The 576716-nt window shown below is 38.7% G+C and overlaps 9 protein-coding genes across 35 annotated transcripts; 6 read left to right on the top strand and 3 right to left on the bottom strand.

Annotated features, from left to right (window-relative positions):
- Window positions 1-151189: 151189 nt before the first annotated feature.
- enox2 (ecto-NOX disulfide-thiol exchanger 2) lies at window positions 151190-401581 on the top strand. Of its 9 annotated transcripts, none has more exons than XM_081382656.1 (17): window positions 151190-151423; window positions 215052-215125; window positions 283678-283821; window positions 328639-328770; window positions 344891-345046; window positions 346792-346890; window positions 358119-358325; window positions 361320-361553; window positions 362917-363129; window positions 372842-372948; window positions 375909-376023; window positions 379903-380093; window positions 385605-385745; window positions 390620-390676; window positions 392267-392372; window positions 397346-397431; window positions 400946-401581. In XM_081382656.1, the coding sequence occupies exons 2-17, from the start codon at window positions 215089-215091 to the stop codon at window positions 401075-401077; spliced, it is 2157 nt and encodes a 718-aa protein (XP_081238782.1). In that variant the 5' UTR covers window positions 151190-151423; window positions 215052-215088; the 3' UTR covers window positions 401078-401581. The 9 variants fall into 9 exon arrangements, with proteins under 9 accessions (XP_081238782.1, XP_081238785.1, XP_081238789.1 ...); XM_081382657.1 differs by lacking the exon at window positions 151190-151423 and adding an exon at window positions 185616-185730; XM_081382659.1 differs by lacking the exon at window positions 346792-346890.
- An 11091-nt stretch (window positions 401582-412672) lies between these two features.
- On the top strand, window positions 412673-456315 carry LOC308700699 (ATP-binding cassette sub-family C member 5). 3 transcript variants are annotated; one of them, XM_081382456.1, is made up of 29 exons: window positions 412673-412965; window positions 414924-415101; window positions 417478-417633; window positions 426102-426249; window positions 430338-430571; window positions 430901-431074; window positions 433122-433269; window positions 436671-436819; window positions 436920-437027; window positions 439292-439642; window positions 439819-439890; window positions 440289-440413; window positions 440510-440582; window positions 440748-440951; window positions 441794-441919; window positions 442215-442326; window positions 443360-443544; window positions 444116-444262; window positions 447058-447187; window positions 447317-447470; window positions 448595-448723; window positions 449686-449872; window positions 450001-450090; window positions 450466-450658; window positions 450777-450936; window positions 451877-451955; window positions 452038-452151; window positions 454596-454760; window positions 455028-456315. In XM_081382456.1, exons 2-29 carry the CDS (start codon window positions 414932-414934, stop codon window positions 455127-455129), a joined length of 4185 nt encoding a protein of 1394 aa, XP_081238582.1. In that variant the 5' UTR covers window positions 412673-412965; window positions 414924-414931; the 3' UTR covers window positions 455130-456315. The 3 variants fall into 3 exon arrangements, with proteins under 3 accessions (XP_081238582.1, XP_081238581.1, XP_081238583.1); XM_081382455.1 differs by lacking the exon at window positions 412673-412965 and having other exon boundaries at window positions 414839-415101; XM_081382457.1 differs by lacking the exons at window positions 412673-412965; window positions 414924-415101; window positions 417478-417633; window positions 426102-426249 and adding an exon at window positions 427943-428088.
- A 486-nt stretch (window positions 456316-456801) lies between these two features.
- On the top strand, window positions 456802-488668 carry med12 (mediator complex subunit 12). Of its 12 annotated transcripts, none has more exons than XM_081382641.1 (45): window positions 456802-456960; window positions 457869-457973; window positions 458079-458270; window positions 458438-458597; window positions 458753-458928; window positions 462509-462619; window positions 462774-463046; window positions 463140-463286; window positions 463377-463476; window positions 463564-463700; window positions 463950-464081; window positions 464181-464307; window positions 464423-464652; window positions 464738-464797; window positions 465344-465520; window positions 465710-465854; window positions 466780-466898; window positions 467741-467884; window positions 471141-471304; window positions 471414-471545; window positions 471651-471878; window positions 472454-472598; window positions 473078-473198; window positions 474561-474671; window positions 474775-474888; window positions 475168-475331; window positions 476702-476881; window positions 478959-479060; window positions 479155-479315; window positions 479481-479642; window positions 480053-480164; window positions 480246-480335; window positions 480521-480630; window positions 480718-480853; window positions 481597-481746; window positions 481838-482194; window positions 482287-482422; window positions 482525-482715; window positions 484532-484612; window positions 484726-484958; window positions 485217-485388; window positions 486541-486768; window positions 486889-486970; window positions 487970-488036; window positions 488316-488668. In XM_081382641.1, exons 1-44 carry the CDS (start codon window positions 456859-456861, stop codon window positions 487972-487974), a joined length of 6504 nt encoding a protein of 2167 aa, XP_081238767.1. In that variant the 5' UTR covers window positions 456802-456858; the 3' UTR covers window positions 487975-488036; window positions 488316-488668. The 12 variants fall into 12 exon arrangements, with proteins under 12 accessions (XP_081238767.1, XP_081238777.1, XP_081238776.1 ...); XM_081382651.1 differs by having other exon boundaries at window positions 482525-482724; XM_081382650.1 differs by having other exon boundaries at window positions 482525-482724; window positions 486538-486768.
- mars2 (methionyl-tRNA synthetase 2, mitochondrial) lies at window positions 488578-509190 on the bottom strand. 2 transcript variants are annotated; one of them, XR_014031357.1, is made up of 4 exons: window positions 508849-509190; window positions 493321-493655; window positions 489355-490600; window positions 488583-488757 (listed from the first exon to the last, which is right to left on the bottom strand). XR_014031357.1 is itself a non-coding variant. In XM_081382652.1 (3 exons), the coding sequence occupies exons 1-3, from the start codon at window positions 509147-509149 to the stop codon at window positions 489425-489427; spliced, it is 1812 nt and encodes a 603-aa protein (XP_081238778.1). In that variant the 5' UTR covers window positions 509150-509190; the 3' UTR covers window positions 488578-489424. The 2 variants fall into 2 exon arrangements, 1 of the variants encoding a protein (XP_081238778.1); XM_081382652.1 differs by having other exon boundaries at window positions 488578-490600.
- Window positions 509191-509214: 24 nt separating this feature from the next.
- hspa4b (heat shock protein 4b) lies at window positions 509215-524549 on the top strand. Its single transcript, XM_081382639.1, has 19 exons — window positions 509215-509928; window positions 514365-514422; window positions 514722-514862; window positions 515086-515208; window positions 516128-516227; window positions 516315-516448; window positions 516536-516780; window positions 518633-518709; window positions 518799-518950; window positions 519060-519166; window positions 519284-519417; window positions 521053-521237; window positions 521402-521494; window positions 521838-521993; window positions 522083-522208; window positions 522764-522871; window positions 523516-523635; window positions 523721-523882; window positions 524068-524549. The coding sequence occupies exons 1-19, from the start codon at window positions 509822-509824 to the stop codon at window positions 524263-524265; spliced, it is 2526 nt and encodes an 841-aa protein (XP_081238765.1). The 5' UTR covers window positions 509215-509821; the 3' UTR covers window positions 524266-524549.
- Window positions 524550-525502: 953 nt separating this feature from the next.
- On the top strand, window positions 525503-527708 carry gnpda1 (glucosamine-6-phosphate deaminase 1). Of its 3 annotated transcripts, none has more exons than XM_081382313.1 (7): window positions 525503-525604; window positions 525995-526132; window positions 526214-526315; window positions 526423-526605; window positions 526678-526862; window positions 527271-527445; window positions 527528-527708. In XM_081382313.1, the coding sequence occupies exons 2-7, from the start codon at window positions 526009-526011 to the stop codon at window positions 527569-527571; spliced, it is 813 nt and encodes a 270-aa protein (XP_081238439.1). In that variant the 5' UTR covers window positions 525503-525604; window positions 525995-526008; the 3' UTR covers window positions 527572-527708. The 3 variants fall into 3 exon arrangements, with proteins under 3 accessions (XP_081238439.1, XP_081238441.1, XP_081238440.1); XM_081382315.1 differs by having other exon boundaries at window positions 525547-525604; window positions 526042-526132; XM_081382314.1 differs by having other exon boundaries at window positions 525547-525604; window positions 525985-526132.
- Window positions 527709-530656: 2948 nt separating this feature from the next.
- Window positions 530657-539148, top strand: ndfip1 (Nedd4 family interacting protein 1). Of its 2 annotated transcripts, XM_081382560.1 has the most exons (7): window positions 530657-530994; window positions 534498-534585; window positions 534694-534824; window positions 534912-534999; window positions 536276-536400; window positions 537819-537885; window positions 537975-539148. In XM_081382560.1, the coding sequence occupies exons 1-7, from the start codon at window positions 530965-530967 to the stop codon at window positions 538079-538081; spliced, it is 636 nt and encodes a 211-aa protein (XP_081238686.1). In that variant the 5' UTR covers window positions 530657-530964; the 3' UTR covers window positions 538082-539148. The 2 variants fall into 2 exon arrangements, with proteins under 2 accessions (XP_081238686.1, XP_081238685.1); XM_081382559.1 differs by having other exon boundaries at window positions 530739-530994; window positions 534694-534999.
- A 972-nt stretch (window positions 539149-540120) lies between these two features.
- Window positions 540121-546786, bottom strand: fgf1a (fibroblast growth factor 1a). The gene is made up of 3 exons (XM_081382561.1): window positions 546377-546786; window positions 541249-541352; window positions 540121-541166 (listed from the first exon to the last, which is right to left on the bottom strand). Exons 1-3 carry the CDS (start codon window positions 546516-546518, stop codon window positions 540969-540971), a joined length of 444 nt encoding a protein of 147 aa, XP_081238687.1. The 5' UTR covers window positions 546519-546786; the 3' UTR covers window positions 540121-540968.
- A 2942-nt stretch (window positions 546787-549728) lies between these two features.
- On the bottom strand, window positions 549729-575570 carry nr3c1 (nuclear receptor subfamily 3, group C, member 1 (glucocorticoid receptor)). 2 transcript variants are annotated; one of them, XR_014031352.1, is made up of 10 exons: window positions 575116-575415; window positions 572243-573360; window positions 555526-555680; window positions 553377-553493; window positions 552944-553228; window positions 552721-552865; window positions 552463-552593; window positions 552167-552324; window positions 551352-551688; window positions 549729-550209 (listed from the first exon to the last, which is right to left on the bottom strand). XR_014031352.1 is itself a non-coding variant. In XM_081382558.1 (9 exons), the coding sequence occupies exons 2-9, from the start codon at window positions 573349-573351 to the stop codon at window positions 551536-551538; spliced, it is 2253 nt and encodes a 750-aa protein (XP_081238684.1). In that variant the 5' UTR covers window positions 573352-573360; window positions 575116-575570; the 3' UTR covers window positions 549731-551535. The 2 variants fall into 2 exon arrangements, 1 of the variants encoding a protein (XP_081238684.1); XM_081382558.1 differs by having other exon boundaries at window positions 549731-551688; window positions 575116-575570.
- Between the last annotated feature and the right edge of the window lie 1146 nt (window positions 575571-576716).

Genomic DNA, 576716 nt, shown 5'->3' with positions numbered 1-576716 from the left:
ACAAACAGCTGGTCCAAAACACACCAGCTAGAGTTCTTACCAGAACCAGGAAGTATGTTCATATCAGCCCAGTTCTGTCAACACTGCATTGGCTCCATCGTAAACATCGTATACATTTTTTAATATTGCTGATTACTTACAAAGCACTAAATGGTTTAGGTCCCCAGTACTTGAGCGAGCTCTTAACGCATTATAGTCCTTCAAGTCTATTGCAATCTCAAACTTCCGGCCAGTTGATAATACTAGAATATCAAAATCAACTGCTGGTGGTAGATCCTTTTTCTATTTAGCACCAAAACTTTGGAACAATCTTCCTAACATTGTCCGGGAAGTAGACACACTCTGTCAGTTCAAATCTAGACTAAAAACCTAGACTTTGACCTAGCATACACATAACACATTATAGACTACTATAATTCAATGCTAACATTAGTCTTTCTGTTTATCCCGAGGTTTACTACAGTCTGCCGGATCCAGGCCGTAACCAGATCTGATGAAGGACCTGCGCCTGGACACAATGAAAACGCAGTCCTGAAGAGTCAACTAGTCTCTCCCCTGTGAAAGCCTCCTTCCCTTCTCTTTACCTCTGTACAGATAATTCGTTGTCGGAATAATTCCGGTTCACATGGCTACGCGGAAGCGATAAATAATTCTTTATTATACATTTTTAAGGCCAGACAAGTAGTTTGTTGAGGGTTGGTTTGTAAAGAAGGACTACACGCCTGCACACATATATATTCAAACACGCATACCTTTAGACTAAACACGTGATGCGCATGTGCACACCGTCAGCTTTTTCGCAGGTTTGCGTTTTTGAGGTTTGCACAGAGATAACCCAGCACCCAGGCACTGTTTTGTGCAGATGAGCGGGCCGGAGTGCGTTGAGTGTTTTCTGTTAGAACGGTGTCGTGTTAGCGGCCCCTAATTTAATAACTAAAGATCTTTGCAACGGAAGTGAATCAATTAATCAAAACTAACTTTAGCTGGACAATAACTTTATTCTAGAGCTGCTGTAAAGCCGAAACAATATCTGTTACTGTTATTTCCTATTATCACTGTAAAGCTGCTTTGAAACAATCTATATTTTTAAAAGCGCTATATAAATGAAGGTGAATTGACTTGACTATCATAAAAAAATATCCTTTTTTGTTTGGATTAAACAAAATAGTCCAACGCCGTGGTACAACGAGCACACTCGGGCCCTTAAGAGAGCAGCCAGAAAAATAGAGCGCAACTGGAAGAAAACAAAACTAGAGGTATTTCGCATTTCATGGAAGGAGAGCTCAATTACTTACAGAGAGGCTTTAAAAGCTGCTAGATCTGCTTATTTTTCAAACCTATTAGAAGAAAATAAACATAATCCTAGGTATTTATTTGAAACGGTGGCTAAACTAACGAAAAATAAAGCTTCAAGCACCGAAGTTTCCAAGCAACACAGCAGTAATGATTTTATGAACTTCTTCACTTATAAGATTGATAATATCAGGGACAAAATTATAACTATGCAACCGTCTACTTCAGTATCGCATCAGGCAGTGCATTGTAGTCTCCCTGAGGAAAAATTTGATTCATTCGTTGCAATAGGAGAGGAAGAATTTACTAAACTCATTAAATCATCTAAATCTACAACATGTATGTTAGACCCTATACCAACTAAGCTACTGAAAGAGATGCTTCCAGAGGTCATAGATCCTCTTCTTAATATCATTAATTCATCTTTGTCTCTAGGATACGTACCAAAAAACTTTAAGCTGGCTATTATTAAACCGCTTGTTAAAAAAACGCAACTTGATCCTACAGAATTAGTCAATTACAGGTCGATCTCGAATCTACCTTTTCTGTCAAAGATATTAGAAAAGGCAGTATCCTCACAACTGTGTTCCTTTCTTGAAAGAAATGATATCTGTGAGGATTTCCAGTCCGGATTTAGACCGTACCATAGTACTGAGACAGCTCTCATTAGAGTCACAAATGATTTGCTCTTATCATCCGATCGTGGTTGTATCTCGCTATTAGTGTTACTCGATCTTAGTGCTGCATTTGACACCATTGACCACAACGTTCTTTTAAATAGATTAGAACATTATGTTGGCATTACGGGAAATGCACTAGTATGGTTTAAATCATACTTATCTGACCGTTATCAGTTTGTAGCAGTAAATGATGAGATGTCTCATCGATCACAAGTTCAGTATGGCGTACCACAAGGCTCAGTACTAGGACCGCTGCTGTTCACTCTGTACATGCTACCATTAGGAGATATCATTAGGAAACATGGCATTAGCTTTCACTGTTATGCTGATGATACTCAGCTCTATATTTCTTCAAAACCTAACGAAACTTATCAATTCACAAAATTAACAGAATGCATAGCGGATAGGGGTGTAACGGTACGTGTATTCGTACCGGACAGTTTCGGTACAGGGCTTTCGGTTCGGTGCACGTGTGTACCGAATGACTGAATGCAATATTTTGTGTGCGGTACATTTATAACTGTGCGGTACATTCTTGTGTTTTCAACGAACATATTAAGTGGCGGAAGTCTCCGCGTTCAGCGCAAATCCCACCCTGCAGTTGATTCTAATGTTTTACCAGTGTTTACCCGTCGTCACTGTAACCTAAACCAATGAAATAGACTGCAGGGCGAAAAAAAGCTTTTCCGCTCCTGTGCGCCGCCGCACTCTCCGTTCCGCGCGCGTGTGTGTGTGTGTGGCTGTGTCCAAATTCAGGGTCTACATCCTTCGGAGTACTCATTTGAAGGATGTTACGTCACAGCGCCGCGACGAAGGCTGTCCAAATTCGTAGGATCCTTCAAATGCGGCCCACAAATACGTCCTCCTTTTCCCCGAATTGGAAGGATGGGTGTGGTGGATCCTTTCCCGTCCTACCTATCCCATAATTCTTTTCGGCAGAGCGTAATGGCGGACGAAGCGAGCGGTAGCGGAGTGGGAGTTTTTTTAAAAACTGGCTTTTCAAAAAAATATTTTTTTTCAGTGGTTGAAATTTTTTTTTTTTTTTTTTTTTTTTTTTTTTTAATAAGGAATGGCCAAAGCTCAGGCTTGTCATGTATTTGGCTTTTCATTATTGGATAAGAATTGTGAACACCCCCATACTGAGATATAATTTAATTTTCACATTAAATTAAATAAAGTTTTCTTATTGTGGGAAAAGCATATTCTGTCATTGACCCGATTTTAGCAATAACAAAGATAACTGATGGATCCTTTATGGTAATACATATGATATGGTACAACTACAGTGCAATGCAAATAGTAAATATAAGATAAAGTGAGAGGTAGGCTAGTAGTAAATAGTTTAGTCAATAAAATAAACAAACAGTATACAGCAAATAAAATAGTAATGAAAAGTATAATTATATAATATCATAAGTACTAATATAATAATAATAATAATAATATATTGATAATAGCATATAGTTTATGTATAATACTATAATAATAGCAATAGAATTACAGAATATAAACAATAAAAAATAATAAGTTAAAGAGTTCCTATGAATAGTAAAATAATTTAACAGCATAACTATAATAGATTGATAATCGCAAGTGGTATATTATTATAATAACAATAATAAATAATGTAAATTTATACATTTTAACATATTATTACATAGGCTATATAAAATAAAATGATGCAACCCTGTCTCTTTTTGTTAAATTTCAGTTTTTAAAAGGTATAAGAAGCTACAAGTCAAGAAATAAAGTAAACGATTCAGTCAAACATACAGCAGGCTACACCGTTAAAGTTAAATAAGCCTAAATATATAAAGTTATGAAACTTCACTCTGCCCTCAGCCACAAAAATCTGCCAAGGAACAAATTATAGATTAATGAAACCAAAGATCGCCTGTTAGATAAACACAAGACGAATTATTCTCACTAGACTGACAGCTGCGAACGTCAGAACATCAGAAGCACTAGCCGAGGTAAGGCTGTTCTCGGCGGGGTACATGAGCGCTGAGCGCCCGCTGATCCCTGGATCTCACAACTCCGAAACCGTCAGATAACATTTTTAAAATGGCGCTCTCTTTATAAATAAACCACAGATTTGAGCTTTAAACAACTACATTGTCGACTGAAAAACTCTTAAAACTACATTTCGTGACACAGTAGCAGTAGTATTTTTATATTCCGCGGCCTTTCTCCTCTGAAAATATGTGAAAGAAGGGTAGGCTGTCCAAATTCACAAACACCGACTTCCGGGCTTTGCGGTCGTCGGAGGACCCCTCCTCCTTCAACCGGGTAGGAAGGATCCTAAGGAGGATGCAGACCCTGAATTTGGACACAGCCTGTGTGTGGGCCCGCTGCGCTCTCTGCTCAATGTTCGAGTCCGTGTTTGCGCTGCGCGTTCTGCTCTGTCGTTAACGGCCCAAACACTCCAATCATGTACCGATCACGCACTGGAAAAGCAAAGTCCGCTCAAATAAGGTGAAATTTCTCAGTAGTAGACTTCTGTTTGCTGAGCTGGTTTAGTTATGCTGGCAACAATGGTAAAATGACCTGCTCTGATCACATGCTCTGGTAAAAATTAGCTTTGTACTATAGCTTTGGACTATATTTTATTTTGATAATTATTAAAAAAGTGGAAAAAAAATCTTAAATTGATTATGTTGATTGATTATTGAAAAACAATAATACATTGATATATTTATGCTTAATATTATTTTAATATATGGCTATTTTCTGTTCCTTTTTTCCCGTGTTTCATTTAATTAGGTGATTATAAGTTTAATTATTGATGATTACAAGCTTGGAGAAATTGCAATTAATTACAGCAAATTGTGCAATTATTAGTTCTTTTTTTTATCGATTCCCAGCCTTAATTTTTAAATATGAGCAGGCCTACAAGCTGGGATTGGTAATGCTGCACTGTAATCATAGTTATTTATTTATATTTTTCATTATATTTTATTATGTGATATTGGTTTGAGACTGAGAGTATTTTATTTAGTGGAGAACTTTGCAGCAGTATTTTATTTCTTATTCTTTTTTTTATTTTATATCTAATTTATTATATTTTATTAAAAAGTGTTTAAAAAAGTGTAAACAAATTGTTAAAAAAAGTTTATAGTAATAAACAACCTGCAGTTTAATGTTTGCATTTCTTTCCCTTACTGTACCGAAAATAAACCGAACCGTGACTTTAAAACCGAGGTACGTACCAAACCGTGATTTTTGTGTACCGTTACACCCCTAATAGCGGATATAAAAAATTGGATGACTCGTAATTTCCTACTTCTAAATTCTGAAAAAACAGAGTTTCTAATTATTGGACAAAAAACTTCCTCACGTAATAACCTAGAATACTGTCTAACACTTGATGGCTGCTCTGCTCTGCTGCTCTCGTCGTCGGTTAGGAACCTGGGTGTGCTCTTTGATACCAATCTTTCATTTGAAAGTCACGTGTCTAGTATCTGTAAAACTGCATTTTTCCATCTTAAAAATATATCTAAATTACGCCATATGCTCTCATTGACAAATGCGGAACAATTAGTTCATGCGTTCATGACCTCAAGGCTAGATTATTGTAATGCTCTACTGGGTGGTTGCCCTGCACGCTTAATAAACAAACTACAGCTAGTTCAAAACGCAGCAGCTCGAGTTCTTACCAGAACCAGGAAGTATGACCAAATTAGCCCTGTTCTGTCAAAACTGCATTGGCTCCCTATTAAACATCGCATAAATTTTAAAATATTGCTGATCACTTACAAAGCACTAAATGGTTTAGCTCAGCAGTACTTGAGCGAGCTCTTAACGCATTATAGACCATCACGTCTATTGCGATCTCAAAATTCCGGCCAGTTACTAATACCTAGAATATCAAAATCGACTGCTGGCGGTAGATCCTTTTGCTATTTAGCACCAAAACTCTGGAACAGTCTTCCTACCATTGTCCGGGAAGCAGACACACTCTGTCAGTTCAAAGCCAGATTAAAGACACATCTCTTTGACCTAGCATTCACATAATACATTATAGACTTCTATAATTTAATGTTAGGCTGCATAGATTAGGTCACTTCCCAAAAATCCTGATGTACTCGTTACATCATGAGAAGAATGGCATCTATGCTAATTTTAGTGTCTGTGTTTATCCCGAGGTTTTCCTGCAGCCTGCCGGATCCAGGCCGTATCCAGATCTGACGAAGGACCTTCGCCTGGACAGATGACAACGCAGTGCTGAAGTGCCAACTAGTCTCTCCCCATGGAGGATCCCACTACCACTATACAGATAAGGCGTTGTCGGGAAAATTCGTTTCGCGTTCCTACCCCAAAGCAACAGAATTTATAAGGAAAGACAAGTACTTTGTTTAAGCTTGGCTTGTAGGGAATTCCAAACCTGCGTATATTCAAACGCACATAACTATAGAACCCATTCTAAATGTGCATGTGAACACCATCAGCGTTTCTCACAGGTTCGCGTTTAAAGTCTGTGTAGAGAGAATGGTGTCGTCTTAGCAGCCCCTAATTTAATAACAAATGATCGTTGCGACGGAAGCAAATCAATCAAAACTAACTTTAGATGGAAAATAACTTAACTCTGCTATAAAGCCAAAACAATCTCTGTTACCTTAAATTATACGCTTATATCTGTAAAGCTGCTTTGAAACAATCTACATTGTTAAAAGCGCTATATAAATGAAGATGACTTGACTTGACTTTATAGATCAATATATGTTTGGAAAGAGTTTCTGATGGTTTGGCTGTTTTTTTATTTTTTAATTTTTGAAAATTTGTATTCGTTTTCATGAAGCTTAATTCGCTTCGCTTCGATTCAGCTATGATAAAGGGACATTCAATCTAGCATTGAGTGTTCATGCATTTTGGGGGCGGAGCAATGAAGGGAGGGGTGTGTTTGTTTGGGTTGATTTCAAATATCATCAGTGTTTCACAGAAATCCCTTACTGGACCTTTAATGTAAAAAGGATGTACACACAATCGTAATATTCAACTGAATCAAACACTCGACTCCAGTGTATGTAGTTTTAAAGTATATTGAGTTAAACACAATACAAAACATTTGGGAGGATAATTATAATAGTCTGCTTCTTCCTCAATCAATTTATTTGCATAGGACTTTTGTGACAGTGACAGACACAGTGGGAGAAATGAAAATGAGAAGAGACACCCCAGAAAATATGCAGCTAATGAATTTGAGCATGTGACTCAGTTGACATTGAGACTGCTGCTGATTATAACTCTGTCTCACCAGCAGCTGTGGCAGCTTTAAAATGATTTTCCTCTTTGACTCTGGTTACTTGTATGATTATTTTTATGTTTTATAAAGTAGGTTGTGTACGACTTTTTAAAATTGTCCATTTGGGAGATTTAGACACTATTCTTGATTAATTCCTTAAAAAGGTTTACACTTTGACAATACTGAAATAATATACTTTTAAAGAATATACGTCAGTGCAAATTGAATGTAATATTTTCTGACACTTAAATGCAGGTTAATTGCAATTAAATGAAAATGTATTACAGTTTTTTTTTTTACAAATTTATATTAAGTGCAGTCAGCAGAACTTTAGAGTGCTTTTTTGCCCCACTTCCATAATTTCATAATTGCTTCTATTGTCTTTGAAATATGGTTAAAGTGTTCTGCAGAATGTACTGACAAGGATTTATGGTATAACAAATTGTCATTTCTATTAAAACCTGAATGTCATGTTTAAATATATTTGTAGTTACACATTTGTAATGGTGAAGTTGCAATTTAATAATTTTTAATTATTATAAAGTGCATGTTTTAAAAGTGTACTTAACATAGTCATGAAAGTTTACTCTCTTTAAGTGTGCTTTTGCCTTTTATTTTACTTATTTTAATTATATTATCTGCTAGTTTTTAAAAGAATACGCTTACAATTTTTGAAGTGCACTACACATCGAATATAATCAAGCACACTTTTTTTCTTTTCTTTTTACAAGGGAACGCACAAAATAAGAAATAAATTTAGCTTAACGTTTGCTTGCAGCGTTTTGTATCCATTATAATTGATAACAGCAATTTTTGTAAGGTGGTCTGATTGTATTAATACTTCAGTTTTCAAAATCATAACTTGGACTGCACTGGGTGTTGTATGGTGTTACAGTCCTGTTCCGCATGTAATATGTAGGCCTACTTAGTATAGCAATTACAATAACTCTAACTACTAACTCTAACTAACGCTACAATAAACCTTAACCTACCCCTAAACAAAACCTTAATGTAGTTACCTACCCAGTACTTTCTTAGGAATACACTGTAAGTACACGTACTGTAAAATAAAGTGCAAACATAAATTGCTTTGCTAGTCCAACTATTACATTCTATGCAACTGTCTGTGAGCCCTAGTCTCTGTTGGGACCAGCCCCTGTGTGCATCCCTCAGGCAGGACCCACACAGAGAGACCTGTGTTCAGCCTGCATTAGATTAGAGACCTAAGCTTTTCTCCAACCACTGATCTGCACACAACAGCATCCACAGACAGACCACATTTATCTCTGATCACCAGATATGTTATTATCTGTTATTCTATTGATTTGTCATGGTGCAGTCAAATGCTTAGTTGTAATACCACAGAAGCTGCCAACTTCATCATTTTAAATCTTATCACACAAAAGTCATGCTTTTGGTCTGATTTTCAACATCAGTCTGTTCAACCCATGTGGTTGCTTGGTGAATATTGCTTTTGTAAGTTTCCTTTATTGAGCTAACATGTTTTTTGAAACTGATAGGACTTTTACCAAGCATTGGTGAACTTAATACAAGGAAATATTATATCTATAGATTCTGGATGCTGGGTTGCTGTTTAGAAAGTTGAACTTACAGAAATGTGCACTTAAAGTGGAGTGTGTTATTGTTTGTTGATAAAATGCTTTTTCTTTATGTATAGAGACAATTAAAATTAATAAATAAATGTAGGTAGTTAGAGTAAACACTGTTCACTGTAAATAAAAAATTAAAGTAAAAATAATAGTCTGTGAAATTTATTTTTACTGTAAATTATAAGGTGACTTGCTCTATTTCACTTCTATTCTGAAAAACTACAAACTTCCACTTGTTCTATTGTAAAATTACATGAAATGTCCCATTAGATCTTTTACAGTTTCTCACCATTATAGAGTAAGGGAACTTACTGTTAACAGATTACCGTTGCATTCTTTTACCATAAAAGTTACGATAATTTTTTACAATGTGACTCTGTGGTGCTATCAAACCTTTTTTTTTTTTTTTTTTTTTACCCATGAATAAATGAATGCTTCTGGTAAATATGTAAAAATGATGCACACCTGCATGCGATGATGGCTTCAGCCATAACAGTGGCCTAGAAATTTTTTTATTGTACATAATGCTGGTCCATGGTGGCTGTCATGTTGTGATCACATGACCATTGAATACTATTACTTTCACTCTATTATTTTTATTAAAATTCCACTTTGGGTTGAGAAATAATTTAAACAGGAGTGAAAAGCATTATATTTGTGAAAAACTTCTTAATATTGTAAAACTTCCCCTCTCCCTATATGTTTGCATTACTCAATTTAAGCAATTTCAACTTCCTTTTATAAGTTATATGAGATTCAACTTGATTTTTAAGTCAGTTTTAATCATACCCTCGTGTGTGAATTACATATCATTCTCTTGAGGGTCAAAAATGACCCGAACCATTAAAATTACACTACTTTTTATGCAATATTTGGGGGGAGATTTAAATCCTTGAGAGCCACCAAAGGGCACTCCACATCAGACTATCATTATTCACTTACAACTACATTTACCATAAATGTATACCTGGTTCACATCATAATTCCCTGTGAAGTCTTGTATGTTATTCCACTGCATTTCTGAGCGTTTCCTTTGTTGTCATTGTTCCTGGTTCTTGATCTCTGCCCGTGTCCAGGTTTTCCCGTTCCTGCCTCACCCTCTGGATTTGTCTGTTTGTTTGGATTGCCTGCTTGTGTATGACTTTTGCCCTGGATTCTGATTACAATTGTGATTTACTTTAATAAACTGCATTTGGGTCCTCAACCTTCGTGTCTCGGAGCAGTTCATAACAATTTGTACTTGGTGTAAATAGACACTCCAAAATTATTGTTGTTTTAGGCCCTTTAAACCTACATGAAACTTGCTAGTTGTCATATTGACTGATTAAGAGCAATTTTGAGAGAAATTTGAAATAACAAACAAGGTGCATGCTGGCCATTATTTATGTTATATATTTGCTTGTCTCACATTGCCCTTGTTGAATCTGTCAGTTTTCTAGTAATGAGGTAACTGAGGGGCCTCTGAAGGGCAGTGTTCAGCTGATGTTATCTGAGCTATCAGGATCTTATCTCAATAATAGTCCTTTACATGACAAAGACTTTTCACTCTCGTACAAGCTCTACACAGTCAACAAAAGTAGAGACAACCAATCCCCCCCTTCTCCTTTGCTCCCTATTGGTGATCATCACTGTTGTTGTGCTATATGGAGACGAGAGCTCCATGCTTTTGTATTCTCACCCCTTTATTGATGAAAATTCACAGGATTTTAGCATATGGATTTGAGCTTGTGCTGTAGACCAGTGTGTCAGACCCCCTTAAAACCAAGATAAGCATTTTAATGTTCCTGCTATGATACCTGAAATATTATCAGAGACTTCAATATGTCTGCTTTTATTTCCTATGGGTGGATTTAATATCGCCTGCAGTCATATTTTTAATATCGCCTGCAGACATTAGGCTTGTTCGACTTAAACCAGCGCTGCACAGACCGTTGAGTTATGCATATAACTACTGTTCCCAGAAGGAGGGGAACTCGGTACAACACATGACTATGGGATATCATGCTCTAGCTCCATCTGCTGAAGACACCTTTATTCACGCCTGAAAGGCAAATGACGCATGACGACGTGGGCGGGGCCACCTGCCCACAGCATATAAATGCAGTCATAGGTGTCATCGGGTGACATAGAAGGAACTTGGAGAGTGGAACGAGTTGCCCTGTGGGGAGACTTCCGGTGCGACACCAGGCCGGTTCAGGCGGCATGTCATGGCCGACCGCGTTGACAGGCGGCAGCTGCAGCAGTTAATTATTCAGCCATTGGAACGCGTGTCTCGAAGGTGGGATATAAAAGGGGCGGCTGAGAGCTCAGAGAGGGCAGAGCGGACGCGGCCAAAATGTGAATTACGATTAGGAGACGGTGGCCCAGTGCTGGGAAACGTGAGACACGATTGAGATGGAGAACGGACAAGAGACTGGCCAGTAGGACTGGGAGAACGGGACGAGCGAAAGCATTGCTGGATATACATGTTGTCATTGTGAGAGAAGTTAAACGAGTGGGACCCGATCTTCGGATCGTTTGTGCAACCTGATGTCCCTCTTTTTTTTGAAGATCACGGCGGTTGATTGGCCGGCCCCGACGAGATGGAGTGAAGGTATACTTTTCACTGTGAAGTGGTGTGTCATTGCAGTGTCTGAAGATTGAAGTGAGCACGTGTGAAGATTTACAGTGGTTTGATGCATGCACGAGTATGGGAGAATTAAACGCTACCAGTACTCTGAAATCTTTGTCGGGGATCGTCTAGCCCGGTGGGGCGTCAGGAAATAATTTGAACTGCTGTGGGAAAAGCTTTGTACAGGTGTCCCAGTTTATACAGCTGTGGTAAAGAAAGGAGAAGTTCAGCTCTGTGTGTCGTTGTGAAGATCTGCATTCTGCCATTACTGTCCTGTGGTAAGGGTAGACTCTGTTATTAACTGCTGGATTCTGTACTCACTATTGCTGTTCTGTGAACAGAGAGATCCCGTTATCCGCCGCTGCATTCTGCCATTGCTGTCCTGTGGTAAGAGAAGACTCAGTTATTAACTGCTGGATTCTGTACTCACTATTGCTGTTCTGTGAACAGAGAGATCCCGTTATCCGCCGCTGCATTCTGCTATTGCTGTCCTGTGGTAAGAGAAGACTCAGTTATTAACTGCTGGATTCTGTACTCACCATTGCTGTTCTGTGAACAGAGAGATCCTGTTATCCGCCGCTGCATTCTGCCGTTGCTGTCCTGTGGTAAGAGAAGACTCAGTTATTAACTGCTGGATTCTGTACTCACCATTGCTGTTCTGTGAACAGAGAGATCCTGTTATCCGCCGCTGCATTCTGCCTGCTGCTGCCCTGTGAAAGAAAGGTGACACTAAGTTATCTGATGCTGTCCTGTGAAAAGAGAAAGCCCACTGTCTGCCGCTACCTACCTGTAGTCCCTTGTGTCCTGCCCACCACCTACTGTTGTCTGCTGCATCTTATCTGACGGTCGTTGCTCTCTGCCCACCACATATTGTTGACTGCGGTCCTTGGGCTGAAGCCCCTGCAGTAAGCTCGCACCGAGCCACTGTCAAAGCAGTGGCATCTAGTCGGTAAAACCGAACAAATGTGTGTGGTGATGCCCAACTGGCTGCCACACAAATGTCGCCTCCACTATCCAATGTGAAAGATGCTGTTTGGACAGTGGATTCCCACAAACCGGGTTGGTAAAACACACAAAAAGTTGGTTGGATGAACGCACTGTTTACGTCTGCTCGATATACCTGTGTAAAATTCATACAGGGCATAACGCATGGAGTCTCCTTTCTTCCTCCGAGTCAATCGAGAGGTTTGACAGAGCTGGCAGCTCGAACAAGAGCGAACTATATGCCCCTGACATGACTTTTGGTGTATACGCCGCGTTCGGACGCAACACCACTCTAGACCCATCCAGTGCAAACTGGATGCATGAGGGATGCACTGACAGCGCATGGAGATCACCGGTGCACTTCACTGACGCCAGTGCCAGCAATAGGGCTTTTTTATAAGACAGCATCCTTAGATTCAATGATTCTAAGGGCTCAAATGGAGGTTCACACATAGCCTCCAAAACCACAGTTAGGTCCCATGATGGTAGTAATTGACTTTGTAATGGGCTTCAGCCTCCTCGCTCCTTTAAGGAACCAAACGACCAGCGGGTGCATGCTCGGTGCAGCCCCATTAATACCCTCATGACAGGCCGAAATGGCCGCTAAGTAAACTTTTAGTGTGAGCTACCTTCCTCGAACAATTCCTGCAGAAAAGTTCATATTCCTGCAATTGGGCATTGACATGGCAATAATGACTTTTGTCCACACCACTGTTCAAATATGCGCCATTTCGACGCGTAAAGCTCCCTTGTTGATGGTGCCCTAGCACTCTGTATCGTGGCCACAACATTAATTGGAAGCCCTACTGCCACTAGATTCTCCCTCTCAGCAGGTAACCAAGATATGAAATCCGCTGACATGGAACCAGGGAGCTCTTCTTGAGATTTATTAAAAATCCCAGAGCTCGTAGATGGGAGACAAGGGTTTGTGTTTGCAATACTGCCTGTTCCCTGGTGTCTGGGGCCAGGTGTAGATGGTCCAAATAGGCGAATACTCTCATGCCTTGATGACGCAGCGGAGTCAGTACCGCTTCTGCACACTTCATGAATGTGTGCGGCGCTAGGGACAACCCGAACGGCAGGACTTGAAATTCGTATACAGTCCCCTCGAAGGAGAACCTCAGAAATTTTCGGTGATCCGGGTGAATTGTGACATGAAAGTACACATCGGTCAAATCCACCGATGTGTACCATTCCCGGGGGTCGCAGAGAGGATAGCAGATGACGTACTGTGAGCATTTTGAACTTGTAACATCTGAGGTGCTTGTTCAACTGCCGTAAATCCAGAATCGGGCGTAAGCCCCCATTTTCCTTTGGGAGGAGGAAGTAACGGCTGTGAAACCCTTCCTCCGTTTTTCCCTGTGGAACCACCTGAATTGCAGCTTTGCTGAGAAGAACACAAATTTCTTCTCTTAGTACTGGGGAAACCTCCCCTGACACTGACGTCGTAATTACCCCGCCGAATCGTGTGAAGAACCCATGGTGTTTGTGCGCATGAGTGCCACCGTTCCAGGCTGACAGCAGGGATCCCTGGCATCACCAGGGAAACCTCCACCTCTCTTATTGAGCATTGCTGGATATTGGATATCCCTGCCTTTACCCCCTTTGACAACACATGGTTCGTTTGTGAGTTTGGTGGTTTCAAAACATTTTGATTGTTCTGACAAATCAATACATGAGGCATTTTATGATTGTTTTGACAAATCAACACATGAGGTATTGTATGCTGAACACAGTTTTTTTATTGAAATTGAACTTAAAGCTGAACCCGCTCTTTTGCAGGGTTTCAATTTAACTGAGAGATGAAGGCGCCTGCATCGGGGCCGATGATCCTCCCTCGTTTGCAGGCTAGGAATTTGTCCGTCCCCTCCTTCCTGTGGAGAAAAATTTCCCTTTGGCTTGGGGCGGGTCTTTCTTTCCCGACCCCGCCTGCTGTTTAGGCTGTGCATTTGCTCGCCTAGCCTCCTAAGCGTTGGGTCTCGGCGCTGCTGCTGCAGCCGGCCTCTTAGCTGGTGGCGGTCGAGAAGACGATTTAAACCTAGCTGAGCAGCCGACTGTGTTGGTCTGCTAAACCTTCTAGGCATTGAACCCCTGAGAGATTCTGCCTGTTTCTTTGTCGCGCTTGAAACGCATCAAGACCCTCTCCTAGCTGAGCAGCCGACTGTGTTGGTCTGCTAAACCTTCTAGGCATTGAACCCCTGAGAGATTCTACCTGCTTCAAATTGCGCTTGAAATGCATCAAGACCCTCTCCAAATAGACCTGTTGTGGAGATTGGTGCGCCGAGGAACGCATTCCGATCTCGTTCAGGCAAGTTCGCCAGAGTCAACCATAGATGGCGCTGAGCCACCACTGTACTGGCCATCGCATGACCTAACGATACCAACGCGCTACGTGCTGTACGCAGTATATAATCAGCTGTGGATCTTATCAAGGCTCTAGCCATGCAGGCCTGATCACTATAAATCCTGCTAAGTTGTCTGTACGAGAACCTACACGGTCCCAACGGGAGAGTGGGGATGCCTGCAATACCGATATTTTGCATGTTTATCGCAAGCGAATGCTCCATTGGAGGAACTGATATTAACCCTGCTTCTTGTACTCCTTTGAGGTCGGTGAACTTACTCATTCCCAGCATCGGAGAAAGAGAAGACAAAGGTTTCGACCATGAAGCTGTAAGCTCTGCCATACAGTCTGGGTAAAGCGGCAGATGCGTCCTTACCACAGTTTGAACCTGAGATAAATAGAATGCGCGCAAGCTTTTTGGAATCAGGGGAGGGGCAGGCCACTCCACCGACAGCTTTGCTGCCTACCTTCGATATATTGTAGTTCAATGAAGGGCTCCTCCATAAACTCACTTCCACCTGTCGCCTCAGAGGGTGAGGGTGAAGCCGTGACCTGCTCCAGCTGAAAATGATCGTCAAAGAATTCCTCACCCGCTTCCAGCGAGACAGAGTCCTCTCCTTCCGACACTCCAACGGAGCCATCAGGGGAACATTGTTAAAATCATCCATAACCTCCCCGGCTTCCATACGGTCGCCCCAAGTCCCTGTGGATTCCTCAAAAACGGCTAGTGCCGTACCTGGAACAGCACCTGAGGACAGAAGCGGACCATGTCTGTCCATTGTACCATCAAGCACCCGTTCAACAAAAGCTACACGCTGCTCAGGTGGCCCCGCCCACGTCGTCATGCATCATTTGCCTTTCAGGTGTGAATAAAGGTGTCTTCAGCAGATATCCCATAGTCATGTGTTGTACCGAGTTGACCGACTGAATGGGAATGATCGGTTTATGACATCAAAGTACCACGAGAGTGATTGAAAACCATACGGAGCCGTCTGCTCTCTAATCGCTCTTGCGGTATTTTGATGTCAGCGCCGGTTCAAGTCGAACAAGCCTCTTAGTTTAGCCAACGATGTGCTTTGGTTAAGTCACATGACATGCAGTTTTTTTTCTGTGGCCATTTTCTAACAGACTGACGTCTCTTGTCAGTAGTTGCTGAAAGCAAACTAAAACATCAGTGACAAACAAGGACCAGCCCATATCACATACACAAAAAAATCGAAAAAACATCACAAGTTATGATGACATGTTCACCACTCAAAAAAGTTTTTATGAAATTAGTTTTTGGTAAATCGATCAAATGTCTGTGTTGCAAAGCGGCAAAACTATGCAATAGTGAAATGACATTATTGCAATAGTTTTGCCAGCTGGAAAGGTCAGCTGCAATCTGTTAAGCTGTAACAATAACAACATTAATGCTAGTGATATAATGTTGATTAGTCATATGTTAAGGACTGCCAAGGCATAAAAAAAAAATCTAATTTAAATGGCAACTTTTAATAAACTAAAATAGCAACTTTTGTGTGTTGTTGCCGAATGGCAACATATCATAAAGTATCTTAAAATATATATTTTTTTTCTTTTTTTCAAGTTAAGCCATTCTAAAAAATGAAAAAGAGTCAAATATTTTTTTCTATAGATCTGTCATAATGCGTGCGGTAGAGGGTTAAATGCTGGTAGTCTAAGCAGGTACTGGTTTATACTTCAGAAGTGAAACGTCAAAGTGCTGTTGAAGTGTTGTTAGTAAGCACATACAGGAAGTTCAGCCAGTGACCTGTGAAGGTTCCAGTGCCCCGTGTCCCTGATAGAGTCACTGCTCTCGAGGAAAGCGCTGTCATAGAGGTGAGACATAACACTGAGGTCATGACACACTGTTTGCATTAAAACCCATCGAGTGGGGTTGAGCTTTTCACCTTGCTATCGTGGTTGAAAATCCAACTATGGCTCGTTCAATAGTGGTAATTAATAAACTCTCTTCTACTGGTGTTTCAGTTATAAAAAAGGCATAACAGACTGACTGATGGATATTTTAGATGGGAAGGGCGAAGAACCACAAAACACAAAAAAAATCAATATTGTAGTACTAGCTTGTCTATAAAACATATTTTTTGGTCTGCCAAATTTTGATTTTTAATTCACAAGTTTTAGAAGCAATCTCAACATCACACACTTTGCTCAGATTTTTACAGGAGAACTAAAGATACATATTACATGGTATTAATACATATTATATGGTATAAATATTTGAGTTCATATTGAGACATTTGACTTGATGAACACTTTGTAAAGTGTTGAGATGCCTTCTAAACTCTGGAGGAGACAAATATAATGCTGGAGTCTTCAGTTTAGGAGAAAAATCTGAGCACAGTGTGTGATGTTGTTGAGATCTCTTCTAAAACTTTAAAGGAGACATTGTGAGAGTGGTAGATTTTATTTTGTCTCAGTAGACAAATGCAAGAAGCAGAAGACTCAAGCAAAAGTCTCCATTTGATGGAAATGTATTCTCATTAATGTCTAGGAGAAACATTTGAGATGTTACAGAGATCTCATTTTTATTTTTATTTCCTCTGGGTAAAGCCTTTCAAGTTCTTTCAATCTCATTCATCCATACAATTTCAATACACGCATTGTCATCACATTAAAAGTTGTTTAGCATATACAGTGTTTTGTTGCACAATGATTTAACAGAAGAAAATCCTTACTTGTGTTTACAAGCATGCAAAATGTTTTTACAAGACAAACATTTCAATGATAAAGGTTATGCAACATGCAACAACCATGAAGCACTGGTACACTAGTGTTAGTTATATGTTTTAAAAGAAAGCATTAATCTTTCACTAAACTTCTTAGACTTATTCAATCTACTCTTTCTGCTTGGAGGATGTGCAGCATATGCAATGCTTTTCATTGAAGATAAATGTAATCTAGTAACCCTTGATATTCTGAAATGTATGTTATTTAAATGATAAAGTTTCCGTATTTACATTATTAGGAATATAATGCATTTTAAATTGAACATGTTTCTCGTAAAATAAAATAGAACACGTCTGAAGACGTGAAGTTAATAAAAGAGAATCACCACTATAAGCTTAGAATAACCTCGTGCAGAACCACCTAACCTGATTTCACTAAGTTAAACATTTTCCTGGATCAACATATTTGGTGATCCTGGAACAACGTTCCAATTAATCAATCAGATTTGATTGACAAGTTTACAGTTTATGTCAAGTTTAGGCTTACAGTCAGAGTTAGGTGCTTCTACACTGTAAAAATTAAAGGTGCCTGGAGGAACCTTTTGGGGTTCTTCACTTTGCCACACCGGCGGAACCGTCTGTAGATCCTCTAGGCACCCTTTAAAAAGGGGTGGTTCTCTGAGGAACCACACAGGTTTCCTGAGGAACTCTTATATGAAGCACTGTGTGGAACCACTGTGGGTGCCTCCAGGAACCAAATTTAATTTTTTTTTTTGTATTAAATTAATTTCATGGTGTTACTACGGTTACCATAAACTTCTATTATAATAAACAAACTGAACCAAATACAAAATAAGAATTGTTTATTACATATTTTAGATCCATTTTAATACATACACTTCAATGCACTTGGGGAAAAAAGCTAGTAATAGATTAATATCAATGAATACACAAAAAAAATTGTATAATACATAAGTAACATGAATAATCAACCATGTGTATACAATAGGCTACACAAGAAAAGACATCTCAACAAAATGCATAGAAAACAGATGTTCCATGTAATAAATCAATGTAAAAAATTAAAATTGACTAATTAAAAATGTCCATCTTCACTTAATTTTAAAACGTGTTTCAGTTCGCTTAAGTCTGACGCAACTGTTTCCAAGTCCAAAAGCTCTCTCAGATGGCAAAAACAAACAACAAACAGTGCTAATATGCACTCACTGTGCTGTAATATTCCTGAAAATTATGATCCTAACCTTTATCTCTATTCCGAAATCTCAGATGGTTAGTTATTCAGCTATTTTGAATCATAAAATGTTGAAGTCTGGGATGCCGTGAGACTGGAGACTGTAATGTACACTATGGCTTTTGAAAAGCTTAAATGTGACTTGAATCAACAGTTCCCATAAATGGTTGAGTATTCTCAATATCTCAATATTCTCAATATCTAGAAACAAGATAAAGCAAGTAGAAGTAGAGGCTTCGACCCGGAAACAGTATTCCTTATGTCACAACAAGCAGAAAATATTTTCCATTTGAACAGAGTTAAGGTGCAGTAAAATTAGCTTTTGTTCTGTGAATGTTCACTGGTGAATTCAGTCATTTCAATAAGAATCCACACGATCAGCAATTTTGTTTGGTGCTTCATACATAACATCGCTACACTGCTGACAATGGTCAATGGACCTTTTTGCCTGTGTAATTTCACGAAATTCACAAATGTGACCGCACCTTTACTCACTGCAACATAAAATGCAATCAATTATAAAATCTTCACAAGGGACATGTGAGGTACTTAACGAGTTAGAAAAGTGAAAAGGTGCATCAGCTTCATTTTCCGTGTGTTTTTCCTCTTCTCTGGAGGATGGTCCAGGCACTTCAGTGATTTTCAGGTCTACAGGAGGATTTTTATTCTTCTTCAAACTTGTATTTCAGCTTGCCGAGATCCCTGCAAAATACAAAATTTACTGTTAGTAATGTTATTAAAGTGATTGTTGTGAAATTTAAATAATTTCCTCAGCCTTGTGACGTTCCAGACCTGTTTGACTCTCTGTCTGTGGAACCCAAAAGCAGATCTCAGGCATAATGCAACCCCAGTCACCATTCACTTTCACTGCATGAAACACAAGCAGAAAAAAATTGTGTAAATCATTCATGAAACCATTCTTATGTACACTTGTCTAGTTCAATTCAATGCAACAATTTATATAAAAATGGTTAAGCTCCAAAAATGTCCCAGAAAAGATCCTAAAAATAATCAATGAATTCACAACTCATGTGTTATGGGTTGTGTTGTAAGTCTTATGAAGCCATTTAATAGCTTTTTCCTTTTTTTGTCGAAAAAGACCAAAGTTATAATTCAGGGTTCAAATGTCTTATATTCAAATGCATATGATTAAGGTATAGCCTATAAAAAATGCATAGCATTATTGGCTCCAAACCAGTGATATTACATGAATGTAACATGAATGAGATTTGAGAGCATGAGGGAAGAAGATTTTCAGAGAATAACTGATTAAAAAACACAAGTACACAGTCAAACAATACAATTGCACACAGAGAAAGTTCATAGTAATAAAGTACTTGCATGTGGTGCAGGTAACTTACTGTAATTCAATGTTGCCACTGAAACATTGTACTGGTTGTTCTGGGGAAACAAAATAACAAAGCTGATTATTCACAACATAGTATTTATTGACCACTAAATGGATTCAAAATGATATCTGAGAGAATGAGGGCACCTGTAGTAAGTAAAGTTAGGCTAAACAAAAACAGACCAAACTATATTAACCTGCTTTTGTTATTCATAACAAACGCCAATGACGACAGCAGGAATCAGCTAAATTAGTTAGGCTGTAAGTTATATCAGCAATTTGAAGACACAGTTGTACAGAATATGTTGAATTGAATGACTAACTTTAAATCAATCTAAGACAATAAGTCAATAATTTCAATTTGTTCATTAGATCAACGTAGTTTGCATCGCGGCTAAAACCTTCATACCAGATACTGTTCAATAAACCATAGCAATAAACGAGTGGTAAACACTGCAAAAACGTAGTAATGTATAATACATTTAGTTTATATATGTGTGTGTTTGAATATATAGTGAGTATTTATATTTCTTTGGCGAGTTTACAAACCTTGTAACGGAGAGCCGAACAAACGGCGGAAGATGCGGCAGGCGTTGATGAGGAGAGCCGTGTCACAGTGTCTGGTTTGTGTATTCCTGGTCTCCACTAGAGGTCCTCTTCCCCACGGTGTCATCCACATATTGAACTGCATTCCCCACAATTCCTTGTCTGCACTCATCACTATTAATTGTGCCCAGCTGTTCCCCATCATGATTGTTAGTTCTGTGTGTATTTATACCCTGTCTGTTTCAGTGTTTGTTACGGAGTCCTTGTATTATATCACGCCACTTCTGTTCCCTGTGTTTCCTGTTTATGTTCGTGTTTCTTGGATTGATTATTTGGATTTTGACCTCTGCCTGGACTGGATACGATTTTGGATTTGCCCAATAAATTAATCTTTACTGCACTTGGATCTTCCCTTTCCTTGGTGTGTGGGTCGTGACAGAAGGACTCCGTCACACCTAGATCCAGCGGTATGTGTTCCAACTTCTCCTCCCCAGCCCCCGAGCGGGAGAGGAGAGATATGTTTGAAGGAACCCGCCTAGTCATCTTTCGTGGGACCCGGGGAGGTCGCAGAGGAGGTGGGCGAGTGGAAGTCCAACACCACTCTTCACCATGGCCCCCCTTCGATCCTGAGCAGGTGAGAGGCAGATCTGAGCCACCATCTCGCCGTCACGGACGGAGAAGGGGGAAGAAACACACGTTTGTCGATCCAGAGACTGTTCACGTCACGTCTGCCGAGCCTGTGTCTCCGGACAAGATGGCCGCCGCAGAGCCTGTGTCCCCTGACAAGATGGCCGCAGCCGAACCTGTTCAGATCACGTCGGCCCAGCCAGAGACTGTTCACATCACGTCTGCCCAGCCAGAGACAGCTCACGTCACGTCTGCCCAGCCAGAGACTGTTCACGAGCCTATGTCTTCGGACAAGATGGCCGCCGCCGAGCCTGTTCACGTCACGCCTGCCGAGCCTGTGTCTTCGGACAAGATGGCCGCCGACGAGCCTGTTCACGTCACGCCTGCCGAGCCTGTGTCTTCGGACAAGAAGGCCGCCGCCGAGCCTGTTCACGTCACGCCTGCCGAGCCTGTGTCCCCTGACAAGAGGGCCGCCGTCGAGCCTGTGTCTGTTCCTGAGCCTGAGCCGGTGGCGTCTGTTTCTGAGCCTGAGCCGGTGGCGTCTGTTCCTGAGCCGGTGGTGTCTGTTCCTGAGCCTGAGCCGGTAGTGTCTGTTCCTGAGCCGGTGGTGTCAGTTCCTGAGCCGGAGCCAGTGTCTGTTCCTGAGCCGGAGCCAGTGTCTGTTCCTGAGCCGGAGCCAGTGTCTGTTCCTGAGCCGGAGCCAGTGTCTGTTCCTGAGCCGGAGCCAGTGTCTGTTCCTGAGCCGGAGCCAGTGTCTGTTCCTGAGCCGGAGCCAGTGTCTGTTCCTGAGCCGGAGCCAGTGTCTGTTCCTGAGCCGGAGCCAGTGTCTGTTCCTGAGCCGGAGCCAGTGTCTGTTCCTGAGCCGGAGCCTGAGCCGGAGCCTGTGTCTGTTCCTGTTCCTGAGCCTGTGTCTGTGTCTGTGTCTGTGTCTGTGTTTGTGTCTGTATCTGTGTCTGTGTCTGTTCCTGAGCCTGAGCCTGTGTCTGTGTCTGTGTCTGTGTCTGTGTCTGTGTTTGTGTCTGTGTCTGTGTCTGTGTCTGTTCCTGAACCTGAGCCTGTGGTGCCAGTTCCAGTGCCTGAGCCGGTGGTGCCAGTCCCAGTGCCCAGGCCGGTGGTGCCAGTTCCAGTGCCCGAGCCGGTGGTGCCAGTTCCAGTGCCCGAGCCGGGGGTGCCAGTTCCAGTGCCCGAGCCGGTGGTGCCAGTTCCAGTAATTCCAGTGCCTGAGTCGGTGGTGCCAGTTCCAGTGGTGCCAGTTCCAGTGCCTGAGCCGGTGGTGCCAGTTCCAGTGCCTGAGCCGGTGGTGCCAGTTCCAGTGCCTGAGCCGGTGGTGCCAGTTCCAGTCCCTGAGCCGGTGGTGCCAGTTCCAGTGCCAGTTCCGGTGGTGCCAGTTCCGGTAGTGCCAGTTCCGGTAGTGCCAGTTCCGGTAGTGCCAGTTCCGGTGGTGCCAGTTCCTGTTCCTGAGTCGGTGGTGCCAGTTCCAGTTCCTGAGTCGGTGGTGCCAGTTCCAGTGCCAGTTCCGGTGGTGCCAGTTCCAGTGCCAGTTCCGGTAGTGCCAGTTCCGGTGGTGCCAGTTCCGGTGGTGCCAGTTCCTGTTCCTGAGTCGGTGGTGCCAGTTCCAGTTCCTGAGCCGGTGGTGTCTGAACCGGTGGTGTCTGAACCGGTGGTGTCTGAACCGGTGGTGTCTGAGCCGGTGGTGTCTGTTCCTGAGCCGGTGTCTGTATCTGTTCCTGAGCCGGTGTCTGTATCTGTTCCTGAGCCGGTGTCTGTATCTGTTCCTGAGCCGGTGTCTGTATCTGTTCCTGAGCCGGTGTCTGTATCTGTTCCTGAGCCGGTGTCTGTATCTGTTCCTGAGCCGGTGTCTGTATCTGTTCCTGAGCCGGTGTCTGTATCTGTTCCTGAGCCGGTGTCTGTATCTGTTCCTGAGCCGGTGTCTGTATCTGTTCCTGAGCCGGTGTCTGTATCTGTTCCTGAGCCGGTGTCTGTATCTGTTCCTGAGCCGGTGGTGTCTGAGCCGGTGGTGTCTGTTCCTGAGCCGGTGTCTGTATCTGTTCCTGAGCCGGTGTCTGTATCTGTTCCTGAGCCGGTGGTGTCTGTTCCAGTGCCTGAGCCGGTGGTGTCTGTTCCAGTGCCTGAGCCGGTGGTGTCTGTTCCAGTGCCTGAGCCGGTGGTGTCTGTTCCAGTGCCTGAGCCGGTGGTGTCTGTTCCAGTGCCTGAGCCGGTGGTGTCTGTTCCAGTGCCTGAGCCGGTGGGGTCTGTTCCAGTGCCTGAGCCGGTGGGGTCTGTTCCAGTGCCTGAGCCGGTGGGGTCTGTTCCAGTGCCTGAGCCGGTGGGGTCTGTTCCAGTGCCTGAGCCGGTGGGGTCTGTTCCTGTGCCCTGGCCGCCCGAGGGAGAGTCTCCGCCCTGGCCGCCCGAGGGAAAGTCTCCGCCCTGGCCGCCCGATGGACTGTCTGCTCTGTCCTGGCCGCCCGATGGACGGTCGTCTTCGCCCTGGCCGCCAGATGAACTGTCGTCTTCGCCCTGGCCGCCAGATGAACTGTCGTCTTCGCCCTGGCCGCCAGATGAACTGTCGTCTTCGCCCTGGCCGCCAGATGAACTGTCGTCTTCGCCCTGGCCGCCAGATGAACTGTCGTCTTCGCCCTGGCCGCCAGATGAACTGTCGTCTTCGCCCTGGCCGCCAGATGAACTGTCGTCGTCGCCCTGGCCGCCAGATGAACTGTCACTCCCTGTTCCCGTTTCCCTCCATGGACCTGGCCCCCCATCCCTCCCCCTGATCCTCCATCGGTCCACCTCCCGCCTGGACTCTTGTTTTGTTTTTTTTGTCTTGGAGCGTCTGGTAGCCGCTCCGTAGAGTGGGGGTTATGTCACAGTGTCTGGTTTGTGTATTCCTGGTCTCCACTAGAGGTCCTCTTCCCCACGGTGTCATCCACATATTGAACTGCATTCCCCACAATTCCTTGTCTGCACTCATCACTATTAATTGTGCCCAGCTGTTCCCCATCATGATTGTTAGTTCTGTGTGTATTTATACCCTGTCTGTTTCAGTGTTTGTTACGGAGTCCTTGTATTATATCACGCCACTTCTGTTCCCTGTGTTTCCTGTTTATGTTCGTGTTTCTTGGATTGATTATTTGGATTTTGACCTCTGCCTGGACTGGATACGATTTTGGATTTGCCCAATAAATTAATCTTTACTGCACTTGGATCTTCCCTTTCCTTGGTGTGTGGGTCGTGACAAGCCGTTACTTTCAAATTCGATGACGTAGATCGGCTGAGCTTTGTTGCGCGCGAGCAGCACGAGCATCACTGAAGCGACGACAGCAGAGGAATAGCAGCAGTTTCGTGACTGAATAAAACCTTTATCCTCCTGGTTCTTCTTCTTCAAATAATAATTTATGAAGAAGTAAAAAATATTATTTTATTACTATTATTTATTCAATAATAATTAATGCATTTTTTTAATTAATATTATTATTATTTAGTGTTGTTGTTTAAGGTTTAAATTAATCAATAAAATAGGCCTATATAAATAAATGTAAGCTACCCAGGTGAAAAAGACGTAGGCTACTGTTAAATGTATTAAAATGCATTAAAGTAGGTTATATTTGTATTGAAGGCCTACTAAAAACACACTCAAGTACATTTTTAATAGTAGCCTATACGTATTTTTCACCTGGGTATATATACTGAATCAAACTTAATAATAGGATAATAATAATATCATTCTGGCCTCACTGAACCACTGGGTTCCTCCAGATGCTGGCTTTAACATAAGAGATCCTCCAGGAACCACTTAAATGTTAAAAGATCTTCCAATAACCCTTTTTATCACATTCAAGTTCCTCTATTTTCCCCCAAAGCACTTCGAGGTCTCGTGGTAATGAAAAGATGACTCCAGAACCTCTGAACTAAATACAAAGTGCTTAAAGGATCCCATAAGTTCCAGCAAGAACCTCAAATTTTGTCAATGCTCCTCCAGTAATCCTACTATAGGAGAAAGAGCTTTGAGGCACTTAAATTACATTTTTAAGTTCCTTGAGTATCCGACAGGATATTTGAGGCTCCTTTAGTTTTTACAGTGTACATCAGTTTCCTCTGATTTTATGGATAACTTATGGGTAGAGGTAGGTTTAGGGGTAGGTATATTGGACTACATTTTCAGACAGGAATGCTTTTCCAGGATCAACAAAATATGTTGACCAAGGAACATGTCTAACTCTGCAAAATCAGGACGTGTATAACGGTCATCAGCTGGAGTGCCCTTGAGAGCCACCAGAGGGCACTCCACATCAGACTTTCATTCACTCACAACTACATTTCCCATAATTCACTGCCCGGACTCATCATCCCTGATTATAACGTTCACCTGTGTCTCATTATATTTTTTAGTTCACCCCATATAAGCCTGGTTCATATCATCATTCCCTTGTATGTTATTCCGCTGCATTTCTGAGCGTTTCCTTTGTTGTCATTGTTCCTGGTTCTTGATCTCTGCCTGTGTCCTGGTTTTCCGGTTCCTGCCTCACCCTCTGGATTTGTCTGTTTGTTTGGATTGTCTGCCTGTGTATGACCTTTGCCTGGATCCTGATTACGATTTTGATTTACTTTAATAAACTGCATTTGGATCCTCAACCTTCATGTCTCGGAGCAGTTCATAACAACGTGCTTCAAAACCACAGCATTGACGTTCTCGTTTTGGACTCCTTTCTCGTGTCTCAGTTATGTCTACTTGTATTTCTCCTAAGGAATTTTAGATCTGAAACATTGTTGATACTAAAAAGTCTCCTGATGTTGGAAAGAGCAAACTCTGAGCAAAAAAAAAAAAAGATTTATGAGTTTTGAATGAGATTACAGCAAGACAATGAAAAGATGTTCAACATTTCTTTCACAACATTGTCAGTTTTATCTCCTCTCATGTCTCATTTTTGTCTACTTTTATTTCTCCTAAGGAATTTTTATTCATGAATTGCTGGTTTATTTAAAATCAACAATAGGAAGCTCAGCAAATAAACAGAGAGAAACATGTTTGATGAGCCAGTTTTGCAAAGAGCCTCATTTACATACTGCATGATAATCATTTGTGCAAGGTCAGTGTCAAGTGGCCATAGAGCTTATTGTTATCTACACAGACATTTTGGTGAGGCCGTTATGAAAAGAAACAATTTCTTGAAGTTCACATTTGGTGGTGGCTAAAGTGCTTTTTTTTATGATTTTGCATTTTCTTTGCTGTCAGAAAAGACCTAATGTAACCCACACAATGATCGTTCCCTGTGTTTGCAGCATTATATATTCAGCAGTTCTCCTGGTCTTTGGCAACACAAGACAGACTCTGTGTTTAATGACTCTCTGAGGAGAGGATCTAATGCTCCAACGTGGATTAACATCAATCCATACAGAGTTTGCTTCATTAAAACATTGAGAGCGATAGGTTAATTTAGCTATATTTATTACTGATTCTACTGGAATGGATGACGGTGACTTATCATATTAATGAACAAAAAGCTCTGGCCATTTTTTGAGAGATATGCATAAAATATATTTGTATTTCTTACTATACTGCTACCCTTTCACAAGTGCAAAGACAACATCAGCATTTTTATATTTTCTAAAGCAAATGGTGATTGTGTGTGCAAAACTCACCGCCAGAGATCCCAGGGCATTGCTATGTGGTTGTTAATGTGTTTTTAATTGCTAGAATGTTCTGGGTGGCTGCAAGGTCAAAGAAGCCCGCCTTTAAGTCATAATGTGTGGCCGTAACCAGCACAGACATGATTGTTCCCCCAGTAATCAGATATTGCCAAATTGCTCCCCCAATATTTGATATTCTTATTGCTGCTTTGCTACACCCTATTATGAATCGCTCTCATTGTTGTTAGGGTGAGAAAACATTTTAAAAAGCATATTTTAGAGTGGTCTGCATCAGAGATATAATAGTGCTTGTCAATGTCAAAATGTTTGAGAAGGCCAATCAAATCAAAGAAGGCGGGCTATACTGTTTACAAAGCGAAATTCAGCATTGGCGCCTCAGTTTTAACAATTAAAGAGTGTGAGTAGCAGCTAAACACTTAATATTTGAATTAGAAATGTTAAGACATTTTGATCTGTAAAATTGTTTATCCTTTACCTGATTCATACTGTAATTCGTAATTGAATGAGACGAAACAACATTATCAGAGCCAGAATATGAGACAAATGATTAAGAGTGAATGACTGCATATTTTCAAATCAAAATATTTGGTAACACTTTATTTTACAGTGCCCTTGTTACATATGTTACATGTATTTGCCAGAGTAATAACAGTAAATTGTGCATAATTACATGCAACCAACCTTCACCCAAACCTAATACAACCCTAACCCCATAGTAAGTATATGTAGTTATTTATTATTACTCAGTACTCAGTAAATATATAATTACACTGTAACAATGACACCTTAAAAAAAGTTTAACCAAAAAAAATGTTTTCAAAGTTTAAATGGATTATAATTATAGTTGTTTCACTATTTTACTATATATTTTTTCTTTTTCGTTATTCCTTTTAAATCCTTTATTTATTTAATTCCTCTTAATTATTTAATTACATTTGTAACAAGACTCACTCCCGCAATAAATATGGTTACATTTCAATGTTTACTATTCAGGGTTAAAAGTTAAGAATGAATAGTAATTGTGATGATCATTAGCTTAATGACCAAACTGTATTGATGGTTTAATTAAAGCATTATGAATTCAATTCTTTAGTTATTCTACATTAACTCTCCTCCAGTATATGCATTTTCTGATAAGACACATATTGCTCCAAATGAACAAACAATCTGTGACAAACTGGCTGTCAGACCAGAGTTTATCTTATTTATGTATTCAGTTGCTAGTCGAGACATTAGCATTGACTTGACATCTATTTTCCCTTTAAATACCTGATGTGACTTCAAACTTTTCACACGTCTGGCAGTTTTCAGCAGAGATCTGTTGGCAATGCGAGACCATTTGCCATTTTACCCACATTTATGCTTTATAGCTAGACACTTGTTCTGTAAGGAGGAAAAGTCCTTAAAGGATTAGTTCACTATCAAAAATTTTTTTGCTGATAATTTACTCACCCCGATGTCATCCAAGATATCCATGTATTTCTTTCTTCAGTCGAAAAGAAATTAAGGTTTTTGAGGAAAACATTCCAGGATTTTTCTACACAGAATGGACTTCAATTGCAACCACCAATGTTCAAAGAAGGTTCAAATGTCCATTTCAATGTAGCTTCAAAGTCTCTGTTACGTCAGAAACGAGGATACAATATGCAAGTGCAAAAAACTCTTTATTGATAGGCAAATAATGATGATGATGATGATGATGATGAAATCCGGGTGATGCAGGCTGTGGCGCAGGGACTTTGATGGTCAGACACGGAGAGATGGATGAAGTGCAGTGCGCTCTGATGAGTGAAGACGTGATCCAGACATGAAACGTAATCCAACAAGACGTGAAACAGGAACACAGGAACTCCAGACGGGACACGAGGCACAGGAACAGGATCAGACAACACAGAGACTTCATGCAACGATCTGACAAGGAGATGAGAAAGCGGTGAGCATATATAGGAGATGAGATGAGTGGCAGCTGGTGATGATGAGTGATTGCAGCTGGCTACTGATCAACAGTAACGATCCGGACACACCCACTCACACACTCACACACATGTAAACAACAAGGCACGAGACTAGAGAGAGACATTGGATCTATGAACCGTGACAGTACCCCTCCCCCTAGGAACGCCTCCTGGCGTTCCCAGGTCCCCTTACCTGTCGATTGTAATCATCGATAAGGGAGTGATCCAGAATGTCTCTAGCAGGTACCCAACTTCTCTCCTCTGGACCGTAACCTTCCCAGTCCACCAAGTACTGGAATCCGCGTCCCCTCCGCCTTGAGTCCAGCACACGATTGACCGAATAAGTGGGTTCCCCATCTACGAGTCGCGGCGGGGGAGGAACCGGGATTGGCGGATTAATACGAGAATGAAATACGGGTTTAATTTTGGATACATGAAAGACGGGGTGAATCCTCCTGTACGCTGGAGGTAGGTTGAGGCGGACTGCCACCGGACTAATGATCTTGGTGACAGTAAACGGGCCAATGAATTTGGGAGCAAGTTTATTAGACACGGAACGCAGAGGAATGTTCTTGGTAGAAAGCCACACTTTTTGACCAGCGACGTATACGGGAGGCCTAGACCGGTGGCGATCGGCTTTGGCCTTGGTGCGCAACCCCACCTGGAGTAGAGTCTCACGGGCTCTAGTCCACGTGCGGTGACACCTCTGGACGAAGGCGTGAGCGGAGGGGACCGCAACTTCGGATTCCAGACTAGGAAAAATTGGTGGCTGGTACCCTACACTACACTCAAACGGAGATAGGCCCGTAGATGACACTGGCAACGTGTTGTGGGCGTACTCCACCATAGAAAGTTGTTGACTCCACGAGGAAGGATTCTTGGAGACTAAACATCGTAACGTTCTTTCCAAATCCTGGTTGGCTCTCTCAGTTTGGCCATTGCTCTGGGGGTGGAACCCTGAGGACAAACTGACAGTCGCCCCCAGAAGCTTACAAAATTCTCGCCAAAATTTGGACACAAACTGGGGTCCCCTGTCAGAAACCACGTCTATCGGGAGGCCATGTAACCGAAAGACGTGGTCAACGACAATCACCGCTGTCTCCTTGGCTGAGGGTAATTTGGGCAAGGGAATGAAATGGGCCGCCTTCGAGAACCGGTCCACCACGGTCAAAACTACCGTGTGACCCTGAGAGGGTGGGAGGGCGGTAACAAAATCTAGAGCGATATGGGACCAGGGTCTCGAAGGAACCGGCAGCGGTTGGAGTAACCCATCTGGGGGTCGATTGGAAGTCTTACCAGTGGCACAAACTGAGCAAGCCAAAACAAAATTGTGAATGTCACGAGCCATGAGAGGCCACCAGAATCGTTGCTTGACTAAAAATCTAGTGCGACTGACTCCTGGATGACAAGCCACATTGGAAGAATGCCCCCACTGAATGACGCTGGACCTCAGACCCTCAGGCACAAATAAACGATTCGGTGGGCAACCGACCGGGGGCGTTACCCCTTCTAAGGCCTTCTTGACCTTCGATTCGACCTCCCATACGAGTGTGGAGATGAATAGAGTCTCCGGTAAAATGCACTCGGGAGTAGACGGGCGTTCGGAACGATCAAAAATGCGCGATAAAGAATCGGGTTTGATGTTTTTAGAACCCGGGCGGTACGAGAGAGTAAAATCAAAACGACCGAAAAAAAGTGCCCACCGAGCCTGCCTGGAGTTCAATCTTTTAGCAGTCCGAATGTATTCTAAGTTCTTGTGATCAGTCCAAACGATAAAAGGTACCCCCGACCCTTCTAACCAGTGCCGCCACTCTTCCAATGCTAACTTGACTGCCAACAACTCTCTGTTCCCAATGTCATAATTGCGTTCGGCAGGAGATAGACGATGAGACAAAAACGCGCAAGGATGCATCTTGTCGTCTGAAAGAGAGCGCTGGGATAACACTGCTCCTACCCCCACCTCTGACGCATCGACCTCCACCACGAACTGACGTGATGGATCAGGGGTTGTCAGAATAGGGGCTGAAACGAAGCAACCCTTCAGTTTGGCAAACGCAGCCTCGGCTGCGTCTGACCACCTGAACGTCGTTCTGGGGGAGGTCAAGGTGGTCAGAGGTGCGGCTAGTTGGCTGAAGTTGCGAATAAAACGCCGGTAGAAATTGGCGAACCCCAGAAATCTCAGTAGGGCCTTACGAGACTCTGGACTTGGCCACTCTACCACAGCCTTGATCTTCTCAGGATCCATGCGCATTCCCTCAACCGACACGATGTACCCTAGGAATGGAACAGACTGTGCATGAAAATCGCATTTCTCCGCCTTGACAAAAAGCCCATTCTCTAGCAACCTCTGAAGCACTCGTCGGACGTGCTGCACGTGTTCCTGGAGAGAAGAAGAAAAAATCAGTATGTCGTCCAGGTAGACATAAATGAACTGATCTATCATATCTCGCAGCACGTCATTGACGAGTGCCTGGAAGACCGCTGGACTGTTGGAAAGCCCGAAAGGCATAACCAAGTATTCAAAGTGTCCCCTGGGGGTGTTAAACGCGGTCTTCCACTCATCCCCCTCCCTGATGCGGACCAAATGATAAGCATTACGTAAATCCAATTTTGTGAAGATGGACGCTCCCTGCAACCTCTCGAAGGCTGAAGACATCAACGGCAAAGGATAAGTATTCTTTACCGTGATGTTGTTCAACCCCCGGTAGTCAATACAAGGTCGCAGAGACCCGTCCTTCTTCCCCACAAAAAAGAACCCCGCCCCCGCTGGAGAAGAGGAAGGGCGGATGAACCCCGTTGCTAGAGAATCAGAAATATATTTCTCCATAGCCTCCCTCTCTGGTGTCGAGAGTGAATATAACTTGCCCTTGGGCGGAGCTGTACCTGGTAATAAGTCTATGGCACAGTCATAGGGACGATGCGGAGGGAGAGAAGCAGCCCGAGACTTACTGAACACCTCCTTCAGGTCCAGGTACTCCGCGGGCACGTTAGACAGATCCACTGCCTCCTCCTGCAACACAGGGACAGAAACAGACGGACAGGCAGACACTAGACAAGACTTATGACACTGATCACTCCACGAAGACACAGACTTGAGCTGCCAGTCCACTTTAGGGTTGTGACGGGTGAGCCAAGGGTGACCAAGGACAATGGGTGCAAGGGGAGTGTCCAGGATGTAGAAAGAGATGATCTCGGTGTGGTTGCCTGATGTGATGAGGGTGATGTCTTCTGTGGCAAAAGTGATGGTGGGAAGTTCTTGTCCATTAAGTGCGTGTACAGCAATCTTATGTGTGAGGGGTTTGAGGGAAATCTTGAATTGACGTGCGAATGAGTGATCCATGAAATTACCCTCTGCCCCGGAATCCAAGAGTGCTTGACAGTCGTGAGTGAGTGTTGACCATCTCAGTCTTACCGGAAGGAGGGTAGATGTTGATGAGGTCTTCTCGGCGGAGATCCCACCCGATAGTAGCCTCATACTTACTATCGGGCTTGGCCCTTTTACCGGACAGTTGTAAGCATAGTGTCCGGTTCCTCCACAGTATAGGCAAAGGCCCTGGGACCTCCGCCTTTCCCTCTCCTCCCGGGAAAGCCGAGCTCGACCCACCTGCATGGGCTCGTGATCGTCGACGGGGCTGACCGCGTCCCCGCCTCCAAATCGTGGACCCTCGGCACCTGCCAGAGGGCGTCTACTCGTGGCGTGACCTCCAACTCGGGATAGTCGAGCGTCAACTCTGAGGGCTAAAGCGATGAGTTCATTAAGAGATTGAGGCAGGTCCAAAGCGTAGATCTCTCTCTGGACGCGGTCAGCCAGCCCATGCAGGAACATGTCCCACTGCGCCTCCTCGTTCCATTTGCTCTCCGCTGCCAGGGTCCGGAAATCGATCGAAAAGTCTGACACTGATCTCTCTCCTTGACGTAAATCAGCCAGCATTCTTGCAGCTTCTCTTCCACCGGCCGCCCGGTCGAAAACTCTTTTCATCTCAGCGGAGAGCTCCTGGAACGAGGCGCAGCACGGATCTTCATTCTCCCACACCGCCGTTCCCCATAAGGCCGCTTTCCCAGTCAGGAGGATGAGTACAAAGGCGACCTTGGATCGCTCGGTCTGGAAAGTCTTGGGTTGGAGAGAAAAAAGCATTGAACACCGGGTTAGAAAAGCTCTGCAAAATTTTGGATCACCTGAATAGGGCTCTGGGGCTGGTAGGCGTGGCTCCGACTGGGATGGGCTGTCCGATGGTGTGGGAGGAACGGCCGGTGTGGGCGGCGCAGTGGGAACTCGTAGCTGTTGGATCTGCCGGGTGAGCTCGGACACCTGCGCCACTAACACCTGAACAGCGCGACCAGTATCGTTTAAATTCTGCTCTTGCATGTCCAAACGAGCCATATTGTTACTCAAACAGTCCTCCATGGTCGGCGCTGATGTACTTGCTGTATCCATTCTTGGTCAGATCGTTCTGTTACGTCAGAAACGAGGATACAATATGCAAGTGCAAAAAACTCTTTATTGATAGGCAAATAATGATGATGATGATGATGATGATGAAATCCGGGTGATGCAGGCTGTGGCGCAGGGACTTTGATGGTCAGACACGGAGAGATGGATGAAGTGCAGTGCGCTCTGATGAGTGAAGACGTGATCCAGACATGAAACGTAATCCAACAAGACGTGAAACAGGAACACAGGAACTCCAGACGGGACACGAGGCACAGGAACAGGATCAGACAACACAGAGACTTCATGCAACGATCTGACAAGGAGATGAGAAAGCGGTGAGCATATATAGGAGATGAGATGAGTGGCAGCTGGTGATGATGAGTGATTGCAGCTGGCTACTGATCAACAGTAACGATCCGGACACACCCACTCACACACTCACACACATGTAAACAACAAGGCACGAGACTAGAGAGAGACATTGGATCTATGAACCGTGACAGTCTCTACACGATCCCAGTCAAGAAATAAGGGTCTTATCTAGCGAAACGGTCAGTCATTTCCTAATATATATATATATATATATATATATATATATATATATATATATATATATATATATATATATTTTTTTTTTTTTTTTTTTTTTTTTTTTTTTTACATTAACAATGTTCTATTTATTAAAACCAAATATATCATATCTCATAAATCAAAATAATAACTAAAGGCAGTAACAATTTAAAACAATATATTTTATTTGTGAACTGATGTTCAGCTGTTCTTTTTAGTATTCAACTTATTTTCGGATCATCAGTCATCAAGCTCATAAACACCGGTCACAGACACGATCGATCGAAGCTGATTGCTCTCTAAAACCCCCACAATCATCATGTTTTCATGCCATTCCAAGACTGGGTTGGATATCTAAGTGGGTGAGTTTTTTACTTACTTTTTAAGTAGTCTTCCCATCAACACCATCATTTTGTTCATTCTGGCTGATTCGCGAACGCGTGCAAAAAGAAGAGGCGGAATTTATCGCATAACCAATCATATCTAATTATAACCTCTCCAAGTCCAACCTGCAGTGTTAATTGTAAATGTAACTGAGAAAGTAGGTTGTGCAAGAGGTGGCATATAGAGTGTAATTGATTGGTCGCATGACTGCAGAAGTTTTTACATTTTTGAAGTCTGCAATGAACCTTTAATTAAATTTTAATCCACTTTCATTTACTATCATAAAGAGGTCAACTTCAGCATCATGACTGACTCCAGACTCGACAGCCCACATTTTATCAAACCGCCTACATTTCTGATGGCCACTCTAAGTTCTTTTATAAGCTTGGCTAGAGATGTGACTTATATAAGATTGAGTTTCATTGACATTCTGCAATGAGGAAACACTTCATAACAGTCTTGGACTCTTTGACTTTTATGTTGTTTCCATATAAAAGAGGTTTTAATGTATTTTAAAGCTGCATTTATTTGACTAAAATGCAGTAAGACTATTAAAAACCATTTAAAATAACTGTTTTTAGCACCTTTATACTATAACGATAAAAATAAAATACAAATCTTGCACACCAAACTTGATCAATCTTTTAAAAGTTTTAATACGCAATGTTTCAGTCAATCTAAGAAATGACTGTTGACCGAAACGTTGCGTTTGCGTTGTATGTTTAATCAACACATCTGCTACAGATTCGGGTGGTTACGGTACTACATATTTCAAAAAAAAAAAAAAAAAAAAATATAGAAAGTTCAGAAGAATTATTTGTAATAGATTTTTTCTAACAATGTAAACGTATTTTGTGTTACTTTTATTCAAATAAATGCAATATTGTATTCATTTATTTCAAAAACAAACAAAAAAAAGGGTAGAAAATATGCTTTTGTACATATAAACACATGTATAGATTATTTAGATGAATTTTTTACGTAGATAAACATCATTGCTGTGTTTTTTGAGGATTATTTAGGGGAAGCCTAAAGAAGCCTAAGAAAGGTTTAAATCCAGGAAGACGTCCTATTTGGAAAAATCATTCAGTAGACCCATCAAAGCCTAAACATGTCCGCTATGTGAAGCTGTAAGTCTCACAAGATGGCACAGAGATGCCTTGCAATGAATATGACAAAATACTCTTTCAGAATTAGATGATAACTGTGATTTCTGAGCTTGATTTGTCTTGAACTATTGTAGTGAACGTGTTGTTTGTGAGTGTGATGGTAATATTTCTTTCTTTCCCGGATTAAAGCTCGATGTGGAATACTTGCCGGGTCATGATTCTACTGGGAGCCAGACATCCGGGACAGGAACCGGAGCTATTAGCTTGTTATTGCCATTGCTCTTTCTCCATCAGCCTTCTGTTCTGGAGTAAATTTCGGCAGCCCTGAGCTGATGACCATGAACTCAGAGGTCGAACTCTTCAGTTGCTTTCTGAATAGCTGCTGTCGACTGATACGAGTCTTCTGCGCAAATGAGTGCAGTGCATGCTGGGGGTGTCCCATCTCTCTGTCAGGGCTTTGCCATGCATTGTCACTGACCCGCACAGAGAAGACACCTCACAGTGGCTGTCATGCCGGGCATTATAATGAGCTCCTGCCCTTCCATTCCCCTGTCATTTCCACCTCCTTTCCTCCACACTCTTGCCTGAGAGAAATCAAACAGACAGAGTCACTAGAAAATGTTCTGGGTGAGCCCCACCATCTAAATTTAGCTTTTTACCAGAAATTACTTCTTTTTTTTCTTCTTTTTTTTAACTGCTTATTTACAGTAAACAGTTCTGAACTGATTAAATTGCTGAAATAGTCTTGAAGAGAGGTTTATTTTGCATATAAGAGTGAATACTGGGGTGCTTATGCATCATTGAAGAGAACAACTTGCTAGTCACAATTTGTCACTGGTTAATGATGTCACACAGGCGGTGGATAATAACTCATAACTCAGATCGAATTGATGCAAGAGTTTGTGCTATAAATTACGGACATGAAATCTGAGGACAGTAGAATGTAGCAGAGATAAACAACAAGGCATGTATAGATATCCATAATTTGCAACTGTCAAAATGCACACTGGAGAATTGCGCTGGGAAAGAGAGTACATCAAAATGAAACTATTATCAAGTTTGGGGCTAAACTGGTCACTTTTCTTTCTTTTTTTTGGGGGGGGGGTGCTTTTTTATTCTTTCTTCGTATCACAGTGATGTACTTATTACGTTTGAACAGTATTGTTTCATCATTCTGTCATCATTTACTCACCCTCATTTCGTTCCAAACCTGTATGACTCTCTTCAGTGGAACACAAATGAAGATATTTGAAAGAATTTTGGTAGCAAAACAGCTTTGGACAAAGAAAAAGAAATTGAGACATTTATCAAAATATATTCTATTATGTTCCACAGAAGAAAGAAAGTCGTACAGGTTTCAAACGACATAAGGGAGAGAAAATGATTACAGAATGTACATTTTGTGGTGAACTATCCCTTTAAAATATAACTAATTTCTTTTTGTGGAATGTTTTGCTTGGAAAGTGGGCATGTGATGTATCTCTGTAAAATAAATGCCACTTGGTTTGACCTTTTGTTATCTAATGCAATGACATTCATGCATTTTTCAGTGTAGCAAATACGTAGCCCCTGTATTTGCCCTTCACCCCCCCACCCCCTCAAATCAGAAAAAAAAGCTATAATCCTCCATTCCACAAGCCATGGCCTGCTAATACAGCACATATAAAAGTAAACCCAACCCCTACAGACACACACTAATTGCCAGGGGACTATCATGTTTCAGGAAGCTTTCAAAAGGCAGAATGTTGGTTTTGCTCTTTAAAAAAAAAAAAAAATCCATGTTGGTGTGATGATGACAATGAGCAAGGAGAGCGTGTTGTCGCGCATGTCTTCTGAGGACAGATAGGATGAGCTGGAGGTCACTGAAATGCTGACATTTCCTTAATGCAGCTCACCTCTTCCATAATTAGTTGCTGTTGATAAGATCCTGGTGGCAGCAGCACTCAGACCGTCGATAGATTAGGTCCACTAAACAGCATGTTGCTAGATTTCTCTTCATTGCATGCCAACACTCTGTAATAATGCTCTGACATCAATCTCAGCAAGTGTTACCATATAGACACACCTGTGTCATTTCTGTCTGTGTGTCCCACACAAGCCAAATCCATTTCCTTCACATTCTCAGGAATGACCTCCATGAGAGGATGAATGACTCATGGGCCATGGAAAACATTTGAAAGTAAAAGTCTAAGTAAAAGTATCTTTTTGTCAATAGAAGTGGATGTGACTCTAATTAACAGCAGTGGAGAGATTCAAATTATACCTCAATTAAAACGCCATAATGACAACTTTTATGGAATCAAAATGTTTCCCTAACATAAAGATCATCCCACTTATTATGAAAAACATTCCCAAACAATACAGGCATAAACAGAAAAGAGCATAAACATGTAATTCTGTTCCGTTTCATATAATTTGAGAGTCTTATTTGAGAGAGAGTACACAGTTGATTTTTTAAAATCATTTGCAACAATTCATTACTCATATAATAAAGAAATATATAATAAATAAATAAAAATTAAAAATACTAAATATTTAAATATGAATAAAATTAAAAATGCAAATGTTGTTGATAGGTTTTTTTTTCCTTGACCTTTATTTATGTATTTATTTTTTACAATAATAAATGACATGTAACGTATACCAAAGTAGATACTTTATTGCTACAAGGGCCATTGGTGGCGAATTCGTATGAATTCGTAAAATCATCTTACGCCCGACTCATAGTCAGTTTTTTTTTTCTTCTAAAAACCATATATTTTTATATACGAATCTAAATGCACAGTAAGTATTCAAACAAATTTGCCACCGATTCACCAGACTGTAAAATAGTAACTTTTTTTCATGATATCATGTCAGTCAAATCAGCTCTGGGGTGGAATGCAACACCTCATCAAATCAATATGTCAGAATATATATATAATAAAATTATTTTGAGATATTGATTTGATATATATATATATATATATATATATATATATATATATATTTATTTTTTTATTTTTTTTGACAAGCCAAACATGTCAGCCTCTGAGATATCTTGGCCAGATGTGACAGCTATCTTCCACATTTGGCCCAAAAGTTATTGCTATCTGGGATGTAATTTATTTAAGCAATGAAATAAACTTAATTCTGTAAAATAAGTGTGAATGTCGGTAGCATTAACCCATGTAGTTACCTTACACTACTCAGTACTTTTTTTAGGTAAGTACACTGTAAGTACAATGAAAGTGCACGTACAGTAAAATAAAGTGCAATCAAAATGTCTCTGGTGTTGAATTTCGGGCTGTCTGAGTTAAAGCGAAAGTAACTTAATAACATAGCGATGATAAAAGCAGGCTCAATTTGATCCTATATATCACCCGTAGTTCAAGCCAGGGTTGCCAGGTCCACGTTTTTTCACTACACCAAGCATTATTTGTAGTGCGTCTCCCAACCAATAATCGCAAAGAGCTTTGTGCTATAGAATCAAAGTCTCTGCTTTCAAATTCTGTCCACTTTATCACAAATTCAAACAATAAATGGCGTTTTGACGCTCTTAAATGTGACATGACAGATCGTTGTAGCGCCTCAGTTCATGCGGCAGTATTTTCTTCAACTTTATTACAAGTTGTAGCATGAATAAAATGTGCATGAACATCAAGAGGTATGTTGAAAGTACCAATAACTGAAATGTATCATGTTATCAGGGTTCTGTCACTTCGGTCTAGTTTATTCTCTGTTTTATGACAGAGCCCTGATGCTCCGTATTGTCTTGTCTTTGTGTGAGCGCGCCATTTCGAGCTCTTCTGTCCATGTGAGTTGTTTTGTGTGCGGGGCGTGGTGTTCGGATCCCAGCACTTCGGTCTAGTGTGGTTTTGGTTCTGTGTTGGGATTCGGGCATTCATGCTCCGTGAGTTTGTCGTCTGTTGTGTTGTCTGTTGTCTGTTGCATTGCAATGCAAAAACACTACGTGAACTCACTCGAGGCCCAGAGAGAAGGAAATGAATAGTGGAATAAAGTCATTGTTTTTGTTTACTTTTTGTGCACAAAAAGTATTCTCGTCGCTTTATAAACTTAAGATTGAGCCACTGATGTCACATGGACTACTTTGATGATGTCTGTATTGCCTTTCTGGACATGGACAGTATGCCGTCCATTGACTTTCAATGGAGGAACAGAAAGCTCTCGGACTAAATCTAAAATATCCTAAACTGTGTTCCGAAGATGAACGGAGGTCTTACGGGCTTGGAACGACATGAGGGTGAGTCATTAATGACATAATTTTCATTTTTGGGTGAACTAACCCTTTAAATACTTCCACATATGCTAGCATGACGAAACTTGGTGCATTTAGGCTACTAGTTGCCATATCAACACTATATAGAGAAAAAATTGAGCCAAAATTACTTTTTTTGGAAGATATCCATAGACATTTATTAAACCATAGCAAAAGAAAATTTCTTAAGTTAATTTTTCATCTCTATTTTTTGTGTTTATTTAAAATTAGACAAATCTGATATTATTTTAATCTCCAATGTGTTATTTAACAGTTGAAATAGTTATTTAATGCTTCGCTAACTAGCAGAAGACACTAGCAGGGTTTAAATCCCAGTTGTGCAGGCGGGGAATGTTGTAACACTGCGTTACAATGTGCCCCTATTAGAAATATGCTATTATATTCTATACTTTTATTAATTTTATTGAGAAAATGTGAGAAAAAGATGAATAAAGACTGAAGGCCCTATCTTGCACCAAGCGCGTTTTTCCCTCCACAGAAGCACGTCGCTAAACTAGGGAATGAACTTGCGCTCCCCAGGGCGGTTCAGCGCAAAAAAGGAGGCGTGTTCCAGCGCAAACGTTCCTTCATGCTATTTTGCAGGTTTAGAAAACAATTGCGCTACTAACCAGGAAAAAATAGTTTAAAGTCAGTGGCGCATTGAGCATGTTATTCATATTGTAATACTCGGATTTGCGAGTCTCGAGGAATCCGTGCTTACCGAGCGTGGGTTCTTGGCTATTTTCTGTATCCGTCGTGGTCACTTGATAGGAGTCAGACCAAGACTTCTGTGCTCAGAACTCAGTGTTTATTTCAACATTTGAACTCTATGACTCTACATCGTTCCACCCGATTACATCGTCCATTCCTCCATCCATCTCAACTCTCCTCTCTTTTTTTTCAACTCCTCCCCCTTTCGCGTGTCTCTTACACTCGCGATATCTCGCGTACCATCTAACTTTATTTAAACCTTCCCATTTCAATTCTTACAATATGCTATTTTAAGGGCACATGCTTGGCCATAATCAATGTAGCGTGTGCACAACGCGCACCTTGATTCTCTCATCTACACAGAAGCAGCAGTTTTCATTTTTGCAAATCATACATTATTGTGATAGATAGATAGATAGATAGATAGATAGATAGATAGATAGATAGATAGATAGATAGATAGATAGATAGATAGATAGATAGATAGATAGATAGATAGATAGATAATTTATTATAAAAGCATACATCTAGCTTACACATTTACCCAAATTATCATACGCCTTTTTACCGAAGTTAATTTGGGTGTGTTTCTCCATCCCCAACGTCCCTGACGAGAGTGTTGCTCTCCTTGGCTGTGAACCGCTCCTGACGCGCGCCTGGCAAATCAGCCGTTAACCGCACCTATGAATAATGAAGCTACTTCAGACCAACCCATTTAGATTTGTCATTTATCCCGCCGGGAAAATAGCAACAGCGCCAAGACCCGCCCACAAAGTTACTTGCGCTTTGTGCTTTGACACTTGCGTTTCAGATCGTTAAAATAGGGCCCTGAGAGTCAATGTTCAGAAATTATTTATTTGTTTTGAATTATGTTGTATAGCTGTGTTTTCATGTGTTCGTAGTCAAAACTCAAAAATGAGTTTATATTTAATTATTAAAAATTGCCATTATTTTATATGAAAAAGTTTTTTAATTGTATTTTATTTAGAAAATATTTTATTAGATCAGATAACATTTTAAGCCGTCATATGTCATGTTACAATGTGCCCCTCTCATGTTACAATGTACCCCACCTATGGGGCATGTTGTCACATTTTACTTCCATTCTTTCGGGGTATCTCCAGAAAAAAGTATATACTGTATTAATAATAGGGTGAAACATTTCTAACTTTCTTTTATTATACCTTCTAACTTTTTTACATCTCTTTTGTACCTGAAATAAACAAATATAATTTACAGCTTTGGTTTGTTTTGACATGAGACCAATATTACTTTTATCTTGACATTTGAGTAGTTCTGCAACATCAGACAGAGTGTGTGTCTGCCTGTAGTTTTTGTTTTTATTTTGTGATTATTCAGCTTCAAAAAGAGAGAATAGATTAAAGACAATATTTTTTTTTTAAAGAAGGATGTCAACTTTTCTCTGAGCAGCGCTTACACTAATACATCTCCTCCTGTTTAATGCAGAGATTCTTGTGTTTTAAATGTTAAATGGATCTGCTTGTCATTCCTTTACACCTGCTTGTCTCACACCTGCTGTTTGATAGACATTACACAAAGTTTTCGATTTCACAGAAGAAGCAGGCCAGACAAGCGTGCATGGAACTTTTGACAGCCGCTTTACATATTTTTGTCCCCTTAGTACCAAAGGGAAAAAAAGAATGGGGGAACAGAAATTTCAGGGCAACAGAAAAAATTTGTCTGTTTTATGAGAAGATTGAATTGTTGAACCTATCAAAGACACACATCCCTTTGGGAGAACAAACCCAGGGGTAGGAAAAAACAAAACATCCCTAAGGACCAAGTGGTACTGTACTAACACTTTTAAGACAAGAAGCTGAAAATCAGATCAGATTTCTCCACGTTGACCCTTTGTGAACAGAACAAGTACATCTCTAGTGTTGCTTGCATGTCATGACTTAAACGGGCATTCCACCCATTTGAACATTGTTTTTTATTTAAAGTGGGTCATATATGTAGTCGAAATGTAAAATAAATTTTGAATTTGGTGCCTTCGTGACTGAGGAAAGACAAAAAATAACTCCAGGACACATTTGTATGAAAGACAACAACTCCCACAATGCACCACATTGCACAGCTCCGCAAGCCACTCCCACTAATCCAGAAAGCGCATATCTGCCTATAAGAGAAATCACTCTTCCGTCTACAAGGCTAGCTACCACCAGAGCTTGAAATTCATTTCACATTCACACAAAATGTCTAGTTAGTTGGCGAACTCATTAGCGCATTACTCCTCATTTGTATTTCTTTCGAAAAGGTGAATTATTGCATGGTACCAGGATGTTCAGTCAGAACATATGCGGTGCGAAACTAGGATAGTTCTCAACAAAAACGTATGTGTCCTCGTCTGATTTAGAGATTTCGTCCAGGAGAAATTGTCATTGTTGAAAATCTTTGCCGCAGACGGACTCTATCTCTGTGTTTGTAGCGGTTCGTAGTTGCATAGTGAGATCACCGGCGCCACCAGTCCCCCCTAACTCGAGCCAGTCCGGGCTCCTCGTCCGCGGCAGGCAGGTCTTCTGCTATAATGCGGCTTGTAAAGGTAGCCACAAACACCTGATTCAAGCATCAGACTTCCGAAATCCTCTTCTTCTATATCATATTGAGCACTCTCCTCCGCTATTGTCATAACTTTACATCTGGCTCCACAGCGCCTGTTAGCTTAGCTTCAAACAAGATGGAGGATATTGCTTTCAGTTTCAGAGAGTAAAGTCCCACCCACTGATCTGTAATAGGTCTGTAGCGTGAGCGGGACACATTGACAAGGCAGTAAAGATTAATTTGGATAAAAGCAAGATTAAATAAAGTACATTAAGTTCTGAAAACAGATTTACACCGCCTGGTTCGTTAGCACAAACACAGAAGAGTTAGGAGTCACGGCTCACTCAATAGATCTCCAAAGCTCTTCTGTTCAGCATAGACAGGAATCAAATATGACTTTGTTGACATATGACATATGTTGATTTTCATAATCTGTTTGAAACAAAAGAGCTCAGTGTTTAACTTGCAAAGTTCTTTCAGAACATTTATTAAAGGGCCATAAAGAAATCATCAGGGTAGTCTACTGACATCACAACCTTGAATAAATTCCATCATCAGACTGCCCATTACAAATCAACACATATTCAGTATCCAGAAACTTGGCAGAAACGTTTTTAGTATCACATGTGAGTATGTTAGCAGATCAGAGATAATTTACATATAGTCTGAAAGAATGAGTGAAAAAACCAGGCAGGTTCAAATGTAAGTGTATTTTTGCATGTCACGCACAAATGATACACAAATGAGTCATTGACTCAAGAACAGATGCAATCTGATCACGAATGAATCATTGTGAACCAGCTGAACAGCTTTGTTGGAAAGAACCAACTCGTTCATGTATCGGACATCGCTTTTGCGTCTCAAATGGTGCGAAGATTTCTTCCACCACTGGAACTATTAAATGTGAATCTCTTTTCACTTTATTTTTTGAGGATCAGCAACGTTATTGAGGTTAACTGTCTGTCTTTCTTAATTCAATAAACTTCTAAATGTTGTCTCCTTTAGAGACAAACACTGAGATGTCCTCCTTACCTTATGAGAATTAAACAATGTCTTAAGGGACATTGTTAAATTAAGGCAAAATTTGCTACAGTGTTGCTAATTGAAAATGTGTTGAACAAGAGATCTGTAATTGTTGTCTTAAGAGTGTTCTGGCTTCAGGATGCATTTAGCGAACAAACAAATCAAAGCTGACAACATAATTGCAATAGTTGAGGGAACTTAAAAATCTTAAATTGCTTGTTTGGTTATAAAATAGTTGCACTTCTCAATACAACTACTGTAACACTGTTAACTCAAATGACTGATGACTCTGTCAGTCACTATAATTGTTATTTAAATAAGTTGTTTACAAGAAAAGGTTTTTGGAAATAGGTGCTGAGAATGTTTATGTTGTGCAGGCTTTAAATGTTTTACCAATAGAGAGGACGACTTTGGTGGGCAATGTGAAGGGTAACACTGGAAGTAGGTTCAGAAGGTGCAGAGTGCAGAAAATAACAAGACCTTGAGTCACCTGTGAAGACATAATTGTTAGGGAGTGAAGCGGAGACCAGCACAAGTATTAGGGATGTGAAAGCAAAGTGTTTCGTTAACAGAGGAACACCAGCAGTGTACGTACAGGCGTTGTTCATGCTAAGATGAGGATCTTGACATTTTACTGAGGCTATTGTGTGCATTTCAATAAGACTTCCAGTACTGTAATCATAGGCTTTGGCGTGAAATATAAAATTGTAGTGAATTAGTCTTTCTGAGAGTATTCATGAGCACAGAAGTGTCTTACCCATTTAGTCTAAGAGGGTCTAGGAGTCTAATTGAATGCTTAAAATGTTTGTACACTCAAAAAAATGCTGGGTTGTTTCTGTAAACAAATTGTTGGGTTGATTGTGCTGGGTCAAAAAGTTGGGTTGTTTGGGGTACTGTAAACACATTATTGGGTTGCTCATGCTGGGTCAAATGAGTTGTAAGGGGGTCATTCACAAATAAACCGCTGGTTGGGTTATTTTGACCCAGCAACTGGTTACTTTTTTCATTCTTTGCGGAACTTTCTGGATTCTTCACTTCTGACCTGACTCGAGGAGCACGCCACTCGGAGCAGGCAGTGTTTTATGGTAAGTTAATATGATGTTTACCTATATTTTTAATAAGTTGTGGTGGTAGCAGCAAGCTAATTTCACTGTTCAACATACAGTCTTTGATATGGAAGTGTGAGGGGTAACGTATTTATTCTGTGAAACATTAATTAGCCACAGCTAGCCGGTTAGAATTTTTGACAATATGCCGCATCGTTAAATCCTTAGTTGAAATTAAACCAGCTATATCAGCAGCCTTTTTGAAATATGCAGTTTAAATTCTAAATTCATCATGTAATTATCGTAGGCCTATTCATTGTGGACGTTGTATTTAAAAGTGAGAAAAGCGTTTTGTATGAAATCCACACACGCAGTTTCCCTCACAGGGCTCGCACGTAAAATCAGCGGGAAATGAGTCTCTAATGTAGGCTAGCTAGTGAGTTGTGAGTGAAAAGTCTGCTGGCGTAGTTTTAGAAATACTCGTCAGAAGAAATGACTGGTAAGTTCCAGCACAGTCTGCGTGTGTCTTCTGTAATGTCTCGAACCATAGTTTCTGACAAAAAAAAAAGGCTTTCAAGAGCTTGATATAGCCTAGTTTTTTTTTTTTAGTAAATGTATGACTTGCAATCTTTATAAACATCGACTGAGGAAAGGAGAAATAAATGGACAGGCGCCAGTTTTGAGAAGAAAAGTATACCCGTTTAGTTGAACGAATGATCGTCAATATTTAAAACTTAAAAAATGTAAACTTACATGATAGCCTACCCTACCATGATGCATGTCATCTTTCATTTTATTGTGTGTAAGTTAACATCTAAACGAGGCGATCATCAGCGCTGCCAGTCAGGAGATTAACGAGCAGCTTTGTGGGTTTGTGAGTTTTAATGTTAAAGACACTTTCAACATTACAGTAATATTTTACTTTTAATAAAATAATGTTTTATTTTAATGCCTTAATGTTGATAATATTTGTCCAAATTACTATTTTATTACTATTACTATAATTCAGTTTGCAAATGCTGAATACACATTTTGTTTGTTTTTCACATTTGGTCATTTGGTAATGTTTGCAATAATTTTAATTGCATATTCAATAATAAATTTATACTTCCACAAAAAAAGCTTAACTTGACATAGGTCAACATTTAACATAGGTCAGCTGAAACCAGGGATGCTTTCACACCTGATGTACTCATTATTTAATAAGAAGAATGGCATCTATGCTAATGTTTGTCTTTCTGTTCATTCTAAAGTTTACTGAAGTCAGCCGGATCCGGGCCGTATCCAGATCAGAAGGTGGACCTGCGCCTGGACCCATCCATGACGCATCCCTGAAGGACCAGCCTCATCAGCCCTGTGAAGGCCTCATCGACATGACTGATCCTCAACAAACTCGTCTCCATACCAGTGTGATGACTCCAACTTCCAACCAGATGAAACTGGATAAATATTCTGAATGTTCTTATTCAATCTGACCTCTGACCTGTAATGCTGCCTGGATCATAATCATACACTGTTCGCTCGTTGGCCAGAGGAGAACTGGGCGACTGAGACTGGTTTCTCCCAAGGTTTTTTTCTCCATTCTGTCACTGATGGAGTTTTGGTTCCTTGCCACTGTTGCCTTGGCTTTTGGCTTGCTAGTTGGGGACATTTAATATTCAACGATATTATTGATCTGCCTTACTTAAGGTGGATGATGATGCAATATTCTTCTAGAAACAAACTTTGTTGTATTATATTCATGTTACAGTATCACTATGAAGCTGCTTTGATACAATCTGTATTGTAAAAAGCGCTATATAAATAAAGATGACTTGACTTGTGTAATCAACAGGTGAGGATCAACATGGTTGAATATTTACAAAATGAGATGACTGGTGAATTGCTAATTGCTAACCAAAGTAGTCGATTGCCGAGTTCACGCGCGTGATCATAGGTAACTAAACCTATGCGGGTGAACTCGGCAATCGACTACTTTGGACTTCAACCGAAAACAGGATGTAAACACAGGTATTTGCGCTGGCTTAAATAACATCATTTTTATACATATCTTTCACATCTACTGCAGTCAGATTCACTCGTGTTCACTCTGAAGGAATCACTCACATTTTCTGTGCACTTGTAATGACACATCAAGGATGTTAAGAGTCCAAACGACACCATTTCCAAACGATCCCCATTCACATGGATCTGCGAAAACGACTAAAAACGCTGTATTCTGCTGCCAGGCTTTTAGATGCCGATGAAACACTATAGACTGAACACGTAATACGCATGTGAATGACGTCATCGGTTTCAAAGATTTGCGTTCTTGTTGTTTATAGGAAGACTGTTTTCAAAAACTTGCACTTTGAAACCGGTTTTCAAAAGTTTGCATTTTCAGCCACCCAAAACGCCGTTGTCGTGTAAATGAACGTTAAAACGCGTAAAGTTTTAAATTTTTTGTTGAAACAGCCCCTTAGTTCCAGTTCGTTCATCTGTTTGTCATGGTTTTAATCATGGTTTTAATCAGTTCCACTCCTGTTTGGTTTTCCCTTGATTACTCCCTATATGTTCATAAACCCTTGATGTTCTCAGTTCAGTGTCCTGCGTTGTTTATGTCGATGTCTAGTTTTCAGTATTAGCTCCCATCATAGCTGTTCCGTATAAGTGATTAATCATTTGAATATTGTGCCACAAAAAAAACATTTCTGAATCTTTCTCATCATAGTAGCATATTCTTTTTTGCATATTTAATAATATGCCATGATTACCATTACCACTTGATTCCTGTTTCTTACCTGATTGTGCTCTGAATGGCTAATTCGCAAGTGTAATCAGCCGAGTTTAATCAGTCTGCTTTAGTGTTATTTGGTATGCAAATTGATGATGACTTAATATAATGAAGACATTGTAAATCCAGAATTTCTAGGATTGTCTGTTATCTAGGATAGACTGTGAATGTGAGTAAAGGGTGGGTCTTTATTGATGATTGCTCTCTATTAAACTCCTCAGGTTTTAGAGCTCAGAAGGTGCTGCTCCAGCAGTGCTGTCAGACCCTGTTTCCCTCTGAAACGGCTCACACAAACCCTTCCAGAGCTCAAAGCCCTGACACGCACATCCTAAATTGTGGAGCCGCAGGGGAAATGTGCCACACCGCCACTGGGCTGGAACCCAAAACTAATTATTCGCTTAATCCGGCCAGAAGAGAGATGGCAAAAATAAATAATTGGTGTAAACACACGGGCGTCAGATCACAATGCATTGTTAGAAAGACCTTGTTAATAATCATGTCTCGGATTGTCCATCTGGAATTTGAGAAGGGCTTTTACAGGAATTGTTGTGGGGGGTGGGAGCAAGGCTTTTCAAATTAAGGATAGAATAGAAAGAAGGTGTATCATTCAAGGCTTCGCTACTTTATATACAGTATCAGTGTACTAATGTGCTGGTTCAGTATGCCCATCTAATGGTCATGAACATTGGCGGAAGGTGAACCAACTACTGGGTAAATCCATATTTATATATATTGAACTGTGCGATAATACAGCAAAAAAAAATTTAGACAACCCAAACAATCACGTAATAGAGATTTGCTATGTAGTATATATTGCTTAATGTGAGCGCACTGTATGTATGCAGGGAAAAGTAGGATATCCAACTTTTAATATATCACTGACAATGGTTTACATTTTTCAACGATACAATCAAGTAGTTGATATGATTCCCTTGAAGCAGCCAGAAGAGAGGCAAAACTAAATTGTTTTAATCCACAAATTAAAATACTTATATTTACAATTTATTTTACATTTTTTTCCCTTCTTACTAGTAATTATACAGTTAGTAAGGATTGAATTTGAGAGGGGAAAACTGCTTCTAGACTGACATTATCCTGGGGCAGCAACTGGAAGTTGTTGGAATTCCCTGTTCTGGTTCCGAAACTGTAATGAGGCCGGACACACATTCACCACCTTTGAAATTGTGAAGCTGGGACTAGGATCTTTAGGATGTGACATGCATCTTAACTCGAACTTCACAGAGCTCAGCCGAAGAAAATCCACCCTGGATTATTGAGCTAGTCAATTGTCTGTGAATCTGTTCACATTCTTGGCTTTGGCAGCTTTTCAACTTCATTCAGAACCTCCAATCCGGATGAAGACTTTACAGAACAACAAATGTTCACCAGTCTTATACAAATTTATAATTTGGTAATATTTCATAAATAACTAACTGTCAACGAGAAATAAATCCTGAAACTTCCTTAAAGTGAAATTATGCAATGAGAGATGGGGTATGAATATCATATGAGACTTAATGTGTTATTGCCATCCTCACTGCTGCTTGATTTATGGCCACCTAAGCAAGTATGTGGATCACATGCGATTTATACATAAATATGTGCAAATGTTAGCATTTTAATTGACTGGTAGTTGCAACCTGTTTATTCATTGTGTCTATGCATTATTATTCATGTTGAGCTTTCTAAGTTTGTCTTATTAATTGTATCAGAGCAACTAAGAGCTAGCATTATGCAACGCACAACGACAGATCCATCTCAGTAAATGAAGACTGTTGACTGGAGGGTTGTATACAAAGCACACTGACTTAATTAACAAAGCCTTTTTATTAACTCTGTAAATGTGAAGGTACTTAATAAATAATGTAATTAAGCAATAAAATAATACAAATCTGTTAATGTGATTATCTCTCAGCCTGAAATTGGCAGAAAATAGAATTTGCCATCAATTGATTGGTTGATGGATGGATGGATGGATTGATTGATTTTCCAATCCATTCTGCTGTCATAGCAACCTGAGTTGACAGCAAGTCTCTATAGGAAAAAATCATTAGCATATACAGTATTTAATTACATGGATGAAATTAACTTTCCAATGGCATGGAGAGCTTTTTGGTTTAGGGGTTGGAATCTAGTTTGAGTTCGGTAGCTTCTAGTGTAGCCAGAAGTGTGATTATTTTTTTATTTTTTTTATTTTTAAATCACTTAAACAGACTGCAATGTGTTTCATTATATATAATGCGGTTTGATTGTATGAATATGGTTGAGTTTACAACTTTGCATATCTCTCTCTGTATGCAGTAATGATGGTGTGGTTAGCCTTTTGATTGACAGTCAGTCTATCAAGTCCTGTGAGGAATTACACTAACCTGACAAGTGCCTCTTTCAGGGTCAATTTAATGTTTTGTCTGAATGACAGAGCAATTTGGTCAAATTGTTGTTCCACTACAGTCATACTTAAAGCCTTTAGTGTGTTTGTGATGAGGAGAAATGAATCTGTAATTGGTATGGGTGTTAATGCAATTAGCCATGTGATAAATCTATAGCTGCTTTTTTCTTCTTTAAATAAGAGAAGAATTGCTGCAGTCTTATGGTAATTAATGTCCTCTCTGGCAGTTCTTAGCTGTGTCATTACTGTAACTGATAATAGTTTAGTAATTACATTTTAAATAAAAAGCATATATCATTAGATGACTTTTAAAATCAAATTACCTTTAATCAGAGTTCACTGCAAACTCACAACATGCAAACACTGTATTCATTATATGAACATTTTGCATTGAAGGTCTTAGTAGCAAACAGCATCTGAGATAGGGTTGAAAATATTACAAAAATAATGACAATTTGAACTTAAACTATCCCTTGTGTATCCCTTTAAAGTAGTGCCTATAATTCACAACTTTAAATGCAAAATCAAATCAAAGCAATCAATTATTGCTTGATTTAAATCAAATCAAGCAATAATTGAACATTGTCTCAAGCAGACTTCATGCTGACCTGAAATCTAAGGCCATTTCCGTTACCAAAATAATTTTAATGAAGTCTTGTGCATGTGCAAATTTCTTCAGTTATTGCTATTGGAGAGTTATTTAAACCTGCACATAACTAATAGTCAAAACTCTTGTTTTAGCACAGTGCTTGATTGACTATCGAGTGGGTGGTCCTTCACTGCTGTTTGAACACATTTCACCTATATGAGCATTTACACGATAAATATAATGTGGTCACATGTGTTTTCAAACATCTCCAAATGTTAGTGGATAAGATCAAGATGTTTTGGCCACCATATTTAGCTTTGTCCTCAGAATTTAAAGCTGCTGCTTCTGTCTGCGTTTAATTATGGAACAAAATAATGGTTAACAACTGCAATCACTTGATATTTTTAATGCACCACATTGATTAGTAATCATCATAATAATTGCTAATTAAAATTCAATTCTGAACCTGACACCAATCTGTGAAGAACAAATGGTGATATCACAACATTTTAGTCCTAAATGTCAATGACTCAAGGCAACCGTGAAGGAAAGTAAACCAGACAATCAATAGATAAGGTCTATGGCTTGAGCGATTACTTTTGACCTTGCTAATGGCAAATACATACCTTTTATATGCTGTGTTGAGACAGACATGCAGTGTTGTCTGAACTTGGAAACACAAACGTGCTTCAGACTCTGTAGCTAAATGCACTTCAGAATTTCAGCATTTACCACCATGTTGTGTATAGCATTGAAAACCAGTGTTTGGAGACATTGGGTTTAGCAGTAAACTCTCCTTTGCAACAAGCGGAGATGTTCATAGGGTATCTGCCAGGAAACAGGCTTGTTAGATTCTTCATAAAACTTTTGATTGATTGTAGAAGAAGGCCCATAGTGTAAGCAGAGTTTCCCCATGTTCATGTGGACAGGGTCACGCATACAGATCATGGCATGGACTGAGTCTCAGTTGAGAGAGATATCATGATTATTTGATGCAATAGGACCAGCTCAGACTTGGAAGAACTAGTCCAAAAGGGAGCAAGTGATCCACTTTCTTTTAAGAGTTCTGAGACATTTTCAACTTGTTACCAACTGGACTCTCTTGAGTAACACATAGATTTAAGGACCTTAATTCAGGTCACCTTTGGTCAAAAAGGAGTTTCTAGGAAAATGGAGCAAATGTGGAAACTTGTGGAGCTGCAGGAGGGCTTGTTATTTGTTGAAGCGGAAAATTTGCGGAAATACAAATGTTAGTGATTCATTACATAAACAGAAACTGGTCATTTGCTAACAAGGCACTTAAATAATTTTCTAATAATTAAAAAAAAAACTAGAAAAAGTGTTTTGCTTCAAAAACCTTTTCTGTGAAATAAATATGTACATTTGCATGTCTTTCAATTGATTGCTGTTAGTGAAGAACTGATGTCGAGAGACATTCTGTCCATGCCGCGTGCCAGCCGAGAGTGGGATGCATAATTTATCCAACCCGGGCTTGTTAAAAAAAAAAAAAGGTGCCTTTGGCGACATTTCTGCAAAATATTACATTGTTTCTGCATGTGACACTTTCAAAGTGAAATGTCCAGTGAGTGGTACTAAAAGCACGTTCAGTTTTATCTGAAACATATTTTAACTCTCAGAATGTTTGGCATGGTAATGGATTTGATAATACTGATATGTTTGGTCTTGGCTGAATAGATCTGCCACGCTGCTGCTGCTGTTATTGCTGTTATTGCTGCTGCTGTTGGTTATTGCTGCTGCTGAGCAAGTACGGTACTTGCCACTGCCAATACATAAACGACACTCTGCAGTGGGCAAGTAAGACATTCTGCTTCTGTGCAATATAGCATACGTGAATTGCCCATTGCAGATCCATACAGGTGGAGCTGAGGAAGGTGAAGGGTTTCTGAAAGAACACTGCTAGAATATGCAGACCAAGTATTTGAAGTCTGAGTAGCGAGCTGGAACCAATCAGCTGTGCCCTAAAGAGAATGATATGATTGCACGCAGATTGAGTTAAGGGCCTGCTCCATCTAGAGTTTCATGAAAGAATTTTGTATTAATGTGAATCAGGTAAGATCTTGTTGCAATGGTTCAATGCATCACGACATTTCATGTCCGTTAGAGCAATGTTAATGAAAAAATCATGCCCTATGCTAAAAGAGTTCAGAGGACATAACGTAGTATTGTGTAAGGAATAGCGCGAAAATAAGTCTTTATTAATTGATAATCTGCCCCTGTAATCATAATTTGTGTGAAAAAAAATAAAAGTTGTTGGTGTTTTACTGCCACCAGTGTTCATTTCACCTGGAAACTGCAGTAAATTGTATGCATGCATAAGTTTTTGAAGATTTGCACACAAAAAAAAACAAAAAAAACAATGAACTTGGATTGTATTCATCGGCGCGGTGTCTATTACCCCAGTGCCAGACTGTTTTGCACCTTCCGGCATCACACACATGAAAGGCCTTAGCAGAAGGTCTCGCCCATCCCACCCAACACAAATCTGTCAGATGCTTTATTCTTAAAATGTGGTGGGAGAAATGGGCAAGCAGCCAGTTTAGAGCATTTCAGAGTTTTCCTTAAGGAGCCAATGTTTCAAACTGAATGAATACATTGAAGATATCATACTGCGCTGCGAAATTCATTTTGTTGGGGTTCTCAATAGCAGCAGTACGTTTGCCCTGTCAGAATCAATCGGCTGAGATAGAATGTTTAAAAAAGCAAAAACAAATGTGTTATATTTCTAAGAAAACCTGGCTGGAAGGATTCTAGTCTAGTCGAAGCTCAGCACGGCTTCGGTTTTTCAAGGTTCAGCATAAAGAATCATATTCCACCAGACTAAAAAAATAAATGTTTGATAAACAGTTCATTCAGCTATATGACTTATTTCAGCTAGTTTCTCTCTCATTAGCATCTCTTCATCCGTATACATATCACCTCTGTAAACAGCATCAGGTCTCTATAGTGGAAGATTGCATTCTCAGCGGTCTGCCGGCTTCCCCATTGTGACTCAGAGTCGATATATTGTTCAATGAAATTAAATGATCTAGCTTGTGTCTGCCTCTCTTTCTTTCTCTTCAGCAAGTTTAAGTTATGCAGCACTATTTTCTCTTCCATTCTTACTTCATTCCAGTAACTTTTCCTGCTCATAAACAGCATGTAGAGATCGTCCCAACAGAGCCAGTATCATGACTGAGCTTGCTGGGCTTCATGTGTGATGGCAGTACTACAGTACATGTCCTGGGTTTGATATGCATAAATTCATCTTGTGATGAAAAGTAGCTGTAGCAGCATGGGGCCTGGAGCTCATCTACTTCAGATGTTTTTTGCATATTGATCATGAATAATAATGAAGAGCAGTGTTTGTAGTGAGCCAGCACTCAGTATGCAGAAAGGATTACTCATTTTCACCAGTCAATCAGTTTTGCACAAATGTAGTCGACTAGTCAGTCGGACATGGAATGTAGGGGCAATAGAGTAGTGTAATGGTTTAACTGGTATAGGGCTGCGTTATCTTGCATTGGTAACAAGCCTCCACTATCTTTCCTGCTTGGGGTTGCCAGATGTTGGGAGAATGAATTCCACAAAGTGAGCTTTTCTCTTCAAAAGGATACATTCTCTTCCCAGCATTTTACTTAATCTTCTCAATCTGGCAACCATGCGCTCACTCTCTTTGCACTGTTAGCGTGTGCTACTTGCTGCTACTAAATCTGCAAGTGAACCTTCTCTGTGTCAAGCTGTAATAAATCCAAACATGATTATTGACCATATTGCTTGCGATCATGGTTGTTGAATACATTTGGTCCGTGCAACCTCTGTGCGGCAATACTAACTAAAAATGTATCTTATTTGGAATTTTTATTTGAATTATTGTTTGAGAGAAGCTTCTTAAGGTTTAGCGAGTTTTCATAATGTAGCAGTTGACAACATAGCCACCATCTGTTTGCAGATTAAATTGGCTAAGAATTAGACCAGACAACTTAACAAAGGAAATTGATTAACACAGAGGTAAACAAGGGAACTAAATTAACCACAGGTGAACTTAATCAGTGATTAACTGCACACGAGAGGAAACTAGGGCTGTGTCCGAAGGGGTTGTGGCCCCCTATACCCTTATGTAGGTGACTATTTGAAGGGACAGCCAGTGGTAGTGGTGTCCGAAATCATAGTGGATGTTACCGAGTGCACTCATTCAATCCCACAATGCACCACAATAACACATATTGCACTGTGACGCTCACGCCGAATGAATTCATCCATCCATCCATTTTCTAAACCGCTGGTCCAATCTGGCTGCTGAGTAATATTATACAGGCAAAAACTCCTTTTTAATTTATTATTAAATTGTTTAATTAAGGTTTATACATGCTAGTTTCCACGTAAAGACTTCAAGGTAAATCTTTTCATTACTACTAGAGCTGCTAGTTTGCTATGTTTCAAATGATTATTAAACAGCAATGTATTCATTTCGATTGAAACAAAAGATGTGCATATAAACATAGCCATTAGAGATGCGCGGTTGGCGGTTACAGCTGCGGACTCCGCGGATAAACCGCCGATCGGGCGGATGACGTGACGAAAAATAATAATTTAATTAAATTCGGGCGGGTGGCGGGCGGTTGAACTAATCAAATGAAAAATATATGTATACATACAATCAGCGGATGGCGGGTGGGTGCGGTTTTGAAAATTGGTCAAAAACGTTGGTGCGGATGTATGGCGGACGGATGATAAGTTTTGTGATGCGGTTGCGGATGAAATAATAGCCCATCCGCGCATCTCTAATAGCCATTGTACAGTATGTTTATATATATTAGAAAGAATTGGAAAAAATAAACATTTTAATGTGCGGTCTCAGATGTTTGGACTCACTGTATTTAATATGTATGCAAATATGAGGATGACAGCACACATCTTTCTTTACTAATTAAAGTCCTTTGCAGCACCTGCTATTTTCTTGTCAAATGTAATATCATAAATCTTACTGGCTGTATAATATAAGTCACCATTCTGGCACCACTTTTCTTTAACAGGTTTTTATTTATTTATTTATTTTTATCACCAGTCCTATAGATTAGATCCTCATAGTTATGGAGTTAATTATAGAAACACTGGCATAGTACACTGCAGAGACCATATAAACTCAATCAGAGCAGATAAAGGGAGATAATCTGCCTTCAAACGTGTGCTATTTTTATTGCTCCGCTAACTTACAGCTTTAATTAAAGGAAGCTTGATGAATTTGCTGTGTGTGAATGAAGGATGAAGGCATTTTGTGGGGTGAAGGCGAAACTCTGACTGTAATTGGACAGTTGACCTTTAAGGAGACTGAGGTATTCTGGCGTGTAAAATATGCCATACAGCAAGAGGAGGGTCAGAGGATACAATGATTACCTGAAAGAGTCAGTGTCCTTGAGCCCTTGTGTGCTGAACAGAGAAGCCGTCAAAGCCTGTGCCAGAGGAGACTGTTTATTCAGCACCTGCACATCTGTAATCACAGACTGTTTGATTAACAGCACACAGTCTGGTCCAGATAGCAACCTATTCTGGCCAAAAACTACTAAGTTAGATTGGAACAGACCATCTGACTGAGATGTGAAGTGAGCGAACACAGTTTGTTTTACTTTAATATGCTTTCTAAGAACGGGCTAGTTTTAAATGGATTACATTTTATTATATCTGTGCATCTAATATCTGTACATCTAAAAGTAATATGTACTGATTATTTGAAAGACAGACTGAACTGATTATTTCCCTTTTTCATGCTCACAAGTGCTAATAGTGTTAACATAGACCTTGTAAACTCCACAGACTGATAAATGGCCTAATCAAACCTTTGCCTTATTTGTGTATGCAATATGCATCAGACAGTCAGTGAATGGAGTCAGCCGAGTACACAGAGAATGAGAAATAAGACCTGTCCTGCTATTTAATTAATCCATGCTGACGGTAAAGCATAACTTTAGGTCATGCACAATGAGTGTCTTTGTCAGATTGCAAATTGATATTTTACCAAGCTGTAACCACATTCACCTGTAATGAAATTAAATATTCCTACTAATGATTAGGCCTACGTAATGCAATTGTAATTATATCATCTTTACATGTTTCCATTTAGCATCATTCCAACAAAACATGGTCTTACTCCCACTTACGCAACCATTTTAATGGACTGTGGACAGAAATGACAGTCTACATCAGTCTTAAATAATGAAAATAAAACTTGGTCTCATGCAATTAAATCTTGGTTATTATAGAGTTTTGCTGCAAACTTAAAGGACTTGATTTGAGATATTTGTGTCCATCACATCAGAAGTAACATCTCTTAAGGTTTCAAAACCTGGCTTGACTCTGGTTCTTCACATCACACATCAGTCTCCCAGCACCATATCTTCCCCTCACTGCCACGACATGTTGAGCTGAATAATCAAACAGAAAAAGAGCCGTGTAGAGCTGCATCTATTGTAAGGGGTAGCATGAGGAGAACAAAAGGAACAGCACGCTTGTTTCCAGGTCTTACTTGGAAATATGAATTTCACATGATATCTTTAGAGATACTAGCTGGAAGGCCGGTGGCTGGGAATTGAGGTTGCCCGATTGGACGTTTTCATCTCAGCTTGAAATCTACATTTTTACATCTTCTTTCTGCTTTCAAAACTACACAAATATGACGTCTGAACACTAGCTCGACAGGTTTGAAGAGACTCTTGTCAACGTCTTCTCCTGCTGTCAGTGTTTTCATTATTCGTGCTATGAATGTTGTTAATTATACAAGACACACAGCAGTTACGCTGATGTTGCCTTTTATATTTCATTTTTTCAGAATCTTACATTCACATTCTTGGCAGTCCTACTGAAGTGACTTTGAGACTTAAGTCGAATCCGTATGTTAGTTTGGCCGGAAGCTAGTTATTTTACTTTATAAAGTTTTAAATGTGAATATTTTTCTTACACAAACTCATCGCTTTGCTTCAGAAGGCCTTTATTAACCCCCCGGAGCCGTGTGGAGTTATTTTATGATAGATGAATGCACTTTTTTGAGCTTCAAACTGTACAGTTCACTGCCATTATAAAGCTCGGAAACGTCAGGGTGTTTATTATTTAACTCCGATTCATGGGAGAATTTTTATTTTAAAGTGAACTACTCCTTTAGTACTCTAATGACAGTTAGTTGACATGTAGATGCAGATTAATCACCATTGATCACCAACTGTGATCTCCCTCAAGTCAAGTTCATTAATGATAGTTATATTACAACTGAAATGTGTTTCAAAAATCATTGACTATAGATGTGGCCAATTATATTCAATTATATTATATTCAATTATATATGCCGCTGGCAAAACCAGTAATGCAAGTTTGAGAGGTGGCGTCCTGACAAATCACAACTTGCTTTACGGTACGACGTCACATACATTAACAACATATGAAGCAGCCTCTATAGAGCTGGTAAGTCCCGCCCCTTCCACTAACCCCACTGGACCTCTAGGTTGAAAAATCATCAATGCAAGTGAATGGGAGAAAATAATTATTTTCTGGTCCCGTTTGAATTGTGCCATGAATGTGAACATATTTTGTCTGTGAAATTTTTATATAATTTTTCGTGTAAAGAATGCTACAATTTAGCAGGTAGAAGTTTGATACGGTTAGACTTTGTGTGAGAGCACTTTGTGGACTACAACTCTTCGCTGCTTTCGACGCGTTTGAAACGTCACCACCACTCGCACACGGACACTAGCTCACGGATCCTGCTAAACATGACTGTGTCTTTGGTGCACTTCACCGCCTTCTTTCAGGGAGAGGACAAAATCGTTGAGGTTGGTGAAAACCACGGGTAAGTCAACTTTATGGGGTGACGTCACATAGGCGACATGTAGTCTTTCTCGTTATGTCTTTTCCACAACTGCTAGCCGAATAATCATACCATATACTGTCAAACTCGTAACATGAAAAATTATATAAAAATTCACAGACAACATATGTTCACATTCATGGCACAATTCAAACGGGACCAGAAAATAATTATTTTCTCCCATTCACTTGCATTAACGATTTTTCAACCTAGAGGTCCACTTGGGGTTTTACAGATGGGCGGGACTTACCAGCTCTATGGAAGACACTAGCATGCATTTCAGACGAAAATGTGGTCGGAAGAGTCAAGGAATAGAAAACGAGAAAAAGTGAGACACTCGGACACTCTGCTTTCACTCGTTGGCGAGAACTAAAAAGCAGCAAAGGATGCAACAGCGATGCTGACCTGGCGTTCTTGTTGATGGACTAGTACGTAAATCTCTTATTTGTAAACTTGCTTGTATTCTATGTTGTATGTTGTTGCGCTTGCTTGTTGTATGTCAACAAAGTTGTTCATTCATCCAATGTTGATAATATAAGGCCAGTCCACTAATTTCCACATATTTCTAGCTAGCTATCGATTAGCAGAGCTGTTAGCAGACTTGATAACAAGCACTTGTTTCTCTCACGTGTTCCTGTTCGATGTCCGATGACGCTTCCATCCTTCTGAACAGGTACTGGTATACAGGGGTGAGGGGATCAGGTAATGAGTGCAGAGACTGCTCTGCGTGAGTGGTATTTACAACAGTAACGTTAAATACAAGTACTCCACAGTGACTCTAGGGGTCGCTGTTTGACAAAAACGGAAAAGTGCATAGTGTGCCTTTAAAGGACAAGTTCGGTATTTTACACTTAAAGCCCTGTTTACAGATCGTTTCTGATGAAATAGAACGGTTAAGATTAAAATGTGGACACATGCTGCTGTCCCTAGAATTTTAGGTTTATTTCGCTTTCCCCCCCACCTACACAATGGCAGCCTATGGGCACTGGAACAATCCTTCATAAAACGCATTAAATTTTCGATTACAAAGACGTGAAACTCACCGAGTGGTCAGGGGTGTTCAATGATATGCTCACAAAAAAATCGCTGCAAAAGATGCTTTCCAACAGGTGTTTTACCATTCGTTGTAAAACTGTGGATCTATTTTTCCAAACGTCTCACACCCGTAGATTCTTCCGTTGAGAGCTTGAATAATAAACACTCCAGCCCAGTTGGTGGCGATAATGCACCTTTGCCAATTACAAGCAAACCACTGGCATTTCATTGAATACACAGAAGAAGCAGAAGAAGAAGCGGCGGAGTAATACCGTACCGCACACAGCCCATCCAATTCAAGTCAATGGAGTTGGACAAAAACTACGATAAAACCTGTTGGAAAGCATCTTTTGCAGCGATTTTTGTATGAGCATATCAGTGAACACCCCTGACCACTCGGTGAGTTTCACGTCTTTGTAATCGAAAGTTTAATGCGTTTTAGGAAGGATTGTTCCAGTGCCCATAGGCTGCCATTGTGTAGGTGGGGGGAGAAGCGAAATAAACCTAAAATTCTCGGGACAGCAGCATGTGTTCACATTTTAATCTTAACCGTTCTATTTCATCAGAAACGATCTGTAAACAGGGCTTTAAGTGTAAAATACCGAACTTGTCCTTTAACTGGGTGCTCCAGTTTTCCCAGAGACATGCAGGACATGCCCATAGGTGAATGTGTTTTAAAGGGTTAGTTTAATAGTTTAATAACGAGCAGATCGGGAGTGTTAAGATTTGATCTAAAAACGCCTCACATTACTAGATAATCTAGGCCGAACAATGTTGTATGTTTTATTAAAAATGTAATTAAGTGTAGTATAAGAATTGTACTTTAGTTTCAGTGGCACTTAAGAAATGTACATATTCCTGAGTATAGGAACAATTATCATTGTTAATCATTTACACCTTATAGTGCACCCTTTCTAAACTGAGATAAAATCATTCATCTCTTTCTATAGTGCTGGGTGAGATTATATAAAACAGCACACTCACTGAGAATCCATGTCTCCAAACAAATCTTTGCTGATCCTTTGGGATCCTTAGGTTGTCGCCCCAGAGGTGTTCATGTGAGTTTAGGTCAGAGGACCGGAATGGCCACTGCAAAAGCTTCATTCATAGGGTCAGTGTGAACATTTATTTCATTTTTATTTTTTTCATCTGGATTTGGAGATCTGATTTGATCAGTGCAATAAATCCAGAAAAATATGGTGTGTGGCCTCAAATCTCCTGGTATTTGGTGCAGTCCATGGTGGCATTTATCTTTACGTGAAAACACATGATCCAATGTTATATTTCACAGTGGAGAATGTTATATTTTACAGTCTTTCTATTTTATCTCATCTCTCAACAGAATCAAGTTCTGATCAAAATGCTACAGATGTTTAGTGAATACCAGTTGTTCATATTTATGGTGGTAGAGACTTTAGTTTGGCAAGTCTTATATAGTTGTTGTGAAAGTATCTAACTGCAGTTCTAAAGATTTGGAGCTGCTAAACAGTTTAGCAAATTTGTGCATCTCGGAGAAAACCTCTCAAACATTGCTTCCAAGTGTGAAGTATTTGTCATAGTGGACAGTGTGTTCATGAAGGTGGAATGCTAGTGAATCCTTAGCATTTGGCCATTTAAAAAGTGTTTCAGGTAAGTAATGAAATGTCTTCAACACAAACTCAATTTGGATTTGATTTAACCATGAATAGCCATATTAACTATACCAAAGATAAGATTAGCAAGCTTTTGTCTCATATCATTTGAATTATCTTGTATTCTCTATGCTGATGGAATGACTAATGGTGTTTGCCCTGCAAGTCAGCTCATATTTATAATTCCACAGATCATGAATTGTGAAATGGGAATGCGTGAATTTTAAATAGGAACTTTATGGTGTGTCAGTGAGGACTATATAAATAAAAGCCAGACTGTGTCTTAAGAACTAGTCTGACCACTAGCAGTAAGCCAAGGGGTAATCAACTCATACTTTTCAGATTCAAATTAGACCAGATTTTATTTATCCGACTTAAAAAAGTTATGACCACGCTTAACAAAACAAAATGTGATGACTGACTTGTAAAACTATCACATGCAAGCAAGCAAGTAGTAAATCATGTCCCACATCCAACGAGATGACATGCACATCGATGACATACGCACGTTCATGCTATAGAACAGTTGTTCTCAAACTTTTTACACCAAGTAGGCTACTACCACCTCAGAAAATATTTGGCTCTCCAAGTACCACCATAATGACCAATATGAAAATAGGCTACAGTAGCGCAGTAGGCCTAACTCTTCAGCTACAGTTATGCACAGCTCAAAAATGAGGCAGTTTTATTTCTAATAAGAATATTTATTATTGTCAGCCATTTTAAACATAGTAAAAACACAGTTTGAATATTAACACTGCACTGTGCTGCTTACATACAGGTAAATAATAATAAAAAAACTTAAATAATGATTAAATTCAAATGTATTGCACCTAAAATGAAATAAAAACTGTAGGCTACTGTACTTAAAATATTAAGTAAAAAAAAAAGTACTGTACTTAATTTAAAAAAAAAATAGCACAGGCTGTGTATTCATAATATGAATAATATTATTTTAACCTTTTTACACGTACACTTAAAATATTCTGGCTGACCCCTGTGAGTTTTTCAAGGCGACCGATATAACTTTTTTTTTTTTTACTTTATTGAAGATAATCAACAATACAATCAAAGGAGCAAAAGTTAAAGAAATAAACACAAAAAAGAGAGGAAAAAAATATACAGACACTGAGCAAAACACAAGATTATTAATCAAATAAACACATTAAACATAGTACAATTAACCACAGTTTTAACAGCTTTTTGGTTTTGTATGGAAGAGATGGTAGAAATACATTGTTCCATTCCAGTTTTTAGCACCAAAAAATGTGTTTTTTATTACTGAATTTGCATTTATGGATATGGAATTTGGCAACAAATAAGATTAGGTTTACTAGAAAGAGTGCATCATTGTCCTTCCAACAGTCACTAAAACAACCAAAAATTACATTTTTGTAGTACAGGGAGAACTCAGGAAGAATATTGTCAACTAAAAAAAAATTTATGTCTTTCCAGAGCTTATGTGAATTCACAAGACCAAAATAAATGTGAAATAGTTTCAGGATGTAAGCCACAAAAGGAGCATTTTACATCAATGTCATTCTTAAACTTATTTAAGCATACATTTGTGGGGTAAAACCTGTGTAGTAACTTGATAGAGACTTCTTTAATTTTGTTAGTTAAAAGGAACTTCTGGGGTAGGGACCAGACTTTTTCCCAGTCTATGTTAAGGTCAAACTTATTCCAATAGAAGGATGCAGGAGAAATAGAGACTAGGTCCGCCTGAAACAAGGATTTAATTTTGGAGTTCGATGCTTTATAGGTAGAGAAACAGACTTTACCTAACGGAAGCTGAGTTGGATCTGGAGGTGACATTGATAATGGTGGAGAGATATCAATTGACCTGAATAACATACGAAGACCTGAGGGCACAGCATCAAAAACTATAGAAAATTATTGAGGGCTTACTGGAATCTTATATTTGGCAAGAAATTCTGAATAACTATAGTAGTCCATTCTTTTTAAAGAGCTGACTGACTAATAAAATACCATTGTTGAACCAATTATCGTAAAAAAGCGACTTGTTCTTATAAACAATATTAAAGTTGTTCCATACTGTATATAACACCTCTGTGGAGAAAAGTTATGCTTGTAAAGCAAAGCCCATGCTAAAAGAGCCTGTTGGTGGAAATTGGAGAGTTTAACTGGGATTTTTTTGTATTTTATAGTTACAGAGCAGAATAAATTTTAGGCCACCTAACTATGAAAAGAAATAAAATTCCAGATGGAAGTAGGGTGTTTGAGATATTGCTTGATCCAATTTATCTTGAATGTGTTGTTGAGAGAGAGCTAAAGTCTATGAAATTTAAGCCCCCTTTGTTGTAAGAATTCAGAACTACAGACTTATGAATTTTATTTTTCCATAGAAAATTAAATAGCATCTTATCGACAGATTTACAAAAGGAGTTATCTACATGTAATGACTGAGCAGCATAGGTTAAACGAGAAATACCTTCTGCCTTGGTGATTAGAACACTGCCTTTCAAAGAAAGATCTCTTTGTAACCATCAGTCGAAAACCTTTTGAGTTTTTTCAATGAGGGGAAAAATGTTTAACTTACCTCTGGCTTCTCTATCTTTAGTGATATGAACACCAAGATATGTGACTGAATCTCTTACCAGTGGCGTGGCGTGGGGAAAATTTCTGAGGAAGCCAATTAAGACTGAAGCTGTGTGTTTTAAGGGGTGGGGGCAGAAAATCATACGTTACCATTTGACCTATATGTTGCTATTTGGATGAACTATTAGAGCGCCCAGCATCATCTTACCGGGACTTACGCTTGTTACAATCCAACACTTTGAGCACGTAGATGCCTAAAATATGTTGCGCATACAGCTCAACTAACGCGATTGTTATAAAGGTGTTTGAACAACAAAACACATCCTCTTGCACATATTTGACAAACGGAATATCAGATATATCCTGCTATAGCTAATAAATTTGTGAAATTTTGAATAAAAAAAGGAAATAAAAGCTGATCATTCAGCGCTATTGTGCCTGCGGTGTGACAAGCAATGAAAGACGCGTCTCCATGGGAACCATAAAGTGATACTACGATCAATAACGGTCGCCTTGAAAAACTTACGTGTGAAAAGGTTGTTTGTAAGGCTTACATTTAAATGTGTCTTTGTTTTGTTTTGAGTGTATGGTCAATAAATAAAGGAATTAAAAAGATGGGCACAAAACCACAAATCTTCCGCTATTTCATTCATTCATTCATTGACGATGATAACGTGATGTGATTGGCTTGATGCCAACAAGTTCATGGCTTCCCTTGACACTGTCCTGACCAATCACAGGGGAGCAGTGTCATGACAATAGCGTCACCTGATTGGTTAGTCATTCTTTTTTTTTCTATCAAGGGATGCCAACTCAGCCTGGCCTCCTCACAGACACAGGGTGCAGTACCATGTTTTCAACGCTCATTCACCATGTCACTTTTATAGGGGCGCTGTTTTACACATCATAAAACACTCAGTAATGAACGAAGAGAGACGATGAGGAGATGACAGAAGGATTGCGTAAACTGTGAAAACAAAAGTGTTTATTAAATGACGATTATATTCTGAAAAAGTGAGGAAGCCTGGCTTCCCTTGGCCTCCGCAAGAAAACGCCACTGTCTCTTACAGGGATATTACACACTACGGAAGCAGAGCAGTTATTCACTGGTAACAGTTCACATTCGCAAAGATTGAGGGTGAGACCGGAAGCTTTGGAAAAAGAGCGAATAAGGTTAATCGCAACTGAAACCTGTGAAGCATCTGCCAGAAACAGGGCTGTATCCTATTTTTTACAGTCTATGGCTGTATCCAAGGGGCAACATTCTAATCTGAAAAATGAAGCCTACCCGGAAGTGCGAAAAACTGCAATACATTGAAAATCCGCTAGAGGGAGGTCCCAAAAGAGAGCAAATCTTCATAGACCCCATGTTAAAATGTCCGTTTTCATGTTTTTACATGTTGGTCCTATGGACTTTTATTGTATTTTTCGATAGGTTCCGAGTGCCTGACAACTGTGAGGGGGGTGAATTTTTTTTTTTTTCTAACTTGTTAGTTTAGATCGTATTTAGATATAAAATGTATGACAAATAGGGGCGTGGTTAACTTTGATTGACAGCTTGATTGACAGCTGATAACGAGCATAGGCTGCGCCAGAGCCATATAGAGAGAGAGTTGCGACAACTCCATTGACAACAATGGAACGCTTTTTTTACAGCAATGGCGGCTCGTAGAGCCTCTCAATAGTTCCCGGAAGTAACAACAGCGCGGTAGAAAAGACCGTTTGTGATGCACTTTTAAAAGGTAAGACGTTTAAAGAATAAGATTGTATATTATCAGTACATCTGAATCAAATAAACTTGTGTTTTAAAGGATGCTAGTTGATTCCGAAGCACTTCCTGGAACTATCTGAGGTCTATGCGAATCACGTGACAACGAAGCATTTTGAACTTCCGTTGTCGCAACTCTCTCTCTCTATGGCTCTGGGCTGCGCCAAGGAGAATGACAACATAAGAAGCGCCATTTTTTAATTTACAGTTAAAATATAATACTATAAATAAATATCATGAAATCATACTATACTATAAATATCATGAAATGTAGTTTTAAGAGTTTTTCAGGCGAGAATGTAGTTGTTTAAAGCTCAAATCTGTGGTTTATTTATAAAGATTTATGAAAATTTTATCCAGTTGTGAGATCCAGCGATGACCGGGCGCTCGGCGCTCATGTACCCCGCCTGGAACAGCCTTTCCTCGGCTAGTCGTTCTGACGTTTGCCGCTGACTCTGGCGTCTCTGTAGTGGTTAAACATGAGATATAATTCGTCTTGTGTATTTCTAACGGGTGATTTTTGGTCTCGTGAATCTATAATTTGTTCCCTGGCCAATCGTTTTGGCTGAGGGGAAGTTTCATAACTTTATAAGCTATTTAACTTTACCATTGTATGGTTAGACTAGAGCGCTGACATTGTGTGTTTGACTGAATTGTTTGCTTTATTTGTATAGCTTCTCGTAACTTTTACTTATACTTTTATAATGGCTAATATTGATAAAACTGAAATTGAACAAAAAGAGACTGGGTTGAGTTTTGTCATTTGAAATTTTAATACAACGAATATGATCTGTAATGTTGTTTACTGCAACATCTGTTGTTTAGTACAAATGCACATATTGCCTGGACCATATTAAAATGTTTAATATTTTTATATTATATAAATCGAAAAGGCAGGGTTGTGTTTTATATTTCGTTTTGTTATAAATAGGCTAATGTTAAATGCAGTGAATATAATCAATACGCGTTGCCTGAACCACATTTGTGTGACTATAATGTTTAAGATTTCTTTAAATTAAAACGAAAAGAGGCAGTGTGGTGTTTTATAACATATTTTGTTTTATTGTTGCCTAAAATATACATACAGAGATAACCGTAGCAGAGCGAGCAGAGTGATGCAGAATAACCGGACTCGCGTCCTCGGGAGTAATTCTCCTGAGTCGGACTTGGCAATTAAGTCCGAACTTTGCGTACTTGCTATCGAGAAACGCCTAATGTCGGCGCTTGGCTTCTTGTGACAAACACGCCGAGAAGCAAGAACAAGATCTGCTGTATGTCATCCATTGTTGTTTATAGTGCTTTCTTCACGCGAAAATGACATAGTTCCAGTCTCACACAAAGCCCCATTTTTTATGGATTGGCCAGAAGGTGGGCGGGGTTAGGATTTCCTGAGATTTTCCAAGATGGCGTCGCCCATACCCCCCATAAACGGCTTCAAACCCGTTCTTCAGAAAGTCTATGGGTGACTTCACAGACGCTTTGTCCATATTTTTTACAGTCTATGGCTGTATCACGACCGATATAACTTATCACTTTATTGTTTCCATGGTGACGCGTCATTGCTTGTCACATGTCACCGCAGCCACAGTAGTGCTGAATGACTGATGATCTGCTTTTATTTCCTTTTTTATTCAAAATATTCACAAATAACAGCCGGGAAGAAGAAGAGGAGGAAGGATGTGTGGTGGAAGGATACGGAGGCAAAACAGTGGAAGAGGTCAAGATTGTGGACGTTTCTAAAGAAATAAGGGCCACTATTGCAGACCATGTTCTCAATCATGACCTTACAACGACTGAGGTGGGTCAAAAGCCGAATGTTGGGAGAACAAAAGTGTCTTCAATCATTCAAACGTTTGTAGACAGAACAGGTATGTAATCAGACATTGTTTTCTACTGTAATAGTGTATACTTAATGTATTACAGTTGTCCACTTGCATTTTACATTATACAGTAAATATACTTTATAGAGACAGTGTAACACATGTATGTATATGTATATGTATGTGTGTGTGTGAATATGGATGTCATTGTGATATAAAGAAAAAGACAAGACTGTAAATATAAATCGTTGCCATAGTTTAAATCTGAAAATACTGACCGAGTACACTTTTATATTGACAACATGAGTCATGACTAAGCATTTTGACTGTCTTGTTTGTGAACAATGACACAAGGACATTTCATTCTGATGGCACTAGTATGTTCATTGACATAAATACTGACTTTTGAGAGATGAACTAAGGATTTTGAGCAAGTGACAGGCTTTTGCAGGTAATCTATTGTGTGGTGCTGCTAGTATGAATTATTCTGAGAAATGCATTTACTGGTTTGCAAATCTTGCAAAAAGTGTTGGCCTTGTCAATTTATCTATTATCAAAGGAGTTTTCGCGGGAGTTCTATCAGTCGCTTAAAAAAAGAGCATACTTTGTTTGCTTTCTTTATAATCTATTCACACTTTAAATAAAATAGTTTTGTTTGTCATAAAGGAAAGAGTGAATCCAAATTGTTCCGTTGGTCAGTATTTTTTTTCTACTTATAGCCTATTTAAGAAGTGGAAATTGTAAAATAAATGCTCCTCTGCTGCCACCTACTGATTATAGTGGTAATTTCATGTCTTTTTTTTAAGTGTTTGTTTTTCCTGCAGGTGAAAACAAGATGCATCCGTTTGCACCTCTTACTTTATTTATCTGGGCTGTCAGTTTTGCCAGACTTGGGTGAGATTTTTGTATGCTCTCAACATAGTAGCAAAAAATGTGTAGTATGACTAGGCTACATTAAATTCAATGCTAGGCTTTATAAAAACTTTAGTGTAGCTCTATTAAATAGTACATTTATGTTAAACAATTTTAAATTGAATGTTTAATTACTTGTTCAGAATAAGTATAGCAGTAGCCTAGTCGAAGCAATCAGAAGTAGGCTAACTCATTTTAGTTTAAAATCCAATGAGCTCTAAAATGGTTTCTGAATCGTTAATTAATGTTAAATGCAGCATATATGAGTGAACTTGAGGCATGCAGACCGCCTGTTGCAGAGCATTAACAAATCTTAAATAAACAAATAAATAATGATAAGACCACTTTTTCTGAATTTTACTAGCCCATTTTATTTGTCTCTCAAAAGATAGTATGATCAAAATACATGACAACAGACTTTTATTACAAAGTTATATCTATCATCGGGATACCAAATGTATGGTACATTAACAGAAATTCAGCATTATAGAAATAAGTATATCAAATGTAGTCCTACATAAACTGTGTCAAAATAAGATTATCTATGATGATCTATAACAGTAAATGTATGTATGAGGAAAATAAGGAAAAATAGATCGCTCCAAACGTATGGCAGACGCACATTCTCCAGACGTTCCAACTTACAGACGTAATCCACACGTTAACTTCTAACGTGACGCTACCGTGACATATGTAGGCCTATAGTGTGGCGTTATTGACGTGTCTACGTAACGTGATATTTGCGTGTACGTCTCCATATAAAACAAATGGAGATGTAGACGCATGTATACACGCGTGTTATCTGTCATGCTTGTCAGTCTCGTCGCCGAATGAACCATTTAGAGTGCCATACCAGGGACCAGCCAAGACTGATCACACCGGTTTGATCGTACGTGCGAAATTCAGTGATTCTTCTGCGTACTACTAGAGGGAGCCGTACCGCACTTTGAGAACCCCTGCTATAGAATATACTTTTTAACTGTTGCAAAGTACAAAGTGCAAAGTAGCGCCTACTCAGACAGTATGTGATTTCTGATGCAGCAATGGTTCATAGCTGAGATGTAACTAAAGCATATTGGCTATTTAAAATGGACTTTGGAATGTCTCACTTTGTTTCAATTAACACAACCTCATTAGTCTGGCTATCACCAGACCAAGGTCAATCTTTTAAGATTAAACATTAGTCTGGGGGGTCTGCTCTGTATTTTCTACTGCACAAGAAGCGTGATCAACGAGCATAGTTCAAATGACTCTGTACGCAATTGGATAGTCCTTGCTTCAACCAATCAGACCAACGATCCAGGTGACATACTTTGCAGCGAAAACTCCAGGCAGGAAATGAGTCCTGTAGTTCCAGGTCTTTCTAGTAGCTATCAAGTCTGTTAGCGAGCTAGCTGCATAACTATGGACTAGGATTAACTCCAAGGTAGCTAAATTGTGTAAAGCAGACAAGGTTTTTTAAGATAATCGAGCAGTAATAATTCCTCTGTAAATAATCTAGCTCTACTGTTAATAATCTACATCTCTGGTTCTCATTTAAAGGTCCCGTTCTTCGTGATCCCATGTTTCAAACTTTAGTTAGTGTGTAATGTTGTTGTTAGAGTATAAATAATATCTGTAAAATTATAAAGCTCAAAGTTCAATGCCAAGCGAGATATTTTATTTAACAGAAGTCGCCTACATCGAACGGCTCGTTTGGACTACATCCCTCTACTTCCTTCTTTAATGACGTCATTAAAACCGTTCTTTGACTAACCTCCGCCCACAGGAATGCTCCCTCAACTCCACCGAAATTCGTTTATGTACTTGCACACTTCCAATAACTTACTGTGTTTACTCAGCTCTTACGGTGATTTTCTGAAGTAAAACTGACGCTTCATCTTTTGTGTGATGTACAATAAACTTTATTAAACTCATCAGTATATGTTTGATCATCATTCAGACAGCAGACTTGTAGGCTATTAATAAATAATTGTCACGGTTCATGAATTCACTGTCTCTCTCTCGTCTAACGTGCTGTTGTGTGTGTGTGTGTGTCTGTGGGCGTGGTCACTGATTATCAGTGATCAGTAGCGCCAGCTGGTTTCAATTGTATGTCCCTATATAAGCTCAGTAACTGGTGTCTCATGTTGTCAGATCGTTGTGGTTTTCCTGGTGTGTTTCCCGTGCTTGTTCCTGTGTTCCCCGTGCCGTTTGGATCTTCCTGTCGTCGTCGTGTCTTCCTGGATTTCTGCACTCTTCACGGATTCATCTAGCACTTCACGAGGGATTACCACTGGATCACTGCACCAGCACCTGTTGCCCACCGAGGTCCCTGCGTCACCACACCATCAGCGTTTGTGTCCGCCCACCTGTCCCGCTGAGTTAGCGATCATCTGTGTGCTGTGTTTCTGACCATCTGTGTGTTTTCAATAAAGAGCGTTGTTGCATATACATCCTGTCTGTCATCCGTTACAGAACGATCTGAACCTACCATGGATGTAGCAGGCGCCACGAATTGGGACGAGTTTGCGACTCGAAGCATCGCGAGAATGGACACCCAGGAAGAGAGCATCTCCAACACAGGTCGGGCGGTCCAAGCGCTTGTGACGCAGGTGTCCGAGCTCACCCAACAACTCCAACAGCTAAGAGTTCCCACTGCGCCGCCCACACTGCCCGTTCAGCCCAATCCACCAGAGCCGTCCCAGCAGCGCGAACCGAGACTACCGACACCAGAGGGATATTCAGGTGACCCGGAGTTTTGCAGAGCATTTTTGACCCGATGTTCTATGCACTTTTCATTACAGCCACTGACGTTCAGTCAAGAACAGTCGAAGGTGGCATTCGTGCTGACACTGTTGTCCGGCAAGGCGGCTCTCTGGGGAACGGCAGTGTGGGAGAATCAAGATCCATGCTGCGCCTCGTTCCAGGCACTCTCCGAGGAGATGAAGAGGGTCTTCGATCGTGCGGTGGCGGGTAGGGAGGCGGCCAGACTACTCGCCGATCTCCGCCAAGGTAACGGCTCGGTGTCGGAATATTCCATCCGGTTCCGCACCCTGGCTGCAGAGTGCCGATGGAACGAGGAGGCGCAGTGGGATCATTTCCTGCATGGGTTGGCTGACCGTGTCCAGAGGGAAATCTACATGCTGGACCTTCCACGCAGTCTAAATGGACTCATTGAGCTGGCGTTGCGAGTGGATGCTCGATTGAGCAGAATGGGTCGCTTCCAACAGAACCCTCCGTTTCGCGGTATGGAGAACCCGCGTTTGGAGAACCTGGACACGGTCAGTCCCGTGTGTGATCCCGAGCCCATGCAGGTGGGTAGAGCTCGGCTTTCCCGGGAGGAGAGAGAACGGCGGAGGTCCCAAGGACTGTGCCTGTACTGCGGGAAGGCGGGTCACTTCATCCACTCGTGCCCGTTAAAAGATCAAGCCCGGTAGTAACAACGAGGCTACTATCGGGTGGGATCTCCGCCAAGAAGACCTCATCATCACCATCATCAGCTACTCTCCTTCCGGTAAGACTAAGGTGGGCAACCCACACTCACGACACCAAGGCTTTACTGGATTCGGGGGCAGAAGGTAATTTTATGGACTCAGAACTGGCTCATCATCTTCGCATTCCGATTTCCCCTCTTCCGTACAAGATCTCTGTCAAGGCTCTTAATGGACAACCACTTCCTGACATTTCACACATTACTGAACCCATCACTCTCATCTCTTCTGGCAACCACACAGAGACAATATCATTCCACCTCATGAACTCACCTCTCGCACCCATCGTACTCGGACATCCTTGGCTCACATTACATAATCCCAGAGTCGATTGGGGTCACAATTCTGTTTCTATGTGGAGTAATACATGTCATGAGTCATGTCTTGTGTCTGCGTGTTCGTCTGTACCTGTGTCTGTTTTCCAGGAGGAGGCGGTGAATTTGTCTAACGTGCCCGGGGAGTACCAGGACCTGAGAGAAGTGTTCAGTAAGTCTCGTGCTGCTTCTCTCCCTCCACATCGTCCCTATGACTGTGCCATAGACTTAGTGCCAGGTGAGTCTCCGCCTAAGGGCAAGTTATATTCACTTTCTGTTCCAGAAAGGGAGGCTATGGAGAAATATATTTCTGATTCTCTAGCATCCAAATTCATTAGACCTTCCTCATCTCCAGCGGGGGCGGGGTTCTTTTTTGTGGGGAAGAAGGATGGATCTCTGCGACCGTGCATTGATTACCGAGGGTTGAACAACATCACGGTAAAGAATACTTATCCTTTGCCGCTGATGTCTTCAGCCTTCGAGCGGTTACAGGGAGCATCCATCTTCACAAAATTGGATTTACGTAACGCTTATCATTTGGTTCGCATAAGGAAGGGTGATGAATGGAAGACCGCGTTCAATACCCCCAGGGGGCACTTTGAATACTTGGTCATGCCCTTCGGGCTGTCCAACTCCCCAGCGGTCTTCCAGGCACTCGTCAATGACGTGCTGAGAGATATGGTTGACCAGTTCATATATGTCTACCTGGATGACATATTGATTTTTTCATCTTCTCTCCAGGAACACGTTCAGCACGTCAGACGAGTGCTTCAGAGGTTGCTAGAGAATGGGCTTTTTGTCAAGGCGGAGAAATGCGTTTTTCATGCACAGTCTGTTCCTTTTCTAGGGCACATCGTCTCGTCTGAGGGAATGCGTATGGATCCTGACAAGGTTAAGGCTGTGATAGATTGGCCAAGTCCAGATTCCCGTAAGGCCCTGCAGAGGTTTCTGGGGTTTGCCAATTTTTATCGGCGTTTTATTCGCAATTTCAGCCAACTAGCCGCGCCTCTGACTGCCTTGACCTCCCCCAGAACGACGTTCAGGTGGTCCGATACAGCGGAAGCTGTATTCGCCAAACTGAAAAGCCGCTTCGTTTCGGCTCCCATCCTCGTTGCCCCTGATCCATCACGTCAGTTCGTGGTGGAGGTCGACGCGTCAGAGGTGGGGGTAGGAGCAGTTCTTTCCCAACGTTCTTCCACAGACGACAAGATGCATCCTTGCGCGTTTTTGTCTCATCGTTTATCACCTGCCGAACGTAACTATGACATTGGTAATAGAGAATTGTTGGCAGTCAAGTTAGCGCTGGAAGAGTGGCGTCACTGGTTAGAAGGGTCAGGGGTACCTTTTATCGTATGGACCGATCATAAGAACCTAGAATATATCAGAACCGCCAAAAGACTCAACTCTAGGCAGGCTCGGTGGGCACTTTTTTTCGGACGTTTTGATTTTTCTCTTTCGTACCGCCCGGGTTCCAAAAACATCAAACCCGATTCCTTATCTCGTATTTTTGACCAATCCGAACGCCCGTCTACTCCCGAGTGTATTTTACCCGAGACATTAGTGGTCTCCACTCTCAGATGGGAGGTCGAATCGAAGGTCATGAAGGCCTTAGAAGGGGTAACGCCTCCGCCCGATTGCCCACCGAATCGTTTGTTTGTGCCAGAGGGGTGTCGGTCCGACGTCATTCAGTGGGGTCATTGTTCCAGCATAGCATGTCATCCAGGGGTAAATCGCACCAGTTTTTTGGTTAGGCAACGATTCTGGTGGCCATTAATGGCTCGCGACATCCGCAGTTTTGTTTTGGCTTGCTCAGTTTGTGCCACTGGTAAGACTTCCAATCGACCCCCGGATGGGTTACTCCAACCGCTGTCTGTCCCTTCGAGACCCTGGTCCCACATTGCGCTAGATTTTATTACCGCCCTCCCGCCCTCCCAGGGCAAGACGGTCGTTTTGACTGTCGTGGACCGGTTCTCGAAGGCGGCTCATTTTATTCCCTTGCCCAAATTACCCTCAGCCAAGGAAACAGCGGTAACTGTCATAGATCACGTCTTTCGCTTACATGGCCTCCCGATGGACGTGGTTTCCGACAGGGGTCCCCAATTTGTGTCCAAATTTTGGCAAGAATTTTGTAAGTTACTGGGGGCGACTGTCAGTCTCTCTTCGGGGTTTCATCCTCAGAGCAATGGTCAAACGGAGAGAGCCAACCAAGATCTGGAGAGAGTGTTGCGATGTTTGGTTTCCAAGAATCCTTCCTCCTGGAGCCAACAACTCTCTATGGTGGAGTACGCCCACAATTCATTACCAGTGTCATCCACGGGCCTTACTCCGTTTGAATGTAGTTTAGGTTACCAGCCACCAGTTTTTGCTAGTACGGAATCCGAAGTCGCGGTCCCCTCCGCTCACGCCTTCGTCCAGAGGTGTCGCCACACTTGGACTAGAGCCCGTGAGACTCTTCTCCAAGTGGGGGCGCGCACCAAGGCTAAGGCCGATCGCCACCGGTCGAAGCCTCCCGTATACGTCGTTGGTCAAAAAGTGTGGCTTTCAACCAAGAACATTCCTCTCCGTTCCGTTTCTAATAAACTTGCTCCCAAATTCATCGGCCCGTTTCCTGTCACCAAGATCATTAGTCCGGTGACAGTCCGACTCAAACTTCCTCCTGCGTACAGGAGAATTCATCCCGCCTTTCATGTGTCAAAGATTAAACCTGTGTTTTGGGCACGCATTAATCCGCCAGTCCCGGTTCCCCCCCCGCCGCGTCTCGTAGATGGGGAACCAACTTATTCGGTTAACCGTATTCTGGACTCGAGAAGGAGGGGACGCGGATTTCAGTACCTGGTGGACTGGGAAGGTTACGGTCCGGAGGAGAGAAGTTGGGTTCCTGCTAGAGACATTCTGGATCACTCCCTTATCGATGATTACAATCGACAGGTAAGTCCGTCGGGGAACGCCAGGAGGCGTTCCTAGGGGAGGGGGTACTGTCACGGTTCATGAATTCACTGTCTCTCTCTCGTCTAACGTGCTGTTGTGTGTGTGTGTGTGTCTGTGGGCGTGGTCACTGATTATCAGTGATCAGTAGCGCCAGCTGGTTTCAATTGTATGTCCCTATATAAGCTCAGTAACTGGTGTCTCATGTTGTCAGATCGTTGTGGTTTTCCTGGTGTGTTTCCCGTGCTTGTTCCTGTGTTCCCCGTGCCGTTTGGATCTTCCTGTCGTCGTCGTGTCTTCCTGGATTTCTGCACTCTTCACGGATTCATCTAGCACTTCACGAGGGATTACCACTGGATCACTGCACCAGCACCTGTTGCCCACCGAGGTCCCTGCGTCACCACACCATCAGCGTTTGTGTCCGCCCACCTGTCCCGCTGAGTTAGCGATCATCTGTGTGCTGTGTTTCTGACCATCTGTGTGTTTTCAATAAAGAGCGTTGTTGCATATACATCCTGTCTGTCATCCGTTACAATAATACAAGCAGATGACAAATACGTTATAATAACCGTAATTAAACTACTAAACTATACCTGTTTCATCTCTATACAGCACTCTGACTCTGTAGGCATTATTGTCCGACTCGAAATGAACACGTTACTGAGAGTTTCTGATACTATCATCATTCCGTGAGATGAATTGTCCTGAGAGACTGAGCGCTAGCTCATGAAGCTCCGCCCCCTGGGTCGTCCAGCAGCAGCTTATTTGCATTTAAAGGGCACACACTAAAACAGCACGTTTTTCTGAGCCCCAAAAAATGACAATTTAAACATGCTGTAAAAAAATATCTGTTGGGTATTTTGAGCTGAAACTTCACATACACACTCTGGGAACATCAGAGACTTATTTTACATCTTGTGAAAAGGGGCATAATACGGGCAGAGGTGGACAGTAACAAAGTACATTTACTTGAGTACTGTACTTAAGTACACTTTTTGAGTATCTGTACTTTACTTGAATATTATTTTTTCTGGAAACTTTTTACTTTAACTTCACTACATTTGAAAGACAAATATTGTACTTTTTACTCCACTACAAATCTGTCAAGGTCCTTGAGTAGAAAGTAACATCAGTCAGTGGATGATTTTGGTTGCAGAGGTTGCATTTTGGTTGGAAATGAAAGTCGGGTTGACGTCAGAACCCTGCATCTGATTGACATCAGAACCCGACGTCAGATTGACGTTGCATATTGATTGAAAATAAAAGTCGGGTTGACGTCAGAACCCGACTGATGTTGGTTTCTGAAGTCAACCCTATTTTCAATTTCAACCACAATACAACGTCTGTCCGATGTTGGAAATCAACGTCAATCTGCCATTGGATTCTGACATAAACCTGATTTTCATTTTCAACGTTGGGTTTGGTTTTCTAAATGCGAATTGTGTCCCTTTTTTGGAGCACACTAGCTTATAGATAACAGTAAGGCTAACATATTCATACTAAAAGCCAAAAAACTTTAAATAGGGCACTCTTTGAGGGAACAGCCATTTGGGTGTCCGAAACCATTGTGGACATTATTGAGTGCACTTATTCAATCTCACATTCAATCCCACTACTGGAACTGTGTTCTAGAAATAAATTCGATATTGACATGAGAGTAGGTATGCAGGCATAGATTCAGAGGCATACGGTACTTTTAAGTATTACATACAACAATGCAACAATAATAAAACAATGCATTGACATTGACTTTTTACTTTTGATACTTAAGTACTTTTAAAAACGAGTACTTCTGTACTTTTACTTAAGTAAAAATAGGTCTTTACAACTTTTACTTGTAACGGATTAATATTTGACCAGTAGTATCTATACTTTCACTCAAGTAAGGAAGTTGTGTACTTCGTCCACCTCTGAATACGGGACCTTTAAAAGCATAGATCTCACAAACCTCAAAACAACCTATCACACACTTTTGTTGTTGTTAGCAAAAGACAACAGCTGTTACTGTGCGTTCACACCGCCACCGGCGAGAGCGTCAAAGTGCCTGGAAGTCATTCATTTTCAATGAATTTTGCCGCTCTCGCCGGCGGCGGTGTGAACGCACAGTTAGCCTAGCTTAGACTCATAACACAAACAGCTGACTCGCCGAACCAGCTGGTGGTGTTGATTGACGAAACTACAGGGTAACTTAAAGACAAGATTACATGATCATACACCCATTGTATTTAAACAAATGTTGAAATTACCTTTGATGGAGTGATGGAATGATCACTGCACAGACGTGTATACTGTGAAGGTTGCTTCTCTCATCTGCGGTTAGTGCATCCAATCGCACAACAACTATCTGGCATGTGTTTACACCTCAAAACGCCAACTTTTGTATAGTAAAACTGGCGACGTCCTGGCAAGATCCTTGATTAGTTTACTAGGTTTCGTTGCTGGAGAACGACGTTCTTGCCCGCCAGCCAGTACTTGTGACGTCACATGCAAAGTATGAATTGCTGCAACCAGACACTTTTTCGTATGATTCACATCGTACAAATTCATATGTAATTGGCACCTCATAAAACAGTTGAATTTTTTCTTGAGATCAGGGAAGAACACTGGAAAGAAACTGCATTTGTCAAACCAATTCACAATGTCTTTAACTGAGAGGTAAGATTACCCTTATATTTTCAGTTTAACATCAAGCTGACAGTTTTATTGCCTTTTTCTGTCATCTTTGCCTATAATTCTGAAGGCCACTGTATATACTGTATATTACATTGTGTGTGGTTTACTTTCAGATCCTGTCTCCTGAGGATGATAAGTGGCCATCCACCATTTTCATTACAGAGACCTGCTGTTTTGAAAGACAGAGAGGGGTTTAGAGAGAGTAAGAGATATTGCATGGGTAATATCATTTGTTTTCCCATCAGAGCTTCTGAGCCCTTGGGCGTGAAGAACACAAGTGATTGGCCGCTTGGCTGCAGTTGCCCTGTCACCATCGGAACAAGTGGCATATGCCACCTATCACAGGATTCTACACCTTAAAATTAACTTTATTTCCAGCACAGCTGCCTGCAGTGAACGGATCATGTCACTGTGCATTTGCGTCTAATGGGACTGTGTGTCAAGAGCATACGGCCTGTTAGCTCCCCTCACACGTATGCAGTATATACATCAGTCCTGACTGCTCCTCTATTGCCTTTCATTCCCAGTGACAGACTTTTACTGCTGGGGGGAACAAACAGCTATTGTATTCTGCATGAACGCCACGGAGAGGCCGCAATAAGTATTTTTCACGAGTAGCCCGTCCCTTAGAGACATCAAAGACTTGTGGTTGTGTGAGTGCATAGCTCTGTAATTATCAGAAATGGGCTGAAAAATCACTGATCATACGGCGGTGTCCGGTGGGAGAAAAACCTGTTTTAACTGCTTATGATCACTGCAGGCTTCAGAGCTTTCCCAGAGTGACTGTCCTGCTTTTTTCCTTTCAGCGGGGACAATGCACAGCAGGTAGGCAGCTGTGGAGATGAGTGAAGACTGGCGTTTCAGAAGACAGCATGTCTTATGCGCTATCCCTCTCAAGTGTGCAAGAATGAGTGATGCTTGAAGTGCGTGTGTTTGTTCCTCTCTAGGGCGTGCACAAACATGTGAGTATACACAAAGTTGTACACAAACACACTGTTTTCAACACCAAAGCTTCTTATGAACAGCTGGACCGTGACTGGATCACTGTGGCTTCTCAAGGCTTATAAGAATGACTGGCATTAATGCTGTGTTTATCTTCTCTTGATTACGCTGCCGTTTGATTTGCAGGGGAGAACGTAGCTTGTTGTTAATGTACTGGCACATATATTAAAATCTACAAAAAATTATTGAACATTAATATTGTTATTTCTCATGAAAAAAAAAAATGTTAGCTGTCACAATGAAACCAGCCAAATGTGTTTAAGCTAAATATAAACAATTATGAAACACAGAACTATTTACAAAAAAGCTAAAATGTCACATTTGAATATCAAAATATTTTTATTTATTACTGAAATTTTACAAAGTTAAAACGTATGTGACATTTTTATGTGTTTTCTTTGTAGTAGTCTTCTGTCTTATTCTATTTTATACAACGATTCTTTATGGTTCTCGAATCTGATTGGCTGAGAGCCTTTTCAGCCGTGCAATATTTGCGCAGCATACTAACCGTTTGTATCACTCCGCTTGCATCTACTGTCATGGCGTCGAGCAAATTCACCATATTTTTAATAAATACTACTGTAATTGTGTTACGAAATGTAGCCTACTTTTAAGATTTTTTTAGGCGAGAATGTAGTTATTTAGACCTCAAATATGTGACTTACATAATCTTAGTGGCTATTTTACGATATGTTGAGACGCTTTCAATTTGATGCAACTTGCCGCTGGCTCTTATGTAGATAGTGGTTATATGAGATATAATTAATTTGGGGTATATCAAATGGGCGATTTTGGTCTTATTAATCTATTACTTGTTCTAGAGCAAATCGATTTTGGTTAAGGGGGAAATTAAGTTTCATAACTATATTTAGGCTATATTTCACTTGAATCCTGTACTAGAGTGCTGCTTATGTTTGACTGAATTGTTTGCTTGTGTTTATTTCCTATTGTCTTTTATAATGGCTGTTGTTAATTTAAAAATTGTTGTTCAATAAATATTATTCTATATGAATAATATGCGTACTGCGAAAGGATTGTGATCAAGCGGCAACATTCTAATCTGAAAAATTAAGCCTACCCGGAAGTGCGAAAAATTGCAATACATCGAAAATCCGCTAGAGGGAGGTCCCAAAAGGGAGCAAATGTCCATAGACCCCATGTTAAAATGTCCGTTTTCACATCATAAATTCATGTTTTTACAGGTTGGTCCCATGGACTTTTATTGTATTTTTCGATAGCTTCCGAGTGCCTGACAACTGTGAGGGGGGTGAATTTTTTTCTAATTCGTTAGTTTAGATCGTATTTAGATATAAAATGTATGACAAATAAGGGCGTGGTTAAGTTTGATTGACAGCTTGATTGACAGCTTAGGCTGCGCCAAGGAGAATGACAACATAAGAAGCGCCATTTTTTAACACAGTTGAAATATAATACTACTGTTTCTGTATCATTAATTGTAGTTTTAAGAGTTTTTCAGGCGAGAATGTAGTTGTTTAAAGCTCAAATCTGTGGTTTATTTAAAGATTTATGAAAATTTTATCCAGTTGTGAGATCCAACGATGACCGGGCGCTCGGCGCTCATGTACCCCGCCTGGAACAGCCTTTCCTCGGCTAGTCTTTCTGAGGTTTGCCGCTGACTCTGGCGTCTCTGTAGTGGTTAAACATGAGAAATAATAAGTCTTGTGTATTTCTAACGGGTGATTTTTGGTCTCGTGAATCTATAATTTGTTCCCTGGCCAATCGTTTTGGCTGAGGGGAAGTTTCATAACTTTATAAGCTATTTAACTTTACCGTTGTATGGTTAGACTAGAGCGCTGACTTTGTATGTTTGACTGAATTGTTTGCTTTATTTGTATAGCTTCTCGTAACTTTTACTTACACTTTTATAATGGCTAATATTGATAAAACTGAAATTGAACAAAAAGAGACTGGGTTGAGTTTTGTCATTTTAAATTTTAATACAACGAAGATGATCTGTAATGTTGTTTACTGCAAAATCTGTTGTTTAGTACAAATGCACATATTGCCTGGACCATATTAAAATGTTTAATATTTTTATATTATATAAATCGAAAAGGCAGGGTTGTGTTTTATATTTCGTTTTGTTATAAATAGGCTAATGTTATATGCAGTGAACATAATCAATACGCGTTCCCTGAACCACATTTGTGTGACTATAATGTTTAAGATTTCTTTATATGAAAACGAAAAGAGTTAGTATGGTGTTTTATAACATATTTCGTTGCCTAAAATATACACAGAGATAACCGGAGTAGCAGAGCGAGCTGAGTGACGCGCACTGCGTCAGAAGGTGGGCGGGGTTAGGATTTCCCAAGATTTTCCAAGATAGCGCCGCCCATACCACCCATAAACGGCTTCAAACCCGTTCTTCAGAAAGTCTATGGGTGACGTCACAGACGCTTTGTCCATATTTTTTACAGTCAATGGGTGCTTCTCATTTCTTATTTGTGCATCCTCGTTTCCTTTCCTCGCTTCCTTTCCTCGCGTCTCAGCTCCGCCCCCTGTAGGATGCGAGGGAAGGCTGCAAGGAAAAGATGCGAGGACGGAGGAATCGAATGTAACTTTTTTTATACATTGGAATACTTGATCACTCAAGCGTCACTTCATCGCGTCATTAGCAGCGCTCAAAGGATCTGCCCTTATGTTGTTGAAGTTTGTTCATTTAAGAAATTCATAATAAATAATAAAGCAAGATACCCTGTTGAAATATGTGAGATGTGTGGTTTATTTAAACTGCAAAGGTAAAGTATAAATTAAATTTGACTAAAATAACTACCTTCCGGCAGACGGCCTACGCAAGTCAACTTATGCCAAAAGAGTAACTCTTGACGATGTATGATGTAGGAGTAGTGTAAGCTTTGACGTCTCTCACAGTTCAAACAAACCGTGCTGGGCAATAAACTCAAGCTCCTCCGATATTTCTCTTTGAAAATTCTTGTTTTAGACTTAAATTTTTTATGGCCAAAAAATTATAGAGTTTTGTTTTTCTCTATCCTCTGCGCTTCCGCATTCATCATTATGTTGTGTGTCAAGGTCAAGGGTTACTCTTGCGCCATAAATCGATGTGTACGGCCGTCTGCCGGAAGCTAGGCCTATATATTTTAGTTGATAAAGTTTTTTTGAAAAAAAAAATTCTTACACAAATGCATCACATCGCTTCAGAAGGCCTTTATTAACCCCCCGGAGCCGTGTGTAGCACTTTAATCATGGATGGATGATGGATTCCCTGTCATTATAAAGCTTGGAAGAGCCAGGATATTTTTTTAATATAACTCCGATTGTATTTTTGGGTGAACCATTTAAGTTTCATTTAACATTCATCGGAGCTGTGCGTAAGCATTATAGACACTTACTTTATGTGTTTGCTCCGTCCATGACATAAATGCGCACCCTTGAATAAACAGGGTTTACTTCAACTGCTCATGTAATGTCAATGGTGTGACTTTTTTCCGTTAAACTTCAGTATTTTATATTTATAGAAAATAACGGTGACGTTTCCATGCAATAAAAGCATTTTTTTTCAACAGTAGTGACCACACAATGACTTTTCAGCTTTATCAATGGCTTAAGCGGTTTGAATCAGGATTATTGCTGTCTCAAGAGAGCTGTCATCTGCTCATGTGAATAACAGTGGCCGTCCTGAGGAGAGCTCAAATGTGGGCTGCTCATGAGAGCTACGGTAGTAATTTCACGTTTATATATTTTAATGCACTGAATTGCTATCGAATCATGATTAATTCTGTTCTTAGCATTTTAAATCGATAATTGACCGAAATCAACAATTCATGATTTAAAAATACGTGTTTCAAGATTGATGCATCGATTACAAATCCGACGACGACGCATATGCATCGAGAAAACAAGTGAATCGTTACACCCCTACTTCCTCCCCCTGTATGCTGCCCGCGGAGGCAGAGTTTTTCTGCTTTCGGATGCAGCCAATAATTATGAGGAGTAATTGAACCATTCATTCAACTAATTTGTTTTAAAAAAATGAAAAGCATCCTGTGTTGCTCGGAGACATAAATGGTTAGCTGTGGCTGGCTTTGGAGCAAACACAGTGGTTAAATTGTGAGTTAGTCAATATTAACTTATAGTTTATTGTAGTGTTGTCTAAAAGAAAAAATAGCATTTGTGCTTATGCGGTTTCAAATCCCAGCTTAGAATCAATTTTCTGAAAATAAGATCAACCTATTATGATAAGTAAAACACAATCAAAAGTGTTGGTGCTAAGGACGGGTGTCAAAAGAAGCATGATTGGTCTTTAATCTGGTAGAATGAACCAATGATTACCTCCCTCAGAATCACTTTAGCAGTGGAGGTTCTGCAATAAACAACCGTTGAACCACACATGATTAATAGCTGTGTAGAACTGCACTGCTTTTGTATGCTTTGGAGGACTTTCATGTTATGATCTTTTAGTTTGCCCCCTCCTTGACCTTCTTGGAATTAATTCCCCTGAAAAAGTCAGTGTGATATGTGTTCTTTCCAGAGAAGTGAGGGGGAAAGGGATATAAAGATAAATAGATGATGTAGGCTATCCTACAGAAAATATATTTTTAGTACAATATAAAGAAGTATACTGCTGAAGGTATTTGTTTCCTCTAAAACCTGTTTACTGAAAGATTTAATAAGCTCAGTCCCTGATGATTACAAAAGATTAAAGTGTAATTCATATTTGATAAACCTTGAACCACTAGTCTCGAGTCTCATCGTCAACTGAGCTGCTACAATAAAACAGGAGTTAGTGTAATGTTGGTGAGGATGGATGGTTAGTGTTAGGGGGCAGCTGTGGGACCCATAGAGACTCAGTTATTTATAGCGACAGGCTTATAGCCAAACATGTCTGAACTGCTCTGTATTTGAGGGTCCTATTTGAACCTAGACATGCAGTTTCTCAGCAGGTAAGTCCTACATCACTGCTGTTTGTTAAAGTATGTGTTTCAGTCACCATATTAGGGTTGGGCTGTAGTTCACAGCCATGGGCAGTAATCCATAAGAATGACAAGGGTGCTTTGGATCTGGAATGGCAAGTCTTGAAAGTGAACCGTTCAACCTCTGTGCAATATTTCAAGTCTTCTGAAGCCATACTATAGCTTTGTGTGAAGAACAGACTGAAATTTAAGTCATTATTCACTGAAACTCTTGACATCTACCTTAGCTCTCCTTGGTACTTTCATGAGAGAGATAACAATTGCTGATTTGATTTGAATGGCGCTTTGCATCCTTTTTTAAATGTTACACTTTTCTTTTCTTTTTTAAATGATCAAGTCACTATTAATTTTAATTGAATGATAAAATTATATATATTTCCCTATCTCTCAGAAAAATATATATTTCCCTATCTGTCAGTCACTTCGATGTGGTGTCGATGACTGACACTAGAGGTCGAACTTGGGAGCCCCAAACACTTCTGATACTTTGAGAAAAGGTTATTGAGAATTGGCAAGTGGAATTTATTTGCATGCACCACTCCTATAAAAGGATATGGCATGCATCCACTCTTTCAAATTTGTTCTTCAAAGCTGAGCAAGTGCTCCTATCCATGAGCTCATTTCATTCACCTCTCTTCAGGAGTTGCTGGTACAGGGGGTATGCAAAAGGTTCCTCAGGTGGAGTGTGTGTTTTGCGGTGCATTTATTTATTAAGTGCAGTTTTCTCATTCTCTGGGTCACACAGTTTGCGGCTCGGACATGATGGATGCAAACTTACCGCCTCCGCATGTCCAGATGCAACTCACACAAAGTCCAGCACAGGTGTGGCGTGTTTAGAGGATGCGTAGCTTCCTCACCCGCCTCCAGTTGGGGCTTATGGATTAAGGTAGGTGTTGATCCGTGCAACTTCCCAACCTGTCACGTGGGCTCATCAAGACAGTTAGACCCGCCTACGCAATTCAGTTCACCAGGCACCTGCGTAGGTTCAGCATCCTCTATAGACAAGTTTCCTGAGTGAAATAGGCGGGCCGCCATTAGCCTTTCACTCTGCCAACGACTTCCGGTTGTGTCTGCCAATTACTTCCGGTTAGCGAGTTAGCGTCTTTTACTGTCTTTGATTAGCGTGCAGAAAAAGTAAACTATGGATGGTGTTACGCGCCGACACGGCTCCGGGACATATTGTGCTGTTCGCGGTTGCAACAACTCGTGGCGATTGCTGAATGTTTGGTCGGAAGGAGAATGTTTCGACCATCAACCATCTACAAGGCGCCAATGTGGATGTGCTCCCCCATATGCGTTGTATGAGAAACCAAAAACAGATGTTGAATCTCGGAAGTGGCTAGCGGCTTTGAAGTTGAAGAATCCGCCCAAAAGACTGTTTGTTTGTTCTTATCACTTCATTGATAAAAAGCCCACTGAGGAAAACCCTTTCCCGGAACTTTGGTTGGGATACGAGCGACCTCCCCAGCAAAAGAGACGTAAACTCGACAGAAACACAAGTGACACGCAATCGGATGGTAAGTGTATCTTGATATTTTTCTGGTTAGCTAAAGTTTGCAGCATAAGTTCGACTGTTGATATATGTGTCTCTGTCCTGTTAGTAGGTTATATACATTTATAGTTTATGCTGTTTGTCTTTTCGAAGTGTGCATCGAGCCGAAGTTTAAAGATGCTGCAACACAATGGGAGGACCTAACAAAAACTGACCACAGCTACGCGGCAGTTGGACCAAGTGAACAAATCGACGCAGACTGGGGGTCAGACTGTGGCTGATGATATGCTCCTGGATGATGATACCTCGCTGCTGTACACAGGACTGCGTCTGGTATATTTTTTTACTTTGGTGAAAACGATGTTGCCATTTAGTAAACCATCATGTAGTATTCCTGTTGTTGACCAAATGCTGATGACCCTCATGAAACTGAAACTGAACTAGGCTTGGGCGGTATTCGAATTTTGATACCGTCAATCCTCCTCCCTATTTTACCGGGGTATACGGTATTACCGTGACTAATTAAAAAATATGACAATGGGCTCAGACGGCGTCACCAAACTGTTGGCTTGTGCCTACACCGTTCAGAAACTGAATGCCAGATCGGGCAAAAAAAATAATAATCAAGCCCAACCCTGCACGTTGTGTCTGAGTCCGGCCGACGGCATTAACTGTTATTATGAGCCCGAGCCCACCATTATTCAACATAATATCTGTGTGCGTGCAACAAGCAAGAAGTGCCTTTGTAATCCGGTGACGCGTGTCCATTGATTTTTATTAATAAAACTTTTCTGCAAGGATGGAAGGTGACGATCGCCATCTCTGTAGTGAACGCGCCTATAGAGAGAAATGCACATCATTACACAATCAGAGAGTGGCCTTTTTCTTTTCGTTTTGAATCGTTTCGTTTAAAGAAATTGACGATCGCCATCTCTGTAGTGAACGCTATAGAGAGAAATGCACACCATTGTTTAATCAGACTATATTTCTTTTCGTTTTGAATTGTTTAGTTTAATGAAATTGACAATCGCGATCGCCATCTCCATAGTAAACGATAGAGAGAAATGCACATCATGGATTACAGAGAGTAGGCTAGTTTATTTCTTTTCGTTTTGAATGGTTTCGTTTACTGAAATTGATGATCGCATCTCCGTATGAACGCGCCTAGAGAGATAAGCACATCATGGATTTCTTAGCCTAATCAGTGAGGAGCCTATTTCTTTCGTTTTTAATTGTTTCGTTTAAAGAAATTTCAAGCTTTATTTGGGCCTATATATATTTGTAATGTCTGTGAGGCATAGCCTACACTGAGTTTCGGTTAATTTATGAGATTTCAATGCAAGTGAGAAGTGACCATGGCCAGGGCTGGACTGGGACAGAAAATCGGCCCTGGCATTTTGGCCCAGACTGGCCCACTACATATGATCATAAACACCACCCATCTTTGCACGCCTTTGAATATGTTTTTGTTCAACTCCTATTGATTAAAACCACTAATGCCATGTAATGAGTGAGTATAAACAAGTGAGAGTTAACAGATGAAATAAGTACAAAATTGTAATGTATTAATACAGTCGAACTATACTCCACAGTGATGAATCCAAAAAACAAGCTATAAGCTGCATTGGCATAGCAATACCAGTGTTTCTCACAGGAATTTTGGGAAAACTGTGGTGGGTCGGGTGGACCTCAGTCCTTCTAGGGGGGTTTGGGGGCATGCTCCCCCTAAGAAAATTTTGTGCATTTTAGTGTTAAATTCATCAATCTGGTGCAGTTTGAGGGATCAAAATTAAAAGCTCCAACCCATATTCAGTGTGCAAGTATAACAAAGAAAACAATCAAACCTCTTTTAGTAACAGTGTCTGTCTATATTACACAACTACATAATAATAGTTATAATATTAATCTCATGATAGTAGCCTAATAGCCATATATTGTAAAAAATAAAGAAAACTTTCATAATTAGTTTTGTACTAATTTCTATACTTGAAAGAGATAAGCACATGATCTTTTATTTTGACGGAAACTGCATCGAGCTTTTATTTTGGCGGAAAACATGGATAAAAACGCCTCTCATTAAACTTCTAGTAAATTGTTGTAATCGTCAACTATGCAGATGTGGAAATAATCTGTAACTGGGTTTTGGGTTCCTACACTAATAGCAAAAGTGTTTTGAAAGTAGTTCTGCTTACCGCGGACTCTACGTTACACTTTCTCATCTCTCTCCTGATCCTCCTCACTATCCTCATCATCAGCCACTGGAGCTGATGAAGATCCTGCTGCTGCAGAAAACATATATATCTTGACACATTTTACAGCGTCTGCTTGAAGGGCCTGTATCTATTTTTCACGCTATTTCTCTGCACATTCCTTGCGTTTCTTCTCCATCTCTCAGACTATTTTGACAGATACACACTTGACACTGCACGCTCACTCAAAGCCCAGAGGGGGAGGTGTTTAAAGATGTGATTGGGCCAGCCCAGTGTCAATCAAGAAAACAACCAATGGGCCGCTGATCTACGCGTTTCATGGGCCGGTCTGTCATTGGAAAAAAAAACGTACTTTTTTTTTGACCAATGCATTACACCAGCACTAACCCAGCGCCGTCAATTAAACAAAACAGAGCGAATGGGCCGCCGATGTACGAGTTTTATGGGCCGTTAAAAAAATAAAATAAAAAACAAGTATGAGAATCGTATCGGCCCAAAAGCACGTCGGCCCACCGGGCATTTGCCCGGTATGCCAGATTACCAGTCCAGCCCTGACAACGGCATGCCAACGCCCATCATGTCATGATTATATTAAATCCAGGCAATTGGTTAATGAAAAATTTATTAAAATTAAGATACAATTTATACAAAACGAAATTCGTTTTAAAGAGGCTTTTTACAAAACGAAATTTATTGAAGTGGTCAAATCGTCTGACTCCTGATGCATCCCATCTTATTTGTGCTGTTCACTTTTCATAATCAACAAAGATGGAAAAAATAACATTATAATATTTTAACAAATAGCCTACGAAACTTAATGCGCTAATTTAATGAACTCGAGAACAAAATGCATCCTGGCAGCAGTGAGTGGGTGGTTGTTTCGGAGATGCAACATTAGGTTAGAGGTGTTTACATCTCTCGCGGTCACCTTTTTATTGCACAATTTACAAATTGCCTCGTCAGTATTTACCGCCTCTCCCTTCTCATTCGTTTGGAACCAGAAATATTGCCAAACTGCAACCACACATAAGCATTTTTTAGGCAATAAATAAATTATATATATTATAGGCTATATAAGTGCCGGTAATGACGGTATTGAAACTGATACCGGTGCTATTTTAAGATCCCGCGGTATCCGATATTACCGTAATACCGCCCAACCCTAAACTGAACCTTGTGTTAGGGGACGTGGCAAAGCGCTTTAAAGTGTCTAAAGGTGAAGTAAGTAAAGTGATTGCTCACTGGATTGATACATTGGGTGAGCAGCTTGAACCCATGGTTGCCTGGCTGCCAAGAAGTGTTATTCGTGCTAACATGCCACCATCCTTTAAAAAGAACCACCCACAGACCACTTGCATCATCGATTGTGCTGAAACGGCTATTCAGAGAGCTACAAACCTTAACTGTAGGAGTGCCACTTTCAGTCATTACAAGGGAACCAATACTGCCAAATATCTTGTTGCTGTGTCACCTCATGGGCTGATAATGTTTATATCAGAGGACTATGCTGGTAAAAGCAGTGATAAGTTCATCACTATAAACAGTGGGTTTCTGGAGGCCCTAAGGCCTGGTGATGAGGTAATGGCTGACAGGGGTTTCACGATTCGAGATGTACTACATGAAAGTAAGGTGAAATTGAATATTCCTGCCTTTACCCACAAGCGTGGTCAATTGACCAATGAGGAGGTAACGCGCACTAGACGAGTGGCCAATGTCCGTATACATGTAGAGAGGGCAATCCGAAGACTTAAAGTCTTCAAAATTCTGTCCCAAACTGTCCCCATCTCCATGACCCCGAGGTTGGACAAGATTCTTACCATATGTGCTGCTTTAGCAAACATGAGGTCCAGACTCATCCGACTGCCACATGAGGTGTAAGTCCCTATGAAAAGTAAAACCTGGGTCACCTGCAGTTTTTTTAACTCCTTAATGGCTGAATTTTTTTATAATTAAATAAAAACAAAGTAAATACAGGAAAAAAATCTCAAAATATTACAAAAAGAAAAAGACTGGAATAAAATAAAATATTAAATAAATAAAATTAATAAATAAAGAAATAAGTGACTGATATTAAAAATAAATGAAAGTAAAATAAAATAAAATAAATCAGTTTGATACAAATAAATAAAAGCTAGAATGGATTTGACACAAATTTGTGACAACAGGGGACAAGGGGTTAAAAAAGGAATGCCTAATAACCCCAGTACACATAAACAGGTCATGCTGATTTTACAACATCCATGTATCTGGAGCACAACCCCAGCCTTCCATCATCGAAGTCATCGACAACTTTTGGCAACATGTGGGTGAAATAGAAGGAGTGTAGCCTTGAGATATGTCCCTCAACAAAGGTTTGGTCGTAGAGCACGTTGAGCTACAGACATTCAGTGTTACTCCAAATCACCAACAAGGCTTGCCGTAGCCCTGTGCAGTGCATGCCCAGTTGCACCTGCATGTAATATCCCTTTGGCCCATTGAAGGACAGATGGAAGTCCCCTGTGGGCATGCGTTTGATCTCACTGCTTTTAGCAGCAAGTGCTTCAGTAAGGGACTGGTTTTTGACTAAGACAGGGCACTTGATCTCCAGTAGTGTGTCTCTGTTCATGACACCATCCGGACTCGCAGCAAGCCATGGCTCACTCGGGCAAACCACCAAACCTTTCACATCAATGTCATGACCTTGGTCTTGCAGGTATTGCCTGGCGTGCTCTTCACCCTCTGCTCCTTGCCGGGTTGCCGGGTTGCCGTGTTACCGTGAAAGGTAGGATGGAGGTGTTCAGACAAGAATTTGTCTGGTGCTGTGGTAGCCCGAACTGGCACATTCTTGGCTGTGCTTGCTGTTATCCGTACCCGTCGCATGTCATGCCACAGTTGTTCCCTGCTCTGTTCTTTTGTGTGCTGCTCAATGTACATAAATTGGGTTGTGGTCATGTCAATGTATGTGGTGTAGAATGCCCTACATTTCTCACATTCAAGTTGTGTGTTGTGATCACCATGATGTACTGTAGGGGCAGTGGAGCTTTTGATGTCTCGGCAGACTGAGCAGGGAGGCTGGTGTTAAAAGTGAGCTGCATTAGTCCACTGCCAGGTGCAGTAAAAAGTGCCGCTATTGGTGTGGAGAGACAGTAATTTTGCCATTCTTCCAGTGTCTCATGGACTTTTACCTTGCGACTAGGTGTAGAGACTATGCTGGAGGAGGATGCCTGTGATGCTGGTTGGTATAGATTACTTCTGCTGTGTCTTCGGAAAGACACATCTCTGATTTTTTGCTGCCCAGTATTGCTTTTTGTCCCGGCATTCCAGCAATTCTGCACATCAGTGCAGGCAAGCCCTGTCTTCCCTTGCCTCACAGCATTTTCTACCTGCAGACAGATAGAAACAAAATCACACAATTTTTTAAAAAATGGTTTTTGAGTATCACAGCACAATTGACTTCTTTTAGAGAAAACATTTTGTAAATCAAAATAAAAAGGGTATGATGAAGGTAGAGCGTTTTTGTTACTTTTCAAAACAATTAATGAGCTGGGCCTGCAGCCATCAACATCATTGTTTAACCCCTTAATGCCTGAATTTATTTAGACTTATATAAAACAAATCTGGAAAAAAAATGAAAATAATAATAAAAGAATAAAATAAAATATAATTAAATATTAAATAAATAACATTAATAAAGTGATAAATGATACGATAATGTTACACGTTTGCACAATAAACTTAGACACAATCTCTCTCACACATGCATACGCACACACACACATATATACACACACACACACACGCACACACACTTGGATATGTGGTTTGCGGGGACTCTTCATAGGCGTAATGGTTTTTCTAATGTACAAACTGTATAATCTATCCCCCTACACTAACCCTACCTCTAAACCTACCAAACTTGTGGGCTTTTTTGAATTTCAAAAAACACCATTTAGTATGTTTTTTAGCCGTTTGGTTTATGAGAACACAGATGTCCTCATAAACCATGTTTACGTTGTAATACCCATGTCATTATACACAGTTGTGTCCTCATAAACCACACACACACACACACACACACACACACACACACACACACACACAAGGGTTAAAGCACTGTCAAACACCCCCGCATTCTGCGCTCACTGTAAACACCTTGCTGTTGTCTTAAAAGTAACTCGCAATGTATGCAAAGTGTCTCTCTTCCTATCAGCGCCGATCAACGAGCATTTAAAATGCTAGGCAGGCAGGCTAGAGGGGATTACTTTTTATTTGTATTACTCTTCGTGTTCTGTTATAGATTAACACACGGATACATACAAACATCTTAATACAAGCATAAGATGGGCTAACGTACCTTCCAAAGCACGGCAGCTGCATGGCTACAGGAACGTCCGGGTCCGGCGATACAGGTACAGCCTGCAGTCTCCACATCTCCCGTCTTGGTAACCAAAACCCAGGCGTTATGCGCTGAATTGTTAACGGACTGGCTTGGTTGAACATCGGCCTTTAGGTAAATTAAACTACCCATATCGTGTAAAAGTACACAGCCCACTTTGTCGGAATGGAGGTACTGAAACGCCTCAGAGCTTTTCAGGTTATTAATTGCGTTCCCATCCACCGCCATGGAATCAATAAAATAAGAAAAGATCTTGGATGTTGTGATGCTGGGCCATATCAACATGTTGTCCGCCCATTACCTTACTTGGATGCGGAACGGTCAAAACACCATTTTTAGTAAGATTTTCGGTCGAATGTTGCCATTCCAAAGCCATTTTTACACCACTACTCAGCCTGCGCCGGAAGTTCTTGGCAGAAACAGGAAGTAAACCAGAAGTGCCCGGGAAACTTGTCTATATACCTCTGTGGCAGGCAAAAACGCCACTCTCCTGCGTGAGGAAATTGCAGTCTTCTTGGCAAAGGACTGCAATAGAGCTTGGATTTTACAGCCCTTACTTCATCATACCAAAGAAAGACGATGCGTTGCAACCTTAGATCTGCGACTTTTGAATTGGGCTCTGCAAAAGCTGCCCTTGCTCTACTAAGGGAAGTGGGCATTCACATTCTCAACTATCTCGAAGACTAGCTGATCCTAGCTCACTCTTGACATGTATTGTGTGCACCCAAGGACCTGGTGTTCAGACACTTCAGCCGGTTGTTGCTTCAGGTCAACTGGGAAAAGAGCAAGCTCTCCCCAGTGCAGAGCATTTTTTTTCTATGGATCTTTGTCTGTTTTAGGGGACAGAAGAAGGAGGGCTGTCTTAAAACAGAGTATGGCACACTGGATTTTGGATGCCATTGCCTTGGCATACCACGCCCAAAGCATGTCGTGCCCTTTAGAAGTGCGTACACAGTCCACAAGAATTGTTTCATCCTCCTGAGCTCTAGCAAACGGCGCCTCTCTAACAGACATTTATAGAGCAGCAAGCTGGGCTACACCCAATACCCTTGTGAGATTTTACAATCTCTTGGGGCCAGTTTCGTGATAACGGTTTTCCCCGTGATAACGTGCACTTTTTTGTCCATGTAAGTTCCCTGGACCGGCGAACCATGGACTTGAATTTCTCCTTCAGTTTCTTTAGCTGTTGTGGCGTTTTCCCCAGGGGACCCCTTAGTGTCAGTCATCGTCACCACGTCGAAGTGACTGACAGATAGGGAACGTCTCAATTACTATTGTAACCTCCGTACCCTAATGGAAGGAACGAGACTTGGTGTCCCTCCTGCCACAATGCTGAACTGCTCGCTGAAATGGCAATGTCTGAATGTGCCAGGAGCACAAATCTGAATGAGTGGATACAATCCATCTCCTTTAATACCCGTATGTCTTGGGGAATGGCACTTGCAAATTCCACTGGCCAGTTCTCATTGGCCTTTTCTCAAAGTATCAGAGGTGTTTGGGGCTCCAAAGAATGACCCCTAGGGTGCTTCTCAATATCCCTCCTCGTCACCTCGCTCCTCTGTCCTCCATCCTCCATCCTATGACCCGGAAACCGATCGAGCTCAGCCATCGTGAAGGATATCTCAATTCTCTAATTGTACCACGAGGAGGCGAGGATCAAGGAGTGAGGAGGCTTCTTGAGGAGTCATAAGCGAGGATACACAGGTGTATCCTATGCGGAAGTTTTATTGACTAAAACGTGACGCACGTATCAATTCTCCTCCCCCTTCACATCGGTCACAATCATTTTAATTTATACTTTACCTTTGCAGTTTATATAAACCACACATCTCACATATTTCAACAGGGTATCTTGCTTTATTATTTATTTATTATGAATTTCTTAAATAAACAAACTTCAACAACATAAGGGCAGATCCTTTGAGCGCTACTGATGACGGTGTGAAGTGACGCTCGAGTGATCAAGTATTCCAATGTATAAAAAAAACTTTCATTCGATTCCTCTGTCCTCCTTTTCTTTCCTTGCAGCCATCCCTCGCTTCCTACAGGGGGTGGAGCTGAGACGCGAAGAAAGGAAGTGAGGAAAGGTAACGAGGATGCACAAATAAGAATTGAGAAGCACCCCTAGTGCCAGTCATCAATACCACGTCTCGTCCCTCCATCAGGGAACGGTCGTTACAAAAGTAAACGAGACGTTTTCTGTGTTCCAATGAAGACTACATGGAGGTTTGGAACGTCATAAGAGTTAACTATCCCTTTGAATCAGTCTTTGTATGCAAATATTAGGATGTCCATCTCAGCCACAGAAAGCAAATTTAAAGTGCCGGCCACTCCAATAATACCCTTTCCATTATTTATTCTTCTCTGAGTGTTGCTCTCTCAGTGGCAAGGGGCGAGATTGGAGCGGTGCCCCATATATTATGTGGCCTCGTGACGGAGCTCTGCAGGCCTTTCCATAAATAATGGTGCTCATTTCTAACATAGAACACATCGTATAAAATATTTAGCGCCGTCTGGGGGCTGTAAAACCATGATGGAGAGGCAGTAAACTCCAGAGGGCTCCCTGTCCTGTTGGCATGGTCAGTTTGACCAGACATTGTACTTTTCCTTCATACATAGTAGCCTACATTATGCTAGTATAAACTTTATTCCTAGTCAGGACTTTAAGTTACCACAAAATTAATACCATTATTATTTACTCTCAGGGTTGTTCCAACCTAGTATTGATTTCTTTCTTCCGTTAATAGCAAAATGAGATCTTAGGCTTAAAGTCTAAGCTTCTGTTAACATATTAAGTGGATTTATACTCCAAAAAAGCACCATAAAAGTATCATAAATGTGATTCATATGACATACGCTATGTTCAATTTCTTCTGAATTCATACAAACACAATTTAAGCTTGTAATTCCTGATAGTCTTCCTGTCTACTTAAGCTCTCAAATCTTATTTTAATGTCTTAGCATTAATGGCACAAATGGCACATGTAAGAAATTTGAGGATCTCTGTTTTTTTCAATCCATTTTATTTATTTAATTTTATTTATTTAAATGAAATAAAATAAATAAAGAAAATAAATTAATAAATAAAATGCAATTTATTAAAATTGTACTTATAACAACAGAGTGCATTTGTGTTCACTAGACTTTGACAATTAATAAATTAGAGGTTTGGGGAAGTCCAACAGACATGCTTATCCTCCATCTGATTAACCTTTTCCCATTTAACATTTAAAAATCACATTCTCTAAAGCAGTGTTTCCTAACCCTGTTCCTGGAGGCACACCAACACAACACATTTTTTAACTTCCTAATCAAACACACCCGATTCAACTCATTGCAGAGGTCTTCAATCCTGCTCCTGGAGGGCCACTGTCCTGCAGAGTTTAGTTCTAACCTGCTTCAGCACACCTGCCTTTGTATTTTCAAGTGATCCTAAAGAGCTTGATGAGCTGATTCAGGTTTGTTTGATTAGGGTTGGAACTCAACTCTGCAGGACGGTGGACCTCCAGGAGCAGGATTGAAGACCTCTGCTTCAAGATCTGAAATGAATGGGTCAGGTAATGCCGAGTTCACACTGAAAGATTTTAGGCCCGATTTTTCGCTTGCCGTAAGGTTTTGTGAGATCGCCGACAAATACCCGAAATCATTGACAAATCGGTGCTCGCACGAAAACTCTGGTCTCATGCACACGTGATCTTGCGTTATTTCTAGTTGTCGGTGATTCTTTCTGTTATGCAGTGTGAAAACCCCTGTCGCCGATCCTTTGTGCAGTGTGCACACAGCAGCAACTGAATGCTACCCCAGATAGTCGTGCTGTGTGAAAAGAACAGTGACCCAACTACTTTAAAAACCGTGCAGTGTGAACTCAGCATAATAGAGACATTCAAAATGTGTACTGTCAGTGTTGTTATTGACTCAAACTGTCAGTTGATAAAAAATAAATAAAAATGTATTTAACCACAATTAATTGCACCTAACATTAAAGTTTTTAAATCTCATTTTAAAATCTTCCTGGTCTACTGACATTTGTTAAGAAATTTGCTTTAAAGCAGCACTAGGTAACTTTTCAACCTTCATAATATATTTCCAAGACTCTTGTGATGGTACATCGACTTACAATAGGTTGAATGACACGTCTGCCATAGCCTGACGGGGTCTGTATCGCTTTTAATCGTACTTTTAAACTTCGGGTTTCGGGTAGTAACCCGAGAACAAAAAGAACTACAAAATTCGACTGCTTTACGGCATAGGCTACCTCACTTCCCTCGACACGTCCTCACATGCTGTTGGACTTGTAAGTAACGTTATATTGCTTATATTGTATATCACTCGGACAAGCTTTCACTCGTTGGTGTGAGCTAAAAAGCACCTGGCGTTCTTGTTGATGGATTAGTAGACATCTTCGGAGGCTAGCTGTGCTTGTTCGATGTCCGACGATTTGTAACGCGTTATGTTTATTCCCCAATCGAATGAGCATCAAACACAAGAATGAGCATCAAACAGAAACAACCCGGTTACGAGGCGCACATACGATACAGACTGCGAAAGTTAAACAGGGCGCGCGCAGCTCTTAAAGGGGCCACACCTTATTTCCACTCGTTACAGCTTCCATCCGACTGAACAGGGACCGGTATACAGGGGGAAGGGGATCAGGCCGTGAGTGAAGAGACTGCTCTGCGTGAGTGGTATTTACGACAGTAACGTTAAATACAAGTAGTCCACAGCGACTCTAGGGGTCGTTGTTTGACCAAAACGGAATTCTTACCTAGTGCTGCTTTAAACATTACAATCCTCATGATAACTTTCGTTAACTTTACAATAAATAAATCCACTGTGCGCTTGTTTCTCTGGCACATAAGGTCTATAGACCATCCCATTTAACAGCGCTCAGTCTGACCTTCGCGGCCTTCGAAGGATGCAGCCTGTGAATTAGTTTGTTCCCTTGATTAATCATTCAGTTCGCCTGTCATTTAAAGGTCCCGTTCTTCGTGATCCCATGTTTCAAACTTTAGTTAGTGTGTAATGTTGTTGTCAGAGTATAAATAATATCTGTAAAATTATAAAGCTCAAAGTTCAATGCCAAGCGAGATATTTTATTTAACAGAAGTTGACTACAACTAACGGCTGGATTCGACTACACCCCTCTACTTCCTTCTTTAATGACGTCATTAAAACCGTGTTTTGACTAACCTCTGCCCACAGGAACACAGGCGTATTGATGGCGAAATGTCAACAGACGTGGTTGATGTTTATCTATAATCGGATACCGCAAAAGTTTAATTCGAAGTTGTTAGTTTGCTCTGTCCATCTCACTACGGACTGTTTTTCTAACCTGGGATAATATCAAGCAGGCTTCTCTCAGCGTTTCATACTGACGAAGGGGACAATTTCAACTATATTCCAGCAAGCGGTAAGTAGTGATTTAATATGGAAGTAGCGATCAACTTCACATCGTTTCTCTTAGTAGGATGAAAATAATCTTACTTAAACTGTGATTAATATACAGAAAGCGATCAAAGAACAATCCCTTTCCAATCGCCCAAGCTGTCAATCACACAGCGCGAGTTTATCTGGACACTTGCCAAAACTCGTTATGAAATCAATGACGCTGTTACACTGCACAACGAATCTCTTATTGTATTTATATACCTCATGTTTGCATTGGTGAAATCATTAGTGAGAGTGCAGAAACTGCGTTGCAATGATAAGATCTTTTTTCACACGATCAACAGACTGTCATCTGCTCAATGCTCATCATCACTGCAACCTTTTATGTGATTGAAATAGATCTAAATACTTAAAAAACTTCTCACGATTCGTTAATCCCGATAGCTGTAATAGTAAAAATGTATAATAGCTGTAATAGTAAAAGTTTTCCAGATAGTTCTACATGTAATGCCAGATATTTCATATGCAAGCATGTCAGCCAATCACAGCAGAGGGCGTTTACACTGAAGTCTCACAGCAGACACGCCCCTTCAAACAGAGCGTTCTATTCAGGGGATGAAATCAGGCTAGGAAATATGCCTTTTATTTCTAAATTATAACAATTTTTGATCTAAAAAACATACTAACATTATAAGGGCACCCCAGGAAACATTATAAAATAATCCATGGAATGGGACCTTTAATTAATTAGCTCCCTCATTTTGTTTGGTATATATTCTCCCTGTTTTGTTCAGTTCTTTGTCCTGCCTAGTCAGTGTTTTACATGGTTGTGTTATTCTGTTTCCTCAGTTTTCCTTGCCTGTTGGATTTATTGGATTAAAGACTGTTTTTGCTGATCTCCTTCGTCTTTGTGTGCTTTGTACAGCCACACGTGACAGATATTGTACATATTGAATTTGTTATTTGATTGCTTGTTTCTTCTTAGCACGTTTTTTTTTTCTTTTTTTTTTTCTGTGTTTCTTGATTTTAAGGAACAGAGTGATGCTGTTCTGCTCGTATGTCCCTTGACTCCAGCTGTGTTTAAATATGTCTCTTTGGATGCGGAATTCAGTTAAAGCAAGCACCATCTGTTTTGAGAGATCTTATAGAGCTGATGTTTTCAGTTAGAGCAGAGGGAGTGATCTGCTCTGTTCAGGTGTGATCTAACAGCAGTATCTAGGGAACTTGAGAAATAGGTTTTCTATTGAGGTTTCAAATAACATTTGCAGTTTTTGACAAACTGTGGTACACAGTAACAAAAGTACCAATAATAATTCCACATTTTGTGTTTTTTTTTTATTTTATTTATTATTATTTTTTTTTATGGAGAAACAAGTTTGATTTTATTTGATGACATCATGATCCCCAGATCCTGTCCATTTAGTTTAAGTTTTGTTTGACCCAGAATATTTCGTCGGCACTCAGATCCATGTAATGTACAGCAGTGACAATGAATGCTGTTGAACTACAGTAAAAGCATCTGTTAAATCAAATCAGCTCTGTTATTTGATGCAACACTGGACTGTATCTCTGTAGAGTCAAAGCCTGAGAACTGCTGGCCGATTCATTTAATATGTCAAAACATATGCCCTTTGGTCCCAACATCACAGACTGAAGCAGAACTTAGAGTTTGGTTTTCCCTTCCAAATCTTAAAGTTTCTATAGATCTCCATTGTCAAAGATTTCCCAATGCCACTAGTCTTTTTTACCCATGTTCCACCAAGGATTTTAGTGATATTTGAGGGTAACTTTGAAGCTGCTTGTTTCTTTCTTCTTTTTTCCTTCAACTGAATCTTTTAAGATCTGTGAGCTTTTAAGGGCACATTGATGAATAAATTAGAAATTATTGAACTAATTTCCATTGGGCTTGTCAAAACTTGACAAGTTGTGTGAAAAATTCTTTGAGTTTTTTTGGGGGAGATTGTTGCGCACAACCTTTCATTACTTTCAGGATGATGGACTTAGATGTTCCTTAGCTGGTAGAAAATATTTCCCTTAGTAACAAGAGTCTGTACAGTTGGACTCCTCTTCAATATTTTACTTCCCTCTTGTCCGTCCTCCAGTTAGACAACTCAGAATTTCCTTAGGCCATGTCCATCACACTGACCTGGATGGAGCAAGGTGAGCTGCACCCTTGAAATACCAACCATCACTATTCTATATTTAGATTCATGAATGGCATGTCAACCTATGAGACGGACATAGAGGAAGCAGCGGAGAAGTCCTGTAGCTGAGATTTAAGTCCTGTAACTGACAATTTATCAGAGGATGACATCACCAGCAATTACATTTACTTATTATGAAATTATTATTTCTTGTAACAATGATTTATGGTATAAAATGCAATTTTCTACCACTTCTTTTCATTGTCTTATTAGCCAGTATCCACTGCTTGTGTGGCCTGGACGGTTATCAAGCGTCCTGGCTGTCTGTGAGTCCTACATCATCAAAAACTTCAGTCTGAATTTGCACATTTGCTGCTTAGCCAGGAAAATGATGAAAGGTCCAGTGAGGTCTGTAAATGTCTTGGGTTTGCACAGAGGTGAAGAGTGTAATTGCAACGGCGTATACATGCAGAGACAAATATAAGTAATGTTGGCACTTCCACACTTCACCTTAAAATCTGGGTAGAGTAATTGGCACATGCTAACTCTACTCAGTACATTCAAAACAAGATTTGTGAATGGAGATGTTCAGTCATGACCTTGGTTTGTAGGCTAGAGGGCTTATTCAACATGGGTTGCCTCAGGAAATTTCAATCAGGGTTTTGTCTTTTATAACTTGAATTACACAGTCATACCTCTAATGTGAATTTTGAAGGTTTAAGAATGTAAATTGCTAACAAGTTGCTTCATCAAATGTGTAAAGAAAGTTTACATTTAGTTTGGTGTTATTGAAATCACAGGACTAAACAAGAAGCATTAATTGTAGGATTATTTGAATAATTCAGTTGAAATTAAAACCATTTAAGGTAAACTAAAACCATTTATTCAAGTTCAATGAGCACCATTGATTATAGTTTTACAGTTGATTCTATTGCGTTTCACTTGTTTCAACCATGTGGAACCAGTGTCCATGATGGAATCATATTCAGCCAAAAAGCTAAAAAAAAAGAAATTTGTGAACTGACTGATTCAATGATCTGGTCAGAGTGAGTCTCCAGTTAACAAATCACTGAATTGTTGATGTCTGACTCAAAGTGTGACAAAAACCAAAAAATAATCAGAGCATGAATGCACACAAGCGACTGATGGTGTGTAGATAAGTTACTAATGCCAAATTTTAGTATTGATTATTGTATATGAAAATCATTTAGGTTGTGACTGTCAGTTATTTGTGAACCAAGTCTACTTTAATAGGGCAAGCTTGTAAGCTCATTGTATGAAATGCTTGAAATGCATTATTTCTTTAGGGTATCTGTAATTTGACTCAAGTAGCCTACTTCTTCAACCACTGCTAAAGCCAACAACCTTATTTTACTCATAAATCACAAACCACTAGTTGGTTCTAAAACCCTTAATAAATTTCTTAGGGATCCCATGGCTGAAACTGCTAATTATCTTCCAGGGTTACTGTACTACAAACAAAACATCTGTATTGAGAACATGTTAAACACTATCGCATATTTTATCCCAGGAACAGAGGGTGCAGGTGCAACAAAGAGAAATGCAAAACAATGGCATTGTGTCATTCCTCACACTAGGTTGTTCAAGGGGATCATTCTTCTTTCAGATTCACTTGTTGTTAACTAACTCATGTTCATCCATCAAGAACAGCAATGGCTCCATGTTGTCCTTCTGCTTCTCATTATGGGTGCATCTGCACATCTCTCTGCTGACCTGCAGTGCTGCTGCTCATTTCTGTGATTGATTAGTAGCCGGGTGATCTTTTAGCCGTAATGGAGACAATCAGATGTGGTCTGTCTAAAGCTTGTTTCATACAGCTCACGTAAGCATCACATATTTATGTCGGCGCCCATAATAACAGGTTACAGCATTCACACTGCAAATGTAAGTGGTGCATTGCTGTGTAACAAAAGTGTAACTGTAAGTTGAGGATCAGCTTTTCTGAATTTATAAGCAAGGATAGGACTTTGTAAAAGTCTCATGCCTCTTGTTGCAATCTCTTTGTGGTCGCTATTTCTTTGGGGTATTCCACATCAAATGATTCCCAGTGTTCCTATGTGTCACCATTATGTTCAGTTGACCATTTTTAATTTTGTTGTAAAACTCTGTATTTTACAAAAACTTTTTAGCGCATCATAACAAAACAAAACCTGTTTTGAAAGTTCTTGAAGTTTGGGACCAGCACCACCCAGTGGTTAAACTTAACAAAAATACTTATAATTTTGATTGCTCACCTATTTTCGTGGTCTTGTTAATATCAATTTATAACTATTTAATTTTTCTGCGAATTGGTGGCTAATTTTAATTGAATTAGTTTGAATTATCTAATTTGTACGTTTACAGTTACAGTTCACTGACTGTTTGGGGATGGGGTTGGGGGGGTGGTCCTTCATACTCCCTTTTAAAAAAAAAAAAAAAAAAAACATTGTTTCGGTACAAATCATCACATTGTACGCTGTAAAAAAGAAAAAGTTAGTTCAAGGCAACCGACTGCACAAAATTTTTGAGTTGAAGATATCAACTTAATTTTTTAAGTTTTGAAGAACTAAAATTATTAAGTTGCGTCAGCTAAGTTTTTCAAGTTCGGACAACTAAGTTTTTTTTAATTCAAGTTACTGGAACTTTCAAGTCTGTAAAAGCTTACTATTTTGAGTTCAGAATACGGATTCATTGCCATCTGGTAAAATAGTTAAGTTTTCTCCGCAGATCGGGTTGGTTATGAAAAGTACTATATGGTCCACTTTGGCATGGATTTTGAATTTCCATTTTATTTCATTAGAATTTTGTACCATTTTGAACTTCTACAGTGGTCATTGAATCTTTGCAAAATATGACTCTTTTAAATGTAATTTGTGTCCCATTGAATTTTATATATGTCATTGTAAACAGGGCCGGCCCGAGGCATAAGCGAACTAAGCGGCTGCTTGGGGCCCCCTCGCCACCAGGGGGCCCCCAAGCGAGTTTTTTTTTTTTTTTTTTTTTTTTCATATTAATTAAATTAAACAAGTGACATAAATTAATGAATGGATTAATAATTCAAGACAAGAAAATTCTGATTTCATGATCAATATACCTGCCTACAACTGCTGCTGTGTCTGCCAGTGTTTGAGTCATATGCGCATAACCTCGCGTGCATAGAAAATTTGTGCGCAAAGGCACGGTAATGTTAAGCCATTTCACACAAATTTGATTTGATCAATGATTTATCCTTTAAATTTAATGATATTCAGAACAGAACAAGAATAAAAAAATAACTATAAACAAGCCAAAACGAAATAATTTAAAGCGAACGTGAAAGCGGATCTCTCTCATTAGAATCAAAATGTTTCAACATTCACGATGGATTTGGATGGTAAACTATTCTTTATTATAGGCTTCTTTGTACTTCACCCACGTTCCAATATCGAGGGAAAAAATCATCCTCTTCACAAGCGCAAAAATGTGCTTGAAATCCAATATCGAGGGAAAAAATCATTCCCTTCACATGCGCAAAAATGTGCTTGGAAACATCACAGTGGAGCGGTGCTTAGGCTTCGCAGCGCTGAATGGTACGAATTGTAGGCTACTACTGACTATTTAAAAAGAGCAGTGTAATTTTTATATGTTAGTTTGACTATTTTATTATTATATTTTATTACGGCTATAACGAACAGGCTGCGATGTCAAGATTGCAGTGCTGGAATATGTTGTGTGTGTGCGAGGCGCGGGCGCGAATGAACAGTGGAAACATAAACACATAGGACTCCGTCATGTTCATATAAGACATCATTCAAACTGCAAAGGGTTGCAAAACGTCGGAGGATATTTTGCAAATATTTTTTTTTATATGTTTTTTGACAGTTTGTTTTCAGAAGTTTCAAAGAGTTAGTAAAAGAGTAAAGAAAAAGTTAAAACATTTTTATTTAAGTATCTATTTTTTATTAAGTAGGCTATTTATTTTGTATTAATACATAACCTCATTGTATTAATTTATAATGTAACATTATAGAGTGACATTGTGTCAATAATCGTCAAGCACAGGTGACTCCGCGTGGTGGGAGGGGGCCCCCAAATCAAATTCTGCTTAGGGCCCCCAAAAGGCTCGGGCCGGCACTGATTGTAAACATCCACTGACAATAACATACATTTGATGACAGAACCACCAATTGGTCAGTTTAAACCAATTTTAACATAGTTAAAATAATAATTCTGCTTTTGAGTTGTAGACTGTGCCTAAAACCATCGCCTGAATGCTGTTGTAATGTGTTAAAAGCATGACGATAGGAGAATCCAACAGATAAACTTTTATTACTTTTATTAAACTAGGGAAACGCTAGAGGTTGCAGAGTAATACTCAAAAAACACAACCACATCAAACATAAATGAGACCGAAAACAGAAAGGGCTTACTGTAAATACACAGAGTGAGCTATGACTGGAATAGAAACAGATGTGTGACTACTCAGAAACCATGGAAACTAATAATGACCGGGAACACAGGGAAAACAAAGCCAAAACACAAGGGCTGCGTCCGAAAACTCATAAATGCTGCCTTCGGAGGACCCATTCCAAGGAATGGTATCAAGGCCTGTCTGAATTTTGTTATCTTAATTTCCTGTCTCTTGAGAGACCTCCATCTGATCGATTTTTGAAGGCAGCATAGATGTATCCTTTGCTGCCTTTGATATCCCACAATCCTGTGCTTTCCATTCTGTGACAGTTGAGCTAGAAAAATAAAGGTTGGTGGTCAGTTTGTGTGTAAATGTAAGTTTTTGACCAACGGTTTCCAATTTTGATGTCCTATCTAGTGATATATTACTATTGTAGTAATTAAGTATTCACCAAAGCTCTCTCTATTTTGCTTTAGATCATTAAACTGTTACGCTGCTTCAGAAGTCTGTCCAAAATCAGTTTTATGAGGTACCTTCGTGCTGTAAAATCATTGCCTGATAGGGCGGCGAGGCAACAAGTCAGCTGCCTAAAGGCCCGTTCACACCAAGAACGATAACTATAAAGATAACTATATTAACATCTACACCAGCATTTTGTTTATTCTAAGCACGTGCTTGTTTGCCACTTTAAATGCTTGAGCTTGTTACAGTAGGATGGGTTCTGATTGGCTGTCAATGTTTTTATCATTCATCAGCTAGATAAAAATCGTTCTGAAAGTGATTCCAACGATATCTTTTCTCTATGTGCTGTTATCGTTATAGCTGTGGTGTGAACTCTGCTATTCTTTAATATTGAGAATGATTTTTAGAACTATATTTTTATTGTTATCTTTATATTTATCATCCTTGGTGTGAACGGGCCTTAATTTTTCGGAAGCAGCCAATTATTTTATTTTATTTTTCTCATCGGTGTGCTTGGCCCTGTGTATGTAGCTATATTTATTATTTTTGATTATTTAAATCATACAATCTGTTAAATTTAGCTATATTGATTATTTACGTCATACAATCTGTTAATCTAGCAGTCTTCGTGGTCTGCCACAAAAAAAAAAAAGTTAACTGAAGGACATATGGCTAGTTTTCCCATTCTATTTCCTGAGCGTGTTGTGGAACCCAATCTATCCAATCTATCATTATATCCTCTCAAGCCAGGACACTTCATTCAAAAAAATAAATCTCTGTGGGTGTATGGTTTCACCTGTGTACAAATGTCACAACAACAACAAAATCAAGATCCCAGGGGGGCTTGCAAGCAGCGTCAGCGAACAACAGGAACATACATGTTTACAAGTTTGTTTCTTTGCCAGTGTCAGATCTGAGCCCTTGTGGGCTTTGTCAGATTGAGGAGATGTCACATCTCTCTGAGGCACTGATGCCACCTGCCAGTTTAAACCGGCGTGCCGTTCTTGAGTGTGACTTATACATTTTGAGAAACCCATTGGAAAAATATGTTTGTTTTCTCTTCATTGTCACACCGGAAGTTACCCATACGTGCTCAAATTGAGTCTCAGGGAAAACAGACTGATGCACAAGCAAGGATTTCATCTTAATCTGCTTAATCTTAAAGATAAGAGAAGGATGACACATTTCTTCAGAGATTTATCTCTCATTTTTGGTGTCACATCTATACTGTTGCTCTGTGTGTATTTCGTTATGTGTTGCTTGACAAAGGGATTAATGACTGTATTTCTTCAAAATGGCATATTCTTGCATCATCTAAGTTTTTATCTCCTCAAACCAGACAGTAACCGTTATTGCGGATCTGTCATGAACATAGATACTCATATGTCAAATAGATCTTTTTTTTTTTTTGTACACCATTTTAAGTGTTATCTGTTCTTACCTGCAAATATACAGGCTAAAAACACACATACTCTACAAGAGTCACTGCATATCTCACAAATATGTTTTATTGACATTTCACTTTGTTACTGGGTACACATCAATGGTTATTATCTGTCTACATGCCTTGGTTATTCTCTGCCTCTGGACATCTATGGCATGCAATGTAGGACAATCCCTCCCTTCCCACCTGCCACTCGATCAATATCCAACTTGAGAATTAAAGGATGCTGAAGTCAGTATCGATCTTGCCGTGGTGCTCGCGCTGTAGCATCCCTGCACCGCAGACAGGCCCTGTTGATTCCCTAGCATATTAAGACCTGTGAGAGATATTTAGAGGATGTGGGTATGTGATCTGCAAGAAGCCATTAGGAACCAATAACTAAAGCGACGTGAATGTGAGCCATTTCCTGTGGATGTAATGAGAAACATATTATGGAGGTAATTGGAGGCGATCTCACAATGTCCATTGTGTTGAAGATCTGCATAGGCGACATGCGTTGTCTTGTGTTAATAGTGTTAATAAAAGAGTTCAATCATTGTCCATGTTTTCTATTATTATTCAAATTTACTTTTTATAAAAAATATTTTAATATCATTAAAAGAATGCAAACAAAACATGGGTTACCAATTACAAAATTGTAACAGTTATGTTAGTAACTGTGCAATTGAGTCAAAAACAAAATTCCATTTTGATCAGTTTTTGTAGGTCCAGAAGTAAATGTTACAACCATTTAACATGTGATTAGATGTTATTTGATTAGATGTTATAATGTTTTTGAAAAAAAGAGAAGGCTGTTTTGCTCACCTAATCTGCATTTGATAAAAAATACAGTAAATTATTGTGAAATACTATTACAATTTAAATACTTTTTCTATTTGAAAATACTGTAAAATGTAATTTATCCCTTTGATGGCAAAGCTTAATTTTCAGAATTATTACTTATACTTTTACGACATTTTACGATGTTGCAGCAGAACTACATTTTACAAATTACTACATTGTTTTTCAGGATTCTTTGATGAACAAAGTTCAAAAGAATGGCATTTACTTGAAATGGAAATTTGTAACATTATAAATGTAGCATTATAAATCTATTTGCTGTCACTTTTGACCAATTTAATGCATTATTGCTGAATAAAAGTATTAATTTCTTCCAAAAAACAAACAACCTTACAACATCTACTGCTACCTTATAGAAGGAAAGTCCTCATGTATCATTTTTATCCATGTACATCATGTTTAAGAGGGTTGCAACTCACACTCTATGTCTTTGATCACATCTAATTGTGTTTCTAGTCTTCCATGTTTGCTGGAGTTTAAGTCCGACTGGAATATCTGTGGAAAAGCTTTTGAAGTACAACATATTATTGAACAGTATGTACTTCTATCCCTCGCAGTCTTTCAGTTTTCGTTTGTACCTAATTAAACGTAGCATTTATTCTGACTGAAGCGCACTTAGATATTTGAGTTTGATTTGAAAGAATCTGAATGAAAACATCATGACAGTGATTGCTACTGCATCCTCACGGATTCATCCGCTTCTATAAATTATTACCTGAAACATCTCCCACATGTAGTCAAACATTTGATTTACTCTTTTAATTCCAGACAGAATGTTTCTCAAGGGTTTGCTCTAATGAGACTTAAGAGAGACATCCTCTCTAATCCATACTGAGCAGAGTAACACGCCGTTCACGAAACGCACATCTAATTAGGCTTCAACTCAACTTTTGATTTTCACATTTTAGAGTGTATGAACATGAATAAAGGTGAGACGGTTTTGGGTAATTAAATGTGGAAAACGCATTAGAGGGAATAGATGTTCTCTGAAGAGGGCGAGAAGATTACTTAGCTCTTGAAATAGCTTTCACATCTTTTTTCTGACTGTGAGATTATTCAGCAGGGGTCTGGGCTGGAATCTCTCAGGTGAGGGTGAGTTAGTAGGAATGGATGACTTAAGACGATTTGACTGCTAACCTAACCCTGGATTTCCACAGGGATTGTGTTATCCTGTGCCGAGGAGACTGAGCTCTGGTTTAAGAAGGTGAGTGGTTGTATTTTGTCCAAGACACCCCTGAGTACAACTCTTTATTCCTAAAAACAACAACACAGCACTGATGGGGAGATTCACTAATTGCACCCAGCAGCACTGCTTTTTGTTTTGTTTTTGCACACGCATTAAGTTGTGTTGTTTTAGCACCTGCGCCACTAAAAGCATTATGCAAACCAGGAAACAAACAGGCCCACAAAATTAGTGGTGAGTACAATTTGTAGAGCGCAATTCCCAATTTGCAGCCTTGTTATGAGTGCTGGGATGTGGGGGGAGCCGTGGACCACCATGGTCTGATTTTATAACATCTCTGTGATTCAGACACCTGGGGCCGTATTACAGAAACATCTCAGAATCCTACAGGATCTTATCTGTTTAGTAACCATGGTGATTTCAGTTAGGATCTCATTTGCAGCAGAGCATTGGACTTCTCAGAACTAAGACAGGAACTATCGCACTTCACTATCACATTTGAATTCACGTTTATAAAGCTGTATGTCATCTTTTTTTATAAAATATCTGACCATTTTTAGGAGAATGCTTGGTAACATTTTATTTTGATGGTCCCTTTTGAAGATTCTGTTGAATAAAAGCAACTTTGCAACAACATGTCAACTAACTCTCATTAGAGTATTAGTAGACTGTCTGCTTAAAGGGATACTTCAGGATTTAGCATTAAGCTTTGTATTAGTAGAAAACCTGTAGTATTTTCGAATTACCGTGCTTTCCACCCTCATATCCCCCTGAGATGAGAGATTTATGTATTTTTTGTCTGGAAAAAATCCTCCGATGACGCAAAAATCGTCATTTTGCGGCATCTGAGGATTTTCTGGCCAGAGGCTAAAGACTACAGCCAGTAGATGGCGTTGTTCCGCATATTTTCAACCCGCCCATAGAGGGATCTCACTCACAGAATGTACACAGTGTCAGCTTTGGAAGCTAAGCTAGCAGGCTCTTGTTCTGTGGAGAAAACTGAGTAGTAGGAGAAAGCTGAGTAGTAGGGGTTACCATCCTCCTTTTCCCGGACTTGTCCGGCGGGCGAGATCGTTCAAAATGTCCGGGATTCAGCTTTTGCGTTCTGCGGTCGCCATTCATTGTTTACATGCACACCTTTTGTTTCAAGCTGAATTCATTCCGAGTGGTGAGTCTGAATGTAGTGTTTACATGAACGCTAAACAAGTGATCGGTTGATGTGCGTTTTACCATTGCTAAGAAAATTCCCGCTCCTCCGTGAGAGATGTGAGACCCGGCGCGTCTCAGTAATGACGCCACCGGCCTCGCGCCTTTCTCCCGCAGCCCTCAGCCTCGTCCTGCTCGCCACAGTAAACATAATGAATGGCCACTGTAGAACGCAAAAGCCGATTTTGGGCAATCTCGAAATCACGGGCAAACTCGTCACGGAGACTCACTAAGTTAGTAGCCTAACCTTCTTGTTGTTTTCAACTGCGCTCTCTAACCGGTAGGCGTGGCCTCCTAGGGCAGCGAAGCAAGTGCATTCTGGGAGTTGTTGTCTTTCATCCACATAAGCCAAAAATACATTTTCTGGCTTTTCTCAGGCTAGAAAGCTCAGAATTAAAACATTTCTTCACATTTCTTCTACATAAATGACCTATTTTAAATACACATTCATCTTTCTAGAGGTGAAGTATCCCTTTAATGTCTGCTAACTCTTTATCATCATGCTCGTCCAACAGACACTCTACTGACTATAAGTAACTTTGCAAGTACATGTTAACTTATTCTAACCCCAACCCTACCCGTCTACTAATACTCCACTAACACTCTAATGAGAGTAAGTAGACATGTAAGTGAAACATTACTTATAGTCTGATAGAATGTGTTAAAGGGACCATCGGAATAAAGTGAAACCGAATGCTTCTTTTGTGAATATCTTTATATGTGTTGTCATTTGAACAACCAGTGAATAAATAAACTGTAAGCCTCTTAAAATAAACACAGAAACGTTTCCAAGTTCACTTTGTATTCATGCGTTTTTCTTTTTATTTTAGCTTTTGTTTAGTTTTAAATCGTACATCACCAAAATGATTTAAGATTCAGGGAGTGGATGAGTTTTTCCTCAGTAACAGCTCTGAATAATTCTCTGATGAGTGAATTTGAGTCTGTTTCATGAATCTTTTTAACTTACTCAATTAATTTATACATATAATTTACAGCCCAGTCTCTGGTTTAACTGGACTGCAGGTGGTTAGTTAATTAAATCCACAATACCTCATACTGAAGTGGTGCAACTGCCGAGTGAATTCACCCCACAAGCTAAAAATAACAGCACAGCACATGTGCCTCTACCTACATTTTTCAAACTCCAAAAACGTAGGCTACCTATACATACAATTCAATATACTTATTTTTTCACGGTTCCTTGCAGAATACCATGTTATGACCTCAAAACACTTTTACCATATAGTGCTTGATTTGTAAACTAATACACTTTGGCAAATTAGCAACACATAACCAGCTCCATATGTGCGCCTTTCCAACATAGTAAACTTGCTTTGTAGCTCGCCTAAAACAAGAATTGTTAATGTGGAACGATTGGAACACGAGTCACTGTAAAAGAGCTTAAAGACTTATAGAAGCAAGTTAAAATGGCATGATTGCTACAGCAAATGAGTTTGTATCTCATGTTTGCTTTTGTTATTGGTTAGGTTTAGGGTAGGGTTTAGTGTAAGTGGTATGTTATTTTCAAATGTGATAAAGCATTGACCTTTTAGCACCAATCGTTGGAGGTAATTGGAGGCAATCTCATAATATCCATTGTGTTGAAGATCTGCATAGGCTACATGCGTTGTCTTTGTGTTAATAGCTTTGCTAGTCTCCCACCCTAGCTCAAGGGTATTATTTTCGGATAATTCCGCCAGTTTATGTAAAGCAGGAGCAGCAGGGGAGTCCAGGGTTAGTTGTTTGTTCTCTATATGTCAGCTTTTTTGCGCAAATGTGTCTTTGATATAATTTTCCCACATTTGTCTGCTACAAATGAAAGTAAATAATCAACGTAAATAAATAAATGTTGCCAGATTCATGATAATCCGTTTTGGATAAAACTGAATGCTTTTAGGGCCACTCACTGAACATTTCACTTTGAAAGTGTCATGAAATGTGCAAGAAGCAACGTAGGGGGAGAGTGGGGTAAGATGAGCCAGTGGGTAAGTTGACCCACCCCCTTTATGTTGGTAACCTTACACTTTTATTGTCATGTGACCAAAAGTTTTGGAACCACCCATCATTTCGGCCAGACTGTGAAAAGGAGAAACACTTGGGAGGAGTGGAAGACACCCATTTACTTTAAAAACTGTTTTTAGCTTGTCAAAGTAAAATTTTAGCATTCCAGATGCAATGGCTGTTACATCAAAGCAAATTTGCCCAGGTCTAAAAGTATTTATGATCCATATTAGTGATTTTGCAATGTAGAAAACAATGCAAATCATTAAGCCTGAATTGGTAAGCTAGCTAGTGTTGTCCAAATTGGCAGCTATGGGGCAAAGTGAGCCAAATGCTGTGGGGTAAATTGAGCCAGCATTTTAACTTACCCCACCGTAAGTTAAATCTCTTAAGTATAAACTGGTATAATTTCAATGTAATATTATTCAACTTATTTAGTTGATCATTTTTTTCTTTTCTTTTTTTTTTTTTTATAGGAGCGATGTACTGTACAATTACACCAAATCCTTCTCTGATAATCAGAAGATGTTTTTTTTACCAGATTATAATCATAGATATCTTTCCACCTGTAGTCCCTAAATGGCCTAACATGTCTGGCATTGCAGAAAACCATGCCAAGAACCTTTTGACTAAATGTTCAGAGACATTTATTCTTATGTCTTATATAAGAAGCCATATTTTAGAACCCTTTGTCATAGATGTATCATTAAAATTAAAATGAAATTTCTTTAGATACTTCATACTTGATTCTAATTTTCTCTTATCTTGAGGGGAACACATAAGTAAACAATGGCTCGTCTTACCCCACTCTCCCCTAATGTTATTTTGCCGGAATTTCTCCACAGGCATGTTTTTCCAGTGAGCCTGTGTTGAATAAAACAAGCCTTGATCACACAATCCCAGCATGATAAATAAGCATGATGAGACGGTCGGTTCTTTCATGAGGATCATCTCAGTAAATTTTAACTAAAAAAACACCATGTTATGCATCTAAGGTTTCTTTTTACTACAAACATTACCTTACACACTTGCAAATAAATAAAAAATAAATTAATAAATAAATAAAAGTGCCGTGAGCTTTTGCCCTGCCTGCATATATTAAATAGTGTAGTAGTTCTGTTTTTAGGGGCTAGTGCTGTTTAAATAATAATTGCAGCACACACTGTACCTACTAATCTCTGTATTACCCTTTTCCTAAAGCCCTCTATCATTTCTATCCGTCTGTCTCCTCCCCCAGCTAAAAACATTTAATTAACAGCTAAAGCAGGTTGTTGGAGATTAGGCTGTTGAGATCCAGTAGTTTTAGAGGTGTCTTGTCTGCACATGCCTCACAGCTCCACTGCAGGTAACAATGAATAAGCACTGAGACCTCAAGCAGAGCTGACTATAAAACAGGCTTCCACTGAAAGTGCATTACTGTCAACACGATTATTGTTTGTTATTACAAACTGAGGGTAGAAATTATTGTCACAGCTTGTCACAGATTCTATAGGTCGAGCTTTTCTGGTCATTGATAGTTTCCAGTGATTCACACTTGATTAATGAATCCATATGAAATTTGTAGATGTTTTGGAATATATACTGCTTAAAATTGTTTTGCATGACCGCGAGTTACGGTAAGGTGTAAATATTAAGGATGCTGTCAATTTTCCCACACCAATTCGAGCTCGTTTCATGAGAATGTTCACGAACCAAACACTACATCTACACTGTAATGTTGGCTAGCGGAGCCAAATAGCTTTGCCCTTTGTTTACTTCGTAGCAACAACATAAAACTTATGTAACTGGTAATAGAAAACTGTAACTGTCTGCCGGATATGTTAAAGGGTTAGTTCACCCCAAAATTTTTAATTCTGTCATTAACTACTCACCCTCATGTCGTTCCAAAACTGTAAGATCTTTTTGATGAAATCTGAGAGTTTTCTGACCCCTCCATGCGCAAAAAACAAACAAAAATGACTTTATTGAAGAATTTCTTCTCTTCTGTGTCAGTCTCCTACACTGTTTACATAGTAAACACAGTGCAGTGCTTCCGGGTTCTACGTCAGAACTCCGGCTCACTATTGGCCGACGCTGTTCACGTTAGCACCAAGACACATGCGTGTGAGGCTGACGCAGGAGCTGGCCAATACTGTGCCTGCATTCTGACGTTGAACTTGGAAGCACTGCACTGTGTTTACTACGTGAACAGTGTAGGAGACTGACACCATAGATATCTATATAAGGCTAGATGTCTTATGGCGGAGTCTCGAACGGCATCACTGGCGGCCATCTTGTCACAGGCAGGCTTTCTGGCGAGCTCTGTGGTACCTGATGTAAGGTGAGTGATCAGCACGAACACAAATACTCTGAAATTTTGACAAGATTTACAAACGGTTTGGTTTCTTACAAACGTTATTAACGTGGCTATAATGTTTTCATATGGAAGTCCATGGTTATACTTATTCATATGTATGCAGTGTCATAACTACATCTCTGACGTTTATAACCAACCAAACCGTTTGAAAATCGGTAGAAAATTGAGCAAGTTATGGTTATTTAAAAAGTACATGCAGCATTAAAACACAATGTTACGAGTGAGCGAGCTGCCTGTGGCAAGATGGCCGCCACGTGCGGACGTCGACCTCCATTGGCCAGCAGCACGCATGAGACATCTAGCCTTTATTATATGATATCTATGACTGACACAGACTCGTTATTTTTGTTCGTTTTTTACACACAAAAAGTATTCTTGTAGCTTCATAACATTAAGGTTGAACAACTGGAGTCACATGGACTATTTTAACGATGTATTTACTACCTTTCTGGACCTTGAACGTGGTCATTAAAAGTATCTTCATTTGTGTTCCAAAGATGAACGAAGGTCTTACGGGTTTGGAACGACATGAAGGTGTGTAATTAATTTTCATTTTGGGGAGAACTAACCCTTTAATAGCAGAGAAAGAAAAACGATGCACCTATATTTACATTTAAAGTAACAACATGTAGCTTTTCAACCTTCATAATATATTTCCAAGACCCTTGTGATAGTACATCGACTTACAATAGGTTGAATGAGACGTCTGCCAGAGCCTGACGGGGTCTGTATCGCTTTTACTGGCACTATGTAACTTCGCGGTGCGGGTAGTAACCTGCGCTCAAAAAGAACTACAAAATTCGACTGCTTTACGGCATACGTCACTTCGCCCACCACTTCCTCAAATGTGGCCAACCAGCGCGTTTGTTTTCGTGCGTCTGTTTTCGTCATGGCTGAAGCAGCAGCGAAACGTAAGAAGTCCAAGGTTTTGTCGGAGTAGAGTCGGAAGAGGAAAAGGGAGAGTGATAAACTGAAAGGCAGGACGAGGATCAATATTGGTCGAGTGTTTGCTCGCTGGCGTGAGCTAATGGAGGAGGAGTGTTACCAGACCGATGCTGACTTGCCGTCATGCTGTTGAACTAGTAAGTAACTGTAAATTGCTTGCATACTATCTTTAATTTTTCTAATCTGTTGTGTGCCTGGCTACGTTACGGAAACTACAGTATCTGGTCCTCCATTTATTTATCTTCATGAATCAGCTAGTAGATGAGCGAATTATCAATCTGGTAGCTAGTAAACACTAACATGCGTTAGTTTTAGATGGTTAGGATGCTATCGCTATTATTCTCGTTCAGATTTGAGCATTGTAATCGACATGCAAATCGCAAATGTTTGAGTTAAAATGTTTAGTCTACTAAATATGTATAAATTATAAAAGGAGGAAGATTAATAATATTATCATTGCCCATATGAAAAAAAACCTACATGCTTCATATACAGTAACCGTAAATCATTTTACGACAGCGGTAATGGACAATTCCGCTTCCAACCTGTAGGGCGACCGCAGAGGAAAAGTTCCATGTTGTTGCTTTAAGTAAAAATGTAGCAGAGATGTTTACATTTCTGCTAATAGAAAAGACTCATGGTATTTCATAAAATGAGTAATTATTATGGTTCTCCAAAAGCAAGTGTCTCTCATTTCATAAATGCTTTTCTCTATCTGTTGATTTTGTCTCTTCAGTGGTTCTGCTGTCTCAGTCTTTCTCCATCTGGTTGCCTGTAAATTGGTTTGACTGTGTTGAAGTCAGGAGCAGGTGAGCATATGATGGCTGCCGTTCATCTCTAGGCTGTTTTTAACGCCGCAGCTGTGTTTGTCACCTCAGATAAACTTTTCCTTTTTTATGCTGCTGCTTGCAAGCCGCTTACCCGCAGGGTGATATCAAGATTCAAGCTACTTCAGCTTCTGTGCCCGGTGGTAAGACACCCGAGGGCTGTTCCTGCATGGTGGAGCTTTGATATTGTCTAATCTTCAGTCCTGCAGTCATTTCAAGGTGTTATTTTTCATTGCAGGTCTATGGTGACCACAAGGCACATGAAAATGAATCTTAGCCACTTTTTACTGCAGGCACTTTTCATTGGATAGATTACACTCATTGGACATTTTTGCTGACATTTGTCATTAAAAGCTTACACAAGAACAGTTCAGCGTGATAAACGTGGCTTTAAGTGCTTTGATGTGACACAATGGTAAATTAACTTTATTCTGCTTATCTATTTTCCTTTGTGCAGGTCAAAAAGAGATGTTTTTGAAGAATATTTATGCTGCTCTTCTCCATACAATCCAAGTGAATTAGTGACCAGATAAAGTAAAACAATTACCAAAAAATATACAGTACAAAAAAAAAACATTATTTTGTTTGTAGCATATACAGTACTCTTAACCACTATAATATCACCATTAATATCCAAGTAGATGTGAATTCCCTATTTAGTAATAGTTGGTGTTGTGGCTGTGCTAAACAAAACAGCCACGCTGCATGGTCTTTTTCGAAGAATCATTGGATCATTTCTGTTGGTTAAGTAAAGCCTCTTCCAGGCACAGCGCTAATATGATGTTAATTAAACAGAGTTATGAGGAACCCATATGCTATTCTGACTATATGGTGCCATTCAATTAGCTAGATGAAATAATGGTCTGTAGATTATTTTTCTCCAAATGGAGAAATCAAACTTAAGGAAATGTTCTGACTGTCTGAATGGCGCTGGTTACTAAGTCAAACATCACAAATAGTATTACCTTAGGGTTAGGAGTGTTATTGTTGTGATATAAACAGTATATGTTTATTTTTCTTAGTCAATTAGCATATTTTCTTGTTTTAAGCATAAATCTAACACAATTTAGAGATGAAAACAAGGAAAACATGTTTGCCAGAGCATTAGGCATTGACGCATGCTTACAGATCTACTACAGGCTCAGCTCCCTCCTACTTTCACTCGCTCCTACAAGTCTACATCCCTACCAGAAGCCTACGATCGTCAACGAGCGACGGCTCGTGGTTCCATCACAGAGAGCCACAAAATCACTTTCCAGAACATTCTCATTCACAGTTCCATGCTGGTGGAATGATCTCCCCACCCTCATCCGGAATGCAGAATCCCTGACAACATTCAAAAGACAACTGAAAACCCATCTCTTCTGTGAGAACTTAACCTCATTAAAAAAAAAAAAAAAAAAACATTTTCCTTTAGTCCTGCCTTATCGGGCTCATGCTACTCTGAACAATGCCTGAACTTCTTATTTTGAGCACTTCTTGCGTTGATTTAGCCTCTGCACAATGACTTGCTTAATTTAGTCCTATATTTGTAAGTTGCTTTGGACAAAAGCGTCTGCTAAATGACTAAATGTAAGTGCATTGAAGATAATTCAAGATATTTTCTTTGAAATTGTATTTTTTTTTTTTTTTTTTTTTTTTTTACTTTAGTTGCATTTACTGGTAAAGACAATAAACCTGATTAAGAGTATAAATAGAGTCTTGGGCTCTTTTGACTGGCCAGTAAGCAACCACCTAGCAACTGCATTGCAACATGCTAAAACACCATGCTGTCATAAAAATCTAAAATGAATGTGCCTCATTCAGTTTTTCAGAAAGAAATCTACAGCTCAGTGGTTTTCTATCAGCATTCAGTAAGCTTAAAACCTACTCCTCTTGTAAGGTCTCATCCAGCTAAATTTTGACCCCTGTCCTTGCATTTAATAGCCAGACAGTTTATAGAGAATGGGGCGCTCTCAACGTCAGTTCAGGCTTGACACCACTGGCAGAAGTAGTGTCTACCATGAACCTCTCTTGATTTCTGTGCTTGAATGGCAGTGCTCATGAGGGAGTGATTTGACTAAGCATAAGGCATCAAATGTAAGAGCTGCCAGATGATTCCATCAAGGTTTAAAGGTATCATTCTCTTTTATAAACCCATAACCCCATGGCGCTCCAAATGTGCCGATGCATAGCTGACTTTTTTCCACTCATTTAGGGTACTTGTGGTTACTACAGAAGTACCATTAGAGACTGCCTGGCACTGAACCTGCCGTGCCCTTGCAGAGCAGAAGGGATCCAGAGAATAGCTTCAAATCTCCTCTGTGGCATATCAATGTATCTTTTTGGCATGCTGGGATTACAGCCTCTCTTTCAATCTCAGGCATCAAGTGAATTCATCCACTCTGACTATGGAATCCCTCCTCGACATTAGAAATATCAGTTCAGTTGTCTCAGGCTTAGTTCTTAAAATGCAGATAAATGGAAATATAATTGTACTTTTAATATATTTGTAATAGATTTTTATGTCCGTTCATGTGTGACGTGTGCCCATGTGGAAACAATGATAAAATCACTTCATTTTCAGAAATCCATTTGGCAGAAGGTGAAGGTTATTCAACACCATCTCAAAATAATTATCTCAAATTTTCCAGATGCAGTGGATTTCTGTAAAGAGAAATATTGAGCTTGTTTGACTCTAGCATCAAGGTTCAGACTGGTTTTATCTGGTTAATAATGGTTTGGTGTTGGTTTGAGTGGTGGGCAAGAATGGCCATACTGTACATCAGTGAACATCTGCTCGCTGATTCCCAAAAGCATCATATAGCTAACACTTTATTTTGATAGTCCTCTTAGGACATTCTATAAGTGACTTTGCAACTACAGTATTGTAACAGGACTGTCTAAGTTCCCTGAGTGAAATAGCTTCTCGAACAACAAATGTAGGTCTGGACTTGACTTTGTCCATGGGGAACTGATTGGATGGTTGTTGTTTGCTATTGGTGGATCTAATGTGAGTGACAGGTTGTCCCGCCCTCGCGCCCATAAACACGTCAACGGTGAAGTTATTCTGATTAAAGATTACGAGGAAACTTGAATTTAAATAAAAATAAATATGTGCACAGATAAATCATTTATAATAAATACTGCAATATTTTACAATAAAGAAATTATAATTGTCCATTTTGATTTCATGGTGGCTTTAAGTATTTATCATCCTTTTTTAGTTCAGTGTTAGTCTTTTTAGTCAATGTTCTGCCCTGCTTTATCTCTCCACACCTTTCAGTTTTGAAATCCAGATTTTATCAGCATTTCAATTCTAACTACTGAATCATTTCAGGTCATATCCACTATGCACTGCTGGCTGAACTTGACAGTATGAAGCTAGACTAGAAGACCAGATAACTGGATTGCTCTCGGTATAGAGCTCCCTTACTAATCACACTTTTTAGTATAGCAACATTGTGAACTCCTTCAGGGGTAATAGTCAGTAAAAGTGCTCTGACAAAGACACAATGCATGTGTGAAAGGGAGCTGATTTCGTAGCTGTCAGCACTTATAGGTCTCACTACTCAGGTGTAGCACAGCGTGCATGTGAGCCGGACGCCAACGACATCTTACTGAGACAGCCGCTTGATGAGGCGAACAGATCAATAAACACTCCACTCGCTCTCTTTCTCACTGTCTCTCACTTTTATCTCCTTTCATTCTGTCTCCATTCCTGTTTCTCTTCTGCTTTGTGCACCTGTCCAAATGCAAAAACAGAGCGCTATAACTGACCAGGTTCAGTTATCTTTCTCTTCAGGTATTTGTCGAATGGGTAACAATTTATTTTCAAGTTTGCACCTATATGTGAACAAACTCTCATTAGAGTATTAGTAGACTGTCTGCTTAATATCTGCTAACATTTTTTTAATGGTCATCCAACAGACATTCTACATGTCAGCTTTTTCTATACCCGAACTACTAACAACAGTCTACTTAGGGTACGTTTACACGACAACTATATGCTTAAACGGAGACGTTTTTCCTTTGAGTTTTCCGCATACAGACGACACCGTTGTCAAAACCATCCCCATTCACACAGATCCGTGAAAACGACTAAAAATGCTTTATTCTGCTGCCAGGCAACTAGATGGCGGTGAAACACTATAGACTGAACATGTAATGCGCATGTGCATGACGTCATCGTCTTCACAGATTCGCATTTTTGCTGTTTATATGGAGACCGTTTTCAAAAATTTGCACTTTGAAACCCGTTTTCAAAACTTTGCATTTTCAGGCACCCAAAACGCCGTTGTCGTGTAAACGAACGGCCAAAGCACATAAAAAGTTTTACGTTTTTAGTTGAAAATGGTGTTGTGTAAAAAGCCCTTAATACTCAACTATTTATCTAGTTGACATGCTAGTTGACAAGCAGATGCAACATAATTAATGTTATATGTATGATTGCAGCATAAGTAAGCGCTGCTGAAAACACTCAACTCATTATATTTTGTTTATTTTTTGCATAGACTAAAACTTTTTTGAGTTTAAAGGCCCGTACACACCGGGACGAATATCGGCGCGCGTTATTCGCCAGCGTTTTTCAACGCGTTTTTTGTGTTCACACCCAAGCGATTTTCGCTGACGATGAGCCGAGTGAACATGCAAATTCATTCCCTGACATTAGATGGCGCTTAATACCACTCCATAACAGTTCTCTTTTATCAAGATTTTTGTAGTCGCTGTCGCGTTTGTCATAGTTCTTTATGTTCCGACACCAACGAGACCAGCAGCTCTACATTCATCTTGCCTTGCATCTTCCTCGTCTTATTTCTTCCCGGCAGTGTTTAGACGCTACTCGGCATATATCTTCTTCGCCGTTACGTATGTGTGCTCGGCAAGACCGTTTTGTGTTTGAGCGCCCCCAAGTTGTGTTTTACTGTAACTTCAGAAGCTCCAGACACGTGAGCAAAAGCGGCAATCTCATTGGTCGGATAGTTTTTGACGCGGCGCGTCAAACCAAAAAAACGAACCCGAGGCGTTTTTTAAAAAATTACGCTTTTATGCGTGCGTTTTTCGCGTCGGTGTGCACACTCACATTGGCGCCCTTTGTTTAGTCACGAGGCGTTAAACGTCGGCTTCCCGGTGTGAACAGGCCTTTACTTACTCCCAAAAGTTGAGAAAAATTTTGTCAATTTAAATACATTGGACAAATCAATTGGATAAACGGCTAGTTAACTTTAGTTGACTAAAATCCAAAAAGATAAAATTATAAAGTACTCTAGGTTCTCTAGGTAAAACAATGACGTGGTCATTGAATGAATCACGTGGTCATGAGACATGTGAGAAGCAGTGGTGTCAAAAATCGAGATGTTAAAGATATTTGAAATCAACCCAAACAAACACATCCCTCTTTTCATTGCTCCGCCTCCAAAGCTCACCCTCCAATCCTAACCTGATGTCTTTTTATCGTAGCAGAAACGCACCAAAATAATGCTTCACGAAAAATTAAAGTGAAGATGATGAACAAACAACAAGGAAGCACAAAAAATGAACATACAATGAGTAAATACAAACAAGAGTGTTGCCAACAGCACAGCAGCTCTAGACAAACAATGACACTCACAAATGTTACTCACATATGGAGCGGAATCAAAGCAAACTCCTCGTCTGTTTTCAGGCCTTCCTGCTTAGCTCTCACCAGCGCTGGAAATCTTTTCTAATATTAACGTGGATCCTAAAGCTGTTTCCTGATCATAGTCCTTCTTTTTCCAATGATATTCCTCTGAGTTTTTCTCTTTTGTGGTGTCTCTCAGCCATCTATCTTTATACAGTCTTTCTTCAAATCTCCCTCTTGCTCAATTTCTCTCTTACACTTCATACTATTTCTGATTGGCTACACGTTTGTTGTTGGTTGTGTCGGTCCAACTGTCAAACAGCGTTTTTCAAATATCGCTTATGTTCCATTGTGAAGGAGACAGCTGGTGTGTATGTATGTAATGCAAAGAAAACATCTTCAGTTTTCATTTTGTTATAATGAGTGGCAGTCTGGTGGAGAAATGTATCATCTTAAATGTTTTGCTGAGTGGTGGATGTGGTTGTCATATTTAGAGGAAATCAACAGCAGCAGTATTTATCCGGTTCTCAAATGAGCAATCCAGCTGCCTTTCCTTTTCTGTAGATTGGTATCTGCAGTGACTTCAGGTAGACTCTTGAAAATAAAGGTTCCAAACACACACCAATGCCATTAAAGAACCATTTCGAGTCCCCAAATAAATTTCAGTAATTTCAACAAGAATCCACTCGATCGGGAATTTCGCATGAGGACAAAAGATTTTCCCACACAGATTTTGCAAAGGTTTTAAGTTGTTCACACAGATTTGCTGCGTTGTCCAACAGAAAGCTGCTTGGACTGAAAGCTCCATGTATGCTGATGTATGCTGCAAATTTGCTTTAGTAAATCCTAAGGTTAAACTACTGCAAGTAAGAACTCAGATCCTTTCATGCTCAAAGCAAAATGTTACCACTAGACCAACAAGCTATGACCGATAGGCTAGAGCTGATCCATGTGTTTATCCACTGACCTACAGCATACCGGGTCTGACAGCAGCAGATGTAAGGATGAAGTTAGTCGATTACATGTGTCAAAGTTCAGCTGAGCACTTGAACTGGTCAACAAGAATGATTACTTCCTCAAATCACTGTGTAACAACCCTTACAAAAGTTTTTTTCAAGTGTACTATTAGTATACTTCTTTTAAAGGGGCCATGTGTCATGTCTGGCAAAAAAAATCAAGTCATACTCCACATTCCATACCAGATGGGGGCAGTATACCTCCAGAAAGTGAATTGGTCTACTCTAGAGTAACAAACGAGAAACGGCATAGTCTCTATGCTCCGCCCCTACCTTCTTAGCTGCACATATACAAGTGAAAATAGGGACAACATCTATTTAGAGTGTTACGTATGCTGCCCGCCTGAAGCTAATTTAGCAGCATATATCAAGTTTGATTTTCATTAGCAATACCACTTCTAGCTAAGTTATCATTAGTCACCAAAAAACATTCGGTCTCATTACACCTTGCAATGTTTTCCGTTACGTTTCGTGCGTCCAGGGTGTGTAAAGCAGAAGCACTCTGGCCAGCGGCGGAGTATGCGCGATCCGTAAGTGCTGAAGACGTTCTGCGCGGCTTTGATGGGTGCGCAGGAGGACACAAATGAGCGGCGACAGCTTCTTCCAGTGGCGGGGGCTTTTTCCTCAGCGCCGTCAACAGATAGAGCTTTACTAAAACTGTATACACCGCCGCCGACTTGAGCTGCAAAGAAGCTCTGGCCGCCCTGTCAAGGACGCTTGTCAAAAAGTACGGGGAAACTTGACCGCTCTGAATATAGTGAGTGAGAGCGCGCGCGCGGCCGGGGCTCGCTCTCTCTGCTAGTTCTTAGAGGCTTAAAATGTCATATTTTGGCATGAACGTTCACCCGCCAGTGTGGCGGATAGCCTTTTGAGATTTAATCGCCAAACAGAAAATCTACCCACATATGGCGCTTGGCGGGTGTTAGTTTTGGACCCTGCGTGCGTCTAACTTATTTGGGGTTCATTATCATCGAAGACATTTCAAGCTTATTAGGTAATGTTACATTTTAGCATCAGCTTGGTAGAGACGGGCTCTGGTGCTAGATAACAGGTGAAAACCGGATCGGATCTGTGGGTAAGTTAGAGCTAATTATCAAACGCAGCTACGGTTAGCCATCGCTAACATTAGCACGTTTATCGAACAGCCTTCGATACATTTCTAACTTCCCGAAAAAAACTACACAAACATATAAAACAAACTTCTAGCGAAATACTAACAGCATCTTACTTGCCAATCCAAAAGAAATGTTGCAAGTTCGGAGTCGAACCTAATTTCTTTCATGTCCATCAGTTGTCTCCAGCGATGGAAAGCAGGGTTTACTCGGGTTCGGCTCCTTTTCTTATCTGATTTTATTTGTGCTTCAGAGCGCGGTTTTTCCCTGCAGCGGGTGGTGGTAGGGGTCTCTTGCCAAGGGCTTCAGCCATCCTTCCGCTCTCTTCCCTGAACTGAAATGTAGTAGTGAGCTGTACTTTCCACACGATTGACATCAGGTTCAAGTACGCCCACAAGCCGTGCGAGTTATTCGTGTATTGCATGTTTGGCTGGTGGTTATGTTGCCCGTATACCGCCTCCCATGGCCGAAACTGGTATTACGACACCTGTCGGGCCGTGGCTAGTAATGCTAATGCTAATTAAGGTTGATATCTCTGCAGCACTATAACTTGACATTTTTTTAATGACATCATCGCCCTTAATTCTTCTCATTCTTTTGATGCGTGTAGCTCATTTTTGGGATATTTTTACCTCAATTTTTACACATGGCCCCTTTAAACTAAAAATAAGAAAGTGTAATTTCAGTCTAGTTTGTATGTACTTCTCAGAAATTTACTTTATGTACTTTTTAGAAATATACTTAAAATTGCACTTAAGTATACTTGACTTGTATACTTGGCCCCTAAGTTTCCGGCTATCCATGTTTTCACTGTTATAATGCTATTACGCACATGTGAAGAAGAAGCAGAAACAAGTGATATAAGATTACTTACGTAAATGTAAAACAATGTTATCATGAAACAATAGCATGCAATGTTGAACCCATGAAGAGGAAATGACTGTGAAGCTTTGGGTGCGTTGATGGACTGTTTTGATCATCATTCTGAATCCGATCCGGACGTAGTCTTTGACAAAAATGCTATTTTCTCAGCTTTTTGTTCTAAATGTTGCTTTTTAAATGAAATGCATGAAGCTAGAATAAAATGTTTTTAAAATGGAAAGAATTAAAGTACAGTGTGAGGTCGGGAGCCGCAGGTATTCATTTTGTTTTGTCTCTTTTTGTTTAGTTTTTTTGAATCTCAAAGCCATTAACTTGGATTATATAAATCACAGAGGACCACAGTTTCAGCTAAAAATGAATGAACCTCATTGGTTCTTGCGGAAGCTCAAACGTGCTGCGTAACACGAGAATGAACCTCATTGGTTCTTGCTGAAGCTCAAACGCGCTGCATAACACGAGAATGAACCTCATTGGTTCTTGCGGAAGCTCAATCGTGCTGCATAACACGAGAATTAACCACATTGGTTCTTGCGGAAGCTCAACCGTGCTGCATAACATGAGAATGAACCTCATTGGTTCTTGCTGAAGCTCAATCGTGCTGCGTAACACGAGAATGAACCTCATTGGTTCTTGCTGAAGCTCAAACGTGCTGCGTAACACGAGAATGAACCTCATTGGTTCTTGCTGAAGCTCAATCGTGCTGCGTAACACGAGAATGAACCTCATTGGTTCTTGCTGAAGCTCAAACGTGCTGCGTAACACGAGAATGAACCTCATTGGTTCTTGCTGAAGCTCAATCGTGCTGCGTAACACGAGAATGAACCTCATTGGTTCTTGCTGAAGCTCAAACGTCCTCGTAACACGAGAATGAACCTCATTGGTTCCTGCTGAAGCTCAAACGTGCTGCGTAACACGAGAATGAACCTCATTGGTTCTTGCGGAAGCTCAATCGTGCTGCGTAACACGAGAATGAACCTCATTGGTTCTTGCGGAAGCTCAATCGTGCTGCATAACACGAGAATGAACCTCATTGGTTCTTGCGGAAGCTCAATCGTGCTGCGTAACACGAGAATGAACCTCATTGGTTCTTGCTGAAGCTCAAACGCGCTGCGTAACACGAGAATGAACCTCATTGGTTCTTGCTGAAGCTCAATCGTGCTGCGTAACACGAGAATGAACCTCATTGGTTCTTGCTGAAGCTCAAACGTGCTGCATAACACGAGAATGAACCTCATTGGTTCTTGCGGAAGCTCAATCGTGCTGCGTAACACGAGAATGAACCTCATTGGTTCTTGCTGAAGCTCAATCGTGCTGCGTAACACGAGAATGAACCTCATTGGTTCTTGCTGAAGCTCAATCGTGCTGCGTAACACGAGAATGAACCTCATTGGTTCTTGCTGAAGCTCAATCATGCTGCATAACACGAGAATGAACCTCATTGGTTCTTGCGGAAGCTCAATCGTGCTGCGTAACACGAGAATGAACCTCATTGGCTCTTGCTGAAGCTCAATCGTGCTGCATAACCCGAGAATTAACCTCATTGGTTCTTGCGGAAGCTCAATCGTGCTGCGTAACACGAGAATGAACCTCATTTGTTCCTGCTGAAGCTCAAACGTGCTGCATAACACGAGAATGAACCTCATTGGTTCTTGCTGAAGCTCAAACGTGCTGCATAACACGAGAATGAACCTCATTGGTTCTTGCGGAAGCTCAATCGTGCTGCATAACACGAGAATGAACCTTATTGGTTCTTGCTGAAGCTCAATCGTGCTGCGTAACACGAGAATGAACCTCATTGGTTCTTGCTGAAGCTCAAACGTGCTGCATAACACGAGAATGAACCTCATTGGTTCTTGCTGAAGCTCAAACGTGCTGCATAACACGAGAATGAACCTCATTGGTTCTTGCTGAAGCTCAATCATGCTGCATAACACGAGAATGAACCTCATTGGTTCTTGCGGAAGCTCAATCGTGCTGCGTAACACGAGAATGAACCTCATTGGCTCTTGCTGAAGCTCAATCGTGCTGCATAACCCGAGAATTAACCTCATTGGTTCTTGCGGAAGCTCAATCGTGCTGTGTAACACGAGAATGAACCTCATTTGTTCCTGCTGAAGCTCAAACGTGCTGCATAACACGAGAATGAACCTCATTGGTTCTTGCTGAAGCTCAAACGTGCTGCATAACACGAGAATGAACCTCATTGGTTCTTGCGGAAGCTCAATCGTGCTGCATAACACGAGAATGAACCTTATTGGTTCTTGCTGAAGCTCAATCGTGCTGCGTAACACGAGAATGAACCTCATTGGTTCTTGCTGAAGCTCAAACGTGCTGCATAACACGAGAATGAACCTCATTGGTTCTTGCTGAAGCTCAAACGTGCTGCATAACACGAGAATGAACCTCATTGGTTCTCGCGAGTCGCACATCAAGCAAACATACTTGAGCTTCCATTTACTACAACTGATGTGTGAGTTGATGAATGTTTTTATGCAAATAAAAAAAAGCATATTGAAAAGCATATAAAGGGACTAAACCGCTCAATTCATATGGATTAGTTTTATGATACTTTATGAACTTTTTGAAGCAACAAAAATCTCTCAGATTTTATAAACAATATCTTCATTTGTGTTCTGTAGATGAACAAAAGTCTTACGGGTTTGGAACGACATGACGGTGAGTAGGGTAAATGATGGAGGAATTGTCATTTTTTGGTGAACTGTGAACTAAGAACTGTTCAATAAAAGGTTCTTTGAGGAACCTAAAAAGTTTTTTTCTATGGCATCACTATTAAAATCACTGTGAAAAAAAAGTGTATTTTTTGTATAACAAATTGTAAAATAAAGATAAACAATATTTTTATCCCTAGAAAATATTTTTATCACTTGCGCTTCAGCCTGGTTGGTGCTCACGGAACAGGACGCAGAAATCAAAAGAGGAAACCCAAGGTCTAGGTAGGACCAAGGAGCAGGACCGGAGCACACAACGTTTTAAGTGATTTTTATTGGTGCAAAACGACTAACGTTTCGACGCCCATACGTCTTCTTTGACTCTGAAGAAGACGCGTTTTGCACCAATAAAAATCACTTAAAACGTTGTGTGCTCCGGTACTGCTCCTTGGTCCTAGCTAGACCTTGGGTTGCAGTTTTACAGTGTTGACGCCTATTCACTTGCATTGTATGCGAATAGCAGTGTGAACACTCTCCTAAACATCTTACTTCATGTTGCCCAGAAGAAAAAAAAGTCATATTTTTGGAACATGATGTTAAGTACATGATTTGTGAGTGAACTATTCCTGGTAGAGAAAGATAAGGAGACCATACTCACAACATCTTTTTCATACGTTTCCACAAAGCTCAAAGTTTTTCCACTGCACAGCATTCTGTCAAATCCATGATGTTAAATCTGGTTTTGTTGAAGAACATTGTTGTGATTTCATCATTGGCATTTTTGTGCATTCAGTTGAAAAATGCACTTCTGTCTTGATTTTGTTTTGCTTGCTTTGTAGACGCTGGCTTTCTGTTGTGCAGCCATGTTTTTTTTTTTTTTTCTTGCCCATTTATACGGCTATATACTCGCTGAGTCTGCATCTTGTCAAGGTGGTTCTCAGGTTTATTTCTGTCACAGTGGACAAATAGTCTGCCACTGGATACGGTCCTATCAGACTCGGATAACATCACATATGGTCTTTTTCGACAACGTATTTTTGTTGTGCTCCAGTAAATATATTGTGGGTAAATGCTACATTCAACTTCTCAGTTTGAAGTTTGAAGTGTTTGTGGACTTAACACTTACAATTAAGTATCAATGAAGGGTCATGGTATTGTGGTATTTGGGCATTGTACCATAGAAATACTATGTTTCTGGACATGTATCATGTATATGAATATGGTAATCATTCAGTACCATGGTATGTTTTAAAAAAAAAACTACCACAGGGATGCATCGGCTGCAAACAGTATGATTCAGTAGTAGCCTATTAATGTCATATGAATGGCTACATAACAGAGAGCCATCGTACACCCGAACAAATAGAGACATCCCCATTCCCTGTTTAACTCCAGATTAATGAACCATTTAAATGGAGACCTGTATTTATTATATATGATTTTTCCATACACATCATTATTTATTAAAATTCCTAATCTTTGATCAAAATAACTACCCCTCACTTTCTTGCAACGACATCTCTTCTCTTCTCTGATGATGTGTTTACTGGTGCGAGGGCGGGGCAACCTGTCACTCACATCAGATCCACCAATAGCGAACCACAACCATCCATCCAATTCCCCATGGACAGAATTAAGGCCCGCCCTACATTTTTTCTTGTTCGATAAGCTGTTTCACTCAGTTAAATGACAAAATAGGGAAGAAAAGACTATCGCAACTTACGTTTCATGCCGAGTTTGATGTGTTTTACAAACCTATTTGGAGGTATGATCATATTACATGAAATTCAGTTATCATTAGTGTAAGAACAGATGGCTTCTCTATGAAAGTACACAAGAAGTATTAGATTAGTTCTGTCAGTTCCCATTTGCATGCAATTTTTTAATTTGACAGGCTGGAGCTATTTTTGCAGCTGTCTGGAGCATCAAGGTGCTAGTCCATTTTGTTTAGTTTCAACCACTTACCCTCTTTACAACTGAACCAGAGCGATAACATTTGTCTTGCACTTTCAGATTTCTTAATGTGAGAAAACCAAAGACTTAAAAGAAACCCACTTCCATTTTTAGCTTTATATATAAACAGGTTTTCTTAAAGACATCCTCATGAGGATTTGTCAGATTAAGATGTTTTCCAGCAAAGTGTTACTAGGTTAGAAACACACAAACACACTCAGGACCAGCGCCAGGATGATAGGACTCAAAGGGCAGCTTTAGTTACATTCAAACAAATTTGCTATTTGTGACACGCAAAGGTGAACCGGAGCAGATGCCAGAAGGTCAAATACTTGTCATGATTGGAATAGGCCTGAGTGTAATTTTGCACTTGTGACTGGTGATATTTGTGAAGTGCCACCAAACTGGAAACACCCCAACATGCGAATATAGCATTATGATCTGAAAGCAAACAAAACTGATTCATTTTTGAAAATATATCTCCCTCCTTTTTTAAAACAGATATATACAAAATGTATGATAATAAAAAAGTTTCTTGAGCATCAAATCACCATATTAGAATGATTTCTGACGGATCACGTGACTGAAGACTGGAGTAATGATGCTGAAAATTCACCTTTACCATCACTAAATCACATTTTAAAATATATTCAAATAGAAAATTACACAGAAGTAACATAAACCTTAACACCAGGCAATGAAGTGAACTGAACAGAGGGTTTAATCACAAAGACCAAACAATTAGGCTAAACGAGACACAGGTAAATACATTGGTTGTTACGGGGGAAAAAATAAGGAGCATAAACATGGGAAACAAAGGAAACGTGAAAACAAGGTGAAACAATCTAAAGGGGGTCTTTACACGACACTGTTTTTAACTGAAAACTGAAAACTTTTAATGCATTTTAGCCATTCATTTACACTGGCGTAGAACAAAACACCCAAGTATCATCAAATTATTACCACAGGCTTTATTTTACTCATAAATTGAAAACCCCAATATAAAACCCCATAGGAAAATCTCGAAGGAACCAGCAGCGAATTAGTCTTCCGGGTTTTGACGTGACCTGCACCACTCTATTACGTGTTCAATAGTCGCGTATTGTTTCTTCATAGTGACATCGCCAACTACTGGCCTGGCATGAATAATACAGCGCATTTAGTTGTTTTGCTCTTTTATTTTTTAATTGTATCGTTGATAATGATTTTCGCCTCAGGCATTGTCTAATCATCATGGATTAACTGTATCAGCTTCTTTGACAGCAGACTTTTCACATGATCAAACAATTTGTTTTAAGAGGGAATATATTAAATGTGTTATAGCTTCTTAAGATAATTGCCAAGGCTGATGAACAGATGAATCATTTAGGCAGATGTCAACATGAACAGGTTGTGTGACAAAAAAAAAAAAAAAAAAAGCAAGGTAAAAGATTTAGAAAAAAATCCCAGACTACATTAAATACAGGTTTGATTGCCGGCCAAACATAGTTTGTGCCAACCATGTCTTTACATGTCTATCAGACAATTGTCTGATATGTAAAAAAAATCTGCAATGCGGACCAGAATCTAGTTCTATCATGACAACTCTCTGAAGATAGATCTGCTACTCTGCTGCTTTTGCTGTTATTGCTGCTGCTGTTGTTTATTGCTGCTGCAGAGCAAGTACAGGAACTTGCTACTGCCAGTACATACGCCGATACACTGCTGTGAGTATGTAAGACATAATGCTGCTGAACAAATAGCATATATCAATTTCCATAGCAGATCTATACAGGTGGAGCTGGGGAGGGGGTTGTAGACGAGCTCTGAAAGCGTGCTGCAAACTGCTATAGTGAATGCTAGCCATTTAAATGTTGAGAAGCAAGCTAATTGGCTGCAGATGGGACATGAACCAATCAGCTTGTGCCAGTAGCTAATGTTGTAAATATCATCAGCTTGCGTTAAGAACCCATCAGCCTGCACCATCTAGAGTTTCATGACAGTATTTACGTGATAATAAAAGACATCTTCTAAACAAGGGATAGCTTAATCCATAATTTACATTATTAAAGTCTTCGTGAACCGGAAGTTGCAAACGACTTTTCTCCAGTGTTGTGACGTATTTCCCAGTGAAAAGGAATATTGAACAGAGGGCAGGGTTTTACTCTAGCGCTCCTCCTCGCCATCTCTCACTCATAACAGACTAACGGTTTGAGGGGAGTGGTTAAGCGTTTCCCAACCCAAGCCGTCAAACCTACATCATCAGAGAAGGAACGCCATTCCAGACCGGAAGTAACTTCTCAGACTTTGATTAAAGATTACGACGGCAAACAATTTTTTTCTGTGTATTAACTTGCACAGATTATTTTTTCACCACAAGACTAGTAATATGCGCTGACAAAGTAAATACGGTCAATTTTGATTTCCGTTGGACTTTAAGGAGAAACTGGGCCCTTTTTTGCCCCGTAGCCTCAACACATTGAGTGACAAAGCACAGTTCCTTTAAGTTGAACACATCTAGATGTTCCTGTAAAAATGAAAGCATCACAAACCACATGGCATTCGGCCACTTCCCCAGATGCAGCAAAGAAAAGCGAGAAACACATGGTGTGATTCTATTTATCATATCTCCAACAGCCTGTTCAGCTGGAATATATCCTGTGATATGTCATCAACTGTCGAATCACTCTCGCGTACTGTATGACGCTATATACTGCTATTTTCACCTCGCAGGTTCCAGCATGTTTAACTCAAGACCTGTTTGAGTGGCTCTGTGTGATTAATTCATGAGCATAAGGGCACGAATACACACTGAAATGTTACAGTACGTCTCAGTTGTGTGGGCGACTGCAATAGCTCATGGCTTTTTAAAAGACGCACATTGCCTTGCACATACAAACCCTTTTTTGCTTATACAAAAAAGGATTGTGCACATGAAAAGAGCTCTTCAGGCAGGAATCTAAGAACACGGCTTATGTTCTTGTGTTCATTCATTTCAGCTTGAATAAATAAATATAATATGCAAGACTTTTAAATAGAAATGATAACACTTAACAGTAAGTATAACATCTCTAAATTATATCCCAATATATATGTGGCAATGACAAAATTGTACCCCATAATTTAACTATATAATTCCCATGCCCGTTGACGACAAAACTTTGTAATTGAAAGCAATGGACTACCCTGCATGTCTAAGGTTATTCTAAACAGGTACCCTGTATGTTAAAAAATTATGCCAATGGGTCATATGTGATGAGTTGGGACTGGGAGTGAGAATGTGCTGAAAAAAGTATATCAACCTAAATTTATAAATACTGTAAATAATGTTGTTCATTATTAGATCATGATGCCTAAAGCATTAAAGGGACAGTTCACTTTGAAATTAAATTTTGGTATGTTTTAGCTTACCTCAAGGGCATCCAAGATGTAGGTGTCTTTTTTTCCGCAGTAGTTTCAATTTCGTTCTTGTCTGTCAGTCATATAATGCATGTCTGTGGTCACTGTCTCAAAGAGCATGCCCAAATTAAAACAATTCCCCATCGTAAGTACACATTGATGGCCTAAGACACGAAACGAGCGGTTGTTGTGAGAAAACTAACAGTATTTATATCGTTTTTAGCTCTTATACACAGCCACGTCCAAGTGATCTGAGGGCGCTCGCGCATCCTGGTGTGTGACGTGTACGCAGACTGGTGCATAGATATATATACACTAGATGTCGCCTTAAAGACATTCGTTCCAATGTACTGCCGTAGCCAAGGCGACATCTAGTGTATATTTCTATGCACCAGTCTGCGTACACGTCACACACAAGGATGCGCGCACACCCTCAGATCACTTGGACGTGGCTGTGTTACAAGTGGTATAAACGATATAAATACTGTTCGTTTTCTCACACAAACCGCTCATTTCGTGTCTTAGGCCATCAATGTGTACTTACGATGGGGAATTGTTTAATTTGGACGATGGGGAATTGTTTTAATTTGGACTCTGTGCATGCTCTTTGAGACAGTGACCATAGACCTGCATTATACGACTGACAGACAAGAACGGTTTGACCTAAAAATATCAAAATTGAAACTACTGCGGAAAAAAATCTTAGATGCCCTTGAGGTAAGCTAAAACATACCAAAAAATTAATTTCAAAGTGAACTATCCCTTTAACTAATGTTATTAAATCAAACCTTATTGTTATGTGCTACCATATTCATATTGTTCCATAGTCTGCCAAATAAATATTTTGTATGTTTTCGTCTAGTCTTCAGAGGTCTAGTCTCTAAGTTTCCATCCCCTAGCCAAACATCTCTATTTCAGAGAGATTTATTGATTACCAAGACTCATGGAAGGTTGTTTGTTGTTGTTGTAGTCGTTGCTTTGCTTTTGCTTTGCTTTTTAGATTTCATTGAGAGGTCACAGGTTGGAACCTTGTCCGACTAATCCTTTTTTTATTTTGTGATTGCAGTGGAACAGTGTTAAAGCTCTGGAAAACGCTCAGAAAAGTGGTCCTCTTATCTGATGGAATCACAGATTTCTGTGCTTACAGCGGTAGATGGGAACAGCGTGACTGAGTGTGAAATGCGTGATATGACATGACTGTTTGTCATGTTAACCGTTTATGTCAGATCTGGGTCCAGATTTGGACTGCGATCCGCTAATTGGTGGCCTCTGGTATATTTTAATAAGAAATTTAGAAGTTTATTACCATCCTACACCACTGGTAATCCCACAGCGTTACCCTGATTTTGCTTTTATATATATTCAATGTGTAACTGCAGTGTTGTACTTGAATCCAACAAGACAAGGAGTGGATCGAGTCAGAGTCAAGTTAACAAAATCAAAGCTATGAATATGGTCTTAGACTTTGAGTTGAGACTAATATTTTCATGGTCTTGGTCTTGTCCTGGAGTTGGGAGCATGTGGACTGGGTCTTGGTTTTGACTGACTTGAATAAGCTGGTCTCAAATGCTACACTGTGTAATTGTCAATTTATGTTCTTAAAATGTACAAAAAGGAATTCCATTGTTGTTTTATTGATTTGTACGTATACTCTTTTAGCTGATTTTTGGTAGTTATCCGCATTTACATGTATATTGCAAAATCTCAGTGTGTGTTCACTTTTATAAAAACAAATGGCTTTCCTACCTGAGCTGCTATGGAAACACAAACATCCACAAGCTACTGCATCTGTTTGCTACAGCACAGAGCACTTAAACTGCTTCTGTTTGCGTGACTTCAGATTAACATTACACCAGATTATGATTGACAAATTGCTAATATTTGCAGTCTTAATGTGAGATGAGTGTAAGAAAAAGCAAACACTAAATGTCTGTGTCAACTGTAGTGTTTAAACAGCCACTATTGAATGTCACAGGCCTTTATAAATACAATCTCGGCGCTGATTTAACAGTCAGTGTTTCTGTAGCGAATACACATTATTTAGTCTTAAAAAGGAAACAAATGAGTCACAGGTGACCGTTTAAAGGGTTAGTTAGGTCACCCAAAAATAAAGATTCTGTCATCGTTTACTCACCCTTTTGTTGTTCCAAACTTGTATGCCCCCCCCCCCCTCTCTCTCTCGCGCTAAAAAAAGAGAGTAAATAAGGACAAAGTCTGCCGAATGTTAACAAAAAAAACACCATAAATGAAGTTCATATGACTCATGAGCTATATTTCAAGTCTTCTAAAGCCATACAGTACCTAAATTTGTATTATTTCTCACTGAAAATCTTCCCTACGGTCACAAATCTCAAATATCTTTTGCGTTCATATTCATATATGTTTCATCAGGTCAAATTAGGCCATGTTTGACGTCAATGATGACACATGGTGGAACCAATGATGTTGCAAAGCTGAGCTCAATGGCTGTAACCATTTTATTTTCACTGAATGGAAAAGATTGACTCGGACAGGCCTAATATTGAACGCATTTAAAGAAATGTGAAAGATATACATTTGGTCCTCTTGGAGACAAATAAGAGAGAGCAGAGAAACGTGAGCACTCAAATCCTTCGAGTCTTGCAGAATGAATTGTTCGTCCAGCTCCTCCTGCTCTAGCCCGAGGGAATGTTTTCAGTCACCATCTGGGAAACGGGCCTTGCTTGCTGAACACGGAGCGCTCTGATTAGACTTCCTCCATTCACATCTCAGGCTGTTTGCTTTGTGTGATGAGAGGTCGGATGTCAAGTCGCTTTAAGGTCAGAGCGGGTTAATGAGGCCGAGCTGCCAGAGATGTTCGGGGATTTTAGAGAGAATGAAACAATCTGATATCCACGACTCTAATTAAAATTCAATTAACTCAGACAGAGTTAGCATGCTTGAGGAACAGTTAAAACATTTTTCTTACCTTAAAGAATTCTTCAAGGTCCAAGTTAAAGGAAAAGTTTTTCCGAAAATGAACATTCAAATTATTTACTTATGTTTGTATGCTGTTATATTATGCAGCTCTTGCCATACAATGAGAGTTAAAGGGTTAGTTCACCCAAAAATGAAAATTCTGTCAGTAATTACTCACCCTCATGTTGTTCCAACCCCGTAAGACTTTCGTTCATCTTCGGAACACAAATTAAGATATTTTTGATGAAATCTGAGCGCTGGATCACTCCTCCTGCAGGCTTATGGACACCTTAACTTGCTGGCCCGGAAAATGTATTAAAGACATTGTTAATATAGTCCAGGTGACTCCAGTGGCTCAATCTTAAGTTTATAAAGCGACGAGAATACTTTTTGTACTTTTTTTACTTTTTACTTTTTTGTCTTTATTCCACTTTTCATTTCCTTCTCTCTGGACCTCGAGTCTTTTTACGTAGTGTTTAAGCGTAGCGTGTCTGTGTTTCGCGTCACCACGTAGGCTCACTATTGGGCAACTCTGGTCATGTGTGATACGTGGTGATGCGAAACACAGACGCGCTACGCTATTACACTACGTAAAAAGCCTCGAGGTCCAGAGAGAAGGAAATGAAAAGTGGAATAAAGTCGTTATTTTTGTTTGTTTTTGCCAGAAAAAGTATTCTCGTCGCTTTATAAACTTAAGATTGAGCCGCTGGAGTCACTTGGACTATATTAACAAAGTCTTTAATACATTTTCCGGGCCAGCAAGTTATAGTGTCCATAAGCCTGCAGGAGGAGTGATCCAGCGCTCAGATTTCATCAAAAATATCTTAATTTGTGTTCCGAAGATGAACGAAAGTCTTACGGGGTTAGAACAACATGAGGGTGAGTAATTACTGACAGAATTTTCATTTTTGGGTGAACTAACCCTTTAAGGGGCTTTCAATGTTCAAGTATGATAATAAACAAGTCTGCATTCATCTGATGAAAAATACAGTCAAAACAGTAATATTGTGAAATATTATTACAATATATTAAATATATTTTTAAATGTAATTTATTCCTATGATGGTCAAGTTGAATTTTCAGCATCATTACTCCAGTCTTCAGTGTCAGAAATCATTCTAATATGCTGATTTTCTGCTCAAAACACGTTTATTATTATAATCACATGCAAACTCCACGGAAACAAACTAATTAAGGAAACACAGGCAAAACAGGAACAGAATAGCCTACAGATAAAACGAAACCAAAACAGAACTACACGTGACAACCCCAAACTTTTGAAAGGTAATGCAAGTTGTTATTATTACGTTCACCTCTGCCAAAGTTGTTGTCTTGTGTCCAGGTTCAATGCTGCTCCATTAGTTCTCAGTGCACCATTTTTTTAATTACCGCTGCTAATATTGGATAGACATTAGATTAAATGTTAAAGTTCAGTCTGTTCTTACTCTGTGATCTCTGATGACTTTTAATATAGTTTGTTAGTTTATAGTTTTTTTTTTTGTTTTTTTTTGTTTTTTTTTTGTAGCTTGGAATTTCTTGTTTACCATGGACTGTAATTGGTAGGCAAACCACTGTATGGCAAGACTGTTTCTTGCCATACAAAAGGTAACAAAACAAGGACAGATTCTTTTTATTTTATTTTTTGTATTTTTTTATTTTGGCTGTGACTCCTTTTAGGCAGCATGACACACAAAAAGGATCAAATAAAAACAATAATAGTGTGTACAGTAGCACACTTGCTATGGAGTCTATGGGGCAAGACATTGTACTAGAATAAATGTTCAAATTATAACCACAAGATCTAAACTTTGTGCTTCAACATATTCATATTTTCAACTCTGTTGTGACTATATAAAGCCAGTAAACTATAAACTTCCACACAAAACATGAACACATACAAACAAGGATGCAACTATTGATAATACGCTTTACATTGAACAAAATCCACCCACTACATTGATAATGCATAACCATCTGCTTAGATGAGTACTCCCCCTACCTATTTTTGACTTTACAGCGGAAATAACACATTTTTGTACAGAAGTGCTTTAACAGCAATTAACATTTCTGCTTTAAGCTCTCCAGAAATGTCCTTATTCCCCAGCTTGACATCCATTATGCAGCGCTGTAACACAATTTTGTTGTTTTTACAAACTGAGGGTCAATTGTATCAAAATGATTTTCTGTGTTAATGGACAGCGAGCCACAGATGCTGCAGATAGATCTTAATTTGTGTTGAACCCAGAGAAAGGGCAAATGCTGCTCTCTGTCAGAGCTCAATGTGTCCTGTGGCTCCTCAGATGTTTGTTGATGAGCTGTAAAGGCTACAGGTCTTCAGTACGATCAGCGCACGTGTTCCCAGCAGCAGCAGCAGACGCTAATGAAAACTAATGGCACCTCTGCAGCGCCAGCTAACACGCCACACCAGCGGCTACAACAAGCCGCTTTCAATTAACCGTGTGTCACCGCCACTGTCTTCAACAGAGCTCTTTTTCAGGGGAACCTGATGACTGTTGCTTAGGGGACCGTTCCCAATGTAAAACTGTCAAGTTCACATTAAGCATATGATAAGTCATTTGTTTAATTGGATAAAATGATATAAATGCCTAAGCAAGTGATGCATGTGCTATTTTTGTTGGCTTTTTATAAGTGTCAAACAGACAAATTTGATTAGTGTTTAATAGCTTTGGAGGCATGATGCTAGTTTAATGATAAAGCAAATTTATTGAGTAATTTAATCATTTTGAACTTCATGGCTGGTTGATGACTGATAATTTGTCTGAGAGAGAGAAATGTTGAAATGTGATGTCTTCGGTATGACTGGCACTCAGCAGTACAGTTTATCTTGGCACCACCGATCCGTGGCGAATGCGGGGAGGGGGTTGTGTGCCATGCGAACGTTTCATTAACGCTAGAAAGAAAAATCAATTTACAGCTGGCGTTTCTCCTGTTAATTTAGCTCTTGTTCCTGTGTAGAAACATGTTTGTATACTAATGGTTGTTGTTTCTTTAAGATTCTCAGAAGTATGCAATGCTGCTTGGACCTGTTTTCATGCCCCCATTTTTCAAGCACTTTCGCCTTTTGGGGGTTAACCTACTAAAGGGGAATTGTCTCGGCCATTGTTTGCACTATAGAGGAACAATGATTTAGAACAGTGGCTGGCCTCAACTATTCTCCATTTTCACAAACACAACAGCATGCATTGTGTTTTTCTATTCAACTAGAGCAGCAGGGGAGAACATCAATACATTCTTAGACGTGAATATCAATTAATATTGTGAAATTGAATTGACTTGGATTTCTGGAGTTCAGTGTACATCAAACAAATAGTTCAGACTTAACATTCTGACTGGATCAGCAGCGCTTAAAGCCATTGTAAAATGCTGTTAAACACATGTATATGTGACTGAACATAAAATATTATACATCAGTTTATTGTATATTCTGATTCAATGTTACGTTACACAGTTTTTTCTTAAAGAAATTAATACTCTTATTTAGCAAGGATGCATTAACTTGTTCAAAAGTGACAGTAAAGACATTTATAGTGTTGAAAATGATTTATATTTCAAATAAATGCTTTTGAAATCACGTGACATTTTAAATTGTAATAATATTGTACAATATTAGTATTAGTTTATTCCCTTGTATTTTGGATCAGATAATTGCTGCCTTGGTGAGCATAAGAGACTTCTTTCAAAACAAAACAAAATAATCGTACCAACCCTAAACTTCTGAACTGTATAGTACATTTTTTATTTTTAAAAACATTGTAAGCCTGGGATGCACCGAAATTTCGGCTACAGAATTCTTTTGCCTAAAAACACCTTTTTCCGGTTTTGGGAATTAATGGTTTTGGAGGGCCGAAATCAGTGACTGAAAAATACATTTAATGCCAGCATGTCTCACCCTTTTACCTGCTCTCTATCAAGCTCTTTGGCTTCCACATTCTGTCACTTTTGTGTCCTTTGGGTTTTGTTATCAGCCTACATTTTCTCTCTGGTTATGTTTCACCTGCCTCGTTCTCAGATGCTGTATGAGCACGACTGCACTGCGGTAAAACAAGACTGCTGAAAACTGGAACATTTCCGCAAGAACCATCTACGATTCAACCTACGTTTTTTTCTGGGGCTGTCTGTTGTATGTAAAAGCATTCTGCAAATTAACATACTGTCGCGTTCTAGACACTCACCGTCCACCCACACAGCTTCTGTCTGCTTGTCGAGAGCAGCTAGTAAACAAACAGTTTGATCATTATTACCCTGCAATACTACAAATGTGGCATACTTGTACGATTTCCATAGCTGTTTCTCGGAGAGTTGTACAGATCAGAATTATTGGCACCCCTGGTAAATTTGATAAAAGATTGCTGTAAAAATAAATCTGCATTGTTTATCCTTTTGATCTTTCATTCAAAATATTCGCAAATCTAACCTTTCATTTAAGTTAAAGAATTGAAAGTGGGAGGGGAAATCACATTATGAAATCCAAAACAATTTGGTCACAATTATTGGCACCCCTAGATTTTTTTTTACGAGTAAAATATAAAAAAAATAAAAAAAAAGATTGCACACCAGGGTGACTAGGAGCATTGTATAGCTATGACTTCTTGTTTCACAGGATTATAAATATGAGGAAACACAATGTAACGATGCTGACATGGAAAAAATGTAGAGGACCCAAGTGCAGTTTAATAATGATAATCCAAAATACGTGAAACATAAACCATCAGGTTGCATGAAACACAAAACAAACATAAACTAGAAACTTGACTAGATCCTGCAACATGGAACTGCATACAAACTTCAATACACGACAAAGTAACAGGGAAAACAGGAGGGCTTAAATGCACAAAGACTAATGACAACAAGGAACACATGTGAACAATCAAACAATGAACATATAGGCCTAACACATATATGAGAATATAACACATGGAACAAGGAAAGCACGTGACATGATCACATGAGGACAAGGGAATCACATGTACGTGAAATACATGCAATATCTGTCAAATACACAGACTTTTCAGAGACATTTTCATTCAATGCGTTATGTACTGTACTGCTTAATACAGCGTCTGTTTGTACAAGAATAACGTTCAACATAAGCCTATACTATCAATGAAGTGGGGTCTACATTTTTATTTTGATAAACATGACACAATATAATATCGCGACTACATGAAAAGAGATTTACTGTTATAAAAAAAAAACTGATTTGTGAGCATTAGTTAAACTGAAGGTGTTCGAATAAACACGAAACACACGTGATCGTCGTCATGCGGTGAATCCGGCCAATCGTGAAACAGCTGTGTCATCATCAGAGCTCGTGCAGCCGCTCTGGAGAAACTGCGCTGGCTGAGTCCTCCGGCTGGTCTCGAATCGCTCTTGCGGTACTTTGATGGCATACGTCACAGTCACTGCTGTGCTGCACTGCTTCAAGTCAGCCATCGATCACCTTCAAAGGGTGGCTCCAGACTCCATAATTGTCACACCCACCCCAAAACCAAATCAACAAAAAGTTCAGGAAAGTGGAGGTGCGGAGGCTGTCCAGGGGGAGGGATAGAGGGCCAGGCCCGTGAAGGGGGACCTGGACCATGGCATGGCGGAACTGGCAGGCTAGGACACCTCCAGGGAGACACCGGCAGTGCAGGGAGCCAGGGAGGTGTGGGTAGTTCAGGGAGCCAGAGAGGCGCCGGCAGATCAGGGGCCCAGGGAGGCACACTCTGAAGACTCTAGGGTTGGAGGCTCTGGCGTGGCGGCCATGTTGGCTGAAGACTCAGGCGTGGCGGCCATGACGTGAAGAGGCTCTGGCATGGCAGCTATCTTGGCTGAAGACTCAGGTGTAGCAGGCATGATGTGAAGAGGCCCTGGAGTAGCAGACATGACGTGAACAGGCTCTGGCGAAGTGATTACTGTAGGATTGCAGGGGTCCTCATCCGCAAAACCCATAGTGAAAGCACTGACTCTGAATGAATTTCAATTAAATTTGAATTTAAATACAAATCTCAGTCCAAGTCCAATATTCAGACACATTAGACACATATTAAAGCACAATTTTGGTGGCAAATATAAGGCAAAAAGCATTTGACATGTTTAAAACAGCTTTTTTTTTTTTTTTTAATTCAAATATGAATCTCGGTCCAAGTCCAATATTATATTAATATTTGATATAGACATATACACATATTACAGCACAATCGTGGTGGCAAATATAAGGCACAAAAACATGCCTATCAACTATCTCATTTGAAGAACAGGACCCATTTTTACCATCACCACATGTATGATTGTTTTGCAAATGTTCCTGGATATGCAAAGTATTTAACTTTAATAAAACTGCATTCCCTTTAACATTGTTTAAATGTTTGAACATGTTTAAAACAGTATTGATTAAAATATTGATCTTGGGATTTTAAGAATCAATATTAGATTACTCAGATTAAGAGCTCAATTAATCAGAAAATCAATATTTCTTGACCCAGTAGATGTCAGGGGACTGGAGCCTTTAAAGCACCTGCCACATCTGTGTCTTAATTCACACTTTATTTAATCAATCATCAGATAATTCAAAGACGTCCTGCACATAGTTTCCATCAACCACAGCTCTCTGCGTTATTGTACTGATCTTTACTGCTCAGTCAAATGAGTTTGAATGCTCTGCTATTTTAGCAACTCTTCTTGCTCATCAAAGACAGTGATATATCTGCCTATCTGAGGGTGCATCTCAATCAGCTCCCATTGGTCGAGAATCAGTATATCGCGAATCACGTACGCAAATTCGGGCACTGGTAAGGACAGTGACTCACCCTGACTCACTACACACTGGGACACTGATGGTTCTATTTCCGGCGACATGCAACATCCTCGTTGTACAACGTCACTACTGGTATTTATGAACAACAGAATAATTGATTTCTGACATCAATTGTTAATGTTATTTAAAAGTACATTATGATAAATACTTTACTTGTTACATATCCTTGCAACATTCCAGCCGTAAATAAATGTTAGCTATATTATGTTCATTACCTGTCTAGTGATCTATGTTTAAAAATATGAACTATAATTAAATAATGATTGGTTTTATAAAAATTTTTAAATAATAATAAAAAAAAACATTTATCAGCTGTCATGATGTGTTTTGAGTTTTTATGTGTCACGCTTTATAATTTCCGGAAAGGGAACATAGTGTGCATCAATGCTCCCTGGTTTTTACAGTGCATTGTGGGGCTTTTTAGGGAGCGAACGTTTCAGTGCACTGAAAGGATTTTGCGAATGAGACTGGTTTTATTACTATATGTAATTTGTTCGCACACCCACAATCGTTTGATCTGTTGAACACCGCCATCTGTTTGATCTATCAGAGTTTTTCCTCAAAGGTAGAAAGAGAACACACTCGACGTAAACCTTACTTGTTAAAGCTGGACTCTTGGTGTGATCATTCTTTGATCCATTTCTTTCATATATTTACCTCAGTTTAAACAACCTCATCAGCTTGCCTTTGAGAAAGTGCCACTCTTGCTGTGTGTTTTTGCTTATCACTGCAAAACATCTTTTTCTTAAAAAAATATTTGAACCATCCTTAATGCTAGGGGTGCATGATATATAAATAGCATATTGATTATCGGCTGATACTAGTTGTTTTAAAAAAAAGACTTGGTAGAAAGAAAGACTTAAATCACTTAGTAGGCTATTTTATATTTAATTGTTTGTGCATTGTTTGTGTATTTTTAAACTCACTTAAAGATCATCTTCAAAACACTAATAATTTATTAATGTTCTTTAGCAAATCTCAAAATTAATATTTTTATACTGTATATTATAATGTTGAGATGCCTCAATTCACTGATTGATTTTAATTTGTAGCGCTTATTTTTTATTTCTACAAAAATTTTATTGAATTTTAATATCAGACATTTATGAGTTATCAGCCATGACATTAAAATAATGAACAGTACTAGAGCGATTTTTAGGATCAATGCATGTCTACTCACTATAAAATAATAAGAAAATATATTTATTTCAGTCAGTCTTTCTTGGCAAATTGTTGTGTTTTTTGTTGTTTTATGCATAAAACAAGAAAAAAATACTGTGTGAATAAAAATGTATTAATGCAATTTCAGTAGAAACAAATATCAAAGGAAGTAACGTATTTAAAATATAGCACAAGCACACTTTTAACTAAATATATTACAAAGACTCTTGATAAGACACCTGTGTGAAGTTGAAGAGAACTGACTTTATCTTGAGATCAGTCGATTGAAAGTAAAGTTATTTTTGATTTTATTTTTTTTATTTTGTGCAGATGTCTGCACCTGAATCTGGACTGAGCATTAGCAGTCCTTAGTCTCTGATGAAGTGAAGTGATTGAGTACCTGCTCACCTGGTTAGGAAACCAATGGACTATTCCCGTGTCCTTTTCTTAATGAGGACTCAGACAGCCGATGTAGGCTTGGCTCTTTCTCCTCGTTTCTCTGAGTTATTTTTCCTTTTAGGTTCGTTATGAAGTACATCTGTTCCTACTCAAAGCACCTGGACACCAACGCAAGGGGCCATTATCTTAACACACACTCATACTCGGTTTCGCTATCTTTGTGGGGACTCTCCATGTAATGATTTTTATACTGTATTTTCTATTCCATACCCCTAAATCTCACATCACAGAAAACTTTACATAAAAAAAATGTATTATGTTTATTAATCCATTTCGCTCGTGGGGACCACAATGAGATCTCAGGTTTTACTATCCTTGTGGGGACATTTGGTCAGATGTGTATACATTCTGTCAGAATGCATTCAGATGTGTACACAGCCCACAATGTAATATAAACCTGTGCACACACACACACACACACACACACACACACACACACACACACACACACACACACACTCACACACACACACACACACACACACACACACACACACACACACACACACACACAGTTACACCTCAAAACAAGTTATTGAGAGATGCTTGTATCCAGTTTCTCCCACAGCAACACTCCCACCCATCAAACATTTGAGTTTTGTTTGCCAGGGGGAACCTGGTGTGTACACAGTCTTTTCCTTGAAAAACTGGACCCTACACATAGCACATACACAACTTCTCTTCCTCTGTATGTTTAGTTAGTGATTTTGCACCTCAGGCTGTTTTGTCCTGAACAAAGTTTTCATATACTTATATAAACATCACTGTTTTCATGGGAAATATGTTGTGATATTGCACTTGACCGACTATGTTGTATATATCTTTCTGACCAAACACTGCAAGTTATTTTTTGGTAAAATGCGTACACGAAATCATTACCAGTACATTTACTTAAACTTGAAGAGATAACTTTAAAGATAACTTTAAAGTATTTTATTTTTCTTACCCCCATCAGAAAATAGTTTTGTCACTTAGACAAGAAATGTAATATACAACTTTGCTGCTCAAGTACTGTAAATGCATCTGGTTTTAATGATGGTTTTAGTAAAAAGTATGACAAAGACACATAATATGACAACATAATGATTTTTTTTGTGCTGCCATACAAAGCGAAATTCATGCTATGTGCATGCATGTATACGTTTGTTCCCAGTATACTGAATCATCTCAGTTTGTTTGAAGATTAATTGTTTGCTGTTCATCAATAGTCCAGCCTCCCAGTGCAGTATTGTCTGTGGACTTTGTATGACAAATGAGAACAATTGTATGCGCAAGTGCTTTGTGCTTCCATATTTTTCCTCTTTTCTCAATTCCTTTATTGAATCCGTCTCTTAATCCTAGTGATTTCACACCATAAATCACAGAGGAACCTCTTTTGTAGGTTAAAAGACACGTCACAATGTATAAAATAGTTCTGCTGCAGAAGATAAAGTCATAGAAGAATGTTGTTCTTGTATATAGTATATATATATAGTACATGAAAGAGAGAGAGTATTAAGGTATACATTTTTTCAGCCTTTAAAGCTCATGATCAAGAATAAAACAAAGGGAATTTATGAGCTCTTTTGTAGCAGCTACAAAAATAAGGAACATCGTAGAGCAATAAATCATGAGGGGTGTGATCTGTTCAGGACTTGAGGAGCTTTTTCTTGTTGGCCTTGTGCTCTCTGCTCTATTTCAGAGCTACATTAGATTCGCTATGTTTATGGTTTTAAAAAACCTCATGATGATTAATTACAAAGCACAGAAGAAAAGGCTACCAGAATTAACTGTGTTTATGTGTGCTGCAGGATCCATGCTGAGTGTAAGAATGCCTCTCTGACCATTTAGTTGAAATAAAAATGTACCTTATACACATTCATCGTTTTATTGTTTACAATTTATCAGCGGATGTTAATGACCATGGTGTGTGTGTGTGTGTGTGTGTGTGTGTATATATGCTTAGTCTGCTTACTTTAGTCTGTTTGGGTTTTGTTTTCAAGGATTGTATGTCTGTATATCTTTGTTCCTGTTTCCTTTGTTCTATGTTTCCGTTTGTTCCTTGGTTGTCAAGAAAATTCATTAGGCCTATATGATTAATTAAATCGCACCTGTTTGCATTTAGTTCATTATCTTGTGCAGTTTATTCTGTTAATTGTCTGGTGTTGTTTGTGTTAAGATGCACACTGTTACATCACTGATTACATGTACTGTAACAGTTTGCTTTGTATTATTTTCATTGTATTGTTTGCTTTTCTTGACGTTTATTGTAATAGATATTGCTATTTGAACGTCCTCGTCTTTTTCGTCATCTTTGTGGACCTAAACCATGACAGATTCACCAGACCTCCAAATATGGATAAAGCAGCGATCAACTGATAGAAGCCGAAAGGGACTAAGAGGGGGAATTATTCATTATATTCAGGGAGGCAGAATTTTAGAGGAGTTTGTTTGGCCTCACCCTCATGGAAGGTTTTTGGTGTGGAATAGATGAGGACATCTGCTTCCTGAGGGGGGAACCTTCTGGAGTTTAGAGGAGTACATCAACTTTGTTGTGGGTGGACAAATCCTCCTTTACTGTGGGCAAAGCTGAAGAGTAGAACATCACCATCAACCAGCCCCACCGCACACCCATCGTCACCTTGCAAAATCCAGAGCCCAGCCAGCCATCACCCCCATCCAAGAACATGAAGCCAGAGCCCATCGCAGATGGAGGGCTTAAGCCTGCCATGATGAACGAGCCAAAGCCCAAAATGAGGACTGAGCCAATCATTGCCGCAGAGCCCGAGCTCCACTGTGAGTCTGATGTGTGAGCCAGCAACAGCATATGTCATGGTGGGATTACTCGTGGAGTATGAGGGTATGGAGGAAGACCCTGTCCGCACTCCCACTACTAAAGCTAAGCTGAAGCTGACCACTACCAATATTTTTGAGGAAATGGAAGCTTTCCTGGTTCTCCCATCCCCACAAGTCCCGCTAAACTCAAAGTCTCCTGTGTCCCCGCTGGTTTCTCCCAGCTCAAAGTCTCCTGTGTCTCTAGAGTTGCCCAGCCTCCCTCTCCAGCCTCTTCCAAACTCAGCCAGTCCATCAGCCCGCCTCCGCTAGTTCCCTTCAGCCCCTCGACTTCTCTAACACCTCTGTGTTGTGTGAATTCTGTTCTTCCTGTGTCCAGCTCCGCGCAGCCAAGAGGATCCCCCTGGCCAATGTTCCCATCACTCCACCTCGGCCTGTCGGCTCCGCCTTGGCTTATCCCTCCATCGTCTCCACCGCGGGCTTTCATCCTGATTCATCCGGAGCCCTCACCCTCCCTTCCACATGTATTCTGTTACAGTGTGAGGATGCACCTTCCCAGTGGAGGCGTTCTGTGACAATTATGCTCAGTTTAGACTTTTCGGGTTTTGTTTTCAAGGTTTTTTCATGTTTATCTATGTTCCTGTTTCATTTGTTCTGTTCCCACTTGTTCCTTTGTCGTCATGAAAATTCATTATATTATTAATTATATCACATAGATTTGAATTTAGTTCGTTATCTTGTGTATTTAAGCCCTTCAGTTCATTGTCTAGTGTTTAAGATGCACACTGTTATCTCACTGAATCATTGCATTTTATTTTTTTATTTTTTTTGCTTTTTCTTTAAGTTTATTAATAGAGATGTTGCTATTTCATCTTCATCGTCTTTTTCATCATCTTCGTGGACCTAAACCATGACAATGTTATATTTCCATGGTCTGTTTGAATACTCAATTCTGATTGGCTAGAAGTTGTGCAATAATAAAATTTTTCACAGGTAGTTCCAAGTAGTTCTATATTCAAGCATTGTTTTCATTGAAGCACGCTCACACACAAAACAACAGTCAGGAGCACAGAAACTTATCAACGCTGCCCTGTGACTTATATTAATAAAATAGCTTCGCTACTGAATCGTTGTACATTATTGTCCTCATTAGTCAGTTTTCACTGACTTTTAGTTTGTATTTCATCAGTTCCTGTGATTCTTTGTTTGTATTCCAACTCTTTAGGGTCCATGGTCACCCATCATTATGAGTTTGTTTGTTTCAGCTGTGTTAGATAAATGACCTTGTTCGAGTCACTATTTAAGCTGCTCCCATTCCTGCACTCCTTCTCCGGTCTCCGTTGTGTTTAGGTTGTTTTGCTACTGCCTGTTCGCCTGCCTGTTGGAATAGTATTATTAAACTTTGTGTTTTGGAACTTTATTCTTCATCTTCATCTGCCTTCCTGCAAACACCCGTGACCTAAGACCGGACCATAATATGGAGTACGCTGCACAGTTGGCGGTTGACAATTTTTTGTCGTTTTCAGGGTTTTGCCGTCTCGCTGTCACCTAACCTTTTGACAACGAGACCCTGGTCACTTTTCTAGATCTGGGTGAATTATCACCATCCCATTGACCTCCCTGACACCACAGGACTTGACTGGAGGGAGGCTGTCATCAGGTGTCTGGAGAGCGTCCTGTCCCGGTCCAGAGCACAGCCAGACCCAGAGTCGGATTTACCACCTTCAACCACAGAGAACTAGTTGCCAGAGCCAGAGGACAAGAGGACAAGAGGACAAGAGGACATTGCTTGCCATCGCCCTGGAAGAGGTACCCCAGCCTGAGTCTGACCAGTGGCCGAGGGAATGGAAACCGAGGACTGGCTTATAGACTTCATTGAGGAGGTATTGACTCCCACCCTATTCCACCCGGTTCATCATCGCTGTTTCTAGACAGCTCTAAAAATCTTACGGACTATGATTCATTCACTTCATAGACCTGCATGGACTGTGTCATACTACCATTATTCTGTCAGGATTCCTATTGCCACCATCACCACAGAGCTCAGCCAGTCCTCCAGCCCCCGCTCCCGGATGTTTACAGCCCTGCGCCGTCCCCAGGGATGCCCTGCTGTGACGTTGATCCGAATGATTTACAACGATTTAGGTCATCACTAGAAAGTTATCATGCTTTTCACTTTAGAATACTGATCCAAACAATTAGTAATTCCTTCTGAAGGATTTGATAATTCTTGAGTCATTACTAGTGGGTTACCATGATCTTCATTTTAGAATGAATTATACATTATGCATTATTGATTTAAATTATGAAAGTAGTTACTGATTATCTAATATTGAGCTATACCTCATTCAACTGAACACTATAACTTACTAATTAGTTGATCAGAGTTTCTTGCTAGTTATAGTAGTTATTAGAATATTAATAGTGCATTACTCATTTGTTCCAGTGTAATTATTTATTAATGACGGAACAGTATTCTAAACTGTAACTGAATTTTTCAACATAAACTCCAAAAGCAAAACTACTATTATAGTTTTTATAAATATTTTGAATTATTATAATATTTTTATTTTAGTTTTAGTAATTTTGTTGTGTTTTGTCATATTTTATTAGTTGCTTTATTAGAGTTTTTTATTCATTTTTATTTCAGTTTCAAGGAATTGTTTATAGTTTTAGTTTTGAGTTAATTATAATAACCCTGCTACAGACAACGCTGTGCAGTGTGGCTCTTCATATACTGCACTAGTAACCACAGGGAAGGCATTTCTGCAAATAACTGTACAACACAAGAATGTCTTTTCTTTAAACAGCATGTATGATTATCATCACATACTGTAGCTTGACTCAATCTAAACCCATTCTTGCTGAAGAAACAAGACCTTCTGTACGTACAAGTTATTTCCAGGATAAAGAGTTCTTCGATTTTATAATAATAGCAATCTAATATGCATTTATGGATAATTACACCAAATCACAGATGCTCAGCTGACAATAGACTGCATTATAATCAAACTCAAAAGTGATTTGTTGAACAGCAAGCCTTCACTAAGGACTAAAGTTTTTCATTAGGAAAGAGCACACAAAGACAAAATTGATTCTGTTCTTGTCTTATTATATCATTATTGGGATGTTCAGGGTATTTAGTCTGAAAGTGTGTGTTCCTTTTGTGATCTAACAACATTCCAAAATGCACAAAAAATGTAATGTACTTCTTAAGATTTTAATCTGGAAAATGTTTCATTTTTATTGTTTTCATCTCTTTTTCTAACAAAATATCCTTATAGCAACATTACAGTAATGTTAATCACATACACTTTTTTTTTACTTTACAAATTGAATACATTTACATGTTATTTTCAAGATTTGTCCATTTTTGTAAATACTGATATTAAAAACATTATTTAAAATTAGGGCATTTTATGATTTTCTCTATGCCATTTAAAAAACCGCTGACCTTAGATATAAATTGTTTACACATATGCCAAAGATAAAATATTAAGCTTTTTTATGACAAATATTGTCATTTTAATGTGTAAATAATCTGAGTTTTTTGCAAAAATCTGATTAATAATTAAATTAAATCCTTGCTGCGGAAATAACAGTTTGTGTATGTTAATGGCACATGTTAATAATGTAACCTTAACAATAGGTTACTGTAGAGAAAAACAGCAACGGACAAAAACAGAAGGTATTTTGTCAAAGATAGTGGAGGTATTACAGTTAAACTGTGTCAAACTGATTTTCTTGTTTCAAAAACTAATACATTTATGAATTTCTATTATAACAACAAACTAATCTGAGTCCTTCAGTATTTTGTTCTTTTGTTTATCCTCCACTGTCTTCTTTTCTGATTTTTCAGTTGGGAGACACTCTTTATCTGCTCTTTTTTATTTAATTTTTTTATTATTATTTTATTTTTTCAGGCTAATGCTTTTTTCCATAACACTTCATGTCCATTTGGGTCTTTTCTCATTACCTTCTCATTACATTTCTTAAGATTAATTTGCTATCATATAGGGTTGCAGAAATGGCACGTTTATATTTAGTTTACTATAGACGTGATTTTTGCAGTATACACTGATCAGCCACAACACTAAAACTGCCTTCCTAATATCATAGGCACTTTCAGTGGTGGACAGGTTGTCCGGTCTGCTGGTAAGTGTTCTGACACCTTTCTATCATGGTCAGCATTATGTTCAGCATATATTTTGTGCTACAATAGCTCCTTTGTGTGATCGGACCAGACAGCCAAGTTCCCATGTGCATCAATGAGTTTTGTGCACCCATGACCCTGACGCCAATTCACCAGTTGTGCTTCCTTGCACCACTTTTGGTAGGTACTAACTAGTACATACTGTAAACACCCCACAAGAACTGCTGTTTTGGAGATGCTCTGATGCAGTTGTCTAGCCATCACCATTTGGCCCTTGTCAAAGTCACTCAGATCTTTTAACTTTTTCTGCTTCCAACTCATGAAATACAAGAACTGACGTTGTAATAATATAACAAATGATATTCACCACACCTGCCAGTGGTTAATGTTGTGACCAATCAATTTAATATACAGTATAAACCTTTAAAAAAAAAAGTAAAAAAAAATGGACTCTACCGCAACACAAGGTCTTTACCGCACCACCCAAAAACGCTGCGTAAAATACATGTTGCGGAAATTAAATATTTGCTATAATATTGCTGATAACTGGCAGCTAGCAAGGTCTGATTCATCAATTTTGACCAAACATACATGTATTCAACAGTAATATAAATTAATTTTCAAAATGTAGTTCAAAATACACAATTACTAAGCTGAATGGTCCACTCCACAATAAATACTTCAGAAGAAAAGATTATCTTTATCTTATTTTTCTGGATATTGTGAGTGACCTAATGGGGGTGGCTCAATCTGTCAGCCTTGAGCTCACATGCTCATGTCTGTTTCCTTAGAAACTAGATTTGTTTGGCTTTAAACAAATGTCATATTAAAAGTATTTTTCAGTTTTGCGGTAAGGACTGAAAAAGAAAATAAAAATCATATAAATGAGTATCATTAAATAAAACAACAACAACAACAACAAAAAACTTTAAGATGATGTAAAGGAATATTTATGTTAAACTAATTCATTTAAAATTTAAAAGTCATATTGTAAAATAATTATCAAATTTGACCTTCATATTTCAGCATTAAGATCACAGTTGTAGGATGAGCAAAAATGGTGTTTGGACCTATACATACTTCAGAATTTTTCATATTTTTCATTCATTCATTCAATTTTTTTTTTTTTTTTTTTTTGTCAAGGTGTGTAATGACACCGTTTATATTTATGAAGCATCAGATGACAGATTTGAACATAACATCTAAAAATTCACTACTGGGACTTAAAAATGCCCGTAGTTGCAGAAACACCCATCTATATTCAGCAACTACGGGCACTCTACACACCGTGGCATTATTACCATAGTAACATGTCCAAATAAAAACACTAGTGCCGAGATACTTTTTGTTTGTGTCCATGTGAAACAATATTAGTGCACCCTGTAGATGTCGCTGTGTTCTACCCCGCGTGCACAAAGCACGTTGCTCCTCCAGATTCCCATAATGCCTAGTGTTTACCTCCGAGTCTGACAGCACCGATGCTGCTCACTGGCTCTTCTGGTTACCAACTGGGACCCAGCATATATCCAGCAGTGCTGCATGCACCGGAACGTCACCAGATACCGGGACAAACCCAGCATAGTTCGCCAGACGGGGACCGGAGATTGTCCACCAGCTTTGGACCGTGTTTATGTTCGCGGCGGCAGGGTTGGACACTTCCTCTCTTAATCTGAGGTGAGCGCGTGTATAAACTTATGTCCATGCAGATCATTCTCTTGCATTACATTAGTTTATGCTTTTACATGTTATTTCAACCGCAACGACACTGCGTTCAGGAGCGCGCGCATCACTGCACGCGCCGCACTGCGCTTTTAAACACTTTTAACATGTCTCGTGTTGTCATCTATAATGAAACTAATGCAAGATAGTCTAAGCAAGATGCACACGACTTATTTTACTTGTATGCAGGTAATTTGGACAGCGTCTTAATGTTTTAGGGAGTTTAGTCGTTCTCTTAGAAACATTCATTATTCACCTAACGTTAGTTAACACGGTAACTTCCTAGTTAATCGGCACTGTTACTAAAAATGACAGACATAAAACTGTGTAAAGGAGATCTCTTATTCATAATGATTACAGAGAAGTAACAATAATTGTAGTAATTATTATATTTTGGTGTAAACATAAATGATAACAGTGTGTCATGCTAAACAGTTTGGCTGTTGCGTCATCAGTAAACAGCAGTCTGTCTGATTGATGTGTAGCGATGTCCGATTCGAGAAACGAATTGTTCATTTGAGTCGGATCTTTTAAATGAAAACGACTCGGTCATGATTGATTCGTTCAGTAACCGAGACAGGTGTTTGACTCGTCATGAGTTGAGAACCGATTAGTGAGCGAATAGCTTCATGTTACAGATCAACACACGGATGTAGACGGAAATAGATTAAATTTTTTTATTAAAACACTTATTCTTTTACCAAGAGTTATTGTATATTGTAATTAATAATAATACTAATACTAATAATTATATATATATATATATATATATATATATATATATATATATATATATATATATATATATATATATATATTCATTTGTGTGTGTGTGAGTGTGTACATGACTTTGTTTTAATTAATGAATCATGCAGCAAATTGAACTGAACTAGCACATGTGCAATAAGCATCTTTATTGATACCTGTGATTATTGGAACATTTAACATGTATGATCTAATGCATGAGATGGTGTAAAACATACCTGTATTTTTTTTAGCTTGAATCTTTCTATTATTTGTATAATTAATTCCTATTTTGTTTTTGCTGACATTATGGGGTTTGCTCCTCTCAGTTATTTAAAAATAAATAAATATATATCATTGTATTTAGAAACAGCTTAATGGAGAAATGTGTCATTACTTAAACTGCCAGGTTTCACATTAATGTTACTACAGTTAGCACAGTTTTCTAGACCAGTTTAAACTAAGCTGAATTATTATTGCACATCCGTATCAAAATTACAGCCTTGCTTCATATTTATCAGATTTGTTAATTAATTACCTTGATTTAGCCTTACTGCTTGTTGACAGTCAAGCTGAGCATTAGAAAGTAATTATAAATTATTAGAATTGTGCTGTATGACTGCTGACAGATAAACACTTCAATGTTTGGGTGAATGTTTACAGCAAAGTGATGTGATGCATTTAAACTGTTGTTTAATAAGCTTTATGATCATCTAAATATTCACACCAGGTGTGCTTGTAGAAATGGGCTCTTGGTAGAGTAAATGATTTAATTGATCCCTGTCTTGTTGTATTTCTCTTTGCTCTGCTCCTATATTGTATATTTTAAGTATTTTTAGAGTGTGGACCGTGTGGAATAGTTTCAGGACTACACCAATCACATATCGGTAGTGATTCACATGAAAAGCTTTGTATCCTAGCAACACGAGATATGCACAACCGCTGGCTGGTATCAGTGGATGACATCTATAGGGTTTGTTGTCAATAAGCTGACGAGCTGCTGTTTACTTGTAAACTTATCAAAGTTTGGGTTGTTTAAATGCACAAATGTAAGTGGCTCCTTGCAAGCAGAGAGGTAATCTCAATGTTGTTCATTGAGTGTGATTTCTCTGTTGCAGAAAAATATCGATTTAGGAGTGCATTTTGGTCATTCTTTCATCCAGTTATTTTTCTTTCTGTTTAAAGGGATAGACATCTAGACATTTCTAATTTTGAAACTTTAAGTAGTGCACTTGTTGTGCTGTGCCGTTTCAAGTTTCAAGTTTAAAAAAAGATGGAATAGCATCACAAAAGTATCGTAAATGTGGACTCCATATAACTTGTGCACTATATGCAAAGTCTTCTAAAACCTTACAATAATTTCTTGTGATAAACAGACTGAAATTGAAAGTCCCTCTGAACGCAAAACTGAAGTTTTTTTGGGCGTTAGTATGAATATGCTAGTCTTATGGTTATCTATAAGCAAGTGTGCTTCATGACGATGACAAAATTCGCATTTAGGGTGTGTTCAGACTTGTAGTTCCGTTCGTTTGGTCCGGATCAAACTAAAAATAAAATTCGTCCTGGTCCGCTTAGCGTTCACGTTGCCCTTTTAACACCTAACCTAAAGGCATAGGGATTCATTCACAGCCTGATTGGTCTGTTTTTATGACGTATATTTCAAGACAGAACTTCCAGAACGTCCAAAACGATGCTGTGGGCTGGGATAAATGTGCTCGTTGTATGTTTGTTGGCTCATATGATGGTGTTTTGACCAGCTGAGAACTCGTGAAGAGCTTATAAGATGTGTAAAGGAGTCGGAGCAGCGGCATGAATCCCTCCGTCACACACATAATGAAGATCTTCTGTGAGAAGACGCGGTTGATGCCTGAACTGAACTGTGATGGGCAACATCTCATCACTAGATAAAACAGACATGCTTGAGTATTCTGTCCATTTTAGGGTCGCATCTTGTGACGTTGCGTCCCATTTTTGGTTTGTTTACATGTCTTTGGTCCGTGTTGCGTTCATATTTCATTCGAACTGCACTAGAGTTCGTTTCAGGTTTGGATGGCAGCATTCACTCTTGAATGAACCGCAGTAACAGAGCAATCGCACCAGGGTTCGTTTTAATCGAACCAAACATGCCAATTGTGAACACACCCCTTAGAAGGTATTTGCATTGTGCAGGTACAGTCTCTCTAGCACCAGTATGGATCGACTGTTTTGATGATATCATTATGCGCTTCAGCTTCTCATCAGATTTTCTGTCCAATCAAATACTCTCTAGAGTCTGGTGTCTCGCCCCCCTACGCTGTAAAATAGTCATTTGTTCACACATTTACTATATATTATGAAGAATGACACTATTTAGGCACTACATTCTACACAGAATGCTTCTTCTTCTTTTTTTTTACGTAATGCAGGAAATTGCAAACTGTTACACCGCGTGAACATCGACGGTGACAGTTGCAAGTACAGGTCTCTGCAGAACAAAAAGGGTTCGTTTTCCTTTTTTTCTTTCCCATGATCGCAACTAAGATCACAAGAAATAACTTTTGTCAAGATTATGAGAAAATTTATATATATATATATATATATATATATATATATATATATATATATATTGTATGTACAAATATTTAAATTTAAATATTATTATTATTATATTAAAATATAATTATATATAATTATATATAGGAAATGTTTTGTCTTTTACAATTATTATTTAAAAAAAATCTTCCATGACATAATTTTAATAGTAAAGCTCTGTTATGCCAAAAAATCACTTGTTTGCCAAAAAATTAAAGGGCTTGTTAATTTTTATTTGAATAAACGATAAATTTATGTTTTATGCCTTCATTTGATTAACAGATTTTTTTTTTTTATACACAACAGAATTTCTAAAAATAATAATTTCATAGAACCCTATTATTGTATACAAATGAATACATTAAGTTGTTTTTATGAATTCAGTTAATTAGATATGTTTTTGATAAACCATTAAAATGGAATATAGACTAAAATGGAAAGCACAGAACTGGGTAAAAATAAAATAGAATTTGAATTTAATTTTTGTTAAACTGTTAATACATTGTTGTTAAATTGAAGTTTCATGATTGCAATTAATTACACATGGTTTTTGATTAATACAATTTAATTTAACCATCCAGAAAAATTAAACCAGGAAACAAATCGGAATTTACTCACATTAAACTAGGCATCTTGTAAAGTGTGCTTATCCTTCAGTTTAGCTGCATTACCCCCCCCCCCACACACACACCCCCTCACCCCCTCTTCACATTAATGTTGCAGCCTCTGTGAAAAAAAGTATCGTTCAGGAACCGTGTATCGATATTGAACATTTTTGAATAATACTGAGCCCTAAACTCTAGCATCCTTTTTGGTCACTGTGAAGTGCGTCCACACTGCTGACATTTTCACCTGTTGTAGCTTATCCACGTTGTGTGCATGCTGACTGCCTGACATGGTCGAATGCATCATCAGAGAAGCACTAATTAAACATCAATCACTGTTTTGGTCAATGGTTTTGTCCCTCCAGGCTCCAAAACTATTTTGGCAGAATATGTGTGGATGTCGAAAGTTTGGTGCATCACTAGTAATTCATGTTAATCTTGAGTCTTGAGCACACATTTATGACCGGATACGTTATGTTTGATTAATGAACAAGTCTTTCTTTGGGGTCAGACCTTTTTAATGGTTCACAAACCCCATTTTGAATGATTGGTTTGTCAATCAGAATGGTTATCATTGACTAACTTGCTGGAGGGAAAGCTATCAGTAAATAATGACAAGTTTGGTCTGTTTCTCACATAATCACATGAATTCAGAAGACACATTTTTTAGTTCACAAGTAATATAAACCGCTTTTTTGATACACCTCCATCCTTTCTTGAAGCTTGAAAGCTTCATGCATTGTTATTGCATAGAAAATGGCATTTTTGCATATTTTGGTGAACTATTCATTCGCAGTTTCTAAGGCACAAATATTTATTTTGTTTTATCATCTTTTTTGTCCTTCATGTTTCATTTCAGTTTCATGTTCCTGGTCTGAGAAGGATTTGCGCCCTTCCACACAAATACTAAGCCGCTCAGGCGTCACTTCGTATAAGGTTTATCAGTCGTGTTGAAGACATTGTATTCCTCCTGCTGATGCAATGAAAGTGTAGAGCGAGCAGTCTGTCTTTGGGTCTCATTTTTGTTGCACTGTACAGTCTGTTCTTGTAGACCTGAATTTGCTGTTCTTAACACTGCTGCTTACTCTGTGCTGCGAGGACTTAGACTAAATCCTGCCTTAGATCCTGCCTAGTCTTTGACTAAAGGAAATAGGGGATCAGCAGTGAATGTGTTTATTTCCTCATGCTTGTTTGATATTCGGCTGTTCAAGAGGAAATTACTGTGGGCTTTTAAATATATCTTTGTGTATCATTTTATCCTGCCTTATAGCATTCAAAGAGATGTTTAATGGTGAGAGGGTTTGGATACCAGTCACATAAAGGGATTTATTTCACATTTACCAGCTTATAAGGACTATTCAAGTGTTTACATTCAAAGACGGCAATATGATTCAGAGCAACAACTTCTTTACAGGAAGCAAAATATGGACTGAGTGCAGGATCCAGTAATCTTTGCACCTTGAATCTGGCAGAAGGCTGGATAAAAAAAATAAAAAAAGGTACATTTCTCATCATAACCCACTAAACGCACACATGCTCGTCTCTTAATGGAGGTCATTCACAGCTCAAAGGTTCGAGCATGAAGGATGCACTGGTTAGTCAAGGGCAGAGCGTCCATTAGCACTGTGGCTTTTATATTTGTTTTGTTGGTTTATGTTGTATTGCGTTGTTGAGAGATAGCAGGTGTAATTTGAATATTCTTTCAAGCAGAAATACTCTGTCACACAACTCACTTCTCTCTCTCCACACAGAAATAGAAATGAGCGAGCTTTTCCTTTTTGACATTCCTCTGATAAGGTAATCAATGAACCATGGTTGGTCATTGAGTGGAAGGTGTGTGTGTGTGCACGCTTAATACTAAAAGCCTCCTGTCACTGACAAATTCATACAATGAATTTGCCGTTACTCATTTCACTGAAGAAGCCCTTACATATGGAAGAATTTTTGACAGCTTAATTTAACATTTTAAGACAGAATAGACTTGATTGCTGGATGGAATCACTAATGAGTTGTCAAGATATTTTCGGGGGCCTCGATAGCAGCATGAAGATGCATTTATTTAGATTCCAAAACAATAAAAAATGATTTTCCATTGTACAAATTTAAAATTAAATAATGATTTTGGGGTGAGATTGACATATTTAGTAAATTAATATTTATTTGAATTCAGATAAGTCAAATTAAGTCAAGTCAAGTCAAGTCAAGTTTATTTATATAGCGCTTTTCACAACACAGGTTGTATCAAAGCAGCTTCACAGTAATAAATTAGAACAACACATCAATGTTTGTTTCTAGTGGAACGTCTACGTTTGGTAATGCTGATCAATAGTATCGTTGATTAATTAAATTAAATATCCCCAACTGAGCAAGCCAAAGGCAACAGTGGCAAGGAACCGAAAAACTCCATCAGGTGACCTAATGGAGAAAAAAAAACCTTGGGAGAACCCGGGCTCAGTCGGGGGCCAGTTCTCCTCTGGCGTTTATGAACTAGAGGTCGGATTTAACTGTAGGATTAAAAGTATTATATGAATGCCTGGCTAAAGAGATGCGTCTTTAATCTAGTTTTAAACTGGGAGAGCGAGTCTGAGCAACGAACAGTATCCGGAAGACTATTCCAGAGTTTTGGTGCTAAATGTGAAAATGCTCTCCCTCCTTTGGTGGACCTAGATATCCTAGGTATGACCAAAAGCCTCGAATTTAGTGACCTTAAAGAGCGCGATGGATTATAGGGCGATAGAAGATCCGTTAAATAGACTGGAGCTAAGCCGTTTAGGGCTTTATAAGTCAGTAGCAATACCTTGTAATTAATACGGGACTTTATAGGTAACCAATGTAGGGATGATAAAATCGGTGTTATATGATCATATTTTCTTGATCTAGTTAGAACTCTAGCGGCGGCATTTTGGAATAACTGTAGCTTGTTTATTGAGGATGCAGGACAACCGGCTAATAACGCATTACAGTAATCTAGTCTCGAGATCATGAATGCATGAATTAACTTTTCTGCGTCAGAAACTGATAGCATATTACGTAGCTTAGCAATGTTTCTAAGGTGGAAAAAGGCTGTTCTTGTAACATGTTAAATATGATTTTCAAAAGACAGGTTGCAGTCTAATATAACACCCAGGTCTTTTACTGTAGAGGATGAAGTAACAGGACATCCTACTATGTTAAAGTTGTATTGTGAGAGGTTTTGTGGGTGGTTTTTTGAACCGATAAGTAGTACCTCTGTCTTGTCTGGATTTAATAAAAGAAAATTATGCGTCATCCAATCTTTTATATCTTTAACACACTCTGTCAATTTGGATAATTTAGCGTTTTCATCTGGCCGTGATGAAATATAGATTTGAGTGTCATCAGCATAACAATGGAAACTAATTCCATGTTTCCTTATAATATTTCCAAGTGGCAGCATATATATTGAGAATAATAGAGGGCCTAACACAGATCCCTGCGGCACTCCATAGTTTACTGGAGTTATGATATATTTTTCTCCATTTAAATAAACAAAATGGTAGCGGTCAGATAAATACGATCTAAACCAGCTTAATGCTTGTCCTTGAACACCAGTATAATTTTGTAGTCGATCTAAGAGTATTGTGTGATCTATAGTATCAAACGCAGCACTAAGATCAAGTAAAACTAATATTGAGATACAGCCTTGGTCAGAAGCTAAAAGTAAATCATTTGTGATTTTAACGAGCGCAGTTTCAGTGCTATGGTGCGGCCTAAATCCAGACTGAAACTTTTCATAGATGTCATTTTCTTGTAAGAAAGAGCCCAGTTGAGCGGACACAACTTTTTCTAGTATTTTAGACATAAAAGGTAGATTTGAAATGGGTCTATAATTTACTAGATTATTCGGATCTAATTGTGGTTTCTTAATGAGAGGTTTTATAACTGCCAGTTTAAATGTTCTTGGAACATGACCTAAAGATAAAGACGAGTTAATAATATTGAGGAGAAGCTCTTCCACTACAGGTAACACTTCTTTCAATAGCTTAGTAGGTATAGGATCTAGTAAACATGTTGTTGTTTTAGATGAAGTAAAAAGTTTATTTAACTCTTTTTGTTCTATAGTTGTGAAGCACTGTAATTGTTCTTGCGGGGTGATAATTGAGGCTGAATTATAAGGCGCGATTGAGGATTGAACGTTTACAATTGTGGTTCTGATGTTTTCTATTTTCTCAGTGAAGAACTTCATGAAATCATTACTACTAAACTGTAATGGAATATTTTGTTCAGGAGACATCTGTTTATTTGTTAGTCTCGCCACGGTGTTAAATAAGAACTTAGGATTGTTATGGTTGTTTTCTATTAGTTTGCGGAGATGCTCAGCCCTGGCCGCTTTTAGGGCCTTTTTATAACGTGACATACTGTCTTTCCATGCGATTCTAAAAACCTCTAAGTTAGTTTGTTTCCATTTACGCTCTAAATTACGGGTTTCTCTCTTTAGAACACGCGTAGTATTGTTGTACCATGGTGCTTTACTTTTCTCTCTGACCTTTTTTAATCTAATGGGCGCAACAATATCCAATGATCCAGAGAGAATGGTGCTCATAGTGCTAGTTAATTCCTCAAGTTCATCTGTTTGTTTGGGTTCACTGAGCAGCTGAGACAGATCCGATAAGCTGTTTCAAAAATTATCTATGGTGGATGGAAGGATTGTTCTGCCTAATCGATAACGCGGCGCAGCATGATATATTACAGGAGTACGTAATATGCAAGTTACCATGTAATGGTCAGTGACATCGTCACTTTGTGGAATGATATCTATATCGGTTGGATCGGTTCCATGTGATATAATTAAATCGAGTGTATGATTAAATCGATGAGTCGGTCCGGTAATGTTTTGCTTGACCCCAAAGGAGTTTAATAAATCTGTAAACGCAGCCCCTAACGCATCATTTTGATTATCTACATGGATATTAAAGTCTCCAACAATTAATGCTTTATCGAAGTTAACTAATAGGTCTGAGAGAAAATCTGCAAACTCTTTTAGGAAATCAGCGTAAGGCCCAGGCGGTCTATATACGGTAGCCAAGGCTAGAGATAATAGGGATGTTTTTCGAACATCTAAGAGCGTAACATTTAGTACAAGTACTTCAAATGAAATAAACTTATAACCCGTTTTCTGAGTAACATTGAGAAAATCTCTATAGATTGTTGCAACACCGCCGCCACGACCATTCAGACGGGGCTCGTGCTTATAGGAGTATCCTGCTGGAGTAGACTCATTTAAACCAAAATAATCATTTGGTTTAAGCCAGGTTTCAGTAAGGCAAAGTACATCGAAGCTATTATCTGTGACTATTTCATTTACAATAACTGCCTTAGGTGTGAGTGATGTAATGTTTAGAAGACCTAGCTTTAAAAATTGTTTTTGATTACCAATAGCAACATTTTCTGGTTTAATAAAAATTAGATTTTTTCTAGATCCTGCAGTAGATTTCTGATTTGATCTCACTAAACGAGGAATAGACACAGTTTCTATGCAATGTTCTACACTATTTATATCAGTTAAATTGGTGCAGCAGAGACTATGATTTGGACTTTTGTTTACTAGTCAAAAGGTATTTAACATTTTGGAGATGTTATCTGACAGAAGATCCGATCCGAATCTGCTTGGGTGTAAGCCATCAGCACGGTAAAGCCTAGGACGCTCCCAAAACAGATTCCAATTATTTACAAAGAGAAGTTTCTGCTCATTGCACCATGACATTAACCATTCATTAAGCGCAAATAATCTACTAAACTTTTCATGACCTAGTCGGTACGTGGGAAGCGGTCCTGACACAATAATCGTTATATCAGGCGATGTGCTGCGTACCGTATCGATCAGATTCCTGAAGTCTTTCTTCAGAACCTCCGTCTGGCACAGCCTGATGTCGGCCCCTCCCGCGTGCAGGACAACGGTTCCGACGCGCTCGTTCAGAATCTCGGGAACGTGAGCACCAGGAAAGCAGTGACTATGCACCTTACTTTTATTTAACGTAACGTGTACGTGTCGAACGATGGAATCGCCGATGATCACAGCATCGCGTTCTGTTTCGCGAAGAGGGGAGAAGCGGTTTTGTGTGGATATCTCGAAAACCGGGAGGGTCGGAGAGAGTTTTCTTGGTCTAGACCTGACTCGCGACTTCCGCTGCGGAAAAATCCAGGCTTCGTGATGGCATGTTGGAGCCGGAGTGAACGAGACCATGGCTGATCGCGACCTCGACGTTCGGGACCGATGTTGAGGAACGCACGGAGTAGACGAGGTCGGAGTCAGCGGGTTAGTAACATTAATCTCTGATTTGTGTGCCTCGGCACGTGATGTTTCGAGAGCCAAACGCCGGTCTATCAGCTCGGCTTTTCTTACTAAAAGGTCGTGGATCTGTTTCTCAACAGCTTCCAGCTCAGACTGCACCGCGTGCAGCTCAAATGTGTCCTCACCTGCACCAAAAGGTAGACTACTTACATTTGATATATTCGCCATTTTAACAGATGGACAGTAAGTTAAGTTAGCAACGACGCTACCAGTGGTGCTATCAATATTAATACTAATTTATGGCTTAAGTCTTGGATATAATCCGTCTTTTCAGTGGTACGGGTGTAGAGTAGACGCACGATAGGCGAAAAAATGTTTGTTTGTAACTTAAATGAGTGCGGAGAAGACGCGTTCAGCCGTGATCCACGGACGTAACCTATAAGAGTATCCAGCGTTGGATCACAAGGCTTGAGACGCGTCTGCTCAACAATCCGCGTTATAACTATGAGGTGAGGAAAAGTAGAAAATGTTCGTTGTAAGTGAGTTTAAAGGGTAACTAAACCCTAAACAAACTTTTTTTAGTTAATGATCTGTAAGAATGGGGCTTTATTAGTGCTGTTCATTGATTCGAGTAACTTTTTTGACATTTGGGTATAAAGTGTTTTAATTCTACAATATATGGTGTAAAAACGTCTGAGTGCCGCCCTCTTCAGGTTGAACGGTGGCTACTGCAGTTGAATTTTCCTATTGGATGTTGCGGTACTGCGTGACGTAAGCGGTACTGCGTGACGTAGGCAGGTTCCAGCTCACCACGCCCTCCCTTGGTACGAGCTCACCACGCCCTTGGATGAGCTAGCGTAGATTTATCTGTATTTAGTACAGTGGTAGGTGCAGTGTTGCTGGGTGCAACAGCACTGCTTTCCAGCAGACTTGGAAATTAGGCGCCAGTGTTTGCATGCACTTGGCCTGGAAGACCGTGAGTGTGAAACCTGCATTTTACGCGGAATTGCTTTTCCAACGCAATAGAGGTGGAAATGGGCTTCTCCACACAGCTCGCGCTGAACAGCGACGCAGTGCCAAACGCTGCTCCTCGATCCTGCATGGACTCCACCACCGCAGCGGCGTCTTGATGTGAGTGATCATATATATTTTAATCACAATTTATGGTTAGGCTAAAGTTAATCCTCTAAGGTCGACAAACGCGTCGGCGCATTTTGCTGGATTTTTTCACATAGCAGCGGCAAAATATGAATAAGCAGAGAGCGCGCGCTATTGATATCAACTCGATAAAACTCATCAGATGCATATTTACGTCGTCTGCGACCCTGTGAGCAAACTCTCCATTTTAGACAGTCAGCTGTCAGCTGTCAGCAGGGCTCTCAGGTGCACGCCCCCCCCGCTCACGGTTCGTCCCCTCTATCTCCGCTGGGGTCTGCCCACTTTTCTAGCATTTTTCAAATATTGCCAGTGGGTGGAGTCAGGCTCTGACCAGGGGTTTAGTTACCCTTTAAAGAGAAATCAAGAATTATAAATCAATCGATGGAGCTCCAAAGACAACAACGCGCTCAGACGCTCAGAAATTAAGTGGCTCCAAAAATTATCTGGACATTTTAAGCCATAGAAGGATTGAAGAAAGTGGCATTTATTGTAAGGAATATGGCACAGACTTTTCAAGCAAGACATGTCAAAAACATTTCATGTTTTTTTTTTTTTTTATTAATGACCAAGTAATATCAAGTATGATTACCAGAGTAAGTCACATACAGAATTCAGACAAATATAGCAGAAAATATCGAATGCAGGTACTGTAGTTACAGAAACTCAAGAAAAACAAGTCTGAAATCAGCTTGCATGCCTGAAAAAGAACTTTGAAGAGTCTCAAAATAATTGTCAGATGCAGAGAAGACATTAACCTGCTGCTTAGTAACAGGAATAAAGCCTATACAAAAAAACAACAACTGACATTTCACAAAGTAAGTGTTTAGTAGAACTGGTTTACTGGTAATTGAAGTTGACAGCGGCAGTTGTGAAGAGCAATGCAGTTTAATGCCTTTATTTGGATTCATTAGATTATTAATTTGTCTTTATCACAGCTGTGCTTATATTCAGTACAGCAGCACGATTTGAGTGTGATGTTGCTTTTATGCAACAAGAAATAAGTAAATAAATAAGATCAAATTGTTATACACTTTTGTTTTAAAAGTAGATTTTTTTTATTACTTGACACAGCATCTTAAAAACAGTGATCATGCATGAGATGCTGAAAAAGCAGCGAGATGTGGCACAACCGTCAAAGACCTACATTTTTTTATTATTATTTTTTTTTTGGTGATTTTTGCCTTTAATTGGGACAGGACAGTAGAGAGTTGACAGGAAGTGAGGTGGGAGAGAGACGGGGGATGGGATCGGGAAAGGTCCACGAGCCGGGACTCGAACTCGGGCCGCCCAAGCGCAACGGCGCTACATGTCGAGGCTACATGTCGAGGCCACGAGGCTATCGGCGCCGACTTAAACGAATTTCTAATCGCGATTACGATTACGGATGTCTTATTTTACGTAATCGCTCAAAGCCACGATTGCAAAAATAAGACAAAACTTACATTAGGCTTATTTGAGATGTGCCTCACCTCGACTGAGATGTAGGTCAGAGAAGGCGGCTGCAGTGAGGGGAGGAGGGAAAAAACTGACAGATCTCTCTTCTCAGTGAATCGGACACTGATGATCGAGGATTCACACTCATGCGTTATGTTGCTGATAAAATGGATGCAAGTTCTGCTGCTTTTATATAAAAAATAAATATAATTAACAAGACACCAAAAATCAATCATTTTTACTTTAATTACAGACATGTTTCTATGTATTTTTTATATATATGATAACAATCACATAACCCATAGAGATCGCACTGTCAGAGAGTTTGCGAATATTCATACATCATTTATACACATAAAAACATGATATCAAAGTTATAAAATCAAACATTTTAAAAGAGAACAATTCATCACGGTTGTTTAAACCAATTAGCATTAAGCTCTGTCGTCAGCAAGTAATTTCCCATCATGCTTTTGATCAGCGCAGTCGGTGGAGAGCAACTGCACAATCCAACAAGTCCGCCTCAACGTCGCAAGAGTTTTTTGACATGCGTTAGCATGACATCAGATCTAGTCGGACCTCACTCGGACACATTTCTAACCACCATGCATCTCGCGATGATCGGTTCTGCGCAGATTTTGCTCATCTCAAACGAGCCTATTATTCTGTGTGCTTCAGAGGTGCGTTTAGAGCACGTTACGTTGTGAGAGGCAAATCACGTCTACTTCAGAGAACCCAGCAGTGACGTAGGTGTACGTTGATTGGTCGACCACACCCGAAACACCAGCTGCCATTTTTAAAAAGAGTGTACATGGCCTATACTGTATATTTACTCCACAAACTAACTCCTCAAACATGGAAAAACAGTGATAGATGGACCTATCAACCTTTACGCTAAAGAGAAAATCCAATGCAATTTTGAGGGGACCAAGGTAAACATGATTATGTATTTCTGCTCAGCTAGTGAAATTGGGCCACAGCCACACAGCAAACGCTAATACTTTTTCTTATATACTGTCTACTTTGTTTAACAGTTATTTAATATAACCATCTAATAACATATTAGACTGGACTGTTAAACAGAACGTAACAAATAAAGACAGCGAATGGGAGTCAAATAAAGACAGCGAATAGGAGTCAAAACAAAAGTCTGCCGCGCCGTCAAAATAAAAGTCCCAACAACAAGCACGGCTTACGTCACTTCATAGTTCCTACTGGTGGTGCGAATGCAACCAGGAAAACGGCCATAGGGGAACATTAGCTCTCGGGGAACCACCCTGGTGGCTAGTTCCTAGAACTACCCGGTGCAGAAGCTCCTATTATTATACCATGCATATTTTTACTTTTTTTATTTAATGAAGAAACCAAACCAATGTTTTTCAGGAAGTGTTTTCAGCTTGTTTTTTTATTTTTATAAATAATATGGCATGGAGTTGCTTCAGTCAGTGGTATAAAGCTATTAGAAACATCATTCAATGCAAATTGTGATAATCGCAATTACAATTTCAGGGGAATAATTGACAATCATGATTTTTGTCATAATCGTGCAGCCCTATTTATTTCACCCCAATATATTGCATAGTGCGAATCAACAAGTCACATTGCAGGATGTGCGATGGCAAGTATAGGGATCGTAGTTGACCTGTACACACCAGGCACCACGGTTCGAAACGCAAGTGATTCTCGTATTGTTTAAAAAAGTTTAAACTTTTTAGGTCCTATCAGTTTAAACATTACATTTTAAACCATGCAAGCACAAGAAGATGTGAAAGAGAACTCGATTCAGAACACACGGCCTGTTTTCACAGCGAATTATGTTGTCTTCTGTGTCTATTTGTGCTTGAATGGACAGTAGTAGTAGGCCTCCTTCGGTCGTTTGTCGATCATGGATTTTGCCCCCTTAGAGTTCGTGGTGTTGCGACTGAAACAGCATCGTTGGTGGCTGGTGAGACCGATGCGGAAGTGACAGTCAGTCTCTGCAGATGTAGTTGGTCGTGTGCGCGTGCCTTCCGTCTGGCTCTCCTCTCTTCTGCTAGTTTCAAGATCTTCTCCTCACCTGTATTTAGCTGTATTTAGCGCCAGCTGCTACGGTTAGCTGCAGTGTTCTCCCAGATCTCGGTTTCATGTCGCACTTGCAGACATCTTTATATCTGCTGGGGGCAACCTTGGGTCTTTTGCCGGATGCGAGTTCACCATAGAGGATGTCCTTGGGGATCCACCCGTCTTCCATACGGCGCACGTGGCCAAGCCAGCGCAGTCCCTTAAAGAATTTTTGGGTAAAATCTAAGCTGCAAATGTTCTTGACAGGTTTTGTGAGATTCCCTCTATTATCGGTTGTGCTGCTGAAGACGAAAATGAAGAGGTGTCCTTTGACATATTGAAATGTTTTAGAGTAGATTTTACATTAAAATGACAATGTAATCTTAGTGTAGTCCTGCTATGTAAATGTCAGTTATGCGACAGGGAATATTAATGAAAGCACAGGTTTTACCGAGATGACACTTGTGCAAATATCTCTAATATGAGATATTTATGAGCAGACTGCATTGGAAACACTTGGCTGGCCCTCTGACTTAAACACAAGGAATCTACGGACATTCAGCTGTTTCCTTCCCATGATCCTGGATTTAGCTTTTTAATTTATTGGTGAAAGGAATTACTCACTGGATTATTAATGAACTATAATACTTATGAAATGGTAGGTCTCACAGATGTTAGTTTGTGCATTTGTGTTTTCAAGTGGGGATTGCAAATCTAAAATGTTGAAACATTACAGTTTTGTTCCAGAGAGTTGAAAATTAATGCTGTTTTTTACTGCCGGTCTGATTAAATTATGCATAATGTCTATGTGTAATCAAGACTTCTTAAACAAATCAAATGATATGTGCAATGTTGGGTTTTAGGAATTTATCCCAGCTGTGAGCTGGGATATCACATTACGTCTTCATTTAGAGAAAAACTAGATATTGCACATTTTTAAAATATGACCCGGATTGGCCTAGTTTTTTGATGAATGTTTCTTTCCCTTCTAAAGTTTCTTTTTTTGTCGCATTTGTCTGTTTTTGCCACTGCCGATTAAAGTGCAAATCTGTAAAAAGAATGATGAAATTGGAAGTTATGTTGAAAAGATGGAAAAGAAATCAGGTGCATGCCAATGAATGCAGGTGTGCTGGGACGTGTCGTTCCCCTGATGGAAGGTTAAAGGTGAAACACCTTCTTAATAGAGGTAACGGCCATGCAAGAAAATCTGTCTGATGTCTGTGATCTTTCTCTGTTACTGGTTGAATAGCCTTCATCTCCTGCTCTAAGATAGTAAACTTCAGCTCTTTATTACTGGCAAAAAGAACGTGTCATTTGAAATGTAACTCATTTTAAATGACAAGCTGTGATGAAGGATGTAACTATATTGGCACAATATATTGTAATGCAAAAATGTAACAATATATACTGTGGATAGTTCAGCCCAAAAATGAATTTATAGATTTAATTGATGGTGCATTCAAGTCCTCCTAAATTTGTATTTACAAAGTGAGAAGTCGTGTTTATGACGTCAGGTGTGTTCAGTTGACTTTCGTTGGAGAAGGATGGCGGAGAACCTTCTATTAATTAACTAAACAAAAATACAGCAAGGTTTTTAACTCTATAAATTAATTTATGAAGCCACTGTAAACTCTATCGTTGCTTATTATATTGTTACAGTGGCTTCTATTCATACACTTTTCTGGGACACTTGAAATTTAGCTCAGGAGCATACCTATTTCGCTTATAGATGTTACTACACTTTGAGTGTAGTTACACTCTAAATAATGCTGGGTTGTTTTAACCCAATGTTGGGTCAAATATGGACTAACCCAATGTTGGGTTAAAAATGCAATTTAAAAATAGACAAACCCAGCCGTTGGATACATTTTTAATGTAACCAATGCAATTTGTCCTTTTTTAAATTGCATTTTTGTCCATTTTTGATTTTGTCCAAAATGCAATTTGTCCATTTTTAAATTGCATTTTTTAACCCAACGTTGTTGGGTTAGTCCATATTTGACCCAACATTGGGTTAAAACAACCCAGCATTTTTTAGAGTGTAACCTGTGGCAAATTCAATTGAATGGGTATGATTTGGAAAGGCACATTTCAGTAAAAGGTCTAACAGCTGAAAATGCATATCAGAGCAAAACCCAAGCCATGAGCTCAGAGGAACTGCCTGTAGAGCTCAGAGACAGGATTGAATCAAGACACCGATCTGGGGAAGACAACGAAAAAGTTGTATTGAAGGTTCACAGAAGCATATAGCCTCCATAATCCTTAATGGAAGAAGTTTGGAACAACCAGGAGTCTTCATAGCTCTGCGATGCGTGTCCTCGACTTCACGCGTTATGTTGGAAATGTCACACATGGAGGAGAAAGACCAAGTCCACCCCTGATGTCACACCAAATTGAACATTGTAATGTTTTTGTTAACTGTTTACCTAAAAACCTATAGATTTGTTCAAAATATTGTGATATCAATATCGTGTATCGAACCAAATCCTGACTTGAGTGTTACACACTTATGTTTTTTTGGCATGTAATGTACTCTATGCAGTAACTCGTATTACTATGCATGATGAGGTTTCACTCATGAATGCGTTGGCCAAGCATTTGCATTTGTATGCTTGTGCAGAGAGTGTTTCTGGCCTTAGTTTGAGAGTATGTCCAAGCAGACCAAAACAATCTAATCAGTGGGTGGAATAATGTGATGAGTTCCTTGGACACATTTCATGCTTGCACGTTGAACACATGTGGTTGGTAGACTTTAAGAAGTATTTCCCCCGCAGACCTGTCCTCTTTTTAAAGCTGTATTTTCCTCCAGTGATGATTTCAACATCACTTCCATTACATACAGTGAGTGTCAGAGCCAAGGGATTTTAGTTTTAATCTCATCCATATGAAAGCAGTGCCATGAGAGGTTTTCTTCTTAGTTTGAGATGTGCACTATTTTGAATAATATAAACTGTTGATCTTTTAAATGTTGTTTTTCAGTTGTGTCTGCTAAAATAAAAATAACATTTTGGGCTCCGCTGTTTTATTTGATTATTGTGAGTATTGCTTTGCAGTTATGCAAATATATTCTGGACATCTTTTAGATGTTTTGTGTCCATTCTTTAATTTAACCCTCATGTTATGTTGCGGGTCAGTTTGAAATTTCGATTTTTAAGTTGACTGAAATGTTGTTTAACCTGTTTTTTTGTTTGTTTGTTTTTTGACATTTTGTGACTTTTTCTCATTTAGGGTTATGAACGTGCACGCAAATTTCTACATGCTGATGTGTTTTGACATATACACACAATTTCTATTACGTTTGTGATGTTCCTAAGTCAATTTGACCACATATTTTAATGGTGTAAGGAAAGACCCAAATTAATAACATTTCTTGGTTATATTTTGTTATGTTGGTTTGTTTCTTACTACCCTGTTAAGTTAAGCATGAGCTTTTCCCCACTTGTTCCAATACGGAAAATTATTTTGTCTGCTACAAATGGTAAAAATTAGCCATCCGTTCTTTTTTCAAGCTGTCTGAAATACTTTTTAACCCATGTTATTTCTCTTGAAATTTTGTGACTTTTTATCATTTAGGGTCATTAACATGCATGCATGTTTTTTTAATGTTTGTGGGTCAGTTTGACCAATATAGGCAAGGCAGCTATTCTGTACAGACCCAAAATATATATATGTTTTTTGTATGTCATGGCTCTTCAACTTTAGTCGTAAAGCGCCAGTGTCTTACTGAGTTTAGCAACTTTTTTATTTTCAAAGTTATAACTGGTGTAACTGCTAACTTTTTGAGCATAGACCTGAAAAGGACATTTCCAAATTTAATGTTAATTCTTCAATAAATCAAAGCACAGAGTTTTGTGTTCTTAAAGGGGACACTTCGCAAAAAAAAAAAAAAAAAAAGTTTTATAGAAGTTTGCAAAAATGTAAAATATATAAATATTTTCTGCGATATGGACTAGTGTCTGAAACATTATGGATTTGTGTATGTGAAACATTAAAGCGCTATAAGTTGCTTTAAGATTTAAATATGAAGTTTGCATGTTCTGCATGTTTCTGTGTAAATTTTTTTTTTTTTTACTGATACACTTACTTAAACACACATGACACCCGTGGTGTTTTCAGCATTTGTTGTCTAACTATATAACACACAATACAAGCTTCATCTCCAGAGCTGCTCTGAGAGTCACGTCACAGAGTTTTGTGAATTCAATTGCTTAGACATGATTTGTTGAGTATTTAAATGGAATTAAACCATTAAAACAAATTCCAGAAATATTAAACGACAACAAAAACAAAAATTGGAAGGGGGTGAACAGATTATGAGAAAATAAATAAATAAACCATAGATGTTTGTTCAGATCAATTACACTTCAGATCCGTAACAAAATGCAGTTCCCAAGTAATGCGTTTTAATTATATTCAGCACATTTATTTGTCTTTCTCAGTTCTTATGGGATGCTGTTGAGTTGCTGTAATATTGCATTTCTTGCTTTCACTGTTGTTGAAGTGTCTGACGTTAGAAAACATCACACCCTGACCTCAGTGGAACGTGTTTTGAAAGCCTTGGGCCACACTCACTGTCCTTTGCAGAGACACCGTTCTAATGTTTGAAACAATAGCCCCATTTAGCAGACATTTATTTTCTGTCTCGGCTGCTGTTGTATTTGTTCATCTATTGGAAGGGCCAGTAGTGTCTCTCATCACAAAAGTTTGTTGACCCTCAAGGGCAGAGATGTAGATGGGAATTGATGTCAGCGATCAATAGGGCTATTTGGTCTTCATCTGCCCATCAGAACAAGCTTTGACTTTGATAAACGTTCTCTTTGTATTCATATTTTTTTTCATATCGTTTTGAAAAACATCTATACAATTTTATTGAAAGGTCCAATGGAATGACTTTTTAAAAAATCACATGGTATAACCGCCAGTAGTATTTATTTATTAAATATTGTGAATTATTAAATTATATTAAATCATTATACAGTTTGAGGAGTCGTACCACATGGCATTTTAAACCTTGAACTTAATGAAATTAACTGATATTTAAAGAAATCTATTGATCTTGACACAGTCATGAGGGTCTGCAGGATCGTTTCTGACATCATTTCCTGTTTTATTTTGTTTTACTCTTTTATTATGTTTTACTTTGATTGATGGACAGGATATGCTTTTTTTCCAAATCGTAATGATCATCCTACCTAATTTTACCTCATTTAAAAAATTCAAATAAAAGTCTATGCCAAACTAAGGGTTCTTTTGAAGTTCTTTTGTCATTCTTTTAATGGGGCCTTTTCTTTTATTCTGATATCAGGACAGTTGTATCACCCTGACATTTCTGACTTTACCCCCCCCCCCCCACACCCCAATTTAAAAATGAATTTTAAAACAAAAATGAAAAACCTCATCGTTAGAAGGGTTTTATGCAAATCACTATGTATGACTTGCATTTTTTAGATTCATTTTTGAATAAACTAGATGTACCGCATTGCGGTACAAAATATGACCGCCGCTCAGGCCTGCACTGGCTTTCCACAAAAATAAATGACGTGGAGTAATTTGGCTGTATTGCGTGTTTATGTATATACCTAAAAAAAGTAATAGTATGTGCATGTCTGTCTGTGTGTGTGTGTGTGTGTGTATGTGTGTGTGTGTGTTTGTGTATGTGTGTGTCTGTGTGTGTGTGTGTGTGTGTGTGTGTGTGTGTGTGTCTGTGCGTGTATGTATGTGTGCGTACATGTGTGCGCGTGTGTGTTTGTGTGTGTGTGTCTGTGCATGTGGATTTGTATGTGTGTGTATGGGTGTGTGTCTGTGCGTGTGGATGTCAGTGTGTGTGCATGCTTGCGTTTCTTTGTATTCCTGCATGTGTGTGTGTGACAGTATCATCCTAAACCAGCAACCCTTCGCTCAACAGCACCATCTACAGGCCGATGAGTGTACAGTCACTAAATGTGCACATAAATGAATTTATTTTATACCCCCCCATGGATGAAATTCTACAAAACTTAGCAGAGGATACCCCCAGAGGATGTCAAGTTAATCATACACATGAAATATGGTGCAGTTCTGAACATCTCCACTGAAGATAGGGGCGATTAAAGCAGAATAATATTGCATTTTAATTTTTTATGGGAGGGGCGCAAACGAAATTTTTCCTTAGAAGTCTAGTGGGGCTACATGCCCACCAAATTTCATGTTCCCCGGTGCTTCGGTGTCCCTGGTATCGTTGACGAAAAATTTACGGGGGCCCCAGCGCGGGGGGGGGGAAGTGGCCCCCGGGGCCCAAACGAAATTTTTCCTTAAAAGTCTAGTAGACCAACATACCATAAAAATTTCTTCATCCTCGGTGCCACGGTTCAGGTAGTTATTTAGGAAAAACTGCATTTTTTGGGGTTTGGGGGGGCCCAGCGCGGGGGGGAGTGGCCCCCGGGGACCAAACGAAATTTTTCCTTAGAAGTCTAGTGGGGCTACATGCCCACCAAATTTCATGTTCCCCGGTGCTTCGGTGTCCCTGGTATCGTTGACGAAAAATTTACAGGGGCCCCAGCGCGGGGGGGGAAGTGGCTCCCGGGGACCAAATGAAATTTTTCCGTAAAAGTCTAGTAGACCAACATACCATAAAAATTTCTTCATCCTCGGTGCCACGGTTCAGGTAGTTATTTAGGAAAAACTGCATTTTTTGGGGTTTGGGGGGGCCCAGCGCGGGGGGGGGAGTGGCCCCCGGGGACCAAACGAAATTTTTCCTTAGAAGTCTAGTGGGGCTACATGCCCACCAAATTTCATGTTCCCCGGTGTTTCGGTGTCCCTGGTATCGTTGACGAAAAATTCAGTAAGGTGACGAAAAAAAAAAAAAAAAAACCTTTGACAATCCCTATATGACCGCTTTCGCTAGCTACGCTAGCGACGGTCATAATTACTGAATGCAGGAAAAAAGGAGTGTCATTGACCCCATATGAGCAATACACTTTCGAATAGTGAAGCTTGCCTTAGCAAGCATTAATAATGATATTTCATAAGTGTCATATTCATTGAATTTCACATTCAATATTTGGACACTGCAGCTCATCAACGCATATAGGCTGTACTTTTTAATCAGGGTTCTCTTTTCCCTCAAGAGTTGTACTTGAGAGCCTGATAATTTATGCATTATATAATATTATCCACAATAATCCTTATCAGGGTCTCCGAGAATCACCTTCTGTCATCTCAAGCGAAAGCTCCACGCTCTAATTGGCCTCCCACTGTTTATTGCAGAGGCGGCGTGATTGAGCATCAGAGCGATGGCTCTCACACTGGTCTTTAAGCCATGACACCGGGAAACCTGAGCGGTCAGGTAGCACCATTATATTCACTTCATGAAATCCATTAGAGTTCATCCTCGTCGAAAATTGAATCGTGCAATTTATCTCGTAGGCATTCAGGCATCTTTGTAAAGTTTCAGAAGTCATAAAGTTGTTTTTATCAAGGCGCATTTACACAAGATTTGAAATAATAAGCTTTGTGTGCGTGACATGACAATCTGCATAAATCTCTTCAACAATGCTGTGGTTTTTGCATGCAGCCGTTCTGATTTGTCTGCATTGGCATTGTGGAAATATGTTAATGTGCAGATGAAGATGTTTATCCTGCTTTGTGCTTTAATCGGTCCCTCTCGTTTAGCGTCAAGCTTCGGTCTGTGTACCGCTCTTTCAGATCCTCTTAAAGTTGAACATGAGTAGAAAAAAAAATATTTTGCATGAAATGGGAGTGAGGAGAGTGAATGTTGTCAATCCCTAGAGAGGTATAAATATAGCAACGTTAAAAGACTCTTTCTTTCAAAGCCTGAAGGAGAAGTTCAGACAGATGCAACGTATGGGTGCCTTTGCTATTTTTAACAATGTCATTTGAATCACAGGCATATATTAGTGTCTGGGCTAACCGGAGTCAAAGAAACTCCAGATTGATTAGGTCGAATAGTCTGGAGTCATTGGACACATTTTAATTGTGTTGAGCTTGTTTTTGTCTGTTCCTGTTATATAGGCCTTTATATGTATATGTCCTTTAAGTGCATATGTTTCTGCATAACAGCTCCTGACTTAGAATCTTTATACTTTAAATAAGGTTTCTTTGAAAAAAACAAACATTATAATAGATGAAGTGTTCATCTATTTGTGTCCTCTGCGTAAGTTATGCCTGGCTCACACTACAGGAGCTTTAAAGGGCACCTATTATGCCCCTTTTTACAAGATGTAATATTGGTCTTGGGTGTCCCCAGAATGTATTTGTGAAGTTTCAGCACAAAATTCCCCACAGTTAATTTATTATAACCATTTGAAAATGTCATTTTTGGGGCCTGTTTTAAAAAGAGCTGTTTTTGGTCTATACCACCTTAAATGTAAATGAGCTGCATATCCCCGCCCTGCTGGACCTAGATGATGAAGAGACTCCGGCACAGAATAAACACGAATGAGAATGGACTAAACGTCTCGGAAAGGTTTTTTGATACATTTATGTACTTATAGAATTTTAATCGCGTCCCCTTTGCAATTATGGATGTGCAACACACACACACACACACACACACACACACACACACACACACACACAAACAAATTGTGATAACTTTCGCGCAATTTTTTGAAACTAACTTAAGTTATACACACGCTTATGTGGCAAATATGAGAAGATGGCTAACGTTACAGAACCAGAAAACAAATGCTGCAGGGAGATAGACGTTTATACTGTCTATGGAGATAGAGGTATTCATTTGACATTTTTTATTGCTGCAAAAAATTATGTACGTGACATAAAACTGTCTGACGTTTGTTGAGACATCCTTTGACGACGACAATAAATAGCTTTAGACACATTTGTTATTGAACTGGCTGACATGACATCGATTGAAATGACTATTTGCTCAAAAATGATAAAATACACTTACTTCTTCTGGAGGTGACGTTGGATCACGAACAGTTGGAAACGATCCACACTTGAGGATTAACTTTGACCCTCGTTCACTAAACAGTCAGTCAGAAAATGAATCTCGTATGAAGTTTAAGTGGTGCCTTTTCTTCATAAATAAAATCCATCCGCTGCGTTTTCAGTGGCTCTAATGTCAGTGAAGACTAGTATGTCCATTCTTACATCCCACAACAGAACACCTAAACTTCTTAGGAGACATTACCGGCTGTCGTTGAAACAATATGGCGATGGTGTGCAGAACAGATCACCGAGGGCGGGGTCTATGCCAAAACCAGATGTCAATCAAACCGCGTCGGTAGAACAGCTCGTTCTGAGACAATGCTTATGATTTATTGAGATAGTAAAAAAACTACTGGGTGGATTTTTATCATTCTAGGGTGGTTTTGCCCACACACTGCCAACACACATTTATGTTCAAACACCATGTAAAAGTGAATTTTGCATAATAGGTGCCCTTTAAAATCCTAACCGATTATCAGAGCATTCCTAAATGAATGCTACATGATAAAAAGAAGGCTTCAAATAGACCCCATGATCGGTATCTGATACTGCTTCCGGTGATCGGCCCCAAAAACCCTGATCTGAGTAGCACCCTTAATGTTTAAAATGTTACTTAATGTTACAGAACATCCAACGCAATGCTGTGTGCTGGCTAAATTCACTTACTGTACATATGATGGTTACTAGCAGAGATCCTTTATAAAATATGAAAAGCAGTCAAAGCAGCACCAGAATGCATTCAATGAATCAAGTGAAATACATTTTTAATGTTACAAAAGATTTCTATTTCTATTCATCAAAGAATCCTGAAAGTATCAGGGTTTCTACAAAAATATTAAGCAGCACAACTATTCTCAACATTGATCAATGGTGTAATATTATTTCACAACATTACTATTTTCACTTTATTTTTTGATCAAATGAAAATAAGAAATGTTGACTACCTGAGGCTATACTGTAGTTTGAGGCTGATACTAGCATATTATTTGTTCTTGGATGGATTAACAGCGAACGCCTCCAGTGGTTCATAGTAAGAGAGAACCAGAGAAGTTGTCTGCACGTCCAACAAGTTCCCCGCCTTGAGGTTTAAAGATTCCAGTTTGGCACTGTTTATGCGTAATCCCAAATGCAATAGTTCAAGCTCTGTGGGCTTCCGTGAGTGTTCAGACAGGTGCTGTTATTACTATTTCTTTTTAAACAAAGCTCACTGATGAGTTAAATGAGCGTTTCTTTTTTTTTTTTGCTCTATAATTAATATCCTTGATTGAGTCTTTTTTGAATCTTGAAAACATAAATCTAAAACTGAGTGTATCATTGCACTGTAAAATAAGTTTTGTTAGGTTTAAGTCATAACAACACCTGCCCGCAGAGTTCATTTCAGTTCGAAAATTGAATTACCAGCCTGCTCCTAACATGATTGAGGGGCTGTCCAAACTCCTCCACCCATAAACAACAAATATTTCTCATGGACAGTAAATCAATGTGAATATTAGTCACTGAGGGATCCAAACCATTATTTAGGTGATGAATTCTGAATGCAGTGACATGAAGCATCTATGATGACAAACGCCTGGTTTTCCTCTCTTTGCCTGCTCTTTTTACGATCTTGCCATGTGATGTGGATCAAAAAAGAAAGTACTACCACAACTAACCTAATCTTTCAGCTAAGCTTTAAAAGCTTGGCGCTCTTCAAAACACCTGGAAAATCAAATCCGGGCGATTATTTGAGAGACAGGAGGATATCTTTAGCCCCTGCAGACAGAACAGCTGGCTTCATTTACACATTCACTGGACTTTTATCACCGATATGTTCATGTGAAATATGAATTTCTTTCTTCTATTGCACAAAAAATTATATATTTTTGTAAGAATCTTACTACTGTTCACTACTATTAAGCTGAAAAAGAAAAAAAAAGGATATTTGCAAGTCTTCTGAAGCTTTGTGAAGAACCGACAATTTAACAATTTTAATCGTCCTTGCAGTATTTGGTTAGAACAACAAGTGTAAGAAGTGACAGTTTTTCCCCTTTAAAAGCGTAAAATTAACAGCTGTTTTTGATGTCACTGCTCATGCTCTACTCAGCAGGTTAGCCACTTGTGAAAGCTTTAATGGGACTGTGAATGTTTTGGTGAAACAGCGTTATAATTTTTCTATGAAGTAATTTAAGTCACATGATAGTAGGTGACACAAAAATGTGCCCATTACCATGCATGGATGAGCTAAGATGGCAGCATTTAGGTCACATACTACTAGGAGTGTGGAACAATGTCCATTATTATATAACCAGAAGTGTATCCATTTGGAAAAGTAGTCCCACCTCAACAGGATGAAGTTGATTGCTCAAATAACATGCTTTGTTTTATTGACCTGCAGTGCTCTGGAATAACCATATTTCTTACTTTATATAAATTGTATGCCACTTATCAAACCCACTCAACTAAACCTCTATTAGTGGCATCGAGTTAGATCCTCCTTTGATACTCTGCATAGACAGTTTTCATTTTCAATTTCAAACATTTCGATTTTCAATCTTTATCAAAGGAAACAGGTCAGTTTAGTGGATTTTTTTTCTAATATATACGCACTCTCTTTACTGGTGTCAAATCCATTTGTTTGACATGTTGTGAATGTATTCACCCCTCACCCGTCTGTGTGGATTTATTGGATTTCGGTATTTTCATTTGTGATGCATGCGTGGTGGTCATCCGTAATATCCCCGCACGGCTAGGGCTGTTGTCTCAGAGGGGCCAACTAATAGCGTCTGGGATCAGAGCTGAGGGACGGGGGATTGCAGTGATTTAGAGACGTCTCATTTTGCTCTGCTCTCTACAATGACTCTCTAAACTTTGTGGGATTAAATGGCTTGGGTTAAAAGCCCTGAAAAAGTAATTTAGCTGTTTTCCACAGGCCGTATGCTCTGGGGTCAGGAAGAATGTTCTTGTCATACCATTTTTATTATGGCAGCAGTTTCCTGTATTATTCTAACTGGGCCTGCATACATTGCGGCAGTTTTTACTCTAAAGGCTACACACCCCTGGTAAAACAGCTGTTGTTGGGCAATTCCACACAAAACTGTCACATCTATAACGCCAACTCAATACCATGGCATTGAGTTGGCGTTATGGATGTGACAGTTTTGCGTGGAATTGCCCTGTTTGTGATGTACAGTAAAACACACTTTAGTTTAGGGTCCTATTCTCACTATTAGGCTAGCTAGTTGCTTATTAGCATGCATTTTACTAGGACATTGGCTGTGTATTAGTAAAGCACACATTAATTCCTTATTCTGACCATATTCTACATCCCTTAACCTTACCCATTACCTACATCCTAAAACAACGACCTTACTAACTATTAATGAGCAGTACTTAGGAGTTTGAGGCAAAAGTCGTAGTGAGAATTGGACCTTAATCTAAAGTGTGACTAATTTAAGAAAAAAAGAGGGGAGAATAATATAATGTGATGATTTGTACTATACTATATAATGTAATGATATGTACTATGATTTGGATAATATTTAGAGTTTTGAAGTGCTGGAAAATGTGTGAAGCACTTGAAAGTGCTTCAATTTCACTCTCAAAAGGTTGTTGAACCCTCAAATTAATAATGTAAAAACATTTGACTATTTCTGCTGCCACAATACCATGGTTACAGTTAGCGTTGCTACATTAAATCTATGGTGAATGTAGCCATAGATTTGCCCTGTTGTAATTAAAGTAGTGCATTTACATATATGAATAATCATTTGAAGCGTGTTGTATGGTTTATTCGCAGAGAAATTAGACTGTATTTGACCGAAATACCAGAATCGTCAGCAAGCTGGCTATCTAGACAGCATGGTGAATGTTTATATGGTTGTCAATGAATGGGATGCTAAATATCATTTTGGTTTTAATAAGATTTTCACAATAAATAGGCAAGAATAAACCTGGTGTCCTCCATGGTTCCTGTTCTTTCTGACAACAAAGCATTTGAATGCAACAAGCTCGTAATCACAACTTCAGAAGTGGAAAGTAGGACATTTCCGATAGCATGTGAAGGCAGCAATTGTCACAATTATCGTTTAATGACCTTATTGTTGTCTTGTCAATGTGTCATCTTGGTCATGTGAAAAAAGCTTGTTGACAATTTTTCGTCATGGTTTTAGTATAACGAAATTAACACTAATTATTGCTTTACTTGACAGTCAGAATAATCAGTGTATGTGTACTTAAATGAATTTTAAAACGGTATGACTTATTAAACTTACCGCACTTACTTTTTTCTCCTTTCCATCTGCATCAAATGAAATGTGCTATATAACAGTATGCAATGGTTAACTCCAGTGGCTTTATTAATCCTTTTAACCTGCTATAAATCAGGCTTGCTGGCCCATTAAAGGTAAATTGAAGGGCTGCGTGAAGCAGTTCCTTGTAAATCAACACCCAGTAATCAATGTTTAACCTTTAGGTTTGATCCATGACATAAATTAACAGTGATTACATTGTAGCTTGACAGGGGTGTGTGGATAAGATTAGCTGCTCTGGTAAGATCTAGCACAATACGAGTATTACCTTAGGATTGTTTCATTAAACTAGTGTCAGTCTGATATTAATGTGAGTGTAATTAGGACTGTTGCTAGATGCTTTTTGGTTGTAAATGATCAATGTGGAAATTTGCGTAGTTGCAGGATTTTCTGTCATAAATTGTTCAGGTCCAATCAATTTTGATTAACAGGCTTGCATAAAAATGAAAATCCTGCAGCCTCTTTAAAATGCACTTAGAAACCATAAGCATGGCCATTATTGCCTTTCTCATTATTTTGGCTGCAATAAATAAATGGCATATGTTAGCAGGCTATAGAACCCCATTACATTACAGCCCTTGGTGCTAATTAATTAGGATGTACGTGGGAGAATTTGTTTGTCAAGTCACAACGGGTGTGCATTTTCTTTCCCCTCCTGGGTTACATATACATAACTTTGGGATTCATTTGCTCTAGTGCTTATTTTCAAAGGGAAGTAACTTCTTTCTTTTTTTTTTTTTTGCTGCCTCTGGCTGATTATGTAGTATATAAAATGTACCAGCACTGAAGCTCCAGGAAGTTCATCGCAGAGAAACGTGAAGGTAACTCATGAAAGATGAGTGTAATATCCCAGCAGACTCTGAGCCCCGAGTTCCCTGCTTCACACTAATAAATTGTGAATAATTTTTCGTGAAACCGAGCTTGTTCAGCAAGCAGCCTAAAACTCATTTCAAATCTTCGTTTTATAAGTGCCTAGCTCACAAATTTCACAAGTTTCCTTACAAAATTGCATTTCCACCATACCAATTCAAGTGATTAGAGTGTCTGAGGCTTGTAATTGTGATATCTCTGAACTCACACACTCCCCGAGTTTCTGGTCTTAGGGTTTTAACTGTGTAGTATTCAGGACTCTGAGACTACATTCAAATCCTTATTGAAACATTTACCATACTTGAACTAATGTATTTTAAAGGTGCGCTATGTAACTTTGTATGTTTTATTTTTTTTTTTAGGTTATTATTATTATTATTATTATTATTTATTTTTATTTTTTTAGGTTATTATAACCTAAAGATGCTATGCGAAAGTTTGAAACAGAAAATAGTGGTTTTCATCTTGCCACTTTTTTCGTAAAGAAAACACATTTTTTTACTCAAAACAAATTTTTTTTTAGTTTTGAATGTTTTTGAGAAGTAGAATAACTATATTCATCCTCACAGTCACGCAGAGCCAAAGCACAAACAAAACAATGTTCTCTCGCAAAATGCATGCAGTTTTGTTTTTTAACTGCTAGAGGGCCAAAAGTTGCATACTGTAAATTGAATTACACCCTAGTCACTCGCACCCAAGTTATCTTGAGTGATTGGGAGATCAAGGTGTTGTCAGATTGACACACGTTCAGATGCGTACATGAGTAATTTTATTAAAGGAATATCATTCAACAACATGTAATGAAGTGCACTTAATACAAAAATCTGCTAAAGTGATTTTGGAAGCTTAAACATATAAGTTCAAAATATTATTATTTTTTATTATTATTAACGATATTATGTGTTGATGGTGTATTTATATTTTAAGTATTTCTTAAAAATGTATCAAGACCAAAAAATTATAGTTTGTGTTGGGTTTCCCTATTCTCACTTGAATAAAATATTAATTGTAATCAAAACAGAATAATTGATGTGTCTTTGGCACATACATTACTTGAAACAGATTACTTGAAATGTAGAAAAAGTTCAGAATATTATTTTTTTTATTCTTTTAACTTGAGATGACACAATGCAATTATAAATCAATTAGTCTGGTAGAATGTTTAAAATGTTTTCTTATGAATTAATAAGTAATTTAATATTTCAATTTGCTAATATTTGCAATGATCTTTAACTTTTAAAAACATGGAGTTAAACTGTGTGCTGTGATGTTTAAAATGTTACCACTGTGACTCACCTATAGTGCGAATAACCAACTAATGGTAAAGGATTGCGTACAGTATTAAATGAATCCAGCGTCCAAAGGGTTGAGAGAAGTGATAGTAAATTGCTTCTTGCTGTGTAAGTAATTCGTAATGTTGAATAGTGTGTGGGCTTTTCAGGAAGCCCCTGTCCTCTATTTGAGTTTATTTCTTTTCAATTCACTTCACAATTCACAGAACAATTATTCCTGTTGCCAACAGATATAACACACACACACACACACACACACACACACACACACACACACACACACACACACACACACACACACACACACACACACACACACACACACACAGATTACTATAATGCTCATCAGGATGGTGTGAAGGCAATTTCTTAGCTTTGCTCTGATTATAAAAAAAGGCTCCTTTGTAGTTATATAGGACAGTGTTGTGGGTTTGTATGTTATAATGCAGGCAGCTCATTAATTATGGTCTACTTTCACCTCTATTTTGTGTTGTGGCCAATTGAAGTTGAGTAATACAATTCTTTTTCAGGCATGCAAATTGCTGATTAAAACCACATTATAAGGAAATGCACAGAGACATCAATTATTTGCCTATTATCGGCTATATCTATTAAATGTAGCCATTATTAATGTTTTTTAAAAAAGATCACAGATGCTGCACAAATGAGCCCTAATGGCTATTAAAGTTTAGAGGTATTGCTCATTTGTGTTATGTCGTAAATTAGAAGCAAATTAAAGTAGCAGTCTCACGATCCAAATAAATTCATCACTCATCTGTTGATAATCGATGCACTGTGCTGTACAATCCCTCATTCTGACCACATTTCATTGCTGTATGTGTCAGGGTTTCTGGCAGGTCATTTATATAAAAGTTGTCAATGACAAGTAATGCTACTTTTTGTTATTAACACAAAAAATGTTTCTGTCGAACAGAACAAGCAGTTTAATTGCATGCTGTCAGTGTTGACTAGCCTCCAGTTTCCTCTCAGGCTAAAAATGAATTGTTCTAAGAATTATTCAAGAAAGTTGGCTATTGAATAACCTCAAGTCTTATTACCTAAAGCACAATAGAAGGGCATTTCAGATTTTCTTTCAGAAACCTATAGTGAACGATAAAATGCTTGGAAAAACTTTCCCTAGCAATATCAGTCCAGGAAATATCATAGAAGTTTGCATAGCAGTGCATCAAAAACACATTATGAATTGCATAGCAACACCCTGGTAACCACCCAGAATACATTAGCATCGTGGTGATGAGTTGAGAAACACCACTAACATTATTCTCAGATTCGTAATTTCTGGTTTTATATTTGGGACACCAAGTTATCTGAGCTGTCCCGGCGGCACCACCCTGGTTTAATCAATAATCGACTTGCTCCATTTGTCCCAGATGTTTTGGTCAGTTTCCACTAGACTGTGTTTGATTGCTTTTTCATTGCAGGCCGCATCCAAGAGGATTACAATTAAACTTGTCAGTCAGGAGCCTAACAGCTTTGTTTACTGAGATTAACATTAGCCCTCTGTCTGAGCCAGGGTTAGACCAACCATTCTGAAACTGTGCTTGTGGGTGTCATGGAGGCTTAAATGGCATTAAGCAGGGTATCAGGCCAAAAGCTAGAGGGAGAGAAACGGACCTGACAAGTGCCCAAGTGTAAGGTATTAGTAACATGCTCTGAATAGTTCTCTCTTTTACACAAGCAGGCGACCCCGCATACTTGAAACAGTTGTTGCTCTTATGACTCACATTGACATGCAGCGCTTGACAGGCTGGGTTGCTAGGAGAACGACTGCGGTGTGCTTCCTCAACATGCTCATTGATTTGTCTAAGAGGAAATGCTCTTATGTTTAGATGATTTTAGAATGTAAAGAAATCAATCAATTGTATAACTTCTGGGCAAAAAGAGAGGCATGCTGTCTGAATGTGTCGAGACTCGAGACCTAAAAATGGGGCACGGCTCGGTTAGATTAAAATAATGCTAAATTCAAATGGTAAAAGTCAACAAACCATACAATTTATGCATGGTTAAAATAACAAAATAAACATACTCAACAGGATTTAGAAAGGAAATGTATTATTTTGATATGTCATATTCTGAGGTGTTTTGTGTGTGAAGTTGATTACTTGGCCAATATTAATACAATATTTGGCCCAGTGTTTGCCATGTTTTAGACTTGTTAAATCAGACATCTACTGTTGTTTATATAATATTTTAGTGTAACCTCCTATTCAGCCTATGTCCTGTTATTGAATACATTTCGCTTTTGATTTTAAGGACCTTTTTGTACGAACATGTTTTGGGTTGGTCGAATAATACAATTCTTGCTGATAACTAAGTCAATTATTTTTGTGTTATGACATGTACTATTATTATTACTATTTTGTCTAACTGAATAATGAGAAACAACCTACAATGCAATCATGTTAAATGGTACAAAATAATTTAGGCATCACAATATAATGTAGGCCTACACACTGTAAACCTGAATAAGTAAAGAAGTTAAGAAACTGTTAAGTGGAGTTAAGTGCAGATTTTTATTTTGTACTCATACATTTTAATTACTCTTAACTTGAAATATTTGAGTAAGCTAAATCATACATTTAACTTAAAATTATCATGTAATCTCAACTTAAATATTTTAGTAGGGAACTTAATTAGCTAGTTCAATTAATGTTAAATTTCTAATTGATAACACAATGTTTTAACATCATAGCATAGCAATTGCTGAATGAGTCTGGCATTACAGAACCTTTCATATACTTGTTCTCAAACCAAGCTCATGCTCCACTAGTCACCATGTGCATGATGGCAACCCCCCACCCTCCCAAAAAAACATCATTACAGAAACACTTGTAAATTAGCAGAGGAAAACATTAAACACTACTAAATCTCCCACTTAATAATAATCTTGCAAAAAAACACATTTTATAACACTTAGTTTTAGCATGTACTCTCCCTTTCGAGTGCCATGGCAAAGCATGCTGGGAAACAGAAATCCCAGCCCAGTTTCGGTTCAATTTAAGTTTGTCTCAATTAAAAGAAACAACTCAATAAAACTCAAAACAATAAAACATTTTAGATTAAGAACTCAAAAGAAAAAGAAAGTTAAATAAGCTAAATAGCTTATAATTTGATTGAACTAATTTGTTTAAGTTTGCCCTACTCAAACCAATCAATTATTTTGTGCGTTAGAGTTTACAGTCAAATGAATATTAATTTTGAGATTTGCTAAAGATTACATTTAAGAGTATTAAGATTAACTTTAGTCACCATTAGATGGCAAAGGTGATCTAAATGTAAAAGAGGAAATGAGCATGAACAATGAAATGTCCAATATCAGTCATTACATGACAATCTAATATTGACATGTAAACAATATGGTGTGTGCGTCCCTATAAGAATTTTGGTTCTGTTTTTATATTGAATATAAATTATGCAAAAATGATTCTGAAGCAAAACAACAGCTTTGAACCAACATATATATTGCTTCCAGCTCTTCCTGTCAGTGTCGTCTTTTCGACAGACTGTTAGCTGTTTCAACAACTGAACGCAAGAAAAGATTTCATTTGCGTGCACAAAGCGAAACTCATGAAAAGACGTCAGCCCACCAGAACGCGTTTCTTGTTTGTTTACAGCCGACAGCAGATCTCCTTCAAAGCGTCTCAGTTTACCTGCACTTTTATGTAAAGGTACCTGGCACATATAACTGGTGTAAAGAAACTCAATTCCTCATTTAAAGTGAAATAAATAATGAAAGAATAAGGTCACTGCTGCGTCCATTAGTGCTTGTCTTTTTCTCACGGCTCATATGTAGAGTCGGCCCCTTTTGGAGCCCGGACTCCAGCTCGCCAGCAGTAATTTATTGTCATGGGTATAAATAGGATGGCAGGATTGTTGAGGCAGGTGGTCTAATCTGCAAACTCAGCTCACTTATTCCGCTGCACTGCAGAGGTTGCCGGGAGTCTCTGTGACTCCAGCAAAAGCTGGGAAAAGTAGTCCACAGGAAGGGGGCCGTTCTTGACTGCTGACTGTGTCATGCGCCTTCTGAGAAATAGGCTAGGTGAGTACTGAGTGAGTTAGCATGTAATTATTCAGTCGCAAGAAATGTCTGTTAGGGCCCCGATATACTCATGAAGTTCTTTTTCGGTCTTCGCTCAAGGGTAAAGATTTTTCAAAATACCTTATATACTGTTACAAACATCCCAATACTGCCCACACTGATGAGAGTGACGTTTAGATGAATATGCAAATATGTGCTGTGCGTTTTCCTCTCAATAACAAAATAAACACAAAACAAAAATGACAGCAGTGAGTAAGCGGCAGTTAAGAAAGCATCTGATCATAGTGATGTGAATATGTGTGCGCAAGCTCTGCAATTCGGCACTCCTGTGAAATCACACAACTTTTATTTATATAGCACTTTATACAATAGACTGCTTTAAAGCAGCAGCTTTACAGTATTAACCTGAAAAAAAGTGTCAGTGTCACTTTCAATTAAAAGTACAATTTCAGTTTTCCAAAAAGTTATTTTGACAAGCTTTTTCAAACTTTCGTTTTGGCCTGATTTTGTTCAAAATTACATCACACCAGTTCGTTCTTCGATTTCGCTTTGCTTAAAATATATCAGCGTCTTTACTATTCCCATGTTTTACAGCACCAAATCTTTTTTTGTTGTGACATAGATTGGACCGTGACATGATTTCTGAAATTCCCGCTAAATTATTCTGGTGATTCTGACTAGTTCAGACCCATTCATCTGTACTGGTCTGATAATACTGCACTTGCATTTCAGGCCCACTTCTTAAAGCTTCAACACCCAAATTTGATAATTGCTTGACAGTGTTGGATGATACAGTTTAGTGGCGACTGATGAGTTGTCAGTTTGTCTGCGCTAAACTCTCAGTAGACACCATTAATTAATTGCTGTGCCTGTTGTGTACCACTTTGAAATTGCTGCTATTGATATAACAGATGTATGAATGACAAAACTGGAACAGAGTCCACACACTGATTCAAGTAGCAAAGCAATTGCACACTTATTGAAGTTATAAAAAGGCACCTGCAACTTATTTCACTTCCACAACACATTTCTTGAGGGAATACAATACAATTTTGTTAACCAAGACTGAAATTTATCTTTGACCACACAAGCAATACAAAACACACCATACAACACAAATCTTAAAACCACCAACACAAAAGAAATAAAGTAGGGAAAAAAATAAAATTATTTTGGTTATTATCAATGTTGAAAATCAATGTAAAAAATAATAATGAAAAAAAAAATGATCAATGTTTTTCTGCTTAATATTTATATGCATTTATTTCAGGATTCTTGGATAAATAGAAAGTTCAAAAGAATAGAATTTATTTGAAATTGAAATCTTTTGTAACAGTATAAATTCTTTACTGTTGCTTGTTGACGTGTGACAGACGCATGTCGGTAAATTAGGAAATGAACTTGCGCTCCCGGGGGCGGTTCAGCGCACAGAGGAGGCGTGTTCCGGCGCAAACGTTCCCTGGTGCTATTTTGCAGGTTTAGAAAACAATTCCGCCACTGACCAGGAAAAACCTAGTCTAAAGTCAGTGGCGCGTTGCGCATGTTATTCTTATGCTATTTTAAGGGTGCATGCTTGGCCATAATCAATGTAGCGTGTGCACAATGCTTATACACTTTGCTTATATCATTTACACACAGACGCAGCAGTTCTCATTTTTAGAAAACCATACATTATTACAAGGAAAAATATTAACACATGAGGGAAATCATTGTTGTGTCCATGAAGATGTGAAAAAAATAGGCATCATAAATCTAGTTTACATATTTCCCCAAATTTTTATACGCCTGTTTAACCGAAGCTAATTTGAGTGGGTTTCTCCCATCACCATACAATGTCACTTCTCAGTCTTTTACGGCCCTGACGAGAACATCGGTCTCCTCGGCTGTGAACCGCTCCTGGCGTGCGCCTAGCAAATTCCGTTATAAAAAAAGCCGTTATAATAGCAATCCGCCATGGAACAAGCGCACCTGCTCTTAAAGGGAATGTGAGATGATGCTCTGATTGGTTTATTTCACGTTATGCCCAAACCACACCTATGAGTAAGTTCAGACTACTACTACTACTACTACTAGCTACTTCAGACCAACCCCTTTTAGATTTGCACCCACAAAGTTACTTGTGTTTCACCCTTGATACTTGCGTTTCAGATCATTAAAATAGGGCCCTAAATGTCTAAATATGAAAATGAGCATGAGCACAGTCTGTACAATATTGGCCGATACCAATGAACTAAATGTCTAATATCTGCCAGGAACAAATATGTTACCGATATATTGTGTTTCTCTAGATTTTATTAATCAAGAATTGGTTGTTAAAGAAAGAAAAGTCCTTGCTGCCCCATATCTGTTTTGGAGATGAGCAAATTATAACATTTTGATGAAAAAATATGAAGACAAACATGTTAATGCAGTCTTTTTTGTTGCCTTGTAAAGGGAATTGATAGTGACAAAGTGGAAGTCTTTAACTTGAAGTGAGCAACATATACAGTAAATGAAGCATCTTCACATGTGCCTGAGTCTCCACCCACTCACTGTGCCAGTGTTTCTGAATGAGGGTGGCCGGCTCTTCCCAGCAGAGCTCTGGCTGCTAATCACGCTGGAAGCTGCCTGTGCAATGCCAGCAGGAAAGCGAGGGCTAGGTGAGCATCACAGACTACAGAGAAGTTGTTTATCTTGGGAGGCAGGCGCTCTCTCCATCATCCTGCCAATAAAGACAGTACAGTCCAGCACGTTCCTCAGCAAGATAAGGTGCCTGGACACTGCCGGCCCTGACAGCCTACAGCTTATACACGACTAGGGATGAAACGGTTACCGGTTTGACAATAAACCACAATAGATTTCTCCACGATTAGTATTACTGTTTCATATGTTAAATATCATTAAAACCGTATTTGATTACCTTGTTTTGAAAAACTCGCTGTAAATACTGTCTAGTGTTAAAGTCACCATGAAAACATAATGGACAATTCTTTTTTTTTTTTTTATGAAATATTCAGTATTTATTATAAATGATTTTTTAATTAATGTTGGGCGGGGGCAGCTTGTCACACACATGAGATCCACCAATAGCAAACCACAACCAGCCAATCAATTACCCATGGACAAAATCAAGTCCCGCCCAACATTATTTATTTATTTTTGTTCAGCAAGCTGTTACTCTCGGATATACATCACAATAGGGAAGAAAAATATGGCAACTTCTATTTCATGCCAAACTTTAGTTAGAGTGTAATTTTGCTGTTAGAGCATAAATAAAAGATCTGCAAGGTTACAAGTCCACTCTAAAGGGAGATATTTTATTTAACAGAATCCACTTTTCAAGAACTACAATGAACGGCTTGTTTGGACTATACAACACACTTTTTCCAGGTCTCATGAAGTCATAAAGATCCTTATTTAAATAATCCCGCCCACTGAATACGTTAAAAAGTTGGCAAGGCCTGGTTAAGCTGCGCTAGAGAAGATGAAGAGTGTTGTTGCAGTTTTTTTCCACCCTGGAAAAAGTTTGTCCTAAGGCTGACAAGTGGTTAATTTATTTTTAACACTGTTCTTGAACATTATAACCTCAACGTTTGTCTGTGCGCTGCACATTTTACGGAGAACAGCTTCCAGAAGAGAGTACAATGCAGGCTATACGCACAAAAGCTTATCCTGAAAGTTGGAGCCGTTCCTATTTAAATGTCATGTTATGTTGTAAGTCATCCAGTCAACATTTTGTTCATTCAAAATCTGGCTGTTAATGTTATTATTTTAATGTTTATGCAAACGAAAAGTGCATATTTCTACTAATTTTATTTGTTGTTTGTTGGTTTTCAATATAAAACTTGGTGAAATTATTGATTTCAGTGTGTGTGTGTGTGTATCAAAAGTTTTTGAACATTTCTAGCACGTTTTGACAAAACTGTGATAATAGGCCTATTGGTAACTGTGATCATTTTGGCTACTAATCGTGATATGAAATTTTCATACTGTTTCTCATCTTAGATGGGATACGGGGAAGCTAAAATAATCTAAGGTGTTCAGTCTTTTGCTATTCCATTTTTCCACCTAGTTATGCTAATGTTTACACATTGATCACATGTAGAGAAAGAACGCTTATTATTCTCTACATAATATGTTTGGACCGTTTATTTCAGTCCCTTGAAGAAAGCAAGAGTCCATGTCTGGGTTTGGTCTCACTAAATTTGACTGTTTTGTTATATTTTTTTACAGTTATTATTTGGAACGTGCTGTATTGGTTGTGCTTTTTGCATCTTGGACAGTAATTTGGCTCTGTGTTAGCCCATCCATGACAGTCCCCTTAAGGCACAGACATCCGTAAACTATCTAGGTCAGCCAGACTGTCTTCATGAATAAAAAGAGAGGTATTATTTTATTATACTGAGGTGTGAGCATGAATAATGTGTAGATCCTTGAAAAGACAGGGGATTTCTTCAGTTCCCAATCATTTTTTTCCCTCACTGTTCAGATCTCGTTATCACTCTCCGCTTTTGGTCTGCGGGGGGATTGGGAACATTTTTCTAGGATATGAGGCAATTTCCTCCATCAGGAGGTGAGTCCTTGTTTAAGAGTTCTCCACCAGAGCACAGGTGGAAGATTTAGTGTCTTTGTCTGTTGATCTTGTGTTAATCAGTTGTCTTAGCTTTTTAAAGTAACAGAAGATCCAAATATTATGATACTAAAGCTGGAGTAGCCACTTTCTTTATCTGACATCGCACAGGGCCGTCATCAGGAGAGAATTTTGGTCTAAACATTTTTACACTTTAAGTTGACGTAGTTACATTGTACTTACTTTAGAGTTAGGATTTGGTTTAGTGTTAGTTACTTGTCATTTTTCCTATTTTTAATATTTTAGTTTTACAGTATACATGAGTCGTTGTATACAAAATTGCCTTATATTTTATAATGAAGGTCCCTTACAAAGAGGTCATCAAGTTTAGGGATGATGGCCCTGCATCATATTACAATAATCAGGGTGGCCAGCATCTCCCTAAACAGTAAATCTTTAATGATTGTGTCTTGGCGGTCGTGATGAATTCTAAAGTTCCAGTAAGCATCTGATTTTTTTGCAAGCAAATGGACCGATTCTAATACTGGTTTGAAAATTTATATATATAAGCAACCAGTATTGGAATCAGCCTGTTTGCTTGCAAAAAAAATCTGAATCAGAATCGGCCATTAAAGAATGTGATCATTGCATCCATGCTTGGCATCCAATGTCAAAACACTCTTGCTTACTGGAATACACAATCATTATATATATATATATATATATATATATATATATATATATATATATATATATATATATATATATATATATATATATATATATAATATGTGTGTGTGTGTGTGTGTGTGTGTGTGTGTGTGTGTGTATATATATATATATATATATATATATATATATATATATATATATATATATATATATATATATATATATATAAAATAAGTATTTATTTATTTATTTATTTATATTTGCTCTGTTACAGGCCAAATTGCTAGCATGAGCAGTTGTTTTTGAGTTAAATTAGATAATTTCAAGATTTAAAGCGAAAATGGAATGGTCTGTCTTTAGCTTTGTGAAATTATTTTGCATTAAACATATGCACAAAACAAAAACAGCAGACAGACTGAATTAGAATGTCATTTCACTCTTTTACAGTAGGTGTATGCGCTTATGAAATAAGCAGTGGGTGCTTATGGAAGAGCAGCGATATAGTGTTTCCTTTGTTACCGCTATACACAAAGCAGCACTGCGCTTATAAACGCTACTTTAATAGGCATTATACGGAGGGAAGAGGAAAAGAAAATGTATCAACACAGTCAGTTCCCTTCAGAGATACATTGATATAAACCCCCACCCTCAATTAATTCAGTATTTATATTTTTCTTCCAATATTTCGAGCATCGTGAACGGTGAGCTTGCTGTGCCTGGTACAGTATTCCTATACAGTACTCCTCTCTAATGTACATCTGTATTCAGCATGTCCCATCTCAGGCCTTTGTGAACGTCCTGTTTACAGACATTGTAATATTTCCACACAATTGACATTTTGGGAAATGATCGCAATGCCGTTTGTATATAAGTCCGGAACAGTTCGGCCAAAAAAACGAACAAAATAAAAACAAAAAAACATTCACGGCAGTTGACGATGATTTTTTTGGGAGCTAAAAAACGGTCGGTTCCGATTGATTGGCGGTTGACCGGTGCATCATTAATGCTAACAACAACAAACCGCAACAAATTAAACTGTCCTGCTGAAGATTTATTTTTTAATACCGATAAGACATGACAAAAGTTAACAGTGCTGGCTCATGCATCTAGTGGGCCTGCTTTCATTTTTGGTTTTTATTTATTGCTTATTTTTCACTTGAGTGTTTTTTTCCCACAGGAAATTAACTTAGTCGCAGTGTTATAGGACAATAGTGGGCAGAAATTGCTGATCCAATTGCACTACCCTGGGACCAGCAGAGCTATTTTTCTTTCGGCAGGCCACTTAATGGCCCATAGTGATGCAGGGGGTTGAAACCCAACAGTCAATTGGATCAGACAGAGATCAGCAGTGTGCTCAGTGCCATGTCCAATGTGTTAGGGGTCTCCTCAGCTAAATGAAGGGCTCTTCAGTGTGTCAGCTGCAGATACCTTACCCAGCGTCCCATACTGGAACCATCCATTGTGCACAAGAGAATATAATTGCTTGGTCCAGACCAGTAGGTATTCTCCAGGGAGCATGCTTTACAGTATATAGCGTCTTTAAAAAAGCCAATTTAGTTGTGGACAGGAAATGCTTCATGTTTAAAGTTTACTCTACGAACATATTTTCAAAGCATGCCCAAGCTGTTTCTGTGACCTTCCTAAAGTTAGGCAGCTTGTAGCACCTGCTGTCTGGCTTCTGATTCCACAGGGAACATCCGCACAGCTGGAGGGATATAAATTGCCATGGAGGTTATTGTTCTAACGGTATTTAACCTGCAAAAAGCTTCAGATTTCAGGCAACTTACATCTTTTAGCACTGTTATTGTTATGCCCTAGACATCCAGGCCATTGGGGAATATTTGATTTCATTTATTGCACTGCTATTTCAGGTAATAATTTCAGTGTTCACCGTTGCCATGGCACCTTGCGAGGAACGGGGCCATCGTGACTGTTTTCTTTTTACTGGGGCGAAAGCCATAATTCATGTTTTTCACAGAGCGAAGGAGAAAAACGAATAATAAACGGAAGGAGCGCGCAATGTAATTTCCCTGTTCCCCTCATCTGGCTGGTAGAGGTTTAGATGGACAGACTAACAGGTTGAAGCGTAACCTCAGTGTCAGCCGCCTTTTGCCGGCCATTTACATTCGTAGGCACGTCACCCAGGATGAAGTTAATGACCTTAGGTGCCGCAATCAGCCTTGATGATTGTGCCTTGCAATATGAAGGAATTGGTATTCACTGTGTCCGCCGAAAACAATGAATTATTAATGCCGAGATTCAAGCAAACGCTCTGCTCTCTGAAGACACAGGAAGGACGGCTATGGGGTAAATGGTTGATAGAGAACAGAATATAGAGGTGGCATGAAACGGGTCAAAGGGGAGAATTTCAAAATGCAGGGAATTTGACTGCCTACATTTTGGGGATTCGTTTGAGTTTCTGCTTTGCATCAAGCTGTTTAGTACAATTTGAGTGACGCATGTTTATTTTTCTTGCCGCTCTTAAACTTCAGCATGCATTCATTGAATCTGATGGTACATTTGATTGATTCCTCCACACTGAAGTCTACCCGGTGCAGTTTTTAAGTTTGTTTTCTTGTCCAACTTCAGTTGAGATGTATTTATTTTCTTTCTTGAAGGTAAATTGTTGCCAGATTCTCAAGCTTCCAAAATCTGAGGATGGGCCATCGGAGACAGCTGTGAATGATTTCTCCATATCGGCACATTTTCCTCTCCAACATGTGGCCACGGCAGTTAAACAAAGCACCTTTGGCCTTCTGCCTTGGTATTCATAACTTCACATCTAGAGGAAGCTGAACATTTCATTGCCAGCTCTCATATTGTTTAGTGGCCAATATTAGCTAAGAGGTTTTTGTCCTCCGAAAGAAATTAAAACTTTTATTTAGCAATGACGCATTCAATTTATAAAAAGTGACAGAAAAACATTTATTATGTTACAAAATATTTCTAATTCAAATGAAATGTTTGAAAAAATGTACAGTATCACGTATTCCACGGAAACATAAAGGGATAGTTGAATCACAAATGAAAATCTATCATTTACTCACCCTCAAGTTGTTTCAATAATAATTAATTATTAATTACTAATACTATGGAAGTCAATGGGGCCCATCCACTGTTTGGTTACCGACAATCTTCAAAATATCATCTTTTGTGTTCTGCAGTAGAAAGAAATTCATACAGGTTTGGAACAACTTGAGGGAGAGTAAATGATGACATTCATAAATGAATGTTTAGTTCATTTTTTGGTGAACTAAACAGCACAATTGAAATGTTTCTTGAGCAGTAAATCATGATAATGAAAATTCAGCTTCGACCTCACAGAAATAAAATGACATTTTAAAATATATTAACATAGAAAATGTATTTAAAATTGTAATAATATTTCACAGTATAATTGTTTTTACTGTATTTTTGATCAAATAAATCAAGCCAGTGTGAGCAGAGACTTCTTGAATTGACTTCTTTCTAAATCATTTAAAAAAATCTCACCAACCTCAGACTTTTGAATGGTTGTGCATGTTGTCTGCACTGTTAAAAGTAATCTTTATCAAATCTCAAAATGATATTCATTTTCATACTGTGCATTATAATTGTATAATGCCTTGTTATTAAATTATGTATACAAAATAGTATTTTAATATTAGCTATATATCAGTTATCAGACATTACATAAATAATTGCCTGATTATCATTCTGAGCCAGAATAATATTTTAATATTAGTGCATTCCTAATTTCCAGTTCTTTCTTCCACGTTGTTAGTCTTTTAATCCGTACTTGACCTTCCAAACAGATGCACTGCATCCAAACAGATGCACTGGCTAGATTTTAGGCCAGGGGATAATTGATTTACTAGTTTCCCACCATCAAGTGCTAATGTTTTCTAAAATGGCTTTTATAGAGCAGTGTCCTGTGTGGTGGGGCCTTTAGGTGAAGCATGTCACGGCACAAGCACTATTACTCAGGAAGTCAGATATCATCAAAACGTCTGGAGTCGCACAGGGCTGCAGGCTGGATTCAATTGACCACAGTTCAAAGGAAGATAAAGGCTAATTCAGAGGCCATTTACTGTCCGAAGTGAGAGTGCTGGTGATTTGACCAATGCTGTGGTTTGCAATTGAATTGAATGTATAGGACTGCTTTGGATAAAGCTTAAAAAATATTTTCAGAGTCAAGAAAAATGGCATTTGAGAGATGGCAACTGCATGGACAACTCTCTGAATAGTTTTAGCATATTATTGAAAGTATTTGGTCTTGGCGGACTAGATCTTCTATGCTACTGCATAAATAAACATGAATCACTTAGCATATTTAGGCAGGTGGAGCTGGGGTAGGTGGAGGGTTTCATAGGAACTCTGATAGCGCGCTGCTGGGCTATCCTACCCCAAACACTGAAGCAGACTATTTAAATGTTGAGCAAGCAATCTTATTGGCTATAGGATCAGCAGAGGCCAATCAGATGGTGGTAATGATGATAGTTTCTTGGATCAGCTTGCACCCTCTAGAGTTTCTCTCTCCATCCGTCCGTCCGTCCGTCCGTATGTCATACCCATGTTGCATTCTGTGGGTATGTATCTGTGTGTACATTCTTTACATTTCTGATTTTTTATTTTATTTATCTCAATACAGATTCACTTCAACACGTTCTAAAATCCTAATAAGTTCCATTTAGTTTGCACTGCCATTACGTCCATGCCATTATCTTTTATGAGCGCTATAATCTCAGGTGTAGTATTGCTGCAGGCAGAATATCTCCCACTCCACCATGAGCTTTATTTCATGTGGCTCTTCAATCCTGTTTTGTAGTCATGTTAATTGGCTAATATTTGTTCTTTTAATAGAAACACAAAACAGAACACATTTAACAGCATAAATGGTGGTGACTTTATGGTTGTGGCTGGACCTTGGATGCACACTGAACAACACACCCTCCTGAAGATTTTTATGTTAGTTGTGCTGGCTCGTATTCATCGTCTTAAAAAACAAACAAAAAAACAACACAGTGAGCATTTTAACTAAACCCTGTCAGTGAATGTCTGTAGTTTTTGTATATTAACTGATAAACAAATCCTACAAACATGGCTGGTGGTCTCAAGATGGCAGCCACCACAAGAGGGTCACTTATGAGTCCACACTTTGGTGATAAATAAAAACAATTGTGTAGTATAGGTGTGATGTCTGCACCAGTTTATGCTTTGCCTAAAAGAGGCGGTAGTGATCCCCCCTCATAAAATGATAAATGATCTTTTAAACTTCACCATCACCCAAAAATTTAGACCGTTAGTCCATAGGTGTGGCATTTGGGACAAGGTGTAGCTTTTTCTAGGCCACTAATATGATATATATATACTAATATAAGGCTTCATCGTTATTCATCTGAGAGTGTCAATTTTAATATAGGATATTGTTAAAAATATCATTTAAAGGGGTCATGAACTGGCTTTAAAAAAAAATTATATTGTTTTCTGAGGTCAACTTATGACGCTTGTTTGGTTTTTACATTTAAAAACATCAAAATGAATAAGTAATAGGCTATTTTCTACCCTGGTTTTGAGCCTAGCTCCTGAAACGCTCGGTTTTTATGGCCGTGCCGCATTGAAGACTTGGAAGTAAACGCCCACTGCAATGATTGGATAACAGTTTTGCATATTATAATGAGTTTCATGTAATGCACGAATCGGTGGGCGGGGCTAAATAGGCAGTGTTGAAGTAGGCGTTGATCTTCTTCTGCGGAGGCGGTGTTTGATACCCTTTGACGTCATTCGCTGTGCCTGGTGTCAATAAAAGCTTTTATTGGACTAACAGTTTCAGTTCTGAAACTTACAGGATATTCTTATAGTATGATGACCTCTTATATGTCAAAAGCTCAAGGAAAATTAGATGTCTCATTTCATCACCCCTTTAAAGTCGTCATGAAACAAAGTTGCGATTTGTCTTTTCTTCCCAATTGTGACATCCGAGTGAAGCTGCTTCTGGAATGAAAAAGAAATGTAAGACTTCCTCAAGAATTGATTGGATCATAAGAAGATGGGTGTTTCTAATTAAATGAAGGCAGATCTGAATGCCACATACTTTTTTTTTTTTTGCTTCAGGCATTTTTTAAATATGCAAATAATTGAAGAATTAAATGTATACTATGGAAGTGAAATAATGACAGATGTTTTTGAAACAAAAAAGCTTGTTGTATTGCACTACTAATTTTAAAGCATTGTATTTTCAGGGCTTGCATTTTTATTGGCTGAAATTCAACGTGGTTGTATATTTAAGCTTTAAAGGAGAACTGTAAATTTGGAGTGCTGGCAGTACAGAGAACAACGACAAAAATCGGTGTTGCCTACACAGTGTTATCGTCTTTTTAAAATTTGCACCCTGTTGACTTAAAGGTATAGCGGAGGATCTTTCCGAATTTTAGATAAGAACCGCCCTCTCCACTTTTTGAAAAAATGCGCATGCGCAACACTCTACCTGCTCCCGAGAGGGAACGCCTATTAAACGTGTGCGAGGTTCTCCTCGTGCACGCTCTGTTTACAAGTTGCTGTCGGCATCGCTCACACAAGATTACTTTCCAAAAGAAGATTTGCACTTTTTCTCCAAATAACATGCCAAACTTTACCTGTCAAGTAGAAACTTCGCGACTGAGGCATCAGTGGGAAGCCCAACCTGTGTTTTCAGCGCACGCCATCGTGTGAAACAATCTCCCAAAAACACTCTGATCTTGTTTCTCTCTTCTGAGGCCTTTCTCTTCTTCTCATACAGTTCCTACAAACTTTTTCTCTTGCGACCCTCAGACATTTTCAAAGGACCCGGTGAAACGGCGAGCTTCAATGAATGGCTTAGCTCTAGCTCACCACACATAAACACCTGAAAGTGCGCATGCGCAGAAAGCGAAAACTAAGGGACGAGCACGTACGACGGCCTTACGTAAACATATCACCAGAATGATTGACACTTAGGTGGACCAATAGTTTACACTACCCACCCGGAAAAAGAAAATCCTCCGCTATACCTTTAAATGGGGCAAGTTTTAAACCTGCTTTTAGCCTCTTAACATCCTTGATGTGTCATTACAAGTGCCCAGCCATTTTGAGTGATTCCTTCAGAGTGAACGCGGTGAATCTGACTGCAGTAGATGTGAAAGATATGAATAAAAATGATGTTAATTCAGCCAGCGCACATACCTGTATTTTCTTCCTGTTTTCGGTCAAAGTCCACAGTAGTCGATTGTCGAGTTCACGCGCGTGATAACCTATGCGCGTGAACTCGACATTCGACTACTGTGGACTTTGACCGAAAACAGGAAGAAAATACAGGTATGTGCGCTGGCTGTTGAATTTTCTGTCGAATTTGAACCACTGAATTTGTGGAACCACTGAATTTGTGGAAGCGAATTTGTAAAGCGAGATTAAATGGACAGAAGATTGCTGGTCGAATATTATAGGTTGTATTTTTAAACAGAATGAACATTTTGGAAGTGAAATCTGAAAGGTGACTATGGATTATTGAATTTTAAATAATGAAAACGTGTGTGAAATATTTTGAATTGAAATATTCACAGCTTAAATATACAACCATGTTGAATTTCCCCCTATAAAAATGGAAGCCCTGAAAATACAATGCATTAAAATGCAAGCAGGGTTAATGCAATGCATATTTTTTCAAGTAGTGCAATTCAACAAGCTTTTTTGTTTCAAAAACATTTGTCATTATTTTACTTCCATAGTATACATAATTGTTTGTGTTTTGTCATCAAAAATGTGTAATGTGCATTTAGTTAGCTTTTTATTTCTCTTTGGATCATATCTGCAAAACCCAATTTATATTTATTTGTGGATATTTTGTAGACAGGGATTCAGCTTGTTAGTTCTTTCTGTAGTTTAATGCAAACTTGAACAAGTTATGACACTCATAGACCCAAGCTTCTCGCTTGAAAGCTGAATATTGGCTGAACTATAAGTGTGGTGCTCAGTGTTGTGTTGTTGAGATCAGGGCAGTCTCTAGAGATGTCTTCCCTTCCACAATTGGAAAGCACATTGCAGGTGATAATCGGCGCTCTAAACAATATTCTGATACGCTGCATGCCCTTTCTGTCACTGCGCTGTGTTGTTTCTATGACAGTGACATATGAGGATAATAACTGCAGATAAAAAGGCCATTTTGGAGGCACTTCCACATCAGAGGCCATGCCGCAGGTTGTTTCCTATGGTAACAAATGCTGCAGAGAATTGAACACCAATTCTGTTAAAATAATGCTCATCATTATAATGATTTGCTCCAGAGGCAAAGCACTTTTTGCCAATGTAGCGTTCATTCAGAAATGTCCAAATATATAAAGAACTGCATCTCATATACTTAACTATCTTGTTATGTTTGAATAGAGCCATTTTATTCAGAACATTAAGCATTATATTGTCGAATGTTTTTGTTTATGAAATCAGCTGTTGGTTTGTTGATTTGCTGATCTTCATGGGCAGTTTGCAGCTGTGGATCTTGTGGTTGTTTTGAGCTGCTTGTCGTGTTGGAGATGAATAGTGTTAGATTGGCTGATTCGTAATCTCCTCATCTCCTGATGATGGTCCGTTGACGCTGTCTAATAAGGCTGTGTTCATCGGAGGAATTCCACAGATCGGTGCCATCTGTGACACACTGCTCCTGCACTTTAATGCCAATCTCAGGAAGAGAAAAGTGCTGAATCATGTGTTCCCAAATGTTATATCATCAGATATTCTGAAGAATGGGAAAAATCTATTTTAAGGAATATCCTGGCCATTATTTTCATTTACATTGAGATTTATGCATTTAGCAGATGCTTATATCCAAAACAACTTGCTTTGCATTCAAGGTGTAAATTTGATCAGTTTGTGCATTCCCTGGAAATCAAACACATGACCTTAGCGTTTGAGATACAGGTATATTTTCAATTCACAAAGGTATAAAATGGCTTTCAAGCTGCAAACATAACAAAAAAAAGCACCACAAAGATGGCCCATATGACTCGTCATTATTCAGTCCCTCTATTTTTACGCGATTCCTCAATCGCTGAATACAACGTCACTTTTTTTTTGTGATCCTGCATAAATCATTATTTCAGATTTGTGAAGACTGGGTAAGGCTGTGCACCACTCTCAATATCCCCCTTTCCAAGTCTGAAAAATGTTAAAATGCATCAGAATTTGGTAAGAGACCAACATAAATTAGAGTGATGCATTTTGTTTGTCCTTTGTGTCATGCAGTATGTGGTAAATGCTGTATCCTAATTATAAAAAGATTTCTGTGACATCGAATCTAATTTCTGGAAAATGTGTCTTTTATGCAGCTCTAAAGCCCCTGGTTATTTATTCATTTCTTTATTTTTGTTGAATGGAAAACAGCAGCTTGGCCATTCTTCAAAATCTCCCTTTTTTGTGTTCTAACAAGGAAAAAGTCAAATGGGTTTGGAACTACAGTGAGGGTGAGGAAATGATGGCATTCTTGGGTGTACCAACCACTGTCTGAAACATGCCAGAATTCCACTGTAAACAAGGCTTGTTCACTAATTTTAGCTTGCAGTTCTTTCTGATCCTTTTAGATGCTTGTAATTTGAAAGTCACTTAATACGTTTTTATACCATTGTAAGCCTATGCCATAAAACACAAATGCAAGCACCACTTAGGAGACATTACTTCCAGCAACACTATCCTGAAATGAATGTTTGAGAGAGTCTAAAAGCTTTTCTTTCTTCACTTTACAGAGGAAAACTTCATTGAAAAAGCTTCCAGTCTTAGAGTAAAAGCCTCTAATGTCGGTTCTCTTCGGTTCTGAAGATCAAGCAGGCATTTGTGGTTTGGTCTTATGCAAGACTTGGTACTTCAGGCCCACATTTTATGGTATCTTGACTATCTTCTCAGACTTTGAATGTCTAGTATGTTAATTTGTGGAGCACAGGAGATTATCTTCAGTACCTGAGCCTGGATTTCTACAGCATACAGTTAGCTTCACCCTGACAGACTGTCGCTCAAAATCTGATCTCAAATGAGCTGCGTTGCTAGGAAAAATAAGACATCAAAATTTCTATTTTGAGATCTATTCCATTTTCTTGTTGCTAAAAATTGAGGGGAAAGAGTTTGTTTAACCGTAGCAGTGCATTATGCATTGTATCATGAAGAAGGTGAACTATTATCAGTGTATGAATCAATCATTCAGAATGCCAACAATTTCTATTTCCCATATTATAAGCACAGAGCTTATGATAAAATAATGCACAATACTCATGAGCTGAAATTCAGGCACTGAAAAAATGGATACTTGGCGTCCATTTATCGGTTCGGTATCTCCACACACAATATCACAATACTATGCTGTATCCAAACAGTGTTTCTGTCATATCCTGAATCACTACGGTCCACCTATAATAAGTGTTTATATCCAGACTATTTTAGACTGGTTCGGTCGCCACTACTGCGGAGTAGCCCAGTGCCTGCGTGTCTCGTCATATATAGAAACAGAGAGAAGTTGCTCCGGCCAGGGTTGGACTGGGACAAAAAATCGGCCCGGGCATTTTGGCCCAGACCGGCCCACTATATGATCATAAACACCACCCATCTTTGCACGTCCTTAATTATATGCATAGCAACTCCTATTCATTAAAACCACTAATGCCATGTAATGAGTGAGTATAGGAACGAGTGAGAGGTAACAGATGAAATAAGTAAAAATTTGACATTTATTAATACAGTTGAACTATACTACACAGTGATGAATCCTGAAACAAGCTATGAGCTGCATTGGCATAGCAATACATGTGTTTCTTACAGGATTTTTGTTAAAACTATGGTGGTGGGACCTCTGTCCTTCTAGGGGGGTTGGGGGGCATGCCCCCCCGTGAGTAAATTTTTGGCATTTTAATGTTAAATTCATCAATCTGGTGCACTTTGAGAGTTCAAAATTAAAAGCTCCAACCCATATTCAGTGTGCAAATTAAACAAAGAAAAAATCAAACCTCTTTTAGTTACAGTGTCTATTTACATTACACCTACTACATAATAATAGTTATAATATTAATCCAATGACAGTAATAGCCATATTTTGTAAAACAAATGCACTAAAAAATAAAGGAAACTTTCATAATTAGGGTTGTACCAATTTCTATACTTGAAAGAGATAAGCACATGATCTTTTATTTTGACGCAAACTGCATCAAGCTTTTATTTTGGCGGAAAACATGGTTTACAAACGCCTCTTATTAAATTTATAGTGAATTGCGGTAATCGTCAACTATGCAGATGTGGAATTAATCTGTAACTGGGTTATGGGTTCCTACACTCATGACATAGCCAAAGTGTTTTGAAAGTAGTTCTGCTTACCGCAGGCTCTACACTTTCTCATCTCTCTCCTGATCCTCCTCACTATCATCATCATCACAGGAGCTGATGAAGGTCAGAAAACATATATTTTGACACAGTTTACAGTGTCTGCTTTAAGGGCCTGGTTCTATTTTTTCACGCTATTTCTCTGCACATTCCTTGAGTTTCTTCTCCATCTCGCTGACTATTTTGACAGATACACACTGACACTGCTGCACGCTCGCTCACTCGTTTAAAGTTGTGATTGGGCCAGCCCAGTGTCAATCAAGAAAAGAGCCAATGGGCCGCTGATCTACGTGTTTCATGGGCTGGTCTGTCAGAAAAAAAAAACTAACACTGACTTTTTTTGACCAATGCATTACACCGGCACAAACCCAGCGCTGCCAATTAAGCAAAACAAAACAAAATGAATGGGCCGCCGATGTACAAATTTTATGGGCCGTTAAAAAAAATAAAATAATAATAGGCCTAATAATAAAAAGTATGTATGAGTATGAGATGCATCGGCCCAAAAAGCACGTCGGCCCACCGGGAAAATGCCCAGTATGCCCAATGGCCAGTCCAGCCATGGCTCCGTCTACAATGTTCTTCCGCAAGACGCATGCAGTTCTGTTTATTAACTGCTAGGGCGCCAAAAGTTAAGGACTGTAGTTTTAAGTCATTTATGATCCGTAAAGTGTTGACAATTATACATGATTCTGATCATCCACTTCATCAGTATTTAACCCCCTCCCTTCTGGCCATAGGTACAGCACATACCCATGTGTAGATATGTGTAGCATACCAAGACAAATTCCTACCAACTGTATTGTTGAAATGGCTAAATAAATTTTGAACTTGAACTTGAAGAAAGGCCAGTTATAGTAAGAGCTTTGTCCCTACAACCATATGTGTTTTGAACAAACAATCCTTTCAATGCACATAGAGGATCAGCCACTGGTGTGCTATGCCTTTGTCATTGTTTGTGATTTGGTGTGTTTTTTATTGTATAATTTTGTAATTTTTACATAATGTTTCTTTTTGTATGCACCACTGTGGAAAAGAATTTCCTCTTTGAGGACAAATAAATATGAATAATCTATGAATACACTGTACTAAGGACAGACAGGACAGTGTCACGTGGGAACCATTTTTTTTCTTTCTTTCTCTTTTGTGCATTGCATTGCATTGCAAATGTCATTTGTGACATTTGTGGGCACTGGTGTTATGCCATATCAGAATGAAGGGTTACACAAAGTTTGAATTTTGCAAAAAAATGCTATAGAGGTTGTTTACCAACATGTTGTGTTTGACAACAATGTGCTTGTGCTAACAACTCATTGAAAGTCCCCTGATGTTCCATTATGTTGCTACCTGCTGAACTACCAGCCTACACAGTGCTTTTGGGAATCATATAAGCTTGAAATACGCTAACGATGCGCCTTGGTTTTGAGACACAGTCATTGTCATAATGGGATCATTAGTGCTTCTATAACAAGAACCTGGACAAATCTGTATGCACGAATGCTCTACTGTCGATAGCATGTAAGATATATTAATAGAATGTTTCTTTATTTTTTCCCCAGTTTTGTTGTACTGAAGGTGGGTGAAGAGGATGTATATGTTATGCCTTATTATTGTTGTATGTTATTTCTTGCCAATTCCAATCTCGTTGACTAAATATACCCTCATATGAGATTCATCCTCTGCTTGATAGGAGGGAATATGATGTCGGTTTCATGCTGGCCAGTGCCATTACTGAATCATTTTCATTGGGCCACTGACTGGAATCTAACCTCGGATGAATTCAAATGTATTTTTAATGTCCATTTTGTCCAAATGTAGTCTTATATGCCTCATAAGTTCAAACACGTTGCTAACAGCCCTGCAAGCTACAGTCGAGTTTGAGGAATAGATATTATATAGTGGTGTTCATCATAAGGAAGGATTTTTTGCTAACGTTTTTCTGCCAGTTATGACTGCTGCGACCAATCACGTTCCTCTCCCTCCAGGCTCAACCTCAGACTGAAGACTGAACCATGCCCGCTTGTTTTGGACACTTGACTGCACTTGCTGCATTTGAGCTTCAAGATTATATGCACACATTTGATACAGCACCGATAAAGATGGTGTAAGCAATTTTAGGTGAAGTGCCACTACAGATGGGAGTTAAATGTTTGTGGTTCTGTTCACTGATTATGTTTCCTTAAGGAATCCATTAACAATACTTAAACAATAAGATCTTATTGTGAACAGTTAATCCATGCATACGTTTCCTTTTTACATTTTGTTTTTCTGACCTCGTAATATTTAATCAATGACAGACTTCTCTCTGGCGACAAGGGCTACATTTACACTGTAAGTCTTAATGTACAGATCTGTTTTGTTTTTTGGCCCGACTGCTTGCACTCACTTTAGACAGGACTGGTATCCGATATCTGTGTTTATATTAATTCCCGCCCAATTTGATTTTCGGTGATCGTTTTACTATCCACATGGTAGACCCTGCTTTTGAATGGCCATGCTATTAAAATTATTTATATAATTCATGTTGGGTGGTCATGATTATTTTCCAGCATGGACAAGATAACTCATTTCATTTTTTAATGAATTCGAATGAATTAACGAGAGAGAGAGATAGAGAGAGAGAGTGTGAGTAACCCAATAGTGAAGCTTGTTAGTTTAATTACAGCAAAGTGATCACCTAATTGCTGAGAAATATATTGTAGCTTTCAGTAGTGAAGCTGTTTTATTTATAAAAGTCACAGGCAGAGGTTGAAAACCAGCTCCTGAATGTTTCTGTGTTTGCGCAATTTCTTTTCTTTAGAAGCTAAATGTAAAGTTCCCATTTCTATAAAAAGCTGTGAGCGAGCACTTAATACAACATTAAAAAGCTATCTTTGTGAATAAACGTGTCGTCCTCGCCTTGTGGTGGCTTGGAATTCAAAGGGGAATTTGATATGCGTGTTTAGACGTAGGTCAAATGTACAGATATTGGATATGTATCTGATTTAAAACCACATTTGGAAGTGGCTTAGATCGGATGCAGAAAAATCGGATCTTGAGCAGATTTTTGTGTTTACACGTGTGCAACAAATTCCGATCTGTGTCAAATGTGAGTAAAAGATCATACTTTTTGTACCAGTGTAAATGCAGCTATATGCAGGACATTTAGGGGCCGTTAACACAATATCGTTTTTAACTGAAAATTTTGTATGCATTTTGGCCATTCATTAATATGACAGTGGCGTTTTGGGGGGCTGAAAATGCAAGCTTTTGAAACGATACTGCTGTCGTTTCCATATGAACAACAAAAACGCGAATTTGTGAAAACTGACATTATAGCCATGCGTGTTATGTGTTCATTCTACAGGCACGTAATGTTTCTTTACAAAGTGACCGCCAACTACTGGCCTCGTATGAATGATACAACTTTTCTAGTCATTTTCACAGATCCGTGTGAATGGATCATGTTGACAATGTCATCATCTATTTGCGAAAAGTTGCTTAAACCTTCCCCTGCAAGCTCACGTTCATCTGCCTCAACTTTTGAGTGCGACGCCCACATCTCATCATCCAATCAATAACCAAGTTTCTGCCTTTTTTTTTTCTTTTTTGACTTTAAATTTAGTTTGATCACATTCAAGTTCTTTAGTATCTTACGGTAAATAGTAGTAGTTTCAGAGCTGGCAATCATTGAATGCTGCACATTACTTTACTTAACATTTACTTTTGATGAATTATCACAATGTTTAATTTATGGTGTTTATATTATACAATGCCATAGATGGTTGTAAGATTGCATATTTTATCTCCTTCATCTTTTTGAATGAGTAGTTGGGAGTAGTAAAGCATAGACATTTCAAAATTAGATTCCCAGGATATTATTCAGCACATTCACTATATAGATTGTGTTAGTATCAGCTAGTGGTTGCGTTAAGACTGGAATACACTACACGACTTTTGCTTAGATTTTTGCCCCGATTTGCAATCTGGGTGAGTGCAGTAGTTGCCGAATGTCCGCGCCAGTCTGCAGATTTTGTGCGTTCGGAGTTGGCAGAAATTCTCAGAAAATCACGTCGTTTATGATGGGCACATACCAAAACATGTTTGATATTTTGAGCCGATTTAAGAACACATCAAGAGCGTTGGATGAAGTGTCTGTGGACCTACAGTTAAGTGAAAGCAAATCTGCAAATGCATCCTATTGTTTGTCAGCGATGAAGAGCGATATTAGTTGAACATCTGCAGAATGTTAAGATTCTACAAATCTGTAGAATTGTTGCATTGTCCCAAATAAATAGATTGATATTAACAAACACATGTAAAGAGTTTCACAAAAATTGATATAACTCACATATAGTGTTTCTTAACAATGTGACATCGCCAACTGAATAATACAGCGTTTTTAGTCATTTTCGTGGATCCGTGTAAACGGGGATAATTTTGACAATGTTGTCATCTGTACGTGAAAAATGCTAAGGAGAAACGTTCCCGTTTATTGTATGTATCGTTGTTGTGTAAATGTACCCTAAATCTATAGGCTGGACAAAGACATCATTCTAATTAATATGTGTGTTCGCCACCAACTGGACAGGGGCGGGAATTACAGTTACAAGTGACAATAGTTCATCCTCGATTATGGATTACTGCTAAAAAAAATCAGTCAATGGGCCTCATTCATTAAACTTTAGTAAATATATGAGTAAATTCGGACCCTTACGGACCTTCCCGAAAACTATCCTCCAGATTCGCAAACATCCGATTTGATAGTTAAACATGCGAATTCCAAGCATTTGGAAATATGGCGCGCGTGCTCTCATATCCACAATTAGCATAATCCCAGCCCACGAGTTACAACTACGTAAATTACGTGTCCAGGAACACTGGAATCTTCTGGACTCCCTTCTCATGTTTGGCTCCAGTATATTGCATAAATGCTAAATAGACTAATTGGCCAAATGCCTAACAAAAAATATAAAATAAACATGTGTCTACCAAAAAAAATTTGCCAGCTGGTGACATTTGAGTGCGCTTTGGAGGCGCAGCGTTTTTCCAGCTGTTTTGGTTGCTATGGTGATAGCACATTACTGCCTGCCCCAGGCATATTCTGTATCTCATTTTGAAGAATATTACTGAATATAAAAATGCAGTAACCAGCAATATTAACTATTCCATTGTTGTTCAGTCATTGTACAAGTAGGATGGTTGGTCGGTGTGAAATTTGTCCCGCCCCTCCTCCACTGTGATTGGACAGCTGGATAAAAAGAGCACTGCGTTTTACCCAAAGATGAACTGTTTTCAACTTTCAGCTACAAAATAAAAAAATAAATAAAAATACAAATACATCGCAAACGAACTTGTGAAATATTATCAAAATACATTTTTATCAGTTTGCCTAAAAGAACACAGATCGTTGTAATGTTTTACGCACCATTTACAGGTGGTACGGAGCAGGTTTACATTTATTTCATACCAACTAACATTTTGAAAATACGAACATTTTCATGATTCATGAAACATAAAAATTTGTTCTACTCGTGTTTCATGAATGAGTCCCAATGACAGAAATTATTCAGTGTTTTTTTTTTTTGCCTTTCTCTAAACACATTACTATCATATCAGCAAAATCTAGTGTCTAAGTCTGTGTATTGATATATTAGTACATAATCCAATTTTAATACATGTACAAATTGAATAAAACATGCCTAAAGTATTTTAAACTTGCAGTTACCCTGTTTTGCAGTTGTATGTGTGCCCCAGACTGTTAAAGAATCTGAGATTATATGGATTTGTTCTGTATGCAGGTTTTAAAAAAGGCCTTCAAGTCGTAGATTTAATTTTAAAAATTCTCCAGATACCCAGTGGTATTACATTTATACATTCATTTATGGTGCATTCTCATCTGTTTTCTTCTCACTTCTCACGTTTGTTGAGTTAAAATTAGTGTCATTTAGGTCTGGCCAGCCAAAGACTCAGGGTCAATGGTGACTGGGAAAATGTCAACAGGTTAAAAGTTCATTACCATGTTGAGGACAAAGTGTCAAAGAAGTGACAGGTGGTTCATGAACACACTGCTATTTGAGGAAGACTGTGTCCACAAACTCTCTCAAGACACGGTGCTTCTGTACTGAGAACATTGCATGAAAACAGTCATTGCAGAACACTCATCCCTGTCTAAACAAGATTGTTTTATGATTGTGTTATTGGCTGACTCTGGATTTCATAACATAATATATTTCCAGAATGATGCTCTCTCTATTACACCCTGTATCAAAGCAGTCACGAACCAAAGTGATGAAAGAGGGCGCTCATGATTTCTGACATTTCAATTATAGATCTGAATAAAACTTAGGCTACATGTCTGATTGGAGTTTAAAAAATATAGTCAGAATGCACAGGATGGGTGGTTAATTGATATCTTAGGGGCTGTTTACACTTGGCCACTTCATGCATTTTCTCAGATCGGATAGCTATCCGATTGTGAAAAGACCAGGTGTAAACACCCTCCGAAACGCATTCGAGACAGATTTGAATCCGATCGCTCAAACCACTTCAGGAGGTGGTCTGGGCCACATTCCTGACGAAACTGGACAAGTGTAAATGCATCTGGTTGTTGAAACCACATATGTAAATTGTACTCCTCCCAAAAATGCTAAAGAAATAAACGTGTGAGAGCGTTATATGTTATAGCCAGATATGACGACGCTACTGCAACACACATCGCCGCAGATGAGCATCTATTCATAAAGCCAACGTGCAAACTATCGCAAATCAAAGTGAAAGTAAGTCGCAGACGCTTAACACACAATCATCATCATTAAAAGTAAAGAAATGAAATGATCTTACTAGGGCTGTTACTGCTCTCTCTTATTGCGGTCTTTGATTTTCAAATTTTAGCTGATGATCAATAAAATGCAGCTCATATCTGTTGCTTTCGGTGACGTGCGCTCCATTAAATCTGCATATAGCGCGGGAATTGAAGATCGGATTTAAATCCGTTTCGCAAAAACACATTTATGTGACCAGGTGTAAATGGAATCGTTTTGATAAATCAGATAGCTATCCGATCTGAGAAAACGCATGAAGTGGCCAGGTGTAAACAGCCCCTTATATATTTTATGTTTTTTATTTCATAGTTTGAAAAGTAAATTTGAACAGTTCAACATTTACACTCACCAAGCTTTCAGCAAGTTACTCACCAGTTGGCCATTAGCTTAGCGAGGAACTGCAACATTACATGGTTTATATGGTTAACAATTTACCAGAATTTACCATCAAGGGTCCAGATTCACCAAAATGTTCTTTAAAAGAATATAAGAAATTTCTTAAGATAAATTCTAGAAAGTTTGTGAGAATATTTGTAGCAGTTCTTGCCAAAGACCCACTGATCAATTAAATGGAAAACACCTCAGCACGCCTAATAAGCACGCCCAGTATTTTTGTCTCAAATGGCTGACGGAAGTTCAGCACTTACGTTTTTTTTTTTTCTTTTAGAACAATCTTAAAAAACAAAATACGAAAATTGCGAATATAATATTGTATTTTGGGGAATACAAAATATTAAGTTACTCACCCTCATGTCGTTCCAAACCCATAAGACTTTCTTTCATCTGACTTTCATCTTTTTGATGAAATTTGAGAGCTTTCTCTCCTTCCATTGGCAGCTGTGCAACTACCCCTTTGAAGCTTTAAAAAGTTCATTAAGAGATCGTAAAACTAATCCATATGAATTAAGCAGTTTAGTCCAAATTTTCTGAAGAGACACGATCGCTTTATATGATGAACAGATTGAATTTAGACTTTTATTCACATTTAAACATTGATCAGCAAACATAAACAGAAGCTCAACTATATCTGCTTGCTGGTTAAATCTCTTGAGAACAAACCGCATTGGTTCTTACTAAAGCTCAAACGTGCTGCGTAACACGAGATTCAGGCTGGTTCCAGAATCAAATCACTGAGGGTGCTTCTGAATAGCTTGACTACGTCAGACTTCCTACTTCCGCTCAATTTCATTTCGCTTCTGTAGTCAGTCTGAGATAGCAGCCTATCTTTCAGTTTTCCAGCGGCCTTCGGACGGCCGGGCCAATCAACGAACAGAGGGCGGGCTGAGAGCCGTGACGTAGATGCTGATTGTACCGTGGATGCGTAGATTTACTTCACATAATCTGCAAAAGTCGTTCACAGCCATGTTTACTCCGGTATTTCGCTCGATGGTTTTGTTTTCGCATCATACATGTGTTTACAGTGGAAGTTAGATGCGGCTGAGCATGCGCATAACACACGCCATAACCAAACGTCATGTGATTGTCTTACGGGTAACCAATGAATTTAAACTTCAGACAAGCGACCCCCCACGAGAGAGAAAACACTTCTCTTTTATGCCATTCCAGACTCTGTCTACGAAGCAAAGCGAAGTAGCAGAGTTTGGTATTACCAGGCTAGCTTCTGAAATCACTGAAGGTGTTCTAGCAAAGTGCAGATGTAGGCTAAGCAATGGCTCCACCATAGAAGTGTACAGTGAGACATTTAAGATTATTTACAAGTCATCACTTTTACCAATAATTTAAATTTTGCCATACATATTTTTCTATTAGTCTGCCTTTACTTTTCTTTAATGTGTTACTAGTATTTTAGCATGTCATATTTCTGTCCCGTGCAGAGTGAATCCAGCATTTATATTTAGATGTTACTTCTAAAACTTTGTAGCATGCAATTGGCGGTCGGCCGGTCCTCTTAGCAAAATAACAAAACAGTAGTTTAATTCAAATAGATTATATAGGCTGTAGCCTCGAAAGCGAGCCAAGACCGCTCCCTTTGTCAGTTCATCGCAATCTCACAAAGTTCCCTTATCATCAATGAGATGCCAACAATGCACAATAAAACACTTACATCATGTACAAGCGTTTCGCAAGCGTTTTTGTGAAACATTTGTGCATAACTCAGCACTGAATATAAACTCTGGAGTTTTGAGCAGCGAGACTCTGACTTAACTTAAGCACCTCTAATTGGCCATTGCGTTCAAGAGATCAACAACTATGTATGTCTGTGATTGGCTACTCACTACTGCAAAAACACATTGTAAATAGATACAGTTGATGTTCTCCAGAGTGCAAACTAGGGATGCTCCGATCAATCGGCCGGAGATCAGTATCGGCCGATAATCACATTTTATGACTCGATCGGTATTCGGTACTCACTAACCTTGCCCGATCTCAGAAACTGATCACAATTTGATGACGTCAACACGTGAGGACGTACATGATGCGTGGGGACTTAAATGATTTGGCGCTGCAGTCATGTCATCGCTGGAGTGGAATTACTATGATGTTACAAGAAACAATGAAAAATTCACTATTTGTCGTGTATGTTACAAAGAAATCTCACTTGGAGGAGCATTGTCTCAAACATTTTATACGACGAACCTGATTCGGCACTTAAGGACGAGCCAACACGAGACGTATGACGAATACGAAAAACTGGCAACTTGCATCAGACTTCTCCATGTTGGAGTTTAAATGTTTCTATTTATTTCATCCTCTTTCTAACATTGGCAATGTTTAATTAAACCTAATGAGTAGGGATGAGTCACGATTTTCGAATATTCGATTAGTTGATTTTATTAATATTGAATAGGTTGTGCGATTATTGTCTTTAAAAAAATCCCCATGTTTTTGGCTCTGAGGGTGGCGATGCCAATAACGCATCTAAAAGATGTCAATCAACTCTCAGACAACAGAAGAAGATACACATTGTCTCACACCAGAGTATGTGAGCGGACTTGGTAATATGTATTAATAAACTAGTGTTTTCTGGATGCAAAGATAAAGTTGGCGATGCTGACTTGCCATCTTCTCAGTAGTGAACGCGCCTATAGAGAGAAATGCACACTTAATACGGATAAGCCTACATAAGCAGAAAGTAGCCTGTTTCTTTTCGATTTGAATTGTTGTTGTTGTTGTTGTTGTTTTTTAAAGTAGACATTTCAAGCTTTCTATAGATATATTTCTCAGGTCTGTGAGGCAAGTAGCCTTTACGCTGAGGTTCGGTTCATTTATGAGAATAGCTCCAATTCACACTCCGGCGCCTCCATATCCTGATTATATTGTGTGCTATATTTGTTCTTATTTGTTCTTATTTATTAAATCCAGGCAATTGGTTGATGAAACATTGGTTTAAATTAAGATACAATTTATACAAAATGAAATTCACTTTAAAGAATGTCTTTCTACAAAACAAAACTTAAGTGGTCAAAATCATGTCTGACCCACTCCAAATTTCTCCCGATATATTGGGCTATGATCCTATCTTACTCATCTCATGCGGTTCCCTTTTCACATAATCAACAAAAAAACTAAAATAACATTATATTATTTAAACATAGATATGAAACGCATGTTTAAGTTTAAGTTATATTTAAGCCGCTCCGCTTTTCTCACATGTGTGTGGCCTATACATGCATGTGTGCGTGAATATGGGGGACGGGTGAGATTTTCGAATAATAATTGAATAATACCCAGTGATCTTCGAATATTATTTTTGCTTGAAATACCCATCCCTACTAATGAGTTGCATAAAGCTACTCCAATTTGTTCTTTTAGGAGTTTAAATGTTGATTTTTTTTATTTTTTTTATTTTTTGTCCTGCTCAGACTTGTATTGTACAATGTTTAAGTTACCCAGACTTACCCATTTTAAGAGATTAAATGTTTATTTTGTCCTCCACAGTTTACTATTGGACAATGTTTAAAGGGGGGGTGAAACACTCAGTTTCAGTCAATCTTATGTTAATCTTGAGTACCTTTAGAGTAGTATTGCATCCTTCATATCTCCAAAAAGTCTTTAGTTTTATTATATTTATAAAAGAAAGATAGGCTGTACCGAGTCTTTCCGGAAAAAAACGAGCGGCTGGAGGCGTGCCGTGTGGGCAGTACTTTCGCGCCGATAGCTAACAACACACAGACATTTGAAGCAGTTTTACTCACCGCCTGCGGTTCCAACGCACGACCGTGAACCTTTATCGTTGGGACTGCTCCATCCTTAAGCATTAGGCTAGATGATCTGCAAATCCGGCTTCGAACTAGGCCTTGTTTATAAAACAATCATCGTCGAAATGCTGGGAACAAACAAAGTCCTGCGACTGCAGCGAGCACAGCGCTTTGATGAGCGTACTGCTTTCGCTCTCTTGCTCTGGTCTACGGGTGCGCGCGCGCCCTTCTGGGAGAAGTGCCCTTAGGACCCGTATAAGAAAATTCCACCGCATCTGAAGTAACACATGCCCATTCTCGAAAAAAACTTTCCGAAATTTGTGACAAACCGGAAGGAGTATTTTTGGCACAGAAATACTCCATCAAACGTACAACTTAATTTTTGAAATTTTGTCCATGTTTAGCATGGGAATCCAACTCTTTTAACAGTGTAAAAAACTCAGTATGCATGAAATAGCACCCCCCCCCCTTTAAATGCACCTTGTGGGCTACATCAGACTGCTCCATTTTCTATTTCTTTTTTTTTCTCTTTGTCTTATATTAAGTATATTAAGCATCGGGATCGGTATCGGCCGATCACTATGACAAGAAATCGGTACTCTGTATCGGCTGCAAAAATCCTATTGCAAACACAAATATGCTCGGGAGTGTTTGCCAATCTGTTTTGCCAATATATTATTACAGTATCAACTGAGGATGCTCTTGCTTGAGTTTGAGGGTGCTTGGCACTAGCACTCCCGTAAAACCGGGTCTGACGAGAATGAACCTCATTGGTTCTTGTGTAAGTTCAAATATGCTGCGTTACACATGAGAATGAACCCCATTGGTTCACGAGGAAGCTCAAACGTGCTTCGTAACACAAGAATGAACCTCATTGGTTCTTGCACGTCAAGCGAACATGCTTGGGCTTCCGTTTACCACAACTGATGTGTAAGTTGATGAATGTTTATATGTAATAAATCAATCTGTTCATCATATAAAGTGATCATGTTTTATGATCTCTTCATGAACTTTTTGAAGCGTCAAAGTGTCAGTTGCTTTGCTGTCAATGGAGGGACAGAAATCTCTCAGATTTCATCAAAAAGATCTTCATTTGTGTTCCGAAGATGAACGAAAGTCTTACGGGTTTGGAATGATATGAGTGTGTAAATGTTTTGTGAATCTGACTCCAGAAGCTTATCTAGGGTGTTTAAAGTTTCTCCAGAACGCCATGTGGCAACACATATTGTGGAATATTCTTCACGTTAAGCTACTGATGCAAAAATGAGAAACAAAATAACAATTCATCTTCACATTTTTGTGAGCGTTGCTGTTTCACTGAAGAACTGGTTAATACCCAATACCACGATGGACACCATGAACTGCGCTAGCGTAAATATGCAAGAAAAAGCAGCTATATATTGCCATTGTCATAGGGATAAAAATACATACTTTTTAATAATGCAAAATGCAGTTTCAGGCCTGTTATGAAATATTTATGCCTGTAAAACAAACTCAATTCATCTGCTATGAGCAGCTGAAGTAAACTCTTAATTTTGTCTGTTCTTGAATCCTATGATGCTGAACCCGACATTCCCAATTACACTGTTGTGTATTTTATTTTGAATATTTGTTTTATGCTGAATTTAGCATGCCTTCTCCAAGACATTTACTATGCTACTATGCATGTGGTTTCTCACTGATACTTTCTTACCGATGAAAACACAGAAAACCTGAACTTACAGAGCTGTTTCATAGAGATGTTTCAGTCTCGGTCCAAATGCAGCTAAGTGTGTATTGTTTTCTTAACAGGGTGCTGTCACCGGGAGATTGAGTGTCTGGTTAACACATGATGTTCAAGGACTACAGATCTGGCCGAGCTGTAGGTGAGTTGATATGCATTCTGTCTGCTTGATGTACCATCAGAGAGTGTAGATCTCACAGCAGAAAAAGGATTTGTTGGCAAGATCTCTGCTGCACAACTGATAAGACTGTCAGTGTTCCCATGAGAGGCTGCTTCTCAATAATAAGAGGTTCTTCTCAAGTTCTTTGGCATTTATTCTGTCACGAACAGGTGGAAACGTCTGCTGGATCGCCTCCGTCACTTTTCCATTCTTGTTTGCACTTTCTAAATGACGGGAAGTTTAGATTTCAGAGCTCGCCGGAACCTTTTATCAAGTTTTGGGAGGTTAAGCTGAAAGGTGAGTCTGATACTGCTTCAGATGCGTTTGGCGAGCCAAGATAAAAGAATAAGGTTTAGTCTGATATTAAGTGTATAAATAGCCCAAATGTCTATGCCAGTGGAGGACTAGTGCATTTCAGAGGATAAATCACAAATGCAGTTTCTGTATGAAATGCCAGGTAGCCAGATGGACATTGCTCAATCTCTTGTGTAAACCCTATTTGAACTCTGTCGCTTTGAGCTTTTTTTCTGTGAGATAAAAGCTTTGCGCTTGTTAAACCTACTCGTTTCGTTGTATTCTTAATCAGTTTTTGGCTAAATGCATTCAAAAATGTTTTGACTCAATATTGACATCTGACATTCAGCTTGACGGACTACAATCACTCAGGAGAATAAGTATTAGAATTTAATTCTGGACAGGAGAATTGCCGGGCAACTGTGTGGAAATTAATTTCTTGAATGCGTGAGGAAGATGAGTGTGTCCTTTCTTATTAGGCTCTGTGTGGGCCATGCCGGTTGGCTGGCTCGTGTTGAATCTGTAGAGGGGTGTCCGTGCCGTCACACGGCTCTGCCCTCCCCATAGGTGGCCGGTTTATGTCGCATAGTCCTGCTGCAGCTGTATGGGGGCAGATTGCCTCATTTACACAGTAGCTTTTCTTCCACGTTCCCCTCATCTAGCTCACCGCACAGAAACAGCGTTGACTGATCACTTCCTCTTTTGCACAATCAAGGACAGCCGATCCAGGAATGTATTTTAGTGCTTTCTCTCAAGGTAATGCCAACTATATGATGTGCCAGAAAAAGAGAACTGAGAGTTTAAACATATTATAGTCAACATGAATTCCAAATTGTACTTAATACTTGTATTGTGAACGATCCGGTTCATATTATTGCAAATAAAAATGTCTTAATCTGGGTTCACGCTGTATGATTTTGTCCACGATTTGGCCGTCTGAGACACATTTTGATAATCCTAAAAGGTTGCTCTGTTCCTGGGCCAAAATTTGAAGTCTTTGATCACTAGTTTGACATGTTTGTGACAGCCGATTAATGACCATTGTGATCAAATTTGACCTATCCTATGATTTTTACTGTCAAATCAAAAACCAGTAGGAGCGCCGAACCTGATGACGCAATTAGTGAGACAACAAACCACTGCTTGCTCCACATTCACGTCTTCATTTTTTTTTTTTTTTTTTTTTTTTCAAGAAAAGCCATGATCAAAATTGCTAGCCATTTCTATCCCACATGTAAATGCAGCTCACAGTCACCGAACGTGTCACGGACTGATGATGTAAAACTTTTTACTGACGTACAGTTTGACATTAATGACAACTGAGATCTTACAGTGTGACATGGCTTACAGCTAGGATCATGTTCATACAGTGACAAGCAACAGTCGTAAAGGTCTATTATAAACTGTACGTGTGCACCCGACTTTAGTCATTTTTAATCAAAATGTAAAAAAAAAATCAACTTTTCTTCTGAAACATCTTCCATTTTTTTATGTAAACAGTATGTTGATTCACTCTACCTAGAAAAGTTGAAAACAAAAGCTTTACATTATTGATTGGAAAAACTATTGTTAAGTTTTTGAATTGTCATCAGGAGAATATGACACTAAATCTGCTTTAATCATTAACCAAAATGGACACATTTTGGCTGATTATTTGACCTGGCTCATATGTTTATTTATATGTTTACCACCATTTAAAACTTTGGGATCAGTATCTTTCAAAAATTCCTTTAAAGAATGTATCGCTGTTATAAACAGCACAACTGTTCATAACATTTATATATATATATATATATATATATATATATATATATATATATATATATATATATATATATATATATATATATATATATATATATATATATATATATATATATATGTGCAAGGGATAATGTATTATTACATGGCTACCTACCAAATAAATCAATATTTTGACACACAATATTGATTTAAAAGGAGTTTATTGATTTAAAAACGATTGTATTGTTTCCGCTAAAGAAAATAGTCCGTTCCGTCTCTACAGTTAGAATCCTGCGTCCATAGCAACACTCTATTTTTCATGGCAACGGTGTGTTATACTTAGCAGCGGTCTGTTATCAAGAAATAACAGACCGCATTCTACATTAGAATTCAACCAAGCCATGTGTGTGTGTGTGTGTGTGTGTGTGTGTGTGTGTGTATATATATATATATATATATATATATAAATATATACACACACACAATATATGTATAAATATATACACACAGTGTGTGTGTATATAATTATATATATATATATATATATACACACACACACAATATATTTATTTATTATAATTATTGTTATAAAAAAGCTTTATATATATATATATATATATATATATAAAGCTTTTTTTATAACAATAATTATAATAAATAATATATATATATATATATTAGGGGTGGGAAAAAAAATCGATATTGCAATATATTGTTGTGCTCTCTGTCGCAATAAATAATCGATACACTAACGCCCAATATCGATATTTTATTACAACACAAAATGATTAATTTACCCGTTGTCAGTGTCACTGTCACTACCCAATATCTACCATTCCGTTTGCGGGGGGCGCTGTTCGAGTAAATAGGGGTAAAGTGGCGCAAACAGCGGCCGGTGTTAACTAACAACAACAGAGAATTGCAGAAAAAAAGAGAAGCGAGAAGAATGGCGGAAAACAATAAACAAGTAATAAAAACTCAGTGAGTGTTTTAGCGCAATTTTCTCACGTCATGGGATCACAACACTAAGAGATAGTAAATCTTTTCCTGGATTTTTTTTGTGCGTTCCCGAGATTAGACCTTCCTTAACATAATGCCAAAAACCCGAAGTCTCTAGGTGGTCTGGTTGAGGAGTAGATAGAAGTGCAAGATTGGTGCGCACAGACGCACAGAACAGAAATCATGAGTTAACAATCGCAATTTTGTCCGGTGGAAAATTGCGCTAAAAACTAATCAAAGACCCACCCGCTAGTTTCCACTCTAAAGGGTTTTACGAGACAGTCGACGGAAAGGCACTGGATAAAGACTATGCAATCTGCAAGAACTGCTTTGCAAAGATAAAATATAACAACAACACTACACTACGAATCTGCAAATTGCACCTCGTTCGCTACTGACGTTTCAGTATTATGGTTTACACATGTTAATGTTCATGTTGTTTTGTAATGTTCATGCACTTTTATCTGTCTACACTGTAAAAACTAAAGGAGCCTCAAGTATCCTGTTGGATACTCAAGGAACTTCAAAATGTAATTTTGGTGCCTCAAAGCTCTTTTTCCTATAGAAGGGTAACTGGAAGAGCATTGACAATCTTTGAGGTTCTTGCTGGAACTTATGGGATCCTTTAAGCACTTTGTATTTACTTCAGAGGTTCTGGAGTCACCTTTTCATTACCATGAGACCTCGAAGTGCTTTGGGGGAAAATAGAGGAACTTAAATGCGATAAAAGGGTTATTGGAAGATCTTTTAACATTTAAGTGGTTCCTGGAAGATCTCTTATGTTAAAGCCAGCATCTGGAGGAACCCAATGGTTCAGTGAGGCCCGAATTAGATTATTATTCTATTATTATTATTATTATCCTATTATTATTATTATTATAGGCTACTTAAGTTTGATTCAGTATACATACCCAGGTGAAAAAGACGTACTATTAAATGTATTAAAAATGTACTTGAGTGTGTTTTTAGTAGACCTACAATACAAATATAGCCTACTTTAATGCATTTTTATTATTATTATTATTATAGGCAAGTTTGATTCAGTATACATACCCAGGTGAAAAAGATGTACTATTAAATGTATTAAAAATGTACTTGAGTGTGTTTTTAGTAGACCTACAATACAAATATACTTTAATGCATTTTTAATACATTTAACAGTAACTATAGTCTTTTTTACTTGGGTAGCTTACATATATTTAGTATAGGCCTATTTTATTAAGTCATTTAAACCTTAAACAACAACACTAAATAATAATAATATTATATGAAGAAGAAGAAGCAGGAGGAGAGAAGTATTATTCTGTCACGAAACTGCTGCTATTCCTCCGCTGTCGTCGCTTCAGTGATCCTCGCGCTGCTCGCGCGCAACAAAGCTCAGCTGATCGACGTCAGAAAGTAACGGCTCCTCTCATCAAAGCTTCCGCCGTTTGTTCGGCTCTCCATTACAAGGTTTGTAAACTCGCCAAATAAATATAAATACAGAGTCTATTCACTATATATTTAAACACACATATATATAAACTAAATTTATTATACATTACTACGTTTTTACAGTGTTTACCACTCGTTTATTGCACAGTATCTGGTATGAAGGTTTTAGCCGCGATGCTAACTACGTTGATCTAATGAACAAATGGAAATGATTGACTTATTGTCTTAGATTGATTTAGTCATTCAATTCAACATATTTTGTACAACTGTGTCTTCAAATTGCTGATATAGCCTAACTAATTTAGAAAATTCTCTGATTCTTGGCGTTTGTTATGAATAACAAAAACAGGTTATAGTTTGCTCTGTTTTTGTTTAGCCTAACTTTACTACAGGTGCCCTCATTCTCTCAAATACTATTTTAAAGCCATTTACTGGTCAATAAATATTATGTTGTGAATAATCAGCTTTGTTCTTTTGTTTCCCCAGAACAACCATTACATTTCTAAAATAATCTGAACATTTCAGTGGCAACATTGAATTACAGTAAGTACCTGCACCACATGCAAGTACTTTATTACTATGAACTTTCTCTGTGTGAAATTGTATTGTTTGACTGTGTACTTGTGTTTTTTAATCAGTTACTCTCTGAAAATCTTTTCTCATGATCTCAAATCTCATTCATGTTACTCAGAAAAATAATATCACAGGTTTGATTCACAAAAAATGCTATAGACATTTTAACTCTGAATTATAACTTCAAGTTTAGTCTTTTTCGACAAAAAAATAAATAAATATGAAAAAGCAATTAGGCTTCAGAAGACTTGCAACACAACCCATAACACATGAGTTGTGAACTCATTGATTATTTTTAGGATCTTTTCTGGGACATTTTTGGAGCTTAACCATTTTTACATAAATTGTTGCATTGAATTGAACTAGACAAGTGTGCATAAGAATGGTTTCATGAATGATTTACACAATTGTTTTCTGCTTGTGTTTCATGCAGTGTAAGTGATCGGTGACTGGGGTTGCATTATGCCTGAGATCTGCTTTTCGGTTCCACAGACAGAAAGTCAAACAGGTTTGGAACGTCACAAGGCTGAGGAAATTATTTAAATTTCACAACTATCACTTTAATAACATTACTAACAGTAAATTTTGTACTTTGCAGGGATCTCGGAAAGCTGAAATACAAGTTTGATCAAGAATAAAAATCCTCCTGTAGAAAAATCATTGAAGTGCCTGGACCATCCACCAGAAAAGAGGAAAAACAAACGGAAAACGATGCTGTACCTTTTCACTTTTCTAACTCGTTAAGTACCTCACACCAACTTGGTCCCATAGTGACATTTTTGACCACAAACGAAATTGCTGATCGTGTGAATTCATATTGAAATGACTGAATTCACCAGTGAACATTCACAGAACAACAGATCATTTTACTGCACCTTAACTCTGTTTTGGGTCGAAGCCTCTACTTCTACTTCCTCTATTTTGTTTCATGAGAATACTCAACAACCATTTATGAACACTGTTGATTCAAGTCACACATTTAAGCTTTTCAAAAGCCATATTGTACATTACAGTCTCCAGTCTAACGGCATCCCAGACTTCAACATTTTATGATTCAAAATAGCTGAATAACTAACCATCAGAGATTTCAGTATAGAGATAAAGGTTACAGCACAATGAGTGTATATTAGCACTGTTGTTTGTTTTTGGCATCTGATAGAGCTTTTGGACTTGGAAACAGTGATGTCAGACTAACCATCGGACTGAAACACAAATGTTTTAAAGTTAAGTATGATGGACATTTTTAATTAGTTCAAATGTAATTTTTTTTACATTGATTTATTTAGTGGAACATATGTGTTTCCATGCATTTTGTTGATGTCTTTTCTTGTTTATCTATTGTATATACATGGTTGATTATTCATGTTGCTTATGTATTATACTATTTTTTTGTGTGTTCATTGATATTAATCTGTAGTTAGCTTTTTTTCCCCATGTGCATGGAAGTGTATGTATAAAAATGAATATCAAATATGTAATAAACAATTCTTATTTTGTATTTGGTTCAATTTGTTTATTATAATAGAAGTCAAAGGTAACCATAGTAACATGAAATTAAATATTTAAAAAAAAATGAAATTTGGTTCCTGGAGGCACCCAAAGTGGTTCCACACAGTGCCTAATATAAGAGTTCCTCAGGAAACCTGTGTGGTTCCTCAGAGAACCGGCCCTTTTTAAAGGGTGCCTAGAGGATCTTCAGACGGTTCCGCCGGTGTGGCGAAGTGAAGAACCCCAAAAGGTTCCTCCAGGCACCTTTTATTTTTACAGTGTAGATGTACAGTGTTTACATTTAAGACCAGGAGGCAGTGAGTTATTATGCAAATGCATATTTCTTTGCACAATGTTGGAAATGTTGGCATTAATAAATGCATAAAATTTCCTTATTCCTTCTTTTTCTTTTCAGTCACATATATCGTGATATATCGTTGATGAAATTTCTTCCAATATATTGAATATCGTAGATATCGCGAATCGTGATATTATCATATCGTGGACCACATATCGCCACAGAATTGAATCGTGAGGTACCTGTATCGTCCCACCCCTAATAAATATATATATATATATATATATATATATATATATATATATATATATATATATATATATATATATATATATATATATATATCCGTATATATATATATATATATATATATATATATATATATATATATATATATATATATATATATATATATATATTCACTGATGGACCTGATGAGTGTGTGTGTGTGTGTGTGTGTGTGTGTGTGTGTGTGTGTGTGTGTGTGTGTGTGTGTATATATATATCAGTCTATCAGTCTCTCAGTCTGGTGAGTAAACTAAAAAAAATGTGCTTGCCAATGGCGATTCCATTGCCAAGGTGTGTGTAGAGGGTTGGTCTTTCATACTAATATATTTTGAATTCAGTGAGATTGACTGCAAGGCAAATGCACATACATAGCACAGCTTTCCTCTCTCACAGCTCCCACGTTGCCCTTTATTTTAAATGATCGTTTTGCTATTGTTTTAAACCTAAATAATGGAGATGCTAGTGGCTAGAGAGTTCAACTTTACACCTAGTTAATTGGTTTTGCGTGAGCAGTTGCGGGACTTCTGTTGGCCGTGAGGTGAGGGGCGCTGCTGTTGAAATGCCCTTACTCAATCAGTCACCTTAATGAATCCAGAGGTCTCATTGAACTGTCTCTGTAATATAACACATGCACGAGGACTGTAAAATGACAACTTTTGGGATTTGTTTTGCATTATTCTGTTGAATGAAGTGGAAGGCCTGCAATTAATTTAGTGCTTCTTTGCCTTGACATTAAAGCCCCGTTGCAGTGACTTCATTAGTCACTGCAATTCGTTAGTTCTAAAAGTTCACTAAACAAAATCTGATTCATTCCTTTAATTTGCCTCTTGAAATATGAGCTAAATCTGCCTGGTTTTAAAATGGCCAAAACACCAAATGGCACAGAACTGCAACTCGGCCTGCCAAAATTCAAACCCAAAAGCTGTTAAACTATTTTAACTGACTTTCAGCACAAAACCTCTACAGTCCAGAAGCCTCCCTCGCCGAGACCAGTATTGTGAACTGGAACACAGTGTCCTGAAGTTCCTGATAATTGATAAGGTGAGAAATTATGTTGCCATTCAGGTCCATCAGATAAGTTCACTTTTTCACATTTATTTTTCTGGTAGGTCTAATGCAGTTACATTATTGAAATTCTTCCAGGTTACCCACCACCCAAAATGTGTCTGAAAAGTTTTTTTTTTTTTTGCTTCCACTTTTAGTGATCGTTATAACCTGTTAATCTTGTCACATCTGTAATATATTAGTTACTTGGTCTATAGTGTTATGTTGGGAGCTGTTCGTGAAAACTGTGTTTTTGGATTTTGGGATTGAAGGGATGACTTCAGTAGAGGAGCTAAATAGCAATTAGACATTTGACCTGAATTGTAACACAAATTGCTTTCACTTATTGATGACATCATACCCTCAGGCAGCAGACACAGCAGATTCCGCCATAGTCGTTGTCTGTGTTGCAAAGCGGGTACGTGGATGTGAGAGCGGAAGCATCCAGATAGGGGTGTGATCCTTTTGAGTAGGGGCGTGTTTGTTTTGGTGATTTCAAATGTCAACAGTGTTTACCAGAAATTGCTTACTGCACCTTTAAGGCCATGACCCACCAAGTCAATGCGGCTTGGTGTGTCACGGCCTTTAGACTTCTCTTTGACAAAACACAAACACTGCTTCTAACATGGGTGAAAAAAAAAATCCGGATCCGGAAGATATACTTTGCTTTCAGGATTCATTTAAAGGGGCATCAAATGAGATCCCTAAAATGACAGTGACTGAATGACTCCAGACCAACAATGAGCTTTAACTCAGTTACTGTGTCATTAGTGCTGCAGAACGGGCCAAATATGAAAATGTAGCTAATTAAAAAACTGTATAAGAAAAACTACCCATTATCTTAATGAAAACACAACTGCTCCAAACATCTGTTTGTTTATTCTGAAACGGCTTTGATGAATCTCAACTATAATTGATGCATTTAAAAGTTGCCAGTTTAAACGCTCACATTGCTATATTTACCAGACATTGGCATGATGTGTTACATTTGTTACAGTCAAAGAAAAAGAAAAGGAAAGTTTTTTTTTTTTTTTTTTACCCAGACTTTTTAGCATTTTTATTTTTGTTTTAAATTTACATTTATGCATTTAGCAGTTACTTTAATCCAAAGCGAACATTGCATGTTCATGCATTCCCTGGGAAGCGCCATGCTCTACTCCGTATAAAGGAATCCCTGTATTTTATATGATTCCTGTGGAGTGAATTGCCCTGAATGTATTTGAAATTCTCTTTTTGTCTGATTTTCAAGGCCTTCAGGATTTATATTTAGGTGCTACACTTTTCAGATATGAGTTGGACCAAATAATTGGCAGAATTCCAGTTAGCTATTGGGATTTTAATTGCTTTACTGACGCAGTGATTGGGGCTTGAGCTTTTCTTTATTGTGGCAGATTTCCCCCTCCCCAATTTTTCCATTTACCTATTTTTTCCCCCAGTGAAAGGAAGACGTCCTATAACGTAAAGAGATTCATCGCTTCCTTTTAATTCGACCTATAAGACTATTATTTTTCTGAAAACTGGACCCTAATACAAATGTATGGTATTCTTAACTAGAACCTTGGTAATTTACTATGAGCTAATGCAATATTAAACCGTTTTTTTTTTTTTTGTGCCATTGCTCATAAAATGAGCAACTTACTGAAAGCACATGGTTGTTTGAAATCAGGACAAAAGGAGTAGAGAGTCAGTCCCTCAACTTGCCATGAATTAAATAAGAGCAGAGCCCAGCTTTTAATCATTCTCTGTGAGGTAAGAGAATTCATTAGATGCTGCCTTGAGAAACTTTGGCCTGTTTTTATTGTGTTCATGTTATTAAAACATGAACACCATATTTGTGACTAATGGAAAATGGGTAATGAACAAACACACTTCCAAAGAGAAATATCTTTCTCACACAAGTCACAGTATTGTGGAGAAGCAGGATAAAAATGCATGTTACTGTATTTGCTGTTTTTCAGCCAAAGGCAAACCGCTCCAACCAGGGGCATCGCTGTTGTCCGTGAGTGGAGGGAACTAGCTCACCTTTGTAAAGGTGAATCATCTGTCAAACACCTACAGCTCCATTACCACCAAATAAATGATAGCCGCAGATGGGAACGAGGCAACGTGGTTAGATCTTCTTTTCTGTCCTTTCTCCATTGTCTGAATTTAAACAGAAAAGCCAGATGCTATCAAATTATTAGTATTAATTGTACCTGTTGGCAGTGGTTTAATATATGATGTGGTACCCTGAAATTTGAGGGAAAACGCCTGTTCGATTAGAGTAAATGAAAGGAAAGTGCACTGCTTAGACATACTTTGATTGCTCTCATTGAGCTAATTTACAGATAAGAGCCGTGACATGCAAGGAAGCTCTTATGTGAAACCCTCTCTTTAAAGAAGTATTGTTTTTCACTTAAGCTTAATAACACATTATAGTAACATATCAAAGTCCATGTTTCCAGTGCTTTTAATGTGTCACTTTGATGCTGTGATATGTAATTGCCTCGCAGCAGAAATGACTCGGGCGCAGCTTTGGAATATTTTTATTAATAGTTTTTTATATTTTTATTTTAATACTATTTTGAATAAAACAGCACCATGCCACATTTATTTCCCTAATTGCATGAAAAGTGTTTTAAATGAGTGCCGAAAACATAAAAATGCTCGTATTACCTATGAAAAATCATCTTGACAGCTGTTCGAATCCCCTTCGGCTTTTGAATAGTCAGAGCTAATTGTGAAGAATGGAAAAATAAGCAGTTCATAATGAATATGCCAATGTTTGCATCCATGCACATCCAAAAATTTCCGAACGAAAGCAGCTGCCAAAAACGATGGCCAATGTCGACATCCGCGAAACCGAAAGAATAAGGTGACTTTGTATTTGGAGACACAGTGGCGGTGTGCCTAAACAAGCTAATTATATTTAAATCCAACATCAAAGTATATAAATAGACTCTTAAGCAGTACATTTGATCTACTGTAGATATTTGAAACACTCATTGGGCCATCTACATTCTTGACTTTGTTTCAGTATGCTAATGCACCCGAATTAGATCAAGTTTTGATTATTTTCCCCTGAGGTTGTTGGTCTGCAGTGTTCATCAGGTTTAGCAGCACTAGCGGTTTCCACCCACACTCTTATCATGCTTTTATGAGACCGTTGTAATGTCAAATATTGTGCTCACAACACCGGTCTCTACTGCTCTCCTAACCGTGACGCACAGAACTGTAAATTCCTGCTGAATGTGTTAAGACATCTGTTAAATCTTCTTAGCTCTGAAATTAACCCAGGTTATGCCGCACATAGATTCTGAGCTGTGAACATAGTGGTGTCAAAGTTCTTCTGGGATTCTTTAACCTCTGAACCCCCAGCATTCTTCCAGTCATGTGTTCTGCTCCTAACACCTGTTGCACTTGGAAAATGGAAATCAGATCCAAGAAAAACAGCTCAGGTGTTATTCGGTTATGTTCTGGCCGGCAACCTTGCTTTATTGGTTGGATGTTTTGAGATTGACTGCTTAATCAGACTGAAAAGCCTGCATGTAAACACCTTAATCGATCAGATTGACCTTGATCTGAATGAAATTTCAATCGGATTGGAAGAGGTGTTCCTTTTCTAATTCGATCGAGAGGACATGTAAACACTTGATCAGAACGGGAATGGCCTGCACATGTGCAATGATGTAGAAATGGCATAATGAACGAGCTGTAGTTGTTGTCATAAATGACTGTTGTGTTATTCTAAAATTCCCCTACCACTCATTGTCTGTGAAATGGAGCAGAACAACGTCCCATCAGTCCTCACTTCATACTCATCCACAGACACTTTATTTTTGGTGTGGGAATGTAGTCAGGGGGCCAATTCTGAAAAGGGCTTCCGTTAAGACTTTTGCGGACATGTTTTGGTACAAGCTGTCACCCTATTTTTTTAGTTAGAAGACACCCATAGGTAAGATATTAGGGTGATTGTCAAGCTGAATTTTTTTTTGTGTGACTTGTACAAGCAATTTCAGGCCAATTTTTTGGTTTCCTGCTCAACACGACATGCCAACAGTAAATGTTGAATATCTCCACAACCACAAGGACCATATTCATAAAAATGTTATCAAATGAAAGCCAACACTCATGGGATGTCTGCTGAAGTGTCAGAATGAACATTTATTGTACAGTGAAAGAGACAACAGAACTAGAACATGAAAAAAACTATCTCCGCCTAAAGAGAACCAGTTTTCAAAGTGAATATCAGCTTGGAAACATAACCTAGTATCCCAAAACCTCTATCAATCAGTACCCATATCTAAGGGAATGAGTCAAGCCAAGTTTAAAGCTTGTAGGGAGAGACAGTGCAATGCTGCACAAGTTATAATACTTTAATGTCAAGCCGGAAATTTAGAACTGTAGATGATGGTCTATGGTGCTATTTGACTTAATTAGTGTACCAGGTTGTAACACAAATTATATTACATTCGCATATCACTATAGTTATTAATTCCATCCTAACAAAACTGCTCTCTCATTTCTTTAGGGTTAGGGGTTAGTAACTAGTTAGTAGTAATAACTATGTAATAGTCGTATGGCAAAGGTATGTTTTTCCCCATCAAAGCAGTGGCTCTCAGGTTGGCAGAGGTTGGCTCTCAGGTTGTCAGTCTCATTCCTTTGAGACTGAATGGATTGAATAAGCAAGGTCAAGCTAAGCGCAATGCAAATAATGGTGTGTGTCGATTATATTGCAAAAATATTGCACAATATTATACTACAATAATCTCCAGAAAGAGCACAAAGACACCACTTCCTGAAAAATCACTTCAATTAAAGGGCTTTATCTTGGCTGTATTTTCCATATTTGTCTTGACAAATGAAACATTGTTCCCAATCAATATCTCTTCCTATTTGTTTTTCTTTGGACGCTAGACTTACAGCTTCCTCTGGATCCATGTTATCTCATCTGAAGGCAAATACATTTTTCACTACACTAGTCTGATTGGTTTCTGAGTGGATCACTACAATGTCCTCTGACATAAGCTGAGGGCTTTGCTATCTAACAAACTTATTAACGCTTTTAGCTATAGCAGACTGTAAAATAGGCTGCTGTGCAGCAAATAAATTAAAAACAATATTTCCATTACACATCTGCACAAAACTTAATTTACCTATTAGTAAGTAAGCTAGTAATTATGAAAGTAAATTAGCCTAGCTATACACTCACCTAAAGGATTATTAGGAACACCTGTTCAATTTCTTATTAATGCAATTATCTAATCAACCAATCACATGGCAGTTGCTTCAATGCATTTAGGGGTGTGGTCCTGGTCAAGACAATCTCCTGAACTCCAAACTGAATGTCAGAATGGGAAAGTAAGGCGATTTAAGCAATTTTGAGCGAGGCATGGTTGTTGGTGCCAGACGGGCCAGTCTGAGTATTTCACAATCTGCTCAGTTACTGGGATTTTCACGCACAACCATTTCTAGGGTTTACAAAGAATGGTGTGAAAAGGGAAAAACATCCAGTATGCGGCAGTCCTGTGGGCGAAAATGCCTTGTTGATGCTAGAGGTCAGAGGAGGATGGGCCGACTGATTCAAGCTGATAGAAGAGCAACTTTGACTGAAATAACCACTCGTTACAACCGAGGTTGCAGCAAAGCATTTGTGAAGCCACAACACGCACAACCTTGAGGCGGATGGGCTACAACAGCAGAAGACCCCACCGGGTACCACTCATCTCCACTACAAATAGGAAAAAGAGGCTACAATTTGCACAAGCTCACCAAAATTGGACAGTTGAAGACTGGAAAAATGTTGCCTGGTCTGATGAGTCTCGATTTCTGTTGAGACATTTAGATGGTAGAGTCAGAATTTGGCGTAAACAGAATGAGAACATGGATCCATCATGCCACTGTGCAGGGTGGTGGTGGTGGTGGTTTAATGGTGTGGGGGATGTTTTCTTGGCACACTTTAGGCCACCATGTACCCATCCTCTGATGGCTACTTCCAGCAGGATAATGCACCATGTCACAAAGCTCGAACCATTTCAAATTGGTTTCTTGAACAATGAGTTCACTGTACTAAAATGGTCCCCACAGTCACCAGATCTCAACCCAATGATGGTGGTGGACTTTAGAAGGACCAGGAAAACAACATTAAAACCCATTTACCTGCATGGAGAGGAGGTGGAGGTGGTTGATCATTTTAAATATTTGGGTGTGTACCTCGATAACAGACTGGATTGGAAACGCAACTCTGAGGCCATCTTCAAGAAGGGCCAGAGCAGACTCTATTTCTTGAGGAAGCTCAAGTCTTTTAATGTATGCAACAAGATGTTGTATATGTTTTATCAGTCTGTCGTCGAAAGTGCAATATTCTTTGCAGTCATCTGCTGGGGCAGCTGCATCAGAGGCAGTGATAGTAAGAGACTAAATAAACTAATAAAGAAGGCTGGCTCTGTGCTGGGGTTTGCTCTGGAACCTATGGAGTTGGTTGTGGAGGAAAAGATGTTGAAGAAACTATTTAACATCATGGACAACACATCACATCCGCTGCACAACTTGGTGGTTGGGCAGAAGAGTGTTTTCAGCTGGAGACTACGGCAACTCTGCTGTAGCAAGGACCGGTACAGAAAGTCATTCCTACCCACTGCAGTAACAATATATAACAGATCTTCTCTGGGTAGATAAGAGATTATGGACATTAATGACAGAATAGAGAATAACACATGAATATATGGTATATGATATTTAAACTGCACATCTTGTGTAACTATTTTATTTATTTATTATTATTCTTAAGGATTTTTATACAGTATAGGTCAATGTATGTTATATGTAATATGTCTGGTATGTATTGTAATTTGCTGCTGTGACATCACAATTTCCCCTTGGGGATTATTAAAGTCTTTCTATTCTATTCTATTCTATTCAATAGAGCATCTTTGGGATGTGGTGGAACGGGAGCTTCGTGCCCTGGATGTGCATCCCACAAATCTCCATCAACTGCAAGATGCTATCCTATCAATATGGGCCAACATTTCTAAAGAATAAGGGTGTCACGATTTCGATTTAAAATCGAAATCGATCGAAATTAATGCTCAATCTCGATTATCGAATCAAAAAATGGAATCGTCGATGCTGCCACGCCCCCATGTCACGGCAGCTCGGCTTGCCTGTAATAGGTAAAACTCCTTTTCTCGAGAATATCGAAGCCTTTATTTTAAAACACATTGCAGCTGCACAGCGAGAGCATCATATCTCGTCTGAGCGAGCTGATTGTCTGTGCTGCGGCAACTGCACGAACCTATGGCGAGTTAGCAGTGGCGTACGGTCCAATGGGAGCGCATGGCTCCCTGCCAACCTCGAGCGCGCCAATTTGGACGTGGCTGGAGAGTATAATTCACAAAAAACTCGCCAAAGGATTTTAGGTTTAAATCGACTGAAGCGAAGTACCTGATATGAGCGAAATAGCACGGCAAGGCAAAGCAGTACTCGTTCCCTTATCTCTAAGGGAACCGAGGTTACGCAAGTAACCAATTAGCCTACGTTCCCTTACGAGAACGTTCTCTCGTACTGCGTTGCAAACGCTGTGGGAACCCAATTTAAATCGCCGTGCTATTCGCCTGTGACTGCTCTGAGGAGTCCAGGGAGCCCCGGGACTATAATAGCCAGGTAATAGGTTATATTGTTTAAGTTTCCAATTGACTGAAGATATAAGTTATTGTTACATTATGTTGTTAATAAACGTTTTAAATTTGACAATGTAGTGTGTGGTGTTGCGAACAAAGGTCAGATATTATTATATTGCATAAAAGTCTTAAAATGGCATAGCTTGTGCTTTGAATTTATTTTTTTTAAATCGAGAATCGAATCGAACCGTGACTTTAGAATCGAAAATGTAATCGAATCGAGGATTTGGAGAATCGTGACACCCCTACTAAAGAATGCTTTCAGCACCTTGTTGAATCAATGCCACGTAGAATTAAGGCAGTTCTGAAGGCGAAAGGGGGTCAAACACAGTATTAGTATGGTGTTCCTAATAATCCTTTAGGTGAGTGTATGTCTGGTAAGTATATAGCTAGTTGGAAAACAGTTTAGCTTACCTGTTTCTGGCAACATTTGATGGTAGAATGGTAGAATCTTGAGGTAAATGTTTGTGTTGACAAATAGATCAAGTTAATCTGTTGTGTGATTGTGTGATTCACTCCTTTATAAAGTTTTGTTCAGACTGTACTGTTGACACCTGCTGTGATCATCTTCTCTGGATCTGCTGCCTCAATCTACTGCCAAATCACAGCTGCGCTGACACAACAGTGCCTCTTGTGGTGTGATACTCTTGTGGTATTTATTGATTATTATTTTTTAATGATCATGCTTGCACATAAGTTGGATTATATTGCACATTTGCCCAAAATTACAATAGGTAACATGGAAGAAAATGGAAGCACTTTGGGGGGAAAAAATCCGCTTTTACCACTTTTAAGAAAATAGTGTTAAAATGGACAAAAAAACATTTTCTAAGCTGACAACCTGGCTAGAACACATGTTGAGGGGATAAATATTAATACTGGATAGGTTGTATACTTGTACCAAAAAGTGTCCGACAAAGTTTTAATATCAGTTTTGGCCCCCTGACTAATGGTGCATTTTTACTGATAAATATAACAGCACAGCACAATGTGCTCGTCATCTCCAAATCAGGACCCAAAATAGATAAATATTGAGTCAGCTCTTCATAACAGAAAAGAAGCAATGTAGGCGAATAGTATGTGCAAAAAGCAGGAGAGTATGTATATTCGTGCAGTATAAACATAACAAAGATCCAATCCGATTGTGTGGTCTTACGTGAAGGCATAGTGCACCCAAAAATCTAAATTCTGCCATGATCCCTTTTAAATTTTCATAAAATGTGCTTCCTTTGATGCTTGATTATTTATTTATTTTATGCTGGCAGAACAGCAGATCAGTTTAGCGAATTCATTGTCCACTGCAATGAATGACCCATACATGTGCATTATTTAAGAGGCCTTGTGGTTTTAGTGTAGATCCTGTTTATATGGCAATTAGCACAAATTTAACTGTTGCTCTGCTCCCTCTGCTGGTACATATACTAACAATATAGGCAGACTTTACAGTGACAAAGAAAAACCTAGCCTACGGGTATCCCTTATTACATACCGACATGTCTTATTTTACTAACGATTACAGTGGCAACAAGAGTATGGTAAAATAATATAGCCTACTTTTAAACCTGTTTTAGTTGGCTAATACCAAGTTATTGCTTGCATTTTTCAAAAATAATACCAACTTGCCACTCATTTTATTGTTGTAACAAGAAGTAAATATTTTGGCAGAAAATAGGCCTAGTTGAGTTAACCCAAAAATGAAAATTATCCGATAATTTAGGCTAGCCTACTCACCCTCAAGCCATCCTTGGTGTGACTTTCTTATGTCAGCCGAACACAATCAGAATTATATTTAAAAATATCCTGGCTCTTCCAAGCTTTGTAATGGGAGTGAATGGTAACTGATATTTTGAAGCCCCCTCAAAAAGCTCATTCATCCATCATAAAATTAATCCATAAGGCTCTAGGAGTTAATAAAGGCCTTCTGAATCGAAACGATTATTTTTTCTAAGAAAAGTATCCGTAATTAGGCCTATAACTTTATAAACTGTATTCACTAGCTTTTCATAATGAACACGTATTTGAACTTGTCAGCCTTCTTAAGTCTCAATAGACACATTCAACATGTTTTATTCGCTGACAACGATAAAACTGTGCATTTTGTGAATGGGTTTCTCGCGCACAGTAATCAGTATGAATACTAATGCTTTCAAACCAGTCAGTCGAGCGCGTGAGAGACGTTCGCTTTCATGGTTAATTTTAAAGAGAGCGTATAGATTTGTCGCGTCGCGACCTCGCGGTCAGTGTAGTCGTTGTGTTGAGCGTGACTGGATCCTCTCTCTCTCTCTCTCTCTCTCTCTCTCTCTCTCTCTCTCTCTCTCTCTCTCTCTCCCCCCCTCTCTCTCTCCCTCGCTGTGGTCTGCTCTATCTTTAAAGCTGTTATAAGCGCAGCAGACCCACAGACACCAGCAGCAAAGCTCCTAGCGCGGAATAACGTCCACTACCAGATCCCCACGGGACTTTAGCTGGCTTCGTTTTGAACCGAATCCCCAGGACGATGTTCCTTGTGCAGTATACAGGTACGCTGTCTTGAGTTTAACTTTATTTTAAAGATTAGAGGCATGAAATGTGCTCAGTCCCGTGTATGTGTCTCTATAGATATAACGTAGCCTACTATAGGGAGCCGCCCGTTACAAACGGACGTTACGGACAGAAAAATGAATGAAAACTCCGCTAAGAAACAACATTACATTCAGAGCACAGGGTTCCCCACATAAATGACTTTAATAACTGAAATTACGTCGCGCTCCACTTTAAATACACGTCTTTGCGGTGTTTCGGCATATCGCTTATGTGATATCTAGTGAGCTGTCTACAAAGACAGCACAGCCGCGTGCAACATTTTCGAGAATCATAGATTCGAGTTCCCTCGGAATACCCCCTGAGTGCTGTTTAGTTAGGCAGCTCATAGGTTTTGAGATTGAGACACATCCATTGTCGCCCAGACATTAGAGCGCAGTCACTGACAGCTCCGGTGATTAAAACAACTGTTATATCGTTATAATAAGATTATAATGACATTATATTTGGTCTCATGTGTTCTTGCGTGTGGTTACTGTTCCTGCAACATCAATACATTACAGTGGGCACTGGAAACCCATGTCCACTATTGAATTGCCATATGCAAATATTTTAGTTTTAAGCATGCTGACTACTAGTGTCATTTATTGCTTGACTTGTTGGGAATTATTCCACGTTGGAGCTCAGAATACAGACTGTAAGGCATGTTGTCAGTTTCAACAATATATAACATGTTGCTGTAAAGGTGCTGGCAAGATCAATGATAGTTCAATTGATCAAAAACAAGTTGCTCTTGATATGTATAGTGAATATAGTCACACACGAAAAGAAAACAGACTGAGAAAGAATAGCCTAAAAGAAGCTTTGTTTATTCAAATATTTAATTCGGGGTGATTAAATGAGGTTCTATACAATGATATTAGTTAATGCAATAAGGCATCATGAACTTTCAACAAAGTACTTTTTACAGCATTCAGTAATCTTAATAATTATTAATATTTTTAGTTCATGTAGTATGCGTTAACGTTATTGTTAATATGTAGGCTATGTGTATTAATTAAGATTAATGCTGTATTGCTCATTGTTAGTTCATGTTAACAATTGTGTTGAAAGTATTTTTACAAAGATTTCCTAGCATAATTATCACTTCGATGTGATTTATTATGAAGCTTGTGTACTTGATCTGTGTTCTTTTATGAATGCATGCTGAATAGGCTACTTCATTGTGAGTAAGAGAAGAATGAACTATTGTCATCTGATCTATTTACTCAATAACATAGTAGAGCCTTACTGTAACACACACACACAAAGGCATGCATCAATCAAGGGTGCGTGCCATTATTTTGTCTATGCGTGTGTTGATAAGATGCTAATCTATTTCTATTGTCAGTATTTTTTTTCCTTTTCCTCTCCTCTGCTTATTTTGAAATGCATCTGGCTTTTGTCAGAGTAAACCCACTCACCCTAACCTCAAGTGTGAAGGAAAAAGCCTCTTATTGCTGTGACAGCCAGTAACTTTCTTGCACATAGCTCTTTTGGTGGGTAGGGAGTGGCCATTTAAATTGCACATAATGGATAGTCTCTGAGCTTTCATGAGAGCACAAGAACCCAAATGAAAAAGGGGAGGGCAGCACTGAAGAAGTGTAAAATGCATTTGTGACAGAGGTTACTTACGTAAAACGAAGCAAGCAATGGCTTATTTTTTTAAGACTTGAGTAAGAGAAATAGTCTGTGGGCAGATGTCTATGGTTTTGTGATTCAGCGACTGTCGCATATAAGAGGATGCCAAGAGGATTTAATGCACATAAAAAATAATATTTAATCCAAAGATATTTGCTTCTGCAAAAGAGCAAATAAGTAAATAACAGTCAGCGCCGTATAAACCTGATGAACTCTGTGCTTCAGTAGTTGTGATTGTTCGCTTTCAGAATGAGTTCAGCATCTGTGATTAAAAAGACACAAGTCCTTGTCCAGTAGATTGAAATTCTAATAGATTAGAACTCTTATGTACTAGAGACTGCATGGTGAGAAAAAAATTATGATTATGGAAAAGTATGATGCTTTCTGAGATAGTATTGTACAGCACACCTGTTCATAAATTAGCAACAGGGTTAAGCAGACTTTTTTTTTTTTTTTTTAAGTACGTACTGTACTGTAAATGTTACCATGGAAACATAAATGATAGAGTGGCCTGGCAAACCTGTTGCTTTGCCAAACGAACATATGCCATTTAATTTTAATTGAAGGTTACTATTCAGCATCTCTGGATGTGCTCCACAGTGAGAGTGTTTGCTATAATACTTTGTGTGAATCATCAATCTGAGTGGTTTTAGCCTAGCTTTATTTTGAATATAGACCTTTTGTAATATGAATCACAAGGCCTGGGGCCTGATGTGTGTGTGTGTGTGTGTGTATATATATATATATATATATATATATATATATATATATATATATATATATATATACGGTTTCCTTTAGAAATATACTGTATAAACATCCTAAAACATATGTTTACCTTAAAGGCAAAATTGTATACATTTAATTTGTTTAAAACAATTTTCTCTGAAAAGTATGGTATACAATTTTCTTTTTTGTTGATAGCGTATATTTATTTTTCAAACAAGACAAGGATACATTGTGTTTTTAGCAATGTAGGTAATGTGACTGTACAAAACATAGTATCATGTAGATGGGGATATGCATATGGAAATTAGGATATGCATAATAAAACTAGGCGTTTTAAGCTCCATAAATGTTTATTTCAGGGAGGAGACGAGGTAGAGATGCATGTATACATAAGCTTTCGCTGACTGTTTAAAAAAAGAATTTTGTGCAGGTTCTGGCGTATGCATCTATTTAATGTCCTTCAACATACTTCTCAAAAGTGCATTTTGGTCTAGATGTTTTGGAAAAATATAACGCAGTGATTTACTGCAATAAAGCAAGCAGCAAATGAGAGTTGTAAATTTCTATATGAGCTGCAGTGACAACAAAGCTGACAAGAGGCCTGCAGCCTTATCACCCTGTAGCCCAAGACTGGTTGCCCACTGAAGCTAAGCAGGGTTGAGCCTGGTCAGTACCTGGAGGGGAGACCTCCTGAGAAAACCAGGTTACTGCCTGAAGAGGTGTTAATCAGTCCAGCAGGGGGCGCTCACCCTGTGGTCCGTGTGGGTCCTATCGCTCCATCAATATAGTGATGGGGACTCTATACTGTCAAAGAGCACCGTCCTTCAGATGAGACGTTAAACCGAGGTCCTGACTCTCTGTGGTCATTAAAAATCCCAGGATGTCCTTCGAAAAAGAGTAGGGGTGTAACCCCGGCATCCTGGCCAAATTTGCCCAGTGGCCTCTGTCCATCATGGCCTCCTAATCATCTCCATATATACTAATTGGCTTCATCACTGTCTCCTCTCCACCAGTAAGCTGTGTGTGGTGGGCGTTCTGGCACAATATCATCCAGGTGATGCTGCACATTAGTGGTGGTGGTTGAAGAGATTCCCCCCTTCTATGTAAAGTGCTTTGAGTACCTAGAAAAGTGCTACATAAATGTAACAAATTATCAGTGGTATTGAAGGAGTGCAGCTCATAGATATGTATGTAGATGCCACATTCGAAAACTCCAGACACGTCGACGCACCAGTCATCTAGGAACGGTCAGCGTGTCGTCACTCACAGTAAGAATCAATGACTATAACGTGCACCAATAATGCAATTATTTCCAATAATCAGAGTAAGGACTTCATCACAGTTAGATGTTTACATGACACGAGCAACGTTCTTCACTCCCGTTTACATTTAGCTAAAAAGTTAGCTAACCCTAACTTTTTAATTTCGTGTTAGCTGATGCCTTCGTCTTGTTGTATTGTGTTAGTTTAGCTAAATCATCTGTCTCAAGTTTATTTCTGTGAGATAATGTGGCTGAGGGTAGGCAAGACTCTTATATGATTTGTCTGTGCCTACATAGAGTGATGTAATAAAAAATGATGCATGGAAAACCGTTTCTGAAATTGTTGACATTCTGAGTTTGATTCATGCATTGCATTGATAATCGTTCATCTTGTTCATGATATTATGCATTATTCACTGCTGCAGGTATATACAAATGCTTTCCCATCCAGAAACTGATGCCAAATCAAAATAAAATGACATTATTGACATAAAATTTTCAAAAGCTACGGCCGGTGTCACAGTAACATTAGGCCATCCAGCGGCAAAGACATGCTAGCAACCAACAGTACAGTGACCAGCCTTCCTCCAGTGGAAAAATTGCTGTCAGTGTGAATGATACATCCATGGTCAGAATTATCATTCAACACTATAATTGACTGCAGTTGCGTAAATACATAATCATATTGTGTATATATAATCATATTGCAATGCATAATCATATTGCTTTTCCAAGCAAAACAGGAACTCTTTCAGGATTTAGGCTACAATTTTTGATTGAAAATGTTTGATTATCTTTCTCTCTGGATGTCACTCATTTCAAACCCGTTTTCTTTCCATGCATGAAATGTGTCCTCTGCTCTGTCTTTTTAAGGCTTGTGAGGCTTTTCATGTGTGCTCCGAACCTCATTTCAATGCATGTGCTGTATTTTGGCCATAATTGAGTTTGTTGTACTCTCACGACTCTCCACATGGCAGTCGCTCCAGCAGTTTGCTCAGATTTGCGTCTTTCTGTGCTTTGCTAATTAAAAGCCATGGTATCCAGCGCTAAGGAACGGTGTACCTGATAATTGACGCTGCAACAAATGCTCCTCTGTGTTGGATAATGAAGAACCACATTGTGCTGAATCCTGCTGGGTAAGCGTTATCATCTGCATTTTTTTATTCAGTGTATTTTTCCTTGAATACAAGAAACTAATTGAAGTGCATAATCAGAGGCTAGTTATAAATATTTACTCTATTTGACTGCTTCAGCTCCAAAAAGAAAACAATGGATATAAAGAGGGCTTGACATTAACTTTTTTGCTCACCAGCCACTGTGGCTAGTGGTTTACCAAAGTTACTAGCCACTCAGAATTGTAACTGGCCACAGATTTGACATCAATACCATGCACAAAAATGGCCTAGACATTTTTAATATTATCTCAGAATTTGGCAGTTGGGTATATTAGGCTGCTGTCACTTTAAGACCTGGCACACACAGATCCGTTATACTGTTACACATGCATTTTGTTCTGAAAATGTTTTTGTGTTCGCCTAAACCATAACTGACTGTGTTTACGTGAATACTCACCAAACCAGCATTTTTTGTGTGTATTTGACTTAATGGTCAGTGGGAATTATGCGTAATACACGCAATCCCACACTGAAATTCAAGCACTCTAACACCAACAATATTCATCCAGAGCAAATGATACGAGTGAGGGGAGGCGGGTTTGTGTGTAACTCGCTGTCAGAGAGATTATGAGAGAGCAAGAAAACGCAGCTGATATCGTGTATCTATTCTGCGGAAACTGAGAATTGGAAGTGTTTCAGTCATTTCAGTATCAATATGTATCTAAAAATCCATATTTTTGACAAAATTACATTGCACTAGTTTATTATTTGCCTTTTTAAAAGACTATGCCTTTTAAAAGACTACAATTGATAAATGTATATTATAAATAAAATTCAACCCGCCAAAGTGGCAGTTGAATTTTTGTATAATCTCTATTAGGAGTGACTGTTATACACCACTGCACCACTCGCAGTTGGCGCGCTGTTAATGTCAAGCCCTGGATATAAATTTAAATGTAAAGATTAGATCTGATTTTTATAGTATTGTTGAACAGGCCACTTTTTAACTGTGCAAACTAAACCTAGCTTGATGGATCCTGCATAGAAATAGTTTCAAATCATGTCTGTTTTAATGACATCCATAATAGCTCTCACTGTCTCAAATCCTAATGAGATATGCATGTGAGAATTTTTTTTAGCCTAATTGTTGTTTATGTGGCCCTTCGAGTATTTGTTTGGTTCTCTCCTCTTAGACGTGCCAGAGCACAACAAGGCAGTTTGGTCTCTCTCCATCTGCTAATGCTAAACATTCTGTCCCAACACATTTCAATTGTACAACAATTAATTAATGCTAAGTCTAGTTTCCACTGTAAAAATGTATTGGTAACATTTAATTGGCAGTTTATTTGTTCACTATGCCAGTGTTTCCTGCAATGCAGTGAAATAGTTTGAATTGTGAATTTGCAGTCTGTGTGGGATGTGATGCAACAAATTAATTAAATTGAATCAGCCTAAAACATTCACTGAATGAATATATACTCCCTTACTGAACAGAAAGTTATTATGTTCGGTATTAATGATACACATTTGCAACATAATATCCCTCTCCATTCACTGAATGTGTATGAATGTGTGCTCTGATCATCCAGGCGGTCTGTCAAAAAAAAAAAACAGCCTGCTGGGCTCTCAAGCAAGTGAGGAGATTCAGGTTCAAGTGTCCATAACAGCGGCCCCTCTAACTCAAATGTTTCCTGAAGTGGAAGTGCGATAGAAGACAAAAAGATTCAGCCCAAACCCACAGCTACTAACAAGGTCTTATCACTTCAAGTTTAAGGAAGCAGGCATGATGGCCGAGAGGATTCTGCTTTCCCCTTGCAGTGATAAATAACGGCCTTGAATCTGGCATGATCATAGGAGTTGGGATAAGAGGGCCTAAACATTGAAAAACCGAGACAACAAGAACTAGCTCGCTGTTCATTATTGACAACCATCTTTTGGAACGCAGGAGGCGTCTAATTTAACCTCGCCATTAACAAACAGGAATGACATGTCGTGTTTCTGTGAGGCTTTCTAATTGAACCCCTCGAGGTTGTCCTCCGTGAGCTCAGGCAGCAGAGCATGTTGGCTCGCCAAGGGCCAAACGTAGCCACTGGAGAAGCACTAAGCCTCGGTCTGCATCCCAGTTTGTGATGGAGCAGATTGGTGGCTTAAGGACTGCCATGCTCTGCTGCTGGGGCTCTGCTGAGATGACAGAGGCAAAGTGGTGAGCTGTCTTTCTGAGGCACTAGTAATATTGTACAACGCTGCTGCAACACACAACGGTGTGATAGATAAAGCGAACCAGAGTTTTTGTTGTTACTATGGTATTTTTTCTCTTTCCTTCCCGGCACTGCCAGGAAAAAAACAATTGGAGGCAGCACAGCATATAGCATGATGGATCGCCCAGAGGATGCAGAATACTACATCTCTCAAGCGGGCCTGTGTTTGCTAGGGCCCCTGAGAACGTTCCGAGATGCAACCACTAACTCACTGTAGATAATGGAAAAAGTCACGTTCCTCCTATTTTTCATCTAATACTTTAATTCTGCGCTGAAATTGCTTTTTTCATTTAAGCCTGAGGTAACTCTGATATGTGCGCAGCCTCAAGCAAGGAACTTTCTTTCTCATGTACTTCACACTGGAACCTTTCTTCACCCTGTGTCCTTTTTTCATTTAACTCTAAAGCACTGTGTATTTTCATTTATTTAGTTTTTTGTTTGTTTGTTTCCTGTTTTCAGCATGGAACAGTGAGTCTAGTTTAGTCCAGTTTTAACTCAGTGATTTTCCGCCTTCAGCATAGTTTTGAGGTGGAGCTCGTCTGCTGCTATTTTTGCATAAACACACAAATCTCTTAGACCACCTCCTTTCATTAGGAATCTAAAACACTTTTAAAAAAGCCTAAATGCAACCCACAATTTGTAGGATGAATGAATGTCTCAGTGTATGATTTGAGGTCAGGAGTCAAAGGAAAGGCTGTAACTGTTAGTCTGATGTTGCCATTGACCAGCCTCCACACAGTTAAATAGCATGTCTAATTCTATGCTTTAAAAGGGGCTTTGAATTTGTTAAAACATTTCTAGTCTGGGTTTTGTCTGTTTCCTACCCATAGGTTTGGGTTTGCACACTAAAAGATGACATATCACAAGGTGGGATGATTTACCTCTGGTTTCGTCACTAACTTCATTGCTATCTCTATTTTTACCATTGGAACGCATGCTGTGGAGATGACACAGTAAATCTTTCTACACTTGTAAGGGAGGGAGGTCAACATTGTTATACAGATTGGGATCTCTTGTTACTTTTTTCAACCTTCATGGTCCACGGTCCATTGTGCTGCAAACTTCCAAAACCAAATTCTGTTTATTCAGCAAGTTAAGCTCTTTAGTTTGTTCACAAGGGAAATTAGCCTAACCTATATGGAATTAAATTGTTTCGTTTGATACTAAGAATTTTGTGCTTCTGTTTGTCTTTTATCTGAAATTTTCACAAGAACTTTAGAGGTGAACCAGGAATTGTCTATGATGATTCATAGTCGGTAGTTTCCATAAGAATCAGTTGCTTTCTAATTAATTTGGCAAAACATCACCTTCATTGTTCTGCCCTGTTCATTTTATCAAACTTCGAACAAACTTTAAAATGTTATACTATTCAGTTTGAGGGTACAGGGTAACCAGGAATGTCTCTCTGTAAAGGTTGAGAACATTTACCTTTAGATGATGTCTAATATCATTTAGGACAATGGTAATGTTTGCTACGAACAACTGCCTTTTTATGAAGTTTACTTAGCCTAATTGATTTTTCATTTTGGCTATAAAATGCACTCCAGGGTTTTCCTGGACTTATAGCCCACAGTGCTAAAATGTCTCTCTGCGAGACTTAAAACAGCCAGTTTGCTCTCTGGGATGTGGTTATTCACAGTCAGTAGCTTCACACCAGCAGGAACAAGGTGCCAGTGCCAGGGTTTTGGAGGGGACACACCTGGTGTTTGGATGCGCAGCGGCTGTGATTGGTTTACTCTTGTCTGCCATTTCGACTCTTGCAGAAGCCAGGGCCACCGCTAGCCCTGAAGATAATCCATCTGTCAGCACCAGTCAGCTGGCTCCCCTGTGCCCCTGTACCCACATGGCCGTGTTGACGGGGATTCAGCATACATCTGGGTTACATCAGTGGCTACTCAACTGAAACCACTGCAGGTGTAAGCAGCCCCTCTTCAATAAATGTGGAATGTCAGTGGCGTTCTTTAGCTAATGACAAAACGACTGACCTCTTTCATTTCCTATGACTTGTTATCAGAGTTGAAGGCATATTATGGGTGCTTTTCTTGTGGCATGGTCCGAAACGGTGACCGTTGAGGTCAGTAACAAGTTGAAACTGAGGAGCTGCCAACGATTGACTGAACATCATGGCACTGAACATGGCCATTACAGAAAGAAAGTAATTGGATCCACAAATCAGCAGATGGGTACAGGTTTATAGTGGCACACAGTTTTATGGCCTTATATTTCAGGGCTTGGAAGTAGGCCGTCACGGCCATTTTGACATTGTGGGTAGCTTTTGACAGCGGGCAGCACACTCATGCCTCTTAGCCCTCAAGGGCCTTGTTGGCGAGAAGATGGAATTTGAACTTAGTCAACATAAAGGCACAACTGTGTTCTGAATTGATAAAAAAGTCTGGATTTCTTTACATCTGTCCATACAATACCTTTTCTACCTGAATAGATCTTATTCAGTGAAATTGTTCACCATGAAATGTTTATATTACTTTGAGTTACGTTGAGTGACACTGGATTTTTTAACAGAGAAAATTGCAAAGCAGGACTTTATTTGATCCTTTTGGGGTTGATGGGTCATGAAAAATGGTCTACCTTATGACAGACGATTTTGGCAGCCAGGAAGGACATTTTTTTGCTTGTCTACAAAGCAAGAAGGTCCCTGATTTGTTTTCATGTTCTCCCCTTATTGGCGTGGGTTTCCCCCAGGTGCTCCGGATAGGATCCAAGCAACCCTACATAGGACAAGAGGTTTGGAGCGTGGATGGATAGATATTTAAACTTTTTTTTTTTTTTATAATTTACACCAATTAGGAAAGTAAATAAGGCCAGTTTTAGTAAAGTTTTTCAGACATTAGCAAAGTCTGGTTACAAATCCTGCTACATATGGTTTAATTTTTAGTCCTTGAAAGATCTCCAAGTGTACAAAGGGGATTCATGTATTTTACCTTGACTACTGAGATTTGCCATTTCATGAAGATACTTTTTTCCTGTTCTTGCTGTTATTTGTGTGTTTGTTTATTGCAGAGCAGTCAGTCTCGTCTATACACCGCTTAGCCAGGGAAAGTAGGAGGGGTCAGGGGAAGGTCAGTGGAGAGGAAACTGCGTGATGTGACTGAAAAGCAGAATCATGTCTGCACACCATCTTTAGTCAATTTTTTAAATCCCCCCATTTCTGTCTCTCCCTTCTCTTGTTGCCCCTCGTTCTGCATCATTGTCAGTGAGAAAGAGGGAAAAGGTAGATTAATTGTTTTCTACAGGTAAAAGAGGCATCTCCAACGCCCTGCTTATTTGAATCCTGGCGAGGTCCCATATGCTCTGAGAAATATGTTCCTCTTCTCTGCGAGTGTTAGCGTGTTCAGTGAAGCGGCACTGCATTAAGACAGGCCTGGGCTGGGTTCCAGGAATACCACGGTACCACCAGCTGATCCCCAGCATCCACAACACATTCATCTTGTATGTGGAGCTGTGTCTAAAATACCTTCCCCAGCGAGACTTTCTGTGCCCTTGGCTAAAGGTTTTGTTCCTTATGTAATTAAAAGTCAGAGAAAAAGACTGAATCCCAAGACCGTTTTTACGAGTTCCAAAAACACTCAGCTTCTGTGTTTATACTCTTGTCCCTAAAGTTAGCTTGAGGTTATGTTGATGCAAGTGTGCTCTTGAATTCTTTACTAAAATATCATTGTTCTATTCTTTTCTTTAAAACCTATGATTAATAATCTCTATACTTCATAACCGTTGTACCCAGAGACTGACTTCACCAGGAGAGAAATCGTGGAAAGGCGAAGCCAAACCAAGTAACTACTTGTATTGAAGCGTTCTTTTCCATGAATGTCTAGTCGAGCCAATCCAATTGAACTGGAAAGACTTAAAGCAAGATATTCTTTTCCTCTCCATGAAATATCTCATTATAAAGAACTAATTTTCAATTGATTATATGAGCATGTCACACATATGAGTTGAATCCTAAAAATCAAATCCTGCGATGTAATTGTTTGTTATTTGCCCTAAACGCAGTGATTTATCACGGGGTGATTGAATTACGGAGCTGTTCTTTGACGAATGTTGCCAACTCACACTGACAGATGTCTGGGGCTGATGTCACCCCTGGGGCTGATGGATCTGTCAGATCGGAAGGGTGAGAATGCTGATGAAAACATCACATAGGGAAAAGCTTAGTAAACCCACAGTCTGGTTTTCTTTGAGTTTTGCAAAGTTATTCTTAATGGTAAACAGTCACAAAACTTCAATCTAGAATGATTTAAAAAAGGACTTGTTTGTTTTTCACAGTGCATAATTTCATGTAGAATGCATGCCAAATGTATGTAGTAGCCTACTCATTATATCCATATCTTGAGTGATCTTTCTGGTAATACTTAGCCAGTCGCAGTGGATAAAATATTTAGGAAATGATCGTGGAGTGCCGAGGCACAGTTTCAGCAGTAAAGTAATCTTAAGGCTAAGTGAATCAAGGAGCGCATTAAATATACTGTCTCTACACTTCAATCTGATTAGTTCTTAACTACATGGATCTGTTGCACCCTAAAACATTTTCCATCATGGCTGGGTAACAGTTGGTCAGTAATGGACACTATAATTGTGTATTTTAGCATTGGTACATTAGCATAAATAAGTCATGTTTTTCCTTTAACGAGAAAATTGTAATCGAGCCAGTTTAAAATGGCAAGACTTGGAGGTGAAAGTAAGGGTAAACAGGTTTTTTTTATCAGGCTCCTGCGGGACTGACATTGCTCATATCTCTGGGGTGTCATTAGCTGTGTCATTGGTAGATCCATTTTTCTTCCCACCTGCTGAATAGGATGGGGTGCCTTGTGGATGCTGAACAAAATGCCTGTGGTTTTGAGTGCCTCAATCAATTCAGTTATTTCTTTCTAGTCGGGAATCGTGCTCACTAGATGCATGTGAGCTTCTTGCTATTGTATTCCATACCTATGTGGATAAATGACTAAAATAGCTGCTGTTTTGTTTCCTTGCTTAGTATATTGTCACAGTAACATCTGCTAACCATGTTTCTAAAAAACAAACAAAAAAACATTTATTTAATAGAAGCTTTATACACAAGATAAATATAATAGTTCTTGATTTCGCTTTCAAAGAAATGGCTTGTGGTTCACTAACCATCTTTACAGTTGCAATTTGTCGTTAGCCCCTTTCATACAGCAATCCCAGTAAATTACTGTAAAATTATTAGAATGACTTTACTGGTAATGATGTTAACACACACAACGGTGTTCTGGCTTTTTACCGGTGAGACCATTCACACATCACATGAGCACCAACATACCGGTAAATTCTGTGATGTCAGTCATGGGAAATGATCTCCATTTACATGGCACCATTTTCTTTACTAGCCCACGTGAGGAAAAGTGCTGTTCAATTAGATTTTTTTTTTTTTTTTTACGTCTGAGTGACAGGCATTAAGGGGATGATCAAACAGAACGCCTTTTTGCTCTTAAAAACGAGAGAGGCGCATAATAGTATCCAACTGCAGAGAATGAAAAAGAAGGCTGGGTCTCGAGTGTGTGACGACACGTTGAAAAAGACGTGGCACAATGGTCAAAGATTTCTATCTAGTGCATATTTACATAGAAAAACTATTAAAAAGCAGCAGAGCTTACTGTAAACAGTGCAGAGTAATCACATCATCTCAATAAGAACTTTGATTAGACCGAAGCTTCTGTATCTGTATGTTTTATGTGTTCAAAAACTGAGATTTCATGGTGTAATAAGTGTCATTACACTTGAACTTAATGACATTTTATTCTAGTATATTTATTTTAATGCTATTATTTTCGCTAGCCTTTGCTTACTTGCAGTGTACTGTGAAAATGGCATTTTCAAAAAATGTCATCAAAAATGTGTCTTTGCGTTATTTTACATTACTTTTTATTTTCCCTTATTCAATTCAGACTGCAGTTCCTTACAACTCAACTGCAATATAATTGCTTTATTTCTTTGATTCAGTAGCAGGGCGGTGCCACAGCTTAATTATGTTTCAGGAAACACTGATGTGAATATAACTTAGTCTCTGGAATATCATTTGTTGATTATTATTTAATTTTTTTTTACTATTGCAAGTCATCTGTGCCCGTTATCCTGCGGTTACCAGAATGTAGCAAAGCCTCTGAACAACTGATCTCAGAGTTTGCATCTTGGCAGATGACCTTCAGGCGTTTCTCTGTATGTGTGGGCGACTTCAAGCGTTAGCAGACTGTTTGTGAATATAAGCTGCAGAAGCAATGACAGCCCCACATCATTCTCTCTGCCTCCAGTCAGATGTTTGCTTTAGCCCACTTTGAGGGATTACATTTTAATAGTGGTGAGTGGTGAAGCCCCTGAAGATATTCCCTTCGTCTCATCAGTCTGGAAACTATGGGAGGGGTCTACTAAACAGAGAGCAGCGGATCGGATTGTGTGTTTTCTGGTCGGACGTCCATTCCCCCACCGCAGGCACAGCTGCCCTCTCCTCTCACTGAAGAAAGAGAAGAATGAGGGAGGAAACGAGCAAGCTATGTCAGTACTCAAGTGACGCTGACCCATGCCACACGCATTAGTCTTCCTGCTCGGTTTACTTTGGACGGGTAATTATACTGGCGAGGCATGGCCGAGTCTTGCAGCGTTGTTTTCCTTTTTTTTTTTACCATGTCCTAATCTTCTTGTAAGGCTAGATAATTAATAGTGGGTCAACAGGAGAACCTGTAGTTGTCATGTTAATTGATCGGATTTAGCTTGTTGAAGCAACTTCTCTCTGTTGCACAAACAGTAGATTTTATCCCAATAAGCTGAAACTCAACAACTGACTGTCTTCTACCTGATGACTCAGTATAGATCCTGGACCTATCTGCAGTTATTTGTTGGTGCCGTGACCCAGTTTTCATAAGTTGCTTTTTAGCACAAGTTGTTTGTTTATAATGAGTTGAAGAAAATTAGAAATGTTTTTCAAGCGCATTCTTTAATCACAGCCAGCTGTACATCAAATTAGCTGCATTTGTTATTGAAGGCTGGCTTGCTGTTAGATGCAATGAGTCACTCAGCACAGTGGCAATGCAGTTTTTCTCTTACAGAAATCTAGTCTTTGGCTACAAATCGGTTTACATCACCTTTGATGTGCAAAAGTTGACACTTTGCCCAAAGGTATAAAAGCTCGCTGTCAGATTGAAGGGATAGCCTATACTGTGCAGCTATTGGTCAGTACAGAGTGTAATGCTTAAAAAGCCCCTTGGGCACACTTAAAATGACTTTCACGATCTGTCACATATAGGCACAAAGCCAGACCTTCATTAGCTCACAGCAGTGCAGCCAGATTGAGAAAAGGGATTTAGGCCCGCTGTTCATTTTAGATCCAGTCTACTGAATGTTAAAGAAGTAAAAAGTGTTCTGTCTGGCTGATAGAAGAAAGGAGCCAAGTGCATTAGTTTTGGTTAGCAGTTGCCACACTGTGTGCTTATGTGTTTTTCATTGTGAGCAAACTCAAAAGGCTTTTTACAACCTCTTTAGCCTTTTGTAAATCAAAGTCTTATATCACAGACCATAATATTTCAAAGCAATGGTATATTTTACTATATAGTTGTTTTTTTTGCTGGAAATTTGACAAGAAATATTTAATAATCTTCATATTTGTACACAATTTAGTGAATTAAATAGTTCAAAAATAGCAAGTGTTATTATCATTAATTATTACACGGCTCTGTGGAATACTTTTTTGGATTCTGATTGGTCAAGTGGTATCATCCAGTGATATGTTATTCCCCGATAACAACCACTAAAAACTGATAACACAGGCTCATCCGGGTAACTGAACTCAGTGCTATACGCTTGCAAGGAGCGTTTTTTCTTCGTGGAAGTTTTGCTTTTTGTGAGCTAATTAAATATTAAAAGTCAAATCAGTATTTTGTGTACAATTATTGAATTATGTCTTCCAGGTATCGTGGACTTGCGCTCTCTTGTTTCAAACAAACACAGCTGCTGCCATTTTGCAAATATTGTTTTGTACACTGTAATGGATTATAATATAATCCATATTTCAGATGTGCAGTTTCATCACAGATCATATCTCTTATCTCTATAATTATTTATGTGGTGAAATGCTGTGTAATAAGTGGTATGACTGTTACATATCCCCTAAATGTCCGTCTAGTTTGAATTTGTCACATGCTAGCAACTACTGTCTTCGTGGAAGCTTTGCGTTTAAAGACCTAATAAAATATTTCAACTCAAGTCAATATTTTATGTGTAATTATTTACTTGCGTGGCAAGTAGGCGTGTAATCAAGTAGGCGTGTAATAATGTCCTGATCACTCTGTCAGGTTTATTCTGAGATAACACCGGCTGGATGTTCATTATCCCTTACTTATTTGTCTCTTTTTAATGTGAACTTGAAGGATTGCAAACCAAAAGATCAGCTTATTTATAACAGATGAATGATATAGCTGGCATCTGTGCAAAAACAGCTTCACATTATGTAAGACATCAACTGAACACATCAGTTGAATTTTGTATTAATGAGGCAAGTTATGTTGCTCAGAAACTGTAAACAACTAAACTCATATTTACAATGTCAATGACAAGTTCTACCTCCTCTTGTCTTGTTTGTGACATGTCTCCTGCTGTATTTTTGCAGTACTCCATGTTTCTTTGTCACTTTCATGTTTAATTTATATTGATTTCAGCCAAAAAAATCTTAACACGTCACTGCATTCACACTGCTTGCACAAGGTCTATGGTGCTGGGTCACAGAAGCATCTCAAAATCAGCACTGAGAGTCGAGTTTCGGCACTGAGCCGAATGAAAATGCACTATAAACCTATTTATCAATACTTTTTTAAGGCTTTTATGAAACATGCCATTCCATTTAGATTAATTAGCATAATTATATAAATGTGATCATCCTCATCATGTAAATTAGATTTCATAACAATCAAGTTTGTAATAATTCTCAATGGCCAACTCTTGAAAACCATTTGAGCCTAAGGAAATAATGCAGAATCTAAAAAATCACGTCATTTTCTATATGGAGTCGCATGTCTGTCTTGCAGCAAAAACGCTGTCAGCGTGAAAGTGTTATCCCTGTTTGCCATCGCAGTTATGCAGCCATGCCCTTCAGATGCAGCGTGTGTGAAACAGACCTCAGTGCTTTGGTACCTAAAATGAGATAATGCTGAAAAAGAAATAAACTGTTCTGTAATGTCTTTCTGGGAAAATAGAGACTGTGTTGAAGTGTTTTAGAGTGTCAGGTAATGTGGTTGATTGGTCTTCGGGTCTTTGCATTTTCGATGCTGCTAAATTTGCAAATAAAACCTATTCGCTTTCGCTCTGAATGTTCCTGATGCAACACTTGTTTATTTCTTGCTATAATTCTCTGTGACTTGAAATAAAGCGCCCCACTAAGAAGACTTAAAACGTGTCATCGCTGGTCTTGGAACATAATGGCTAGGACGCCCGAGTGCCATCACGATGTGACTACCGAACATGAGGGGAAGGCTTAGGCAGTGTTACACTAAACAAAGTTCATGTTAACCTGACAGGCTTTCTGTGCGATATTCTATTTTTACAAGATTTTTGTCATTGCTAATTATTCTAGATTTGCCTCATTGTTGCTACTGAGGAGCAGAAAACGAAGAATTGACGCCAGCTGCTACAGTTTCCTTATTTTGTCACAACAGGCTCCAGGGCCCAGGGCAGACTTTTGTCCATTGGTTTTACCTTCAAATTGTCTGATTCAGGTTATTGCACTTTTGGCTCTTTAACTAAAAGAGAAGCTCACTCTAATTGGGCCCAGCTTGAAAAATGTGAAATGTAGCAGAACTTCTTGCCTGACTTTACAGTTTTGTGTCACAAAACGTGGTTGTTCTTCTTCATTAGTCTACAATAAGACAGAAATAGGTTTTATGTTCTAAAGCTGATGGCTGCATGAAATCTGTTTCCTTGATTTTATTCATTTAGCCAACATTTATTGTTTTTAACCACCTGTGGTGTTGATATACGTAATGGGCTGTGAGTTTTCACCTTTCGATTAATGCTATCCCATGGATTCGGCCATCCATTTACCAGGCAGATTGGCAGGCTTTTCATTTCTGGTTTTGTAATTAACTCTAATGGCGGAGTCCTGAAATAGATGGGGTTTATAGTCTAAGTTAAATAATATTGCATTACATGGGCTGAGGATACACGTATCTCTCTGTGCCCTAAATAGAAAGCTGATTTGTTTGTGTATCTGGCACTGTGCATGCCTGTGGACTGGTTCCTGGAGACCCAGAACCAGAGCTGGGGAAATCAATTAAAAACAAGTCGGGCCGTCCCTCGTGCACCACATCTTAATGTGCTAGTTATTTCCTCATAGGGCATATATTTCAATGAATGGTGGTCTGGTGTTACTACTAATAAAGTAGAAACTAATAAAGCAGGCACACAGACAACAAAATGTAATACTCTTCCATGAGTCATGTCACATGTTTATTTACATTTATTTACTAACGCATTTGCTGGGTATTCATTTCCCTCTACACTATAAATACTATCCTCTGACTCTGACTCTGACTCTGACTCTGACTCTGTTCTTTATTTGATCAAAGAATCCTGAAAAAGAAGTATCATGTTTTCTGTATTGAGCAGCACAACTCATCAGCATATTAGAATGATTTCTGAAGGATCATGTGACATTGAATATTGGAGTAGTGACTGAATTACTTTGCCATCACAGGAATAAATTACTATTTAAAATCTTTTAGAATGGAAAAGAGCTCTCTTAAATTGTAGTAATATTCCACAGTCTTTGACCAAATAATTGCAGCTTTGTTGAGAATGAAAACATTGAACAATCTTACCAACCCCAAACTTTTGAATGTTCATGTACATAGTAAATTAGCACATTGATATAAAATTAAATTAATCTCCGGTTACAGATTGGCAATTTTACAATACATGTGAATGGAGATCATCCAGTAAGAAATTAGATTTTAAAAAAGTTTATTTTATAAGCCTTATTTTAATTCTTTCCTCCCCTCATATGACAAGATAATGTCTGTCTGATATAGAATAATTATGGAAAATTGCACATATATTCAATAACAAAATTGCATCTGATAGAACAAAAGTGCATCTGTGGCAGACCATCTTATTGAGTGAATATCCGTGTGTTGACTTTAGGGTGATGGAAGTTGTGATTGTGTACTTCAGTCTGTTCTGGTGGGAGCATCCACTGTGTGGGTGGATTTGTTGTAATTTAACAAGGATTAACCTTTCTTCCATTGCCTACTGAAGAGAAATCTGCCAACCTCAGCCCAGCTGTTACGACATACTATGATAAGAGGATTTGGAGAAATGTGGTGAAGTTCTCGCCCTCACAGAGCATCTGAATGATTGCAAGTGTAAGACATTTTGAATTGAGATTTCAATTTCAACGGTTGTCTTGTTAGCATGTCATCACCTCTGATTTAAACTTTGATAGGCCTAGTTGCACACTGTATAATGCGGTTCACATGAATTAAGGCTTCAGCACATTTTTATGTGAATCAAATCAATCCTATAGTCTCCACTCTCCACATTAATGAAAGTGAAGTTAGGAAAACAATCTTCAGACCACAATGGTGTGTGAATTTTTTTTTTTTTTTTTTTGTAAGACCTTTTCAAATCATTTTAAACATAATCAGTTCATTCTGTGTACAAATGTTGACATAAGAGATGAACAACACATTTGCTTTCATCAGTGCTGTTGGTACAATGATACTTTAACTGAGTTTGTTTTTGGGTAATGTAATTGTGATGTCTGAAGTGGCCCAGTCTACCAGTATGGTGTTATGGACTATTGTCTTTGATTCATTTCGGAGAACTGCTAGGCTAAATTGTAATCTATCCAGACTAATTGCCCACATCCTTTATGGTCTTAATGGCCTGTATGACCTTATTGTTTCCTCTGTCTGAAAGGCCTTGTCTGCTGGAGTCTCCACAGATGCTTTCAAATGTGACCTCTGAGAGATTATATGTGGTACATGTTCACTCACTGATATATTTGTTTTATCTGCTCTTAAGTTTATGAAGCAAAAAAGTAGCGGACCTGTGGAAACGGAGATTGGAATGTAGTCAGACGGTAATCATACGGCCCGATGTTACTGTCACTCTGCATTAGTGCTGCATTTCTCTGTGAGAAATGGCAAGAGAGAATAAATGTGTTTTCCAAGAAATAGCGGCCCTCCAATTACCCAGCTGGATTCCGGATCTGGACCACTCAGACGGAAAGAACTGAAAATGGATCCTTGTTCATGCTCTTCTCTGAGGAATTCATATTTTCGTAGAGCATGTATTGTGACAAACTTCAACAGAATTCTTAGTCAAGTTTTGTTGATTTGTGATCATTGGAATTGGCCAGTAAACACCGCTGATTTTCAGTGCCTTGTAGGCTGAATAGTCTAAACTGGTTCACTATGTAATCACTATGACAACTGACTCGGAGCAGAACATCTTTTACGTTCTCTATTTTCCATCTTCTGGTTTGTGGAAGTTTCTGTTAGTTTCGTTCCTAGGGTCATATTAGCATGATGATTCAATTTGCCCTCCACCGTCTACTGCAGAATGAGTCAAGAGTTCGCACTACTGTTGTTGAATAGGTCTTTAGGGAATACTGTCAGTAAAACACCAAATGTGCTGTTTGTTTTGGTCTTTTGTTAGATTTCTTCGCCACTGGTAATTGGCAGATGTGCAAAGCTTCACCTTCAGTGATGAATATTTTGGAATAACAAACATTCCCATTCATGAAGGTGCCACAAAGTTCTCTCAGGGCCCAGAGATTCAGTGAATTCATCAATATTTTACTGTTGTGTTTGTCATTTGTAGGTGTCGGATGGGAGAATTTGTGATATGTCTCCTGAAACATTGCGGGTTTGCGGTGCAAGCATGATGCAGAAAACCACTATTATACATCAGAAGCAAATAACCATGTTGCTGCAGTGTAGCCACACCCTTCATAAGACTTTTTGAAGTGTGGCCTCAGCCTCATCTGACCTCTCTATCCCTTCATCTCTCAGTCTGTTCCTGTTGGAGCTGAAGATGTGGTCTTGAGGTTTAGTGTCCTACTTTAGCGTTCTTCTTTATTTATTTCCTGGATATCAGAGCAGCAGCTTTGGGAATCACTGTTCCCTTTGATATTTCCCATCATCCTCCTAGGTAGAACACCACCAATCTCAAGCTCAAGCTCTCTTGCTTCATTTTACGACAAACCACTAATGGCTCCACTTCCGTTCTTCAGCACTAGGGGTGGGAATCGTTTGGAATCTCGCGATTCAATACGATTCTTGGCGTCACTGTTTAATTCAAAACGAATTCTCGATTTTGAATTGAATTTCGATGTGATATTGTAAAACTGCATGGTAAAAAAAACAATTTCTGAAGGTTTTTATTCTGCATCTTTCATTTCTGGATGATCTAGAAATGGAAGTCTAAAATAGTTTCTAAACTTATTAAATCTACTTGTCATCTTTCACTAGAAACTGTAACATTTAATACACAAATTCAGTTAAATTAAACCAGTATCAACAAAAGCCATCTTTGAACAACAGATGTGGCAGATTAGCTTGCTACATCTGAATTTCTTTTATTATTACACAGACTGTTTAATACAGATGAGGTGGCATAAATATGTTTACTACATAATACTAGGGATGCACGATATATCGGACGCCATATCGGTATTGGCCGATATATGATAATTTTTAACGTTAACGCTATCGGCCCGATAAGAAAATTTGGCCGATATAATATAACCGATAAATAATGGATTATTTCCTTCAGCTGAGACACTTCAGATGCGCACTGTTCACCATGATGCTTTTGAATTGCTTGAAATATGATTGGAAAAAGGATAATATAGTTACAGCAACATGCAAAGCACAAGTCTGTCATATAGGCTACATCAAATAATAATGAGAACATTATAATTGTGTGCTTGGGACATGGCTTTTAATGATGAGACTTTTGATTTTTTAATCAGGCTTTCAAAAATTATATAAAAATTTGGATTTGGATTTGGATTTATTAGCCAATATATCGGTTATCTGCTTTCAAACATAAAGAGTTATCGGTATTGGCCAAAATGTTCATATCAGTGCTTCCCTACATAGTACTATAAGATTAAAAACAAGTATTAAAATATGAAATTATGTAAAACATTAAATAGCACTTTTAAATATGAAACTAAAATCACCATTAAAATGGTAAATGGACTGCATTTATATAGCGCTTTCACAGACCTATGGCCACCAAAGCGCTGTACATACAGCCTCACATTCACCCATTCATTCACTCATTCACACACCGACGGCGGTGTCAGCCATGCAAGGCGCCATCCAGCTCGTCGGGAGCAGCTGGGGTTAGGTGTCTTGCTCATGGACACCTCGACACTTGGTCAGGTGGAACCGGGGATTGAACCACCAACCTTTCGATTTGTAGACAATCTACATGAACCACTGAGCCGCCATAATTGAATTCATTTGTTCAAGCAGTTTATTCAAAACAGTTTCTTCATTCAGAAACAAAGGAAGTCACTGTCTTTATAAATGGATCATAAAATCATTCACTCAAATAGTTTGTTCAAAAATGCAGATTCATTCACTTACAAAACATTATTTTGAGTTGTTCGGAGATGCATAATAGCTTTGCTCCAGTTTTGTTTGGAACTATTTTCTTTGGAATTCTAACCATATTCTAATAGGCTACTACATCACTTAGTAAAACTGTGCTCTTCCAAGGCTTGTTTTTGTATGTTTTTGCAAAGTGTGATTCAAATGCAAATTGATATATATGTTACCGGCAAAGTGTGTAATCCGGCATTCTATAGAATGCCTAGGTAATGTATAGAATTAGGCAATGTATAGAATTAGGTAATGTATTTTTGCCAAAAACCATCAGGCATTCTATACATTGCCTAGGCATTCTATACAATACCGGGATTTCACACTTTGCCGGTAATATATATATTTTTTTACCCCAGCCCTGTTCATCACACCAACAAACCTCCGAATTAAGAAAGCTGAATACTGAAAGAAAGCTTATAAAGAAAGCTTATTTAAAAAAATATAAAGAAAGCTTAGGGCCTGTTTACACCTGGTCACTTCATGTGTTTTTACGGATCGGATATCTGTCTGATTTGTTAAAACAGTTCCATTTACGCTTGCCCACATAAATGTGTCTCCACAAAATGAATATAAATGCCATCTTCAATTACTGCGCTATATGCAAATTTAACTTTGACAACTTAGTTCACTTCGACAAAAGCAAAAGATATGAGCTTTTTTTATCATCAACTAATTTTAAGATCAAAGATCACATTTTAATGAAGGTGATTGTGTTTTGATTGTCGGCGACTTACTTTGTTTCATTTGCAGCAGTTTGCGCATCTGCTTGCTGAAGAGATTCTCAGCTACTCATCCATGATGATGTGTGTTACTTTAGTGCTGTCATATCTGACTATAACATGTCATATAGCCTATAACGCGTTCTCACATGTTTATATTTTGACATTTTGGAAGGAGTAAAATTTACATATGTGGTTTCAACAACCAGATGCATTTACACCTGTCCAATTTCATCTGGAATGCGTCTCAGACCACCTCCTGAAGTGGTTTGAGTGATCGGATTTAAATCCGTCTTGAAAGCGTTTCGAAGGGGAATTTACATCTGGTCTTTTCACGATCGGATAGCAATGAAGTGACCAGGTGTAAACCGGCCCTTAAATTGAACCTAGACACGATTTCCATCATGGACACATTTAGGAATGAAAAGAACGCCATGAAGAACAGCGCCCCCATCAGGCTGCAGGACTCCTGACCACATGGGTGGGACTTTGAGATGAAGATGAAGGCATATCATAAATAGCCAACTATTCTCAATGCCATCGATTAAAGAACTGCTCTGTTTTCATTGAAAATGACTAATGGCTTTCTCAAAATACCTGACGACATCAAAAAGGATATAAGAGCAGTACTTTTCTTATCAATGTTCACTGTCTGTGTTTTTTCTTCTTTCATTGTGTGTTTAAATTAGCTCATGTACTCTCTGAGTCTTCGGTGCCTCTTTGACCATATACAACCTTTATCACAATGAGAAGTTCTCAGCGTGGGCCTGTATCTTATCAGCTGTATCATTGTTGTAGGAATTAAACCTTCATGCTTGTCATGTCAATTTATCAAGGTGTAATTTCTTTTTGCTATGGAGGATTGTGATCAACAGACAATGTGGTACCTCGCTGCGGTGTGTAAAGGGATAAGCCCCAACGCTAACTCTGAGATTAGAATCTTCCGTATATATGGAGTCAGCGCTCATGATTTGTGGCACGTCACCTTGCTTTTGCTGCAGATCACGTCTGCATATTGCTTCAAATTAAAATGAGCTGAAAGATTCAAATAGAGATGAACATTTCACACAGGTATTTAACAGTGGAAGAGAGAACTTGAGTTGTATAATACTTCTGCTTGAATCTTGATTGGCACTCAAATCTGCATAAACAGAGCATTGCTTATATCAAATCAGACCAATACAGATGAGGCATACATTTATTGGAAACATTTTCCCCTAATTTTCTTCTGCTTCTTTTTTGTCTTTTTCATAGATCTTCTTTCTCTTTTTCTTCTTCTTCTTTGTCTTTTACCTTGTCTTCTTTTTTCTTTGCCTTTTTCCTGTCGGTTTCTTCTTTGTTTTCCTCTTTTGTTATTTTTTTTCCATTCAGTTATTGCACTTCAAAATTTAACTGACAGCAGTGATGTTACTGTAATATATGCATATTTATTAGGCTATATTACTGAGAATTGTACTCAATAATATAAATAAATAAATGCATAATAAATAGCCTATCTTTCCAGGGTTTTTCCTGTTTCCAATTACTTCCAAATCTGCACTCTTGTGAAAACTCCCTTTACAACGCCGTGCAATGAATCTCTTATCGACATTGTGTTTATACTTTTTTGGTTTTATTGTAAGGATTCTGAACAAAAACTTGGTGTTGACCTACTTAAAGGGCTAGTTCACCTAAAAATGGAAATTTGATGTTAATGTACTATTTTTCTTTGGTTGAACAGTAAAGAAGATTTTTAGCTGAAACCGTGGTCCTTGGTGATTCATAATGCAAGTCAATGGCTACCGTTATTTTGGGTATCCAAAAAACATATTACAAGCAAAACGATATATTGATGTTTTATGAAGCGAAACGATTGGTCTGTGCAAGAAACTGAACATTTTTAGCAACATTATTACCTGTAACCCACAGCGTCAGTAAACGGTCCTGAAGGCAGTCTGGAGCGCGAGCCTCCTATCGCATAATGTCTAAAGTGGACTATTGAAAAAGTGTTATTAAAACTAACATTATTCTTTTGTTGCCTTGCAAGCACTGATATTTTCTTCAACTAATACTCTATCAATTGTTGTGATTTTTTTGGTACCTTGGTACCATATATTGCCTACAGTTTGGGAGCCTTATCTGAAAGAATTTCTCTTTTCTGTATGTTGCATGCTGTCTCTTTCCAGTGTTGCATAAGTAACTTGTGTCAGATGAGTCAGAAGTGTAATCTCACTCTTCCCTTACATGTTTTGTTTTATCATTTTCTATCCAATGATTTGTCAGTTCTCTTTAAATCCCTGTCTCTCTATTGTGCTTTATTGCATGTGAAGCTGTTTGAAGCGATCGTAGCCTTTTTTCTGGTAGAGCTCATTTGTGTCTCTCTTGACATGTGGCGCTGGTCGTAGTGTTCCTAGAAGGATCTGTGGCGCTGTGGCAGTGTAAAGCTGATTAAGTGCAAACCAAAGATTCATTAGTTGTATTTAATGAAATAGAAATGAGTAGTGGGGATATTTGAATAAATTAACCTTCATTGCTTCCGGGGAGGCTGGAGGAAACGATGGAAGAGGGAAGGAATTATTTTTCCTTGGACACTAAGTTGATTGCATTATTGTTGCATGGGGTGTGTTGTCATTTAACCCTGCACAAGAAGCAGCAGCTGGTTGCACAGCATGACATGGGCAAATTAAGTGAGTTAATATGAAATGCACTAGGGCAGGGGTTCTCAAAGTAGGGTCCGTGACCAACAGACAGGGGTCCGCAAAATAATTTAGAGACGCGTTTTTTTAATCATCTGAAACGTGCTGTGACATATGTCATAGTGACTTACTGTATATAATGCATTTAACATCAAATAAGCCAAATGAAGACACTGTGTTTTGGTTCATTTTTGTGACGTGCTCCAAAAACCAGTTCACAAAGACCGAGACAGCAGAGAGTTCATCATGTTTTTCCCCCGTCTATTTTACAAAAGCGAAATGTTTTGATGCTATTTTGAATGTATTTTGATTTTGAAGACACTACAGCCAGTTGACGAAATGATCGGGCCACTGCTGCATCTTCACGGATGTTGATCATTTGCGTGTGTTTTTAAGCCTTGCCAATTTAAATATTCAAGCCTAAGCAGACGCGAAAGTTCCCGCGTCCCTCAGTTTGGCGCTTTTGTGTGCGCAGCAACACACATCCAAACCGTGCACCCAGAACGCCGCGTCTCACAGCGCGCAAATACTCCTTCACGTCTTCCTGAGCTTGAACGGACATATTCACACAAAATAATGTGATAGCAGCCTAATATTCATCCTGCCTTTTTATATGTCAATCAAATTAAAGACAGAAAAACAATCGCTCATTGCTTGACTGAAAAACCTTAACCTAAAGTTCGCAGACAGCTCCAGATTTTTTTGTTCAACATTCACTGCATCTTAAAACATCACACTCTTACTTGTTCGGGACAAACTGAGTATTATTATAAAGGTACTCGAAAGATCCGCGTCAGTGTTGTTATGAATGTCAACGCTGTTTCGTCTGGCTTTTTAGTTTAAATCACAAGGCATTCAATTTGTGGTTTGTAAGGGAAAGGTTTGCACCGAACTGGAACATTTTCACTGGATCTCTGCGCCGTGTAGTGTTCGCGTAATTGAAACGGTCATTGAGTAAATGCATTCTCTCTAAGCTCACGCTGTGGTGTGTTTTGAGCCGAGCTGATAAATATTCAGCGTGGTGCATGGTGCAAATGAGTTTCGCTCCGCTCTTTGACGCATTTGCCATTTATGTTTCTAATACACAACAGAAATGGCAGCGCTTATCAGTTAGGCAAATTGGTACTGGCAGCAGTGCGACGGTCTGCAATGCATGCACATAGTGCATAAACATTTTATCAAACACTTATTGAACTTTTGTTTTAATTTTAGCGTGGAACATTACATTGTGATAATTATCATTATCGTTTTATTGACCAGCCCTTAAAACAAACACAAGCACAGACTTTTTATGTGTGATTTGTTCACTGTACTATCCGCTGGCTCAGTGCTCATCAGAATGCAGGTCAAGTATAATCGCAGTTCCTCTTTGTCTCCTTTTAAGAGGAAATCGAGAAATTGGTTAGTGGGGATGGGGGAGGATGGCATGGTCAGGATTTTCCACATTCCCTGGACCCGTGCAGTTGCTTGTCTGTCTGCCCGCAGGGAGTTTTGCAGGTTTGCTGCCTCATCTAGCTCTTGCCGCCCATACCGGCTCGCGTTCACTTTCATTGAATCCTGACCCACTGTGTCAAGCTCACCTTAACTCCACATGGATCATCAGACATCAGGAGCTCCAGATGAAGAGGAAATAAAGAGCAGACTCTCCTCTCCTTGCTGGATGGTAAAATGATTTTTTACACGTGAATATTAGAAATTATTCTTATATAGGCTGGAATGAATTGTAAACATTCAATTGATGATGTTTTTTTCTCTCCAGTGTGACCTATAGAAATATGAACATTTAAAGGAACGGTTTGCTCAAAAAAATAAAAATCTGTATTTATTTGTTCACCCTCATGCCACTATAAACCCAAATGCTGTTTTGGCTGCTGGAAATGTCAGCTCATCACATGAATAAAAAAAAAAAAAAAAAAAAAAAAAAAAAAATTTGAGTTTGGAATGATATGAGAGTGAGTAAATAATGATTTAATGAAAATCTTTTTTTTTTTTTTTTTTTGGTTAAGCTATTCTTTTAAAGTGCAAAACATAACAGACAATAAAAAAAGCTTAGTACTACAAAAGCGAACTCATAAAACACATTTGACTGTCTAATACAAACACAATTGTGATTCCTGTTTCCTCTGTGTCCCATTAAACAGTCAGTGTAAACACAGCTTTTCATGATATATGTGCCACTTCAGATGTGGCTTGCCTGCCGTCTTTGCCGTAAACGAATGTCTCTCTGTCCTGGTCAGTAAAGTACAGTGACTAGTTTGGCATAGCCTGAAGATTAGTGCAACAGTGCTGTTTGTGTATTATCCAGCTGAAACGGGCCAGAGGGAGCTGAACACATTTTTTTTTTTTGTCACAGGAAATGTCACATTTTCTGTTGGGAATACATTAACTTTTACTGGACCCTGCTAGAGCAGTTGTCTTTTGCAGATCTGCATAACATTGACCTTCATTAGTGGCTGATTTTGGAAAGTGAGTTGTCTGCAGTTTTTAATGGAGACGTTTAATTGAATTGTGTTTCTACATGGATTGTGTCTGTGGTCATGCTGTACGCTGCGGGCTCAGGCTGAGGCAGGTGCGGTTGTCAGGTACATGTATAAGCTCTGGGCACAGCCTCAGGGGTGAGCCTGTCTGTGTGCTCACGTGGCAAAAGAGACATCTAGTTCACCAGCTACACAGAAACCACACTGACTGTAAACCTCAGAATCTAGTGAGCCACCGACATAGACAACAATCTTGCTGCATTTGAAATGCGGTTTCCTTATTTGTACATTGTACATCAGTCAAAAGTTTGAAATAATTCAAGTTTTTTTTTTTTTTTATGCTCACCAAACCTGCATTTATTTGATAAAAAATACATACAGTAAAAACAGTAATATTGTAAAATATTATTACAATTGAAATAACTGTTTTCTCTTTGAATATATTTTAAAATGTAATTTATTCCTGTGATGGCAAAGCTGAATTTTCCGCATCATTACTCAAGTCTTCAGTGTCACATGATCCTTCAGAAATCATTCTAATATGCTGATTTCTTTTATTAATATGGTGTTATTACGTTGCTGTCTTAACGCCAGCCAATCGCTGCATTGCCAATCTTGGTTTTCGCTGTACATAACCCAGATATTTTAATAAAATCCACAAATTCATTTGAAGAACCAAATTAGCCAGAGATCAGTTATCATGATTAGAAGTTCTGGCATCTGTCAAATCATCTCCGATGGATTAAGCGAAGTATGAAGAATGGACCCCTGGTCCTCTCTCGTCTTCCACTGTCGTCACTCCTCTTTTTATGCTTCCGGAGCTCCTCCGTGGGACTGGTGTGTCGCGCTAGTGTCGCTCATTAACATTCGCTCCACCGGCCTTGTTCCACTCCCATGGCTTTCGGCCCTGTCATACTTCTTGCCACAGTGAGCATAAGATAAGTGACTCTTTTTTATATATATTTATATATATACTGTTTTTTTTTTTTTCTCTCTCTCTCTCTCTCTTGTGAATGTCCTGTTCTCTTAAGCAAGAGTGTGCGTTGAGGATGCTAATACCATGGTCCAGTTTGTGTGCTGCGAGTCTGGTGGATGGTTTCGCTCTGGGTTCCCTGTAGACTCCCGCTGTGTTTTGAAATCCAAAGATGACAAGTCTTCCAGCTGAGACGCTCAAACACAGCTATTAGACTGCCATTGAGAAAAAACAACTGCTCGCATAGCAACCAGTGCAGGGTCAGCACACTGTAACAGTGATTAGAAGACCACAATATAACGCTGTGTTGTTAGGGTAATGGTTTGTTTCTGGTTTTTTTACATGAAATGTAGTTCTGCCTGCAGTTAAATCTTGTTGGTCTGATATTTTGCATTACCATGCTGCATTATACGCTCAGGAATACTTGATTCTGATTGGTCGGTCGCTGTATTGAGTGGTTGGAAAATTTGGTATTATGACCAATAAAACCTTGAAAAGTGTGGGGTCGTAAAATTTTTAATGATTTTGAAAGTCCCTTATACTCACCAAGACTGCATTTACTGAATCAAAATACAGTAAAAACTGTAATAGTGTAAAAATGTTTTCTATCTTAATTTGTCTTCAAATGTAAGTTATCCCTGTGATGCAAAAGCTGAATTTTCAACATCATTACTCCAGTCTTCAGTGTACACACGAATGAATAGTTTAATTTAACTCTACCTCAGTATTTAATCTGACTCTAATTTCAGATTACTAAAATTTAGACTGAGATTATTATTCATTTTAGTTTTGTTATGAATTTGGATATTTGATTAGTCTGGGTACCCCATACTTTAAACTATTCATTCATTAGGGACCCGATGTCGCAAAGAGTCTCATGCCGGCCAGGTCGTGGATCTCACGGACACAAAAATCAACAGTTCTGATCAATAGCCGCTTTCCGACCAAGTAGTTACAGGAACTTAGTTCTAGGAACTGTCCACTTCTAAACAGTTCAAAGAACTACTCTCCCCCAAACTCGGTTTTGCTGTTTGCGTTCGCACTGGCCAAGTGGCCATAGGAACTGGTAGGAGGGGTAAGGGAGTGATGCAAGCACGGTGACTTTTATTTTGACGGCGCGACGGACCTTTATTTTGGCGGCGCTGAGAACGCCAGAGCAAACAATGCTCGCATTCTCTGTGTTTATTAGTTAGCGATCTGTCTAACACAGTACTGTTTAATATGTTATTAGTTAGAACTGTTATAGAAAGTAGACAGTATATGAAAAAAAGTTTATTAGCCTATGCCGTGTGGTTGATGTCCAGTGTTGCTAGCTGGGCAGATAAACATAATCATGTTTGGCTTGGTCCCCTCAAAGTTGCGTTGGATTTTCTCTTCAGCATAAAGGTTTAGAGACCCATCTATCACTGTTTTCCATGTTTGTATAGTTAGTTTATGGAGTAAATATATAGGCTATAATCTGTGTGTTTACATTCTAGCTGTTTTAAAAATGGCGGGTGCTGGTGTTCCGCGTGCGTTCGGCCAATCAGCGTACACTAACGTCATGGGTAGTTCCTATAGTGCTGGTTTAGACCCTACTCTGAAGTAGGAGCTAAATTAGTTCCTCCAAATGGAGTTCCTAGAACTAAAATCGTTCCTAGTTCCTGCGGTGCGAACACGCCGACATCCGGGTACTATAGCCAATAGTAGTTCTAGGAACTGTGAAAAGGTTCCTCTGGTCGTAAAGCGGCTATAGATAGAGGATGCAGGGTTAACTATTAAATTGGCCGCTACATGCTTGCTCATAGTTTCATACAATTTGCTAAGTCAGTGATAGACAGAAATCAAACATTTAAAAACATAATTTTGGTGATCAGAGATGCTTTTTAAGGGATAAAATTATTGACTACAGGAGGGCTTTAAGTTTTCAATCTTTATTATAAAATAAAAAGTGAAAGTGACACGACGTGTAGCCATTTGTAGAATTTGTGCTCTGCATTTCACCCATCCAAGTGCACACATACACACACAGCAGTGAATATTGAACACACACACCTTGAACACACACCCGGAGTAGTGGGCAACCATTTTTGCTGCAGTGCCCGGGGAGCGATTGGGGGTTTGGTGTCTTGCACAAGGGCACCTCAGTTGTAGGAAATGAGAGTGGAAGAAAAGCTGTTCATTCAACTACCCCCACCGGTACTGAGACTTGAATCCATGATCTTTAGGTTACAAGTCCGACTCTCTAACCATTAGGCCACAACTTTAGCCTGGATGCCAGCCGAACTTAGCCCCTCCCACAACATTTGAGGTCAGGAAGATCGGTCTGGACTTGATCCGTTGTGGAGCAACAATGCTCGAACCAGAGCTGTTCTGACCAATCAAATTGTCAGGGCGGGCTTTATTCGATGATGGACAGATGATCAACAGTAACGCAATCATCCACGTCACCAAAGGGCGCTTGGGTTGCGATTAATATTTGTTTGCTGTATTGTCGAGTTCTAATCCTCAACGGAGAACTTGTTCGTATATGCATTCACCTTTACTATTTCTCTCAAAAATGATGATCGTGTTGTGGTAAGTACTCTGTGTATCCTTAAATTGTTTTTACAACACCGGAAAAGATCGTTTACACTCATCTTCTTCTTCTACTTCTTTCAGCGTGTGAGCAGTTGAGTCACTTACTCCGTTGTTCTGATTGGTTGTTGGCCTATCCAATTGAGTGCAGAGGCACTTTCTTTCCTGGTTCCATTGAACACGCCCCATAATCACAACCCAATGGAGCAGTATAAGACTCATATTCTGACTAGAATCTGAGTATGACGACGTCAGGCTACCCCGAACTTCCCCGAGAAAAAAAAAAAAAAAAAAAGTCCAGACTTCCAGAGGTCAATCGTGGTGGAAATTGAATTCACTGCCCACCCAGAGTGACTCTGAGTGGGCCTCACAACGGTCTGAAGAGGAGGGGTCACCTCCTATATGTTCAGTTTTTGGACCGTCTTTGCCCTGGCAGACCTCCAGGGGTCACAGGCGAAACTGGCTCAGACCAGGAATCTATATAGTGACTGCTGTAAATATATCTAAAAATGACTGCTGTAAAATTGAGATCATTTTACCAATCGCACTGAGCCATTTAAAATGATACCAAACTTGAAAGAGAAAAAGCAATAGATGCACAAGATACATCATATATGTAGTATCGACATTCTTAGTGAACTTTCAGCTAGGGTGAAAAGAAAAGGGGTGGGGAGAGGGGGTTTAGGATGGGTGAACACAGAACATTAGGCAAATGGATTTTTGTGTCCTTGCTTCATGATCTTTTCTAAAGATTAGCAAGTTTATTTGTGAAAGCTCTTGTGTTCAATCTTATTCCGGTCTTACACATGATCCTTGAGAAATCATTCTAATATGCTGATTTTGTGCTCAAGAAACATGTAAAAAAAAAAAAAAAAAAAAAAAAAAAGTATTACAGTTTTTACTGTATTTTGATCAAATATATGCGTCCCTGGTGAATATTAGAGATTTCTTACAGATCAACATCTTACAGACAACTTTTGAATGGTAGTGTAAATAAATCAATTGTTTGTTTATTTCTGTTATTTATTTTGTTTTATTGTTTATTTTATCGTTATTTTGTTGTATACGTGTAATACTGTACATTGTGTATAATATTAATATATTACATATGGTCTCACTGGTGGTGAATTCCACTTTGTGGAACATTTCGTTTTTTAGTGTGAACAGAAAAATGTACCTACTTGACACTGGACACTTGTAATGCTGTGCCTAGTCAGAACTAGGTGCAACAAAGAGTGGTATGGTTTTCGGGTTTTTCATTTTTGACTCAAGTTCAGCAGAGCACAGATGGTCATTCAGCCGTTAGGGACTAATATCTGAACTGTTTTCATGTACTGTGCTCCATGCCAACAAAAAGCCACAGTGCATTTGGCTGTCGTCAGACAGAGAAGTTGTGCTTGACCTGTAATGAGTGAGACTTTTGGAAATGTAATTAACTCGAGCAGATTAGCAGTCAGACGTCAGTATTTCCAGACTCTATGTGCTCCTCTGTGTATCTACACATAGAGATTCATCTGTGCTATAAGCCCATATTTGTGTTTATTTGTGTGTGCATGTAAGTTTTTAAAGTTGTCCCTCCACCCCCTAGAGAAGTCTTTCATGTGTGCGCCAGGGGCAGGTGTGGGACACACACACTGTACGGCATTGATGAGAGCGGCCTTTGAGCTTCGCCGCTCACCAAACACCCAAAAAAGGCACTGCTGTGCTCGACACGCTCTGCTAAAAGCGCATTGACATCAATGTTTACACGCCATGGCTACCTCCTCTAATTGATGAATTCACATCTTCAAGTTGACTGTGATTCACATTTCTATGAGGGAACTGTTTTCATCACCAGAATGGCGGAATGGAAATAGACAGGTTTAGAGATTTTTTTTTTTTTTTTTTTAAAGGTTTTTTAAAGGTTCAAAAAGTTAGTTTTTTAGAATTCAGTATCATGTGTGAGACTCTGTAAAAGACCCAGGACACGAGCACAATGGTGAAACTAGGAAAAACAATGGAAATGCAACACAGTAGATTGCAAAAATATGTTTTGTGTGAACTGCCCTTAAGACATCACTAAAGTTTTATCTGAAAAAGAGAGCATAAAGGATGATGTGGTCACTCAAAGGTATAAACAATAATATTTTATAGAATGTATAAGAAAGAATTGGTGTGTATAATTGATTTTATTTTATTAGAGGTTCAAGCGCGTTGTGCTGAAACCCTATTGTAATTGTAAAATTTCCCAAGGATCAGCATTCTCCCCTAAAAGTGATCGGGAAGACCAGACCGTAAGTTGTAGAGACTTTAAACTTTGAGGGCTGGTAGTACTCATACCGCCTACAACGGCTCGCCCCAAATGACGGGGGTGCTACAGCGGTCAAAAGTGCGAAATGGCTCACAACTTATAAACCGTCAGGTGTAGGCTAAGATATTTGATATCGTTGGAATCCTTGGCTCAAGACGGACGATGGCAATCTGATTGTCAATAGTTATAAAAATAAGTTTAAATTTCAGTTCACAGTGCTTAAAGGTGACCTATTATGCCCATTTTCACATGATGTAGCCTAATATAAATCTCTGATGTCCTCAGAATGTGTCTGTGAAGTTTCAGCTCAAAATACCACCCAGATTTTTATATGATAGCTTGTCAAAGTTGCCCAGGCTTTTTGTGAAAACACTGTTTTTTTGTGTGTCCCTTTAAATGCAAATGAGCTTCTGCTCCCTGCCCTCGTTCAGAAGACGGCCGATCCTTTAAATGTGCTTCAGATACAGGAACAACATAACAGCCGAATTTCTCTCTGGCAAAATGTCAATAATATCCAGAAGCGTAGTGTGGCCTTACATGTTTGAACCGGAGTCAGATACAGATGTAGAGACTCAGGAGGAGGCTGCAACTGTTAGACTGTACATGGACATTTCTGAATGGTTAGTGGATACATTTATGTAACTTAGTTGTTGTGGAGTTACGTTTATTCATCTCATCGACCCAACCCTGCTCCTGCCGATCGACTGTCCTGCACAGTTCATCTCCAACCCTAATCAAACACACCTGCCTTTAATTTTCATGTGATCCTGAAGACCTTAATTGGTTGCTTCAGGTGTGTTTGATTATGGTTGGAGATAAACTCTGCAGGACAGTCGATCGGCAGGAGCAGGGTTGGGCACCCCTGGACTAGACTGTACCATCATGTTAATCTATATATCTATAATCTGTATAGGTGCTTGTGTATGAACTGAATTAGGATGCCCACAGAGCCAGAAAATATATGCTGCATGGAGATAGAGCAGGTATCGTTTTGTTTACGGTTTTAATGTCGGACTGATGCCTCTCACTCAGGGCGGGATCTAGTGCAGATCGTCACCGGTCATGGGCGGGGTTTCCCTACTCTTACGTTGGAGTGGGGGGAAATCTGAAACAGCTTGTTGTAAGATATTGCTAATGATATATGGGGATTATTAAAAAAAAAAGTATTGGGTGGATTTTTACTATTATAGGGTGTTTGTTTACACACACTGTGGACACACATCTGTGTTCAAACACTTTATAAAAGTGAATTTTGCATAATGGGTCCCCTTTAAGGGCCGCCAAAACATTAGAAGTAACCAACTTTGGCGAACTGTGGTCAGACCAAAAAATCTGCGGCTGTTCACCACTTGGTGGCGCTATAATACGAAAAAAAACATAAAAGCAGCTATAACTATGCAACCATTGGTGCGATTTACTTGAAAATTGTCACGCAGTGTCTTTGTCCGAGGTGCCATTATTGTCTGTGTGTACATTGACGTATCACAAAAAACATGTCCACCATCGGTCAATGAATTACTGTTAACTGTTAAAAAAACTTTAAATCCATATATTTCCTATGGTAAATTTTCTGTATTGGCTGTAAATGGCCATTTCCATCTATGACTGAGTTGGTAATAGGCTTTCTAAATAAAGTATAATATAATCTTTTCACACATGTGCTTGAAGGCCTTAAACCACTTGAACCCTGATAATTGCTGCTCACAGCTATATTTTAATTTAATTGTTATTATTATTATTAGTTTTGTGTGTTTTGTTTTATTTTGAAAGGGTGCAATACATTTGATCATTTTCATCAAGGAACAAGGGCTAGGGACAGAATTTTACTTTTTATTCTTTTTTTTCTTTCATTTATAACCTAAGGTGTTGATTTAGTAAGGATACTGCGGTATCAGAGACTGATATCGTACCAAAGCCAAACTTAGTATTAATCCAGCTCTAATAAACATTCTAATAATGCTAATAGAATTCCTCACACAATTGACGACATTTATGTAAGCTGGGTCAGTCAGGCATCTTGTTTATTCATCTGGCCAACATTGCAGTCGAACTCACACGGTCAATGTGTATATTTGCTAATGCGTTAGATGCTCGGCTAGGAATAGCCACATGGTTCTCTTCATTGCACACTCCTGATCTACATTCCAACGCTGCACCTTCCTGAGTTTTGCTTGTAGACCTTGTGACAAGTTATCATCACCACTCTCAGGGGCATAAGTAGAATAGCGCTTGCTTAAAGCTAATTTTGGATCTTGTTCTCCGAGGTACTCACAGTCACTAAAACAATAGAGAGGCAAGGTCGGGCTGGCAGTCGACCTTGAGAAATTACAGCTCTCCCTACTCACCATTATTTATTTCACAACATCTGTTGGCCAGCACAATGCTGCCCAATGTGAATCTGACCGCTTCAGTGCCTCAAGAATGTAACCCTTGTACAATTATATTAGTGCATTGTTGGCTAAGCTGCACAATGTGACCTCTGTATGGACTGTGTGCAACTAAGTGCTTTCTTCCCCAGGGCAGCTAGTCAAGTACTCCCATGGCTCAGATTGGTTGTTGGAGAGCCTACAAAGTTTTTTAACACTTTAGTTCACAAAAATTTAAATCTGAGGTCAGTGTGTACCATTATTAAATTTCCACATGGAATCCTATCAGCGCAGCATTTAGGTGGATGATTTCCCATTTCCCATGATGGATAATAAATAAAAAAAATCCAGTTATATTTGTCAGGTCAGTGATGTTAATGCTCTGTGACATACATTCGCCCCCCTTCTCTCTTTCAGACAGAAAGACAGGGCCTGATCTCTCAGTTAAGTTGTTTTTATAAGCTTTCAGAAGATTAATGGCTTGTCCTGTGCCCTGCAGAACTGCATGGAGAGGCTCTTCCATTTCCTGGCCTCTTCTGAATGAATGTACTTGATGGAAGTATTTCTGCTTTTGTATAAATCATTTATGAGGCATCGCCGCAGCTGGTATTAATAACATCTGCATTGTAAAAAGGAAGATGGCTGTGAAGGAACACCACTTTAGAACATTGAAAGCAGGTGTAGCCGGGTAAAACCGGCAGGTCTTTAACAGCTCTGTGTTTCTCCTCTATGTTTTAGCACTTGGCTGTGGAGCAGCGCCGACTTCAGCTGCCAGAGTTTCGAAAAGCTCCTGGCCTTTTGTAGTGCTAGACTTCTCTCTCAGTGCAACAGAAGTTTAATGTCTCCTCAAACCTTTAGGAACTAAAAGCTCTGATTACTCTCTCCACACAAGGTGTTGTTTTGGAGGAGGCAGTTGTTCAGATCAATTGAATAAATTGCCAGCAGGTTTTGGGATGTTTGCGATGCAAGTAGTTAAACGAACTTCCCCACCTTTCACTTAGCTTAATGAGAGAGAGTTCATGAAGACCAATTACTTTCTAATTTGCTAATTTAATTTACTAATAATTGGCATGTAGTACACTTGGCACAGTTCTTCTGGTGTAACCCTTGTGGTTACCAGCGCAGATTTTTTACAATTAGCCAGATTTTTGACTATTGCCATGACATATCTTTGCAGCTTTTTCTGGCCAGGCTACCAACATGAATTGCTGTGTTTTTTTATGTACAGCTGTAATCGAAATCATTCAACCCCCATTGCAAATCAGGTGTATTGGCAAAATGTACAGACTTTCAGCTGTTTGCAATTAACAAATCAAACAAAAGTGTGAAAAAACTCAATACAACAAATATGTCAAGTGGTTTCCCTGAATTCAACTGAAAATGCAACCTTTAATGACTCCTGCAGTCTCAAAATTATTCAACCCCTTCATGGAAATCATCTTTTGTACTTAGTAGAACACCCTTTTGCTGTTTTGACCTGCTGCAAATGAGATGTATAACCAGACACCAGCTTCTTGCAGCCTTTCTGAGGAATCTTAGCCCATTCCTCATGAGCAATGGCCTCCAATTCAGTAATATTCTTTGGTTTGCGCACTGCAACAGCTTTCTTCAGATTTTCTATAACTGTATTGTTGTAGAGATAGCTTTATTGTGCAAAGCATTCATAAAATATCAGTGGAAATGTGTAATTGTAGGAAAAAAGTTTGGTCATTTTTTGGATGTTTGGAATCTCTCATGCTCATCAAGGCTGCATTTATTGTGAAATATTACAGTTTATAATTCCTGTAATGGCAAAGCTTAATTTTCTGTGATATTTTTGTAGAAACAGAGATTTTTTTGTTTTGTTTTGATGAATATCAGGTACAAAAGTACAGCTTTTGTTTGAAAGAGAAATCTTTTGTATCATGTTTAGGCATAATGTATTTGCTCTCACTTTTGATTAATTTAATGTGTCCTTGCTAAATAAAAGTAGGCCTATTCATTTATTTTATTGATATATTACTGTTTCATTATACTTACTTTCTAAAGATGGTTTTGAAATCATGAGATGATTACCCCCAGAAAGTCAGTGAACTGACTGAAACATGTCTTATCAGGCTTCACCTTACTTTTATCATTCATCACTTTGGTCCGTCATGCTGTCTTCATTCTAACCTTGAGATCTTTAACCATACTTTAACTTTGAACCTTTGGTGTACATCCTCACCATTTAAAAGACTAGCGCTGGATGGCATACATCCATAGTAGAGATTTTCTGAGGTCTTCTCTGTTTGGTACAGTCCCTGTAGACGTCCCTCAGGCAGCATCAAAACAGAGAGACCCGTCCTGCCGACTTCACCTTTTATACGGTGAGCCTGAGAAAATGCATCTTCTCTCCAACCACTGATGTGTACACAGCAGCATCCACAGACCACACTGCACTGACTGTCACAGAGAATCAGTTTCATCTCTGATCACCAGATTTTATTATCATAGTTATTATCTATGCTACTGCATTAATCCAACTAATTTGGCAGCATCTATGGCATGTGTTGAGCTCAAAACACAGCTCGCCACACCAGGAGGTGCTAAATATATGGCTGTATGAGTGTGATTTGTGTTTATTCATGTGATACAGTATGTGAAACAGAACTTCTGGCATTGGTTGTGTTGCAAAGCCTTAGAGTGCACAACAAGACGCGTTCCGCTGCTTTACTAATACAGCCTTTAGCGGGAGGGATGAGACCTCAGTCAGCCCTGCTGGTATTGTCATTACTATTATTGATTCTCATTTATTCCAGCTGTGAATACTGCAGTGCTGCCCATTGGCTGGTGTTAAGCGACTCCGATGCTTCACAGCTGCGGTGACTGTCAACTGCAGCTCAGCGTGGATGGGATCAATGAAGCACTGCGAGAAAGACAGCAAGATGGGCTGGCACGAGAGTTTTGAGATGTGACATGCCAGAGGAAATGAGATTCGCTCAATGTGTTTTTGTTTGTTTTCTTGCTGGGAGAAATAAATTCCTCATCTGGACTCAGCTTGTATATTCTTTCACGTGTACAAATAAGTTTAATTTGCATTTCCTTTAGGCGACAGAATAATTTCCCGGGATGTTTAGTCTGTCATCATGTTTGAGTTGTTTGTTGCCTCTTGTAAATTTGTTTTTCATTTTTTCATTGTCATGAATCCTCGTTTTCGAACTCGGCAGATTTCTTATCTTGTATCTGATTTCTGTCACCAGCTCTTCTAGCCATTCACTCCCGTCTCCTGTGCTGCCTATCCTTTTGCGTTCAACCAAATCCCCTTCTGCCACCAGCCTGCTGTTATTTGTTTTCACTGGCATCATGGGAGTGATATTTTTCCGTATTTTTTTCTCTTACGAGGAGACGTGGGTTTCTGACCAGATGTTAAACGCTGTTTTAGCAACTCGTCCATCTATTTGCAAATGAAGGCCCTGGGGCTGGAGTGCAGACTCCTTGGGGCTTTGACATGGTTTAACCACATGGTCGGTCTGTTCCAGCTTTTGGGGGCCCTTTTAAGATCTATCAGATTCCGGTGTCTCAAAACTGTGAATTTTTGTTAACCTCTTGAGACGCATTGACTCGACCTTAGGCTTGACGTCACTGTTTACCATGGTTTACATTTACTATATAGACTTATTTTTGTTCAGATCTATCAAATCTTTACTACTTTCAGACTTAATTACTGTCTGAAAAATAGACAGTAGGCTATACTTTCCCTGCTATCGTACCACAAGACATTATGAAGGTATCATAACAACTTCTGACAGTTTGTAAACCTTTGTTTCACAGTAACTTAAGCAAAACCCTCATGAGGGAAAACACAAAATTGCTCTATGTAATGTATCCTCACAAGTCAGAGGGTTTGGTCCCTGATGTGCTCTGAGACTTTGTGGGAACTTGTAAGACAGTAAACAGAATAAAGAAGAAAACTTTCCCCCTCTTTACACAGTGGCATTTCCCTGTTGCATTGTGGGTAGAAGAGCACAGAAGCGATTATTTTCCTCCCTCAAACAGTTTGTCTTGTCTTTTTTAAGAGCACACAACAGTCCTCTCTAAAATCAAGACCCAGAGGCCTGATGGTGAGGTTGGAACGCGTCATTCCTCTAAAGCACAGTGTGTAGTGATTGAGAACCAAAGAATGCGATGAAGGAGCCAGATGAGCAGTTTCATCATGACACACCTGATGTGAAGTACCCTATTCTGCCTCTGGATGCTGTGAGACATTTAAAATTCCCCTGTAAACACATTAGTGAATCACTTGTCTTAGGTTACAGATAGAGAAACATTTATCAAATCCGTTGCCTCAACACATCCATAAATGCATGAGTCTCATTTGGTGTCAGAGGCCGTCGGCTGCCTGCGAGTCCCCTACTCTGAGTTGCTCGATATTCCACATGCTGGAAAGTCCCCCCCCCCACACACACACACACATCTATCGCTCCTCATCTTCCACTTCATCTCTCTCTTTCTCTATCAAGGATAAGAGAGTGTTGTGCAAGTTCTCCTGCTGCTGCACTGAGTATGTGATCTGCATCCGTCTTTCTCCTCTGTGGCCATCAGGAGCAGGAACAGTAATGCTCATTTAAATCTCATCAGCGGCTCTATTGAAGCATTTCCATCTGCAGCAAGAGTACAGTGTCAGAGCCAGAAAGCAACCTAATTCCCTTTTTGTCTGCCTCTCCTAATCTTTTTTTTTTCAGTCTTTTTTGGGATGCTGCTTGTGATCAGGTATTCAGATCTTTAGATTGAATTTAGCTTCAGTTATCTTTTGTTCTTACTCAGCAGATCTGGATGTTCTTTCATTTATCGACTTTTTCCTGCTTTTCCTTAATACATAGACCGTGTCTACATGGTTAGTATTTATGATTCCTTTCTTCGTCATGGATTGAGGTTTCCTCTTGGTGTGTATGAACAGAATAAGTCCAACATGTGCAGAAGAAACATCAATCAATTTATATGTGCACTCTGTGCCTGGAGTGCTATTAGGTCATGCATGGGCCACTGACCCCATGACTGGGCAACTCTTGGCCCATCTTGATTTGCTTACCTGTGTGTGTGTTTGAGTGGCATATCCAAGGCTGGTCAAGCCAGATAAGAAATAGTGTTGTAGTATCTTAATATTTGTGTATACTGTGTAATGAAAAGTTTGTTTTTTTTCAATCGGAGGATGCATAAGGGATCAGACAGCCATTTTGTAGATTTAAAATGTTTAATCTAGAAACAAAAAAGGTGCTTTCCACATATATATATATATATATATATATATATATATATATATATATATATATATATATATATATATATATATATATACACAGTGGGGAAAATAAGTATTTGAACACCCTGCTATTTTGCAAGTTCTCCCACTTAGAAATCATGGAGGGGTCTGAAATTGTCATCGTAGGTGCATGTCCACTGTGAGAGACATAATCTAAAAAAAAAAATCCAGAAATCACAATGTATGATTTTTTAACTATTTATTTGTATGATACAGGTGCAAATAAGTATTTGAACACCTGAGAAAATCAATGTTAACCCTCTGGGGTCTGGGCTGTTTTTGGGGCCCTTGAGATGTTCTGACATGCCCTGACATTTGTGCTTTTTTCAGTTGCTTATAAACATATTAATGGCAAAGGTGTAAATTCACTCTGTAAAGCACAAACAGGGCTACCATAATATGTGAGCCACGTGTATGTACATGTTTTCATTTTTGAGAGAATAATGTTTATGCATGGTTATTGAAAAAAATAAAAAATAAAATTTCTGAAATAAGGCCACAAAACACATAGTAAATATGTGTCAATAAGACTTTTGAATAATGGATGTCCTCGCCTAGTGTTTTTTCTTCAAAATTATGTGAAAATAGTCTTGCTTTATCGTTCACATAAAACAATACATTGATTTAAATTGATGTAAAACAGGTTTTGCTTGGAAAGCCAATATGCGAGGGGGCGTGAACGAGGAGTGGTTTACAACTTAGAACACCCACTCTGCATAATGACTCTGCATAATTAGCCATTCATTCAGGTGTGACACTGACTGAGCCACAATGCAAGGACAAAAGATATATTTAGAAGAAGACTTATATTGACCATTTAAGATTTTGCTTACATCTATCTTGTAAATATGTTTTGCCATTTTATTAAAAAGGTTACAATTACAACAATATTACAATTTCAACAATATTTCAAGTGTACTCTTTCTTTGTAAAAAAAAAAAAGATTATAGGCCTACATTTTATCTATGTATTCATTACTTTCATATTTCGCCTGACTGTAACGTTTTCATGAAATATTAGGGCATATTGTTAATTTGCAGTTTAATACGTTGCTTATACAAATAGCCTACATTTTATTTTAGCATATTTCAGTCGATTTTTACTCATATCAGTAGCCTATAGCAATACAGTTTGCTGAAACATCATCATTCATTCACACACGCGATTTAAATTTAAACTGTCTTTGCCAGCTGTGGTAAACAGCGCACATCTCTGCCGTTCATTCATTCATAAACAGAAACCCACGTGAAGAAATTCACGTGAGAAGGAAAAAACTTACTAGTATTCCTCAGCTCGCTCCTCGATATACCGCACTTCTGAGGGACATTTTCCATTATTATTCCTCACAGCTGCAAGACGGTGTAAACAAGTAATGATCTGAATAAACTTGTTTTCTCGAGCTGATATGGGAGCGCTCACAGGATTGCGTGGATTGCCTTAGCCATTTGCGTTTGAATAGCGTGCGCTCTCCGTGGGCGGAGTCACATTACATCTGAATCAGCTGTAATGAGCTCGACTGGAATCGCTCTCTTTTAATACAGATTTCACAAGATGAGAATATTTGTTTTTTATATAAATTACTTCATTAAAAAGAAGAGAATTCAAGCTTCATGCCTGTGTGACTGTATGCCTGTTTGACTGAGTATTCGCTGAGTTATTGTTCATTTTCAGACGCGTTTCAGAATGGACTACACTGGCAGAGAGAAGGCAGAACTCGCCTCGTGTTTATTTTTCTTTATTTGGCAAAAAGCACAACACTTTGTTTTTATTGTGAGTATACACAAAAATAATACACATTTAACAGAATCGATTGATGTATGAAACTTGTTTTGTAAAATCAAAGTCAAAAGAGTATTTCGGGTCTCAATTCAACTCATAAGGAAAAAAGCGAGCAGATCACGCCGGCGTGATCTCCGACCTCTGAGGGTTAATATTTGGTACAGTAGCCTTTGTTTGCAATTACAGAGGTCAAACGCTTCCTGTAGTTTTTCACCAGGTTTGCACACACTGCAGGAGGAATTTTGGCCCACTCCTCCACACAGATCTTCTCTAGATCAGTCAGGTTTCTGGGCTATTGCTGAGAAACACGGAGTTTGAGCTCCCTCCAAAGATTCTCTATTGGGTTTAGGTCTGGAGACTGGCTAGGCCACGCCAGAACCTTGATATGCTTCTTACAGAGCCACTCCTTGGTTATCCTGGCTGTGTGCTTCGGGTCATTTTCATGTTGGAAGACCCAGCCTCGACCCATCTTCAATGCTCAAACTGAGGGAAGGAGGTTGTTCCCCAAAATCTCGCAATACATGGCCCCGGTCATCCTCTCCTTAATACAGTGCAGTCGCCCTGTCCCATGTGCAGTAAAACACCCCCAAAGCATGATGCTACCACCCCCATGCTTCACAGTAGGGATGGTGTTCTTGGGATGGTACTCATCATTCTTCTTCCTCCAAACACGTTTAATGGAATTATGACCAAAAAGTTCTATTTTGGTCTCATCTGACCACATGACTTTCTCCCATGACTCCTCTGGATCATCCAAATGGTCATTGGCAAACTTAAGACGGGCCTTGACATGTGCTGGTTTAAGCAGGGGAACCTTCCGTGCCATGCATGATTTCAAACCATGACGTCTTAGTGTATTACCAACAGTAACCTTGGAAACGGTGGTCCCAGCTCTTTTCAGGTCATTGACCAGCTCCTCCCATGTAGTTCTGGGCTGATTTCTCACCTTTCTTAGGATCATTGAGACCCCACGAGGTGAGATGGAGCCCCAGTCCGAGGGAGATTGACAGTCATGTTTAGCTTCTTCCATTTTCTAATGATTGCTCCAACAGTGGACCTTTTTTTCACCAAGCTGCTTGGCAATTTCCCCGTAGCCCTTTCCAGCCTTGTGGAGGTGTACAATTTTGTCTCTAGTGTCTTTGGACAGCTGTTTGGTCTTGGCCATGTTAGTAGTTGGATTCTTACTGATTGTATGGGGTGGACAGGTGTCTTTATGCAGCTAACGACCTCAAACAGGTGCATCTAATTTAGGATAATAAATGGAGTGGAGGTGGACATTTTAAAGGCAGACTAACAGGTCTTTGAGGGGTCAGAATTATAGCTGATAGACAGGTGTTCAAATACTTATTTGCAGCTGTATCATACAAATAAATAGTTAGAGGGGACCTATTATGCAAAATTCACTTTTGTATGGTGTTTGGACATAAATGTGTGTTGGCAGTGTGTGTACACAACCACCCTACAGTGATAAAAATCCACTCACTCCTTTTTTTTTTTAATCCCCATAAATCATAAGCAGTCTCTCCAAACGACCTGTTTTCAGAATGTGGCTTTAGTGACATCACTAAAGCCACAGGCCCCGCCCACGAGTGTTGACTGACACTGGCGTTATAACTTAGACCCGCCCTGATCGAGTTCACTGTGAGTTGTACCCATCTGCCATTGCTGCAGAAATGCACTCACAAGAAGCGTCGAAGCATCTCCCAAGCGTTGAAGGTGTTGTAGCTGGATGCATTCACATAGCTCTCTCTATTTACTCTTGAAATCTGCCAGCCACTGAAGACAAGGTGGATTCATTTTGTTTTCAAAGAAAATGCTCCCTGAACTCTACAAAAATTTATGTAAGTTACTTATGCACTTCTTATACTGTTTACTCAGCTCTAACAGTGATTTTCTGAAGAAAAACGGATGCTTCATCTTTTGTGTGACATACAGTAAACTTTATTAAACTCATCAGTATATTTTGTGTCATTCAGACAATTCAGATCGTCAGACGGAGTCATACAGCAGGCTTGCATTAATAGTGTATACAAGCAATGCCAAATATAGGTTATAATCGTAATTAAACTAACCTATACCTGTTCCAACTCCATACAGCATATATTCTCTGACTCTATAGGCATTTTTATGGTCGAAATGAACACCATTACTGTGACTGTCTGTTTTATTAGTATCATCTTCCCTGTTCTAGCTCTGATCGCGGCTGCTTAGGCTCATTAGCATTAAAGGAGAAGCACTAAAACAGTACATTTTTCACAGACCCAAAAAATGATGATTTAAACATGCTGTAAATAAAATTCTGTTGGATATTTTGAGCTAAAACTTCACATACACACTCTGGGGACATGAGAGACTTATTTTACATCTTGTGAAAAGGGGCATAATAGGTCCCCTTTAAAAAATCATACATTGTGATTTCTGGATTTTTTTTTTTTTTTTAGATTATGTCTCTCACAGTGGACATGCACCTACGATGACAATTTCAGACCCCTCCATGATTTCCAAGTGGGAGAACTTGCAAAATAGCAGGGTGTTCAAATACTTATTTTCCTCAATATATATATATATATATATATATATATATATTGAGGAAAATAAGTATTTGAACACCCTGCTATTTTGCAAGTGTGTGTATATATATATATATATATATACACACACACATATATATATACACAGTATATAGATAATGAAATTGAAACCCTGGCCAATATAGTGCTGTTCACACCTGTGCGCAGCCTGGTGGCCAATCATGAGCAGAGTGTGAAGGCTGAATTAGCAGAGCAATAGCACAGCTGTACATAAAATATTGCAGTTCACACAACATAATGGGAGACATAGCATTGTTCAAAAGAGGACAAATTATTGGTGCATGTCTCTCTGGCTCATCTGTGAACAGGACCTCAGTGTGGTAGTGTCGGCTTGCCACCATGCAGGACGAACCACATCCAACAAGAGTAACTGCCAACACAAGATGAAGCTGTCTGGAAGGGATATCCAGGTACTAACTGGAATTGTATCCAAGAAACCAAAGCTTCCCAAATTACTATTTAATTAAATGCGCATCTTGACTCTCCTGTTTCCACCAAAACTGTTCGGCGAGAGCTCCACAGAGTCAATATTCATAGTCTGGCTGCTATAGCCAAACCTTTGGTCATTTGTGCCAATGCCAAATGTCGATTTCAATGGTGCCAACAGAGGAAATCTTGGGCTGTGGACAATGTAGAACTTTTATTGTTCTCTGATGAGTCCATCTTCACTGTCTTTTCCATATCCGGGAGAGTTACAGTTTGGAGAAACCCCAAAGAGTTTTTACACCTGACTGTTGCTTCTCAGAGTGAAGCACGAGGTGGATCAGTGATGGTTTGAGCTGCAGTATTATGGCCTTCCCTACTGTGCTTGATTCACTGCCAAGAACTACAGAACCATTGTGCACCTAATGGTTCAAACATTGTACTCTGAAGGGGGTGCCGTGTATCAGCATGATAATGCACCAATACACACAGCAAGACTAGTGACAGAGTGGTTTGTTGAACATGAAAATAAGTTGAACATCTGTTTTGGGGGAGCAAGTCAGAAAACATTTTCCTCCAGCAGCACCACATAGTGACCTGACCACTGTTCTGGAAGAGGAATGGCTCGAAATCCTTCTGGAATGCTGTATCTGTCATTCCCAAGACAAACTGATGCTGTTTTGCCTGCAAAAGAAGGCCGTACACCATACTAGTCAATTATTCTGGTCTGAAACCAGGTGTTTCAGTTTCATTGTCCAACACCTGTAGGTGCGTTCACACGATATCCTAATTACCGTAATTTACGAGATTTCAACTGTGTTGACAGCATTGCCATAGAAATGCATATTTCCTATCCCAAGGACGTGAGCAGCTATTAATTATGAGAATGGGGAAAATGCAGCTTATATACATCACGTCACATGATCCTTCAGAAATCATTGTAATATGCTAATGTGGTGCTCAAAAACATTTATTATTATTATCAATGTTCAAAACAATTGTGCTGCTTGATGTTGAAACTGAGCTTTTTTTTTTTTTTTTTTTTTTTTAGGATTCTTTGATGAATAGAAAATACTGTGTATGGGATGAAACAGATTAATTACTGAATCAGTGTTTTCAACCAAAAAACGTCCTAAATCCGTCACTATCTTTACCAGACATATTCATATTGCCAATGAAATCATCACCCAAAATTGTATAAATATTCAGTATACCACCCAGCCGTAGCAGAGTCTTGATCTGGTCTGAATGAAACATTACAGAACGTCTTCCTCTTATTTCATTAACAGCTCGTTACATGCCAAGAACTTCTCGCTCCTGCAGGAGAACATGCAGCATCGGCTATAGAGCAGAAGAGCTTGGATGGGTTGTTCAGCGCTGTTTAAATTAGTTTTCAGCCACCCTGTTTTTCTGTCTCCTCTCATGCTGTCATTCTGCAGTGCTGCTTTTCTATCACAAATTCCATATCCAACTTTATTAATCTGCTTTTTCACACTCGGTTGCCTCCTTTTCCGTTCAGATCCCTTTTTTTTTTTACAGTCTTGCCTTTGCTCTTTTATCTTCACGAGCAGTGTTATGTTGAAGAGGTTCCCCACTGTCGTTGCGCACTGCAGAGGGCAGATGTGACAGATTATAGCGCAGAGTTTTGAGTTGTGCCCTCTGACCTCTGTGTCAGTCTCTCTCTCTCTCTATTTCACTCTTTATCTCTCTCATCATATGGGATTTGCAGTGACAGCCCCCCAGCCCCATACTTCTGTATCCTTCAGGCAAATAATGCCAAGCAAAACAATGTAAACCGAGAGGCGTGATGCATATTTCATGAGAACAGACCAGCATGCATATCTCAGACATCACTCTGTATTCTAAACAGCACATAATGCATGCTGTATACTGGGATAGGAAGTTACTGACATATTAGTGTAATTGCTAAAACTTTCTCTGAAATGATACAGTATATCCTTTTAGCTTCTGGGATCTTGACAATGTTGTCGTTTTTATTATTGAATCCATTGTTCATTGGATGGTTTTGTCTTTTTTGTTGTCTTTCTCATCTCCTTGTGGATGTCTAGAACGGAAATGGAGGGAGTCTTTAGGTATTGATCTCAAGAACCTTTACTAATTTAGCATCAGAATCTGCAGTCAATTTCTGTAATGGAATTCACAGAGGGGTTAATAAAGAATGAGACAGAGTGTGTGTGTGTGTGTGTGTGTGTGTGTGTGTGTGTGTGTGTGTGTGTGTGTGTGTGTGTGTGTGTGTGTGTGTGTGTGTGTGTGTGTGTGTGTGTGTGAGAGAGAGTGTGGATAATCCTGTCTTTGTGGCTTTCAGAGCAGAAATATGCCATCATTGAAATGAAGCTGCACCATTAAATTAGTCTTAAAGGGACATTTCTGTCCTCACCTCATGAATCATTCTCTAGCAGCCTAGACAGAAACATCGGAAACTTTTAATCAGAGTTGTCCCTCACTTTTAGTTTGTTTAGACTGCTTGCCCACTGACTGTACTTTAACCGTACACCTCTTGTACATAGTTCACATTAAATTGGCAGGAGCTTTCTTAAATAAAACTCACTGGAAATCTTCTGCTGGTGAAACAAAACAAGACATTCCAAGGAAGTACTAGTCATATTTTGTTAGATTAGAATACAAGAGTTTTTTTTTTGTTTTATTTTTTACCTTTTTTTCAATAAATGCTGTTCTCTTGAACCTCACTGAAAATCCTGAATATTTATTTATTTTTGCCATGAAATGGTAAGCAGTACAACTGTTTCCAACATTGATAAAAATAAGAAATGTTTCTTGAATACTAAAGCAGCATAGATTAAAATAATTAAAAATATAAAACTGTATGAATATATAAAATATATAAAAAAAATTATATATATATATATATGTGTGTGTGTGTGTGTGTGTGTGTGTGTGTGTGTGTGTGTGTGTATATGTGTGTGTATATATATATATATATACACACACAATCATATGGTTCCATGGTTTCCATGAAAATAGTAAGCAGTACAACAGTTTCCAACATTGATAAAAATAAGAAATGTTTCTTGAATACTAAAGCAGCATAGATTAAAATAATTATATATATATATATATATATATATATATATATATATATATATATATATATATATATACACTGCTCAAAAAAATAAAGGGAACACTTAAACAACACAATGCAACTCCAAGTCAATCACACTTATGTGAAATCAAACTGTCCACTTAGGAAGCAACACTGATTGACAATCAATTTCAAATGCTGTTGTGCAAATGGAATAGACAACAGGTGGAAATTTTGCAGGGCTCTGGCAGTGCTCCTCCTGCTCCTCCTTTGCACAAAGGCGGAGGTAGCGGTCCTGCTGCTGGGTTGTTGCCCTCCTACGGCCTCCTCCACATCTCCTGATGTACTGGCCTGTCTCCTGGTAGCGCCTCCATGCTCTGGACACTACGCTGACAGACACAGCAAACCTTCTAGCCACAGCTCGCATTGATGTGCCATCCTGGATGAGCTGCACTACCTGAGCCACTTGTGTGGGTTGTAGATTCCGTCTCATGCTACCACTAGAGTGAAAGCACCGCCAGCATTCAAAAGTGACCAAAACATCAGCCAGGAAGCATAGGAACTGAGAAGTGGTCTGTGGTCACCACCTGCAGAACCACTCCTTTATTGGGGATGTCTTGCTAATTGCCTATAATTTCAACCTGTTGTCTATTCCATTTGCACAACAGCATGTGAAATTGATTGTCAATCAGTGTTGCTTCCTAAGTGGACAGTTTGATTTCACAGAAGTGTGATTGACTTGGAGTTACATTGTGTTGTTTAAGTGTTCCCTTTATTTTTCTGAGCAGTGTATATATATATATATATATAATATACAAAATCATAATTTTACCAACCCCATATATTTTAACAATCCCAAACGGTATTTTACTTATTACGGTAGTGTCACATAATATATTTGTTTCCAAAATTACTTAGGCCAAAGCAAATTATCTTGATATTTTCTACATAATATTTTGTTTGTATTCAGTTGACTGTGTATCTGTTTTCTCTATTGCTATTAGAGTAATAATGTATAAACCTTTAAAAAAAATGGTATGGTTTTTATTTCATAATGTTAAAAACTAGAGCTGTCAGTAGAATGTAATTACTGTGATTAATCACATGATTTCTGACCTGTCTTTAAAAATTCATCCACTGTATATACTCTGTACTCGTTAAACTTAAAAAAGAAAGAAAAAAAAGAAAAAACATGGTCATGATAGATTTCGGTCAATAAGAAAACTCTTACTGAAGTTGCTAAACAAACCAGACCTTAGACTAACTATGTGAGATTAATGGTGGACATGCAAACTTACCAAGTTTTTTGTTCTTTCCCTCCACAGGTCTGAATCCGCTGCCCTTCGACCCTGCCACGAACAACGAACCATTGCAATTCAACAGCTCCAATGGTCCTCTGCTTTCTGACTGTCCTCTGGAAAACGGAACAGAAAACAGCAAAAAGAGGAAGAGACCCAACCTTCCTCCAGGTACGTTTAATGAATTCCTCCCGGCCTCAGACCACGCTCATTCACACTCATCAAGCCCTACAGTCGTTAATTACATTCACATCGTTATTTCTGCTGTTGCTCTTTCCTTGACCTTTGAGTGTGGGAGGTGAATGCCTGGAGGTCTTCTGCGTTCTGTGAGATGTTCACTTCAATTTATCGCCTTCATTAAAACATCAGAAAAGAAACCTCAGGATATTTCCACTTTTATAATCGCTTTGATATCATAATTAGCCATTTATGAGGTTAATAAAATAAAAATGTAATTAAAATATGCATGGAAAACAACACTTGATACAACCGGTGACCAAATAAACAAGCATTTCTTATTTCTATTGAAGAGTTTCAAGGATTTCTGCTTGTATTTTGTCATAATTATGACTATCACCTTGCAGTCTGAATTTTCAAAATGCAAAGGAAAGTCAGGGAGCCTCTGGATATATGCCAATCATGAAGAGAGACTCCGTCTGCTGCTGATGACCTTCAAAATAACACTTGAAAAGTAACGCCCAGGGAATTTTACAAACCTTTCTGACACAGGTTGACTCAAATGAAGGAGAACCCATTCATATTCATATGAATGTTAATGGCATACTAATTAATTGAATTATGATTAGCTGAAAGAAATGGATCTGTGAAAGACTACTTTGTTTCTGGTTGTCAAGGAGACTTAATTGGATCAGATTAATTGTTCATGTTAATTAGGCAGTCTTATTCCCATTTAGCATTTTACGATACAATGCAATGCGTGCCTCTTGGTATTCACTTTTTTGTGACATTTATTCAGTGTCTCAGTAAAACACCACTGTAAATATCTTATAAGGATAAATCCCATGGAGTTCGACGCCTTGCTGAGGGCCAAAATGATGATGGACATGGATCATAGATGTGCATTGAACCTGCAACTTTCTGCTTAAAGGTGCAGCAAGCAATATCTGAGAAGCACTGTTGCTTTTTTAAAAATCAAACCAAACAAACAGACCCTTCATTGTTCCGTGCCCAAGATTCATGAACATGCAATGCAAGAGTGGATGTCTCTTTATCATAGCTGAAGCGTAGCAAAATAATGCTAAGCGAAATGAAGGTGACGAAGGGACAACAAAGAAGAACAAAAAATTAACAAAGTACACATGAGTATATACAAGCAAGAGTTGGTTGCTTGCAATAACACTCAAAACCCTCCTGTTACTATAGCTAACATTACAACAACAACAACATATCTTGTTCTGTGAAACAAACCAAACCCAATGTTATCACCATATGAAACAGAAACAACGCAACCTCTGCGTCCTTTTTCAGGTTTCAGCCTTCCTGCTTATGTCTCTTTAGCGTTGGAAAGCTTTTCTAATACTAATATGGGTCCTAAAGTTCTTGCCTGATCATAACCCTTCTTTTTCCAGTGGGATTCCTCTGACCTTTTTTCTTTTGTAATGTCTTTCAGGGCGTTTTCACACTTCAGAACGGGGCACAGTTTGCATGAAAACTTGCTAATGCGAAAGCAACCAGGCCCAGTGTAAAAACGCCTTCAGTCATCTCTCTTTCTACAGTCTTTCTTTAAATCTTCCCCTTGCTCACACTCTATCCTCCCTCATCATGAGTGTATATTGCCTACTGCTGATTGGCTACAAGTTTGTTGTGGTGCTCAGTCTGATCCACTTTCAACAGCGTTTTTCAGAAATTACCAATTGCCCCTTTTAGAGTCTATAAGTCATTTGATAATTGTAAATTTCAGCCATCATGTGTTTCTACACATGCTGTTCTATGCAAATATAATTTCCATTTGAAGTCTGCTGCTCTGATCTCCTGGCCCCTGATGGTCATTTTTGCCTCAGGAACAGTGCCGCCATTCATGACTTGAAGTGACTCTGATTAGGGATAAATGGCAGCAAGTGACGGTGAGCAGAGCTTCTCATCGTCGTATATGCCCATAGAATTGATACAAATGGAAGTGAAATGGGCTCATATTGTGTTCTGGTCATGGTGAAGAGCTGCTTGTGCAGATCAAAGCTAGCCAGAGAGCTATAGATCAAAGCTTTCTAGCGCTAATCTAATCTGCCCATTTCAGAACACTTTTTTTTTTTCTTTAGTGCAAGGACGTTATTTGAGAATGGCTTAGATGAGCTGTATTCACCATACACCGAATATTTAAACACTCCAGAGTCCGGCTGCTGAAATGGAAGTCAGTGTGGTAATGGGTTTCAGACAATAATAGAAAAAAAAAAAAAAACATGTTTTATTGTTCTGCTTAGGTTGAAGAAGGGCTTTTAAGATTGTGGAGTATGTCAGTGCTGTGAATTAGCAGTGAGCCTGTGGTGCTCTTTAAGACGACGTGGGTTTGAATCTGACATTTCATCTTGCCTTCTAAACATTTCCTTTCTGCTCTGCTGCCCCTTACTCTCTTATCACTCTCTCTCTCTCTCTCTCTCTCTCTCTCTCTCTCTCTCTCTCTCTCTCTCTCTCTCTCTCTCTCTCTCTCTCTCTCTCTCTCTCTCTCTCTCTCTCTCTTCTAAAGACTACTAACAAAAAGGTGAGGTGCTCGTGCAGAAAATAAAAGGTTCTAATCTACCTTGCAACATTCCCTGATCTTTCGCCTTACTCATTTATTACTCTCTCTACTCTCCTTTAAATAAAAGTGTCAAAAGACTAAAAATAGGACACTGTGGAATGTCAGAGCCATAGCTTAACAGAAAGGTGCTCTATTCTGCACAATAAAAGTGGAAAAAGACTAAAAATAGGACACTGGATGTTGGAGCCGTGGTTTAACAGAAAGGTGTTCATGCAGACAATATGAGTTCTAATATGACTCGCAACATTCTCTCGATATTGGTCCTCTTATTACTCTCTCTAACCTCCTCTAAATAAAAGTGTCAAAAGACTAAATCATGACACCGTAGTATGTTGGAGTCGTGGCTGAACAGAATGATGCTTATGCTCACAACATTCCCTGATCGTATCCTTTTATTACTCTTTCTAATCACATTTAAATAAAAGCACCAAAAGACCAAAAACAAGATATTTGTATTAAGCACAAAGCTAATATTGGCTCACTCAGTGGGGTGTCTGCAGTTTGCTTCTCAGTTGCACAGTGCAATTAGCACCTGTCTGATTTGTTAAGCCCTGATTATGCTTGCTGAGTCATGAGACTGTTGTCTCGAATCTTACAATCTTACAATCTTCCATCGCTTCACAGCCGCTCTAAATAGTTGTGCCGTACGTGTCTGCTTAGCAACTGGGAGCTGCTTAATGGGGTTTCTTTTTGAACAACGCCAGCAGTTTTCCTTCCCGGCCTGTCATTATGCCGTGCTCTTATCCGCCGTGACCGTGCCTGATCAATCCGCTCCCTGATGGAAACGCATCTAAATGATGAAAATTCACAGCATCTGGTGCATAATGCATTCAGCCGCTCTGATGTCCTCTGGCAACACAAGACAGAGTCGCTCCTCCAAGGAGTGGAGCTAATGCAGGGGTGTGGACTAATTACCAGCCATGCAGATTTACTCTCGTTAAAGCATTATAATGGATAGATTCATCTCATTAGCGCTGGCACTCCATTAGACGACCAACCCAGCCATCCTCCACCCGCCCCACTGGTGTTGATGTTACCGGATAACGGATGCACTGCAGAGAGCGAGTGGGTGAGAATCTCCAATATTGCACAGGACAGTTGGCAGGTTGTTTACAGCTCAACCTGAACTCTCTGTCGCTTTAACCGGGAGCTACTCGCTGCTTTTAGCTACTTTTAATTTCTCAGATGATATTTCACAAATGAAATCAATGAAACAAGTGACACATAATTGGTTTTGGTTTTGAAGTAGAAAGACTGAAATAGTATTTTCTTGTAAAATGTAGGCTACTCCAATAATCCTTCAATTTTCGCAACTGTTTCGTGATATACAGTTTAATTTGTTTCTAAACTGTGAATACACACCTTTTTTTTACAGCTTAAAATCAGTATAAAAAGTGTGCTGACTGTTCTACCCACTCGTTTGTAGGTGAGCACCATGTAATTTAACTGTTTAGTGACCCATTTAAAGAAATAATAGCGAAATGAATGGAAACAGCCTAAATCCAAATCACACAATTGGTAGCAAAAATGAGGTCTCTAATTATTTCATTCAGAACTTGTTTCTGTGTTACAAAACACACCCAGTTTATTTTTAAACCATCTTTTCTTTTCTTTTTAACCCTGTCTTTCTCACTTTTGCTTTAATTTCTTTGTCTTTGTTTTAGCCGTGAAGCTTTTTTGCCTCATAAATGGCTTACACTTTAACTTATTATAATTTTTTAACAGCCTTGGGATAGTAGTTTTTCTCTTAAATTGCACAACAACAAAATGCATACATTACCACAGAGGGCTGCATCAAAATAATAACCTAATGCTACCTCTGTTTTGAACTTACCTCTGAAATATATCAGTGGGTTTTGGGTAATGCGCCAACACTGTGTAGCAATTGGTTCTCTTTTCAGAATTGCTAATGACATGCCACAATGGTTTTGTGTCTTAATGAATCATGGGAAGACATTGCCTTCATATTTCAGTGGAATTATTGGATGTGCAACAATATGTGGTGCAGGTTGAATATACTGACATTGAGTCTATTAATTGCCAAGGGACCTGATGAACTGGCTTATAGCTGAGGATTGCTGCCAGATGCAGAGGTTTATTTGTTTCTTGCTGCTGGTGGAGACACACACTATTGTCATGATGTTGTCAGGTGTTGTGTGGTGCTCACACATTCACACAAACACACTTGTTTTATCAGTGCTAACTTCACAAGTGAAAGAGTGTGAGCCAGTTAAGCAGTTTTTCACAGAGAAATCTGATTCTAATTATCAATTCTTTTTAATTCATGTAGTGTGGTTAACAATGGAAACAGCAGGGATGAATGAGGTGTGGGTGTGTATGTGGGTGTGTGTGGGGGGGTGTGGGGGGGGGTGGTACTCTACGTTCTGGGGACAAGAGGTCATTTTATGGAACAATACAGAGAAGCATGTCACTTCTTTTGTTTGTTTTGTTTTATTGCAATGTGCATAAGGGTTAAAACAAATTCTTAATGTGACAGGCCTACCTTTTGACCTTTTTGTGTATTTTTTGAGTCACTTGTATGTATAAAGTGCAAAATAAATGTTTGCTTATCACCCACTCCTACATCAGAGCATATATGCTAACTGCTTGGCTGTGGCTTTGGTGAACTGGGATATTTTGACTACAAGATTTGCATGTTGGCCTCTGCGATCATTTTAGGAAAAATGGCCAAAATTTGGCTTTTGCATGGAGTATTTTCTGTAAGCCAGCTGCTGTGGACACATAAATCAGAGGTGATATCAGCCAGCAGATGTTTTTATTTTTATGTTTGAGGATGTAGCAAGTGCCATGATATATGCAGTGAGTCACGCTGCTTTGCTGTAACCCTTCGGCACCATTAGACTGCAGTAAGTGGTGCTTGAGAAGTGTGCCGTGAAACACTATTGATTGGCGTTGAGGAGGGGAGGTGCAGATGAGGCAGTTGCCTCTCACCCTAACACGATTGAGACAAAAGACAAGGGAGGCAGCAATACAGTAAGCAATGTGTGTGGGAGAAGCACTCGGCAAAGGTTGGCAGCCCCGTCTGGCTCATTGCTTCAGTTTGTGGGCATGTGTGTGTGATCCAAGTGGTAAGAACTGCAACACAAACACAATCCCGGATGAGGACATATCTCTGTGTCTACAGTTTTACTGATAAATGAGGTGGTGTGTGAAGAGGCTGTGCTGTCTGAGTGCTTGTGCGGGGGTGTGTGTGTGGATGCTTGTGTAGTTGGTTTAACAAGAGATATTCCACAGTACTGGAAGCACAGCACCACTGTTGACCTCCACTCCCTCACATTATTTCTCTTAGGCCTTGTCCTGCGTGTGACCCTGCAAGTATTTGGACATCTTTAAATAAAAGAGAAACAAAACTTTACATCGGTTTTCTATTTATATATAGATGTATCGTATTACTGTTGACTTTGGTATTATGGCCTTAAAGGTCACAATCAAGTATCAGGCAGCGGGAATCTTGTGTGGCATTGTGTCTGTGACTTCTCCAAGATCTTGTGACAGTTGAGATGAGTCCTGGCACGAGCCGCTCACTGATGAATGAGCTAAACGTTCAGGCCCTCGTGTTGTGGCGCGCGCTGACGGCAATTCAATCAATCAGTCTCGTTCCTGAAGCTCACACCCTCCCTCTCAAACCGTTTCCCCGCAGGGAGCGTCTGTATTGATCTCAAACACTTCTGTCATTTCTTTTTCTCTGTGTGTGTGTGTGTGTGTTTTTGGCTTGTTTACGTAGCGTTGTGATTGGGGCGTGATGAAAGGCTGTGTGTTTGAAGGAATCCCACCCTGTGGTGACGAGGACTCTGCTCTCAGCTGTCTCTGTTCAGCGTGCCACATGAAAGAAGTGAATGATTGAATCTACATAACAAGCTGTGAAAAGTTTTCTGTCGGTATACCTCAGGGGGTCTGGGACATCAATCACCGCTGCCCTTTCCGTCTCATTTCTGTCTGTGTTGGGATGTATACGCACTTATGTGTACGTCTGATTTGTGACGTCTTGCCGGTAGTTAATGCTGTAAGTATGCTGGTTCACTTAAATCTAATATAGGGTTGCTGCAATAAGAGCAAATAACATAAAAAAAATCTTATTGGTATGAGATGCTTTCCTTCTTGTTTTGCCTCCATAACGCCCACTTTCCATGATCAAGTCTTCTCAAAGGATAAAATCAAGTCCCGCCATGTTCTTTCACGTTTAGGGCACTATAGCCGCGTTTCCATTACCCTTCAAATTGCGCAAATTGAAATTGCGAATTAAAAATACGCTCAATGGAAACACGTCAATTTCGCAAAAACTCCCATTTATCGCAAAAAAGTTTTTACGCTCTCATGAGGTAGTTTTTCAGGCAATTCGAAAAAGGAATATTTCGCAAAACTGCAATGGAAACAGTTTTTGCGCATTTACAGTCACCTGACTTAGAAGACGCGGTGTGTTTGAGGTCCATGTATAGCTACGCAAATAGGCCTAATAATTATTTTATATTATTTTATTTTAACATTTAATAGGCTATATTTAGAAGACGCTTTTATGCAAAAAAAGAACAAAGCTGAGTGAGGAGCGCGCACTGCATGGCACGGAGGCGCGGGCGTGAACATTTGCATTTTCCTATCAACAGTGGAAACAACTTAAAAATACTCTATCATTTCTGGCCATACAGAAAATAATAATACATTATTCTCAACTACTTTTATTTGTGTAAACTCACAATAACAAAATAAAACGTTGTGCTTTTGTAAAGTAAAAGAAAACAATCAGACGCACTTTCATGATCTCCGTAAACTGGAGCGCGAGAACTGAAACAAAATATAGGCTAAAGCTTGAAATGTCCACTTTAAAACGAACAAATTCGAATCGAAAGCTAATACCTTCTGATTTTGTAATTCGTATGAAAGGTGCATTTCTCTCTAAAAGCGCATCTGCTTAACAGCGGAGATGGAGATGTGATTTTAGCCAAAACAATAGTTTATTATTATTAATAATATTAATGGCTCTTCTCATTCAGCACTGCGGGAAAACATCAATTCCAGGTTCTAATTTGGCCTTAGAAAACCAGTAAAATCGAGATGTTTTCCATATTAATTTGTGACTATTTTAAATGTTTAATAAAGGGGCAAAAAGTCATAAACAAAAATCTGAAAATTCTTCGATATTTACTTTTTTTGCGCAGCAGCTGGTGTAGCCAGTTCAAATTAAAATTTTGGTGTTCAACTTTGCGTTTTAAAAAGACAACAACCGTTCATTTTTCGTTTTTCAACTACGGGTTAAAAAGGAAAAACGAATGGACACAAAGTAGCCTACATGGATCGTTTGGACAGAATACGAGACAGAGTTCTTTATTAAATTCATTAAAAAAAAATAATAATTAGACTATAGGAATACTGAATTCTAAATCTCAAAGAAATGCCACAATCAAAACCTCGGAGCAGAAATTAGGGCGAAACACCCAGAAACTCCATGTGTCGTTCGCATTATAAGGGTCTTTCCCTGCCATTTATGCTTGGATAACACGCCACGTCTCCTTCCATTAATAATAATAATGTCTAATGCGTTGGCTGTGATATTTTATAAACCAACGTCAGTTGCCGTGATTTTTGGAATGACTTATCGCGAGAGAAAAAAGGACGTTTTAGTCGCATAACATCGGTTAATGGAAACGCCGTCATTTCGCAATAGTTTTTTATCGATATTTAGATAATAGCGCAAAACATTTGCGCAAATCTGTAATGGAAACGCGGCTTATGAAATCCATATTATCCTAACCCTAACCCTATTACTATTATCATTATTATTAGGCTATTACTTTGAGAAGTTCATTATACTGTACAATAGTAATATATTTATGATAATATCAAATTAAACTAAACGTTTATTTTGATGGGTTGTAGTGAAGACCTTGCAGTAAAGTGTATTTGATTTTTATTTATTGAAAAAGTTGAATGATTGTGAAGTGACCCTCAGAGCAGCTCTGGAGATGAAAGTTCATGTTGCGTGAGATGGCAGATGCTGAAAACACTATGAGCATCACACGTGACTTTTTTCAGTTTAATTTTCATATGCACTAATCCTTATTGTGATTTGATTAAGTGTAAAACCAATGTTTTTTGTTTATTCATCCAAATTGTGCCAAATTCTGTTACTTTTATACAGTAAATTCCTTTTTTAACTCTGTGATTCCGTCCACTTTGTCCTATATGTTCTGTTGAATGTTGACTTTAAATCATCATTTAAGGCCAGGAGTCAAGTAGTTGTGGAAGCTCATCAGAAGTAAAGTCTCCGCTGCTTTATGAAAATACTTTTTTTTGGATACTGAAGGACTTTTAGCACAGTCATGACAATAGTGTTGATACTCAAATAATTTTTTTGCATGTAACTCAGTAATGTGTGATGTTTTCCAGCGCAGCAGTCTGCTGTATAGGGCAGTGAATCGACAACAAAGTCAGGCATCCCGATACAGAGGCCACGATACGATATATATCACGATACGGGTCTGCACTAAATTTTAGTGCACTAAACAGCTGTTTATTAAACACTGCATTCTAATTTCTATAGGGCCATTGCTAACTATAGCAAGAGTAAGCAGTTGCCCTTTCCATTATGAAGGGTCTCTGTAGCCCTGTATAACAATATAGGTAATGGCAAAGGTTTCATGTTAACATTGGGCACTCCCCACCAGGTACAATATTCTGATTGTTTTCTTCTGTTTGTTTAAGAACATGAATAATAATGTACTTATTCTTAATAAAATCATCTTTACATTGCTGCACAAATTAACACACTCTCTACATTTAAGAAAAATTTGAAACATTCTAAACGAATACGCTTTCTTCACTGCAGCTCATGCACACACGTTCAGACAGTCACTCACACAGAAACATTCAGCAACACAGAGGGCCCTATCTTGCAGCCAGCGCAATTGACTTTGTACACCGACGCATGTATCATTCCTATTTTGCACCCGCACAAAGCGGACTTTTCCCTCCACAGATGCACGTCGGTAAGTTAGGAAATACACTTGCGCTCCCCAGGGCGGTTCAGCGCAAAGAGGAGGCGTGTTCCGGCGCAAACGTTCCTTCATGCTATTTTGCAGGTTTAGAAAACAATTGCGCCACTAACCAGGAAAAAATAGTTTAAAGTCAGTGGCTATTTTCATATGCTATTTTAAGGGCGCATGCTTGGCCATAATCAATGTAGCGTGTGCACAATGCGCACTTTGATTCTCTCATCTACAAAGCAGCAGCAGTTTTCATTTTTGCAAATCATACATTATTACGATAGATAGATAGATAGATAGATAGATAGATAGATAGATAGATAGATAGATAGATAGATAGATAGATAGATAGATAGATAGATAGACAGACAGACAGACAGACAGACAGACAGACAGACAGACAGACAGACAGACAGACAATTTATTATAAAAGCATTCATCTAGCTTACACATTTACCCAAATTATCATATGCCTGTTTAACCGAAGTTAATTTGGGTGGGTTTCTCCATTTCAATGTAACTCCTCTCTCTTTTACGTCCCTGACGAGAGCGTTGCTCTCATCGGCTTTGAACCATTCCTGGCGCGCGCCTAGCAAATCCGCCGTTACAATAGCAATCCGCCATGGAAAAAGCGCGTCTGCTCTTAAAGGGAATGTGAGATGACTCTCTGATTGGTTTATTTCACGTTACGCCCAAACCACACCTATGAATAATGAAGCTACTTCAGACCTTTTAGATTTGCGCCTGGCGCAAGAGTCATTTATCCTGCCGGTATAATAGCAACAGCGCCAAGACCCGCCCACAAAGTTACTTGCGCTTTGTGCTTGACACTTGCGTTTCAGATCGTTAAAATAGGGCCCAGAAACTTCTCAACACGGGCATACATTTTTTTTATAAGTATAATAGCTTGACCACTGAAGAGCTCCATCATTTTTCTCAGCAAGGAGTTGGTACTCACTGCTGCACTGTTAATAGAGAAATGTGGCATGGAGGTAATTCATACATGCACAATCGGTAATTCATACTCTCTCTCTCTCTCTCTCTCTCTCTCTCTCTCTCTCTCTCTCTCTCTCTCTCTCTCTCTCTCTCTCTCTCTCTCTCTCTCTCTCTCTCTCTCTCTCCCTCTCTCCCTCTCTCCCTCTCTCCCTCTTCCAGGCCTATAAATGAACACAGACTTGATGTTTCACACTTTTCTGTGAATGGAATGTCGAACTGAAGATCGCTAGTTTTAGGAAAGCCAGTGATTTTATCCAAAGTGGAGACAGAGCGTGTGCACATGGTTGCCAAGTAGAGAAAAATAAGTAAAACACAAGTGTGAAGTTCTTTGATTGGGGGATTACATCCCTTGATATCAGGCAACCCCAGTTATGTTCCTCTGAGGGCCAAATTAAACCCTGTTCTAGTAATTTCAGCATATTTCCACTCCGTTTTAAAAGATGTTCTTGTATTAATATTAAGCGTGGTCCACTGCTGCGCACTTGCAGCTGTATCAATACTCGTATCGGCAAGTATGTGACTATACATTGTTGTATCGCTGTATGTGCAGGAGTATCAGAATAAACTTCAACTTCACCATCTGTCTTCCAGAAGTTACGCCTGATGTCTAGATCATATGGGACTTCCTTTTATCCTTGTCTCCCCTCTTTTGCCGCGCTATACTTGCGTTTCAGGCGCTTTCATCAATGGTACTTTAATGAGACTCCTTCTATCTCTTTCTGGCTCCCACTCTTCTGTTCTTTGATTCTCAGGTTTTCATCCTCTCGCAGGGTAAGATAACCCATCTAGATATTCTTGAATGTGTGTGTGTGTGTGTGTGTGTGTGTGTGTGTGTGTGTGTGTGTGTGTGTGTGTGTGTGATCTGAGGAAGCCCAAAGAGTAATGTCTGACCGAACTAAATGCTTTTTTTTTTTTTTTGTCTTTCTCTTTCTCCGTCCAGTAGGACATCACCATTTAAAGAGTATCTTGTTTTCTGTTGTGTTGGGTGTGCACTTTATACAATTAATCACATGCATGTTTCTTCTCATGCTGTACATCGTTCTGTGGGTATGATCATAAAATTCAGTTCTCACATTAACTCATTAACAAAAAAGCAACATGAGAGTTAATTTTTCTTGGCAACAATATTGAAAATATGGAGTGTCATGATGATTCATGGGTAACACTTTAGAATAAGGTCCCATTAGTTAATGTTAATTAATGCATTCAGCAGTACATTTGTTGCTGTATTTATTCATCTTATTTAACATTAGTTAATTAAAATGCAACTGTTCATTGAATGTTTATGTTAGCTCGGGTTTCAGCAAATAGCAACAAACCTTTTGTCTGTTCTCCACATAAAGCTATCATATGGTTTGAATAACTATTTCACCACTTTTTTTGGTGCTTTTTTTTAAATAAGTTTTGGCACCCCAGCTCACATTAAGAAAAAGCACTCTGCACAAACTGAAAAATTATATTCTACTGAAGAAAGAAAATACCATTGTAAAACAACATAAAAGTGGCTTAATAATTGTAGAATTGAAACTTTCCTTTTCCTTTAATTTTGGTAGTGGAGGATTTGAGCTATGAGAATACTCTGTGTTTTTTTGTCACTGTTTTGATCTTTGGTGAGAACCAGCTCTTGGTTTGCTTCTTGGTGAGAATGATCTGCAAAAATGCCTGTGGTGTTTTTAGAGATATTTCAAATGTTTTGTGAACAAATCATTTGAGAACACTCTTTACTAAACAGGCTCAAAAAGCCTCCCTGTAGTCTACAATAACTGTCTCAGTTGTCTGCCAAGCCCTTCATGCATTGAAATGGCAAATAATATGTTGTTTGCAACTCATTTTACATCATATTTTTTAGCAAAAAAGGATATCAACTAGAAAAAGTGCCAATGGGAATTGACTGGATCTTGAAAATTGGTACACCACACCAAAATGGACAATGGTGCATTGCTAAGCAACACTCACATAAAAAAAAAATGTAAAAATGTTTACACTTTATTTAAATATACCTGTTTAGACATTCTACTAACTATAAGTAATTTTGAAACTACATGACTACTAAAAACCATTCATTTGCAACTGCATGTCTACTATCATCAGGCAATTAGTAAACTGTTGGGTTAGGTTTAGTAGAATATGTTGAGATGTACTTACATAGTTACTTACAGTCCATAGAATGTATATTGGGGCACTTCAAGTTAAGTGTTAGGAGATATAAGAGTAGAGTATTACTAATACTATGATGACTGGTAGTTGACATGTACTGTAGTTGCAAAGTCAGATGAAGTCAGATTAGTAGAATGTCTAAAGTGGACTATTGAAATATGTTACATAGAAGAATGTTATTTTTCTTTAAATGCTGCTGCATTCATTTGTCAGAGAATTGAAAAGACCATTTTTGGCCTCAGCCTGAGAAAAAGAAGAGAGAGATTGAGCTGCCAGACCGTGACCGCAACCCTCTGGCTTTTGTAGGTCTTTTATAGATAGAAATTGCGGCGATCAGATTTAACTGGCTGTTCCCTATTAAAGTTGTTAAGCTGCCGTTTTGTCCTAATACTATTCATTAAGTGTGCAGGGACAGCGGCAGTTCTTCCACTTCTCTGTGATGGTATCAGAAGTCCATTAGAACGCCTCTCTCTGATAGGCTGATGGGTTTCAATGGCCTTAGTCAATGTACAGTGAGGACTTCCTATTAAACTGGTGGAAAAAGCTTGTTTGCATATGACGTCACGTCACTGCGTTGCCATGGCGCGAAATGCAGATGGAGGGCAGGAAGTAATGTGCTACATTTAGAAGCACTTTAACAAACTCAAAATGCCTGTGTTTTGCGTCGTTTATGGTTGCTCAAATCCATCAAACCGAGAAACCACAAGGAGTTTTAATCGTGTACCAAAAGTTGTTGTTCATAAGGGGGAAAAATGCAAGAAATTGACAGAAAAACGCCGGAAAAAATGGCTTGCAAACCTAAGCCTGCGGTCGGGAGGAGCCGAATCAGAAAATGTCCGTGTGTGCAGTATTCACATGGGCGTCAGTTTGTTTTGAAATGTGCTGGGTACAATGACGCTTTATTTTATTTTTTTCTCTTTCGTGCAGGTCATGTTATGAAAGACTATGTCCTGTAGCTTACTAATGTAAATAAATAAAAATGTATACAAAAATGTGATTTTGTCAAAAATGACTCGTTTTATGAAGAAGAAAGCCTTAAGTTTTCAAAAAGCATTAGACATATGACCCACTATTCTGCTTCATAAGTAGGCCTACCATGTTGACAATATGACATGACGTGGTTAAATGTTACAATGATTACCAAATTTCTCTCTCATATTGCTCCTCATAACCATTGAAAACGGTCAAAAAAATCGAACCAAATGTCAAATTATTATGGACGTTATCTGACATTAATCTGACGTTATCTGGCGTTTCTGCTTCACATTTTCAGCAGGGCAGCGGAGCGGCTGTGGGTTGACTCCTCACGGTTCTCATGGGCTTTATAAGTCGTGAAAAAGGTTTATGGTTTAATGTAGCCTACCTAAACAACGATCACCAAATTTCTCTCTCATATTGCTCCTCATAACCACTGAAAACTGTAAAAAAAATCTAACCCAAAGTCCAATTATTATGGATGTTAAGTTAAAAGTGGTGGGTACAAAATGACTCGTGACGAAATCTGGTGGGTACGCGTCCCCACCGAAATCGACGCCTATGAGTATTCACTTCGTCAAAGGTGAGTTAATACAACTTATGGGGCTATGTTTGTGTAACGTACCAGTTTCTGAACTTTGTAAAGTCAAAGTAATTGTTTCTTCTTTTCTTTGAGTTTGTAAGTTACCCCTGCAACTGAAGACAAACGTAATGTTACAGGCAAATCTTTCAATTCAGTTGAAAAATCGCTCCACTTCATAACGTAAGGATCACGTCCAACATATTTTTAAATTTTTTGTTATATCTTTCTCTTGTAATAGCGTCTAAAAGTAGTACGTTCGGACTTTCCTCCTTATCGTCCATTCCGCTCTTCACTTCCTGCCCTCCATCTGAATTTCGCGCGTCATCACAATCACGTGACTGCAAACCACCTATTGCAGATCATTTGATTCCCAAAAGCAAGAATATCCACAGCCACTCTTGTTTCTGGTAGCCCTCCCCACCACCAAGCATCCAATAAAGTCTAATTGGAGACGACATTTATAAAAGTTAGCTTTATCAATTGCATGCAGTGATCTGAACAGGTTTCTGTCCTTAGTGAGCCTCTCAGGATGTGAACCCTTAACTTTTCAATATGTGTGTCAGTCGAGCAGACCTCAAGTGGGCTTAAACTAGAGTTGATTAACAAGCCTGCTGGTGGATTTGAACTATGGATTTACTATGGATTTGAAGCATGTCCGTATGCAGACTTTGGGATATGAGTGTCAAGGCTGGATCTATTGATGAGGAAGTCCAGTGACACTAGTGTCAATTACTCCTGCATCCAGTTTTTCACTAGATTTCTCCATTTGAATTGGGGGTGGTTGACATTTTATTGATAGCAAAAGGATAGGAAATGATACAAGAGGGTGGAATGGGATTAGCGCATATCAACTTTATATTTGATAGGGCTGGGCTGACAATATTGATTAATCAGTTTAATCGAAATCAAATTTTAAGAAACCAATATCGATCCTTAATCAATCTTCATTTTGATGATCCATTAAAATATGGTAAACCCTGGTCCTACACTTAAGATTCCACTTTTAATCATTATTATTAATACATTAAAAACAAAATACATTTATTTTATAAAATACAATATTTAAATGTATGTAGTCAGGGACGGAGTGCAAGCATATGTGTCTAACATAATTCTGTATTTTTAGCTGAGCAGAATCAGTGTTTCCCATACATTGATTTATTTGTGGCGGTTCAGCATTGACCGCCACAAATAGATTTCAGTGCTTCCCATTCGTTAACTAGACTGTGGCAGCCCGAAAATATATTTAAGCTTTTCATAAAGGTCTTTTATGTCGTGTTTTGCACCATTGCTATCAAACAGACTAAAATCGAAAGCACGAAAAGGCTTTGTGTCATTATCAAAAGACTGTCTGTTTGCACTGCGCAAAGAAGAAGTGAACCTTTCACTTATGTGATCAGCACGTGATCAGCTCTGTGGGTTCGATTCTCAATACCGATTCTCAATGAATAGAACTTGCAGTGATCTGTGCATGTGCTGTGTTTAGCATGCGTTTGGGAACACAGTTACACATTATTTTTACATTTCCATAGTTAAAGATTACAGCATATTACTAGATTTGTAATGAGACAAATTGTAAACTTGTTTCTGCCAAAATAAAAGCTTGACTGTAGTTTCCATCAAAATAAAAGCTCACCAGTTTATCTCTTACATGTTCAGAAATTAGGACAAAAATAGTTATGTAAGTTTTATAGAAAGCTCTGTCAATACAGTACAATATAGTATTTAAACCCATGTTTCTCATGTGAGCACTAATGCTCAATCTTAACCTCAAGGCCACAGCTCCAATGTGCATATCATTTTTTTTAATGAATAAAGAGAAACTTTTTATGCTCTCCAGAAACATAAGTATTCTGCTGAAGCCAAAGTTGTGAAAAGAGCACTCTCACAACAAGCCAATAAAAACACAGTGTTCATTTTCAAACCGTTCACCTCTGATGTGGCAGAGGCGATGTGTTTTCTCGCACTCTCTTTTTCTTTAACAGATTCAATGATCTGTGGGAGTGAATTGTACAGCTGAGCAAATGGTAAATGTCATCCTCATCTGTAATGTTTGTGCCTCATCTCTTGCCTAGTGAGGGATTATTCCATTTGCATCAGTCATCATTGCATATCCAGACGTGAGTCGTCGTCTCATCAGCACGCAGCTTCAGGCCTCCGCATACATATTAAATAATCGTTCGGTACAGCTGGCGAACAGATTCTCATCTAGAACCGTGATTGCCACCGGTTAGGAATTAGAACGCTTGTGCTAACATGTAGCGCTTTAATGTCCTTTTATCACTGTGTGTCTGGCAGATTCTCTGCTTACATTTGGAGTGTGATTTTTTTCATTACCATGAGATTGCTGTTTTGCCTCCTAAGTATTTAATTTTTATGCATGTGTACTGAGATACACTTGCAGGTTGGCTTCCATATTAGCTTCTTCATAGATTCTGAGACGCTGCTGTGAAATAGCATGTTTCTACAGGCTGCTTTCTGCTAGGTGTCCTGGACCAGAGCAAACTCATTAGCCCATTTTCCAGATGCCCTCCTTCTCAGAGCATTTCTCAGGAGTGAGTCTCAGTGGCTGTAGAGTGATGGGCCTGGATGCAGGGGTTCAACTGTTCGGTCACTTTCTCAATTGCTGCTGTCACATGTGGGCCCGGCTTTGGACAGGTGAATTGCAAGCTCGGATTGCCTTCCTCTTCCTGTCAGAGCTTTACCGAGCGTCGCCGTTGACCCACACCGGGCAGACACCTCACGCAGGCTGTCAGCTACTAGACTTTCACCTGTGAGGAATCATCCTTTTCCCACTCACAGACAAATCGAGCAGGAAACAACGAATCACCCTTCGCTGCCAGCCTCAGTCTTCAGTGCTCATGCTCATTAATGTGTGTCTTCCTGTCTGCTATCCCACAATGCTTGCAGCTGCACTCAGCTTGTTGCACATGTGTCCCCCACAACATTCCTCACTAGCAATTCATTCAATAAGTAGGCCTATGTGCTGCGTTGTTGTATTCCCCTGCATTGGTGCAATATATATTTACAGTAAAATGCTGAAATGCATGAAGTGTTTTAGCTGTTACTAGCAAGGAACCATCCACTTAAACAGAGAGGGATTGTTTGATCGGGATGTAAAGTGAACAACCACAGTTCATAAGAATTTGATAAAGGTTGTGCAAACGTTGTTTGGTATGCTTCAGGTTTATAAATATTGTATAGGGATAATGTCCCTGCACATTCTAGTGTTATTGTGATCCAGACATTTTCCGTTCACAGCAGGTGGTTTGTAAAATTTTCAATATTATGTAATACACTATATAAAGACAAACTCATTTTACACCATTTTTGTTGTAGTTCAGATATATTTTTGTGTAGTTTTGAAAATTGGTATACAGTGTCTTTGTCCAAGGTACCATTACTTTGCAGAAGGATATTTACATTTCTTACAAAAACATGGCCGCCATCTTACTTTGTGCATGTGCATTTAAAGCTCTTAAAGCACCTGCTGCTTGCAGTTATATATGTCATTTTAGTAAATGAGGCTGTGACTAGTCAAATTGTTGTTCGCTTCTTCCAAGTGACTATTGGATAGTGCAAGTTGAACCTATAATGAAGATTCTCACCCATTGTGAACCTGGTTAAAAAGCTAGTTAAAGCACCCCAGGCACACCAACATTTAATTAAGGTCTCTGAAAATGCTTATTGATCACTATGGTAGAAACACTGAGGCAGAACATTGAAGTGTTATCACAAAACTCTTAATTTGATTTTTTTAAATCATGTTTCTAGAGCATGGATGAGTTGTTGGAGAAAAAGGCTTCTGTGACCAAATCTCAGGATCAATTGGATTGTGCTGTTTTGGGTTGGGATCAGTGGTGAAGTGTGGGATAAGCCACACATGGCAGCTGGAGGCCTGGATCAGTTGAATACAGTTGTGTCTGTGTAGTAAAGGAGATCTGCTGTTTATTTCCCATGGGAATGGTTTACATAGCCATGATGAGACCATTATATCCCAGCTCTTGCTCATCCTTTCAGATGATCATGACAAATGTGTCACACACCAGCTCTCGTTAGTTTTAATTGCCAACTGCACTGTGGTTCACCTTCAGCCAGATGTACAGTCTTTGTCAATGATTGTGCACGATCTCTGGGTGGGGCCACAGACCCCATCAGCTCGGAGCGGTTTTTGAATGTAGGAAGACAGACACCCTGTCTGACCTTCCCAACTTCAGAGTCTATTTCCAGGCTTCCCTTTAATGATTCATGTCACTAGAGGTGTTGTTTGTGCCCAGACATAAGGGATATCTACCCATATTTTCGTAGTTGTGTTTCTCTCCTCCTGCTCACCATCCATCCGCTTGGAGGTTTCGTCCTCTTTGCGTTTGTCTGGGACTTTTTTACTCTAAGGCCACACCTCCCCGTCTCTCACGTCTGCTCTCACTGTCCCATATCCTAGTACTTTGTTTTTTGTCTCTCTGAATCATTCTGCAGATAAATAAAACAGCATGAGAGGCTTTAATGGAATTTGTGTGTGCGATTATGCTCTGTGTTGTGTGTCGGGCAGAACTCGCCGTTGCTGATAGTATTGGGAACATTGTAATGTAAATTGCCATTGTAAACACTGTGTGCCTGCTTCTGTCTGGGGTATCACTACATACTGCCTCACACATGAAATATCCCCTTTATCTAGGATGAATTTATCTTCATGGGGTTTAATGAATGTTTGAGCAGTAATGGGTTCTACAGTGATGCTCAGAATGAATAATGAGCTCCTCAAACAGTCGGATGGATAGATAGATAGATAGATAGATAGATAGATAGATAGATAGATAGATAGATAGATAGATAGATAGATAGATAGATAGATAGATAGATAGATAGATAGATAGATAGATAGATAGATAGATAGATAGATAGATAGATAGATAGATAGAGTCAGCATACGTTTGTCAGTCAGACTGCATTCTTGCATTGAATGAATAGAGTCAGTAAAACTTATATTGTAGAATTATTTTATTATTAGTTGGTACCAAAGTAACAGTACTTCTGACACCCCTGCTGCACCCTATGTGTCAGTGAATATATCATTCCCTGTGTGTGGGTGTCAGGGTTTGAGATGACGGCATACTTTATAAGAGTCTGTTTTATTTTTGGGATATCGCTATATCTCCTGAATGATGTCATAACGTGAATCCCTATTGTTCACTGGGTGATTTTTTTTTTATAGCCAGTAAAGCCATGAATGCACTTGCATTCTTGACAGGATCAAAGAAAAGATACAGTGTATCTAACACCATTAAAGAGCATAGCGGTTCTCTTTGAACATGAAGTTGCCATAGCAGTGGCATGACAGCATCTCTTTTAGCATTCCAACCTTTGTGCCTGTTCAGTCCCTCAGGCATTCAAGTATTACAATTTCCTTTTCTTTCCCGCCTTTCAGAGGTCTAGAATTCAACCTTCAATGTGTCCCAGGGGGGATTTGTGTGCCACAAAAGGGACGTGATTCTTTGAAAAGACATGTAAACATACTGGTCAAGAGCTACTCAAAACAGATTTTTCTCTTGTTTCTCACTCAAGAAAAAAAAAAAAAAAAAAAAAAAAAAGTCAACTTCAAGTTCTCTGCTCAAGAAGTGTTGTGTATATTCATAACTTTCTAATTATAATATTTACTGGAATCTTAAAATGTCTATTTCAGCAGTCAAGGCCTAAGAAACGTGTTCATCATTGATAACAGTCGAAAGGTACTTTACCGAATCAAAAGTGTGGAATAATTCAGTTTTTTTTTATGCTTTTACTGCATTACTCCAGTTTTCAGTGTCACATGATCCTTCAGAAATCATTCTAATGCTGATATCAATCTTGAAAACAGTTTTTACACCACCATTCAAAAGTATGGGGTAATAATAATAATAATAATAATAATAATATCGAATTTTATATATTGTCTTTGCAGCACAAAATTGTCTCTTTTTTTTTTAGGAGATGAGATAGTTGTATGTGCAAGTTAGGAAGCTCCCAAATTCAATTCTGTCTTTATTCACTTCTTAGATTTTAGCTTCCCATTAGATGACAGTCTGTCAGTAAGTCACAGAGCTGGGCCCGAAAACCTGTCATGCCCGGGGGAGATGGGTGATTGTAGACATGTCAATAATCTCGTTCTCCTTCTGTATTTTAAGAACCACTGTCTCTCTCAGGCTGTCTGCCAGTCTTATCACGTGACTCTGATATGAGCATCGCTTGGCTCCGTTCCTCAATATCAGACGGACGGAAAAAGCTTCACTCTTCCTTTTCTGCGGGAAACGCTTCATGCATTTATCTCTGCGAGCCCGTTGAGTGGCTGGAGAGTGTGGAATGTCAGACGGGGTTGCGACGTGTCTCAGTCACTCTTAATGTTAAGTGATGTGGCAGAAGTAGGTCTGAGCCCATTGCCTCTGACAGCCTCTTGACCGATCTCTGCGTCAAAAGCCCCATCATTGCAAAGGCACATGCTCGATAGCTCTCGCAAGAGCGGGTTGTCATTCACAGATGGAGCCGCTGCTATCTGCATCTACACTTTTACGCCTTCCCCTCGTGTGCAGATATCCTCTAACTCAGCCGGGCAGACCATTAGCACACACTAATGAGTGTTTGTCACCGCATCCTCCGGCTCCTGGAACGCTCTCTGTCCACGGTGACGAATCGGATCATTGACTCCAGCGCTGATGGACGGATAGCGTGCGGAGACGTCCCTCATCTCAGCTGCTTGATGGGGACTGAGAGAACTAAAGTGATCTTCCTCTCTTCTTGTCCTGTAAAAGGGCATGCATCTTTGGGCCAAACAGCAGCCAGAGGCACCACTTTATCATTTATTAAACATCTTCCCGTTTAATAAATCAGAACATCATGGACAGGGGTTTTGCCACTAATTGCACTGATTTGTCTTTGATTCTGGGTTTTCAAAGGGACTTCTCTCTGACAAAGAGGGTTCGGTCTGTGTGCTGACGGAGACGAAGGAGACACGTGACTCTTGAGGACAGATAAGATGAGCTGGAGTTTACGGAGTTGCTGACATTTCCTTAACGCAGCTCACCTCCTTTCCTTTATAATTGGCTGCCCTTGATAAGATCCTGGTGGCAGCAGCTCTCAGACTGCGATAATGCCATCTTAACAGCATCAGTCGATAGAACAAGCTGCTGGAAACTGGATGTGGACACGTTTCCTTCCATCATCACCAGGGCTTCTCAAACACTGGCATGCTTGGACTTCACGATACACACAGTGTGAGATTGGCAAACAGATATTTTGGTCAGCATAAGGAAGCAACCTTTAGAACTCCTGATAACTTGATATTGATAACAAGCACGGAGCTTATGCTCAACTAAAGGCTAAAGACTTTCAAATATCAGCATAGATTTTCTGTCTTGAAGGGTAACTCACTGCTACATTCAGCTCAGCACAAAAATTGTACTCTAATTTACTCTAGACGTTGGGCTCATTTTTGGAGAAAGTTCACATAAACATGCAAATTCTGTCATTATTTACTCACCTTCATGTCTTTCCAAACCTGGATGCATTTGTTTCTTCTGTAGCACATAAGAAGAACATTCAACATGCAGGGCTCAATAACAAGAATATTTTCTACTGGCCCTGCTGTACTTGACCCACCACAAATTGAACATTAATTAAACAATTTATTTATTTATCAGTGTACATTTAATGTTTTAAACAATTTTCAAAAGGTACGGGTCTATAAAATGTTTCATTTATTTATTTATTATGTTTTTGAAAGTTGTCTTTTAGACTCACCAAGACGGCATTTATTTGATCCAAAATACAGTAAAGACAGTAAACAGTAAAGTTCTGAAATATTATTACAATTTACAATTATTGTATTTTAAAATATTATTTATTACTGTGATTGTAAAGGTACATTTTAATAATTATTATTAGAGATTTTATAAAATTTGTGGGGTTTTTTTGTTTTTAGAAAACGCTAGCTTTTATATCTTTTTTTTTTTAAGAAAAAGGTTACAACTTTCATTTTCAATAATAGTTAATCAATTATGCAACAGCTATAGTTTAACTAAATTCTTTAAAACACTTTTATATGCTAAATAACAATTGCATGTTCCAAGAGTATCACAATCTCTCTATCTTTTTTAAGCCACTTTGGCAACACTTTTTAATCAAAATTCACAATAACAGTGTTCAATACATGCATAACTGTTAATCATCACAAGACATAAAAACAAATGTGAGCTATAGTGACAGTTCTGTCATCTTGTCTGAATCACTCTCACATTTGATTGTGCACATTTTCTTCAGAAAATGTAAAAAAAAAATAATAATAATAATAAAATAAAAAATCTAGTTTGGTTTGTTTTCTTTTGGAGGATGGGCTTACTTCCAGATATCTGCATTGTCCAATCAGCTGCCGGAATCAAAGTCACTCTGTGAAATTAGTTGTAATGGGTGCTGTAACAGATTGCTATTGTTTTCATGTAACAAGATAATAAGCTTTCAGCGCTGACCTTTACTCATCATTTTTCATCATTAAAAAGATGAAAGAATAGGACTTATTCTGCCGCTCTTCAGTAGCTACAGTATTTTCCTATTTTTGTCTTCTTTTCAAACCAAGCCTTTTCATTTTTCACAATAATAGTGGCTCTTGTTGTGTTTCTCTCTCTCTCACACACGCACACTCTTTCTCCCTGATGCTTTTCAGGCAGCACACTCAGTTTAAGAGGTAGTTTTGCATCCAATTTCTTTTGTCTGTGTGTTTTTCGGTTTCATTTCCTTCAGATGTTCCACAGGCTTATTTTATTTTTTAAATAGATCAGCCTCAATTTATCATCACTTTCCATCTTTTCTCTGCCCGACGACTGCACCTGCCTGTGTGGGTTTATTCCTTCTCAAGTCATTGTGGGAAGTCCTGTCAGTACATACGTTGTATGAAACATCTTCTGTCAGGATAACATTATTCACGAAAGCCTTGTTGTTGTGGAGAATGTGTACATTTGTCTCCTGCAAACAGTTACAGTGGCGTAATGGTGCAGGGAACACCCATTCGCTCCAACACAATGCATTTCCATCAAAACATCTCGCCCGCCACATTAAACCAATCCAGCTTAATGGATCTGCTCTTTCATCACGCGTGTTTTCAGCATGTGGGATTCACTCTGTGAACGAGAGCTAATAAACCATGACCGTTCGCCATCTTCCTGCCTGGCACGTCACTGAATCTCTAACATGGCATGACCGTACAGCCACATGTATTCTTCTTTGATTCTCAGGTGATTTTTTAAGTTGCAGCAAAATGTTTTTTTTTTTTTTTGGGCAGAATTGCTTTCTTTCTATCTGTATCCGAATCTGCCAGCTGGGATTTGGCTGGAATGTTTCAAGGCTGACGCAGGCATATCTAGAGGTAGTGCCCATGTGAGAGTGATGACAGAGACTGTGTGAACAGAAAGATGAACAGCATGGGAATTGTCTGAATTGAGCTTCTCTGCAGTTGAGGTCTTGAGATGTGCATCAGTGGGCAGCAGGGCAAGTACTGCGGCTGGAAGTCTGTAGACCTGCTTTCCCCGGAGACCATGTTGGGTCATATAGTGCTCTTGTCTTAAATGACATCAGCTCTCTGGTGATTTAATATGTAGCCGTATTGGTTTTTTTGTTCTCCATTGCCCCATATTTCATCTTAATATCTTAAAGTAGCATATTTTCACTGTCAGGTAGGGATATTATATCTCCAAAAATGCTATTTTTCAAGAAATTGATTTTTTTTTATATATATTTTTTTATATTGTGGCTTTATATATGGTCAGACACTTGCATATGTCATTATATTATTAATAGTTGACAAAAATTAAGCTCAAATGGAGTTACAAGGTTTTTGACCAACGGATTTTGGAAAATTTCGGACATACAGTGGGGAGAACAAGTATTTGTTCAGGTGACAAGTTCAAACAGGTGCAGTTAATACAGGTAGTGAGTGGAGAACAGGAGGGCTTCTTAAAGAAAAACTAACAGGTCTGTGAGAGACGGAATTCTTACTGGTTGGTAGGTGATCAAATACTTATGTCATGCAATAAAATGCAAATTAATGACTTAAAAATCTAGTGATTGAGTGATTTTCTGGATTTTTCCATCACTCACAGTTGAAGAGTACCTATGATAAAAATTACAGACTTCTTCATGCTTTGTAAGTGGGAAAACCTGCAAAGTGTATCAAATACTTGTTCTCCCCACTATACATGTTTTGTCTGTCATTAGAATGGCCACATCTGAGGCAATAAGTGCATCGCATTACGTTTTTGTCAACTGACAGTTATAAAGTTCACTGTAGCTATCTGGGCGCTCAGTTATTTTCTGTTATTTGGCCAAAATCTCATGTTATTAAAGACCAAGTGTTTCATACAGGCTACCTAAGACATTATTTGCCATGACTCACAGCAAATGCTAGACTAAGACACTCTTCTCTGCTCTTCAAATACATAAAACATTATATATTATGTAACATTTTATATATACACACATAGTGTTTCTTGAGTAAAGAATGCTGTAGTTATTCAAATAACCCATTCTTAATTTACCCTTGCATTGCAAACATGCACAGACGGTCCAAACTGTATGTGCCGCTTCAGTCACAAGCTCTTTTTAATACTTAGATGTAAAGGGTCACCAAGAGTAATGAATTATGAAAAAAAGAGGAAATGTGGAGATACGAGGTTTCCTACCCAACAGAGAAGATATGCTATTTTCTATGTAATAGTTTAGCTGCACAAAAGTGCATTTATATTAAATATGTTGTCTGGAAGCACCTGATATTATTTGGCAAAATTTATGGTGTTTCTCCTTTTTTTCTTCCTTTAGTTTTAAGCGATATGTCTTTAAAAAGCATGATGGGAGGGCGTGTTCTCTGAAGGGATTTAAACCAAGGCCAATTCTAAATTAAACTGAAAAGTTAATTGAACATGGAATGACCTAATTTCCATATTAACACTTACTGTCAACCCAAATTGCTGCTATATACACTTTAAATGGTGGCTTAATTTAGTGCAACCAAGAATTGATGGCTCTTGGCATGAGGATGTTTGTTTTATTAAATTCCTGTGCTGTCAAATGAGTGGAAGAAATCTTGTGTCAAGACAGGAAGCAGGTGCTCTAATTAAAAGCTTCAGAAATGTGTTGACATTTGTTACAAGTGCAAAGTTGGAGGGAGCCTCCTCTACCAAAATGAGAAGAAAAAAACTAATTAAAGCAGTGCGTTTTTCTCCAAGGAACATGCCAACATACTGCCGAAAACAATCACAAGAACAATAATGCTTTTTTTCTTCTAGTCCCTATTTTGCATCCAATGCTTCCTTGTGTTGAATATGCTCATCTGTGCATGTGTTACTGTTCTATTTCACATTTAATCACCCTATTTTGCAACTTTTTTTTTTATCAGTAACTATCAGCACTTTGATTGTTTTCAGTGACGTAAATAGTTTGAATTTGTGTACCCACAAAAAAAAAAAAGAGTAATGCAATGATTTGTTCAGAGACCCTTGCTGTTCTCCCAAAATGCTAATTAACTGCGAGTAAATGAGCAGTACAACCCGAAAGTTTCACATTTTACAGAGGACAGCTTCCTTAACCTGAGAGAGTAATGCTACTTAACACTGTGAAACCTTCTGCTCAAGTCGTGCTTCCAAAGTTGGTTCTGGTCGATTGGCTTGATCTTCCGCATTTTCAGAATCAACTGCTAAATGCCTTGGAAGTTGGCGATTATGGTGTGGGGCGTTACATTTCTGATACAAAGACTTTTTTTAAATAAACACTGCATTGTCAAAGTTGATATTGTGGCTTTACATTTGGTCAGACACTTGCATATGTCATATATTATTAATACTTTTAAAGCTCCAATTTGTGACCTGCGAATTTCAGGCGTATGTTTTTTCCATCATTAGAGCGTAAGTGCATCACATTACGTTTTTATCAACTGACAGTTATAAAGTTAACTGTCTGGGCACTCCAGTTTTTTTCTGTCATTTGGCCAAAATCTCATGTTTAAAATTAAAGATAAAACTGCTTCGCACAGGCTATTTAAGACAGTATTTGCTATGACTCAATGACAAATGCTAGACTAAGACACTCTTCTCTGCTCCAAAAAATACATAAAACACACACACACATATACAGTATATATATATATATATATATATATATATATATATATATATATATATATATATATATATATATATATATATATACACACACACACACACACACACACACACACACACACACACACACACACACACACACACATATATATATATATAGTGTTTCTTGAGTAAAGAAAATACTGTACTTATTCAAAGAACTAGTTCTTTATTTACCTGTGCATTGCAAACATGCAGAGACGGTCCAAGTTATTTTGGAAAGTGTTTTGTCAAGGATATTTAAAAAGGATTACTGCCAAGGCTGTCAGAAGATTGACACAACTGACACAAGGGGGGAGCTAAGACTTCTGATAATCAGACAAGTGAGCATGATTATTGATTGATGAAAATAATGTCATAATAGCAAATACTGGCAGACTAATTAGTCTTGCATGTATCAATTTATTGTCTATTAATCAGACACAGACAAATGACAGTGAGTGTCCTAACCACTGTACCACTACTGGTCTAATGCCAGAACAGATTTTAGGCCTACTTACTTACAAAGAACGAAATTCCCTTGCAGAATACCAGACCAGTAATGGTGGGATTTGCTTCTTTAAATCCCCTTCATATGATATACATTAGGGCATATATTCCAGCTGCTGCTTTCTATTATTCCTCTCATCCATTCTCCCTGTCAGTCTCTTCTTTAATGCATGGCCCTTTACCTTGAGTTAAAATCCTTTGACAGAAAATGTGAAGATTTTGTTCTATCTGCTCTGAGATATGTGGTTTTATGGCACCTGTTATGGTTTTCACACAGACTTCGACATTTTAACTAATTAACCCTTAATTTGAGAAGATCTGAGCAAAGGCATTTAAAACGCATGCAAACATTGCAAGCAAATACCGTCTTCCTACCTTAGAGATAATTAAAAATCTGTTCTTTCTACGGTTCTCATTTGTGCAGTCCCCTGGTAAGATATTGTCAAAACACCTTTTTAGGCAGACTTTCACAAAAATGTATTTATGCCTGATCATCGGCAACCACTGAATGGCACTTTTTCCACTAACACACAGCAATATATTGACATCTGCTGTAAATTGCTGTGGTAATCCGTCAAGAGAACAAAAGGAAATTAAACCCACTTGGCTGACATGGAAGCAGTCTGTACCCTCTAGTGCTAAACAATTTGAGTTGCCAGCAGGATCAAGCATGTTATTAATTCTCTAATTTCTAAGGATGTCTATGAGTGCATTTACTCTTTAGAGGTTCGTTGAATATGATTGAATATGACAGTAGTGCTTTTCTGGAGTCTTAAACCTTGAAATTACTGACCGTTATTTTTTTTTAAAATACATTACGAATATGAAAACCATCTAAGGCATTTTCAATGCACAAATTGCACTCATTTCTAGACTTGCCATAATATCATAATTTTCACACTGGTTCACTGGTATTCATGTTCAAACTGATTGTACTGGTATTACTGATGGTTGAGCACTAGGTGCACAAGGCAGTTTGATTCTAAAATTTTAATTTTATTTTTACAAAAAAATTAAAATGATGCTGAAAAATAGGAATGAAATTTTGGGATCTAAAATATATATATGATATGTGCTGTTGTCGATTTTTCCTTTTTTTATTCTCAATATATTATTAGCCTCTGATGCAGGATATTTTAACCGAAAGCATAATATTGTACGAATATGTATGAAAAGTAACGTTGCACATGAGAGAAAGAAAAGACAAACTTTCAGTTGTCAGCACCAATACCAGTAAAATTTTGCGGTTCTCTGTACCAGAGCAAAAACTGATGAATTAAGTACTTTAGAAAATGTTGGCCCATTTTGTCTCGTCCATTGGTTATCACTGTCAATCATCGCAGTTTCCGATTCAGTTGTGCAATTAAATGCGGTCAATCCAGAAACTTTTCAGTGTACTTAGCAGCATGAAAAACTAAACTTGTGTTGAGAATGGCTAAACAGAAAGCAAGAGAAGTAATTGGCTATACAGACTACAGTGTTCAACTTTTGTAACAATAGAAATCTATATAATAGAGCGTTCAGAATGTACTGTCTAGCTGGTATAACAGGTATTACCCTAATCTGTGGCTTATACACCATACTTAATGCATATAAATATATATATAAATAAATAAATAAATAAATAAATAAATAAATATATGGTTTAGGATCTTTACAAAATGACAAGGCATCATTACCGGCAATTTTCAGTGTGTGCAGTACATTTGAGAATTCAGGCTTCTCCTTGGAGGCACTTGGTTTCAAACAGCTCAGCCTACTCCTCTGCAATAATTAAACTCTGTTAATTAAGTTGTTGTGATTAATTAAAGTTTATGGGGTGAAGACTACAGAAAGATGAGCACTTCTGGTGGGTGGGCAAGCAAACAGCACCACAATTTATCAGTAAACTCTTAACTCGGTACCCACCCCACTCATTTGTTCATTAACGAATCATTATCTGCCAGTGCTGATCCAACACAGTAAAAGGAAAAAACAGGTTTTTCTTCTCTACAGATGAAACCATTTAGGATCTGCATTCATGTGCCTATGACATGTGGCACTCGTTTTGAATGCAGACACAGGATATCCCTGGTGTATTCAGATTTAGAGTCTTTTTATGCATTTTTAAGGCTGAGTTTGTGGCATGAAAGTCAACTTCGATGCCCCAAACTACTTCCCCACCCCTTCCGTTGAATATCCTTGTTTACTCTGGAGCACATCTTATTACAAAAGTAAAATGGGTTGTGAATGCATTTTCATGTCAGGGCAATGGCCTTTCTCCGTGTGCATATGTCAGACATCTCTGTACAGGAACAAAGGCACATCCCCTGGGCTCGCTGGAGGGAAAAGCCAGTAAAGCCCAGCCCCACTAACAGAGCTCCCCACCTCCATGCTGATTCAAGTCAGAGTGAAGCCTGAAAGCAAGATGCAAGTGTTCAAAAAGCCCAGAGAGACCTGAGAGAGACAGCACAGGGGCAAGGCGAAAATCAGAGCTGTGGCAGAGGGAAAGCTTTTAAATCTCAGTGTCTCCACTGACTGAGCTCACAAACTCAGAAGAGTTACCGTAAGAAAAAAATAATAATAATCTGTGGAATTTACTGTAAAAAAAAAAAAAAAAAAAAACAGCAGCTGTGGTTGCTATAACTTTATCATAAAAAACATGGTAGCAACGTTTTACATTTTGCAGATTAAAATTACAATTCATTATTAAAACATTTCATACAACCCCAAATCAGAAAAAAGTTGGGACACTGTACAAATTGTGAGTAAAAAAGGAATGGAATAATTTACAAATCTCATAAACTTATATTTTATTCACAATAGAATATAGATAATGTTGAAATGTTGAAAGTGAGACATTTTGAAATGTCATGCCAAATATTGGCTCATTTTGGATTTCATGAGAGCTACATATTCCAAAAAAGTTGGGACAGGTAGCAATAAGAGGCCGGAAAAGTTAAATGTACATATAAGGAACAGCTGGAGGACCAATTTGCAACTTATTAGGTCAATTGGCAACATGATTGGGTATAAAAAGAGCCTCTCAGAGTGGCAGTGTCTCTCAGAAGTCAAGATGGGCAGAGGATCACTAATTCCCCCAATGCTGTGGCAAAAATAGTGGAGCAATATCAGAAAGGAGTTTCTCAGAGAAAAATTGCAAAGAGTTTGAAGTTATCATCATCTACAGTGCATAATATCATCCAAAGATTCAGAGGATCTGGAACAATCTCTGTGCGTAAGGGTCTAGGCTGGAAAACCATACTGGTTGCCCGTGATCTTCGGGCCCTTAGATGGCAGGAATAGATGGCACATACAGGAATGCTACTGTAATGGAAATCACAACATGGGCTCAGGAATACTTCCAGAAAACATTGTCGGTGAACACAATCCACCGTGCCATTCGCCGTTGCCAGCTAAAACTCTATAGGTCAAAAAAGAAGCCATATCTAACCAGCATCTAGAAGCGCAGGCGTTTTCTCTGGGCCAAGGCTCTTTTTAAAATGGACTGTGGCAAAGTGGAAAACTGTTCTGTGGTCAGACGAAAAAGTTCTTTTTGGAAAACTGGGACGCCATGTCATCCAGACTAAAGAGGACAAGGACAACCCAAGTTGTTATCAGCGCTCAGTTCAGAAGCCTGCATCTCTGATGGTATGGGGTTGCATGAGTGCGTGTGGCATGGGCAGCTTACACATCTGGAAAGGCACCATCAATGCTGAAAGGTATATCTAAGTTCAAGAACAACATATGCTCCCATCCAGACGTCGTCTCTTTCAGGGAAGACCTTGCATTTTCCAACATGACAATGCCAGACCATATACTGCATCAATTACAATATCATGGCTGCGTAGAAGAAGGATCCGGGTACTGGAATGGCCAGCCTGCAGTCCAGATCTTTCACCCATAGAAAACATTTGGTGTATCATAAAGAGGAAGATGCAACAAAGAAGACCTAAGACAGTTGAGCAACTAGAAGCCTGTATTAGACAAGAATGGGACAACATTCCTATTCCTAAACTTGAGCAACTTGTCTCCTCAGTCCCCAGACGTTTGCAGACTGTTATAAAAAGAAGAGGGGATGCCAAACAGTGGTAAACATGGCCTTGTCAAACTTATGTTTCCCTTAAAATGACACATTTTCTCAGTTTAAACATTTGATATGTCATCTATGTTGTATTTTGAATAAAATATTGAAGTTTGAAACTTCCACATCATTGCATTCTGTTTTTATTCACAATTTGTACAGTGTCCCAACTTTTTCTGATTTGGGGTTGTATTTCATTAACTGAAATAATGTCAATATACCAAATTACTAAAAAAATTTTTACCATTATAATGCACTGACATGCACCTTAAAAACAAAGAAAAAGCCACATGATGATTCAAAGCTCTTCACAAGCTGATATAAATACTAAGATGTACTGAGACAAATACAAAACACCATCAATTCTTTTTTTTTTACTTTTTTTTTTCTTTTTCTTTTTTTTTTTTTACATCTTAAGACAACTAGTTGTTTATTTCTCCAGTAAGTTCATTGCACTTAAAGCTTGTAACAGATTGCTGCTAAACATTTGTTCTAAAAAAATATGTTTGGGTCAAATATGGAGAAACCCAACCATTGGTTTACATTTTTTAATTACATTTTTAACCCAACAGTTGGGTTTATCCATATTTGACCGAAACATGGCTTGAAACAACCCAACATTTTTTAGAATGCATTTTTAAACTAAGTTTATACACCATCAGTCACCCAAACTGAACTGTTAAGAACAGCTGAAGTCATTGCGGAGATCTGGATAGTTCTGGTAGTTTAAACTAATGCAATAAACAGTAATTTAAAATTTTAAAATGAAACATAAAACCCCAAATGTACATAACTAAGAAAAAAAAAACTAAGAAACAGTCATTTCAATGGAAAACTATCAAATGTGAAGAATTCTAGAAATATCAACTTATGTTTTTTCACTTTAAATTGTATGATGACTTGTTTATTTTTCCACTTTCGAAAACAGTACTATATTTACCAGTATTTTACTGTAAAATTACATGGAATGTCCTATTAGATCTATTAAAGTTTGTCACCGTTTAGAGTAAGATAACTTACAAATTATCCCTTTTTAAACAGGTTTTTGCCATTGTATTTTTATCATAGGATTTAACAATTAGCAGGTTTTTCACAGTCTTTTATTGTCAAGATTCTGTTATTTTTTCCCCATTTTACTCCTGGATCATGTACTGAACACGTCATAATTCAAGTCACTCAGCTATTTTTTCTTTATAACAAACTTCACAAAGAAATTAGCCACTTTTTAATTACTTCTTGTCCTAGACCACTGTTCGGGTTAAAAGAACTTATCTCTTTTTGAACCCTTTGTGCAAGCATTTGTAAAAGTAAAGAGGTTGTGTGAGTCCTCACCATAACAATTCCAGATCAAACATTGGCTAGTTAAAGGGAATGGCACACTGTTAATTCAGTCAAACAAGGATCCCAGATATGATCTTTAGGTAGCATGGACTTTTACTTCAAAGATGGCGATTAGCTCTGCTATACCTGTAATTACATAATTCATGCAGAAGTATTTGAAAACACTAAAAATCAAGCAATCATACTACCCTCCAGCTGCACTGAGCTTTGATTTGCTTATCTGCAGAGCTTGAGGCCTTGTCCACACTAATACGTTTTCGTTTGAAAACGCAACTTTTTCTCTCCGTTTCGGCCTTCCGTCCACACTGAGACAGTGTTTTTATTAATGAGAACGAACCTCTTCAAAGTGGATGAATTTTAATATGCCGTTTTCGCGTTGTAGTGTGGACTTTCAAAACGGTGGTATTTACAAATTAAGACGCAAGTTTAGTCATGTGACGCATATTGTACCAATAGATATTCATGTTTATACCGGTATTGCTTTCACACTGTTGCTAAAATATGTTACTTTTCACACTCTTCATATCACAGTCCTGCAAAGATGTCAGAATTTACTCACATTTACTGTCCTGCGGCAATGCATAAGAGCAGTTGTGTTTTAGACCAAACATATGGTGACTGAGTGCAACCTGGACACATCAGTGAATTGTGAGATGTTTTGCTAAATAAAATTATCCTGTCAGAAGAATTGCGCGAGAATGTTATTATTTAGTTTTTGTTACGAATACTGTAACGTCTGTATCAAGCGCTAGTGTGGACGGAGGGCGTTTTTAAACGAAAACGCCGTTTTCAAATGTATCCGGATTAATGTAGATGTAGCCTGAGATCTCGCAGAGCCTTACCCACTGTTTAACCATTTATACTGTATGGCTTTAAATGAGGTTTTACGGCAATGAAAATGTCTATATTTTATAGGGATGTCCCAATACCACTTTTCCACTTCCGATACCGATACCGATGCTGCAGCTTTGGCTATTTGCCGATACCGATATCAATCCGATATTTTTATTTTATTCTTGAACTAATACTAATAATAAAAAAATATAAATGTAAGCACTTTGCTCAATTAGCCACATAAAAACATCTTACTCAAATGGAGAACAAATACTTCTCCAGTATATAGTCCACAACAACAGTTGATAATGAAAGACTGCCAGCCTTTATTCAAAAGGCCTTGAGATATGTTTGGTAACCTGAATGAATTTAAAATTAATTTGCTATATTTCAGATCAATATATTTGTTTCCTTAAAATTTTAATTAACTTTAACTTTATTCTCATCTGAATTATAAATAATTTATTTCTTTATAAAATAATACTACTTTTAAAACACATTTGATTTTCTTTTTTATTCAATGTAGAATGTGTAACTTCAAAATAAACAGATTACTCTGTTTTAGGACAAGAAATGAAAACCAATGCAATGATGAATGTCCAAAAGATGAGATCATTTTTGCTTTTAAACAGCGTGTGTGTGTGTGTGTGTGTGTGTGTGTGTGTGTGTGTGTGTGTGTGTGTGTGTGTGTGTGTGTGTGTGTGTGTGTGATTTTGGTTGGGTGACAGTTACAGTTTGACAAGAGTTTACAGTTTGACAAAAGCACAATGTTGTGTTTTACACAAATATAAGTAGGCTAAACACTTTTTGCAGTTTTAATGATGTCCTGTATGAAAATGACGGAGTATGTTTTTATGTTTCCACTGTTCGATCGCGCCCGTGCCTCTCTCTCTCTGACACACACACACACACACACACACCAGCATTGCAATCCATGTAAATCCATGCACCGAACGTACGTTCAGTACGAATACGTACCGTTCCACCCCTAATGGGTATCGCATCATAGGTATCGGATATTTTTTTTTCTCCCCTCCGATATCCGATCTAGCGTTTTGGGCCAGTATCGGCACGATACCGATGCCGTGGATCGGATCGGGACATCCCTATATTTTATAAGCATTTTCTTGGCTTGTAAAAATTCCATGAAGTCAAATAATTTAAATGACACTTAGTAGTAGTCTGCTTTCTTACTGTGTGAGAGATGCACAATGGGGAATCAGTGACGGGACCTGACTTTCACAGTGAGACCGAGACAATGATGAGCCTGTGTTTGAGCTGCTGATATGAAATTCAAAGCAGCTTATCGTGATGGCTGACCCCTGTGTTTAAGCATTAGCTGAAGTGCTGCTCCTTTCATGTCATTCTCGCAGTGTCAGACTGCTGCTTCTGTCGAGGGTTTGCTCAGTCACATTTCAGTCTCTCAGGATCCCAGCGGTTGAGAGATGCATGTCATGGATATTAACGTAATATGCATCAGTGTGTGCATGAGTTCATCAAGTTTCTTCAATAGATTTATGAATTCAAGCCAAGTGGTGACTGTGACTACCATTTTTAAGCTGTTGTTAGGTACAGTAAAATAACAGCAACAAGCAATTAAAGTGCTTAAAATATTCAATAAATAATTAAATGTAATAATAATAGGTTTGTCATCATCTAAATGCAGCAAAAAATAATCTTACAATTAATATAGTATAATTCATTAGCAAGCTGTAGGCTTTTTACGGTTGCCAAGTAACTTTCGTTAATACAAAAATAATTTCTGAAGGATCATGGAGTAATGATGCTGAAAAAAGTATGTTTGAATTAATTTGTCATGAAGGCAAGTGTGAAAACTACCTTATGTACAGTTGAATATACAAACATTTCAGTTTTTACTTGAGTGTAATTATTCTATGTAAAAAATAAATATCATTTGAGTAGTGTGGGCTTTGTTGTTAATTTTAAACAATGTACCAGATGAGAGGGGTTCCTGTTTACAGCATTAGTTGGGAGATAAAAAAAATAATAATTCCCATTATAAAATCAAACTCTCGGTATCGGCAGATATCATTCTGAATAATCGGCTCTGTATCAGTGGAGAACTTCAGTATCAGTGCATCTCTATTTAAATTGGGATAATATTTCACAACATTACTGATTTTACTGTATTTTTGATTGATTTTTGATAGTAGCAGTAGTGCATGCTATGTCTCTATTTGTTTTCTGTCTTGTTTAGTCGACTTAAATTTCTCACTAGAAAAATGTCACTAGCTGTTTCTTTGGTCAGTTGCTAATCATTTAATCTGCATCTGTCAAACATACATTTACCTGTAACTAAACAAACATCTCGGCCCTCCAAGGTGTCTGGCAATATGACCAAATGTTCTGAGTCACTGAATTGTCTACGACAATAAATTTGTAGAAGTGCTCTATCAGTGTCAGACATACAGTAGAGCTGTTTCAACTTCAGTGAGTCCCTGATCCATAATGCCTCTTTTCTAAGGGATTTCATCTCTCGCTGTATTCATGGTCTGCTATTCCAGGCATATACATTTCTCAGCAGTCATTTTTCATGTGACTATAGATGTTGTAACATGGTGGTCCGCACGCCTGAGTGCGCCTCTTGTGAGCGAGTTGAAATGTTTGGTAATGATGAGTCTTTATTGATGACTGCTCTCTATTAAACTCCTCGGGTTCTAGGGCTCAGAAGGTGCTGCTCCAGCAGTGCTGTCAGACCCTGTTTCCCTCTGAAACGGCTCACACAAACCCTTCCAGAGCTCAAAGCCCTGACACGCACATCCTAAATTGTGCATTTGAGGGATGAATGTAGAGCAGCGAGGGAAATGTCACTGCCACTGAGCTGGAACCCAAAACTAATTATTCCCTTAATCCAGCCAGAAGAGAGACAGAGAAAATAAATAATTTGTGTAAACACACGGACGTCGGATCACAGCACTTGTCGCATTGTTAGAAAGACCTTGTTGCTGTCATGTTTGTGAGTGCGGGCTGGAATGGGTCCGGGGCGTTCGACCCACGACTGGAGTTCATTTGAATCCACCTCGCCAGTAATGCCGGCCACATTTAACAAGCCTCTTTTTAAAGGCAGAAACAGTGAGCTGTGCCGAAAGCCGTTTACAGACAGAGCTCACAGGAGCCAGAGAAACTGAGCCAAAATTCAACAATGTCTGTTTCAACTTAACAGACTCACTTGCTTTCGTAAAACCATATTCAGATGGGGACAAAAACAGTCTCACTGTGCAATGTTTTTCTCATTCCTTTTTTGTTTCCTAAACACCATTCCTTGCTGGCAAAGGCCTAAAATTGTTATAACACAGTGCGCTCAGTTATATTGCATATACTAACTTAAGACAGCTGGTGACTCAACTGTCAGTATGTCTGTTGCTGATGTGTATTGTTGGTGTGTTCTGCTGAGCACTCTTGAAGCTATAAATGTTCAAGAGGCTGAGCTATTTTATTCATTTTGAATATAGTCATGGCCGAAGGGCATAGTTAGATATGATGTCCGGGAGAGTGCCTGCAACCCTTTTAGCCATGACTTTATTGACAAAATAATACACCCTTGAGTGCCTTTTAGCTTCGATAAAATGGTTACTGTATAATACAATAGTATTAAGGGCACAGGAAAAGGAATAGTTTTCAATAAAACATTATTTTATTCATTCATTAGGTGCTATCTGTGTTGGAAAATATGGTCTGTGACATGTTAACCTACCTAGTGACTGAGATTAATAGCTACAGTACCATTAAAAATTTTGGGGGCTGTAAATAAAAAAAAAAAAAAAAATTCTTAAATGCATGAATGTTTCTCCAATCATTATTACTGTTTCGGGTCTTCAGGGACCCAGATCTATATCTAGAAACAGATGGCTGCTATTGTATAAAACAAGAGAATAAAACAAAGCATATTACGTTACCTTTTGGAACTTGCAAGGGTTCAATATGAGCAGATACTTTTTACTATTATCTCTGTCATTGTCAGATCCCCGTTCATTCCGCATCTGGCTCATATCCGAGATCACAACAATATTCTCAAAACTATCATTCTTAATGTCTTCAGAATCAGTGTTCTTCACCAGATCCACCATCACGTGACAGTGTTTGACTGCATACAGTACTTGCTCTGCAGTAAATCGCTAAGCTATTTCAAGTTTTGCTGATGTTTCTTGTGTATTCTTTAGTTTTATGTCTGCGATAATTATGAGTGAAACTTATAATCATCACATCATCATTGTGTATCAGACATTGGGGGAATCATCAGAGATTAACTTATTGTTGCTCAGAAAAAAAAAATATTTACATTATTACATACCTTGGGTCGCTAGCGACTCCTATACACTTTTTTATTATTATTATTAATTCGAAAACAAGCATTCTTTAAAAAATTTTTAACATTTTGAATAGATTAAGGAATACTAAAAAGGTTGATGTCTAACTTTAAAATAAATTAATGAGGGGGAGGGTAGTGAATGACGTCTCGGGTCGCTGTTTAAGATTGAAAGATGTCTGTTATGTAATATTGTGAAATAATATTACAAATTAAAATAAGGAATCTTTGAATAGACAGTTCAAAAGAACAACATTTATTTGAAATATCTTTTTTGTAATATATGATTATCTGCTGTCACTTTTGATCCGTTTTATGCTTCCTTGCTGAATAAATGAAAAAAAATGTCTAACTTTAAAACTTTTGAACACTAGTGTACTGTATATAGTATAGAGTGATAAAACAGTGCATGTATATTGTGTGTTTTACCTCAACTGGACTCTGACTCTGAATTAGCATCCAACCAATTGATTTCCAACCATTAAGACAACACTTCAAGTACTGTCCTACAGATCACTTAAATCAGATGAAAACCTCAGACATTCAGCGTCCATTCCATCATTCAATAGGAAAATCAAAAGTGTTGAAAGTGTATTTACTCAAGTGATTGTATCCTCCTGCTTCATTAAGACATGGATAATCAATAGATGTATGAATGCAGATCACATTCAATAAGGCTCTTGAGATGCATGCACACTCTTTTTGAAGTGTTTATTCCATGAAAATAACGCTTATCGCTTGATAGCCAATAGCCATCATATCCTCTCAACAGAAGAGCTCTCAAAATTGATGAAGCTGGAACACCTGATATCTAGAGTTTTGAAGAAATCTTCTTGGTGACTGCCTGTCTCGGACCAACATGGTCTAAACCCTGTAAAAGTGATCTGTGGGATCAAATGGGGGTGTTTTCTGCTTGGCATATGACACTTGAGTGTAGAGAAACAATCATTTGTTGTTAGCTGGCTTAACTTGTCTTTTCAAGGTGATCCAAAAGGCTTATTGAAATCGTGATGGTTTGGCATAATGAGGTTTCCAATTGTGGCGTGTCCCCAAAGACTTCATTCTAATGCTTGCCTGCCTTCTCGGGTTTGAAAAATCTCACCAGAGAGAACCAGTCTTGCTTATGAAGTGAAAAACTAAATCTACACATGGCTTTTGAATGAGAAAGATGCATATACATTTGAGGAAGTTGTATTTTAGAACATATTTATTCTATTGTGCTTGATACAGTACTTGGCAGTTTAGCAATTGCTTTGTGCTAAATTATGCAGTGTTGATCAAGTCAAAATTAAATCACATTAAATGTCAAATTAAGAGCTGTTTAGACAGTCCTTGTCTTGTGATGGTACACAACATAATGTCAGATATTACACTACACATGTTCACATTGACAGGAGAACTAAATGTGCACAGGTATAAATACAGGTTAAACTACTACTACTAATAATAATAATAATAATAGAATATTGAATGTATTTAAACAGAAATACAGAAATATATATATTGTAATATATTATTTATTTATTTCTATTATCTATTAAGTAAATTGTGACAGTGTTAATTTTTTGATGAACTAGGCTATAGGCCCTTTAAAGAAACATTATTAGAAACACAAGAAAAATATTATATCATTATATAGATAATAGTATTATCCAGGACAAAAACGATAGTTATTATTGTCTATATGGGCATGAATCCTCCATGCTTCACTTCATGTCCACAACTTCCTTTGAAAAGTCAGTAATTGTCCGACTAGCTGTTAAGACCTTGTAGATCGTAAAATACATTTCTCTGAGTTTTTCTTGGCCTTCTGAGGAAGATTTGGGCAGTGAGCCATGGACAGCTTTATTGAGAAAGTTTTGTGACCACACAGAGGTGTGCGTGTGTGTGTGTGTCCATCCGTCCCCTGTCCCCTTCTCTCTCTCTCTCTCTCTCTCCCTCTCCCTCTCTCTCTCTCTCTCTCTCTCTCTCTCTCTCTCTCTCCTCTCTCTCTCTCTCTCTCTCTCTCTCTCTCTCTCTCTCTCTCTCTCTCTCTCTCTCTCTCTCTCTCTCTCTGTCTCTGTCTCTCTCTCTCTCTCTCTCTCTCGCTCTCTCTCTCACACACATAAGTTGTAGAAAGGTGACTTAGAGACCCAAAGGACATTTAGACCAAAATAGATGAAACGGTCCCCTGGGAAGTCATTTCCTCTCAAAGTGGGTTTGTTAGGTCAGGACGATCTACTACAGTAAATACATGCTATAAGCCTCTTTGAAAATTGACAATATGTGCACTTTGGCTTTTATTTTTTTGCCTCTATCTTGTCAATCTAACAGTAAAAACTTATTCTAGATGAACTAGATACTGTCACTGACTGTTGTTATCATTCTCACCCTATCCTATTTTATATATATATATATATATATATATATATATATATATATATATATATATATATATATATATATATATATATAAGCATACAAACCATATCATGTTTAGGTGGTTTTACTCTTTGATTTTGCTGCGTCATCAGTCTCATTCTCCTCTCCATCCTGGCAAGACAACTGGCCTCTTCAGGCTTGGCAGAGGAAGTGATTGGTCCAGCAAACATCCTGTGCTGTAATCTTTGAGTTATTGGGTAATCTTTGAAGCAATCTTAAAACTGCATTTTTGCTTGCCACTGAAAGAGCTTTTAATGAGTTCCAGTTCCTGACCAAACAAACTTCAGATCCACAGCTTGTATACAAAACGTTTTAAAGTTTAGGATTCAGTCTTCTGAGGCATTGCATTATCCATAGTAATCCTGAACACTTAGACAGCACGACGCTTTGATTGCAGTGTGTTTACACTCCGGATCAGGTTTTAGTAATGTTCCTCTGGCCTGCTCAGAGTGTGTGAGCGGTGCGGACTGGAAATGGAGCAAGCAGTGTTTTTGAAAGTCTCACCATCCGTGTTCACTCACTCTGTTACCACGCCATCACAAGCATTATATGCATGTTAACGGGCCCAAATGCGTGATTTCACTGCTTGTTAATAGCCTAATAGATGGCAGAATGAAAGAGAGATGAAATTGTGAAGATTAGATGATTAAAACACTCTTTATAACTTTATAACAAGGAAGCATTAAACTGATCAAAAGTGAGCGTAAATACATAATGTTACAAAATATTTTTATTTCAAATTAAATGCTGTTCTTTTGAACGTTTTGTTCAGATAATCCTGAAAATGGACCTGGAGTTCCAAATTTTAAAATGTAATATTTAAAACATATTACTGTTTTTTTGTATGTTTGATCAAATACATGCACCCTTGGTGAGCATAAGAGACTTTTGAACTGTAGTATAAATAGTTTTGAGTAAAGTTTGTCTAACCAGCGAGTGGGCAGGGATTGTGGAGCAGTAAAATGAAAGTCCGGCATGGATTTGGAAAGGACTGATTACAGACTGCTTTCAGCGGGGAGGGAAATTGCCTGTCGCTGCAATCTACTCACTCTAGCTAAGTTTACATGGACACCTTTTGTTTAAATCAGAATGAATTTATATCCGATTTATGAATCCTAATGGAGTGTTTACATGAACGCTAAATAAAGGTATCGGGTTGATGTGTACGTTTATATGTCACAAGCTTTAAATCGGATTTGATCTTTTGACATGCGCTCAATGCACGAATATACAGATTCCGCTGTTGGTACATATCAACTATCATCCTGCCGTCACTGCTTTTCTTTGTTTAAAAAAGCAGACTGGCATGTTCACACTTGGTGTCTTTTTTGACAAGAAAAAGTTGACGAGGACGCTTTTTTTGTGTAAAAAAAATAAAATAATAAAAAGCTGGCAGCGTTTGGTTCCAAATAGCAGCCGATGGTGTCTTTTGTTGCTGAAAAAACAGCTGCTACATTAGCCTATGCCCGCCAAGTTCCGGTAAAAGGGAGTGACATTTGTTGACAGCTGCTGTTATCAGCTGGTTACGGTATTTTATATATATATATATATATATATATATATATATATATATATATATATATATGCTGAGCGAACGTTAATGTTAGCTAACATTAACAGGTAAGGTAGTTTTGTAAACGACAAGTAGTAGATTATACTCTTACCTGAACATCTAAGGATCCGTCCAATCTGTGCCCACACAACCTCTTTAAGGGTCAGATTTACTAACAGCTTGCGCCAGCACAAACCCTCTTTTGGCGTTAAAAAACTACTGTCAAGACTCACCCTATTTAGGTTGGTCGATCAGCAGTTTGCTGTCCTAAACGGAAATTCCCTTTTGGTCTTTACAACCGAGTACACCTGAATTAGAGCCAAATATTAGCCGGAACTCTAAAATCGCAGTTGGTGTGCCCTATGCTCCACTCAAAACTGGAATCCAGTCCGTCACTAATCTGATGCAGATTTGCGGGAACATACAAATCCATTTAATCTATTTGGGAAAATAATTTCAGAATAAGTCATAGTAACTTCAACTGTAACAATTTATTGACTTGTAGAAGAGAATACATATTTACTGTACATACAGGAGGCAGTTTGAATGGAGGATCTGGGGGAGGGCACACCTTTTAAGGGGCACACAATATTTCTCATATTCTAGAACTTCTTGGAGCTTTTATTATGGCTGTGAGAATGAGACTACTTTACCAGGCGCACTGAGACTAAATGATACCAAACATGTATAGTTACTTATTGTACACACTTAACATTGCACAGGTTTTTAGTGAGTTTTAGGTGAGGGGGAGAAGAGGGGGAACAGGGTGATGAGGAGACTGTAAAAGTGAGGTGTGAGCTGCACTGTGTGGTGCGTCTCGGATGTTGCTGTGACATATGCAAGAGAGAGTGCAAATGTTAATTCTCAGGAGTCTTTTGTTTTCTTGAGGGGTAGCCCAGACTTACTGGCACCCGCCTTACACTACCAAGAGTTAGCGAGGCACATACGTGTCGCGATCGGTTTAAGACATGCTTTTTTGGGGGGTGTGGGGGGCAAATAATGGTTCTAATACCAGTAAACTGACTAGCACAAATCGTAGTAAATCACCTTGCATGGTTCATTTAAATACTCTCCTCCCATTCATTTTGCGTCTGAAATGGAAACTCCTACAAATTCATATGCAATAAGGTCAGCCGCAAAAATAACCCTGTCCACCCTGTTTAGTAACATTACATTTACCTCTGTTTAATGTAATGTTACTTTAGTCAAGTGTATGTGGGAAACCATGGCATGGCTAAACCAAAGTTACTATCAGAAAAGTATATTGGTCGGTTTATATCTGTAGTAGTGGTCATGACCTCTGTCTAAAGAAAACGTTACTTTAATTCAAGTTTATGTAACCGAGGGGACTAAAAAAATCTATGATTGTGAATGCGACCGTCTAAAGATATTAGTCAATTACCTCTGTTTAGTGACCCAAAACTGGCGAGTTTGTGAGACCCGCGTTAAACGGCAGGCGTGAGGACCTCAAAGCGACATAGTTTCCTAATCTGAATGGGTAAAATATAAAGTAAAAAATGTATTTCATTTAATCTTGTTGTGTTGCGTAAAAGAAAAGACAGTAACGCGCAAAGACCTTCACCTGTCCTATCGGAAACCGCCATTGGACCTATAGACGGGCTTACAGTAGATTGTGTTGGTCATTATGGAAATGATCCGGCTGGTCTGTGTTCTTTAATGTGCACATTGTCAGTAGATCACAAGCATAACTTTTTACTCCCATCGGTGCTTTTATGGGATTGCGCTCTCATGCTAATTTCCCCTGATTAGTAAATCTGACCCTTAATACTTATCTATGTTTGGTCCTAATTAGGAGACAACAAGCACATGAACCATTGTGCCATGATGCTTATATTTATTTAGTCTTCTGTGAAATGGCAGCCCTTTAATGTTTAAAGGTAGTTCTGCAAGTAGCTCCGTAGTTTTATTTTAGTCAATGTTTCCTTTACTATGTTCACTTTTTTATGTTTCAGTGTTTTTGCAAAATAGTGAATAGGTGAATAAATATAAATGTATTAACAGCAAAGCTGCTCATGGATCAATAGTGTTGTCATATAGAGACTAATCACGAGTGAAAGCTGTTGACGTATAATTATGTTAATTCAGACATGATGTGGCGTTATTTAAATGTTAAAAGATACTGTAAACCCTCGAGAGAAGGGTTGGCAAGGTCATTTTGTTCTGTTCTAAATAAATGTGCTCTTTTTAGATGCTTGACCAAAACCCCCTTTAATATTCCTCTGGAGAACCGGAGAACTAATTATCACTGCTGTTTTTCCATTAACTCTGTTTAATAAATCCCTTACCAACCACAAAGACATTTTCTCAATAGTTCGTGGAAATGATCTCTTCACATCCACGTGACTGCCGCCCACTCCATGCAGGAACCACATGTTCTCTCACACACTGTAAGCCCAGTGGTCAGACCCCAGATATGGGAACTTTCTGAACTCTATTTCTCTGTTTCTCTGTTTATTGCATTCATTCTTTTGGTGGGCAATGCTGACATTTATCAGACCTCTGGCAGTCTTATTAAAACGGCAGTCTGTTTTCTCTGAAGTGATGATGTGCTAAAGCACATTGGCACCTCTGCTGTGTTAATCGTCCATAAATTAGTTTTTGATGCCCAATATGTTAAACTGACAAACACATCACATCTCGCCTCTCTCAACTCAACATTTCTCAACATTTTATTAAGTTTCAGTCCTCAGCTCAGACTTTTAAAACCCATATATTACATATTTACATACTAAATACCAGTATATTAACATACTAAATACCAGTATATTAACACATTTAACCCTGAATGGATAGGCCATTGAATCAAACTGCATGTTTTCTAAACTGTTATTGAAAGCATGTTCCATTACTTATTCAAAAAGGTTCTCTGTGCCTTTTGAAAGGTGTACATCAACAACTTTTTAGACCCTTCAACTTCAAAGAAAAAAAAAATGGTCACAGATGTGACCAGTGGGATTAAATGGGTTAATTGAGTAACAGCCTCATCACTGAGAGGTCTTTCCAGACAGGAATTATAATTACACTCAGGTTTGGAGATTCAAACGGGTTCCTCTTCAGCATTTTAATATTTTAATGTGTCCTTTGTGTAATTTGTAAGAGACAAACACTTTTAAATTTAAACCCTCTCTCTCTCTCTCTCTCTCTCTCTCTCTCTCTCTCTCTCTCTCTCTCTCTCTCTCTCTCTCTCTCTCTCTCTCTCTCTCTCTCTCTCTCTCTCTCTCTCTCTCTCTCTCTCTCTCTCTCTCTCTCTCTCTCTCTCTCTCTCTCTCTCTCTCTCTCTCTCTCTCTCTCTCTCTCTCTCAGAGGGGCTCCGAAATATTGCCATGGACTCCAACTCTTTAGCGATGCCCATGTCGGACCCTAATGCTTGGGCTACTGCCATGAACAACCTGGGAATGCCCCCCATGAGCATAACTGGCCAACCTATCATGTCAGGTAAGCTATGACAAATCAACTTACCATAGCCAATGCTAACTTGACTATTTTTTGTGTTTAAAAAATATTTATTTCAGAAATTCAGTGTCTCAAGCTTCACAAACTAATTCCAAATACTGAAAATGTAGATATATTGTGAAAACACTAACACATTATTTAGTTTATTCTCGGCCTCACTTTTGCAGAGATATATCCATGGAATAGTCTGTACTACTTTTTAATTGTTGGAAATTCTGAACTTATCACAGACATTTTCTGCCAATGTCTTCATGTTGTCTTTGCCAGTTTTAATTTAGTATTATTTATATACTATTACTATTTATTGATATTTTGAATTACCTTTTATTTTTATATTTTCAGTTTTCGCTTTCATTTTAGGTGTAGGAATTTTGTCATGTGCTATTGTCTTTTTTGTGTTTTTTTTTTTTACATTTCTATTTAGCTTTCTTATTATTATTTTAATTTCAGTTAAACTTATTTATTTCTTTAGTGGCCAACTGAACGTTTCTCATTTCCATTTTTATTTTCAAAGTTTTTAATCTAATTGTTATATATTTTTTCAGCCTTGTTTCAATTAACAGTTTTTTAGCATTTTAGTTAAAAACACTATCCTGTACTGCCATGAACAGTGCAGTGTTATTATTCGAATCAGTTGACACTTTCTTTCATACCAGTCTGTTATTTTTATGTCATGGATTTCAGTTGTACTCGCCCCATAATCATCATAAAAATTGAACCATGGTCTAGTTGTATTATGTGCCGGTCAGACAGACCCATCCTTTCTAAGTGACCTGCCTTGGGATAAAATAAGCTACAGTGTGGACCAGACTTTAGATTTATAGTGCAAAAGATATAGTTAAAGGTTTAGTTTGATGGATGTTTGCTAGTCTACCTCCCACTGCTGCAGTATTAAGCAGAGACTGAGCCTGATGCATCCTGTGGGCCTCTCTCCCTGATCAGAAGCTCAACTGAGTCAGCAAGAGTGTGAAAGTACCAGTGTGAAAACTTCAAACACGAGTGGCCAATTAGTTTCAGGGCTTTTTCATCTCACTGGTTAGTCGGCAGCACAATGTGAAGGAATGGTTGTGTGACGCTCTGAGCAGAGGCTGCGTTATGCCAGCTGGATGGAAACGCAGAACATCTCAGCTGGTGCGCATGAGTCACTTAAACCCACACATCCACAACGCTCATTTCAAAATGCATTTCTCTTTTGCACTGCACCGTTTATTACTTGGAACGCAAAAGGTGAGGAGTCCAAAAATGCCATAGATGCGTCTATTTAATTCCAGTGAGATTAGAATGAAATGCAACTGCAAGACTGATGGATTTCATTACGGTGAAATGAAAACACTGGCGGGTCATCCGCCGACAGGCAGCAAACATCTAATTTTTGTTCTTTTTCCAATATCATTCAAAATGATGGGCTGCATTTATCAGTAAACACACCGGTTGCAGTATATACGGGAACGTGTCTTTCTCCTCGGGTTTTAGAATCAATTCTCTGTGGAGTTTCGTAAATCACCTCCTTCATCTTATTTAAAGACACATTTGCAGCAGCGCAGTCGCAGATATATATGCACGGGACTACCCCGCTATTGGCACATGTTTCAAATGAAGTGGGCCGTGGGGACGCTCTAGCCACCTACACTATTTTCCTATCAAATTTAATTTGCACTGTTTACGTCGCCGCCACGCGAAACGTCTCAGGCTCCCGTTTGCGAGATCACCGCCCTAGAGCAAATTATGGAGTTTGCCTTGCGGTTTATAGACTGGCATTCGGAGGAGAGAAATGCTGATGGCGATTTTATGTCAGAGAGACTATGGAGCCTTGATCTGTGAGCCATGCAATGAGCTGGAATGAAACGGCTCTTAGTGCTGTTAATGTGTCCTGGCTCCCAGAAGCTCGTTCCGCCAGGACTGTGGGTCTTTTATTCTAATCAGTCCCGCCGTGGGGAATTCTGGGAGTCTTTTTGCCTCCCCTCGCTTCCTGCCTGGCAGAGACTCGAAGAATACAGATGAAGGCCTCGAATCAGGGCGTCACAGCGGGTCACATATGCCACATATGCATATAGATATTTCTCTACTTTGCTCATCCCGTTTTCTTTTCTTGCTAATCATTGATTTCTTAGGCTGCTTAGTAATAATATCAACCTGGCAAAGACTGAGCTTCTCTGCCTCCCTGCCAATCCGTCTCTACAGCACGACTTCATATCCAGCTAGAGTCAGCATCAATCACCCCATCAAGGCCGGTCAGAAATCTTGGAGTAATGTTTGATGACCAGCTGACCTTCACAGACCACATTTCAAAAGCGTCTGCTAAATGACTAAATGTAAATGTAAATGTAAAATGTAAATGTAATATACTGTATGCAGCCGTTGATCTCCAGCTTTTTTCTGATCACTTCTTTCCACCGTGCTACAGGGAGATGCTGGGTCTGCATGATGTTATTATGACCCGCTATGTTCAGTAGGCATTGGCTCAGGCTGTATTTTGATTGGAGGTAGAGGGAAGAGGCAGTACTGTCTGCCTCGAGTCTTACCTCATTAATCACACAGTGGGAGCAGCTGTTGCCTCCAACATCCTAACAGTCTCCAAAACTCAAACTCCACTCCATTCCTGGACTTTGCTGCCTCAGCAAGTTGTGTGGAGTCATACGTTTATGAATGTGACACTGAGTAGTCCATTCAGCCAACCGTTTAATCAATCCCGCCTCCATTACGCACAGCTGATGGCATTATCAACAGAGATAAAGTGTCTCTCTTTTAAAATCCAGATCACACTTTTATTGAGCAACTACAAGAACTGTGTGAGAGCTAAAGAAATACATTTGATATATATCCTTTTGTTCTGAAATTAATTAAAAGTTTTAATTAACTTGATCAGCAATTGTTGCCAATTAACCAGTTAGTCCAAACCAAGCCAGAGCAGAACCGTTGTGTGTCTCACAACACAGCAGTGTTTTTGAACTAATCATTTAAGTGAATGATTCAGTAATCCACTCATATACAGTCACTTGCTTCCTTTCTGAATGAATCAGTCGTTTTGAAAAAAAAATAAATAAATGAACGATTCAGTGACTGGGAAAAAAAAATCATATTCAAAAATGTATTTTTAAAACGTTTATTTTGTAGTAGTATTCATGCAGTTGTAAATGTATCTAAATGCCGCTTCAGATGTCATTTCTGTGTAGACCAAAATAGACTTTTGTTTCATGTGACTGATAACATCCCTATAGTGTCTTAATATATTACTTTATTTGGTAACACAATAAGTTTTCATTTGTTAACATTAGTTAATGTATTAACTAACATGAGCAATATATTTGTTACTAAATTTGCTCATCTTTGTTAATGTTTTAAAATAAATAAATAAAGCTGTTCATTGTTTGTTCATGTTACTTCTAACTAATGTTAACAAATACAACTTTTGATTTTAATACTTTGTTAGTAAATGTTGAAGTTAACATTCACAAAGTTTTAATAAATGCTGTTCATTATTAGGTCCAGTTAACTAATGTAGTCAACTAATGTTAAGTAATGAAACCTTATTGTTTTTTGACTTAGCAAAATAGCATCTAATTATTGTTATCGACAAAATCACCACTGTTTCCTTTTTCTTCTTTTTTTTTTTTATATTGCACACCCCTAGTGAATATTCAATATATCACTCAGCCTTGTAACTACAGTGTATTCAGGACGAGTACACTGCACTTTGTGTTTTCACTTGGCTACAGTCTGGCTTGCACTTTACTGTGATTAATTATTCAGAATCTCTGACCAGCTGTTCTCAAGCGTTGTAATAGTATTGCTTCAATATTCTCATGCCCCGGACCATGCTGTGACCAACACAGCACCATTTTGAGCTACACTGTTTAGCATTGCAGCATCGGAGATGTTGGTATTCTGAAACGGCTGTCTTGTAAGTAGTAAGAAGGTGTTTCGTAAATCTTACCAATGTTGACTGCTTGCGTTACAGCAGACTTAAGAACATGTAAACTTTCCTTCTTCTGTTGACTTTCCATTCACAGGAATGTAGTATGCACTCATTTGCTTTGCTCAGTTTCCTAACGTTTGTGTACAAGAGTCTCCTGTGCCTTTGCAAACATCTTCCTCCATGTCTACTGTTATTCTAAGTTTTATTATTTAGTATTTTCTCAGCTTCTGCTGTTGAAGATCTCAGCTCATGGGGACCTCTGGGCTGAGTCAAGTGTAGTTGTACTCTTCATTTATCTATATAAATATGACTTCTCCTATGAATGCATCAAAGAGATATGTGTTATTGCTCTTTGGGGGGGTCCACAGGCCTTAACCACAGCATATTTTTATGCCGCTCTATATTTCCACTCTCCTTAGGCAGGGAATGTGGGTCTGCTCTGTGATACATAATACTTGTGCAGCTCCACAGGATTCATAGGGAGCTCGTATTATGATCAATATCATCAGGAAAGACAGCTAACTGGAACAGTCTCCAGCTGAGCTCTGGCTCTTTTATGACCATGATTTAAAGCCACATTTACATTTCCCCCACACCTATCTATCTATCTATCCATCCATCCATCCATCCATCCATCCATCCATCCATCCATCCATCCATCCATCCATCCATCCATCCATCCATCCATCCATCCATCCATCCATCCATCCATCCATCCATCCATCCATCTGTCTATATCTATCTGTCTGTAGATGGATGGATGGATGGATGAGATAGATAGATAGATAGATAGATAGATAGATAGATAGATAGATAGATAGATAGATAGATAGATAGATAGATAGATAGATAGTATTTCTGTCCATCCATATGTCTGCCTTTTCACTGGATGCTTAAAGATCTGTTAATAGCTTTTTATGAAGTTATCTTATACAGTATGAAAGTAATCTTATACAGTGATGTTTTATTAATTTGAAAATTAAGTGACCAAAACTGCATTCATTCTTATTCTCCTGAACAGCCTTTTTAACAAAATCTGGGTGCCTGCATTGTACATAGCTTTGTAGATTATATTTTAGTTTTGCTGCATTGCATATTTCTTTTCTAATTTGTATATTGCTTTGCAGAGCCCATTTTGATAAATGCTTGCTTGCTAAATACAGATGTTCTTTACATCATTCTCCAGCTGTATGATTTTTAATGGTAACCCATGCTTATACGTTGCTCACTGATCTTGACCTGTCATTTTATGGCCTGTTTGATATGCAACCTACAGCTCCTGTTTCAAAGTTGTCAATCAATATCCACTAGCCTGCAGTAGTCATGGGGGAATCAATGTCCTCTGCTGCTGAAATGAGAGGACTATTTTACACTGTCTGAATAGAAAGCATCTAAAAATGATTTACTGAGTATTTAGATTTAGCAGATAACTGTGAGTCAGTCTCTAATGTAGTGATTTAGTTCAGTCTAAAAAATACTCGGTATAGCAGAACATTTACAGTCAATACAACCCTGTATCCATATTTAGCTTTTATTTGCCATTCTCACTCCTTCTCATCAATGCCCTCTAATACTTTAGGCCAGTGGTTCCCAACAGGGGGGTCGCGGCCCACAAGGGGGCCTCAGCGAGCTCTCAGGGGGGTCGCGTCATATTTTGAAAAGTTTTGCGCAATGAGCATTAAATAAAAGCCCTTAACTTTATTCTGTTCAAAATGTACAAAATTTATATGATGAGCGAGTTCATCATGAATCCATTTTCCAATCCGTGTTTTTGTCTTATCCTGAACAACTATGGTACACCTATAATAAGTGTTTACATTGGGACTATTTTACACTAGATCGGATCGCTGCCGCTGCGTAGTAGCCCAGTACCTGCGTGACTCGTCATAGACGTACACAGAGAGAAGTAGTTCCGGCTACAATGTTCTTCCGAAAGACGCATTATTCTGTAAGTAAACGCAAGTTTATTATTGCTCGCTATATAGCGCCAAAAGCGTCAAAAATAAAGCCTCACATTGATTAAGCCTCACAAATAACATGCAAGTATTGAGGTCCCAGACAGCAGTCATTTAGTAATAGCCTATATTCTTTTCTTTCTTTTTTTACCTACACACCAGTGTGAATATTTTTGTTACTGTATTTCAAATAGGGCCAATTTATAGGCTACTCCAAGGCTTACGTTTTTAAATTACAAAGGGCCTAATGATGTTTTTGTTATTGTATTTTTAATATTATAGGCTATTATTTGTGCATAAACATATCTGGTTATAGTAAACACCGTTTGTTTGAAAACAACATATTTTGTCATCCTTGCTGCAAGCTTACAAGAGCGATAATATCATTAAATGTGAATGGGGGCCCTAAAATATTTTCTTGGGAAAAAGGGGGTCTCAGACAAAAAAAGGTTGGGAACCACTGCTTTAGGCAACACTTTCCAGAGTTTTAATGTAACATATGAACTTTAACTTTTATTATGCATTCAGTTAAACACAGTTTTTGACACAGGGCTTTGTTTTACCGTTATACTAGAGTAAACTTGTGTTAAAAAATATAATGAATGTATTGTTTTTAAATGTGTGGAGCTGCTTTATTCACATCTGGTGTTTTTTGGAAGCAGCTGTCCCAGAAATGAGGAAAATGATTGTTTTTGAGGCTAAAATAAGTATGTTAATGCACTGTTCTGGCTCTCTGCGCTAGGTATAGTGGGGTAAAGTAAAATCCTGCCCCAAGAATGTCAGGGGTGAATTGCGGTGTGAAACAGCAGATCTTCAGCTGCAGATTTCCCACAAAGACATGCTGACTTATTCCACTGGGAGATGGTTTGCATGCCTCATTTGAGAATAGCCAACATGCCTCATGGGGTGTAACTGTGTCATTCTTTAGCTTTGCTGCTGAGAGGGACGTTTGCAGATGAAGGTGGAGAGCGTGGCAGACCCCTCCTCTCCAGCAGGCACCGGTCGCCAGCAGCTCTTCGCTGTTAAATGCCAGGCTGATTTTTTTGACTCTCTTGCTCTTTTGATTGATGGCTGCCTTTTAATGCAGCTGCCCAAAGCGAAGCTAGGTTTTAGAAGTATTGCATATTATTAGTGGTATATCCAACTCGCATTCCAGTGCAGCATCAATATTTAAAGCGTTCAAAGTAATCCTACAATAAATAATTGAAAAGCTGTTCTTGCTTTTTGCCATGAATTTTGTTTGGTTGTTTTTTCTGTTTCTCTTGCATAATTTGAGAAGATGATCACTGTTAGATATTCAGCAGAATCACTGCACTAAACACAACTACACTAGTCGTTTCAAACCTGTATGTCTTTTCTTCTTTTGTGGAACACACACAAAAAAACATATCGAAATCAGCAACATACAGAAGGAAGTCAAACAGTAGCCTCTTTGCATGTTTGCAAACAACCATTCAGATTTTTGTATTCACTATGGTTTTTAACAACAGATTCTTAAAAAAAAAAAAAAAAACTGTTTTCACATTTTTAATATTTTAATCTGGACTAAACATGCCAGCTGAGAAAAGATATCTAGAGATTGGTCAAAAATGTTCTGATTCTTCATTTTAATTCTTCATAGTTGTGCTCTTTTTGCACCTAAATCAATTTGAAACATGTTTACTTTTTTTTACATTTTTATTGTGAATTTTTTTAATGTATTTAAATTATAAAGATTATTTTTGTATTTTGAAAAACAGTTATTAAACTGTTATTAAGAGGACAGCACGGAAGTTTGCTTTTCTTTTTGACCTGTTTTTGTAATGTAATTCAATACCGTGATAAAAAGCTTCAGCTTTCATTCGATGACCTCACATGCCTAGACAGCCAATCAAAACATTGTTCCTAGATATGTGAAAGCAGGGAGAGTGGACATGTGTTAATGTACTCTGTTTGCGACATCAATACCACGATGATTTCTAAATGAAACATTTTGCTGCCTGGTTTTAATTAAAGATCTGGGTGGACAAAGGAGGAAGCTTGTGTTTTGAATTAGAGTATGTTGATACAGAACACCAAACTCTCTTAAGCTGCATTTACACTGCCACAAAAATCTGATTTTTTTACTCACATCTGACACATATCAGATTTTGTTGCACTCGATTTTTTCGCATCTGATCTGAGCCACTTTCAAATGTGGTTTTAAATCAGATACATATCCGATATCTGGACAACTGTCCTACGTCTAAACGCGTATATCCATTTTCCATTTGATTTCCAAGCCACCATAATGCGAGGGCGACATTCTTGCCCACAACGATGACTTTTAATGTTGTATTATAAAGCAGATGTGCCTGTGTGCCACGCAATTATGACTTTATATCATGCAATTCTGACTTTATAAATCGCAGTTGTGACTTATAGTCAGAATTGTGAGAGAAATTCGCAATTACTTTTTTTATTTTTTTTATTCCATGGCAGAAACCAGCTTCCATAGTAAACTTTACATATGTGGTTTCCACAACCACATGCATTTACATTTGCACCTGGAAGGAAGGCATCTCAGACCACCTACTTAAGTGGTCTGAGCAACAGATTTAAATCAGTCTCAAAAGCATTTCGGAGGGCATTTACACCCCAATCTTTTCACGATTGGATGGCTATCCGATCAGAGAAAACACAATAAGTAACCAGGTGTGAATAAGCCCTAAAGTGAACGTAAACAGGCAGGACAAAAAAAATGGATATGGTCAAAAGATCAGATGCATTATGACTTGCAGTGTAAATGCAGCCTTGTTTCAAAGAGCAAGGAAATGCCCGTCCTAATGATTTCCCACACTTTTAGTCAAGCTTAGCTATTTAAAAGATACTGTAGCCTATATCTTCTCATTTAAGAAACTACTCCATGCCAATTGTTAGTTTTCTTCTGGAGTAGTTGTTAACTGAGCTGAGACAAGAAAACATGGGTGTTTTCCCCACATCTCTTATTCCTCAGGCTTGAGAAAATCCTGTCTGGGCTTTGCGCTGAGAACAAATGTAAATAATCTCTGTTAAGCATTACTGCCCTAGGATATTCCCCTGCCTTTCCTTAATCTAAACCTGATCCTGATGTATAGAGGATCCCGCGGTGGGGAAACTGTGTGTATTTGATCAATCTACCTCTGATTATACTAGATCAGTTTCTAAACAAACGTATCGTTTTATTTATCAGGAGAGACCGTTTGTTTGTGTGGATCATCTATCTTATACTGTATGTGCTATGAATAAATATCTTTTCTAGCTGTAATTTTTTAACTGGCTGCTTTTCCTGGAGAACAGGTCTGTAATTTCTCAGCCTGCTTAATGTGCTGTGTGCCAGCCGAGAGCGGGTTCCATAATTCATCAGTCCGCTGCCTATTACCTCAGTGCCAGAGCATGTGCAGTCCTGCACCTGCTGCCGCGAGGCACATTAACCCTTAAAGACAGAGACAGCAGTCCACGGATAAAAAATAACTATTGTTCTTAAATTCCTTTGAACTTTGAATGCTAATCCAATCTGTATGCTTTGTCTCCGTTTAACAATCATAGGCTCCGTGGTGAACGTGATTACGTCATCAAGTTTTGATCAGCATTGATTTGTCGAAGAACCCCATGTGGTTTGTTCCTCTCAGCCAAACTCAGTCCAGCTGAGGCGGCGTGTTCCGGCGGGAAAGTGACATCAAAATATATCATACTCTCTATACTCCCGGTATTGCTGCTTCAGAAGTCCGTGTTGGATTCCCCTTTAACTGAAACCGTTTATTGCATTTACATTTACATTTATTCATTTAGCAGACGCTTTAATCCGAAGCGACTTACAATTGAGAACAATAGAAGCAGTTAAACTAACAGTAGGACAACAATATGCAAGTGCCATGACCCTTCTCAGTTTAATCTAACGCAGTACATGTTAATTATTATTATTGTTGTTATTATTATTATTTTAATAATAGAATAGAATAGAAGAGAAAGTGTTAGTATTACTGGATCAAGTGCTGGTGAAAAAGATGCGTCTTCAGCCATTTCTTGAAAGTGGCTACGGACTCAGCAGCTCTGGTTGAGTTAGGCAGATCATTCCACCAGCAGGGAACAGTCATGGTAAAGGTCAGAGAAAGAGATTTTGTGCCTCTTTGAGATGGCACCACAAGACGTTGTTCGCTTGCAAAGTGCAAGTTTCTGGATGGCACATAAGTCTGGAGTAATGATTTTAAGTAAAAGGGAGCAGAGCCAGTGGTTGTTCTTTTGGCAAACGCCAGTGACTTGAATTTGATGCGAGTGGCAACTGGCAACCAGTGCAATTTTGTGAGGAGAAGAGTGACGTGTGCCCTCTTCGGCTCGTTACAGACCACTCTGGCTGCAGCATTTTGGATCTGTTGCAAAGGTTTGACAGTACAAGCTGGAAGACCAGCCAGGAGAGCATTACAATAGTCCAGTCTGGATGTTGGATGGGAGTTGTGTAGCATGCTCTGATAGGAAGGGCCTGATCCTCCTAATGTTGTACAAGGCAAATCTACATGACTGTGCAGTTCTAGCAATGGGGTCTGTGAATCAATTGATCATCAATATTTGAGAAAGTCACGGTTTCTGTGTGCTTGCAGGAGGAAGAGATCAGAATTTTTTTTAACGGTCTGATGCCAAGGACCCTCAAATTTAATAATCCTCTTGCAGGAAATAAGATTCCCTTCCTAAATTATTAAAGCAGCTATATTTTTACGTATAGAAAGACCCTTGGGTAATAGTAAACCACTTTTTCTTTGGACTACGCCTCTGGTGAAGGTGGTACCAGGAATCTCTGAAACTGCGTAATGAATTTATGGGTGGCTTTGTTTCAGAAATCCAACCCCAAACTAACTTCCTCTAGCATTCTTCAGGGATACTTTTGGTCAAAGGCATTTGATTTCAACTGCATGTGTCATCTGGCAGTGCAGCCAAGCAGCCTTATTTTTGTCTCTTCCATGGAGAGCACATTGGTCCAACAGTCCTGATATTCACCTTGACATGATCTGCCACTGAGGATCTATATTCTTTTTCGAGAGCAGGGGCTTCTTCCTTCCTGACTTTTCATGTAGGGCAGAGTTGTTCAGTCTCTTTTGGATTGAGGGGCGTCTGTATTTTGACACTGACTGAGGCAAGTCTTGTAAGACTTACCAGAGGACGTCCTGGCCTAGATAGATTGCCAGCGGTTTGAAATGTTCTGTATTTGTAGATGGTATTTCAGACAGTGGGAGTGATTGACTACAAAAGGCTTTGAAATGGCTGCCTAGACTGGTAAGCATCAACAGTGATTTGTCAGAACTTTTTTGATCTTAGCATGATGTAGCCCCAACTCAAGTTTCTCTCTAATAGTGCTCTAATCTGGTTTGGTGCATCTGATTCTAATTTTAGATATTGCAGAGATAAAAGTAGCGGTGTAGATTTTCCACATGTTGACGTCATATCTCTCTCGGTTTGAGTTCAGATGAGAGAGGTTTTTATACACTTTTCTGTTCATTTATCACCATTGCTAAAATGATGAGACAGTTTCCTTTCACCTAACCCTATTAAAGAGTATGGCTGTTTCTTTCTCACTAAGGTTTTGTTCAAAGGTTCTGTTTTTTTAAATCAAGGGCTCAAGGTTTGGCTGGCTGTAATGGCCATTAGCCCCTGATTATCGATAGAAAATAAAACATATTTCTCCAGTGACAGTTCAAAAATAAACACTACCATTCAAAGGTTTTGGGTCGGTAGAATTTTTCATAAGTTTCTTATGTTTACGTTTCTCACCAAGGCTGCATTTATTTGATTTAAAATAAACCCTAATATTGTAAAATATTTTAAAATAACTTTTCTATTTTAATTTATTTTAAAATGTAATTTATTCCTGTGATGCAAAGCTGGTGGGAAAAGAGTTCACTTCTTTACAAAAAAATGTGTTATGTTAGAGCTGTATCATTTCGAGTTGTCATTTTAAGACAGGTTATTTGTACACTATACTTGGCTTATTGGTGATGCTTTGCTTATTCCTTGGAGTAATATGTTTTCTTCTACACAGTAGGAATGAAGGAAACATAGGCTGAAAATGATGCAAGTGTGTCCAAACCTTTGTGCTGTACCTCTTCTGTATCTTCATTGTATCTCCATTGCTTGGTCACACTAGACTTGCAACTTCACAAGGATTTACCCCTGGCTGTTTTTTATTTGCGATCGAAACTTTCAAAGTTGTTCATAGTATTCTCTGTTCCCTTGGCTGCGATTAATATTTCCCTTTCAAAACCATATCCTTTAAAAAATCCCTTTTTTTATCCTTCAGATTCTAATGCCATGTAACTATCAGGGTTTTCCCTGTTCATCCACATGCATGAACTTTGTTGATTGTATATTTACAATTAATGCATTTGATTGTTAATTATGTTTACATAAAATACGAATTATGGATCATTCAAGCATATTGAGCCTTTTGAATTCAGCACAGAATTTCCTACTTCTAATTGCTACAAGAAGTCAAACTAACTCTACATAATTATCACCTCATTTATATAGAGATAGTTCAAATATTCTGACTGCACCATGGAATGTGTTTTTAATGAGAATGTTTGTTTCCTGCTGATTCACAGATATTGTTTTCCTTTCATCAGACACTCTTTATGATTTAAGTCATCGCTTGTAATATCTAAAAGCAAACAAGGCCCATTTTTCATAATATCTGAGAACAGCAGGTGTAATAAAAATTAACTTGACTTCCTCTTTCCCTATTTAATGAATATATGACAGTTCTGTGAATGTAACACTTTTTTACTAACGCAAAAACATGATCATATATAATTTAATTTGCTTTGGCATGCTACAGTTTTACTTGGGTGGTAGCTGAACAAATTACCATGCAATTATGTGGCACCGATTTAGACTTCCAGTCCTGGTGGTATGCCAATGTGGGTCATCTTATCTCCTGCCTCCATTAGTGACTATGAGACAAAAATATCAATACTAACACCATCATTAAGGCAGCTTCTCATGGTGCACGTCCTGTCCCACTTCTGTTAATGGTTCTCAGAGAGAGGCTGTGCCCCGGACCTGTCGCCTGCTGCAGGGCTCTCACCTCTCAGACACATCTGCCAGTTCAGATCTCACCGCTCTGAGTTTATCCTCACGCTCCATCCTGACTATCCCTGTGAGATTCGTGTCTATCAGTTCTTACAGACCATCGTGAAAGACATTAGGCTACAATATGAGAGTTCATGTTTTTATATTTGACTTTCCTATCTCAATTATTGTCTGTTACTGTCTTAAAATAGGTTTTCTTAACACTAAAGTAAGCTGTCTGCCAGTTTTGGAGAAAAGTTACTTTTAAAAGTAATGCATTACAATATTGTGTTACTCCCTAAAAAAAGTAACTGAATGTGTGAATGCATTACCGTTAATTTGGCATTATTTTTTCTCATCTGGGCTGAGCTTACTTAAAAACATTTCACACCAAAAGTGTAGTGAATAAGCCTCAGGCAGAAAGAAATGCAAATTCATGACTTCACAGTATAGAGGGCACAGCTCAAAGAAACCTTTCAGCTGTAAAAGGCAATAAAAACAACAACAACGAAAAACAAATGTGGTGTTTAACTAAAGTAATTTTTGCTTATTTGTTTAGTTGAATTGGATCAGCGAAGACATTGGTTAATAAAGTGAGATGAAATATATAAGTATATTTGTATTATTTAACGTATTTAAGTTTGCGTAATATTCAGTTTATTCAGTTTATAATATTTGAGGATTATTGATTAAAGGTCTGCACTTTGAGTAAATGCCTGCTCACATTATTGTAGTCTAGAACTACAATAACCATCATGCTGACACAGCATACAAAAATCCCAATCTGCAATCCCAATTTTACTCAACATTGAGACAAGAGAGTTGTGGGAGTAAGTCACACATGTGCAAGTCACAAGCAAGTCTCAAGTCTTAACCTTCAAGTCTCAAGCAAGTCCAAGTCAATTTTGTGAAAAGCAAGTCAAGTCAAGTCAAGGTCAAGTCAAGGTCAAGTCAAGTCAAGTCAAGTCACTGCTTTATGTCAAGCAAGTCAAGTCAAGTCAACTCGTAGCTTGGGTCACAAGTCACTGGCAAGTCATACAAACGTTTGATGATTTCACTGAATTTATATATTAAAATAAGTTAAAAGTACAGAAGTTGTGGACTATGGTTTTATTTGCAGCATTTTTTTAAATATGAATTTCCACATACAGCTGATAGTGGTTGTTACAATAAAAATCTAAAAAATAAATAAAATTTCAAACTACATAGCCTAAAATGTAAATGTAACTGAAATTAGGCCAACATTAAAGCGTGAAAAAATAAATATGCCTCAAACATTGCAGAAGACCATTAAAAAGGTATTAAACAATTCACAATTCAAGTATAATGGTTCCTATGCCACCAAATGGCATTCTTCAAACTGGCATCCCCATATTCTGGAAATATTTTTTTAATATCATATGTTATAATTATAAAAATAATACTATATATTTTTAAAATAATATAATTATAAAAATAATAAAACCCATACTAGGGCAATTTTTCCACCACATTTTGAATTTTGGGTGCATATTAATTCTGCTGCCATTTTGCTGCCAACCCCCTGATAACATCTAACCCTGCCTTAAGAGAAACATAAAACACGACAAAACATTTTTGTCATTGGAAAGAACGACATATTTGGCTTTAAAGCATGATTGGAAAGAAATGTGGCAAATGTTATACAAAACATATGCCATCGTTAAGTATTATTTGAATATTGACAACATTAAGCTACATGAAAACATAATTGTGTAGTCTATAAAGAGGCTTGCTGTTTTGACCAATATTCTCTCTAGATTTAAAGATAGTCAAATTAACTATGACAAACAGTTTAAACAAGCCATAGCTTACTTTTAGACGTGGTGAATGAAGTTCGACTGTTCGAGGTTGTGATGGTCGTCCGATATCCCTTGCCTGTTATTATGCGTACAGCAAATCTTCTTGTATGAATATGGTCATTTTCTAGTGTTTATATCCAAAAAGAAACGATGCTGGGAGATGTTTTTGTATTTAGTGCGCTCACCGCGATGTATGTTTTTTTCTGGGCTTGTGCAGCGTCACGCAATCGCGCAGAATCTGATGACTAGCATCAATGGTTCCGTTGCTTTCATTTTGTTCATCAATTGATGTTGCGATGATTTATATAAAAATGTATATCAAGTCATTCTCGAGTCATGCAGTTCAAGTCAAGTCAAGTCTCGAGTCATTGGATCTCAAGTCAAAGTCAAGTCGAGTCATTTTCTTAATTTTGTCAAGCAAGTCTCAAGTCCTTAAATTTGCGACTCGAGTCTGACTTGAGTCAAGTCATGTGACTCGAGTCCCCCATCTCTGGTTGTCAGTGAATAAATGTTTTTTAAAAATGTGAATAAATTATTTGAAAAGGTAACTCAGAAATGTTGTTGTAAATTTAAAAGTAATGCATTACTTTACTAGTTACTTTAAAAAAGTAATCTGATTACATAACTCATGTTACTTGTAATGCATTACATGCTGTCTGATGTAATAGAGTTGACCTGAAGTGTCATATAAAAGCATTTTATAGATGAGATCAGTGACTTCTGGTCAAATTGAATCAGTTTTCGCTGTCCTATCACGTTTCATAACTTTTATTTTGTATAGAGACTTTCAATGTGAACCCTAAAAAGTTCTTCCATTATTTACTTACAGTAAGATGCATTTAGTTACAGTGCGATTTACATTTCATAGATCTTTACTCGCATAACTTGTAAGCTATTTTTTACCCCATGCCAGAAGCAGAGCTTGTGTATCTTGCATGGCTGCAAATAAGGGAAATATTTGAAGTATGTGAGTGGAGTGCTCTTTGTAAGGTTAGATAGACATATATACTCTCCACAGGTGCTTGAGAGACCGCAGAGATTGAGGGCTTCATCATTTCCATTTCAAAGAGCTCTACGCTGTCATGCAGCTGTAGTCTAAACCAATACCTGTAAATGAAAGCCACTGTTCACTTTTTTTGACAGCTTGTGCATAATAACAAGCCAAGGCAAACAGCTGGGGGAATGAGTCAGTAAAAACCTATTCATTCGAAAAGCCTTTTAAATATGTATTGGAGTTAATTGTTTATTTATCTCTCATAGCTGTATTTGTGCCACAACAGAATGCTATCCCCATGTAGAATAAAGTGGCTTTTATTCAGCCGGTCCATTGAGATGTCCTCTCTTCTGTTTTACAGATTTTGACCCCAGTCTTGGCATGATGACTGGCATTGCTCCAATGAACCCCATGATGCCCGGCCTTGGGATTGTGCCCCCGCCAGTTTCGCAAGACATGCCCATTGTGAAGGAAATCATCCACTGCAAGAGCTGCACACTTTTTCCGCCCAACCCCAGTGAGCCGTCTCTTTTTCTCACTCTCTTGTGTTTCAAAACCTAGTGAGCTGACTATGAGGCAGCATTTTAAGGCACCCTAAAATACCTTGTTTTGGCCAAATACAAAGGCAGGTTCGCATGTATCCTTCACCTAGAAGGAAATCTCAGAATTTATTGCAACAAGCTCAGTTATATTGATGATTATAAATAACTTAGAACTTAATACAATACTAAAAGGTATTGATTAAGGAATGTATATTTTGAGTTGGTGTATTTTAATGCTTATTTGAGTATTCCAAGAAGTACACTTATTTAATATGTTGACTATTATAACTGTAGTGTGTAGTTCAATATTACATTAAAAGTTAGTATATTTTAAAAAGTGCTAAATTGCAACTTCATCATTATATTTATATATAGGGCTTACAAGTGTCAGTAGAAATGAAATTCTACTACAGGGTTAGTTGACCCAAAATGAAAAATGTGATTACCCTCATGTCATTCCAAATCCATAAGACTTTCGTTCATCTTCTGAAAAATTATAACAAATGAAGATATTATTTTAATGAAATCTGAGATATTTCTGCCCCTCCATCATCTATTCACCCAAAACTCTATTACTTCAAAACGTTCATAAACAGATCAGGCAAGCATTGAGCTTCCATGTTTGTGCGCTTTATGTATGTTCGCTAATTAATAATTAGTTTATAAAAAGCCTATGTGAATAAAAGTCTAAGTTAAATCTGTTAAACATAGAAAGCGATCATGTCTCTTCAGAAGACTTGGATTAAAGCGCTTGATTCATACGAATTTCTCTCACGATCTCTTTATGATCTTTATGAACAGATTTCATTAAAATTATCTTCAGTTGTGTTTTGAAGATGAGCAAATTGAGAAAAATGCCTTAAGGGTTTGGAACGACATTAGAGTTAGTAATTGATGACAGAACAAACTCTTTCAAGTATGTTTTTGTTTACCATAATTTCAGTACATTTGGCAGTATACTGTAATAACCATATCTCAAAGATAACAGAAGTAATTATACATAGAAAAATAAATTAAAAAACACAAAAGTTCAGGTTATTGCATTTAATATAAATATAGTAAAACTGTAATACATTTTCATTTAATTATAATCGGTATTCAATTAAGTGTCTGAAAACATTACATTCAGTTTGCACAGTATATTATTTATGTAATAAGTGCTATTTTTAAAAGTACACTAAAGTGTACTTCTTTTTCACAAGGGTAGAGCATTTCAAATCTATCAGTTTGGAGATTTCATGATGGTTAGGATGCTGCCTTCATGCTGGAATACACTACACATAATTTTCTCCCATTTATGCCCCGATCTGCAGTTTTACAAGTCGACAATAGTTGCTGAAAGTCTGCGGCAGTCTGTAGATTTTGGACAGTTGGAGTTGACCGATTTCACAGAAAATCGCATAGTGTTTGAAGGGCACAGACTCAGATTCTTTAGCATCAGATTGTGTTTCCATTCAGTCGGAAGATATCAAAACGTTTAATATTTTGAGCCAATTTTAGAACACATATCGTATATGATGTGTCACCACTGAAACCAAAGCTGTTCATCTACTGTCCAATCTACCAGTGTTGCAATAAAAGATAATTCAAATGCAAAAAAAACAATACAAAAGTACATTAACAGAACACATGTAACAAATTAGCCTCGATATTTAACTCATCAGCACGGATAAAACAACTGACAGTGCCACTCACCTCTAACTTCCTTTGTAATCTGTAGAGTCCATACTGACCGAATCTACCGACCCAAGACCGCATCCAAATGCGCTTGATTCATTTTTTCTTTTGAGACTCAGCACACAACAGTCACTACAACAAGGTAATCTCCTGCACATCCATGTTTGTTTCATCTGTCATGCTCCTCCTATCAACAAGTTGTGTGCTTCTGTGAGAGAGTGTGTTGTGTTCGGAACGATTTAGAAGTCTGGTAGTGTATGATCCTCAGTCCTGTAGTGCGGGGGTCGCGACCAGGGCTTGACATTAACTTTTTTGCTCACCAGCCTCTGTGGCTAGTGGTTTTCCAAACTTACTAGCCACTCTGCATTTTCACTGGCCACAATTTTGACATCGATGCCATGGAGGAAAAACTGCCATGTACATATTTTTAATAGTATCTCATAATTTGGCAGCCGGTATAATAGGCTGCTGTCACTTTAAGACCTGACACACGGATCCATTATACTGGATATATAGGATTATTTATATTTATATAAGAGTGAGTGAGGGGAGGTGGGTTAGTGTGTCAACTAGATAGCGAAATAGCGCAGCTTGTATCGTGTATCTATTCTGCGGAAAATTTGTATTGGAAGCGTTTCAGATATTTCAGTATCAATATGTATAAAAAAAAAAAAAAAAAAAAACTGTTTTGACAAAACTAAATTGCACTTAGTTTATTATTTCAGATGCTTTTTTTAAACGACTACAATTGAAAAATGTGTAAGTATATAAAATTCAACTGCTGCTGCCACTGCTGAATCCACCCAGTCCGGCGGGTTGGCGGGTGTTAATGTCAAGCCCTGGTCAGAGTGGGAAAAGGTGGGTCGCGCAAAGTCACTTGGCTGCAGCTAAATTTGCGTTTCAGTGAATGACACACACACACAAAACAGTTTAGTCTAGGGCTGCACGATATACCAACATCAAATAGAAATCATTATATTGCTTAGTGCGATTTTCGAATCATAAATGCTGCGATTTAATTATATAAATATATGTTCTAGCTGCGTGTTTTATAGCGAAGCGCGCACATGCAAATTTTAAAAACAATATTTTCTGCGTCTCAGAGCGGCTTGTTTCATTATTAAGCTGCTCGTGTGCATTATTAACAAGAAGAAACTCGTTCGCATTACACCGGAGAATTCAAATGTCACTAAAGGCTGTTCATTCATCTCTGTCATTTATTCAACTCGGCACTATTGTCTTTCAGAGACAAGGTCGTAATAGTGCGTTCTTTGCGTTCCCCCTCGTGCATTTGGCTAACTATCAGCACAGAAGGAAAATATGTCTGTAAAAAGCATTTTATATATACACACAGAACAAACATGAACACGTGTTTTGCACTAAACACCGCAATGAGTTTAACACTTGCAGCACGGATCACAGACTGGAGCGAGCATGTTTTTTATCAACTGAAATTGAAAAGTTTGTCAACCTCTGGTTTAGGGTATAATGCCAGTTTTGTAACTGTAAACATTTACAAAGTCGGCACGTGTATGGTACCTGGTGTTGTAAAATCTGTTCAGATTTTAAAAGTTGTAGTGTATTCCAGCCTTTAGAAAGCAACTGCCTATGTAGGCCGTGTAGGCAGCGAGGCAGCTCACTAGGTTTGGGATTACACCTTATATCTCACTCCATTTAACATGTATGCAATGATAAGCAGTATTTATAACCCTCATGCATTTTAAATGATATTATTGACTTGAGCAATGAGATCTGAAATGCTGACTAGATGAAAAGACTGATATAGCCATGAGCAACTAAGCGGCCTGTATATGACTTAATATTATAATTCTATAAAGATCTCGATCTCCATAGCCTAGCAGGGCATGTCATCTTGATGAGATGCAGATACGATTTTAAAAGCCAGCTGCCACTCAAAGCATCAGACTGACGCTTGATAGAAGGGCTATGTTTTTATTTGAGAGAGGAGCTGTCATCTATTCTTTCATATTTACCCTGTTATCCCCCTCATCCCACCAGCTGAATAAGCTCATCTGAATTCGTCTCCTGTCATAGAGAGAGAGGTCAGGCAGAAGAATGAAACAGGAGGGGGCTGTCCAGGGGGACTGGGGTGAAACTCTGACTGTAATTGGACAGTTGACCTCTAAGGAGACTGAGGTATTTCTGGCATGTAAAATATGCCACACAGCAAGAGGAGGGTCAGAGGAGACAATGATTACCTGAGAGAGTCAGTGTCCTTCAAACAGCTGATCACGCTCCACATGCACATCTGTAATCACAGGCTTGGTGCTCTCGTAATACTGTGGTTAGCCTCACCTGCAAAGTGTCCACACCCACCTGACTAAAAGAGAGTGACGGACTGACACCCCTGCTCCACGCACTCTAATACTCAAACAAATGATGCGAGACGTTGATTGATGCCAAAGCAGGAAGTGCGAGAGGAGCATTTATAACCCAGCAGAACAACTGTGATCCTCACCTGACCACAAGTGAAGTTATTCTTTTCAGCGAAAACACAAATTACCAGTGAAAATATCTTTAAGAAAGTTCGCAAAAGAACAAAGACTGAATGGCAGATAGAGGCCATTACAAAATCAAGTGAGCATTTTAAGGCACTAGCCTATGTGCTCAAGACACAATGATAGGTATCTGAATTATGCTGTTTCAAATTCTAAGTCATTGTGATAAGCTCAGATAAAATTTATACTAATGTGCTGTGGCTTTTATGCATACTGTTAGGCTCTGATGACAAGGGCTTTCATTCTATTGCCGTGGACTCCAAAATGTTATGATTTCCCCTAAAATCTATAAGCATCTTTTTTCACATACAACACCCCATTTGCAATGTGAAAAATACAAATATTAATACTATGTCAGATTTGATCTGGAAAATATTTACCTTTAATTTTTTTCTATATACCCTTACATTCAAAAGTTTGGGAATGGTAAAATTCCATTATATTTTTGATAAAAGTCTCTTATGATCAACAAGGTAGCATTTATTTGATTCAAATACAGTAAAATCAGTAATATTGTGAAATAATATTACAATTCAAAATAACTGCTTTTTTAATATCTTGTAAAAAGCTTATCAGTGTCACATGATCCTTCAGATCCTTCTGATGATCTGCTGCTCAAGTAGCATTTCTTATTATCAGTTGTGCTGCTTAATATTTTTGTGAAAACACTAAAGCATTTTTTTGGTGAATAGAAAGTTCAAAAGAATTTATTTGAAATTTGAAATTAAGTTTTAAAAGCATTTATTTGAAATGTACTTTTTGTATTATAAATATCTTTTCTGTCACTTTTGATCAATTTAATGTGTCCTTTCTGAGTAAAGCTATTAATTTATTTAAAATAAATTCCAGTACCATTACTGTTGAAGGGGCAAGATAAGATTTTAATAAAACGTGGCTATCTATGCTGAACCAGGCAGAAAAAAATGTCTATAGGCAAGAATACAGAAATGGGGAAGTTTGATCTAGTTTTAACAAAAGCCCTGATGCGGTCAAAAGTCCACAGGATTGTTTGATCGTCTGTAAAGGAATCAGTTTTTCTTTAGCATTGCGGCCTTGTCATCATTCACCCAGATCGATGCTTCAATTGACAACACAGGGCGGCTAGCTGTATATCGATCTTAGAGTCGTAACTTAACAACATGAAAAGCACGGTTCATATTCCCTGCCTGCCTTTATGTTGCAGATTAGAAATGAATAAAACCTGCAGCCGTACCTTATGGGCTCTTTGATCAAGCGGCGCATGGGTAATTATTCCAAGATCGTGGAGGAGAAAGACAGGAAGGGGAGGCAGAACAAAGGCCCTTGTTTCTGTTGCTGGGGTGGGGTCGTCAGATTCTGGGATTGTAGTTTTTAATGACGAGCAGAAAAGAGAAACTTGAAAGGGACGGCCATCGTGGTGAACGCAGCGAACACTGTCTGATGAGATTTGGGCATATCCACAAACATGACAGTCTCCTCTTATCTCGGTCAGACTGAACAGGTTATCATGCACATATCTTGCATTGCAACGAGTCTCTTTTTTTCCGCACCAGACCGTGCAGAAGTGGATTTAATAGCCGGTGACAGCTGTGCTCTCCTGACTACGGCATACAGTAATGCGGAGCAATCATTCATGGTTATTCTCACCTCAGTTGCCAGAAAAAATTACCCAAGTCCTCTTCCCAAGGACCCGCGATGGCTCATGCCATTTAACATGACATTTTACAAACTCAAGCCTCTCTACATCATCACCTGCTCTCTTATTTGTTCCAGCGATCCTACCCTTTTGTCCTTGTACATCTCTTTTCCTGGTTCTCTCTAAGCCTAACCAGTTTTCATTCCCTCTACACCCTTCCTTCACCATCTCTTCACTCTTTTCTTTTTCTGTCTGCTCTCATCTCCTTCAAGGCAAAATATGATAGGAGATATCAGCATTTATACCATATGTCATTTATCAGTGCTTTTTAAAGGGCAGCGGCGTTCGCTTTGATTGCAGCTGTATTAAAAACACACTTATTGCTGTCACCTTCACTCCTTGTTATTTATTAGATTTGACCGATGGGGATATTTGAAACCTCCTTGTTTTATTCAACCCGTGGCATCTCAGCAGAGAGCTGTGGAGAGCTAAGCCTAAATCTTGCCTTGCCTGACTTTATAATAAGGATATAAAAATCAGGCAGTTCCGCTGGCAACTATGCAGATTTTTGCATTGTGTTTCCAGTCATGGTCACACATCATGTTATGTGTAATATGCAGTGGTCCTAAACAGTATTTGGATACTTGAGTCACTCTTAAAAATTACAAAATTGCACTAGCTTACAAAATATCAAACAAATGATGCTGGAGCCTTTTTTTTAAACTTAATGTGTCTTTTAAATACCTTGTGCTTTGGTGATTTTTAGTGGAAGTTTATACAGTACATGTGTCATATTAGAGTACTATACGTTTTGTTTGTATTTTAAAGTCAGTGTTTTATTGTTATTTACACTACTGTTCAAAAGTCATTTACATTCAGTAGATTAACTATTTCAACATAATGCTTTTCTTTGGGGCTTTTTTTAACTAGTCAAGCCTGGGTCATCCTAAACCCTGGGTAAACAGAATCCGGGGTTCGCTTCACATCAACTGATTGTTTTCCATCACCATTTTCCATTTCTCCCTTCAAACACTGAATAAATGTTTCTTGAGCTGTAAATCATCATATTAGAATGAATTCTGAAGGATCATGTGACTTTGAAGACTGGAGTAATGATGCTGAAAATTCAGCTTTGCATCACAGGAATAAATGACACTTCAAAATATACGGAAATAGAAATATTTGATTCACAATATTACTGTTTTTACTGTATTTTTTTATCAAATAAATGCTGCCTTAGTGAATATAAGAGACTTCTTTGTAACATTTTTGTTAAATTTTTGTTCTATTTTTTGTTTCCTAATGCAGTGACATTCATCAGAAAAATGTAAGTGTGTCTTAAAGGTACAATATGTAACTTTTTTGCTTTAAAAATAGCAAAAGTCACTATATCTATGTTATTTTTTATATCTATGTTTACTTTACTTTACATTATCCCGACTGTTTCCAACAACTTTCAAACCAGGAGAAATTTGTAATTTAATTCGAAGACACGTACCATTTCTTTATTTCCGTTTTGTCGTCGTCAATGGCGTCATATCCACGTTGTCCCTGGTTTCCACTCGTACTGCCAAGGCAACCAGAGCTATGAACCAGAGCCCTCTGATAGTAACCAAGGCGACAGACGTGGACAATTGTGTAGTTCGCAATGTCTATTTGCACGCTGTTGTTGTTTTGTTCAAACATTATGGACCATGGCAAGCAGACTTTGGATAAAAAAGGAGAACTAAAACGAGAATCAATTTCAGCGTGGTGTTTTCGAGATGCAGAGAGCTCCACGTCCGAGACTTCGACCGCTCCTACATGTACTTTATTAAACAGGTGAGCACATTTACATAAAACTAATCAATGTTATATAGTTCAACAATGATAAAATGTCAGAATATGATCTGTATGTTATTCTAATGTTGATCTAGCTTACTGCTAGTCTCATACAGACAGACTAACACATTAATTTCAACACATTGAAATGCAGTTTAGTGTGATAGTGTAATGTTAGACCAGGTGAAACAGCGCTTCGTTACCTCACAAGTTTAATTTGTCTAATAAACTGACCTGTGAGTTGTAATTCTGCACTTGCGTGTAGTTCGGTAGAATGAAATGTCCATATTCCTTTTATATCCGCGGGACTCGCGTCGCGTGTGGAGCTGATAGCTGTCTCTTAGCAATCCCGACCTGCTTCATATCACAGTCATGATAAAAAAACATCGATGTATTTACTCATCCATAAACATTATTAGATCGGTCGGCTTGACGTTGACGACAAGATCCATAATTCTTAGCAAATGTTGCGTAATCAAACTACGCCTTTGTTATTGTAAGAGGTTAGCGACCCCTATCGGCGAAAAAATTTACAGTGTACGTTTAAGTGTCATGTAACCACGTTTAGTCTTTTGGCCAATGCTGATATCTAGTTCAAGTTCCAAATATTACAATTTAATGATAGCAAATTATGCTATATTGCTAAATATTGTCCATTTAAACGGTCTGACTGATCACTAGTCTATCACTAGTTACTTTGGACCAATCCTCCATAGTAACATTTAACATATACAGTATATTTTATTTGCATTATTATTTGAGCAGGTAAACAAACTAAATATTTCTGTTATTGATGGTGGCTGGTAAAGGTATAAGGGCTTGAAATTCCTCTGCTCTGGATCATTGTCCCGCAGCTCCAGCACAGCTTCACACCTTCCTAACCCATCAGTCTTATTCTGCAGCTCTAAACAGACCCAGCTTGACTTAACTCCATCTCTGCATCCCCACCGCCACCCCATTCTAGTCTACTGTGCTTAATAAATGGCCATCGATCGCCTTTCATTCACTGTCGTTTGAAAGGCCTGGCTTTCTGAAGGACACTGAGTTCTGAGAGAGAGAGAGAGAGAGAGAGAGAGAGAGAAAGAGAGAGAGAGCGCATGGGAAATATCATCTGTTTACTCTGCAGAGCCTGGAGACCCACAGACCGCATGAAAGGATAGCAGTGATTCAGTGCCCAGTTGTAGATGCACCTTCCACCATCAGGTCAGGCTGCATATGCTGCCTTTCACTGGCTTCTAAACCTTCAGTCTGTCCTGGCTCTGTGCCTGAGACTGACCTTTATATCAGGCAAAGCTCTCTTCTTCCAAGAGCCGAGAGGGCCGTGTCACTGTGTTTCTGCTTCTGGAAGCCTTAGTATCCCAAGGGCACTGCCAGACTGGCCTGTTTCCTCACTTCAACCCACTCACACCAATATCCCTCCACCAAACCCGCCTGTGCCTGCAGAGGCCTTTAACCTCAGCGACACTGTTGCTTAAAATAAATATTGGCTAAAGTATGTCTCCAAGCCAAGGGATTGCAATGGTTGATAGTTGATTTCATTCATTCGAATCAGTGTAATTTTAGTATTATTTAAATACTATTATAGTATTTGCTTTTTTTTTTTAGTTTATATTAAGTTTTAGAAATTTTGTTATACGCTGATGTCATTCTTTTATTAGTTTTTTATGTCATCAGTCTTATTCTGTGGAAGGTGTTCTGGCACTGACGTCGTGTAGACGTGATCCACAATACAACCACCCCACAATTACAGTTGCAAAACATTATGATAAAAAAGAAAGAAAGAAATAAGTGGGGGGAAAAACATACTGATCATATATTGCTCTCCTGTGGATAAAAACCTGTTTAAGGTGCTTGTGTTCACCACAGGCTTCCCACAGAGACATTGTCCTGCTTTCCTCTTTCAAGGGGACAATGCGCAGCAGGTAGACGGCTGTCAAGCTGAGTAAAGACTGGCTTTTGAGAAGTCAGCTCATCTTATCTGCAGTCTCACTCCTGACACCCCACTCCAGCTAACAAAAGGCCCAGGATTTCTTCTTTCACCATCTCACACACACAGATCCAAGGCAGGCTTCCTGTGCAGTCGAGTCTTCTGGAGGTCTGAGAGTAAAACACGTCTGGGGTTTCACAGAGCAACGTGCTTGTTAGGATCAATGTTATGCACTTCTTTTTATCCATGCAACTGCGTGTTTTTTGATAATGTACATCATGCACACATGTCTGTTTTCAGTTAGGGTGGCATCACTGGCCATTTTCCAGGTTCTTCCACCTCACTCGTTCCATATACGTTCTCACCCACGTTCCTATCAACTTCTGTCTGCGGTACAGTTGTCATCTCCACCGTCTATGTCTGTTTGAGCGCGTGTGTTTGTGCGAGACAGAGATACACCTGCGGCTGTCTTCATTTTAGCTGATTAGCGTTAAGCTTGTTGACGACTGTCTCTCGCTTGAACGCTCGCAGTGCTGGAGGTACACGGTGCCCTCCTGAATTCATGTCCCAGACCTTCCTGTGTCATCTTAGCTCACTCTTCAAAGCAGCGCCTTTGACGGCACAGGATATTTAGCCAGGGAGCAGTGGGAAGAGCATTGGTTTGTGAAATAATTGGCTTTGATTTCAGTGCTGTGCGGTTTCCACTTTGAGACGTTATAGTTACTGGAGAAAGAAAGCTATCTCAGACATCTCAGACATCTCAGATCTGATGCAGCGTTCTGTGTAATTTCATATCGCCATATTGGGTGACAATGGAAACAAATCAGCCACCGGCTGCATGGTGAAACTCAAATTATATACTTTGCTTTCTCCCCACAGTGTGAATATGAAAACAAAAAGTGGGTGTATTTGATTTAGAAAAGTTCAGAGGGATCAAGCTCTTTCTTGTGTAGCTCCTCTGTTCCTTCTAAAGCAAACTCTACTCTTTGTTTTTATTACTTGCTGAAAGTTTCAATGTTCAAGAGACTGCTTATGTCAAACCAAAGTGTTTTGTGTTCATTTGACAAAAGGGAAACATTTGATCTCCTGGGCCAGCAATCAATATTAAATAGAGCTCTGTGTAAGAAGTGACAGCAAAAGAAAAACAAAATTACTTGCCCCTTAGAGATCCTCAGTGATTGCTCTTAAACTAGCAGCTTTAAGTCTCTCGTTCTATTGTTATTATGTGAAAAACATGAAGTATATATAACAAAGTTCGGGAGGAGCATGATCAGGTAATCCAACCAATCAGCACGATAAGAGACCTTTATATACAGTAGGCAGTACAGCCGTCCCTCACCTCTGTCCCGTGACAGTTTTGCAACATCCCACCAACATCCTAACGTCTCACTCTTGGCTGGTTCCTATCCTGGTCAAGGATGGGGGTATACTCTGGGTTCAGACCATAATCCGAGCTCTGAGCCCTTCACTCAGAAAGCACCCGGAATATGCATACAGTTCCATATCTGATTACATCTACGTGCAAACTTGTGAAAATCTATTTAGGACACTGAGGGGAAAATTCACTAAACATTTGCACAGTTGCTTGAGGTATTTCATCAGAAAACCTTACACCTTAAGGTGCTGTCACATTAGTCAAACTTAGATTAAATTTTGCAGGTAGCGTGTTTCAGTGAGTACATTGTCCAAAATAGTTTTTGAATTGTAAATCGTATTTTAGTTTCTCCTGGATTCCTGTTTGGTTTGAGTACATTTTGCCTGCAGAATTGGTAAATGTGACTTGGTTAATTAATCCATATACCACTCACAGTCCAGCATAACCAGGTGCTGTAGAAACCACTGTATGTGGTATAGTGCTGTGCCATGCATATTCAAATTCTTTGTTTCTGGACAAATCCTTTCTATGCAAATGAGACTTTATAGAATGAATCAGATTCACAAACATTGGCAGACACAATTAACATTATGCTTTTAAAGCAGAAACATTTCGCTATTAAAACGAACTAGATTAAAAAATAAATAAATGTTTATGTATATTGTCTAGTGAATTTGGCTACCGTAAATAATTATTTCGGCTTTGTAAAGAGTAGATTCATGTCCCCCTCAGAGTGTATCGGATCATGGGATTCTGCAACGTCCTTCAGGTCCAGCCGAGGTGTGAATTGCGATCAGTACTAATTCTGTTGCCAAATTTGTACCAGTACCTGATTTGCATAATGCCTTCAATGAATCAGGTGCTAAAACGAAGCTGGCAAAAAAACAAAGCTGTCAGTGTTTTTTTCTTCTTCAGTAAATTCCCCATGAGTGTTAGTTTGTTAAACTTTGAGACTTCAGTAATGATCAGACAGACAAATTATTTTCTGCTTTGTAAGCATGTTTATTATTTCTTCACACACACACAAAGTACCATAGCACATCATCCAAAGCCCATGAATGAATTGTGAATCATCTTGGTCAGTTTACTCAAATGCTTTTCCTATAGTGTTGTGTTGACGCTGTGCACATATGATGTGTCCTAGCATCATGAACAAGACAAGAGAATATTATATTCTTTTCCACTGACAGGAGCTGACATAAACATAATGCTCATCATGAGCCGCCACAATAAACAGGAGTTAGTGTAATGTTGGTGATGATGGATGGCGAGTGTTGAGGGGCAGCTGTGGGGTCTAAAGAGACTCGCTTATTTATAGTGACTGGCTCACAGCCAAACATGCCTGAACTCCTCTGCGTCCGACTCCGTTTGGACCCCCAACCAGGCATGCGGTCCCAGCAGGTGCTTTCTTCAAATGCATTCCCATAGCTTATTAAGACAGTCTCTTCAGTCCTGATGGAAATCACGGATTATCACAAGTCCGTCTTCACAGCATCACTGAGTAATCAGCTAACACCAGAACAGGACAGTTTTGGATGCCAGGCTTTGCACTTGTAATCCAGTCATGTAACAAGTGGCGAGTTTCATTGATTATTCCTTCTCATCCTGGTTTTCTCATTCCATCTTATTCATGGTTGATTTGGTTTATCAAGAAGAGATTAGCTTCGTGAACCTGGAGGTTCTAGCACCGTGTACTGCAAATCAAACCGATCAAGGGAAAGATCCGTGGTCTGTACTGCAACATGCTGAGTTTGAGTCCTCTCTATATTATGACTATCAAATAAAAGTGTCAAAAGGCCAAAAAAAAATGTCAACACTATAATCGTTTATACTTTGGCATACGTGTCATTGTGTTTTGGTGCATTACCATTTTTAATGATCTTCCAGATGAACCCCAGTCTTTTGGGTTTGAATTAAATGATTAATCATTTTAATGTCAAGGTCATGAAAAAAAAGTCAGTGATTGATTTTGCATGTTTCATCTTTTTCAAATGTGGCATACGAGTCAATAATGAGCTACAGACCTAATACAGTGAAAAATAGAGATCAATAACTAAATCACACAAAATGTCAGAAATTCTGGTAGTTTAATCTTCTTTGCTTTTCTTCAAAGACCTGCCTCCCCCTGCCACCAGAGAGAGACCGCCCGGCTGTAAGACAGTGTTTGTCGGCGGTTTGCCAGAGAACGCAACAGAGCAGCTCATTGTGGAGGTGTTTGAACAGTGCGGAGGTATCATCGCCATCCGCAAGAGCAAGAAGAACTTCTGTCACATCCGTTTTGCCGAGGAGCACACAGTGGACAAGGCCCTCTTCCTGTCAGGTACATATTTAGATTAGATAGACAGACAGACAGACAGACAGACAGACAGATAGACGGAGGATGGATGGATGGATGCATGTACAGTTGGATGAATGAATGAATGGCCCCTAACTATAGCTGCCCCCTAATAGTCGAAAAATTAAGTTACGTGGTTTAAAATTTTGAGTGAATTGAAATCAAATCTTTTAGTTAATACAATGAAGGAGATTGGTTTAATCACTTTAATCCCTTGCATTATTTTCCCTGATAATACCAGAAACAACTTAAAATACTCCTTAATTACAGATATACCTCATTCGAAACTAATTTTAATTGTGTAAACTCACAATTAGAACAAAAGGTTGCGCCTTTGTAAAATAAAGAAAACAAACAGGATGCGCTTTCTCTCGTCTTGTTCTTCGTGAACTGGGGTGTGTCACAAAAATGAACCGAAACTCAGCTTAGGTTGCTTTCCCCACAGACATGAGCTATATCTAATGCTTTAAATGTCTACTTTTAAACGAACCAATTAAAATAAAAAAAATAAAATAAAATACTGTCTGATTATGTAATCCGTATGATAGTTGCATTTCAGCAGAGATGGCGAGTCAGCATCTTCAACTTCATCTTTGCAGCCGACACTGACTCAGAATACACTGGATTATTAATAAACAGTTAATATCCTTGCTATAATTTTTTTTCCTGACACATTCATAATCATTACTTTAAAAAAAACGGGTGCAGCCCTACCCCTAGCAATGTCACAAGGTTTCAAACAAGAATACAAAATTGTAAAAATACAGCAGCCGCACACTCAAACACTGTGCAAGATCAATTTATTAGCAAGCTTTCGGTCTTGCGACCTTCTTCAGGCATAGCAAACAAGAATACAAAAACAGCATGCCAAATCATGCCTAGAAATGTATGTGCCACACATGTGATTTACAATAATTTCACTTAACATTTTATCTCATGTAAATGAGGGTCATGTGTCCACAAGTTCCCTCTTGACTTGAAGGATCGATGCAGAATTAATTAGGGGGTGGGGCTTCCCCAGATCACTCAGAGAACTCAAGATCTGTAAACACTGGCCGTCGAGAGTCCCTCACAATGAGAGGTCAACGAGAAGACAAGCGCCGACATCTAGTAATACATTTCTGTCTTTGAACGCTGCATATCAATCATGGTCCAGGCTCGGAAACCTCGACACCGGTCACATGACCTGCCGGGGTCTGCTTCACTTATCTCTAGTCTCCAGTCACATCTTAAAACAGTCTTTGTATGTAAATATTAGGATGTCCATCTCAGCCACAGAAAGCAAGTTTAAAGTGCCGGCCACTCCAATAATACTCTTTCCATTATTTATTCTTCTCTGAGTGTTGCTCTCTCAGTGGAGAGGGACGAGATTGGAGCGGCGCCCCATTTATTATGTGACAGAGCTCTGCAGGCCTTTCCATAAATAATGGTGCTCATTTCTAACGTGAACACATTGCGTAAAATATTTAACAGCGTCTTGGGGCTGTAAAGAAGTGATGGAGAGTATGAAGTAAACTGTGAAGCTCTTTCTCTCATTTCTGTTGACATGGCCATCTCTGAATATACATTCTCCTTAAAAACACTTTTCAACCCTCTCTGTACTCAGAGCATCATATAATTCATAATTCACTGGAGCCTCTTTCATACCACTTGGCTATTTGTCAAGATGCTTTTCCAAGCAATTTTGTGGTTTATGCTGAAATGTATAAACCTTAATATAAAATCACTTTCTTTTTTCATCCCCATCACAAACCAGATTATTCTCATACATCATGGCTTGTCTGTGCTGGTAGGGTTTTTGTTTCGACTGCCCCATCTGAGTGCACCATTTGGGACTTTTTACATGTCACACAAAATAAACAAATTGGAAGGGTTTGGCTGCAAATCTTTCAGCAAACGCATGTTAGAAGAGATGATTAAAAGGAGTGCGTGGCTGTCATCTTGTCACAGGTCACTTCATGAATCAGTGTTGGTAATGTTGTTTTTCTCATAAAATACTTGCGGTTTGTTAAGGGTGAATGTTTTTCTGCTGTTCTCATTTTCCTGCATTTTTCTTTTATACCATTTAACTTCTTGCCCTGCACTCTCCTTTTCTTCTTTCTTTTTTCTCTTCCTCTTTCCTTTCCTATTCCCCTTCCTGTTTCTTTTCTTGTTCTTGTGTCTTTTCTTGTCCTGTCGTTTACTCCCATTCCCCTTCTTTCCCCCCTTCCCCTTTCTTTTCCTTTGCTTCCGATTCCTCTTTCACTTTTCTTTTCTTTTCTTGCCTCTTTTATTTTCATTACTGTTTTTGTCTTTTTCTTTCTTTACTTCGTTTTATTGTGCTTTCCTTTATTTCTCTTCCCCTTCTTTTCCCTCTTTTCCTTTCTTTTCCTTTGCTCCATTTCCCGTTCCTTTTCTCTTACATTCCTTTCCGTTTTCTTTTTCCTTTTCCTTTATCTTTTATTGCTCTATCCTTTGCTTCCCTTCCTTTTCATCCTTCCTTCTCTTCTCCTTTCCTTTCTTTTTCATTGATCCTTTTCCTGTTACTTTTCTTCTTTTTTTCTCCTTTCATTTCTTTTATTTTCCTGACTTTACATGTTAATTCCTTTAATCCTTTTTCCTTTATTTTCTTTTCCTTTGCTCAATTTCCCCTTTTCTGGTGCTTTTGTCTTTTCTTGTCCATTCCTTTACTCCCTTTCCTTTTTATTTTCGCTATTTCCCCTTTCTCTTTCCTTTTCCTTTATCTTCCTTTTTTCTCTCATTTCCTCTCCTTTACCTTCCTCTTTCAATTTCTCTATCTTTCCCTTTCCTTTATCACCTTGTCCATTTCTTTTGCTTTTACTTTCCTTTTTTTCTCTTTCCTCTTTTTCTTTCTTTCCTCACTTTCCCCTTCCTTTATCTTTTCCATTGATTCCCTCTTTCAAATGTTTTCCTTTGCTTTTGCTTTACTCCCTTCCCCCTTCCATTTCCACTTTCCCATTTCCATCTTCTCTCCTCTAGGTTATAGGATCAGGCTGGGATCAAGTACAGATAAGAAGGACACAGGCCGGCTACATGTAGATTTCGCTCAGGCTAGAGATGACCTGTACGAGTGGGAGTGCAGACAGCGCATGCTGGCCCGGGAAGAGAGGCACCGTCGCAGAATAGAAGAGGACCGTCTACGGCCCCCTTCACCGCCCCCCATCGTTCATTACTCTGAGCACGAATGTGGCCAGTTAGGAGAAAAGCTCAAAGGTGGGACACATAACATGTTATACTTCCGTAATGGTGATTTGTTGATTTGTTGGTCTGTCACACATCTGTCGTTTCCTGAAGCTTGTGAAGAGGCTGCTACAGTCTGTGTGCCCGTTGGCTGGATGCATCGAAAAGCTGTTTGTCTCTTCTGGTTTGATGTTCCTTGCGGTTTAATAGAAATCGTCTGATTAGTGACTGCATCTTGATTCTCTGTCAAGGAGAGAAAGTGCATTAAAGAGAAGTTTTTGAGATGAAATCAGTTGAATTTAGCCATGTTTCCTTCAGATTCCCTTACATTTCCATGTAATATTTTATATGCAGTGTGTATGCTGTTAAGCTCACTTTGCAGTGGTTACAAATAACAGAAGAAAGGAAGAGAAGACAGGATGAAATTACATGATGTGTTTAGTGAACCTTTTGTTCTGCTGGCTGTAGAAAATCTCAACAGATTTTCATATCTCATATCTGCTAGATTTGTCTGTATTTGCAAAATTGAACAGTTATTTTTGACAGTTATTATTGTGAATCTGTTTTTAAATCAGGTAAATGAGCAGGCAAATGTAGAGGGATTTCATATTCATGACAAATTGATGCTGTCTTAAGAGGATTGTTGATGGATTAATAGTTTAAATTATTTGATAGCATTTTTTGATCATCTGTAGTAAGGACTTCCATAAATAAATCAAAGCATCCTAGAGTTCTCAGTTGTACATGTGTTCGTGAGCAGGATTACAACAAGAAGAACAAAATAATGATTTTCATTCTTCATTTACTTTTTTACAACAGCAGTCATCTTCGCTGTACAAACTGCAATATCTTTGCAACACTGCTTCATCTGTTGCACAGTTAACGCCAGACATTTGCAGATTTTAAATAAACACAATGACATTAAAGAATAATAGATTGCTGGAAGAGCCTCCCTGTAGCATTCATTACAATGATTTTCAGTTTCCTCTGTTTCTCATCTCATTCCCAGCCGAAAGTTGCAAGCCAAAGCTTTGTAGTTCATCTTGACTGTTTTCCGCTCCCGTCTGCACATAAACACCTGAGGACTTCATGAACAGCATTGCCTTATTTGTACAGAAAGCACAAAATATCAAATATCAATAATGTGTTATGATTGACAAGGACCTTCCAGACTTGTCGCATGCTGTAGATGTCTTTCCCTGTTCTGTTGTCCTCTCCTAAATGTCCTCTACTCTGCTAGTGTGCATCTGCTGTCTTTTTTGGCCCAATAAGCATGTCCTTCTAATAAGTTTTGACACTAGAAGGTCCCAGATGAGAAGTGTTCCTCTCTAACATTGTACTCAACTCTCTTCCCACCATCTGTTTCTCCCCCACCGTTTATCCTTTCTCCACTCAGACGACGGCAATTTTGCCGAGGCTGTGCGTGTCCTGCTGACCTGGGTGGAACGAGGGGAGGTAAACCGCAGAAACGCCAACAACTTCTACTCAATGATCCAGTCCTCCAACAGCCACATCCGTAGGCTGATGAACGAGAAGGCCGCTCATGAGAAGGAGATGGAGGAGGCCAAAGAGAAGTTCAAGAACGCCCTTTCTGGGATTTTAGTACAATGTGAGTGTTCCTTTACAGATGTTGCTTCTGTCTCAAAACCTAACAAGCTGCTTATTTAGACAGCATTTCTGGGCATTTTTCCATCATTCTCAGTGAAGGAACAGGATTTTACACAATCAGTACGTTTACATGGGCAAAAATATTCAGATATTAAGCCGATTAAGACAATACTCTTGACAGGGATTTCTGATTACCTTAATCCAGCTAAAGTCATACTCGAAGTAAACACAAATCGAATTAAGACTTGTGGAGTATTCCTTTTTCAGTCGCATTATTGAAGTCCATTATAGACATGTACAAACCTTACAATTCACAAACCTTAATTCGCATTTTGCGACAGAACACATACACACACGACAGTGGTTTGACGGTAAACAAGAGAGCATGGCTTCAGAATTTGTATCCGCCCTCGTCTATTTGCACGTATAGCATGACAAATAATTAACTGCATATGAAGCTTATGTAAAATTAAAACCCAAAACTGTATATGGTACCATAACAAATTCTAACTGTATGTTGATACAGTGGGAGCTTCAGACTGCAAGGCATGGCGACGTTATGACGTGTGACATTAAACGATCTATGTTCTATAACATGTCAAACAGGAACATGAAAGGAATATCAGCTCATGTAAACACCTTAATCAGAATATTGTCTTATTCAGAAAAAAGGTCAATAATTTGATTACTATTGTCCATGTAAACGTAGTCAGTGATAGCTCACAGATCACAGCTCATCATGACTCTGCTGTAAAATACCTGATTAACCCGCAGATTTGCATTTCTCTGATGCACAAACCCTGAAATGATTTCACTGATTTCACCCTTTAAAGCAAATACATGGGGAAATACATGAGCATTCACTAACACAGGTGTCAAACTCATTTTAGGACTGGATAAGACACATTTCACAATTTTTATATTTTTACTTTTGTATGCCACAATTCACATTTAGAAGTGTCTCACTATATGTGTAAGTGTAGTCAATAACGTAATATACGCTACCGTGCGAAAGTTTGGGGTCAGTAAGGTTTTTAATATTTTTGAAATGTTTTAAGTAATTTTTAAAAGATACTTACAAAGGCTGTACTGTAAAAATACAGTAAAACAGTAATATTGTGTTCCATTTTATTTTATATTTTAAAATGTAATTTATTCCTGATGCAAAGCTGAATTTTCAGCAACGAGAAGGTTGCATGTTTTTTTTTTTAAACCATGATACTCTTTGATGAAAAGAAAGTTCAAAAGAACAGCGTATATTTAAAATATAAATCTTTTATGACATTAGAATTGACTTTAATATCACCTTTGATCAATTTAATGAACCCCTGAGAATTTTTTTTTTAAGCCCAAAACTTGACCCTAACTTTTGAATGGTAGTACATGTCCAACAAATTCAAATACTGAATAAAGTTAAAATTGGTTTTGTTTATCGTTCATTAAGAACCTGTGTATTTTTTTTTAATTATAAACCATAGCGTTATTGCATACTAAAATCTTTAACAGATCATCAGGACTGCAGCGCTGCTCACATCAAGTAAAAGCTGCTTTTCTGAAGATCCCTAACGTGCCGTTGACTATTGTGTGACGTCACCGTAGTTTCATATACACTATCAGACACAAAAGGAAGCATTCAGTAAATGGGTGCTGTCAGCTACTGCATGATTACACTTCACTTCCTGCCATCTTGATAGTGCGCCCAACGCTGCTGTGCTTTGTACTTGATTGATCCAATGCCTAGAGAAATGGAACTAACACTCACACACTCTCACACATATAGTTTTCTTGATGCATGAGCAGGCGTAATGTTCAGTCTGCCTGTGATTCAAGTAGATGGGGGGGTTGCAGGCATTTACTATGAACTTAGAACAAGTCTTATAGAGATTTAATATTTCATTAACATGCAACTGTGGTATAAGAGACGGGGAAATTAATATAGGCTTATTAAAAGGTCACGGCACAGAAAATCTTCCCTTGAAAACGATTCATTTTCAAAAGAAAATATTTAATGTCACGCATATGCATCTGTTGATGAACGTTGAATTACATATTACCAGTGTACTGTGTATTTACTATACAAGCAGGAGGTATTCAGACATATTCATTTTGAAAGCTACACTTTTGAATGTAATGGAGAAGGTTGTTTTACTGTCTCTAAGAAAATCTGTTAAACGTTTGACCTCAAAACCAAGGCAAGCTAATTTTACGCTCTGCTATCAGTCATTTTACACTGCAGCTTTTCCATGAGTCGGTTTGATAGTGTACATGCTTTGATCTGAGATCAGTGTGGACTGAAGGTAAGTTCTCCTGAGGTCTCTACCACTGAATGCAGAAGAAGGTAGAGTATGCGCAGCTACAGGCCTGTCATCTGTAACGTACCAGGCATGTGTAGAAGATTATCAAGACCCTGAGTCTGTGGTTTTGTTTAGCTGCTTAGTCTCTGGACAGCACACCTGATGACCCTTCATAGATTAAAAGTAAGTAACCCCAAATGGTCACTAATTTGTCTTAGTCATTGACTAATTTCTCAAATAACATTGACTTGAGCTTTTAGATTTGCACACACTTCTGATGACATGCCACTCAACAACACACTTTCTGTGAAGCCTATATGTATGATGCATTATAAAGACATTCATAATTCCTTATAATGCACTAGGAGTGTGCAGTGAAGCTGTTTTCTGTATGAAATGCATTCAGAAGTTTGGGTTCAGTGATTTTATTTTATTTTTCTCATCTCAAATAGTTTTATCCAGCACGGGACACATTAAATTGTGAATGCATTTATAATGTTACAAAAGATATCTATTTCAAATAAATGCTGTTCTTTTTCTCATAGAATCATGAAATCTGTATCAGAAAAAATAATCAGCACAAGTGTTTTTAACAGTGATAATAATCAGAAATGTTTCTTGAGCATTAACTCATCATATTAGAATGATTTCTTAAGGATCATGTGACTCCTGAGTAATGACGCTGAAAATTCAGCTTTGAATCACAGCAATAAATAGCATTTTAAAATGCATTCATAGTAAAACAGTTATTTTAAATTGTAATAATATTTCACAATATTATTGTTTTATTGCATTTTTGATCAACATAAGAGAGTTCTTTTAAAAACATGAAAAAACTTAACTTTTAAGCAGTAATTTATGTATCTGTGGTAATGACAAAATTATATGTATCTGTGTATGGGTATTATCAGGGTCTTAAATAAGACACAAGTGCGTTAAAAAAAAAAGATGTAACCCTATTCCATTTATAGTTTCCAGTTATAGCAAAAATGGCATGTATTATTTATACAATTATTTATTCTGTTTTTAATGACTGTGCTGTAAAATAAAGATTAAAAGTGCTTTAAAAGGAGAAAAAAATATCTAAGCAAAAATTATAAAAATATCCTTTGTCTGTGTGCTTGTTGGTTAATCAGTGAAACAAATGTTTCTTTTTTCTTTTTTATAAATATTAAATCATTGTACCTCATTTTAGCCCTTCAAATCAGGTATTTGACTTCAGGCACATCCCTATGATGCAGAATGTAATACATTATAATACTTGCGTTTTCATGGTTACACCTTTAAAGAGTAAATGCACATGAAACCGAGTTTAATGCTTTATGATCTTGAAAGCGTTGGTTAAAGTATCTACAAGAACATACAAGGGTTACATTGTAAGGCATTATGAAATATACTCCACCAGTATAGCAGAACCTGATTTCACCAAGTGCAACATGTTTCTGGATCAAAATCTTTGTTGATCCTGGAACAACATTCCAATCAACCAATCAGATTCGAGGGACAAGTTTGCAGTTGTCAAGTTGAGGCTTGCAATCAGGGTTTGGTGCTTCTACATCAGTGTTATTCACCTGTCGTTTCCCTCTGATTTTATGGAAAATGTTTAAAGGCAGGGATATGGTTAGGACTACATTCTCGGACAGGAATGTTCTTCCAGGATCAACAGAATATGTTGACCAAGGAACGCGTTTAACTCAGGATGTGCATCAGTATACAGGCTTCATAGAAAGTGTTACTCCTCCTCTACTGACTTGGCTGACTAGATTTCATGGCGATCATGGTCCAATCATGGTTCTCTGTCCCACAGAGTTGTTTTATCAGTTCCTCTATCAGTGATGTAATGCAGTAACTTGACCTATATTGAATGACATGGTAAGTCTCTCTCTTAGGACATGGATATCCCCTCACTTTCACCACTACACAACACCACATCACTGATGTATGTCTATCAGCGTATTGTGCCTTAGACTGTGGTTGCACCCATCCTGATGTCATATAGAGATGAAGCAGACATATGTCTCATCTGTAGTGGCAGGTTGAAATCCAAAGGTGTTTATTGTTTTCAAGAGACAAAAACATTACCTTCCCAGAGATACAGGCTTCATCTGCCAGAAAATATGTTTTTTTGTTTGTTTGTTTTCTCCCATATACAGATGTTTCCTTCTGAAACCTGTCAAGCTATTCTAATGGGTTTAGAACGTCTGCTTGAGGAAGAAGTGACAATACTGATCTGTTACCAAGCCTGCTCTGGCTGTCTGTCGAAGTTATCTTCTATCAGGAAAACTTCCTACAGATGTTTCATCAGAAAGGTCATGTCGCCTTAGAAGAACCTTCTAGTAGCTTCCCCGGGTATTTAACTTTGTCCAGCGTTTTATCTGCAAGCGGCAGACAGCAACTTTTGATACAATTCTCTCAACAAACTGCAATAAGTATCTGGCACTGTAGTAATGTCTGGTCTGTCGTGATGACAAACACATGCAGCAGAACAGTCGCTCACACAGAGGAGAGAAAGCATTGTGACAGTCGAGCATCTGTCTTATCTGAACGCAGACAGAGCACACAGCCAGATAAATAATGAAAGGCATATGCAGCTAAAAGCTTGCTGGGGTTACAGCCCTGCAGGAGGAGAGAGCAGCAGGTTGCCACAGTGGCAGGTGGGACATGGTGACATGGGAATTCTGGGAAAAAGACTATTTCAGCTTAAGACGGTGAATCCCGGCTGAGGCAGCAGACTGGTGCTGTCACAAACTAAATCTGTATTTGCCCCATCTGAAGGATGGTTTGTAGTATTAGTGTTAACTTGTCTGTAAACGATCTCGTCTTTTTTGCAGGCTGTAATTTATTATTAATATAATCAATGCTATAAATCTATATTATTTTATATAGATAAACAAGCACTTTGCTTAATTTCTAGGTTATTTTAGTGGAAACCCCTATTTCAGAGTAATATTTTAGTAAAGGCAAAATTAGTTACATGCATATAACCATTTATACGCTTTTGAAGATAAAAAAAAAGATCTAAAGCGCTAAATCTTTCCTGTAGTCTGTCTCTTTACCCCTTTTAGATACTGCTAAATTAAAAACTAAAAAGTTAAATTCACCTTGAATAGGCGGAAATAATCATTCAGACAGATTATTATATTAACATACTTAATAATTACCAATATCTGCTGATATGGTTTCAATATATACCATTCTTAACCTAAAGTGAAATATTTTCACAATCGTTCAAACGTTTGTTTGGTTATAGTTTTTAAAATATTTTTGAAAGAAGTCTCATGTTCATCAAGGCTGCATTTATTTGATCAAAAATACATTATTGCTATTGTGAAATATCACTATTTAATTGAACTTTTAGAAAATTGAATAGAACATTTTTCTATTTTAAAGGGTTAGTTCACCCAAAAATGAAAATTATGTCATTAATGACTCACCCTCATGTCGTTCCAAGCCCGTAAGACCTCCGTTCATCTTCGGAACACAGTTTAAGATATTTTAGATTTAGTCCGAGAGCTTTCTGTTCCTCCATTGAAAGTCAATGGACGGCTTACTGTCCATGTCCAGAAAGGCAATACAGACATCATCAAAGTAGTCCACGTGACATCAGTGGCTCAATCTTAAGTTTATCAAGCGACGAGAATACTTTTTGTGCGCAAAAACAAACAAAAATAACGACTTTATTCCACTATTCATTTTCTTCTTTCTGGGCCTCGAGTGAGTTCACGTAGTGTTTTTGCGCAGCGTGTCTATGTTGTACGTCACACGTAGGCTCACTATTGGCCGATGCTGGTCATGTGTGATGCGTGTGACGTACAACACAGACGCGCTACGCAAAAACACTACGTGAACTCACTCGAGGCCTAGAGAGAAGGAAATGAATAAAGTCATTAATGACATAATTTTCATTTTTGGGTGAACTAACCCTTTAATATATTTTTAAAAAGTAATTCTAAACAAAGCAAGTTCACATTACTTAATTTTTTCAATTACGTATGAAGTTTATTACGGTACTTAATGATTTCAAGGCAACGCGTTTACTCACTTCTTAAGTTATGTCAACTGATCATTTTACTGTAAAGTATTAATTACTAAAAACGATCTTACTGAATAGTTCATATTGGAAAGGTAAGGAATTCTATTTTACTTCTTATACTACAGTATTTGTTTGGAAATTAGAGGTGATATAAATGCAGAGAAAAGCCAGAAACATATTCAACATAAATATGCAAATGCAGAAGTGAAGGCTCGGCCAATGCATTGCAAGCATGTGGTAGCTCAAGCATTAGAGAAAGGTGCTCAAAACGCTGAGGTCATTGTTTTATTCCCAGGGAGAGCATGAACACAATACAAATGTATAGCTTGTATGCAATGTACTGTAAGTCACTTTGTATAAAGTGTCTGCCAAATGCATAAATGTAAATGTCATTTCTTTTTCTTTTTTTTTGCTCTACACTACAGTATCATAGTCCAGTACTCAAGAGGGTTATAGAGTTCCCTTCAAACATCTGGCATTAAACTAAAATGTTCAGATAGATTCTTTTCAGACGGTTGCTCTGCCATTAGTGGAGTACATTTTGCAAGAAAATACCATTTCATTTCTGCTTAAAAAAAAATAAATCATGTTTAATTCAATTGTTTGTTGAATTTAATAGCAATTTCTGAGTAGAAATAGTTTCAAATGAAATTCGACACCATTTTTTTCAGTGTTGTAATATCTGGCCTTGCAGCAGTGCTAAGAAGCAACACATACGTTGCATTATGACCTTATGAATACATTCTGACACATCATGCAATGAAATGATGCATAAAATTGAGCTTGCACAATTGGAGGCGTTTGCATTAAAGTATTTAAATAGAGTGCAAGCGTGTTTTGGCCTAAATCTGGTATAAGTTTAACTATTACTACACAATTATCATTATGTTTATGTGAATAGTGAACATGAAAAAAGGACTGTCAATGATTTGTTGCCTCTTGCGTTAAGCAGTGTCATGGCTGCACGTCAGACTAAAAGCGCTCTGCACACGTACATGCACTCGGGCACATGCTCTCCGTCCTGGCTTTGCCATCGATCTCTTCCATCAAATTAAAGGATGCTGAAGTCACTATCGATCCAGCCTCTCTCTCTCTCTTGAGCATGCCTATGCCGCAGACAGATGTGTTTGGCAGTCTTCCTGACTCCCCAAGGTTTATTAACCCCCTCTCAGGGAGGGAGGGAGAGAGAGAGAGAGAAAGAGAGATGGGATATCTGAGTGAATCTGCATAAGCACGTTATACCATCAGTAATGATGTCATGCATCCATCAAGCTGTTGGCACCATATGTTTCTGTCTCTCAGTCCTACTGTTACATCACTTAGGCTGATGGATGTTTTGATGTAATTTCCCAGACACTGGGACATTTCGGTGTTAACACACAGACAATTTTTGGGATCTGTGATGCATGGCACAAATAGTAACTCTTTGAAATATGATATGATAGTCCCAAATGATCTAGTCATGAGAGTGGCTTCTTTAAAGACCTATTAGATTTCTCTAAAAATAACAGGCACACCAAGATTGATTTAAAGTAATAGTGTTGGTGAAAACCATCGCACAAAACCTAGTGAGATGACATTCTATTTCCTTCTGAAGGGCCTCTCACACTGGCGGTGTTAAACAGCGATAAACCAACCTGAAGTCATGTGTTCAGTCAATGAGAGTTGGTGATTTCCAGTGACGTGAGGGATGGTAACTGTTGCAATGCAACAAAATGAAAGAACTTTATGCAATATAATTAAAACGGAATCTCTTAAGTGAATGATTTGGGACATTTCATGTGTAACAGAAACTTTTGATTCCAATTTTGATAACTTTTGTCAGTTGGTTCCAAAACTATTATAATTAGCAAAACAAAAAAAAACACCAAAAAAACACCAATACACTACCGTTCTAACGTTTGGAATATGGAAGGTTTTTTTTTTTTTTTTTTTTTTTTTATGCTCACCAAGACTGCATTTCTTGGATCAAAAATACAGTAAAAACAGTAATATTGTGAAATATTTTTTTATAATTTAGAAAATCTGTTTTTGTTTTCTGTTCTGAATTTGTAAGTTTTTTTTTCTGTGATGCAAAGCAGAATTGTTATCATCATTACTCCACTCTTCAGTCACATGATCCTTCAGAAATCATTCTACGAGAGTAACGAGAGTATATGTTTATAATCAGTATTTTATTCTTGTCATTCACCATCTTGGATGATTTCTTTTTCTCTACAAAGGATACGTGTGATGCTGCCTTAGATTTAGGCCACAATAATGTGTTTCAGTGTGTCTTTTTGGTTCAACCTTTATGTCACTAGCACACCTATGTTATCTTGAAACGCCACCTAGGTTGGCAGCTTGCTTGAGTTTGGAACGGAGTTTATGTCAGAGGTGTCAGAGCAGCGCATACTATTAGCAGCTGTGCTTCTCAGCAGCTGTTCCCCTTCCGTCCTGCGTCTTCCTCCTGTTCTACATTCTCACAGGAAATTACTGCCATGTATCTCTAACATCCAAAGCACTCACGCCCCACAAAATAGTTGATTGACTGCCTTGTCTCTTAATTCTGAACAGATGACTATTTCTGGAAGGTTTTCTTTAATGAGTTTGCATAAGTGAGACGTCCTCTCTAATCTATACACACTCAAGTAATGAGTCCAGCCTGTCGTAGATGAAACATTCATCTCATTATCAGTTGATATACTCTTAAAATACAGGAGATCCTTTGACTATCCGACCATTAGAGTCAATGAAGGTGAGAGGTGTGTTGTGGTAATTGAGAAGGAAGAAACATGAGATGAAACAGTTGTTCTCAGGTAAAGCTAAGGATTTCAACTGTTTGATCTTCCCAAGAGAGTTTTCTGTCATTATTTATTCACTCTCATGTCATTCAATACCTATTGACTTTCATTCTCCAATAGACCACAAAAGGAGATGTTAGGCTGAATGTTCCAGCTGCTGTTGTACTACATTCAACAGAAGTTCATAGTTGCCACAGCAGTTAAAGGAATAGTTCACAGTGTTTCATGCTGTACAATGGAAGTCAATGGGGTCCAATACGTTCTTCGAGATATATTTTGAGTTCCACAGAAGAAGAAGAAAAAAGTCATACAGGTTTAGAATGGCATGAGGGTGAGTAAATGATGACAGAATTTTAATGTTTGGGTTAACTAACCCTTTAACATGATTTTTCAGAAATTTGATCTCATTCAGATCTCATCCCTGTAGCTACACCAGTCCACCCCAGCTCAGTGTGTGTGCCTTATAGAGGGGGGTAGGGGAAAAGAACATCACTTCCTTCCAACCTGACACATATTTTTTCACTCCTCTGCACCTTCCCAATCGCCCCTCTCTCTCTTTCTTTCTTTGGACGCCCATACTGGCCCCTGCATCCCCTGCCACAGTTGAGCAGATTGTGTCTGTATTCCACGCTGCTACCAAACAAAAGGCATGGGACCATTTCTCCAAAGCCCAACGCAAGAACCTGGACATGTGGCGAAAGCAAGCAGAGGTTGGTGTTTTCATTTCTCTAAGTTAATGTGTTCATGCTTCACATCTTCACAATTAATTATGCAGAATGTTTCTTTCAGATATTAGTTTTTCCCATTCCCCCTGTCCATTTCCCCTTCCCTGTACTTGAACTATTATGAAGTCCACATGTTTTATTTTGAGTTGAATGTTTAATGGTAGGATAGTCTTAACTGCTCAGCTCTCTCTGTTAGTAAAATTCGACCCAAGTCTGCCTGAGAGTTCAGCGGTTCACAACCGGCAGGTAACATTTAAATCTTTTCTGATAGAAGCAATAGAAATACCAGTATCTTGAATCATTGGCGCTCTAAAACCCCCAAAGCTCAATACAAAAGAAAAGATATTTATTCTTGATCACTAGAAGCTTGAGACAGATAAGCTAATTAATGAGTTATAATAATCCACATGTGTTGCTGTTGAGGTGTTTATTCTGTCTCTTTCCTCTGTTTTCTGTGGTCATTAGGTAAGTTTTAAGACATCTCTCTCATTATTAGTGCACAAAGACCCAATCTGGTGTCTAATTAGCACCAAGCAGCATTAAAACACCATTTTACATGGATCAGAGGGCTGGTATTGTTTACATCTAATATAGCTGAGAACTCCTGCTCAGCAAATAATGAGTGTGAAATCAACCGAGGACTGGACTGTCCATGTGTCTTAAAAACAAATTTCAAGAAACTTACAGTAATTAATTATCATGACTATAAAGTCAAAATGAAATCAGAATTGTCTTTTTTTTTGTGCCTTAAAAGAAAAAGAAAATGTTTGCCTTTTATAATAGCAAATGCCAAATGATTAAAAAAAGAAGCAAGATGCATAAAGGTGCTCTAGTGGGTAAATTTGACCTTCAGCCTCCTTAAAGTGTGTGTTGGAGGAGGGTAGTAATCTACCCATAGTTTTACTATGGAGGGGTTTCAAGTGTTGTTTTATGTTTACTTGAAGACATTGGAACAGCTTTAAGATGCAGGTACTGTAAATGCCAAAAGAGTCTCCTCAAGGTTCAAGGTAGGTGTTTAAAATATGCACTATGTTGCAAAATTTGATTTCATTCATTTCTGATGTCTTAATTTCTTTTTCCCATGTTCAGATGAGCAAAAAATTAATAATTTTGCACAAAAGAAATATTGCACATGTCCATTCATTTCCAGCCCATTGTGAAGTCCATTTAGACAATTTGCTATTACTGCCAGTTAGTTCTTTGTTAACTTCATGAACTCTGAGTCCTTGATTGACTGCATAGTTTTAAATGTTAAATTACATTTTATTTGATTTGTCTCCAAATGATAGTTACATATAGCGTTCTTTTAGAACTTACTCTGTTCTTCATCTGTGAAAAGAGCTTATTAATGCTGCGGTAATTGCGTCCTTATTGAGCTCTCTCTTTTATTGAGTTCCTCTCATTTCACCTCTTTCATTTCTACCATCAGACGACAAAAAAAGGTTTTGCAACAACCATAAGTATGACTAATGTAGTCCTCACCTCCAGTTTTCATACCCCAATCCTTCCTTATTATACCCTTTCTCTGACTACTTAAGTTGGATATGTTTGTCCTCAGATATGAGCCTCTTCTTGCTCCCGGGATTGTGCTTGCAGCTTCACCGTGGCTGTGACAGGAAGCTCTCGATGTTGTCATTGCAGGGTGATGCCTCATTTGAGAAAAAAAGGGAGTTACCAGGCCTCTCTTACCTTTTACATTATGTATTGAGAAGAGCCGGCGTCAAAAACTGTTGGAATCCCTCTAGTATGACAATATAGGGCTTCAGGGATATATGCCAAGCTTTCACAAGCCTTTGAAGCTCATAATCGAAATGTTTATGTTCTAACCGAGCCCATTAGTGGCATTTAAGCATTCTTCGCTGTAGGAAGAGGTTTCTTCAGTCCGGAATGTGGTTAGGTATATCTGGAGCAGGTGACAGTAAGTGATAGGTAATAGATGACACACCATTAAACTATGTTTACTCTGCTTCTCTCCCCCTTTGAGCTGTTTGGACCCTCACTGGGCTTCTCTTGTAAATGTAATGGTAAGATGATGGTTTTGGATGAGTTGTTGACCCAGAGGTACATTCAGGCTTAGCAGAATTTCATCCTCTTTTTCTTGAGCTCCCCTGCAAGTTTTCCCGGCCGTTTCTTGCATGCGTATACAAAGCTTCGGTAAGTGTTGGTTTTAAAACAGAAATGTCCAGTGAGTACAGAGGGTTCTCCTCACTTTAGGCTGATTGTTATTCCAAGCAGTTGCGGAGAGTTCAATCACAGCCCATTCATACTGCGGGCAGCAAGACTTCCTATGTTAAAGATTGGGGAAAAGTGTAAATCTGAAAAGATAGATGTCTTCTTGCGGTAGCACAATGTCATCTATCCCTCTCTTGATTGGGCAGATGGGCCTGTTTGCTTTTGCGCTACCTGCTCGACCTCTGTAATTCTCAGCGAGATCATGTGTTGCTGTGCTAGACAGATGGCAATGTTTATGCTGGGCCTTTTGTTTGTTGTCAGGCAGTGAGTCTCTCTCTCCCTGTGGCGGTCATGTTGCGTCTTTGCACAGCCCTATCTCTTTGCCGTGCACATGGCTCATTAGCCGGAGAGCTCCCCCATCAGGAGAGCCAACATAACCAGACATCTGCTTCATCTGCCCCTGCTTGGCCCTGCCGATCTGTGGTGACTGTGCAATCCCTTTCTGCCACGTTGAAGCTCCGCTGGCAGCCATTATAACACATTAAGAGTCCCTTTTTAACTTCGTACAGAGCCAACATCAGGTGTCTCTCTGCATCGATAACGCTGGTGCAGCCCCACCTGCTTTTATTGCACTTTACGAGTATGATCTCTTTTTTACAATCTGATCAAATGGTTTATTACATTTCTGGTTCATGAATTTCATGTGTTAATCAAAGTGTGAGAGATCATCCAGCAGCGACTGGGATTAAAGACTCAGTTCCTCTCGTTCACAGGAGATCAGAAACATCCACAATGAAGAGCTGATGGGAATTCGGAGGGAGGAGGAAATGGAGATGTCGGATGATGACATGGAAGACGCCCCGGATAGCAAAGATTCAGATGATTCAGGTATGCACTGTTCCAGATTGACAGTCTGTAAGCAAAAGATGGGAATTTTTCCCAAGGCAATGTAAACGGTACTTCCTCATTCTCTTAAAGAGGGTTCTGAGCACCCACTGCATACAGATTGAATCCACTGGTGATTTGTCATTTTTTTGTGGAACCTTTTCCTGGGTCACACAGTGCTGACACATTTGCAGATAGAATAACCAGCTAATTTTCATAGAATATATGAAGGGGAAAATAAGGACTCCAGCTTCATGGAAGGCTCTGGCTGTTTAATGATCCTTGACATATATCTGGATTCAGACTGTGTAACTGGCACTTTCATCCAGCTTTTTTCTATAAACATTCTCTCAGGAACTAATGAAGCTCATATAATTTCCCTTCCCCGTGAGACCTCAAAGTGTTTTAGAATCTTTTTGTGTCAGAATTTTTTTTAGACATAAATATCAATTACTGTATGTGGCCTTTTTTCCCCCAACAAAACCAGGACTGGGAATTGTAAGGAAATGTAATTATTCCATTAACAGTTTCTCATGGCTTTTTTATGTCAGTTTATGATGTTTGTTTGTTTTTATTTATTTATTATTGTATTTATTTTATTTCATTTTTATATTTATTTCTAAAATGGAAAAAATGGAATGAGTTAGATTAATTCAGTTGCTTCTCTGATTGATCAAGACATTCTGAGTCGTGTACGATTCTTTTCTACATTTTCAATCCCCAACCTTAGCTATCAGGGTGAGTTAAATGTCAGACTTGGGAAAAGTTTAAGGTGGGACACTGATCAAAGTAGATGGTCTCTTTTGACCTTTGAGAGATGGGACAAAGGAAAGGGGAACAGAAAGAAGGAATATTGCAAGCTGGATTTAAACTTGCGCCACCCTCATAAGCACTATGGCTCAATGTGTTGAACCATGTTTTTAAACCACTAGTCCACCGTTCCAGCTCCAGCATGTTACTTTGATGATTTCACTTGCTTGCGTGAGCAAATCAAATCTGTCTGTAGGCAGCCAAATCAGTCGTGGCGGAAAAGTGTATTTTTTGTATTACTACTCCCATTACCCCATGTGGTTTCCTAAATGTGGTGGTATTGAGCAGAGCATGTGTCTAGCGGCTACACCTCCAGCTCATTTTAGGTCCTGCTTGTCTAAAAAACCCTGCTATTAGAGATATTGTACCATAGCTGCTCAGGACAGAATCATGGGATAGCATAAAAATTCATGTGGGATTCCAGTGTCTTTTTTGCCATCTTGAGACTAGCCTACACGTGCACCCTCTTTACAGTAAATTGTACAGCCCTTGTTGGCCCCTCATATGTGGCACTTAACTCATGAAATTTTAACATAAATATTAGAGATTCTCCTGTGTAACAGAGACCCACATTAGTATGCTAATATATGCAAATGAAATCATGCATTTACCAGGTTTGATTCGCACGTCTTCTCATCTGCGACCTTAGTTATTAGAAAACGATGATAACAATCACTGTCAGTGGGTTGTCAGATATTTGAAAGGATGTCACAAGATAGAAAAGGGCAGGAGATCCACACCGTTAATGAAGGAGGTAATTCAACACCCTCCTCGTTTATGAAAACAAATATTTCATTCCTGCCAGTAAGACGAGCAACCGCCGTGAAAAGGGGGAGTGGCTCATGCTAACCTCTGTGTGAATTATAGCCAATTTTCTTCATTGCAAACCTACATGTTTGCTTTTATTTTCCTCCAGAGTTAATCATTGGTAACGGGCAAGTGTCCTCTGACAATAGCTATAGTGCAGTGTGCAAACGGGTGCTGCTCTCTTTGCTGTCAGCACCCCTGGGCAGCACAGGTCGATAGATCTGCCTGCCATGTTGCGGGAGGTGAACCGGACTGTTTCTGAGGGCAGCAGCTTGATGAGACGAATCGATAAAAACTGCTTGCTTTTCTCCCTCTCCCTCTCTCTCTCTGTGTGTCTCTATATCTCTCTCGCTCTTGTTCTCTGTCTCTTTAGTTCTTTCTCCTCTAATTCACACCAAACATGTTTCCAGACAAAACACAGAATCTATAACATGGCAGCTACCTTCATAAAGGATGCGTACTTATGTCCCGTGTGAATTGCCATTCCAATGTGCTCAGTCTAGCGCAACAGAGTGGCCATTCTGCAAGCTTCAGGGGTCTCAAGACACATTTTTCAAAGAAGAACTACCCTTAGTGTCACATAGCATGTTGAAAAAATTAAGCTTACGCTGCTAAATGTGTAAGTAGACAACTGATAAAAAAAATGACACAGGCAAAACACAAGAATGTGAAGGGCTCCAAAGGCGCCACCTTAATTACAATAAAGTAAAGTGATAAAGTGATTCATTAAAATGCTTAACATATGCAGCAATTCTCAACGCCACAGAAAAAAACGCTCTAAAGAAACTTGATTTAATTGATTCCAATAAGGTGCATAACATCAGCAAAATTTTGCAAGCAAAATTATCTGTTGTCAGTAGTGATGTATGAAGAATACCTCACGGAGAAGTCACTTTCAAAGCAAACTTTCTGTTGGTCAGCATGGCGAAATTTACTTAACCAGCTTGAACCCACTGCAAAATATGCGGGGGGATAACTTTCGCCCTCACGCAAAATTCCAGATCGCATGGGTTCCTATTGAAATGACTGAATTTCTTCTGCGGAAATTCACTGAACAATGTTAAATTTTAAAAATAGTCTTAAAAATAGTCCCAAATGATGCACTACTATACTCAACTCTCTGTAGTATGAATTTGATACAATTATTTTGTCATTCAAAATCAGAGTATGATAGCCCCCCCCATAAAATGCATAAAATGTCCAACATTCCACACTTTATTTGTGTCCCAAATGACTACTGTACTAGCTATACACACTTCTCTGTTTTTGCTACAAAACGGCTAGAATATGAATTGGGATGCATCTAATGTGATACTCTAAGCAAAAGAAATACAAAGCACACACAAATACTGTGGAAATATTACAGTAGAACTATAATGAACTATCTTTTATCAATACTTTTCAGTCCCTTTCTGTAAATAATTTTACTCGTATACGCCATCTTGGATTGCTTGTTGCATGGAATTCTGGGATTCCTTTAAATTGGCTGGCTACCTTTTGTGACACTTAAAATGCAGCCTAGGTAGGTTTTGGGACAGGTGACATTGTGTTTACCCGCAGACTTCCGATGGTGTTTCTAGCTTAACCTGGCTTCCCTTATCTTCCACCCACGTCACTCAATCGTTCATCGTCTCCATCTTCAGAGACGCATAACCGAAGAGCCTCGCGATCAGGCAGTCAGCTGTTCCTCACTCTCCCTGCCCAATCTGAGAGAGACACGCTTCTCGGTCTAATCCCGTTATCTCTTCCCACTAGAAACGGCGCATAGGTGGCGTCTCTGATCATCGAGTTGTTAAGAGATGGCTTAATGACGGAATGCCTCGGTGTGAAGAACCCTTTTGCGTCCGTTTTAATTACAGCCATTTGATAACAATGCCCATGGTACATTAAGTCAAGCATTAAGTAATATACTTTCTCTCCATTTAATCCTCTCTAATTAGCCTCTGAAAGCAAAAGGAACGCAGCAGTGGGACTGAGGGTCCTTTCATCTCAGTCCATCAGCAGAATTCTCCAAGCAGCTTTTGAGGAACACTGTTTTCTTCTGCCGTATCTTTCATTTTACCCTTACCAGACCTCACCACCCTGTGAATTATTACTCTGCACACGGCTCTTAATATGTGCCTCTTCTTTTTCTGTTACTTCATTGTTTTTCACCCCTGCCGCCTTCGCTCGTGTGCCTCTGTCTGCCTATTTCCCTTTCCTGTCACCAATGGAATTGTCATTTTTAATATCTCTCCAACTCTCTCTCTCTCTCTGGCCTCCCAGGGCCGCTGGCTCAGGTGGAGGCTCTGAAAGAGGAGAACGACAGTCTGCGGTGTCAGCTGGATGCCTACAGGAACGAGGTGGAGCTTTTGAAACAGGAGCAGGGTAAAGCGCAGCCCCAGCGCAGCGAGGAGGACACCACCCGCCAGCAGCAGCTCAGCTTCCTGCAGCAGGCTCTGCAGGGCATGCAGAAGGTACACACACACACTGAACAAGGTATACGACAAAAAACTCATTTTCTTCAGCAGTGTTTTCGTCTTGGTTCCAGTTAAAATGTGTAAAAATCCTTGGTAAAGTACATTTATTTGATGTTATTATTTTATATTATTATGATTATTATTATTGTTATGATGACATTTAAGTCAGCATTTAATAAAAGTTCACCTTTTTTTTTTTGTTAAGTTATTTACTTTTAAAATAAGTTCTTATTATAAACTATTCATCCATGAATATTTAGCAGTTTAAAAAATAAACCAGAGAATTTTCCAACCATTTCGTCCCTTTGTTGCAATTGACTCTGCCTCCATCCAATAAACAACCGATGTATAGAACCAAGTTCCCCGCCGGTAATCCTTTTCACCTGGATGTACATCACAATACAGAAGAAAAGATCTGTCTCTATTTTTATTACAGTACATCACAACTTTAAGTCTTACAGTTACAGTTTTTTTTCCTTATGCCACTGGCACACGGTTGTTTCGATATTTTCACTGGAAAATGACAAAAATACTGAATAACAAAATGATATTTGTAGTGTTGAACTTGTGGCACAGTTAAGATCGGTAACCAAAAACGTGTCGTTTCAAAAAGCAGCATGGGGTGGTCCATTGAACCGTCACTCATCGAGTGTGTGTTTACAGTCTCACACACCTACTGTTTTCTCACTCAGTGAATATGGTGTTGTTGTGCGTGAGAATTTTTAGAGCAGTTAAACCGCAGGGAGTCCTGAGCCGAAACGCTTAATTTCTACAGAGCATCCAGGTCATCAATCACAAACACACAAAATAATAAACACAAGAGCTGTTGAACATGTGGAATCATGGAAATGTTGTCTGCCTACATAGGCACAAACTGTAGACGTCTCCCACCCATCAAGCACTTTCATCTCTATTACCAAACGTTATTTTATCTTCTCTAAAGGACTGGCGCTATTTTTAGAACTGTCTCCCGCTATCATCCTCTGTTCTTCATTGTTCTTTTCCACTCCGAGTAGCCTAGAGATTTGATGGCGATTTTTAGCCACATTTGTTTAATTCACAGACACTATACAAACTGGTGTGTTCAGGGTTAAATCTGTTCTATGGTCCATCTATTTTTGTACCCACTCATTACTCTATCCATCAATAGAACGCAAAGAATCATGGCCACCCTCATTCTAGTCCTATAAGCCCAGCACATACAGATGTTTCACATGACTTTGACCTTGCCATTATTAAGACATGAAGGAGACTGAGAGGGACGTTTGTCTCACTTTAAAGGTGTGCGCTTTCTGCTAATGAGCCCTAATGGAATTCTGCATATTGAACATTGCTGTGCCATGAGATGATCTCGCTGCACTGGTCACATATGAGCCGTACGCAGAGCGATTTGTTCGAGTTAGAAACGGGAGTGTTCACTGATCTTCACTGAGCCTGTGAAGACAGCATGTTATTCTGTCACATGAAGTGAACAGTGTAGGCCATTGCTCAGAGTTGAATCACTTTCAAATGGCAGGCGAGGCTGCTGAGATGTTTTCGCTCCTGCACTCAGAGCGTGTTAAACTCACCCTCGGACTGATTTATTCATGATGAGCAGGGTATGAAGTCAAACAAAAAGGTTACATCACCACAGTTTATTTAGCCCAGATAGCTCCTGGCATCTGAATGCTGAGCAGGAACAGTAATGAGAAATCTGAGCAGTCTGGAGCACCTCGTGGCTTGTGCTTTATTAGGTTTGTCAACAAATTAACAGGCTTAGAAACAGGGTTTGGGGTAACACGTTACATAATCAGTTTTTACCATTACTTCTATTCAGAAATGTCTATTTTGCTCTTTAAAAAAAAAAGAAAAAACATCACACTCAATTAAATTAAATTACATTACATTGTGTTACATAGATAGCATTTAAAGGTTTTGGGCCAGTAGGAGTTTTTTTTTTTTAAAGAAGTCCCTTATGTTAACCCGAGCAGCATTTATTTTATCATAAATGCAGTAAAAAAACATTTTTTTTTTAATGCTCTCTCTGATTAATCGATTCTGATTGGCTAATAGGTGTGCAATAAAACCATTTAATTGAATGCACATGTCCGTCAGTTTAATCACGTTCTATATCAATGCGCTGCTTTCATTGTAGCACACACACTGACTCAGAGATCGGAGACCGCACTGCGCACACACAGAAACAGGAGCACAGAAACTTTTTGTTAACACTGCTCCGCGACTTTTATTAATAAATTAACACTACTGAATACATTATACAGTGGGGGAAATAAATATTCAACACGTTTTTTTTTTTGACATGTTGAATTGAACAACACAGTTCCAATGCAGCAATTCACATGACATTTTATCAGGCATTGGTATTAACTCTAGAAATCTATACATATAAAGAAATCATAATATTACAATCCATAAAAACAAAATTGTGTGTAATGAAGTAAAATGACACAGGAAAAAAGTATTTAGCACACTAACTGAAATTGTATTTAATGGAAAATTCTTTATTTGCACTGTCAGCTTCAAGATGCTTACTGTTTGATCAAATGAATCGCTCACAGTGCTCAGGTGGGATTTTGGTCCATTCTTCTAAACAGAATGTCTTTCAATCTTGAATATTCCAGTGGGTTCTCTTTTGAATCTTGACCTTCAGTTTCTTCACAAGTGCACTTGTGCCATGCGCTTTAGACCATGCGCTTAGATCCTTAAAACAGGGCCCTGTATGTGGCTGGTTGATGGTGGAGTGATGTTCCCTCCACTTGTGGATAATAGCCTCAGTGCTTGTAGGAACATTTAGGAGTTGTGAAATCCTTCTGGAACCAGTGTCGTTGTTATGTAGCGCAACTTATGTAGAGCTTTTTGCCTCTACCCAACATGAGATGTTTGTATACTTGCATTCAGAGGTGTGTAAGCCTTTTTCTAACCGAACATACACTAACCCCCCTGATTCTAGATCTAAGCACTTGGTAAAATCAGCTGCTGCCTTGCCTTGCCTTGCCTAGGTGTACTGCTTTTTCCCTCTGGCATTCCACTTTATTGAATATCACTTGATTTATGGATTGTGATAAATGTTTTTTTTGTGTGTGCGTGCGTGCGTGCGTGCGTGCGTGCGTGCGTGTGTGCGTGTGTGTGTGTGTGTGTGTGTGTTAGCAGCTCTGATCACCTCACACAGACAAACACTAAAATGTCAGAAACTGTTCTGCCTTTTATGTTTAAACTGGAGTCGGACAATGATGGAGAGACTCAAGAAGTGATAACATGTAGAATGCAACAGGACATTTCTGAATGGTTAGTTGATTAATTTATGTTGCTGATGTGGCGTTAACTATCTTCAATTAACATATTCTGTCATGATAATCTATAAAATCACTCGTGTGGGAACTGTTGTAAGATGCCTGTGAGTGACATGCTATTGCATTGGCGGGGTTTATGTAAATTTTAGGGTTAGTGATGTCACTAACCCGGGAGGAATGTTGTGTAGTCCCTACAAGCTTTATGTTGTAGTCCTTAAAAAAAACATTTCTTTAAAAGCAAATATCTTCCTTTCCTTTGAACTTTGAGCGTTGTAACTTTGCAGACGTTGTTTATGCTCAAACAGCAACATTACACACTAACTAAAGTCAGAAAAGTGAAATCATAATCAACACCCCTTTAATAAAAAAAAATGCATGTTGAATACTTATTTCCCTCACTGTACATTTTAATTTATATAGATTCTGTTTGCACGCACACGCACGCACACACACACACACACACACACACACACACACACACACACACTCTCACACACACACACACACACACACACACACACACACACACTTCTCCACTGAGATTGGCCTCTGGCAGCTCAGAGCCTGTGTGTATATGCAGCTTTGGATTTAATCAGTCCCTCACCTGAGCCGCTACAGACATACAAACATCCTCAAGGCACAAAATCTATTTACTCGTCTCTGACTGAAATGCACACCGTCCAAATATTTCCTCTCTCATATCTGAATATCACTGGCACAGCACCTCTGGAGGTCGGGGAACAGCTGTCATATCAGGTGCATATTGTTGAAATGTCTTTATGAGCTAGAGGTAATCAAATAAAGCCATATTCAACACAGTCATAACTTCTGAGATTGAATTATTTGATAGTGAGGCATCTCAAATCATAGGAGCATTCTTAAGACAGCATATTTGGGCATTGTATGCTGTCTAGGTCAAGGACGTATACGTAATGCATGGGTCTATCTATCCATTAGCGTTCCAATTCATCTCAAAAAGCATTTCCTCAGTTGGCACAGGACCTCCCAGAAGTACTTGAAATCTTATATGCATCATACACATTTGGTTTAGGATTTACTTTTTAACAATATTAATTTAAATTTAAAAAATTGCTGGTAAAAAAAACGGCAAGAAACACATTGAATTAAACATGACATTTTGAAACAGAGAGATTTCATTAAATTGTATTTTCTTGTAAAACATACTCAAATAAAAAAAATGTTTTAATAAATTTAGTGTATATGATGAGCCAGTGAAATAGCATCTGTCCTCTTCCTTACGTCTACCTTTTTTGGTATTTCAACCACCCACATCAACAATAATCAGCCTATCGTTCAATTAAAATGATGTAATTTTGCAGTTCCACACTGGCCAACTGGCAAGTAACTCTGGATTGTTTACTCACCAATACGGAGCCAAGCACATGACATGCGGGAAAAATATGTATATCGTGGTCACGAATTAATGATTCTTCCCACCACTTGCTAATACCTCAGCACGTTTTACTAATTCATTCCCTCGTTTTAAGTAAATCATGCTCACAATATAATTTGTTTACTCGATTTACTAAATCGTAGCCACGTTGTAATAACTGGTCAAAACGAGAGAAGGATCTCTTAATTCGTTATAATGTACTCTGTGTGTGTATATATATTTATTTATTTATTTGAATGTATTTATTATTATTTTTCCCGGATGTCATGTGTGGGACTCGTAAACCAAGGCCAGTGTTAAATCTCATTTGGTACTTTTTGAGTGATTGGATCCTGCTAGCACCTACAGTATCCTGAGCTGTGATGTCAAAGGCAGCAGACCTTGAAAATGCATTTCACGCTTTTAAGAGCCCTGCTAAAAAAAAAGTGCACTGCTTACATATGTTGCTTACAATAAAAATCTGAATACACGGCTGCGATACGGATGTCAGTGCTTTTTTGGGTCCAGTTACTACATCAACCAGCAGGAACTAATGCTAACCAGCCAAATCTTGACCTATTGGAACAGGTACAGCAGGTGGCTTGCTAGGTTTTGAACTAGATCCATAGATATTCACTCCTCCTAACATTCAGTTTAATGAAGCAGCCTGAACTGCCATCAAAGCGATTGTGCACAGCGTGTGTTCTCTTTAAAAACTGATGATCTTATCTGCGTGCTGTGTCAGGCCTTTTGAGCTTCTTATAAAGCTTGTCTCTCGTTATGTGTTTTTAACCTCGTTGATTTTCCTTCGTGCCGTTTCTCTAGCAACTGCTCAAGCTTCGTGAGGATCTGAAACAGAGAGAGATGGAGCTGGAGAAGAACTCTGAGGAAAAACAACAGCTCGAGAGCCAGATCCAGAGTCTGAAAGATCGGATTCAAGCTTTCCCCACATCACACGCTCTGCCCGTGAGTAACAGATGTCTGCCTCTGTCTGGGGCTCCTGTCTGTGCTTGTGTCGCGTCTTTGTTCTTTAACTCTGTCTGGATTTGGTGTGTTCTGTCTGATGAGGAGAAAGAGGACGATGACGAGAGGAGATGAGATGGCTGTCAGTTTGAGGACAGCGAGTATTAATGAGTCTGTCCTGCTGAACGCTCTCCAGGGAATCAGATCAGACCGAGAATATCTGATTCCCTGCACTCTAATTAAAATAACATGAGCTCAGGATGAGTCTCGTCGTTTGAAACAAAGGAAAACAGTGTGAAATTCTTGCATTAGACTCCCTTGTTTACAAGAAAGCCGCCATTTGAATGCCTTCATGTTTACGCATAAACATTAGAGGTATTATTTCAGAGATTTGATGGCAATGATCCAGTTATGATGTCTGGAAAATAACAGTGGCTCTCAACTTTTTTGACTATTCAAAAAATATTCAAAGGCCCTCCCATCTTCCTTTGGTTCTTCCGTTGTAGTAGAAATAAATCAACTCAAAAATAAATAAATAAATAAACTATTTTTTAGCATTTTAATTAAAAGTATGTTAATATAACTAAAATGAAATAATTTCAATAATTTTTAATAATTTTTCAACCCCCGGTTGAGAACCACTGGTTTAGAAGGACAGATGTGGACCAGAGTTTGTAAGTGAAGAGACATCATTTCAAACATCAATTTCAATCTGTAATCACAGTGTGATATATATATATATATATATATATATATATATATATATATATATATATATATATATATATTATTATTATTATTATTATTATTATTATTATTATTATTATTATTTTTATTATTATTATTATTATGATTATTGTATTATAAACAAATATAAATAATTGTTTATTTATATAAATGTATATTTTATACAGGACAGGAAAAAAAGTCTTATGCATGACATTATCAAGACAATCATTTTGGGTTATTATTTGTTGATCTAAAAGCAAAAACAGTGTCACAACACCCAGGATTTTTAAGTATAGATATTATCATTTTTTTATGTTCTATGAGAAAATACTTTCTCTCAAAACTTTTTTTAGTCTCTATATTATTATTTTTTGCTATTGGTATGAAAACTTTTTCTCTCAAATATTCTTTTTTTCTCTCAGATCATTTATTTTCTCGCATGTAATAAAGAGACAATTCTAGCTCCATAAACCACCCCTTTATATTGCATGTGTCTTGGTGGGGGGATTATTTAAATGAGGAATATCGTTACGTACGTTCCCGGACGAAAACTCAAGACCACAATCGAGGCGTTTCAGGGAGTTCAGAAACAGCACTGACTGATATAGAGAATAACTCTCTTTGGAGTGACTTTGTGCTTTGTAACTTTGCAGTCCTTTTTCATTCTCAAACAGCAACAATACACACCAAAGACAGTTGAAAACCTAAAAAAGCATAATAGGATTACTTAAATGGATTTTTCCAGTGAATGTTTTTCATTGGATTTCTTGTCGTCCTCATACTTGTGCTGAACCTGTCCATAAGTAATATTCACTAAAATTTACATTTTAATTTACATTTAAAAGAAAATTTACGTTTTCTTTTCAATGATATTTTGCCATTTGCCATCTCTGACTGTTAATTGTCTATTAACACTATGTAATTATAGATTAATTCATGCTGACATGCGTTTCACATGTGCTCCTGGAAAAATCAATAGGTCACCATTCACATATAGCACTCGTGTGTTGATGAGCAAGTGGAATCTGTAATCTTCTGCCGATTTTTCCTAAAAATTTGTGCCGGAAATGCAAAACAATGGGTCCTCTTAAAGGTCTTCAGTACGATCAGCGCACGTGTTCCCAGCAGCAGCAGCAGACGCTAATGAAAACTAATGGCACCTCTGCAGCGCCAGCTAACACGCCACACCAGCGGCTACAACAAGCCGCTTTCAATTAACCGTGTGTCACCGCCACTGTCTTCAACAGAGCTCTTATTCAGGGGAGCCTGAAGACTGTTGCTTAGGGGACCGTTCCCAACGAATGAGTTAAAAACTGTTCATTCATGTATGAAACTTAGGAAAAGTGACATTTTAAATCATATTGAGTTTCAAATTTAACTTCCAAAAGGTAACGGCAATTTGAGAAGGCTAAACGATGCACGCCCAAAATTTGATAGCCTGTTATCTTGTACAGACAGATGTCGTTATCTCAGTTTGTCTTATCTGGTACCATGGAGCGGATCGTTTTAGGTTAAGTTTGGGTTTTATCACCTCCAAGACTAATCATTTTAGAAATGGTTGGTCGGCTACTCATGATTCAAAGCAGGAAGAGAAGGAGAAATGTCTGCATGTGGTGCAGCAGTGAGTCTGGTTTGATTGGCACTCTGTAGTGGAATTTATCCCGGCACCACTGATCCATGCTGAAGGAGAGTTCAAGGCATCAGCATGTGCATTGATGAATCACCTGAGACAGACTCATTAATGGAAGAAATGAAAATCAATTTTAACACAGCCATTCCTTCTATAGATCTGTGCTCATCGGTTGTGAGAGCAGTTTATTGTTTTCTGCTAGATGAATGTGTTGCATATGTCATACATCAGCCTGTACGTGTGTGTCTCAGTGTTTACTCTTCCGTCTCTTGCTGTGATAAACTTCATTAATATTTTTCCTAGAATATCTGTTGTAGAGTTGTGTGTGCCTTCCCAAACCAGCTCACTGCATTAAAAAGCAGGCCTTTTACTTGACAGTAGCATGATGAAAGACACAAATGTTCAGTAAATATAAATGAATTATTAATTTGTTTATTCATTTATTATTTATTTAATATTAAAATTTTTGTAATTAATAAATATTTCATTAATTACAAGAATCAAATTCAATGATTCTTTCAACAAAGCAATGGAAAATCAGTGGCCAAAAGTGATATCCAGCCTAGGAAAATTGACATCTACACCCTTTATTCAAATATTATTAAAGATTTTGTAAGCATATAGGGTAGTTGTACTTGGAGTCAATTGTTTTATTTGTGATGCCGAAATGAAACATGCCAAATTGTACAGGCATAAAAAAGTAAAAATTTTAAGTACAATCAACTTAGATGTTTAAGTCATTTTAACTTACATTACATTCAACTGCCTTAAAAAATAGTTGAATCTTGTATAACTTATAAAAAAAAGTTGGAAATTGCTTAACTTATTTTGATAATTAAAGCAGTGTAAAAACATGTTGTCAACTTATTTGATATGTATGAACACATGCAAAATAAAAAAGAGCTAACGAAATATTCATAACTGATTATGTTGTAATCAATGCATGCTTTTCCTGAGCTTTTTGATTATTATTTTTTTTTATGAACTTTTTTTGCATAGTAAAATAAAACCAAATGATTTTTTGCCAAATGATTTTGTCAGATAAATACCTTCACCAAGTTTAGTGTTTTATTCTTCCCTCATATTTAAAATATTTGTAAAAAAATATATAAAATTTCCTCGTATTTTGATGGTTTTCTTTTAGGGTCATTAAAAACAAATATCCTCTCCTGACATTACTTTTGGCCACTACTCTTGGTCAGACTATATATATATATATATATATATATATATATATATATATATATATATATATATATATATATATATATATATATATATATGTAAGGGATAATGTATAGTGAGCCGGTTGAACGGGATCCTGACGCGAAGCGGAGGGATCTTGAATCAGTCTGAAGGGGTTGTTATTCACTATAACAGCCTGCTCACTATACATTATCCCGCTTATTACATGGCTACCTACGAAATAAATAAATAATTTGACACAAATTATTTATTTAAAAAGGAGTTTATTGATTTAAAAACGATTGAATTGCTTCCGCTAAAGAAAATAGTACGTTCCGCGTCCATAGCAACGCGCTGTTTTTCATGGCAACGGTGTGTTATACTTCGCAGGGGTCTGTAATCAAGAAATAACAGACCGCATTCTACATTGGAATTCAGCTGAGCCATGTAATAAATATATGTATATATATATATATACATATATATATATACACTGTATATATAGAATTATATGAATATAGATTTCAAGTCAACTAATGTCCAGTCACAGCTTTGAATGTGATTTATCTAATCAGATTTTAGAACTGAAGCTTTCTGCTTTATAATACGAACAATTTACATTTCATGAAGAAAATGTAATCTGTGCTTGCCCCTCTAAAACTTGCCGCTGGCCAGCCAATATTTTCATGATTTTTTTATTATATTCGGGTGCCCCCCAGGGCGCTCTGTATGCTACCACAAGAAGAAAAAATTGAACAGAGTCTATAATATTCTGCTATCTAGATATGGCTTAGGCCTTTCATGGGATTTGTTCACCTTTTTTATCATACATTAGCTAGACGAAAATCAGATCACTTAGAAAAGTAATAACACGCCTCCCCTCCCCCCGTGTGACCCAGATGGTGATATTCCAAAGTTTAATATATGGATTTTGGGGTTTGTTCAAATCCCTAACCATAAGCATGCTGCATGGCCAATATCAATAGTGATTCTTACCTTGGCAAACGCCACTAAATATTCCGTAAGCATAAGGTTGCGTTACTAATCTCAGCAGAGCGGCTTGAAATGGCTTCCTTCACTCTGCGATTAAGCTGTGCTTCATTAGAGTTTCATTGAGCAGGACAAATACTTTGGAGCTTTGCTGCTTATTTGGCATTTAGAGAAATCCATTGCAAACCTGACCTTCAACTCTCACCGTGTCAGTCCTGTGATTCCACTTCCTGCCCAGCGGTCTGTCCCGCGTCCTTTAGTTTCCCCGTGTGAACAGTGTGTGTGAGTGTGAGCCTATGACATATTACTCGCTGACAGCTCTCTCATTCTTTTAATTGACTAGCTGGAGACGGACAAGCAGGAGGACAGAGGAAGCGATGAAAGTGCAAATCACGCCAGCGTAAGTGGGAGACGCTGTTCTCCATCTCTGACACTTTCCACATCACACCTCACACTGGCACATTCCACGAGTATGGTACACTTTGGTGTGCCATGGCTTTAAAAAAAAACATTAGAAGCAAAATTTGCACAAAAAAGAATGTTTTATGTAGTGAGACATGGATATGTTAGATAAGTATTATCTGGTATGAAAAATTAGCCTTCTATGAAAAATAAAAATGGTGAATTTGGCTTGTCCTACCTTTAGTCTTTTTCAGCTTCTGTATTGATACTTTGCACGTGACGTCAGTTGTACTGGCTGGCGGGCAAGAACGTCATTCTCTAGCAACAAAAACCAGTAGATTAATCAAGGATCTTTCCAGGACGTTGCCAGTTTTAATATACAAAAGTTGGTGTTTTGAGGTGTACACGACATGCCAGATAGTTGTTGTGCGATTGGATGCACTAACCGCGTTTGTCGCCCGCCAGATATCACGTGACTGCAAAGTATCAATATAATATACTCTACCGTTCAAATGTTTTTTTTAATGTTCTTACAAAAAAATCTCTTATGATCACCAAGGATGCATTTATTCTGACCAAAAAAATACAGTAAAAACAGTAATATTGTGAAATATTATTGCAATTTTTATGAATTGTTTTCTATTTTCATGTTTTAAAATGTAATTTATTCCTGTGATGCAAAGCTGAATTTTCAGCATCATTACTCCAGTCTCATGATCCTTCAGAAATCATTATAATATGATGATTTGCTGCGCAAGGAACATTTATTATTATTATTATTATTATTATTATTATCAAATGTTGAAAACAGATGTGCTGCTTAATATTTTTGTAAAAAATATAGATTATTATTATTATTATATAGAAAGTTCAAAAGAACTGCATTTATTTAAAACAAATATACATTTTTTCATTCTAACATTATAAATGTCTTTACTGTCACTTTTCATTGATTTAATATATTCTTGCTATTCATTTTTTTTTTCACTGTCCGCAAACTTTTGAACGGTATTGTATTTACTTTTAAATTATATTTTTATTATAAATGTTATTTTTATACTTTTTTTTTGTGTTTTATTTGTTTATTTAACGTTTAATGTTAACAAATAAACTTGTGATAATACATGTCCTAAATGCTGTTGACAGGGTTGCAAAAACTTACAAACCCTATAGAAAATTAATTTGAAAATAATAAAACTAATTTAATATTTAGGTTGACTTCCTGATGTTGACGAAAGAGGGTTAAACTCCTTTTACTTAACCATAACTTGCTGAAAAAAAAAATTTTTTGCCACCTATTCTTTTTGTTCCTTCCACTCTGTTGTTCTTTCCCTCTATATTTTCCTCTTACCCTACACCCTCTTCTGTTGTCCCATTTCCCCTCCTCCAACCCCTTGCAGAACATGACAGATCATTACAGGCCAATCGAGCGCAGGAGAACTTTATTTGTCGCAGGATAAATCACTCTGACACAACTGGGCGAAGAGATTGCAGCCCCGTCAGAGGGCCGGGGTAATGAGGGGAGGGCCAGAGAGCCTGTGTGTGAGAAGAAAACAACTTTCTTTTTTGCTGTTGTTTCCTGCCATAGGAGGCGTCTGCGTCGGCTGTGGTGTCCTGCAGTCAGGAGAAGGAGAGCCTGCCGGAGAAGGGGCCGCCCAGCCCAGTCAAGTCTGAGAGAGAGGCTCTGCTCGTGGGTGAGTGTCAAGAGACGGCACAACCATCAACATAAAGCTGTTTTTCACACTTTATCTAATCAGACATAAGACAATTTTTTTTTTTTACATTTCTCATTATTTCCATCATCCACAGCTATCTCTACTAGGGTGCAGGTGTTAATTGCCTGACCAAATGAGCCTCAAATGAGTCACCTCGGATGCTTTTTAATGAGGAACTTTAACATGTCATCCACAGCACAGCCAGAAAGAGTGTGTGAATGTGTGTGAGAGAGAGAGACTGTGGAATGTGCCAAAATTGATGGCCAAAAGCTCTGTCTAGGTAGACAGCTCACTATATTTTGAGAAACAGCCAGAAAGGAAGAAATAATTGATTCTGGACTGTTGAATTATTAAACATGAATGCGCATCCTGAGTTGCTAATGTGGCCTCAAAGTGGAGGGGTGGTTACACCTCTGATTTTTTTTTAATTCAAAAACCTAGAGTCAATTACTCCACTTATGCTTATCACATGTACAGTTGTTTATGCCAAAAAAAAAAATTTCTGAGAAATGATTGCCATAACATAAGAGGAAGATACAATCCAGATTGAACCACCAGCATTATCTGCATGTGTAATTGTCTTGCCTGCACATGTTTGGCATAGTTGTCTAGGTTTTTATCTGTATTTTATTTGGCTTATTTGCCAGTCCAGTGACCGGAAAGAGTGCTGATTGTGCTGCTGTCCAGTAAATTGCTCTCTGATGAAGGAAGCAGCTTCCGTAACTCCTAGTGGAGTATTTTAGCTGTCCATGAGCTCTCCTTCAGCCTCTTTCATTCCATCAGATCCGCTTTAGCTCATGCAGTGCTTGAGGAGGAGCTCCTGTCAGGACTAAGGGAGAATAGACCATGCCTGAATTCAGACATAATAAAATGTGCATTGTGATAGTGCTTACTTGTAGCAAATCACGTGTGTTTTGGAAGCCACACCATATGACCTGTTCATACAGTGGCTGCTTGTCCCGTTCATCCACGTTTACTCACTGCATTCCTGTGCATCCGATTAAATTCGATTATTTGTGCATCCAATTGGAATCTGATCTAAATTATTGATGGCTTTATTTCATGCTGTCGTCACCAACGGCATGTTTAAGTTAAATGATGATGTGTCGTGAAGGCCAAGAATGGTATCCCATACTCTGAATTGTCCTCTGCATTTCACCCATCTAAGTTAGTGCACACACATTAGGAGTAGTGAGAATTTAACATGCAGGGCCCTATTTTAACGATATAAGCGCATGGTCTAAAGTGCAGTTAGGGCGTGTCCGAATCCACTTTTGCTAGTTTAACAACGGGAAAAATGGTCTAAAAGGGTTGTCTCTATTCTCTTAATGAGTAATGAGTGCGTTTTGGGTGTAGTGTGCAATAAACCAATCAGAGTCTCATCTCCCATTCCCTTTAAAAGCCAGTTGCGCTCGCGCCATGGCGGATTCGCTATTTAGATAGCGGAATTTGCTAGCGGAAAGTCTCCAGAGCGCAAACGGAACTGCTTGTGCACGAGGTAAAAGTGCACAAGCATCTACGGATTCCACCATATCTTTATGTACAAAATAATAATCTTTTACATTGTAATCCTTTTATTTCAATTTTTTGCCATCTTTGTTTGCTGCTGTGCGTCACTGTGTGTTTAATAAGCAGAGTGTACGCGCGTTGTGGACCCGCCTATAGGCGCACATTACTAACGCGCTGATTAAATAACAAAACAAATATTGCGCCATTGACTTTAGACCAGGGTTTAGTTGGTCAATGGCGCAGTCTATTTCTGTTGCCTCAAAAGCGCAACAATGTGCCAGAACACACCTCGTTTTCAGACCAGCACACCCATGGGTGCACAGATGGGCGCAATTGCATTTGCTATTTAAACAACGTGGCGCAGGACGTGAAAATGATAACTGCGCCGGGCTGAAACTAGCAAAAACACCTGGCGCTGTATTGCGCATGATTCGTATGATAGGGCCCGAACACTTATTAGACTGAAGCAGCTTAGGTGCACTTGATCATTTTTAGAAAAATCATGTTAAAATGTATCAAATTGATACATCAGGCTTGCTGCTTTTGAGGAACGTTTATTTGCGTTTAATTGCATTGCATTATATGTTCTTCCCCCAGAATAAGAACTACAGAGCTTTGATCATAAAACTAAGCATTTAAATATCTTCTTAATAAGACATATTAGTCTCATTGATTTTCATTCAAATCTATCATGATTTCATCTTCATCTTTTGGCTATATAAATATGTACCAGATTTGCACATTTTTGCTCAGTTTGGGCCTGTGAATAAAACTGAGCTCTGAATAAAGTCTGAGATGCATATTCTCCTATATCATACTATATGTTCCATAAAAGCCTGATGTATCAAATATGATACTCATCTCTTTTCATTTAGATTTTTCTGAGTATTATTTCATATGTCAGGCTTTACAGGGTTAAAACGCCCAGGCATTTCTGGGTAAGAGTTCTGTGACTGTTCTGTTCAGGGCAGTTTTCCCCTATTGACCTCTATCCATCACAGCCTCCTAATAATCCCCGTTTAATTGGCAACATCAGTCTACTCTCCCCTCCTCTGATAGCTGGTGTGTCCTGAAAAAAACACATGTAAATCTAATTACTACTGTTCCAAGCCCATTTGACTTTCTTTAGTTATACAAGGAAATGGATGAAACGAAATGGATGGATGAATGGATGAAACGAAATTATCAAATAATTAATTTGTGGGTGGGAATTCTTAATTTGTGAACACAATATCTATTTTTTCAGTGCAGGGCTCTGTAAATTTGATTCTTGCGCTATTTTGCCCTTATTCTAAAGCCGTGTAAAAGTTTTGTCTGAGGAACTGACTGAAATTCAAGCCAATTTCTGCTGAAGATCTTCCTCTTCGCTGTAGCTACACTGCAACCAATTCCTTTTGGCACCTCTGACGTCATTCCTGGTGCAAAGCATATTCACGCAACACATTGTATATATGCAAATGAGAGTTGAGAGCTGCATAAGATGCCATTTTCAGCGACTATTTCTATGATGATTTTTGTCATCACTGCTAATCTTCTCATTTTGTGTTCCTTGGAAGAAAGCAAATCACATGGGTTTGGAATGACATGAGGTTGAGTAAAAAATGGCAGAATTGTAATTTTTGGATGAAGTACCGGGCACAGCTGCCAGCTCAGGGTGTCTGTTTAAGCACACATACAGCATTGTCTCTATGCATTAATTAGTGAAACATTGCATTACGTTATGAAAGGTCCATTTTCTTTCACCTTACAATGTTTGGCTTTGGATCAATGTGTGTAAATGGAAAGGTATAGTAATCCAAACACACTGCAATGAAACCATGTATAATATATAAACTATGTCCACAGTCCATCAAGACTAATGGAATATTGACTTTGCGGCACCTGTGCGCTTCTCTGCTTTGCTTCCCTGATTAAAATGCATTCAGAATAAGCAAGTTATTCTCTATCACATTGAAGCCAGAAGTGCTAATAGCAGCTGTTATTGTTATTCCATATGTTTGAGTGTGTGAATGAAGCACTCAGCAGGCCGAAGAACAACCTTGATTACGCCAAAACTCATCAAAACTGCAATTAAACACTCGTAATCATTTTGGAAAGTTCAAGAGGCAGAGTTAGCCGATGAGGATATCCACTTCAGGGGAAACACCTCAAGTACTTGGAATCACTTGCAAATCAGCGCTTGGAAATATCAATTGCTGATGCTCTGTTCCAAAACCAAGTGAGCTGCCTATTTAGATATCATTTTAAGGCCTCAAAGGCATACTCTTTTTTAAATAATTATTCAGTCTTCTTAGATGCCTCATTTGGGCCAAGATCTGAGGGAGCATTGTATCCTATGCGGAGCAAGCAATGCCAAAATGCTGTGCTACTACAATAAATTAATCCAAGGTTTGAGGAAATATCAATAAATGTAATGTTTATGTAAAATAATCCGTTTTGAAATGGATTTAACAGTTTTTGCTGCTAATTTTTGTTATTTAATGAAGAATACGTATATAATTAAAAAAATATATTAACAAGTACACTTCATTTATGTATATTTATTATTAAAACATTTATATCTTTTCAAATTATTTACAAATAAATATCTGATAAATTTGCACTAAATGTGATAAATTAGGGCTGTCAAAAGTAGATGTCTATTTCTGTGATTAATACTTTCTGTTTAGCGCGTTAAAATATTTAAAATGTTGTAACTAATAAATTAATTTTCTTAGTTATTGTGAAAATTAATGTGCAAAATGAACTGACAGCTTCTGATATTGACAGAGACAGTAACATCACTATATTACTATATACAACACACTATAAAGGCACAGCTAAATGTGACATTTATTATAATGGGTTTATTTGAAGATTAGTATAAGTTCACTTGAAATGAAAAGTTGTTATAATATTTGTTAAGCCTAATAATGTATGGTGGCGAGAGAGCTTAACACAGCACTTTAAGAAAACATCTTCATCAGTTTGACAACATGTGCTGCAAATACTCATAACCCACATACGATCTGGATGTTAAAATAAACGAAAAACTCATCGACAACACCCCTGACGAGTAGACATTGAACAATAAGCGGTCCCAGTGTATTTTCAGCATGTTTCTGTGTTGAGTATTTGCAGCACATCATACTGATGAAGATGTTTTCTTAATTTGCTGGTGTTTTTTTTTTTTTCTATTTGCATGTGTTTTTTTCAGTTGCAGCACGTTGAGCTCTCACTGCCACTGTAATAATTCATTTCATCCCCAGAAATATATATATATAAATCCATTTAATAGAGACATCAGTGGCAGGACTGGTCTCGGTGATATTGGCCTTTATTCATAGTGCTTTGTAAAAAATATGGCTTTAAAGCTGGCAGCTTCTAAAAAAGGTTTTGGAACAGATATTAGGTTTATACTGTATAGATAGATCAGTGATTCATCTTTGGCTTTGCTTCCACAGGAATCATCGCAACGTTTCTTCACGTCCATCCTTTTGGAGCCAGCATTGAATATATCTGCTCCTATTTGCAGCGGCTGGACACTAAGGTATGAAACACACACACGCACGCACCACGATTTACGGTTCAGAAAATTTCACTATTCATTTTCAGTTTGGTTAATTATAATTTTAGTTGTTATTTATCTTCAGATGTTAGCCATCATTACTCAACTTATCATTAGCCATTCAATCTTACTATGATTCCCGATACTACACTTAAGCAGAAAAGTTTAAAGTGCCCCTATTAATGCTATTTTTAAAGGTTCTTAATGTTGTCCTGCAATAGGTTTACATGCATCCAAGATACTTTAAGTTTCTCATAATATACATTGCAGCATCCCCTTATTTCTCAAAGAGTCTGAAGAAGATGAACAAACAGTTCTTCGAAGATTCGAGTTCTTTTCCGAGAGCCCAATCTGCTCTGATTGGTCAGATGACCCAGTCTGTTGGTCTTCCACTTACTGCATGTGTCGGAAACAAATGCCCATTTCCATATCTGAATTTCTGCTCCGGATCATTCTCAGCGCTTGATACAGTGATACGAACAGTAACGATGGTGTTGGTTTTTCATATCAATTCCAGCGCTAGTCCTCATCCTTTGGAAGTGCATGCATGTGGATTTGCAGCGCTGAAAACAGCACCTTTTCAACATGGCGACAACACAAACTAAACTCTTCCAGGCCTCAACTACAACTACAGTGTTTGAGGGTCAGAGTAGACGTTGTTCGTGGGCAGACAATGAAGACCATAGGCTGGCATTATGCAACTTTGTTACATTGTTATGTTGGTATGTAACAGGACGTGAGACTGGAATTATTAACAACTCGTTTCAGGCAGGTCAGAATCTGTTCTTTCTTTTACGAGACAATAACTCCATTCACCATGCACTTTAATCTTTAAAACTTTAATCTGTAAAACGATTATAACCTTGAAAAACACACACAGGCTACTCACTCTGACTGAATGTATTTACAGCACCTGCACACACACACACACACACACAGACTGAAAGCATGTATGGCGGTCTGCTTACCATTCTAATGTTCTGCTGAGTAAACAGCCCTTGAGCGGACAGAAAGTGCTCAGAGTGTAAGCACAGCTCTCACACACACAGCGGGACCACACACACATATTTCCTCTGTGTGTGTGTGTCTGTGTTTTCATCTTCCGGCTCTCAAATACAGTCCTCAAGCTTTTCCTGCCAAAATGTTTAATGCCGAAATAAAACGCTCATCTTTCTATAGCGCAGTGTTGATTACCCTTTATTTCCCTTCATCTCTCTGGCTTTATCTCTCTCTCTCTCACTGTCGCTCTTCTTTTGCTGTCACACAGTGACTAATTTACACTTACAGATGGAGGGTGAAAATGAGGCTCTATATCTTTTCAGTTTTGAGTTGAAGCCCCCCGGCTGTCAGTGCCCACGCTCTCTCTCTCCGCAGCGCACACATGCCTTCATGCCTTCATATCTTCAACAACACTCCCGCTTGTTTTCACTAAAAACAATGCACTCCAGTGGGAGGGTTTAATTGATAAACCGCCATTCACGTCGCCCTGCTTGGCACTCGATAAGCCGGAGCAAGTGGGTTTCGCGATCCTGTGAAGAACACAATTCTCGTCGCATGTGACTTCTGAGATTCATGTTGCGCTTATATACAGTGGGGTCCAAAAATCTGAGACCACATCAAAATCTGGCAGACAAACGTTAAATAAAATATTTAAGATTCTGCACTATTTCTAGGTCAATGATCCAGCAAGTACATTTGTAACATTGATCATTTGGCTCTTTGTACAGTTGGCCAAATCTCCTTACTCTCAATAAAGGTCAAGATGATATTAGAATGATTCTTAAATCACACTGGAGAAAATGAACATCAGGTTTTACACACTTGTGGGTTACACTTTATTTTAAGGTGTCTGTTACAGTGCAATTATGCATTTACAACTAAATGCACTTACAACAGGATTAGGGTTTGGTTTGCATGTAATTATGCATAATTTATAGTTATTACTACTTTAACTACATGTAACGTGTAACAAGGACACTGTACTGAAAAATAAAATTAAAATAAAATAAATTGTGGAGTTCAAACCAAAAATACTCTGAAATGAATCATTAATTTGTCATTCAGTTTGTAAAGCCAATACAGTATAACATAATTTGTAAAGTATTAAAGGACTATTTGAAGTTAAGCTCAAGCTGGTCTCAGCCTCAAACGTCACTCCCACGGACCGTTGGCTGAACGTCTGATGCATAAGGCAGACAAAATTGGAAACACTTCAGGAGTTTAGAAGTCGTCGTCTGTTTGGTTGAATTCTACAGGATCCTGAAAACAAAGTCGTCGTGGCGCTAAACCCCTTCATGGAAGACAGGCGTTGTTTATATCTGTGACAATAAGTTAATAACTAATGATCTTTGCAACGGAAGTGAATCAATCAATCAAAACTAACTTAAGCTGGACAATAAAGCTGCTGTAAAGCCAAAACAATCTCTGTTACTTTAATTTCCTATTATCGCTGTAAAGCTGCTTTGAAACAGTCTATATTGTTAAAAGCGCTATGTAAATGAAGGTGACTTGACAGTGAACACTTATCAGGATCAACTAAAAGCTGGATTCTCAAAAGTATGTGAAGTTCGCGGCACCATTGCTGCAGTAAACTTGCACAACGTTCTTGAATGAAAACTGTAATTTATTTCAATTTTCACACCCCTACAGAAAACGAACTGCGTTTGTTTGCTTTTGAAATGTTTACAGATTGGAAATGGCCCATTCACTTCCATTGTAAGTGCACCACTCTGACCTAGATTTGTGCTTTTTTTTTATTTAAATAGTGACGAGTCTAATTTAATCTTTTGAGTTGATCATCATTATGCCACAAAAGCTGTTGATTAAGCTTAACTTGCATTTTACCCAGAATATGCCAACAATGGATGTACTTGACATGACAAGGCTGCCATTATATTATTCTTACATTGTATTGCAATCATTGCAATCACAAGCTTTATTTATTTTAGGTTAGAAACGGCAGATGTAGGTCAATGGAACAAAAAAGTACAAGGTCTAGAGATGCATCTTTTAAAACTTGACTTTTAAAATGGCTTGACGTGCGAAACGCTGCAAAAGACACGAACGCATTGGTCTTTCTAGCGCGTTTACATAAAAAAACAATGGATAGCGTAGTGGAATGGAAAAACACGTTCCTTAATGCATTGAAAGATAGCATCATTTCATCTCTTTAACTGAACTATATTAGAGCTGTACATTATTGTCATATAACATACATTTTTGTTGCAAGAGGTTCACCTCACCTCACCACCGTTGTTTTTTTCCTTGATACAGACATCTGTGGCAAAGTCATTAAATGAAATGTATTTATCTAATTCTAGAGCCCCTACTCATGTGGGCAAAATAACATTGTATCATTGAAACATGCATTTTCTATAAATCCGCGTTGTGAATGTGTTGCGTTGTGCGCTTTACAAATAAACACCAATTAAATATTCCTCTTAAATGAGAACAATTTTCAGGAGAGGCCTAATCATTGATGTTCTTGTTGTTTCAGATCAGTACCACAGAAGTGGAGACTCTTTTGGGTCGGCTGCCCTGCACGTTCAAGCAGGAGTTGACGGGTGTCGGGGCTAGTTTGGAGAAACGCTGGAAGTTCTGTGGGTTTGAGGGCATTAAGACGGCGTAGAGACACGGGTCAGCTTCCCGCTAGAAACGAAACGGCCGATGGACCGGAGGGGTTACAACCAATCACCTGCCAGCTCTCCGTGTCCATCCGCCCAGCCCCATGGGTGTAAATGTGGAAAAACACTTGGAGGCCTAGAGATCCTCAAGACTTTGGTGTGTGTGTAGTATGTTTTAGTATGTGTACACACGAGCACATGTAAGAGTGTGTGTACGCGCACCATGCGCTTGAGCTACACGACGTGACTCTGGGCCGCCGCCGCGACGGAAAACTCATCGGGTAAAAATCAGGGTTTGCTGAACCGAGGACTTGAACTGTCAACATACATTTTCTTTTTCTCGTTTCGCCTCTGATTTGTAAAAAAGAACAACCTTATAAATAACATGAATATATTTCTTTTCTCTTCTGTATAGGCTGCAGAAGCTGCATAGAATCTTTTGTTCACATATCCTGTAAATGTTTGAATAACTTGCTATTTTTAAATAAAAAAACTCAACAAAAATCTGCAACCAGACTAATTTATTAGTTTAACAATCTAGGCCAGTGCTTCTAAAATCTTCAAAAGTTCAACTTTCAGCACCTCTGCTAATTAAAAGAGGAATGGTGGGGCGAAGATACGCCAAGATGCACATTTCCTCTCACTTATGCCACACACGTCCTTCCAAACCGTCGGGCTTTTCCTGCTTACGCCGGTGACCACAGTAGTCTTAAGCTCTTCTGTGTCGGTCTGCGGTGTTTTCACATCTCTAATTGTTCGTTTTCTTTCATATGATTCTTTTTTATATTTATATATGGAGTTTTTTAATAATCCCTTGCAGTTGACTGGTAACCAGACTGAGCAGTTGTGAAGGTGTCGAGCAGTGTTTCTGTTTTTGCACGGAGCTTGTGAACTCTCATTAACAATCGGAGCGCTGCACGTATATGTGCAAATGTGTGTGTTTGTCTGTTAGTCAGGAGTAAACGGTGTGAGTTGCGTTCTTCCAGCGGCACAGTCAAGCGTCACTAATGCTCTTCTGTTGTGCAATTTGTAAGGTGATTGTTTTTTTTTTTTTTCGTGTTTTTTTCTTTCGCGTATTGCTGAGGGAAACTAAAGCTTTATTACACATGATTGGTTCCCACTGCCCTTTTTCCATTTCCTTGGGCCACAAGTATGAAAAATTATTTTCAAACGCTTGTCATACATTTGGCCTCTCAAACATGAATTAATAATGACTAATGATTGTGTTTCCCCCTGACGTCGAACAACCCTTAATTCATTATTTCTTTTTGCCATGAATTTTTAATATAGACACTTCAGACTGAAATCTAAGTGAACTGAACATGTAAAGCATTTTTACAAAGAGGCTTCTGTCACTTAAATATTTCAACATTCTGTTTTTTGTACAATGTTGCCTTGTTCTGTGTTGAAGATCCCATCATTCCATGTTCAATCCATGTACAGCATTACAAAATACAAATTGAGATTACAGCGGCATTTACAATGAAAGTGAATGGGGTCTTTTTTGCAATGATTATAAAAAGCAGAAATGTGAAGCTAATCATTTTATCACTTTTTATTAATTAGTCTTTTAAACTCGTAAATTATTTGAGCTGTAAACGTTGTTTTCATCCTTTTTTACGGTTGTTAAAGTTGATCTGCCATCTTAAAGGGTTAGTTTAGGCCAACAACCAAAAAAAACAACAACCCAGAAATGAAATTTCTGTCATTCATTATTTTGTCGTTCCAAATCCGTAATATCATTCATCTTCGGAACGCAAATTAAGATTTTTTTTATGGAATCCGAGAGCTTTCTGACCGCCATAGACTGAGACGTTATTACCATTTTCAAGGCCCAGAAAGTTCGACTATTTGTGTTCTGAAGATGAATGAAGGTCTTACGGGTTTGGAACGGCGTGAGGGTGATTAATTAATCCTTTTCGGATGAACTGACCCTTTAACCCAGAACATCCCTTTAAACGCACGCATCTTTTCCATTAAAATCGAACCTCGAGTCTCTCCTCAGAAGGTCTTTGTCAGGTCACTCTCATCCAGCTTTTACTGGTTTAGATGTTTTTGAACTTGGATGAGGCAAACAACACGTGCACAGATGCAGGGGCACTGAAAGGTTGCGGGGCGAGTGTACTCGTCCTGTTTTCCTTCCTCATTCCTCTATTTTTGGGAAGCCCCAACCGTTCCATCAGAGCACTTAGAGCTGTGTGTGGAGCCGGTTGTGTGCATCAATTCCCTGGCTATATGCAGACTCCATCACTGTCATTCAGCCTACATTTGACAAATGGATGTGGTTTTCACGTCGACAAGCACAGATATTCTCTGGAATACTATTATTTTGTGTTGTACTCATTTTTATGTACTTTTGTACCCTACTCGACGGGAATCCTTCATTTTTCAGATGTTCTTGGATATTGTAAACATCACACAAATCCCTAAACAGATTAATTAGATCTCTCTGTGGTGCCCTTTTCATTCTGTCGTCTTCACGCAACACCGCCGAGAGTCTTATACTCAATTCTGTGTGGATTGAGGCGGAATCCACGAGGTTCGCTTCTCGATTATATTCTTCCTATGGGAACTGGAGTGTCCTTCAGCACCTGGCCTTGTTTTTTGAGCTCTCCTAAAGAGCGAAGCAGCTCTGAATCCAAATGTCCAAATCTAAATGTCAAACTACACAACCCCAAGAGTCTGGCTCATAACCCATAATCCCCTGAATGCCGTGCTCCTCACATCCTTGGAAGTAATTGGATATGGAGCGATCCAGCTTCCGTGGATCTCTTTTGAGGAGGTTGTATCTTGCTGCTTTAGCTAATTAGTTCACTCTTACCTGACTTCCTCCAGTCAAAGTGAATCCAGGCAATTACAAAGTGCGACTCCCTTGAGCGATCAGATGAGAGGGAGGTGATTGGCTCGAATAAAGAGAGCCAATGTTCCCGTCGTCCCTCACAAGTGAAAGGTCTCATTACTCTACAGCAGTCAGAGCCTATGACAGAAAGCGTCCATCTGTTTAAGGAGTAACCCGTGGAGGTTACAGAGGGTCACCACTTCCATGATAATGCTTATGGATAAAAGATCGGAGCCAATACACGGAGTATAGCGGTTCACTAGCTCCCCCTTCTGGACAGAAAGCAGGGAAATGGCTTTTGTGTGTGTCCATGTCAAGCAATGTCAATCTTTTAGTCAAATAAACTGTTTAACTTTGGATAGACACTTTCACATTGTCTTAATATGCTGTAATATGTATACACTACAGTGCATAAGTTTGGGATAAGTGCATTTTTAAAAAAAAAAAATTGAAAGAAGCCTCTTATTCTCACCAAGGCTGCATTTATTTGATTAAAAAAAATACAGTAAAACCAATAATATTGTGAAATATTAATTACAATTCAAAATAATTGTTTTCTATTGAAATATATTGTGAAATGTAATGATATATTATTATATAATTATTACATTATTATATATTATTATATAATAATAATGACTTCTTTTCTCAGAATTATGAGATAGAAACTTGCAATTGCGAGTCCAATTCTTTATATCTTGCAATTCTTATTATAACTTGCAATTGCGAGTTTATATTATGCAATCCCGGGGGATAAAAAAAAGTCAGAATTGTGATATTTTTTATTCAGTGGCGGACACAAGCTTCCATCCACTGCAATATGATGTGACTGTAAATAATGCATAGGTACTTCCCCACTTTTATCAGTCATGTTGGCTTTATTTTGTCATGAATAATAAACACTATGACATATCTGTCATATAAAATTCTGGTTAAAGGTCACAGGTTACCACTGGCTCGGGTGTAACATCACGCTCTCAATAGTTAAGGTGATAACTGCGCTTCAGTTATTTGAATTTTTTTTAGTATACACATTATTGTCTTGGAATTAAAAATCATGTGTTTGCAATGGTGTCATTTCCTCTTGGCCTTTTACATAATTTCATTTGAGGTCCTGATGTGTTTGATTTGAAATGCCAGTGATACCTTTGAGACGACACACTTCCTGATTAATGAACTACAGTCACACTCATCTTCATTACGCCTCCGACCTTTCAAAAAAACAACCGGAGAAATGGATTACCTCAGTGAGAGAGAATATCATATCAGATCTCTATTTTTAAACATGAAAATCACTTGGTGTTCAACAAAGTGCTGCTTTGTTTTCATTTTCAAACCAATGCTCCCAAAAGTGACTCTTGTTTTTCCTCAGACTTAACATCAGGTTTGTCTAAATACCATGTTCTAAAGATTTATCTCCTTGTGTTTACTGGGAAAAGCAAGCTGTGTGCCTCTAAATAGACCTTATTTCAAGTCTTTGAACACAGGATGTCAGAACTCTATCCCTAAAATAATGAACTGAAGTGGGCTTGTTTTCTACCAGGGTTTTATTAAAAGCTTGCCATTTCATGCTAACAGCATGTAAGTAAAACAGACTATATTCCAGTTGCAACTCTATTAATTAGTTAACTTTTCTCATGTCCTTTCACTCATGTTTCCTCAGTCAAAAACAAGATGCGCAAGTAGCATTATAAACAACAGCATGTCTTATAGCGCTGCATATTTATGAGCAAACAAAAGTTCAGTCTTGCCATGAAACCTGTGGCATGTAGAGCAAGATCCCCACTGTTACTTTGACAGAAACCTTGAATTCATTCAAATGTAGTATAATGAGGGAAGTCATGGTGACGTGGTTAACTTTGTGTAGCAGTGTTGCCCTTAAGTCACATCATTTATTAAATCTAAATTAGCAAGGCCTTTCTTTAATGAGTTTTGATTTGTGACTGCACTGTCCAATAAAGATCTTAAGAATATGCAAAGACTGAATTGTCTGTGACGGCTCGACCGGCCACTTTACGCTTGAGTGACTGGCCATTAGTGCTGATTTGAAGGGCTGGTTTCTCGCCTCAGTCCATAAAGTTCACCTCCAGTCAATCGTTGTTTACAGATACTCAATGTCTGGATCTTTAAAGGAGTCTTTTGGCTTCAAAACAAGTTAAGCTCTATCGACAGTGGCACTAATGTCGACTCGTTCCACAGTTAAATAGGCAAATTTGTATAACGCACATTGTGTTTGCAGTAACGCACTTACAGTGGAGGTTTATAGGGTGTTCTGGAGGGTTTAAAGCAGCAATGTGAAGCCGATTCACATGCACAATGACTTGAAAACACATATAAAGTCAATATCAGGATGATGCACCTGTCCTGATATCTTAATGAAAAATGAGCCTCATTGAAAGAAAGAAATTCTTGAAAATGTATTCAGACACCTTGCTATCTTTACTTACGAAAATGAATAGTGTCCTGCACCCACTAGTAAAAAAATATAAAAAATGATGTATGGTGTCTGAATAATTTTTGGTTTGACTAAATATAAAAACTTTTTTAAATACTTTTTCAAGACATAATAAACAAATAGGACATTTCTCAGAACATTTTTTTTTTGTGTGTGTGTGTGTGTGTGTGTATCCTGAAGTGAACATTCTTAAATGTCGTTGACCAATATTTAAGGCTAGTGATTGTATCACATAGCCTCATGTGTGACTACTAATGTTTCATATATATATATATATATATATAGTGCTTATTGGGGGACAAGTCTGAAAATGATTTTCAGTGGCAATCAACAGCATGCCACAGATTGTGTGTAGAGCTTAAGTTATATTGAACCCAGAACTTTCCTTTAACTGGCCTTCACACAGAAAACACTTTCTACAGAAATATAAATCTTTATTGTTATCTTCTCTAAACATGCTGAGGTTGAATCTCTCCAGCCCTGGTGTCGTTTCGGTGTGAGTTCCACAGACAATCTTTTCAGTGCCGTGTACACCAAGGGGTGAAAGACAAGACAGAGAAATCTATTTTGAGACAGAGCTGAGACTGGATTTTGTTTCTTGCGAGGCATTTTTCAGTCTCTCTGTTGATATTGGCTGTGGCCCGGGCAGCCTGTGCTGGGATAGACAGATAAAGGGTTTAGTCGACCTCTATTCTCTCTGGGATGGGCCAGGGGTCAGACAGGACGTCGCTCGTGGACTCGCATGATGATGTGCATCAGCTGGTCCACTCCCATCCACGCATCTCTCGTTTGCTGGATCTCACTGACTGAGGAAGTGGAAAAGATGGTGATGGTGAGCCATTATTGGCACCAAAATGAATCGGTGCTGCTGCTGGAGATCCTGATACATTGTATGAAGGCAGTTTCACATACCTGTATTCTTTCACTTTACGTGAAGTTGTGCTATTTTATGTTTGAATAAATTTGATGAACTTCCACTCAGGCATCATTAGGGTTATTTATATATTCATCCATCCATGTCTCTAAGCAGGTAGTCCAGCAGAGTGTATGCTATTGCCGGCATGTATCATGAAGCCTTGTGGAAATTGATAAGGAGCTTTGGATCCACTTTATTGATTGCCGGCGTTCTGCAGATTTCCCAGCTCAGGAAAGTGAAACCGTCTAAGTGATTTCAGGACTGTTAATGTATGAATCTCTGCAGGCAAACAAGCTCCATAACTACATTAAGGTGAGTGAGTGGTCTCAAATACATGACTCATCTTAAGAAGCTCATAGCTCTCCATATGTGATGAAGACAATGCAGTATGAGGGTCAATCTCTCAAAGACATAAGGTTATGATGCACAGGGCAACTTTTTGAGCAATGTTGCTGGGCAATCTTGCCGAGCGATTGTTGCTTGGGCAATTTCCCATTGAAAATGGGCAATACATTTCTATCTGGATCATTTTTATCGGTCGTGGGCCCTGTGTCTCATCTGGTTGCCCGTTGACGGTAACTTTGCCCAGCAACATTGCTCAAAAAGTTGCCCTGTGTATCATCACCTTTTTTTCCTTTACAGGTTCCCACACTTTTAATTCAAACTGATTTGTCAATGTCCAGAATCCCTGCATCCAGTCAAGCGGTTTAGAAAATGTCTGGTTGGACGAGTTGCCATTCGAAAGCACAGAACTCTCTGCTGTCTAATCGATCTTACTTACGGACGACAGGCGTAAACAGGGTCTAAAGCGCTTTGAGCTTGTCCACTTTCGATCACTTCCAGAGGTAGTCGAAAACGCATTCGACCGGATTGCTTTCGTAGTGTAAACGCTCATGTGGTCTAATGTTTTCAAACAGCCACAAAAGATCTCCTACTCCCCGCCTACTGACATTATGAGAAGCGCGTGAGCCAGATGGGATTTAAAGGGATAGTTCACCCAAAGATGTATTCACCCTCAAGTCATCCTGTAGTGTGTATATGACACAGACGAATACAAAGAGAGTTATATTAAAAAATGTCCTGGCTCTTCCAAGCTTTATAATGGCAGTGAATTGCTGTTTATGTTTTGAAGTCCATAAAAAGCATCCATCCGTGATAAAAGTGCTCCACACGGCTCTCCAGGGGGTTAATAAAGGCCTTCTGAAGTGAAGTGATGCGTTCGTGTAAGAAAAATAATATCCCTATTTAAAACTTTATCGACTGAAATAACTTGCTTCCAGCAGTCAGCCCACGCAAGTCGACTTACGCCAAAAGAGTAACACTTGACGCGATGTAGGAGTAACGTAAGCTTTGACGCCTCTCGCGGTTCAAACACACAGGGCTGGGCAACAAACTCAAGCTCCTCCGACATTTCAACGCATTCTCATCCTTGGGCTGCAACGCATTCTCATTCTTGGGCGTCATATACTGACGCTTTTGACATTTCGTCGACATCGAACACACATGGCACCCTTTAGCGTCAATATGAGACGCACAGAGCTTTGTTCGGTTATGGGTAGCTTTAGGTCTGGGGTAGGTTTAGGGTTAGACCGCTAGGAGGCGCCTTCTGGCCCATATCTGTCTGCGTCTCATATTGACGCTAAAGGGTGCCATGTGCGTTCGATGTCAACGAAATGTCAAAAGCGTCAATATATGACGCCCTAGGATGAGAACGGGCTGGACATTTCTCTTTGAAAAATTCATTTTTCCTGAAAAAATTCTCGCTTTAGACTTCTAATTCGTGACCAGTGTTTTGTTTTGCCCTATCCTCTGCGCTTCGGCGTTCATCAGTGTGTCATGCGTCAGTTCAAGGGTTACTCTTCCACCGTAAATTGATGTGTACGGCCGTCTGCCGGAAGCTAGTTATTTTAGTCAATACATTTTTAAATATGGATTTTTTCTTACACGAACACATCGCTTCAGAAGGCCTTTATGAACCCCCAGAGCCGTGTGGAGCACTTTTATCATGGATGGATGCGCTTTGATGGACATAAACAGCCATTCACTGCCATTATAAAGCTTGGAAGAGCCAGGACATGTTTTAATATAACTCCGATTGTATCCGTCTGAAAGAAGAAAGTCATATACTGTACACCAATGTCTTGAGGGTGAGTAAATCATTGGATAATTTTCATTTTTGGGTGAAACTATCCCTTTAAATTGTGTCGGCTGAAGACCCAAGTGTGATTTGATGACGAAAAACATACCAAGCACTTTTCCTGATTTCTAACAAGCACTCACAGCGTTTGGCGTCGTCTTGCGGCTGTCAAAGCAGAAACAAAAGCTGATGTTCTCCGTATGTTTTTCTGTCATCTCCGTGAGCTTATTTCGTCAAGTAGATCAAAAGATCTGAAAAAACATTTCCCCGCCCATAGACCCTCTCCTTGTAGAAAGTGGTTGAAAGTGGACAAAAGAGATGGATTAAAACACCAGGTGTAAACAGGAATGTGTCTCCCTCGTCTACTGTGATCCGACCGACCAAAACGCATCTTAACATGAGGTGTAGCCTAAACGGTCTTTGATATCATCGATCGGTCTGTGCAGCGCCGCATCGAAGCCAAACACACTTGGAGAATAGTGATTCCAGGAATATCATTTCTCTGTGCCGATATAATTATAGTTGTGGTCTGACTCAGCTACTCTTTTAGTTTTGGAAAGATTTTTAGGACCATATATGTATTGTTATCGTTATAATTAATGTGGCACTGTCAACTTATGTTACTTGCCACCCATCCAGGATTTTCAGGCACTGTCCCGAATAGTTATCCCTGGGAAAAAAATCTAATTCCATTCTGGAACCAAAACATGCAAAGGACTTGTTCAGGACATTCATCCCGTTGAGTTGATGGAGTTGATCTGAATCAAGCGTGTTAAAAGAGAGAAATACATTATGTGCAGTGCTGCGGGTCCCCATGCAGGACTGGGATGGAAAAGTGCACAGCTTTAGGCAATTCTAATGTAAATAGTGTGTAAAATACCAACAGAGGTCACTACAGCACAGCTCTGCAGAAACTCTATGATTCCCCATGTAGAATTGCTGTTTAATCGCAGCAGGCACAAAATTGTATAATACTGACATGTTTGACTTCATATGTACCTGAGATTAATTTAGCACACTGCAGTTTTACTCAATATAAAAACTGTAAGACAATTATAAACGAATTTGGGGAAAATGCATTACATTTTCCCCAAATTCGTTTAAAATTGTCTTACAGTTTTTATGACCTCATATATTGATCGAAGGAACGTACAGCCAAAGGTGATTAAAACAGTACAAAACCTGGTAAGTAACGGCACCTAAAATTAGTCTGTCCCTTTTGTAACCTAAAATCTTAGAGTTATATTAAAAGTTCATGCTTATTTGTCAACAACTCCAGTGTGTTAATTGTCTATTTCAGTGTGGACTGCATGCACTGTAAAAAAAAAAATTTATTTTTTATTTTTTTTTGGTACAATCAACTTGGATGTTTAAGTCATTTCAACTTAAATTACATTTAACTGACTTAAAAAAAATGAGTTGAATCTTAGTAAAAAGTTGAAAGTTGCTTAACTTATTTTGATGAGTTAAAGCAATGCAAAAATATATCTTGTCATAATAACTTATTGATCTTTTCTTTCTTTTTCTTTTTTCAGTGTGGAGCGGTTACATACAAATCACAACAACTTGCTGTCAATTGACAATCACCTGCGTGTCAACACAGCACAAGGTCATGACCTTTGCATTAGTGGCCTGTACAAAAAGTAATTTGGCATTGTCATTATGTCTCAAAGTCTTATCATTACATAACATTTTCAGGAACACAAATTCACATGAACATGAACATTTCATCACACCGTGGACTCTGTATGTAAAGCCATTTTGACTTTTTTTCATTCCCACGATTTGAATTCTTGATATTAACAATTAATTTGTCACTAGTTAAAATCAGGAATTGGATTTACTGGAAACAATGGCAATTTTTTTTATATAATTCTTGATATCAACAATGACATCATCACTTGCAGAAATATGAATTCTTAAGATCAAGAATTAAATGTCAATTTTTGGTTTATTTTCACTTGTAGTTTCACTAGTTAAATGTCACCCTAGACTGCCATTCATTTGTTGACATCATTGATTTCTTACTGGTAAAAATTCCAATTTCACATACTGTATCAAAAATTTTTACCAGTAAAAATCATAATTTGTGATATCATTAATTACGTGGTTACTAGTAAAAATATGAATTCCTTATATCAAGAATTCAATGATCACCGGTCGAAATGTTACTTCTTGAAATCTGTAAATGTATTTCAACATGTTACATTAGGTATTACTTATATCTGATTTATATATTTAATTTCAGATATCTAAAATGGCTTTCTTACTAGTAAGAATAACATTCATGATATCAGAAATTAACATTGCACTAATCAAATTATTGGAAAGGCATTTGCACTAGTAGCCCAACCATGTAATTATTGATATCAAAAATGATGATTTTTACTAGTAAGAATTGTATTTCTGATATGTTAACTAGTAAGAAATCAGTTCTTGATATCAACAATTGAATTTGAATTGTAGCCTATGCTGACTAGTAAAAATACAATTACAGATATCAAGATTTATAGTTTTTACCAGTTGAAAATTAATTATTAATTAGGCTATATCTTAAAATAAGTGATGACGTCATTGTTGATATCAAAAATTGGTACTAGTAGAAATCTAATTGTTTTTGTATAAATATTTGATTATTTTTATTATTATTATTATTATTATTAGTCTATTATTATTATTTTATGTTTTGTGGGGAGAATATTTCTGTATTTATTCAATTTTTAATTGATAGTTCCTCATTTTGTAATTTAATTTGATTTATTTTCTTGTATTTATTTATTTTGTTTATATTTATTTCTTTTTCTGAGTTCAAATGTGTATCAGTCCCTGAACCTCTGGCTTTCTGCTCTGGTTTATGACTTTTCACTTTTGTATTTTGTAAGTAAATGTTTAATAAAAAAAAATTGTAGAAATCTAATTCCTATTAAAAATTAGCATTTAGTGAAAACTGAATTGTTGATATTACAAATTCATATCCTGCGAAAGATTAAAAGTCAAGACTGTCACTTTCATTCAGAAACATAGGCTACCATTAAAAGGTGTTTGTTCTCCGACTTCTGCTGTTATTCCATATGTAGCGATGCTCTTCAAGTGACCGGACGGGCCATAAATAGTCTGGTAATCTGCCTGTTGAAAAGATCACCACGTGCCCTTTCCTTCTCCTTCGTGTCTGGTTACCGTAGCGACGACCAAGCAAATTCGCGATTGGCTGCTCAGGCTTGACGTAGGATGCATTTAGGGAATTCCGTCAGCTGGGCAAAGTGTTTCTCGTTTCAAAACGCCGCTCTCTCTCTCTCTCTCTCTCTCTCTCTCTCTCTCTCCACCACACCTTAAAAAAAAAAAACCTTTTTAACACGGTGAAACTTTTTCACCGGATCAGTGTTCATGCTGGGTGTGTTATTTTCCGAGAAGAAGATGTGTCATGTGCAGCAAGGGACCCAGTGAGCGTTGACTATCTAAATAACTTAAATCATTTATAACCTGTGGGAACATCCTGAAGCTGAAAGGAAAGAGGGTGAAAATCCCGACGTGTTTTCTGTTTGAGATGTAAGTGACCTTTTTCCACACTCCAAAAGTTTGTATAAACTTGCAGAGACCGTTTTGTGTTGATTCTGCTCTAGAAAACACTTGAACTAGTGGACAGTCAATGTTCATGTTCATCATTTAATGATGTGCAATGTTTATTAGAGGTAAAGGTAGTTCTAATAATCGATAAAGTGTCCCAATGACGGCAGAGAACACACAGATCTAGATGTCCAGAACGGGAACAGCCAGAAATAGGCTAGAGGGAACAGGTGTGATGCTCAGATCAATGATTGAAATGATCATCCTAAACTTGGTTTCTTATTAAATCTTATTTCTAAATGACTACAGTTCATTTAGCAGACACTTAAAGTTCTTATAGGTTTAGTCTCACTGGATCAGTCCTTGCCACAATGGTGGTTTAGTAGAGGACTGGCTCTTTTTTAAATCTGTTTTCGGCTCCAAGTGAGTGCACATGGATAAATATTTATAATAGTTTGAAATTGGGAATAGAAACTATACACCTTATTTAGGCCCCAAAATTGTTTACATATTTTTGTCCTACTCAGCTGATTGTTTGAATGCCTCCTGAAATAGGGTGTCTTCTGTGGAACATAACAATTATTTTTGATTTGTGTTAAATCGATACCGATATTTCTTTATATTTGAAAGCCGACAACCGATATATTTTTAATTTTTGAGAGCCTGGTTACAAAAATAAAAGTCTCACCCTTAAAAGCCATGTCCCAAGCACACAATTATAATGATGTTCTAATTATAATTTCATGTAGCCTATATGAGACACTTGCGCTGTTGCACACTTAACATGTACTAAACAATACTTAACACGTATTTTCCTTATTTTGTGGTGATTCCAATCATATTTCAAGCAATTGAAACCATAATGTCGAACAGTGCGCATCTGAAGTGTCTCAGCTGAAGGAAATAATCCATTACTTATTGGCTTTAATATATCAGCCAAATTTTCTTATTAGGCCGATAATGATAACATAAAACATGAAAATATCGGCCAATACCAATATGGTGGCCAATATATATCATGCATCCCTATTTTTTATAGTTATTATGACAAATACAAAGCTACTATAAAACAGCATGTATGTTTCACACATTTCACAACAGACATGATAGACTAATTGATTTATTCTCAAAAGAATGCTTGTTCTCTCATAAATGCTCTTAAAAGCTCATAAAAGGAGAGCTAGAGTGGATTTTCAGTGAACAATGACTTAAATTTCAATTTGTTCCTCATAACAAAACGATCATATGGTTTCTGAACACTTGGAATATAGCGCACAGACCATGTAGACTTTATGTGATACTTTTATGGTTTTGCTGTGCTTTATAAACCTTGAAAGCTTCAGTCTCCTCCGTTCATTCTAATAGCAAGATCAATTCTTTTAAATTTAGAAATAAAACCATACAGGTTTGGTTGCTCATTTCTGTGTGAACTATCCCTATAACATTCCAAAACGTCCCTATTATCGTTGTTTACATTCATAGTCTACTATCGCATTGGTGATTTTTTTTTTTTTTTTTTATCTGTCACAGACTCTTTCTTGTATGGCGTGTAAATAATCAAACTATGTGGTTATCTTTCACTATCTGGCAGCCGCTGGTGACGTACACCAAGCAGACACAGAGTCACAGTGTTGCTGGGTTTACCTTATCGTGTCTTATGCCCCTGATGGATCAGTGACAGGGTCAACACGCATGCGGCAAGCTCGAATATCCTCCGCCTCATATACACGAGCCCTTGAGGCCTCTCACAGGCGTCTTTAAATAGATAAGCACTTTAGATTTGTAGCCAAGGCCATAACGTTAGAGAAAGGTACGCGTCGCCAAACTGATATTAGTCAACAGATTTAGACATCCCCTCTCCTGCTAGTCATGAGCATGGATTGGAGCTAATCCCAAGTGTATGAAAGTATTTAGCAGTTTTTTCTATTTGTGTTTGCTAGAGGTAGGTATGTTCCCAGATGCCTTGGAGGCCGTAGGACAGGTGGAGGGTTTGACGCTGTCCCCTCCCCAGACTCTTCCAGACCCTGATGATGATGTGGAATTGGGCACTGAAATAAAAAGACGAGGCAGATATCGGCATAGCTTACAGATACTGAAGCCCTTCCGGATCACACACAAGTAAGTTCTCCTGGTTATTGTTGTTTTAACCATATAAAATAAATGTGTGGGCAGTTAACAAATGGGCTCCGACGTTAAGATTAAATAAAATAAAAAAAAAATCATAATTTTCTAGGTCTAAATATTCCGTGCAGTCTCTCAATTCATTTGAGATCATAAACACTGCATGTATAATAATTATAGAATTATCGAATGCTGTTTTAAATAGTTCTTGCTGGAGTGCAGCATGCCTCACTGCAGGGCAAGATATTCATTTACTTTGACACATTGTTTCCAGCAGTTAGACTCTCATATGCTGCATCCACACACAGATAACTTATTTAAAATGTGGAAGCTTCACTCCGTAGGATGTGATGGATAAATGAACATGGAAGTGCTCCCACCTTTACATGAAAAGTGACTAACATGTTTTTGGGGAGTCATTCAGCATGTTTTAATTGGGGACAGTATGGTTTTTTTTTATAGACTGGCTGTATAAATCTGTATAGCTTTTTTATATAATATTTTTGAAGTAAATGGAGCTGTTTTTATCATATGAATCAGTCACTTTAATTGAATAGAAAAGGTTTGTGTTCATGTCACTACATGTTTAACCTGCATTAAAACTGACAGAATTGGGGTTTTTTTTAACGCTTCAAAAAGTTCTTTGACACTTCAAAAAGTTAATAAAGAGATCGTAACACTAATCCATTTGTATTAAGCGACTTAGTTCTAATTTTCTGAAGAGTTTCGATCGCTTTATATGATGAACAGATTGAATTTATAGCCTGGAAATCCAGACCTAAATCTGAAAGATTAATGGTCTGGCATTGACTAATGAAAATCGGCCAGCTCGAGGGGCGGCACCAAGCATGCATTTGAAAATCTCACTGCACGCAATTGGATAACACTACGACCAAACCAAGTTATCGCTTAGCTGCCAGCGGAGCTAACTGGTAGATTAGACTCTTGCCGTATCCGGTTGGCAAAACAGCAAAAACGCCCTTCCTGCAAAGGAACGATTCGAGCGCCGTCTTCTGTTTCCCTTTTAGATAAAAAGCCAAGTCTAACTCGTTCATTGTAGCAGCCAAAGCCGTTTCAAACAACTGGTGTTCATCCATAGCCATCTTACAATGTTTACTAATGACTTGGATGTCACAGCGCTGTCGTCATCTGTTTAGCTCGCCTCTGGCCCGCCTATATCTGATAACCCGATGTGATTGGTTCAGCTCGGAAACAAGGGCATATTTAATGAGCATCATTACTCGACACCAGAGTAACTCGCTGAGCAAATTTAACTTGCGCTCTCGCGAGAACTCTGGATTTCCAGGGTATTGAATTTAGACTTTTATTCACATAAACATTGATCAGCTAACATATATACAAAAGCTCAAACGAACTTGCTTGACACTCAAACGCGCTGCGTAACACGAGAATGAACCTCATTGGTTCTTGCCGAAGCTCAAATGCGCTGCGTAACATGAGAATGAACCTCATTGGTTCTCGCAGGTCAAACAAACATGCTTGAGCTTCTGTTTACCACAACTGATGTGTGAGTTGATAAATGTTTATATGTGAGTAAAAGCCTGGATACAATCTGTTCATCATATAAAGTGATTTGGACTTTTTGGAAGCGTCAAATTTGCAGAAAGCTCTTAGATTTCATCAAAAAGATCTTCATTTGTGTTGCGAAGATGAACGCAAGTCTTGTGGGTTTGGAACGACATGACTGTGTGTATTTAATGACAGAATTAAACCTACCCAAACCACCAAACCTTTCCCTAACCTTACCCATATCCCACTCAAACGCAGCAACAGTATTTTGAAATACAACCTAAACACAGTAAGTACTTTGTACATAAAAAATATTTTAAGTTAAAGACACCTAATATAAAGTGGGACCAAAAGCGTTTATAGTGTAGGCCTATTTTCAACATGTTTTCTGCTAAATTCAGTGTGACAAACTACCTGTACCTACGTGGAAAGTGTGAGAACTGTAACCTGTTATTATGGAGTCAAAATAAACATAGGCTACACACTGTAATTCTTTTGTGTGAGTTGTGAAACCGGAGTATGTTTGCTAAGTTGCCATTTGAACTCAAGTTACAATCAATGAGGTCTTGATAAGAATGCTCTTATCCTTTTCTCACAGACGGCTCAATTTTGTACATGCTGACTGATAAAGAGCCACTGAACTTTTTCACTGCTCCCTAAGAGTTCTGAGAGGGACGTGCAAACTGCTGTTCAAACACAAGCGTGTGATTCATCTTCTATTTGGCCACATCGAGTAAAGATTTTCTCAGTCTTCCTCTCGCGTTCAAGGTCACACCGTTCTCAGACATAGCACATAGCGTCTAGATGACTGATACGAGCCAAACTGTTCTTTTTCACCCCCAGACATCAGCACCCTGTGGACAATGCAGGATTTTTCTCCTTCATGACCCTGCAATGGCTGTCCCCTCTAGCATGGAGCGCCCACAAAAAGTCCTGTATCAAAATGGAAGATGTGTGGGGCCTGTCTTGCCACGAGGCCTCGGAAACAAACTGTCAAAGGTGAGGTGCCGCGTGGTCGAAACTGTCTGATCCATTTTCAAGTTTCAGCGAGGTTCATTTACTGTCAGATTGTGTTTGTCTGAATGCAAGGACCCTGGAGCCCAAGTTAGGCATCTCTCGCGCTTGTTTCCCAATGCTGAAACGTGCACAAACAGAACTATTAGAAAACACCTCCTGAGCCAAGGTCTCACACAGGTGATGCCTTGATAACAAGAGGTTGGGTGTGGGAATCCCTCAAGTCAGGGTGAGGAATGATGGATGCTCGCCTCCTACGCTCACACAGCCCAGAGAGTTATGGCAGGTGGGTGTTATTCATAGTAAAGATTAGACATCAGAGAGAGAGAGAGTTAGTCTGCACCTTTCCTGCAGAACGGTTATGTCATTAACACGTGTGATCGGCGCTCCGTGTCCCTTTCGACTAAGCTGGCTCATTGGCGAGAATCAGACGGGCTCAAAGGGTTTCTCGAGGACATGGGAACATGGAAAAGCACCTATAATCTGTAATTGCCTTTTCGCTTCACAGATCAGAGATTAATCCAATTTTGATGGATGAATTGGATCAGGCTTTGATAGCATAGGCTGTGCCGCCTTTGTTGTGATCAATGATCGTATGTTAAATACAGGCTCATGTATTTGCCATCCAAATGGCTTGACAGCTAATGCCTCAGCAACTCTGTAACAAACAGTGTCAGTTTTCATTGGTTGACCTCAGGGACTGATTCTCGCGTTACGGCATTCTTAGATAGCTGGGACGTGTTTATGGCATGTGTACAGGTTTATGTGAGGTGTGCCGTGGATATTTTTCTGGAGTGTGGAACACAAAATGTTATCTTCAAAACAGAAGGGGTTGGGGGCCTGCAAGGCTGTTGAAAATGTAAAAAAAGAAGAAGAAGATACAATTCACCAAGTGTTTTATCCTTGTGAGAGATAAAAGTTGTGAGTGGAATTTTTATCTCAGTCCTTGAAAGGCAGCTGTGGGTCTATGGCACGGACACTGAAAGCTCAAACTTTGGTCCTTCAGTTCAGATTGATTGTTTATTCTGTAGGGGAATTTCAAAGTTTTAAAAGAGGCTTTGCTTGAGTGTTTCAATATATCAACATTACAATATTTGGTGGTGGCGACCCGAACCATTCTAAAATAGTCTGGATATAAACACTTATAATAGGTGTATACCCAGGGGGCAAAACACCTGTTTTTTAGGAAATCAGACATGGGCTGCTGTAAAAGGTTGTCATATATAAATGAAATCTATGATGTCTGAGGATCACAATCTGTGTGGCCAACCCGGTCAACAAGCTGCTGGAAACTTGTAATTAGGGTCAAAACAATGTTACCTCAAATTCGGCTTTAACTCCCAGAATCACCCAAACATGCTAAAACGGTTTGATTATATTCATGAATAGTGAGCCATATCTTCCTGATACTTTATGCTAGAAACAAACTGAGCACACATTTAGAAAGAGTGGAAGATAAGCTTTCATCTGATGCCTTGATTGTACATGTAATTAGAATGTAAGAGTTAACAATGCCTCTTAATTCATAGGTAGGCAAAAAAAAAGAAAAAAATATTGAACATTCCATTTGTAATCGGTAGCATTCTTTTCCCTTTGTTGTTGTTACAATAAACAAATTACCATGTAAAGTTAACTTTTACTGGATGAAATCATATTTTGATTTTTTTTTTTACTAACCAGACAGTCCTCATGGCCCATAACACATTTAGAGGGAATGCAATGTCAAGCCTATAATAGCCTGTCAATTCAAACAAGATCCAAGAAAGAAGTTTACCATTAACTGGTGTTAATTGTATACTGCTCTGTTTCTGTATGTACAGTATATCGTTTGCACATTTATGCAATATCAATTATTTGTATTGCAATGTCTATTTCTAATATTCTTTCACAAGTGGGATAGCTTTATTTATTCTATTGAAATAAAAAAAGGGATTTGAGGATTTTGGGTTAGGCTGGTTAGTGTTCAATCCAGGTGTTTGGAGTGTGAGACAAAGGTACTGACAACTAAATGCTGAAAGACTAAAACACACAGGAGTCATGTGTGGAGTAGGTTTAAAAGTATTTACTGATTAAAACTGTTACATTAAGTAGCAATTTGTACACACACACAAAAAAAAAGACGAAACAGACAAACAGATTACAATTCAGGGTGATAACTAATTTCTGTAATAATGTTTATACAATTTGTTTAGCTGTTTCGGAATCACCGCTGCTGTCGCTGCTCTATTGTTTCAGCATGCTGTGTCCTGCTACATTTGGTTGCCAACCCCTAGCAACGGCATCCTATGTAGCATGGAGCCGTTCTTCTGACAATCTTTAACCAGAGATGGGCACAAATACATCAAAAAGTATTTAATTAAAATACAAGTAATTTGTAATTTGAAAATACAAAAATATATTTTTTACAGTCTTCTGTAGTGTAAGTGTGGCGTTAGGTACATGTAAGAGTCTAGAATATTGCAATATTATTGTTTAGTGCAGAAGATGTGCTTTTAACGTACATGTTGCCACATACTGTCATAATAAAAGATAATTACGCATATAACACTATAATTGTATTATTTACACAAAAACTAGTTAACGCTGCTGTGAGGGCGTTTCTAATAGCGCGGCTGTGACAAAGTTGACAACTTACTTTCTTCCGACTGCCATTATCTATTTTTTTACTCTTTTTGAAAGTTGTGAAAACACCGTTCACTGTTTCTTTTGCTATTTGAGCAAATTGGAACACAAAAATATATATTTAATGTAGTCTTTCATTCACTGCTATAGAAGTTAACCCAACTATGATGCCTTACACTTCTGAGAAACCCAGAAATGTGAACAGGGTCAATAGGATGTGTCACATCACGTGATTTACTTGCCAAAAACTGTGATAGGCAATTTGGTAGTCCTATTTGTATTTTATGTCTATGGTCCTAGGGATAGTTCACCCAAAAAGGAAAATTAGCCCATGATTTACTTACCCTGACGTCATCCTAGGTGTATCTTACTTTCTTCTTTCAGAAGAATACAATCAGAGTTATATTAAAAAGTGTCGTGGCTCTTCCAAGCTTTATAATGACAGTCAATGGGTATATTTTTCATCAAAGTGCATCTGTCCATCATAAAAGTGCATCTGTCCATCATAAAAGTGCATCTGTCCATCATAAAAGCGTATCTATCCATCATAAAAGTGCATCTATCCATCATAAAAGTGCATGTGTCAATCATAAAAGTGCGTCTATCCATCATAAAAGTGCATCTATCCATCATAAAAGTGCATCTGTCCATCATAAAAGTGCATCTATCCATCATAAAAGTGCATCTATCCATCATAAAAGTGCATGTGTCAATCATAAAAGTGCGTCTATCCATCATAAAAGTGCATGTGTCCATCATACAAGTACGTCTATCCATCATTAAAGTGCATCTATCCATCATAAAAGTGCATCTATCCATCATAAAAGAGCATCTATCCATCATAAAAGTGCATCTATCCATCATAAAAGTGCATGTGTCCATCATAAAAGTACGTCTACCAATCATTAAAGTGCATCTATCCATCATAAAAGTGCATCTGTCCATCATAAAAGTGCATCTATCCATCATAAAAGAGCATCTGTCCATCATAAAAGTGCATCTATCCATCATAAAAGTGCATCTGTCCATCATAAAAGAGCATCTATCCATCATAAAAGTGCATCTATCCATCATAAAAGTGCATCTATCCATCAGAAGTGCATCTATCCATGATAAAGTGCGTCTATCCATCATAAAAGTGCGTCTATCCATCATAAAAGTGCATCTATCCATCATAAAAGTGCATCTGTCCATCATAAAAGTGCATCTATCCATCATAAAAGTGCATCTATCCATCATAAAAGTGCATGTGTCCATCATAAAAGTACGTCTATCCATCATTAAAGTGCATCTATCCATCATAAAAGTGCATCTGCCCATCATAAAAGTGCATCTGTCCATCATAAAAGTGCATCTATCCATCATAAAAGTGCATCTGTCCATCATAAAAGTGCATCTATCCATCATAAAAGTGCATCTATCCATCATAAAAGTGCATGTGTCCATCATAAAAGTACGTCTATCCATCATTAAAGTGCATCTATCCATCATAAAAGTGCATCTGCCCATCATAAAAGTGCATCTATCCATCATAAAAGAGCATCTGTCCATCATAAAAGTGCATCTATCCATCATAAAAGTGCATCTATCCATCATAAAAGTGCATGTGTCCATCATAAAAGTGCGTCTATCCATCATAAAAGTGCATGTGTCCATCATAAAAGTGTCTATCTATCATAAAAGTGTGTCTATCCATCATAGATGTACTTTTATGATGGACAGATGCACTTTTATGATGGATAGATGCACTTTTATGATGGACAGATGCACTTTTATGATGGATAGATGCACTATTATGATGGACAGATGTACTTTTATGATGGATAGATGCACTTTTATGATGGATAGACGCACTTTTATGACGGATAGATGCACCTTTATGATGGACAGATGCACTTTTATGATGGACAGATGCACTTTTATGATGGACAGATGCACTTTTATGATGGATAGATGCACTTTTATCATGGATAGATGCACTTTTATAATGGATAGATGCACTTTTATGATGGACAGATGCACTTTTATGATGGATAGATGCACTTTTATAATGGATAGATGCACTTTTATGATGGACAGATGCACTTTTATGATGGATAGATGCACTTTTATGATGGACAGATGCACTTTTATGATGGATAGATGCACTTTTATGATGGACAGATGCACTTTTATGATGGATAGATGCACTATTATGATGGACAGATGTACTTTTATGATGGATAGATGCACTTTTATGATGGATAGACGCACTTTTATGACGGATAGATGCACCTTTATGATGGACAGATGCACTTTTATGATGGACAGATGCACTTTTATGATGGACAGATGCACTTTTATGATGGATAGATGCACTTTTATCATGGATAGATGCACTTTTATAATGGATAGATGCACTTTTATGATGGACAGATGCACTTTTATGATGGATAGATGCACTTTTATAATGGACAGATGCACTTTTATGATGGACAGATGCACTTTTATGATGGATAGATGCACTTTTATCATGGATAGATGCACTTTTATAATGGACAGATGCACTTTTATGATGGACAGATGCACTTTTATAATGGATAGATGCACTTTTATGATGGATAGACGCACTTTTATGATGGATAGACACACTTTTATGATGGATAGATGCACATTTATGATGGACAGATGCACTTTTATGATGGATAGATGCACTTTTATGATGATAGATATGCTTTTATGATGGATAGATGCACTTTAATGATGGATAGACGTACTTTTATGATGGACACATGCACTTTTATGATGGATAGATGCACTTTTATGATGGATAGATGCACTTTTATGATGGACAGATGCACTTTTATGATGGATAGACGCACTTTTATGATTGACACATGCACTTTTATGATGGATAGATGCACTTTTATGATGGATAGATGTACTTTTATGATGGATAGATACGCTTTTATGATGGACAGATGCACATTTATGATGGACAGATGCACTTTTATGATGGATAGATGCACTTTTATGATGATAGATATGCTTTTATGATGGATAGATGCACTTTAATGATGGATAGACGTACTTTTATGATGGACACATGCACTTTTATGATGGATAGATGCACTTTTATGATGGATAGATGCACTTTTATGATGGACAGATGCACTTTTATGATGGATAGACGCACTTTTATGATTGACACATGCACTTTTATGATGGATAGACGCACTTTTATGATGGACAGATGCACTTTTATGATGGATAGATGCACTTTTATGATGGATAGATGTACTTTTATGATGGATAGATACGCTTTTATGATGGACAGATGCACATTTATGATGGACAGATGCACTTTTATGATGGACAGATGCACTTTGATGAAAAATATACCCATTTACTGTCATTATAAAGCTTGGAAGAGCCACGACACTTTTTAATATAACTCTGATTGTATTCTTCTGAAAGAAGAAAGTAAGATACACCTAGGATGACGTCAGGGTAAGTAAATCATGGGCTAATTTTCCTTTTTGGGTGAACTATCCCTAGGACCATAGACATAAAATACAAATAGGACTACCAAATTGCCTATCACAGTTTTTGGCAAGTAAATCACGTGATGTGACACATCCTATTGACCCTGTTCACATTTCTGGGTTTCTCAGAAAAGTAAGGCATCATAGTTGGGTTAACTTCTATAGCAGTGAATGAAAGACTACATTAAATATATATTTTTGTGTTCCAATTTGCTCAAATAGCAAAAGAAACAGTGAACGGTGTTTTCACAACTTTCAAAAAGAGTAAAAAAATAGATAATGGCAGTCGGAAGAAAGTAAGTTGTCAACTTTGTCACAGCCGCGCTATTAGAAACGCCCTCACAGCAGCGTTAACTAGTTTTTGTGTAAATAATACAAATATAGTGTTATATGCGTAATTATCTTTTATTATGACAGTATGTGGCAACATGTACGTTAAAAGCACATCTTCTGCACTAAACAATAATATTGCAATATTCTAGACTCTTACATGTACCTAACGCCACACTTACACTACAGAAGACTGTAAAAAATATATTTTTGTATTTTCAAATTACAAATTACTTGTATTTTAATTAAATACTTTTTGATGTATTTGTGCCCATCTCTGGTTAAAGATTGTCAGAAGAACGGCTCCATGCTACATAGGATGCCGTTGCTAGGGGTTGGCAACCAAATGTAGCAGGACACAGCATGCTGAAACAATAGAGCAGCGACAGCAGCGGTGATTCCGAAACAGCTAAACAAAGTGTATAAACATTATTACAGAAATTAGTTATCACCCTGAATTGTAATCTGTTTGTCTGTTTCGTCTTTTTTTTTGTGTGTGTGTACAAATTGCTACTTAATGTAACAGTTTTAATCAGTAAATACTTTTAAACCTACTCCACACATGACTCCTGTGTGTTTTAGTCTTTCAGCATTTAGTTGTCAGTACCTTTGTCTCACACTCCAAACACCTGGATTGAACACTAACCAGCCTAACCCAAAATCCTCAAATCCCTTTTTTTTATTTCAATAGAATAAATAAAGCTATCCCACTTGTGAAAGAATATTAGCAATAGACATTGCAATACAAATAATTGATATTGCATAAATATGCAAACGATATACTGTACATACAGAAACAGAGCAGTATACAATTAACACCAGTTAATGGTAAACTTCTTTCTTGGATCTTGTTTGAATTGACAGGCTATTATAGGCTTGACATTGCATTCCCTCTAAATGTGTTATGGGCCATGAGGACTGTCTGGTTAGTAAAAAAAAAAAAAAATCAAAATATGATTTCATCCAGTAAAAGTTAACTTTACATGGTAATTTGTTTATTTTAACAACAACAAAGGGAAAAGAATGCTACCGATTACAAATGGAATGTTCAATATTTTTTTCTTTTTTTTTTGCCTACCTATGAATTAAGAGGCATTGTTAACTCTTACATTCTAATTACATGTACAATCAAGGCATCAGATGAAAGCTTATCTTCCACTCTTTCTAAATGTGTGCTCAGTTTGTTTCTAGCATAAAGTATCAGGAAGATATGGCTCACGATTCATGAATATAATCAAACCGTTTTAGCATGTTTGGGTGATTCTGGGAGTTAAAGCCGAATTTGAGGTAACATTGTTTTGACCCTAATTACAAGTTTCCAGCAGCTTGTTGACCGGGTTGGCCACACAGATTGTGATCCTCAGACATCATAGATTTCATTTTTATATGACAACCTTTTACAGCAGCCCATGTCTGCTAAACCCCCTTTGCCCCCTGGGTAGTACCGTAGTGATTCAGGATAAGACAGAAACACTGTTTGGAAAATTGATTCATGATGTACTCGTTCATTATATAATTTTTGTAAATTTTGAACACAAAAAAAGTTACGGACTGCAGCTTTAATATTGGACGTTTAATTTTGATTTTGTCTAACAGTTTAAAGTCGCTATAAAATGGAAGTTTTCTTTATCTTTCCTTCTGTATTGTGACTTGTGTAACAGAAATGTTGGCCGTGTATTTGGTTCTATGCATTGGTTGTTGATTTGATTTTAATTGTGGGTGCGACTAAATGATTGGAGAAGTCCTGCATACATCACCAGAGAGAAGTGTGTCACTTTCAACGCAAAATCCAGTTATGACATTCTGATTAAGTCAAGACATTAAAAAAAAACTATTATAAAAATATATGCATGGATGAATTGTACATAATATCACATTCATAAATAACAAAATAACATTTAGAGGTTTCATTAAACAGTCCACTCACTTGCCATGTAGTTTAAACAATGCATTTGCATGATTTAATGCATCATTCAGACTGGAGTGGCTGTGGCACGAGGAACTCAAGCGGCAGGGGAAGGACGGGCCGTCTCTATCCCGGGTTTTCTGGAGGTTCTGTCAGACCCGTATGCTGGTGGCCATCTTCTCCCTGCTTATCACCATGGTGGCTGGATTTGTTGGATCTGTGAGTTCTAGTTTTCCTCTTTTTCCTTCTGACAAAACTGACCCGTTGGGGCCAGTTGCATAAACACTGCCATTATGCTAAGACTGTGTCTTAAGAACTCGTATGACCTGGGGCCGATTGCATAAACATAGCCATTATGTTAAAACAGTGTCTTAAAGGGTCAGTTCACCCAAAAATGAAAATTCTGTCAGTAATTATTACTCACCCTCATGTTGTTCCAACCCTGTAAGACTTTGTAACCCAGAAGAAAATTAATAGTTGAATAAAGTTGTTATTTTTGGGGGGTTTTGTGCACAAAACGTATTCTTGTCGCTTGATAAACTTAAGGTTGAGCCTATGAAGGAGTGAGACAGCTCTCAGATTTCATCAGAAATATCTTAATTTGTGTTCCGAAGATGAACGAAAGTCTTACGGGGTTGGAACAACATGAGGGTGAGTAATTACTGACAGAATTTTCGTTTTTGGGTGAACTAACCCTTAAAGGAACACTCCACCCATTTGCATTAAGCTTTGCATTGTTAGAAACCCAGTCATAATATTGAATGGTCGTGCAACACTCTCTCATTTTCCCCTGAAACGGGAGAAATCCGTATTTACCTCTTACACTTCCTCCCACAATGACGCAAAAATCGTCATTTTTTACATTTGGAAGTGTAAGAGGGGTGGATTTCTGTTGAGACTACAAGCACTAGTTCCCACTCTTTCAAACCCGCCCATAGAGGGTTGGACCTAATGCGCTAACAGACCTATCACAGATCAGTGCCAGTGCGTTTGATTTCCAATCCCAATGCCATCCTCTTTTTCCCGGACATGTCCAGCCGTCGAGATCGTCCAAAATGTCCGGGATTCGGCTTTTGCTTCCTGCGGTCGCCATTCATTGTTTACATGCACACCTCTTGTTTCAATCTAGCTGAATTCATTCCGAGTGGTGAATCTGAATGTAGTGTTTACATGAACGCTAAACAAGTGATCGGTTGATGTGCGTTTTACCATTGCTAAGAAAATTCCCGCTCCTCCGTGAGAGATGCGAGACCGGTGCGTCCCAGTAATGACGCCACCGGCCTCGCGCCGTTCTCCCACGGCCGTCAGCCTCGTCCTGCTCGCCACAGTAAACATGATGAATGAATGGCGACTGTAGAACACAAAAGCCGAATCCCGGACATTTTGGACGATCTCGAAATCAAGGGCAAACTCATCACGGAGACTCGCGTGTAGCTTAGCTTTGTTGTTTTCAACTGCCCTCTCTTACCGGTAGGCGTGGCTTGGGAGTGGCCTCCTAGGGCAGTGAAGCAAGTGCATTCTGGGAGTTGTTGTCTTTCATCCACATAAGCCAAAAATACATTTTCTGGCTTTTCTTAGTCTACAAAGCTCCAAATTAAAAAATAATTTCACATTTCTTCTACATAAATGACCTATTTTAAATACACATTCATCTTTCCAGAGGTGAAGTATCCCTTTAAAATTCTTGCATGACCCACTAGCATTTAGTCAAGGGGCATTCAGTCTTACTTTTCTGTATCAAATTAAGCCATCCTTGTAAATTCTTTGGAACTGAGTTAAGATGAACTGTCGATGAAAATTGATGACTAATAAGTTAATTGATGACTAAGTCTTCACAGTTTATGCCACCAGCCCCAGGATTGGTGACCTTTGACCTGTTCCCCTATCCAGCCTCTAACCAAGTGTCACACCAAGCCAACGTCAAAGAACTAGTGGTGATGAAAGCTGACTGTGTTGTCGGTCGGCCAAAATGCTGCGCTTGAACACACCAAAAAGACTAAAGGCGACTGTCGTCATTCAAAACGGGAAACCTAAACTAGTACTGCAGATAAACAAACCGTAAGCAGTGCTCACTTACCATTTTGAATATCAATCACACTGATCACTTTCCAGTCAGCCCATGCTATTATGAAAATATTTGTGTATTCGAATCCTCAGGTAAGATGACATAATAATAATTGCCTAATAATAGCCTTCTGTCTGTACCGTTTTGACATCTTTGCTCGCTTTTATCACATTTGCTTTTATTCTCGTGCACTGACTCGTTCGCTACGCTGAACACAGCTTGGTGTCGGCTTGGTGTGTCCTGGCCTTTACAGGGATAGTTCACCTATAAATGCTAAACAAATGGACAATGTTTAAGAATCTTGACAGACTTTGTGCATACCATAATTCATAGAGTCCACAGGCCTACAAGATCCAAAAGGACAAAAAGCATTATATAAGTCGTCATTATGACTTGTGTGATATATTCCTAGTCTTCTTTTGTAATATCTTTGTGTGACTCACTTCCTATTGGGAGCGTTACAGTCAGCAATCATTATGAATTCTTGTTGAATGAAAAAAAAATCAATGTAAAGATTCTTTTAGTGTGTGTCCCATGGAAGAAATCAAGTCATACGTGTTTGTAATGACATGTGGGTAAGAAAATAATGACTGGAAGTTTGTTTATGGATGAACTGTGCCTTTGACTGTGCATGATAACGAATGTAGTGTGGCAGTGGAAGCCTGCTTCACATAGAAAACAGCCTAACTGCACACAGTTACGAACAGTTTTATATTCAAGGGATAAATTTGAGAGATTATATTTGCAGCTCGTGCTGACTCAAAATTAAATGTATAATGGAAAGCAAAGGTTTTTCATACCTTCTCTTACTTCAAACTAGTTTTAATCCAGAGGATTATGACGTGTGCCCTGATATTCCACGGTCCAGGGGCATGTTATTCATATTATTCAAGTTATTGCCTGCTGCTTTATTTCTCTTGCCAAATGAGCTTAGATCTTTATTCAACAAAGAGTGATTTAGAGTTAGGATTAAAAATTCTCAACAACAAAAAAACGCACATTTTTGATCTTATTAGTTTCACTATGAGGGGATTTATTTTGGTGTAGCTGGGAGTTTCTTACTGCGACAGTGTTGGGAGCGCAGCTGTTAATTTTATTTCCCCACACAAGGCCGCACATGCCCCTGACAGCACTCGCTTAATAGCATTATCAGGGATTACATGTTACAAAATAGCACACTTCCTTGTGTTGATTTGTTTAGTGTTGCATGGGCCAGCTATTGTCTATGCAGCACGCTCATTTATTTGCAGTAAATTTGAATGCTCTTTTCATGTCAGAAATGAAATATTCCCTCACCAGTCCTGCCCAAATCTTTAAGTGAATATCTCAAAAAATATTATTATTTTGGGCTTATTTTGTGTTCTTTAAGATTTTTAAAAGAAGTTTGTTATGTTCACCAAGGCTACATTTATTTGATCAAAAATACAGTAAAAACAGTAATAATGTGAAATATTGTTACAATTCAAAACTTTTTATTTTCATCATGTGACACTGAAGACTGGAGTAATGATACTGAAAATTCAGCATCATTACTCCAGTCTTCAGTGTCACATGATCATTCAGAAATCTTTCTAATATGATGATTTGCTGCTCAAGGACACATTTATTATTATCAATGTTAAAAAAAAGTAGTGCTACTTAATATTTTTGTGAAAAGCATGATACATTTTTCACGTCACTTTTGATGAATGTAATGGGTCCTTACTGAATAGTTTTTTTTTTGTTTTTTTTAAACTGACCCCAAACTTTTAAATGGTATTGCATTTGTCAGAGGCCTAAAAACAATTTGAAAAGTGATTGGAGGATGATTAACTTTTTTTTTTTTTTTTTTAGTTTCCAATTTAGTTATTATTATTATTATTATTATTATTATTATTATTATTATTATTATTATTATTATTATTATTATTATTAATTCCATTTTTTTGTGATTAAGTAAATGCCCAATCAGCATCCAGGACCAGATCTGAATTCTAATTAGAATGAAAATATTTTAAGACCGAGTCAAAGAAAAAAACCTCAGTGTGTTCTTGTATTTTCCTTAAGCTATACTTGATCCCATGACCCTAGCAGAATTCAGAGGATGTTCTGATACCATAAAACCTCAAAGATCACCTCTGAAACCCTTATGTACCCTTATGTAATTTTGATTCTGTTCAAATATTAAAATAAAAAAACTCTGAAAAGTCTTTGTACACCTGTCTCCTCCCTCGGCATCCTTGTTTTGCCATGTTATTCTCAGGCTCTGCTGGTCCGAGCCCTGCTCGAGTATTCTCAAAGCTCAGAGGTGAAGCTGCTGTACGGGCTGGTTTTGGTCGGGGGGATTTTCCTCATGGAACTGATGCGCTCCTGGTCTCTGGCTTTAGTGTGGGCTGTCAACTACCGCACGGCCGCACGCCTCAGGGGAGCCGCGCTCACTTTTGCCTTTCAGAAGATCCTCCGACTACGCAGTACTAAAGACGTCAGCACGGGAGAGGTGAACTGCATTCTCGTAATAAATATTGAACTATTCATTAGGAACAGCACTTTTGTAAACAAGATTCTCCACTAAGAATTTCAACATTGAGAGAACAGCTTCTCAGGTCATGCCTTGTTTACTCCAATGTAAAGGAAAAATAACATCTGAGAGTCTTGATGGGAGGGTTCAGGTCCTCTATGTAGTTTTAGCCCACTTTTCAGGGCTTGCGTGTCCTTTTAGCCCTTTAAATCCGAATTGTGTTTGTGTTTGTGAGGTCTGAGTGCTATATAGCATGGCGGCCCGTGGCATGTTTTAGTTTTGAATGACTCATACTGTTACTCTTTCAGCTGGTAAACATTTGCTCCAGTGATGGACAGCGTCTGTATGAGGCGGTCTCAGTGGGCTGTCTGCTGGCCGGAGGGCCTCTTGTTGGAATTCTGGGTCTGTCATACACCACCTATTTCTTAGGACCAACTGCACTCGTGGGATCAGCCATTTTTGTCATCTTCTATCCCGCCATGGTAAGATAAACACATCTAATGCTTTTGGTAATGAATTGAATGTATTTACTGTGTTTAGGGTAAGTTAGCACACACTGCAGCTGAATATGGCCCAAATAACATTTTTATTCCCTTTCCCCACATTTGACACAGGTTTTCTTAGAGGGCAGTTTGATAGCAAAAATCATTGTAAGAGGATTGATGGCTCAATAGGACTGAAAAGACTTAATGTAAAGTAAACACCTCGATCGATCCGAATGAAATTTCAACAGGAACAAAATTAAGCATGCTTGAATCAGCTGTCAGCCTCAATATATTTAAACAGGTGATATCATGTATGAATTCCTCTAGCTGCTCTCTCAACCTATTACCGACTAAATTTCTTAAAACAGTTATGAACTGCTTATTACCAGACATCCTTAATATTGTTAATCAGTCCCTACAGCAAGGAATTTTGCGCACATTTTTCAAACTGCAATTGTTAGGCCCCTGCTGTAGTTGATGTGCTCTACAGTAGTTGTACTGATCTCTAATCTTCTCTAATCTATTGGTAAAATAACTGAAAAATAGTGTCCATACAGCTCAATGGCAATAAACTTCCAGGCAAACCACAGCACAGAAACAGTCTTGATTAAGGTTTTAAACGATCTGCAGGTTATTTGGGACTATTTCTTTTAGATCTGAGTGCTGCTTTTGACACCGTTGATCATGAGATTCTACACCCCTGACGACAGAACTGGGTCGAGTCTATCAAGCTGGTTCAGATCCTACTTAAGCAGCGAGGAATACTACCTTGCGCTGGGAACCTACACCTCCAGGCGTTACATCATATCATGACGTCAAGGCTCAGTTTTGGGTCCTCTATTATTTAACCTACACATGCTTTTTTTTTTTTTGCTGGTGTAATTATACAGTTAATTAATCAATCAGTATAATATTTCTTTTCACCAATACGCAGATGACATGCAACTCTATCTTTCACTTGCACTAGATGCCCACAATTATTTTTCAACCCTGCTGGACTGCATAGAGAGCATAAAAGTGTGGACTTTCTACAGCTAAACAAAGATAAGACAGAGGCACTTGTTATCACTAATGACACATGGAGAACATCTGTTGATCCATATCTAAAAGCCAGTAATGGGGTCAGAAACGTAGGATTCGTGTTTGACAGCAGTGACCTCAGTTTAAAAAAGCATATTAGCAATGTTACTAAAACTGCAGTATTATCACGTTTTTGCTGGGTTACCGAAGAGCTCTATTCAATTTTTACAAAGAGATCAGAATGCAGCTGCACGAATGCGAACTCGCTCTAAAATGAGAAATCACATTACTCCAACACTCAGATCTCTCCGCTGCCTATATACAAATCCTCTTATTAGATTTTAAATGTCTTCATGGTACTGCCCCGATATACCTTTCTAATTTGTTGAATAAATCTATGAACATCCAGTGGTAACTTGTTTGTTGTACCAAAAGCACGGCTAAAAAATGTATAGTCAAGACAGAATCTAACTCATAAATGCATAAATGTAATAACTGGCATTATGCATATTGCGCATGTGTTTAAAATATTACAAACAAATCTATCAGTCTGGCGGCACTGGGGCTCAGTGGCACTGTCGCCTCACAGCAAGAAGGTCCCTGGGTCGAGGAGTCCTTTCTGTGCGGAGTTTGCATGGATCATATATATACATTCTATATAACCCTGCGTAAACCATCCAGACAAGCTAAAACCTGCCTTAAGGTTTAAGACTGGAGGTCAAAAAGTATGAAATCAAAATGAGGTCAAAACATGAAGTCATATTCAGTTACATTATAAAATATGGTGATGTTATGATGAGCATGCCAGGGAAAAGGGTTTCATGCATTCAGCAGCAGTTTAGATGTCATTTGAGCCACATTAAAAGGTCACAAAATGTATTTGAGCAGAAAATCGGAACATTCTGTCATTTTTGTGCCGTACATTAATAGTTTTACTCCGGGGATTTCCCTTTGAGTCAGGACACACTGTGACCTTGTGACTGGCTGTACAGGTGGTTCTTCACAACTTAATTAATTCCCACAGATGCTGGCCTCCCGCATGACAGCGTATTTCCGTAAGAAGTGTGTGGGGGTTACGGACCAGCGCGTCCGACTGATGAACGAGATCCTGGGTTGTATTAAGTTCATTAAGATGTACTGCTGGGAGACGGCGTTTTCCCACAGCATTCAAAGTAAGACAGCGCTCAACGGCACCCACTCAAACAGTAGCACTGACTTAGTCACCATCATTATATGCTCACTTCCTGTTTCTCTGAGCGCTTGGATGTCATAGTCTCCATGGAAATCAAAGGATCATCTCTGTGTCTTTACACTGCATTCAAAGGAAACATTCTCAAGTTTCCTAATCCACTGTCTTGGCTCTGTCCTTCCTCGGTCCTCAGTCACTGAAATGTCCTGAGAGTCCCTGAGCTTCAAGATTAACTTACAAAGCATTTAACGCTCTTTATTCCATAATGCCTTTGGAGTGTTTTGACTTTGTTGAATGTTAGATAATAATGATTTGGGTGACGTGGATATATACTACCATTTAAAAGTTAGGGGTCAGCAAGGATGCATTGATCAAAAATGACAGTAAAGACATTTATAATGTTTCAACGTTTCAATTCTGTTCAACCGGTTTCAACATTGATTATAATAAGAAATCTTTCTTGAGAATCAAATTTGCATATTATTATGATTTCTGAAGATCATGTGACACTGAAGACTGGAGTAATGATGCTGAAAATTTAGATTTACATCACAGGAATAAATTGCATTTTAAAACACGTGAAAATAGAAAACAGTTCTTTAAAATTGCAATAATATTCACAATATTCATGTTTTTACTGTACTTTTGATCAAATAAATGCAGCCTTGGTGAGCAGAAGAGACTTCTTGCAAAAACACTTAAACATGTTTGAATCATAGAATAGGTAAAAGAATATCAAGTAATCGCATAACATAAACCAAATATGAATTGTCTTAATTTTGAACAGTATATTTATTCATCATTTTTTAATTTATAACCACTTTCTGTAAAATGTTTTGCTTAAAATGTGTGCTTGTACTGTCCTTGTATTTTGTATGGAAAAGAAAAGGCATTCAGAGATTTTAAGTTGGGTCCTAAATGTTCAAAAACTCTCTGTATATGTAGGCAATGGATCTTAATTTAAACCTTTAAATTGGGACGTACTGCCTCAGTAATCCATTTTCACATATGATATTGCCTGTTATGTAGCTGAGCAGAAAATGAAGGATGCATGGCCTTCTCTCTAAAATTTGCACTTTTTTTGCATGCACTTATGAATAAAATATCACAACCTGCATAGATTAACATTTTCTATATCTGAATTACGGAGATCCAGCAATGTTTTCAGAGATTACGTCCAGTGCTTCTGGTTGTTTAGACCAGCAGAAAAACACTTTGGCCATGAGCCAGAGAGCGGCACTGAATGAATGTGCCAGCTTCCAGGCAGTCGGGAGACAAATATTAGTGCAGCAGAAGGAGGGTGAAATGGGGCACTTGGACACCATCCAATGCCTCACCATTCCCATCTACTGCAACATCCCATATATGATTACGATCTGTCTTCCGTTACAGTCACACTTCTCAGTGTTTCCGCCGGATTGGACATCGTTTGGCTCCTGTAAATTACATTGTAGGGTAGAAACACAATAGGGCTACATTCACACAGTAGGTTTCACTAAATATGGTTCTGTTCATACACAGTTCAGTTTCAAGAGACAATAACAAATGCATTATATAACCGAACTGACTCCCTTAAGGCCGGTTCAATGCGTTTCTGCTGTTAAAAACGCAAGATGTAGGTCAGAGGAACTGAAAAAGTGCAAGGTCTAGAGACGCAACTTCTTTTACCGTGAATGCAGCGTTTTTAAAATGCTGTGTCATGCTAGAGACGCGAGCGCTACGGTTAAAGGTGCAGTAAGCGATTTATGAGAATCACTGTTGAACACTGTTGATATTTGAAATCAACCCAAACAAACACACCCCTCCTTTCAATGAGAGAGTGGATGTCTCTTTATCATACCTGAAGCGAAAACAAAATAAAGCTTTTGCGAAAAATAAAGTGAACATGATGAACGAACGACAAGGAGAAACAAAAAGTCTTTCTTCAAATATCTCCTCCCTCATCATAAGTTGATTAGCTGATTGGCTACAAGCAGAGCCCGTCTACGGAGAGCCTGCCCACTCCCTATTAAGTCCTATTGTACCGAATTTTGGTTGTAGTATCACCAGAGTTCCACCGGGGGCGATCGCCATGAGTGCAAAATGAATGGGAGTCAATGGGGCTAGACGGCTAAATGTGTCTCTTTCACCTGATTGCCGTTGATAAATCTCAAATCTGATTGTAGATTTTGCAAGTTCAACATGGGTTTTAGGTCGAAAGTTGAATGAACGAGTACTTATGTCCTTTCGATTTCTTACAGGTTGAGTTGTTGTTGCCCATAACTCGCTAGCATTCTGCTAATGAACGCTGATTGGTCAGTGAAGGACTGATTACGACCAGAGATACCGCTTGATGGCATCGTGTCATCCGCAGCGGGACCAGAAACAAACAAAACAAAAACTCTTCTAACAAGTGTGTTTACCTGTGTCAGTTGTGTTGTCGAAGCCTCGAGAGAAAAGAAAGTGCAGACCGCGAACGCACCAAAGTGACTGAAGGATTGCCGTAAAGCAGTATCTCTGGTCGTACATGTGTATGACGTCATTGACACTTTAAAATACGTTTTAAAGCAAATAAGTGACTCAAAAAAATCTAACACCCAGCAATGTGTAATTTATTTGCATCTCCTTTCGAATACAACATTCAAATTACTAGACAAAAAATTATATCCTGAGAAAAGTGGATTTTTATTGGTATAGCGCCATAGACCTCCATTCATTCTGCACTCGTCCTGTGAGCGCCCTCATATGGAATCAGAGAGGAACTGCAACCAGTTCAGAAGCCGGAAGTTTACTGAGAGTGAAACTTCTCACCTTATTAGACATTCTCTGCTACAAGTGTGTTTTGGTGCTCGGTCCGATACACTTTCAACAGCGTTTCTGTTCGATATCGCTTACTGCACCTTTTAAGATGCTGTCTAGCATGTTTACAATGAAAAACAACACTTTCTGTGTGATCGGACCCTAAGTCTTCAGGAGTCTCAGCTAAATTTTTAAAGCGTACATTTTTTTAGACGTCTATCATGTCATTGAGGCATTTGGCATACAGTTAAAAAAACAATTCATCAATGAAATGTTTTACAATTTTTCACTCAATTTGTTATTTTTTTGATAATTAAAAAAAAACTAATTAGAAAAATGCAAAATGGAAATGTTTTGGACTGAAGTTAGTCCAGTTATTTGTATTAATTGTGTATAATTCTTATTTTTTATTATTATTATACATTTTCCTGTCACACAATAAGGTATTGTGTGGCCATAGACTGACAAAAGGAGAGGGAGACTATTCTAAGCAGTTTATGCAACAGAGCCCAGGGCAATTTGATAGTCATACCTGTTGTAAATCTCAAAGCCTGATAGAAAACTGTTCTCTTGCTTCTTTGACGACTCCTCTGTTTGTGTCTCCAGAGGTCCGATCAGAAGAGAGAAGGATACTGGAGTGGGCCGGCTGTGTTCAGAGCCTGACGGTGGGCGTAGCTCCAGTCGTGGTGGTGATAGCCAGCGTGTGCACGTTCACTCTTCACATGGCTCTGGGTTATGATCTCACGGCAGCACAGGTTAAGCCATATTTCTGCTTTTCGCTTTCTATCCGAGACTCCTAAAAACAGCGAACTTGAACTCACAGAGATCTGTTTTCATTTCTGTCTCAATGCGCAGGCCTTCACCGTTGTTGCTGTTTTCAACTCCATGACCTTTGCCCTAAAGGTCACGCCCTTGGCAGTGCGTGCTTTATCCGAGGGCTCCGTGGCTGTGAAACGATTTCAGGTCAAAAACACATCCACAAAAGAACCAGAAATGACTGATCTGCCATGATTTCCTCACCCTCATGTTTTTCCAAACATTAAAGGGTTAGTTCACCCAAAAATGACAATTCCGTCAGTAATTACTCACCCTCATGTTGTTCCAACCGCGTAAGACCTTCGTTCATCTTCGGAACACAAATTAAGATATTTTTGATGAAATCTGAGCCATGTCTCACTCCTCCATAGGCTTCTATGTGACCGAAACTTGCTGGCCCAGAAAAGTTATTAAAGAGATCGTTATTATAGTCCAAGTAACTCCAGTGGCTCAATCTTAAGTATATCAAGCGACGAGAATAAAAAACGAGAATTTTGTGCGCAAAAACAAACAAAAATAACGACTTTATTCTACTATTCATTTCCTTCTCTCTGGGCCTCGTAGTGTTTTTGCGCTGCGCGTCTGTGTTGCACGTCATCACGCATCACACACATGACCGGCGTCGGCCAATAGTGAGCCTACGTGGTGACGTGTAACACAGACGCGCAGCGCAAAAACACTACACGAACCAACTAGAGGTCCAGAGAGAAGGAAATGAATAGTGGAAATTGTGGAATAAAGTCGTTATTTTTGTTTGTTTTTGCGCACAAAAAGTATTCTCGTCGCTTGATATACTTAAGATTGAGCCACTGGAGTTACTTGGACTATATTAACGATCTCTTTAATAACTTTTCTGGGCCAGCAAGTTTCGGTCACATAGCAGCCTATGGAGGAGTGAGACATGGCTCAGATTTCATCAAAAATATCTTAATTTGTGTTCCGAAGATGAACGAAAGTCTTAGGGGGTTGGAACAACATGAGGGTGAGTAATTACTGACAGAATTTTCATTTTTGGGTGAACTAACCCTTTAAAGGAGACGTGCCAATATGCATGTGTGTCTATGCTGGTGATGTGTGAATTACGGATCAGTGATGTGTGGGTTGCTCGTATCTGCCCCCACATTGTACACGATCTGTTGCATGCTTTCTGTCACCTGATTGATAGCTCATACTTTTTTAACAAGTAAAAGTGCTTTTAATTGTAATTTAGTATAATTCTAAAAACGTCCACTTTTAGATTGTGATACAAGTGTCTTTTACTGATATTTATAAATCAAATGTAAGAATAAATTTGCTCAAGATGAACACTCACTGGATTTGTGCAACTTGATTATTCAACATTATTTTTTTTGCAAAAAATCATGCTAAAATGTGAGTATCAAATATGATCGATCAGGCTTTTGAGGAACGTTTTGTTTATCTCGCAATCATCATTATTTTGCATTACGTTTTCCCCCAAATTTAAAAACTACAGAGCTTTGATCATAAAACCAAGCATTTAAATATCATCTTACTAAGACATATTAGGAGATATAGATTGAAATGTATATCTATATTTATAACTTATATTTTTATGCATTTTATGTTAGTAGCCTGCTTTACTGTTATTAACATCTTATTGATTAACATTACAAGCTATCAGAACATATTTTTGCTCAGTTTGGGTCTCTGAATAAAACTGAGGTGTATTTTTTTCCTCCTCGAGAATGAGCTCCATATTCTCATACATCATACTATTTAGACATACAATGATGTATCAAATATGATACTAAAGAAAAAAACACATATACAAACTTTTTCTAAAGGTTCAGTAAACGTTTCCCTTTCAAAACTATTTATTTCATACGTCAAGCTTAAAAATCATCACCTCTGCTGTAGTTCTCAAACCTTAATCATGCTCAAATTCACTCTAAATCGTCGCACTGGACTACTTTTATGCTATGTTCACTTTCATGGAAGAGCAGACTGGACATTCTGCAGTATTTCTACTTTTGTGTTCCCAGAATTTTATGTTCAAACAATATGATAGTGAGTAAATAATGACAGAATTTGGTAACACTTTTAGTTTATGGTCCAATTCTCACTATTAGCTAGTTTCTTATTAGCATGCATATTACTACGACATTTGCTGTTTATTAATACTTATAAAGCACATATTAATGCCTAATTCTGCAGGACCAGATTCTACATCCCTTAATCCGACCCAATACCTATTAACAACTACCTTACTAACTATTAATAAGAAGTAATTGGAAGTTTACTGAGGCAAAAGCCATTGTTAATAGTGAAAATTGGACCCTAATCTGAAGTGTGACCCATAATTTTTCTTATGGGAGAACTATTCCTTCAAAGTGTTGTTTACCAAACAAGTTTGATGTTCCCGGTGTTAATGCCTCCGCTTTTGCCCACAGAAGCTCTTCATGATGGAGGATAGGGAGCTGATCTCGGTCAAAACGGAAGATCCCTATAATGCGGTGGAGTTTAAAGATGCCACACTGGCCTGGGAGAAGACCTGCGGCTCACAGGGGAAAAAGAGCCGAGTTCAGCTGAAGAGAGGAGGAATGAGGAGGCTTTTGAGGAGGGAGAAACTGAGCTTGTACATCAGCACAGAGGAGAGTAAAGGAAAGAGCGAGGAACCCAACGCGGAGCACCTTCTCACACACATGGAGCAGGAGAGCCCGCAGAGCACCATCTCCTCATCCCAGAGCATACGACCGCCGCTGCACAAAACCCTGCACCGCATAGACCTGAGCATCCGCAAGGTACTGTCATAGGTCATCTGCACATTTTTCACCTTCATTAAGCTTTTCATGGGCGGCTCAAACCTTGCCTGCAAGAAAACTCAATAGAGGGCTGCTGTAGTTTTTCAGAACTTGAATTAAACTCACTCTATTTTCACATAATTTTGACGTGATTTGACGGCCTGCTTTCTGCGCAGGGCTCACTGGTGGGGGTTTGTGGTGGAGTCGGCAGTGGAAAGAGCTCACTGTTATCTGCTCTCCTGGGACAGGTGAGAAATTACATGCACTACCATTCAAAAGTTTGGGGTCGGATTTTTATTTTTTTTTTAATGAATACTTTTATTCAGCAAGGATGCGTTAAATTGATCAAAATAGTCAGTAATGACATTTAAGATGTTACAAGATTCAAATAAATGCTGTTCTTTTCAACTTTTTTTGGAGCTTGACAGCTGTTGTTTTACAGAAAAGAGAAGCATTTCACCTTATGAGTCCTACTGAGAAAATAACAGCATATGGGTTTGGCACGGAATTAGAGTAAATAATGAAAAACGTTTATTTTTTATAACCACCCCTTTAACCATCATCAACCAGCCTGGACATAAACCAGCTGGTCTTCTCAGCAGGGTGAAAGCAGATGTATAGGTTTGTTTTTTCGCCTTCTGTCTAGATGACCCTTCTCGGCGGCTCAGTAGCTGTAAATGGAGGATTCGCATATGTTGCTCAACAGGCTTGGATCCTCAACGATTCCCTCAGGGAGAACATCCTGTTTGGAAAACAATATGTTGAGGAAAAGTAAGGAGCTTTATCCATGCAAATGTAAGTTGTGCATACAAATGACTTGGGCCTTTCTTCTAAAATTAAACAAGTTTTGCGCTCATCTCTCACCAGGTACAATGCTGTTCTGGAGGCATGCTGTTTATTCCCTGATATTACTGAGCTACCATATGGCGATATGACTGAGGTATAATGCTCCTAATATAATCTCTGTCCTCGACAAACACAGTCAAAGTACAAGGTCGTGCAAATCCCACTTGTATGATATCCATATTACTTTTTCAATGGTAAATAGCCTTGAACAAGTGGTGTATAATCATGACTGTGGCTGTAACTGAGTTATCTGCTGTAGATAGGAGAGAGAGGAGCCAACCTGAGCGGCGGCCAGCGGCAGAGAGTGAGTCTGGCACGTGCGCTGTACAGCGAGAGACCCATCCTTCTGCTCGATGACCCCCTCAGCGCCGTAGACACTCGTGTGGGCTCACACCTATTCCACAGCGCCATCCGCCCCGCTGCCAAGGGCAGGACTATCATCTTCGTCACGCACCAACTGCAGGCAAGAGGCTTATGAATGCACGTGATGTACAGCGAGAGACCATAGACGTATCGCAGACTGGGAAAGGTGGCATCGAACTCGTCCACCAAGTTCCAAAAAAAAAAAAAAAATATATATATATATATATATATATTTATATTTAGCATTTTTATTTCAGTTTTATTTTTAATAATTTTAGTACTTTATCTTAAACTTATTTTATTTCAGTTAGTTGCCAAGGCAACATTTCTAAAAGTTTTTAAGTTAACTTAAAAAACATGTTTTATTATATTTCAGCTTTATTTCAATTAACAAAAACGATTATTTTAATAATTTTAAGTTAACAATAACACTGCCGCTAACTGATACATGGCACATACTTTAAATTCTGTCCTAGATAAAAAGTAAAGAATTAAACACGAAAAATTAAAATGAAACATTTTAAATGCTATAACATTAAAATGTGCATTATAAAAAAAATGGATATTTGTTTTGAGATTTGCTAAAGATTACTTAAATTAGTTTTAAGTGAGCATTAGATGACGGAAAGGTAAAAAATATAGGAAATGAGCTGCACAATTTTAAATTCAACTATAAATCCAATATTGACTGTTACTAAGACGTAAAAAATGTCTAATATTAGCTGATAGCTGATGATATCAATATGTCATCCCTATTAAAATATTAAAAACATAAAGATTTCCCTCAACACATAATTTTATTTTATTTTATATCATTATTATTTTGTTATACTTCTACTCTATGATATTATTATGCTTAGATTTAGGTTAATATAACATAAGGTCTCCTAACTCTGTTTTATGACACTCTATGTCCTTTCCCCGGGTGTGTTTATTCTACAGTACTTGCCAGAGTGTGATGAGTTGGTGTTAATGAAGGATGGCCAGATAGCAGAGCACGGCACACACACCCAGCTGATGGAGAAAGGCCGAGACTACGCTGCCCTTTTCAACAGCGTGCAGCAAGAGGTGCGATATGCCGCCTATGGGAAAACACCAGGGTCACACACTCACAAAACATCCTACATCACCCACTGCAAAATTCATGAACCACGGGCTGCAGAGCTGCTGGCTTTGAAATGTTAATTTTTCGCTGTGTTTTTGTAATTTATTAGTGAATTGATCTGTGGGAGTAACAGCCGAGGGACATTGTCACTGATCTCTGTATTAATGACCCAACAGCCGTTGTTCTGGCTTATTCAGTTGCGGGTTGCTCTTTACCAGGTCTCGCTCTTTCTCTTTATTCTGTTCATCTGTCATCCAGAACCTGGTGAGGAAGAACCTGAAAAACAAGCAGAGGGCAGAGGAGGAGAGCAGCCCGCAGTCCCTTCATGTCAATGATGCAGCCAAGCCGCACGCCGAGAGCAATAAAGGAGGTGAGAGTTGTTTAATCCAGCACTTCTCAGCTGGGTTTGCATTGAATCTACATTGCATTTCAAGTGGTGACACCATCAACCCATTACCAATGCAAAAAAGTAACAAGAAATTACTTTGGAGTCAAATGTTTAAAATGGCAAAAAAAAACTGTATATGCAGATTTATTAATGTATACAATATATATGTTAATAATATGTTATTATAAATGTTTATATGAATATTATATGTTGATCATTAAAAATTTGCTTTAAATTGGCAGTTAACACAAATACATTAACATAACATGACCATGACATAAGCTGAATAGACAAAAATGTTTACTCTACAACGATGTACTAAAAACGATCCCCGTTCACACGGATCTGTGCAAATAACTGAAAAGGCTGTATTATGCATGGCAGGCCAGTAGTTGTCGATGTCACTTTGTCAAGAAACACCCCACGAACACGTAATACGCATGCGTGAACATGTAATACGCGTACGCATGACGTCGCCCGTTTTTACAAATTCCCGTTTTTGTTGTTTACACGGTCAATAAACCTTGCACTATGAAACCCGTTTTCACAATCTTGCGTTTTCAGGCCATCAAAACGCAATTGTCGTGTAAATGACTGTCATATAAAAAGTTTCCTTTTTTCAGTTGAAAACGGTGTCGTGCAAACACACCCTTAGCCGCAAGTAACAAATTTTTGTCCTTCGAGAGAAAACACAGACGCTCAAACTTTTAAAACAAATCTCGCTCACATTCGCTGATCTGAAATGATGTAAACACAAGCCTAGTTGATACAAACATCCCATGACTGTTATACTAAATATAAACCACCCAGCAAATAAACTGATCTTTTGTAGTTTGTTCAGATGTTTGGCTAGCCAACGTGTGACCTATCTTGGGGTCGTGGCCTAGCAGTTGAGAAGCACTGGTTTAATCTGAGAACAACAGTCTGAGTTTAGCTGAGCTAATATTGGTGGATGAGTCACACTCCTTTGTTGTTCTTCTCTGTCTCTTTCTGTTGTTTGATGTGCACCTCACAGAGCAGCTCATGCAGGCGGAGGAAAAGGGGACCGGGGCCGTGGCCTGGCCCGTGTATGCTGCTTACATCAAGGCTGCCGGAGGCCCTCTGGCCTTCATTGTGAACATCCTCCTCTTCCTCTTCACCACAGGCAGTATCGCCTTCAGCAACTGGTGGCTGAGTCACTGGATCAGGCAGGGCAGCGGGGTAAACCAATCTCACTGCTTTGACTTTCTGCCATTTAAAGGGATTGTTCAGCCAACAATAAGAACTCTGTCATCAGTTGCTCACCTGCATGACTCTTTCTTCTGTGAAAAACAAACTGAGAATTTCTGATCAGTGTGAATTAATTAACCAACCAATGCACTGGAAAGATCTGACTCAAAAGAATAATCAGTTTCCTTGGTTCGTACTTGCTCACACTCTTCAGAGTTTCATGGAAGAAAGGAAGTCTTTACAGGTTTAGAAACGCCATAATGGTGAGACAATGATGACAATTTTCCTTTTTGGGTGAATTATTCCTTTAAGGCAAGGCAACGCCAGCTTGAATCACCGACTTTTGGCGCTCAGCTGAAATGAACATCAATCCCGAAACTAATTAGAAGTGCCAGACTCCACACGATTTACTCAGAGGGACAATCACGGCAACAGATGTTGCCGTTAACTCGCATTCTGTAAAATAATTGAGACTGGGACTGGTGCACACAGTTCAGCTTGTATGTTGGAAATCTCTAGGGAAGGATCATGTTTCCAAGGTAATGTTCGTTTGTCCCTGCAGAATTCCTCGCTGCTGCAGGGGAACGAGACCGCCGAGAGCGATAGCATGCGGCTGAATCCGCACATACAGTACTACTCCAGGGTGTACGTCTTATCCATGGGGGCGGCGCTCTTCCTGAAGACCGTGCGAGGGCTGGTGTTCGTCAAGGTAATCTGGAGTTTATTGTCAGCGAAGTTAGCGCACGAGATTCCTCTGTTCAGGCTTCCTGCTGAATTTTTCATCAAACGCTTGGGTCCTTAGGCAGATGCATTTCTTCTTTGCTCATGTACTATTCATCACTGCCTGAATCTACCTGAGAGTGCCAGGTTAATCTGTCAGGGGGGGAATCTCAATTAATGCCTTTTTCCCACAGCAAAACCGATATGTTATTGATATGGTATGGTTTCAGTTTAATTTTCACACTAAATCCTTGCTCTGCAATCCATGACATTGGCAAGTGTCCACTTTTTTCTCTTTCTCATCCTTTCTGTCTCCTTCATTTTTTCTGCGGTTTAATTGAAATTGCCTCCAGGCTAAATCCATTTATCTGTCCAGTGTCTTGACTTTGAGCTGGAGGGGTTGTGTGTGCGTGTCCCATCAGGACCCTGTGCCCCCTTCCCCATTAAGCAGACCCGACAGCACATTAGAGAGGTTATGTGTCTGTGTAATTGTGTGCCACTTGTATTCACTAATTCCTCGATGATGGCTAATCTCTTTTACCCGAAGGTAAGATAGCAAATTTGGGAACTTTACATATTCTATTATTGGAATGAATTTGTCCCCTTGTGCCAGAAACCATTAAATCCAAATGTACTTGCATAAGCATAACATGAGGAATTTTGTTATGAAAGCATGTATGTGAGAATATCTGTACTTATGCAACCACGTGTTTATATGTGCTGCAGTTCTACCTCAGGGCAGTGATGACGTTCATCATTTACTACGCCTCATTTGTGTGTTAGATCGTGTTAGATAGTGCTGGGGGTAACGTCATGACTACACTGGATATCTGTGGAATGTGCCGAAACTAGACCACTTTCATTCTAATTAAAGAAGCTGTTTTCATGAGAAGTGCCCTTTGCGGCGCGGCATGTCTAAGTGTGCCTACTGTTGATGATGCCTGCTTTCTATTTCTGACGCACTGCACAGCGATCCCAACCACTTTATTTCCCCCTGACTTAAAATGACAAAATGATTTTATTCATACATTACATTTTTTTTATACACTATTGTTTAAATCTTTTGGGTCAGTAAGATTTTTTAATGACTTTGAAAGAAGTCTCTTATGCTCAACAAGGCTGTGTTTATTTGATCAAATATACAGTAAAAAAAACTGTAATATTGTGAAATAACTACTTTCTATTCAAATATATATATATTTTTAAATAATGATGTATTCATGTGATGGCAACGCGGAATTTTCAGAAGCCATTACTCCAGTCTTCAGTGTCACATGATCAAAAGAAATCTTGGTATCTTTATTTTACAGTGTTCTTGTTACTTACCATAGTAATAACAGTAAATAAATTTTTCATAATTTACCACTTTGAAATATTAATCTCCAACGTGCGTTCACAAGAGCACCACACTAAACGCGAGAGTAGACACACACGATACATCTGGTTAGAAACAATAGATGATTTCAATTAAAGCACAAGAGACAATTTCACCAGCTTTTGTTTTGATGCAACAAATTAAACCTAATTAAATATATACCAAGTACACTTTTTTATTTTTTTTTATAATACTGGTAACACTTTATTTTACAGTGTCCTTGATACATATGTTACATGTACTTACCATAGTAATAACAGTAAATTATGCATTATTACATCCAACTAACCTTCAACCAAACCCTAATCCTGTCCTAATCCTATATTAAGTACATGACATGTAGTTAATTAATATTACTCAGTACTTAAATATATAATTACACTGTAACAATGACACCTTAAAATAAGGGGTTACACTTTACAGTACTGATTAATATTAATTAACTACATGTACTTACCGTAAGGTTATGGTAGGATTAGGATTTGGTTGAGGGTTAGTTGCATGTAATTATGCATAATTTACTGTTATTACTATGGTAAGTACATGTAACATATGTATCAAGGACACTGTAAAATAAAGTGTTACCAGTATTATAAAAAAAAATAAAAAAGTGTACTTGGTATATATTTAATTAGGTTTAATTTGTTGCATCAAAACAAAAGCTGGTGAAATGGTCTCTTGTGCTTTAATTGAAATCATCTATTGTTTCTAACCAGATGTATCATGTGTGTCTACTCTCGCGTTTAGTGTGGTGCTCTTGTGAACGCACGTTGGAGATTAATATTTCAAAGTGGTAAATTATGTTTTTTCCTGCAAACAAAGCACTACAGTCGCTTTATAAAATTAAGGTTGAACCACTGGAGTCACATGGATTACTTTAATGACGTCTTTACTACCTTTCTGGGGATTCAAAGTGGTAGTTGTGTAGCTGTAAATGAAGGGATCTCTCAGATTTCATCAAAATATCTTCATTTGTGTTCAGAAGATGAACGTCTTACAGGTTTTGAACAACATGACATGAGGGTGAATAATTAATGACAGAATTGTAATTTTTGGGTGAACTATCCCTTTAAACCTTTTGCTGTTCTACAAAGTAATTTTTTATACCAGTATTCCCTATTTTACTGTGGCTGAAGTTGATCTTTGCTTAGTGATGTCAGACTCGAGCAGCATTGGTCACTTCCAGTGCAAAAGCATTTCTGTATGCTTGCCAAGGTTTCTCTTCATATAATCTAGCTATTATGGCTGTTTAAATGTTTATTTACATCCCTGACCTGTTTATTTGCATTGTAGACCCTAACTAAAGCATTTTATTGGTTTTTAAATCACCGGCCCATTTATTAGCATTTTTGCTGTGTTCATGCATTATTAACACTGTTGTGTGTGTGGCGTTGTTGTTGCTGTTGCAGTGCACTGTGCGGGCAGCCTCGGTTCTGCATGATAAACTATTTAAGACTCTACTTCTGAGCCCCATGCGCTTTTTCGACACAACACCCCTGGGACGCATTCTCAACCGATTCTCCAAGGACATGGATGAGGGTGAGGAACCGCTCTCTCTCTTTCTCAGTTCACAAATCCTTTTCAAATGCGGGATGACGGGGGCGTCTCAAAGAGTTTTGATGTCTCGCTCTCTCACACGTTGGCTCTCTATTCTTCCTCTTTGCACAGTTGACGTGAGGCTGGCTATGCAAGCCGAAATGCTGCTCCAGAATGTGACACTAGTGCTGTTCTGCCTGGCAATGGTTGGCATTGTGTTTCCGTGGTTCCTGTTCTCCATCATTCCTTTAGGGGCATTCCTCTTCATTGTCAACCGAATCTCCAGGTTTGGTCCATCAGATTTATTCAAAGAAACCGATAGTTGAGCTGTGTGAAAGACTGGTAATCAGGCTAAATCTGCCAAAAATGATGTAGATAAGAAAATTAACTTTTTCTATATATTCATTTTATTATTTTTATTATACAGGTAATAATTTAATACAAAATATGAATTTATTCGAATGAATTAAAGGTTTAGTTCTGTCATTAATTACTCACCCTCATGTCATTCCAAACCCGTAAGACTTTCGGAACGACGTGACGGTGAGTAATTAATAACAGAATTGAGATTTTTTGGTTGAACTATCCCTTTAAGAAAATAGAAACTAAAATAATTGTGTATAAATATAATAAAATATGTTTATAATTAAAGATTTTTGAGAGGTACATAAAATTGCTGGAATTTCTAAACATATTTTACATAATATTTGACCATTTTTTTATGTTTAAATATGTCAGCAATTTTATGTACCTCTCAAATCTTTATAATGACCACTAGTTTTGACCACAAAATTTGTTTCTCTCTTTGAAGTGAAATGTGTTCAGATGTGTGCGTTTGCTCTAAAAAGACAACAGAACCACCCTCATGCATGTATTTTCAAAGAATCTGTCTTCCGTATCAAGGGCAGGTTTGTCCTCATTCACATGGCCTCTTTTTAAGAAAAGTATAATTCATTACTGACATTATTCACAAGCCATGCCTTTTTTATATATGCACTTACAAGCTAAAATTAGGCTAGTTTTTCATCAGTAATGGCCTCTGCCTCTGCCTCACACTGCAGATAGACTCTGCTGTCCTGTCTGCGATAGCGCTGACGTGTGAAAGGCCTCATAAAGCCCCGTATAAATCAGTCCAGAAGCCAGAAAGGACTGCAGCTCAGCCAGGAAGATCCCCTCAGTCTCACTATTATTGTCCCCTGTGGGCCTCCATCTCGCCACTAACCTGTCACATCACAGGCAGTTCTGTGAGCCACAAAGATAAGCAGATGAGATGAGCCAGAGCTTTGATCAAAACTCAGCCGTATATCGCTGCTCATATTCCATGACTGGGTGACTTTTTGTCAGGGACTGAAAATATATATATATATAAATAAATAAATGTACTTTTCCGATTGTCCTTTTTACCCAAAGGATTCTCATTCGTGAGCTGAAGCGCCTGGAAAATATCAGCCAATCCCCTTTCACCTCTCATATCACCAGCAGTCTGCAAGGACTGTCCACTATCTATGCTTACGGCAGGGGAACTGACTTCATACACAGGTAATATTCAGACATCATAATGTCCTCCATGACCTTGCAGAACTTTTCACTGAAACACTGAAGTTATGCTGGGGAAACTTTACTTGAGGTCTTTATGTACCATGGTCCCAGAAAGTATTCTCAAATTTCAAAACGTCACACTCACAAATGTCATTGCATAAGATAATAATGTAAAATCAAAGACCAATCAAATTTGAGGACTGGAACTAATTGTTTTATATTGTAGTGAAGGTTACAGTTATACACGAATGTACTTAATGAATGCATATATATGCTACCGCTGAAATGTTTGGTTTTAATTAATACTTTTCAGCAAGGACACATTAAATTGATCAATAGTGATGGTAAAGACATTTATAATGTTACAAAAGATTTCTATTTCAGATAAATGCTGTTCTTTTGAACTTTCTATTCATTAATCACTTCCACTTTGGGGCATATTTTGGATTTCCACCTGAATTTGACTAAATGTTCATCCTACACACAAACAGCGAAAGAAATGTAAAAATTGGTGTCACTGTACTGAAAACCCAATGTAGTAATACTTTGTAATTAATATTGTATGTGTTTTAAGAATCCTGAAATAAAATCTATCACGGTTTCCACAAAATATTAAGCAGCACAACTGTTTTCATCATTGATAGTATTAATAAGAAATGTTTCTTGAGCAGCAAATCAGCATATTAGAATAATTTCTGAAGGATCATGTGACACTGAAGACTAAAGTAATGATACTGGAATTGTATTTATTTTAAATTGTAATAATATTTCACAATATTACTGTATTTTTTTATCAAATAAATGCAGCCTTGGTGAGAATAATAGACGTCTTTCAAAAACATTAAAAACTGAGCACAAATTATATATGTAGATGTATTATACATATATACAATATTCAAAGTATGTTATAAATAAAATTACAAAATGAGGACTTTAGCTAAATATCTGTTCTATTCCACCAGGAATCAAGCTCTGCTTGACACAAACCAAGCGTGTCACTATCTGTTCAGCTGTGCTATGCGTTGGCTGGCTGTTCGTCTGGATCTCATCAGTATTTCTCTCATCACCACTATAGCCCTCCTCATCGTCTTAATGCACGGCAACATTCCCCCTGCCTACGCGGGCCTGGCCATCTCCTACGCTGTACAGGTGCGCTGCTCTCACTGCCGAGTTGGGGACATTTGGAAGCTTGTAGGGCAGGAGCCGCTGCTTAGCATTGCTTACTATTGCTCATAATTGTTATTCATTGTCCATTTTCTTCCCCTTCCCATATCCAGCTGACTGGCCTGTTTCAGTTCACCGTGAGGCTCCTTTCTGAAACCGAAGCCCGATTTACCTCAGTGGAGCGGATCAATCATTACATAAAGGTAGAAGCATCTGTGACACATGCGTGCTGGTTGTGTCGATGGCAAATAGAAAGGGACAGACCCTTTGTTATTCAACTGACACAGCTCTGACACAAGACAACAGCTCTTTACTGAGCCCAGCGGTCAGTGCGCTGCATAGTGAGTCTCCTACATGCCGCTCAGCAGGCTTCATGGGATGCGTTTATTGCCAGCCAGAACATCATAGCTTATGACACAGCTTGTTTCAGGAGACTTTTATCAAAGCAGAACAGTACAGCTGTCTTAGCTGCCGCCCAAGTGGCGGAGAGCATTTTACAGTGATTAATGAAGCCAATAACTCAGTCTCACTGAGTTCTGAAGGACAAAGTATAAACGTTATACCATTTATTTACTCAGAACCTGGAAAGCGAAGGTCCTCGACAGATCGCCGGATCCCCCGCTCCCGCTTCCAGCTGGCCATCGGGTGGACGAATCACCTTCCAGAATGTAGAAATGCGATATCGGGATGGCCTTCCTCTGGTTCTGAAGAATCTCTCCTTTAGCGTTCTTCCAGAGGAGACCGTAGGGATAGTTGGCAGAACGGGCTCAGGTACACTTGTCTACTTGACTTTTTTAATCCTATCAGATGCTGTTTGTGTTCATCTGTACTGCGAGTCATATTACTGGTGGAGGAAACAGATTGTGACACAGGTTGGTTGTTTTTTCAGGGAAATCTTCACTAGGTGTTGCACTCTTCAGACTAGTGGAGCTCAGCTGTGGATCAATCATCATTGATGGTGTCAACATCGCTCACATTGGTCTGGAGGACTTGAGGAGCAAGCTGTCAGTCATCCCCCAAGAGCCGGTTCTTTTCATTGGTACTGTCAGGTACGGTCCACGTCACTTTACTAAAACTAGCCATGTGCTTTCAGCTGAAGTCCTGAAGTCAAAACGATGCAGTTCACTTCCTTCAGTGTGAAAGTTACACTACATTTTATCCATGTGGAATTGATCAGATTGTGAAAAAGTGGGCATTGCATACCAGAATGGAGGGCCAAAACAAAGGCTCTGTTTACACCTCATGTTAAGATGCGTTTTGTTCGGTCGGATCACAGTAGACGAGGAAGAGACATCCCTGTGTACACCTGGTGTTTTAATCCGTCTCTTTTGTCCACTTTCAACCACTTCTGTCCTGATTTCTTTGAGGTGGAGTGTCTCTGGGTGGGTAAATGTATGTGTTTTTTTAGATCTTTTGATCTAAAGGACAAAATAAGCTCACACAATTTACATATGAACGCACCGAAGACGACAGAAAAAGACACGGAGAACAGCAGATTTAGTTTCTGATCTGACAGCCGTAAGATCAGGAATGTTAGAAATGAGGAATGGTAAGAACACTGTGCACAGTTTAAATCCCATCTGGCAAGCGCGCTTCCCATAATGTTTACGAGTTAGGTCAGTAGGCGGAGAGTAGGAGATCTTTTGTGGCTGTTCAAACATATTCAACCACATGAATGTTTACACTACGAAAGCAGTCCGGTCTAATGCGTTTTCAACTCCAAACATTTCAGAACCCTGCTTACGCCTGTATTTTGTGTCGTCCACTTGTGATCCGATCGACCAAAACGCATCTTAATACCAGCTGTAAACAGGGCCTAAGTAATTTCAGAAGTTGAGCAAAATCAGCAAATAATTATGTTTTGACGAAAGATTGCAAAGAGAAGCATTTTTTTTCTTTGGAATAACACGCACTTTATGAATCGTGCACAGTAAGACCAGGGTCAGTTTATGTTGACCATGTGGACTAAGTTGCTTATCTCAACTTCAGATCAAATCTGGATCCTTGGAATCACTATACTGATGCACAGATCTGGGAAGCACTGGAGAAAACGCACATTAAGGACATGGTGAGTAAGAGCAGGAGGTTTTGGAATTATTTTCTTTGAGTAGCTGTGCCTTAGAGGTTGTAATGTGTTGATTTGGTTTCAGGTTAACCAGTTGCCCAATTCACTACATTCAGAGGTGACCGATAATGGAGAGAACTTCTCAGTGGGAGAGAGACAACTTCTATGTGTGGCCAGAGCTCTTCTAAGACACAGCAAGGTAACTGTTAGGATTAACTGGATTAACTCCTGAACACTTCTTCTCAGCTCTGCTCTTTAATTAAAGGGATAGTTCACTTTGAAATTTAATTTTGGTATGTTTTAGCTTACCTCAAAGGCATCCAAGATGTAGGTGTCTTTTTTTCCGCAGTAGTTTCAATTTTGATATTTTTAGGTCAAACCGTTCTTGTGTGTCAGTCGTATAATGCAGGTCTATGGTCACTGTCTCAAAGAGCATGCACAGAGTCCAAATTAAAACAATTCCCCATCGTCCAAATTAAACAATTCCCCATCGTAAGTACACATTGATGGCCTAAGACACGAAACGAGCGGTTTGTGTGAGAAAACGAACAGTAAATATCGTTGTTAGCTCTTATACACAGCCACGTCCAAGTGATCTGAGCGCGCGCGCGCATCCTGGTGTGTGACGTGTGCGCAGACTGGTGCATAGATATATACACTAGATGTCGCCTTGGCTACGCCAGTTCATTGGAACGAATGTCTTTAAGGCGACATCTATGCACCAGTCTGCGCACACGTCACACACCAGGATGCGCGAGCGCCCTCAGATCACTTGGACGTGGCTGTGTATAAGAGCTAAAAACTATATAAATACTGTTCGTTTTCTCACACAAACCGCTCGTTTCGTGTCTTAGGCCATCAATGTGTTCTTACGATGGGGAATTGTTTCATTTGGACGATGGGGAATTGTTTTAATTTGGACTCTGTGCATGCTCTTTGAGACAGTGACCATAGACCTGCATTATACGACTGACAGACAAGAACGGTTCGACCTAAAAATATCAAAATTGAAACTACTGCGGAAAAAAAGACACCTACATCTTGGATGCCCTTGAGGTAAGCTAAAACATACCAAAATTTAATTTCAAAGTGAACTATCCCTTTAACTACCTACTGGTCATTAATTTTACCAGTTCTTATCACCAACATTTTGTCACAAAACACATTGTGGTTGGCTCAAGCCATGTTTATCTTCTTTTCAAGTGATCCCATATTTAGTGACGCATTTTCATTTCATTTTCTTGTGTGGTGGCATACATGCACCCAACATTTTCAATTATGTCATCATTTACTCACCCTCATGTCGTTCCAAACTTGTGTGACTTTCTTTCTTCTGTGGAACATAAGATAACATATTTTGAAGAATGTTGTCAACCAAACAGTTTTAAACTTTAAAATTGATAAACCGGTTTATTTTGCTGCCCTAACTCTATTTGATTATATGATTTGTCGCAGTATATTATTTGCATCATTGTGTTTCTCCTGCTGTTGAGAAGAACTGATCTACAATTCTGGTGAATCTCAGCTGTTGTAAAATGGTGAAACATTGCCACCACATGGCAGACAGTGAATGACTCTTGCTAGTATAACATTTTATCCAATCCTTTCTTTTTGTTTTTTAAACTTGCCGATCATATAATCCTGGGAAGCTTTGCACAAAATGTGCAATGATATCAGAAAGGGATATGATGTAACTGTCTGTACAGAACAGTTCACATGGAATTATATCAGAAATTACATCTGATCTGTGACACTTAAGCAGTTCGCTCAGTTTAATTATCCTCTTCTGGGAAAAATTAAAGTTCCTCAGCCTTTTTGCCTCCAAGATCCTCCATTGTCCACAACAATATTAGAAGAAACAAAACAACGACATCAGGATTCCAGAAGTTTAGGAACTGAATGTTCTTGTTAACCAATGAATTTACGTGACTCTTACAGTTGTTCATGATTTACTGGATAAGGATTAGAATGATTTTTAAATATATTTTTTAATCAAAATTTCTTCTAAATAAAATACCAAAAGTCATTGTGAAGCTCTCTTTGAATTGAGGTCTCTTAGTGATCCCTGTTTGAGAACCAGACTTTACTTGATTTAGACAGTTAAACACATTTTTACTGAATTATTTGTGAATGTTCTTGAACAAAAATGAAAGACTATTGTTCAGTCAATATGTCCTGCCCCAGCTGTGTGTGTGGCTGTACATATGAAGAATAAAAAACGAGACTCATTGGATCAGGCGACCCTTTTCCACTGCACCAAGTTCCAGTTCAGACGCTCATTGTAGGTGTTTTCTACGGTGGAAAGGGGTCATCATACGCACCCTGATTTGTCTGCCGCTACGCAGAATGTCGAGACACATTTCTCCCATAACCTGATTCAGATTTGGCATCATCTGAAGTCCTGTCAAGAGTTGGCGCCGTCTCTTCACAGGTGTTGGGTCATCTGAAGTCTTCATAAGAGGTTGGATCCAAACTGGAGCTGGTGCAGATGATCAACGAGACTGGTCATAATGTTTTGGCTCATCAGTGTATGACCATTTCATGGGGTGTTGAAATGAAGAAGAAATGAGAAACGATTGTCCATTGAAAAGATTTTGACTATAACATTGATGATCACAAACTTGTGCTGTATGTGTATTTCAGATCCTACTCTTAGATGAGGCAACAGCTGCTATCGACACAGAGACAGACCGCCTCATACAGGACACTATCCGCAGCTCTTTCAGCGGCTGCACCACTCTAGTGATCGCCCATCGTCTCAACACTGTGCTGAACTGTAACAGGATCATGGTCCTGGACCAGGGGCAGGTGGGTCTCCACTTTCATCTGCTGTTGTTTTAATGATAATCATACAGTGAACCCAAAGGGACAGCGTTTGTAGAACATGTTCATGCTCCAAAGGTTCAGCTTTGAGTCTCAAATTAGATAAATGTGTAAAATGTGTCATTTGTTTAGAGATTGCATTTGGTTTGATATTTTACGTCAAAAAACTGCCTATATGTATACATTATGGACTATAAACAGTAAATATAGATAAAGTTATGTTCATGCAACATCTTATCATCTTTGATATAGATTTTGGAGTTTGACACCCCTTCAAACTTGCTGGCCAATGAAAACTCATGTTTCCATGCCATGATGGTGGCAGCAGAAGAAACGCTCACCTGTAAGAACTAACACACGGACCCTCTGCTCAACGAAACATTCAGAGAGGACGAGAGGCCCTCCAACCTGCTGCTGAGAAGATGTATACCAGATGCAGAGTTAAAATCCTTCAAGCTGCTGAAACTGAAACTGAGATTTTCCGTTTGTTTGTTATACTTTAAGATAATGATAATGTTGTTGTTCGCACAATGAGTGATTTTGAGTTCATACGGTATATGATGTCTTGAAGGACAGCTTTCCAATGGAAACATTTATGTTGATGGCACTTTATTTGTGTTGATGTGTGAATAATCCTGCCTGCCAGAGAGGCGTCCTGTCTCTTGCGTCAAGTAAATTTAGCACACTGATAAATGTGATTTATTTACGTTTGCTATAATTCATGTTGGGCTCTATAAAGTATGCAAGATATGTATTGACCATAAGGTATTATTGAATTGCCTTATATGTATCTGACGTTTTCATGCATATGAATCCAACCAAAGATGACATTCAAATCAGTCTCTCATATCAATCATTCCAGAGATCAGCACCAAAAAAGAGAAATGTGTTTTATTTTCATTATTATTATTCTTTTTTTTTGTTGTTGTTGGTGGTGGTGTCACTCATACTGTGCAAGTTATGTGCCTCTGCTGTTATATATTTGATGGATATCTGTCAAAAGCATTGTGCAATTAAGTGTTTTAGAGAGAAAATGTGCAATGTGATTTCTTATAATAATTCATCAAGACAGTGCTATTTTTATTTGTATTCTAAGTGCATATTTCTGTTATCTGACATCATTTTCTCAACAAAAATCCTAAACAAATTCCTTAGATTCTTAAGGAGTGCTTGTACTTCTTCATATCAAGACTTCACTGCATGATCTTTTCAGGAATGATTGACAGTTGTTTATATTTTCCAGGCTGAATTGCACAGGTAACTGAATTATGCAGGAATTTGGATCTATAGGCCTTTGGCAGTCTATTTTTTTAATTATTATTTTTAGTTTTTTGTTAAATAAATGTATGCCACACCATGCAGTATCTGTTTAGATATTAATCTTGGAAATATCAAGATAAATACAAATCAGTTCACAAGCTTAGATATCTTAATCATTAAGAGTTGCCTTGTTCTTTAAGATCCAGAGATTATACTTTTGTGGTTGTTGAACACTTGATTGTTCTAAAAATGTTTTATTGAATAAAAAGTATATTTATACATTTAACTGCTTTGTGTGCGTAAGACTTTTGTCAAAGTTGAAAGATAAAGAATATTTTTTAATTTCCATGTAATTTTGTTCCTGCATGCCTTTAAACACCATAAAGTTTTTTTTTTATTTTTATTTTTATTTTTTATATATATATATATAAATATGAAACTTTATATAAAGACAAACGTAATATAAACATTTCATAGGAAAAAATATTAATATTTCATGGTTCCCACTTTGGACTTTTATCATCCTAAGCAGTAATATACATGTAGCCTCATGCATTTTAATTTGCCTGCAGTCGCTCATCTAATAAAAAAAAAACACAACACGAAACAAAATAACCACCACGACGCTGAAGGAGCTCTAGATCGAACAAATAAAGTGATTATAATCAAAGAAGCTCCATTATTTTGTACTGAAGGGACTTTTATGTTGTCTTGTATTTTCCCATCAATCCCGTCGTAGCGGAAGCATCGGTGAAGCTGCGGAGCTCTAGCCGCTGCAGCAGCGCTCAGGATCGGCCACACACCGGGCTGACATGCCGCGGGGATGATGGCTGCCTTCGGCATTCTGAGCTACGAACACAGGCCTCTTAAACGGCCCAGACTCGGTCCCCCGGACGTCTATCCACAGGACCCGAAGCAAAAGGAGGTTAGGCCACTTTCCCTCTTCCTCTCTAGCCACATTTAACGTTTAAATAGTGAATTACAGGGTGTTTTTTCAGGCATGTTAAGACGAGGCCCTGCCGTCTGCTAACGACCAATAACAATGAACCGAACGGCTCGACTAGCTGAACAGAAAAACATAATGTGTTGCCCTAAAATTATTTCGGTCTTAATCTTTAGTTGTTGTTGCAGATGGCTAGAGAGACAAAGGGGATATTTTATTAGTGTATAAAAATGACGTAAGGATCTATATTTATCGAGCTTTTTGTTTAAAGACACTTTCATCGTCGCAGTGCCATTTAAAAAGCGCGTCATATGAAATGTACGGCTGTTAATAATCATTATCTTGTGTTTTTATAATTATGAAATAATTATTTGCAATCAATAAAGCTTTATTTAAGATGTAAACAAGTACTGTCGTGTTGTTTATGTTTGTTGACAACTGCTCGTGGATTGAAGTGTTTGTCATGGATGCGTTTTAAAATCTAGCGAGCTGTCTAGATAGGCAACGTTTGTAGGCATTATTGCCTCCTTTAGAATTTTGTATATTAATAATCTATGCATGCAAAAACGATGTACGTGCCTATGATGCCTAAAAATGGTTTCCAGGTAACGTTAGACAACCATTATTGTGTCAAGAAGATAGAAGCAACAGAATATGTGTGTGTGTGTGTGTGTGTGTGGATTGCATCACATGTCTTATTTTTCAGCATTGCATGTGATCTCTTATACTTGTGCCTTCAGATTTTTCAGTTTGTCGTCTTGATGAATTTTGAGCTCTCATAAGGATGGAGGACTGATTAACTCTGATTAACTGGCGCTTGATTGACTCTCCTCCACACTGTAATGAGATATGCATGTAGTAACTGAAACTATCACTCTCTCGTTTATTAGGATGAGTTGACGGCATTGAACGTCAAGCAAGGATTTAACAACCAGCCGGCTGTTTCGGGCGATGAGCATGGCAGCGCTAAAAATGTCAATTTCAACCCTTCAAAGGTAAGATTATCAATTCATTCAGAGGTCAATTGCATGCATGCATTTTATTACCATCTCATCCTCATTCATTCACACTGGGGATTCCTGTTTCCTTCTGCTTTTCAGATCAGCTCAAACTTCAGCAGCATCATTGCAGAGAAGTTACGCTGCAACACATTTCCAGACACTGGGAAGAGGAAGCCGCAGGTCAATCAGAAGGACAATTTCTGGCTCGTCACAGCCAGGTCACAGAGCTCCATTAATAATTGGTTCACGGACTTGGCCGGGACCAAACCCCTAACTCAGCTTGCTAAAAAGGTTCGCTTTTGCCTTGTTCCTTTTTTTGAACTCTGAACAGATCACTTGTTGTATTTTCCTAATATGTTAATAGTGCGCAAACCTCTGAGCATTACAGTGTTTCACAGTGGGAGGTCAAATGCTCTTGGGGTTTGCATTAGTCTAATTGCTGTGTGTGTGCGCGCTAGGTTCCTATCTTCAGCAAGAAAGAGGAAGTGTTCGGCTACCTTGCCAAGTACTCTGTGCCGGTGATGCGATCTGCTTGGATGATTAAAATGACATGTGCGTATCACGCTGCCATAACTGAAACCAAGGTGAAGAAGAGGCATGTCATTGACCCCTGCATAGGTTAGTGTGGTAAATGTGCATCATTCTGTATGAGATTCTCATATAAGAACTGTCCTCTTTTAATTCTCGAAAGAAGATAGGATGTCCTCTGTTGTTGTGCTGTGTGATTGGGCTTTGTGCTGCAATGCCTCACTGGTTTTATCTGGCTTCTGTAGAATGGACTCAGATAATTACTAAATACCTGTGGGAGCAGCTGCAGAAGGTGGCGGAGTTTTACAGACAGTCTCCCAGCCAGGGCTGCGGGTCTCCTCTGCCCGCTCCTCCTGCGGAGGTCGAAACGGCTATGAAACAGTGGGAGTACAACGAGAAACTGGCCATGTTCATGTTCCAGGTGGGTGGGCCCATATTTACTTAAAGTCTGTATGAAACTAACGTCTTTTCTTCCCTATTGGGACGTATATCCGAGTGAAACTGCTTCTCGAGCAAGAACGGATGTAGGGTGGGGCTTGATTTTGTCCATAGGGAATTGTTTGGATGCTTGTGGTTTACTATTGGTCAGTTTCATGTGAGTGACAGGTTGTCCTGTCCTCGCACCAGTAAATGCGTCATCAGAGAAGAAAGGAGATGTTGCTGCAAGTGGGAGGGGACACATGATTTAAAAGAATAAGGCTGTGTACAGATAAATCATTTATAATAAATACTACAATATCCTAGAGCCACACGATTATTCGTTAAACGATCTTGTTCCTAAATTACAACGATTAGCCTGTGTGTCTATTAAACCTTTGACAAAATCGCAGCGGAACATTCATATCTGAGCCAGAGAGAGCAGAAGTCATGTTTAGGAATGAAACCACTTCACAAACATGTCTTGTGAACATCACAGTATGGTTGTGGAAGTTACATATATTCAAATTATCAGAAGTACATGGTGTAAAAGATTATATTTCGGATATAAACACTGATGTCTATGGTAGCAATCAAAATAGAGCAAATCACCTTTTGTAAGCAACTTCAAATAAAGATTGTGTCTACATCGTTACACCAGTAGATGGCGTTGTCATTGAATCATTCATTCAAGTGATTTGCACAAAAACTCTGATTCATCCAGTAAAGAAAGGCCCTGTCCCAAATGGCACACTTCATATGCACTTTTGGTCTTGTGGACTTACAATGGCTGCCGTGTGCGCGTGTCCGTTGGGACTTTTTAGGGTGTCCCATTTGTCATTTTATTTTTTAGAAGGGTGCTCATGAGTGCCCCCTTTACAGTCGATATGCGCACTTTTGCCGAGCCTGCGCTGATGCAAGATCTGCATCAGACTTCCTCCCGACAGTCAAAGCGGCGTTACGACACGAAAGTGCGGACTCGTAGGAAGACCGCGAGTGCTTAGGGTGCCATTTGGGACAGGGCCAAACAAGTGAAGTATTTATGAGTGAGTCATTGAATCATTCATTCAAACCATTCATTTTTATAATTCTCTCAAATTAATCTAACTATTTTAATGTTTAAGTTATGACTGCAGCAATTCACATTTTGTCAGAACCTATAGAAAGTTACAAGTTATTTTGTTTAGTTCGTCTGTTTAGAATCGTGGGACAATCGTGATCTCTATTTGAAAATCTCTATTGTGATTCCTAATTTATCCAGAATCGTGCAGCTCTATAATATCCCATAAAAAAAAACAAAAACAAACAAGAGTTGTCAATTTTGATTTCATGGTGACTTTAAAGATGCTGTGTGTTGCCATCTCATGTAGTACAGAGGCTGTCAGAGCTGAAGTCATTGTGTTAGGTCTGGGTGTCATGGTGTTATACTGTGCGAAGGTAGAAATGTCTTACTGTCCTGTTATTAAAGGGATATTTCACTGCTGGAAAGATGAATGTGTATTTAAATTGGGTCATTTATGTAGTAGAAATGTGAAATTAGTTGGTGCCTTCTAGACTGAGAAAAGCCAGAAAATTTATTTTTGGCTCATGTGGATGAAAGACAACAACTCCCAGAATGCACTTGCTTCGTTGCCCTATGAGGCCACTCCCAAGCCACGCCTACTGGTTACAGAGTTTTATCGTGAGATCCCCCTACGGGCGGGTTGAAAACATGCGGGACGAGCTCCTACTACTGGCTGTAGTCTCTAGCCTCTGGCCAGAAAAGCCTCAGATGACGCAAAATGACGATTTTTGCGTCATCGGAGGTTTATTTCCAGACACACAATACAGAAATCTCTCGTCTCAGGGGGACATGAGGAAGGGAAGCACGGCCATTCAAAAATACTACCGGGTTTCTACTGATACAAAGCTTAAAGGAGAACTCCGGTCAATTTTAACATTGAGCTAATTTTTTTGTCAATTTGGAGTGCTGTCAATACAGAGAACAACGACAAAAATCAGTGTTGCCTACAATGATGATTATTAAAAATTATGTTATTTCAGCCAGCACACACACCTGTATTTACATCCTGTTTTTGGTTGAAGTCCAAAGTAGTCGATTGTCGAGTTCACGCGTATAGGTTTAGTTACCTATGATCACGCGCGTGAACTCGGCAATCGACTACTTTGGACTTCAACCGAAAACAGGATGTAAATACAGGTGTGTGTGCTGGCTGAAATAACATCATTTTTATTCATATCTTTCACATCTACTGCAGTCAGATTCACCCGTGTTCACTCTGAAGGAATAACTCACATGACCTGTGCACTTGTAATGACACATCAAGGATGTTAAGAGGCTAAAAGCAGGTTTAGTACTTGCCCCATTGAAGTCAACAGGGTGCAAATTTTAAAAATAGAATAACTCAGTGTAGGCAACACCGATTTTTGTTGTTGTTCTCTGTATTGACAGCACTCCAAATGTACAAAAAAATGAGCTCAATGTTAAAATTGACCAGAGTTCTCCTTTAATGCTAATCGGTGAAGTATCCCTTTAAGTGAGTTCAACAAAGAATTTAGAGTTATGTCCCACAAAGATGACATTATAAAAGGGGGAGTTCACCTAAAAATTTAAATTTCTGTAAAAGCTGCAAATGTGACTCGTCCAGTCAGAAATTGAAGTCATAACTCTCCCATTATTATTATTATGTTAGTTTGGCGAATCATTCACCTGTTATGAATAATCTTAGAATTACATCTTTAGTTCCAACTAATAAAATGAAATGAAGTCTCAAATTATTTGTAAATCATTTAATTAGTTGATGTATCCAAAAATATATGTATTGGTAAATCTGATGCGTGTCATTTATGTGCTCATCATGGCTCAATTATAGTCATATCTTATTTTAGTTGATTAAATTTGGATAGGAGAAAGAATTGAACATGAAAAATGACACACCTCACCATTAATCTATACACTACCATTCAAAAGTTTGGGGTCAGTAAGATTTTAAATGTCTATGAAAAGACTCTATCCACCAAGGCTACATTACTTTGGTCAAAAACAGTAATATTTAAAAATGTTGTTTTCTATTTGAATATATTTTAAAATGTAATTTATTCCAAGCTAAGTTTTCAGCATCATTACTTCAGTCTTCAGTGTCACATGATCCTTCAGAAATCATTCTAATATGATGATTTGCTGTTCAAGAAACATTTCTTATTATTATCAATGTTGAAAACAGTTGTGCCGCTTAATATTCTTGTGGAAATCATGATGCTTTTTTTCAGGATACTTTGATGAATAGAAAGAAAACCATTTAATTGAAATAGAAACCTTTTCTAGCATTATAAAAGTCTGTTCTGAATAAAATTATACATTTATTTGAAAAAGACCCGAAACTTTGAATGGTAGTGTATATATGATATGTGCTGATTGTTTTTGAATAGAGCAAAATGAGATGTAACATTTCTTGATATGTGATATTGGTCATACTACCATTTATAATTCATTTGGCAATTTTTTTTGTGGATGTGATTATTTATTGTGTGTGTGTGTGTGTGTGTGTGTGTGTGTGTGTGTGTGTGTGTGTGTGTGTACATAGGATGGCATGTTAGACAGACATGAGTTTCTCACCTGGGTGCTGGAGTGTTTCGAGAAGATCAGACCTGGAGAAGACGAGCTTCTGCGATTGCTGCTGCCGCTCCTGTTACAGGTCAGTTTAACACCGTTTACCAGTTTTAATGAATTCTGCAGATTTTTCTCCTGAAATCAAGGCCATAAAAGCCCTTAAAAGCTTCGATCTGTCTTGACAGTCATTTTCTGAATGGAGTGTGATTATTTTGACCTCTTGTCATTATTTCATTCAGTATTCTGGGGAGTTTGTGCAGTCAGCCTATTTATCTAGACGGCTGGCGTATTTCTGCACACGCCGGCTCAATTTGCTGCTGAGCGATGGCAGTCTCGGCCCGGGCCCAGGCGGCCACCCGGCCCACAGCATTTCAGCACAGCAAGGGAACGCTCTGCCCCCCACCCCCACCTCCCAGCCTTCAGGGGGCAACCAGCCACAGACCCCCTTCACAGACTTCTACATCTGCACCCAGCACAGGCCCGTGGTGTTTGGACTCAGCTGCATGCTGCAGGTGCTGTCTTATGTGTGTCATTTCAGCTGCATTCCTCTGATTCATGTCTTCCTGTTTAACGATGTCAGTTTCGTTCTGTTTGTCCCTGTGTAGAGCATCGTGTTGTGTTGTCCCAGCGCTCTGGTCTGGCACTACTCACTGACAGATAGCCGTAATAAGACCGGCTCCCCGTTAGACCTCTTGCCAATCGCCCCCTCTAACCTGCCCATGCCGGGGGGCACCAGCACCTTTAACCAGCAGGTTTGATTTCAGTTTGATTTCATTTTATATCATCTGATCCTCTGGCACTTCATCTAGTGAGTTTGTCTAAAGGAATGTGATGTTTCTCAGGTTCGGGCCAAGGTTCGGGAGATTGAAGAGCAGGTGAAAGAGAGGGGGCAGGCTGTGGAGTTCCGCTGGTCTTTCGACAAATGTCAGGAAACCACAGCAGGTGGGCATGAATGAGCTGTTCAGGATCTCAGTATGGACAGGACTTATTTTATTTTGGTACAGCCTGTTAAATGTATAATCCCGATAGGTTTCACTATTAGCCGGGTCCTGCACACATTGGAGGTTTTGGATAACCACAGCTTTGAGAAGTCTGACTTTAGCAATTCCCTGGACTCGCTGTATAACCGGATCTTTGGCTCGGGTCAGAGCAAAGATGGACACGAGGTAAAGACAACGGTGTTTTCATTTGTTTTTATGTGGTCCCACTGAACAAGCTACACTACAGTTCAAATATTGGGGTCAGTATTGTTACTTTTTTAAGAGAGAGAAATGAATACATTGAGGATGCATTAAAGTGACACCAAATACATTTGTAACGTTACAAAAGATTTCTGTTTCAAATAAATGCTGATCTTTTGAACTGCCTATCCTCAGTTTGATGTTTAACGTCGTGTAATGTGCTGGTAACTGTAGATGAGTCCAGACGACGATGCGGTGGTGACCCTGCTGTGTGAGTGGGCTGTTTCCTGTAAAAGGTCAGGGCCGCACAGAGCCATGGTGGTGGCCAAACTCCTGGAGAAGAGACAGACGGAGATTGAGGCAGAGGTGCTGTTGGGAACCAAAAACACTATTTTACATTATGAAAATAGTTTCATAATGTCCAATGCACAGTTCACATTTGACAGTTTCTGTGTGTGTTTTTAGAGGTGTGGAGAGTCAGAGGTCGTAGATGAGAAAGGCTCTGTGTCATCAGGGTCTCTGTCTACTGCCACACTGCCTGTCTTCCAGGACGTCCTACTGCAGTTCCTGGACACTCAGGCCCCTGTGCTCAGTGAGTCACTATATCAGTGTCCATTGGGATGTTTTTTTAACTTGGTTCCATTTCTGGCTTTAGGGATGGATTCTACTTTTAAATGAATTTAATCTTTGTCTCTGTGTCTGTGAAGCTGAGCCCGGGAACGAGAGCGAGCGAGTGGAGTTCTCTAATCTTGTGCTGCTCTTCTGCGAGCTCATCCGTCATGACGTCTTCTCGCACAACATCTACATGTGCACCCTCATCTCCCGGGGTGACCTGGCCTCCGATTCCCATCTGCCCCGCCCACGTTCCCCCAGCGACGAGCCCTCTGACGAATCGGAGCGCAAAGAGCAGGATGCAGGAAGCAGTGTTAAAATCGAGGCAAGTAGCTTATAAGTCACAGTGTAATATAATTGGTTTTAGAATTTAGTCTTACTATAATGCTTTCATTTGTTTTTGTTTATAGGATACTGGTATGTCAGAGTCGATGGAGATGGATCACAACTCAAGCGCTAACTTTGATGAGGTTGGAGAGAGCGTTTCACAATACATGTCTATTTTATAATAGTGATGGTACCAAAGTCAATTTATTAAATGCATCATTGAGCATGCATAACTCACAAAAGTCAGCTTATTGAAATAACCTGTTGTCCGGGTTTACATGCAAACCAATAACCAGACAATGCAAGTAAACCACATTTACAAGACTTTATTAGCGTGAAACTTGCATCTAATATATTATCCTCTCATGCACTTACAGATGCAGCAATTTTACTGTACCACTTCTTCTGCACGAGATGAAAACACTTTTATAACTTTTATTTTCCGTTCACAATAAAAAATCAATTAGCCGACAGAAAGCAGGTTATTGCATTTACATGCTGGGTGAAATCAGCGCAAGGGCCAAAAATCCGGCTGTGACGATCGGGTTATGCTTAAGCCATTTCTGACCTTACTCCGATAAGAAAAGAAGCGGGTTAACGCGTTTACATGATCACGTGCGTGGTCCGTTTATTAAGCTTAATCAGGTTAAGAACGTGCATGTAAACGCACTCATTGTCTGAACCTTCAGCAGATGTTCTCTCCTCCAATGCACTGTGAGTCGAAGGGAAGCCCTTCCCCGGAGAAATCTGCCCAAGAGCAGGAGAGCAAAAACACTGCCAAGGATAAGGGCATGGACCCGGCCTTCCCCCTGGTTTACGAGCAGCCTCGCCACATACAGTACGCCACCCACTTCCCCATTCCTCAGGTGAGCACACTGAGGATTTATGGGAAATTTTGCTTTGGTAAAAACAAATTGTCCATTTTTGTTTGATCAAATAATTGCCTTGGCGTGTATAAGAGACTTCTTTCAAAAACATAAAAAATCTTACCAACCCCAAACTTCTGAACTGTAGTCCACATGACTAATATTCTAACTAAATTGATTGTTGTCCAGGAGGAGAACGCAAGTCATGAGTGTAACCAGCGTCTGGTGGTTCTCTATGGAGTAGGTAAGCAGCGAGATGAAGCTCGCCACGCCATCAAGAAGATCACCAAAGACATCCTGAAGGTTCTCAACCGCAAGAGTACAGCAGAGACAGGTGTGGCAGTGAACACAACTCAAAGCAACCGTTTAGTTATTAACAGATTTTGATGAGTAACTGTATCAGGGGCTGTTTACACAACACCGTTTTCAACTAAAAACGTAAAACTTTTTATGCGTTTTGGCGGTTCATGTGCACGACAAAGGCATTTTGGGTGCCTGAAAACGGTATTCAAAGTGCAAGTTTTTGAAAACGGTCTCCGTGTAAACAACAAAAACGCTAATCTCTGAAGATGATTGCTGTTGTGTGTAGCACAAATGATTTGTCCCAATCGATCTTGACTGCGATTATGTAGTTTAGCTTCACTTATTGGCTCTGGAGTGACACATTTGGATGTCTGTCTCTCCTCATAGAGACTGTTCTTCATTAATGCTCAATTTCATTAGTCTTTTTTTTTTTTTTTTTACCCTATTTTCCATTCTGCTGTTATTAACAGCCTTTCATTGCACTGAACCTCTAAATATTCATAGCTGTAGCCCCATTTCAATGCTAATAGCAATCATTGACTTATTATATTCAAGCTTAGCTTCTGACTCGGTCAGAAAGAGCAGCCCTGCTTTTGCTTTTACTTTTTAATAGAGGTGTTATTGAACTTCCCATTATTTCCCTCGCAGCAGACTAAGTGTTGCCGTGGTCCTGACATTAAACGGCTCAACCCACAGCTATTACTATTTCAAGCACGGCACAGAACACTGACCCGTCGCGAATAAATCACCCATCCAGCTGCTTTTCGTTTAAAAAAAAACGTTTGACCTCAGTGGTTGACTGATGGATACTTGATGATGCACTTTAAACCTGATAGCAATCTCTGTATTTCATCTTCCTGATATTCTTTTAAGGCTCACAGCCTGTTGATGGCACGTGGTCTCTCTCATGTGTGCTGTGAATTCATTGATTTTTGTCTTTTGTTGTCTTTCCTCAGGAGGTGAGGAAGGCCAGAAGAGGAAGAGGAGTAAACCCGAGGCCTTTCCCACTGCTGAAGACATTTTCTCTAAATTCCAGCACCTCTCACACTTTGACCAGCACCAGGTCACCTCTCAGGTCAGCCCGAATTAAACGAATAAACTACTGTGGGCTGTTTGTTTTTCCCACAGGTTTGTGTCTTAAGCCCAAAATACACTTTGGAATGTGGAAAACAAAGTATGCTTGAGGCTTTAGAGGCATAATTCCATTAAATGGGTACATATTCTACCCTTTTGTAGCACTAATAATGTTTATTTAAGTGTTTTGCACCAAAAGCAGTTTAATTTTCTCTTACTCTAAATGTGTGGCCACTGGTCACAGCAGCAAAATTTTAGTGACATTTCACGGACAAAACAGGTCTATTGTCAATAGCATAGTGCATATAGCAACACTCAAACAGAAGTAGCTTTCAAACCAAGTGCTTTCTGTTGGTCAACGTGGTGAAGTTGTGTGACTAACTTGAACGAGATTGAAATCTGCCGTAGGAAGTTTTTCGCCCTCACACAAAATTCCCAATCTCATGGATGTGTTCTAGAATCGGCTGAAAATATCAAACGTTTGATATCCTCTGAATGGGCTGATTCATAGTCTGAGGCTAAAAGTTCTGTGCCCATCACACACACTGCCCATTATATGCAGACTGACCAGCATCAACTCCTCCAGACTGTATATGCCTTTACTGATTTAAATCATTCTCTGTAAATCATGCCATCTCACTTGCTTTTATGTCCGTTCAGATGTTCAGGCTAGCGCTGTCCGATTAATCAAATTTTAGACTTGCATGAAAAACTTGCTTAATGATTAAACTTGTTAAAGCATTGTGGTAAATGACAATGATTACAATATTGACCACAATAATCTATTATGATGATAATCATTGTCTTAAATTAGGCTATACTGGTGTGTTTGGGATCTCACAGGTGTCCAGGAATGTTCTGGAGCAGATCACCAGCTTTGCCTTAGGGATGTCCTATCACCTCCCACTGGTCCAACACATTCAGTTCATCTTCGACCTCATGGAGTACTCTCTCAATATAAGTGGCCTCATTGACTTTGCCATACAGGTATGAGAGCTGATCCTGTTTGGAATTGTACAGTACCTGATAGGAAACATTACCCCCAAAAAATCAAGTCTCTTTATGCTCAGCAATGTTTGTTAAAATAAAAACAGTAATATTGTGAAATAGTATTACAAATTAAAATAACTTTTTTTTTTCTATTTGAATATATTTTAAAATGTAATTTATTTCAGTGATGTCAAAGCTGAATATTCAGCATCATTTCTCCAGTCTTCAGTGTCACGTGATCCTTCAGAAATCATAATAATATGTTGATTTGCTGCTCAACCGGTGTTTACCAGCCAGAGCAAACTTTTCTGGAAAGTTCGCTTTGGCAAGCTGTTTTGAATCCCAGAAACAAGCTCTGTTTTGGCCTGATTTTGTTTGAGATTACATTAGTTCATTCTTCGATTTTGCTTAAAGGTGCTCTAAGCGATGTTATGTGACGTCACTTCTTGTTGACATTCGAAGTATTGTCAAACAAAACGGAGGCTAGCTCGACCCTCCCTCCTCCCCCTCCCTTCCGTGCTTCCTGAAACAGGCTTTTCCGATGTAAATTCGGGACTTTGCCTGTTCCTTCTCCTTTTCCCTCTTCTTTGCTATTTGTTCACCGGAACGTCATCTCTTTGGTCGTGTGTCGGCTAGGGCTGCACGATACTGGGAAAATATGCGATGTTGTTGAGTATTGCGATAACAATATTTCTTGCAATATAACATTTCCCTAGAGAAATGCTATTTTTATTAAGTTTTTTTTAAAATCATTTATATATGTAATGATCATACTAAAATAAACGGGTAGGCTAATAGATATTCTTCTGATCCTCAGAAGAATATCTCAGTTTTTTCATAAGGAGTTAAACGTTACACATGCAACACTTTTGATTAATGGTTATCTGTGAGACTCTGTTATTGTTACTTGGCATTTCGTTAGCAGTTTTGGTAGATTTGGGCTTACACTTTTTGAAGTCTTCATATAGCTCCCTTAGGTTGCGTTCCAGATGACTGTGGAGATTAGTTTCCTCTCGACGTGGCCAAAAATTTTCGGCACGACTTCGTGACACCATCACTTATGTTGACATATCACGTTTTTTGCGCGTGCAAATTCGTTATTTCAGGCGCGCGGCAAGCGCTCTCAAAATGGAAGCACATTTTTCCAGGCCTGCCTATGCCTATCATCTCAACTTTTCAGAATTCCGCAAGCTCACGCAGGTCATGGTTGCATAGCAACGACAGATGCAAGCGCTTGTGGAAAGAAGATAGCGGCGCGGCCGCACTTTCCATGCGTTTTTAGATGCAATGTGTGAACGGCCCCTTTCACAGTACCTGCATTTATGACACGTCTTCTCTACTGAAGCCAAAATATTGCCATATTTCAGACGTACAGTTCTCTTTAGGCACAGGTTCTTTGCTGTTGTCATTTTCCTCGCTTGTCTCTACTCCCGCCATTAGCTTATTTTCCACTCTCTGCTATGAGCCACAAGGTTCCACTTTGGGCCCGATCTAGCCAATAGCATAATAGCACATACTGGGGAGGCGGGTATAAAGATAGTAAGGCCCCATTTGATTGGTCGAATTTGGATAAACAACCAGCTTGGCACATAAAATAAATGCAATTTATCGCACCTCTCTGTGCTACGGATATCGCATATACTATTATCGCGATAACAATAATTTTTCGATATATTGTGCAGCCCTAGTTAGGGCTGGACCCGAATATTCGAATATTCGTTCGGTGGGTTGGTATTCTATTTGAAAATTTGACATTCGAATATTATTATTATTTTTTTTTTGCACACCTGGGATCCCTCGCGAAACTGTTCTCATTCGCGCTTGAATAAGGCCAGCGACACACTGGTTGCGTGGCGTGAGCGTCTCAGCTGCGTAGCGTGTCTGTTTTTATTTCAGCTCCCATGTTAACAGGTTGGAGTTTGCACACTGTCTGCGTGAGACGCGTGAGACACGCGAGCCACGCGGAAAACGCGTGCATGTTAGAAATAGAACTGACGCCTAAGTGTTCCTGCAATGGGAAAGCTGCGTTGCTTTGACATTGTGGAAAATAGAAACAAAACATATTAGCCTTTTTACCCGTTATTATTATTATCAATCTAAATTAATCTTGTTTTTAATTTAACTTAATTTCGTTTTTCTTTATTTAAATTTCGCTTTTCTTTATTTAAATTTCGTTTTCTCTTTATTTAAATTTTGTTTTTCTTTAGGCCTATTTAAATTTTGGTTTTCTTTAGGCCTATTTAAATTTCGTTTTTCTTTATTTATATTTCGTTTTCTCTTTATTTAAATTTCGTTTTTCTTTAGGCCTATTTAAATTTTGTTTTTCTTTATTTAAATTTTGTTTTTCTTTATTTAAATCTACCCTTTACTTTGTCAGTAATTTGTTAGTCAGAAAAATATTAGACTACCTTAAAAGTATTGCTTAAGTTACCAGGCCTGTGTGTGTGCGTTTTATATCACTAGTGCAGACTGTGTCCGTTCTCAGAGCAAATAAGCCCTGCCAGCGTGAGGCGCAACACTTCCCGCTCGCGCTATTCTGTAGTTTACTAAAAGTTTATTAATTCTGAATGTGTCGCATCTCGCGTGTCTATCTATATTGCACCAAATGCGACACTGCACTCCCTTGTGAAGTCGATTGGATGAACGGTTCTCAAAATAATCAAAATGCAAACGGACATACAGACACACAGAGATTCCTGCCTTTATTAGAGATAAGAATATGTTCAGCACCATCTCTCCGAAGCTTCGAATATTCGATGTTCATTACTACCGAAGCTTTGAAGCTCAAAAAATGGTATTCGGACCAGCCCTAGCCCTAGTGTCGGCCATATCAAAATTCAAGAGAATATAATTCTAACGTTAGTCGTTGTCGTTGTCTAGGTAGGACATCTCTCCTCTAGCTAACTTCCCTCTTCATGCTTCTCTCTCCTCCACTCCCCCCACACACCCCTTCATGTGCATGCGCACTAACACCCCAACCCCCACCCCCAAATCATTCTTTTCGGTTATTGGCTGGAACACTGTTTGTTATGTTTCGTGGTCCAGACTGGGCCAGTTTGTGGGCTGTCAACAGATAGTTGATACTGAAGAGATGTTTGCTATATGTGACAAAAAATGTTTCAGCCTAAAAAACATGTGACATCGCCGCTTAGAGCACCTTTAAAGTATATCAGGGCCTTAAATTCTCTCCCTTTTTTGATTTAATACTGCTTTGTATATTGGTGATTAATCTCATTGTGTGTCGGTCATGTAGCTGCTAAATGAATTGAGTCTGGTGGAAGCAGAACTCCTGCTGAAATCCTCCAACCTGGCAGGCAGTTACACTACAGGTCTCTGTCTGTGTATCGTGGCCGTCCTGCGGAGATATCACTCCTGCCTCATCCTCAACCCTGACCAGACCGCACAGGTCTTTGATGGGTATGTCATATTAATGTCTACTGTGCTCGATGGGACCGTGCAAAAACATCTATTGGAAAGATGTTAAGCTGTTTGGACAGTGATGAATGTATCGTATCGTGCTCGGCAGGCTGCGGATTGTGGTCAAGTCTGGCGTGAATCCTGCAGACTGTTCCTCAGCTGAACGCTGTATCCTGGCCTATCTCTACGACCTCTATACCTCCTGCAGTCACCTAAAGAGCAAATTTGGAGAGATTTTCAGGTGAGAGCAGTGAACTGTGAGTACTTTTAGATATATCTCCATATTCCTGGTGGTTTTGGTGGCATTCCTCTCTAATGGTTTCTGGTTTTGTGTGAATTCCCACAGTGAGTTTTGCTCAAAGGTAAAGAATTCCATCTACTATAACATCGACCCATCAGACTCCAACATGCTGTGGGATCAGATGTTCATGATCGATGCCATCGCTAATCCTACCGCACACAATATCAACCACTCCATGGTGGGAAAGATCCTCAACGACAGCCCAGCTAACCGCTACAGCTTTGTGTGTAACGTGCTCATGGACGTGTGCGTGGACCATCGTGATCCTGAGAGGTTGGCATCTGATTCTGTCGATTATGTTTTGAGCGGGGTTATTATCATAGCTGAAGGGTTAGGGTTACATTTAGATGAAAAACTAAACGGAGATAAGAAATGTTGCCCTGTCAACTAACGGAAATATGTTGAAGTAATAAAATTGAAAATATAAATAAATGAAATCAAAATAAATTAAACACAAATAGTTGTATTAAAAAACAATAAAAGCACATTAAAAAATTGAAAACTAAAAATAAAAGCTGATTCAAAATATACAACTCTGCAAGATACACATATATAATATACACTGACTTTGAGTAATAAACCATTACAGTGCATTTTTTGAGAGAACAGCAGCGTTCATGAAAAATATACAGAGTAACGTATCTCTTTAGGATTGTCTAATTAGTTATCTATTAGTTAATAATTAGATGGCCAAATTAAAATGTGTTGTTGCCATAAAAATGACCAAAGCGATTATTGTAATAATTGGCCCTGAGTCCTTCAGCATGATCCTCCATAAGCGTCTTCAGTAATAGCAGAACAGCTGGCATCTCTACTGTGGTGAGCAAATGTTGTGCGTTTTGTTTCAGGGTGAATGATATCGGTATCCTGTGTGCGGAGCTGACGGCGTACTGTCGCTCTCTCAGTGCTGAGTGGTTGGGAGTACTCAAGGCTCTCTGCTGCTCTTCCAACAACGGCAACTGCGGCTTTAACGATCTACTCTGCAACGTTGACGTGAGTCGCTATATATTTTGCGTAAACCCCTAAAGGTGCAGTCACAGCAAAATTTCAGGCAAAAAAGGAGTGATGAATTAATCCCGGTTCACAGAGAACCAAGCAGCTTTCTGTTTGTCAGTGCGGCAAATTTGCTAGATCAATTTTGAACTTCTTGTAAATTCTGCGTGGAAATATTTCACCCTCACGTGACATTTCTGATTGCTTGGATTCCTATTGAAATGACTGGATTTTGCCTGTGAATACAGTAAATGTCACCGCACCTTAGTATGTTGTCTGCTGTTTATGCATATTTGTGCTATCATTGTAATAGAGAGATGTTGGTCATGTTTTGTGGCATGCCTAATGAAGAACTCAGTTATGAGGTCTGATAGACTTGCTTTGTCAGCTAGATGTGTCTCTGTTGCACATGATGAAATGTCTAGTCGACTAGAATGACTGCTGCTTGGTGAAAATTGCATGTGTTTTCTCTTTGGCAGGTGAGTGATCTTTCTTTCCATGACTCACTGGCGACATTCGTTGCCATCCTGATAGCTCGGCAGTGTTTGTTGCTGGAGGATCTGGTGCGCTGCGTGGCCATCCCCTCCCTCCTGAACGCAGGTACGACTCTCCACAGGCTCCCAGTATCCCACAGCCACCTACCAAACAGACGCTCATTCACTGTACGCGTTTAGTTTTTCACACTTCTATAAGAGAGATGTCAGTACTAACTGCCTGCCTGTTTGATGTCTCCACATTTCACACTGGGAAGCTCTATCTGTAGCGGCACTGCTGTGTGTCCTAGAGCCAGAGAGCCGTTTCCACTGCCCACAGACTCTCTCTCTGTCTGTCTCTGACTGGCTCACTGCACAAGGAGCTATTCAGGGCAGCAGTGAAAGACAGAATGACGCTGGGAACACATTGTCATTGATTTCTTTAGGGTTAATTTAGAGGGATCATTTTCACAAAATTTATTCTAGTGTTGTTGACTCACCCTAATATCATTACAAACCTGTTTGACTTCTTCCGTGATTTTTTTAAAGTATGTGCAGAGTGCTGTTTTTCATAATGGAAACATGGGCTGCTTAACTCCAAAATCGGAATTCATTAAAATAGCCCATAATAAGTTGTGCGCTAAGTTTCAAGTCTACTGAAGCCATGTGATAACTTTGTGAGAATTTAATGGAATTGTTTACCCAAAATTAAAATTTGTCATCATTTACTTATTGTCATTCCAAACCCAGAAGTCTTTCATTCATCTTTGAATCACCAATGAAGGTATTTTCTTAATATTCTTTCATCATTCTTTTGTCCGTCCGTTGAAAGTCTTCGCAACCAAAACTTTGACTTAAAGTAAGAGAAATCCATATAAATCAAGTGGTGCAGATTTAGGGTGTGTTTAGCGTGGTTAGCGATCACACTACATGCGTACCCTGCCCGAGCCCTATCGAACCGTGCTCAAACCCACCTCTTCAAGCGGGCCAGGGCATGGTTCAGCGCAATGACACTAGTCCAACAAACCAGACGTTGAGGGTCAAACGTCCTCGGGAACAGTTTAAATTGCTTGGTGTGAGTTGACCCTTAATTCCAGCTTTTATTCACTTATACACATTGATCAAGACACACACGAAGAGCTCTTCAAATAAGGTTAACGGAAGCTCAGTGTTCATGCTTGATGCACGAGAAGCAGTGAGGTTTGTTCTTTGCGTGTCAAGCAAGCACGTTTGAGCTTCCATTTACCATATTTGATGAGCTCTATGCATCTTCCTTCTATGTGCCTTCTTTTGAGTTCAACAGTGCTGTCATTCAATTTGGAACAACATGAGGGTGAGCAATTCATGACAGGGTGTTTATTTATCCAGCTCGTTTGAGTCACCGGTGGTCTGTCTGTGTGGTGATGTGCAGTATTGATGGGGTCATGTTCTGAGGCTAGTGCCTTTTTATGGAAGACTCTGGTTGTGACATGTTCGTGTTTGTGTGCAGCCTGTAGTGAGCAGGATTCTGAACCTGGAGCCAGACTGACCTGCAGGATCCTGCTTCATCTGTTCAGAACCCCACAGCGCAACCCCTGTCCACAAGACGGCACCAAATCAGGTAACGCAGAACACACACTGCCCCCTACACATCCCACCTGAACAAATCTAGACTTGCTATATTTATATATCCACAAAACTGAGAATTACGTTTCTGTCCACAGACAAATCCACAGTGGGCATCAGATCGTCCTGCGACCGACACTTGCTGGCTGCTTCTCAGAACAGCATTGTGGTGGGGGCCGTGTTTGCCGTGTTAAAGGCCGTTTTCATGCTGGGTGAGATTTTGGGGACCTTTTTGTTGTGCATTCATGTTTTAGCCAATCAAACAGGAAGAATAACATGTCTTAGTGATCATACAGAAGCTTTAACTGTATCCAGTGATCAGAGAGCAAAACAAGAGAACCACGAAAGGCTTGTGTTAAAGGCTTTTGGTAAAGGAAAAGAAAGCCAAAGGAATGGGAGATGGAGCAAATGGGATCCAGCTGGCAGATAGATGTTTATGCATAGAGAACTTCTGGGCGCCTAAAAGTGTGACTTTGTGTTTATTTTTCCAGGAGATGCTGAGCTGAAGGGTTCTGGCTTCTCCCATCCTGCTGGCTTGGACGACATTGGAGAGGATGACATGGGCTCCAAAAAATCTGGAGGACGTAACGTCTCTATTGAAACAGCTAGTCTGGTGGTTTACGCCAAGTATGTGCTGAAGAGCATCTGCCAGCAGGTGATGATTTTAAGAGGATCAGATTCTCATTCATGGAAAGATTTTTAGCTATTATAATCTGTATTATAAAATAACTGGAATGAAGTTGTGAAAATAATTTCTTTGGCAAAGAAAGACATTCTTGAGTGACGTCCTAAACGCTAGCTTAAAAACGAGGATGTAATCTTCAAGAACTTGTGGAAATGCGACTCACTATTCCATGAGTGCCGTTTTCCCGTGCACAATTGCAAATGTGATATTTATTTTATACACCAGTTAAATTAACAATAAGTTAACATTGTGAGTTAAATTTTAGACACAACATTGTCAATATTGTTTATTTTCCCTTTATTTCGCCGACGAGAATTTCAAAATGAAACCGTAGCAGAGTCTCCATGCAACGGACAGCGATTCTTTTTTTTTGGACTAAAATCCACGTTTTGAACGAATCAGTTTAATGATTCAATGAACAATCACTTGCTTCTTTCCCGAATGAATCGTCCGTTTGAACAAATCTGTTGAATGAATGACTGCCTCAACTCACTTGTTAAGACAGAGACTTGCCACAACCTACTGGCGGTTTTAGTTTCATATTAAAAGTACCCTTTAATTCAAAAGTTAAAATTAAAAATAATTTCATATTTCAATATTGAATAAAAACAAAATCAATCTCATAGCATTATGTAATTGTAAACGCAGTGTAAATATATTAATGCCAGTTCTGATGCCGCTTCTGTGTCACCTCTGCACTGCAAGGATGGATTTTGATTTAACTATTTAATTTGACTGGTAACAGTGGTACTGTGTTATTATTCTAATTGAATTTAATTTGAATGTTAGAATTTGGCATAAAAGGTGATGCATCTAATAAGTTTAGAAAGAAATTCCATATATAGGTGAAAATGCCCCTGGAAATCAATTTAAGGTGGCAAATATTGCCCCTTAATAAAAATGTTAATTTCTGTCACTGCTGTGAACTGACCACCGTATAGAATATGAAAAATATGAATATCTTCGTGAGTCAGCTGTCAACAACAGGCCTAAACCAGCCATGGTACCAGCACAAAAACACAATCAGTAAAATATCATCTGATATGAGATATATTTTTGTCATTATTGTGCACCCCTAATGTACGGTATTAATTTTGATTTCTTCAGGTCTTAAAAAGCCTTAAATTTGAAAGTGTGCAGCAACCCTGTATTACTCCAAATTGAGTTTCCGTCACTGTAATGAACGAAGACTCCAAAAGTGATCAAGATTCGGAGCATGCTGCTCATTTCCATTTGTAGACTAGGTGTTTGTTTTTTGTTTTTTTGTAGAAAACAATGAAACACTTTTCTTCATTTAAGAAGTTTGCATTTCATTTGTCTGATTTTGCTCTGTCTTTCAGGAATGGGTCGGCGAGCGGTGTCTGAAGTCTCTGTCGGAGGACAGCAGTGCACTGCAGGATCCAGTGCTGGGGAACATCCAGGCTCAGCGGTTACTGCAGCTCATCTGTTACCCACACAGGCAGCTGGACAGCGAGGAGGGCGAGAATCCTCAGAGACAGCGCATCAAACGCATCCTGCAGGTCACACGCTCTCACATGACCCCATGATAACATCTGTTCCGGAGCGGACTGAGCTTTTTGTAGTAGTATAGAGTGAATTTTTAGATATTCCCAACTCTATGTTGGGGTTAACGTCTAAACCATTCATTTAAATATTACTTTAATCGGGAAACACTGCGTTATATAAATATTTAATGCCCCAAAAAGTGTTTTTACATTTAATAACATAAAAGTTCTCTAACTTTGTGTTTTGCGCTGTTGCTTTGGCAAAGTGTATCTGTCAATCGAATTAAAATCTAAATTGCGAAATGTACTCACAAAAATCACAAAAGGCTGCAATTGAATTGAATAAGTAGGCTCAGTTTGCAGTAAATTAAGCAAACTCCATCTCTGCATGAGCTGTGATTTAAAAAATGCTTATGGGAATGCAATGTGCACCAGGGTCACTTTATTTTTTACAGTTGCATAAACATTTTGTGGACGGATGTTTACAGCGTTTCACTGGATTTGTATTAGGGCTGCACGATTAATCGCAATTAACCTGAAATCGCGCTTAAAGCAGCACTAGGTAAGAATTCCGTTTTGGTCAAACAACGACCCCTAGAGTCGCTGTGGACTACTTGTATTTAACGTTACTGTCGTAAATACCACTCACGCAGAGCAGTCTCTTCACTCACGGCCTGATCCCCTTCCCCCTGTATACCCGGTCCCTGTTCAGTCGGATGGAAGCTGTAACGAGTGGAAATAAGGTGTGGCCCCTTTAAGAGCTGCGCGCGCCCTGTTTAACTTTCGCAGTCTGTATCGTATGTGCGCCTCGTAACCGGGTTGTTTCTGTTTGATGCTCATTCGATTGGGGAATAAACATAACGCGTTACAAATCGTCGGACATCGAACAAGCACAGCTAGCCTCCGAAGATGTCTACTAATCCATCAACAAGAACGCCAGGTGCTTTTTAGATCACACTAACGAGTGAAAGCTTGTCCGAGTGATATACAATATAAGCAATATAACGTTACTTACAAGTCCAACAGCATGTGAGGACGTGTTGAGGGAAGTGAGGTAGCCTATGCCGTAAAGCAGTCGAATTTTGTAGTTCTTTTTGTTACTACCCGAAACCCGAAGTTTAAAAGTACGATTAAAAACGATACAGACCCCGTCAAGGCTATGGCAGACGTGTCATTCAACCTATTGTAAGTGGATGTACCATCACAAGAGTCTTGGAAACATATTATGAAGGTTGAAAAGTTACCTAGTGCTGCTTTAAACTGATTTGGCTTAGTGCGATTTATGGGAGAAAAAAAAATTATGTGCAGCTTGTCAGTGATGTACAGCTCTGTGATCAGTAGTAAATGCTGCTCCATGTTTGAGTCGCTTATAACGTGCATTTGAAAAAGCAACACGCGTCAAACATCCCTCCAAACATGAGAAGCATTTATGAACCTCTTGTCCAACAAAAGTCAATATTCAATAACATGTTTTTACTCCAAACTAATAAAATGAATGAATATACTTACAGTGAAATATACATTTTTACAGTGTGATTGAATATCAATAGTAATAAATTCCTGTACAGAACTTTCTAGATGCTCTTTAGATAGTCTGGAATCCCACCATAGAATCCTGTGGGAAACACTGTAATATGCCATGTTTCTACACATTTTTAAGGAGTGTTCTGAAAACAGTACTTGTTTTTGCTATTCCATTAGGTGATGATGTAGGTGCAGAAAATACACACATCAGCTTTAAAACCCAGCAGACCAGGTCTGCATGCATGAAGACAAACCACGTGTTTTGGTGTTTCAGACACCAGGCTGCTCTGTTCTGTTCTGTTCTGGCTGTCAGCAATGCAAGAGCAGCAGAGAGTGACCAGACAGTCATTTCCCCAGGCTTAATTATTTATTTCACCCCCTTTAGCCTTTAAGCCATTAATGATTTGTGTGGGTCTCACAGCAGCTCATTATTCTGGATTGGTTTTCATCTTCATAGACTGTGAAGACAGGGGCCCGTCGCAATTAATATCCAGCTGGGCTCTTAAGCTCTGCTTTGATTCCTTTTAAATGCATTCTTTCCATATTCCGTCTGTTTTTCTGCTTACAGAACATGGACCAGTGGACCATGAGGCAGTCGTCTCTCGAGCTACAGCTCATGATCAAGCAATGCTCGCCTAATTCAAACTCAACTAATGTAAGCTCAACTAATGTAAGTGCTTGCCGAGTTCAACTCTGCTTGATGATTTCCAGTCCTTTCTTTAAGGTTCATAATTTCCTGGTACATCTGAACCAACTCTTTACAGGAGCTGTATGCTCTTCAGGAAAATATAGCCAAGGCCACCATAGAAGTTTTCCAGAAGTCTGCTGAGATGAACTCTAGTAATCCCACCTGGAATGGCTCCGCAGTCTCTGGCGGCTCCGTCTCCAATAGCAACAGTGCCAGCAAACTGAAACCTGTGCTCAGGTGGGTGACCCCAACCGTTGCTTTCTGCCTGTGGTCATATTTACGTTCAGTTTGATGTAGTCGCTTCTTGCTTTCAAACCACATAAATCGATGTCTAATCTGGGAAAAGAGATTTCTCAAAGAGTGTTTTTCAAATATTGCTGTTACCGTTTGTGTTTGGTTCAGTTCCTCCGAGCGTTCGGGTGTCTGGTTAGTGGCCCCTCTGATTGGTAAGCTGCACACCTCAGTGCAGGGTCACGTGCTGAAGGCCGCAGGTGAAGAGCTGGAGAAGGGACAGCACCTGGGACCCTCCTCGCGAAAAGAAAGAGATCGGCAGAAACAAAAGAGGTACTAAACTTTTAGCACGGACTTCAAAGCTGCTTAAAAAGTTAAAACATAAAAAAGTTTTATTCTGCTTGAATAAAAAGTTCAAAAGAACATGATAATTTTTCATATAGAAATATTTTGTAACATTTATAATGTCTTTACTGTCTCTTTTGACTAATTTAATGCGTGCTCGCTGAACAAAGTATTAATTTCTTTTAACCTCCCCCCCCCAAGCTTTGATAGCACCACATAACAAATGAATTAATCATAGGTTTACACTCATTAAAAATGCTCTTTCACTCTATATTTGTGTCTGCTATTTGTTTTGTTCTTGGAGTCTTGGCATGTTCAGTTTATCATGATAATAAACATGTATAATTAACAAGTTAACAAGGATCACCATTTTGTTCATGTTTTCTGTTCTCTTTCAGTATGTCTCTCTTGAGCCAGCAGCCGTTCCTATCTCTGGTGCTGACGTGTCTCAAGGGACAAGATGAGCAGAGAGAGGGTCTCCTGACTTCCCTCTACAGCCAAGTCCAGCAGGTACCTCATCAACTCCACCCCTCAAAAGCACTGCGAGTGCTCCACGTCTCTTTGGACTGATACAATGTATTCCTCCATCAGATTGTGACTAACTGGCGTGAGGACCAGTACCAGGACGACTGCAAAGCCAAGCAGATGATGCACGAGGCCTTGAAGCTGAGACTCAATCTGGTGTGCAACTGTTATCTCTTTCTCTCATACATCATCTGCTTTTAAGCTGACAAAACAAGTACAATCTCTGTGTTGATCTTCTTCTCGTCAATGGCATTTCCGTGTATTGTGTGCCTGAGGTTAAAAGACAAATGAATGTCAAGATCTGGTTAAACTGCACTGAACTCACTTGTCACGTGGTCTAGGTGGGCGGGATGTTTGATACGGTACAGCGTAGCACACAGCAGACGACAGAGTGGGCGGTGCTTCTGCTGGACATCATCAGCAGTGGTACAGTGGACATGCAGTCAAACAAGTGAGATCTGACACCCCTCGTTCACTGCCACTGATCGTATTTGCTAATACCACCTGATTTGAAAAGATGTTTGCTCTTTTCCATTAGTGAGCTCTTCACTACGGTGTTAGACATGCTGAGCGTGTTGATTAACGGCACTTTGGCGGCTGACATGTCCAGCATCTCTCAGGGCAGCATGGAGGAGAACAAGAGGGCCTACATGAACCTGGTCAAGAAGCTCAGGGTAAGACGAATTAAAAAACAGTCATAGTGTTTCATAAGCATCACTATTATTATACCTTTCTTTTGACTTTGGATTGATTCTAAAGCCATGAACCCAAAGTATTAACATGAACAATACCTCAGAAACATGCAGCATGAGGAGAGGAGCATGCTACTGCTTACTTCTGAGTGATCACTCATTTTCTGACTTGGCTCAAAATAGCAGAAACTACACTACCATACTTGTATTCAGTAAGGACACAATAAATTGATCAAAAGTCATTTATAATGTTACAAATGATTCTGTTTTAAATAAATGTTTTCTTTCAAACTCCATTCATTAAAGAATGCTACCTTTCATCAACAGTGATGATAATCAGAAATGTTTCTTGAGCATCAAATCAGCATATTAGAATGATATCTGAAGGATCATGTGACACTGCAGACTGGAGTAATGATGCTGAAAATTCAGCTTTGCATCACAGGAATAAATTCAAATAAAGTGGTTATATTGTGAAATATGACTATTTAAAATAACCTTTTTTATTGTATTTTTGATCAAATAAATGCAGCCTTGTTGAGCATATAAGAATGCTCTTTCAAAAACAGAGAAAAAAAGTCTTTCTGACTCAAAGTTTTGAAAAGTAGTTAACTAAAAAAAAACCTCAGAACAGCTTGGCAACTGTAATGAGCAACATCAGTTTTGCAAGCGTCACTCACTTTTTCTTCCGCAAATGTAAGACTCCAGTTTGTTTTGTCCTGCAGAAAGAACTCGGTGACCGTCAGTCCGAGAGCTTGGAGAAAGTGCGTCAGTTGCTGCCTCTACCCAAGCAGACACGTGATGTCATCACCTGTGAGCCCCAGGGATCGCTCATCGACACCAAGGGCAACAAAATTGCTGGATTTGAAAAAGAGGTGAGTAGCAAGCCTCTTTGGTGTTGTAGTGCCGCTCAGCTGCTGGCCATTCAGTTACCTTTGCATTCGTTTTGTGACCTCTCGCACACAGGGTCTTCAGGTGTCGACTAAGCAGAAGATTTCTCCATGGGACGTGTTTGAGGGGCTGAAGCACTCCGCTCCGCTCTCTTGGGGCTGGTTCGGAACCGTGAGGGTCGATCGCAAAGTCACAAAGTTTGAGGAGCAGCAGCGGCTCCTGCTTTACCACACCCACATAAAGCCCAAACAACGCAGTTACTATCTGGCACCCCTCAACCTGCCCCAAGAGGAGGAGGAGCCGCCTACACCTGTGGCTCCTGAGCCGGACAAGAAGGTGGAAACAGGGAAGCAGGAGAAGAGCGTCAACAGTGTCGCGCCTGACAATAAGAAGAAGAAGAAAAAGAAACAGACATCCGCAAATAAACAAGAGGTACAAAGAATATGTATGTTAATGTATATTGAAAAGCTATAAAGAGAAATCAAGATGGAAATCAAGATGTTTGATTGGTTCCTGTGGTCTAGGACTACAAGCCGCACAACCCAGGAGTCATGCAGTACACGCCACCCATGGACATGGGCATGGGCCAATCGAACATGACTTTTCCGATGGGCTACCGGCCTCAAATGATGTATGCCCAAAACCAACCTCTTCCACCAGGTCAGTACATATCCCAGCATGCCTAAACATCTCAAACACATTACATGGACATCATCTACTTTCTTTTATGCTTTTATCGTCTTCCACATTTTCCCCCTTAAGGAGGCCCCGGTTTGGAGCCCCCTTTCCGTCCCAGGACTCCTATGACCAAAATTCCTCCACGTCCCTACACTATGGCTAATATGCAGGCTGCTGGCATGGCCAACATGATGGGAATGGACAAGCAGTACCAGTTGACCTATAAACCCCCACCCAGCATGCCTCAGGGGCAGATTCTCCGTCATCAGCTACAGGTCAGACTGGTGAGTCTGGTTTTACTAATCAAGACCCCAGACCAAAAACACACGGTTTCCTTGTATTTTGTATGATTGTTTCATCTAGGGCTGGAACAACGCATCAACGCAATCGATTATGTCTGTTACATAAATTAGTTGATTTGCCTGGAATGCGTCGATTCGTTGCGCTATTTATGTTCCCCAATGATGGTGGCTCCCAGGCATGCTGAAAATCAGCTGAAAAATATCTGGCCCAATTTGAAGTGTGGGAATAAAACCGAATAAAATAGTGCTCTGCACACTATTTTTGTAAAACCGAAATTGTAAAACTGTTGTAAAACCGAAATGGCAGCACAATTTCTATGCAGGAGCATCTGCACCGGTCAACCGGCCATAAATTAAAATTTTAACATAATTTAAACTAAATTTAAACATTTTTTTGTTTCATTTTGGCTAATCTATATTCCTGACTTGCACAAAAACTGCATTACAATAATTTCCCGAAATGTAATTTGTGTGAAAATATTTACGAAATCTGTAAACAGGACATTAACACAGGCCAGAGATGGGACACGCTGAAGACAGACGCAAAGAGCAGCAAGCTCACTGTTAATGATGCTTGAAATATAGGAAGAAAAAAATATATAGTGAATTGAGGGTGGTGGTATATATGGATGTATCTCTGAAGGGAACTGACTGTTTCCTTTTCCTCTTCCCTCCGCATAAAGTAGTGTTTATAAGCGCAGCTGCTTTGTTTATAGCGGTACCCAAAGAACACTTCTTTTCCATAAGCGCCACCTGCTTTCAGAGGGTTTGCTTTTTCATTCAGTCCGTCTGCTATTTTTATCTTTGTTTGGATCGTGATTTCGAATGCAGTGTTTGCCTCTAATTTCACATGGCTACAGATGTTTTTTTTAAGGCCAGTTTGGCCTGTTATAGAGCAAATTAACATCAAATACATTTGCTTGAAAAAATACAAATAAAATCGGCAACCGGTATTGGAATTGGCCAATTTGCTTGTAAAGAAAATCAGATTCGGCCATAAAATCATGATCGATGCATCACTACCGTTTTCATTTCTCTATAGAATGTGGTGTTTTTAAATAAATAAATCTTTATATAAATTGTAGTTGTAGTAAAAGTTCATACATTGGTTAATTTACCAATAAATATTAACCATAACTAAGCTAAGGATTAGTCGACTATTTAGAAAATAAACAATAGCTTAACCAGGGATAGATTAATCGAAAGAACAACAAAAAGTCAATGGGTCAATTCATAAACTTTTTTTTTTTTTTTTTTTTAACTAGGTGTCCTGTAATATCAGAGACATTGGGCTCTTTCGACTTGACCACTATTTCCGGGTCCAAACACTCCTTCAGATCCCAAAGCAAACATCAAACGGTGTTAATGCTAATATACACTCACAGTGTGCTGTTCAACTAGCGAAAAATCATAATCTAACCTTTATCTCCATAGCTAAAACTCGGTTGGCCAGACAGTGACTGATCTTTTCTGAATCATTAAAATACTGGTGGCTGGTACACGGTGAACCTTAGTCTCGCGTAGCCAGACCTTCAGACTGACGGCAGAGACTACAGTGAGCCTAGAGACTCTAGTGTCCACCATGAGCACTTGAAACGGAGTAGAGGCTTGGACCAGGAGACAGTACTGTTGGAAAGTTGATATGTCACGACTTGACAAACACCTAGTGATCTAGAAACACCACTCGACTGCAAGAACTGTCTAGTTTTTGTCTTCTAGTGATTGTGAATGTTAAATTCAGAATAATTGGAAAGGAGAGGCATGTATCCTTGTTTGTTGGTCTTTTCAGGGGAATCATAATCATTTAATCGGACAGCAGATTAGACAAGTGGCACCTAATCAACAGTATCCACCAATGCAGCCGACTCAGGCAAGTTCTTGTGCTTTTACAGACACTTGGCACATCTGCAGTGTTGATTGACTGTTCAACATTCACTGAAACCCAGAGATAACAACCTAGTAATGTCACGTTTCTCTCTCTAGAACATGTCCCATGGCTACACCCCCTACGGCTCACACATGGGGATTCAGCCACACCCCTCTCAGGCCGCTGGGATAGTTCCTTCCTCGTACGGTAACCCGGGCTTCCAGGGAGGACATCCTGGCACCAACCCAGGCATGGTGGATTCTCTTAGGCCAATGCAGCAGAGGCCGAGCGGCTATGTGCATCAGCAGGCTCCCGGGACATACGGACACACAATGCAGAACACACAAAGGTCAGTCACAGACCTCTTTAAAATTCTTAGCATCTCATACATTTTCAGTACTGCTGAACTTCAGTAACATTATACCGCAAAAGCCTAATTTGAAGCAGTGTAAAACAAATCATCTTAACTTTCACCAAAGATTCAAATCGCTGTATTGGCAATATGAAAATCTTTACATTGCCTATACAATAAAAATAAATACATAAATTATTAAAAATAATATTGAAGAAAAAACAGAACTTAACTAACTTTCACCATCCGTCTCAGATTCTCCCATCAGTCCATGCAGCAGGCGCCTATGATGCACGGCCTGGCTCCAGGTCACCTGGGACCGCAGGGGATGCACCCCAACATGAGGCCTAATCAGATGATGGACCAGCAGCAGCAGCAAGCTCAGCAGCAACAACAGCAGCTGATAAGACAGCATCCAGCTCTCCGAGTGCGTACATGCACACACACACACACACACACCCAAAGTCGATCACATTGCATTGTGGGATACAGTATGTTTGGGTGTATTCTGCTCATATCAGGCTATTCTGCGCAACAAGAGAAAACATAATGCAGGGATTGACATTTAATGCTTGTCTGGGACAAGTGGATTATTTGAAGGGACAAGTAAAAGAGAATTTCACTTGGCCGACCGGACAAGTAGCCTGATTAAACACCAATAACAAAAAAAAAACTAGGGAAACACTAAAACGACATTTATCAAATCCATTTATTACATTTATTTAAGTTGTGATCAATAGTAGATTATAAAAAAAAACAAGGTTGCGCTGTTGAGGCTTGCACAGCCTCTCGAGGAGAAATTAAACAAATGAGTGCATCTCACACACACAAAAAATAAATCAGTTAACATACATATGACATACTGCTTTTTTTTTAACATATGATAGTTAAGCAACCTCACATGACGAGTGATGTTTTCCTGAAAACCATCACGATTGAAAATGTGACATTAATTTCATACAACAGTTCAATAAACAGTTAAAATTAAGTCATTTACATTTTAGATGCAATATTGAGTGTTTTTGTTCTGTTTCAGCAGCGAAAATAGTTCCAAACAAAGATCACAGCAGAACCATTGCGCATCTCACAGCAACACTCAGCCATGTTTTCATTACTGAACGATTCAGCGTTTTTGAAAGAATCGGTTGAGTCAAAGATTCTCATTCTTAAATGAATCAGTCGTTTGAACCAATCACTTGCTCATTAAGACGGTCGCCTGCCTACTGGTGATTTAGCATTGTTTAAAATGATCATTCTCTCCAACGTTTCCTATTTGTATATTTAAAACAATCTCATAACATTATTTAATCCAATTGTAATTTTTCAATGTAAATTATTTAATTTGATCAGCCCTACCTAAGGTAACAGCCCTATAGTGTCTTAGTATTCTAAATATAATAAATTATATTTATAACTAAAAATAAATAAATTATGGACAAGCAACTTTTTTACTCAATGGGCAAGCACATGAAAAGGCTTAATGTCGAGCCCTGCATAATGCATGCATGCTGGCTTTCTAGTGACTACACTGATTCACTGGTAATGTCGTGGTATTTGTGTGTTTGTGTCTTCACAGCAGCAGGTGCAGCAGCAGCAGCAGGTTCAACAACAAGTGCAACAACAAGTGCAGCAGCAACAGCAGGTTCAGCAGCAGCAACAACAGCAGCAGCAGCAGGTCCAGCAGCAGCAACAGGTTCAGCAGCAGCAGGTTCAACAACAGCAGCAGCAGCAGCAGCAGCAGCAGGCATCAGCCCAGCCTCCCGCTCAGGCCCTGGGCATGCAGCCTCTGCCCCCGCAGCAGCCCATGGTGAGACCTGGAACCACAAAAAGCTCATTATAAAGCTGTTCTAGCAGCCTCTTGTGGCTTATTGGTTTACGTTTGTGGATTTTTAGACCTGTAATTCTGTCTCATTTGATTTGGTCTCAGTTCCCACGGCAAGGCATGCAGCAGACCCAGCAGCAGCAGCAGACTGCAGCGCTGGTCCGACAGCTCCAGCAGCAGCTCTCAAGTATGCTTCAGTCTTTACAAACATTCATACGTTTGCTGCATATACACTGCCTTCATAAAAGCAGGATATTGGACAATATCAACATAAATACAGGTCACCTCTTGCTATAAATGCATGTAAATAACTAGCAATATAGTCACGGCACAGTCAGACACCCCTTTGGGAATAAAAAAAATATATCACACTTATACCTTTAACTGTTTAACTGCCAGTTAAGGTTATTGCAAAACAGACAGATGAGAACACAGTACAGTTTTGACGTCAACGCTTTTTAGCGTATACGTACAGCTTTTCAAAGTGTACTCCATTTGTTAGCACGCACAGTCGACATGTGCGCACTAGAAAGTTTCGGCCTTGTCAAGTGTCTGCGTTTTTTATCTCCAGAAGTTAAGCAGTTTTAAAAATGGGTCTCGTTCACTAATAATTTTGTGGAATAAATTTCAGATTTTTACAAAAAAAATTCATGTAAACGTGTAAAATTTCGTCTGAACTCACAACACAACGCTCGAGTTGAATTTGAGTATTTTTGAGTATTCTAAACGAGCGACCACGTGCCCAAGGTTAGTTAACTGTTAGTTAACAGATCCTCAAAACTAGTTCAAACACAAACCATTTCATTAGCCAGATCTATATAGGCGTATCTGCGTCTTATACAGAGAAACCTCACAGTTCAAGCTATAATGCAGTATTTCTTTCTTTTATTGTATTTAAGATGATGTATCTATGTATGCAATTTTATCTTAACACGACTATAAGGCGCCCAGAGTAAGTGATTTTTGTGTATGTGTGTATTTTTCTGTTGAAAGGGTTTTGGTGAATCATGTATTGTTTGTGAAAACATTCGTACACAGATTTCATGCACTCATTTGTGAGTATGCATGCTTAGTGAATGAGACCATTGTCTTTGTTCTCGTTTAAGTGCTCGTCAACATGGCCGTCTATTGTTATTGTGGTCTCCCACAGATTGTTGTTGTTGTTCAGTGTTGTTTTGTTTTTTAGTGTAAGACATTGGGCTGGGCCATTGTTGCCACCTGGTGGACCAACCGATTGTCCAAAAAAAAAACAGGTGCATGCGCCAGCTGAGCAACTGTGCTGATTACGAAATTGAATTCAGGCAAACTGTATGCATACCCTAGTGTACGTGTGAAAAATGGAGTATACTTTGGGCTTTAAGAGATGCTTTTGAACATTAGTATTTACTTTAATATGTTCTAAATTCATACATTTTCTATTTTATCCTTAGTGCTGTTCCTTATAATGCAAAGAATTCACACAAATCAATGTAAACACATACTATTGTATTCATTTTCTGTACTAAAAATTATTATTATTTTTCTTTCCCCAGATACTCAACCTGGACAGAACACCAACTCATATTACTGAGAGTGAATGGATTCCAGCGGTGGTAAAGAATGATTTTGTGTCCACAAAGCGGAGCTTTCTGAGATGAGGAACCCTGCTCCTGAAAGAAGCCCACAGGGCTGTATCTAAAGTAGAGTCAAACATTGTTTTTCAGACATGCATTTCTGAAAGTCATAGAGGCTTTGTTCTGTGAAACATTGAGGTGAACAGTGAAAGAGTTTATGTAAAAAGAAGTACAGGAAATTATAAAAATATTGCAACTTTTTTTATTTTATTTCAATTTGTACAATTTTTCAGTTTCGTGTATTTCTCATTAAAAAAAATCATGTCACTTTTTATGCCTTGTCTTACATTGTCGAAACATTATAGAGTGTGACCTTAAAAAGGGATGTTTCACCCAAAAATGACAATTCTTTCATCATTTACTCGCCCTCATGTCGTTCCAAACCTGTAAGACTTTCGTTCATCTTCTGATCACAAATGATCATTTTGATGAAATCTGAGAGATTGCTGTCCCTCCATTGACAGCTACGCAACTGACACTTTGACGCTTCAAAAAGATATCGTAAAACTAATCTATATGAAGTGAGCGGTTTAGTCCAAATTTTCTGAAGAGACATGATTGCTTTACATGATTAACAGATTTAATTAAGGACTAATCCACTCAATTCATTTGGATTAGTTTTACAAACTATTTATAAAGCGTCAAAGTGGTAGTTGCGTAGCTATGGAAGCTTGTTTCCGCCACAGAATAAAATATTTGAAAAGATAATTGTGAGTTTACATCTTGCAATTCTGACATCTTTTCTCAGAAACTCACTAGTTATAAAGTCCAACTCTAAAACAAAATTCCATACGTAGCTGTCAGTGGGGGGGACAGAAATCTCTCAAATTTCATCAAAAAGGTCTTCATTTGTGTTCAGAAGATGAACGAAGGTCTTGCGGGTTTTAAACGACATGAGGGCGAGTAATTAATGACAGAATTTTCATTTTGGGGGGAACTATCCCTTTAAATCATTTACTCATTTACCACGGTTATTACTATATTTGGTAGAATTGGTTCGAATTACTTCAAGTAAGCTCAAGTATGCATTAAGATTTTGCCATTTTGGGAGTTCTCCCTTTCCCTTGGCTCCTCTCAAGGCGATTAAACAACACTCCCAAGTCGGGACCCAGCGCTCTTCCTTCTAAACCACAGTCTCTTCCTTCACATTTCATCAGGAAGTTGAGAGAATCCCAGCTTCTCTCCTCAGGCATGACTCCCAACCTAGATAAAATTCTGTCTGCAAGATCTGGCACCATGGGTTGCAGGAGTATCCCATACATCCTGAGGCACTCTAAAGACACGTGAAGGATGGTGTCAAGCCACTGCTGGTCTCCGGGATTGTTCCGGTCCAGCTTCCACGGTGCATGTCTTTGAACAAACGCATTAGTCATCCGCACGCATGCGCTAATGGCCTCCAGTGCTTTATATATGTGTAGATTCTCAAAGTGCTGCTCAACTAAGACCGGAAGAGCAGATACGGCCTCCACCATTCTGTAGTCTTCCGAGACAGCTTTTCCACGGAGCCCTTCAGATGGTTCCTTTGGGAAGCAGGAGTTGCAGAACTGAGGATACACCTGCGTGGGGTTGAGTGAGGGCGCAGTGCAGCGGTTTAAAAGCCCACCGAGAGCGTCCGCTAACTCGCTGTTGCACATCTTTATGACTTTATCGTCATAATAGTCACAGTCCGAGTCGGGAACCCCTTGTCTCAGAAGGAAGTAGCGCAGGCCATCCACGGTGAACTTCTCCATGGCGTCCAATGGGTTGATCACGTTTCCAAGACTCTTGGACATTTTCTTTCCCTCCACCGTCCAGTGAGAGTGCACAAATATGGTCTTAGGAAGAGGTAATCCTGCAGCCAAGAGAAACGCCGGCCAGTATATCGCGTGAAACTTAAGAATGTCCTTACCTACAACATGATGGACAGCTGTCCACCACTGGGAGTGATTCTGTGGGTAACCAACAACGGTCAAGTAGTTCACCAGAGCATCCAACCACACGTAGATGATTTGTTCCGGATCTCCAGGGACTGAAATACCCCACTGGAGGCGGCTTTTCTGGCGAGATACTGACAGGTCTGGGATATCGTCCTCCAGCCACTGAAGAACCAAGTGATGAAAGTTCACAGGCTGGATGATATTTGGGTTTAATCGAAGCCAATCAAGCAATTTGGTGCGGAAATCCGATAGGCGGAACATGTAATTGTCCTCCTCCATCCACTCCACCTGTCAATGAGGAAATTAAACATTTTATTTAAAAGGCAGCTATGTGTTTTAATAAACCCAATTTACACTCATTTAAATCAGTGTACTACAGTATACCAATGGGTCAATGACATGCATATGTTTGTCCAAGTGCATTATTTCCTTTTTAAAATAATTTGATAAATTCATGACATGCGTCACTTTATTCTATAAAACCTATTTAAGTCAATTCATTTTAAGTACATTCAAATTATAAATATTGTTTTGGTATCTTAAACCCCCAAAATGTCAGGTGGAACAACCGTCCACACAAATGAACAGACTAAAACCATTTAAAAAAGAGTTTTAATAAGAAATTAAAAATAAAATACTATGGCATAAATTTATGTTTGAAACCTTTCATATAAACATTTTATAAATATTAGTTTTAAAGCTGTTTGAAAAACCTTTGTCTGGGAATTTGTATTTTCTCAAATGTCATGGTGGCACAACTGCAAACATGAGTTTTTTTTATTATTATTTTTTTATTATGAATTGACAAGGTAATAACAGTAAACATGATAATGTATCATCCAGAGGAGCCCAACTGATCAATGTGGAGGAGAGAAGAGGTTTGTAAATCTCTCTCAAATACTGATAAAAATAGCTACTTTCAAGTATGGGTAGGTTGGTACACTTTTCATGTCTGGTGGTACAACTATTTTTGATGTATGAGCTTGCTAGCATAGGCAAAAGCTAATATAGGCATCCAAGTAGAAGCCTATTCAATGTAAAACTGGCTGCAAAAGTCATATGGTGAAACCAGGAAGTCAGGTGGTGCAACTGCAATGAATGTCCCGATATGAAGTAAAAAAAACATTTAGCCTAAGCTAAATAAATAATATTTAAACTAAGATTGTTTAGATGCCACTATCATATCAACTAAAGAATAATTGGTCACACAATATATTAGGTGTCTACTGTATTCTCATTTAAAAAATTGTTAGGTATAATGCACTTGTTCATGTTTTGCAAAACAGGGTAAGGGAAGGGTCAACCGTGTAATAATATGTCATTACAGAAATGAATTACAGAATATACAGGCTTTTTTTAATATAATAACAATGTAAAACGTATATGTCCACAATAAGAGCATTGTACCAAATGATTCATTTAAATGTAAGTAGTTAAAGACACTTAATATAAAGCTGGACTGGGAACTCATGGAGCGCATTAAAATGATCCGGCAGCAAGAGAAGCATAATCTGGCAAAAAGAATAGAGAGGTGATGAATCTTGTTTAGAAGTTATTAGCTATATAGTGTTCCATTAAAGTTGCTAATGCTATACATTTAATGTTTTAAATGTTGGCCGTAATTTCACAGAATTATGGGAGTTGTTGTCTACATCCGGTGGAAAAGAATCAGACGGGACTCGGAAAGAAATTATATTCATGGATGAGCTTATGTATTAAATATTTATTAACATTAGGCCTACTGTAGTATGAAGCAGAGTGGGGCTGATAGCCATTAGAGTGATTGTTACACGGCTCGAGAGCAGTGGAGCTTTTATTATAATAGCTCCTCAATTAGTATAATTATTATAATAATAATATTAAAATTATTATTCGGCAAGCGCGCTCATAATTGAAGCGATGCGCTAATTTTTTCCAACTTTTCCAGAATGCCGCAAACATGTGACATGCAGGTCATGTGACAAAACCAACCAATCAGCTTCACCCTTTCCGTAACAACATTGAAAGCTCAGTCTACACCTATTTTTTACAGTCTATGGTCTACACTATGGGTGTTTTCTCTTAAATACATTTTCTCGTAAATAAATCTTGTCGCAAAGCTACAGCAAACGTTTTTCGGTGGTGGAAATCCATTAGCTACTAAAACTTCTTTGTCGTTGTGGAGAGCGCAGACGCTACGGGAAAATCAGACCGAATTTTACTATTAATAATAAAAGATAAGCTAATGTGCATTGTAAATGTCAGTAATTTATCTTTTTTGACTCAGACTTTTTATAAAAAGATGATTTAAAGGCTGAAATATGTGAGGTTTATCTTTTTATAAAAACCTTTTTTGTCAAAACTTATTTGAACTTGTGAATGTTAGTAGATAACATGTTGCAAGACGACACACTTAAAATCTGGCCATCATTTTTAATGTTATTATTCTAATGTTTATGTAAACAAAAAGTGCATATTGATGCTGCTTTTATTAGTTTTTTGCTGGTTTTCGACATAAAACTTGGTGAATTGATTTCATTGTGCAGTATTAGTACTTTCTGAACAGGATTCTGTTCCATGAAATGAAATCTTCATGCCATTCCATCTCTAGTTATGATCAACTAAAATCAACTATAATTATGTGTTTTACAGTATAATATGCAAAGTACAATTTTCTATTAAAACATTTTATCTCTGATTGTTCTTTTCTCTGACATTTAAGGGTGACATATAGGCCTACAAAAACTCTTTTAGGTCTAAAATCTTTTAAATAATGTCTCATAACTCATATTAACAACTATCCAAACTGTTTAAGTATTGTATTACATGAGTAGCTCTCGGCCACTTTCATTTTTAAAAAGTCGCTCTCAAATGAAAAAAGGTTGGAGACCCCAATTTAATCGCTTTTAGAAAAACTATTCCTTTTCTATGGCCCTGCTATGACCCCAGTTTGAAAACCCCTGTTCTAGATGGTGCAAACCTCTGACAGAGAAGCATAGGCTTTAATTCAAGAACAGGATGGATGGTACCTTGTGGCCGCTCTCAGTGGATACTTTGATCTGTCTTCCCTCGGAGTCTGTTCTGTCAGTGACTTGAGTTGGTGTAAGAAAACTTTCATCTGGAGTGGAGTACCAGCCTTCATAAGTGCCTTTGTAGATGAAGCCTTTGCTATGGAGAACAGTCCAGAAGTGTTCAACAGCCTGTCGATGTCTTTTCTCTGTTGTCCGAATGTAGTCAGTGTATAAAATACCACATCTTTGGAAAACATGTTTAAAACTCTCTGATACCTCAGTGCAGAAGTTCAGAGGGTCTTTACCAGCTTTGCTCGCTGCCTGTTGGATTTTAAGACCATGTTCATCTGTACCTGCAGGGCACAAACAAACAACCTTACTTGCATAAACACTCATAATGGTAAAGGGATTGATCAACCAAAAATGAAAATTCTGTCATCATTTATTCACCCTCATGTTGATCTAAATCTGTAAGATTTTCATTCATCTTCAAAATACAAATGAAGATCTTTTTGATGAAACTTGAGAGCTTTGCGTCCCTCCATTGGCAGCTTTGCAACTGACACTTTAACGCTTCAAAAAGTTCATAAAGAGATCGTAAAACTAATCCATATGAATCAAGCGGATTAGTCCAAATTTTCTGGAGAGACATGATCGCTTTATATGCTGAACAGATTGAATTTAGGCTTTTATTCAACATTCATCAACTCACATCACATTTAGTAAGCAGAAGCTCAAGTATATTCACTTGACATGCGAGAACCATTTGAGGATCATTCTCATGTTACGCAGCACGTTTGAGCTTCAGCAAGAGCCAATGAGGTTCATTCTCGTGTTATGCAGCACGTTTGAGTTTCTGCAAGAGCCAATGAGGTTCATTCTCGTGTTACGCAGCGTGTTTGAGCTTCATTAAGAACCAATGAGGTTCATTCTCATGTTACGCAGCGTGTTTGAGCTTCAGCAAGAACCAATGAGGTTCATTCTCGTGTTACGCAGCACGTTTGAGCTTCCTCAAGAACCAAAGAGGTTCATTCTCGTGTTACGCAGCGTGTTTGAGCTTCATCAAGAACCAATGAGGTTCATTCTCATGTTACGCAGCGTGTTTGAGCTTCCTCAAGAGCCAATGAGGTTCATTCTCGTGTTACGCAGCACGTTTGAGCTTCCTCAAGAGCCAATGAGGTTCATTCTCATGTTACGCAGAACGTTTGAGCTTCCTCGAGAACCAATGAGGTTCATTCTCGTGTTACGCAGCACGTTTGAGCTTCAGCAAGAACCAATGAGGTTCATTCTCATGTTACGCAGCGCATTTGAGCTTCCTCAAGAACCAATGAGGTTCATTCTCGTGTTACGCAGCACGTTTGAGCTTCAGCAAGAACCAATGAGGTTCATTCTCGTGTTACGCAGCACGTTTGAGTTTCTGCAAGAGCCAATGAGGTTCATTCTCGTGTTACGCAGCGCATTTGAACTTCAGCAAGAACCAATGCGGTTCATTCTCGTGTTACACAGCACGTTTGAGTTTCTGCAAGAGCCAATGAGGTTCATTCTCGTGTTACACAGCACGTTTGAGTTTCTGCAAGAGCCAATGAGGTTCATTCTCGTGTTACGCAGCACGTTTGAGTTTCTGCAAGAGCCAATGAGGTTCATTCTCGTGTTACGCAGCGCATTTGAACTTCAGCAAGAACAAATGAGGTTCATTCTCGTGTTACGCAGCGCATTTGAGCTTCAGCAAGAACCAATGAGGTTCATTCTCGTGTTACACAGCACGTTTGAGTTTCTGCAAGAGCCAATGAGGTTCATTCTCGTGTTACGCAGCACGTTTGAGTTTCTGCAAGAGCCAATGAGGTTCATTCTCGTGTTACGCAGCGCATTTGAGCTTCAGCAAGAACCAATGCGGTTCATTCTCGTGTTACTCAGCACGTTTGAGTTTCTGCAAGAGCCAATGAGGTTCATTCTCGTGTTACGCAGCGCATTTGAGCTTCAGCAAGAACCAATGAGGTTCATTCTCGTGTTACGCAGCGCGTTTGAGCTTCAGCAAGAACCAATGAGGTTCATTCTCGTGTTACGCAGCGTGTTTGAGCTTCATCAAGAACCAATGAGGTTCATTCTCATGTTACGCAGCGTGTTTGAGCTTCCTCAAGAACCAATGAGGTTCATTCTCATGTTACGCAGCGTGTTTGAGCTTCCTCAAGAGCCAATGAGGTTCATTCTCGTGTTACGCAGCACGTTTGAGCTTCCTCAAGAGCCAATGAGGTTCATTCTCATGTTACGCAGAACGTTTGAGCTTCCTCGAGAACCAATGAGGTTCATTCTCGTGTTACGCAGCACGTTTGAGCTTCAGCAAGAACCAATGAGGTTCATTCTCATGTTACGCAGCGCATTTGAGCTTCCTCAAGAACCAATGAGGTTCATTCTCGTGTTACGCAGCACGTTTGAGCTTCAGCAAGAACCAATGAGGTTCATTCTCGTGTTACGCAGCACGTTTGAGTTTCTGCAAGAGCCAATGAGGTTCATTCTCGTGTTACGCAGCGCATTTGAACTTCAGCAAGAACCAATGCGGTTCATTCTCGTGTTACACAGCACGTTTGAGTTTCTGCAAGAGCCAATGAGGTTCATTCTCGTGTTACACAGCACGTTTGAGTTTCTGCAAGAGCCAATGAGGTTCATTCTCGTGTTACGCAGCACGTTTGAGTTTCTGCAAGAGCCAATGAGGTTCATTCTCGTGTTACGCAGCGCATTTGAACTTCAGCAAGAACCAATGAGGTTCATTCTCGTGTTACGCAGCGCATTTGAGCTTCAGCAAGAACCAATGAGGTTCATTCTCGTGTTACACAGCACGTTTGAGTTTCTGCAAGAGCCAATGAGGTTCATTCTCGTGTTACGCAGCACGTTTGAGTTTCTGCAAGAGCCAATGAGGTTCATTCTCGTGTTACGCAGCGCATTTGAGCTTCAGCAAGAACCAATGCGGTTCATTCTCGTGTTACTCAGCACGTTTGAGTTTCTGCAAGAGCCAATGAGGTTCATTCTCGTGTTACGCAGCGCATTTGAGCTTCAGCAAGAACCAATGAGGTTCATTCTCGTGTTACACAGCACGTTTCGAGTTTCTGCAAGAGCCAATGAGGTTCATTCTCGTGTTACGCAGCGCATTTGAGCTTCAGCAAGAACCAATGAGGTTCATTCTCGTGTTACGCAGCATGTTTGAGTTTCTGCAAGAGCCAATGAGGTTCATTCTCGTGTTACGCAGCGCATTTGAGCTTCAGCAAGAACCAATGCGGTTCATTCTCGTGTTACACAGCACGTTTGAGTTTCTGCAAGAGCCAATGAGGTTCATTCTCATGTTACGCAGCGCATTTGAGCTTCAGCAAGAACCAATGAGGTTCATTCTCGTGTTACGCAGCACGTTTTAGTTTCTGCAAGAGCCAATGAGGTTCATTCACGTGTTACGCAGCACGTTTGAGCTTCCTCAAGAACCAATGAGGTTCATTCTCGTGTTACGCAGCACGTTTGAGCTTCAGCAAGAGCCAATGAGGTTCATTCTCGTTACGCAGCACGTTTGAGCTTCCTCAAGAACCAATGAGGTTCATTCTCGTGTTACGCAGCGCATTTGAGCTTCCTCAAGAACCAATGAGGTTCATTCTCGTGTTACGCAGCACGTTTGAGCTTCAGCAAGAACCAATGAGGTTCATTCTCATGTTACGCAGCGCATTTGAGCTTCCTCAAGAACCAATGAGGTTCATTCTCGTGTTACGCAGCACGTTTGAGCTTCAGCAAGAACCAATGAGGTTCATTCTCGTGTTACGCAGCACGTTTGAGTTTCTGCAAGAGCCAATGAGGTTCATTCTCGTGTTACGCAGCGCATTTGAACTTCAGCAAGAACCAATGCGGTTCATTCTCGTGTTACACAGCACGTTTGAGTTTCTGCAAGAGCCAATGAGGTTCATTCTCGTGTTACACAGCACGTTTGAGTTTCTGCAAGAGCCAATGAGGTTCATTCTCGTGTTACGCAGCACGTTTGAGTTTCTGCAAGAGCCAATGAGGTTCATTCTCGTGTTACGCAGCGCATTTGAACTTCAGCAAGAACCAATGAGGTTCATTCTCGTGTTATGCAGCGCATTTGAGCTTCAGCAAGAACCAATGAGGTTCATTCTCGTGTTACACAGCACGTTTGAGTTTCTGCAAGAGCCAATGAGGTTCATTCTCGTGTTACGCAGCACGTTTGAGTTTCTGCAAGAGCCAATGAGGTTCATTCTCGTGTTACGCAGCACGTTTGAGCTTCAGCAAGAACCAATGAGGTTCATTCTCGTGTTACACAGCACGTTTCGAGTTTCTGCAAGAGCCAATGAGGTTCATTCTCGTGTTACGCAGCGCATTTGAGCTTCAGCAAGAACCAATGCGGTTCATTCTCGTGTTACTCAGCACGTTTGAGTTTCTGCAAGAGCCAATGAGGTTCATTCTCGTGTTACGCAGCGCATTTGAGCTTCAGCAAGAACCAATGAGGTTCATTCTCGTGTTACACAGCACGTTTCGAGTTTCTGCAAGAGCCAATGAGGTTCATTCTCGTGTTACGCAGCGCATTTGAGCTTCAGCAAGAACCAATGAGGTTCATTCTCGTGTTACGCAGCATGTTTGAGTTTCTGCAAGAGCCAATGAGGTTCATTCTCGTGTTACGCAGCGCATTTGAGCTTCAGCAAGAACCAATGCGGTTCATTCTCGTGTTACACAGCACGTTTGAGTTTCTGCAAGAGCCAATGAGGTTCATTCTCGTGTTACGCAGCGCATTTGAGCTTCAGCAAGAACCAATGAGGTTCATTCTCGTGTTACGCAGCACGTTTTAGTTTCTGCAAGAGCCAATGAGGTTCATTCTCGTGTTACGCAGCGCATTTGAACTTCAGCAAGAACCAATACGGTTCATTCTCGTGTTACACAGCACGTTTGAGTTTCTGCAAGAGCCAATGAGGTTCATTCTCGTGTTACACAGCACGTTTGAGTTTCTGCAAGAGCCAATGAGGTTCATTCTCGTGTTACGCAGCACGTTTGAGTTTCTGCAAGAGCCAATGAGGTTCATTCTCGTGTTACGCAGCGCATTTGAACTTCAGCAAGAACCAATGAGGTTCATTCTCGTGTTACGCAGCGCATTTGAGCTTCAGCAAGAACCAATGAGGTTCATTCTCGTGTTACACAGCACGTTTGAGTTTCTGCAAGAGCCAATGACGTTCATTCTCGTGTTACGCACGACGTTTGAGTTTCTGCAAGAGCCAATGAGGTTCATTCTCGTGTTACGCAGCACGTTTGAGCTTCAGCAAGAACCAATGAGGTTCATTCTCGTGTTACACAGCACGTTTCGAGTTTCTGCAAGAGCCAATGAGGTTCATTCTCGTGTTACGCAGCGCATTTGAGCTTCAGCAAGAACCAATGCGGTTCATTCTCGTGTTACTCAGCACGTTTGAGTTTCTGCAAGAGCCAATGAGGTTCATTCTCGTGTTACGCAGCGCATTTGAGCTTCAGCAAGAACCAATGAGGTTCATTCTCGTGTTACGCAGCAGGTTTGAGCTTCCTCAAGAACCAATGAGGTTCATTCTCGTGTAATGCAGCACGTTTGAGCTTCATCAAGAACCAATGAGGTTCATTATCGTGTTACGCAGCACGTTTGAGCTTCCTCAAGAACCAATGAGGTTCATTCTCGTGTTACGCAGTACGTTTGAGCTTCAGCAAGAGCCAATGAGGTTCATTCTCGTGTTACGCAGCACGTTTGAGCTTCAGCAAGAGCCAATGAGGTTCATTTTCGTGTTACGCAGCACGTTTGAGCTTCAGCAAGAGCCAATGAGGTTCATTCTCATGTTACGCAGCACGTTTAAGCTTCCTCAAGAACCAATGAGGTTCATTCTCGTTACGCAGCGTGTTTGAGCTTCATCAAGAACCAATGTGGTTCATTCTCATGTTTTACGCAGCACGTTTGAGCTTCATCAAGAACCAATGAGGTTCATTCTCATGTTACGCAGCACGTTTGAGCTTCCGCAAGAACCAATGAGCTTCATTCTTGTATTACGCAGCATGTTTGAGCTTCCACAAAAACCAATGAGGTTCATTCTCGTGTTACGCAGCGCTTTTGAGCTTCATCAAGAACCAATGAGGTTCATTCTCATGTTACGCAGCATGTTTGAGCTTCCACAAGAACCAATGAGGTTCATTCTCGTGTTACGCAGCACGTTTGAGCTTCATCAAGAACCAATGAGGTTCATTCTCATGTTACGCAGCACGTTTGAGCTTCATCAAGAACCAATGAGGTTCATTCACGTGTTACGCAGCACGTTTGAGCTTCATCAAGAACCAATGAGGTTCATTCTCGTGTTACGCAGCACGTTTGAGCTTCCTCAAGAACCAATGAGGTTCATTCTCGTGTTACGCAGCACGTTTGAGCTTCAGCAAGAGCCAATGAGGTTTATTCTCGTGTTACGCAGCACGTTTGAGCTTCCTCAAGAACAAATGAGGTTCATTCTCATGTTACGCAGCACGTTTGAGCTTCCTCAAGAACCAATGAGGTTCATTCTCGTGTTACGCAGCGCATTTGAGCTTCCTCAAGAACCAATGAGGTTCATTCTCGTGTTACGCAGCACGTTTGAGCTTCAGCAAGAACCAATGAGGTTCATTCTCATGTTACGCAGCACGTTTGAGCTTCAGCAAGAACCAATGAGGTTCATTCTTGTGTTACGCAGCGTGTTTGAGCTTCCGCAAGAACCAGTGAGGTTCATTCTTGTATTACGCAGCATGTTTGAGCTTCCGCAAGAACCAATGAGGTTCATTCTCATGTTACGCAGCACGTTTGAGCTTCATCAAGAACCAATGAGGTTCATTCTCATGTTACGCAGCGCGTTTGAGCTTCAGCAAGAGCCAATGAGGTTCATTCTCGTGTTACGCAGCGTGTTTGAGCTTCCTCAAGAACCAATGAGGTTCATTCTCATGTTACGCAGCACGTTTGAGCTTCCTCAAGAACCAATGAGGTTCATTCTCGTGTTACGCAGCGCGTTTGAGCTTCATCAAGAACCAATGAGGTTCATTCTCATGTTACGCAGCGCGTTTGAGCTTCAGCAAGAGCCAATGAAGTTCATTCTCGTGTTACACAGCGCATTTGAGCTTCCTCAAGAACCAATGAGGTTCATTCTCGTGTTACGCAGCACGTTTGAGCTTCAGCAAGAACCAATGAAGTTCATTCTTGTGTTACGCAGCGTGTTTGAGCTTCCTCAAGAACCAATGAGGTTCATTCTCGTGCTACGCAGCACGTTTGAGTTTCTGCAAGAGCCAATGAGGTTCATTCTCGTGTTACGCAGCACGTTTGAGCTTCAGCAAGAGCCAATGAGGTTCATTATCGTGTTACGCAGCACGTTTGAGCTTCTGCAAGAGCCAATGAGGTTAATTCTCGTGTTACGCAGCACGTTTGAGTTTCTGCAAGAGCCAATGAGGTTCATTCTCGTGTTACGCAGCACGTTTGAGCTTCCTCAAGAACCAATGAGGTTCATTCACGTGTTACGCAGCACGTTTGAGCTTCATCAAGAACCAATGAGGTTCATTCTCGTGTTACGCAGCACGTTTGAGCTTCCTCAAGAACCAATGAGGTTCATTCTCGTGTTACGCAGCACGTTTCGAGTTTCTGCAAGAGCCAATAAGGTTCATTCTCGTGTTACACAGCGCGTTTGAGCTTCAGCAAGAACCAATGAGGTTCATTCTCGTGTTACGCAGCACGTTTGAGTTTCTGCAAGAGCCAATGAGGTTCATTCTCGTGTTACACAGCGCATTTGAGCTTCAGCAAGAACCAATGAGGTTCATTCTCGTGTTATGCAGCACGTTTGAGTTTCTGCAAGAGCCAATAAGGTTCATTCTCGTGTTACACAGCGCATTTGAGCTTCAGCAAGAACCAATGAGGTTCATTCTCGTGTTACGCAGCACGTTTCGAGTTTCTGCAAGAGCCAATGAGGTTCATTCTCGTGTTACGCAGCGCATTTGAGCTTCAGCAAGAACTAATGAGGTTCATTCTCGTGTTACGCAGCACGTTTGAGTTTCTGCAAGAGCCAATGAGGTTCATTCTCGTATTACGCAGCGCATTTGAGCTTCAGCAAGAACCAATGAGGTTCATTCTCGTGTTACGCAGCGCATTTGAGCTTCAGCAAGAACCAATGAGGTTCATTCTCGTGTTACGCAGCACGTTTGAGCTTCAGCAAGAGCCAATGAGGTTCATTCTCGTGTTACGCAGCACGTTTGAGCTTCAGCAAGAGACAATGAGGTTCATTCTCGTGTTACGCAGCACGTTTGAGCTTCAGCAAGAGCCAATGAGGTTCATTCTCGTGTTACGCAGCACGTTTGAGTTTCTGCAAGAGCCAATAAGGTTCATTCTCGTGTTACACAGCGCGTTTGAGCTTCAGCAAGAACCAATGAGGTTCATTCTCGTGTTACGCAGCACGTTTCGAGTTTCTGCAAGAGCCAATAAGGTTCATTCTCGTGTTACGCAGCACGTTTCGAGTTTCTGCAAGAGCCAATAAGGTTCATTCTCGTGTTACACAGCGCGTTTGAGGTTCAGCAAGAACCAATGAGGTTCATTCTCGTGTTACGCAGCACGTTTGAGTTTCTGCAAGAGCCAATGAGGTTCATTCTCGTGTTACACAGCGCATTTGAGCTTCAGCAAGAGCCAATGAGGTTCATTCTCGTGTTACGCAGCACGTTTGAGTTTCTGCAAGAGCCAATAAGGTTCATTCTCGTGTTACACAGCGAGTTTGAGCTTCAGCAAGAACCAATGAGGTTCATTCTCGTGTTACGCAGCACGTTTCGAGTTTCTGCAAGAGCCAATTAGGTTCATTCTCGTGTTACACAGCGCGTTTGAGCTTCAGCAAGAACCAATGAGGTTCATTCTCGTGTTACGCAGCACGTTTGAGTTTCTGCAAGAGCCAATGAGGTTCATTCTCGTGTTACACAGCGCATTTGAGCTTCAGCAAGAGCCAATAAGGTTCATTCTCGTGTTACACAGCGCGTTTGAGCTTCAGCAAGAACCAATGAGGTTCATTCTCGTGTTACGCAGCACGTTTCGAGTTTCTGCAAGAGCCAATGAGGTTCATTCTCGTGTTACGCAGCGCATTTGAGCTTCAGCAAGAACTAATGAGGTTCATTCTCGTGTTACGCAGCACGTTTGAGTTTCTGCAAGAGCCAATGAGGTTCATTCTCGTATTACGCAGCGCATTTGAGCTTCAGCAAGAACCAATGAGGTTCATTCTCGTGTTACGCAGCGCATTTGAGCTTCAGCAAGAACCAATGAGGTTCATTCTCGTGTTACGCAGCACGTTTGAGCTTCAGCAAGAGCCAATGAGGTTCATTCTCGTGTTACGCAGCACGTTTGAGTTTCTGCAAGAGCCAATAAGGTTCATTCTCGTGTTACACAGCGCGTTTGAGCTTCAGCAAGAACCAATGAGGTTCATTCTCGTGTTACTCAGCACGTTTCGAGTTTCTGCAAGAGCCAATAAGGTTCATTCTCGTGTTACGCAGCACGTTTCGAGTTTCTGCAAGAACCAATGAGGTTCATTCTCGTGTTACTCAGCGCATTTGAGCTTCAGCAAGAACCAATGAGGTTCATTCTCGTGTTACGCAGCGCATTTGAGCTTCAGCAAGAACCAATGAGGTTCATTCTCGTGTTACGCAGCGCATTTGAGCTTCAGCAAGAACCAATAAGGTTCATTCTCGTGTTACGCAGCACGTTTGAGCTTCAGCAAGAGCCAATGAGGTTCATTCTCGTGTTACGCAGCACGTTTGAGTTTCTGCAAGAGCCAATAAGGTTCATTCTCGTGTTACACAGCGCGTTTGAGCTTCAGCAAGAACCAATGAGGTTCATTCTCGTGTTACGCAGCACGTTTGAGTTTCTGCAAGAGCCAATGAGGTTCATTCTCGTGTTACACAGCGCATTTGAGCTTCAGCAAGAACCAATGAGGTTCATTCTCGTGTTACTCAGCACGTTTCGAGTTTCTGCAAGAGCCAGTAAGGTTCATTCTCGTGTTACGCAGCACGTTTGAGGTTCAGCAAGAACCAATGAGGTTCATTCTCGTGTTACGCAGCACGTTTGAGTTTCTGCAAGAGCCAATGAGGTTCATTCTCGTGTTACACAGCGCATTTGAGCTTCAGCAAGAACCAATGAGGTTCATTCTCGTGTTACGCAGCACGTTTGAGCTTCAGCAAGAGCCAATGAGGTTCATTCTCATGTTACGCAGCACGTTTAAGCTTCCTCAAGAACCAATGAGGTTCATTCTCGTTACGCAGCGTGTTTGAGCTTCAAGAACCAATGTGGTTCATTCTCATGTTTTACGCAGCACGTTTGAGCTTCATCAAGAACCAATGAGGTTCATTCTCATGTTACGCAGCACGTTTGAGCTTCCGCAAGAACCAATGAGCTTCATTCTTGTATTACGCAGCATGTTTGAGCTTCCACAAGAACCAATGAGGTTCATTCTCGTGTTACGCAGCGCTTTTGAGCTTCATCAAGAACCAATGAGGTTCATTCTCATGTTACGCAGCATGTTTGAGCTTCCACAAGAACCAATGAGGTTCATTCTCGTGTTACGCAGCACGTTTGAGCTTCATCAAGAACCAATGAGGTTCATTCTCATGTTACGCAGCACGTTTGAGCTTCCTCAAGAACCAATGAGGTTCATTCACGTGTTACGCAGCACGTTTGAGCTTCATCAAGAACCAATGAGGTTCATTCTCGTGTTACGCAGCACGTTTGAGCTTCCTCAAGAACCAATGAGGTTCATTCTCGTGTTACGCAGCACGTTTGAGCTTCAGCAAGAGCCAATGAGGTTTATTCTCGTGTTACGCAGCACGTTTGAGCTTCCTCAAGAACAAATGAGGTTCATTCTCATGTTACGCAGCACGTTTGAGCTTCCTCAAGAACCAATGAGGTTCATTCTCGTGTTACGCAGCGCATTTGAGCTTCCTCAAGAACCAATGAGGTTCATTCTCGTGTTACGCAGCACGTTTGAGCTTCAGCAAGAACCAATGAGGTTCATTCTCATGTTACGCAGCACGTTTGAGCTTCAGCAAGAACCAATGAGGTTCATTCTTGTGTTACGCAGCGTGTTTGAGCTTCCGCAAGAACCAATGAGGTTCATTCTTGTATTACGCAGCATGTTTGAGCTTCCGCAAGAACCAATGAGGTTCATTCTCATGTTACGCAGCACGTTTGAGCTTCATCAAGAACCAATGAGGTTCATTCTCATGTTACGCAGCGCGTTTGAGCTTCAGCAAGAGCCAATGAGGTTCATTCTCGTGTTACGCAGCGTGTTTGAGCTTCCTCAAGAACCAATGAGGTTCATTCTCATGTTACGCAGCACGTTTGAGCTTCCTCAAGAACCAATGAGGTTCATTCTCGTGTTACGCAGCGTGTTTGAGCTTCAGCTAGAGCCAATGAGGTTCATTCTCATGTTACGCAGCACGTTTGAGCTTCCTCAAGAACCAATGAGGTTCATTCTCCTGTTACGCAGCACGTTTGAGCTTCCTCAAGAACCAATGAGGTTCATTCTCGTGTTACGCAGCGCGTTTGAGCTTCATCAAGAACCAATGAGGTTCATTCTCATGTTACGCAGCGCGTTTGAGCTTCAGCAAGAGCCAATGAAGTTCATTCTCGTGTTACACAGCGCATTTGAGCTTCCTCAAGAACCAATGAGGTTCATTCTCGTGTTACGCAGCACGTTTGAGCTTCAGCAAGAACCAATGAGGTTCATTCTTGTGTTACGCAGCGTGTTTGAGCTTCCTCAAGAACCAATGAGGTTCATTCTCGTGCTACGCAGCGCGTTTGAGCTTCAGCAAGAACCAATGAGGTTCATTCTCGTGTTACGCAGCACGTTTCGAGTTTCTGCAAGAGCCAATGAGGTTCATTCTCGTGTTACGCAGCGCATTTGAGCTTCAGCAAGAACTAATGAGGTTCATTCTCGTGTTACGCAGCACGTTTGAGTTTCTGCAAGAGCCAATGAGGTTCATTCTCGTATTACGCAGCGCATTTGAGCTTCAGCAAGAACCAATGAGGTTCATTCTCGTGTTACGCAGCGCATTTGAGCTTCAGCAAGAACCAATGAGGTTCATTCTCGTGTTACGCAGCACGTTTGAGCTTCAGCAAGAGCCAATGAGGTTCATTCTCGTGTTACGCAGCACGTTTGAGTTTCTGCAAGAGCCAATAAGGTTCATTCTCGTGTTACACAGCGCGTTTGAGCTTCAGCAAGAACCAATGAGGTTCATTCTGGTGTTACTCAGCACGTTTCGAGTTTCTGCAAGAGCCAATAAGGTTCATTCTCGTGTTATGCAGCACGTTTCGAGTTTCTGCAAGAGCCAATAAGGTTCATTCTCGTGTTACACAGCGCGTTTGAGGTTCAGCAAGAACCAATGAGGTTCATTCTCGTGTTACGCAGCACGTTTGAGTTTCTGCAAGAGCCAATGAGGTTCATTCTCGTGTTACACAGCGCATTTGAGCTTCAGCAAGAACCAATGAGGTTCATTCTCGTGTTACTCAGCACGTTTCGAGTTTCTGCAAGAGCCAGTAAGGTTCATTATCGTGTTACGCAGCACGTTTCGAGTTTCTGCAAGAGCCAATAAGGTTCATTCTCGTGTTACACAGCGCGTTTGAGGTTCAGCAAGAACCAATGAGGTTCATTCTCGTGTTACGCAGCGCATTTGAGCTTCAGCAAGAACCAATGAGGTTCATTCTCGTGTTACGCAGCACGTTTGAGCTTCAGCAAGAGCCAATGAGGTTCATTCTCGTGTTACGCAGCACGTTTGAGTTTCTGCAAGAGCCAATAAGGTTCATTCTCGTGTTACACAGCGCGTTTGAGCTTCAGCAAGAACCAATGAGGTTCATTCTCGTGTTACGCAGCACGTTTGAGTTTCTGCAAGAGCCAATGAGGTTCATTCTCGTGTTACACAGCGCATTTGAGCTTCAGCAAGAACCAATGAGGTTCATTCTCGTGTTACTCAGCACGTTTCGAGTTTCTGCAAGAGCCAGTAAGGTTCATTCTCGTGTTACGCAGCACGTTTGAGGTTCAGCAAGAACCAATGAGGTTCATTCTCGTGTTACGCAGCACGTTTGAGTTTCTGCAAGAGCCAATGAGGTTCATTCTCGTGTTACACAGCGCATTTGAGCTTCAGCAAGAACCAATGAGGTTCATTCTCGTGTTACGCAGCACGTTTGAGTTTCTGCAAGAGCCAATAAGGTTCATTCTCGTGTTACACAGTGCGTTTGAGCTTCAGCAAGAACCAATGAGGTTCATTCTCGTGTTACGCAGCGCATTTGAGCTTCAGCAAGAACCAATGAGGTTCATTCTCGTGTTACGCAGCACGTTTGAGCTTCAGCAAGAGCCAATGAGGTTCATTATCGTGTTACGCAGCACGTTTGAGTTTCTGCAAGAGCCAATGAGGTTCATTCTCGTGTTACGCAGCACGTTTGAGCTTCAGCAAGAGCCAATGAGGTTCATTATCGTGTTACGCAGCACGTTTGAGCTTCAGCAAGAGCCAGTAAGGTTCATTCTCGTGTTACACAGCGCGTTTGAGGTTCAGCAAGAACCAATGAGGTTCATTCTCGTGTTACGCAGCACGTTTGAGTTTCTGCAAGAGCCAATGAGGTTCATTCTCGTGTTACACAGCGCATTTGAGCTTCAGCAAGAACCAATGAGGTTCATTCTCGTGTTAAGCAGCACGTTTGAGTTTCTGCAAGAGCCAATAAGGTTCATTCTCGTGTTACACAGTGCGTTTGAGCTTCAGCAAGAACCAATGAGGTTCATTCTCGTGTTACGCAGCGCATTTGAGCTTCAGCAAGAACCAATGAGGTTCATTCTCGTGTTACGCAGCACGTTTGAGCTTCAGCAAGAGCCAATGAGGTTCATTATTGTGTTACGCAGCACGTTTGAGCTTCAGCAAGAACCAATGAGGTTCATTCTCGTGTTACGCAGCGCATTTGAGCTTCAGCAAGAACCAATGAGGTTCATTCTTGTGTTACGCAGCACGTTTGAGTTTCTGCAAGAGCCAATAAGGTTCATTCTCGTGTTACGCAGCGCATTTGAGCTTCAGCAAGAACCAATGAGGTTCATTCTCGTGTTACGCAGCACGTTTGAGTTTCTGCAAGAGCCAATAAGGTTCATTCTCGTGTTACGCAGCACGTTTGAGTTTCTGCAAGAGCCAATGAGGTTCATTCTCGTGTTACGCAGCACGTTTGAGTTTCTGCAAAAGCCAATGAGGTTCATTCTCGTGTTACGCAGCACATTTAAGCTTCAGCAAGAACCAATGAGGTTCATTCTCGTGTTACGCAGCGCATTTGAGCTTCAGCAAGAACCAATGAGGTTCATTCTCGTGTTACGCAGCACGTTTGAGTTTCTGCAAGAGCCAATGAGGTTCATTCTCGTGTTACGCAGCGCGTTTGAGTTTCTGCAAGAGCCAATGAGGTTCATTCTCGTGTTACGCAGCACATTTAAGCTTCAGCAAGAACCAATGAGGTTCATTCTCGTGTTACGCAGCGCATTTGAGCTTCAGCAAGAACCAATGAGGTTCATTCTCGTGTTACGCAGCGCATTTGAGCTTCAGCAAGAACCAATGAGGTTCATTCTCGTGTTACGCAGCACATTTAAGCTTCAGCAAGAACCAATGAGGTTCATTCTCGTGTTACGCAGCGCATTTGAGCTTCAGCAAGAACCAATAAGGTTCATTCTCGTGTTACGCAGCACATTTAAGCTTCAGCAAGAACCAATGAGGTTCATTCTCGTGTTACGCAGCACGTTTGAGTTTCTGCAAGAGCCAATGAGGTTCATTCTCGTGTTACGCAGCACATTTAAGCTTCAGCAAGAACCAATGAGGTTCATTCTCGTGTTACGCAGCGCATTTGAGCTTCAGCAAGAACCAATGAGGTTCATTCTCGTGTTACGCAGCACATTTAAGCTTCAGCAAGAACCAATGAGGTTCATTCTCGTGTTACGCAGCGCATTTGAGCTTCAGCAAGAACCAATAAGGTTCATTCTCGTGTTACGCAGCACATTTAAGCTTCAGCAAGAACCAATGAGGTTCATTCTCGTGTTACGCAGCACGTTTGAGTTTCTGCAAGAACCAATGAGGTTCATTCTCGTGTTACGCAGCACGTTTGAGTTTCTGCAAGAGCCAATGAGGTTCATTCTCGTGTTACGCAGCGCGTTTGACAGCAATCTCTCAGATGTGTCTTATTTCTCTAAGACTTTCGAAGATGAACTAAAGTCTTAAGGGTTTGGAACCATGAGGGTGAGTAAATGATGCATTTTTAGTTGAACGATCCCTTTTAAGAACTTCTAACCAATTAGCAGTTAGTAATCAGTCTTAGTTTTCTGTATTAAATTAAACCAATCTATGTTTTTATGTAATTGACATAAAATAAAAGTAATGAACACGAACAGTCTTAAAGAAAAAAAAGATAACTTGTAAGAGTCTCATCAGTTTATGCAACCAGCCCCTGATGTAAGTATTTAACTTGTTTAAGTCATGCAAAACAATTAGACAATGTATAAAACGTACCTGTGGCAAATCTGGAGTTGTATCCCTGTAAGAGTTTGAATCTGTGCAGACAGTCTGCAGTGACAGCTGAATACACATGACCAATGTGAGGAGACGCATTAACATAGAAGATGGGAGTTGTGATGTAATATGGTTTCGAGCTCTGTGAATGATCTGTGCAAAAGCAGTGAATACTGTAGACGTGCGGAAGCCTTCTGTGGAGAGCATGCCTGGATAATCTCTGTACTATTGTTTTTGTGCGAGTGAGAATACAGCACGGAGACCTCATCACGAGACAGCTGCGAGGCGCGTGAGAGAACATCCGGGTCAGCGCCGTCACTAATGAGTTACCTTTCAAAGAAAAGGCCCAACAACCCTTCCCTACTTGAGATACATTTGAAATCAAGAGCTTTTTTCGTTTATAGTATTGTGTAAGATTAGGGGCCAGTAGCCTAAACATAGGCATTATCTCAATATTGTATTTTAAGAACTAGTATGACCAACTAGCAGTTAGCCAAGGGTTTGTCAGTCTAACTTTATCAAATAAGACACATGTAATATGTACATATAACTTTAAAAAGTCAAGAAAAAAAAATAGATGATTAGCTTACTCTGTGCTAAGAATACCTAAATAAATATTTCAAATAAATATGTAAAGAATATAGATAAATCTGTAAACAAGAATTGTCAATGCATTACTAAATGTAGAGTACACACATTAGAAGTACAACTAAAAAAATCTGAAACACCAGTCAAATTCAAAGGGATTCAGATGAGAACCTTTGAGTTGGACCTTTTAGCTCCGCCTTGAACCGGAAGTGGTCCTGTTTTTTCATGAGCGGCGTTTATCATCTGCAGCCTCATTCCTCTAAGAAGTTACAGTAGAATAATGAATTAAAACCGTCTTATTTACTCCTCACATTTTACAGATCGATCATCTAGTCCACATTTGTGTTCGGGCTTATTGTATCTGAGTAATCACGTTGTTTTTAAGATGTCAGTAGTGGGTTTTGACGTGGGTTTTCTGAACTGCTATGTAGCGGTAGCTCGAGCCGGAGGAATCGAGACTGTGGCCAATGAATACAGCGACCGATGCACACCGTGAGTCTGCTTTATTTACTCATCCATAACACAAATACATACAGAGTAGTGATCACGCCAAGCTTTACCTGAGCTGTGTGCCGGTGGAGATCTGCTGTTACCTGGCTCTCTGTCTGTGACGGACATTGATCTGGCAGTGTGGAGCCTCCCTAACGCTAGTGCTCTGCTGCGAGATGGCAAAACTCAAATACTATGGCACTTTAAAAAAACACTATGGTATTACCATACTATTATGTTTAGAAATGGTGCTTTCTAATTAGTGTAGATTGAGAAACAGCAGGCTGTTACACTAAACCTGTATCACTTCATTATTAAAATGTTTTCCCTTTCACTTCAGGTTATATTGTACTTTTATTGTATTGTATTTAGATCGACAATTTTTTATGCATTTTTATGCTTATTTCCATATATATATATATATATATATATATATATATATATATATATATATATATATATAATAATATCAGTACTGTCAAATTGATCAATTGCATCTAACATAAAAGTTATGAGAATAAATTAATATATAATATATGTGTGTGTACAGTACTGGTCAAAAGTTTGGAAACATTACGGTTTTTTTTTATGTCCCTTATGCTCATCAAGCATTTATTTGATCAAATCAACAAAAACAGCAATATTGTGAATTATGATTACTATTTAAAATAATGGTTTTCTTTTTAAATATACATTCAAAACATTAATCATGCTAATGTTTAATGTTTCAAAACTCTTAATCATGCTAAACTGATCTGGGATCCGCAATCCAAACCCAAGGGATTACTCGGCGGACATTTAAATATACGTAGCATTGTTTCCAAAAGCAATCAGATAGAACACTTACTGTCTCACTCTAACTTGGACTTTCTTGGTCTCTCCGAAACATGGCTTAACAAGCACTCACCTGAGGCTGCTCTTGACATTTCTGGGTATAATGTGTTTAGGAGGGATAGAAACAAGGGCAGGGGGGGAGGATTGCTAGTATATGTTAAAAACACAATAACATGTAATCTCATTGAATGGTCACAGGAAATAGACATGGAGTATATTGGGTTGAATATGTCACTATCTCCTCAAATGTCTTTCATTGTCATTTGCCTATATCGACCACCATCAACCAATAACATATTTTATGAGCATCTCCATAATATTCTTAAGCAATGTGATGGTAAAAAGGAGTTAATACTAATGGGCGACTTTAATATAAATTGGGATAAAAAAACTGAGAGAAAAAAACTTAAAGAGATAACAAATAAATTCAATCTTTCCCAACTGATACAAGGTCCAACAAGAATAACCAACTCCTCTCAGACTCAAATTGATCTGATATTTACGAATAGACCTGAGAGAGTAACTACATCACATAATCTGCTGACTGGTCTGTCCGATCATAATATCACACTGCTGGTAAGGAAAATAACTAGAAAAAAATGTGTAAATTCGACCTCAAGAAATCAATTCTATGAGAAAATTCCTAATAATGAAACAATTAATTTAGAAAAAGCTATAAACCAAATTGACTGGTCTGACCTCCTAACTAGCAGAGATACTGAGAATAGCTGCAGCACTTTTATTTCTACTATTACTGAGATAAGAGCAGCTTTCACAAGAAAGGTGAAATGTAAACATGGGCAAAAGACCACCTTACCATGGTTAAATGACACTCTCTGGCAACAAATGAAAGAACGAGACTTTGCTTTAAAGAGGGCTCTAAAATCAGGGCATGGTAGCGACCGGCTCACTTTTACAACTCTCCGAAATAAGGTTTTAAGGAATTTAAGAAAGTCTAAGGCAGAGTTTTTTATTAGAATTATTAATGAAGCTCAAGGAAATGGGAAACTTATTTGGAGAAATCTTAATAAATTAACTGGTCGGAATAAAGAACAAAGGAAGACTTTACCTGAACTCAAAGTGAATGGAATCCTGACCCAAGATAATGATATGATAGCAAGTACATTTAATGATTTCTTTATAAATTCAGTCAGGGAGCTGGCTCAAGGTATCCCAACTGAAACTATACCACTTAATCATATTGATAAAGCTAAACCTATTTTTAAAATACAGGAAATATCTGAATCAGAGGTTATAAAAATTATAACCTCGCTAAAAAATTCAAAAGCAAGGGATTCACATGGTTTGGATACCTCATTTTTAAAATTACACAGGGACGCACTTGCTCGCCCTATTGCACATCTGATCAACCTGTCAGTTAGGCAAAGTACTTTTCCAAGCTCGTGGAAAAAAGCAGTAGTATCTCCGATCTATAAGTCTGGTGATAAAACAATGGTGTCAAATTATAGACCCATTAGTATTCTATCAGTGATTTCCAAGGTGACAGAAAAATGGGTAGCAGAACAGCTGAAAAAACACCTAAACTTGGGCTATACCCCTTTGCATTCAATGCAGTTTGGATTTCGCACAAACCATTCTACAGAGACAGCTAACTGTTTCCTCCTTGAAAATATTAAGTCACAATTAGATGAGGGTGGCATAGTAGGTGCAGTGTTTCTGGACCTTAAAAAGGCTTTTGATACTGTGAATCACCGGACATTATTATCAAAATTATCTTTTTTTAATTTCTCAGATGAGGCCATGAAATGGATGGAGTCATATTTAACTGACAGGAAACAGAGTGTACATATTGGTAACTCTTACTCTTCATATCTTGATTGTAATATTGGTGTACCCCAGGGGTCAGTATTGGGCCCTATCTTGTTTAGCCTGTACATTAATGACTTGCCTTCAGTCTGTCAATCTGTTAATGTACAAATGTATGCAGATGATACAGTTCTTTATCTGCATACTAAGAACAAACAACAGGCTGCAACTAAATTAACCGAAGCATTGGTGCATGTTTCCGAATGGCTAAAAGTGTCACATCTGCATCTTAACATTAACAAAACAGTCTGTATGTTCTTTTCTAAGAGGTCCACAAGTGCACAGCAGGCTGATGTTTTTATTGAAGGAGAAAAACTCATGGTTGTGTCTGAGTTTAAATACCTTGGTATTATTTTAGATTCTAATTTAACTTTTAAAAAGCATGTTAAAAAGGTGGCTAATACCATTAGATATAATCTGGCTAACTTTAGACACATAAGGCCCTATTTAACAACAGAGGCAGCCAAACTTTTTATGTATGCCATGATTTTTTCTCACATATCATATTGTTTTACAAGCTGGTCCCAAGTAAATGTGACAACTCTCAGACCTATAGAAATCCTTTATAAACAAACCTTAAAAATATTAGACCAAAAACCTATCAGCTATCACCACTGCAATATTATTATTAAATATAATTTATTCAATTTTGACAGTTTTTTACATTATTTAGATGCCTGCCTCATTTTTAAAATTTTACATGGGCTTGCACCTCCACCACTGGGTGAATTTATACAGCAGAAGAACAGCAGTGGCAGGACAACAAGGGCAGTTACCAGGGGAGACTGTGTTGTACCGTATAGACGTAGTAAGTTTGGCCAAACAGTCTTCTCAGTACGGGCCTCAAATTATTGGAACTGCCTCCCTATTGAACTCAGAGAGAGCAACAGCTATTTATCATTTAAATTTACACTTAAGAAATGGATTAAAAACACTCAGAACTGCAATCATTAATAGTTGGTTTATCTTATTGTAGGTACTGCCCTTCTTTGTATTGTACTTAGTATTTTGTATCTATTTTTTTAAATTGTTCTCTGTTTTACATGTATTCTTTTTGTATTATGATGCTGTGTCGACCTGCCAAGGGACTACAGATGAAAATTAGCTCTCTAGCTAACTCTGGCACATTTACATTTTGAGTGTAAACAAAAAAATGTTAATTAATGTGCATTGTCCCTTTTAAATAAACAATAAAAAAAAAAAAAAAAAAAAAAAAAAACATAATTTATTCCGGTGATGTCAAAGCTGTCACAAAGTGTCACATGATCCTTTCTGAAATCATTCTAATATGCTGATTTATTATCAATGTTGGAAACAGTTGTTCTGCATAGTATTTTTTTTTATATATATATAACCTGTGATCAGGATTATTTGATGAATAAAAAACTGAAAAAGAACAGCATTTATTTAAAATAGAAATCTTTTGTTACAATATACACTACCGTTCAAAAGTTTGGGGTCAGTCATTTTGTCTCTTTCTTTTTTTTCTTTTTTTGTTGTTGAAAGAAATTAATAATTTTATTTAGCAAGGATGTGTTAAATTGATTTTAAAAAGTGATAGTAAATAGAATAGATAGTAAGTAGATAGATAGAAAGTGATATTGTTAGAAAAGATTTCTATTTTGATTAAATTCTTATTTCTTATTCTTATTTATTTATTTATTCAGCAATGAATCCTGAAAAAGTGTCCTAGGTTCCAAAATCATCATATTATTTAGCTTATATATTACCAGGACGGTCATTTGTCATAATGTTTGGCTATTTGTGTTTCACTACAGAGCATGTGTGTCTTTCGGACCACGAAATCGATCTATTGGAGCTGCAGCAAAAAGCCAGGTATGTGATGTTTTCTTAAAGGAGAACTTGGGATGTTAAGAGGCTAAAAGCAGGTTTAGAACTTGCCCCATTGAAGTTAACAGGGTGCAAATTTTAAAAAGAGGATAACACGGTGTAGGCAACACCGATTTTGTTGTTGTTCTCTGTATTGACAGCACTCCAAATTTACAAAAAAAATGAGCTCAATGTTAAAATTGACCGGAGTTCTCCTTTAAGACAGGATTTTTTTTAATGTATCCCTTAAAACTGTCTTCATGTTTGTAATCATGCACGTGTTTTTTGTCTCCTTTGAAACACAGATGGTCACCAACTGCAAAAACACTGTCCAAGGATTCAAGCGTTTCCATGGTCGGGCATTCTCAGATCCATTTGTCCAGAACATGAAGTCTAGTCTCGTTTACGACCTGGCACAGATGCCATCGGGCACAACGGGCATAAAGGTAGCTGAAAGTCGTGATCGAGCAAACCGAGATTCAATTGCCATGTGCAAACGCAACATGTTGTGAGATGACTGATCTGTGCCAGCATTGTTTAAAGGTCTAGTTTTGGCAGCAAAGCCTTCTTGTAAAGCCAAGCACAGAGTTCTGTTGTGCAATGAATGTGTGAATGTTTGTGAGCTGTTTCTGTCCTTTAGCAATCGTGTCGTCTCTGATGTTGTTGTAGGTGATGTACATGGAGGAGGAGAAGGTGTTCAGCACTGAACAGGTCACTGCGATGCTCCTCACCAAACTCAAGGAGACCGCTGAGAGTGCCCTCAAGAAGCCTGTTGCAGACTGTGTCATCTCTGTGAGTTTACAAATCACTAAAGCCCTGTTCTGACGGGACTAGTTTTCTGAACGACGCTTCGGTTACAGTTCTTTCTAGATGTGGGCGTTACGTTACAGGAGGTCATGTGATGTGGTTTCGTTTATTACATGAGTTTATAGAAGCGGCTGCTTATAATAACTCGCATGACTGAGCACAGAAAACTATAGATGTGTCTTACTTGACACTGATAATACAATTTTCATGATTTGACTTTCCTCAATTTTATATTAATATTATGTTACTTTTTCGCCGAATGCCGTTCATATTGAAAGGTGCAAAGTCTAAAAACAGTTGGTCAGGTTAGTCAAAAACGTATGAGGAGAATCGTTCGGTTCTCAATTACAGACATTCACCTCTGGACTGGATTCCATTCCTCAGAAGATGATCGAGTTTGGAGGATATTTCTACATAAATCCGGATACATTTGAAAATGGCATTTTTGTTTCGAAATACCCTCCGTCCACACTAGCATTTTCCAAACGTTTCACATCCACACTGAAACGTCAGTAAACGCTAAAATCGTAACAAAAAGCCAATACATAAAAAAAGCTGTGTTTTCGGATTAGTGTAGACGTAGCCTGGTAATTTGCTCTAGAATTTTTACAGGTTTTGCGCAGTTTTGGATGGGATTAAAATCTTTGGAACACAAATTTCTCTTCCCTCTTCCTAGTCCCATCCGAAATGGTCTTAATATCTCATAAGATCAGCTGAAAGATGCAGTTATGCTACATATAATTGGTGGATTTGCAGGTGGATTCGGTGAATGATCTATGGTCATTTGTTCCCTCAGTCCATTTTCTGTGAATGTGTTATTGGAGACAGACATCCACCTTAGAGATCATGAATACTCTGACATCACTTTCCTGAGTGAACGCTGTTTGAAATCCCTGCTTCTAAGGTCCCCTGCTTCTATACCGACTCTGAGAGGAGGTCCGTCATCGATGCAGCTCAGATCGCAGGACTCAACTGTCTGAGACTCATGAATGAAACCACCGCTGGTGAGTTGTTCGTGGTTTAATGCGCCGTTTCACTTGCAACACACCGATTTTCCACTCTTAAGTGACACCTGTTGTTTCTCCATGCAGTTGCTCTGGCATATGGGATCTACAAGCAGGATCTTCCAGCTCCTGAGGAAAAGCCAAAGACGGTGGTGTTTGTGGATATTGGCCATTCAGGCTACCAGGTCTCTGTGTGTGCATTTAATAAAGGCAAGCTCAAGGTGCGTACCAATGACATTTATACCCTCGAAATGTGGTCATGAACAGTATGTGAAATGATAGACGGATTGTTTTTCCTGGCCGTACAGATTCTTGCTACAGCCTTTGATGCTGAAATGGGAGGAAAATACTTTGATGAGAAGCTGGTCAAACATTTTTGTGACGAGTTTGCAGTGAAGTACAAGCTGGATGTGAAGACCAAGCCCAGAGCTCTGGTGCGACTCTACCAGGAATGTGAAAAGCTCAAGAAGCTGATGAGTGCCAACTCCTCAGACCTGCCACTGAACATCGAGTGTTTCATGAACGACATTGATGTTTCAAGCAAACTCAACAGGTACAGAGTTATTTAATGAAGAAATCTCTTGCAAAGTCGTTAAAATCCTGTCGTCATTTACACACCATCGTGTCGTTTCCAAGCTGCTCTTTTTCTTAAAGGCACACTATGCAAGATTACCTCTGTATGTCTTTTATATTTATATCATTTAATATAGTTAATCAATATCACACGAAGAGTGACGTGTGATATTTATTTATTTTATACGACAGTTCAATAAACAAAAAGTCAATATTAAGTGACTTACATTTTAGGCACAGTATTGCCTGTTTTTGCTCCATTTCGCCAACGAAAATAGTTCCAAACAAAGACACAGGACTGTTTTGCGTCGCTGAGCAACACATGACGGTGAATGAACGAATCGTTTGAACGAATGACTCACTCAGATGATTCGTTCCTGAATGAATCAGCCGTTTGAATGAATCGTTTGAAACTCAATGACTCACTCATTCACAGTGACTTGCTGTCACCTACTGCTGGATTTAATATAACAATTAAAGAATCTTTTTTTATTATTATTTTTATATTTTCTAATATCAATATTCAACGTTTTATGTTTGAAACAACAAAAACATGATTTCTGCATTTGAAACTTCAGATAAAATGCATTCATGTCCCTCTGATCTGCATTAAACAGTCTGTGCATCTAAATGCCACTTCAGGTGCAGCTTCTGTGTTTCCTCTGCATTGCAAAGATCACTTTTGTTGATACTAGATTGTCAAGATTGTGTTTTATTATTCTAATAGAATTTGATAAAATGTAAGAATTTGAAGGGGAAAAAAACGATGCATGCATCTAATTAGGTTAAAAAATGGCTTTATAACGGAAAAAATGCCCATAAAAGGTTAAAATTTATTTAATCTTATTGGAAAAGATGATTTCTGTCACTGCTGCAAACTGACCACCATATAATGTGAGGAATGTGAAGAATATCAAAAACGTTAGGAGTCAGCTGTCCACTGCAGTCCTAAACCTGCAAAGGTATCAACACAATAAAAGCACTCATCAAAATATCGTCTAATTTTCGTTATCGATAAATCCCAGAAAATAGAGATATAGGTTTTTTTTGTCAATATCGCACATCCCTAGTCTTGAGAGGATAGTTCACCCAAAAATGAAAATTCTATCATTTACTGACCCTCATGTCGTTCCAAACCCATAAGGGTTTCGTTCATTTTCGAAACACATGATGAAGATATTTTTAATGAAATCTGAGAGATCCCTGCCCCTTCATTGAAAGTCCAGATAACTAAAACTTTGACGCTTCAATAAGTTCATAAAGATATTGATTGAGAGGTTTAATCCAAGTGTTCTAGAGAGAGTATGTTTGCACTTCTGTTAACCATACATGTGAATGCAGCTATTTTGAACCAATAATCAGAACAAAAAGCAGTTAAAGGATGCCTGCATAATTCAGATAAAGTTATCTGACTTCAGTATAATTAATCTGACTCCATTAAAGTTGTATTCTTCAAAAAAGTAAAAGTCTATAAAAATGTATAAAAAAAACATTCATTAGTGTTTGAAAGATGAATAAAAGACTTATACTGGTTTGGAATGAGGACAGAATTTGAATTTTTTGGTGAACTATGCTTTTAAAATTTTGTCCACTGCTCATATCTCATTTGCATATTCAATCTTGAGTCAAATCCCAATAGCATGCAAATGAGATCTGAGTCGCACAGTCATGTTTGGAATGAGTTTTTTGCAGTCGAGAGGTTTTTTTTGCATGAACATTTACATTCACAACCTGTTATACTGTGTTGCACATTCATTAATGTCCTTTATCAGAGATGTTATCCTGTCAGTAGTTCATTCTGAGCTTTATATATTGTTTTGTTCCTGTGGCAGGGCTCAGTTTGAAGAGATGTGTGCTGATATTTTAGCCAGAGTGGAACCTCCCTTGCGCAGTTTATTGGAACAAGCTCGTAAGTAATGACCCTTTCCTGGATGATAACGGTGTACGTCGTAGAAATCATTCATTAACCCTGTCTGTCTGTCACCTCCTTCTGTGCAGATCTGAAAAAAGATGACGTCCATGCTGTAGAAATAGTTGGCGGTGCCTCTAGAATGCCGGCCATTAAAGAAAGAATCGGCAAGTTCTTTGGGAAGGAGCCCAGCACGACGCTGAATGCAGATGAGGCCGTGGCCAGAGGATGTGCCCTCCAGGTCAGGTTCTTCTGCTGACTAAAGCCATGCTAATAGTTTAACAAGACTGTATTTGTGACCTGTCTGTGTTTTTCGACCCCTTCATTGGCTCTGTTTCCTGATTTCACAGTGCGCTATCCTCTCCCCTGCATTTAAAGTCCGTGAGATCTCCATAACAGACGTGGTTCCGTTTCCCATCTCTCTGAAATGGAATTCTGCAGCTGAAGATGGAGTCAGGTACAAGCAGCTGTGACATTCAGAGATCCTGATCAAGTTATTAGTTTGCATTTCAGTCATTGTGCTTGATAGTAATGCATGACTTTATTTAGAATGCTTTTCAATTTTCCATTTCAGCGACTGTGAGGTGTTCCCAAAGAACCATGCAGCGCCTTTCTCCAAAGTGTTGACATTTTACCGGAGAGAGCCGTTCTCCTTGGATGCGTATTACAACTGCCCTAAAGAGCTCCCTTATCCAGATCCCACAATCGGTAAGCACACAAAAACACATCCAAAAGGAACTCTCGCCAAGTGCTGTATACGAGTAAAGACGACTTATTAGTGAGTAAATAAGGAATAATGCATGGCTTAGCTGTGCATTAAACAATTAGTTTGAATGAAGGATTTATAGCATTTATTTGTTTTAATTATTGAGAAAGAGAGAAATGAGAGCTGTGACAGTAAAGCTGTGAGTTTAATCACTTCAAAACTTCATTACCTCCTCGTTTCTGAGAAATATAATGGAGCGATTGAGTAGTGAGGCTGTTCTATTACTAAACGTAGCGGGGCAGGGTTGATGAGTTTCTCTGCTCCTGAATGTTTCTGTGTGTGTGCGCAGCACAATCTCCGATCTCTGTGTGTGTGCATTAATGTAGAACAGTGATTAAGCCGACTGGAACTACCTGTGCCTTAAACTGTTTTAATGCACACCTTTCAGCCAATCAGAATCGAGTATTCAGACAGACTAGGGCTGCACGATTTATCGAAATTATCTAAATATTGCAAATGTACATATTGCGATGTGCATATAGCAATGGCTTAAGATAAATGAATGATTTTAATACTTCAAAATATTACGAAAATGGTCAACGCAGACAGCAGAGAATAGACTGGACACATACATGTGACATGCTTCATGTTATTGAATGCAATAAGTGAAGTACTCTCGCACAGGAATCCGCCTCTCGGACAGCGCGTAATCCCGATTTCAGCGCATAATCCCGATCAAAATATATTTCAATTTACACACTTAAAGCATCGTATCGCAGATCGAATATCACATTATTTAACGAGTTATTGTATATCGCACTTTTCTTTAAAGTCGTCATGTAATCAAAATTGACCCTATTTACTTTACTAGCGCACATTACTAGTTTTGTGGTTAATACACATGATACACACAAAATTGTTTCAAAATCAAAATCCGAAAATTTGCTTCCGCTCTGGAATGGTGTTCCTTGTCTGATGACGTCATTTTGACGGCTTTGGTTTAATATCCTTAACCCCTCCCCTCCAACAGTCAGTCTGCTATGAGCGAGGGATGGAGAGGAGGAGTGCTAAAGTAAAACCCAGCCCTCTGTTCAATATTCCGTTTCACTTGGAAATACGTCACAAAGCTAAAGTAAAGTCAGTTGCAACTTCTGTTTCACAGGGACTTTAACGACTTATCGCATTCAATATCAAGACGTATCATGGTATAAATGCAGTTACTGGGCAATTGTCTTTTTTTTTTTTTTTTTTGCTAAATAATGCATGGTTTCAATTGCAGCAATTATTTATTGTTTTTGTTTTTTTTTAATCTTATGTACCTACCTATCCATGTATGTATTTAATTACAAAAAAATTGTCCTTGTAATGTTTCATAAAAATGCCATACCTGAATATTCTGGTGAAAACCGGAAGAAACAGGAGAAAAACAAAATAAATAATTCTGTTGCTATTGAAACTAAATGAATTTAAGGAAATGCAAAAATACATGTATTTTTTTGGCCAGTAATTGAGGTGGCAAATATTCTTGGCCTGCAAATGCTGTTTGCTTTTCATAGCTTATATTTGCTGTACAGTCTTGTAAAACTTGTCATGAATACAGACTGTATGTTAACATGTACACTAACACTGTCATGCAGGCCAGTACGTTGTCCAGAAGGTGGTTCCCCAGGCCTCAGGCGAGAGTTCAAAGGTGAAGGTGAAGGTGCGAGTGAACATCCATGGCATCTTCAGTGTCTCCAGTGCCTCGCTAGTGGAGGTGCAGAAATCTGAGGAGGACGAGGAGAGCATGGACACAGAGCAGAGCACAGAAAAAGAAAATGAGGTATTGCTTCAGGATATTACTGTCCACATACCCTCTCTCACAACTGCTTTCACACCCTCATCCTGACCTGGATTTTTATATTACTCCATGTTGTCAGTGCATTCATACCGCTCAGCTCTACATCATGGGTAAAGTTGCCACCATGTGTTTTCAATCATTCACAGAACAAAATGCAGGTTGATCAAGATGAGCAAAAGACTTCTGGAAATGGAGATCCGGAAGATGGAGAGAAAAAAGCTGGAACAGAAGAAATGGAGGTAAATGGGATCAATTAAATGACTCAATCATTTATCAAATTACCGTTCAGACGCCCATCATATAACTAAAGGCCCGTTCACACCAAGGATGATCACTATAGCGATAACAATAAAGATATAGTTTAAAAGAAAAAATGTATCTAAGAATAGTAGTGTCCACACCACAACTATAATGATAACGGCACAAGGGAATGATGTCAGTGGAATCAGACTAATTCAAAACTTTTTTTCCAGCTGATGAACAATAAAAACATTGAAAACCAATCAGAATCCCTCCTGCTTATCGTTATAGTTGTTGTTGTTAACTTGTCTTTATAATGGTTCTCTTCGTGGATTTGTTCAGACATCAGCAGAGGAAGGCAAACAGGAGAAGAAATCGGATCAGCCTCCACAAGCCAAGAAGCCCAAAGTGAAAACAAAGGTCCTGGAGCTGCCCATTGAAAACAACCCGCAGTGGCAGCTAGCCAATGACATGCTCAATCTCTTCGTGGAGAACGAGGTATGCTTTCTGTGCGGCTGAAGCTGGATTAAGGGGGACATGTTTTTTTAACATTGAGTTAAATCTACTGTGAAATTGCTTTTCCTCAGGGAAAGATGATCATGCAGGACAAGCTTGAGAAGGAGCGCAACGATTCCAAGAACTATGTGGAGGAGTACGTGTACGAGATGAGGGACAAACTGCACGGGATATTCGAGAAGTTCGTCAATGAGAGTGTGAGAACAGTCGCATGGCTTGAAATCTAAACGCATGGTGTCCATCGGAAGAGTTTCTCATGAAACTCTATACAAAATTAGCTAGAATTTGCTCTTTATAAGTGAAATATCTGCATGAAACCATTTTGAAATCCTTGTCCAGTGATTACAAAAGAGTGGAAAATTTCTAGACATTGATTGGTCAGGTGTGGGAATCCTGTGAATGACCTGGTATTATTTTTGCCATATATTGATGTTTTATATCAGTGTAACTTGGAGATCACAGACTTTTATTATTATTGTGGAAGTTTACAAAAATTGCATTGATATCCCTGTCAGAATGACACAAATCTCAGTGCTTGACAGTGTTATTTTAGTATTTACATACTGTTATAGCATTTAATAATATTATGAAGTGGCTCTTTTTTTTATATTTTCAGAATTTTGTTTAGGTTTAATTTTTGTAGTATTAGTTTAAGTTTATCATATGATAACAATAGTTATCATTTTTCATCATGTATTTATTTTATTTCAGCTTTATTTAAATGAATGAAAATGTTCTGTTTTCTCTTACAGGACAGAGATGCTCTCTCATTAAAACTAGAGGACACTGAGGTCTGGCTGTATGAGGATGGTGAAGACCAGTCTAAACAAGTTTACATCGACAAACTTCTTGAACTAAAGGTACTAAATGTCTTTTGATGTCTTTGATTTATGATGTAAGATGGAAAATTATGTATAAGCTTACACTTTATATTAGGTGTCTTTAGCTACTATGTACTTGCATCAAAAAATAGGTACAATGTACTTACTGTGTTCATGTCCGTATTGTAATACACTTGTGCTGCTATGGGTAAGGTTGGGGGTCAGGTTTGATGGGATGCGTAGGTTTAAGGGTGGGTTAAGTGGTAAGGGAAAGGTCAACAGTGCAATTATAGACAAGGATGCAAACTTGTCACCTTTCTGTGGAATTTCTGCAAACCTTCCATTTTGGATCCAAAATAGGCCATTATTGCAATTGCTGCCCCCAAAATGCAGCAAATTTGAATGTAAAATGGGCACAGGCATTCATAACGGTGTGTGTCCACTGGCGCGGATCAGAGCGAGCGTTTTCAGTTCATTCCTATGGAAGCTCTACTCCGCACAGTTACGAATAGAATCCACTAATGAATCGGATTAGTGATTTAAAAGCGAGGTGCAAAAGGAGGGAAAACTCCAAATTGTATCACCTAAGTGCAAAGCACTATTACTATTGATATTGCTAATTATACCTGTGTTATGTTTACAATCGGTTAATGCCTATCAATGTATCAAAAACAATCTTGCAGAATCTCGGCCAACCCATTCAAGAGAGATACACGGAATTTGAGGAGAGACCCAGAGCTTTTGAAGAGCTGGGCAGACAGTTGCAGCAATACATGAAGATTGTAGAGGCCTACAAAACCAAGGTGAGGTTGTGTTGGATTAATGTTGCATAAGGTACAAATTTGCACTTGGTTAGTGCACAATGGATTTGACGTGTCTGAATTACAGGACGAGCAGTATGATCATCTGGATGAGGCAGAGGTTCAGAAAGTGGACAGGATGGTGAATGATGTCATGATCTGGATGAACAGTAAAATGAACCAGCAGAGTAAACAGAGTCTCGCCGTGGAGCCTGTGGTGAAGATATCAGAGATACAGGCCAAAACACGGGTCAGTCACAGTTATATTGACTTTTTTTCTAGAGCACATGAGTATGTTAGCATTCAGATATCATTCAGTACTACGGTGCATATAAAAGTACTATGGTATTGGCATTTGATACCATAACTGTTCCAGGTTTCTGCCACAATGCCATTTTGATACATTTGTACTAAATCTCTTCCTGTTTTCCATAGGAGCTGTTCTCCACTTGCAATCCCATTGTGACCAAACCCAAGCCCAAAGTGGACTTGCCAAAAGAAGAGAACCCCGCAGAACCCAACGGGCCGGTCAACACGCAGGAAAACCCTGAAGCTCAGCCCAGCGGCACAGAGCAAGCTGCTGCTGACAGTGCAGACGCCACAGAAGCCAAGCCTGGCATGGACCTCGATTAATCACGCTGTGTAATGTTATGTTAACGTTACACGTTATGTTATGTGACATAATGTTTTGTTAATGTTAACTTATATTTCCAGTTACCGCTAACGCTAAATCATCGTCCTTGCAGCGGGGTGACTCTGGCAATGAGAGAATACATTTGCATGTCCTTTTATATTAAGAAAAACATAAATCATAATGCTGTAAGACTTCTGATTGAGAACCATTATGTTTGCCCATGATTGAGTTTCTGTTAAATGCTGGTTCTGTCAACTGTTGTTTCAATAAATACAGATTGAAACATGCAGTGTGTGCACGCTTATATTGTAGAATTACTTAAACATAATGCAAAAGCTTGTGTATTTGTTTTGTGTAGTGTAGTTTGCTTCAACTATTGGTTTATGAAAAAGTTTACAAATGTTACTTGTAACTTCAACATATAGGCCAAAACGGGTGAAGTGTTACAAAAATGGTCAGATTTTGGTAATATGCTTTATTTTACATTCAGCACCCTGTTTGCATTTGCGCATCACAGATTCGGTTTTTAGAGTGGGCAAATGGTGATGTTGGCCTGTCCCACCTCAGAGGATCTTTTTGACTATCCAAAATTTTAAATCATACCAAAAAATGACAATTTTAATAATCTGCTGAATTGATATTCAGTTAATTGTAGTAAAAAATAATATAAATTAGGACTCACTAATTTTTTTTCTTTCTTTTTTTTTTCTTTTTTCTGGCTATTAAAAAATGCTGGCTAAATGACTATTTTAGTTTCACAGGTTTTATTATTCTTTTCAGCTTCCCCCCATATGTATCTACAATATTTAGCAATTATTCTGTCAATCTAAATGACAAAAATTAAGGTTTTATTTAGTGTGTGTGTGTGACGTCTTCCAAAATCAAATCACCTAAAATTAATGTAATATATATATTAATAATATAATGTAATATCATTAACCTCCTGGGATTATTGATCAAACATTTCTGAAGTTTAATGAGATATAAACTCGCAATTCTGAGAAAAATGTCGCAATTACTTTCTTTTTTTATCTTATTTTTTTTTTTTGTTTTATTCCGTGGCGCACGAGATTCCACACAGACCATTTGTTAAACATTAAAATATTTTGTTTTTTAGAGCTGCTGGAAGAGTACTTATAAAGTGTCATACATTTGTGGATTAATATGTGTACAAATCTTGCAGAATTGCCTGGTTTTCAGTTTGTGTGAGGCGTTGTATTTTCCATTGAAAAAGTCCTGAGTGAGATGTGCAAACTTGGCAACATTTCCTCTCTATCACATGATCGTGTTCCTCTGTGCTGCAGGAAGAGTTACTGCAACTTACAAACATATGATCTGGTAAGTGTTTTACTAACTAAATACGACAACCTCTTTGTGTCCAGTGTCCTAACTATAATGTCGTTTCATATATTATTATTTCCGGTGTCCTCGCAATTTTCTAGTGACGGGTTCTATAAAACAATTTTTATTCAGAGCATTGTAAGCAAGTGTAGCTATTTAATAGCTTAGTGAGAGCAACTCGACGCGAATAACGGCCCTCAATAATCCGTCGTGTTTGCAGTGTAGAGTTGTGTTATAACAAACTCTCCAGCTGCTGACAGAAGGCACTGCTGGATATCAGTGAGGTGTAGTTTGCTGCAACTGCACTTCCGCCCTATTCTAACCTTAATAGGGGCTAAAGTCTGAAGGCGGCAGCGCCTCATCGATTTACCTAATAGTTTCTCTCAGGCACAGGTGAAGCCATGAAGCTCATCATACTCAATGACTATGACCAGGTCAGCGAATGGACTGCCAAATACATCAGGAACAGGATAAGGAAGTTTAATCCAGGACCTGACCGATTCTTCACTCTAGGTCTTCCAACAGGTAGAGTTGTAAAATAAGTCACTTTGTATATTGCACATTCAATTGAAATGCTGGCCTATTCTGATTGTGTCTGTATTGCAGGAAGCACTCCGCTTGGATGCTACAAGAAAATGATCGAGTTTCACAAGAAGGGAGAAATATCATTTCAGTATGTGAAAACGTTTAATATGGATGAATACGTAGGTATGTGACCGGTCGTTTGTGCTTGAGGGATCAAGGGTTGAACTGCCTGTCATATACTGTATTTAGTTAACACTGAACTAAGTACAAATGGTTGTTTTCTTTTACAGGACTTCCTAGAGACCATCCTGAAAGTTACCATTCATTCATGTGGAATAACTTCTTCAAACATATCGACATCCGAGCAGAGAACACTCACATCCTGGACGGAAACGCAGCCAATCTAGAGAAGGAATGTCAGGACTTTGAAGCCAAAATCAAAGCTGCTGGAGGAATCGAACTTTTTGTTGGCGGTAAGACAGTAGATTGAACTTTGACCTGTGAATGGCACCATTAAACATCCCTGCCTTGTATTCACGTTGCAGGTATTGGACCTGACGGTCACATCGCGTTCAATGAGCCTGGTTCCAGTCTTGTGTCCCGAACGCGTGTTAAGACCTTGGCTATGGACACGATTCTGGCTAACGCGCGTTTCTTTGATGGCGATCTCTCTAAAGTGCCCACCATGGCCCTCACGGTTGGTGTTGGCACAGTGATGGACGCTCGAGAGGTACAAATATTCATATTTCAGAATCTTTATATGCTTTTCCTAATGCACGTTAAATACGTCTATAAATGTCAGCCACTCCTGCTGCTGCTATAAAATGGCTCATCTTTATTGCCAAAATTACATAATTCTGGCTTTGAACATTTATTGTAAGCTAGTATATACAGTGTACAGCTTGCAAAAACAATTGCATAGTATCCTGTGCCATTTTTAAAATATTATGCATTATTATAGAATACACAATATGCAAAATTAATAAAAACGAGCAACTTGTGTTTGTTTTGGAAAGCACTCACTATTATAAGCCTTTAAGCCAGAAATAGCAACAGATTCAACAGCATCACTAAGATCAAGAATTTCAGTTGTGGGCTGATCTGAAACAGTAATAACTTGATTATATGACATTTTTAGGTCATGATCCTTATTACTGGCTCGCATAAAGCGTTTGCCCTCTATAAAGCCATAGAAGAGGGAGTGAATCACATGTGGACTGTGTCAGCGTTCCAGCAGCACCCGCAGACTGTGTTTGTGTGTGATGAAGATGCCACACATGAGCTCAAGGTCAAAACAGTCAAGTATTTCAAAGGTAACAAAGAAAGATCTTTTTCTCTGCTGAGGGAATAAAGTGTATGCAAGAAAATTACATAATCCATTTGCTAATGATTTAGGCATGATGCATGTGCACAACAAGATGGTGGAAGAGCCAGTCTGATACTGACGTGAAGATTGGAGACGCAGCAGATGTGTGGTTGTGTATTTGCCTCAAATTGTGCTCCTTTGTCTGTTTTTATTTTATTAAACATCTCATACACATGATATATTGAATTAAAATGTGTTTATATCATTCGACTGGTAATCCTCCTTATTCCTTAAATATGAACAAATAAACCACTTGTGAATAAATACAATTTTAATTTATTTAATAGGCCTCAAATATAGAGTATGGACTGATGATTTGTTACACTAAGCAAGTTTATTTTAGTTTAAGTTTTAAAACCCAAAATCCAGAAAAGTTGGGACATTTTGTAAAATTTGTGATTTGTTTATTCTCTTTAATCTTTATTTAACTGGCAAAAGTTTTCATTGACCAACTTTAGTGTATTTTGAAAAAATAAACAAATTTTGATTTTGATGGCTGCAGTATTCTGGTAAATGCTTTTATTTTTATTATTTTATTTTTTATTATTAGTAAATTGAACGGTCAAATTCACACAAAAATGATGTCAACATGTCCATATTGGTGAGCATCCTAGCAGACAGTCGTTTATGTCTTAAAGGGGACATACCATGAAAATCTTGTGCTATAATCGTGTCCCCGGAGCATCTACCAACCCAGAAAATGTGAAAAGTGACAACCCAGTAACTTTGTTTTGGTAAGCCTTTCCTGCAAGCATTTTAAATCATAAGCCGATCAGATTTCGTTCCCCATCTGACGTAGGAAGGGGATATTAGTGTAATATTACCACCCCTTAATCTGCAAATTTCCACCCACGCTGCCGCCATTTGGTTTTCGCAACAATGTAACCAGTTCTAACGCAATGGCAAAAGTTCGAGCAAAGCATGAAAACTAGTCTGTCGTTGGCTGCACAGTCGAGCACAGAACACTATTTGACCACAAAAATTTAACAGATGTCTTATAAAGACCTCAGGTAACTATGTGAACTTGTGTAATGGAGGTACATGCAAGTCAATGAGATTAATCAATGTAACTCCACAACTAGACATAAATGTATCCACTAACCATTCAGAAACGTCCAGGTGCAGTCTAAAAGTTGCAACCTCTTCCTGAGTCTCTCCATAAGGCTGCGCTCTGCTACTGTTATTTCTGAAATTGGACTGAAATTTGCGTGTTTTGTCACTGAAGCTCGTGTAAAAGCATGGTGTAAAAGATCGTCGTCTTCTGAACGGAGGCGCGGAGCAGCTCATTTGCATTTAAAGGGATCCACAAAAACGGAGCGTTTTTGCTCACACCCAAAAAGGGGCAACTTTGACAAGCTATAATAAATGATCTGGGGGTATTTTGAGCTGAAATTTCTCAGACACATTCTGGGGACACCATATAAATATATTACATCTTGTGAAAAGGGACATATGTCACCTTTAAGTGAACGTAAACAGTAGAGAAAGACAATTGTACAGTATCAGTTTATTGAAACAGTGCAGTATGTCTTAAAGTGACAACATTTTATTTAATGTTGATCAAACAACAAAATATAAGGAAATACTCACTGCTCTTGACTGAATCACCTTTTGTTACTTTAATAAGGATTAATCTTTAATTTATAGAGTGATATATGCAATGATATTTTTCCATTTGATTACTTTATTCAATTTCTGTACCTTAAAGCTGCAGTCTGTAGTTTTTCCTCTTTGTTGCCATCTCTGTTCGAAATGTGCCAGTCAGTCACCGCGCCGGTGTGGATACTGTCATTCGGAATCACAGATTCTACTTTTTGGAAGTATGACCAACATAAGAATTTTCCCCGGAAAATGTCATCTGAACAAGTATCATCCACTTTTGTTCTGACCAACTTAGGGAAAAAAAGCATTGCAGTAAATTGCACTGATTAAATCTAACGATCGCTTATCATATCACGTCAAACGGTGCAAATTATACTTTGTTCTCAAATTGTTAATGTAAACAACATCAGGATTGAATGACTACATTTAATGTGTATTAGGGCTACCTGTAGTTCAGTTTCCATTTCTGTGCAGTCTTAATTTCTAATTGTCATACTAACAAATTAATGTTCCTCAGAACTGGTTCTCTTTGAAATACAAACACACATATCTGTAATCAGATGCATATTTAAAACTGGAATATAATCAAATTTTTACCTTTCAAAAGCCCTTCTGATATCATCCTTGTTTTCGCATGGGCCCGGTTGCAGTCTCTTTTTTTCTCCGAAGTCCGAAGTCTTTTGCATTTTACAACGACTGAATCTCCTGTTGTCTCTGGTGATTGTCGTTTGAACCTTTCTGGATCCGCCATCAAATTGATAAGTTTAATTATATCAAGCACTGTGGGAAAAGGCTATAAATCTCCACCTCCAACATCCTCACACTCATAGCCTACTAGCTGAGACTCCTTCTTTATGTGTACAGATGTGTCATAATGACGCAAAGACATGCTCGAATTTCCCGCGGAAATCCACCAGTACCACTGGAATTAAAAACATTATTACAAGCTTACCGTTTTGAATCGAGCTAAGGCAAGCAGATAGTTTTGAACACTGGCTGGTTGGTTCTGTACTAGCTCAAAAATTTATTTTTGGATAATTTTTAACCCAAATAAGTTACGGACTGCACCTTTAAAACTACTGTTAGACCTGCCTGAAAAAGTAATATTAGTTTTAGTCATTTTTAGTACTTATTAAATTTCATATTGCTACACTTGATCATTTTCATATGAGTTTTATCAGCTATTTATATTGTAGTCTATTGCAAAAAAAAATTAACTGAGCAAAAATATCAGTGATTCAGATGGGAAATCAGATGCACCCTCCAGAGACAAATATTAGAGGACACATAATATTACACTTGTAGAAACAGAGTGTTTATTACTGTTTGGCACTGACTATGGCAGACAACGACAGGATCAGCTATCTGTGTTGTATTTAGGAATAATCTTATTTTCTCCCTTTAGCCATTCTAAAGACAAGAGCGTACAAAAGTTCAAAGGTGTAGCTTTAGTTCAGGAGTTTGGCAAACTCACTTTTGGAAACTCTTTTAATTGGTTATATAACAATAATCTTTGCACTGAAATAAATACACCCATGGCATGGACTGTGTTCAAAACATAGAGAGCTGCCTACTTAGGCAGCCGAGCTGAGTCTGCTCGAAGCGCGTCTATGACTGAATGCTGTCTATGTAGGCCGCAGACCAGGGTTTGAGACAGAGACAGGAGAGGCTGACACGAAACCCGACTGAGCATGAGCAGTCGCCATTGTTTGGGCTATAGATTAGCCTAGTGCTGTCTATCTGGATTCATACGAACATATTCAAATTAAGGAACAGTAAAATTTTGATATTAAGTAAAAGGTACGTTAAACTAGTAATCTTTGCTACTGTATGACTGATTAAGTCAACAGATCGACGCAGAAGAATGACAGCTCAGAGGAGTGGATATCAGCAGGTAATACATGATCAGCATAACGTTAATTTGTTTGGTTTTTAGAGCGAGTTTTTTCTTCTGTAACCTAGGTTGATGGTTTTATGGACGTATATCGAGTCGAATCGGTTGTGATAATAATTTCTCAGACTCTGAATCTTTTCCGAAGAGAGATGGTAATCCCAGTTCGACTAACGTTAGCGTTAATTAGCTGGTTAGCCGCTCCTTCAGCGGCCTTCGTTTACACAAACAACAAACCGGAAAACGAGGAGTTTTAGATTATTAAGAATAGAATATTCATACAATATAGCCTGTACTTTATCGCGATTTTATCAATCTTTAAGGTTGTCATTCTGATCAAGTGTTATAGCAAGCAGCTATATTTAATTTCACGTTACAATAGTGTTAAAGTTCATGACATACAAAAGACCGAGGTGACCCTATTTATTAAATTTCACCCTATTTATAGTTTCATATTTTACCAATTTTTCTATTATATTATATTATATGACTCGTATAATATAAAAGTATTACGTATAATATTACATTTTAAAATATAATATGAGAGACTTAACACCTGGACTACAAAAGCGTACAAAACTAGAGGAAAATATTTGTTTAACAAACAGCTGGTGAGATAACCTTTGTGGAAAAAATGTCCATGTAAATATAAATACATGTAAATATATAAAATATGTATTTTTTTTTCAGATAGACCATGTATTATATATCATAATATTTTGATATAATTTTATAAAAACTAAAAAATTTAATTATATATATATTTGTACTGTCAATCGTTAAAAAAAAAAACTAATCACACATTTTTCTGTAATTAATCGCACCTAGCATTCAAGTTTTTAATATTTTTTTTATATTGCAATAATTTCACATAAACTCCAAATCAATGTAGAAACAACATAAAGACAATAGCCTACAGGGCTCTAGACTAACATTTGACAGCAGTCAAAGTTTATGATTAAAGTTCTACGGTGGTTTATGACAAAGTTCTACGGTGGCGCCAGCACCTGATTTGGTAGCGCTGGGGGGGATTTTTAATCATAAAGGTAATTTAAAGCTGCAGTCCATAACTTTTTTTGTGTGTGTGTTCTAAATTTACAACATTTATATATTAAGTGAGTACATCATGAATCCATTTATCATGAATTTTATTTATCATGAGACTTTGTGACTTCCTACTTTTCCATATATTAGGGCAGTGGTTCTCAATCCTGGTCCTGGGGACCCACAGCTCTGCATAGTTTGCATGTCTCCCTCATTTAACACACCTGATTCAGATCATCAGCTTGTTAGGAAAGAGCTCTATGAACTGAACTGGGTGTGTCAGATAAAGTAGACATAAAATGTGCAGAACTGTGAGTCTTCAGGACCAGGATTGAGGAGATGGTCCTCAATGCAGAGCATAAAATCCAGGGGGAGGAGTTGGATAAAATCCAACTCCTCCCACCTTACATATACCTAAACCTACCCGTCTCCACCCCCTGATCCCTAAACCCACCCCTAAACCTACCCATCTCCACCCCTAAACCTACCAATCTCCACCCCTTATATAAGATCCGACTCCTCCCCTCGGATCTTGTGTACTGCATTGAGGTGCTACTGGGATTGAGAAGCACTGTATTAGGGAGTGAAAATGTCTATCAAGTCAGTGTGTTCCTCTGCCGCCATCTACTGGTTATAGTTGTAATTTCACATCTTTGTTTAAAATAAAGGTGTTTGTTTGCCACGAAGTGTTAGTTTTCCTACATCTTAAAGCTTTTAGTTTTACAAGTAATCAATTAAAAATAACACTAAAATTGGATCATATTGATAATAATGTTGAAAAGGTGTGAAGCACTTGAAAGCCCTTGTAAAGTGCATGAATTTCAGTCTCAAAAGGTTGTACGAACAACAGATACGTCTATCTGCTTTCAAATGCTCCCGTCTGTATGAGTAAGCGCTCGGTGAAGAGCGTCATATTTACAACATGTTTTTGAAGCACGGATCATTGTAGCCAGTCACAGACATCTCCGATGAGCGTGTGAGCACAATGGGCAATCAGAGTTGTTTACGATTGCGCTCAAAGCGTCACATTTTTTTTTATTTGAGTACTGACTTGATAATGAATATCCATGGTGAATATTAGTGATTCATGGATTGAAAAGTCTTCTATAACTTGTTCATGCACAGTGTTTCTCCTGGTTTCCACATCAGCACTGTTTGATTATCCTTAATGAAAGACAGCAGCGGGTTTTTAGGCTGCTGTCACTTTAAGACCTGAATCGCATGTCAAATTTGGCTGAAAAATTACCCCCGAAAGACACTTAAAGTCATTATTGTGTTAAATGAGAAAAGAATTGAATATACCTTATGAAAAATTTGCTTTAGAAAGAAATATTTTATTTGGTTCAACAGAATTCCTACTGGTTTAAAACGACATGAGGGTGAGTACATGTAAATAAATAGAATTTTAATTTGTGGGTGAACTATCCCCAAAATATGAAATAATTTTTTTTAATGAAGTGATACTCTAAATGAGAAACTTAAACTACCAGTAGGTGGCAGTAAATGAGTAATGAGGTGCATTCACATGCCATGTTGAAATTACCATAATTTCAAGGTTTCAACTTGTAAAAAGCCTTCACATCCTTGTAGAGCTCGTAATTACAGCTTCTAAGATGGAACTTTTCTGAGAGCTCTTACTTGTACCACCTGACTGCTGCCTTCATTTAGGCTTTGAGCGTGTTGCCATAGAAACGCATAATTCCCAATCCGAGGATGTGAACTGCTCCGAATAGAGCGTCACGTGTCATTCATTCATTCATTGGATTTGTCCAAACGGCTGATTCATTCAGGAATGTAGTAAATGTTTGAATGGGCCATTGAATTATTGGTACACCTGATTAATTGGTTCAAAACACGGATTCATTTAGAAACGAGACACTGCTGTGCTTTACAGGTACATTTACATTACATTATATATATTAAATTTTTGAATGAAATATAAATATAACCCAATATTAACTTATTTATTGACCTCATGTGTAAAATCAATATCACATTTGGAATCGTGCTATTCCAAAAACGGCACTCGTTTGATATTACGCCGTTACTCGTGTAAAATTGCTTAGCTAGGCCATATCAAATGATTTAAATATGAGATGAAAAAATCATACAGAGGCATTTTTGCCCTGATATCTTGAATTATAGGGCCATCCTAACAGCATTCTATGGGCTACATCACGCAGTGAGTTTTTGCCCTGCATCACGGTTGTCACCAATCAACTTTATGAATTATGTTGGTGTTATGTGGGTGCGTTAAATCCTTTTGTTTGCATTCTTTTTCCATAACTAATTCATTAAATTAACACATTAAATCCACAGCCCAAATATATATATTATTTCATTTTTAATATTATTGTTTGTTTGGTATTAAACTGCTACATTCGTATTATATTAAAATGAATGTTGATCTAATATAATATCCTTTCCAAACATCACCAGCTTGTTTTTCATTTGTTCTGTAGTTGAATAATGAGGAGGAGTCAGGGGAGGTGGTTCAACCGGCCGCTGATGCGCCTCCACCGTACAGCAGCATTGCAGCCAGTAACGCAGGTAACAGAAGTGTGTAAATGTAGCCACTGCCTGTCCTGACAGGCCAGAAATAACTTGTCGTTATTCATAACCTTCTAACTCTGTGTCTGATTCATTTGTTTCTTGTAGCTTTTTTTGAGTACAAAGAGGATGATGTGTTCCCTAAACCCCCCTCATACAATGTTGCCACATCACTCCCATCATACGATGAGGCCGAGAGGAGCAAAGCAGAGTCCACTGTTCCTTTAGTCACTGACCGGGTGAGGGTTTGTGATTATTTTAGGGGTAATTACAGATTTAAAAACAAACACACTTTTGACACATCTTTACTTGTACATCCACTACAGGATGAGGACTTCATTGCCAGGGAGAGCTTTGACGATACGGATCAACTGCGGGTTGGCAATGATGGGATATTCATGCTTACGTTCTTCAGTAAGAGTGCACAATACTCACTGTAGATGAGCACATTAGACCGATCTAGACACGTTGATGCATCCGCCATCTTGGTCTCGGAACGGCCAACATTTCATATGCTGGTGTCACTCATCAGTTTTTTTACGATGCCACAACATTGCACAGCCTCTGGTTGTATTACTTGTTTTTAAACTATGGTAACTTGCGTGTTAACTCATTTCCTTGTCTTTCATCTGCTGAAGTCTATTGCCGATATAGATATTCATAATGCGTATAACTACACAAAAGGGCTGCCAACTCTCATGCATTCGACACTTTTCACACGCTCTCTCCCTACACATTCATTTTCTCACGCAGAGAAAAATCGACAGACAAGACAGAGCTGGTTCATTTTGATATTAAATAAATTATCAGCTCTCAATTCTGTCAATTTTATTACGAAATTTAAACAATAAATATAGTTTTGGCGCTTGTAAATGTGACATGACAGATCGTTGAAGCGGCACGTGAACCGATCGTCTCTTACTCTTTACTACTAGTTAATAGTAAATAAACACGAATAAGTATATTGAAAGATACAGTACAACTTAATGAAATGTTTATGCCTCATGCATAATATCGATCAGTGTTTTTCAACCGCGGAAAGAGGTCAATAAAACAGCTTACACATAACGTTACATTTACCTCAGGAAAGCCATTTAATGACCATAGCACGTTTTATTTTTACCTGTATCATTAAAATATAACGTTATTATTATAAAAAACGCATATCTTCTTGAGAAAAATGTACATGCATCTACTGTACCTAATATTTATCCAAATGAATCGATATTGAATCAAGATTGGAATCAAATCACAAGAATGAATTTAATTGAAATAGTGAAGTCTGTTTCAAGCACTAATAAAAACAGTAGCCTACCAATTATTGTACCATGTAAACATTGTAACGTGTTGTCACTAAACTTAATAAAATTCTGTTTAGTTACCAAATGGTTTGACAATCACAACCCCCCCCCCCCCCTTCTTCCATAATTGTCACTCCAAACTATACTCAAAAGTTGGCAGCCCTACACAGCACAGAACTCGCTCTTCTACTATGAATTAAATTGACATCCGGGTTTAAATCTGCATGGCTCCTCATTGGTTATTTACAGACGCCCTCATGAGAAACAATTATCGTCCGAATAGGACTGAGATACACTTTAATAGTGTGAAACAGATGAATAATTGGACTAATTTGGACACAGAAGTGCAGCAGATACATTAATAGCTGTTCATTTCTTTGCCCCATCAGTGGCATTCCTCTTCAACTGGATTGGCTTCTTCCTGTCCTTCTGTCTGACCACGTCTGCAGCCGGGCGCTATGGAGCCATCTCTGGGTTTGGACTGTCCCTGGTCAAATGGGTCCTGATTGTCAGGGTATGACAGGATACTATTAGCCGGTTTCACAGACGAGGCGTAAACTAATCCCAGACTAAAATGCATGTTTGAGCTGTTTTAAATTAAAGCAACTTTCATGTCAGTGCCATTGTTTTACCACAAGACGCACACCAGAAATGTTTTGTGTTTTCTAATACATGTTTAAATGTCCTAATTGAACTAAGGCCTAATCCTGGCTTAATCTAAGCCTTGTCTGTGAAACCAGGCCTATATCATATACATCTTACATATTCATTATCATAACCATCATAATGGTAACACTTTACAATAAGGTCTCATTTGTTAACATTAGTTACTAACAATGAGCAATGTTTGTTTTTTGTTTTTTTGCGTTTATTATGTATTTTATATCGTGTTAATGTCAGTGAATAAAAATATTCATGTTAGTGGACAGTGCATTAACTGTTAAAGAGGAGCTATTATGCTTTTTTTTTTTTTTACTTTCTTTAGTGTATAATATTGCTGTTTCAGTACGAAAAAGCTCTGCAAAGTTACACAGCACTTGCGAGAATGAACAGTAAGAACAATATTCTTTATTTATATAATTCCTCCCAAGGCACATGCAAAATAAAGGTGGTGATGCCTGGTTGAGTTGTATTAGTAGTGTGTTGTAACGTACCGTTATGGTAAGAGGCGTGACATTTCTGAAATGCGCTCAAAGTGATTGACCAATCACAACACACTGGTCCAGCCAACCAATCAGAGCGCAGAGAATTCAGATGAAGGACTTTGTTTAATTGGGGTTAAACGCAGTAAAACAGGTCGCATCGCTTCCAGTATTTGTATGTGCTTTGTTAAATATAGAGCTGTTTTACTCAAGATACCTTCAAAGGAGCGCAAAAAGATGAGCAAAACATCGCATATGCAGATTGATAACTAAATGTTTTTTATTTTTCTTCTTCTCACTAACATTTAGATATCAAATATAATGCCAACAGTAAATTGAACTAGCTAGGTTAGCGGCTTATCTTAAAAATCCATAGATATCGCCGTCAGTTTGTACTGCTGTTAACACTTTCTCAGACGATCAGACAAGTGTTCCTGTTTATTCATATGACATTTAGCATTAAGCCTGTAAACCCTCCAGGAACTGAGTTTCCACCCCTGAACTAAACCGAGCGTTACTGACAGACTGGGAAGAGAGGTGCTGCAACAATGTGAAAAATAACATGAAGATTTATTCTTGTAGACCCCAAAACAAAATCAAGACTATAAAACAGAAGTATTGTTCATGTTAACTATAATGTTAACAAATGGATCCTTATTGTAAAGTGTTACCATCATCACAAATCGTGGCAGTGGATTAATATTTAAAGCTGTTTGTTTGTTGTATTAGTGTTTGTATTGCAATGTAACAGAGGATGAGCACTCAACCTTTTCTCTCTGTGATTAAACAGTTCTCTACCTACTTCCCTGGATATTTTGATGGCCAGTACTGGCTGTGGTGGGTTTTCCTGGTTGTAGGTGAGTGTATATTTGCACATTAGTGTATATAAATGAATATAAAATTGATTACATCCTTACAACTAACATGTTATTTTGAATACACCCAGGATTCCTGCTGTTCTTCCGGGGATTTGTTAACTACTCCAGAGTTCGCAACATGGCAGATCATTCCATGTCCACCCTTCCTCGAACCCGCGTTCTTTTTATCTATTAGGTAAATCATAAGAAACTATTTACTGGCTTTAGATGGGTTTATGTGTAAGCATTGCATTAGGGGGAAACAAATTAAAAGACAACCTTTCTGTGATCTAAATGATTGTGGATATGATATTAACATGAAGATGAAGCATCTTCTCTTTCTGATTTTTGAGAATAGATTAAAAATCTCAGGATAATTGCGAAATGAACAAAACGGCAAAGTCAGAGAGCCACCCACAGCTTTTTTTGATTCTTCAGAACAAAGAAGAGTATATCTGCTTCAGACGCCCCTGCATTTCTCAGTTGTTTGCGCAGTGCAACTAATTACATTGGCATTTTTTACTAAAGGATTCAACCGTTTATCAGTGCTTATTTAAAGTGTAGACGTACAGTATGCATTCATTATGGAGTTTGAACTTGCTTACATTTGCATGTATTTGGCATTTCAAGTTCCAATTAGCAGTCATGCCATCAGAGAATCTGTTTTTGTCAAATTCCAAGTCACTGTTTGTTTCTGAGGGTTTTCTTTTAATTATGGGGGGTGGGGGGTGGGGTTGTAATTTTACTTTGTGAGTAAATCTAGTATCTGAACTTTCTTTTGTGAACTAGAAAAAGAGTATGTATATACAGTATACGAGAAGAGTGATATTAAACGTTATAAAGATGCACTTTTAGGATATAAACAGAACAACATGGAGGAACTGCCAGGTCCTTGTAAAGCCAAGAGCATATTAGGGCAAAGTTTATTCGAGATTATGTAAGCCCGTTTCAAATTACTGTCGAAAAAGGACCAAAATACTCATTAAATAAAAGCTAAGCCTAGATTCATAGCAGTTCGATATAAACGGCAAACTGATTCAGCATTCAAGCACACCTGATTATGTAATGCGCTTAATCAATCAGTGATCTGGTGTGAATAATAGAATGTTTTATGATGCCAAATGTAGCAGTAGATGATTCATTGATCTTTGTTTTCATTGAAGACTTCAGTATGAGATAGTGCTTCACAACATGTTGTTTGTGATTTGTATGTTTTACACCTGTCAAGTAACTTTTAATAAATGTAACATCTATGGCAACGCAGATCACGTGGTGCATTTGTCAGTTATGTACACTATCACTATCTGTACACTAAGTCTTTTATGCTCAACAAGACTGCATTTATTTGATCAAAAATACAGTAAAAACTGTAATATTGTGGAATATTATTACATTTTAAAAGAACTGTTATCTATGGAAACTTGTTTCCGCCATGGGATAAAAAAGGTGCCTGCGACTTTTTATCTCGCAATTATGACTTTTTTCTCGCAATTGTGAGTTTATAACTTGTAATTCTGTCTTTCTTGCAATTATTGCAGATAAACTTGCAATTGCGTGGTGGAAACAAGCTTCCATAGTTTTCCATTTGAATATATTTAAAATATATAATTTATTCGTGTGATGCAAAGCTGAATTTTCAGCATCATTAATACAGTCTTCAGTGTCACATGATCCTTCAGAAATCATTCAATATACATTTTTCAGGATCATTTTGAAGAATAGAGGGTTCAAAAGAACATTTATTTGAAATAGATATCTTTTGTAAATGTTATTACTGTGTCCTTTGATCAATTGAATGCATCCTAGCTGAATAGAAGTATTAATTTCCTTTCTTTTTTTATCTAATTGGCTTTTGAACATTGTTATTTCTCACATACTGTTTAAACACTATCATTGCCACAGTGTCATCATTTTTATATCCTCAGGTGAAGGTGAATTGCATACTTTTACATATAAATATATTATTTTATATATAAATATAATAAATGGTACTATACGGTTATCCGGACCACACCTGACCAAAACCGCTCTTGGTTGGTCGTAACCCCAGTGACGGGTAGGTTTAGGGGCGGGGTTGGGGTAGGTCATCACATGTGGTCCAGATAACCATATAGTACCTAATAAATAAATTAAATATAAATCTATTATGTGTGTTAGTTAAGATCAACTATAAGCCGTTCTTTGGGTGTCACTGTAAAAAATAATATCAATAAGTTATGACATGTTTTTACATTGCTTTAACTCATTAAAATAAGTTAAGCAACTTTTTATTAGTCAGTTTAATGCAATTTAAGTTGAAATTACTTAAATTTTGAAGCACAATCAACTTGGATGTTTAAGGCAGCAACTTTTTATGGTATTGTGCTATTGTAGTGATGTTCACCATTCATTAATTAACAGTTATAACTACATAAATAAATAAATATATCCATGACTGCACAGCTCACAGATTTATTGTTTAACATGATCCAGCAGTTCAATGATACAGCACTATAATCGTGCTATTACTGTGTTGTTCGAAAAAAAAAGAAAAAATATAACAAATGCGATCAGACACGTGTATATATGAATAAGAAAAAACGGCAAATGGCAAAATTGAGATTGTTCTAACTAAAGAATCACTTCACAAATACAAAATAAAAATAAGTTACTATTACAGTAGTTTTATGTTGTTTTTTTGTCAGTGCATATTTGTGAATTTTAACATGTTTGCATCCTAGAGTTAGTAAACTTATGCTGCTTTCACGCCATGTCATAATTACCGTAATTTTGAGCGAACAACACGTGACGTTCTACTCAGAGCTGTTCACGTCATCGGACTGGGAATTATGCGTTTCAGCCTTTTACAGTCTATGGTTTCAACACTATCAACAGCTAAATACATCTGCAGCGGTCACGGTACAAGTAGGAGCTCTCAGAAAACTCTCATTTTACAAGCTGTAATTACGAGGAAGCGAACACTTTTTACAAATGGAAATCTCGTAATTACGGTAATTTCGACATGGCGTGAACGCACCTTTTCTGCCATAGCGAGTTAGAAGCGTTTTATGTGTTTATGTGATTACATTATCAGGTTTCAGGCCTCAGTCCTTTGCCTGGGCCACCTGTCGTGGGAGAAAGAAAATAGCTTTCTGCCCAATGTGTGTCCTTGGGCCACGTTTCATTTTTCCGTTCTTTTTTATTCCGACATACCAGTTTTCACCATGCTTTTGAGACTGATATGTGTTGTAGTGGTTTTCCTCCATCCTCTCCAAGAAAAAACTTTCATCCGTTACTAATGACTGCAGAGACAGAAAAGCACACATAATAGTCGTGCAAATGCTGATGCATCTCTTTGTATCAGAAATGTTTCTTTATACTTACTGAAGCGTACAGCTTGCCATCTTCATTCATAGAGAGGTAAAGTCCTGCCTCTGTTCCTTCAATGACCACCACTCCTGGACTTGTTGCTTTTATGCGCAGTATGCCTTTAAAACCACACACACAGAAACATGTGGGAGGATTATTAAAAGGCAGATTCCAGAACAGTGGCCCACATACTGTATGCATCCCGTGATACAAGGAACAGAAGATCAAGGACAAATGTTTTCAAGGATGAAGTCAGATGATTAACAGGACTAGAATCTCCTTTTTTTTATTTCAGATTACAGGTTTATGTACATGGATTAGCCTGTGTAAAATAGAGATGTCTTTTTAACATACATGAACCACTGAAATGTGGCATTATTTATAGTATACAGTATGCCTCTTATTTAGAGGACACACTCATACTCCCATATTTTTATTCAATAATATATTTTTTATTTTGTGTTATGAGGGAATTTAAAGTAATAAGTTATAGCGTAATAAAATGTCATTTTGTGTCAAAAACATGGAAATAATTAGTTTTTATCACATTGTTTACTATATTTATTTGCTTGGTCAGTGTCGTCGTGAGTTTAGGTTCTTTTGCTGTTGTGTTGTAAGGACCTTTGAAATAACTGAAAGGGCTAGGTCAACCAAAAATGACGTTTCTGTGATTAATTACTCACCCTCATGTCGATCCAAACCCGTAAGACCTTTGTTCATCTTCAGAACACAGATTAAGATATTTTTTGATGAAATCCAAGCTTTCAGCAATTTAATGACCATTTTCCAGGCCCAGAAAGGTAGTAAAGACATCGATAAAAAAATTCCATTTGACTACAGTGGTTCAACCTTAAAGGGATAGTTTGGAATAGAATTTCCAAAAATGAAAATTCTGTCATCATTTACTCTTCCTCAAGTTGTTCCAAACCTGTATGATTTCCTTTCTTCTGCTAAACACAAAAGAAGATATTTTAAAGAAGGTTGGTAATTAAACAGTTGCTGGTCCCCATTGACTTCCATAGTATTTTTTTTTTCCTACTATGGAAGTCAATGGGGTCCATCAGTCGTTTGGTTACCGACTTTCTTCAAAATATCTTCTTTTGTGTTCAGCAGAAGAAAGAAAGTCATACAGGTTTGGAACAACATGAGGGAGAGTAAATGATGACAGGATTTTCATTTTTGGGTGAACTATTCCTTTCATTTTATGAGAATACTTTTTGTGCGCAAACCCAAACAACTACTTTATTCAACAATTATTTAGACACAGTGAAGTGCTTCAAGGTTCAACGGCAGAACGCTGGTTCATTATTGGCCGACACATGTAAATGCGTGCGGTCAAGACCTGCCTGGAACTACTTTAGCCATGCCATATGATACTATTTAACCCTTAATCAGTGTTTGGGGTCATTATGACCCCACTGGACTTTTCTTTCATTTTTTAAAAATGTTACCTTCATCTCAGGGGCATGAAACTCTGGGACTTTTCCTAAATAACCTATCTAAACATGCACAAAAAAACTGGGCTTGATTTGGTTGTTCTAAAGGTGTGTAAAAAAAAATTTACCTTTTAAGGTGTTTGGGGTCAAAATGACCCCACATTGAAAATGAATGGGAAAATGAAAAAAATGACTTTTTTTTATTTTGTTTGTCAAAAAAATCAAATTAAATCCATTATAAATCTGAAAATTTCTACATATAAACCAAGGTCTGGTCCTAGAGCATAAATAAAAAGTAGAACGAACTTTCTATCTCATACACACACACACACAGACACACACAAACACATAAACAAACAAACAAATGTATGTTTTTGCAACAGAGAGCATTTTTACAGAATTTGGCAAATAAAATAAACAAAACTGGCATAAATCTAAAAAAAATTTACATTTAAATCAAGGTCTGGTCCTAGAGCATAAACCCAAAGTGGAACGAACTTTCTATCTCATACACACATACACACAAACGCACACAAACACACACAAACACACACAAACACACACATGTATGTCACTGCAACAGAAAGCATTTTTATAGAAATTGGCAAATAAAATAAATAAAACTGGCATAAATCTAAAAAAAATTTACATTTAAATCAAGGTCTGGTCCTAGAGCATAAACCCAAAGTGGAACAAACTTTCTATCTCATACACACACACACACAAACACACACAAACACACACATGTATGTCACTGCAACAGAGAGCATTTTTATAGAAATTGGCAAATAAAATAAATAAAACTGGCATAAATCTAAAAAAAATTTACATTTAAATCAAGGTCTGGTCCTAGAGCATAAACCCAAAGTGGAACAAACTTTCTATCTCATACACAAACACACACAAACACACACAAACACACACATGTATGTCACTGCAACAGAGCATTTTTATAGAAATTGGCAAATAAAATAAACAAAACTGGCATAAATCTAAAAAAAAATTACATTTAAATCAAGGTCTGGTCCTAGAGCATAAACCCAAAGTGGAACGAACTTTCTATCTCATACACAAACACACACAAACACACACATGTATGTCACTGTAACAGAGAGCATTTTTATAGAAATTGGCAAATAAAATAAACAAAACTGGCATAAATCTAAAAAAAATTAAATTTAAATCAAGGTCTGGTCCTAGAGCATAAACCCAAAGTGGAACGAACTTTCTATCTCATACACACACACACACACAAACACACACATGTATGTCACTGCAACAGAGAGCATTTGTATAGAAATTGGCAAATAAAATCAACTAAACTGGCATAAATCTGAAAAATGTCACATAAGCAACATGGAACAAGCTTGTTCCCACACACACACACACACACACACACACACACACACACACACACACACACACACACACACACACACCAACACACACACACACAATCATGTCATAGTGGTGACTTGTAATGGTTCTGCAAATGTATATAATAATTTGATAATAATTATATAATTAATATTATATAATTATAATAATTAATTTGATAATAATAATAATTAGATTTTTTATGCATTTCAAAATGTTTAAATAAATATTCACATATATATATGTATATATATATCAAATTTGTGAGGAGAAGTGAAAATGAGTGAATGAATGGTTCTCTATGGCCCTCTATTGGATACATTTGGCCATTGCACTTTAATTCCTTTCCTATAAGAAATAAGTTTTTTCGACTAACCTTTAGATGGCAGTATTCCATCCCTAACACATAGAGCAATGCCCAAAAACCATTTATATTGAATTAATATCATTATTTAAGTGATTTTTTCTTTAAAAAATCATTTTTCATGAGCCAATTTATGGCCTAGTTATGTAATTGTGCAGTAAATAGGTAAAAAACTTCAAAATTTCCACAAAAACACAGCATAAATGTATAGTTGAGAAGTAAATAAAAAAAATGATATATAGTTTTCCATATAAAAATGTATATTTCCTTATGCAATCGCTCTTTAAAAGTTTGGGGTCAAAATGACCCCAAACACCTTAAGTGTTGTCCTTTTCAAACACTGATTAAGGGTTAAAAAGTTCATTATTTTGTTTATTGGTTGTTGTAATAGAATCGATTAACATGCTTTAATGTTCAAAAACATATTATTTTTCACATAGCCTACTGTACATCATTGCAGCTCCTCTATTCCCAATCTGTCTGAATGAAACACTGATTTAATTTCTACAAAGCCCCTCCTTCTGAAAAGCTCTGAGTGCTCTGATTGGCCAGCTGACCCAGTGCGTTAATTGTGATTGGCCAAAAAAACACCTCAAGTGTGTGTCGGAAATGTTACTTCAGCTTCTGAACTATAAAAAAGCATTTGTAAACAGTTAATAATAACATTGTCATTTTGTTGTATCAGTTCGAGTCATATTCTGAAAATGCGGACGATCAAGCCTATTGATCGGAACATTGGGGGCACGACTTGAGCAGAATGTTTTACTGCGGTAAGTACAGTTAGCTGCTAGTCTTTAAGCCTGCATTGTACCAAAGACTATAGAATTACACTTAAAGGGACTTTGGTTGTGCTAAGCTGTCCTCTGTAAAATGCGCTGTGCACAAGCAAACGTTTGGGTTACTGCTCACTGTGCTCAGGGAGCTTTACTATATGTAGGCCTATAGCGAGGCGGTTGTTATAGCGAATAACAACCCCGACAGGCTGATTCAAGACCCCTCCGCTTCGTAACGTTATTCTCTATAACAACCGCCTCGCTTTACATTGTCCCGCTTATTACATGGCTACCTACAAAATAAATAAATAATTTGACACAAAATATTGATTAAAAAAGGAGTTTATTGATTTAAAAACGATTGTATTGCTTCCGCTAAAGAAAATAGTCCGTTCCGCGTCCATAGCAACGCGCTGTTTTTCATGGCAACGGTGTGTTATACTTATCAAGAAATAACAGACCGCATTCTACATTGGAATTCAACCAAGCTAATAAAAATAAATATTAGCCTCTGATTCCTAATGTCATCCGTTTTTGCAAGGCCAAATCAATCGACGTTGCATTCACATACAAACACGTCAACACTGCAATTACGTGAAGCCTTGACTTCTCTTTTTGCGTGTGACGTGTGGACGTTTGAAGAAACAATACCTGGACTTCATTCGAGCGTTTAGGCAGGTCTGGATCAGTGTTACTTTTAGATAGAATAAATCCATGTTTGGGAGACTATGAGCTTTGTAACTTTGCAGATCTTGTACATGCACAAACAAATATTACACACTAAAGAAAAAAGAAAACATTCAAAAGCACCAAATGACCCATTTAAGGACCATTTAACCTATAGCTATAAGTTAGTTCTGTTATTTTTAAAAAGGAAACATTTTTTTTCTGGACAAAGCACAATACAAATATTGTCCAAAAGTATCATGTTTAAATGAAATTAGCTGTCTGTTCATTCTTAATTAGGCATTATTAACATACTATGAATGTGTGTTTCCTACTTTATTATTCTTTTCTGTACTTTATTATTATCATTCAGTTGGGAATCTGATAGCGTATCCATCAGCACACACTGCGGCTCTTGCTTAGCACCCATAAAACTGCTGTTTACCTGCAGAGAAACACGTTATCGTAACGCTATTATAATGCCGCTGTGTGAAAGTGTCATGGCACGGACACGCAGCATTACTCACTGTAGACGTTTTCCTCTCGAGCTCCAGCCACTGTCCCGTCCGAAAGGATCTGAAGGTGATATCCTCCATTCATACAGTACAGCCGCGCGAGCTTCTTATAGTCGGGCGGGTTGAATTTCACTGCAACATCGGCCTCGGTCATGCCTACTATTTAATGATCTATTCTGAGCTCGGCCCTGTTTGAAAACAGAAAATGACCGTGACTCAAACCTGGCGAGTTGCTTGCTTGCAGCTTTTCAGGACAGCTGGCTCGGAACGTGCATACGATGGTCGAAAATGCTGTCTAGATAGGCAGCTCAGCAGGTTTGAGACACGGTTAATAATGCTGAAGCTGCAGGGGACGAGGAACGGTTTGTATTCATTAACCGGGACTTAAGATTTGCCTTGGCTGTTTCACATATCATTATGAAATCCCAGGGGGAAAAACACACACACACACACACACACACACACACACACACACACACACACACACACACACACACACACACACACACACACACACACACAGAAATTGACAATATATAGTGGTTCATTTATTTTTAGTAATGAATATTAAGAAGTTAGGGTTACTCCATTTAACCTCCATTTTCTTTTTAAAATGGCTTACTGCATGCTGGTTACACTATCATTTTCTACCACTAACATTTTATTTTACATTTTCCTTGTTACACGTTACGTGTATTTACTGTAGTAATAGGAGTAAATTATGCATAATTACCTGTGATTAACCCTAAACCAAATTCTATTAACCTTATAGTAAGGTCTCAAGGAGAATAGTACTAATTTAAGTAGTACATTGTGATGGAGATGGATGTGCAACCTGTTTAAATTCAAAACAGTAGATGTTATCAGCTCTTTTATTTTAGGCATTTGGGCCATGCCATTGCAACTTTTATCTTTTTAACTATGTCTAGATTTAAATATGAAAAGCTGAAAGATTTTTGAATAGTGGATTATTTAGAATTCTAAAAAATAAATAGGGATGTAACTATATCGCATCACCATTTATCGTTATACACAAATGCAACAATATGCATTGTGGATAGCAGTGTTGGGGGAAGAGACTTTTAAAAATAATGTTACAATATTATGTTACTCCCTAAAAAAGTAACTAAATGCATTATTTAGTTACTTTTTATGGAAAGTAATGCGTTGTTTTACTTTTGCATTAGCCTACTTTTTCCTTATTGGGGCTGGGCTTACTTGTTTGTTTGTTTGTTTTGTAATATATATTTAAAAAAAAACTCTAAAAGTTATATTTTTGACAAATGTAAAGGCCCTTTCACATAAAAAATTTAACGAATAAGCCTCAGACTGATGGAAATGCAAATTCACTCCTGTACAGTAGAGGGCGCAGCTCAAATAAACCTTACAGCTGTGCTGCCGTTCTGGATCGCAGAAGAATAGGACACAGGAGAAGAAAGTTCAGAAGTTCTATTAAAGGGGTCATATAATGCCATTTTTGTACAAGCTAATATGATTCTTTAGGGTCTAAATTTAAAAGTTTGTAATTAGTATTGTAAGAAAACCCTCATTTTACCTGGTTAAAAACAGCTGTTTTCAGCACGCCATTTAAGTGCATGTGTCTTTGTTAATGCGCTTTGCTCACCCCGCCCCTCTGTTCTGTGCGTACACCGTTTGTAACATAACACAATAACCATAACGCGTTGTTCATTATAAACGTGGGATTATGAATTATATTGAGAATGTTGTATATAGAAAACATGCTGTAATGTACCCTGAGTGTAAACCTTAGCCGCATTCATCGTGAAGCGTGCTAGCGATTTGCAAAGATTAATATAAATATTAATATAAAGGTTAATAAAACGTTACACTCACTTCTTCTGGAGGTGCAGCAGGAACACGAATAGTTGGTACCGATCCTTTTTTCAGGAGCAGCTTCTTAGCAAAACCAGCTTTACATTTACCTCGTTTATAAAGCAGTCTGGTGTGTGAAATGATTCGCGCAAACATGAAAGCATTGACGTTGATCGTGGGGAATATTCCCTTCGAAAACAAACTCAGCCACTGCGTCTTCAGCGGTTCGGATTTAGGAACATCAAAATGACTGCTGTGTTCGTTATTATGCCCAAGGACAGAACACCACAATCGCTTAGACGCCATTCTGCTCATAGACAGTGCTCCAGCGTATCAACAATGACCGCGCCGGTCTGCGCGGACTATGATTGACAGCTCATCGTGGGAGGGGCGTCAATTTTGTGACGTCACAAAATCGAACGGCTTGATTTGAGATGGGGGAAAACATAAGTGTACAGGCACTGCCAACACACATTTCAGTACAATCAACTTGTAAAAGTGCATGTACCATTATATGACCCCTTTAATTCAGCAATAAAAACAAACAAACACAAATGTGAAGTTTTACTACGGTAATTTTTGCTTATTCGTATGGCTGGGTTATCAAAGGTCGGCAGCTAAGACATTGATTAATAAAGTGAGATTAAGTGCATAACGTATATTTGTGTTATTTAACATTTAATTATTGCAGGTTTGCAATAATATTCAGTTTTTGCATTTCACTGTTTTTATCCATTTTGAGGAATTACTGAATCTGTTTTTGTGCAAGTAAGATTTTTAGTCTAGTTTAAACTACAAAAACCATCATGTTTACACAACGTCTCTGCACTTATTCCCTATTTCTCTCAATATGGGGACAGGAGAGCTGTCAGTCAATGAATGGGGAAACAAAGTAACTTGCGTTACTTGTTTGAAAAAGTAACGCAGATATTTTGTTGTAAATGTAAAAGTAATGTTACTTTACTAGTTACTTGAAAAAGTAATCTGATTACATAACTTGCGTTACTAGTTTGAAAAAGTAACCCAGATATTTTGTTGTAAATGTAAATGTTACTTTTCTAGTTACTTGAAAAAGTAATCTGATTACATAACTTGCGTTACTTGTGGATAGTTCGCCCAAAATGAACGTTTAGAGATTTAATTTAGCATCAGATGTTATGGCACATTATTATATGGTCAGAAGGTCACATAGTTTCTATTTTTAATAATTATAAGTAAATTAAAAATAAAATACATTGTTTAACTGTTTACCTAAACGTGTTAGAAGTAATAATAATAAAAAAAACAGACCATTTTAACTCCATTTTAGTTTTGTTCAAAATATTGCCCGAGTATCATCGTGAGATCAGTATCGAACCGAATCGTGACGAGTGTATTGTTTGTTACACAATTTTTTTTTTACCTCTTTGTTAGCGGAGCCTCACCCCATAAGAGGTGAGACAACCAAGCACATGTTGAAATGGCTGACAAGGCAGCCTGAATCACTGCATGAAGTTAAAGCCCAACACAACATAACAGGCCACTCCTGATTCTATAGGGTCTAAGAGAACATTTTATTAGACATGTTGCAAAAGTTCATGTAAATACATCTGTTTATTTGTATCATATATATCTGTAGGAACAGAAGAGCAAAGTGAAAAGTGCTGCTCAGATACTGATTAGAATTTGAAAACAAGTGTTGATCGCTAAATCTGTACCACACAATGCTATGCTAAGCAGCTTGAAGCTGGAGATATCATCTGATTTTACTCATGTATTAAGCTTCCACAGAAGAAATGTAAAATATTCTTATCTTCTCTTTTCCCTCTCTTGAATACATACCTTTGACAGCTGTTAAGACAAGCACATTTTTAGATTGTACAAATTGAAAGCAGTATATGTTTGGCACAGAGATAACAGATTGCAACAATACAGGTGAGTAGAAATTCCCAGAGTTAACCATGCTCCTGCGCCACAGTTTGACTGCATGAACCATCAGACAGCCAAGGTTAGTTTTACGGATTAGTCTAGACCTGATAAAAAAAAAAAAAGGGTTAAAAAACATACGCCGCTGTACAGAATCTAAAGAATCTGAGAAGTGCTGCAAATATAAATGAAATGGGCCTGAGTTGATGTTTGGTGTAGCTGAGCACGATTGTACTGTATCTGACAATTAAAAACATCTGTTTGTATGAATTCAGAAGGTTATAGGTAATCTGCACCCTTTGTTTTGGTTGTATACAGTGGCATTACTATGTAAGCCAGCAACAATAAAGGAACAGTTACGACACACACAAAAACAAAACCGACAAAAATGTTTCACATTGCATAATTCCTATATGAATTAACAGGCGAAATTAATAATAAATGGCTTTCTTTGACATGATGAATACATCTTTCTGCAGAACAAACCTAAACCAGCCCCTTTAAAGCATTTACAAGGAGTGAAAGTGCTAGATTTGCATTTCTCGACTGACCAATCAGTGTAAAAATAAACGTTAGATGCATCTCCATGTCTTATCAATAAGGATCACTTCTACTGATTACAAAGCTGCCAAAAAAACAAAAACAGCCGTTATTAAAATTACAAGTGCAAGTGGGTATAAAAGTACAATCAACTATGAAGAAGTCCTAACACAATGGGTGCCAGATGTCTGGTGCGGACGAGTCAAGAGAACGGCTAAAAAGGAAACAAGCTTAAAAAAAAGGCACATATTTTCCCTTTTTCTGTATATATGTAATTCTGTTAACGACATGACTTGTTTTAAAACAGCGAAGATATGTTGTTGTTGTTGTTATACAAAACGCATTTAATTTTTTCAAACCAAGATGAAGCCATTATCTCTGTACACATTGTTTGAAATGATTATTTGAAACTGTTATCATCCGAAGTTAAAAAGTATGATATCTGAAGATAATCTGACGTAAAATAAACTATATAATCTGTGCATACTGGACTGTAAGTGCTGTGGTGCTGCATCTGCTCCAAAAATAAAAGATGTGAGGAACTCTAAATAGTAAGTGATCTTAGACAATTCGATTTCTTCTACTGATAGTTGATGCTGGGAATCAAACACCTGAGACGACATGTATGGGATAACCTATCTGTGCGATTCACGGTTACGTAATTCAACAGTTCAGCCATTTGTTAGCTTTTTAGAACCTCTCTAATTACCCGTCTCTTCCTCCGACTCCACTGTATACTGGTCAATCGTGGAGTTCTGTGCTGGGTTGCATACTGTCCCGCCCCTCACCCTCCCTGCGCCTCCCTCTCGCTCTGCTCTGCTGTCTCGGGTGGAGTGGGAGTGAGGGGATGGTTTGGATGTTTAAGGCATTGTGTCCTGCTGCTGGAAGGAGATTCACTTCTGGTGAAAGAGCAGCGCCTTGACACTCCCGGCTTTGAATTTTGGTAACTGATTGCTGATGATCTCCGCAAGCATTTCGGGAAACTCCACGCTGAGGGATTTATTCACAAACGTGAAGAAACAGAAGTTCAGGAGTCCACCCACCATCTGAAGAGACACAGAGGGGTAAGAGATTCAGACTTTGTAAACAGCATTTGTAATGCACTCTTACTTGTAATTCCGAGTGATAGTATTGGTTAATATCTCGGTTTCATCAAATGATGAATTCATGTTGGTTGTTGATCATCTAAAATGATCATTGATGCAACAAATAGATAAACAATAGACATTTGCTCTGTGTCAAAACCTAGTGAGTTGCCTCATTAGCTGCATCATAGGCAAACTCCAGATTTTTCAAAAAGCAAGCATAAATATGACATGCTGCCTATTATATGATACCTCTTCTAAGGTAGCATAGCATATGTACTTTGCAGTGAAGCAAATCCCAAAAGGCATTAGCAAAAATTCTACATTAGTCCATCTCGGTTCGGATGCTGCCTTAGAAGGTAGACAGCCAGGCAGCTCACTAGGGTTTGGAGCAGAGCCATACTTTTCCATGTGCATTATTTAGAATAAACTGCATTACATCGTGCATGGAGTCCAGTAGCTTAGTGAGCTGATAGAATCGCTGCCAGTTCTGGCTGGAGTTCTCCTCTCTCTTCACAATGGCCTTGCCCAGTTCTTTAATGTAAGACATTCGTAGCTCATCAAACACTGACTGGCTCTTCAAACCATCCTTCGGTACTGAGAAACCACAGAAACATAAAAAGGTACAATGATGTTGCTTTGTTAAGCTCATTTGACACCAAGTGAATACATCTTTTTTCTCAGGGAACCTGAAACCATATATATTATGGATCAATGGCTTCTAAAGTAGCTCACCTGTGCTCAGAAGAAGAAGGACTTTCATGCACAGGTACTCCTCATTGGACACTTGCAGTCTCACAAACTCACTGGAGATCTTCAGCATCTGTTCACACTGATCATTCATGTAGGGCAACTTCATCCTCTCTCTGTGGACAGAGACAAATAACTCTTATTTGTACTTATATGGGCAGTTAAACTTCTAAAGTAAAATAATAGTTCCAGTTTAAACATTGGTGCGTATTGCTTTGTTAAAGCACATGGGCTGATGCATACTCATTGATCACTAGGTCCGGTGCGAAACACAGCATGTTTCCATTACACTGCTGGTATGATCTCCAACCTAGTCCAAAAGACATGAGGAACAGCCAGGAACTTTGCAGGAGGGTCATCTGATCGTCCAGGTGAAGGTTCCGGAAGCCTAAAAAAGGCAAAATAGAGGTTTTTAGTATGTTCTGTGATCTTCCACAGGACTTTTTGAAGACATCCCAAGTTGTACCTGGCAGAGCTTTGGCCCATTTGACCGCTGAGATGACTTGCCGGCCGCCCAGCCTGTTCAGAGTGGTCATGAGGCGGGTGGACGTGTCAGGTATGGTGCTGTCGTATCCGGCATAGATAGTGTCCGGCTCAATGGCCTTTAGTAGTGACAGCATGGTGGGCACCAGCTGAGGCATGGGTTTGGGTACCAGTGCCCGGGCCTCGGGCAGTGGGGGAAGATTGCGCTCTGGAATCGTCGGCTGCTGGATTACCTTGCCTGTTTGACGCCCCTTCTTGGTTTTACGGGCTGAGCAGTGAATGAGGAAAGTTTAGAATAGTCAGTTCTCAAACTTTATGCATTTCCCTTGATTAAACTTTACATTTGTTATAAATCTAGACTGACATTTGGGTACACACTGGCATAATTATGTAATAAGTGCAACATTTCATGTTACCCTCTAGGTTCATGCCTGCCACGAGGCATTTGCGGAAACGACAGGCAGGGCAGTTCTTCCGGCGGATTTTGTCAATGATGCAATCGTTCCGTCCAGCGCACAGGTAATTGTGTTGCCCTATGACAATCAAGTGTAGTGTGGATTAGACAGGATGTCTTTCAAAAATCCCTCATCATGCACAGGAGCTGTCAAACACTGTCCTAAAACCCACTGCATGAATTTGCTGCTTTTTTAAATGAACCAATATGCACAATGAACATTTCGGCCTCTAAAATATATGCCAGCCTAATTAACAGAAAATCCTTTTCAAGTTATTTGTCAGCATATTATCCAAATGCATTTCCTCTGTCAAGCAGAGACGCATTTCAACGCCCACGGAATAAAATGCGCTTTGACCGATGAATGACACAGTATGAGTCACTTGAGATAGACATGCAGTGAGAAGTCAGATCATGCTGGAAGGACGAGGTCTCTAACTCTACCTAATCAGGTAAAGGAGGACAGAGCCAAAGCATATCACATATTTTTGTTACCACCACTGATCTGTCTTGATCACCAGCCTTAAGCTTGTATGGAAAAGTAATGTGCTTCATTGCATTGCATGTGTAATTGTAGTGTTCTTAAACTATTTAAAATAAAACTTGAGTATACTTGAGTTTCTTAACACACTTAAGTACACTTTTACATTTTAAATTGTGTTTAAATAATCTTTTGTTGTGCTTTAAAAATGTAAAGCGCATGTAAAATACTTGATAATAATTTTCACTGTAGTGTATTTAATTTTAAAGTTTTAAATGTGCTAAAATGCAACTTAATCATTACAAATGTACAAGTACAAATATTTTTAAATACATGACGTGGACATTTCAATATAAATGAGATTAAGGTATATTTTAGTTGACCCTAAATGCTCATCAGCACATTCGGCTAGGGGTGGGAGATATATCAGTAGACAATTAACCGGTAGAAATTTGTCAACCGGTCTCAAACACACAGTTTGAATCAACCCCTGTTCTCTTCCTTCACAAAAGCATGTAACCAATCCAGTCAACGTGCAACATGTCATTATTTCTAAGGTTTTTCGAAGGCAGCTGTCTGACAGGTGAACATGGTTTGATAATGTAGTCAAGTCAAGGCTTTAATATATTGGCCAAATTTTCTTATTGGGCCAGTAATGTTTACATTATAAATTAATAAATATCGGCTGATACCGATATGTTGGCCGATATATCGTGCATCCCTAGTATCAACTGAGGGTGCTCTTGCTTTCTTTTGAGGGTGCTTAGCAGAAAGAAAACGCATGTGAATCAGTAAATTGAAACCCTGCTTTCGTCTGTGTCATTAATGTTCTGAGAAAATCTCTCACTGCCCTTGACTGAATCACTTTTGAAACTTTAATAAGAATAAATGCACATTTTATTTACACAGTGAAGACTATGCAGTGTTTTTATATACATCTGTGATTACTTCATAAAAATTCTGTAGTATTTCTTATTTGTAGTTCTTATTTCGTTTTTTAGGAAGGTCTATTAAATTTGTTTCTGTTCTATTGTAGTTTGCTTTACTATATGCTTGTAATTAGTTTCCTTTAGTTTCTATCACTCTTTACTTGTCTTCAGTAAGCTTGAGGGTTTTTTTTACTTTAGTTTTGTAACAATAAATTGAAATTTATGACAATTATGAAATTTCAAAGGTATCAGAAATGTTTACATCATAACCTTATTTAAAGCAAGTAACTAAAATGTGATATGTACCATTATCGTGAAAAAATAAGATAAAAATCATATCATGACAAAATTACTCGTATCGTAATAATATGTTGGTCATATTGCCCACCCCTTCATTCAGTAGTACACTTTAACCATATTTCAAAGACAATATTAGTAATTCTAACATTACATAATTATGATATACAAGTCCTACTTAAGTGGTTTAAAAGGCTCAGCTGGTTGCTTTTAATATAATTTAAATTATAATACATTTGAATTTATTTGCAATATATGCACAAAACTTTACATTCAGTTTGCACTTAAGTATTTCTGTAATAAGAACTCTTTTTAAAAGTAAGCTAAAGTGCATGCAAAATAAATACAGCAAAGGATGCCCACAGATATAAAACAAGGATACAGGTGTATCAGGCCTTCCTCACCTTCAACTGCTCTCTTAAAGAAGACTTTACAGCTTCCACAGGTGAGGACTCCATAATGGCAGCCCGAAGCTTCATCCGAGCACACCAGACAGATCTTGTGTACGCCGGTGCCGGACTTTCCAACAGCCGAGGATGTGGCAGTGCTGTCTTCAGGCCTGAAACACACAGAACAAATGCATATTAATGTAAAGGAAAAATATTGCTCAAAGATTTTAAATAATAATGAATTAACATTGTTCAATGGGAATGACAAGAACCAATCATCAGCTATTCAAATTCATTAATTTATCACTGAAAACATGACTCTGAAAACAACACTGAAAACTAAATTTTAATTGAAATATCTTTATCATAAGAAGTTAGAAACCAGTGCAATGATTACGAAACATAAAAAATGATGACCACCAGGGGGCGACGGCTGAATGTAGCCAAAACACTTAGCACTGCTCCACCTCCACACTGGCTGCATGAATACACATTTGCAACGCCTACACGCAGTCGGCGTGAGAAAAAGACAAAATACAAGTAGGCCTTTACAGTGTAGTAGAAATAAAATAAACGTTGCCTTGCATGCAAATCCACCAAGTGAAGCAAAGCAAAAAGGAGGAGAGTACAGTTGCATATCCTCTTTAGACAGCACGAACATGTTTCCATGCAAGAACAGATAACATCTGCTTTTATAACATCAGCACTCAGCGATGTAACTCAGTGCACAAATGCCACATTATTAACAGCTATGGTATCATTATGATTTACTGCGTAGAAAATTAGACAGGCTATAATTAAACAGGAGCATACCTATGACCCAACTGGTACAGATTTTGTGATATCATTTGGACTACAGTTGATATATTTGCATGACGATAAGTGGTCAGGACTGCTTTACTGTATTCACACGTGAGAGAAACAAAGAAACATGGAGTAATGTGAAGATACAGAACGAGACGTGTCCCAAACAAGTTATGACGAGGCAGATCATGTTTGGCACAAAGCAAAACTTATTTTGTTTACAGTTGTTAAGCAAAGTCACAGCTTGCAGCATTAATACAGGACCCAGCTGATATGTATGTAATATTAGTTTTGCTGATTTAAGTCTATGATTCACGTTACATAATGTGAGGTTGTTTTTGCACAGATGCCTGATTTATTGCTTTGTTATCAATAATCGTATCTTTTGGTTTGTGTCCATCAAGTTCCAAATAAATAATAAAATAAGATACCTGTCATTTAAGTATTTTATTGATATTACTTAGTAGACGTACTACATGGTTATGCAATATATAAAGTACACTCACATCTACTCTTATCGTGATGCATTTTATTGCCCTTAAAAAAGGTGTGTTTTTTTTTACACTTTATTGAGCTAGTGTTAATTGGTCATTACAGTTAGGCTACATTTAATAGCATCGAGTTGTTTCTTTCAGGCTTAGCCTGTTCTCTATAACTTGGAAAACAGGATAATAATAGTTTTTGCTGGTGGCAACACAGACCAAATGCAGCCCTAAGAATCATTTCGATGAAAGTTCTCAAAAAATATGGTTACTCTGGACCCCAAAATAAAGTTTTTGAAGAGCCCTGCTCTATTCAGTGGGTGAGCATTACAGAAAAGCTGTGTCAAGCACCACCACCTGTAACAGGAAACCAAATGATGATGAGATTTTGGATTATTAGGGTTTATGTGGAGCTACATTAGATTTCTGAAGGGGAAAAAAAACGATTAAAGTTACAATAAAACATAAGTAGTGACAGATTTTTTCCTCTGTTCTGAGAAGTAAGTGAAACAGATTATAAAAAAAATTATAAAAAAAATTGTGGCCCAGGGACTTGGTGGGGGTTCTGTGCAACAGTTGTTGATTGGATGATGAGAAGTGGGCGTGGCCTCAAATGCGACGGCAGATGAACGTGAGTTTGCAGGGATGGGTTCGAGTGACTAAATGATTCATTGGAAAAGTCATGCATGCGTCACCAGACTGTCGTTTTCAATGGAAGATCCAGTTATAACATTTTCGATTAAACATTACAAGCAGTGTTTCCCAGTAATTACCTACACTCTGGTTGGCCCGCCACTGTCTAATCTGTCCCGCCACAGTTTCATAATGAGCCAATTTTTTTTTTTACACTTCTCATAATAACATAAAAAGCAATTTCTTTGGCAATGTATTTATCAAACAAACTAAAATCGAAAGCGCAATAAAGCGTAGTGCTCTTACCAACCTGTGATTTAATTAAAGAAGTCTGTTTTGCTGCATGTTTCAAAAGGGAGTGCACACTTTGCTCATGCGATCAGCTCGTAATCTAGTGATTTCAGTGTCTCAGAATGGCTCAGTTCACAGTGAACGCAGCAACTCTGCATAAGCTGTCCATTTAACATGCATTTTGGGAATGCAACAGGTTCCAGTTATGAACTATTTTCACATTTTCATAATTCACAACATTTTTGTGGACATATTACAGCCTTTCATTAGATCTGTAATATATGGACTCATTTGTAAATCTGTTTCAAAGAAACAGCAGTTTTCTTCCAAAATAAAAGCTCAAGGGTTTATGAAGAAATAAAGACAAATGTATTGTAATTTCCCTACTATAGTGTGAAGTAAAATATACTTACTATGAAATAAACATCTTTCATTTAAATTGATTTTAAAGTGCATTTATTTTACAAAATATGGCCACACTTTAGATTAGGGCCCAATTCTCACTATTGACTAACTATTAACTATGACTTTTGCCTCAATAAACTTCTAAATACTGCATATGAATAGTTAGCAAGGTAGTTGTTAAGTTTAGGTGTTGAGTAGGATTAAGAGATGTAGAATAAGGCATTAATATGTGCTTTAAAAATATTAAAAAACAGCCAATATCCTAGTAATATGCATGCTAATATGCAACTAGTTAATAGTTAGTATTGGACCCTAAACTAAAGTGTTACTCAAATATTACTGCTTTAGGGATACTAATAATAATAAAAGTTTATAAATCAAATTTTTTGTCTTTCTGCAACATCAGTGTGAATGTAATGTAAACTGAGACGCTTTATCACAACTACAAACAGGTTTGAGTCCACTTTATTGGACATTAATACTTTAATAGTCAATGCAAAGATTCTTATATATACTTAAGTATATAAAAAATACTTTTTTACTCTGCTCAATCTGCACACCGAACATGGGTCGGAGCTCTTAATTTTGAACTGTATTTAACTTTCAAAACCATGCATGTATGAATAGTTTACTAAGATCTTTAGAAAATAGATGGTGAATTTTCATTTCATGCCAAAGTCAAACAGCCTGACCTTGCAACAACGGGAAAGAATGTGTATTTGCAAATGATGAGACATCTGTGGCTAAAATCCCACTCTCTCCATCTTCTGTTTACTTATTTATAGACTGCAGTTGATGTCCACAAAACACGTGACTTCCCCCACATTACATATCTATCTAATGACGTGTTGATCGATCTCTTCAGGCCCGGCCATCTAGTGATCACAGTGGGCTGACAACCTCACATTAAATTAGTTTATGGGGCAACTTTTTAATTGTCGGATGCTAGATTGGTCTATTTGATTTAATACCTTCATTATGCCTTAAATGGAACATAATGACATTTTGCAAAAGTTCATGAGTTTTAATCGCCCGTTTATTTGACGGAAATGCCTAATTCTTGGCTAAAGTCTTTAGTCTCCCAGGATCGGAGAGCAAAAGCAGCAATAAAAAAGGGAAATGGCTCTTACCCTGAGGAGAAACACATGAAAACAGAAAGAGGAAGTTCAGCGTGCCATCGCTGCGTCTGACATTCTTTTCAAAGCCTTTTCTTTTTGAATAAGTTCTGATAAGATTACTGCCTCATGGATCAGGCCGCAAGTACAAACACTCTGCATTTTAAACACAACGAATCTTAAAATAAAACTACCACCACATGATAAATTGTTCTATTAATACATAATCACGACACAAGAAGCACCATCTTTTTTTCCTGTTTTGCAGATGACTCTGAAACCAGTCTAACCACATTGGTTTGCTCAACCCGACATACAGTTACATGGTCTGAATTCTCAATAGAAATGTCACGCACCAAGAGGAAAATGTTCAAACTGTTGTACTCAATATCAGAACAGCTGTGATTCGGCAGTAGGCACAAGGCCACAATATATAGCATATTCTTTCATTACATTATTTTTTGGTTTGTCCTTAAGGTCTTTGCACGCATGCAGTTTAGACTCTTTTATTAATTACGCCGTGGGTGTTTAAGTTTTGTTGAGTCACGCCACAGGCCTGCAGTGTAGACGCAGGTTAAGCTCTGTTGTGTCCAGCTGTGTTGTAGAAGAGAAAGTAGGTCAAACCAATGGCACTCAGAGTGTTTCAGGCAGCCAGATCTCTGTGTGCTAAAGCACTTATAACACAGAGGTGATTTACATCCATTATCCACTATTGCTGACTGTCAAGATTTCTGCTCTACGGGTGAGAGAAGGAAATGAGAGAGAGAGAGAGAGAGAGAGAGAGAGAGAGAGAGAGAGAGAGAGAGAGAGAGAGAGAGAAATTGCCCTCTTTATGGCTGTTGGTAAAATCTGTTACTATATTGTATTTTAGAACAGCTGGAATATTGTATTGACTAATCAGCATTGAGAACTTTTTAATTAGCAATGGTGTTAAAAAAAGATGGAATATAATGGCATTGACATTTGTTTTATGCTACTTAATATGGTAAGCAGAAACCAGGATTAAAAGCTACTGTAAAGTTTTATGTGTCTCAACAAACGCTAGTGAAGAGCTGCATGATTAATCGTTATAAGATTGCGATCTCGATTCAAACACCCACTCGCTCTTATTCATAAATGACAACGATTGGACTGAAAATAACAAAAACTGTCATTTAAAATCAACTTATTAAATTTCAATCATTTCTTGGCTTTGTCCACGTGGAGAATAAAACCATAAGCCAGATGACATTCCATATCCAGTCTGCAATAATAACTCATATTCTATATCAGTACTTCACAATCTTTTAATGTTTTTGAACAAGTCACTTGGCATTTATTTGACCAAAAACAGTAATATTGTGAAATATTATTACAATTTAAAATGAGTGTTTTCTATTTAAATATGTTTTAAAATGTAATTTATTCCTGATGCAAAGCTGAATTTTCAGCATCATTACTCCAGTCTTCAGTGCCACATGATTCTTCAGAAATCATTCTAATACGCTGATTAGCTGCTCAAGAAGCATTTCTTTTTTTAATGGCATTAGTTGTGGAGAAGTGTGAGTTAGAAGAATAAAGAACGGTCACTGCTGCTTAAGTCTCTGCTGCATCCCAGTTCGCCTACTTATACTACGCCCAAAAATGTATATAGTTTTTGTGAAGAAAAATATACTTTTGAGTGTAGCAGAATAGTAGGCAAGCTTTGGGACATCCTCCACATTCAATTTAATTAAATTTCCTTCCGTTTTGGAGAGAAATGTAGTAGGTACCTTGATCTGACAGTCTTTTATGCAGAGATTCCCCTCATGTGTTCGCAATTTGCAATTAAAAGTTAATGACCAAACATATCATTACAAAAGTTCACAATGATGTTGTAGATAAACTAGCCTATATTGTGGATAGCATTGAATAAATATCTTTTCATCAGGTTAGATACTGATAATTAATCACTCAAACCCCTTTATCTAAACCTCTCTTAACCGTCGGACTCGCAAATCCACCATGTTTGTAGTTTAACACCTTTTATTCGTATTTGTAGTTCTAATCGAATCCTTGTCCAATGCGCAATGGGTTGTGGGCAATATTAGCCGTTAGAATGTGTACGTATCAGCAGCACTTCATATTCTAACCAGAAAAAGTAGACCATTGGGTACCTTTGGAATACTACGGAATTTCAACATACTACGATATGGGACACACTAAATCTAATTTTAAGTACTATTTAGAATGGATGGCATGCAAATTGGAACGCAGTGCTCCTCTGTCTGAATTCTCTCTGTTCAGGTACAAGTGTAATCAAATTGCATCTGGCCATGGAAGTAAAAGCCCTTTTACACCTCTTGCAGTGCCAAGTGTGACGCAAGTGTTTTTTGCTAGTTTTAGTCCGACGCAGTTATCATTTTCACATCCTACGCCACGTTGTTTAAATAGCAAATGCATTTGCACCCATGGTCTGAAAACGAGGTGTGTTCTGGCGCATTGTTGGTGCGTTGGTATTTTGAGGCAATAGAAATAGACAGAATTTTATGTTATTTAATGAGCGTGTTAGTAATGTGCGCCTATAGGCGGGTCCACAACGTGCGTACACTCTGCTTATTAAACACACAGGGACGCACACCAACATGCCAAATATTTAAAATAAAAGGATTACAATGTAAAAGATTATTATTGTGAACATAAAGATATGGTGGAATCCGGCTTGTCCCGTAGATGGTCTGCTTGCGCACTTTTACCTTGTGCACGAGCAGATCCGTTTGCGCTCTGGATACTCATTCAGTCTTTCGGCTAGCAAATTCCGTCATGTAAATAGCGAATCTGCCATGGCGCGAGTGCAACTGGCATTTAAAGGGAATGGGAGATGAGACTCTGATTGGTTTAACGCACGTAAATCCCAAAACACACCCATTACTCATTATGAGAATAGGGACAACCCTTTTAGACCATTCGGACATGCCCTAAGTGAACTTGCGCCGTGCGCTTTAGACCATGCACTTAGATCGTTAAAATAGGGCCCCTTGTGTGTTTGCATTTTAGTAATATACAGCTGATGTTTTGGGGTTTTTTTAGGTTCAGTGCACTTTAAATATGCTGGGGCTTTTTTTTTTTTTCTTTCAGAAAACCTCTATTTTCACTAGTCCAAAGGTCCTCATTTTGGGGCTGGTTATGCAGAGTTAAAAATACTCAGTGGTATGCTGGAGAGAGGAGAACAGAGGAGAGAGAGACTAGGAGGAGAAAGAGAAAACAAGCTTCTTATTCACAGCTGCCTGAGAGTGCCATCGATATTGACTCATAGAAAGCCAAGAACGATTTGAGCAAAGCTTTCAGAAAGAATGTCTGAGTGAGTCACTTTAAATCAAAGGGTTTGGCTTAATTAGATCATAATTTAAGATGGAGAGTCACATAGGAAAAAAAATGCAGCAAAACAAAAGGGGTGTGAACCGACTGCATGTTTGCGTGAGAAATGTGGCGCCACAGACCTGAAACCAGCCGCGTTTACCGCATAGCGTGCACACAGGAGAGAAAGTGAGAGACCAACAAACAAAGAGAGAGAGAGAGACAGCTCCTGTCTAAGCTGGCTGCAAGCCATTAAATGTCACGCAGGTTGGGACGCAGTCGCAAACAACCTCGACTCCCACTCAAAACCTGCAGACCACAAAGGCCTGATAATTGAGTCTACATGTAAATTAAAGATTAAACCTCTCGTGTTTCACCATCTGTTCCTACTCTCCATGGCTGAACCACTGACAATTTTCTATCCAGAACCACAAACTACTTAGATAATTTTAAGGTCCACTTTCAAATTATTGTGACTTTTTTCATAAAAACATATCTAAGATGTAGATGATCTCATATAGAACGGCTATAGGTTTTATCCATCAGTAATGATTGTGAAATTGATTTAGAAAAAGTAGGTGTTACATGTGGGTGTTGGAGCAAAACTTTTGAGGAAGCTTTTTGATCAAGATGTAAAGGCTGAAGGTCAAGTTCATCCTTGAGAGCATCTCAACATCACTTAATGGTTATTTTACGAATCTAGTAATTTGCTCTTATTGCTGTTAACTCAGGTGTGTCCAATCTTGATCTGGGAAGGCCACTTTCCAATTCCAGCAGAGTTTAGCTCCAGGCCTAATTAAACACACCTGAACCAGCTAATCAAGGTCTTCACAATCTTTAGAAACTTCCAAGCAGGTGCACTGAATAAAATGTTAACGGTAAAAGACTGTAAAATGTTGAAATTAATCATTGCGTAGTAATAGACCATAATCGATTATAGCCTACTGACGTTTCGACATAATTCGTCACATACACGCTTCTCTCGCTAGCGTAAAATGGCGGAGGAAGGCGAAACACAAAAGCAAGTAATAAAAAAAATGCACCCACCAGGGCCATACCCAACATTGAGGTCCCCGAGGTACATATAATAAAAGTGAAATAATTGCCTAATATTAACTTCACCTGGGTGCTGCATAAATATTGCACACCGCAAAGATTACGACCTTCTCATCTGAGTTGTCAGCGGTCTTAATCAATGTCAAAATATTTAAGATGACCAATCAAATCAAAGACGGGCTTTATTTTGACAGAAGCTGAATGCTGATCATGAATAGTTCCAAAAATGCTGATTTTTCACCACTATCACTAGCATTAAACATCCTCTGTGTTTCCAGCTTGTATTGTGGATCATTAATTGTAACATTTAACCTGATTCTCATGTTTAAGATTCTGTTATCGGGTTGGACTTGACAAATAATGAACTGACATAGTTTTAAAGCTATTGTTATCCAATTTTTTTTACCTTCAAACTAGGGATGGGGCCGATCCGATCCAGTATCGGTATCGGGACCGATACCAGCGTAATTCACGTATCGGATTTTCCCGATCCAACCTGCTGAGATATCCGGTATCCATAAGTCATGTCTGCGCTTTAACGTTGTCTGCTGAAATGACTCCAAAAGTGATTCCCGCCAGCAAGTCTGCTAGCTGGCAGCAAACTGCGGAATGGATTTCCTGAACAGAGGCGCGGCTCAATGAGACAGAGTTATGAGACACGCCCCCGCTCAGGAAATCCATTCCGCAGTTTGCGGCTAGCCAACATGTCCGCTTGGTGTAAATACTTTAGGGCTGGGCGATAAAACGATAACGATAATTACCACGATATAATTTTTCTCGATAAAACGATATCAAGAGTTCGATAAATGTTCGATATTGTTTATGCGCCAAAAGCGGAACGAAACTCATTTGAACCACGCGCCACACGGACCATTTATCCACTCGGCTCAAAGTCCAAACGGCAGTGCAGCGCGAGCTCACTAGAGCAGCAGATGCGTTTACTCTGATCGGTCTCGGTCACGAGATCCAGTGAGAAGCGCTTGAATTCAGCGAAGAACACAATGTTTCAGTGATTTAAACCAGTTTAAAGGCAGATGAAACAGCGCTGACAAACAGGAGAAACACTGTGCGCAACGATACAGTCAGAAGGCTTTTCCGTCTACAAATTCCCATCATTTACCATGGATTAACTGTAACGTTAGCCTAGTAATATTAACTGCACCATGAAATGTATGATATACACATAGTTAATTGTATTATATAAGACGATGTATTAAAGGACTGATGGAATATAATTACAGTATTTAATAATGTATTTAGGCTACTGTTTTTCATACAAATACCATAGAAACCGTAAAGTTACATTTTGCCATGATAGTGAGGTTATCATGATCTAAATGCATGATACTGGATGACCAACGGTTAAGTTTAATAAAACTCAAAACAGTCAGAATATTACATTTTACCAAATAAAAATTAACACAGGCAGAAACTAAGAAATTAATTGTCCAATACAGATATTTATTCTGTTAAGGAAAAATGACAAATGTTTGAATGTTCTACCTCAAATTTGTGAAATGTTCACCAGTTTGGCAAGTGTTGGTCCTGATATGTTCTGACAATAAAGAGTAGTTTAAAACCACAATTAACGCTCTGGTTTCTACAACTTTCACTTAGGAGCAAAAATCTGCCTTTAAACTTGAAAGAAATAAAGATTTTACTTTTATCGTGATAATTATCGATATCGACTGATATAAAAAAAATTATCGTGATATTTTGTTTTGGCCATATCGCCCAGCCCTACTTCACACTGAAAATGCCGCAGAGCAAGACAGCAAAATGCAATGTTTGCAAAGCTGTAATTCAGAGCTCTTTGAAGCTCCCTCGCATCGTACAACACAACGAACACAATCAAACATTTAAAAAAGCACCACGTTACTGTGCGTTCACACCAAACGCGAATAGCGCGTCAAATTCGCATCTACAGCGTCTAGTTGGACGCTTGAATATTTTGAATCCATTCGCGCGTCCAGTGCGAAATTGACGCGCGTCTGAGGTGAAATCCGCTTGTCTGTTTGCAAGATGCTGATGTTGATCGATCATTCATCAAGAGTCGAGATTCATTCATCGAGAGCGAGGATCACCCTTCAGAAAGTGTGTGTAAGATGTTTACACTTGCATTTTTCTTATATTTCAAGACTCAAGTATTTGACATTTTGGGAATGTAATAAATATTGAAATGACAATCAATTTGAAACCCTTACAGTTGCATATTTGTTTCCAGAATGGGATTTTTTCCTGTTGACAGGATTTCCTGTTTTTCTGACTTCCTTTTCTGACCTTATAATTACCTCAAGTTGCCTTAGGCCTACATGCATAAGTTACATACGTACATATCATAATCATACTTGCCTGTTGAGAGAAGTTTATTTCAGCATCATATAAAATAAACAATAATGATAACAACAATATTAAAGCAAACACAGCTCTGGTATCGGAATAGTATCGGTATTGGCCGATATCCAAATTCAGGTATCGGGATCGGATCGGAAGTGAAAAAATGTGGATCGGTGCATCCCTACTTCAAACGTCTTAAAATACACATATGTGGACCAGAGGAATCAAAATCTTCTCGGGGAACCCCCCCTAGCAAACTTTATATTGTGATCACGGTAATTATGAAACCCTGGGTAAGGCACTGGAACCCACTATTTTAAAATTTACAGCGTGCGAGCGAGGCTGCGACTGCGAGCATGTGTGCGTGAGTGTGTGTGAGCATTATTGTAACTTAAGTACACTTGACAGTTTCATACGCTTTTAGTATTTACTAGTGTTTGTTCTAAATGGTCCTGTCATCCGCTGTGTTCAGACTTTGGTTGTGTTTGGTGTTTGCTACATTCAGGAAGTGCCTTGTAGGTAGTAGTAGGTATGCCTATATGTGCAGTAATATTGAAAAGTGAGGATGCAACGCATCGTGATATCGAATCATTGACATGATAATCGTAATCGAATTGAATCGTGAGACCAATGACGATTCACACCCCAAGTTAACAGCTTCCTTACAATAGGCTATATGTTACATAACTGTAATAGATATAACCTTACAGTTAATGTCAATGTAAAATACTGTTAGGTTTACAGTTTTTGGAAGTGAAAGAGAACAAGTCAAGTACAGTAAAAAAAAAAAAAAAGCAAATTGACAGTCCCAGAATTCCCTGCGTGACACTTCACATTAAATGTATTTTCATTGAAATAACTGTTTCTTCTTACATTTTTTTTCATATCAGGTTTTTATGTTACATCTAATGCTGCTTACTGCATTATTTTAGAGTCATGTGTGTTACAATGATGGTGTTTAGTAGTTGTGTGAATGACACAGTGCCCCAATATATTAGTATTTACTTCAGCTTGTGGCAAAGCTGCTTGTGATGAGCTTTGATTCATCATGTGACTTTCTCATTACAACCTGTTTTTGGTAGTTGTCAGTATATTACAAAGTATATACAAAGTGAATATTAACATTACATCAGTTAATGTAATACATTGTTTTTTTTTACTGTAAATTTAGCCTAAGTTAAATCTGTAAAACCTAAAATGTTGCTACCGTATTTTTTTACGGTAAATTTGTGGTAACCACAGCTGCCGTTTTTTTTTAATTAATTCAAATTCGTTTTTATGTGCATATCCTTTTTAATTAGATTTAGTTTGTTTTAAATACTTTTATTTAGCTTTAGTTTATATTTTTATATATGTTTTAGTAATTTTAATACTTCCAACTTAAATTTATTCGATTTCATTTAGATGTTTAGGCAACATAACTAATTTTATGTCAAATTTATGTAAATATCCGTCATGGCGAAAATGAAAATATTTTAATTAAAACACTGTTACAAAAATTATTTTTCACACGATTTTACTATTTAGTTCCCTCGATTTGCTAAATCGTGAACAAATTACTAATTTGTTTCCTCGATATATAAAACGTATGCACGATAAAGCAAATCAAGGCAACAAAATAGTAAATCGTGTGCACGTCATGTGCGGGGCTCCGTAACAATGCATTAATGTTTTTAAAAAAGAAACATCTAAACAGAATAGTTGCATGAAGTGAAGCTGAGTGAATGAACACCAGTAAACTGAAGCCCGTTTGTTCTATATGACGCATAGGAGATTAATCAGATATCCTAGATATCAACAACATAAACGTAACATTACAACTTGTATCAGCACAAAAGGATGCAAATGTGAGTGAACTTGAACTGTTAAGTGCTAGCCAGAAAGTGTTACTCTCGTTGGGGATGCGCTCTTCCTGTGTAACACACTGAAATAAGGGCAAATAAAGCACAAAGATCATTTCACAACATTCTATAGTGTTCTTTTTATAATATTATATGGCAGATCAACTTGCTTTTGTGTTTCGCCTACCTCCGCCATTTTACGCTAGCGAGAGAAGCGTTTATGTGACGAATTAAGTCGAAACGTCAGTAGGATATAATACTCGTGCACATCCCTAATCTGAACCCAATGACTCTGACATTAGAAAAACAATCTTTGTGTTTATTTTAAGCAACTAGCAAAAGCTGTACTATGTGGGTGTGTCACTAATGGCCCGTTCACATGACAAATATCCAGACATTTCCTCAAAGGCTGTATACTTGACACGTCATTGGCAATCAACCAAACTGCTGCAGTTTTGGATGAGCAGGTTTCAGGTCGAGCTGCAAAGACCTGCTTTGTGGAGATCACTCAGCTTTGTGTGTCAGTTACATAACTCCTTGATAACTACACAGTCATCTTCAGACTTCCAGTAAATACAAAACGTTCTTTATATTAACAAAATAAGCACATTAACAGATTGCTTCCAAAGAAGTTCTGCCCTACTATCATGCCCTCGGAGCACATTTCATTCGATTACAACTTATGCTCACACAAGTCAGGGTTTGCAAATAGTTGAGGAGAGATAGCATTAAAAAACATGATGGAACATGATTGTGAAAAAGAAAATGGTGCAGTTCTGTCTGAATGTTCAGTCTCAGATATTGCATTCTTGCATTGACCTTACAGCATTTTAAGTAGTTTAGCCTAATACTTTGGGTAAAACTGTAACAAACCAATAATGGTACAGCATGGTAACTAATTTAAGGAGCAGCAGCACTGTCTTTAAAAATCAGCGCTGGGTTTTTTTTCTGGCCTGACCTCCATTTCATGGCTGTTTCTTACTGGAGGAAATGCATGGCATGATTATTCCCAGAAAAGATACTCTCAAAATGTAATTCTTATTTTGTGCATTCTTTTCCTCTTCAATACTGAATATATGTTTGTGCCAAAACTACTAAAATATCATTTATTTTAGGGATAGCTGAGTGTGGTTTCCATACCTTTTTGTTTTTATTGTTAACTAAAACCTTCTTTTTTATTATTAATTAAAATTAAGCTGCAATAAAATAAAATCTAAATATAGAAAATTAGAAATGTTGTCTTGGCAAATAACTGAAATAAGTTTGAGCACTAAAATTACTAGGCCTAACTGTAAATAAATAAAACCTAAAACTAAAATTAAATTTATAAAATATAATAACTAGGCCTAATTAATTAAACCTAAACAGTATTATTAAAAAACTAATCAAAAGGACAAAAACACAACAAAAGTCCTCAACATAAACTAAAATGAAAATAAAACTGAAAACTGTTTCTCCATTCTTTAAGGCTCCGATAATACTAAAAATGAAATCAAAGAACTAGCCTAACTGGTGTGCCTCATTTCAAACAAAATCAGGCCAAAACAAAGTTTGTTTGGAGTTTGTTTCAGGAAACAGCATGCTGAAGACACTACATCCTTATGCATCACTTTCTGCCAGGACTTTTACGTGCTTTTCCCAAATCACTGAAGTGACCTCGGTTGCCGGGTTAGCGGTAGCATTAACCATAAGGCAAGTGTTATTTAAATGTTTGGCTCAAGGTCATGGTGCAAAGGACCCTAGGTTGATTTTACTCCGAACTATCCCTTTAAATATCTGAAACAATGCCAATATTTTTTTTTCTGCAGTATCGATACACCAATACCAGCCATTCTCGCTTCTCGCTTCTCTCTGGTGAATTGACAGTTTGACACACACCCACCTCTTCTCATGTGCTCCGGTTGAATAGTGTTGGTGCAACAAGTCCTGAATTTTGCAAAAATTCTCTCATTCCCGAAGGTGTCACGCTCACACCAAAAGTGCGCGCAACACTGATAAGTGCCGCACACATAAAGCCACCTCTCAAACAGCTCGCGAGTACAAAATGTAGTTCTTTTTCGTGGCTTATTGCACTTAAATGGTCAAATGTATACAATTGTCAACATTCCTGTCTTGGCAAGTATTCGGGTAAATACAGTCAGTTTTGGAATGAAAATAGTTGACAAATAAATTGCGCATTGTTTAACAGTATATTGGATCCGTGCATAAACTCTTAAAGGATTAGTTTACTTCAGAATTAAAATTTCCTGATAATTTACTCACCCCCACGTCATTAAAGATATTCATGTCTTTCTTTCTTCAGTCGAAAAGAAATTAAGATTTTTGAGGAAAACATTCCAGGATTAATCTCCATATAGTGGACTTCAACGGTTATCAACGGGTTGAAGGTCCAAACAAGCAAGACGAGCATTTGTGGTTAAAAAGTATATAAATGTGTCGGCACCGATAGCCTCATGGGCAGCGTGCCAACATATAGCGCCGCTGCGCTTCAGGTGACCCGAGTTTGAATCCTGGCTCGTGGACCTTTCCCGATCCCGTCAATGTCTCTCTCCCACCTCGCTTCATGTCCACTCTATACTATCCTATCACAATAAAGGCAAAAATCGGCCAAAAATAAAAAAAGTATTTAAATGTTTGTGTTTTTTTAGAAAATGGCCGATCGTTTCGCTAGATAAGACCCTTATTCCTCGGCTGGGATCGTGTAGAGCCCTGAAGCTGCACTCCCTAACCCACTGATAACCGTTGAAGTCCACTATATGGAGAAAAATCCTGGAATTTTTTCCTCGAAAACCATTTATTTTTGGACTGAAGAAAGAAAGACATGAATATCTTGGATGACGTGGGGGTGACTAAATTATCAGGAAATTCTAATTCTGAAGTGAACTAATCCTTTAAAGTGGCAGCAGCCTAATAAACCTGCTGCTTTCTGTCATGTTCATCAAAGAAAAAAAGAGAAAGAGAAAATCACTCACTGCTCTTGACTGAATAACTTTTGTAACTTTAATTGTAAGCATTAATCTGTATTTAATTTTTACAATGAAGACTATCCAGTGTTATTTCATATTTAATTACTTTATTTAATTTAACCCGAATACTACTGTTAGACTCACTTAAAAAACTAAAAGCCGTGTTAATTTTATCTGCCTCTTTATTCTATTGTTTTTATTTGTGCTATCATTTGCAACTTATTTATTTGTTCTTATTTTATTACTGACTGTTTACTTGTCTTTTTTGTAAATTCAGTTTGAAGTTTAAAAAAAAGCCTCCATGTGCTGTGTGTAAACTATTGCAACAAAATTACCCAAATTATCAAAATATTATGACTAAGATACTAATAAAAATATACATATGGTGATATATATGGCAGTTTTCCCCTTGGTATCGAAAAATTATAATGAATTATATTATATAGGCTAATATTGAAATTAGAAATTCCAGTATCGTGACAACACTACAGTGGAGAGCAGCTTTATAGTAGAAAATGTTGCAATTCTAATCGAAAGCGACACTGATTGTTTTTCAAGTTTAATACTGTAAAGGTCCTGCTTTAAAGCAATCTATTATATAAAGTGCTATATAAATAAACATGGCGTGATGTCACTGGAGTGCTAGTCTTGGCCTCAGACATCACGCCCACAGACCGTTGGCTGAACGTCTGATATGGCACACTTAACTGGAAACACTTCAGGATTTTCTAAAACTGATTGGAAACAAATGCGTTGTGACGCCAAACCCCCTCATAGAAGAAGAAAGTGGTCTTGTTTACAACTGTGACAATAAGCGCTTTGTTACAAGGATCGACTAAATGCTGGAGTATCAAAATTATGTGAAGTTTGTGGCTCCATTGTTGCAGTAAACTTGCACAATGTTCTTGAGTGAATAATTTATTACATTTTCACACCCCTAAACATGATGCGGAAACAAAATGAACTGTGATTGGTTGCGTTACATGTCAGTCAAACGTCTGCTTGGGCGGTACATGGCCAGTGAAAGCTGCGATGGAGTCCAGACCTTCTGTCGTCAGTCTCAAGAAACTACTGGAGTGCCAAATTGCAGAGCTTGAGTAAACATTCACATAGCTATGATCGGATGCTTTCTTAACGGCTGTTTTCTCACCGCTGTCATTTCTGTTGTGCGTTTACTGAATTATTTAGAGGAAAGCGTGGGGCACATATTCATCTATGTAATCTACTCATCACAATGTGATCTATTCATCACATATGCCGCTCTCAGCAGTGCAGATGGCACCGGGATGCCTATAGAATAGTTTAGAGCTCAGCACACCAAGATACATTTATAATCACTACAGACATTTCTATGATTCTTCCATGATTTCTTAAGATTTTAAGTCATTTCTAAGACTATTCCAGGCACAAATTTAAAAATTCCATGGCGCTGGCCATTTTCATCTGCAACTGAAGCACTGACCATCCTGGTGGCTTTCATGGCTTACCTGGCATAGGGGCTTGTGTAGTTTTTGGAAAAGCATTCGCTGGCCCTCTGTTGCATTCCGCTTGCATTCCCAAAGCCCTGGCCCCTGCTCCAACTGTCTTCAGAAGAGGTCAGAGGGGTGTACACGTTAAAGATAGGCTTCTGATCTTTCTGCTGACTGACAGCAGCTGCGGACGGGTTTGCTCCAAAGAGAAAGCTCTGTCCACTTGAAGTGGTGACACCACAAATGTTAATAGGTGTGCTGTGGAGACCAATCTGACAGTAGCTAGTCCCACCGATGTTCTCCTTTTTGATGACCCCTGGAGTACACAGCTGGATTACAGAGTCCTTCTCTATTTTCACAGTGGCCAGGCTGGTGGTGGTGGTGGTGGTAGTGCTGGAGGGGCTGGAAGTGCTCATGCCGTTGAGCGTGCTGCTCACCGAGATCGTGGCCTTTGAGTCCCTCTCTGTATTTGTCGACAAGTCTCCGAGTAGAGCATCTTCACCTATGGTGGAGAGGAACGCGTCATCTGCCACATAGAAATCAGAGGGCGATCCGTCCAACTCAAAGTCCTGCAGGAGGTCCAGAGTGTTGTCACTAAAGAGCTTATGATTGCCAACATCAACATCTTTCCCCATTGGACTAAAGGAATCTTGGTCTAGGTCCATATCGCATTTATCCATGGGAGAAAATTGCTCTGTTTTTAAAGGAAAGAGATTGGGGTCGACTCCACCGATCATGGAGTCTATTGAAGGGGAGGAGTTATTGAGGTCTGCAATGCTGGCCTCCAGACCTGAGAAGCTGTCCCCCAAAGTGAAAGAGCACAGGGCCTGTTGTTGTTGAGCCCTCTGCTCCTTCCCAACCGGTTTGAGTTCTGAATCTTCCATAAAGAAGCCAAGAGTGGAGGTGGTGTGCTCCTCCAGAGTGGGTGAATTGCTCAGGCCATTGGGAAGGTCCGCGGAAACTGGCTGCATCAGTGGACTGGGTTGAGGAACCATGGACGTAGGAGCGACAGACATGGCACTTTGTATTCCGCTTCGTAAAATTCCCTCAACTGGGCTGTTGCTGTAATCCAACGCATTCAAACACTCATCTCTCTTGGCGCCCTTCTTCAGTCCTCCTTGATCCATCTTGCATTACTGTGGTAAAACACAACAAAACAATTATATTTTCTAAAACACCATAAATACCATCACTAAAAAAAAGCATAGTTTATTGTTAGTAACATGAAAACAAAACATGACTAAAAGAGGTCAAAACAAAAATGCTACAAAAATGCACCTTGGTAACAACTTTTCCCCAAGAAAAATTTTCAGAAATCATTATAATATGCTGATTTATTTTCAATGTTGGAAACAGTGCTGCTTAATATTTTTTATAACCTGTGATACTTTTTTCAGGATTCTTTGATGAATAAGTTAAAAAAGAACAGCATTTATTCAAAATAGAAATCTTTTGTAACAAATTACGATATACACTACTGTGCAGAAGTTTGGTGTCAGTCTTTTTTAAATAAATTAATACTTTAATTCAGCAAGGATTAGTTAAATTGATAAAAAAAAAGTATTAGGAAAGATTTCTATTTTTTTTTTTTTTTTTTACTTTTTATTCATCAATGAATCCTGAAAAAAGTATCACAGGTTCCAAAAAACTATTAAGCAGTTTCCAACATTGATAAAATCAGCATATTGGATTTCTGAATGATCATGTGACACTCTAGACTGGAGTAATGATGCTGAAAATTCAGCTTTGCATCACAGAAATAAATTATATTTGAAAATATATTAAACTACAAAACCATTATTTTAAATTATAATAATATTTCACAATATTAATGAATTTTCTGTATTTGTTTAATCAATATAAATGAACGCTTGATGAGCATATGACACTTATTTCAAAAGAATTAAAAATAGTAACTTAGGCCTACGTTTTCTTACCAAACTTTTGACCGGTACTGTATATTCACTTAACATTATTCCGTCTTGATTTTTGTCTGCGTATTGAGGGCCTAGGCTTCACCAAGGCAAATCTCTTATGTGTGTAAGCAAGAATACTTGACGATAAATCTCATTCTGATTCTAAAATAGCATAGTTGCTCACATTTACTCGTAAATCGGCAAAACTGTGGTAACTTAGTATTAGCCACAACAATAGTACTATTGTATGACGTCATAAAAAATTAAACAAACAAGAAGACCCGCGAGAAGTTGGACTGATCTGCATAAACACCACGTACACTGTAACTATGCATGCTTTGAAATGATATCTTTTGACATTGGATGAGTTATCTATATTTAAACGTATTAAAATAACAGTAACACCGTTGGACAAATATACGTCTCGTATAAAATTATTAAACTTATTAAAATAGATGTTTTTATAATAAGTACCTCATAAAATATCTCAATCTTTAACGTTATTAAGACTATTTTGTCCAACACGCCTCATCACCTGCAGCTGAATGCGTAGGGTTTACGTCTTTCGACTATTATTTTAATAAACGGATAAAAATCCAAATGTGTAACGTTAAGTCTCGCGCTGATCTCGCGCTCTTGTAGCAGCAGCAACACGAGTGCGCGCGTATCACTCATTGTGACACGCACTGAGGCCTACTCACACCCACTGCTAACCCAAAGCAGGGAACCACTTTAAATTTCAACTCTGAACCCTTAAATAACGTGCAATACCTATGCAACAGCCAAAACAGCGCATACATCGCCCTAACAGGACTGCAATAACTGTTTAATGGCGTGAAAAACAAGTCGCGAGATCAGTCAGAGTGTAGAAACGACAGTTACTAATTTAAAACTAGTTGCTATACTTTAACGCTATGAATGCGTATATTAGTATCCAGGTGCACGATTAACAAGAATAAATCTGGAAATACGTACCTTTTGATATTTACGTTCCTGTTTTGATTTGTTGCATCATCTGACATTGTTTTTGTGTAGAGGTTTCTGCTGAAAGCGAATAGCAACAACATGAGCCTTCACCGCAGTCTGAGGTCGTTTCAGAAGAGACAAATCGCAAACTGCGTGAAAAAGGTCGCGGGTCGAATATCGTCCCGCCTTTCAGTCCGAATTCATAATCCCATCTGGATAATCCAGGCAATTTTCTCATTTTCGGCCATGAGAAAAGAGGCGTGCCATAAAATCCTAAACCATAAAAACATTCAAAATGGAGATTACAGTTGAGTTCCGTGGCGACACTGTTTACAACATGCAGTGCGACCTATTGGCAGTGTCGAGTTATTACATCTCGTCTCTTGTTACAGTGACTTCACTGGGTGAGATGAGAGTAACCTCGGTGATATATCACCATCATAAACACACACACACACACACACACACACACACACACACACACACACACACACACACACACACACACACACACACACTCTCTTCACTGCTTCTATTTCTGTTGTTCTTCTGTTTCTCTCATTCATACACATCCACACATTGGCGACGCTGTAACTTTAACATTATTACATGTATGGGTCATTGACAAATAAAGCTTTAAAAAGGTGGGGTTTTTTTCAAATATATGTTCAATACTGATGTAATGTATATATTTTTTAGTCATGAACAATGACTAACAATTACTTTTGTTGTTGTTGTTGTTGTTGTTGTTGTTGTTTCATGTTATTATGTAAATGCATGCTTAGTTTCATGTCACTCAGGCTGTACAACCAAACAGTTGTATGTAAATGTGTGTAGAGAGAGAGAGAGAGAGAGAGAGAGAGAGAGAGAGAGAGAGAGAGAGAGAGAGAGAGAGAGAGAGAGAGAGAGAGATCTACAAACCTTTTCACTGCCTCAAAGATCAGTTGGCATCCCTGGATGATGAATTATTATGTTTACTCTTTTGACAATTCATAATAATAAAAAAACCTCATGTTTGCAGTTGTGCCACCCATGCAATGCTGGACAATGTTTTTCAATTATCTCATCAGAAATTTGCTTCAAAAAGGTTTCAAACATAAAATTATGCCATAGTATTTAGTTTTACATTTTTCATTAGCCTATAAAACACAATTTGAAATAGTTTGCTTAGTCTGTTCATTTGTTCAGGCAGTTGCAGCACCTGACATTGAAGATAACAAAACATAAAATAATATGTATTATTTAAATGTACCTACTAAAACTGAATTCAAACAGGTTAATAGTTTTATAGAATAAAGTGAATAAAGAATACATTTACAAAATTATTTTAAAAGGAAAAAAATGCACTTGGACACAAAAATGTGCATGTCGTTGACCCATATAAATGACCATTAGTTCATGAGAAGTAAAATGACTAGGCAGCCTATTAATAAAGTTCGATTTTCGAGAACAATTTCCTATAGCTTTATTTAGTTTCTGTGCATTTATTATTGATCAGATTGTCTCATGCATCTTCTCGCAATATTTAGTCCATATATTTAATATTTCCTAGAAATATTGGTTTGTTTTTTACATACGTTTAAAAAAAAATCAATTAGATAAAGAGAGTG

This window comes from Scardinius erythrophthalmus (assembly GCF_964197995.2).
Source record: "Scardinius erythrophthalmus genome assembly, chromosome: 13".
Classification (NCBI taxonomy): Eukaryota; Metazoa; Chordata; class Actinopteri; order Cypriniformes; family Leuciscidae; genus Scardinius; species Scardinius erythrophthalmus.
The sequence above is the reverse complement of the archived record's forward strand: the minus strand, read 5'-3'. Positions and strand labels throughout refer to the sequence as shown.

Coding starts and splice junctions, on each gene's coding strand:
- enox2 (XM_081382656.1), top strand. CDS start 215,089: ATGATGTTCAAGGACTACAGATCTGGCCGAGCTGTAG. Junction 283,822..328,638: donor GAGACCCAACCTTCCTCCAG/GTACGTTTAATG, acceptor TCTCTCTCTCAG/AGGGGCTCCGAAATATTGCC. Junction 376,024..379,902: donor CAAAGATTCAGATGATTCAG/GTATGCACTGTT, acceptor CTGGCCTCCCAG/GGCCGCTGGCTCAGGTGGAG.
- LOC308700699 (XM_081382455.1), top strand. CDS start 414,884: ATGAAAGTATTTAGCAGTTTTTTCTATTTGTGTTTGCTAGAGGTAGGT. Junction 443,545..444,115: donor GGATCAGGCAGGGCAGCGGG/GTAAACCAATCT, acceptor TTGTCCCTGCAG/AATTCCTCGCTGCTGCAGGG. Junction 451,956..452,037: donor AAACGCACATTAAGGACATG/GTGAGTAAGAGC, acceptor ATTTGGTTTCAG/GTTAACCAGTTGCCCAATTC.
- hspa4b (XM_081382639.1), top strand. CDS start 509,822: ATGTCAGTAGTGGGTTTTGACGTGGGTTTTCTGAACTGCTATGTAGCG. Junction 509,929..514,364: donor TACAGCGACCGATGCACACC/GTGAGTCTGCTT, acceptor GTTTCACTACAG/AGCATGTGTGTCTTTCGGAC. Junction 516,228..516,314: donor CATGAATGAAACCACCGCTG/GTGAGTTGTTCG, acceptor TTCTCCATGCAG/TTGCTCTGGCATATGGGATC.
- ndfip1 (XM_081382559.1), top strand. CDS start 530,965: ATGACAGCTCAGAGGAGTGGATATCAGCAG. Junction 534,586..534,693: donor CATTGCAGCCAGTAACGCAG/GTAACAGAAGTG, acceptor TGTTTCTTGTAG/CTTTTTTTGAGTACAAAGAG. Junction 537,886..537,974: donor GTGGGTTTTCCTGGTTGTAG/GTGAGTGTATAT, acceptor GAATACACCCAG/GATTCCTGCTGTTCTTCCGG.
- fgf1a (XM_081382561.1), bottom strand. CDS start 546,518: ATGACCGAGGCCGATGTTGCAGTGAAATTCAACCCGCCCGACTATAAG. Junction 541,353..546,376: donor TCGAGAGGAAAACGTCTACA/GTGAGTAATGCT, acceptor GTGGTTTTAAAG/GCATACTGCGCATAAAAGCA. Junction 541,167..541,248: donor ATGGCAAGCTGTACGCTTCA/GTAAGTATAAAG, acceptor CTGTCTCTGCAG/TCATTAGTAACGGATGAAAG.
- med12 (XM_081382640.1), top strand. CDS start 456,859: ATGATGGCTGCCTTCGGCATTCTGAGCTACGAACACAGGCCTCTTAAA. Junction 480,631..480,717: donor GTGGACATGCAGTCAAACAA/GTGAGATCTGAC, acceptor CTTTTCCATTAG/TGAGCTCTTCACTACGGTGT. Junction 481,747..481,837: donor TTGCTGGATTTGAAAAAGAG/GTGAGTAGCAAG, acceptor TCTCGCACACAG/GGTCTTCAGGTGTCGACTAA.
- nr3c1 (XM_081382558.1), bottom strand. CDS start 573,351: ATGGATCAAGGAGGACTGAAGAAGGGCGCCAAGAGAGATGAGTGTTTG. Junction 552,866..552,943: donor ATGGGCCAAAGCTCTGCCAG/GTACAACTTGGG, acceptor TGCCTTTTTTAG/GCTTCCGGAACCTTCACCTG. Junction 551,689..552,166: donor TACTGGACTCCATGCACGAT/GTAATGCAGTTT, acceptor GTGTCTCTTCAG/ATGGTGGGTGGACTCCTGAA.
- mars2 (XM_081382652.1), bottom strand. CDS start 509,149: ATGTTCTCTCACGCGCCTCGCAGCTGTCTCGTGATGAGGTCTCCGTGC. Junction 493,656..508,848: donor CAACTCCAGATTTGCCACAG/GTACGTTTTATA, acceptor TGTGCCCTGCAG/GTACAGATGAACATGGTCTT. Junction 490,601..493,320: donor CCACTGAGAGCGGCCACAAG/GTACCATCCATC, acceptor CCTCATTGACAG/GTGGAGTGGATGGAGGAGGA.
- gnpda1 (XM_081382313.1), top strand. CDS start 526,009: ATGAAGCTCATCATACTCAATGACTATGACCAGGTCAGCGAATGGACT. Junction 526,606..526,677: donor AATCGAACTTTTTGTTGGCG/GTAAGACAGTAG, acceptor TTCACGTTGCAG/GTATTGGACCTGACGGTCAC. Junction 526,863..527,270: donor CAGTGATGGACGCTCGAGAG/GTACAAATATTC, acceptor TGACATTTTTAG/GTCATGATCCTTATTACTGG.